Genomic DNA, 525,596 nt, shown 5'->3' with positions numbered 1-525,596 from the left:
TTAGGGCCTCTAGTGTCTGCATAGCCATCAGCACCTAGCCCCTTCAGCTCTTTCTGCCGAACATATTTAGGATTTATTTGAAATATAGTGGATTTATCCAGAGCAATAAACCTTTCGGTCACCATGTTACAGTCACTCATGCTTATTCTCCCCATTTCTCATTTTGGGCATGTATTTTAGTCCTAAACATTCCCTTTCAGTTACATGCTAAATATTAAGTGGCATGTTATGTTATCCACATACAAAGAGCCAACATATCCTTTCAACCTGCATAGTTTTTATTTCATATTCAGGAAAATCACTAAAAGGAAAGAATGAACACAAGTCTGCATGGAAGAGAGACTGTATGTGCACAGGTTGCTACTCTATAATAGCCATTTTGACTTGATTTATATCTCTGCGCCAGGAGCAGATAATCAGGAAGACTCCTTACATTTAAAGCCCTGCATATAACTTAACACTTCCCTGCATTTGCATAGCTACAAACACCACATAGTGGAATTCTTTTCTGTATCCTAACATCAGCTTTATTTGCATGGATGTTAAGAAAATAAGTATATAAAACATGGAAGTAATTACATGTTATACAAGGATTCATGGCAGTTTTATAATCTAATTATTTTCCTCATTCTTCTCAGGGTAGGATAATCAATATTAATTTGTTTGCTGCAGTAGCAGATTTTTTGTGTACTTGGCATCATATGGAATATTGCTACTTCAAAGGCATTTTCTAGTGGCATGTTAATAATAAATTAGAACAAAATTGTTTGGAACTTGGCGTCTGAAGTTATCAAAGCTCAGTGTTCAAATCCACTGATTACTGGCATAGATTTCAGGACTGAAGATATGATTAAAGGGATGTTTGTAGTCTTTGTGGTGAGGGGAAAGTTTGAATTAAATATTACAGAAATTTCATTTTCATAGAAGCATAGAATCGTAGGACTGGAAGGGACTCGAGAGGAAAGATAGAAAGTATGGCAAGAGACCACCCTGGCTTAACCAGGAGATCTTCAATTATCGAAAACTCAAAAAAAAAGTCCTACAAAAAGTAGAAACTAGATCAAATTTCAAAGGATGAATATAAACAAATAACACAAGTATATAGGGACAAAATTAGAAAGGCCAAGGCACAAAATGAGATTAAACTAGCTAGAGACATAAAGGGTACCAAGAAAACATTCTATAAATACATTAGAAGCAAGAGGAAGACCAAGGACATGATAGGACCATTATTCAATGAGGGGGGGAAAACAATAACAGAAAATGTGGAAATGGCAGAAATATTAAATGACTTTTTTGTTTCAATTTTCGACAAAAAGGTTAGTAGTGATTGGATGTCTAACATAGTGAATGCCAATGAAAATGAGGTAGGATCAGAGGCTAAAATAGGGAAAGAACAAGTTAAAAATCACTTAGACGAGTTAGATGTCTTCAAGTCACCAGGGTCTTATGAAATACATCCTAGAATACTCAAGAAGCTGACTGAGGAGGGTAACTTGCCATTAGCAATTATCTTTGAAAAGTCATGGAAGATGGAAGAGATTCCAGAGGAGTGGAAAAGGGCAAATATAGTGCCCATCTATAAAAAAGGAAATAAGGACAACCAAGGGAATTGCAGTGAGCTTAACTTAGTACCCGGAAAGATAATGGAGCAAATAATTAAGCAATCAATTTGGGAACATCTAGAAGATAATAAGGCGATAATTAACAGTCAGCATGGATTTGTCAAGAATAAATCGTGTCAAACCAACCTAACAGCTTTTTTTGACAGGGTCATTCTTTTAACACGGTTTCTACTAATAAATCATATGGGCAATGTAAAATGAGGTCTGAAAACAGTGCAATAGTCCTGGACAAACTAATTCCTAGAGCTGAGCTCTCAACTGCATTGTGCAAGCAATACTGTGGACATGAAAGCCATGAGTGCCTAGTGGGCAGAGTGTAGCACCTGAGTGGCTGCTGCCAGATGCTCTGTACCCCTAGATACCAGCGGAACATACTCAGAAGAACGACTATACCCTTTTAAATAGTTATGTGCACTCCACTTCAGCAGCCTGTGACTGTTCCTACTCACTGTGGTAGTGCCTCCTTGAGCTAGGACATGGTGTTGCATTTATCTGCACCTCTAACACCCCCTTTGACTGCTCCCTCTGCATTGCACTGGCTTGTCCTTTATCCAGTCACTCTCAGTTATGGAACATGTCTCTAACTGGGCTTTTTCCTTCTGTAAAAGGTGACGGGGGGAACCCCATCACATACACACACACACCCTCTCAAGAAAGTACCCCAGAGGGTACTCCTCAAAGCTACTGTGCTAGTCCATGTCATCATTTAGTCTGGGTTTTCCCCTTCCTTACAGGTTCATGACTGTCTCCGATTCGGAACTCTTAATAACCATTAAGAGTTCAGTCTTTCCTTCATACAGCTTGGGGCTTTGATCTTGGCCTCATGTAACAGATGATCAGCAGACAAAGGCCCACTCCTCAGGGCATAGTTTCAAAAGGCTGCGGGTTTGTATAACCTGAGGTGGAGAATTTGCATTCATCTCCCCCAGATATTTCTCAGGAAAAACACTTAACATATATTGTCCCAAAAGTTCATTTGTGTCTGGCATATTGTTCAATATTGTCCTTTGATCATCCAAGCATTACATCACATCTCCCACTAGAGAAGTTACATATAATCCCAGCTCACAATAATACATAAACTTTGCATTCAGTACAATGGACTCCAAAGAGACTTAAACTTATCAGAATAAGGTTTTTCAAGGATATTGCAGGAAATTGCCATATCTGTTACAGACACGTCTTTCCAGCCAAGACAGAGGTGCCTAACTCCCTGACAGAGATGGGCCTTTGATCACACCCCTCCTTGGCAATTCCTATTGGCTAGTTTAGGCAGCTCTCCACTTATCATGCTGATTTATGTAGATCCCATTCTTAGGCACCTGGGCCCAGATTCATATAGACACTTAGGCGTTGCAATGCCGGGCATTGCGGAGCCCAACTTTTAAACATCTAGAAAAGCAGAGAAACAACACTGCTATCCACAAAGCTTCAATTAGGGGCCTAGACTCTTATACAATGAATGGGGAGAGATAGGTGCCTTACAATGCAATCCATAAAGCCTACATGCTAGGCACAGAGCCGCCTAAGCTAGCCAATGGAAGATGCCAAAGAGAAGGGTATGTACTAAGCCCCATCCTAAATCCAGGTTGCAGGGAGGTACCTATTTCTGCTTGCAATCCACAAACCAGGGGAAGATAGGCCACCTTTGTTCATGAGAGGCCTGAAACAAAACAGCTGGGAGACAGGGAAGAGGAGCAGCTGCTCCCTTATAACTTTTAGCCTTGAGGAAAGGGTACTCACTGGTTCAGGTCCCTCTGCCTGAGGGGAGAAGGAATGTGAACAGGTCTCTGTCACCTCTCACGTGAGCACCCTAACTCCTAGGCAGTGGAATATTCTGATGTGGAGCTCCCACAATCTCTCTCGTAGTTCCACTGTAATTAAATACTTGAATAATTAAATATTAGGCTGGTGAAAGAGTGAGAAAGACTTTATAGCCTAGTGGTTAGGGCACTCAAATCCCTTCTGCCTCTCAGAAGAAAGGGGGGCTTGAACTGGGGCTCTCTCACTGTCTGGGTGAGTACCCCATCCACTAGGCTAAAGGTTTTTAAGGGAAGTGCCCCTCCCTCTCTCACTCTCTGGTAAGCAGCCTCTGAGTTTACCGGATCAGGCCCCCGCGCACAATTTAGGTGGCCAAATACCTATCTTCCCTAGTCTGTGAATCACTTTGGGGATTAGGCAGGACATAGGCGCTCAGACACCTACAGTGAGGCAGCAGTGCACATGCTCAGAGGCCAAAACATAGGCATCTAGAAAATGTTTATTGCAAAAATTTAGGTGAAAGTGAATCTAAGTAGCTATAGGCAGCAGCAGAGTGGGAGTTTTGTGGATCACTGGGGTGCCTAAAAAATGGACTTAAATGCCTAATACATTTGCGGACCACACCACTAACCTTTCCCCTGCATTGTATAGGGAGCCTTGGCTCTTAACTCGGGAGTCTTGATTGCACTGGGTGACAGGAAGCCTAAAAGTTCCATGGTGGATCTAGCCCTGTATTACACTGGGATGGATCACATGACTAATCAAATACTGTTTGGAATATGGTATTTAAGAAAAATAAAAAATTATTTCAGTTGATATTTCCCATCCTTTTGATACACAAAAATAACATGTACTATATGCAATTGTGCAGCAAAGCATAATCTGCCCTCAGGCTCTGGAGCAAACCACTTGGCTATATATTCCTGCCACCTGAACTGGGCTTATCATTGACTGTCTCCTTGTCTGTGTTCACTATATTCAGTATTTGATAACCAGGAACCTGCTGAGGTATCAGACTTTTGAGGTTTGTCAGAGAATTTTGGCAGTAAGGATAATATCAGAAAAACTCCTGATGACAAGACAGTTGTTAATGAGAGTGTGACAAGAAAACAATTGATGTATTATAGGGGGGTTAAAAGCCTTAGGGTCTGAGTTTAAAGTTGCTGCAGGTGTGCAGCTTAATGAGGTGTAATTGGGAAGCAGGTGGGCATAAACAGGGCCAAAGTGGGCATATATTGGACTTTTGTGGTGGCAGAGCCAGTATACGTATACAGAACTGAGTCCTGTAATAAGCATAAATTGCATACTATTTTTCAGTGCTACAGTCTTTGTTATGAAGAAGATACAGTGGAAATGAGAGTGTCTGGTCCCAAGAATGATATGACAGGCTTGTAGTTTGACCCCATGTATTACTGTGAATTGTGACTTCCCTTAATGTTGTCTGGCCAAAAACTACGTTATTTAACTGAACATTTGGTAACAAGTACATGGAACAATAACAATTGCTCCTGGTTGTCATTATTTGTCCTTGTGATGGGGTGACTATCACCCTGAAAAGTTCAATACAGGCTAGATGGGCCAATTAACCCATTAGGCAGCTGATTAAGGAGGGTCAGCTGGGTAGGAGTAGGTGGGGCCTATAAAGCCCAGGCATTGAAAGGAGAAGAGACTGCTGGGAAAAGTCAGCTATTCCTAGGAGACCAGGGGGGAGTCTGCAGTCACTCCCTGGGAAGAGGGAGGCAGCTTTGGTAACTGGTAGGCCCAGGAAGAAAATGGGAACCAGTGTTAGGAAGAAGCCCAGGGATAGAGCCAGGATGCCAGAGGGAGAAGGCCCAGACTGCTGAGTTGAGGGTTCCTGGGCTGGAACTCAGAGAAGAGGGCAGACATGGAGAGTGTTGGCCTACAGCTAATCCCCAGAGTATCAGGTGAAGATACCAATCTGGTGGTGAGTGGTGTGCCCTGTGATAGCTCTTATGCTAAATATGCTTTTTAGAGATAAAATAACGTTATATTTCTCTAGCACCTCTCCTTGTGATGAATTCCAAAGTACTTTACAGCTGTGCATATGGAGCCAAATCCTGAGGTCCTCACTTAGTTAAATTCCTTTGACATCAGTGGGGCTTTGTCAGAATAAAGACCTATTTTTTTATCCAATATACTAGCATCAAAATGCAGCCACATTTAGGTGTGAATGGTGGCAACTAATTGGTACAAAACACATTGTACAATAGTGGATGGTTTGGAAAAACGTGGTCAAGAACATCGGGGCAAAACCTCCACCCTTCTGAAAAGTGCTTTGAAATCCTCAATGTCCACACAGAGCAGAAATGACTTAAACTGCTAGTCTTCTCCAAAAATGCAGTTTGGAAATAATTTGGGGCAAATCTAAAACGCACCCTAACCCTAAAACACACATTAATATCCACAAACGTAAAGGGCCAACTTCTGCCTAAAGATATAGGCATGCAATCCTTACTGACAACAATGGGAGTTGTGCATGGCCCGCATATTTAAGAGAAGAATTTATGTTGAAAGAGAATAACAGAAACCCTTGGCCACATTTGGCTCAATGAGTTTACAGCACGGAAGATGACAAAAGCATAGTCCTGAAAACTGGGTTGTATAAAAACTCATAATTTCTATACATTAGTTTTCCATGCTGCTATCCTATTTTTGTCTTGAAAGGACTATGGGGCAGATGTCTATATAACTGCATAAAACTGATTTTATGAGTTAGTATTAGTCTTAATTTATTAAAATGCATTTTAAATTTGAAGTTTGTTTACTATTTTGGGACGTGTCACAGTTGCTCAGTAACAAGATTCAATTTAAAACCATCTTTCCTGGAAAAATAGCCTTTGTTCGTGAGAAGACACTGCTTTTTTTATGAATTTGTTTGCTTTTTGAAATTGTTTGAATTTTTTATGTGGAAACACTTTTACCCGATAGTTACTTGCAGACTTAGTATTGCATACTTGTGAATTAATGTTCAAGCTGTCTGACTGGTCATATGGTATTATTCATGGTATTATTCATGACTGGATAGCCTATCCTTTATAAATTGCTACCTCCCAAAATGACTTTAGTCAGTCACCAAGACCCAGATTCTGCAAATTTGTGTGAGTAGCTTCATGAACAGTTCCAGAAAAATCAATGAGTACTTGCAGATGTAAAATTACTTACCCGTGCCAGGGTTTGTAAGATTAGCGTTTAAACTGATGTAATGTACTGATTAAACAAGTTTGTTTAAAGACTCAAAATTTTGCTTTTCCATGAACATTCATAAACAAAACTTCACTAGGAGAGTTCTATCGAAGTTCTTACTGAGAATGTTGACAACCTGGGAGCTCCCCTAAACTCTGCTGAAAAGAAGTTCTAACAACATAAATAAACAAAAATGAAAATGTTTGCTAGCAGTGGAGAACTGAGAAATAAGGAAAGTGGTTGCATGTCCATAAGGTCATGACAGACCATAACAAAGAGGAATTTGGAGCAATTACAGCACTAGGAAGGCAAATGATGACTGCAAAATCAGACCTAGGCAAACATTTGAACTGGAATTGGATTAATAAATATGCTTCAGAATCTTGATAGTTACACCCACGCAACCCCAGTGAAATCACTTGCTTTATCCCATTGACTTCAATTGACTTCAATGGGTGTCTCTCAAAGTGGAATTTAATCCAAAAATCATATTCCAAACCACAGTCTAACATGACATTCCTCATAAAGTCTGGATTAAGTGCTGATGTGGTGATGGTGGTGGTTGTTTTTTTTTTCTGCCGCCTGACCAGGGGCAGTTCCAGGCCCCAGCATGCCGCAGGGGGCGCTCTTCCAGTCACCGGGAGGGCGGCAGGCAGGCCGCCTTCGGCGGCTTGCCTGCAGAGGGTCCGTTGGTCCCACGGCTTTGGTGGAGCCGCGGGACCAGCGGACCCTCCGCAGGCACGCCTGCGGGAAGTCTACCAGAGCTGTGGGACCGGTGACCGGCAGAGCTCCGCCCGCAGCATGCCGCCGTGCTTGGGGCGGTGAAATGTCTAGAGCCGCCCCTGCGCCTGACATGGCACAAAACAAGGGCAACTAGATAACAGCTGTGGGAAAAGGATTTCTTACAAAGCCCGCTGGAGATAGCAGTTTGTATCCACCAAATTGTGCTGCTGTTGGTTACTCACAGTTTATCTTTTGGGGATGTTTAGAATTATGGCAACAAAGAAGGAGGCTTCAGACACTCACAACATTGGTTTTTGTCTGGCAGTTTTTCTCTGATCTTCACATCAGTGAGCTTAATCTCTGGAATATCCTATCTTGCAAGACTCAAAGATATTTAATTGGCACCAGTGGGTCTCCAAGGTGTTAGACTCTAGGTTAAGTTACTGGTCCAAGTGTATTAGTCTGTGGTAAAATCACTGTATTAATTACCAAAGGAGAAGCTTGCTGTCTTTACTCCAACATGTGCCAAAGAGTCTAAAGGATTTTGACTTTAATTTCTTCCTGTCATTACACTTGTTCTTTAGCAGAATATATATTTTATTGTATTTAATTTCATGGAGGTAGGTTGACCCCTGGTTTATCTCGTCCCTGCTTTTCTCTAAGAGTAAATACTTTTCTGGGGTACTGTGGGCATTGATTTAAGTCAAAATGTCTAACTAAACAAAAACTCCTGTAATACAAAAGAAGTTTAAGCTTGGGGTGCTTCCAGGCCCAGGGATTTTACAATGGGAAGGGTGTAGTCTAACTATGTAGGCATATGCAGCAAAGAAGGTTATAATGAGGTCACTTCAGTCTTTGGCCTTTCTGTATTTTATAGTTTAAAGGAGTTTTTACGCCATTTCCTTTCCCACATCCTATCCTTAACTGAAAGTCTTAGGCAGTAATGGGGATTTCAGAAACTAATTTATAGTGTAATTGTTATTGCCAAAACGATAGTTAATATTTCTAAAACTTGTGACTTCTTGGCACTGTAATCAAGCAGGAGCAGTTGTAGATAGGGATCATTACTGACTGCCAGACACTAAGGGCTAAGCTTAAAGAAACTAAAAAGTAATCAGTTCAGTCTCTTGTGTGCTCCCATTGCAAACTAGATCACTAATAGCTGTAACTAAGCTTTTCAAGAACATTTCTATAAATGCCCTTTGGATTCTAAACTCTTTGAGACAGGGATCTTGTCTGTCAAGCAACAGGCCAGAGCTATGCGAGAATGAAACTTCTGACTAGGGTTCTACTCTGTTCTCTTAACACTCTGATTGTAATAAGATGAGCTCTTCTTCCCATGTTTAATCAAGGGCCGTGTGTAAAGTGTTCCATTATACATATGTGTAATATGATCCAGATACCTTTCAATGACCAGCTCACTCCTGGCATTACCTCTTGGTGCTCTGTATAGAAGGAGCATGAGTGGGAAGTAACATGGATTATAGTTAATAAAGTCCTTTCAGCATAGGAAGCCTATGGTAGGATGCTTGCTTGTGAAGGTAGGTTACCCACTAGTAGAGCATTAGTCCCAGCAGCCTTTCAGCCATGTGTTTCTGACAATGTTCAGAGGAGATGAAGTAAACTTTCTAGTTGCTGAATGTGGTGAGGAAGGATGGAGGAAAGGGTTCCGAAGACAAGCTTTATTAACAGGAGAATGGGTAAAGCCATTTTTTGATCATTCTATCAAGTCCTACTGAAAAGTCCTACTGCTGGCACTGGCACACAGGGTTGAAAAATACCAAGTGGATAACTTGTTAGCAAAAGAATACTGTGTTTCTAAAGGTGCACCTTGGAGAATGACAAAAGCACTGTGTTTTGAGCACCAATGGGCTATAGAGATACATTGTGGTACCCACATACATTAATAAGTATTAGTTAACTGGCTACTCTCCAGCCATAGGCGTGAGAACTAGGGGTGTGGGGGGGGGCTGCAGCACCCCCAGGGTTTATGCAGGGCTCTGCTCCTGGGGTTCCGCTTCTGGCCCCCCACATGGGGTCCTGGCCCAGCACCCAAGGGTCCCAGCTGCTGCCCCCAGCCTCTGCCTTCTTACCCCTGTCCACGTCCCATGTCCCCCCCACACACACCCCGGAGACACTACCCTGCTCCTGACCCCAGCTCGGGGGCTGGGAGGAGGTAAGGGGATTGGCTTTCAGCACCCCCACTATTAAAAATGTTCCAGTGCTAGCAGTAGTTTTGCCGATTATAGCAAGCATCAATGAATTTTAACTCCACAATTTAAAAAAGTCTTGAATGAGAACCTCAAATGTGAGCCCATTCCTAAATTTTGGGGACATCAGCTTCTCCTTAGTGACTCTGCATCAAAATGAGAGAGGGCACACTTTTTGTATCCAGTTCCAGTATGGCCAGTTAATGTTACAAGATTTCTGCCACTTCCTGAAATGGTGACCTATCAAAGGTAGGTAACCCTGTTAAACATTCTTCTTGGGGCCAAAATCTCATCAGACTAGGTGGTAAGATTTCAGTACTGTCATATCTGAATTTCAATCCCAAATCCTAGCCCTCAGTCAGCTTTGAAACTGACAAGATCAGCATCTGGATCTGAACACTATTTCCTTGGACCTTCTCCAATTATTAAAAAGCCTGTTTCATTCCTGTGTTTACTCTGTAGTCTGCAATAGCCCTAGTTTACAGGAGAACATGTGGTAAATCTGGATTAGAGATATGGATGTGTTGTGGCTTTGCAGGATCTCAGTATATCAACAGCTGGGAGAGAAAGTGGTTTAGAATTTTGAGGACCTTCTTTATGCCAAAAAGTAAACTCTGTTTATATTCAGGATACTGTCTGGCATCTGGAAAGTATCACTTTGCAGGTACATAAGAACAAAATAGTGAGGCTTTATAGTTAATTTAATAAAGTGCACATTTTCCATTTCTCACCTTCCAAGAAGGAAATCAATTTAGCTTCAGGGTAATTCATTTGAACCCAATGAAGTTACGTTGGGGGTGCAATTTCCCTTTTTACTAATTAGGGCCATGATTTTATAGGGCTATTATTTTGTATCTAAGTATTACAGAACTGGGGAAGATGCGCTGTAGTATAAATGAAGCATCTGAGCTGCAAAAGGAGAACCAAATCCTGTGACTGCAGGTTTATGGTTGTCATTAAGTACACTATAGATCCACAGCTGCAGTACACTTGTTTGCTAAGTTTCTGGAAAGAATAGTTAAGTAACTGACTCCAGGGATATAAAATTTATATTCTGTGTCTCTGTCTATTTTTATTCCTACTGCATGTGACATAAAAGTTAGATTAGTTTTGGTAGTAAACTGCACTTTTATTCTCTTTTGCCCTTTCTTGTAGCATCACTTTTAATTCATTACAATAAAGATACTGTCAAGATACAAGTTAGGGTGTAGGGTGAAACACTGCTACTACAGGGGCTGGGTGAAAAGAGGAAGTGCATCTGCAGCTGCTACCAGAATTAAGGCTTCTGGGAAACTGGATTTGAGCAACCTCATAGCACTGTGCCATGTACGCTCCTCCATGGTAGGCCCGGGCTACTGGGCAGTTTGGTGTATGGACAGTGCCCCTGGGGGTGTCTAGCTGTTTGTGTTTGATTCCCACAGGAGTGCAATGACTACAAGTGTGCCTGGCTCCTGCACTCCTGTACCATCTGACTGTACCATCTTCATCCCCTTGTCTGTACAGACCTTGTACAGACAAGGGGATGAAGATGGTACAGTCTAGTTGTGAATATTTTGCTTTCCTAATGGAGGTTCATATAGAATTCTATGGAGATAATTAGGGATTGGCAACCTATAATAGACTGGAATTTCTCTAATGTGATCATTTCCCCTGCATGTTACACCCCTAACATTATAATAACATTAGCAAGAAAAAGGAAACTTGAGGAGAAGAAATTAATCTTGTGAATTTAAATTAAATTAATAAAGCTAAGAAAATACTAAGTTGTTAAATTTGCATCCTTAAGTGTGCATGGACAGACACTCTCCCATCCTCCACCTTTTCAGTATTGCAGACAAAACTCAAGCCTGAGATCTGGAGCAGAATCATAGAAATGCAGGCTGGAAGGGACCTCAAGAAGTCATCTACTTCCCTTTCCCTTACACGGAGCCAGGACTATACCCAGACCATCCCTAAGTAACATGTGCTTTCAATGGTGGTTAGACTTATGCATATTTCACTATTTTTTACTATAGAATCTCATGTGTAAATTATCAGTTACATGTCATAACTTGTGTGAAATTTTTGGTGAAATGGCTACTGCACATTGAAAACTTGAGTTGATTAGTTTGGGTTGTGTTGCCATGATTGGGACAGCTTTCAGCCTTAACTCTAAATTACTATACTTGGGATTTTTTTGAGGCTCTTTGTGGTGTTTAAATTTACAAAAACCTGTACCCAAGATATGTATGAAAGTTATCCAACTGGTGTTTGTATGAACAGTTACCTGTTTGGGTCCTATGCACATATGTTGTATATACTCTTTAATATCCAGTACCACTCCAGTGGAGAGAATAAGGGTAGAAGCTATTGTGTTTAGTTTTGAGAATTTGGCCTGTAATGTAAACACAATGCAAGAAATTTTACCTTGGGATGAACCGTAGTTGCTGCTTGAGCTCTGTTATCTTTGTTTTCATTCAAATGACCATCCATTCTTGGCATTCATGAAAATAAGTCACAAACGGGAGTTGCCAGGAAATGCACTTGAGTATTATGTGATAACAGTGCTGTAAGTCTATAATTCTTATTAGAAGCTGCACAGTAACAACATCGTGAGCAGTGATAATGGTAATGGTAAATAACTCTAGAGCATAAACTCTGTGGGTACTGAAGAAATTAACAAACTGGTAGACCAAAACGTAAGAGATACAGTTAGTGGCTGTAGTGCATTTTCAAATTTCATGAACATGGATACAAAGAGCTTGATTCAGGTTTGCACTAGAGTAAGTTCAGTGACTTGAGATGCAGCAAGTTCCTGAGAGTAGGGCAGTGGCTGGGATTCAGCAGACCTGAGTTCTAGTACTGATCTACTGGTCACTTTGCCTCCTATCCTTTGTCTGCTTAGATTAATATAAACTCTGAGGGGTTGGGGCTGTCTCATACTTGGTGTTTGTATAGCACCTAGCACAACCAGGCCCTGATCTCAACACTACTGTAGGGTACATAATGACGAAATTACTATTGATTGTACTTGTGTGAGCAGAATATCAACCCCAAAGTATTTAATAACAAGTGATATGTGGGAAGGTATGATGTGGAAGAACATATTTTCTTCAGACTGGGGAAGTAAGAGGTTTTTGGTTTTTAGGAAGTGTTTAAATTTTAAATTGCAACATCAACCACCCTTGAGCAAAGCTTCTCAAATGGTGGGGGGAGGAGCATGAGAAGCTTTAGGGGGGGGAACTTACTGCACACATTTTTACCCACAGCAATGAATAACTAGCAAAGCCGATTCCTCCAGACATACCAAGTCCTCAGATGGCACTGTGCATTTTGATGGACTTCTCTGAAGCTTGCATAGCATTATACAAAGTTGTTGCCGTCTGTACATTAATCCATTTGCTAGGATGTGGTGTGCACACTTCATTTTAAGCATTGAGCACAATCACAGTTTTGCTTTTGCTCTTATTGCAATGGATTGTCTCTGTTTGAATTAATGCCTTACTGTCCTTAATATTTAGTGAGTTTTTCTTATCCCCATATGTGTACTTGGGGGAGGGAAGACTTCGGACACAAAGCGGTGTGGTGTGATCAAATACGTTTGAGAACTACTGCTCTAGAGCAATCAAATGAGTACTAAGGAACTGCATTGAGGTGTCTTCTACCTAGGCTTGGGAGCAGAGGTGCCAAACTTGTTGTTTTTTATTTATTGAAAGTGTGGCCACCCAGCCCATAACTTTTTTTTTAATTGCTCTATAAAGAGTCATTTGCTAGGTGTAAACTTTGTCTGGTGCAATACACTATGTTCTTGTTAGTTTACTTCAATATAGCTGTAACTAGCTAAAAAGAGTGAAATTCCCAATAGAGTTAAAAATTTACCTTGTTGGGGTCTAACAATTCTCTTGACTGACAGAAATTGGCTTGGAGGGGCTGTGTCTACATTAGAAAACTTTGTAGCTCTTTATATTTGGGTAGGCTAAGCTGAAATGGTGGGTTTTTAAAAAAAATGGTACTCTGACTACACTACAGCTTCCAACATTGCTCTCCCAGGTGGAGCTGCTCTGGATGTGAAATAAGGCCACAATTGTCTGGTGTAGATAAGACTTAGGATTTCATGAAAAGTTCCATATACATTATATGCTTCCACCATACTCTGAATCTTCAGAGAGACAGACTCTTGGGTATTTTTTCTGGCCTTTACTAGAGAGATGATAGGGATGTTTTATTGCTCAATCATTTATTTAGAGCCAAGGGAGGATTAAGGCAGGAACTTTGTTGGGGCCCTGAAGTCAGAGGAAGATGGATACAAGAGTGAGTCAGAAGCAGAGAAGTAAGCGGCAATAAAGTTTGTTTGGGTAGACTTGGGTTACCTCAGTTGGCAGAAAAAGTCTGTCTAGTGACAGGAGGAGGCAGCTAAGTTTTAAAAGCAGGAGAAACAGTTTGTCAGAGGCTTCAGACAGATCCAGGAGAGGAAGTGTGCTCAATTTGTTAGAGAAAGTGACTCTAGTCAAATAATAATTCAATGTCTTGTTTCTGTGAATGGAAGTGGATAAGGTATTTGGAACTTAAATGCCACCATTTCAGGGGGGTCTACCCTTAAATGTGTGTGTTCTCTGCCTTGCAGACAGTTCCATTGGAACAGGTAAGAGAATCTTGATTATCCAATCTCCCCCTGCCTCACCATATTCCTTAGACCCAAACTTGCTATATCTAGGCAGCTACATTCTGAGAAACACTTTATTCCTCTTGCTAAACTCTTTGGGAAGGATTCTCCTCTCTTATTCAGCCTTTTTATGTATACTGTGGCAGTTGTATAGAGGACACAAATGCTCAATAGTCCACTCGGGGAGAATTTCCCCTGGGGCAGATGCTGCACAGGTAAAGCCGGTTTATAGTTTGGAGTGCTACCAAGATTTTGAGGCAGGAGCAGCCTATTGGCAGCTTGGGCAGAGTAGCTCTGTGGGCTACCCAGGTTATATCAGAGATCATTGTAGGCTCCATAGCAGCCCAGAGAAGGCTTAAAGCCACCTTTGCTTTACATCCCTTTGGGCGCGCTTGTGTGTGCTGCACTTCCAGGAGGCACAGCATAGAATCTTGCCCTGTGTGTAAGAGAGATTTGAAGAGGGGAATTGTTTAACAGTGTGAGGATATAAACCTCCCTGACAGATGGAGAAAATACAAGAATGTAGCCCTTTAACCTTATAGCTTCAGAAGCAACAGCAACACTTTGCCAAGACTTTGGTGGGTTTCAAGCTACAATTTATAACTTCTTTCTGAATTGCATTTGTACGTTATTTTCTGAGAAATTAGAGCCTTTGCACATTTTCTTTGGTTTAATTTTAAAAGCACCAGAGCTAATACATCCCTTCCTGGGAGCTACCATTAGTACTTCTAGAAGCAAAGAAATGCCTTTCTTCCACACACAGCCCCAAATAAGTTGCAGCCAACCTACAAACCTGCTTTATCTGTTGGAAGCACACAGACATTCAGACAAACTCTGTTTGACATATTGGTTCTCATGGAATTATTCAAACAATGTCAGTTTGTATGGAAGTTAATTTAAAAACCTCCACACACACATGGACAAATGACTAGCCAGGTGAGCACTCTAGACTTCTAGGTACATGTTGTACTCATCTAGGGAAGTATTGAAGTGCCTTCATTAAAGAGCTTGTGTCAGCATCTAGATGCAAAGAAAAATGTTGAACCACTCCAAATTAAGGTAGTGTGGAATGGTGGTAAAAGGGGTAGTGGGGAGGGAATCTTAGCATGGCAATTGTTCTACCCGTTCAGGGGGCTCTTCAACAGAACTGTTCATTTTATAAAAATATGAAAGTCCCAGAAAAGAGTCAATCCATCACTGTTTGTTTCAGGCTGGGTTTTGATTACAGGCCCGCTCCAAAACCAACTGAAACTTAAATCAATAACTGGAAGTCTTTCCATTGATTTCAATGGAAGTTGGGTAAGGTCCCTAATGGGGAACTGTAAAATAGGGAGGAAGTTGGCAAATCTAATTTATCCAACAAATTATAAATAATAGTATCTGTGCCACTGCTGGCTAATCTGCTAGGTATGGCAAGAAAATACACCACCACCTTCCTTCCACGAACATCAAGTCTACCATAGTATTGTACTGTGTGGGGTGGGGAGGAGGAGTTGTTCTTTCTGTTTTTTTTCTTTTATGTTCCATTAAAAAAAATTCCCCAGCACAGTTGCTGGACTAGAAGACCAGCAGCATATAAAATATTAAAGCTTCTGTCTGACACTTTTGGAATTTTGAGGCTGACTTTTTAAGATAAGGGGAACTGAAGCCTGCTAAGGGATTAATTCAAATCCTGCTCTTGTTGTCACCGTTCTGTCATGCACCATTGTCAGAAGTTAATGCCTGAGTGCTAGTCCATTGACTGTACAAGGCAGCAGTGGTCCAGCTTCTTCTGTCTTCATGCTAATGTAACTGATCACCTATCGGAGCAAGCAAAGTAAACTTGCTGTGAAAATCTCATTCTTAATTTATCTGTGGATCTCAGCATAGAGAACAGGAAAATGTATCCGCACTTACCTCAAAATGTCCTTTCTTTGAATGATAAGGTCCACAGACCTAGCTCACCTTGGTGACAAATGATCATCCACTACAGAGATGGAAATAACATCCAAGGATTTGGGTTTGTGTCATTAGGTAGAATTCACCATGCTCTGCAGTAGGAGAAACTGTTGCATTTATTTCTTCACAGAATATTTAATGCAGTCTGTAATTTAGGAAAGTAGATTTGAATTATCCTGGCTGTGGAAGTTCTCAACTGGCAGGAACTCTAGAAGATGGGATATTCTCCTGCTGCCAGTGATTAACTGGTCTGGTTCTGTCCCCACGCTGCAAGCAGGCTGAGACACCATTGTAATGGCTCTGTAGACCTTATTACTTGAAGGAAATTTTCAGATATTTCTGGTTGAAAGAGCAAAGCTTCATAATTAGCTGTTGCTGGGCTGGGATGTAGCCCGGTCAGATTATTTTCTGTTTATACAAAAGACCTTTGGTTGGACATGGCTTAATCTTTTGTTTGTTGCTGGACCAAGTGCCCCAGTCAACCAGCTTACATCAGCCCAAAGACCTGCTATTTTTTAAACATAATGGGTCAAATCCTGTAGTGTTTACCCAGGCAAAATGTCCCTTGAAATAAGGAATGCCAGGCAATAAACTAGCTTCAGTTATATTCCTATATTTAGAAAGCTCTAAAATCCTGACCGCACCACTAAAAGGTTTAGGACTCTAAGTGTTATCTGTGATGCATGTTCCATCCTCTTATACATACACTAAATTGTTCTAGCTTAAAAGACTGGACAGAATTCCTTCTGTAGCAATCAATGTCACTCTTTAAAGTATGATTCTACTCTGCAAAGTGACGGTATAAAAATGGCATTGTCTTGCTCAATAGATCTGCTCCCTGTGTGTCATAAGTTTTTTATTGAAGTCACCAGTTATTTTAGTCATTGTTTTTTTCACTGCTAGCCGTGCAAAAGTCAACCCAGTTCAGAGAGAGTGAGCTGGATTCTACTTCTCACATGCCTCAGCTACTGAATTATTTATTAAGTTCCAATCATCTACACCTGTGCAAATGCACTCACTTCAATGGGTTTTCAAGGTGTCCCTGAGGGCATAATATGAAAACTGTGCGGTTGCACGGTTGTCCTAGGTAGGGTGATATAAGGTGGTGTACAAAACCTCATCATGCATGAAAACAGCCCTTCCTTTCACACCTGAAGTAGTTAGAGGGGGGAAAAAGATTCTTTCTTATAGACGAAACACACTTGATATGGTAACAACAAGAAATTTGCCTTAGCGTTATATGTACAGAGTTACTTCACATAGTACAGCCATGCATTGACTGGAAAGGCACACTGTGGGTATAATGGGTGTGTTATGGGGTATACAAAACCCACACTGGTGAGGTAAGGAGCAGCTCTGGGCCTAGAAAGCTGTGCCCAGCTACCCCGGCTAGGCTCATAGTGGAAATCCCTACCCCCGGCCACCAACTCTTTCCTCTGGGCATCATGGCCCTTGACTCCTGCTACTAGGCAAAGCAGCCCAGAGTATAGCCACTAAGTAGTACTGCTGAGCTTAAACACCAAACCCAGACACCCCCCACATGGCACTACAGACTGAGTTTATCTGGATGCAGCATACAGGGGAATGGCAAATGACCCAGGTCTGCCAGATGTCACCCAGTGCAGCATGATGTCACTAAGTGAAGCAGCTAGCCCAATACAATAATTTGACTGCTATCAGTCAGTCTTCTACTGAACTGTCCATGCTTCCTGTTGAAATTCTGAACAGTCATTTACTGTATTTTTAAAAGGCTTTAAGTGTCTTTACACATGGCAATAGAGAGGTACTTAATGGGCATTTCTGCAGATACTGATTTATTAACAACACCTTTTTAAATGTGCATTTTCATTTAGTTTTTTCTATTTAGCAGTATTAAAATTTCAAACTGGATTGCATAAATAAGACTTATTGTGCAATTGTTAAATAGCTTGCTTTAGTCCCATCAACTTGTTAATTATTCTAACAGCTGAAGTTGTTTGAGGGGGTAGTATTTTTTTAATAGATCTGTGGGGTTTTTTAAAGGATATTTTTATGCACAAAAATGAAACCACATCATAGCAGCTGTAGTTCCTCTTAGTAACATGTCCACGTTTAATTACTCTTGCTGCCACATTAACATTTCTTTAATATTTGCTTAGGAAGTGCTTGAAGAATTCTGACTGTAAATCCAAGTGCTGTAAAGCTAATGTAAGCATATAATGAATTTATATGCATACATTAGCATAAATGATCAAAATTTAAGAGTGGGGGAAAATGTAGGCTGAACATCTTCCTGATAGCGAGCTTTATTAGACAGTGGAATTGTCTCCCAAGGCAGATGGTGGAAGCATCATCATATGGGGTTGTTAAAACTAGAAGATACACTATAGAGAACAATCCTGAACTGGCAGGGAGCTGGACTGGATGGTCTAATATAAATTGATTTGCCAGCTCCAGTGGCTTCTCTGAAGATAGTGTTTAGCCATGAGAGTCTCAAGATTGCTCTTGAATCACACTTTCTTTGGGGCGGATCGGCCAAGGAGTATTTGGACCTAACAATGATGGTCTCCAAAAGTCAGAGGAGTGTCTCATAAGGAGCAACTTCTAGCAGCTACAAGAGTGGAGGACAGCTACAGAATAATCCCAGGTAGTGTCTGATTGCTATGAAAGTGAACAAAGGTGGGAAGAGTGGGTGTAAGAAGCCTCCCATATAACCTAGGTCTCCTGCCTAGCACAAGGATAATCTCACTGCTAGTGCCTCCATGCCAAACTATTATTGGTGCATGGGGAAGAGGGAGAATGCTGCATCACTAAAAGGAAGGGTTGTTCCCCTGGTGTGCTTTGGATCTCCAGAAGGGGTGCCCCTCTGAGGCACAATCCCTACCTAGAGTATCCCCCTGTGGTAGTGTGGCTCTGCACCACCCCAAATTCAGGGCCATGTCTTCTACATCTGGGCCCATAGTTTATACTGGAAGTGACAACTGCAAATCATAAGTGGGGGGTGGCCCTAGTGCCTTACAACACCCCTACTATTCATCAGTTGAAGTTTGCTAGTTATCTGCCATAATTATCATCCTAGGAGCAGTATTGGTCTAACTGCTCTCTAGGGAACCCACCTACCAGGACCTCTTCTGGGTTTCATTGTGCTCCATCACTCACTGCATTTGGGGTTTGTGTATGGTCTATAGACCGTCTGTATATGTGGTGCTCTTTGACCCTCTCAAAAGGCTTTATGAGCTTCTCTATATTTCACAGTATATTTCCATAGCTCTTTTAGCATATCCAGACATATCTTCTTGAGAAATTTCTGCTTAGCAAAACTTGCATTCAACTTTAGCTACGTTCCTGTTCCTCCATGGAACAGTCTGTTTGTAGCACCTCTATCTCATTCAGTTTGTTTCTATGGCAATTAAAGACAAGGTGTATTGCAGATTTTAAATATTTCCTGATCAGTTATTGCACAAAGCTAACAGTGCCATAAATTGTATGGCAACAAGTGAAATTCTAGTATTTCCACAATGGACAAACCTTTGAAGAACCAGTTCAAAGAACACTTCTCGGTAGAGTGACCATATTTTCCTATACTGAATATGGGACACCTGGTAAAATTACTTGTATTTAAGCAAGTTCAATGGCAATCAACCATTGCAATGTTCAAATTAACAACAAGTTGACCAAGCCCCTGTTTAAAACGACTCCAACTACACCATGTTTCTCTTTTTTTTTTTTTTACCTTCTTATCTTTAAGGCTTTAGGGTTCATAGGTGTGTCACCCCTCACCACACTCCCATACACCTCGCTCGTCCTCCCTCTGTAGGAACCAGCCTGACCCTCTCCTGGGATGGACCAACCTCTCCTGGTACCTGGCACCGTGTCTTCCTGAGGCAACATGTGGGCAGGGGGCATGCAGGGTCACATGTCCACCCTTCCCAGATTTCTGCCAGGGTTCACACCAGAATGGGGCCCGCAGCAGCTTTTATGCACTGTGTGGGAGGGAAGGGATGAGAGGAGGCAGAGGGGAAGGGATGACCTGGCCCATGTCCTTCCCAGAGCTCTTCTCCCACCTCTCCCCTGGTGTGGCTGGAAGCAGTTTGTCCCTTTCTGCCCACATAGTGTTGAACGGCAGCTAACAGGAGCCAGCAGCCTGGAGATGACATAACCCAGCTGCCTCTTGTCCCCTGGCTACAGCACAGGCAGGAAGGGGTTAAGCCCTAAGGACGCATTGTGCACCAGGGCCCAGGCAACATGCCTGCAGTGGCTTCAGCGAACCCCTCCAGAGAGGTGGCGCAGCAGAGGGGTGGGTGTGTGAGAGATGAGGGTGCTAAGCCCCTGCCCTGGGGGCTGCTGTGGAGCCTGCAGATTCGAGGCAGGAACAGGCTGGCAATCACTTCCCACCACTCCAGAGCTTAGCTGAGGGTGGAGAGGCTTCCCCTCCTTGCCAGTGCTGTGCAGGGCTTTGGCACATGCAGGGCTCGACTCCTCCTGGTCAGTACCCCAGGCCGGAGCATCGGCCCAGCCAGAGGCAATAGGGGAAGGAAGGAGCCTGCCTGCCAGGCTGCTGGTGAGCTGAGCGTTCTGACCAGGGGCCGGTTCTCCTCACAGTGCTGGGAGCGGGATGCGCCCCACTGGGGGAGAGGGATATGGAGGGGCAGCAGGGCTAGGGGGAGGCCAAGAGGCAAAGCAGGGAGAGGACAGCGAGAGTGGCAGCATGTAAAGGGCCACTGGGTGGGCAACAGTGTGGCAACACTTAAGTGGCTGCTGCCTGGCACTCATCAGCCATCACAGTGCATAGCCAGGGCTGGCTGGAAATGGTATGGGGGGTGGGGTCCTGCTGGTCAAGAACCAGCACATAGCAGGGGCTGTGCTGATGGCCTGGCAGGGGGAGTGGCTGGCCCCACGCACTGCATCTTTGCCCCGCCACCAGCCTTGCACACCCACCCCCATCGTCAGCTGCCAGACCCCCTCCCCTCCTCACCAATGGTGGGCGAGTGGCTGGCGAACAGGGATCCAGCTAGCAGCAGGTCCCACCAGTACTGATTGGGGAGGAGACAGAAAATATGGGACAATTTGTCCATTTTTAAGAAAGTCAGGAAACCTGCAGGAGGGCTTAAATCAGGACTGTCTCTTTAAAAATGGGACATCTGGTTACCCTACTTCTCAGGGCCTGTTGAGTGAAGTGGTTAGGCACTATGTAGACTCTAACCAGAAGTTTGAGTAGGGAAAGGAAGAGGAAATTGTTGAAGTAGCTTCTAGGTTTTACTTCTGAAGTTAACACCATACTGAGATAAATGGGGTTAAATTCAGGAGTTCCTATTTTTCTATAGGAAGAAGAGGGAGACTTTTTTGTTTCCCTCTGCTGCTATTGTTTGGAGACAGTTTTCTGTCATCTAAGGCTGGAAGAGTGAGAGGGAGGAGCAGGCCACCATCTACCACAAGCCTTTTTCTGACCCCACAAACATTGTGGCCCCTTCTGCAGCTAGCCGCCTTTGATTCCTCACTCCTCCAGCTGGCCAGCGAGTCTCTTGTCTTGTGGAGTTCCTAAGGGAAGGAGGGTTAAAGAGGTGAAGTTCATGACCATTGATGATCTTACTTTGCAGCTGTCCTCATTTGAGTTTGAAATTTCTCTCTGTTTTAATTGGAGCAGTGTGGAAACAGGCACAGAAATTCTCCGAGCTTCCTTTTGAGTGGGGGGGGGGGGGAATCACAGAACCGGGGAACAGATTGGATTCTGTTTCTCCTTGCACAAAGAAACAGATGAGGAAGATGGTGGCAGGAAGGCAGAATGGTGGGCTGAGCCCCTCAGAAACAGGTTGCATCACCTCTGTGCATTTGTGCAACATACACAGGATTTATGTGGCAGCTTGACATAAAGGCAAATTATGTGGCCACTTGTGTAGCCAAATAATCACACTAGATGTGGGGCACCTGAATATTCGTTAATCCCTACTAATCCATATTTTGCCCCTCTGCACACAAAGGTATTTGCTACTTGGATTCTAGCAAGATTTTGGGTTTGCTGCCATAACTTCATGTCAGCACACAGCTTTACCACTCCTACTGTGTGTCCAACTCCTTTACTCTTCAATGATAAACACAAAAAAGGAAGAGTTTTGATCCTAGCAGTTCTCCGAATTGTCTTGGTCCACAGGGCATACGGCAGAGTATATCTGGGAACTGTATTATCCAAACAAAAAGCATATCATCATAGACATCCATTCTAGTTGGAATGGAAAGGTTTTGGCAGGAGAACACATAGCTAATGTCCTCAAAGACACATTGGGCAATAAATGGCATTATTGCAATATGAGTTCCTGTATTTGTATAACCTGGAAACTCCTATGATCAACTTACATATTCATTTGCTCCTTGCATACAAAGGCCAGAAGCCTGCAAACATTTTCACACTACTGTTTGACAGGGCATAAGTGTGGCACCCACTAGTCAGAGATACAAACGGTTGTCCTTGCAAGCTCAAGCTATTATCTCACCGATATATTGAATATCAAGCTGATGGAAAGGAGAAACTGCTACCTTATCCATCCCCTGATCAAATCTCCCTTAGATGTTGTTTATTGGTGAGCATTTGAAGATATTCTTTGGTGCAGTCTGTGTACATAATCCCTTGTAGTTAGAAGTCAGAGCAGTAACACTGTCTCTGTAGTTAGGCTTCTGTCCTCTTTCTGCATTAAATGTTGCCCCTGTGATTAATTTGTTACTCAGCTCAGGGCTAGTAAATTTTAGGTAAAAGTGCAAGAACTCAAACTGAAAAAAACAAGTCCATATAGTCAGCTTTCTAAGAGGTGAAAACAAATGTGGCAAGAAATACAGTGTGAAACAAAGGATCAGAGAAGTGGAGGGTAAAGTGAGGAACAAGGTTCACTGGGGGGGGTGCGGGGGGAAGCCTTTTAAAGTCAGGGACTAAAGAATGATGGAAAGATATGAATTCCTTTGTCAGTATGTAACACATTTGTCAGGCACTCTCATTCTTGAGTGGTGAGACGTGGCTGTTCACCATTTTGAGAGCGCTCCAAGGAGGGAATATGCTCTAGTAGTTACAGTAAAGAGCCAGTAGTCTTGTTCTATTCCTGGCTGAGTTGCTGGCCCTAACTCTTTCCTATGAACCAGCTGCTTTGCCTTGCTTGGTAGTGCTTAACTGGCTACCTTGGGATTTCCCAAGTGATGAGCTCACAGTGTAGCACTATCGGTCTCCTATTTCTTCTCTTCCCAAGCATCAGAGAAGTGGCTTGGGAATAGTGGGTGTGCCCATCATACCACCATGGCCCAGTGATCCCCAGTTTCTGAAACAGCCCTTTGTATTCATAGGCGGTTCAGAGTAATTTAGTACCTGCAGCAGGCTTCAAAACTAGGGAGCCACAAGGGTGATGTAAATCTACCTTTGTCCCCTACCATCCCATGCCGGTGCCAAGTGGAGAGGGAGGGGATCCAGGGGAGAATCTGGACCACAGTGTGACCTTCGGCAAGTCTTTTAACTTACAAATCTCTCCATTTCCTCCTTTGTGAAAAGGGGATAACAATGCTTCCCTAGCTCGCAGGTGTGGTGACACTAAGACGAGAACTGGCCTCTACCTCCTTCAGAGCTGATCTACATGTTGCGTTTCAGGCAGAGAGGGATGGATAGACTGATCAGACAGTAACTTGATGCCCCCTTCCCATCTCTCCTGTGTGTGTGTTTGTTCATACAAACTTTGTGCTGACAGAAATAGTTGTGGGAAAGGGGTTGTAGCATGTCCTTATGGGACAAGTTCTGTCACCCTCCCCCTCTACCAAACAGTAGCACAGAATAGTTGTATGAGGAATCTTCACACCAGCACATTTGGTGCTGTTTCATGGAGACAGCATCATGCTGCTCCTAAAATTTTGAGCATTGGTTGGGGCACCCTTCCTCACCTTGTCTGCAGATGAGTCAAAAAAATGCACAATAGGTAGGGCCTAGGCATGGAAAATGGAACTTGTCCCCTATGGAGACATAGATTTAATAGCATCTCTCCCACTATACTCAGTACATCAGTAGGTTCCAGTGACTCTAGCCTGAGTACATGATAAATGCCTATTGTTTTCTTGTGTATTAATTTTAGTTTCCCAAGGGCAATGCACTCTCTGGGTCAGAGTCTGATTTCAGTTACATGGAGTTACTCTGGATTCACGTGTAAATGAGAATGGAATGTACCTTCCTCCCCCTCAGTAAACAGCTCGGCTGCACACGCTCAGCAGAGGGGTGGAGTGCCAGACTTCTGGCACCTTTAAAAGGTCCTCGGCAAGCTAGGCTATGGAATCATTACAAATCAAGCTAAAGGAAGGCAGGTACTTAATATTTTTATGATGTTAAAAAGTCACCCTATAAATAGCAGCCAACATTATTTGTATGTGGATAAACACAAATCTGCATCAACATCAGCATTTACCACTGGGAAGAAAAAATGAAAAACTGGTTCATGCCCAAAAAAGGGGGTAGCAGCAGTGAAAGTTTCTGCAACCAATTAAAAGTGTGACTCATCTGCACTCCCTTCCTCTCCCCACCACCTCAGCCACAGGCTGATCTTCCCAAAAATACACTGCTTGATGCCCAAAGAAATTCTATTTTGGCCTAGAATCAGTTTGTGGAGGTTGTTTGGAAGTTTAAGTTTGAGCACATAAAACTAAAATGTAGGCAGCTAGTGTTTACAGGATGTTGCCTCTTCATCCCACTGGTCTCAGGGATAAAGCACTCTCTTTTTACCACTCATTCGCTATATTTGTTTGGTTTTTTCTTCAGTCCTTAAGGAACACGGTGTAATGGTGTGTTCTGTGTGGTGCTGAAATGAGATTCATGTACTCTATGGCAATGGAAGATGTGTATTTTCAAACGTATGCTTATTATTTTTGTCTTTCAAGATAAACCTATAGTGCTGGTCACTGGAGAGTGAAACCCTCCCATAGGGTAGCAGTGGGAATTCACTCACTAACGGCCTTTTCAGTGTACTCTGCCACGTGGATGTACGTTGGGTTTTATTTACTGCCACATGAAACCCAGGCTGTGGACTGCCAGTGATGAAAGGTTCACTCAGAGGGAAGACACAAATGCCAAAGCTGTTTGCAACCTTGCTTCAGTGGGGGTACCAAAGCCAGCCTGTGTAGTCAGAAAAGTGGCACGAGCTGGTTGGGTGCAGAAGTGGCGGGTGCAGGGCCAGTTTGAGTATCTCCCAGAAATCGTCACCATAGGTCGTCCTGTGGGGAACCCTGACCACTGATTAAAGCCTCCCTGCTTTGGTGGAACTTTGCAACTCTCCTGGAGGTGAATCCCCTGGGTGCTGCTGCTGCCCAAGGTGAACAAAGAAGATCTACATCTTCAATACACAAACAAACACTCTGTTTAAATGACCACAACATTTGCCAATCTGGTGTATTAACAATGCTTCTTTTGGGGAAATAAACCAGCTAGTTTAACATGGGGGAAAATGTTTATACTTAAGACACTGCTTCTAGGATGCTTTTTTTGTTGTTTTTAATGTGGCCGTTGGTGCAGGTACTTTCAAGTAGGTCAGCAGCCGGTGTGCAGTCTCTCAGAATAGGAAATTATGGTATCAAAGGATATCAGAATCACCAGTCCAAACTGAACAGTTCCTCTGGAAACTTTGGTCTATCTTCGGATTTGACAAATTATCCTGGTGGCAAAGTGACTAACCAGCTGATGCACTGCCTGCAGTTAGGTGGGGTATTGTGGGGTTTCATTCTCTGGAGTCTTGCTTTACCAAGTCTACTTTCGCCTTGTGATGTGGCCCTTTTGGTCTCACCCCTTTCAGGGCAAAATAGGATTTCGTCCAGTAGTCCCAGGCCCTCATACCAGGCTGACAGTCTTGGTCCAGGGCCAAATATTCCTTCTGGCCCCTTCCATCTGGGGTCTTCCAACTAGTCCTGCCAGTGAGGCTGTAAGGGATCCCAGTCCCTCCCTCTACCCAGGGTTCCATCCCAGCGACCCTTGTAACAAGTGGGTAAGGTCTGTCTGGACAGATTTCCTGTTTCTTCCCTGGGCTATTTCCTACATCCGCTCACCTTCTCCTGAGGGTGCTAGTATTCTAAGCAGGGTCTGCCCTAGGGCCCGCCCCCTACTCACTTTCGTTTCTTTTAGAATGAAACAGAAATAAAAAGCAGCTCCTGCTTCTGTGTTGTAGGATCCTCCAGCCATCTGTCCTACCGCTCTGTACTCCTCTGTGGGAGTCGGGGGTGGGAGGTCTGTCCACCTCCCTAGGCTGGGGCCTTCTGGGCTTAGCTTCTCCATTTTTAAGGGCTGATCTATACTGAAAAGTTACATTGGCATAGCTCTGTCTCTCAGGGGTGTGAAAAATCCACACCCTTGAGATATGTAGTTAAGACAACCTAACTCCTGGCTTAGACAGTGCTAGGTGGATGGAAGACTTCTTCTATTGACCTAGCTACCACCTTTTGGGGCGGTGGATGACCTATAGTGATGGGAGGGGTTTTCCCATCACTGTAGTAAGTATCTACACTGAAACACTACAGCTGTGCCACTGGAGTGTTTTAAATGGAGATATAGCCTAAGGCTCCTCTGCCAGGATTGGCATGACTTGCAGGTACAGCGGGGCAGGGCTACCTGGGCCCAACGCTGCCTCTTAACCCCTTCTTGCCAGGTGCAGGGTTTGTATACCCCATCACAATTCTCTGAAGTGTAAATCAGTCAATCACACAAACCACTGATAGGAAATAGTATTGCTTAAGGCAACTGAGTGAAGTCTCTATTTTTTCTCTTTAAAAAGCAAAAGCAAGACAGCAGCTTAAAGGAACCATGCAGTCATCTCTCTATTGAAGGATTAGACTAACGCAGATGGAATTTATGTATGGCAACACTCATTCACGGCTGTCATTATCTCATGGTATCCATGTCCACACCCCCAAGGACAGAGTTTGTTTCCTAGTATAGCAATGGGCTCTCTTTACAAAGAGAAGATAGAAAGTTGTTAAAATGTGGATGTGTCTTAAATGAACAAGGATGAAAAAACCTGCTTTCCCCCTGCACCCCTATCTTTGGTTTAGGAATAATGTTTTTAGACAAATTATTCATGACAGTAGCTGGCCCTGCCCAAGTCAAGAATTTGGATCTGTGAATCTTTTGAATGGGTGAAACCGGTACACGAAAGAGACTGTAATAAGCTTCACTTTGAGATTTATTCATGAACTTTAGTTGGAAGGTAACATAGCTTTAAAAGAGGGGAAGAGGACCGGAAAACCTAATAAAACCAAAGCCAAAATAAATAAATCCAGCCCAACTGAGGTAAGAGCTGGCAGGTAAACTATACCTGCTGCGTGGATTCATTAAGTAACCCTCATAAATATTTTATATGATACTATGTAGAATTACCATGTGCTTTTAAAGAAATAGCTGACCTCTATGAACCATTTACATAAAATAAATAGTGCTGAACAGAGAGGGAGCTGCGTGAAAAATTTCACATGCAGAACAGAATTGGCCAATTATTGATTTCTCCAAAAGGTGACTCTTTGCTGGTGCAGCATTACTTATTTTACAACTGTTTTTGCTCAGTCAGCAGCAAAAATCAGACACCAGCAGGGGAAGGAAATGGAGGTCAAAGTGTAGACTCTTTGGGCAATGGGGCTATGCCAGTTTGTACCAGCTGATGATCTGGTCTACCGGGATGAAATGGGATTTCACTAGCTGTATTTATCAACAGCATTTGTATTTGTATGAAGGGGCTGTAAGAAGGGAGTAGCTCAGTGAAGAAGTTGGTTTAAAAATTCTTTTTCTCCTAGGCTGCCTCTGTTTGAAACGTCACAGCAAACGTCGTCAGATAAAACATCATGGAAATGACAAACTGGACATATCCTGGGGACTTGAACTTGAACGCTAATCTGAACCAAGATCTAAATCTGAATACTGCATCTTTGAAACTCTCCTAGTTATCATCCAAATGGGCCGCTGCTGCTGAACTGTATGATGTGCTCGCTCTCTTTCTCCAAAAAGACCTATGGGAATGTCTACACTGCGGTTGGAGTGTGTGAGTACAGCCTGTGTAGATATACACAAGCTATCTTTAATCTAGCTAGCTCGGGTACTGATAGCAGTGAAGCCATGGCAGCATAGGCTCCAGTGCGGTCTATGCAAACCCACGTGGGATCCTTAGTACGTACTTCGGTAACTAGCCCTAGCTCAGGGATCGGCAACCTTTGGCACATCCCTCGGCCTGCGCCGCTTCCCGCAGCCCCCATTGGCATGGAGCAGTAACTGCAGCCAGTGGGAGCTGCGATCAGCTGAATTTGCGGATGTGGCACGTAAACAAGATGTCTTACCCTGGCGGGCCAAACGTTGCCAATCCCTGCCCTAGCTGAAGTCCACTGTCCAACAGCTTTGCAGGTATTGGTATCCAAGCTGGCTCCATTAAAGCTAGGTCAGGTCTGTCTACCTATGCTGCAGTCACACTTCTGATTACAATGCAGATGAACCCTGAGGGGAGCACTCCCATGGGAGCATGCTTAGGCTATTTAGTGGTGTAATTCACGTACCTGAACTAGCTTTAATCTGGCTACCCCTCTAAAAATAGCAGTGTAGATGGGGTGGCGCAGGATGCACAGGCCTGCCTGTCCCCCTTGGGTACATATTTGCTTGTGCAACTCATGTTGAAATCATGTCACTGCATCCTCCCTGCTATTTTTAGCAAGCTAGCTAAATTAAAGCTAGTGCGGGTACATCTACATGAGCTGCACATCACTCCCCGAGCTATATTGTAGATGTACCCTAAGTGTGCTTTCCATCCGGAGTGTTCCCAGCTCATGCTGGCCCAAGTAACAAGATAGCAGAAGCTTCAGAGTACTCTGTGGGGCCCCAGCACTCAGCTAATTATTTCTTACTTTGCTAGTTTAATTGTCTTAATCTGAAATTCAGTTTTCTTGCATTTTAACTTTTTGAGATTGATTTATTGCTGGTGTAACAGAAAAGGCCCATTCTAATGAAGAATGATGCCAGAGAAAATTCAGATATAAAACAATCGCAGAGTGCGTGTTGCGTAAACCAGGCTTTATTTAAACAGTCAGAACTTGGCGGTGTGTGACAATTAATGCTCAAGCTGTGGTCCATGTTGCTGTTTCTGTCCCATATGGGAGAGGGTACATCTACCCTGAAATCACAGGGTCTGATTGTGTAACCCTGGCCTGCTTGATGCGGTGCTCTGTCCCACTCTAGCAGCATCTACACTAGCTAGAGCAGGGGTGGGCAAACTTTTTGGCCTGAGGGCCACATCGGTGTTGCAAAAGTGTATGGAGGGCTGGGTAGGGAAGGCTGTGCCTCCTCAAACAGCTGGCCCCCCCACCCCCTCCCACTTCCTGCCCCCTGACTGCCCCCCTCAGAATCCCCGACTCATCCAACTCCCCTGCTCCTTGTCCCCTGACTTCCCCGACCACTATCCACCCCCACCCCCCAGACAGGCCCCCTCCAGGACTCCCAGGCCTATCCAACCCTCTGCTCTCTGTCCCCTGACTGCCTGACCCCTATCCACACCCCAACCCCCGACTGCCACCCCCAGGATTCCCAGGCCTATCCAACCCCCCCTGTTCCCCATCCCCTGACCACCCCCCAGAACCTCCACCCCATCCAACCGCCCATTGCTCCCTGTCCTCTACCCCCTTACTATGCTGCTCAGAGCAGCAGGAGCTCGCAGCACTGCTGCCTGGCCACAGCCACCTGCGCTCCCCAGCAGGAGCGGCAGGCCAGAGCGCTGGCGGTGCAGTGTGCTGCAGCTGCGAGGGAGGGAGGGGCTCGGGCTGGGCAGGATGGTCCCGCAGGCCAGATGTGGCCCGTGGGCTGTAGTTTGCCCACCTCTGAGCTAGAGAGAGAGTCTGCTACAGCCTCAGCTAAGAGCCATGTGGCTTTTAGCTCATGCAATAGAACAGGGGTCGGCAACCTATGGCACGCGTGAGCCAATTTTTTTTTTTTAAATGGCACACTGCTGCCTGCCAGCTATTAAAAATCCTGCCATTGAAAATCTTGCCTTGGCCCACTGGTGGCCTAGGTGAACAGGACCCCAGACCAGCAGCGGGTTGAGCAGGCCGGCGGCGTAAGATCAGTGTTTTAATCTCACCCCTTCTTTCACCCCAATCCCTTGAGCTTTCACCCCTCGCACACCCAAATGCCCTCCCACAGCCTGCACCCCCTTCTTCACCCCAATTCCCTGCCCCAGCCCTGAGCCCCCTCCTGCACCCAAACTCCCTTCCAGAGCTTGCACCCTGCACTCCCTCCTGTACCCCAACCCCCTACCCCAAGCTCAGCCCAGAGCCCCTTCCCATACTCCAAACCCCTTGGGTCCCAGCCCAGAGCCTGCACCCCCTCCCGCAACCCAACCCCCTGCCCCAGCCCGGTGAAATTGAGTGAGGGTGGGGGAAAGCAAGCAACAGAGGGAGGGGGGAATGAAGTGAGCGGGGCAGGGCCTTGGAGAAGGGGTGGGGCAGGAGTGGGGCCTCAGGGAAGGGGCAGGGCAGAGTTAAAGGGTTATTTTATTTTATGTGGTAGCAGTTGGGCCCCCAACCGCATTATACAAGGTGCTGTATATTGTATTTCTATCACTTGTCAGTCTTGTTCTGGCTGGATTGATTTATAAATGACAGCTCTGACCTGGCAAGTTATTTTCAATTGAATGAATCACATTAAAAAATATAGTGCAGCAGTCTTTTGTTATAGTGAAATCTGAAATTAAAAGTTCACTTCTGAACTCCGACTGGAACATTGAGTGACGTTCCACAGTAGATTCCTGTCCAGAAAATGTGAGTGGAAACTCCAAAGGGCATAAATTTAAATGCGGGATCTATTTCTTGGGGTTTGAAACAAATAAATGAATGTTATTTCGGTTCAGATTTAAAGGAATTCTTCCCTTGATGCTCATATAGTGTATTCTAGAGAGAAGAAAATATATTATGGTGAGATGGAAACATAAGCAAGCAACAAAGACTTCAGGGTGGGTTAAATAAATTGTAGAAAATGTGGAAATGGAAAAGGTTGTGCACATGAAGAACAATAAATCTGACATGTTTATTAACATCTGGATGCTGTTTACGAACAGTATTACTGAGGAGCCAGATATTTGAAGAGACAGAATAATGGCTAGCTGCTGGAGAGAATGGAAGGAAAAGAAATTGTAACTGCACTAAATGGTTCTGTGTCCCTCTGTACAGCATGAGGCAGCATTTGACCAAGCTGGTGCCTGTTACGCTATCCAAGGGAGAGAACAGATCACTGAGTATGTACAATGATAAAAAAGAGGTAAATGATTCTGGGCTGAGTGTTCACTTCTGAGTGAGATGGAACATATTAATCAGTAAAAATGAAGAAACAAATACTATGCAGTCTGTTTTATGGGAAGAAAACTCCCAGTCCTTTTAAAAAGCTTTCTCAGGAACTCTTGGTTTTTATTTCAGCCAGTGAGTCAATGTTTATAGTTTTTAATTTTTCTAGTAGCAGAAAGTGTGTGGCTTTAAAACAAGCATCTGGAGAACAAGCAGGAAGGTTAGTAGGGGCAAATATTTTTCAATGCTGTCATTGATGGATTTGGTGGGGTTTTTTTTTAAGCCAAATCTCACAAGCAAGATGATGTGTCAGAGAGATGCATGCATGTTGACATCTTGCATACAGTAACTCTTCAGCATGCAAAGGAGAAGTGAGCTGGACAATGTTAAAATCAGCAGCAAATGTTTAATATCAGCTACTTCTATTTTTCTGATAACCAGTGTCAGAAAAGCTTTGACATTTTTTATGTGCTTGGATTTTTATTTATTTATTTTATCTGGAGATTTGGTCACACCATCAAACTTCACAAGAAAGGACATGAGATAAAGTACTGGCTTTAGAGACACAAATGAGACTCTGGACACTCATGTAGTGACCAACGGTTAGATTATAAAGCCCCAATTCAGCAAAGCATTTAAGCATGTGCTCAAGTACACAATTAGTCCCATTGGCCCTAGGATTTACCTTGACAGACTAACGTGTTCAAATACAACTTGCACTGTCTGTATTACGTTTTTTTAATATCTGTCTTAAAACATACTGGTTAACACATTTTTTTAAAAGAACACCTTTTATCCTAGTCTAGACCTATCCTTAGTGGATGGGTGAAATCCTGGACCCACTGAATCAACTACAAATCTCCCCTTGACTTCAGGGGGCCAGGATTTTACCCTATATATTTTTGATACCAAGATTACACCCTAAACTGTGCCAGGACACTTTCTATAAAGTTGGTCTTCACTGAACCAGTGCACATGTTCAGTCAGGCCAGTAGCTCCAGCAGTTGGAAGGGAAAATGTAATGTACACAAGGAAAATGCTGGACAAATCCTTAGTTACACAGGTAGAATCTAAAAGGTCACACACACACACACACACACACACACACCCCCAATGTCAGGCCATCTTATTTAAATCAGTGTGTATCAACCTTTTCCCTACGAGGACCCTCCTTCCATCTAGCCAGGATCTAACTGGGATCCCCTTCACACCTAGCACAATGAAAAGGGCAGAATTGTTGTCTCTTGATACGTGTTCACAGCACCCAGGTTGTGAACCTTTATTTTAGATTAACAGAAGCAATAAAACAGAGAGAACAAAATGTAAATCACATTGTGCTCACTACTGGAATCTCCTCTCTGCTGCAGGCTGCAATCAGTTCTGGGTCACAAAATGGCAATTGCTCCTGTGGATGGACAAACTTTTAAAAGGAAACAGCCATAACAGCTAAATATACCATTAAGTCCTACTAGTTGCAGGTCCATATGCTTTCTCTCCCACAGTGGACAGTGCCGAGATTTTACTGGTGTGTTGCTTGAGAAAAGATACTGTTTAACCAGTTTCCATGCACTCGATATACTGTACACATGGAACTTGTTTTATCTACTGAAAAAGAGAGGCTGTACTTTTCATGTTGATCAGTATAATCTCTTTTCTTCCCACGGGTTTGAATAAGCCTTACTCATCACATAATTGTGTGAATATTCACTGCTTTTCAGTCACTTATGGTTTTCTTCCCTTTCCCAGTTGGGGTCCCAATTCTTTGCCACAGGATATGAGTAACTCCACTGAAGCCAGGGTGTGTTACCCATGTCCTGTGGAGGAAGAAATAGGGCTCCAGATGCTCAAGTCAGACGACATATTAGTTTGATTTATCATTTGGCCACTTGCCTCTTCCCCTCTGTCAGATATGGGGGGGGTGTATAATATGCAAAACAGCTAACTTATATTGTAAATTTCACTGTGCAGCACATGTATTTTTGAACTCATTCATTCAGGACTGTATAAGATTTCAGTACATGACTTATGTGGGCCACAACATGAATTCGGCCCCTATTGGAATGTCCTCTATTAGTTTTGTACATTATGCTAAAATGTAACTCTTATGGAGGACTCCTTGATAAAGAGCCTTGCTACAGACCATCACGTGTTTTAAATTTTGTATTAATTCTGTTCTCTAATTGAGACCAAACGGGGCCTAATGGGCCCGAGGACAAGACTGTAGCCAGGAACTCATAACTCCATCACTGGCAGTAACTCCCTCTAGAGCCTGGGCAAGATTCCGTGTCTCAGTCCCCACCTCTAAAATGTGGGTAAAGTGCTTTGAAGATCAAAATCACTATCAGTGCCCATATCTTAACAATTCACTCACTACCTAATGTTTTGTTAAATTCCACCTCACTCTTTAAAAAATATGATCCGTTCATAGATAGCACCTTGTACGCGTAAATCACCAAGGAAACAACCAGATTAGGCATGTCTATGGTTTTCTGCCTCAAACTGGTATTTGTATTTTTCATATTAGACATTCATATTCAAATATCTGTTCATGTGTAAGCTGATTTAGAGCTTTGCTTGCCAGGGTAGGAACTATGCTGTTGACTGGTACAGACTATGCACAGTTTTCAGAGCAGTATATGGCAAGAATCTCTTTGGAACAAACATAAGTTTGTTGCCAAATAATGTTTTATGACTCAGAATTTGCCATCTGTTACACAAGATTTTAATTGGAGCCCTGTGATATTGAAGCTAGCTATAAAGTATTTGCAGTCTTTTCCCTTGAAATGTAGGCTAAAGCACTCACCCAACTGCTGTTCCACTCCACCACCATCCCCTGTAAACTCTTCAGCTATTTACTTTTAACAGATTTTTTCCCGTAATGATATCCATATCTTTTCTCATGTATAGCTCTGATCCTATTTCTTAAATTGCTGCTTTATTCACTCAGTTTTAACCCTCTATTTATCCAACACTTCCAAGGCAAGTGGGACCCCAGGGTAAAGAATTCCTTTCCTAGTTGTGGTTGAGGATCTGAAACAATGTGTGTTGGGTGAGGAATTTTGTGCAATCAACATGGAAAATGTACCATTTGTTCCCATGCATCGCCTATCCAAATTGTGGTATTTATCCACTGGATCAAATAAGGGCAGTGTAGAACCACAACCACCCAATCTGCATCATGTTCTTCAGTGGTACCTAGAGACTCTGTGTGGGCTATATAATCCTTTAGGAAGATACAATCTGCTCACCCCAGTGTGGATAGCCTGTTCCACAGACAATGGTCCTGCTTTCTCTACACCCCTTCTTCATGCCCCCAAGAATGCGCTAAGTGAGCAGTCTATGGACCAAGGTTGTAGAAACTCTTTGCATGCTTCCCACCTACAAAGGGCTGTCACAGTCTTCCCTTTATGGGTCTGATTCTCGCCTTGAGTAGTCATTTAGGACTTCCCTATATTAACCTTCCCAACCTCTCTGGTGCTCATATACTGCAACAGATAAAATGCAGGAGAGACAGAGCATAACTACCAGCAGTAGGGGATGCTTGAAGGCACAAAATGCCAGTAATGCCATCTGAGTTTGTGGCCATGATTCAGATCATGCTGCCCCAGGGAGCAAGAGTTCAAATCTAGCAACAATAGCCAAGTCTTGGTCATGGTTGAACAGAACCTTGGAGGCCAACTGAATGGTCAATATGGCTTATGTTTTATCTTGTTTATTGGTAATGGATTTCCAAGTTGGAATGTGAAAATCTAACATTTACCTAGCCAATGTTGCCACAAGTATGGAAATGAGACTGTGGGCATATTTATCTATGTGTGTTTGTGTGGATGTTATATTCTATATTGTGTTACCTTAAGGAAAATAGATGACTAATAGAGGAATGACATCAGTATTATTGATTTTTGGGGAATATATTTTTGTACACTGAAAAGAAAGTTCAAGAAATTAAGAGGCAACTCTCTGAATCCCAGGTCAGCCTCAGTGAGTGCCTTTCCATTTGTTGATTGTGTAATTCTTCCAGTAAGTATAAAGACATGACATCATGGTCCAGAAAAATGTCCTAATGCATTTGTGTGATACGATACTGGCTAAGGATAGGAATAATCTGCAGTGACCCACTAATTTTAACCAGAAATTGATCTTGTCTAAATAGTACTACATTATTCAAGTATCTTACCAGAAGAGTGGCAGTATATAAATCTCTTCTATAAAGGAGAATGGAGGCATTCTGCATCTGATGTTAGAGGAAAAACAAGCCAATTGCGCCTGAACATGGATTCCCCCTTGGACAACAGCAATGCTTCCTTTAAAACAACTTTACATGACACTGTATTCAGTTATGCACAATGTGTTACCTTTAATTTTAAAAAAAGATACACTGCTCCCAAAATTTGCTTAGTTCATCTGAACATTTCTTTGTATTTTAAACTCGCAAGAAGGTATGGCTCTTTAAGGAAGAGGATAGCTTAGGGATTTGTTAAGGCTCTCTCAGAGCATTTCACTTCTAGGGCAGCAATTAAAATCTAGGGGCAAGGTTCAGACCTCGCTTTGGACCCTTTGTGCTAGGTAAATGGGGTCTAAAAGTCCTGTATCCAACCAGGGGAGCATTCCCCTGGTGCAGGCACAGTGGAAGACATCCATGTAAGGGAGTGAGGCTGTCCTCCAAGGAAGCCCTGGCATATTGCTAGGGTAGGGCAGGGCTGGAGGTGAAAGGGGCAATCGGGAGGTAGGGCCACAGTGATGTGGAGATTCTAGTCACTGCTGAGAAGCCCAGGCTTAGGAAGGTACAAAGGTGGCTTAAAGTCACCATGGCCCCCTCTGCCCCTAGACTGCAAGTTCTTTGCTATGCCTCCTGGAGGCACGGCAAAGACTCTCACCCCATGATGTTGGCAATGACTGGAAGCTATTACTGCCTAATGGTTGTTAGGTGGATGCAGTCACAAAGTCATTGTTTAACTTTTTACCCCTGGGTAAGGCATTTCTGGTGCAAGCAGCCAGTCCCTGTTCCTGGGATTCTTTTCTCAGAACGCGTACCGCATCTTAATAGAGAGGCTGTTTTTGTGCTCAATTTCCAAACTCTTTCGTGATTGTGAAGACCCCCTCCCTTCCCATACATGCTCTCATAACATTCCTGTACCAACTCCAAACTACTTATGTGGAAAAGAAATATTTAGCTGTAGTTCATTATAATTAGCAGCTCGAAACAAGGAGAAGAGCAGTACCACTTGACAGTCTGCTGTCTGTGGACCGCCAAAAAGAGTGCCATGAACTACCTCTGGTTACTGACCACATTTTGTGGACTTTTGCCCTATGAGGGATACAACTAAAACGGCTAATATCTTATCTGCCAATAAAAAGAAAGTAACAGCATCCATTCTGTTAAATAAATGTTGTGGTTTTAGCCCAGTTCCCAGTAGACAGGGGGTCCACATCTTACACTACCACAACTGGCCCTTTTTGATAGATGGTTTCAATGCAGAGGCCAAGGTCTAATTAGCTGTGGAAACTGCCCTCTCACCCTTATAGACACCCCACCATGGCATGGGTGCGGCATCATAAGGAGCCTGTAACTTAGCCTGATTTGGTTGTAAAAAGATGAGTTCAGTCTCCTAGGTTGTCAAGCCAGCAGCAGGGAAGGAAGAGGTTCCTGTTAAGGTACAGGACCATGAATCAAGACACTTGGGTTCTAGTCCTAGTTCTGCCACCTGCTTCCTTGGGCAAGTCATTCAATGGGCTAAATTCCCTGCCTGGCAGAACTCAGACTGTGGATCCCTACCACTGGAAAACCTGCCTAAAGTGAGGGCACAACACTGCAAGTTACCCACAACGCCTGCTCTCCCCAGGGGTTCAGGGGCAGCCGACGTAGCCCCTAAAGTGTGTGTGACTGGCCAAGGAGGAAGTGGGGCTAGGGAACTTGAGAGATATGAACATTCAGTTCACTTCTCAAGGTGATTGCTAGCTGGGATCCTATATAAGCCCAACTAGAACTTAAAGGTATGTCCTTCTAGGTGAACCCATCTCCCTAAGGGGAAGTGTGTCTGGCACAGCTTCCCCCATGAGTGTAATTTGTAGGAATTGCAACTCACTGCACTCATGTAGGTGAATCGAGCCTGAATGGTGCCTCTGTTTCCCTTTATGTAAAACAGGTTACACAGTAGGTGTACTGAGAAGCTAAATTCATTCGTTATTGTTTGAGAACCTTGGGTGGGAGGTATAATGAGTGGAAAATAGTGTTACTAATTCTTATTCTTTATCACTTTTTGAAAGCAATATATTCTAAATGATTTGTGTGTTCTCACATTGTTGCTATAGTTAGTCAGCCATGGTAACAAAGAGGATACACAAAATAAAGACTTTATTTAGCATATTATGAGAGTTTAACATATAACAATCTTAACGATAATATTTTAAAATGACATCCTTTAACAATCCTCACACGATGTTTTAGCTATTTTTTTCTTATCAGCAAACTGTGCTTGATCAACAGTCTGGAGCGAAGAGAGTTGCTTCTTTCATTTACAAAACAACAAGGCCCTTGTAAATAGCCATCATTTAAAGAACTTTCAGCAAAGCAAAGAAAAATATTCCCGATACAGTTTTTGCACAGCATAACATTTTGGATTGGGTTTCTTTGTTTGTTTCTTTCTTCGTTTTTGCAATGCCAGCCTCAAAAACCAAGTATTGTTACTTTGTCACCTGCTACCAATTCTAAACAGGTAGCAAAAAGGTTCTCTCCCACCATATTTTCTGACTCCTCTTCCAACTCCTCACATCTCAGCTTCCTCCAGGATATAGTATGCAAGTCTTTTGACTTGCTGAAAAACAACCTGGTAATTATTAACCTGCACTAACAATAAAAAACCTGTATAGGTTTGAATAATTTACACAATGTTAACTTCTTAAAACTTTGAACAAACATGAATCCTAAATTCCATTTGTGATGACCCAATATGAAGGAACAGGTATAACCCCAGAAAGATCTGATTAACACACAGTTTAGGATGCTATCAACATATTTTACACATGGGCATGGACTGAGCTAGTCAGTGGTGGCAGCCTCTTGGGAAAAGATGTAAAGAAATGTCCACGTTTAGCATTTGGGTTCCCTCTACTTTCAGTAACCCAACTCTCTGATGGCCTGCAAAGCTTTAGTTAGGTGCTGCATTCCTGAACCCATCACACAGCAAAACTTCCATAGATGGAAATGAGAGAGATTCCATTCTTCCCTTTGATTTTTAAAGTGTGGGCAATGTTAGTGGATTTTCAGTATTCAGGAATTTTAAAGCTCAGGTTAGAGCAAACACAGGATAGAGTGCAATGCTAGATTAATCAGGGCATTTCAGTCCTTACTGTAAATACTCCTCCTGCTCCTGTGCTGGGGCAGATGTAGCAACCCCTGCCAGACTGTAGGCAAAGATTAAATAGGAAAATGCGACCACTCATTGTATTAGTTGAGTATCAAACAGAAGTAAAAGACAAATATGCTTATCTACTGGTGCGACTGCCTGCTGGAATACTGTGTCCAGTTCTGGTCCACATAAAACATGCCTTATTGTGATAGACTCAAGGAGCTCAATCTATTTAGCTTAGCTAAGAGAAGGTTAAGGAGTGACTTGACTACCTACATAGGGAACAAATATTTAATAGTGGGCTCTTCAGTCTAGCACAGAAAAGTATAAATGATCCAATGGCTAGAAGTTTCAGCTAGACTGAGAATGGAAATAAAGTGTAAATTTTTAACAGTGAAAGTAATTAATGATTGGAACAATTTACCATAGGTCATGGTGGACTCTCCGTTATTGGCAATTTTTAAATCACAACTGGATGGTTTTTCTAAAAGATCTATTCTAGGCTAGGAATTATTTGGGGGAAGCTCTATGGAGGTCAGACCAAATCAGGGGATGGGCAAACTTTTTGGCCTGAGGGCCACATCTGGGTATGGAAATGGTATAGTGGGCTATGAATGCTCACAAAATTAACAATTCAGAGAGATTCAAATAAACTATATTTAATAAAGATACATTTTAGTGGAAATAAACATAACACTTTACTTACTATTATAAATATACCATCATAACGTATTACAGTAATTAAACCAAACTTACCCCCTTTCCACGTCCTCTCTGATGTGAACAATGCAGCTGGTCACCTTTCTTTACAATGGCATCACCGTCCGGTGTCAGTCTCATTGTGGAAATCCGTGTTCATTAAAAGTTTCTATATGGTAAGGGAGGTTACTGAGGTGGGGCGGGAGGACTCATGGGGTGGAGTGTGGGGAGGAGGGCTCTACAGAGGTAGTACCGGGGACTCCTAGGGGCCCTTCCAGCAGTGACACCAAGGCGGCCGTACCAGGCACCGCCACAGGCAGAGGCACCCTAGCTGGGACAGGTACGGCCCCGGGGCAGTTTTGAGGGTGGGGCTGTAGGAGACTGGGAGGGTCCGTGTTGTGGTGATGGGCTGATGAGGAATGAGGTGAGTCTCTCGGAGGAGCAGTACCTCAGGGACTGGTCGATGAAGGAGCTTGCAGTTCTTAATTGGACTCGATTAGGGGCGGTATCCTGCGATGCTGCTGGCCTTGATCATTGGCTAGTTTGGGCAGAGGCTGGTGTAAGGAGGCTGGCACTTCAGGGATTGGGTGCGCTGCCATGTGGGGGGAGTGTTCCAATCCTGGAAACAGTGTGGTGAAGTCTGGGTAAGTGGCACTGGTTGCACCTGCACAGTGTGGCTCTACATGCGGGAAGATGGTGCTCATTAAGTTGGGGGGGCTGGGGAGCACCAGGCGGGCAGAACATGGCAAGCTCCCAACCCTGCTCCCCACTGGGAGCGCTGAAGTGGGGCAAGCCCCCGGCCCTGCTCCCTGGCGGGAGCGCTGGGCAGGCAGAGCAGGGCAAGCCCCCAACCCTGCTCCCCGGCAGGAGCTCGAGGGCTGAATTAAAGAGTCTGACGGGCTAGACATGGGCCATAGTTTGCCCACCCCTGGTTTAGATGATCACAGTGGTCCCTTCTGCCCATAGATTCATAGCTTCTATGAATCTAGTGTGGTATGGTAGGTTACAACTAGGAGCATGCGGTCAGTGGAGGCTTTTTTTCTTTATTTTAAGTGAGGTGTGGAGGGGAAGGTAGGGTGAGTGGGTGTAACCCTGATGCTTAACAATCTGTCCCAGCTTGTATTTAGCTCAGACATTCTGACTACTTTCTTCAGACCTGAGGAAAAGCTCTGATGCTCAACAGTCTGTCCCTTCTACCAACAGAAATTGGTTCAATAAAAGATATCACCTCACCTATTGTCTCTAAGAAAATAGTTGGTAGCATGAAAAGATGCTAGAGATAACTGTTTATGTATGTCACTGAGGTATAAGAGATTGGAGATTTGAGTGGAAGTAAAATATGTGTTCTGCCAAAGATAGAAAATACAAGCATGGACAGTCTAAGTGTCATTTTCTACTAGACTGGTATGGTAAATGGTGAATTCTCAGTAGGGGAGGGATACACTTAATAGATTCACAGTGATAAGAGGACTAATTGCATGGAAGTGTCTCAGAGGCAGAACAAGAGAGCAGTGCTAGATTTCGAGGCATCTCACCACTACAAAGATTAAATTCTGTCTGTTTCTCCACATAATTTTTTTTTAAATTAAAAGTGTTAGTTTTTCAGGCACAGGGAAAAATAAAGAAATATGCATAAGAAAATAGGTACACATAGATAATATTTACTGGTGAGGTCCAGCATTCATACTCAAGGACTTGGTGTCAGGACACCTTGTTTGTATCCTCCACTCTGCCAAAGACTCACTGTATATCTTTGGGCAAATTAGACAGGCTAAAATTTTCATGTGTTCATTAATTTTGGTTGCTTAACTTAAGACAATGATGGCCTGATTTTTCAGAAGTGCTGAGCACACAACTCCAATGCTGGAATAGCCCAAAATGCTGCCAAACGTTGTCTAAAATCTCCATCCCGCTTTCACTGAAGTCAATGGCAAATTGAATTTGAAATTTGCCAGCATTTTATGAATTCCACAGAGTTTGGATTAGTAACACTTTCTTTAAGAAGACAAGCCTAAAGGAAAGGAGTTATTTTTACTTTGGGTCGAGGAGAGCAGCTGGTTGACTGGAGTGGGAGGTGAAGAATAATAAAGATCAGGAAGCAAAAACAATCATTCACTGTGGGCCTGTCTGCTTTTGGACACGCACATAAAGCCCATTCAAGACAACGGGAGTTGCGCACACATCCTCTGAGGACACGATTTGGCCCTACATTGTATGTGATGCAAAAGCAGAGAGGCCAACAGCGTCATTGTCCCCCTGTCAGAAGGGCTCACAGCCATCTCACTTTTGCAGCTATTGCAGACCTCATTAAATTAGACTCTGGCATTAATTCTTATGTGAACCAAAGGATTCTGGCAGTGAGTAAGCTCAGTGATACCTGCAGTGAAGAGAGACTTTTTCTGTGTTACTGGGAAATATCAGTGAAGGCTCAGCCTGATGTAGATGGTGAGCCTGGATCCAGTGGTGATAAGCAGGCATGGAGTTTGCATCCTTTAAGCACTGAAATTCCCTCAGTCATGTTTCACCAAAATAACATGCTGTAGCTAAACATTCAGTCCCAAAGTGGATGCTATGCATTTTCTTTCACCTGTGTACTGTAAAGGGATGCCAGTTGTTCTTACCAGGATTTTTTTCTTATGTTCTTGCCCAGCACTGTTCCCTCTAATTTTTTATATCCATGTGCGAAATTAATTTTATGTGCACCAATATGGAGGTGATGTGTGGCAGGAGTGGGGCCGAGGTTGTTGTCGTGGCACAGCTGGACCATGGAGTTTTTATAGCATGTTGGGGGAGGGGCCTCGGGGAAAAAAAGGTTGAGAACCCCTGCTGTAGAGGTTAGGTGCGGATGGGAGCTAGCTGAATGAAGGTCACTCCAGATAAGACATAAGTGATGTTGGTAGAGTGGGACTTTGTAACTGGATATGGTAAGGATGTGTCCACCATGTGATACTTAAGTTCACAGTCTGGGGATATTGTGGGATCCCCAGCTATTGTTAGGTGATTATATGGCCACAGTGATCAGGATGGGTATTTTCAATCCACAGTAGAACCTCAAAGTTATGAACATCTCGGGAATGGAAGTTGTTCGTAACTCTGAAATGTTCGTAACTCCGAACAAAACGTTGTGGTTGTTCTTTCAAAAGCTTACAATTGAACATTTACTTAATGCAGCTTTGAAACTTTACTATGCAGAAGAAAAATGCTGCTTTTAACCTTCCTAATTTAAATAAAACAAGCACAGAAACAATTTCCTTACCTTGTCAAATCTTTTTTTAAATTTTCCTTTTTTTAGTAGTTTGTTTAACACAGTACTGTACAGTATTTACTTATTTTTTGGTCTCTGCAGCTGCCTGATTGCATAATTCCAGTTCAAAATTAGGTGTGCGGTTGACTGGTCAGTTTGAAACTCTGGGGTTCTACTATAAATCTTGTCGGGGAGTTGTGACTGTTTCTTTCAGATGGGGACTTTGCTACAGTGACCCATGCCTTTATTAACACGAGGTTAGATGACTGCAATGTGTACACAGGGCAATACCTTAAATCAGCTTGGAAACTAAAGCTAGTTAAGACTGTGGTGGCTTATTTGTTAAGGGGACTTTCTGGCGATTAGCATAAACCATCTAAGTTCTGTGATTTGCCCTGCCTGCCTGTTGGTTTTTACTAGATGGAGTTGTGTGTGTTGATTTAGACAACCAGCTGCGCTTCCACCCCTGTTCTGATTCACTGCTCCTCCTGGCCTCCTCCATAGGTCCAGACCTTGAAGATCATGTCTAAAAACCCACTCCTTCAGTTCTGTGAGAGACTGTCACCTTTGGTGAAGATTTTCACCCTACACTAATTTCAGATTATTATGGAGGCACCAGCTTCATAGTTGAACACAGTAACAATATGTTGCCATTGTTTCATAGAGTGGATGAAAAAGCTGAAGAGAAATACTGGTTGTGGTTCAGATTCTGAACTCCCATGAAATGGGACATTTCTTTTTCTAACTATGCCATTTAACTTGACACATCTGTCTGACAAAACACTGCAAAGTGAGGGCTTTGATCCTGCAAGTCTACCTACACACACAGTCCCATTCGAGTCAGTGGGATAAAGCCTTCTCATGCGAGTAAGGGTTGCAGGCTCTGACCCAGACAGTGAGGTTTACTACATTCACTGATACTGCATTTGAGCTAAGTGTGATTACGGATAATTTCCCTCTTGAGGTTGAGTTGTGCAGCCTTTATATTCTCCCCCACCCTTTTTTTTTTTTTTGCAGTTATAGAAAAATATCTCTACAGACAATATGCCAGGTTATTTTACTGCAGTGTTGTTAGACTGTGGTGCTGCCTCAGGCTACAAAAATCAAAGTAGGCTCACTACATATACAGATTTGGCACAATTTGGCTGTCTGTGGAAAGATTACACATTCATATATTACATTCTTCCAGGCACTTTTGGAAAAGTCTTCAGAGTATGTTTCCAGACGGATTTAGATTTGAAATTTGTTGCAGAGAACTGCATGGTTTTCATGGATTTATATTGGGTTGAATCATTTGCCTGCTGTTTAAATATCACATTCAATGAAATGCTGTAAACAAGTGAGCAAATAACCACAAAATGCTGACTTCCATGGCAGAATGATTTGTTATACGAGAAAAGGGCTTGTTTGGTCACAGCCAAATTACTAATATTCTTATAAATTGCTCCTTTAAGCTTGTGTAACATGTTTGGGAATGTGGCAATAAGCAATGTTGAAATGGGGAACAGATTTAGGGGACTAGAAATGGAAAGGAGCCAGGCCAAAATACAGTGAGCCTTTTCTAGAGACAGGTCAGTAGTATATGCAATGATCCAAGCATATTCCCACAAAATGGAATTTCAGAAGGGAACCATAAGCAATGGAAACTATTACACATTGAACTCCTGTCAGGGATCTCGGTCACTCCAAGTTAATAACAGAAAAAAAAACCTGAAAGTTTGAAGCCCTTTTTTTTCTCCTTTTTATATTCTTTTGATAGGTAGGTTGAAACTACAAGATGGAATTGGTTTTCTAACCTAGGAGTCTAAACTAGGGCTTCTAATCCATGTGAAAACCCAGTTGTCAGGGGGAAAGGTTTTTTTTAATCCTTCTTAGTATGGAGACAACATTTGTCTGTCTATATTGAGCAAATCAGAGGAGAATTTTTTTTTAGACGTATGTTTCCTGCTATTCTTGAATCACTTTGACTCACGTTTTCTCATCCTAAAAATACTGATGAATGCCTCAGTTCTTTGTTCTTTGTTTGATTCCTCTCAAAAATCCTTTATAATTTGTTTTAAAGTATGTGAGTAGCTGAACATTTTCATTGAGGAAAAAATCACTGTAGACAAGAAAACAAAATAGAGTATATGTATATCTTTGTTTCCAACAGGTAGCAGATGGATATTGTGACTACCTTTAATCCAGGGGTGGCTTTAATCAGTCAGCCAACTACACAATGCAGTTTTGTGGATCTTTTAACAAGGCAAAATACATGAGATTTTTTTTTCCTGTGGCCAGTTACCCTTATTTTGAGTGCTTCCAATTTCAAGGGCAAAGGATTATCTCCTTGGCTCTCTAGAGTGCTGCACTTTATTCCCTGTGTTTGCATAATACTGTATACTGTTTTAAATAAATCCTTCTCCACAAGGAAGGGGAAATCAGATAGAAAGCTGAAGTGAATTTGTAGTGTCTAAAGTCATAGTCCTACAAGATGTGTAGTGCCTTCTGCACAGTGCTCACATCCAATAGGGACTTTAGGATCAGGGAGTTGAAGATCAGGCTCTTACGTGGCTAGTGGCATATTGTCCCATAGCGACTGAGGGGAGTCAGAGCCCAAACTGCCCATGACTGTCTTCTGAAGGCCCTTCTGGGATTAACTGACTTCCCTGAATTAACTGATTAAAGGTGACTGCTTTAATGGTTAATTGGTGAAGTCCTAGATTCCAAGGCCAGAAGGGACAATTGTGATCATCTAATCTGGCCTCCTGTATAAAACAAGCCATAGAATTTACCCACAATAATTTTTAGAGCATATCTTTTAAAAGAACATCCAATCTTGATTTACATCCATTCTTTTCTAAAAACATACAACCTTGGTAAATTTTTCCACTGGTTAATTACTCCAACTGTTAAAAATGTATGCCTTATTTCTAGTCTAAATTTGTCTAGCTTCAGCTTCCAGCCACCGTATCATTTATACCTTTTTTGCTAGATTGAAGAACCCATTATTAAATACAACAAAGAGTCCTGTGGCACCTTAAAGACTAACAGATGTATTGGAGCATAAACTTTCATGGGTGAATATCCACTTCGTCAGAAGCATGTTCCCCATGTAGTTATTTATAGGCTGTAAACAAGTCACCCTTTAATCTTCTCTTTGTTAAGCTAAACAGATTGAGCTCTGTGACTATCACTATCAGGCTTGTTTTCATTCTTTAATCATTCTTATGGCTCTTCTCTGAACCCTCTCCAATTTATCAGCATCCTTCTTGAATTGTGTGGAGCAGAACTGGACACAGTGCTCCAGCAACAGTTACACCAATGCCAAATGAAAAGGTAAAATGTACTCTACTCGAGATTCTCCTGTGAATGCATCTCAGGATTTATTAGCTCGTGGCCACTGGGACTTCACATTCAGCTGATTATCCACCTCAACCGCCAAATCTTTTTTCAGAGTAACTGCTTCTCAGGATAGAGTCCTCCATCCTGTAAGTATGGCCTTTGTTCTTTGTTCTTAGATGTATGCATTTACATTTAGCCATATTAAAACACAATGATTGCTTTCACCCAGTTTACTAAGTGATCCAGATTTCTCTGAATCAATGACCTGTCCTCTTCATTATTTCACCCTCCCCCAATTTTTATACCATCTACAAACTTTATCAGGAATTATTTTGTTTTCTTCCAGGTTGCTGATTTTTTAACAAAGTTAAATACCATAGGGCCAAGAACCAATCCCTGCAGGACCCCACCAGAAACTCATCAGTTAAATGATGATTCCCAATTTATAGTTATGTTTTGAGACCTATCAGTTAGCCAGTTTTTAATCCATTTAATGTGTGCCATGTTAATTTTATATCGTTCTAGTGTTTTTACCAAAATATGCAATACCAAGTCAAATGCCTTACAGAAGTTTAAGTATATTATGCCAACACTATTACCTTTATCTACCAAATTTATAATGTCATCAGCAAAAGATATCAAGATAGTATTTTTCATAAGCCCATGTTGATTTGCATTAATTACATTACCCTTACATTATATTATGATGAGCGCCTGGACCTAATAAAAAAGGTTACCCAAGCTCAGGTAAGAAAGGTACTCCCAGGGAGAAGTGGTGGAAAGAAAGGTGTCTCAGAGAGAAGAGCAAGAGTGAAATTGGTCCCAGAGAATAACAAATTTACCAAGAAGAGTTCCCAGGGTGGAACCTGCAGACCATGCCATGACTTTCTCAATGGAGGGCCCTTGACTGCAGAATTCACTCCCTCTACAGACCCAACTGAGCCCAAACCTTACCTCCCTTAGGGATTATTGCAAGAGTCATCTTTTTGTGCAGATGTTTTCCTAAGAACATTATGGAGTCAATCAAGCAATATCTCCCTGGCGGCCATTAGAGAGTTGAGATCTGCAAGCTGGTAACTTTCCATGAAATCTCAGCCAGTAGTGTAGCTAGAGGGGGAGCAGGGCAGCGGCTGCTCCCTCACCGAGCACAAGTGGCGCCTTTTTAATTTTTACTCATCCAGTGGTGCTCCAGGTTTTCAGTGGCACTTCGGTGGCGGCCCTTCACTAGCTCCGGGTATCATCGGCACCACTGAAGGACTCGCTGCCGAAATGCCGCTGAAGACCCGTGGAGCGAGTGAAGGTCCCGCCACCGAGGTGCCACTGAAGACCCGGAGCACCGCCCCATCAGTAAAAGCGCTGCCAGGTGAGTAAAAGCACCGCAGCAGGTGGTGCCTTTTTTTTTCCCCCGCTCCCTCTGTTCCCTTCACCTGGCTACACCACTGATCTCAGCTCCTTCTCACTGCAGCCATTGGCAATTTGTTTTTAATTCAAAAGAAGCTACAAAGTTAACTATAAAGCACTCTAGTTTTCATAGGGGCTGGGATTCAACTTTCTGTTGATGTGGCTAAGCTACAGCTATTTTATGGCTGTTGTGTTCCATAACCTTCCAGGTTAGGCCCTTCCTTCATTTACTTATTGTAGCGGGGTGACCACCCGTTCCAGCCTGGAAGGGGTTGGAAAAGCCCTGCAGAGGGCTGGGGCTGGGCAAGGTAAAAGCTAAGCTGATTGGGGAAGTGGCTGCAGCTGGGGCCATGCCCCAAACTGAGCAACAGGGCCTTATAAGAAGGCCAGGAAAGCCAGGAACAAGAGTGTCTCTCTCTCTCCCTCTCCCTCTGTTTGTAGGAGTGAGAGTCCACTCCTCTACACTTATACTTTAGTCCTTCCACTGCTTTTAAATACTACACATACCACAGCTATCTGAACAAAACAGCAACATGTGTTGTGTTGTACTCACCAGTGTTAAGTACATTTTCATCACTGACTTCTATACACAGCGTAATTATCAAGGATTAACTGTTGGCACTATACAAAAATATATTATAACAATAAATTGTGGTCACCACTCAGCTTTCATGGAGAATTGCATCTTGCCAATGACACATCCCTAGTCACATTCAGAGTCTGCCATTGTAGCACTTTTCCTTAAAATGGTAAGGATGGATTATGCTAATTGGGAGCCGATAGAAAATTGGAATTTCTCTCCCATGGAAAATTCCAGTATTTTGACATTTGTTTCTATCCCAAATCAGAACAAAAATGAAAATTCCATAGAATGGAAAGTTCATTTAGACATTTCCATTCAAAATATTTAATTTTGGTTTGTTGAATTTTGTTTCAGCTCAGTTCAACATTAATCTATACCCGCTGAGCTGCTGTGGTGCCTTATGGGAGTTGTATTTCTAAGTGCCTCATGCCCCTATTCTCCTCTATGGACCATGCTCCATATCCAGACTACATATCCTATGATGCACCATAATCACAATTCCCATGATGCATAGTGTCAGTTCAACCAGAGAGGAGAGACTGGTGCATCCTGAGAGAGAGAGTCCAGCCATGGAGCCTGGCCCATAAAGAAGAATAGGTAATGAAGCATCTGAACTATAGCTCCTATGACAAATCAGAGGTGAACAAAGCTTAATGGCAAATTGACTCAAAACTAAACACTTCAGTTTGGTACAACATGCTGATTTGGGTCAACCAATCCCAAATGAAATAATTTGTTTCTGTTATTCCAATGGAAACAAAAAATGTTGATAAAAATCAAAATTTTTCTGTTGCAAAAATATTTTGATGGTAAATTCCCAACCAGGTCTAGTGCTCACCTCTCTTCGCAAGTTGATATACTGTTCATTCACTCACCAAGTACATGATTTCTAAATCATGCACAGTTTGCATTTCAGACCTACTACCAGGTCATAGCTATATTGTTTTTGACCATCTAAAGCCATGTTAGCTCTATCTGACTTTGAAGATACTTGTGCTGTCAGAAGAGGCTCCCAGAAGATACTTGTAGCTGATTTTCATTGTAGTGAACTGGGAGAGAACGTCACCTGTGTGTGTAAAGAAAAAAAAATTCTTGTGGGCTCTTTCATATGCCTAAAAATAATCTGTAAGTGAATACATTTAACATGGATATAGAATAATGTTGCTACAGATCCATCTGACACACTGGGGCTTGTGTAAAAATGGTGTAGGGTGACCAGATGTCCCGATTTTATAGGGACAGATCCGATTTTTGGGTCTTGTATAGGCTCCTATTATCCCCCAATCCCCGTCCTTAAAATGGTAGCACCAGGCATTTTTCTTATTGTCTATGTGGATCCCCTTCATAGTAGGTATGTGTCCCTTGTGCGGGAGTCACACACATTAGGTATTTTCACACCATGAATAGGATTCACACAGACAAAAGTATCGAAGAACCACAGTTACAGTTACTGTTCTATATTAAGAAAAAGAGGGGTGAAACATCCCATGCAGAGTAGTGTAAATCTATTCTTTTTTTAGGAGATTACCTTTGTTGTGTACCTTTTGGTTTTATTATGTTTTTAAACACGAGTATCCATCAAGACAATAATTCACAACAATTAATTGGAATAAAACAAATCTCCAACAACTGTACAGTTTGTTGACCCCAGAAGTTTTCAGAGACTTTTTCTGTGTGCATTTTCTGGCTAGTCCTGCTCACTGGATCCCAAATCCACGGGCAGCTGTGCCTGTTTCCATTATGTTAGATGGCAGCAGGTATCCCTTTACAAGAGGAATAATTTCTCATGGCTTTAAAGTCATGCTCCAAACCCCAAAGGGCTTTTTTGCTTCAGTTTCCCCTCACCTCCCCCACTCCCCAAAGCAACAGCTCTTGGTACATTAAACTTGAGATTTTATTTGCTTTTTAATAATAGTAATGAGTCAAAATTGTTTCTGCACTATGTAGTCACATAATCTTGTTTTTTAAAAAAACCCAAGAGTACTACAGTGAGTTTATTCCTTGAAAATTAGTACAGCCAATAAGAATGAGATTGAATGATTTAGTTAAAATTAGGTCTCCCTGAGAGCCTCTGGCAAAGAACTACAAACTGTAATTCATGCAGCAGGGTTTCTAATGCACCAGGTTTCAATAATGTAGTAAAAATATATCACTAATGTAGATACATGTGGCTGATGTTAACTGCCTCTATTAATTCCCTCTCCCCACCCCTAAAGGAAAAACCCATTTGTTTCAGCAAGCAATGAAGGATCTCTAAGGGTTCAAGGCCAAAACAAGGGTTCTGGTTTAGCCAACAAATGTTTCTGGAAAGCATGTTTTTGCCCAAAAGCAAACTGCCACAAGCATCTGAGTAACCTACAGAATACTGGACCTCAGTTCTTTTCTGAGATACATGAGCACAACTCCCTGAAGTCAATGGGCCCATGTCTTTATTATCAAAGACCACAAAATACAAACATCTGTACTGCATAGTGTAAGGCTCCTCACCCCCAGCTGGAGGGAGGCCACTCAGGCTAGTCCTGTGGGGCCAAGACCAGAGGCAAAAAGTCCCAATAGGGCTGCGCGGTTAATGGTCCCTGCCAGGCTCTAGCCTGGAATGGGGTAGCACAAGTGGTCCACCCTTAAGTACAGTCTGTTAGGTCACCTGGGGCCTGGGCAGGGCTCAGGCTGCCAGCAAACAAACAGTCTTTAGGGTGCAGGATAAGGGGGCTCCTGTCCTGGGCTAGAGCCACCTTGCACCGGGTTGGAGTTCTGCTACCCGGGGTGGGGTGGCAGGGGGACGCAGGCCCACCCTACTCCACTGCGTCCCAGCCCAGGGCCCTGACAGGGCAGGATTGGCTGCCCCTGTGTCGGCAGGGATCCAGCTGCAACACGCCGACTGAGCCACGCTGGGCTTTGCAGCTGGCTGCTCCGTGGCTGCCCCTGGGCTACTTCCCACCTCACTGGGTTTTGGTACCTGAGGCCTCCAGGCCTCTTCTGGCTCTTCAGGGTAAACAGCAGCAGGGACTCCGGGCCAGTCATCATCCACAGCTGGGGCTTGGGAACAGCCGGCGCCAGTTCCTCACGGGGCCTCTGGGGAACCATCTAAGCATCCTTCTCTGTTGCAGGCTCACCCCCCACTGAGCTGTAGGGCTGGTCTTTTATACTTCCAGCTCCACCCCGGTCCTTCTGGTGAGGTGGGCGGGATGATCTAGGCTCCGCCTGCACAGTGGTGGGTATGGCTCCCTTGCTCCTCTGGTTGGAGGGAGGCCACTCAGGCTCACTACACATAGGTACACATTAAACAACCATAGTGCCAAGACTGCTGTATGGTCTCTGAGAATGGGGCTGACCTAAGGAGGAAACTTACTACCTCACTGAGCTGAGCAGCCAGGATCTCTGATAATCAGGGTACAGGCCCCAAAGAGTCAAATTAATGACAATTAATTTGAGTGCTTTTGGTTGTAAAGCTGGAGATGTTAGTTTTGGTTATACTTACATGTTGCTTACTGATGATTTACACTCAGTGTTACACAATTGCACATAATAGAAAGGAACTGCTGAATAACAAAAAGTATGCAAAGAATTAGCCCATCACTAAACAGGATTTTTAGCCACTAATAATATTCTGCCAGAGATGAAGTAGATTCCTCATCTAGGGCCTGATCGTACGAAATGCTGAGTGTCCTCAACTCTCACTGATGTGAGCGGGAATTATGGAGGCGCAGCACCTTGCATGGGATGACTCTCCTGGGAGCTAAGGGAACAGCATGAGATTACCTAACAGGGCCTTCTGATATTAGGATGCTTCCACAATTGAGTTGTATAGAACAAATTTGCTTACAATTGTCTCCAAACTCACACACTTTTGATCATTTATGGCTCTATTTGCTTACAAAAGGAAAGTCTTTTCTCAGGTATATTCTATTGGAAGAGGCAGTGGGAACTTTGCCTGAGTGAGGAAAGATGTTAGCACTTGGCCCACTGTGTACAGGATATTTTATGACTGGTGCTTATGTCTATTTAAAAAGTTACTAAAAAGTAACAAAAATCGCGATAGTTTGACAGTGGAGGGCTCTCTTGCTCTTCCACTGAACAGATCCAGAAATACATTTGACTCATGTGAAATAACCCAGTGGAGGGGAAAATGTTATTTTTCTTGATTCATAGAGTTTGAACTTCAATGTACTGCAGATGGAAAATCCCAGAATATTCCTTTTTTCTGACCATCGAGAGTCATCATCCAATCATACTAGTTCAGACCAGCCCCTGGGTGACTATGGCATGTTGAGAGAATGAGTTAGACTGGGGATTTAATTATCTGAACATACATGTGACTTGCATAGAAATAGTTTAATGATGTACCATCACTATCATACTCTCTATTGAGAGGAAAAATGAAGTAAAAAGACATTTACCAAATGTACTTGTGAGACCAGAGTCCGTGGGGCCAGGCATCAGGAAACACATAGTCAGACAAAGGGAGGCCAACCCAATTTTAACAATTTTGGTGCCTAGAGACAGAAGGCCCAATTCTCTTTTCAGTTGTACCAGCCTTGCACTGCTATAGTTTCATTGTGGAGTTAGTCCTGATTTACAGAGGGATGAGAAGATAATCAAGCCCTGGCACTTTCTAGAGAAGTTAAAATCTTCCATCAAACATTTCAGTTTGACTAAGTGGTACAACTTGTTCTTAGTAGCATACAGACTTTTTTCCCTGGGAAAAGAGATTACAGACAGATACACAAGTCACAACATACAAGATGGTTCAACATTTGACACTCCTAAAGCATCATATGCTATTGTTAAAGAAAGAAGAAACCTTTTTCCTTTGCTAAATCATTCTGATTCAAACTCTATTGGAAGCTTGCTTATCTGAGTCCAGAGCAGCCCTGTGACAGGTTGTGCATACCCCGCACTAAGCAGGAAAGGGTTAATCCCACATTATGGGTGGAGGAAGTCCAACCCCTCAGACCGTGCTGTGCATGCTCCAACTGCTGTGCTAGTATAAAGGAGAGCAGCCCAGCTCAGTCTGGGCAGACCGCCAAGGAGGAAGGACGCTTGGTGGAGGCTCCAGCCCAGGAGTGTTACAGCCCTTGCCTGCAGGAGCCTGAGACCTGTTGCCATTGGAGTCCCAGGGAGTTACCTGTGCTGAGAAGCCCCAAGACCCAAATGCCTTATGGATTGCAGTGTCAGACAGCCCAGTAGAAAGTGAACCAGGGAGGGTGAGTGAGTGGTATCTCCTCCACCGTGTAAGGTCAGTGTGTTGTGGTTGGATTCCCTGCTGACCCAGTGGTGGACTACTCTTCCATTGTTAGGGCCCTGGTTCAGGACCCAGTGTAGTTGAGTGGGCCTGGGTCCCCTGATTTGGCCACTAGGCCACACTGCATTGTACCTGGGCATCTATATTGATTCTGGCCAGTAGGCTGCACTGCCCTGCACTCAAGGGCCATGGTGTTGACTCTGGCTGCTAGTCCACACAGCCCAGAACCTAAGAGCTGCTGCTTTGACTCTGACATTGGACCTCCATTGTGGCGAGGCCCAAGATAGTGTAGTAGGCAGTAATTGCAGTGTCAGCACACCACTATCCGCCCCTGTTATATCCCACAGTGACCGGAATGTAGCTGTTCTAACATCTGTGATCTCAGTGTGGTGGAATAATTATCTGAGTAGCAGTGATGGGTGTATTCTCTACCTGTTCAAAAAGAAGATTGGGCGTAGTTAGTTTCTGCTTTGCTTAAAGTGTCGTGAAGCAAAAATGGTCTTCTCTCTTCTAAGGCATGATCAAAGTGCGTTAGAACTTCAGAATTTAGCATGCATACATCACAGGCTTCAGTCCACTTCCAGGCCTTGTCTGCCCAAGGCTCTCATGGTGAAGTTTTTTGTGTGGTGTGCTAACTGAGAGATCCACTTTCCATAATAGTTCAGGATAGAAAGCCTTATGAAGACCTGCAGAATCAATGATGTGTCCCAAATATTCAACAGAGGTGAAGAAAATTCACACTGTCTTTCTGCGAACTCGCCGGCCATACTCTTCCAGTCTTGTAGGGTAGCCTCTATTCTTTAAAGTGATCCTCTTTTCTTCTTCCAGTGACCAGATATCATCCAGATAGCACTGAACTCCTGACAAAACACACAACAAGATCTGGTCCATGGCCTCTGGAGAGAAGAGCAGAGGATGTTATTCGAAGGGTAGTAGGACAGCGACGATAGCCCCCCTGATGAGTCACAATAGTCAGCAGCTCTTGGGACTTTTCATCTTTTCATCTGTAAATATCTTTGCTTGAGCTTGTCACTTCACTTTTTTTGTCCCCCCCAGTCCCCAGCCAGGGTCAGGTCATCGGGGAAGTGGGTAGGTGGCTCTGCACAACACACCTGACTGGAGACTTTAAACAAAACACAACAAATCAATCTTCTCTTTCTTCCTTCTTGGGAGGGAGCGATGGGCCATGAGCTATGGGGTATGGGGTATTAGGACTCCATTGGTGACCAGGCGCAGGCATCAGGTCTGCTTTTTTTGGGCTGATGCATATTGGCATGGCGCGGCTTTTTTGATTTTTGGGACTTTTAGGTTTTTAATGTTTCATGTCATAGGTCCCTTCTTCAATTCATAAATCATCTCCAAAAAAAAGCCAAGTTCCTTAGTATTAGGTTAGTTCTTCTTCTTCTTTTCTTTAGTCATCGGTGCACTTCTGCCCAGTTTATCTAGTGGCAATTTAGCCACCTGTCCATTGAGCTCCACCTAACATCAATAGCGCGCCAGCATAGGCACACTTCTCCGTATACGTCTTCAGAACAGTTTTTTTGTGTTGCCGCGGAGAAGATGCTGTTTTTTTTTTTTTACACAGGAGATCAGTGAGACGTGCTGGCTGCGTCGTCAGTTCCATGCCATGATGTTTGCCATCCAATAATAGGGGTTACCCAGTATTCATGCCCATTGCCACAAGAAAAAACAAAATGCAGTGCACCTTCCTCTTGGTGAGGTGTCACCTTGATCATCCCTGGGTCTGCTCTAGGGTATGCAGGGTTCTTTTTTTTGTCAGCCAGACCACCTCTTTTTTTTTTTTTTTTTACAGGCACCACAATGTGTTTTTTTTTTGCCACACCACAGGTCCTTACACCAGGCATTGACTCTGCACAGTTTTGTGGGTCGGTTCTTGTGACTTTTTGCTGTGCCTCCCTTGTAGCCAGTTCCATGGGAGACAGCATATCAAACAGCCTTCTGTAAGGTAAGCTGAGCCTCTGTCAGTAGGCTTCCATATACTTCTTGTACAGGCCCACACTAACCTGTCACGCTGGGCATCATGTAACATTTCTTTAAATTCACAGTGTTCTGCTAGCTTTTTTAAAATGGCTACAAATTGTACAACTGTTTCATTTTCCTTTTTTTCTCTTTCTTTTGTGGAACTATCTTTAGCTAATTACAGTGGTTTTGGGGAGGAGAAGACCCCCCCCATTTCCACATGTACACTAGTCATTTAGTCTCTCAGGCTTAAGGATCCTTGGGGCAGCCGGTGTGAGAAGCATAACTAGAGGGCAGAGAGCAGGCAGCTAACCCAAACCTCCATTTTATTTACATATATACAGATCTTCTCTCAACCGTTTGAAACCTGAATAATCTAACAATAATCTAACTCAGTTGCCATAGCAACAAAACCATGACAACCAAATACACAACAGCCCCGACAGGTGACAGTTGTGCAAACACTGCCACAAGCCCTTTCAGATGTCAAACTTGTCAGTGCTTAGAGATCAGTATTCTGGAACGTCCCTTTTAAAGCTATCTTGACATTTATTTTAGAAAATCTTTTTACTAAACATGTACAATTTTTTTTTCTACAGCTGAGCAAATAATTGATTTTTCCGAATAAATGTAATTTCAAATTATGTAGCCTCCGACCTCACACAGATGCTGTGTGAGGCTAAATTCATTAATTCAAAGTCGTTTGAAATGCGCAGATGGATGGGGTTATGTAAATGTAAAGTATTAATGTAAATGTTAAGTATTATTATGACCATGATATTAGCTCTTAGCCTGCTGCTATGACACTAGTTATAAAGTGTTTCCTATCAATAGTTTTTCCACATCTTGGTTTGTTTTGCTCTTGCCACAGCCAGGCATTCCCAGCTTTGCTGTGAAAAGACTTGCTAGTAATTCAATCTGAAGTAAAAACTAACTTTAGCCGTTTAGTTGAACTGCCAAGACCATAGCAAAAGAGAGAGAGCCATGCATTGTATAAACAAGACAAATGAAGTCTCTCTTACTTTATTACTTTTTCAGATGGGGAAAGTTTTGACTTTGTTGCTCCCCTCTGTTTTTTGGTCATTCACAACTGTGAAGCCTTCATACTAGATTGCTGCAGGCAGGGATTAGTACTCAATGCATTATTGTTCAAGCAGGCTGCTGCTATGTGATAGTGGTCTCAACTCTGCAAGGAGGCTTAAGGCAGTTTTTTCTCTTCAAACGTTGTAGTGCCATACTATGTGACCATGAAGTTAAGATTGGGTTGTTTCCAATGAAGGATTTCCCCCTCTATTAACTATTGACTTCCTAGCCAAAGAGGAAGGAAGGTCTTTCTGACTATACAAATATATTAAGGTGGCTGAGCTGATGCTCCAGCCAGTGCCACAATACACCCAATGGAGTGTTTGCAGTAACAGTCACCATCTCTTCATTGTCATCTTAGCACCATTAACCTTTATTACATAATACACATGCTTGGTTTCTTTACCCTTGCCACTGCCACGGTTGTTGGGTTTCAAATTCAATGAATGGCTTTGAAAGGACTATGCAAAGACTGTCCATATAAAGATTTATGTTTAATGTTTTTCTCTGTCTGATCTATATAAGACACACAGGAGGAGATATTCAACGGAATGCAAAATGACCTATTGCAGAACAGAGGCCATTACAAGCTATTGGACCAGAGGGGCAGAGGTGAAAGTAAACTGGTACACCCTGGTATGGCATACCAGCTGCCGCTACCACCCCAAGCCCTTTAAATCTCTGCTGGCTCCAGCAGCGGGGCTCTGGTGGCAATTTAAAGGGCCTGGGGCGGTAGTGGTGGCTGGATCCCTGAGCCCTTTAAATCGCTGCTCAAGCCCCGCTGCCGGAGCCCTGGGGTAGCGGCAGCAGCCAGGACCCCCAGGGCTCCTTCAGCAATTTAAAGGGCCCAGGGTTCCACTGCAGTAGCAGCGGCTGGGAGCCCCATGCCCTTTAAATCAGTACCTGAGCCCCTGGCTGCCGCTGCTACCCCGAGGCTCCGGCAGCAGGGCTCAGGTGGCAATTTAAAGGGCCCAGGGCTCCTCTGTGGTAGCAGCAGTGGGAGCCTTGGGCTCTCTAAATGGCCCCCAAGACCCAGGGCTCCCACCCGCCTCTGCAGCTGGTAGCTCCAGCAGTGATTTAAAGGGCCCAGGGCTCCCAGCCCCCACTACTGCAGCCAGCGCCCGGGGCCCTTTTGGTTGAGGCCCCGCCCCCTGCTCAGGACTCCGGCATAGCAGTAAGTACTTTAAGTTACTTTCACCCCTGGTGAGGGGAGAAGGAATGACAGCTGGAGCCCCATGTGGGGGACTGACAGTTCCAGCCCCACTGCCATGGGGGGCACCCCCCAATCTCCAGCTCCCATCACAGCCCTGGGCAAGAATGCACAGCCCTGGCTTCAGCCCTGGCTTGAACCACAGGGTGTGGGCACACAGCAGCAGCTCCAGCCCCAGCCGTGACTGAAGCTGCTGAAGCAAAGTCACAGAGGTCCAGTAAAATCGTGGAATTGTTAATTCCTTGGCTTCCGTGACTAAATCGTATCCTTGCATTTCATTTTGCTCAGTGGCCCAGTGGATAGATAAGGCATTAGAGTGGGAGCCAGGAGAGTTTGGTTCTATTCACAGCGCTGTCACACCAACTTGTTGTGTGGTCTTCAGCAAGTCAATTCACAATCTGTGCCTCAGTTTCTCCATCTATAAAATGGGAATGATACTATCTTCCTTTGTAAGCCCCTTCACATCCTCAGCTCTTACACAGATAGAAATTAGATAATATTATGTATTTCTACTTCAGCAGGTCTAGACTCATGAGTCTAGTATTACACTTCAATAAAAAAAAAGTTGAAAAGGAGAAAGGGGTGTAAAGGAAGTTCAAATACTTTAGAATAATCGCATTTGCCATGAAGGTTTTCTGCTTAATAGTGTCTACCTGAGAGTTCCAAAAACTAACCCTGTGTAATTTCAGACTCTCACTAGTCTCTGAGCAGCTGTAACACATTTACTTTTATGTTTAATGTTACCCAAAAACCACAGTACAGTGTGATGGTAAAGTGCAATTTAAAAAGCTCTTTCATGTAGCCAGCTCTAATCAGGGTCAGGGAATTATATATTCTTGAACTAGGTGTGCTTGAGAGTATTAATGTATTCAGTTGGAAGGGATTGTCACTGAGGAAGATTTGTTTATAAAAGTGGTCCTGAAAATGAATATAGTTATGTTCTGTGTCAGAATTCAAATTGTGGCCCTGCTGCTGCAGTGAGCTTCACTGAACTCCAACCATGCAATCCCTGTGCTCTCACAGGATGCCCTATAACAGCTAAAAGCTTTGAATTTTAATCTGCTGTGGGTCTGTACAGCACCAGAATGACTATTAAGGCTTTGTCTGGCCTAATGTTTAAAGATGTCTTGTTAGCTAACTTGATCTAACAGGCACATTCTAAAATTCTAATCAAGACAAGGCAAGTTGTGCTTTAGTGTGTACTAAGCTGGCGGAGTTAAAGCTTAGGCTTTCAAAGGTTTTAGCTATAGTAAGAGTTATGGGCCCGGGGTCTGCCTGTATAGAGCTGATTGCAGTGTCAGGGCCATAGTTTGAATCTTCACATAGAAAACAGACATTCGTTTTAGGAACCACTTGTTCCTTCTGAGGATCACAGAATGCTTTATGACACCTTAAGCAGTAAGCAAACAGTTAGGTCCACAGGAATAGCTGATACTCTTGGTACTGTAAATGCATTTATTTCACTAAGTGAGAAATCATCTTTGATTCACACCTCTGGCCCTCACTGTGTAGCATGCATGGCCTCTTGATCTTTTTTTGCTTCTTTGTACAGCTATAAATAGGAAGCTTTTATTTGTTCTGGCTCTTTGATTCGCAGCTTGGAGGAAGAGAGAACAATTAAGTGCTCAGAAATTCAGAATAGAGCTCTTCCTGACTCTACATTACAAGTCCACACTAGGGAAGGGGGAGGAGTGAAGTCAGGGCTCGCTCAGAGGCAGGAAGGGGCAGGGCAGAGCAAGGTGGGAAGAGGCGTAGTGTGGTGGGGCCTGGGGGGAAAGAGTGGAGTGGTGCTGGGGCCTGGGACAGAGTGGGGGTCGAGCACCCACCAGGGAAGTGGAATGTCGGTGTGTAGGATCTTGTTTGTATCACCTTTGTATTGTGAGTTATAGATATGTAGGGTATATCTGTATTTCCAAACTTGTGCTGTGTTTCTGGGTGACATCCCCAGACAGATTGGCATCAGCACTGCCTAGCCTGTTCGATAGCCACATGGTATATTCAAGAATATAAAAGGCAGCTGCATCTTCTCCATTTTGTTTTCATTCCTGCTTCTTACTTCTAAAGTACTTTTCTACAATCTGAAGCTCTGAACAAAGGACTAAATGGCCCATCCAAGCCATGGATGTGATTCAGAGGGACTTTTAAGCCAGCAAACTCACCAACACTGCTAAGAACCTGATATATGGACTTTGTAGTCTATGTATGTATCTGATTACTCGATCATTTAACAACTCTTTGTTCTCTTCTTTTCTTTTATAATAAACCTTTAGTTTTAAACACTAAAGGATTGGCTGGCAGTATGGTATTTTGGGTAAAATCCAAACTAATATTGTCCTGGTAACATGGTTGGCCCTTTGGAGTCAGAAGAACATTTTATATAGTGAGCAGAGTTTTTAAATAACTTCTCACTGTACTGGGCCTATGTGCTGATTGGGAGCCAGAAAACTGGAATTCAAGAAAGGGGCCTATGTGATTTCCTTTTTTAGCTTCTCGATAACCAGTGTGGGGGATCAGAAGCACAGTTTGTGACTGGTGGGTGAGCTTAACTTCAGTGTTAACCACCAGTTTTGGGAGTGTCTGCATTCCCTTTTGCAGCCTGCCCTGGTGTTGTCATTGTCAGTGAGGACTGCCCCAGGCACTCTGGGTCACAGCATGTTCTACAGAAATGAGCACAGGGCTGGGACTAAAATCAATTACATTCTGTGTTGGCATGACAGGTTTCCAAAGTCCGTGGTACAATCCACTAGACACCAGTACAAGGTAAGGTTTCCCAGTGTATCTGGAGTTGAATCCTCTGTGGAAACATTTTCCCTCACTGAATTTTCTTTTAGACTCCCCACAGTTTGGGTCAGTACCCCACTGCGCTAGGTGCTGTGCAAACCCAGAACACAAACAGGCTCTGCTCCAAATAGCTTACAGTCCTTTATCTGGTGGTGCTCTGGTCTGCCCAATAGAGAAAGGAAACCCATTACTATAGTACTAAGTCCTTGGAGCATATGGGGAGAAAAGAAACAACTTGAGGCCCCTATCCTGCAAGTATTTATACCTGTGCTTGATTTTACTACTGCAAGTAGTCCCATTGCTATTAATGGGACTACTTGCAATAGTAAAGTTAGACGTGTGTTGAAGTGTTTGCAGGATCTGAGCCAAGACTCCCAAAGAAGCTTGTCACTGGGAAGAGCTGTGGTATCCTCTAGAAGTTTGCTGTGCATCCTGTTATATGACAATACCATAAAGACAGCATCAGATTTCTAAGTATGATGTCTGCAGCCTACTCAATATCTGTTGTAAACCAAATACATCCTAACTTTCAAACCAAATGTTTTTTCAGGCAAAAGAAATTATTTTAACAGGTTCAAAAACGTAACTGAACAAATTTTTTAAAAAATAGTAAAAAGTACGTAATCTTTCACCTCCAACTCTAAAAGCTGGGTTGATTTAGGTGACGCTTTTAAAAACAAATCCCATTTGGGCTGAGAACAAGCAGGAGAAAGTTCATCTCAAAAGAAAAATTAGGAAAAACTGAAGTGAGGAGTTTGCAATTCAGTGGCTCAGTTTGACCCTAATTATAGTGTTGATATCTACCCTACATAACTGTACATATAGCTCATGGGACCTTTCGCACGCGCCTAACTCCTCTGCTGAACCAGAGTTTTTGTGAAACAGGCATCCTGTGGGGAAAATAGTATGTGATCATATAATTAAAGACTGGCTAAAATTTGAATAGTCACCTAAGTGACTTAGGGTCCTAAATTCCATTTTCAAATGTGATGTAAGAACTTTGGAGCATGATTTCCATTTACTTTCAACTTAGGATCATAAGTTTAAATATGGGATTTAGTGTCCAAAGTCACTTAGGTGCTTTTGAAAAATGTACCCTGTATCATAGTATATGCTCATCAGGGGGCAACTTAAGATCTTCCTTTATTTGGGCATTTCTGTTCTGCCACATGTCTCCTTACAATGCATAAGCAGAACAAAGTGACCCCTTCGCAAACTGGAGAAAAGGGGCTCATGGTCTCTTGGTTCCCAGGCCAGTGCTTCTTCCCTTAGCCCAAATGGTATTTTGATACAGGAGTGTGAATTTTGTCTGTCTCCTATACAGCGATAGAACGTCCTAACATCACTTTTGAATGATGCTATAAGCTTGGAGGAGCCCAAGAGTAGTATGATTAACCAATAGAATAACTGAGCATTTAACAAACTGTAATGGATGTGTATAAGTGGCAATTTTCTGTGGCTTGTGACTCATCTGAATCTCAGTGGATTTTGATGGGGACAATGCAAGGCACATCTCTGAACTCAGCATGGTCTCTCTACCAAATTCCAACTTCCTGCTCCAAACTCCTGAGGTGAGTGCACCTTTCTATATGGCCATTGGATCCCTACTCACTCTCCTGATTTTTTGTTTTCCTGAGCATGCCTTTTGGGGAAGGGTTGGGGGTCATTAGCCCTGTAAATTTGGCAGATACAACCTGCTCTAGCCCTGAAATGATCATCTTATATCCAGCTGCTGCTTGTTGTATTGCTCTGTCTCCTAACTGGTAAGAATTCTTAATTCCTGTTTTACTTTCCCCCTAGTTTTCCCTTTCTTATTCCTGAGTAGATGGTAGGTTCTCATAGGTAATTGATTGTACATGTGTAGCTGAGGGCAGAATTTTCTCTGCAGAGCCTTTACTCCCAGTGGTGATGTACAAGGTGGAAGGAACTCTTCTTGATGGTCAGAGCCTAGCAGGGCCGCCCAGAGGGGACGGGGCAAGTGGGGCAATTTGCCCCAGGCCCCGGGTCTTGCAGGGGCCCCCACAACAAGAATATAGTATTCTATAGTATTACAACTTTTTTCTATGGAAGGGGCCCCTGAAATTGCGTTGCCCCAGGCCCCCTGAATCCTCTGGGCAGCCTTGGAGCCTAGGGTAAGTTTGCAGGGCAGTTAGCAAACAAACTCTTTTTAACTTGTGAACTGAGCATACTTCATATGGAGTTACTGAGAGACACCAAACGTGGTGCCCGATGATGCCCTGTTTTACAGAAGCACTTTTCAGAGTTGACCCTCACTTTATCATTGACTCTTGGGCTTTGGAGCAGAGTGTTAGTGTATCTCTGAATCCTGTAGAGTTACAAAGAAGATGAGTGAAGCAGAGGTGTGGGAGCAAGCCAGATGAGACCCAACTTATCTAGTGAGGGGGGAACCTTGAAAAGGCCTTGGGGGAGGTGCACAAAGTCCAGTGCTAGTCTGAACCTCTTAAGGCTATGTGATTTTTAGAGCCCAATACCTCGTACATAAATCACTAGCTCTACACCATGGGGAGGGACTGTAAATTAATAGAATGATCATCTACAAATGGCATAGTAATTTAAATTGCTGTGCAGCACCCCGGGAGCCTCAAGCAGCTAGGGAAAGGAGTTGCTTCATAAGCAGAATTGTGGCAGCCAAGCCATGGCAATCTGAGGAGATCTTCCTGCACAGATGCATTGCCTTGTGGTTGCCCAAACAGCAGGTGCATCGATTGCCTTGGAAAAGTGCTGGATATGTCTCCCTTTATGGGTGTTGCCAGATGCCAGGAAGCACACTGGGACTGGAGGATTGCTGGGGTCTGCTTGCTTGGCTTCGGTGTGGAAAGCAGCTGTACCCCAATCTCAGTGCTCAGACAGCACTAATGTCAGCATTCTGCCCCGTTGCTCTGCAGGTGCAGTAATGAGGGTCCTTCTTTCCCAGGCTCCAGCACACAGGCAGCCAAAATGTAGCTCCCTATGAACAGAATGAGTTGCTCCCGGTTCATCTCCATCACTAATTCTTACAGTTCTTGCTGCTAACTGAGCTCTGACCCTCCCCACAAGTGTAAAATAAGCCCATGTAGCTTTTCCCCTCAGCAGTCAGTAGTCCTGGCCAGTCTGTATTAAATCATTTATAATTCACACAGCATGGATATGGCATGTTTATGCTTAATCATGTCAACCCTTTTTACTTTGACAGCAAAGTACATAGTGTACTTTACTGTCCATTGACAATGTTCAAAGTAACTAATACTGATTTATAGCCTTCCACTGTGAAATCCTAGTCTGTATTTTCCTGGGAAGTGACCTGCCATTTCGACCTCATAAAGACCAGAGTTGGGCTGAACCAGTTCATACCACTACATATACTTTCCTCCAGAGATACCTATATGCCTGCTCACCAAAGGGAGCAACCTACTAATGCCTACGCTTGTTGTCCTGGCTTTTTACGTGTTTAACAAATGCACGATATGAAGGACGTAGCAGAAAAGGTAAAGTGACCTGGGATGGGATTCAGTGCTTTGCCTTGTATGAAGTTTTCTGTAATCTCAGTTGGGAAATGTTGATTCTTACACATCAATACTTTGCAGAAAAATAAGAAAGTTCCTAAGGGGAAGCAAGATCTCTTGAATCTAAGATGAGCAATTTTACCATCCTTATGAGGTACAGTTCAGAGACGCACTGCATGCATGGCAATGACACTGGACTAATTAGACCCCAAGTCCATTTGGAAGGCTCCTTTCATGCTCTCACTTTTACTTATAATTAGCACCAATTACTGCCTTTTGCTATGCTACATCCCTCAAACCCTCTCCCTCATATACTATATTGTAGCACAAACTGTCCTGGATTCAACAGCATTGGCAGAACTGTGCATGCCAAGTTTTTGAAAATTTTTACTGGCACATCAAATGATTGATGCTCCTGTGGGGATAGGGAGATTTTTTTAAAAACCCACAATGCTTGTTGAATCATACTATGGAGTACTCCCACTGCCACACTTTCTGATCATAACTTTATTATTACAGTAGTGTTTAGGATCCCCAATAAAGGATCACCATACAGACAAATAACAAAAGACAGTTTCTGCCCTGGAGAACTTATAGTGCAGGTATCAGACAGAAAGCAACAGGTGGACAAAACAGACGAATGAGATGGCGGGTGGGAGGAAGGACATTGTAATAAAACAATCACGATTTAGCAGAAAAATAGGAATTTTAGTGTGTGGTGGAGGGAAACAGAAAATCATGTATCTGATTAACTTGGCCTTAACTCAGAGGTGGACAATTACTTTCTCAGATTTTTTTGGAACATATTAAATGGACCATGTTTAACGCTGTCTTAATTGTGAACACCTCACTACGAATATTCAGTACTTGCTACTCAGATTGTATTGGTAAATTGTCATTGGTCATGTAGATTCTAGGCAAAAGTGAATCCAGTAAGGAGAAAAAAAGCAAATATTAACAGAATGGATAACCCATGGCAGGAAAAGAAAGTTTCAATTCCTCTGTAAAGCACGAGCAAACACACACCAGCATTTCACTACTTGAAAATTAATCAGCAGAGCCTGACCTGATCTGTCTCTCCTCAGTTTGATCTCACTGATTACAAGCTGGAAGAATCTTCATCTGAAAAGTCAGAAAATATCAGCTGTACAATAGTAACTTTTCTTTGCATACCTTCCCCCCTACACACACTCCATTTTCATTATTGTTGCTGAGTTGTACATGAATGAACTGCCAGTGCACTTCCCTCTCCATCAGTCTCTCCTCATTAATAAAGCTCTATTGACAAAACTTTCACATTCTTTACTCTCAGAAACGTTAGTAAATAGCATATGGGAGGCATGGTTCTGGGTCAGTGAGTCTTTTGATCTCACCTTTGACATCCTCCACACTCAAGAGAATCCCACAATCAGTGAATAATTGCAGAGAGACTAAATTTATAAGGTTTGCAGATGATACCAAGCTAGGAGGGATTGCAAGCACTCTGGAGGGCAGGATTAGAATTCAAAATTATCTTGACAAACTGAAGAAATGGTCTAAAATAAATAGGATGAAATTCAATAAGGACAAATCCAAAGTATTACTGAGGAAGGAATAATCAATTGCACAAATACAAAATGAGAAATGACTGCCTAGGAAGGAGTACTACAGAAAAGGATCTGGGGGTTATATTGAATCACAAACTAAATGAGTCAACAGTATAATGTTGTAAGCAAGACATGAGAAGAAATTCTTCTGTTCATCAGCACTGATAAGGCCTCAATGGGAGTCCTGTATCCAGTTCTGGGCACCACACTGGGAAATATTTGGACAAACTAGAGAAAGTCCATATGGGAGCAACAAAAATTATTAAAGATCTAGAAAACATGACCTATAAGGAAAGATTTTTAAAACGTGGTTTGTTTAGTCTGGAGAAGAGAAGACTGAGGGGGAACAAGATAGCAGTCTTCCAGTACATAAAAGGTTGTTATAAAGAAGTGGGTGATAAATTGTTCTCCTTATACACTGAGACCAGGAGCAGAAGTAAAAGGCTTAAATTGCAACAGGAGAGATTTAGGTTAGACATTTGGAAAAGCTTCCTAACTGTAAGGGTAGCTAAGCACTGGAACAAATTACCTAGGGAGGTTGTGGAATTTCCATCATTAGAGGTTTTTAAGAAGTTAGCCAAACATCTGTCAGGGATGGTCTAGATAATACTTAGTCCTGCCTCAGTGCAAGGGACTGGACAAGGTGACCTATTGAGGTCCCTTTCAGTTCTGCATTTCTATGATTATTTATTGAGCATGGATAATGTATTTTGCTATGTGCAAGACACAAAGACAGTCCCGTAGAGAAGAAGCTGAGACAGGACACTCAGGGGAGGGTAAGCTACAATGCATATTTTTTTCCTCCTTTTAGATTTCCTCCCAGCTTGAAGGCCTTCCCTCTGGGCTTGATATTGCAGCTAAGTGTTGCTGGCAGGCCATGCCTCTGCCCCATCTCCAGGATGGATCATTAACTTCTTCATGCACTGGTCTACTGTGGCTTTTGCACCCCAGAGTCAAAGGGGCGTTAAAAGTGAGGTAGGTAAAGAGTAAGCAAGATACCACAGAGTCAGAGACTGGGACAAAAGAGGAAAGAGAGTATTGGCAGGGAAGGAGATGTGGCAGAGGGTGGCTAAAGAAACTCATGCTAGACCTTGTTGATCTTGACCTTGAAGTCACTGTGATTCTGGACAGATAGGGAAAGGAGCGGGGAAGTCTCAGGTGGCAAGTAGGCATCTGGGCTGGGCAGTATTCGGTTACCCAATATCTATGCGGTGCAAAAATATAAATTGAAGATGGGAAGATTAAGACCTTCCTAAAACTTCATGTTCTGAGAGATTTTTGCCAAGGACCCTGTCTTTTGGCCTCCTGAGTTTTAACAGGGCAGTCTTATCCATCATAGTTATAAACAAGTTTACCCAACAATTAAGTTTTAACTAGCTGAATTAGAAAGGGTAATGCTTAACTTTTGGATTTGGATCAGGTTTGAAAAGATTTGATTTCCACATACCTAATTTTCCTTGGAGCCAATTTAAGTGGAGACTGATCCCTCAGTTATGGCATAGCTTCACCATGCTGTCTGACTTCTAATTTACTGAGGCTTGATTTAGCCTGATAATTTGCTGAATTCCTCAGTTAGCATTAAAAAAGCTAGATGTGAGTGACTGAGTTGTGTAAAGAAAACAAGAATATCATCTATAGACAATGTTATATGTCCTGTCATTGGATAAATCCCTTTGATCTGGCTTGTACTTTTGATGATTTGCTCAAGGAGTTCAATGATTAAATCAAGTAACATTGAGACAGGATTGGATGAATGGCAATATTCTTCCGTTCACAAGAACAGTGGCTTGTAGGATTGCAGAAAATATTCTACTCCAATTTTCAAATATTTATCCCTGACTCTCATTTAGTTAAAATTTGGAACTTCAATGGCCATTTCACCCAATCAATTCTTTGTTAGAGTCCACAGAAATAGTGTAGTGGTGATCTGTTAATATTAGAAAAGAATATGAAATACACATCCCTTCTTAAATTGCCAGACGATTTACAGCTACTGACAAATAGAGCTTGATTTTGGCTGATTAAATATGGAAATAATTTATCCAGTTGAAATGCTAGTACTTTTGCCAAGAGTCTTGACTGGATTGATCAAAAGTATTGCTCTAGGTACTAGGCATGCGGATCTGGGACTTATTCCCAAATTTGGCGATAAAGATTCTGGCTTTTAAGATTTTTTTTTTCCCCTGTGATATAGACTCCCGTGAGGTGACTACTTCCTGGATTCTGTAGAAACCTCAGTTTGATGCTGCCTAAGGTGACCATATTTTCAAAACTGAAAATCAGGTCCCAGTACTCTGTTCTTCTGCCTATGTCATCCTATTCTTTAGTATGTTAACCTCTCTTTGTCCTTGCTGCTGTTTGCTTCTGCACCACACTCTTTATCTTTTTTATTTTTAAACTCAGTCTAATTCACTTTGTCTTTCCCACCACTCAGTCTTCACTTGGGCCCTGAACCAGCCCACATCAATATAAATGGAAAGATTCCCACTGACTTCAACAGGCATTGGACCAGGCCTTTATACAAGTCGTGTGTGTAGGAGTGTAAATTTGGGTGGGTCCCAATTTATGGTGAATAGTCAAGGACTTGCCCTGGGGACAGGTCGTGGGGTTGGAGACTCAATTTCCCTGCATCTGCAAGGGGAGAGGAGCATAGGCGTGCGCACGGGGTGTGCCAGGTGTGCCTAGGCACACCCTAATGCAGGGGCGGGCAAACTACGGCCCGGATCCAGCCCCTCAGGGCTTTGGATACGGCCAGCGGGACTTGCCCCCCTTGGTGCCGCAGGCCCCGTGCTGCTCTCAGAAGCTGCTGGCACCACGTCCCTGCGGACCCGGGGGCGGGGGGGCAGAGGGCTCCGTGCGTTGCTCCAGGCACTGCCCCCCGCAGCTCCCATTTGCGGGGAACGGGGAACCGCGGCCAATGGGAGCTTCGGTAATGCCTCCAGGTAGCCAAACAGGGGCCTCTTTGGCTCAGAGGGAGCCATCAGTGCAGAGAACCTGGGTGTATTCCCCACCCGGCCCTGTGGTAGACAGCACGCCAGGTCAGACAGCTGGGAATACTCCGTCTCCTGCTGCAGGTGGCTGTGCTCAGGGAGCAGTCCCTGCAGGTTCCAGAGATAGTCCACAATGTAGCAGAAGAGGATGTGGTCGTGGTCGAAGAAGAAGAGGCCCATGCTGCCCCAGAGCAGCTTGTCCAGCTGCTGCTGCAAGAACATGCACCAGAGTAATGAGTCCTGCACCAACACAGCCATGCTGTGCCACATATACCCTGCGTGGCCACATTCAGGTCCACGAGCTCCAGGAAGGCAGCTGAGCCTGCACCCCCAACATCACCCTTGCACCAGTCCCCACCAATGGGGGGACACAGTCCCTGCGTTGTCCCCTCCAGGCACTGTGTGCCAAGTCCATCCCGCAGTGAGCCCACTGCGACCGGGGGGTTTCCATCTCCTTCCCTTACTCTAACAGGTGCTGGGGAACAGCATCCTCTTCTCCTCCAGATGGCGGGAAGCGTCTCCTCTTGCCCCCTTTAACTGTCCTCTGCTCCATGCTGGCAGAGACTCACCCCTTTGCTCGCTCTGGGAGCTGGCAGAGCCATGTTTTCGCAGGCTTAGATTTGGATGGACTTGAGTGCTAATTGGGCTGGCCATATCCCACCTGTGGCTATGCCACTGTTTTATACTACGTCCACCTCCTAGTTTTTCCCTTTGTTTTGTTTTCTTACTTTATTTTGGCACCTTGTCTATTTTTTTTTCTTCCTTCCTCCAGCTGAGTAGTAGGTTAGCCTGAAAAGGTTTTGAAAGATTCACCCACTCACTCTTTCCCCTGCATATCTGTCCCTCTTCGTCACTGCTCCTTCATTTCATCTCCATGATCAGCCAGAAGATGGTCCCACCAAAGCCAGAAAGGCCTTAAAAATCCTCTTGAAGCACTGCCTTGGAGCTGCAGTTCTGTTTTCTTCAGTGTACCCCTCCTACCTGCATAGCTGAGAATCTGCGAGTGGGCCCACAGTGAGCAAGGGAACAATTGCTAGAAGCATGAGGAGGCTTTTGCAGCTATTTTGAAGCCACAACTCTTAGGGCTAGTCTACACTTACCTGCCGGGTCGACGCTGTGAGTTCGACTTCTCGGAGTTCGAACTATCGTGTGTAATCTAGACGTGATAGTTCGAACTCCCCGCGCGCTCCGGTCGACTCTGGTACTCCACCACTGCAAACGGCGGTGGCGGAGTCGACCTTGGAGCCGCGGACTTCGATCCCGCGGCGTCTGGACGGGTGAGTAGTTCGAACTAGGGTACTTTGAGTTCAGCTACGCTATTCACGTAGCTGAACTTGCGTACCCTAGTTCGACCCCCGCCCTTAGTGTAGATCTGCCCTTAGTGGCATAGGTAGAGGTCAGAAGATGTCCCAGGGTCTCAGTGAAGCTAGACCCCAGTTTCCCTAGAACGAGCCTGGACAGTAGAATTTTCCCTTCAGGTGGGGACATCTGATCACCCTTCTCCCTAAACTGAGTGCAGCAGTGCCTGTGCACAGGGTAAGTGTGAAGTCAGCACTTTGGGTTTGTCTAAGCTTACAATGCTACGGTGGCACAGCTGCAGTGGCACCGCTGTAGTGCTTCAGTGTAGACACTTGCTACAGTGATGGGAGGTGTTCTCCTAATGCTGTCATTAATCATCCACCTTGCGAGGTGATAAAATTCTTCCATTGACTTAGCACTGTCTACACTGGGGGTTAGGTCTGCATTGCTGCATCTCTCAGGGGTGTGGATTTTTCACCCCTGAGAGACGTAGCTAGGCCAATGTATGTTTTCAGTGTAGACCTGCCCTGAGTCTTTCCTCCCCAAATCAGGACATTCTAAGTAGCTACTCTAGCTATCTATATAAGGCAACAACAGCCTAGGGGCACCACCCTGCTCGTATTGAAGTCAGTGGGAATTTTACTAGTTACTTCAGTATTAACAGGATTGGGCCCTGAATGAGACCTGGGGTATCCTACAGTAGCTGTAAGAATGCACCATTCTGCCGGTGTAGATATGCTACACATATATGAAATTCTGTCATTGCTTTGATACCCAACAAAGGGTTTTCTTTTCTTTTGTATTTATTTGGCTTTTGTCAAGCTTATTGCAAGGTAGCCAGTTTAATAAAATTAATAACAATAAACACCCAAGCTTGCCTATGCCTTAATACTTTGCTTTCCACTTAGCATAGAAGCTGCGCCTGCTTGCAAGAAAGATAAAGGAGGGAGTAACTTCTAAGCCAATAAAATAGTTTTGTATTATATTCTTGTCAAGTTATTTTCTAACTTCGTTTTTGTCTAGCTCCATTGCCAAAAATAGCACTGACTGCAAAAGTGTCCTTAATAAGTATGATATTCCAGTAAAATCTGACTTGATTTCACTGAAATAAACCAACTTGCTTTTTTTAATTTCCCCCAAATAAACCAACTTGTTTTTTTAATTTCCCCCAAAACGCTTCTAAATCTCTTTTTTTTTTTAAAAAGAAAAACTAAGAGCATTACTTTTTTTTTAATCAACGAATTTCTCAGCTGTCTCTACATTTTGTTTTCATGATGAAGGGGAAAAATATTTTCCTGGCAGGTTTAGAAAGATTTTTCTGTTGATCTTTTCTTTTGGAGCCAACACACATTTTTTCACAAATATCTTATCTGACATAATACTGTACCTGGAATTTCACAACAGAAAGAGTCATATTTACTGCAGCAAGCACTTGCAACTAGGCTACAAGCTCTCCAGCAAAATATGAGAAGCCAAAAGAGAAATTTAAATGTCGGGGGGGGAGGGGGCATTTCTCATGGGAAACAAAGCCATGAAATGTCTGCTATCTATTAAAGCATTTCAGAGATCAAGTGATGGAATGCTGTATATAGTCATATGTGCCAACCAATTTTCAAAGATGATAATATCTCAACAGTTTGAAATCCTGTTAATTAAAAAAGAAGTAAGAGATGATGACTCTCAAAGTGTACGTGCATGGAGCAATACAAACGTTTCAAATTGATGTGACTCAGAGCAAAAACTGCATGCTCCAAATAAAAATACACACGAGCACTGTTCTGAATTTATGAAGGACTTTGATTTGATATAAGCCACCATCTCACTTTTTGGAGCTTACCAGTGTTTTCTTTCATAAATGTGTTTTCTTCAAAGCTTGAGTATCTCCAGTCAATGTAGTTGTCCAGATGTGGAACGGATTTCCTATGCACTTGTAGCATGAACAAAATGTGATGGCTTTTTGCCTGGAAGCCAATGAAAAAAAGAGAAACATTTTCAAATTCCAACCAACTTTAGCTTTCAAAAAGATTGACTAGGATGTGTCTTGGAAAATTCCTAGGCCTCAGCAGACAAATATAGCTGCCTTGATATATGTCAGGTCATTGTTCTGCAACTGAAAAGCTGGTGCTTTGTCTGTAGCTGTATGGACATTCACAGGATGCTGCCGTTCCTAAGTATGCATTCTTAGTTTTGTACCTGCTGCAAAGCACAGTAAACTATACAAAGGACTTTGGTGTGCTATTAATAGGCTTTCTTTACAGTTCTATACTTGACAGAGATTTATATAGTGTTTGTGGTGCTAGAAATCCAAATCCAGTGCCCGGATGGGATAGAGGGGTCCACCTTCAAAGATTTTTCCACTAAAAATCTGAACTCTGAAACGTACAGCTAAACTTGTGTTATCCAAACTATGCATGGCCCCTTTGGCATTCAGATAATCAGGAGCAACCTGTTGGTAAGCTTCACGTTAGCCATGTTGAATCTACAATGTGACGTGGCTTTGAGAATAATCTAACCAAGTGCCACAAAGGACAGGCACTCTTTGACCACCAGTGTGTGTGGAGCCCAGGGCTACTTTCAATTGTCACTGCCTCTCTTTGCCTGCTATGCAGAAATTTGGGGTCACTAGGTCTGTAAACATAGATCCCATATTCCTTTCTCCAGCAAACCCTGTAGGGAGCTTTTCAGCACCAGGACTGAGCTCTCCTTCACAGTTTACTGAGGGTGCAATGGTCTCCTGTAGAGCCCTCAATCAATGCCTGCCCTGCCATGCAATCCAACGTATGGGTTAAGTAAAGGTCCTCCATAGCTGGGTGAATTTCACTCTGATAGAGGCAGCCATTATATGCAGATTAGTAAACAAGATCACTAAGTTTTACATTATATTATAAATTCTAGTGAATCCCCTGTTTTTACTATACATTGGTCTTCGTTGGAGCTTATGCTGTATTTGTACAACTGTCTGCCCAACAGTTTCTGAGAATTGAAAGTGTGAAAACAACAAATAAAGAAGCTATGCGGGAAAACCCGCTGTCTTTATTTGAAATCTGTTCCCAAATCTGCGGCTGGCTGAACTTCACCCAGATGTTATTATGTGGTTATGGATTTTGGATGTTCTTTTTGCTGACAGTGAAGCCAACACACACCCATCCTGCAAATGATCTGCTGGGGGAAAAACAACTATGCACCACAGTTGAGTACAAAATTCAAAATAGAGACATAAGCCTCTTTTTGGCACAAGTCTGTACTTTCTCTAGACAGTGCTCCTAGTGGGAAGAAAAAAAATCGGGGGCCTTGTGTAATCCTGCAACCCAGGACTGAGTTGGCCCATAACACACAATAGCAATAAGCAGGATGAACATTACTCAATCATAATTTTCTTTCCCCATCCCTATCTTCTTATTTCTTTCACATTTTCTTTCCCTTTAGCCTTCTTTCTCTTTCAACACTTGTGTACTTCTGTTTTCTAGTTCAAATGAAAAACAGGAGAAACCTTTTGTTTTATATTCATGAAGAGTGCTAGGACTCTGTTCCTGCTAGGCCTGACTGGGAGAAGCTACTTGAGAAATGCTGTTTGTGAGGTATTGTGTTTAAAGATCTGAAGCAAGGAACACTCACAGGATGTTTGGTTTCATTAGAATCTTTTGGCTAAGATTTAAAACAGAGCTTCTGGCCATTGATGATCATTGAAGAGCCAGACTAAGGCATTTTTTTGCCATGACAGGGATGTTCAGCCAATATTCTGGCCAAATTCCAATGCAGACAGTTATGGTCTGCCTGGCCTTTCATCTGGATTTGAAATACTTCTTTCCTGGAATTCTGTTCTAACCTGTTACGGATTGTAAATATGGGATATTAAAAGAGGTGCCTACACTTCAGTGGCAGATTATATAATTCCTGTTTATCCAGTGCGTAAAGTATTTTTGGGATCCTTTAGGATTAAAATGTTGGACTTGATTCACTTTTAGAGTCTTTACCTACGGTGACCAGATAGCAAGTATGAATAAGACAAAGCCCTGAATATTGGGACTGTCCCTATAAAATTGGAAGATCTGGTCATCCTATCTCTGCTAGTAATCATACTAACAAGATGTGTTCCTATGCTGGTGAGTTATGGGAAATAGGGCTTCAGTATAATTGAAACAGTTATTAGGGTGATCCAAGGAAATACTAATACCCCTCATAATGTATGCAACTCTGCTTTGATCCAGCCTTCTAAAGGAAGTTCATTGCCATTCATGGCTTTTACACCTAATTTCACTTCAACATCTACGTCTTACGTCTAGCTCCAGGAAGCAGTCCTCTTTCCATTTATTATCACTGATTCCTGAGCACCTGTGTCCCATAATGCCATTACTTTCTTGTGGTGGGGAGAACAGAGCAAACATTTTTTCCAGTTAACTTGGCCATACTTCCTTGCTGTGTATGAGCACCTATAGTAAAATGCTGGTGAACCACAGAATTGGGCAATTCATTGCTATTATTTTGTGGCTCCCTGCAGGATGTGGCATACAGTGTTTTCTACAGTGCTGCATCTGACAGTCTGTCTATAATTCTTGCTGATATCCTGAACAAAGCATAACCTGGCCAATGTTTTCTTCTTTCCACCGGCAGCAGGAACAAGTATCTTGGGACTTTTCATTTAGATTGTTGTGTGATCCTCCTGTTTCCCAGTTGCTGTGGTTAATCTTGCACATGACATCCTCTTGCTTCACACATCAGTGATCACATCCTTGATTTGATTTGCCCCATTCACATTTGTCCCAATATGCCCCATTTTGACAGCATCTCTGATAATGCCTTTTCATTTGTCTTTTTTGGGTTGCATAGTCAGAGAGAGAGAGGGAAAAAAATGACTCTATAGCCTAGTGCAGGGTTTCTCAAACAGGGGTTGCCGCTTGTGTAAGGAAAGCCCATGGCGGGCCGGGCTGGTCCAGTATGTTCACCTGCCCCATCCGCAGGTCTGGCCAATTGCGGCTCCCACTGGATGCGGATCGCTGCTCCAGGCCAATGGGAGCTGCTGGAAGCAGCGCGGGCCAAGGGACTTTCCCTACGCAAGCGGTGACCCCTGTTTGAGCAATCCTGGCCTAGTGATTAGGGCAATCGCCTGGGAGTGAGGACACTCAAGTTTCCGTCCCTTCACCAGTGACTAATAATTATTTATACACAGTGGAACAGTTTCAACAGGATAGATTGAGGGACCCCGGCACCAGATTTCCCTATAGCCCAGGGGTGGGCAAACTACTGCCCGGGGGCTGCATCCAGCCCTTCAGACGTTTTAATCCAGCGCTCGAGCTTCCACCGGGGAGTGGGGTCCAGGGCTTGCCCTGCTCCGGCACTCCAGCCGGGAAGCAGTGTTGAGGGCTTGCCCTGCTCCGTGAAGCTCCTGGAAGCAGCGGCATGTCCCCACTCCAGCCAATGGGAGCTGCAGGGGCAGCACTTGCGGATGGGGCAGCATGGAGAGCCACCTGGCCGCGCCTCTGTATAGGAGCTGGAGGGTGGACATGCTTGAGGTAAGTGCTGCCCGGAGCCTGCACCCCTGCCCCCCCGCCCCAACCCCCTGCCCCAGCTCTGATCCCCCCTCCCACCCTCTGAACCCCTCGGTCCCAGCCCAGAGCACCCTCCTGCATCCCCAACCCCTCATGCCCAGGTCCACACCAGAGCCTTCACCCCCAGCAGGAACCCTCACCTCCTCATGCACCTTGACCCCCAATTTTGTGAGCATTCATGGTCCACCATACAATTCCATACTCAGATGTGGCCCTTGGGTCAAAAAGTTTGCCCACCCCTGCTATAGCCCAATGACTAGGGTACTTTCCTGTAATATGGGAAAGTTCAAATCCCTTCTCCACATCAGGCAGAGGGGGAAATTGAATCCTAGTTTCCCACATCACAGGTGAGTGCCCCTAACTGCTGGGCTAAAAGTTATAAAGTCACCACCACCTCCCCTTCCTCCCTCCCCTCCAATCTTGTGAATGGAGCATAAAATATCTGTCTGAAACTATTTGAAACTGTTGAATTCATGAATAGTTTTGGGCTGACTGGAATTGCGTGTTTTGTTTTGTTTTTTGCAAATACACTACTTGTATAACAAACTTTGCCCAGCTCTGTTAGGGGGTATAAACAGCTTTCAATCTCAAGCATCAAATTTTGAATCTCTGTCTCTTCAAATATGTCAGACAATAAAGAAAGGTCAAGGATGGCGTGAGTCCGCTGCTCAGTGGAGAAGGTGAGCTGGTAATGGAAGATGATAGAAAGTCAGAGCTCCTCAATGCCTATTTTGCTTCAGCCTTCTCACAAAAAATAACGTGACTAGATGCAAATGTACCATAGATGACAAAGGAGAAGGGATGCAGATTGGGATAAGTAAATAACACGTCAGATCTTTTGACCAATTTGAATGAATTAAAATCAGCAGGGCCAGATGCTATTCACCTGAGGGTACTGACAGAATTAGCTGAAGAAATCTTGGAGCCACTGGCAATAATATTTACAAACTCATGGATGACGAGAGATCCTGGAAACTGGACACAGGCTAATGTAGTGCCCCATTACAAAAGGGGAAAAAGGAGGAGCCAGGGAACTATAGACCAATCAGCCTGATTTCAATACCTGGGAAGCTACTACAGCAATGTATAAAACATTGAATTTATTCAGTCTGGAGAAGAGAAGACTGAGAGGGGACACGATAACCGTTTTCAAGTATGGAAAAGGTTGTTACAAGGAGGAGGGAGAAAAATTGTTCTTCTTAACCTCTGAGGATAGGACAACAAGCAATGGGCTTAAATTGCAGCAAGGGCGGTTTAGGTTGGACATTGGGAAAAACTTCCTAACTGTCAAGGTGGTTAAGCACTGGAATAAATTACCTAGGGAGGTTGTGGAATCTCCATCATTGGAGATTTTTAAGAGCAGGTTGGACAAACACCTGTCAGGGATGGTCTAGATCAGTGGTTCCCAAACTTGTTCCACCGCTTCTGCAGGGAAAGTCCCTGGCGGGCCAGGCCGGTTTCTGTACCTGCCGCGTCCACGAACCGCGGCCACTGGGAGCCGCGATCGGCCAAACCTGGGGAGGGATAGCTCGGTGGTTTGAGCATTGGCCTGCTAAACCCAGGGTTGTGAGTTCAATCCTTGAGGGGGCCATTTGGGGAACTGGGGTAAAAATCTGGGGATTGGTCCTGCTTTGAGCAGGGTGTTGGACTAGATGACCTCCTGAGGTCCCTTCCAATCCTAATATTCTACGATTCTATGATAGATGCAGCAGGTACACAAACCGGCCTGGCCTGCCAGGGACTTTCCCTGCAGAAGCAGCAGAATGAGTTTGAGAACCACTGATCTAGATAATACTTAGTTCTGCCTTGATTGTAGGGGACTGGACTAGATGACCTCTCGAGGTCTCTTCCAGTTCTATGTTTCTATGATTCTATGCCAAACCAGATTGATTTGCTTCTTTGAAAGGGTAACTGATCTGGTAATTGATTTGTGGAATGTGGTGGACATAATATACCAGGACTTCAGCAAGGCTTTTGACATAGTCCCACATGACATTCTGATAAGTAAGCTGGAGGAAGGCGGGCTTGACAGAACTACCATTAAATGGATACATAATTCTTTAATAGTTACTCTTTGTGGCTGTTTAACGGAATGATGTTGGATTGGAGGGAGGTCTCAAGTGGGGTTCCACAGAGATGTTTAACATCTTTATTAATGAGCTGGATGTACATATAGAGAACATACTGATCAAGTTTTCAGATGACATGAAGGTAAGGGTGTTTGCCAATACTTTGGAGGATAGAGCTAAAAGTCAGAGGGATCTTGATAAATTGGAGAACTGGGCTATAGACAACAAAATTAAATTCAACAAAGACAAATTTAAGGTGCTACACTTAGGGAAGAAAAAAATACAGAATCGAGGATAACTGGCTTGGCAGCAGCACTCTGAGAAGCATCTGAGAGTTGTGGTGGTTCTTAACTGCAACATGAGTCAGCAATGCAATTCTGTTGCAAAAAAAGCAAATGCAATTTTAGGTTGTATGAACAGAGGCATAGCATGCAAGTTGTGGAAGGTGATAGTACTGCTCTATTTGGTGCTGGTTAGGCCTCAGCTAGAGTATTGTGTCCAATTTTGGTCACCAATGTATAGAAAGGATGTAGAGTAACTGGAAAGCATCCAAAGGTGAGCGACAAAAATGGATGGAATGCAAGCAATATGAACAAAAGCTGAAGGAACTGGGTATGTTTAGTTTGGAAAAGAGGAGATTAAGGGTGGGGTGGGGATATGATAGTGTCTTCAGATACTTGAAAGGCTGCCATAAAAAAGATGGAGAAAAGTTGTTCTGTTTTGCCACTGAGGCCAGGACAAGAGTCAATGGGTTCAAACTTCAGCATAGCAGATTTAGATTAAATCTCAGAAAAACTTCTAGCTGTAAGAACAGTAGGACAATGGAACAGACTGCCTAGGAAGGTTGTGGAAGCTTCTTCACTGGAGGTTTTCTAAAAGAGGCTTGATAGCCATGGATGGTTTAGACACAATAAATCCTGAATCTTGGCTAGGGGGTTAGACTAGATGAGGCTTGCGGTCCCTTCTAACCCTATGGTTTTGTGTGCTGTTTATCAACACTCACTGCCCCTTCAATGACACAACTTGGCTTATGAAGAAGAACTGTAAACCAGTGGACTAACTCACTAGCACCAAAGAACACTTTCCAGCCACAAGATTTTAATTCCTTTTCTTCAGGGTTTCATTTTATTTCTTCAAAACAAAATTATTTAACATAAGTTCAGCATCTGAGTCATGTCCCTCTCCCCTGACCCAGGGTCTTCTGTCTATTCCCTGCAATTCTTAACTCCACAGATTATCTGCTTGGGAGTCAAGGCAAGCCTCTCCACTCCCTTCTTTATCTCAGCCTGCCCCCTGCATTACACTGTGAAGACCATCCACCTGAGCATCCTAGCTAAACAGTGCTCTTTCCTCTGACCCAGGGACTTTTGCGGGTGCCTTCCTGAGCAACATGCTGACTTTGAAGACTGGGTGAGCTTCAAGCTATTGCCTGACACCTAGCCTCCCGGCATCAGCTGAGAGGCAGCTGTTTATTCACAGGAGGGGGTTAAGCCCAACTCCTTTACTTGTTCTTTGAATTCTACCTTTCCTTGTGAGTTTCCTGCAGACCAAGTCCTTCCATTCCCAGGCTGTGTGCTGACTTTCTAACACAGCAGCACACACTGCCCCCAGGACCTATTCTCTATTTTAAGGAGGCAGCTCCTGCTCTCATTATCTTATACGCCTACAATACAAATAAAACAACAAACATGTTCAAACTAGGGTTGCCAACTTTCTGATTGCAGAAAACTGAACACCCTTGCCTTGCCCCGCCCCTTCTCTGAAGTCCTGCCCGCCACTCACTCCATCCCCCCTCCCCCAGTCACTTGCTCTCCTGCACCCTTGCTCACTCGCTCATTTTCACCAGAATGGGGCAGGGGGGGTGAGGGGGTGAGGGCTCTGGATGGGGGTGCAGACTCTGTGGTGGGGCTGGGAATGAGGTGTTCAGGGTGCAGGAGGGGGCTGTGAGATGGGGGTGGGGGCCAAGGGGTTTGGAGTGTGGGATGGGGCTCCAGGCTGAGGCAGGAGGTTGGGGTCCATGCGGGTGAGGGCTCTGGCTGGGGGTGTGGGCTCTGGTGTGGGGATGGGGATGAGGAGTTTGGAGTGTAGGAGGGAGCTCAGGGCTGGGGCGGGGTGTTGGGGTGCAGGAGAGAGAGGGAGAGCAGGGTGCGCGCTCTGGGAGGGAGTTTGGGTGCAGGAAGAGTCTCAGGGCTGGGGTAGGGTGTTGGGATACAGGAGGGGGTTTGGGATGTGGGCTTAGGGTGATGCTTACCTTGGGTGGCTCCCCGAAAGTGGCGACATGACCCTCTGGTTTTTAGGTAGAGGCGTGGCCACAGGGGTTCTGTGTGCTGCCCCCGGCTGCAGGCATCGCCCCCACAGCTCCCATTGGCTGCGCTTCTTGGCCAATGGGCGCTGCAGAGCTTGTCACTTGGGGTGGGGGCAGTGCATAGAGCCCCTGTGGCTGCACCGTCACCTGGGGAAATGTTGGAGGGAAATGCTTACCGCTTCCGGGAGCCGGGGGGAGCCAGGGCAGGCAGGGAGTCTGCCTTAGCCCTGCTTCGCCGCCAACTGGACTTTTAATGGTCTGATCAGCAATGCTGACCGGAGCCACCAGGGTCCCTTTTCGACCAGGCATTCTGGTCGAAAACCGGACACCTGGCAACCCTAGTTCAAACACCATAAGAAATTATTACTCAATATAAACAATATGTATTCATTTCTAAAATTGTCTATTACAGTGTTCTTACAAACACTTGCAGGGTTGAATCTATCCACCATAGAAATGTCTTTAATATCACTGGATAGATGAGTTTTGCACAACTATCTTTGGCAAGTGCAAACAGTTTCATGTGCAAAATATGCAGGTCCAAGTTTTAGAGACCAGTTTGCAAACTTGGCCTATATACGTTGCAAAGCACTGTCCAGACCAAAAGTGCTGTATAAACAGAATACGATGTTAACAATCTATTTCTTCTGCATTTGTTCTGTTTGCACAGATCCCATCACAATAGGATCTTTGTCCATGTCTAAGGTGCCACAAGTACTCCTGTTCTTTTTGCAGTAATACAATGATACAGGTCAGTCTGATACAATAGCTGTGTGTTCTGGCTCTGATCATTTTGGGCTTGTTGTTTTGAGGGGTGGCATACCTCCAATGTTAGGTCGGGACACTGGAAAACAAGCAAACCTGCCCCAACTCCGCCCCTCCTTCCCCATTGGATCCTTCTGCCCCATTGTCTCCCTTCCCAAATCCCGCCTCTTTCCAAGCATGCCATGCCCAGAGACTCAGGGGAGTGCGAGTCTGGCCTGGCTCTCAAGCAGGTGTTCTCCCCACCTGGGCAGGCTGGCTGCCCAGCTGGTGCAATGGCATACCCCAGTTGTGAAAGATATTTTTAATAGTCAGATTCATCATGATAGTGTTCGAGCCGTCTAATCTGGTTGCACTGATGCTTTCTCTGTGCAGTTGGACAGACACCGTTCTGCTGACCCCCTCTGGTGTTCATCCTGTCAAACAGCACAGCTAAGAGGTTCACCCCTTAGCTTCCTGAATGTTTTTTCTTTAACTATCGCCTCCTCTTTCCTTGAGTAGTTCTCTAAAAAGACAAGCTCACTATAGCTGAATGCCTTTTGTTACCGTTGACAGCCTGACCCAAATGCAAAGGGAAATAACAGTGATCTCCTATGCTCAGTAACTCTTCTTTTTGACCTTTTTCACAGAAAAATGATAGTCTACAGGGAAAATGACAGAAGTGTGTATGACACACACAGCCTTGTGGCAGCATGAGAAATTCGGTTCTTTGAAAAAGTGAATTGTGCAATATGCTGAGATAGGCTGAAGGAAAGAATATTTAAAGATTCAGTTTCAAGGCTAAGGTCCAGCTAAGACATCCACACTTCATAAGCTGCTCTTAAAAGCTATCAGCTTCATCCAAACTGGAACCAAAGAAGGGAGCGCCTTTTGGTTTGGAGTCTGCCCAAAGCCTCCAAACCAACGAATATTTTGCCTCGGTCTTTAATGAGGCTAATGAAGGGCTAAGGAATAGTGATAGAGGGACTGATGGGAATGAAGATATGGGGGTAGACATTACGGTATCTGAGGTAGAAGCCAAACTTGAACAGCTAAACGGAAGTAAATCGGGGGGCCCGGATAATCTACATCCTAGAATATTACGGGAATTGGCGAGTGAAATTGCAAGCCCATTAGGGATGATTTTTAATAAATCTCTAAACTCGGGGGTTGTACCATTTGACTGGAGATTAGCTAATATAGTTCCTATATTCAAGAAGGGGAAAAAAAGTGACCCGGGTAACTACAGGCCTGTTAGTTTAACATCTGTAGTATGCAAAGTCATGGAAAAAATTTTAAAGGAGAGAGTGGTTACGGACCTTGAGGCCGATGGCAACTGGGACAAATTTCAGCATGGATTTACGAAAGGTAGATCGTGCCAAACCAACCTGATCTCCTTCTTTGAGAAAGTAACAGATTTTTTACACAAGGGAAATGCGGTGGATCTAATATATCTTGATTTCAGTAAGGCGTTTGATACGGTACCGCATGAGGAATTACTGGTTAAATTGGAAAAGATGGGGATCGAAATGAAAATCCAGAGGTGGATAAGGAGCTGGTTAAAGGGGAGACTGCAGAGGGTCGTATTGAAGGGGGAACTGTCGGGTTGGAGGGGGGTTACCAGTGGAGTTCCTCAAGGTTCGGTTTTGGGTCCGATTTTATTCAATCTATTTATCGCTGACCTGGGAACCAAGAGTAGGAGTGGGCTGATAAAGTTTGCGGATGACACCAAGTTGGGAGGTATTGCAAATTCGGAAAAGGATCGGGATATCCTCCAGGGAGATTTGGATGACCTTGTAAACTGGAGTATTAGTAACAGGATGAAATTCAATAGTGAGAAGTGTAAGGTTATGCATTTAGGGATGACTAACAAGAACTTTAGTTATAAGCTGGGGATGCACCAGTTGGAAGTAATGGAGGAGGAGAAGGACCTAGGAGTCCTGGTTGATCGTAGGATGACTATGAGTAGGCAATGTGATGTGGCCGTTAAAAAAGCTAATGCAGTCTTGGGATGCATTAGGCGAGGTATTTCTAGTAGGGATAAGGAGGTGCTAGTCCCGTTATATAAGGCGTTGGTAAGACCTCATTTGGAGTATTGTGTGCAGTTTTGGTCTCCCATGTTTAAGAAGGATGAATTCAAACTGGAACGGGTACAAAGAAGGGCCACTAGAATGATCCGAGGAATGGAAAGCCTGTCGTATGAAAGGAGACTTGAGGAGCTCGGTTTGTTTTCCTTAACCAAAAGAAGGATAAGAGGAGATATGATTGCACTCTTTAAATATATCAGAGGGATAAATACCAGGGAAGGAGAGGAATTATTTCAGCTCAGTGCTAATGTGGACACAAGGACAAACGGATATAAATTGTCAATCAGGAAATTTAGGCTTGAAATTAGACGAAGGTTTCTAACCATCAGAGGAGTGCAATTCTGGAACAGCCTTCCGAAGGAAACAGTGGGGGCGAAGGACCTCCATGACTTTAAGATTAAGCTAGATACGTTTATGGAGGAGATAGTATGATAGGATAACGGGCTTAGTCAATAGGTCAATTAAGTGCCACACTGGTAATTAGTACAATGGGTCAATGATAGGATATTGTTAGCCTTTTTCCAGAGGGTATGGCTGGAGAGTCTTGCCCGCATGCTCGGGGTTCAGCTGACCGCCATATTTGGGGTCGGGAAGGAATTTTCCTCCAGGGTAGATTGGCAGTGGCCCTGGAGGTTTTTCGCTTTCCTCCGAAGCATGGGGCAGGGGTCGCTTGCTTAAGGAGTGGGCGGATCGGCTTATGTGGCCTGCATCTTGCAGGAGGTCAGACTAGATGATCATAATGGTCCCTTCTGATCTTGAATTCTATGATTCTATGATATGGCTCATTAAATACCTGTTCCGTCTTTACGCTCTGCCAGTAGTATCATGTTTTGTAGAAATGACAACACCACATCCTCTTTAAATGTTGTATTTTACTGCAATTTCAATAAATAGTTTTAAAAGCAAACACACACCTGAATTCACCATTGAGCCATGTTCTTTCAGGATCTTTAAACAGGGTTATCTTATATATTATAATGCAAACTTTGCTCTCATTGAATTCAATGAGATTCAGCTGGTGTAAATGAGAACAGAATTTGGCCCCATATTGTCTACAACACTTAGTCCCAGAAGTAGGGAAAGCAAAAAAGATAGGGTTTCAGCCTTGTGTGAATTTTATTTTTTTACTTTTTTACATTTAGGCTAATAGTACAAATTAACAGAGCTGTTTCATGTGTCTTCCTTATCTGAGATGACCTTGGAGCCATTTTACTTTGATGACTTTGTCAGATCTGAATGTATACAGAAACTTCAAGAAAATCATTACTCTCCCCGATTTTTACTCAGTGGAAATAAGGGCAAAGATTAGAAATAATTACTCCTCTATAGTGGAGCATTATGACGAGTGTAATTAAGACAGGGAAGTCTAGAAGAGTACAATGGAGAAAAATTAAACATTAAAGACAATCACAAAACTGGGTAAGGGGAAAGAACAGGAATAAATTATACATGGATTAAATTCTCAGAGTTATTCAGAATTTGTAGCAATTATGCAGACTAATTCAGAGACTTATGTGAAAGGTCTGGTCTACACTGGAGGGGGCAGGGAGATCGATCTAAGATATGCAACTTCAGCTACAAGAATAGTGTAGCTAAAGTTGACGTATCTTAGATTGACTTAGAATCACTTACTTTGTGTCCTTGTGGCATGGGGTCGATTGCTGCGGCTCCCCCATCGACTTTGCTTCCACCTCTCACCGAGCTGGAGTTCTGCAGTTGATGGGAGAATGATCAGGGATCGATTTATCGTGTCTACACTACACGCAATAAATCGATCCCCAATAGATGGATTGCTACCCGCCAATCTGGGTGTAGATGAATCCAAAGTGTCTTAATAGCACCATAATTGACACTGTGTTAACATTCTTTTCTTCCATAAAGCATCAGGCCTGGTTTGTACCGCAAGGAACAGACTGCATGGCTGTACCATACAGTATATGTCAGTCTCTTCGCTTTGGCAGTGAAGAACGACGGCACTATAATTTCTCCAGATAATGCTTTCTTTGCTACAAGACAATGGGGCAGATGTATCCAAATGTTTGAACTAGCACTATGAAACAAATGACATTTTGGCATATTTACCAATAGTTGCTCTCGTTTACTACCATAGACAAGCCAGTGCTACTACATGCAGCTGCTCAAACACTTGTGCCTGGGAAGGAGGGAAACAATTTAAAAATAGGAGTGTGTCCATGTTTAAAAATTAGGCAGGCTCTGTGGAAATTATTTCCACAAACTTGAAGAATAATCTGACATCCAGATATCTCCTTTTTATGTTCACCTGTTTTATTAAGTAAACATTTAATAGAACAACTGTAGCCTGCAGGTCTTACTTGCATGTGAAGTCCCATTGACTTTAATGAGACTTTACTCATGTGACTAAAGGCTGCAGGACCAGGGCTACTGTGCACTCACCACACACCAAAATTTTCAAATGTAGGCGCCTAAACCCATACGTATACACGTAACACTAGAGGCCTGATTTTCAAAAGGTGTCAAGTACACACAACTCCTACTGAAGTTGATGGGGTTGCAAAGGCTCAGGACTTATGTAAATCAGGCCTCTCATTTAGGTGATTAAATATTGAATGAAGTGCCTAACTTTAGGAAATCAAGTCTGAAATTTGTATCTTCACTTTTTTTATCAAATGACACAGACAAGACAAAGATTAAAGAATCAAAGTTATAAGGTTATTAGGAATGAACATCTGAACAGGGTAGATTAACAATGGTTTCAAAGTAAGCTGAGGCTGGAATGATTCCTATTGATTTAAATGGGCTTTGCCTCAGACTCTAAATCATTATTTGCTGTACATTGAGATTCAAATGACATGGTCCTGTCCCTATAGAAATCAATGGTAAAATTCCCCATGTCTTCATTGGGATCAGATTCCAGACTCCAAATTATTCAGAAAGGTATGACCATTTTACACACTTTTCAAATACATTCTTTTATACCTGCAGAAATCTTTTCGTATTTGACTTCTAGGCAAATAATGCTTAGTTTTTACTCATCGAGAGAGAGTTTCAAATCTGTGATACCCTATCTACAAAACTTTTAATAGAATAGACTTTTTAAAAAACCTCATCTTATCAGAAACTTTAGTTTTCTGCAAACGGATCTGTAAACAGAAATTATTTATTAACTTTTAATAATTTATTTGCAGCAGTGTGCTAGGCACTTTAAAGATATTTATAGGAAAATATGCATGTAGCACATAGTGTCTGCCTCTTGGGAGACCTGGCACATACCATCATCTCTGTGGTTTGCTTTTGATAATGTTACATGGGTCCAAATATTTCTATGCAACATTAAAATAGATGGCCTGGTTGATTACTGTGTAAATTTTCCTGATATTATATTACTATAGCCATAGTCCCACTTTGCTTTGTAATAAATCTGGTTTTGGATCTGCTTCCCAAACACCTTCAACACTCACACACCTGTATTCTCCTATCTTGAAAACTTTATAAAATTTAGATATCAAAAGGTCTAAAATAAAAAAAGTTGCCCATAAACCTTCAGAGGCTCCTAATTCCTGGGTTAAGTAGGGATATGGATTTCTTATTTTACAAACTTCTCCGAAGGTCACCAAGCACTCAGAGTAGATCAGCTCACTTTGTGCCTTATTCTGGGAACATTTCTACACATGCTTCAGTTCATACTTGATCCAGTGGATTCAGGTGTGTAAAGTTAAGCATGTGCACAAGTGTTTGCAGAATTGGAGCCTTAGGCATATCATTAACTCGAACCCTGCAGGAGATGTAGAGAAGGTGTGCTGCATATAGGGATGACACAAGGGAAGAGTTACTGCATATGAGAGCTGACGGGTCATAATAAAAAGCAGCTTTACAAAAGAATGGTTCTCAGGTGCTGCTGCTGAAAGGTGAGGAGGGATAATTTGAGGTTGTGAAGGAGACGAGATTTTTACATCCCAGGGATCACCACAGCAAAGGTATGGTTGCTTGCTGACCTAGACTGGAATGGAGCTCCTGTGATGGCTGAGGTATTTTTTATGAAAGGCTCAGTGTACTCATGTGAGTAAAGTTCATGAGTGTAAGAGTGTGCAGTATCAGTACCTTATCTTGTTTATCCCTCTTTGAGCACAAAGTGATCACCAAAAAGCTTTCTGATTAATTATGCTCTATCAGATATTCCATACTCTCACATTGCTTCTAAATACCGCTATTACGAACCATCCCGGGAGCTTGCCATGCCCACAATTCATCTTGAAATCAAAATGCTAATAGGAGAAGTGACACTCCTCAAGGCAGACTTAAAAAATGATGATTGATAATCTCACCAGCTTCTTGAGGTGGCGGGCCCTACAGCAGCATGATTAACAGTAACACAAAGGATTTGCTGTTGATCATGTTAGGCAATATTATACACAGACTGAAGTTAAACGAGTGAAACAGAGACCAAAGGCATCTGAGAGAATGAAAACTTCCAAAAAAACCCAGGAAATAGCTAAGACTATGACCCCTATCTCAATGCCAAAATGCTGTCTCCCCTCCACCCCATTTGTGCTATAAATAAAATCTTAGCTTACTAGCACATTTATTTAATCCTAAATTATCTTAAATGAAGGTTTCAGCTATACATGTAAAGCGGCATAGAAATGTAGCACCTCTGGGGTGGAGGGTATCAACCAACCATTATTATTACTTATTTGTCTTGTGCTAGTGTCTCATTGTGATAGGTGCTGTACAAACACAGAACAAAAAGATTGTCCCTTCCCTAAAAAGGTGACACTCCAACCAGTATATGGGGCACTGCACTGCACAAGAGGGAGCAAAATGTTTGGCCAGAGACACTGGAGCAAACCCCTACTTCTATGAAAAGTGCCAAGGAACTCTAATGGGCACAGAGGCAGTTGGGATCTTGGTTCATAAGGTCTCATTCAAATGACTCCCACACAGTAAATTTCATAGAATGCCTTTTACCCACCTTCAGAAAAATGGAGGGCTGAAAGGGCCTTTCAAGAACTGACCCTGTGGAATTAGTAGGAATGAATAAAGAGATCCTAAAATACACCTATGTGGAAATAATATAAACCCCAGTGCAGAGAGCCAGTACAAAGCCATCATGTAACTCACTGGTCGATATGTGTTAAGGAACCCCTTTATGGGTATGGATATGGGTCCATTACAGCTCTCACCTTGATAGCCCGGCTCTTAGCTGATGCTGTAAAGACCCGTGCTTTTAGCTCTAGGGTTTACCCAGTTCATTCCCTGGTGTGTCAGCCATGATGGTGGCCATCACATAAGTCACAGACTTGCAGCCTCTGTGGATCAGGCATAGATGAGGACACACAGTGGGCAGTGGGTTATATATGCAACTTTTAAATCCCACTAAGCCCTATTTTCATGGCTAAAGTAGTGCATTGACAAGGGGCAGGCAAACTTTTTGGCCTGAGGGCCACATCAGGTTTCGGAAATTGTATGGAGGGCTGATTAGGGGAGGCGTGGCCTAGCCCCTGCCCCCTATCTGACCCCCTCCCTGCTTCTCGCCCCCTGACGGCCCCCCCGGATTCCTGCCCCATCCAACCCCCCCGTTCCATGATGGCCCCCAGGGACCCCTGCCCCATTCACCCCACTCCCTGTCCCCTGACAGCCCCAGAACCCCATGCAACCCACTCTCGCCTTCCTGACCAGGGGCGGCTCCAGACCCCAGCACGCCAAGTGTGTGCTTGGGGCGGCATGCCGCGGGGGGGCGCTCTGCTGGTCGCCGGGAGGGCGGCAGGCAGCTCTGGTGGACCTCCCGCAGGTGTGCCTGTGGAGGGTTCACTGGTCCTGCAGCTCCAGTGGACCTCCCGCAGGCACGTCTGCGGGAGGTCCACCAGAGCCGCGGGACCAGCGACCGGCAGAGGGCCTCCCGCGGCATGCCGCCCTGCTTGGGGCGGCGAAATATCTAGAGCCGCCCCTGTTCCTGACTGCTCCCCTGGAACCCCTGCCCCCATTCAACTCCTGTTTCCTGCCCTCTGACTGCCCCAACCCCTATCCACACCCCTGACCACCACCCTGAACTCCCCTGCTCTCTATCAACCTCCCCTACCCCCTTACCATGCTACCTGGAGCATCGGTGGCTGGCGGCACTACAGCCATGCCACCTGGTTGGAGCCAGCCATGCCACCACGCAGCACAGAGCACTGGGTCAGGCCGGGCTCTGCAGCTGCACTGCCCCAGGAGCTCACAGCCCCGCTGCCCAGAGCATTGCACCGGCAGCACGGTGAGCTGAAGCTGCGGGGAAGGGGGAATGGGGGGGGGAGGAGCTGGGGCAAGCCTCCCAGGCCAATTGCTCAGGGGCCAGGCAGGAGGGCCTGTGGGCTGGATGTGGCCTGTGGGCCGTAGTTTGCCCACCTCTGGCATAGACTGGCCCACTGCTCAGGGTTGAATTTCAAACAGTTAATAAAATGAACAGCAGAGGTGATCAGATCACTTTGGAGAAAATGTAAACTAGAGGTGAATGCTTGAAACGTGTTTATTGATATGTGGCTCTATCTAATGCCATGAATGCAAAGGTACTTTCTAAGACAGCCTTTAAAGGTCTAGAAGTAAGATGAGTGCCATGACTTATGAAAAGAAGAGAGCAACTATGCAAAATGCTGTGGACAAAAACAGGGAAGTTCCTAAGAATCAAATCCACAAGCCTTGGCAATCAAAGAGAAATTTGGAGCTAGTGACAATCTTCCTAAATATTGATTGATGCTATTACGGCAGCACAGTAACAAGGAAAATTTAAAGCAGATCAGTGACAGCTTTTTTACATTTTTTCCATGAAGTATATGCCAGGGAAGTGTCAGCTGAGACATCTGGGGACTTCTGAAGGACAAGCTGTGTGGAAGTTTTAGCCACAATCTGTCAGAGCTAGAGAAATCCTGTTTGAGCTGCACCAAGAAAACAAGTGACTGAAACATCACCTGACACAGCAGGCTCCAGCTCAGTGGAACTTTGTTTTACTTCAGGCTTGAGTGACCAGAAAGCTGTGAGAGGGAGAATATGAGAGCTGGTGTTATAATGTCCTGTCTATTGAGTGGTACAAAAGCCTTCCTGTAACCTGGAGGCAGGGAGCCCCTGCACATATGGACAGCAGCCATTACTGTAGGCAAACAGTGGTGACCTTCTGTGACCTCTGCCCCATTTGGTATGTTTGGTGAGTGGATTAATAATAATAGGCTGGCAATGCCCTGCCACTCCCCTGATCGCCCCTCAAAATCTATTTCATGCTCCCATAGGTTACGTCTACACTTGTGACTGTATGTGGTTACATGTGTGCTGTTGTGCCACAACCACCCTTTGTCTACATCTGAAGACCTGAAGCCTGGTCCTGAAGGAGAGTGCAAAGCATGAAAGTTAGCACACATGAGGGATGTGGGAATGTGCAAACCTCTGCTGTGGCAGGCCCCATACCCATTCTACAGTGCAGCATGGATGGGGCAAGGAGTGTGTACCAGCTCCCAGGCATCAGTAGCTCTTCAGGGCTATTCCTACAATGCACTGATCCCTTTGCTGACGCTCGCTTGCCAGAGGTAATAGTGACCTGTGCTGAGCACTTAACATCAATTCTCCTGTGAACACTATTCATCAGCATAGGTGATCACAGATCAATTTTCAAGAGCTGCCACCTGGTCTCTGGAGCCCACCTGGGGTCTGATCATTGTGTGGTCAGAGTACACCATCCTCCACGACTTTGCCTAGAACAGCAGGAACATTCACCTGTTCTGGGAGATTTCATGGTGGCTGAATGAGACTGGCATTCACCGGACTCTATCCCAGTGCTAGGAGTATATGATGTACCTTAGCGTTTTGCACCAGAGAATGAAGGACTCCAACAATCATTCCAGAAGCGGACCTAGCACTTGCACATGCTATAATGAGCTGGACTGGGTGCTCACCAGGGCTGCGAATACAGATCCTGAAGTGATTCATGACCCCATATCAACCTTGCTGGCCTCATCGTATGATGTGATGTGATGAGGGGCAGGATGAGGAGGCAGTGGGGACCTCAGAGGAAGCCCTGGAAGACCCAGAGGAAGAGGAGCACACGATTCCGGACCTTTACCCGGTGGACCTGGTTGAGGAAGCCTCCTCGAGAAGGAACCTGAGCCATGACAGGAACGGGAATAAAAGGCTTGTAAATTACCATACACCCTGCCCTCACACATGCTCCCTGGAAATATCCCCTCTTGTGCCAGTAATATATGCCTGAAGTTACAGTTCACTTCACTTGTGTGTGCACCTTGCTTTCAGAGTACGATCAATGTGATATTTCCTGCATGTTTGGGATGGGTCAGAAGGAGTACAGCACATGACTGTGATTTCTGTACCAATGTGGGGCCAAAGAAATCCAATGAATTCTGTCCCTCCCAAACCCCCTCCTTTCCAGCCAGGAATTTCCTAATGTAATGAATCCTGTTTTGTTTTTTTAAATAAACAGTGTACTAAGTTGTGAAACAATAGTTGCTGTCTGAAGGACCAGAATAGAAAACAGAAGAGAAGTTACCTGAAACGTCTTTATGGCTCTGTTAAGGACTTAAGTGACAATACAGACAAAGGAAACAAAAGTAAATTAACAGTGAAGATTGCTGACACTGAACAGTGCATTTAAGACCCCTCTTTCCCCATCAAAGAGTCACCACTTGCAACCATGGGAATACTCATGTACAGCAAGTAAGTGCTGTGAACAAAGTTAGAAAACTATGAAGGAACATGTGAAGTCCCTCCCAAAACCTTACAGTACTGGTTTTAAATTACTTCAACAGTGCCTAAGTGATCTCCATAAAGCAACCCCATGCAGAGCTGTTTACATATACCTAAACCAGTGCTCAATGATGGCATTAAAGTGCATATACACTCTTTCAGGCACAAAAACACAGCCAAAGATGTTAACACTGAGGGCCCACGCCCGATACTCTGCTTTCAGTTAGTACATTAGTGTCAGCTTCTGAGGATTGAGAACCACTGAGATAAGTTGCAACACAAGTATGTAGCAATGCTCTATTGAGATTTTTCAACAGCACCCTACTGTCACAATAGTGTCCCTCAGTACAGTCCCAGGTCACCTTCTGCTCCATGCTGATCCACAATGTGCGAGCAAATAGCTTCATGAATGTCCCTTGCCTGCCAGGAACTGCAAGGCACCACACACCACAATGATGTGAACCGTGTCAGCTACACTGGTATCCACAGGGGTCTGCAGGCATAGCCAATGAGCTTTCAGATAGCAAAGGCACACTCCCCCATCATTCTGCAGCTGCTCAGGCAGTAGCTGAATTCCCTTTTCTTGGCTTTGGTGATGTTATGGGTATGGCTTCATGGGCCACATTAGGAGTGAGTAGGTGAGGTCCCCTGAAATATGTCAGCACAGATACATTACACAAAATCACATAATTTCTGTGGGGAATAAAGTCCCTTGTTCCTCCTGGCAGTACAATCTCCGCACTCCAGTGTCATGAACCTTTCCCATATGTCCAGTGTTGGTGTTCAGGAGCCGACCCTCTCTGGTCCACTAAGCCTTGGAGAATGAGTGAATACTAACCTTTTCAGTTCATGTACCAACTTGTCCTTTTCGGTGACCAAAGTATTGGGATCCATCAGTGGCCCCTGCACAGTTTGGCAACCCCACCCTCTGAAATCCCTCTGCCATTTCAGAGATTTTTGGTTATGGCAACCACCCATTACAGTACTGCTACCGTGGCAAAGGTATACAACCACCACCCCAACAGTTGACTTCCTAACCCTGAACTGGTTGGCAAATAGACCCACTTCTGTGCTGGTATGCATTTGCAAAAAAATAAGTGGTCCAATGCTAGAGGTTTGGTGCAAGCTGCTCACACAACTCCATGAAGGTCTGCTTCCTCATTCTGAAGCCACTGGTCATCACCTCAAGTTTCCAAGACAATATGGTCCCACCACACCATGTCACTTCTCCATAGCAGGAACGGAACCACGTCATCATGGACTTGCACCATTTCTTTAATGCAGTTTGGCAGAAAGGAGAAAGAACAGCAAGCTGCTGTCGCCAAATGTGTGAAGGCAGTGCACCATATCAGCAACAGGCAACAAGGCGATTCCCAGAGCGTCTTCTATGACACACAGGACTCTGGGATTCTGAACCTGAAATAGTAGTGCTGCCACTGCATACTGAAAAGGGGTAGTGTGGATATAGGTAAATGCTTGTGCACAGTGTACACCTGTGCTCAGCACGCCATATGTGGACAGTCAACGTGAGTACAGGTACCATGTAGCAGTATATGTCTAAGTACCCCAGGGAAGCGCACAAGGGTAGATGTAGCCATAAAGAGAGTCAATGTGGAGGTTGTCTTTGTGGCATGTAGGGGACTACAGAGTTCCCCTGTGCAGTCTCTGCTCTTCCTACCCATATGTAGCAGAACCACGGCAGTTTTGGGGGTTTGCTGTGGCTGTAGAGGGGCTGGGAGAATTTGCTGGGATTTAATGCTGGAGATGCACACTTAAAGCAAGCACTGCTGTTGCTTCTTGAGTATCTATTTGCTTTAAAAAACACAAAACAGACTTGAACACAAAGGCGATGCCACCCTCAGTTTAGTTTAGGCCCAAACATTTAAGAAAATGTTTTGTGGCTTTCTTTAATTTCAGTAAAATCCAGTTTTTATAACAGCATTGAGCTACTCCAGGATGAGCAAAGAGAATCTGACTGTAAACAAAGACCTGATGTGTCCAGCCCCATTGTGCCAGATGAATGCAATGCAAACAGTACATCAACCGCAAAACTGGTGAAAAGTTACTGAAATGCTTAAAATTATTTGTTTTAATCATCTAAAGTGTTAGCAGTAACATGGGTGTTAATGTTTTCTAGCTATATGTGGTCAGATCCTCAGCTGCTGTAAATTGGCCTAGCTCCATTGATTCCAGTGAAGTCAATGGAGCTGTGCTAATTTACATTAGCTAAGGATTTGATCCATGGTTTTCTACTTGACAGTATCACTTTAATTAAATTCATGCAATGTTCTCCAAGGCTTGGATAATCTGCTCAGAGTAGCATCCATTGTTCTTCTTCATAAAGCTCTTATCATCCACTCACACAAGAAAAGCAGTTTCAACTTGATGTTCATGACAGCCTGCTTCAAATGCCAGTCCTATTAGATTTTGAGAAGCCTCACGATACAGGAATTCCCCATAAAGAATGAAGAAGCTAAGGCTGTGAATCACCCTAAACACAAATGATTAGTTATGGGTAAATTTCTGAAAATGCCACAGTACTGTATAGTGTGACTAAAGCTGTTAATCCAAGAGCAATGGAAAGTCTCCCAACCCCCAACACCTCTTGAGGTTATGGTAATAATGTGTCTGGAATAAGTCACTTTAATCGAGTACAGCCATGGTTAATATTGCCCTTTCTATGTGTAACAACGCTGGATTGTCAGAAAAAGATTGTTGAAAGCACCTGTCAAAACACTGTTATTGTTAAGCTTCTATAATTCGTTTATACCTGGGGGCCTTCAGTAAGTGTGATTATTTAATTATGGGTGCTTTACCATTCCATCTGCTGCTGAACTGATCAATATGGCAAAGACATTCAGCCCTAGAGAGCCACTAGACTCTCCTCTGAATTTCCTAGGGTTAGGAAACAGACATGAACCACGTGATCTCTGCTGCTGTAAAAATCCTCACACCATCAACAGTGAATGGTTTATCGGCTTCAGATCAAAAGAAAGAGATGAGATTGACATGTACGTTCTCCCTACCATAATCCATTTCACAGATGGACACCTGTGCCCTCAGAGACACAATAATAACATTGTGTAAACCATCCAGCACCAACCAAAATTTGCATTGTTACAGCTAATTAATGGCCTGCCCACATGTTCCACTGGTGCTCTCCAGTGCTCACAGGTCTTTCCGAGTGTTCTAATGGCCCTCATTTCTCATGCTTTGTGGCCATAGTTGATAATGATCTGAGGTCAGGAATAAATGTCCTCTCTATGGTATAATATTGGGCAACTAGGAGCACTATGGGAGTCTTACTCAGCCAGTTCAGAGGAGAGTCCTTTATGTTTCCCGATGTTCCAATATTCTCTCCCATGCTCCCAATTTTTCTGTTGTATAAGAACTATACCATGGCTGGGTGTCTAACTGATGGGAACCTCTGAGATAGGCGAGCGAAACAAGATCAGAGCCTGTTGATAAGTTGATTTTCTATTTAAGTCCCTAAACTCCTGTGGGCAGAGTTGGCATCGAGGTTTGATCTACACCAGCAACACCATCAGAGGACCTAACCAGATGAGCCACACCATCACCGGTTCATTCACCTGCACATCCACCAATGTGATATATGCCATCATATGCCAGCAATGCCCCTCTGCTATGTACATCGGCCAAACTGGACAGTCTCTAAGGAAAAGGATAAATGGACACAAATCAGACATTAGGAATGGTAACATACAAAAACCTGTAGGAGAACACTTCAACCTCCCTGGCCACACAATAGCAGATCTTAAGGTGGCCATCCTCCAGCAAAAAAACTTTAGGACCAGACTTCTAAGAGAAACTGCTGAGCTTCAGTTCATTTGCAAATTTGACACCATCAGTTTAGGATTAAACAAAGACTGTGAATGGCTTGCCAACTACAGAACCAGTTTCTCCTCCCTTGGTTTTCACACCTCAACTGCTAGAACAGGGCCTCATACTCCCTGATTGAGCTAACCTTGTTATCTCTAGCTTGCTTCTTGCTTGCTTATATATACACCTGCCCCTGGAAATTTTCACTCTTGCATCTGAAGAAGTGGGTATTCACCCACGAAAGCTCATGCTGCAAAACATCTGTTAGTCTATAAGGTGCCACAGGATTCTTTGCTTGTTAAGACCTGAACTGTCATAAGAGGCTGAAAGCTTATGTGATGAAGGCAAGATGATCCTTTATGAGGAAATGTAATGAATAGTTATGTGTCATGTTGTTGCACAGGAAGGAGAGAGAGAGATATGCAATTTATTACATAGGGTAGACACCTTGAAATTGATAACCTGGAAGTGACAGTCAGCACTATTGCTAGGTGTAGTGAGATATTCAATGTTAACTCTTTAAGAGCCTTATAGCAGGGGTTCTCAACCCTTTTCTTTCTGAGCCCCCCACCCCCACCCCCAAGATGTTATAAAACCTCCACAACAACTGGTTTTCTGCATATAAAATCCAGGGCTGGCGTTAGGGGGTAGCAAGCATGACAATTGCCTGGGGCCCCACGCCACAGGGGCCCCTGTGAAGCTAAATTGCTTAGGTTTCAGCTGCAGCTCCGGGTGCTGGGGTCAGAGCCCCAGGCTTCAGCCCCATGCAGTGGGGCTTCGGCTTTCTGCCCTGGGCTCCAGAGAGTCTAATGCTGGCCATACTTGGAGGACCCCTTGAAATCTGTTCACGGCCACCCAGAGGGCCCCACACCCCTGGTTGAGAACCACTGCCTTATAGCACTTTATGCATATAATGTGAATGATGATAAAATTACTACAATTCTGCTGACTTATTCCAAATTAGAATTCAAATCAGTCCTGACAATTACACTAAAATACACCATTGATTAGTTGGTGGAATTCATTATATGAAAAAACTATAAAGCTGAAGTTTCAAGCCAAATAAGTGTGTGTGTGTGTGCGCGTGTGTGTGTGAGAGAGAGAGAGAACGCGCGCTAGGAATGGAGCACTAATATAAACCTCTGTGATTTTACTTCTGGGCACCAAGCAGAAGATATTTCAAAGCAATAAATGACATATGGGTGGGGAAGTAATGATATACACTCAAAAGCAGTATCTATATAGAACTTGCTACACAGAGCTGGGCACATTAATGCCAATGAATCTAGGATGAGATTGGGGGTTGGCCAGGCTATACTTGTTGTCCACTTACCATCCTCTAGAACCACAGTGGGATCTTTTTTTACCTAAATGACTAAGAGACTAGACTAAGAATAGGAATGGTATTTTTTGACAGCTTCCAGGAAAATGTTTTTCTTGACAATAATAGCTCAGAGAATTGTGGTTCAGCTAGTAATAATCACTGTTGATTAGTGCTTTTGTCAATTAGTTTAGTGCCAATAAATATAGTGTAGAACTTAAAATGTGTTTTTATTGAAATGAACAATTGAAACCCATTTTGATCAATTATGACTCTTCAGTTGCTTAGTATACATGAAAAAGTTGGCACCCTTAATTGCATCTGTGACACAGAAATCTGAACAGAATGGCCCTCAAAGGAAACAGATAGGAAAAAATGACAATCTCTGCTTTTATGAGGATAACAGGATTAGGAATGAATGGATCAAACTTGTATTGCACAAAGTAACTTAAAGTTCCCATTTAATATTATTCAGAGTTTTCAGTTGGATCCATCTAGTTTATGGCATGGTAAAATTTCCCCTCACCTTCAATGTAGCCTGCTGACTCTGACTCTAGAAGTATCAAAGCTTTCTTGATAACAGGAAAAATGAAAGCAAACAAAATACAAACGTTTGGCCCTGTGATGCCATCAAGTATTCGGCACATAACTCCCTTTTTTGTAATAATTACAAAATGGAAACCTGTTACATAGGTTCATTATGTATCAGGTGAGACTATGGCCATAGTCTTCTCCTGCCATTTGGAGAAGATGCTGTGACATTTGGACAACTTGGCAGTAATGTGGTCTGAGAAGCTGAGGTGGGGGAGGGGGTCTTCCATCTGGCAAAGTAGCCTTGGAAGACTCAAAAAAGGAGCAGAACTGACAAAACTAAGCCTCTTCTATGCTTGTATTCTATTTTAAACCATGATCAAACACAAAATAAAAGAAACGTCATCATTCAGGGCTGACAAAGAGCAGCCATTGCTTAGCCACCACCAGTAGCTCAGACTTTCCACCACCACCTCCTCTGCACACGTTCTTGTATCCCCGGACTTTCCACCCTAAGGACTTGTTTTCACTAGAAAATTGTGTCAAGTTAGAGCACAATTTTGAGGAATTCATTAACCAGCACGATGCTGACCACAACTCTGCAGTCAGTGTAGATGAGGACATGTCCTGTTCAACAACCTATCAGCTGATTAACCACAGCCAGGGTGAGTAAAGACTCCACTGTCCAAACCAACAGGGCTATACATGGAATAAGATGCTGTTCAATGTGAGTAAAGGTGGCAGAAACTAGCCCTAATGTCTTGATCCAGCAAAGCACTTAAGTGGGTGCTTTAAGCAATGAGAATAGTCACTCCTTGTGCCCACACTGCACCCGCAGTGCCTTGGATGGCTTTGTGTATTAGCAGAGAGCCCAGCTCATGATCATCAACTAGACTTCACCGTTTAATTGCAAAATGTTTAAAGTCAGACTTGAGCACACCTGCTGTTCACAAGGTTAATATCAGAACTCTGAAACCTCCACACCTCCCAGTTCATTGGGACTGCAATTTCAAAACCTGGAAAAGGAGATACACTGGCCCTGAATGTAAATAGACCCTATCACAGCCCTTGGGGCTCACACATAGTTCTAACTCCTGAGATAGATGGGTCTATTGGCCTCTGTACAAACTATCAGAGGCTTAACACTTTAACAGTATCTGAAGCTTACCCCAGGCCTAGGAAAAGATGAAATTTTGGACAGACTTTAGTCGAGCAAATGAGTCTCAGTCCCTAGCTACCATTAACCTGCCCAAAGGGTATTGGCAATTACTGCTAGATCCCGAGACTCAATTAAAGTTAGTCCCTAGTCTGTTTTGTGTTTCCTTTCATATTAAGCATGTGCTGACAGCCTTTCAGCACTCAGGAGATCCGCTCTTACTGGAGTTCAATGAGTTTGCCTGAGTGTATTGATACCACCACCCTATACACTCTATGCAGCCAAACTAGGGCACTACTCATACAGGAAGGGCAATGCACTATAAAATACTAATTACTAAGGTGACAGTGAAATGGCCCTTTAAGCTAACACATGACTCTTAGATTTATAGCAACAGGACAATGCATGTTACCTTGCAGAGTACAGCTGAAAGCTGCCTTTTCTTGGATCATGTGCCTCTCTACTGTGGGAGGAGTTGCCCCTCTCTGTCCAAAGTCTGAGTCAATTATAGCCACTGTCTCTGTGAAGATTTTGAGACTACACAAAGAGTCAACATGATGAAATATTCACTGACATTTCCTTCAAGCACATTCCTTTCTGGCTCAGCCATTTTCTTCGGATTATACTCTATAGCATACTATGCCTTCCTTCTACGCCCTTGCCAGTTCATCTGGACTTGATGTTCCCTTCATCTCTTCCACAAACAATGTTATGCTTTTTCTTCTGCTATCCTGATGTCTGGAATATCTACCCTGATCCTGTGTAGCACACAGCTTCCACTGCTCCTTCCCAACTCTCATGACACCCTCCTTTCAATCATCCTTCCAGTGCGGACCTCCACTCTGTCCTTCATTCTGGCTGCTGTTCTGTATTTTAACAGAGTACATTTTAAAAAATGGAGCTAACAGATTGGACATAACAATAAACATCTCTCTGAATCTCTCATTGTTGTAACTCTCATCTTTCCACATTCTCCCCACTGTTTTTTCTGCCAGCCCATGTTATATTATATCTAACTTGAGATTTTGAGATGGGAAGGATTTGTCAGTGTTGCTTGTCTATTAAATACCATGCATAGTTATGGTGCTAGATAAATAACAGCCCACTGAATAGGATGTGAAATCACTTTACAAGAATAGTGCTCCTAAAAAGTAGTTAATTTGAAATAGGGACTCCAAATCTATCTATTTTACAGTTTCATACCGCTGTCCTTCACAGTAGTATCTGAGTGCCTTTTGGGTAAGATCAGTAGCAGTAGTGAAGTCCCTAGAGGACTTCATGGAGTCTCTGGCATTTCACTCTTTTGAGGGTCAAAACTTTGCTTGGGGTAAGGTTTTTGTCATCGTTGATGTTTAACACTATATATCTCCAAACTCCATCCTCACACTGACCCTGCTGGGTTTGTGTAACTGGGAGATCTAGAATTGTTATATTTTAGAATGACTATCCTCTTTGGCCATCATTTGAATACTTAAAGATATGATACCTAGATAGTGAATACGGTTGATATGGTCTGTTCTCTTAAAGACAATTCACATTCAGATGATTCACTCACTTGTACAGGTCTGTGTTGTACATGGACTAAGCTAGAGCAAGATAAATCATCATTAAATATTGTAATTACAGGCACATCATTTAGAACCTTGGATGGAACACCCAGATATTAGAAAATTAAAGGCAGTGCTATAGCAGCCATGATGATTGCAATCACTGACAGAATATAATAATGCTGCATTCATAAATGCAGTGTGGGCTAAAAGGTAGGGTACTGAAGTGGGAGTTAGGAGACCTAACTATTCCCAGCTGAGCCACCAACCTGCTGGGTGACCTTGGGCAATTCGCCTCAGGGCCGGCTCTAGACCCCAGCGCACCAAGCGCGCGCTTGGGGCGGCGTCCCGCGGGAGGGCGTCAGGTGGCCCCGGTGGACCTCCCGCAGGCATGCCTGCGGAAGGTCCGCTGGGACCGCGGCTCCGGTGGACCTCCCGCAGACGTGCCTGCGGAGGGTCTGCTGGTCCCGCGGCTTTGGTGGAGCATCCGCAGGCATGCCTGCAGGAGGTCCGCCGGAGCTGCAGGACCAGCGGATCTTCTGCAGGCACGTCTGCAGGAGGTCCACCGGAGCCGCGGGACCGGCGACTGCCAGAGCGCCCCCCCACGGCGCGCCGCCCTACTTGGGGCAGCGGAAATCCTAGAGCCGCCCCTGATTCGCCTCCCCGAGCTGTGACTGTTTCCCCTGTGCCAGTCTTGTCTACTTAGATTGTAAGCTCTATGGGGCAGGAATTGTCTCCCACTTTGTATTTATTGCAGCGTCTAGAACAATAGTGATCTAGATGATGGGATTAATTGCACCCTCAGCAAGGTTGCAGGTGACACTAAGCTGGGGGGAGAGATACCCTGGAGAGTAGGGATAGGGGCCAGAGTGACCTAGACAAATTGGAGGATTGGGCCAAAAGAAATCTGATGAGGTTCAACAAGGACAAGTGCAGAGTCCTGCACTTAGGAAGGAAGAATTGCTACAGGCTGGGGACCAACTGGCTAAGCAGCAGTTTTGCAGAAAAAGACCTGGGGATTATAGTGGATGAGAAGCTGGATATGAGTCAGCAGTGTGCCCTTGTTGCCAAGAAGGCTAATGGCATATTGGGCTGTATTAGTAGGAGCATTGTGAGCAGATCGAGGGAAGTGATTATTCCCCTCTATTCGGCACTGGTGAGGTCACACCTGGAGTATTGCATCCAGTTTTGGTCCCTTGCACTACAGAAGGGATGTGGACAAATTGGAAAGACTCCAGTGGAGGGCAACGAAAATGACTTACAAGGAGAGGCTGAGGGAACTGGGGTTATTTAGTCTGCAGAACAGAATAGTGGGGGGGGATTTCATAGCAACCCCTACCTAAAGGGGGGTTCCAAAGAGGATGGAGCTCAGCTGTTCTCAGTGGTGGCAAATGACAGAACAAGAAGCAATGGTCTCAAGTTGCAGTGGGGAAGGTCGAGGTTGGGTATTAGGAAACACTATTTCACTAGGACTGTGGTGAAGCACTGGAATGTGTTACCTAGGGAGATGGTGGAATCTCCATCCTTAGAGGTTTTTAAGGCCCAGCTTGACAAAGCCGTGGCTGGGATGATTTAGTTGGTGTTGGTCCTGCTTTGAGCAGGGGATTGGACTAGATGACCTCCTGAGGTCTCTTCCAACCCTAATATTCTAGGATTCTATTAAGAGGGTCCTGTTCTTGGTTGGACTTTTAAGCACTACTGTAACATAATTACAAACAAAATATCAGGCCACACACGTATGATCTTGGCTATAAGGGAAGGATAAAGAGAGTCTGTTAGGAAGAATATGCTACATGGTACCCACATGGACAGCTACATAATACTCTTGGACTCCATTGGGGAATATTTGTATTACGTACAGTTAAAACACTGAACGTCCACTTAAAAAAATAATCAGTGACAATAGATTCCTGGTTACATGAGAAATATACGCTGTGTTCCAAATGTTTGTAAATTCTCTTTTGTACCACAAAACACCCATGGGTAGATTAAGGCAACCCAGAATGACAAGCACAGACCCAAATGGGCTGCTCCTTCAGCCCCATCCCAGCAGAAGGAAACTAGTGGCAGCATTCTGCTCCCCCTCGACAGCGGGAGGAGCAATGGCAAGGCCTCCCTTGCTCAGAATACTGACAAGAGGACACCACCAGAGCTGTGCCAGGTTGGTGCTTCCCAGAGCAGCATGAAGGGCTCTCATTTCAGCAAGGGGCCTGGTTTGGGGTCTGATGGTGCTCCTGGGGCCAGGTAACTTCCTCCCTGACACTAGTGGCCAGGGCCGGCTCCAGGTTTTCTGCCGCCCCAAGCGGGGGAAGAAAAAAAAAAAAGCAGCCGCAGCAGCACAATCGTGTCGCTCCACTCTTAGGCAGCAATTTGGCGGCTGGTCCTTCGCTCCAAGAGGGACTGAGGAACCTGCCACTGAATTGCCACTGAAGACCCGGACATGCCGCCCCAATAGTGGCTGGAGTGCCGCCCCTTGGTATTGGCCACCCCAAGCACCTGCTTCTTTAGCTGATGCCTGGAGCCGGCCCTGCTAGTGGCGGCTACTCCTCTCTGCAGGAGGCTTCTGAGGACTCAAGCCGCCATCACTGCATTAGATTATGCTCAATTCCTGTTTGTTTCCAAACTTTTCTAATGAACCATCAGGGTAAAAATATACTTTAATAAAACCCCAAAAACGTGGATTCCGAGGTATTGACATTACTGAGGAAGTCAGGGCTCTGGCAACACCTGATAAATGCACATGAGTTAGTGGGATATTTGCATATGCACATATCTCTGTGTGGCAAAGCCAAATCACATACGTGCATCAGGTGTTTTGCACACACACACACAAGTGAATTTTAAAATGTTTGGGCCAATACCTTATAACTAATGTAGTAGGGGCGACTGTCAAGTCTGTGACAGGTTTCAGCGGGGTAGCCATGTTAGTCTGTATCAGCAAAAACAACGAGGAGTCCTTGTGGCACCTTAGAGACTAACAAATTTATTGCCCACAAGGACTCCTTGTTGTTTTTGTCAAGGCTGTGTAATTCCATGCTGTACCAGAAAATTTGACTAGCCCCTTCCTCCTATGCATTCATGTAAGCGTACCAGAAATTTGCATTCTGAAGCTTATAGTCCTCTGGTAAAGCATCTTTCTTAATGGCACTTCAGCATGTTTAAAGCTAATCAGTAGGTCCTTGCATCTTTCCATCTCTGCATTATGGTGCAGGCTCCCTCCTTCTTGTAAGCATAAGTGTATTAATTAGGCCCGCAAATATGTGCAAGTCTGGCTGTCAAGCTGTTACAAAATGCTTTGGCTGATCGTCCCAACAAAGGAATCGTCTCATTGCCATCGTGTTTCATTTAATTAATGTTGAACAGAATACTTATTTCCATCATGCTAACACACACAAATCCATGTATTAATTAAATAGATTTCTTATATTTATATCTATCATGGAAGTATATTGGCTTATGGATGTTGCATAAATACAGGACAGTAATTATAAAACCCATTAACATTGTATTTTGGGTACATGTATTAACTCTAATTTTCAGTTGGAGCTGTGGGTGCTCAGTATCCCTGAAAATCTAGATGCCTCAAGTAGAGTACCCAGAAACTGAGTCACACAAAAGTAGAAGCTACTTTTTAAACCCTTCCCACTTCCTACATCCTCTGTCACTGTTGATAACACCACTACTGTCCCTGTTACTCAGACCTGAAATTTTGGGGCATCTCTGAATCCTTCCTATCACTTTCTCAGCACATCCAGGCTGTGTCCAAATCCTACTGCTGCTTCCTTCATAACCATTTGTAAGGTGCGTCCATTGCTTTCAATCTATACAGTCAAAACTCTCATCCAGGCCCTCACCATCTCCCATCTTGACTATGGTCATGGCTTGCTCATTAGGGGTCTTTGATGTTAATGTCTTGCCCATTGGATTTTATTGATAGAAAAGCATCCAGAATAACATTCCCAATAGAGAGAGTTAAGATACAGCAATAACTGCACCCAGAGAGTCATTAGGGAGCTTGCATTGGTTAATGCACTCTCTTTTGTCTAGTGTTTAAAACTCTGAAGTTCCTTTCTGTTGCAGAGCAGTGGCACCAAAGGAAGGTAGATGCCCAGGTCCACCTGGTCTGACCACATGGTCTTGGTATGTAGCGGTTGGAGGAGAAAAGGAGACATAGTTTAAATTGTTAAGACTTGTGGAAGACCTTGGAGAGAGACAGAGACACAAGACAGCTATTTCTGAGGACAGGACAGAGGTGCCTTCAGGGCCGCCGAGGGTGGGGAAGCCGGTACAAATTACCGGGGCCCGGCAGTCCGGAAGCTGGCCTGGGACCCAGCTTCATTGGCCCTGTTTAGCCAGTCTGCCCTTGCGGGGGGGGGGGGGGATTTTTTTCACCGGGGCCCAAACCCACTCTCGGCAGCCCTGGGTGCCTTGCCTGAAGTTTCTCCAAGAAGGAGTTGCCTGTGTGCCATTTGTGACTACCATTGTTCAAGGAAATGGGATTCGAGCACATTATATAAATAAACAAATTGCAGTAAGACTTTGCATCCCTGATTTCTGTTCCATTGGGGGAAATAACCTGCAAGGCCCCAAATTTTGTTACCGCTTGGCAACATTACTATACTATCCTCCTCTTGGCCTCCTTTACACTCACATCAGTCTTTCAGTGAATAAAAAGCAGCTGCTAACATCACCTTCCTTGCCTGTTGCTCTGACCATATCTTTCATCCTACTTTGGATCCCTCCACTGGCTCTCTCCAGCCTGCATCAAGTTCAAGCTTCTCGTCCTCATGTTAAAGGCACTTCACAACCCTGTCCTCTGCTTGCCCACTCTTGTCTCATCATGTTGCTCCGCATCTCCATTCAGCCAATGCTTCCAGCCTCATCCCTTTGTCTGTCAGTTTCTCCATGACTTCTTCCATTGTGCCCTTACACGTGGAATGCTCTCCCTGAATTGATGTGTTTGGCCATTACCCTTTCTTCTTGCAAATTACCTCCTCAGGACTTATATGAAATGAGCCAATTAACCATGACTATGCTGAGGAGCAGAAGCAGATAGTGGGCACTTACCTTATGCCTTATATCTGACTAGCCATTTTAGATTGTAAGACCCTTGGAGCAGAGCCCAAGTCTTTGAAGGTGTCTGTAACCAGCACAATAGGACCCTGATCATGCTAGGATGCTAGTCCAATAATAATAATTAATAATTAATAAATTAATGACTGTGTAAGCACACAAACCTCCACTGAAAAAATCATCATTTCATGTGATAGTCACAAGCTTCAAGCCACCTACAGGCATATCGACAAACAGTAAATCAACAAAATTAAGTCAATTTAATATTCTTTGGCTGTGGCTAAAGTCAGAGAAGCACAATTCCTAATGTATTTTATTTTTATTACTATTAATAAAATAAAATTAGTCTTTTAGAAAACTTTTCTGCAAGGACTTGATACCTTAAGGGCCAAGCAGTAGCTGGTATAATTTGCACAGCTCCATTGAAAAGGATCTGGTCCTACTGCTCTCTTGATGACCCAGGGTCAGATTCACCCTGGCTGGTGCAGGAGATGCTGTTTGCACCTCCCTTCTTATTAAGGACTGCAGCACCTCGGAAAAGATTCACTCCCAGAGGAATGCAAGCAGTGTATCCATCACCTCCACCTTCTCTGGGGGTTCAAGCTGTGGACAGAAGCTTTCATTTCTGCTGGGTGCTCCATGATCTCTGCCAGCAAAGGCTCCATGAGAATGCTCTGCATCAGTGCATCTCCTAATTGGCCAAGTCCCATCCCCAGCTAGAATGCCCATTTTGAAGAGGTGGCTCGGCTGCTTGCAGATCCTACAAGAGAGGGAAGGTTGAAAGCATCTTGTATGTCCACAGTGATTCCTTTGGTGGAATCCTGTGCCAAGATTTACACTGTCTTCTGCTGGCATAGACTCTCATGCAAATCTAGCCCATAGTGTTTAATTAAGAACAGTATTTGGAGCATCAGAGTATATTAGAATAGCAAAATAATAAGCACTTTGTAGCACACTGTGAGGACATGTATTTTATTGTTCTGAGTTCTCTTGGAACAAAATCCCTTATAAGAAAATTAATTAGAAAAAGATTTAGAATATTGTTTCTGAATTATTTCTGAATCCTAACAACACACAACATGCAGTAGCTGTCTTAGAGCCACACTGCAATCTCACACAAAGAATATGTCTTGTTGCTGTATGATAAGCCTAAAATTAGAGCATTACTTTAGCCGGAGGATTGGCTTAGGAAGTCAAGTCACTTAAGCTAAAACAGAAAGAGTAGAAGGAATGATGCTAGGACAATAAGGAATAAAAGATAATAGCTTGAATTGTCCTTTCTTTTTCATCATCTTTTACTTTGATTTTTCACTAAATGGATGAAACTGTGGTTAGCCACAAGAATCTAATTCTTGAGATCTCCAATTAATATAACACACATTGCACCCAGGCAACAATATTAAAGTCTCATAGAAATTAAATGAGGGTTACTTTGAATATATGAAATTGTACTACACTATATCATAGAACTAGCTCTCTTAGGTCATCTAGTTTAATCTCATTGATAATGCAGGATTATTGCTTCTGGGGGAGCAGTGTGGTCTAGTGAAGAGGGAGTCAAGAAACTAAGTTTCTAATACCAGTTCTCCCTTTAATAGAATGTATGAGCTAGGGTTTTCCCCTCCACTCTTGTCTGTTTAGATGATAAGCTCCTCCGAGCAGGGACTGTCTCTGTCTAGGTATTTGTACAGCATCCAACACAAACGTGGGCCTTTAGGCACTAGAGCCATATACATCATAATAATGCATACTATCTAGTACATCACCGATCTAGTTATAAAAGTCAAAAGTGACCAGGCTTCTATTACTTCCTTCTGGAGACTATGACACAGTCTAGTAGATCTCACAGAATTTTTCCTGATCTTCAGGCTAAATTTCCCCCCTTCTTAATTTCAGTCCATTACATCTAAATTATACTTCTTTGTCCTAAGTGTTTAGACTTTTAAAATATTGGTGGATGGTTTCATGTTCCCTTTACAATACCTATAGGTGAATGACTTTTGATATCTTAGCCTGGTACTTGGAACATGTAACCTTTCCTTGCATTACAGTGATATGACTGAATTAGCTGGAGATTAAAGAGGAGAATACTAGAAATACACTGTAAAATACACACACAAACTATACACACACACAATCAGGGCCGGCTCCAGACCCCAGCGTGCCTGCGGAAGCTCCACCGGAGCCACGGGACCAGCGGAACCTCCGCAGGCACATCTGTGGGAGGTCCCCCGGAGCCGCGGGACCGGCACCGCCCCTGCTTGGGGCGGCAGGATTCCTAGAGCCGCCCCTGCACACAATCATTCTAAACTAAGCCTTCTAAAAGAGGATGAGATGAAAAACAACCATGAAATGCAGTAACAACATAATGACAGCATAGAAGACATGGTAGGATTCTTGTTTTTCTTTTAAACTAATGTCTTTCCTAGAGGTAGAAGCTCTTATGGAATGATGAGAGGAAGGAAAAGTTATCAGCTTCTCTACAGCATTCTTGTGTCAGGATAAATGGCTGCAAAAGAGGCTGCTGAAAAGGCTGAGCTTCACAAATTGCTGGAGAGACAGAGGTTCCCCTGAGATAAGGAGCTGACTAAACAGAAATTCTTATCTCTGCAGCTGACAAGAGCTAGTGAATCCAAAACCTTAACAGTGGGTAGAGGGAAGTGCTGAGGGATAGATGGTAGCCAAACTCAGAGAAAGAGGACTTAGAAAAGTTAGGCCAGACTCTGTGCTATGCCTCATCAGAGGCATGCATAGCCCAGGGCAGGGGAAAATGTGGCTTTCTTTCACCTTTACACCTCCAGGATTCTGGATCAATCCAGGAGCCAATATGGCCCCCAGCATAAGTTTAACCAGCCCAATGTGACTGATCAGCCCAAGCTTCACTGAACCATCTTAATAAAACCTACATTTTTGGCATAAGCTACATTGACAATGACTACAGAAAACCACAAATATGAAGCTACTGCAGAACAGCTAAATTCTAAACTTAGAGACATTAAAATAAAGCAGATGTCTTCCTCCAATAGCTAATAATGTGATAACTAATTAATTTTCTTATCAGACCACTTTTAATTTTCTGCCTCAGAAACAAATTAGACATATTATTGATGTTACACTCCTTAGAGGATAGATATGAAAATCAGTCCATCTATTCCATGCGTGTAAGTGCTACTGATTATAAGGCTAATGTTCGGGTAGAAACAATTATAAAAAGGGCTTTCTGCACTGTGAAATACAGCTTATGGATAATACATAATCCATAGTACATGGTCTGATAACAGTAAATGGTGTGAAGTTGTCACAGGTGAACAACTACATAAAAATGGTGATAAATAAGAAACTTTCCTTGTATGATCTATTTTCTCTTAAGTAGAAGCCACCTGGAACCATCATTTATCCAGATAGTACTTAAACTGAAAGATTTTGGAGTTGCTCCAATAGCACTCAAGGGTATGTCTACATTGCAATGTAAGCATGGGTCTATGGGACTTGAGCCTGCAGTTCTCTATATTTGTAAGCATATGCTTGAGTGTCCACACTAGGTAGTCACCCTGGGTTTACAACTGCTGGACCTGGGTCTCACACCCGTGCTCACACATCCACATTGCAATACACAGATCTGAGTCAATTTGGCCTATTGCAGGCTTCCTAGTGCCCTCCCCAGCTGTAGCCACCACCCTAGCCCTTTATGGTGAATTTTGGGGAAACTTGACTGTCCATCCCATGGCACTTTACCAGAAGTTGTGCCAGCTCATCAACACATCCTGCTGAGCCGTCCTTTGGGTCTGCACGCTCCCAGTAACTGGAGCCAGCAACATGGAGGGGCAGTGGCAGTTTTTGTTGTGTGGGGACCCCCTTTGGGGCTTAATTGTGGGGCCCCTACAGTGCATGTGATGTCATGCTTTACAGAGGAGTGATAAGGCTTACCTGGTCATGAAAACCCTCTGCTGGAGGTCCTGTGGTACTACTACAGCCCACTCCAGCAATGAGCAGCGACAGCTGGTCCTCCAGGCCTGCCTAGAGAGGCTGCATGGAAGCAGCCAATCAGAACCCAGTGGGATCAGATAAAAGGAGTTACAGAGGCTAAGCAGGTGAGTTCCTGGTTGGACCAGAGGAGCAGGGAAGGGAGCTATGTGCAGGCCTAAGCACTGAGACGGGGAGAAGGCTCGCTTAGACGCCCAAGTGAAGGGCAGGATTTATGGGGTCCAGAAATGGGACTGAAGACCCTGGTGAGGGCAGACAGTGTGTTGAACTCTTTGCTACCCTGGAAGGGATTTATCCACTTGACTGTGTGGCTTGGTACTGCAGCTGCTTATTGGCCCTGTACAGGATGTCTAAGTATAATTAGGAAGGTCAGAAATGAATTTGAAGAGCAGCTAGCAAAAGACACAAAATTAACAGAAAATTTTCTTTTAAGTACACCAAAAGAAGGAAGCCTAGCAAACAATCAGGAGGGCCACTGGACAGTCAAAATGCTAAAAGGGCACTCAAGGAAATAAGGGCCATTTCAGAGAAGCTGGATTAATCCTTTGCATTGCTCTTCAATGCAGAGATGTGAGGGAGAATCCCACACCTGAACCATTCTTTTTAGATAACAAATCCTGAGGAACTGTCCCAGATTGAGATGTCAAAAGAGGAGATTCTGGAACAAATTGATAAATTAAACAGTAATACATCAGCAGGATCAGATGTGCTCAAGGAACTAAAAAACAAAATTGTAGAACTACATATTCTGGTATGCAGCCTTTCATTTAAATCAACCTCTGTACTAGATGACTGGCGGATAGCTAATGTAATGCTGATTTAAAAAAAAGTCTCCACAGGTGATCCTGGCAATCACAGGATCACCTTAACTTCAGCACCAGGCAAATTGGTTGAAACTATCAGACACACAGGTTAATACAATATGTTGGGGAAGAATCAAAATGGCTTTTGTAAAGGGAAATCATGCCTCACCAGTCTATTGGAATTCTTTAGGGTGTCAACAAGCAAGTGGATAAGGATGATTCAGTTGATATAGTGTACTTGGACTTTCAGAAGCCTTTGACCAGTTTCTATGCCAAAGTGTAGACTTACTTTCTTCTGTAAAGTAAGTAATCATGGGATAAGGGGGAAGGTCCTCTCATGGATCAGTAACTGGTTTAAAGACAGAAAACAAAGGGTAGGAATAAATGGTCAGTTTTCAGAATGGAGAGAGGTAAATAGCGGTCTACGGCTCTGTAGTGTTCAACATATTCATAAATGATCTAGAAAAGGGGGTAAACAGTAAAGTGAAAAAGTTTGCAGACAGTACAAACTTACTCAAGACTACTCAACCCAACGCTGACTGTAAAGAGTTAAAAAGAGTTTTCACAAAACTGGGCAACAAAATGGCAGATGAAATTCAGTGTTGATGACTGCAATTAATATACATTGGAAAACATAATCCTAACTACACATGCAAAATGATGGGAGTCTAAATTAGCTGTGCCACTCAAGAAAGAGATCTTAGAGTCATTGTGAACAGTTCTCTGAAAACATCTGCTCAATGTATCTTGATTGTCTGTAATATCGGTCAACTCCCTGACTGCCTTGGTTCAACAAACAGTTATAGAATGTCCAGAATTCATATTTTGTGCACTTTATACTCCTACATTTATTGGACTATGGATTTTTCCACATATTGTACATTTAGTCTAAAGCTTTGTTGTTTGCCTAGGACTGCCTAATAGCCTCAGGACTTTTATTGTAATAACTTTTAGTACTCATGCTGTATCTGTTTAAAGCTTATAAACTCATTTCAGGTTTTTCAAGTTGTTCTGATTCTTGTTCTGCTGTTCGACTAGTTCAGACTGCTTTGCCATCCATATAGCTGTGGGTGGACTTAAGTCTTACTTTAACTGTAGTTGCTGTGAGAGTTTCTTGTCTCTTGACCCAATAATCAACCTGCCTTTGATATCTTGGTGTTTTGTAGTCAAAAATCAGTTTTCAGACAAAGCATGCAAAGCTCTTTAAAAAAGATTCACCATTTTCTCTTGGTTCCTGGATTGTCTAGTGAAAACATGCTCTTCCATAAACCTCTGAGGTATAAAGTATGAATCGTACATAGCCAGAACCCTTTCACAGTCATCTTTGTGACTGTTTTCAGTAAAGATAAGGGATTTAAAGATATGCTCTGCCACCTTCCCCATAGCATGAACTAAAGATGATACCTGAGTATCTCCAGTTTCTTTAGGGAGTTTTGTTGCAAAAATGTTTTTCCAGTCTGTCCATTCTGTAGGTCTATCACAGCTGAAGTTCTCTAGAGCACTAAAGAGTGGCATGTTGATGGGACCCTGCAACCTTTGTTGCTTTTTTACTTCTTCTTCAGTTTGCAACCTTTGGAAGAATCTTCATAAGAATGTGCGAGGAGCTAGTAAAAATTTCATTGTATACAGTTGTTTAACTGTTTGTGCTTCCAGGAGCCATTTTGAATTACACATGGTGTTGGAGTGCAGGGGAGACACCAAGGCATTGGTGTGCATTCCGCCATCAGTGGGGTACACGTTGCTATCCATGGCTTGTACTAAAAATGGAATTGGGTCGTAAACCAGAAATCACTCCTATTTGTACATTGATAACAACAGAGACAGAAACTTACCAGGCTTTAAGGCTACTTCTGCCTCTTCTGTTTCTCCTACCAGTTCCACAGTGGACTGCTCCTCCAGGAGGTCATCAAACAGCTCCTCTGAATACGGACCCAGGACATGCTGCAGCTGCTCCAATGACAAAGACTCCTCAGGTCTTTGAGCACCATAGTCACTTTGCAAGCCTAATCTGGTAGCTGCTTGCTCCTCTCCAGTGCTATATTAGATTTAGGTTCAGAAGCATTCTGGCTGATCAGGCTATTGTGAGCTGCTGGTTACTCAGTGCTCAGCACAGAATCTAGTACTCAGTCAAAGTCCTCGTAAAAGAGGCAGGATGACAGGGAATTGCCAGAAGTGCAGTTCTCATCTCTAGCTTACCAATAGTTGCTCTTGAGCTGCTTCATCCATTCCCTGCACTGGTCACCAATCCACTGAATCCCCAACACTGCCAACTTGTCCGCTATTTCTTGGTATACAAGGTAATTTCTGGTACTCTTACTGCAGTCAAACGTCTTGCTCGCCTCACACCAGAGATTTACCAGAATCTGACTGTGGTTTCATGACCGAGTAGCAGCAAACTTGGCAAAGGACTTTTTCTTCTTGGCGGCTATAGCTAACACCGGAGATGGTTCACCCTGTTTGTATTTCAGCAGTCAGAATAAAATGGAAGGATTAAATGTGGAGCAGCTGTACTTGAACCAGGAGAATTGCCATCAGTTCCTGGGAGTCAATTGTCTAGTCTTGGGATAGAAAAGACAAGAAACACTGGCCGATAGGATTTTGGGATAGTGTTAGCAGACTCTCAGGACATGAACATGAAGATCCAGGCCTGAGCTGTGTCCATACAACAAAGTGATGGAGTTTGAACCCAAGATCCACTGGGTCCATTGCAATATAGACATGCTAGAGAGGTACCAACTTCCAGAGACTTAATGGGAATTTTGGGTGCTTAATATTGCATAAGGCGCTAGACTGTGTTATCAGTTTTTGAGCAGGACTTCCCATAGAGGTGGCCCAGGATCCGGCCTAGTAGTAAGGAAGTATACACATTGGAATTCACACTCCTTACAATGCACACATGTAATTTACCCTTAACAATCATGGGCGTTACACACACACACACACAATGAGAGGAGAAAGTACATATTAAAGGTGAGCAGCACATATTAATCCCAGTTATAATTATTTTAATTAGACACCATACCTTTAAATCCTCAGAGTATTTCTGTCACAGAAAAATAAAAAGTTCATTGTGATGTATTAGATCACATTGCCAGTGTTTATGGTATGAGACTCAGGCCTGATTTTTAAAAGGATTTTCAAAGGTGCCTACATGAGAGTTAGGGGCTTAGAGGCTTTTGAAAATCCCACTAGGCACCTAACTGCATTTTTATATGCCTAATAATTTTAAAAATCTGGGCCTAAGTCAAAGGCTATTCTTTGTGCAATGTTAGCATTCCAGTCCTCCTCACAGAGACCAGAGAGTAGGACACAGCAAGGTGTATTGTTTGGGTTTTTTTGTTAAGCCCTGACAATGTGCTTAGCATAGTATATTAGCACTGCAACTTTCGTAAACCTTGGTAACAAACTGATCCTTATTTGACAGCTTTATGAGAATTGCTGAAAATTCTGTAACTAAATAAGAAATATAAAAGTGTGAACAGTAACACAGGATGTATGAAAACAGCTATTCAAACTGAATAATGCTGAGCACCATAAGTAGATTTTTAGAAACTACACTGAAGTGGGTCTTACTTTTATTATGGAAATGTGAAATTATGAGCTGCAACATTCTGGAGCAGAAAACAAATTCAGTCAGTAGTCATTTGAACAACCACTTGTTTAATTATTTCTAACTTTCCCCATGCTGCTGCCAAGAACAGAGGCCACGTTTAATGACTGCTTAGTTCATTTCCAATATTTTATTTAGATTTGTCTCGGAGGTAGTTGATGTAGAGCCTTTTGTGCTTTGTATGAGGCTCATATGGATCACTTTAGCAGTTAAATATAATTCATGTACACTATGGTTGGAATCCCTCCACATCCTTCTAAACATTTTTTTCCTCCCTTTCGCCCTTTGAATGCAGTGGCATCTGCCTCAACAGGGAGAAGCTGATTGTTTTCAGACAATAGGCCATTCAGGGCACCAGCACCTATTTCTGAGTTCTGAAGCAAGTTACAGGAACATTATGTATTTCCCCTCTCCCTGACACCGAAGAACAAATACCACCATGGACACTATGTGTAAACAATTGGAAATCACGAGCAACTGGAATATGGCACAGAAACTAAGGGGCTGATTCTCCTCCATTTTACTCCTTGTACAGTCATTTCTCTGTGTGTGCAAAATGATGTGGCTTTCAGCGTGAGAGCCTGGCTCTGGCTCCAACAGAGACTCATGCGTTGTACAATTCTAAAGGTACACAATTTAATCTCTAGGTGTTAGCCAACATGACAGCTGCCATGTTCCTGTTATTATTATTTTATTTTATTAAACATTTTGTAGTAGAGTAGCAACTAGAAGCCTAAACCAGGCTGGGACTCTACTGGGCTATGTGCTATAGACATCTAGAGAATGACAGTCCCTGCCTAAAAGTATTTACAGTTTAAAAGACAACCCATCCCCAGTGTATGAGACAAACAAGGGAGTGGGGAGGCAGGCAGGGTAACAATTGAATAGGATGTTTATGACAGATTAGCTGTATGAGCACCCAGGCCTGTTTTGCAGTGCTCCCTCCAACTGTGTGGTGGTTGTCTTAATGCCAGGGATTTATTTGGAAAATTCCTTAGAGGTGAGACAATAGGGAGGGGGAAGCTACACAAAGTTCCTGAAGCTACAGACTAAGGTAATTAGCTTGTTGCAGTATATTTTAGGATGTGTGGTGTGCTCTTCAGGGGCAGGGACAATGTCTTCTATCCTATTTGGAGAGTGCTTAGCCATTTTGAGTGCCACTTGACTATAAAAATTAATGTACACTGAGTTATCATGCATTTAAGTTAATGGAAAATTTGTCATGGGAGCTGCATTAGCCTTTAATTAAGTTAAATTTTAAGGGAATTAGGATCAGATTTTAAGCATTTGGTTTCAATTGGAATACCAACCTCAAACATTAAAAAATCAGGAGATTGGCTTAATAACTATTAGATTTAAAATGTTTTCAATTCTATTTCTTTGCCTTCTGGTTTTTGAGCCTTTAAGGTTCACATTTTCAAACTTTTTTCTGCAAAAATGAGGACTAGAAACTTACTTTCTTTACAACAAAAGCTGAGGTTGTCATGCAATCACTAGTCCCCAGAAGCTGGGGCAAAAAGTAAAACACCAAATATTGTGGGAGTTGGCAACACTGAGGGCTTAAAGTTAGGCATGTGCTTAAGTGTCTTGCTAAATGGAGGCCTTAGTTAAAAATATATTTCAAGTGCTTTACTGTATTGGGGCTACACAAACATGAGCTAATTAATTGAAACTAATTCCTGTAAACTTAATTACGATTAACCAGCAACAAATTATCAGAGAGGTAGCCATGTTAGTCTGGATCTGTAAAAAGTGACAGAGTCCTGTGGCACCTTATAGACTAACAGAAGTATTGGAGCATAAGCTTTTGTGAGTGAATACCCACTTCGTCAGACACATGTGGTGGAAATTTCCAGAGGCAGGTATAAATATGCAGGCCAGAATCAGTCTAGAGATAACGAGATTAGTTCAATCAGTTGAGGTGTTAACACCGAGGGAGGAGAAACTGCTTTTGTAGTGGGCTAGCCATTTGTTTAATCCTGAGCTGGTGATGTCAAATTTGGAAATGAAGTTAGGAGAAAACTTCTCCTATGGGCAGTCTATTCCATAATTATCCATTATTAGGTATCTATCTGGCCACTTAAGCCCTTAAGAGGCTTTGAAACTTCTGGGTGGTGCACTAGCTCAAGAAGGTCAAATGTCCTTGTCAATCCGTTATTATAAAGTGAAGGAGACAGAGGATATTTGTTTTTGCATACATATGCATATATATGAAATGTTCTAAACTAACAACTCTTAATGCATGTGCATAAGTTCCACTAACATTCATGACCCTTGCGTGCATAGAAGAAGAGCAGATTTTGTTTGTGTTTTGGCTGTATGCCAGCAGACAACATAGGCTTGCAACACAGAATGCTGCAAGGGCTGCTGTTTAGCCATACTGGTGATTCTGAAGGTCATCATACCCTTCCCAATAGTGCCCACTTTTTCTAAAGGAAGACTTGCCTCCTGCTTGTAACATTACATTTTTTTCTGGGTGGCATCATGCCTATTTCCAGGCAGGCCTCCATCACCAAATTCAGTATCTACCTGTTTCAAGGGGTATTCTTATTTCAGAAGGAATTAGTGATAACACATGGTGGCAGCAGTGAGCAATGAGCAAGGGGCAATGAAGACGCTAAACAAGCTGTATTTTTAAATATTTTAATAAGATATTGACAGATAGCATAGAAATACATAGTGGAATTTCAGATATATCGTTGTTTCCCCCCCTAATTTTAATAATCTATTTCCAAATCCTTTTCACATTTTACAAAACAAGATATATTTTGTAGATAATTTCCAAAGCACGTATTCCAACTTTTCATATGAGTAATTCTTAATAGCTGTTTATATAGTTCTCTGTTTCTATAACACATCTTGGTTGTTTGTGAGCTTGAGTAGGTATAGGAAGGCAGAGGTTTCCTCTTGAACATAAGATAGTCTAGAAAGATGTGTTGCAATTTATTATACCTGTGTGACAGTAACTGAAAAAGCCACTTCATTTGTCTATTTAAACTTGATTTTGTTTCTATACAATCACTTTGTATATTTTCAAAATATCAAACAATATATTGAAGGACTGTAAATAAAATAACAGCTGAACTGCAGTGAAATATTTCCAGTTACACAAGCCATTTCCATTGTGATTTAGAATGTCCCCAGAATTCTGATATGGAAAGATTTATTGGGTTTATTCTTGCCCATTTTAAAAAACACATGTACCTATAGCTTCTGCACTTTTTCTCCTACCAGTAACATTTCCTTGTGCTGAGGCATGAGCACTTTCCTTGCAACTGCCATGTAAGGGACTATATCTTGCACTGGAATCAATGCAAATTCTGCCAGAGTAAGGAGCTCAGAATCAAAATGAAGCTCTCTAATGAATATTTCTAAGCAAATCCTATTTAATAGCAAGGAACTGAAGCCAAATATAATTGTACTTTAAATTTTTCAAGCAAGATCTAGAATATATTCATATACTCGCATTATCCAAATGTGATAAGCCAATAATATCAGTAGTTAAACCATTTTCCTCATAATTTCAATATTTGTGTTATTTGCATCAATTTGTTACTTCTTAATGTTTTATATATGAAGTTAAAACTTGATCACTGTATATACACCAGGATATTTAAAAGACCAAATTAAACAAAAGTATGTTTAATTATATTTCAAGTTTGATAATGGAATTATTTGGGGAAAAATAAATCAGAAAATTTTCTAGACAGGGCTGATGCTAAGCATTTTGCTGGCCCGAGCAGAAAACATTTTCAGCACTACCCTGGAGTGGCCTTGCACACAAAAATAAACAAACAAGCAAAAATCCAAAAGCTGAGCAGTAGGCACTGCTGTGTGATGCCCCCTGAAAGTGGATGCATAGGTGACCACTTTACTTGCCCACCCTGCTGAAAAATGGCCCTGTTTCTCCAGATCACCAACACCCACGCCAAATGGAAACTTCATTTCTAAATAATAATACTGTGTTATTATATAGCACCCATTCAGCTGAGGAGCTCAAAGTACTTGGAAATATTAAATATCACAGCACATCTGTGAAATAAGTAAGAATCATTAGCCCAGTTTTAAAAATGAGGAAATTGAGGTGTAAAGAATGTATTTCCCAAATTCACACAGTGAATCAGTGGCAGAGTTGAGAACAGAAGCCAGGTGTGCTGGATTCCATTCCCCTGCTCTAACCAGTAGATGAACTGCCACCCATTAACAGCAACATTAATACCAAATATTTGTAGTATTTCACAAACACTGTTTGGTTGGCAAGAATCCCTTTCTACAACTAGCTGGTAGGATGGAAAAAAACATATAAACAGATTATTATTTTGTAAACCCTAAACAAATGGCTAAAGATTTCATAGGTTTTGATTGATCTTATAAAAAAGAGGGTTTGCTGCAATTGTGAAGCACTACAAAGAGCCCAAAGAACTGCAAGCAGAATCCTTTGTACAGTGGAGACTTCAAAGCAGTCATGAGATTTCCATGAGACTGTTATGGTTGTGTCTGAAGAACTGATGAAGGGGGTTTCAAAATACTGCATAATCAGTCCTGGTAGGATTTAATTAAAAGAATTCCTGAGGCATAATTCTCCAGACATACAATATGTTCTAGAACTATTAGCCCAGAGCCAGGGGATGGTCACTGTACTTTCATAGAGACAGTATGTCCATCGTATGCTACTGAGACGCTTCTGAGGGGCTGATGGAAAGAGTCCAAACGCAGATGAGTGGTTCACATTGCTGCATAATTTATATGAACATATATTATTGCACAGCTGATATTAAAATCTGGACTTGAGACTTTGGTCTATACCACTGCCCTCTACTAAAATTTAAGTCACTGCTTCTTATGTATGTGTTAGCTCAATTGATTAGCTAGCTAGTGGATTTACTTCTTCAGCCTACTGGACAGGGGTGGGGCATGTGTTTTGGAGCTATACGTCCTTCAGGGTATGTCTACACTGCACACTAAGCCTGGGTCTGTGGAACCCAGGCTAGTGGACTTGGTGCTTTCAAGCCTGTGTTTTAGCATACACGCTGCATTTTAAATCTGGATTTACAATTGCTGGAGCCGGGTCTCACACCTATGCTAACGCATCCATATTGCACTGCATAGACCTTTTGACTTGGTCTGTGGTTTCACCTGCATCCACACAGCAAAATGAAAGGGCTTGGACCCGAGTCACAGTGAGACTCGAGCTCTACCCCCGCCATGCAGGATTTTAGGACCCGGGTCCCGAGTGCATCCTGACTTGAGTAAGATTAATTTGTGTGTGGATGGAAGGGGGACTTGGGCTCAAACCTGAGTCAGAGCCCAGGCTTACCACACTTTGTAGACATGCCCACAGAACATCTATCTAAGCTGTGACTCAAAGGCTACTTGGGGCCTTTGAGGGTGACTATATGAAGAAAATTTGCATCTGATTACAAAAAGAAAATGTCCCGTCAGCCACATCCTCTGATTTCTAATTAGAAACGTTTGAATCAGCCTTCTTCCCTTTGGTCAGTAGGAGCCCCAAGGTGAGCAAACTAGGATCCTGACTGGTTCTGCCTGAGCCTACAGGAGTGCCTGACAAAGAGTGGCTCCTCTCCCCCATGAAGCTAATCTGGACAGCCCAGGAGAGAGAATAAAGTAGAATAAGTGAGAACCAGGATCTTCTCATGGCTTCATGTTTCTCTGCACCAGCCCAGGTTTCTCTGCACCAGCCACAAGCTGGCTATTGGTCCCGCCCATATGCCAATTGGAGATAGTTGGAGTCCAGAACACTCCAGCCACTCCCCCTTCCCACTCTGGACACACCTGCTGCACTAGGGGCTGTAGGCAGGAAGGTGTGGGAGCTGGATATCTTGGCTCTGCACCTATTGGAGCCTTCCCCACATTAGGGACTCCTCAGCAGGAAACTTGGGGGAATTTTCCATTCCCTTTGCTCCACCGCAGCAGTGCAAAGGGAACAGACCAGGGCCAAGAATCAGCTCCAAATTATTGACTGTGGCCTTCTTGACCTTTGTGAAATAATATGTTAGGCCTCAGGCTGTGAAAATATCGAACACCACTATCATACAGTGAATCTGAATCCAGCCTCCATGTGATCTCATGCATGATGATGCAGCATTGTTAGAGAGCCTCTCTAGGACTACAAGAAATGCAGTCCTCTTGCAGCTTCATTAACGTAATTGGAATCAGCACTTATATGGATTTACCACGACCGAAGTTGTTTCACAGGGATTGATTATGTGCTGTGTCCCTTGGAGCAGTATTTCAGGCTGAGGTCCCACTAGGATATAGGCAGATTGAACAAAAAACTGAAATAGCCCTTAAATATATATTGCTGTGGTGGTGCTTCTACATGAGGAAGGGCTGTGTTATCTTAAATATGATTTACGCACAACCAGTGTATTAATGTATCAGCTCTCTACTGCAGTTTCCCTTCATCTTCTAAGAAGTTTGTTCCTTTCTAAGGAACCGAAGAGAACTTCAGTATATTTTGTTTATTCTGTTGCTTTCACAAAAAATTTAGTTTCTGATTTTGTGGTTTTTGAAATAGAGGGGTAGCGTTCTTACTGCACTGAATCGAAAGGATATTTTAACAGAAATTTTCTTGGCTTTTAAAAAATATTGCTCACCATTTTGCAACAAATTTCATGACTGCCATATGCTCCACTACTGTCGAGATGCCCTCAGTGTGAGATTAGAGTATAGGGATCAAAAAAGAGCTCCAGCATGGACCGTACGGGAGATACTGAATCTGATCTCTGTATGGGGAGATGAATCTGTTCTATCAGAACTCCGTTCCAAAAGACGAAATGCCAAAACATTTGAAAAAATCTCCAAGACCATGATGGACAGAGGCCACAACAGGGACTCAACACAGTGCTGTGTGAAACTTAAGGAGCTGAGACAAGCGTACCAGAAAGCCAAAGAATCAAATGGATGCTCATGGAGGGAGGGACGACTGACGACTGTAGCTATCCCACAGTTCCCACACTCTCCGAAAACCATTTGAATTCTGGGCTGAGCTCCCAAAGCCTGAAGGATCAAAAACATTGTTGCGGGTGATTCAGGGTATATGTCGTCAGCATTGGCTTGGAGCAGCGAACCACGGCCAGTGGGAGCCGCGATCAGCCGGACCTGTGGACAGGGCAGGTAAACAAACCGGCCTGGCCCACCAGGGGCTTTCCCTACACAAGCAGCAACCCCAGTTTGAGAAACACTGTTGTAGACAGCCACCAGAAGGCCTAGGCACCACTTAAGCCTGTTCAGAGGTGAATTTCACCCAACCTGCATATTCTTCTCCCTGCACCCTACAGGGTAACATTCTCTTTCCTGGCAGAAATCCTTTTGGATAATAGTTGTATGTAATTGTATAAGGAATTCGAGTTTGTACATTTTTGTTATCTTGGAACTTTTAAAGTCAGTTCTTTTCTGTGGTTTATAGGCATTCCTGGTACACTGTGCAACCCACAGCTCTGACACTGTTTGCATGTGATTGGATAAGCCTTTTCAATCATGCCCCCTGACCTAGAATTCTAAGCAGAGTTAATATTATTCCTTTTCCTTGGAGGCTGAAGGTTACTTTCCCTCTTGTGGGACAGAGTGCATGAACTTCCTTTACAAAATAATTTGGGTGAAATCCTGGCCCCATTGAAGTCAATGGTAAAACTCCCACTGACTTCAATGGGACCTGGATTTCATTCTGTAAAACTGTCTGAATCTTATTAAAGAACACTTTATTAGAAACAGAGAAAGAAAAATCATATCAAAACTAGGGTTGTCAAGTGATTAAAAAATTAATTGCAATTAATCGTGTGATTAAAGAAATTAACCGTGATTAATCGCACTGTTAAACAATAATAGAATGCCATTTATTTAAATATTTTTGGATGTTTTCTACATTTTCAAATGTGAGAGCAGTCATTCACATATCACAAGATATTTACTTGCCAGATGTGCTAAAGATTCATATGTCCCTTCATGCTTCAACCACCATTCCAGAGGACATGCGTCCATGCTGAGGATGGGTTCTACTCGATAATGATCCAAAGCAGTGTGGACCAACGCAAGTTCACTTTCATCATCTGAGTCAGATGCCACCAACAGAAAGTTTATTTTCTTTTTTGGTGGTTCAGGTTCTGTAGTTTCCACATTGGAGTGCTGCTCTTTTAAGACTTCTGAAAGCATGTTCCACAGCTCATCCCTCTCAGATTTTGGATTGCACTTCAGATTCTTAAACCTTGGGTCGTGCTGTAGCTATCTTTAGAAATCTCACATTGGTACCTTCTTTGTGTTTTGTGAAATCTGCAGTGAAAGTGTTCTTAAAATGAACAACATGTGCTAGGTCGAGACTGCTATAACATGAAATATATGGCTGAATGTGGGTAAAACAGAGCAGAGGATGTACAATTCTCCCCCAAGGAGTTCAGTCACAAATTCAATTAAAACACATTATTTTTTTAATGAGCATCATCTGCATGGAAGCATGTCCTCTGGAATGGTGGCCAAAGCATGAAGGGGCATTATGAATGTTTAGCATATCAGGCATGTAATGCCGGCTAGAAAAGTGCCATGCAAATGCCTGTTCTTACTTTCCGATGACATTGTAAATAAGAAGAGGGCAGTATTATCTCCCGTAAATGTAAAGAAACTTGTTTGTCTTAGTGATCGGCTGAACAAGAAGTAGGACTGAGTGGATTTGTAGGCTCAGAAGTTTAAGATAGTTTTGTTTTTTAGTGCAGTTATATAACAAAAAAAAAATCTACATTTGTAAGTTGCACTTTCACGACAAAGAGATTGCACTACAGTACTTGTATGAGGTGAACTGAAAAATACTATTTCTTTTGTTTATTTTTTACAGTGCAAATATTTGTAATACAAATAATATACATGTTGATTTCAATTACAACACAGAATACAATATATATGAAAATGTAGAAAAACATCCAGAATATTTAATAAATTTAATTGGTATTCTATTGTTTAACAGTGCGATTAAATCTGTGATTAATTGGGATTAATTTTTTAGTTAATTGCGTGAATTAACTGCATTTAATCAACAGCCCTAATCAAAACATAAATTGGTTGAAAGCATGTCCAGCCTTATAATTCATCTAAACAGGTACAAACTTATAGATAAGAAAGGAAAAATCAGAAAATAACCTGATCATATCTTTTAGCCTTCTGTCTCAGTCATTCATGGTCTAGCAATATCTAATCCTGGCTTTCTCAATGTCCAGCACTGCATCAGCCTGCATTACCTCCCTCTGCTGGACAACATCCCCAACGTGCCCCTCAGCTACTAGGTAAAGGTGTAACCTTGCAGTACTATACTGACAAAGGAGTTTGCAGACACTTCTTATCTTAGGAAATATATTAACCTCCTTTTTCCTCAGCAAACAGGTGTGGTTTCTGTATCCTGTCTTCTCCAAGGATAATTTCAAAAGCTTCTTTGAACTTGTTGAGGTGTCTGCTAATTATGCACATCTGGTCTTAGCTTAGTCATTGCTCAGAGTAAAGATAAATTTGTGTTACTATTATTATTTTATAGTTATGTTATTGTAACATTAAGAAACCTTAGAATGTGCACTGTATAGACAAATATGAATACATGCTCCTTGACCTGCCGAGTTTACAGTGTAAGAAGTCAAGTAACCTGCTGTATGAAAGGTTTTGGGGAAAGTATTCAATCAAATATATATATTTATAGACATATTGTACATATATTTGTAACTTTTAATTATTATAAACCAAGTGTCAACTACCCCCTTCTGCTCCTGAGTAGTGTGATATATTTTTGTTTGTTCCAGCCTTAAATTAGGCTGTAAGTAATTCTTGATATCTCAGCCCAAATTAGCTTTCTCTTTCCCGAGTCTGACTGTCTTTTCCAGATGAAATTCTTTTTGGATGCTAATTTAGTTTCCATTTACTTGACTCATGAGGCCTGAATCCCCACTGCCTTACACACTGTTTAGTTATATACACCTGTAAAAAAGTGATGAAAACTCTCTGCTCTCTTTTTTTACTGGTTCAGACCAACTCAATACAGAGTGGATGTAATATGCTTCTGTTCTGATAGGACAATGCTTTAGACTGTCTTTGTAAAGATGCAAATGACTGCATCAGGTACTGAGTGAAAGGTTTTGTTTTGTTTTAAGTCTAATGGATGTTTATTGTGAATTCTCAGACTCCAGGGGCTTAACGCAATAGACTCTTTAACAAAAGCTTCCTTTATTTAAAAGGTGAATTAATTATTGAAGTTAAACAAACAAAAAACAAAAGGTGAAATTCTGTGCTATGCCTTTAAGAGGCACAGCTTAAAATTCACAGCCCAGTGGGAGGAGGATCTAAAAATGTCTTTTGGAGGAGCCAGTCTCACCAGTTTCTAGAAATTGCTCTGTCTAGTCTAGCAGTTCTCATTACTACTCTGACACTATTCTGTTTTCAGATAATATTAATTGCATTAATTAAAATAGCTGCAGTTTAGAAAATTAGTTGCAATAATGCATCATATCTTGTTTCTTCCCAGGCATTTATGGATAAAAGAAACAGTGTCTCACCTGGAGTGCAGATTTGTCCTTGTCCATAATCTTAGGGACATATAACCCTCAGTTACTGAATTAATACACAGTGTAAAGTGCATAGCTAACATCTCTACCCCAACAGGGAGAATAACAATCCTCATATGATAAGAAAGAAGGAAATCTAAACTCATTGTGAGTTTCAGCTTGAACTAAAAAGCAATACAGCAGCAGTTTATGCACTACAGTGTGAACACTATACTGATAGTTCTCTTTTATTTTAGTTAATTTAGTGACTTGATTATCATAGGCTTCAACAACTTTAACATGGGGTGAGATGTTAAAAGGTTAGTGATACATGTCTCTCTGACATCTCATGGATACTTAGCTGTCAGCTCAAGCTCAACATGGCTAAAAAAGAGCTCTCAACCTTCCATCTCTGCCTCCCACCTCCTTTCTTGACCACTGTGGACCACACCACCATCCTGTTTGTCACTCAGATCCATAACTTGGGTGTCATCTTCGACTTGGACCTCTCTCTAGGTCGGTAGTGGGCAACCTGCAGCCCGTGGGCCACACGCGGCCTGTCAGGGTAATCGGATGGCGGGCTGCGAGACAGTTTGTTTACATTGACTGTCTGCAGGGAAGCAGTGGCCAACACGTTCTTGCGGCCTGTGCTGCTTCCCACAGCTCCCACTGGCTGGGAACAGCGAACCACGGCCACTGGGAGCTGCGGGTGGCCGTGCCTGCGGATGGTCAATATAAACAAACTGCCTCACGGCCTACCAGTGGAGTACCCTGCCTGGCAGGCTGCGTGCGGCCCGCAAGCCGCAGGTTGTCCACCACTGCTCTAGGTCAACACATCCATGTCTAAATCTTAACAATTCCCTCTGCATGACATCTCTAAGATACAGCCTTTCCTTACCATCCACCATCATAGCTAAAACTCACATCCAGGCTCTCATCATTCCACATCTCAATTACTGCACCATCCTTTTGTTTGGCTTAGACAATTAAAATCTTGCTCTGCTCATATCCACATAGAATACTGCGGCAAAGATAATTTCCTAGCCCTGTTGTTCTGAAAACGTCTCCCCTTTGTGCTTCCATCCACTGGCTCCCCCTTCTCTAGTGCATCAGACATAAGCTATTTGTCCTCATGGGTGGCATGGTGCATAGGCTGGGGAAGTCTATGTCTCCCCAAACAGCCTGGTGTGGCCCTGCTCACACTCCTCCCTGAAGCCCTGCTTGCCCTTCCCCCTTGGCCCCAGCCCAGGCAGGCTGCTCCTCTTCAGGGAAGTCTGCTGGGGCTGGAGCTAGGGCGGTTGGGACTTGGGGTGGTTGGGGCTGCCCAGCACTGGGGGGCCCTGGGTTCTGGGACTGCACCACCTGGCACTGGGGGGTGGGCTAGAAGCACTGGGACTGCCTGCCCTGTGCTTGAGGGCAATGGGGAGGGGTGCGCCGTGCACCCACCCTGTGCTCAGGGGCTGGAGGGGGGCATGTTCTGCCCACCCGCCCTGTACTCAGAGGCCGGGGGGAGCCATGCGCCTCCCACCCACCCTGCGCGCAGGGGTGGGGGCTGCGCGCCGCCGACCCTGTGCTCACAGGCTGCTGCGCGCCACCCACCCAGCATTCTGGGTCTGGGGTGGGAGGGGAGCTAGTGGCCACAGGGAAGGGGGGGCTCCAGTGGGGGAAGGAGGATGGGTCCTCGGGTGGCCTCCCCCAGCCGGCAATTCACCCACCACCCATGCTTGTTCTCATTTCCCAAATCCTAGGCTTCACGGCATACTCCAGCCTACCTAACATCTTTTGTTCACTGTTGAGAAGCCAACTCTCACCTCTGATTGTCCTAAATACTGGTCTCCATCACCCACTTATAAAAATCTGAAACAAGCACCTTCATGCTTTCTCCCATGCTGTCCCTCACACTTGGGAGAAGCTCCCTATAAATATCTGCAAAGGCACTTCATTATCCTCCTTCAAATCCCTTCTTTATACTCTCCTTTGCTGTGATGCCTACAAAAAACTTGACAATAGACCATGGCCTATTACCACAACCAATATTGTCCCATTGTTTTCTTGTACTTCCCCATTCATCAGTCTGTATCCACTAGTTGTCGCTAGTCTCATACTTAGATTGTAAGCTCTCCAGGGCAGGGACCATATTTTTTGTTCTATGTTTGTACAGCCCCTAGCACAGTGGAGTTCTGGTCCATGACTAAGGGGCTACAGTAACACAACTAATAATAATAATAATAATTAATAATTAATAATTCATAAAAAAGTCAAAACTGTGTGCACAATCCAATGCCATACCAAACATTATAGCGGTAAGATTTTTTTACATTTCCTTAATCATACTTCAAATAAGATGAGGTTGCTATATAGTACTGTTTACACAACAGGGCTTGTGGTGATCAAGTCTTTCCACAGATTAATTTTTCACAGTGTGTTGATTTTATAACCTACTATTACTACAAGAGAATGTCTATTATTAAAAGATAGAATTTGATTATATCACATAAATCTTGAAAGCCTGTACATTCAGATTTGGTATATTGTACAAACCTGAGAAGTATGGACTTTTAGAGAACAAATGCATTTTAGAGAATTTCATGTTCTGCTTCGTGTGTGTGTGTGTGTGTGTTCCTATAAGCCAGTACTGTGCTGTACAGGCCAATTGCTTGTAAGTAACCACTGTCAAAATATGTGCTAGGGACTGGTTCCAGCTTTTCAGTTTCATTATGCTATCTCCGTATATATAAGTTTAAATTTAGCCAAGTTACCTTATGGCAATGTAGAACACTACATCCAGTACTTTAGGGAATATTTTGTTTTAACATCTGCAGTAAATTATTTTAATTACACTCACTCCTATGCTGTCAGATTCATGTCATTTTCTGAAAGTATGTTGTTTTCATTTTTTTTTAAAGTTACAAAATATATAAAACATCATGCTAAAAATGTGTGTTGATCTAAATACGACTGAACAAATTCTTAGGATGCCCTAGTTACCTACAAAATAGAGAACAATTTTATACTGCAAAAGGGTCCTAACTTCTGCAAAAAGTACACAAGATGGAGCTTTTTTCTGGTATACTAGAATAATTCTGTCATGACTTGCATTTTATGTGTTAGGGCTCTGATCTTTCTTATAGAAGTTAATATATGGCTTAGTGTTGTATTGTTGTAGACTCTCTGAGGCAGGAGCTGTCATTCCTTTTATGAGTATGCAGTGCCCAGTATAACGAGACTCCAGTCCTGGGCACTGCTGTAATATTTACTTATTTAAATTAATATATAATAGACGGGGACCTACGTAGCTAGAGGCATCCATCATATGCTCTGTGCACCTAGCTCATAGATGAAATCACACAAAGTAAAAAAATCACTGACCAGGAATTTAACCACTATTCTATTCTATATAGGGTTTTATACCTCACTCATCACTATAACCATGTCTCAGCCCAACCCCTCAAAGTCTAAGAAAATATAGGCTTTGTAGCATGCCCAGTAAGTGAAGAAACCCAGGCTCTGGCGGAACAAGGTAGGACCAGTGATGAGCTGCCAAAATCATAACAACCAGTTCCCTCCTCACCCCAGGAGGGGTCATCGCCCACCCCCTGAGACTCCTGCCCCATCCAACCCCCCGTGTTCCTTGATGCCCCCCCACCCCAGGGACCCCTGCCCCATCCACCCCCCTTCCCTGTACCCTGACTTCCCCCCGCTGCCCCATACAACCCCTCCTCTCATTCCTGATGGCCCCCCGGAACCCCCGCCCCAACCAACCACCCCTTCTCTCTGTCCCCTGACTGCCCCTGGAATCCTTGCCCCTGACTGCCTCCCACCGCCCCATCCAACCCCTGATCCTTTCTGACTGCCCCACCGGGACCCTTGCCCCTATTCAATCCCCCTGTTCCCTGCCCTTTGACCCCTCCCAACCCCTATCCACCCCCCCACCCCCGAACTCCCCTGTCCTCTCTCCAACACCCCCTCTCTGCCCCCTTACCGCGCTGCCTGGATATGGCTGGCGGTGCTACAGTCCGGCCGTGGCCGGAGCCGGGAGCCCGGGGACCTGGGGCCGGAGGATGTGGTGGGAGCTGGGCGGCCAGAGCCAGGGAGGGCCGCGGCCGGAGGCGGAGGGCCGCAGCCGGACCCCGTGCTGCCGGAGCCTGGCTGCGTGGCACCGCTGCCGGAGCCTGGCTGCGTGGCACCACAGCAGGAGCCGGGCAGCTGGAGCCACGGGGCAGGGCCGGAGCCGGGGGGCCATGTCCGGAGCTGGGCATCCGGGTAGGTGGGGTCACGGCCGCCGCCATGCCCGGACCTGCACTACTGGAGCTGGGCCGCATCGCACCACAGCAAGAGCCAGGCGGCCGGAGACGCGGGGCCGGGCAGGGCCGCGGGCTGGAGACAGGAAGGGACGCGGCTGGAGACTGGCGGCCGGGGAGGGCCGCTGCCGGAGCGCATGGCCCTCCTCGTTCCCTCTACCCCTACCTCAGCGTCGTCTTCCTGGGCCTGAACGGGAAGCCTGCTTGCTTCTCAGCCCTCCCAGGCTTCCCGCGCGAACAGCTGATTCGCGGGAAGCAGGGGGGGAGGAGAAGCAGGGCAGAGCATTCATGGGAGGAGGTGGAGACAGAGCTGAGGTGAGCTGGGGCTGCAGCAGGGAGCGCTTGTTAAATTTAAATGCCCTTTTAGAACCAGTTGTCCCACGCGGGACAACCGGTTCTAAAAGGGCTTCTAAATTTAACAACCGGTTCCCGCGAACCGGTGCGAACCGGCTGCAGCTCACCACTGGGTAGGACTCAAATTCCAAAATCGAGGACCCTTCACAGAGAACACACTACCAGCAACTCCCTCTCATTTAGGTCTCGATCTTGTGCCCAATGAGTCAATGATCTTTGCTGATCTCAACTGATAGTGGGTCACTAGGGGAGAGGTGATATTATCATTTATTAAATCATAATTAATAGTAATTTTTTTATATTCAGATCAGTTCTTCCTGTATCTCTTGGGTCTCTGGTCAAAACAAAGGTTAAAATCAGTACAAGTGAAATGCATCAGACTAAAGTTTCTGTAGCCAATTGTGAATGACAAGGATGACAAGCTTTTCTAATTGAATTCCTTTTCTTGTTAATATTTCATACAAGTGAAAACACCTTAGTGGGAGAATGAAGAAAAGAAGATAAAAACAGGAATAAGGTTGTCTATTAAGATGCAAAGATAAATACAAACTATTTGCTTCGTTCTCGCTTCTTTGAGTTACAAATTTTTCACCATCATGGAAATGCTTTTCATCTTCCCTGAAATTCATCACAATGGCACTCAGTTGACAAATATATTCATCACAGAGATGTATATACAAGAGATTCCTGTCTTCTGTCTCAAGCTCTTTATCTCTTAAGATGATAAAAGTATTTGTCTGAGAAGAGTTTACATATATCTTTGTGGCTCTAGGCATACATAAATTATTAAAGGTATTCATAAATATTTCTAATCAGAGAAAAGTCAGATTTTTAAAAAGGTGAATTTCCTTTATGAGATTTTATTTCAGTTAACAGCACCAAGAAATTAACATAAAATGTGAGTAAATTACATTTGTCAAGATATGTGTTTCTAAGCTGTGCTCAGATAATGTTCTCATTTTAGGAGGTAAAATATGAAAGAGGAAACAAAAAGTTTACTTACCTTTTTCTCAGAGGTAGATTTCCAGTTCCACTGCTGAAGTGTAGTAATACTTACAGAACCAGTCCATTAGGTGCTCATGTGTGGGAAGTGCAGTGGCCCTCCACAGTAGTGATTTCAGCAACCTGTAAATGTATTTTTAAAAATAAAAAGTTGTAACCAAATTTCTCAGTATGAGGCCATTCAGCTGTGTATTTTGTATAACATTCAGTTTTGTTCATCTTTACACCATTCCTTTACAACATGAGACATCTGTCCACATTTCCATTGCATCTGTTACTACAGTAGCTAGGTGACAAATTGATCTTCATTTCTTCCTATTAGTAATACTGTATTACATTCATATAGGGGCTAATTTTCAGGGGAGGCTGAGCACCTGCAGCTCCTGTACACAACTGGAGTTCTGGATACTCACTCCCTCTAAAACTTAGGCTCAGAGTGCTCATCATCCCAAAGGATCCTGAAGTGCTTTATAAACTAATGTACAAACTATAAATAGGAATCACTTTGTCCACAACTGAAATCAAGCCACCTTTAAAGGAAAATACAAAAAGTATGTAATAGTGCATATGCAGCTGAATCTGCAGGTGAAATTTACTTGGCCATAAAATGTTTTAACACAGGGGTTCTCAACCTTTTCCTTGCTGAGGCCCCCCTCAACTGGCTGTAAAAACTCCAGGGCCCAGCACAGGTTGGGGTAAAATCAGGGCTCCGGGTTGAGGCGGGGGGGATCCTTGGGCATAGGCATAGTTTTACTTCTATTGGGGGGGAGGGCAAGGGCTGAAGGGGCTTGAGCCAGCTCCGCACAGCGGGGTCCAGACAAGGAGCACCATCTCCACCCCCTGACTCACTCAGGAGGCCACCCAGCCTGTCTGGGCTGTGTGGGGGGATGCAACCAAAAAATATAACTCAAAGTGGAGACTCAATTTAAAAAGTTTGAAAATCGCTCAGGGTGCAGGGAGGGGATAGCTAGTGGCTGTATGTTGGCAGGGGAGTAGCTTGGGGTGCAGGCAGCAGGTAGCTAAGGGCTGTGTGTGGGTGGCAGGGGCTTCCCAGTGTGGCTCCCAGCTTCAGCGGGGTGGGGAGGAGGGCACTGAGGATCCCAGCTTTAGCGGCGGGGGGGCCTCTGGGGATCCTGGCTTCAGCCCCCTGTGTGTAGTGGCACAAATTGCTCCGCTACACTGGCATCAGTCCCACATCGCTCCCGGCTTTGGAGTGGGGGTGCCAGGTTTCAGTTGCAGGGCCCCACAGCCCCCCTGAAAGCGCTCACAGATATCTGGTTCAGAACTGCTACTCTACACAGAGGTGAATTTCTTCCTAAGTGGGAAGAAGGTCACCTGCTAATCCACTAAAACCATTTAAGGTAGCACCCACTGTTTTGATGCCTCCATTCCAAGTACTGACCCAGCCTGAAAATATTTAGTTTGCAAGATTACAGCCCACAAGGTTTGCCTTTTTTTTTTTAATTTAATTTAATTTTCATCTAGTTTGGTAAAGTGACCATTTATGTGATACATTGGGCAGGGCAAGAAAGCCATTTTCAAGGTATTTGCCTGTCTATGAATATAGATTAAAGGCAAACTCATATGAAGGTCTGGGTCTTTATATATAGAATGATTATATTCATGATATCTAAGTTGTTAGATATGTTTGAGGGAAATGGTGCACAGAAGGTGCCAAATTCTAACAGCTATTATGTCTTAGGCCCGGTCTACACTAGAAAATTAGGTCAGCATACCTACGTTACTTGGGGATGTGAAAAATCCACACCCCTAAATGACACATTAAACCAGCCTAACCCCTAGTGTAGCCAGGACAATTTTTCCATCAACCTAGTTATGCTTCTTGGGGAGCTGGAGAACCTACACCGAGGGGAGAAGCCCTCCTATGGGCATAAATAGGGTCTTCACTGAAGCGCTACTGTAGTGCAGCTGTAACATTTTAAGTGTAGACAAGCTCTTAGATGTCCTCCCCGCCACCCAGTAAGCTCAATGGCTTGTTTTCACTCTGATAATTATTAATTGGATTCCTAGGAATAATCTTGATTTTACAGCTAGTTAGTACAAGTATATATGGTAGTGTAAAAAATCTTTTATTATCAGAGTCCCAAATGGGATTTGCAACTTTTTTGAATTAATGTTTGCACTAGCTTTCCAGATTTGTTCAATGCTGAAAAACAGCACAAAGCATTATGGATGAAATTCTCCCTGTGCTGAAGGCCAGCAGAATGTTTATGTATCCCTTACATCCCTTGTAGACCCTAATGAGATCTTGTGCTGGCTGTCACTGAACAAGAGTGAATTTCACTCTATGGAGAAAAAAACATTATCTGTAACTTAAACCAGCAAAGTAAACAAAATTTCTACTAAGAAAGTTCAAACTAGAACAAAGTTACTTTTGTAAAACAATCTGGCCCTATTGTCACATATGCCTTTTACTGTCAGAACTGCCAGTACCCTGGTAGTATTTGCTTTGTTCAGCTTGTATTTCAAACATCCAACACCATCCTCTGCACCAAAATGCAGATGATGCCATTGTTCATAGCTGATTTCTTTCTCTGTCTTCTCACTTTTCTCTCACCTTTATTGGAAAGAGGAATTTCCTTGTAGATGGTGCAAGACTATGGAGTGACTATCAAGGGAACTCATGCCTGTGTGGCAGCCCCTTTGCACCAGCTAAAGTGGTGCAAAGGGCCCTCAGGGTTGCCCTAGCTTGCTCTAGGAGTTGAACTGGCCCCTTGAATAAGGAAGACATAAGCCACTACCTTCCGTCCCTGTACCAGGGCAGAGATGAAACTGGCCCGAAGAGCACCTACGTTCTATTTTGAGAGGCACTTTAGATGATAGACTAGGTCAGATAGATTACACCATTATGGTATCCATTACGGTTCCATTACAACTAGAAACTATGAAGGTCAAATGATTAAAAAACAAATTGGTAGAGTCAGAGTTACAAAACTTGTGTTAGATTTTGACGGACAAAGTATTTCAAAGCACTATGAAAACCTTGTGATGATGCTGTTATAAAATTAGAATGATTTACACTGGAAGACTAGATTCCTGACAGTGCCAGTATGTATTGCAGTGATGTATGCACCCTGGTGATATGAGATTATAAAGTTTAATTGATTTCAGATCCATTCTACTCTGTGCAAAAATGAAATCAGTCCTGCCTAGATACAGGGGGATAGTCTAGTGGTTGGAACATGGCACTAGAAATCTGGTCTTATTCTATTGCATTCCTAGCTGTCAGTGACACACCTCGTGTAAGTCACTTAAACTTTCTGTGCTTGTTTACTCATCTAAAAAGTATAAAAATAATAAATACCTATTGTGCAGGTTTTTGCCAGGTGTAATGTTTATGCAGTGCTTTAAAATCCTTTGAAAAGGTGCACTTTTATCAACAAACGAAACCAATCACAGAAACTGTTAATATAGTACAGACAAACTCACAAAATAACTCATACATGAGGCTTCTACAGAATCTTTATACATTCAGTCCCCTTATGTCTTTCAATTGCAGCACATATGGTCCTGTTTCAAAAACAATGGATAATGTTACATATCATGGGATAAGATTTCACCATGGGGTTTAACATTAATATGAATAGGAGCCATGTAGTCAGATCCTTGCGCGCTTGGCTAAAAGTGTGCCCTTAGGTGTGCTGCATTGCTATTTACAAAATTGGTTATATAAGGATGTTGTGGAATTTTCTAACTTTTGTGGATTCAAAAATCTTAATGTTATCAGTGCCACTTTTTCTTATTTTATATATACTTCAAATCCAAAGCACTTTCAAAATCCTGCTAAGGTTGCTAAGAGACAACAGTATAGTTATCTATCATATCATTTAAAAAACCAAAGCACTTATAATAAAAAATAGAATATAGTTTAGGCTAACCTAAATTGTATGATGTCTGCATAACAAACAAGAAATGCTTATTTCCTCACAACCACCTTAACTCTGATCTATGCAATTTTGAGATTTTATATGTATTATTTCTAGGGGTTTTTTATTTGAGAATCAAAATATTTTATTCTTAAGTGATACTGTCAAGTGGGAAACATTAATGTATTTATCAAATTCTATATTTTTGTTAAAGTACTAAGACATTTCTTGAAACTATTGTTTATCGAATTTAATAAGAAAAGTGTATATCATTAGTGAAAAATATGTAAGGTAGATTTGAAGTTGATCTACATGTCAATTTGTATTTTGTCTGTGTGTATATAATATGTATATAATGCCACAATCCTGCAAACACTTATGCATGTCCCATTAACTACACATTTACTTAAATTTAAGCATATAGGTGTTTCCAAGATCAGTTTTGCAATTTTTATGTTTAGTTTTGTAAAGACTTTTGTGTTGTGTTTATATTTTGTGTTTACTGATGAAAGAAATGCAATAATTTTAGTACCTATGCTGACTCTGTGCCCAACGATGAATTTCATGTATTGTGAAAGAACTTTTTTCCATTTAGGAGGAGAACCCTCTTCCTCATATGCCTTTTTGTATGCATATTCCCATCTCAATGTTTTGTTAGTATCTAAAAACCTCTCTCTCTTTCCCCTTTTATTAGATGTATTCAGAGAGATTTGCAATGCTTCCTAAATACCTGTTTTAGTGCCTCTTTCCTATGGGTTAAGAAGTTACGTTACATAAAACCTACATGCATTCACTAGGTGAACTGGTCAGATAATATGGACTCAAGTGACACACAGTTCTATCTATCCTTCACCACATAAAACCACACCAATATCACCCTGAAGGCCCAGTGCCTGCATGAGATCAGCTTCTGGATGAAGAAAAGGTGTCTGAAGCTGAACCCGAGTAAGACAGAGCTGATGGGATGGGAAGAGGAAAGCATTGTAAAGAGTTTACAGCCATAGAGCAGTCTCCTTTGGTTGAAGGTACACATCCACAATTGGTCAACTACTTTGTCCGTAGTTTAGGAATACTCTTGGATTCCTCATTAACACTGTCATGCTTGGCTAGGAAACGCCATCCCTTCCTGATGGATGATGGTCTGGCTTCTGTTATTCACGCCTTTGTCCAGGGTAGATTGATTTAATTCAAAGTGATTTAAATCAGTAAGTAGAAAACCTTGATTTAAAATATCATAGGGGTAGTCGTGTTAGTCTGGATCTGTAAAAGCAGCAGAGTCCTGTGGCACTTTATAGACTAACAGACGTATTGGAGCATGAGCTTTCATGGGTGAATACCCACTTCGTAGGATGCATTCACCCACGAAAGCTCATGCTCCAATACGTCTGTTAGTCTATAAGGTGCCACAGGACTCTTTGCTTGATTTAAAATGTATTTTAATCTTTTTGCATTTGTTTAGTTTTGTAGTTATTTTCCTAAAGAAAGGTTGATTATCATTGATTGGTAACCATTAAAGCATGTTGATTTGCGACTAAATATAATCTTTACACAAATGTTTTATGTCAGAAAATGGTGAATAATATTTAATTACTAGACAATTAATAATTTTTAACTCATCATTTGTGTCAAGCTGCATTTGGATGTACATTAGTAATCAATTAAAATGCACAAAACAGCTTTTCAAATTTATTAGTTAAATAAGACTACTCTAAATGTGCTGGACAAATAAGATTAAAAAGCTTACCAAAATACCTTCTGCATTTAAAACTAACTTATTTTTATTAAATAAAGTATATGTAGTTAGTGAATTGAATTGATTTTTCTGATGTCCTTCAAGATTAGAACTAGTAGAGCTCATCTTTCCACACCTCATTTTAATCATAGATGGCAAGAGGAAAACAAGCTATCCTGCTTTTTCAACTCCCGACTGGTTTATCAACTTTGAAAAAAATAATTGAACTGAACTAACTGGATAAATTGAAATGAAGAAAACATTTTCTCTCCACCTGCTGAACCAGCTACTGCTTTCAAAAGCTTGTTTAGCACTTCAGCAAATTCTGATTCCAGGTACTTAGCCAGTGATTTCCACACGTTTCATGGGTTGACTGCCTTTAAAACTGGCAGCAAACGTACTGCTTGACTACGATTTTTTAATTTAATTGAAATTACTTTAATAGATTATAGTAAGTTTGGGCTTTACTATAGGTTGTCATAATTTCAAATTTAATTTTAGATCGACTTTTTAAAAAAATGAACTTAACTTGAATCAGAAAAATCCATTTTAAATAAAAATCATTTTTTAAAATTGTTTTTTACCCACTGTGCCTTTATCACTTCTTGGCTGGCTACAGCAATGAAATATACCAGGTCATGAGGCCTTCAGCTCTTATAAAACTCCAACTAGTACAGAATGTTGTAGTGTGTCTCCTAGGCAACATAGGCTATTGCAAAAACCTCTGACTTGTCCTCCATTCCCTATACTGGCTTCTGATAGAATTTCAAATCAAGTTCAAAATCTCTGCCCTTATCTTTAAGGCACTCAGTGACTTGGGCTCAGGATATCGAAGGGCTCACTTACACGGTGCCTTAGTGTACCATCAGGGATGTAAATTCTACTGCCCACCAGAGTGTCGTGCACTAACTGGCATGGGTGGAGCTTGCTGATGTACACTAAAATTTCTTTAGTGTACATTACTGTAGTCCTATTTCCAGCAGTACTCTATTTACTGCCTAAAGTACTGGGATGAAGACTCTGGTTGATAACTATGCTTATCTGGCTCAATGGAATTAGCTATAATAAGAATATAGCTCTTCTGTGTGTGAGAGAAAGAGAACATTTCTCAGGAGCTGGTCTGAGAGTGTGGAATGAACTCCGCTGGGAACTAAGGACTATCACAAACTTTTCCACCTTCCTTGCTAAGTGCAAGGCTCCTTTCTTTGACCTTCTTTAACATAAATACATAGCAACATATATATTAAAAATACCCAGCTCCTAAAAATAGCCCCTTTTTGGTACGTGTACGTCTGAGGCCCCTGGAAAATAAGCATAAGAACATAAGAACATAAGAATGGCCATACCGGGTCAGACCAAAGGTCCATCTAGCCCAGTATCTGTCTACCACCAGCGGCCAATGCCAGGTGCCCCAGAGGGAGTGAACCTAACAGGCAATGATCAAGTGATCTCTCTCCTGCCATCCATCTCCATCCTCTGACGAACAGAGGCTAGGGACACCATTCTTACCCATCCTAGCTAATAGCCATTTATGGACTTAGCCACCATGAATTTATCCAGTCCCCTTTTAAACATTGTTATAGTCCTAGCCTTCACAACCTCCTCAGGTAAGGAGTTCCACAAGTTGACTGTGCGCTGCGTGAAGAAGAACTTCCTTTTATTTGTTTTAAACCTGCTGCCTATTAATTTCATTTGGTGACCCCTAGTTCTTGTATTATGGGAAGCATCATATCAGAGACCTAACATGTCTTAACATAGGACTCTGCAAAATCTAGAACTGACCCTGAGCATTCATAGTTAAATAACAAAGCTATTTTTTCATGCTTGTGCCTAGAGGCTCTTCCCTCTAAAACCTTACCAAATCAGGACATTCCACTGCATGTACTTTTCCCTTTGGGGAGAGGATAAGAGAAGTAAGACATGACAGATGTCAAGTATCAGAGGGGTAGCCGTGTTAGTATGGTTCTGTAAAAAGCAACAAAGAATCCTGTGGCACCTTACAGACTAACATGTATTGGAGCATAAGCTTTCATGAGCGAATACCCACTTCATCAGATGTATGTGTTTTCACCCATGAAAGCTTATGCTCCAATACATCTGTTAGTCTATAAGGTGCCACAGGACTCTTGGTTGCTTTTTACATGACAGATGTTAATCAAGATGCTGAGATATAATGGTGATGAGTGCAGTTTAAGTAGCTCCTTCTCACTTCGGTGACCACCTGGAGCTCAGCTGTATTGGGCTAAATGGGGCCACTGGTGGAGTGAGATGTTGTTGAGTATAAAGAAAGAACTTGGTATTTGACCCTAAATGAATCCCAAGTTAGAGTTTGGTTATTTTCAATAAAAGTTTCACAAAGTATTGGTTTCTTCCCGCATTACTTAACTTCTCTGACAGTATCTGGAAAAATATCTTCCATATCTTCTGAAACTTTGCCTTAAAATCCAGGCAACATAAATAGTTTCCCTCTCCTCCCCACCCTCGAGACATAGAGGAGACTCCAATTGGCCTCATGATCATGACAGCACCTTGGTTGCCACTCCACACTCCAAACCTCACTCTATGACAAGTAAGGGGCCCATATTAACCAAGGTAAAATTGGGACACTGTGTGGTGCTAGCCTGAGGTGCCTGACATCACCGTTCGCCTGCACCTAGGCACAGGGCTGTCCAGAGCCACCTGGTGTTGCTGCTCACTCCAGCCCCATGCAACAGGGATTGGGGCTGACCACCTGATCCCTGCACTGCCCTGGGTTGACTGCTTGAGCCCTGCTGCCCAGCACTTCATGTCACCACTGGCCTCCCCAAACGTTTTGCTGCACCCCACTAAGGGGGGGGCACAACCCACTTTTTTGGCAAAACTGGGCATTTGTTCTGTTTACTCTTGGCGACTGATCAGAGCCACGTGCAACTGGCAAGAGCAAAGGGGACAAATGGCCATTCTTGCCCAAAAAGCCAGGGTTTAAAAAAGGGGACCGTCCTGCCCAAATGGGACGTATGGTCACCCTAATGACAAACCTCGCGCCTGCGAGGTGCCAGCCGGGCTAGCAGAGGAGCTCAAGGTCACTGGGGCACCCGGAGGCTGGGTCCCAGTTCCCATGCGAGTCACGGCTTTGGGGGAGGGAGATGAACCCGCATCTGGCGGCAGCAGCGACAATCCCGGCGCCTTCGGGGTTTTCTCCCCAGGTGGGGGAGGGGCAGAAGGGGGATAATTGCAGCTCCTGATACAGGCTCAGCCCCTCCCCCCGCTCACGCCCGTCACCCTCTCTCCTGCCCACCTCCGTATCTTCGCCTCCCGCCCTGTGCCCCGAACCTGCCCCGCCCACCCCACCACTGGTGCTCCTGGCCAATCAGACGCTAGCTTCTCCTCCCCGGCCAATCGGCGCTGCCCTTACTCCGCCCCGACCCTTGCTTCCGGCCCAATAAGCGCCGTGGTTGATGGTGAGTGACGGTAGCGGCTGGGAAGCCGCTTTGATGCTGCCCGAGTCTAATTCCGGAAGCTGCCTCTGAGAACGGGGCGGGGCAGAAGGGGGCGGGGCAGGAGGGGGACTCCCCCCGTCCTCATCCCCGCGCGCGCGTTTCCTCAGGGCCCACGGCTTCCCCCTCGGCACCCGGTGCGGAGCCCGGGCGGGGCGGGGGGAGTGGCCTGCGCACGGGCGGATCGGCCCCTGGGAGGAGGCGGGGCAGCCGGAGTCAGTTGGCGGCCGGAGGCGGCGGCTGGTCGGTGCGGCGGCCTCGCCATGGTTTTCCTTAAACTCCGCGAGCAGGTGGGTGCGAAGGGCGGTGAAGCGGCTGCTGCTGCTTCCTTCCTCCATTCCTGGCCCGGGCGCGCCCCCTCCGTGTGCGTGTGTGACAGGCTCCGGGGAGGCCCCGCGGCTGCGGCCGGGGAGGGGGCTGCTGTGCCCCGTGTGCACGGCCGGGCTCAGTGCCCGCCGCTCCGCGCTGGGAGGGGGGGTGTGTGCTCGGTGCGGGCGAGTCTCTTATCCTGCGGCGTGTCTGTGAGGGGAGCAGGCGGGCGGGCTCGGCGCTGCCTGTCCCCGTTTCCCGTCTTCTCCCGGGTAACCGGCCCAGACCGAACAGGTGGCGGCGGGTGTCTGTCTGCCCCTGCCCGCCCACATGCCCAGCCGCCCTCGTTCCCGGCCACACGCCCGCTGGCCACCCTCTGAGGTGTGAGAGTGTCTAAGGGGATTAAATAACACGCTGACATGTGGCTGCCTTTCACCATGATCACTTTAAAAAGATACCCGCCTTGCTCTCTTCGGCAGTGTCCCTGACGCTGGAAGTCTGCCCTGCTTTAATGGCGTGATTAATATTCCTGATCATCCGATCCGTTCAGTTTTTGTAAAATGCTGTGGAGAAGGAAGGCATTATGTTAGAGGCGAGCATTGATATTGGTCTGCCGCTGTGTCTAAATCTTGCCAGCTTCCCGTGTAACACTTCCAAGATTCGGTCTGTCTTGTCAAGCTGCACAGCTAAAGCTCTGGTTCAGGCCTTCATTTCATGCCTTCAGCCAACTCCTCCTTGCTGGCCTTGACAAATCTCATTCTGTTCCATGTACCCAATTAAAATGCTGTTGCACAAAAAAAGATAACTTTCCTGGCTTGTTACTTTGACCACATTACAGACCTTTGTGTCCCTTCATTAGCTCTCTCTTCTACACCCCATCAAACACAATCTATTTGTCTTCTCTTCTAAGGCACTCTCTGGCTTACTTCTCTTTTCTTATACATTAGGAAGATGCTGACCTCCCACCTATGTTTTGCAAATAGTGCTAGTTTTGATTTAGGATGTTTGTGCTTTCTACCATGCCCTCCTTTGTGCATCAGTCATCTCAATTAAAAATCTACAAAGCCCACTATATTGTCCACCTTAAAACAGTCTGCTGTGATGCCTACAAAAAAACTAGGCAGTGGTGAAGCAGCTTGTGTGCTGTGGACCGCTGCTTATCATGATAACCAGTATCTCATCATTACATTGCACTTTCTGTATATTTGTATCTACGTCCATCATGTTTTACATTAGATTGTAAGCTCTTTTAGGCAGGGGCCCTCTGTATAAACAAACACAGTGCCTAGCAAGATAGAGCTGAGGCCACTGAATTATAAATAATAATTGTCTTGATTGTGGTCAGTAAGTTAACAAAAATTCAGTTTTAATGGAAGACCTGAAATTTGATTAGTAAGTCTTATAAGAACCTCAAATACATTTAATATTCTTAATAGTTATTTTGGTCTTTAATTTTATGATCACTTTATATTGATTTCTTTTAACTAAGCAGAGAAGAGGAGGCCGATTTGTATATATTTATGTGACATGTAAGCACTTCATACTAGAGATTCCATTCTGTCAGGTGTACATGTACAGTATGAATAGGGCCCTACCAAATTCATGGCCATGAAAAACGCCTCTCAAAACGTGAAATCTGGTTCCCTCCCTGTGAAATCAGGTCTTGTGTGATTTTTATTCTATACTATACAGATTTCATGGTGGGGGAGAGACCAGTGTTTCTCAAAGTGGGGGCCCTGACCCAAAAGGGAGTTGCAGGAGGGTCACAAGGTTATTTTAGGGGGTAACGGTATTGCCACCCTTACTTCTGTGCTGACTTCAGAACTGGGCGGCATATCATATCATACCATACCATGCTGCCCATACTTCTGTGATGTTGCTGGCAGTGGCTTGGCCTTCAGAGTTGGGCTCCTGGCCAGCAGCCGCCTTCTCCAGCTGCTCAGCTCTGAAGGCAGTGTCACTGCCAGCAGCAGCGCAGAAGTAAGAGTAGCAGTACCGCACCCCCTTTACAATAACCTTGTGACCCCCCTCACAACAACTTTTTGCGTCAGGTCCCATACAATTACACCACCATGAAATTTCAGATTTAAATAGGTGAAATCATGAAATTTACCATTATAAAAATCCTCTGACAATGAAATTGACCAAAATGGACCATGAATTTGCTAGGGCCCTAAGTATGAAATAATTTCTGGAGTAATAATCACATCAGTGCAATAGCATTCAAATATCTCTTTGAATTTCATCGCTGTGCAGCAGGACAAAATAGCAGTGTGGTTGGAGCCTGGTCTATGGGGACTACCACAATATGAATAATAATTAATTTGGAGAAATGAAACAGATTTATAGGAATGTCAGTTTGCATAGATATTTTGGTATGAAAGTATACTTTCATTTCCAAAGAGCAAGGGATAGAAGAATCTTTTGAAGAAAATATGTTGTTAAAAAGAAATATTAATAGTTGGACTTGTGTAGTGTTTAACAATTGAGTGCCAGTTATTGTTGAAATCAGTTCATGAAAACTTGGAAGATGTTGCACGTTGCTATGGCATGTAATTTTTTAAGCCCATTTATTGAGTTGCATGCATAATTGTTAAATAATAGACAATTAGTTTTCTTTTTATAGTAAGAATAACCTTTGGATACACTGCTCCTTAGCAAAACGAAGATTTGAGATGAAAGATCTTGCTCTCTTCCCAGCTGGTGGCACGATGCTCTCACCTTGCTACTCAAACAGTCATCTTTTGGATTGGTCTCAGTGATTTGCTATGATAGCATCTCACATGTCTCATTTAGAGTTTGTGATGCTCTACTAGTTAGGTGCCCCGTTGAAATGTGTTAGGTTTTTTGTTTTAAATTGTCATTGACCAGCCCCACCTGAAAATTAATGCATATTTTTGGGGGCATAGTGTTTGGAGGAAGAAGTTATTCTAGGGTACCAAATTAATAGAAGCGTCAAATGCTGCATCATTTTTAGTATTGGCTGCCAAGCTGTAAACTCCAGCATTGGGTAACTGTAAGTTGTGATTGTAGTTAAATCTGTTATATGAAGTTATTGTGATAAGTTTTGATTCTTGTACTTTCACAAGAAAGAGTACTGACTAGCTTTATTTTATCAACTTAATATTATGTTAATGCAACTACATAGATCATAGTGCTGGTAATACATACCTAAAGTGAAGAACTGAATATCCTGACTAATTCTGTTAGTAGCAGTCAAACTAAAGGTCTTCTCTAGCATTCATTACAATAAATGGCAAGTCTGTTAACTTCAATGGGTGTTGGGTCAAGTCTTTAGTTGCTATCTGTCTGTTCTTTGTTCTATGAGAAACACATTGATTTCAGTCTAGTTTCTAGTTTCTACTGGACATCTGTCTGGATTAGCTAGTGCAACCTTGTCAACTTTAACAGAAATTAAGGACTGAGAAATTTAGAGTAAGGAATAATGTAGTTTATTCTCCATCAGTGATCCTTCCTTAGAGGGTTCAGGTATATTTGTAGTAGAATGGCAAAATGTTTGTACTGTTGACAATCTTGTAACTCTTGTGGATAGAGAACTTCTGTTTCTAGAGTATCACATCTGCACCTCCTACAAATACTAAAACAATTGTCTAACAAACTTGTTTTGGATTGAAACTTTTCTTCTTTAATCCTAATGTGGAACTCTTCTTGCTGGGTCAGCACTGAACCAATGTTCCAGACCAGAGAGACTATGCTAAAGGAGATAATATCTCTTTGAATGAGATGTGAAAATGGTGTTACCAATCTTCTGCTCATTGTAAAAAACAAACTAAACTTGCCTCTCCATCAGAATAGAGATGTTCATCTCCATTATCCTGGCAGAAGACTATTCTGATATGTAAATTAGTTACGTTAACGTATGACAAAGTAAATACTATATTGAAGTTATTTGTGTACTGTTAGAGGTTCTGTGTTTTACTCCAGGGATGGCGTCACGTCATTGGTGGGCAAAGTGATTGCCATGGATTGCTGTACAATCCAATTAATAAAATATTAGATAAATGCAAGGTCATTTTCATTCGTTCAGCAGAGATTGGTAACTTTCCCTAGGAAATGCAGCTAGAAATGTGACTTGCTTCTTTGGACATCAGCCTATTTTATAAATGTTGCAGAGCACTTCTGATACTCTTCTTAGGTTGATTTTCTAATGGGGTTAATTTAGGTCTCACATATGACAATCTTGAGTTGTGTTAAGCTTTCAGATGATCTAGAAGGGATGTATGTTAACTGTGTAACTGTCGCTCTATTCTCCAGCAGAGCTAACAATAGAAAGGAAAGGGGTTACAGGATAAAGGGAACAGTAATAAGGTTACATCAGCCAACAGCGCACACATTTTTATTGTTCCTTATCATTTAAACATGTTTGGTTTGGGTTTCTGGGCCACTTTCCTAGCTACTATCACTTACAGCAGAAGTGGGTCCTGAGGACACATTTGGAGGAGGAAAAGGTTGTGAAGTCATCCAGTGTGTAATATGGCAACACGTGTGGTCAGAAATCCCTCCATCAGGATATTTGTTGAACTCACAGGGTGAAATCCTGTCCCCAAGACTCCCACTGACTACAGTGGGGATGTGGGGGGAGGATTTCACCTATAGAGTCAAATTGGGCTGTGCAGTTCTAGCTGATGTGGCTGTGGTATCTCATAGGGCCAGAATTTGGTCCAAGATGCTTCTTTATAGCAGTTTTAGAGATGTAATAGTTTAGGTTCAGATCCTGCATGTGATGAATGTAGCACACTTTTGAAATGTGTAAATGTTTTTCTATTACAGCCAAGCAAATGATGAGAAAACAACCTGTTTATCTTTTATAGCAGAGTATCTGCAAATCATTGTGGAAAGTAGATCCGTTCAGTATATTGAGTCCTTTCCTTTAGTTCCAGGCTGCTTGACTGGGGGAGGGGCGTCTGTACAAACTTATGCTGTACAAACTTATGTTGTACTTCATGCACCTTGTTGGGTGGCATCCTAAACACATCTGGCACCAGCGAGTGCTCTGTTTTTTGTGCCCATCACTTTGGTGCAAGAGTGCCACTTTTTCTGGAAGACGCTAGAACGGCTTAACAATTTTCGTGGGTAATAGTTGGTATTCATATCTGCCTTCCCTCCACTTGGAGTGGAGGTGACAATGCTACAGACTGCATTTACTTGTAGTTGCAGTTTACTCTGCATTCTGGTATGCTTCGATTAATGAATAAAACTTCCTCTTTGTTAATCCTCATAGCTCTTTTTAGTTGTCTGAGAGAATATTTTGAGTTGTGGACTTGGTATCTTGAAAGCCAAATAGTTTTTTTGTTTGTCTCCTTCAGCGTTCAGTCATAGAAGTATTAGGAAACCATAGATACATTGAGCAAGTAAGCAAGAGTTTACTTGTCCTATGAACTAAATTTTACAAAATTCTAAACATTAAGGTTGTGTGCATGCACCAGAATGTTTTGTCAAGTATTGCTTATTCTAAACAGGTAGATAAATGATTTTTAATTTCAGAAGACCTGCAAGACAATACTTTCCACAATAGAATCTGTTACATGCCTGTCAGTACGTTTAATTTCAGTACACTTTTTTTTAACTGAAATTTGGAGACCTCTTCCATCAAAATCTATAGCCACTCATCCTGTTCTATTTTAGCAACAGGCTACTTGTGGCAAAACTCATTGAACACTGCTTCATTGTAACTGTTAAAGACCTGGCTCCTCCTTTAAGACATCGGTATTTAAATGATCCACATCCTGGTTTTTTTTTTCTTCCCCCAGGGAAGGGGAGAAGGTTAAGGCCTGTGATAGTGGACATTGAAGGTCATCTGTGCACTGCATACTTGCCAACATATTTTACTTTTCTGTTGGACTACTCATTAGGCTATGTTTAGGATGCATTATTTCCCAGAAGTCAGACTCTGCTTAATGGCAAAAGGCAGAGAATAAGAAGTGGCTGCATGAGGCTATTAGGTTGACCACTTATCTCGAAAGTGAGTGCCCTGATTTTTTTTTTTTTATTGCTCATTTATATCTTTCTCTTCGCTAAGATGGATCTTATTCATTTGGCAGTTAAACAAATGTTTGCAGTGTCCTCGTGAACACTGAATTGCTTACATGGTTGCTATTTTCATTACTGCTAGTGTTAAACTTTATTCTTGGCATGAATTCTAAAAAGGATTAACATCCGAACTAGTTCCTTATTGGACTAGGAAGAGAAATTGTCTCACTGGGATGGGGGAGGAGGAGAAGAGGAGCTGTTCTGGGAGAGGAGGCATGGAAATACCAGTTTTCACTCTTTCTTTAAACCCTGTGCAAATGTCAAATTTTGGAGAATTCGTGTCTCTTCCTATTAGATTTAAGAGGTTGTTGTTGGGTTAAAAATGATCTAAAATACCAAGCAGCAACAAAAACTAACAATCCTCCTCCCAATCTCTTAAGAACTTTTTTTGGTTGCTTTAAAAATAAAACACACAAAAAAAAAACCCAACCCAAAATACCCAGTCCCCCACACTTAAAACTTGCATCTAAACTACATTAGACATCAAAAACATATCCAAATATTTTCCTTTCTTAGTATTTTCCTCAGACTTCCTGATAATTGTTGCCCTTGGGTTCAGAGTCCATATGCATTGACAAGATGATGTCGAGGCTCAGGTAGCTCAAAGAACGTTTCTCTTTATGGAAGAGATAGCTGATCCATCTCAGTACACAGAGCACAGGATTGCTTCCACTCTGTGGTCCTTACATATAAAGCTATTAAGGAGTGCTTAGTGTCACAGGTTTTTATTGTCATTGAGTAAATGGACCCCAACGGGAGGGAGGGAGGATTTTGAGAGCCACTGTCTTGGAAACAAGACCTTCTCCTCAAATGAGAAGAGAGATTAAAAAAAAACCTGAACAAATCCTAAACTGCAGATTAGGCCTGCAGTCTAATCTGCAGAGTAGATCCTATTGACCTCAGTGAGGCCTCTGTGAGGGCATAAGGATCCATTTATGCAGATCCAATTGAAGGTTTTCAGGTGTTTTTAGTAGCCAAGGATCTGGAACAAAATAAGGCGAACCAAACCATGCTTATCATGCAATAAAGAGCTAACTTCATAAAAGCTTGTAGAAAAACTGCCATTATCTGCTGGAGTCTGAAAGTCACTGTGAACTTTGAACTAGCAAACTGTCTCTCCTTCCTGTACGGATATTGACATCCCCTAAACTGTTAGTCTGTTCATTGACCAGACTGGGGAAGAAATGCATCTACTCTTCTACTGCACTTCTTGTATATCTTCCACTTTCTTATCTCTTTCAACATTTGGCCACAGTCTTTTTCCTAATCCACTGGATTTTTGTGATGCCGAACTATTACTGTTTTACTGTTCCTACCAACTTCTTTCTACCATATTTCTTTTATTTTCCTCTTGCTTTTATTCCTGTCTTTCCTATTTCTGGAACTTGAGTGGGAGACTGAAGCTGCCTTAGTTACAGTGACTAACCACTTTTTAAAGTTATTCATGATGTTTGTGTTTACATAATTTACAGTATAATACAAATCATACTACTAAATTATTTGACATATTAAAACTGCAAGTAAATCTAAATAAAGCAGCTCCTCATCTTTGAGTGCAACCGATATCCTACTGTATATATTGTAAGACTCAGACTTCAAGGCCAGAAGGGACCATCAAGATATCTAGTCTGACTTCCTTCACATTACAGATTACAGAACCTCATCCATCCACTTCTGCAATAGGCCCAAAACCTCTGAGTTAATGAAGTCTTCAAATCTTGTTAAAGACTTCAAGTTATAGAGAATTTACCATTCACTCTAGTTCAAACCAGCAAGTGACCTATGCCCCATGTGGCTGAGGCAAGCAAAATTCACCCAGAGTCTGTGCCAGTTTAACCTGTGTGAAAATGTCTTCCTGATGTCAAATATGGTGATCAGTTAGACTCTGATTGTGGGTGAGACCCACCAGCCAGACACCTGGGAAATAATCCTCTGTAGTATCTCCGAGCTCTCTGCATATGGTGTCCCATCTCTGGCCGTTTTAGAGATATTTGCAAATAGCAGTTGTGGATGGGCTATGTGCCATTGTAGGCACCTTCATCATATCATGCCCTCCGTAAACTTATCAAGTTCAGTCTTAAAAGCAGTTAGGTTTTTAGCCACCACTACTCTTTTTGGAAGGCTGTTGCAGAACTTCACTCCTCTGATAGTTAGAAATGTTTGTCTAATTTCAACCCAAAACTTGCTGATGGCCAGTTTAAATCCATTTGTTCTTGTGCCAACATTAACCCTTCACTTAAATAACTCCTTTTCCTTCCTGGTGTTTATTCCTCTTATGTATATATAGAAAGCAATCATATCTTCCATCAGCCTTCATTTTGTTAGGCTAAACAAAGCTCATTAAGTCTCCTTTTGTAAGGCAGGTTCTCCATACTTCTGATCATCCTGGTAGCTCTTCTCTGCACCTGCACTAATTTGAATATATCTTTCTTAAACAGCAGTGACCAGAGTTGCACACAGTATTCCAGATGAGTGCCTTATACGGTGCCTTGTACAGTGGGAACAACACTTCCCTATAGGGTGGATAAAAATCAGTGATTTAAAAAAAATTATTTAAATCATTTTTTGGATAAAATGCCTTTTTTGGGGAAAAATCCTATCTAAAGATGGTTTTAATTAAGATGTATTATATTTGAGCTATATCTCATAATGGAATAGGGGTTATAAATTCTGATTCTATAGTATGAGACAATATATTCATGTAATGTTTAAGAAAGTTTGTAAATGAGTTCCAGTAGTTCATGGATTAGGGACCCAATCTCATGAGGTTCCAGGGGTTTCTGTATAGATTATTTAGGTTAATCTTTCTATCTACCCAATTTGACTCAATGCTCAGTCTAGAAGATACCATCAGAGATGCTTAGTTTTTCAGTTCTCAAACTGTATATTTGTGTCTCCAGATATAACATGCTTGTTAACAGCGAAAATGTTTTAAATAAATAAATTAGAATGTAGAGGTGAGAAATAAAATACCTCAACCCTGTTGTCCCTCTGCATATTTGTGTACACAGAGTCAATCCCTTACTTCTATCTAAAAGTGCAAAGTTTCAAAAAGTTCAACGAACAGAAGATTGTTGGGGGCGGAATAGATCTGGACAAGGAGAAAAAGTCTGGAGATAAATGTGAGAAGGGAGGGACAGGCAGAGAAAGAAAAGTGAAACTGTTTGAGCAGCATATTCCAGAATTTGCTTTCTGAGTGTAGCCTTCATTGATTTGAGATCTGTCATACCATTCTCTCACTAGAAGTGAAAACCTGTAATGGCAGAAGGCTGTAAAAGAGACCCAGTTTGGGAATATTTTAATGAAGTTCCTCTACCTGTGGGTAAGACAGGCATGCGTGCAAAATGCAAACATTGCAACAAAGAAATGCAAGGCCTGGTTGCCCTAATGAAACAACATCATGAGAAGTATTTCTTCTCAGGAGGAAGCTGCCTTGAAGATGATGAAAGGAACCTGTCTGAATATGCAGGATGTTCAGGTTAGTAAACTTTTTTTATTTCATACTTCTTTCTTAAGGACTGCCTGTCTTCCTTCTGAACTGTTCTTGAATTCTCGTGTTTGAGCAAAAAATAGAGTAACAACTATATGGTACTATCATTTTAGATGCAGTTGTGATTTTAAAAAAAGCTGAAATAGGCGGATCTTCCTTTTACAATTTCAACTTTAAAGTCGTACTGAGTGTCAGTGAATGCAATGAGTAATACTAAATGAGCAATATGGTGGTAATAATTAAATAACTGCATTGACTGACTTTGTTTAGGCGAATCCATCCTCAACATACAGGATTCTGAAGACTATCCACCTTCAAGACCACCATCATTTTCTGTAGTTTCAGAGTTACCTGCCAATAATAGTGTTTCAGTCACATGTATGTCACATAGCCACAGTATATCGCCTGTAGCAAAAAAGGGGAAGGGGGAATCTCCATTATCCAGAAACAACCATAGATCAGTTTGTGATAAGAACCAGCAGATTACAAAAAGAGGTAGTTGATGAAAAAATTGCCCGGTTTGTTTATGCAACAAACTCTCCTTTTCGTATGATTGAGAACCCACACTTCATTAACGTTGTTCAGTCAATAAGACCAGGATACAATCCATCCAACAGAGCAGATGTTGCAGGCAAATTGCTGGATAAAGTGTATGAAAGAGAAATTGAGCACTGTGCAAAAGGTCTAGAGGGTAAAGTTGTTAACCTGAGTCTTGATGGATGGAGCAGTGTCCACGATGATCCTGTTGTATGTGCTTGTGTGATAACAGAAGAAGGGATTGTCTTCCTTACAGAAACAATTGATACATCAGGAAATGCACACACAGCAGAATACTTACAAGAAGTAGCAGTAAAAGCTATAACAAATTGTGAAGAAAAATTCAAATGTCTAGTACGCATCTTGGTCACAGACAATGCTGCAAATGTATCCAAGATGAGAAGAAATTATTTAGAAGAGAGTCCCAAGCTAATAACATACGGTTGCAGTGCTCATTTGATGCACTTCCTAGCCAAAGATTTCAGTGTTCCAGAAATAAAGGCTAATGTTGTCGAAATTGCAAAATACTTCCATAACAACCACTTTGCAGCAGCTGCTCTGAAAAGAGTCGGAGGAACCAAGCTAACTCTCCCACAAGATGTGTGATGGAATTCAGTAGTGGACTGTTTTCAGCACTATATCAAGAACTGGCCAAATCTGATGACAGTTTGTGAACCAAATCGTAAAAAAATAGATGGCACTGTCACAGCCAAAGTTCTCAACATTGGGCTTAAGAGAATGTTGAAGATGTGCTAAGTCTTGAACAAGTCTTGAACCCTGAAGCCTATTTCTGTAGCCTTGAACAAAATGCAGGAAAATAGATGTTTTTTTGCTGATGCTGTTGAAATTTGGAAGGAACTGAGTGAAAAAGAGAAATATGCAATGAAAGAATTAAATAACAAGCATTAAGAAAACGAATGGGACAAGCACTATCTCCAGCTCATTTTCTTGCCAATATTCTCAGTACTCGGTACCAGGGTTAAACCTTAACTGCTGAAGAAGAGGAGCTGGCTATGACATGGACATCCAACAATCATCCCTCCATAATGCCAACTATAATAAACTTCAGAACTAAGGGCGAACCATTCAAGAAATATGTTTGCTGATGATGTTTTAAAGAAAGTCACACCAGTGAACTGGTGGAAGTCACTTAAGCACTTGGATTCAGAGACTGTTGAAGTGATAATCTCACTTTTAACAGCAGTATCTTATTCTTTCTACACCGGCAGAAGATTTTCTTCCTTTGGACTAATTCATTCCAAATTGAGAAATCATTTGGGACCTGAAAAAGCAGGAAAGCTTGTTTTTTCTTTTCTGTTACTATTTGGTACTAATTGTTTATTTTTTGTTTTGGTTGTGGATTGTTTTTAATTGTCAAGGTACCTAGTGTCTAATTGTGTTTACAATCTAAATATTTAGCTTTAAACTAATGGAGGAAAACACCAAAACAATAACAGCACTTTACATTTGCAACACACTTGTAATCACACCTACTACCTTTCAGGGTTTTGTTTTTTTTTTCTTTTTCCCCATGTTTTCCTCCCCTGTTGTTGTCCCCATACTACCATTCAAAGCCAGTTTCCTCTCAGCACCTTCTTGGTAGGGGCTTGGAGTCTTTCCTTGGACTGGGTGTTATACCAATATAATAAAAACCAGCAGGATCTTATTAAGAGGGATAAGGCAAAGATGCCACATTTATTGTAAATACCATAACAAAACAAAAAAACAATGTTTTTCTACTTGTTTCTATTACTACTTATTCCTTACACACACACACACACATATATTCATTCACACAATTCATTCAGGTTCTGTATAGATGTTATAGTTACCAGCCTAGATGTTGCTCATGCCAAGTTACTGGCCAGGTATCTTGGTCATGAGGATGGAGCCGAGTCTGTGTCAGATGCATCTGATGCTCCTGGAGGTTGGTATCAGAACCATAGACTCAAAGTCCTCAGTCTTTAGAGTCCAGTTTTATAGGAATTTATTCCTATGTCAGTTCATGAGAGTTGCTTCATTTTGCTGTTGCTAAATCAATCAGCAGATGGCTGGCTCCATGTTAATAAGTGTTTTGTTTTTCCTTCCTTTGAGGTGTGGTGGGTGGATTCCAGTTTGCCCTCTGGGGGGTCATCTGGTTGATCCCACTTGACACCTTCTTCAGCCGACACTGAATTCTTCAGGCTGGTGACTCCCTAACCATTCATTCATTGTTTAAACTAGGCATGCATTCACATACATTCTCTATCTTAATCACATCTATTTCACTGTCTCTTTACCTTTTGGGGTGTTACCAATTTATGTGAGACTCCCTGTCTTTTAACAAGCAAAGATAAAGTGAGAGGAAAACTTACAGAGGGTGGGGGTCTCTATCTATACACTATAACAGCTACTGTTTTGGCTTATTTAGAGATAATTAATGTTTAACAAGTTTTATACAAAGTATTTCTTTGAGCAGGCTTTACTCAGATACAGCTGGTGGCTTGCAGGTTAGAGGCTAAATGCTGGGAATCACAAATTTACTTCTAACATAAATCTTAAGTTATAAAGTATCAATTAACAATAAATCATTTTTCATATAAACCATATTCAATATAAACCTTCTTTAATATCCCTACATGGGTACTCATGTCTATTATCTCAGTCCCATTTTTGGCTTCCTTTTTGATCTGAAGACAGTTGCCTTCTGTTTGAAGAAGTTTAAGAGTGCCCAAACAAGCTATCTCACAGAGTTCAGGTTGTCTTTATGGAAATAAAGCTTTTTTTTTAGTAAAAATTATAAAATGTTAAACATACTTTTAAACTAATATGACTAAGCAGTCAGAGTATTACCTATGGCATGGGAGGGAAAATCTGTCCAGTTCTCAGTTAAAAAACCTGTCATTTCTGCCTCTGTGTCCTAGTAATTCTCTGGCCCAGGGAGAATCTTTGAGCCTTCTAGGATAGCTGGGTTGCTTTGTTTTCCTATTACCATTGTTTAAACTTGTATTCAGGTTAATACCTGGAGGCTACAGTTCCATTGTAACACATATATGAAAAGATAGTGTCATGTCTCTCTTCCCCCCCCGCCCCGCCCCGCCCACTCAGAGTTTACAGTCGAAATATTAATGTAAAATGAAATAGGCCTCCCAGGAGGCTTCTCTGTGTAAGGAATCCAGTTATCTACTATACCATCTTTCCTGGGTAGTTTGGGCCTACTACATCATCTTCCTCAATCCATAATAGGTATGGACAGTAAGTCTTGTCGTCTTTGACTTCCTCTTTGTAGTTGTTGATACATAGTCATAACTCCAAGAACACACAGAAGCTGTGCCTGTTATACCTGGTGAATTCTGATATCTTTGTGTAGCTGAACGTGTATATTTTTACCTATGCACACCTTTACTTAGTAACTTTCTGTTCCCACCAGTAAGTTATTTATAAAGAAATAACAAATTCTCAACTCTAATACAAAATGAAAATTGGATGTAGCTGTCTTTCTCTGCTGTACAAATATTAAATACAGTAGGGGAACAAAGATAATTGGACATCAGTCTCTAAGGAGAGGTGGCAATTTCCTGTAATTTGCAGAAAATGTATTTAACCTCAGCTCTAAAGGAAGCAGGAATATCAAATCATATATGGGCTAGTTTATGCTTCATGTCCGTATAGCATCCATTGTTGTTAAAAGGACACCAATTGAATTGCTCTTGTGTGCAAATGTTTTATTTGCTTAACATGTAATTAATTGAATCCCAATAAATTACAGAAGTTTTTGTAGCGGGAGAAAATCTTTTTTTTCTGCAGTTTTGACTTGATCCAAAAGTCAATTAGTCTTTAAAACGGACTTTGGTTTAGGGCCTTTGAATATCTGATGATACTTTAAATGTTTGGAAATGAAAATGTGATTATCAAACCACAAAAATCAGTTGGAGGATTGCATGGTAGGTGTAGTACAGAGGTCCCCAAACTGTGAGGCGTGCCCCTCTTGTGGGGCATGGAGGAATGTTTGGGGGTGTGTGTGGCTGAGGCCTGGGCCAGCCCGTCTAGGAGGGCGGGGAAGGAGTGCCACCGAGCTCCGCTCCTGGCCCTACCCATACCCCCAGCTGTGGCCCCAGCCTTGGCCCCTTTATTCCTGTCTGTCTCTCCGCACTCCCCCCAGAGGTGCTCCGGGGGGGGGGCAAACACAGTTAAAAGGGGGCATGACCCTGAAAAGTTTGGGGACCACTGGTGCACTACAATGAGTAGATTTCAAAATGAGTTGCTTTAATGAGCTCTATGCACATTGAGAGTACACTTCTACCCCGATATAACCCTGCCCTCGGGAGCCAAAAAATCTTACTGCGTTATAGGTGAAACTGCATTATATCGAACTTGCTTTGATCCGCCGGAGTGCGCAGCCCACCCCCCCAGAGCACTGCTTTGCTGTGTTATATTGGGGTAGAGGTGTAGTTGCCCCTGAAAAAGCAGGCATGATAAAGTTGCAGCTTGGCAGTCTCTTAATGAATATAGTTGAACCTCACAGTTATGAACACCTCGGGAATGGTGGCTGTTTGTAACGCTGAACAAAACACCAAAAATTTACAACTGGACATTGACTTAATACAGCTTTGAAACTTTACTATGCAGAAGAAAAATGCTGGTCTTAACCATCTTAATTTAAATGAAACAAGCACAGAAACAGTTTCCTTGTCAAATATTTTTTTTAACTTTCCATTTTTTAAAAGTAGTTTCCGTTTAATGCAGTACCTGAATTTGCTGTTTTTTCTCTGCTGCTGCCTGATTGCATGCTTCCAGTTCCAAATGAGGTCTGTGATTGACTGGTCAGTTTATAACTCTTGTGTTTGTAACTCTGAGGTTGTACTGTACAAGTGTTGGCATAACATTGGTATTCAATCAAAGTTACCCTCTTTACAGATTGCCATCTCCTTATAGATATGCTGAAGTGAAGAACAAAGAATAAAAGGGTAAAAAATGAAGATGTGAAAGGTGCAGTGATTGAAGGAGTGTGATTGTTAATACTGTAAAACAGAAGATGACAAATGGACACTGATAACTAACTATAGCTATAGAGAAGGAAAAGCTTGGTTGACAGCTTTCTTTGGATACGTGATTATTTTGGGCGATGTGAACTGGAAAAGGTGGTTTTGCATAAAATAGACTTGCCTACAATATATAATTAAAAGAAAATCCTGAACAATTGAAAATCAAACAGGATAGCAAAATCTGGAGTAGCTTGCTGGACTGAAGAAAGTGACAACAGTAGAAAAGATAGTCTGTGAAAGTATACGACTGTGAGAATCCATGGACTACCTATTTTGGCTATTCATGTTTGAGGAATTAATCTCTGCATATTAAATGACATACATATGGTGATAAATGATATGCTAATCTTAATATTGTATTAATTTCTTCTGCAAGATGCAGTATGCTTTGTGGTGTTTCTAACAGTGTTGCAAAAAAGTCAAGTCAGTTCTAAGATGAGAAACAAGATTTTTGAAGCATATTTTCAGCAGATGGGTTTAGTGGTTTGTGTGCATGTGGGAATGTTCAAAATGGGGTAGCACAAGGGAAGTGTCTAAAGAACATGGTAAATACACCCCTCTCTCCACCCTCCCCCCCCAAAAAAAGTAAACAGGTTGGCAAAACAGGCCATGATAATATGGTCTTTGGGAAGTTTCAAAACTAGAGCTGCAATTTTGGTGAATGATAGAGATTGTAATCCTATTTCTTATCCAAAAAAGTCTATTCATAGCAGATTTCCTGAAATTATGGAGAGTCAAGGTAGAGGTTGTTTGCAGTAGTTGAAAGGGAGATGACCAACACAAGAATAAGGATTTAAGAAGGGGCATTGTTATTTTAATGGTGACAAACTGTCATTGTTGGAAAAAGAAAGGTGAAATGGAAATTCTCTTTAGCGTTGAAAGCAAAGTTTAAGGTCTGAATTAAGGGCTTTGGCATTGACAGCAGAAGACATGTCCATCAGTCCTCTGTACTTGGGGGAGGGAAAGCTAAGTGACACAGAGGGTACTCTAACACTGCTTGGAGAGGAAGCTACAGAGCATTGCCATTACTGTGGAGTGGGCTTGTACCCCAGAGGAACGTCCCACTGCACAGCATGGTTGCTTGAGCTGTGTGGTGGGGCCAGGATTTGGGCATTAAGCACTTCACACTTTTCTTGTTTCAAACTTTGTTTGCAGATTGAGTTAAACAGTCCTGAATTAATTCACACTTAGTTCACATCTAGAGGGTCAACAACAATCAATAAAGGTAGGCTTTGCTGGCAGAACTGGATTTTAATATTTTTATAATTTTGACAGTTGCTTAAAAATAGATGTAGATTTTTTTTTAATTTTTAAGGATTTAAATTTTTAGTTGCGGGAAATTATGGGGGATGGTGTCAATTATTTAATGACTGGATGTTGAGACTGAAAAAGTTACAACCTTTATAACTGTCAAAACACAAACTGTCAACATCACTTCAGTTTGATTTAAGATTTTTCTTTGTTTTAAGTTCTCAAGCAGGATTTTCTCTACTTATATGTAAATTTAGATTATTGTTGATGGAAATAATTTTTGTCAGTTTATGTATATACAATGAAATTGTTCACTGATATTTATTGATAAAAATCTAATCTAAACCTAAATAAAGGCAGTATAATTTTAAAAAAAATAAGCTTAAATTTGGCAGAAATTGGTATGTGAGCTCCTATTTGCCAAGGAAAAGTTTCTATTTATTTTTGTCAAACCCTGCCCTTATCCTTGTTGTCTGGAACACTTTAAGTGAAAACTAACTATTTGGAGGCCACTTCTAAAATATTTAAGGGATGAACAAGTGTGTGTACATGAGAGTACATACTATTATTCTATAGGTTCTTGAGTGTCTTCCCTCTTACACTTATTTGCCTAGTATTTCAGCTGGACTCGAGTGCTTTTTGTTCTGCTAGTTATGATACTGCTCATTACAACTACTCTCGGTCTCTTTATGATGATTCCCATAGTTATCTGCAGTACTGAAGCTCTGTGGTCACTAAAGAAAGCAAATCGAGCTTAGTGCTGATGTGACATAATCATGCCTCGATTTGTTCTTTCACTAACATTTTCTACCTGAGTAGAATCAGTTTTGTAACAAGTGCTGAATTTAGTTTTATATACAAGTTGAACATTTTGTCTTTGAGAAACCTGGACTCTATCAACACTTGCTGCCCTCCCTATCATGTATGTATTTATTGTTGAAAGTTTCTTAATTCTCAGTGTAGGCAGAGCTGGTCTTAAATTTTGATTAACTTCTTTATGTCTGGTCCAAGGAAGTGCGAGGTTCTGCTATTTAGAACTTACTGAAAGTTTACTAAGGCATTTTCATTACTTTTTTTCTGTTGTCCTGCGAAGAATGCTTTTTTCTTATCAAAAACATATCCAGGAGAACATGCTAGTTGTCTTCTGATACTAGGATGGTCATCAAACTAATTAGGTATTCATATCATGTTTATCACTCATATTTGAGCTGGCAATCATTGGCTAAGCCTTTAGGAGGATGCAGCTTCATGTGTAGCTCAGCATTTCTGCCTCTAGAGTTGCTGGCAGGCAGTCTTTCAAAGCTTGCATTTTTTTGCAGGGATAATTCCTGTAAATCATAAAACAATACTATTAATGACTAATCAGTGATACTGCTCTTGAAACTGGTATTTTTCGGTAGGAGTGAGGAATTGGATTCCATTTAGTTTTTTACTCAAAGGCATGTCTTTGTCTCTTAGTAGCAGTATGAAGGTTGATGAGACAAAGAAAATGTGTGAAATCACAATGTTGCAGTTCATGTGAGCATTTTCAGGCTCTCCAAGTCTGCTCAGAGAGAGAGAGCACACTTTTTCTCCCCCCATCTTTAAGTGTGCTCTTCAAAGAGCTTCTTATTTATTATAGGAAAGCTTAGGTGGCATCCTCGTCCATAAAAGAAGAGCATTAAGAAGATAAATGCTGTTTTATTTACTTGCCTTAATAGTAAAGAAATGACTCTAATGAATCTTGTTCTAAAGCAATGGAAAGAGAATGAACAAAACTGATTTTTTTCTCAACAATATTCCAGTAGAAACAATCCAGTAAAATTTTCAATACTTCTTTCTGAATAATCATAGCTTATTGGAACAATTATTGAAAATTAAACACATTAATGTGTCAACCATTTTCCATTAAAGACATGATCAGGCAACCTGGTCCCACACTCTGTTTTGTTTTTATAAGTATATATTGTAAAACAATATGAATAGGAATATTCTTATGGATTTTAACTAGTGTTTTCATTTTTTCTTTCATTGGAACATTTCTTTTACAATGCTTGTAACTCTAATATTGTATCATTGGTAGTGCATGAGAACCTAAAAATAACTGAGTGGCCCCCTCAAGGTTTGAACTCACAACCCTGGGTTTAGCAGGCCAATGCTCAAACCACTGAGCTGTCCCTCCCCTCACTGCTTGGACAAACAATGTTGGTGAAATGGAAACAACTTGTATTTTGGTCTTTCTGACTGATTACTGTGAACCTACATGCCAGTCTCATCAAACTCATACTATGCTCTGAAACCTCACCAGCATTCTTTTTTTCTTTCTCACCTTTAAGCAACTGTGGCTGATAAAACTGAATTTGTTGTATTCAAAGATGCAAAAGTTAAAAATGTAGTAATACAAGTTTGAATGCTTACATTTTAAAAATGCTACTTCAGACTACATTTGAAATACAGATACATAGTCAGTATTCATAACTTTAGGTACGAAAGTGATACATGCATACAAATAGGATAATCATATTCAGCAAATCATAACTTTTCCTATGACCCCTTACGTGACCCATCTTGTACAAAATGCCTTTTAATTATGCCATAATTATATTATATATATATATATAGGCGCGCACACACACACACACACACACACACACAAAATAATATTACTAGTGTGAATATGAAGGGTAGTGTCGCACTGTGTTCTCTGTCTGGCCTCAGGTCAAAGCCAGGATGTTGGTCTGGGAGTGAGTACAGTGCCCCTTCGACTTCAGCATAGAATAATAGGACCGGAAGGGCGAGAAGTCTTCTAGTGCAGTCCCCTTCACGTAAGGCAGGGCTAAGTATTATGTTAAGCATTATATTAAGCATGTTCACCTGGATCTGCCCAATGTAAAAGACACCCATAAAAAGATAGCCCATTCTCCTCCAAAGGAGTCTATCTAGGGAAAAAGTCTGTCTCTTCCAAGTAAGACTTTGTTTGTTTTTGAGGAGTCACATTCCACTCTGGGTATGTGTGCTGTGGCTCTGTGCACTGTCGGTACCAACCTCCTGCTCCAGCCCCTTTTAAGAATAGGGGCACCCAACCTGCTTCAGTAATGAGATTTTCTGTACTGCAGAAGCAAAACTCTGCCACACAAGAGTCTGAGCATTCTTCTAAGAAAGTGGTACCTAAAACTTCTTCAGTACCATCTGTACCTACGTCAGCCTCCAAGACATCTTTGGTACGAGGTAAACTCCATACCTGTCATACAATCTCAGCGCCTCTGAAGACCTCCTTATTGGTACCGACTACATGTACCAGGAAAGACCTGCTGGAGCATTTTATGTCCTCGGTACGGACATATGGAATATGGCCCTGCACTTCAAACTTGTCAGGTATGTCAGGAATTCAGATATTCCAGAGACTGACTTGTTTCAGATAAACCAGAGTATCCCTTGAAAGTGGGTACCAAAAGAGTACTGACACAAGTAGGATCACTGAGATTGCACCTTTCCCTGGTGCCGCTTGACTCTCCAACACCTTTTGAAGTGTGGTTGGCCTGTGTACCTTCAGCTTGGGTCGAACACCAATGTATGCCATCTCCAGCGCCTTTTAGACCCCCTCAATGGCCATACTGGCATCCTTGGCATTTTGCCAACAATTTTTGCAGGCGACTAGTCTGTTTTGTGGGGACTAAGGAATGAGAAATTCTCCTAGCTTGTTTAGCCCTGCTTAGCTCCCACAGATTTAAGAATCCGTTGAAGAGCAGAAAACCAGAGCAAATAAGGGTATACTGCAGATGAATATTTCTTCTTCCCTAGGTGAGGCGTTTGTGCCTCCCCTACCTTCTACAGCTGATGATTTCCGAGAATTCCAGGCGTTAATTAAAAGTACTGTAGACTCCTTACATATCTCCTTGAAGGAGGTAAGAGTCGCGACATAAACTCTTGGATATCCTTCAGTGGATTCTTTCTGCCCATGTTGTCCTGCCCGTCAATGAGGTCCAAGACCATCCGGCAGACCCAGGCAATGATACCACCTACATATAAATTGGCTGGTGATAAATATTACATTCCAGCTAAGGACTCTGAATGTTTGTTTACCCATCTTGCATCCAACTCCCAAGTTGTTGAGGCAGGGAATGAACAGGGCAGGAAACACAGTGTTAAAGACATTCTGTATGATAAGGATAAAAAATATCTTGATCTATTTGGCTGCAAGACCTGCACATCTGCAACACTTAAATTTAGAATTGTGAACTTTCAGGCTGTCGTGGCTAAATACAACCACTCAGATTGCGCCAGATTGACCCTGTTATTGAAAATCTACTGGCTGTATAGCGTGAGCAGTTCTAGGCTATTTTGAGGGCCAATTCTTAGCCAGAATATCTCTGCAGGCCTTGTTGGATGCCACAGATACTGTTGCTTGGTCCATCTCTATGATGATGGTCATGTGGAGAGCTTTCAGGATTTCCAAAGGAGGTCCAAAGTATGGTTGAGGACCTTCCCTTAGATGATCTTACTCTTCACTGAATCCATGGATGAATCCCTGTATACCCTAAAGGATTCCAGAACCACCATGAGATCTTTTGGGATTTACACATCTACAAACAAAAGGTTTAGTAGATCTCAGATGGCACAGAAGTTCTGCTCACTGCATTCTCTCGTTTCAAAGACCTTTATGAATCACCCAAAAAGAGCACAATTTCAGAGGAAGAAAAAGTATTTCTTCAGCATCTACCACTCAGCATCCATCCACATATAAGCAACAGTTTCGATAGGCTTGTCAAGGGCCTGGAACAGCTGCAGAGAACTGAGCTGTATCTGCACCATTCCACCTCCCACCCCAGCCCCTTTTGGATTCAATCCACATGGGAGCAAATTACATTGGACAAATGGTTGCTGGAGGTTAGAATATTGGGGTACTCCATCTCCTCTTCCCCATCTGTTTTCAGGGACCCCTATCACAAGTTCGTCCTAAGGCAGGAAGCTGAATCCCTTCTGCACATAGGAGCCATAGAAACAGTTTCAGTTTAGCATAGAGGGAGGGACTTGTACACCAACTGTTTCCTGGTCCTGAAAAAGAATGGGGGATGGAGATCTGCTTCAGATCTAAGACTCCTGAGTGGTGATTTTGTGAAATCCCAAAAATTTAGGCTGGTGACTCTTGCAGCTATAATTCTATAGTTGGACCGGGGGATTCGTTTTCGGGTCTCAACCTTCAGGACACCTGTTTCTATATCACAATTCATCTGTCTCACAAGCAATTCAAGCTTGTTTTGATATGTCAGGATCACTACCAGTAGTAAGCTCCCATTTTGGCGTCTCTTCTACTCAAAGGTGTTTTTTTTTGTTTGTTTTTAAGTGTTAGGGGATGCAGCTTATGCAGTTACCTCCTACACCTGTGGGTATTTCCATATTCGACAATTGGCTATTCAAGGGCCAATCTTACAAGGTTCTCTCTACCGCATGGATAGCTCTGTTCCTGTTCTGTGAACTAGGGTTCCATCTCAATATTGAGAAATCTACTTTAATCCTGATGCAACGGATTGAGTTTATTAGGGGTTTTCTTAAATGCAATATCAGCCAGGGCTTACCCTCCTCCTTGTAAGTTTCTTGATGCTAATAGGTCTAATCTCAATGAGTCAAATCAGCCCATGGACTTCGATAGGAAATTGTCTTCAACAGCTCAGACAAATGGCAGCGTGTACCTTTGTGACACATCATGCCAGGCTATACCGTCAGTGTTTCCAGGGCTGGCTCAGAACTGTTTATGCTACAAACTGTCTGAACAAGCTGGTATCAGTCCCTTGTCAAGTATGAGATTCTCTTAATTGGTCAAAAGATCCAGACTAGGTTTGTGTGGGAATTCCATTCATTCTATCTTCTCTTCCCATCACCATAATGACAGATGCATCCCTGATAGGCTGGGGAGCGAATTTATGGCCTACCCAACTCAGGGCAAATGGTTGGACCAAGAGGCACGATTGCACTTCATCAGTTTCCTTGAGAAATGCCTGAATCTGTTCCCTACCCTTAATCAGAAACAAGTCCATAAAGAACTTGAAAATGTAGCGTTCATGTTCTATATCAACTGACAAGGAAGGGCCAGATCTCCTTCTCTTTGTGCTGAAGTGATAAAGCGCTGGAGCTGGCGCCTAAGCAGCAGAGATTAGGATACAATTGGCTATCTTCCAGGGGTACATAATCCAACTTCAGCAGGTACTTCTCCCAGGACTATGAATGGGAATTGGACTCTCAGATACTCAATCAAATCTTTCTGACTTGGAGAGTTCTTGAAATAGATCTCTTTGCCACTGTTACCAACAAGAAGTGCAAATGTTTTTGTTTGGGTGGGGTGTTAGACCCTCTCACTGGGAGACCCCTTTCTTGTTCCGTGGACAAGAGGTCTTCTATATGCATCTCCTCTGATGCTCCTGATTCAGAGGATAGTAAACAAAGTCAAGCATGACAAGGACAAAATCATATTAATAGTTCTGACATGCCCCAGATGGACCTGGTAGCCTTACCTAATTCACCAAGCTGTTTGACAGGCAATCACTCTTCCATCCGTTCCTTATCTCCTGTCTCAAGGTGTCGGTTGGATGTTTCACCCCAACCTGAGGATCTTTCTTTGTCTCAAAGCATGGTTTCTAAGTGGCTCATGGGAATAGAGACTTACTGTTCTGAGGAGGTACACTAGGTATTATTGAACAGTAGAAAAGAGTTCATGAGAGATACTTCTCCTTCACAAATGGAAGTGGTTCAGCATTTGGTGTGATCAGAGATGTTTTCTACCTGGTCACTCATCCATCTCGACAGTTTTGGACTACCTTCTTGAGTTTTAAACTAGGATTATCTATTAGTTGTATCAGAGTATGCCTAGTGGCTATTATAGCCTTTCATTCCCCTGTTCAGGGACTCTGTTTTTGCTCATCTCACAACTCTGAGGTTTCTTGAAGGACTGTGGAACCTTTCCCTCAAGTTAAGGAACCCACTCCAACTCAAGAGATGAACCTAATACTTAAATGCCTTATAAATCCTCATTAACTTATCTAGGAAGATGGTCTTTCTGGTGGCTGTCCTCTCTGCCTGAAGGATTGATGAAATAGGCACTCAAAAGGCGGGATTTCTATTTACTTATTCAATGACAGTTTTCTTACATCCACATTCTCATTTTATCCAAGGTGTTATCTGAATTTCAAATTAACCAAGTCATCTACCTTCCCGTCTATTGTCCTTTTATCTGGACAGAACCAGGTCACTTAGGAACTCACTCAAGCTGTGTCCATCTGTGGATCTAAAGATTCATCAGGTGCCACCCAAAGACTCTCCAGGGGGATTTATGATAGTATGATTATAACAATGAATTTGCTGACATTCACCCTCCTCCTATAATGTCGGGCCATTCCACAAGATCTCTACTTCTATGGCATTGTTCAAATGCAATCCTGTTCTGGACAGTTGCAAGGCAGCAGTTTGGACTTCAGTTCACATCTTTTCCAGACGTTATGTGGTAATCCAGTCTTCAAGCTTGGATGCTGACTTTGGGAATGCAGTCTTATCAGTCTGGAATGTGATTCCGAAGCCCCCTTCTCCAGCTGGGTGCTGCTTGGTAGTCACCTTGGACACCCGTGAGGATAGTACTTGAAGGAGAGGTTACTCACCCTGTGCAGTAACTGGAGTTCTTTGAGATGTACTGAGAAGTACTGGCTTTCCTTATAAACAATTGATCCTGAACATCTGCCACCATAGTATGAATTCATTTAGCTGATTGTGTGAGTGGAGTGGAGAATTGCCTTAACTTGACCTGGCAGAGGAGCTCACAGCACAACATTAACACCATCCAACATATGGAATGCAATCAGTGTTTTCCCCAGTTATGAGGTTTGGCAGCTCTTGCTACTTGAAATGATGCCAAGTACGATGGCCAGAGGGCTTTTATTAAAACAGTGTTCTGATTTTTAAATTCAGTGGATTTTTTTATCAAGATGGTTGATCTCCAAATTACTCAGTACTTCCTCTGTTTTAATGGCCACATGCATGTTCCTGACTCCTTTGTCAGCTACTGCAACAATTTGTCTGAAATACTGTAGTAGCTGAGAAGCATTCAGGGGTGTGTGTGTGTGTGAGTGTGTGTGTTTTGCTTTGAGTCTTCTAGCGAGGGGAGTCAGGCTCAAGAGGTGGATTCAGAGAAGAGGGAAGGAAGGGAAGAGCGGTCGTGAGTGTTCTGCTCCTTGGCTTCACAAAAGATCTTATGCACTGTAATAGTTTAATTTCCCCTTGGAGGGGGGTGGGGGAAGCAGGAAGTAACTGCAGGAAGACAAAACAAAATGTTTGGTGCCTAGATGCAGTAAAATCGCAAATTTCATGGCAGATATACTGAACTCTTCAGCATACTGGAACAATTCTGTTTGTGGCTGTAGAATCAAAGTCAACAGGCCTTGAGATGAATGGGACAAGTCATACTTCCTAGGCCTATTGTCTTGGACTGACTGCAGAATCAGGCAGGGCCTCACTGCGTTGGTTTATATGCAGTTCACGTTTTTAAGGTTATTTTTGTAACCATAAAGGCTATAAATATAACTTCATTTTTTCACCCTTTTGTTTTGGAAAAAGAGCATGGGTGTGACCCCAGAGGTTGAGAAACACCTGTTCTAGGTCACAGTCATAGCACAGTGGAGATTTATAAGCCAGATTTGTCCTGACTCCAGCAGCCAGTCACTCTCAGATGTTGGGAGGGGCGGGAATCCAGTGATTTTCTTCAGAGGTGCCCCTGCAGAAGTTGCAGGTACCAGTCATCACTGCTGTAGGCCTCTGGGGTAGAGGGACCACCCGGTGATCATTCTGTCATATGGTCAACAGGAAATCAGTGTTAAATCTCAGTGTCACTGTGCTTTAAGCAGTGTAGTTCTTCCCCCCCCCCCCCGCCCACTAGCATTCCAAACATAAGAGGAAAACCAGGGGTGCTGATAAGAATGGAAAACATGGTTGTGTGATATCTTTATATTTGTTAGGAATTGGTCATGGGAGCTGTGATTCCACACTTGTCCTGAATGTTCAGTCTGAAGGCAGGCTGGCCAAGGGGAAGATCTCTTATCTTGGGTGTAACTCCTGTTTCCCCAGAAGACTTCCAGAGAGTCTGAAAAATTGGAGGATGCCATCACAGACCTGCTTGCCTCAGCCAAGACTCATCGGGCTTTCCAGGTTTTGTTGCTGATAAGAAGTGCCTGGAGGACCATTGTCTCTTCTGTTCTTTGTGGGGAACTCCGTTCCTTCAAGATGTGAGCAGAAAGGGCAACAATGATTTTGATTGCCTCAGATTGTTCCTCTGGTCATGATACTCTGAGGTGCTGACTTGAGCAGTTTGAGAAGAAGATGAGAACGTCGCATCCTCAACCTTCTGTCTCTTGGTATAGTGACTCATGAGTCCCTCATTGAAACTCTGTATATAGGGCTGACATGTGGGAGGAAGTCCCTAATTCACTGTGATTTGCCATATAGGGCAGTCTCCGCCCTTCTGAACTCTAGAAAGGCTCTGTTAGTTGGAGCCTATCACCATTCTTGGGAAATAGATCAATGTTTCCTGCTCCTTCTAGTCTCTGAGTGTAGGCAAGAAGGAGTTGGCGGGCCCTAAAGCATCAACAGGAAGCATACTTTGACTCGTTCTCTTCTACTTTCCTCCTCCTATACATTTCTGCCTATAAGGCTGTTCAGAAGCAGTGGGTAAGGTATACAGGGGTCAGCAACCTTTCAGAAGTGGTGTGCCAAGTCTTCATTTATTCACTCTAATTTAAAGTTTCGCATGCCGGTAATACATTTTAACACTTTTAGAAGATCTTTCTATAAGTCTATAATATATAACTAAACTATTGTTACATGTAAAGTAAATAAGGTTTTTAAAATGTTTAAGAAGCTTCCTTTAAAATTAAATTAAAATGCAGAGCTCCCTGGACTGGTGGCCAGTACCCGGGCAGTGTGAGTGCCACTGAAAATCAGCTCGCGTGCCGCCTTCGGCACGTTGTGCCATAGGTTGCTTACCCCTGGTATAGAAATACCTCTTCACTGGGTAGCCCATTATTTCCTAGCCCTGTGCAAAGGCCTTTCCCAGTTTTCAGTTGCTTCCTGGCACCAGGGAGTGAGCTCCAGCTCTTTCCCTTTCCCATCCCTTCCCCCTCTTGCTTCTGTTACTTGATTGCATTGTGAAGAGATCTGGATAATTAAGGGGGTTACCTCAGTTATGGCCCTCCTCCACAGCTTTTGTCTCCCCCTGATTCTGTGGAGGGAAATGCTCTTATGGCCCACAAATTGAACATCAGCTGTGATTCTGTGCCACTGATAAACACCCTGTTGCAGAACATAGGGTAGAGCATGAATGGGACCACCCCTCAGAGAATTTTATGAGTGTCCTCCTCCTGTTAGTGTGTGAGGCAAAAAACAGTGAAACTGAAAAAAATATAGAGAAATAATTTTGTGGATTTTGATAGTAATTTTTTAGCTGTTTTCAACTATAGTGAGTACAAAATCTTCAGATATACTTTTTTCAAGTTGACAGTGTGCCTTTTAACATTTTTACATCTGTTTGAGTTTAATTTGCTACCAATTTCTTAGATTTCTGGTGTAATATCCAGTACTTAATTAAGAGATGACTTTTAAAGATGTACAAATTTATGATGCTAGTTGAATGATGATTATCAAGAAACCAAGAATAGTTTGCTTCTCAAATCTATTTGTTTATACATATGCTTTTCTCTAGACAATGACTTTAACTGAACTATCATTAACTATTTTTTCCATATTTAATGTAGTAGTAATACAGACATGAATAAACATAGCTGGAATGTAAACAAAGGGGATCTAAGTAAAGAGATGAGAGGAATTGAGGACAAAATTTTAATAAATATTGAAAAACAAGATGCATTTTGTTTCATGGAGCTTGGGAGTAGACAGAGGACATCATGGAGGAACATTGAGTACTTTTAAGTCAGCTCTTACAAAAGAGAAAGTAGATTAATTTGGAAGAATTGCTTTCTATTACCTAGAATACAAAGAATGAAAAGGTAATATAGCTTTTACAGCCTTTTAACCTGTCTAATATCCAGGGTATATGTCAAACTAATATGATGTATGTTGACCTGAAATCTGTTTTGTTTAAAAATATTCTTACTGCAATTTAACATTCACTCGCCAATCTGTTTTCTTACAGAGTACCCATCACCATATACTCCTGAGGGCATTCTGTGCCAAAAATTTAAAATTCTTCACACAATATTTTAAAATTCTGCAAATTTTATTTGTCACTTAAATGTGGAGGCTTCAGCATGGTATTGGAGAGCACAGACCACTGGCTGCACAGAGGTGGGAGATCACTGTGCAGCTCTCCCTGCCCCCGGGACATGGACTCAGTGGTGAGGCTGCATCCTACCCTGACGCAATGCAAGGACTGGGCCTGTCCCAGAAACATCACAGGTGTGGGAGGCAGGCTCAGCAAGGCAGGATCCAAATGTGAGGGGGCTTAGTGTGGGGGGATCCAGGTGTAGGTTAAGAGGATTCTGTGTGGGGCAATCTGAGTGCGGGTGGCTCAGTGGGGGATCTGGGTGCAGAGGAGATCTGGATGCACAGGGGCTTGTTGGGGGGTTCTGGGTGCAGTGGTAATGAGACTCTGCAGAGGGCTCCAGGTGAAGGTGGAGCAGCTCCCTGTAAAGGGATCCCTCCCCCTGCAGCTGAAGAGTGATGGGAACAGGAAGGGGGGGAGGGGGCGGGAAGAGTTTGCAGATCTTCCTGCAGCTGGAGGAGAAATCTGGAGTTGGGTCTGACCTGGCCTTGGATGCTACGCAGGGGAAGAGGAAGTCCCGTCCTCCCCAGCCTAGCCCGGACTAGTAGCTGAGTTCAGCACAGGGTAGGAACCACCAGCCAGGTCTTCCCCAGTCCCGCCTCGTGCCCCACTGTGACTTATCTTTTTGCCGGCTGCCCTGGGCACCGGAAACATACTACTGGGGAGGGTTGCATGACCGCTCTTGTAGCTTTCCTTTGCTTCCCCGTCAGAAAGTCATTTTTCTGCAGGGAAGTAAAGAAATCTGTGGGGGACATACATTCTGTGCATGCGCAGTGGCACAGAATTCCCCCAGGAGTAACCATAGCATCTGAGAACTATTAATACATTCAGTGGAATGATTAGATAAAGACAGCAAAAATTCTAAACAATCAAATGAATACACCATAATTTATTTATCAGAACTCATTTGTAACATTTCATGCAATATTGATATGCCTACACTAGGGCAGGAAAACTGCATGGAAAAAATCTTTAGTGATTTTTATTTTAAATTGGTAACATTTATACTGCTAACACTTTTCTCAAAGCTGGGTGCAAATGTAAAATAATCCCCACAACAACCCTGGTAAGGTGGGTAGGTATCTTCAGTTTGCCGATGATCAAAGTATCATAAAACTGGAGAGGTCATCTAGTCCCAGTCCACTGCACTCAAGATAGAACTAAGTATTATCTAGACCATCCTGACAGGTGTTTGTCCAACCTGCTCTTAAAAATCCCCAATGATGGAGATTCCACAACCTCCCTAGGCAATTTATTCCAGTGCTTAACCACTCTGACAGGAAGTTTTTCCTAATGTCCAGCCTAAACTGCCCTTGCTGCAATTTAAGCCCATTGCTTCTTGTCCTATCCTCAGGGATTAAGAACAATAATTTTTCTCCCTCCTCCTTGTAACAACCTTTTATGTACTTGAAAACTATTATGTCCACTCTCAGTCTTCTCTTCTCCAGACTAAACACACCCAATTTTTTCAATCTTTCCTCAAAGGTCATGTTTTCTAGACCTTTAATCATTTTTGTTGCTCTTCTCTGGACTTTCTCCAATTTGTCCACATCTTTCCTGAAATGTGGCACCCAGAACTGGACACAATACTCCAGCTGAGGCCTAATCAGCCTGGAGCAGAGAGGAAGAATTACTTCTCGTGGCTTGCTCACAATACTCCTTAAAATACATCCCAGAATGACGTTTGCTTTTTCTGCAACAGCATTACACAGTTGACTCATATTTAGCTTGTGATCCACTATGACCCCCAGATCCCTTTCCGCAGTACTTCTTTCTAGGCAGTCATTTCCCGTTTTGTATGTGTGCAACTGATTGTTCCTTCTTAAGTGGAGTACTTTGCATTTGTCCTTATTGAATTTCATCCTATTTACTTCATACCATTTCTCCAGTTTGTCCAGATCATTTTGATTCTTAATTCTGTCCTCCAAAGAACTTGAAACCCCTCCCAGCTTGGTATCATCCGCAAACTTTATAAGTGTACTCTGTGCCATTATCTAAATAATTGATGAAGACATTGAACAGAACTGGACCCAGAACCGATCCCTGCGGGACCCCACTCATTATGCCTTTCCAGCATGACTGTGAACTACTGATAATTACTTTCGGGGAATGATTTTCCAGTCAGTTATGCACCCACCTTATAGTAGCTTCATCCAGGTTGCATTTCTAGGTTGTATCTCCCTCGTTTGTTTATGAGGAAACTGAGGTATACAGAAGTGAGATGTCTTGTCCAAGGCTATTCAGGAATTAGTGGGAAAACAAGGATTAAACTCAAAGGTGTATAACTCAGAGTACTGTGCTCTGTCAAAGGAGACATCTGCACAGTAAATACAGGTGTGATTGTAGTGTGGATAGCTAACTAGTAATAGTAGTGAAGAGCTGGCACCATAGGAATTAATATAGCCTAGCAATCCAAGTACGTACCCATGGTTCTTGTCAGGCTTGTACTCAGGTTGTCTCATGCCACCACTTGTTCACTACTATTGTTATCCACATGGGCTAGATTAAAGTTTTAGATCACACATTCATTTGCTGTTTAGATGTACCCCAAATATAACAATCAGGAAAAATCAGGTTCTTGTCATTCTGCTGCAGATTTTGTAGCATTCTGTAGTAGATTCAGAACTTATAAACTCTCTGATTTGAAGGACATGGTTTCTAGCAACCAAGAAGGTTGGACTTCCTTAGGCCCAACTCTCAAGATGTATCTTTCTATGGAATATTTCAGATATAACTTTCACCAGAGCAAAAGCAACTTCTTTTGGTTATGCCCCCACCCTTGTTTTGATTATGGTTTTTATAACACTTTGTCTGTTTAAAAATACCGAACTAGCTATGACTCTAGTATTACATTTTGAGTAAAAAGACCAAAAACCCAACATCATAAAATTAACATAGCACATGTTAAATGGATTAAAAGCTGGCTAACTGATAGGTCTCAAAATGTAATTGTCAACAGGAATCATCAGGCAAGTGTTTCCAGTGGGGTCCTGCAGGGATCAGTTGTTGGCTATTTAACATTTTTATCAGTGACTTGGAAGAAAGCATAAAATCATCATTGATAAATTTTACACTTCATCACAAAAATTGCTGGAGTGGTAAATAATGAAGAGAACAAGTCACTGATAAAGTGATCTGGGTTGCTTGGTAAACTGGGCATAAGCAAACAATATGCGTTTTAATCTGACTAAATGTATACATCTAGGAACAAAGAATGTTGGCCATATTTACAGGATGGGGGACTCTATCCTGCGAAGCAGTGACTCCAAAAAAAGATTTGGGGATCATAGTGGATAATCCGATGGACATGAGCTACCAGTGTGATGCTGTCACCAAAAGTCCTAATGCGACCTGTGAATGCATGAATAGGAGAATTTCGAGTAGGAATAGGCAGGTTATATTATCTTTTCATTTTGAACTAATGCGACTTCTGCTGGAATATTGTGCCCTCTTCTGGTGTCCGTAGTTCAAGAAGGATGTTGATAAATTGGAGAGGGTTCAGAGAAGAGCCACAAGCATGATTAAAGAATTAGAAAACATGCCTCATAGATTAAGCTCCTTGAGTCTATCCCTATTTGGTTTTACACTTTTTGTTAAGTGTGACTTTGATTGGTCTGTTAGTATCCACATGGGAAACAAAAATTTGATAATGGGTTCTTCAGTCTAGCAGAGAAAGATACAACACAATCCAATCATTGAAGCTAGACAAATTCAGACTGTAAATAAGGCATACATTTTTAACCGTGAGAATAAATAGCCATTGGAACAATTTACCAAAGGTCACGGTGGATTCTTCATGATTGGCAATTTTTAAATCCAGATTGGATGTTTTTCTAAAAGATGTGAACTAAATTATTTTAGGGGACGTTCTGTGAACTCCATTATACAGGTCAGATTAGACAAAATGGTCCCTCTGGCCTTGGAATCTATGAAAGGTGGTGAAGATGTCACAGTTTCAGGGTAACTACACACGTATTCCTCGTCCTGTGCTCCCTTGAGGGCACCCACTTAAAGGTTTCCGGCTTCCAGCCTTCATCTCTTTTGGGTGGAGATCTGTGTGTCTCTCCCTCCTGACCCAGGGGAGTTTAAGGCTGCACTGATCCCTGATCCACACTGTGATATCCTCAATAAGGCATTCTGCCTAAAAAGGCCAGCACCTGCACTTTGCTTTCTCTCTAAGGGCTACAAGCAGTATAATTGCCAGCAATTACAAGCTTCCACACAGTTTTCTAAGCAAGCACATTTATTCTTCAGATAAAACCATTAAAGAGGAAAAGATGTAAAATATCCGGTGTGCATGCTAAAACTCACCAGAGGTTACCTATCGAATTTATAGGGCCTTAATAGGCCAAAGTCTTTCCAACCCTTCCACAAAGATTGGGTCCCGCCTTTGGCCGGACAGTCCTTCCTCATCCAGAAGACAGACAGAAGAGCCCTGAGTCCTTTTTAAAACTCAGACTGTTTATCCAAAAGTCCTTTCTTTGTCTTTTGATCTCTGGAGAATCCAGTTTAAATTAATGACCTCTTGGGGGGTATTATAATCTGAGTAATTTGCCGTAATCACCATCCACTCTTTTTGCTTTCTAGAGGAGTTAAGGCAGGTCTCCAGGAAGTAGAACATTCATACATAAGCCATTCATTTAATACAATGGACCCCAAAAGTACTTAAACTTAATTCAGTGAGGTGTCCCACGGATATGACAGGAAGTTGCCATGTCTGTCACAGATGTAAAGATTTTAAACAGTCATTATATTATGAATCCCCTCTAACGCAAGCAAATATATCTTAATGGCAAACTTTTGTAACTTGTTGCCTCAATAATCAAAACTTGCTTAGTTTTGTCTGTCTTTAAGCTGTCTCATGTGGTGTAGACATTTTCTTGTCATTTATTGGCTATTACCTCCACTTATTTTCTTTCTGTCTTGGATATGCCTAACAGGTATTGAAAAAGGAAATTATTCAAACATTGATGTCAAAAGCTGATGCTCTAAAGTGGTTCTTTCCTGCATTCATGCTCTACTCTCCACTCATGTTAGCATTTGATGTATTTCTTGGTGAGCACCTTATCGTGTACAGCAGGGGTAAGCAATCTATAGCATGCGAGCTGATTTTTTAGTGGCATTCACACTGCCCGGGTCTTGGCCACTGGTTTGGGGAGCTCTGCATTTTAATTTAATTTTAAATGAAGCTGCTTAAACATTTTTAAAACCTTATTTATTTTACATACAATAAGAGTTTAGTTACTTATTATAGACTTATAGAAAGAGACCTTCTAAAAATGTTAATGTATTACTGGCACGCAAAACCTTAAATCAGAGTGAATAAATGAAGACTCGGCACACCACTTCTGAAAGGTTGCCGACCCCTGGTGTACAGTGACATGATCTTTTACTTACCTGGAATATTCAGTTAAAGTTCTGTCTCAAAGATAACCGGGTATTTAATTAGTAATTATAGTTCAAATAACTTCTGTTCAGGTCACTTTCTACCCCAGCATCACTACTTATGTGTGTGCAACTATAACTGCAGATGATAGCAATATTAATTAGTCTGCAATGGCTTTAAACCTAACTGTCAGGTAACTTTGTAGTACTGTTGATTAGCTGGTAGTATTTTACTACTAATTGTAAATTTGTATAGTAAGGACTTTAGCAGTCTGTTAATGTGTAGATAGTTCTTATTTCTAAATTGCACCCCCTCTCCCCGCACCCTTAACGCTTCTGTAATGCTTTGAAGGGAATATCATGTTACTTTGTGTTCTCAGTTCCAACTATCTGCCTGGCTATATTGTGAAAGTGAGTGCAGATGATACATGACTCGTTTATACTTGTCCTTTGTAGACTGGATATTTAACACTGTATTTGCATGCCTGCAGCCCTTCATTTTAGTAAAGAAAGAGGCAAATGTATTTTCTTTAATAATTCAAGTGCTTTTTAGCTGACCTTTATTTTAAATTGTGCATGTATTTGGCTTTTCTAACAGAATGTGACAAGTGGCTGACTTTCAAAATAGATATTGTAGGGCAGATTTATTTGGTAACGTGTTTTTTCTCTCTAAAAGTGACCTGTCCAGAGTTTGCAAAAATTCTGCATCTTTCAAACATACAGTTCTAAATGTTGAAGGGTAAAGATATTCAACAGATAACTTAAAAAAAATTCCAAACCCTGCATCACTTCCTTCAAAAGGGAGGGGAGAACCCCAACAAAAATCAAATGCACAAATAAAAATGGAGAATAGCTAGGCAGCAGTACTGCAGAAAAGGATCTGGGGGTTATAGTTGTTGCAAAAAAGGCAAATACAATTCTGGGATGTAATAACAGGAGTGCTGTACGTAAGACTTGGAAGGCAGTCATTCCACTCTGCCTGGCATTGGAGAACCCTCAGCTTTATTGTGTTCAGTTTTAGGTACCATACTTGAAGAAAGATATGAACAAATTAGAGAGAGTCCAGAGGAGAGGAACAAAATTGAGAGGTTTATAAAGCATGATCTCTGATGAATGTTTGAAGGAATTGGGCATGTTAATTTCAGGGAAAAGAAAGCTGAGGTGGGACAAGTCTTCAAACATGTTAAGGGCTGTTGTAAAAAGCGTGGTGATCAGTTGCTTCCAAATTCACCAAAGGTAGGACAAGAAATAATGGTCTTAATCTGCAGCTGGGGAGATAACTGGTTTTCATACTGTTTCGGGAATGGTCTGGTGAATAGGGCATGAGACTGGGGCGTCAGGACACCTGGATTCTATTCCTGGCTCTGTGCCTGACCTGCGCGACCTTGGCCAAATCACTTCATCTTTATGTGCCTTTCTCCCTCCCTCTCCCCTTTATCTATTTATATTGTAAACCCCTTTTATACACTGTGCCTAGCACAATGGAGATCCAGTCTTGATTGGGGCCTAAGTCAGTAGGTCTCAAACGTCTCATGCCGTGACCCTCTCTGTGCTCCAGCAGAGTTCTCTGGTGCAGTGTCACCTACATAGTGTATGCTGATGGGTTGTAATAAGTGAAGTCCAAATTACTAGACATCACGGATCCTGAAAAAAAAGTTTACAGTAATGACCCTTTTGTCTCTGTTAAATGTGGACATTATTGTACAATGCTGCTTGAGGTTTATTTTGTAACTATTAACTTAGTCTCTAAAGTTACCTTAGTTTTAGTTAGATTAAATATTGGAAATGCATATTTGAAACCTTTATCTTACAATATAAATATTAAAAAATAATCTTTAAAGCCACCAGTTTCTGGACATTCTGTAGTGTCTGAGCACCCGGCTTTCTTTACACCAATTCCCACAGCGGACGAATTTCTAAAAGTAGTAACTCGTGCACTCAACATCTGATTTCAGTAGGTTTTACCGTTCCTGTACTTTTACTGATATTATACTGTGGAAGCCTGGGTGGACCTTGTGTACTGAACCATGCTGCATGTGGTGAACTCTGGCCCATTCTTCTGAATCACTGGATTTTCTAGTACAAGAGTGTAAGATTGTAGTGATTTTTGAATCTGTACCAAAATATCAGTTATGTTGGACTTTGGTAAAGCATACAGACAAGAAATTTTTTCAAAAAGATGTTAAATTGGAAAACTGTCTAATCATGAGATAAGGTCTTGGAGTCTTAATCTTGTATAACTCCTTTGGAACAGTGGACAGTCAAGAATGCTATAAAGAACTTTCTCCAGAATTTTGATTCAAATAAAATGAAAATTGAACTGCCATTGCATATGTCGATTGACAGAGCACTGGTTTTCTTCTTGGTCGATGCCAAGAAGGTTACAGAAACTATTCTGAACATAACTTTTTTTTTAATTAAGTTTTTATAATTGGGATAACTGGTTTTGTTGCCTGTGGAACTTCTTGATGGTCCCTTCTTGACTTAATTACTGCTTGCTGCTTCCCAGCAGTGAGAGGAGTATCTCAGTTCATGGACCATATGAAACAAGGGTGAACTATTTCGTCTGTAACTTTTCTTGTAATAATATTGTTCTAGTATGGATGGTCTATTCTGAAGCTGTCTGGAGGATGGAGGTTATTAGATATACAGTGAGAATTAGTACTATGAAAATTGTTGCTTAGGATCTGCTTGACTCCTAGTTGTCTTCTAGTATAATTAAGCTTGGGAAATATCTCCTGGGGCTGATGGTACAAAGCTGTCTCAGCAACCAAGAGCAGGTTATCTAGTAGTTAGGAATAGGACATTTTATGGTCTGTTCTTCTATGAGTAATAAAAGCTGCAAGTGTAGAAATAAATTTTCCTGCTTCTCGTAGATTTTTTTTTTTTCTCCCTAGTGCTCAAGAGTTGGTAGTGCCTTTCTTTCATTATCCTGAATATTGATACTCTAGTACCGGTAGTTGAACTCAGTCTTCTCTGCAGAGCTCCCTGGAGCTGGTTGATGCTCCTTTTTTTTCCCTCTTCATAAAGATCACCTTTACTAAAGATCATTGCCATGTGATCTGTATAGTATATCTGGTTTTAAATCACGTGTGTGTGTGCTATCCTTTGCAGGGTTTTAGAGGTTTTTATAGTTTGTTGCTGAAATTCTGGTTTCTTTGGCAAGCTTTTTTGCCAGTCTTTCTGTGCTGTTTGTAGCAATGATAAATTTAGTGTTCAAATAGAACAAGTCAGGCTTTTTTGTTGTATCCTAATGAAAAATTAGTTGAATGAAAACACTTATTTCTGAAGCTGATACAGGTGTATGGTATAGCTCAGGGTTTGGCAACCTTTGGCACGCGGCTCGCCAGGGTAAGCCCCCTGGCGGGCTGGGCCGGTTTGTTTACCTGTTGCGTCCGCAGGTTCGGCCGAGCATGGCTTCCACTGGCCATGGTTTGCCGTCCCAGGCCAATGGGGGCAGCGGGAATTGGTGGCCAGCACATCTCTCGGCCCGTGCTGCTTCCCGCCGGGGGTTGGGGCTTCAGGACCGCAGCTTCTGGCTTTCTCCCCGTGGGGGTCGCTGAGGTTTGGGCTCTGGATTTCAGCTGTGGGGCCCTGTGGTCTCCTTGAAAGAGCTCGCAGACCCTCAGGGGGTCTTGGACCCCCAGTTGAGAACCTCTGGCCTATAACATTTCAATATTATTTTTCCAAAAAATAATTAACTTAGTGTTGGAGACATAATCGTACAAATATGCATAAACACACTTTTTAATTTGCTATTTCTCCATAACCGTTCAAAATCTATATACAAAAGTAACAGAGTCCTGTGGCACCTTATAGACTAACAGAAGTTTTGGAGCATGAGCTTTTGTGGGTGAATACCGACGAAGTGGGTATTCACCCACGAAAGCTCATGCTCCAAAACTTCTGTTAGTCTATAAAGTGACACAGGACTCTTTGCTGCTTTTACAAATCCAGACTAACACGGCTACCCCTCTGATACATATACAAAAGTGTTTACTTCAAATTACATAAATTAATTGCACAGACTTCTGAAAGCGTGTATAAAGATAGTTAGCAAATCTGATACAAGGCACCTTACATTAGAGAGTTTTTAAAGGCATGTACATATTATAATATATAGACAGTACATATGTGATGTGCTATAAAGATTTTATTAGTATAGCTTTGATAGGGAGCTTGTTATAATTTGTGATATCAAACCTTAAGTGTCACTGGGTCAAGATTTAATATGGCAAGTGGAAGTTTCAGTTCCTGCTTTTGTGTGTTTGACACTTGAGGGATGAAAAATATTTGGCAGTTTTTAATTTATTTATTTCAACAGGTAATTTAGAATGTTAGAAGTAGCTCTGGCAGAGATTGGGCAGAGTGCAGGTGGTGATGCAAAATAGACGTTTATCACATGGTTACAGAAATAAAACTTTATTCCATGGATTGCATGACAGGATGACTCTGTACGTAGATAGGATTATATTTAGGTATGTCATATGGCTAACAATTCTGTTATATTTTCTAGCTAGAGTAGAACAAATTTATTTAAAACAATAAATAAATAGCAGTTCACATTTAATACACTTTGCTATTATGTTTCCTTCCCATTTTGGTAACAGTCATACATTTCTTTGATGTAATGATTGAACAGAGGTGTAAGAAATTCAATGCTAGATTATTTAGACAGTTAACTGCTAGAAATAACTTATTGGAGGCTGGGAGTTCTCATTGTCGCTGACTGTAACCCTACCTTTACAATCAAATGATTAGAATACATGGAATTGCGTTTGATGGGTAATACAAAGAACAATTCTAGGAAATGGTAGAGAGATACTGTAATAGAAGTTGAAATAGATAAATTGCAGAACTAGGAATGGTAAAATCATTATCATGTAATTGGGCTGAATTGTTAAAGGAACATGATGTGGATCAACAATAATAGTACTTAACTGTGGGACTATTTATACTCCATTTAGTACAAAACTGAAGACAATTAACTGGGCTCCAGTTTTATATTTGTCTGCTTGGGGAATCTATCTTACTCTTACAAGACCAGTGTTAAGAAAAACATACTGGGACTTCAGGTATTGGTACTGCTCTGCGAAAGTGTTTCTGAGGTCATGAGAGGTTTAATTTTAAAATATCCTTATTACCCTTCGGCTTTTCTTGCCCTTTTTATTTTTTTTATTAAACACTTCAATTCCAACACAATATCAGCAGCTGATATTTCTTGAACAGCTAAAGTTAGAGATTGTTGTACTGTTGGAAATCTTTCAAACAGCGTACAGCACAGGTTTCTAGCTCCAGCAGCTCTTGAGACAGCTGTCTTAAAATCATAAAGGCAATGAAGTAAGAGGGAAGCAAGACAGTAAACAAAATGTTTTGTTTATAAAGATCTGGTATCTTGCTAATTGCCAAGTCACTTAGCCTCTGCCTCAGTTCCCCATCTCTAAACTTTTTTTTTTTTAGAGTTCACAGAACTATTTTAATCTATTTGGAATCCTTTCAGACAAATGTGTTAAAGGTAGAATCAAGACTGTTTCAGCATACTGGATATGTCAGTATGCGAGGCTGCTCTTTTCTCTTTTGTCATTTGCTTTATAATCTGTAAAGGTGATTTTAAAGGTTTTTACTTAGAGTGCTGCTTATGTTGGAGGCAGATGAAACTGAAAGCCAACATGAGGGAAAATCAGAGTTGATCTTTAAGTAAACTTGACCCTTGTAGCTCATGTATCTTTTCCCACAGAAATTCAGCAACATTAAATCTTTAAGCATCTATCTGTTGATGATTGTGCAATGGCTAGAAAGAGTTCTTTCCAATTATCTTTAAATTATAGAGGATTGCAGGAGGTTCATAAAATGATTTTGTGGTTTCTTTCTCAAATATTTGGTTTTCTTTGGTTTGGTGCCACCAAGTGACAAAAGTGTGTACTGCCACTTTTAATTAGCAATACATAATTTTGACCAAACTTACTTTCTTTAAAGTGAAGGCACATGATGTCTGTTATGACACAATACTGACTTTGTGCTCTGTACACTTGCATTGTGAAATATATCCCTGATAAATTAGAAGTAGAAATCTGTGGAATCACTCCTTTAAAATTCATGGAAATCCGCAGGATAGAGGAGTTATCAAGACAAGGATTGTTTACATATGTCCTACTCTTTCTTACAAGGAAAATAATTTTAAACATTTATTTAAAATATTTTTTAATTTTTTAAAATTGGAGCAAATTTTCCATGAAGTAACATAAAATTATTTATGCTGGAAGGACAGACTGTGCCCACAGAGGAGGAATTGACTTCATGCTGTCAGAAAACTTTTCAGTTCTTTGAAAAGATATAGGTCACACAATGAACATTAAACCGAAGGGAAGGGAAGGGAAACATGGCCTGTAGCTATCGTAGAAGTATATATACCTGCAACAATGCAGAAGACAGTATCATAAACCAACTTAACAATGGAAATCAGAGACTTCTTGAACCCAGTGTAGAGATCTTTTTGCTCAGGATGGGAAACTTTTTAATACCAAGATTAGGAGTCTAATACAGACTGGGAGAACATCATGGGGACAGAAGGAGTAGGATTAAGAAATGACCGAGGCTATAGATTACTGATAGTACAGAATTGAAGCAATTTGTTTATAATGAACACAGTATTTCAACAGAGATGAGTTAAAGAAGCAGCATGGATTTCTAATGACGGTACTACCAAAAAACATGGTCGACTTCATCTTGTTGGAAAATGCGTACTAGACTGCAGGGTCTACAGAAGCTTGATCTAACTTGACAATTGGGCAGAGATCACTGCCGTCAGGATCAGACTTAATAGATTAAAACTTGTGTGGGTGTAGTGTTGAAGCTTTGAAAATACAGACACTGTGGTGACAGTTCAGAACATCACTGGTGGCTGTTTTGTCCCCCTCTTGGATCTAGAGGACGCAACAGTAGAACAACTCTGGGCACAAGCGAAGGATGATATTCATGCCAGGAGCAAGGAAGTTTTAGGGAAGAGGTTATATGCAAAAAGGAAAGACTGGGTGACAGATTTAAAACTTATCAAGAAGAAAGGAAGACTATTCAGAACATTTTGAAAGCTAAAGATTGTTTTGAGTGTTTTGAATAAATACGGACAGCTCAGCAAGGAATGAAAAAGAATGGTTTCAAAGGCTAAGAGAGACTGGCTTGCGAGAGATGGCAAAGAGCTGGAACAACGCTTTCAAAAGAAAGTAAAGCAAGAGGGCTTTTTCAGAAAGTCAGATGCTTTCTTTGATAGTAAAGATCAAAAATCAAGAAACAGGCTAAACTAGTAATTATTGCGTAGGCATCAAACAAGTACACCATTTCTGCTACCTTGGTTCCATCATAAAATGACAACTGCTATAAAGAAGACATCAACAAGCAGATAGTTACTGCCAGCAGAAGATTGGAGTGCCATGTTCATGGTGCTGTATATCAGGCACCGCAGTCCCTACACCCTCTCAGTTCCTTCTTACCACACGTGGTTAGTCGGAGCGCCTCTCTCCTTTTGCTTTGCAAGTGGTTAGCGGTTGTTCCCGCCTCGTTAAGAGCTCTTCAGCCTTCTGGCTTTGTAAATAGTTTTCATTGTTTCTTTCTGGTTAGATAGTTGTAGTTAGTTAATAGTTAGTCACCAGTGGGACTTTGCCCCAGGTGGGGCATGCCTCTGTCCCCCGGGTTCAAACCTCGAATGAACGGGTAACAGACTATGCCTGTTAGTGATCCCCACAGCAGCTGTCTCAAGTGCTAGAGTGAATCACATGTCAAGGAGAAATGCCAAATCTGTAAGAACTTCTGGCCACAAGCTCAGAAAGAGTGGGATATTAGACTTCGAGCCCTTCTCATAGAGTCTGCCCTTTGCCCGGCGTCTGAGCACTCCCGCCAGGAATTGGCAAGTATTTTGATGTCAGTGTGTAGTGCACCCCCAGCACTGGGCTCTGCTCGGCACCAATCAAATTCCCCAGAGCCTAAGAAGAAGGCCCGGAAGCTCAGCTCCCCGGCACCACTCAAAAAGGTCCAAGGGTCTTCAGAAAAGGGACCTGGTTTGGCTCACCCGGCCATCCCGGAGTTGAGTGCACGCCTCTCTGGCTGAAATTCAGAGCCACTTTAAAAGGTCTACCACCAACTCAGGGAAGCGGTTTAGGACCTAAGCCACCATCTGCACCGGCACCTGACCAGGCCTCTCCGGCGCAAAGAGAACAGGGACCTCCGCCGACACCATATGCACAGCAGGAAGCGGCAAAGGCTCCCCAGGAGGGCAAGCCAGCCACTACAACCTTGGGGGGTGGGGGTGGGGGGAGAATTAGTAGAGTGACATTGATCCTCTGAAACAAAACAGCGCTCCCCACCCCAGTGTCGCAAATCCCCAGACCCTCCGGTGTTTACCCCTATGGTCGCTGGCACCACGTTCATGGTCACTGCTACCAAGGGGAGGTTTGCTTAGAGATCGACATCAGTCTCTGTACTACTGGCACCGCTTGCCTTCCTACTGGCCTACATCGTATCACCATTCCCCATCCCCTGCCACGTGGGAATGATCACCATCCAGGCTCTGGTCTCCCAGAAATCGCTACTGTTTGCCCCGGTACCGTCACCGATCATCCCGCTCTAGTCACTGGTCTCATACGGCAACTGTCAGCAGACACACTCAGGCATTGATGACTCCTCCGTGGTCGCCGGAAGGGCATTCCTCTCGCACCAAGGCCCGGTTTAGCCCCTTGCCGAGATCCCACCGGCATGATTGTGGTCCTGACACCACATCAGCTGTGACATTGTAGCAATGGCACCAAGGACAGTGGCCAGCCCAGGGGCCTTATTGGGGCTCATGGGGAGTGCCGGTCATGGCTACGTCCCACCCCTAAGCCTCCCTCCCCTGGAGGGAAAGAAGCCACAGATCCTCCTCCAATAACCCAGTTATACTTGTTGTCCTCAGCCGAGGGGGTGGTGGGTCCTTTGAGAGCTAGCCCGCTCACTGATTTCCAGGAGCATCTGGTTGTGCTCTAGAGAGTCGCAGACAATCTGGGCTTAGAGGTGGAGGAGATGGCCAAGCAGACTGACTCACAGTTCAATGTCCTCTCTGCTTCCACCTGGTCCACATCGCTTTGCCAGTCCACGAAGGGGTCTTAAACATTGCCAAGGTCTTGTGGCAAACTCCCTTGTCTATCCCTCCCACTTCCAAGAGGGCAGAGAAATAATACTTTGTCCCAGCTAAAGGGTTGGAGTATTTATACACCCACCCACTCCCAGGGTCGTTGGTGGTCCCTGCGGCCAACAAAAAGGACAAACCTCTCCAGTCCTCCTCTACTCCAAAGAATAAATAGGCCAAAAGACTGGATCTCTTTGGGAGGAAAAATTTATTTGACCTCCAGCCTACAATTCCGGGTGGCAAACTATCAGGCCCTCCTGGGCAGGTACAACTTTAACTTGTGGGATACCCTCTGCAAGTTTCAGGAGTCCCTCCCACAGGGGTTAGCCCAGGGGTTCGGCACACTGGTTGAGGAAGGCACAGCGGCAGCCAGGTACTCCCTACAAATGACCTGGGATATGACAGACTCTGCAGCTTGTGTAGTTGAGTCGGTGGTGGTGATGAGACGTAACTCATGGTTACAAATGACTGGCCTCTCGCAGGAGTTGGTCTTCAATGCAAGACCTCCCCTTCGACGGGGTTGGTCTCTTTGAGCAGATTGACACTGGGCTGCATGAGGTGAAGGATACAAAGGCCACCCTTTGTTTGTTGGGCATACATATGTTGCAGCCTGCTCAGACGCCCTTCCAGCCGCCCCCTCCACCAAGGCCTTAACAGTCCCACCAGAGTTCTGTAAGAAGGGACAGTAGCTTCAGCTGGCATCACCCTTCTTCCTGCTCACCTGCGCAGCCTGGGCCCTCTAAACATTCTGGGGGTCAGAAGCATTCGTTTTGAGGGTGTGCCCAGGAGTGATGTCCCAGTCAGTTCCCCAGATCCTTCCCACCGCTTCCTGGATCGCCTTTGACTTTTCTGTTTGGCCTGGTAACGGGTAACCTTGGACCGCTGGGTCTGGATATAGTATCCTGGTGGTATACCCTACAGTTCACAGCCAGCCCTCTCACAAGCAGCTTCTTGTTCAGGAGGTGGAAAAGCTCCTGTTCCTGGGGGCGGTGGAGGAGGTTCCTTGGGACATGCACGGAAGAGCTTTCTACTCCCATTATTTCCTAATCCTGAAAGCCAAAGGAGGCCAAAGACCCATCTTGAGCCTGTGTTGCCTCAACAAGTCTCTCAAGAAATTGAGGTTTTGCATGGTTTCCCTGGCCTCTGTTATCCCTTTTCTCTGGATCCGGGAGACTGGCATGCCAGACTTGAAGGATGCTTATTTCTGTGTTTCCATATTCCTGGGACACAGCCCTTTCCTCCATTTTATAAGGGGAGGGCACCATTTCCAGTTCACAGTGCTTCCTTTTGGCCTATTGTCAGCCCCAGGGGTGTTCACCAAGTGCATGGCTCCAGTAGTGGCTTAGCTCAGGCAGCGTGGGGTCCACCTGTTCCCGTATCTCGACAACTGGATCATCAAGGACAGGTCTCCAGAGCAGGTGCAAAGAAGCCTTGTTCTGATTCGCTCCATCTGTCTGAGCCTGGTCCCGTTGATAAACATAGAGAAGTCCATTTAACACCAATATGATGCATAGAGTTTATTGGGGCAGTTGTCAACTCTATTTGAGCCAGGGCCTTCCTTCCAGAGGCACAGTTTCAGGCCATGGTGGACTTAATGTCCCATATAAAGGCCCACCTGCTCACCATGGCCCACATGTGCCTGCAGTTGTTGGGCCACATGGTTGCGTGTACGTATGTGGTCAGCCATGCCCAGCTCTATATGAGGCCCCTGCAGACGTGGCTGGTCTCTGTTTACATTCCTAGCAGGCACCCCATGGACTGAGTGGTCACAGTGCCAAGCCATGCTGCCTTCGGCCTGGTGGTGGGATCCCAAGTCAGTGCTGCAATGGATTCCCTTCGTGACCCTGTCTTCTTCACTCACCCTGGTCTTGGACGCATCGGATCTAGGCTGGGGGGCACACCTGGGCGAGTTCAACACCCAGGGACATTGGCTGCAGCACAACCTTGCCCTTCACATCAATGTCAGGGAACTCGGAGCGGTTTGCCTGGCTTGCCAGGCTTTCTGGCTCCATCTGCAGGGCAAGGTGATGCAGGTCCTGATGGACAATACGGCTGCGATGTATTACATCAGCAGGCATTGCGGCTCCAGGTCCTCTGCCCTCTGTCAGGAAGCACTCAGCCTCTTGGACTTTTGTGTACAGCACAATATCTACCTGATAGTGGCCCATCTGCCTGGAACCAGGAACGTTCTGGCAGATGGCCTCAGCAGATCCTTGTCGTCTCGCCACGAATGGTTGCTCCATCCGGAGAGGGCCAGTCCAATCTTCCGCAGGTGGGGATCTCCACAGGTGGACCTGTTTGCATCTTGGCAGGACAGAAGTGCCACATGTTCTGCTCTCTACAGGGCAGGAACCAGGGCCCCTTGTCAGGAGCCTTCCTGATTCCATGGTCCAGAGCGTTGATGTATGCCTTTCTGCCGGTACCGTTGATCCACAGGGTCCTGCTCAAAGTGAAGCAAGACAAGGCGACGGTCATCCTTGTTTCACCAGCGTGGCCTTGACGATACTGGTTTGGCATGCTGCTGAGCCTGTCAGCAGCCACCCTCCTGCTGCTGCCTCTTCAACTGGATCTGCTGTCTCAGGGCCACAGAAACCTGCCGCACCTGAACCTGGAGGCGCAGTACTTGACAGCCTGGCTACTACGTGGTGGAGCAGAGAGGAGTGGCAGTGCTCCGCTGGTGTCCAGCAGGTTCTGTTGGGCAGCAGGAAGCCCTCCACCAGGGCTACCTATGTGGCCAAGTGGAAATGCTTCACATGTTGGGCCTCAGGTTGTTTCATTCGCGCAGAAGAGGCCTTTCTGCAGGATATCCTGGACTACTTGCTCCACATCAAGCTCTAGGGTTTGTCGTTGTCCTAGGTCAAGATATACCTGGCGGCCATTTCCGCGTTCCACCCGCTGTTTCAAGGCAGGTTGGTCTTCGCCTATCCCATGATGGTATGATTCCTGAAGGGTCTGGAGCACCTTTACCCGCATGTCCGGGACCCGGTCCCCCACCTTGGGACCTGAATCTCATGCCGTCAAGGCTCATGGGTCCTCCCTTTGAGCCCTGGGTGTCCCGCTCTCTTCTGCTTCTCTCCTGGAAGGTCACCTTCTTGGTCGCTATAACTTTGGCACGTTGGGTGTCTGAGATCAGGGTGCTCACGTTGGAGTCACCTTATACAGTCTTCTATAAGGACACGGTCCAACTGCGTCCGCACCTGGCCTTTCTGCCCAAGGTAGTTTCCCAGGTCCATATGGGCCAAGATACATATTTACTGGTCCTCTGTCTGAAATCTCATGCAATGGATGAGGAGCACAGGCTGTATACCCTGGATGTCAGGCGGGCGCTGGCTTTCTACATTGATAGAACAAAACCGTTCCTTACATTGATGCAGTTGTTTGTGGCTGTTGCTGACAGGATGAAAGGTTGCGTAGTGTCAGCAAGGCTCTTGTCCTGGTTCACGGCCTGCATCCACCGCTGCTACAAGCTGGCAAAGGTGCCCCAGCCAGCATTTGTGACAGCTCACTCAACTAGGGTGCAGGCTTCCTCAGTAGCCTTCCTCGCTCAGGTGCTGATCCAAGAAATTTGTTGGGCTGCAACCTGGTCGTCTATCCACACGTTTGCTTCAAACTATGTGCTGACACAGCAAGCTCAAGATGGCGCTGGCTTCAGCAGAGTAGTGCTCCGATCTGCAAAGCTGTGGACTTGGAGCCCACCGCCGAGGATTTTGCTTGTGAGTCACCTACAATGGAATTGACGTGAGGAAGCACTTGAAGAAGAAGAAATGGTTACCCACCTTTCATAGCTGCTCTTTGAGATGTTGCTTGTGTCCATTCCATTACCCGCCCTCCTACCCCTCTGTCAGTGGTCAGTAAGAAGGAACTGAGAGGGCGTAGGAACGGCGGTGCCTGATATATCGCACCATGAGTGCAGCACTCCAAAGGATGCTGTGGCCTTCCCTGTGGATACCACTAAGGCAAAAGTCTCTGACAACTGCATACGTGGGCACACGCTCACCTACAATGGAATGGACATGAGCAACACATCTCGAAGAACAACAGTTACAAAAGGTGGGTAACAGTTTCTTCATTTTAAGCTACTGAAATGTGACATTTCAGGTATTGGTGAGGATGTTTGTCCCAAGAAAAAATTGTCTTAACTTCAAAACAATCAAATGTCTAACAGTCTCTTAAAATTAAAAGAGGAAGCTCTGTTTCTCTCCTGGTAAACAGAGAAACAAATCAGCCTTCAGGGTGTAAATAAAGGCAATACTATCTTTTACAGCCAAGATGACTAAAACACTTTTAAATGACAGCTTTGGTTCTAAAAACAGTGGAAATAATATAAATTATTTGGTTTGGATTGCCCCAGTAGTTGGGTTCCTGCTGAATGCATGGTACCTTTCTTCATCCTAGTTTCAACCTTCATAGACACGTGGAAGTTAAATTTGAAAAGCAGCAAAAATAAACTAATATACAATAAAACTTCCAAGTCTTAGCATAGCATGATTTGGAAATGTGTTAAAACATAGATTCCAATCTGCAGTACAAAGTGGAAGCACGTTTTAACATGCATTGAGAAATAATCAAGTTATAAGAGTTTCATAATATGGCAGCTTCCTAGGCTACAGATTGCCAAAATTTCTCTGCTTGCCTAGAATGTGATAGGATAAATCCAAATAATAGTATGGCTGCTGAAACAAAAATAACTACTTGGAAGAATACGTTAACGAAATTGAAAGATGTCCAAATCTCATTACTTTTACCACATTAAAAAGCAGCAACAGTTAACTTGCTTGTTGTGCCCATACAGGATATGAATACATGAAATCGATCTTTGGTTCAACATACTAATTTTCTGATTCATTTTCAATCCTTGCATTTAGAAGGTCAGAAAGGTACTTTGGAAACTGTTAACGGCTATCTTGTGTATAGTCTTACATTGTGATGAATTCAAGCAAACAAACAAAAAACCTAGGAGGCATATGACTGACAGATTCCCTTACTGGAAATCTTAGGAAGCCTCCATTTTGAACCAATATACTGCCAAAAAAAATACACCTTTTAATGGAAACTTTCTCATTGACTGTGTCATTTAGCTAGGAGATTAATAGAACTGCAACCTTTCGTTGATCCTTCTCCCCTCCCTTCTTTTAAACTTTCAAGGATTGGCTACCTACATTCTTCAGGTGGTAAACTTGAACATTAGTGCATCTCAGTGCTCATTTTTCTTGTTGCTATTTGAAACATATTAAGGCATGCTTAATTAAACTACCAGTACATAAGTTTAACACAGCAATTTCAAAGTCATGGGCAGGGAGTTTAAGACCAGAAGGGACCACCAGATGTTCTAATTTTGATCTCCTGTATATCATAGACCACTAAACATAATATAGCCAAGCCTAACCACCAGAATTAGACCAAAGTAATAAAGTAAATTAAAGCTCTCAGTTGGCTGAACTATTGTGTGCCACATATGGAGAACAGGAGGGACCAAGGTGCACCAATCCCCAGGCCCCTGCAATGGCAGGGAAATCAGTTTAACTACATGGTCTCCTAGAAAACGGATTTTTTTTTCTGGGTAAAGGGGAAAAAGGGTAAGGATTTTTATCATTCATATATCATTTTGCTTCTGTATTGGAGAGAATTCACAACGTAGTGCCCACTGTGAGATCACATGAAGAAAACGAGCTTTCTGGCTTTTTAGCAGTTTTTTTTTTTTTTTTTCCCCCAGCCAGTTTGGTTGCTTCTCTCCTCTCCCCAGTGACACTGAATCCAGAGTCAAGATCCAGGCCCATAAGAGGGAAAGGAAATATTTGGACTTGTACACTGCATAATGCAGGTGTCATGTGGGGGGAAAATAGTATTGATCATGTAACTAAAGATTGTTGTAATGAATACACACAAGGAGCAGAATTCTTGCATTTCATAAGAACATAATGGCCATACTGTGTCGGAACAATGGTCCATCTAGCCTTAGTATCCTGACAGTGGTCAGTGCCAGATGCTTCAGGAAGAATGAACAAAGCAGGGCAATTGAGTGATGTTGTCCAGTCCCAACTTCTGGCTTCTGCAACTTGACTTTGCATCCTTAACATTTTAACAGTTTTTAATGTAGTTAAAAAAAAAAAAAGTTGGCTGATGTACTATAATTAAATAGAACTGACACTTTTTGCACTGTATTGGGCCACTGAGAGATTATCATGGGATGTCAGAACAAGAGACATTCGTTTTAATGTAAATCCAATTTATAAACTATCAGAACTTTAACCTTTCCTGAGTCTTTTTTGGGTTTGTTCCTACTGTATCTTGGATTAAGATTCACTATATATCCTGCATCACGGAAGTTCCCAAGAGCCTTTGCTTTGTACCTCCAACTTCAAGACTGCACATCATAGCCATCCTCTGCACTAACTCATTTTGCACTGAATTTAGTATACTTTTGAAGAGCACTCCCAGAATTCACACCAAACAGTGAGTTCGTGTGCTTTAAGGGTTTACATCAGAGGAGGGCAAACTACAGCCTGTGGGATTGCCAGCCCCATGGCGCAGTGGGGCTCAGGCAGGCTCCCTGCCTGCCCTGGCCCTGCGCTGCTCCTGGAAGCGTCTGGGGGAGGGGCGGGAGTGGGGGCAGAGGGCTCCGTGCGCTGCCCTCACCTGCAGGCCCCTCCCCCCCCGCAGCTCCCATTGCCCGGGAATGGGGAACTGCAGCCAATGGGAGCTTCGGGGGTGGTACCCACAGGCGAGGGCAGCACACGGCAGATCTGCCTGCCCCACCCCATGCCACTGCTGGATATGCTGGCGATGCGGGGCCAGAGCAGGCAGGGAGCCTGCCTTAGCCCCGCTGTGTGCTGCTGCCACCCTGGAGCCGCTCGAGGTAAGTGGCACTGGGCCGGAGCCTGCACCCCGAACCCCTCTTGCACCTGTACCGCAACCCCCTGCCCTGCGCCCCCTCCTGCACCCAGCACCCCTTGCCTTGAGCCTGTTCCTGTACATCACACACCCTCCTGCACCCCAACCCCCTGCCCCAGCCCTACATTCATGGCCTTGCATACAATTTCCCAACCCAGATGTGGCCCTGGGGCAAAAAAGTTTTCCCACCTCTTGTTTACATCATGCATATTCAAGCATTTTCAATCCGCATTAATGTGAGTTAGTACAGACTAAACTTCCTGTATAAACAAGCCCTGAGTGTGCTGGTTCACCTCTCTCCTGCTAGCCTGGGAAAAACAAATTAAGACTGAGTCAAATTTATCTCTTGTCCATGAGTGCAGAACATTACCATTAGATCAGCATGCTGATTCATTTTAGTGCTCTCTTTATGCACTGAAGGCTTTATGGAGCATAAGGAATTGGCAGGTGAGAAAATATGCCTTCATAAGTATGAATGGTGAGCTACTGTCAGCAAAATGTAAAATTACTTCATTAAAACACAGCTTATGCCCATTTTCTCTTAATTCTCCCAGGTCACTTTCCCATCCCACCACTAAAATAATTCATTTTCAAAAATTATAATTTATGTATTCACTGAGTATCCAGAAATGAATTTAACAAAACTGTAGGCGTGGCCATTGCCCTGAAGACCTTACTACTTAAAATCAAAACACAAGAGTGAGCAAACAGTGGCAAGAGAATACTAGGATTACAAAAATTAGGTCATGTAGTATCTTAGGTATGACATGCATACATCTTGACTGTTTTGGTGGGTATATATATCTACTCATTTAAAAAAAAGTTGTCATTTTCTAAAAAAAAATTGAGGGATTTATGCTAATTCTGATTAGGCAGGGAAGAAAATGAACTAATAGATTGGAGTGAGTGATGGGGTAGGAAAGAACAGTGACTGCAGAAGATGGGGTGGGAGAAGGAGAGAGGTGATATTATTTTTGGGGGAATACTGGTAAGGACCCGGAGAACTAAAACAGGATATTGTGAGGTGGGAGAAATAACCGATTGCATTCTAGATTATAAAAAATAGAAGCAGCAGTGTGGAGTCTCTAGGTACCTGGTGGAATCAGGTGCTTGAGTGGTACTCTGTAGAAGGAGTAGAGCAACAGGAAAGTTCTAAGATTCAGAAGTTGATGGCAGCTGCTACTACAGCCTCTGGGATAGGTTGTGGGGTTGGGCGGATGGGAAAGCTTTAAAATCGTGTCCTTACATTGGAAATAACATTTTGGGTTTTGTTTTGTCTGTCTCAGAACTTGCATATGTTTATACTACTTAAACTTGAAACACGCTGAAAATTAATGAAGTGGTCTTTCCTTCAGCCCATTAGATTCATGATATTTATAAAAATGTACATCAAATGCACTTTCTTTAAGATGTTCAGATTCATGTGCTAGCAGCTACACTCCAACGTAATTCAGCTGTTGGCTACCACACTTTTTATTAGATGTGCAGTTGAACAGTTTAAATTTGTGTTTATGGGTGTCTTTTTGTTTTGTTTTAAAAAAATCATGATATTTAAAGTGTAGGTGAGTAGTGTGTGTGAGGGGAGAGAGTTGCATGGAGAATTAGGCATGGGAGATGTAAATTATCTTGTGGTCTGTAGTAGTGGTACTTTGTTTTCTTCAGCTGTTAATTACCTATCAGACCAGAGGTCACAGCTTGAAAATTGGGTTTTTGTATTAAATAAGCATACCCATTAAGAGCAATATTCAGTAGGATCACACTTTTTTTGGTTATGTGAAATATACCTTAATTTCCATAATTGCCTATTAGGCTGGTTTAAGGATAAGTACGGATTTTTACTTCAATATCTTCCTGCTCAAGTTATACGAGTGCAAACTAGAATGAAAAGCCACCAAAAATATAGTCATGTTGAACTAATTGAAGATTCAAAAACTTAGTTTTGTCAGTAGGTTACTAAAAGTGTAGTATTTACACTTCAGCTACTTGCAACAAATGGTTGTGGAATTATCAACTTTTTTCTGTTTGCTACTACATTCAGTGTCTGGAAATATTTGCTAGGTTTACTTATATGGAGTTCTGTTTTAGTTCCCCAAGGGGGCAGCAGATTGTATGAATTCTGTGTCTTTCTTTTGTCCTGCCTGGTGAAATTTGCAGCAGCCAAAATGGTCAGTGCAGAGCTTACTAGTTCACAACAATGTGGGATCCATAATATAGCAGACATATATTTAAATGATTTCCATACAATCATTCAGGTATCCCATGTCACTTTTCTGATTTTAGTGCCTGTGCTGCTGCTGCTCTACACTTTCCATTTCTTCTTATACTTCATTTTGAGTATATTCTGTAGCATGCCGAATACAGATCTGCAGACAGGATTTATGGGGTCTGGGATAAGGGGCCCAGAAATACTCTGTCCCATTTCCATACTCTTAGGTAATAAAAGGTAATAATTGGAGACATACCAATCTCCTAGAACTGGAAGGGACCTTGAAAGGTCATCAAGTCCAGCCCCCTGCCTTCACTAGCAGGACCAATTTTTGCCCCAGATCCCTAAGTGGCCTCCTCAAGGATTGAACTCACAACCCTTGGTTTAGCAGGCCAATGCTCAAACCACTAAGCTATCCCTCCCCTAAGGTGATGAGATTTTTCAAAATGAAAAACCAAGACAGCCATCATATAAAGGCCAGAAGGTACAGAGGAGTTTTGGGTGTGAAGCCAGAAGTGCACATGGAAGGGATTTAGGAACTGGCGGGGTAGAGACGAGATTAGTCAGTTCCTTTATACCTCATTTATTTAATTTTTACCCTCTTTCTGCATGCCCAACATATTAAGTTAAATTAAAAAAAAACCTCACTTGCTCAGTCGCACTTTATCTCCTTTTAACTTCTTCTGTTGTTGTCCTCCTCTTGGTCTTCCTAGCTTTGATTTTCTTTTTCACACTTGACTTTCTCATTTCTCTAATCTGTCCATCCCTTTGAGCTACTACCTCTTTTATTTGTTCTTCCTCATCCAGCCAAGTTTAGCCAGCTGCATGTACACTCACCTGCCCCAGCCATTGTAGTCTTCCTTTACTCAAGGATAAGGTTGATAGACCTGAAGAGGATGAGGTGCAGTTCTCTTCACTGTGCTGAGAGCTTTTAGGGCTGGAAAACCTGCTTGCCCACTGAGAGGGCAATGCGGGGAGATGAGGCCTGATAAATTGAGGAAAAAAAAGTTAACTTTATATGTCTGATGGGGATGTGTTACGAATAAACCCACCTGCCACATTTTGTGCAGCTCCGTGTGACATTTTTTGCAGATAATGTGACTAATCGGCATGTCTCTCACTCACACTCACACTGTTTCCAGAAATGTTTATTTAATATTGATGAAAGGCATTGGATTGACACCAGGTATTCCTTGTTGGCTTCCCTGAGAAGTGAAAGCAGGTGTGTGCAGGCAGGATCTTATTCATTGTACCTGTCAAAGACTGAGGGACAGGATGACTTTTTCTTGTGGGGGTAGCCTGAGTCAGCTTGGTATTGGTAACCAGAATGGTTTGAGAATGGGGATGTTTGGTTTCTGGAAGGGAACATGGATGTGGGGGTGGCACTAGCTCCCTTAATCCCTTTGTTCTTGTTAGCCTGTGGCCCTGTCAGATCCTCATATTCTGTTCTTTGTTAGTTCCTGTGTTCCTCTTTCCCCAGAGCTCCTCATCTACCCCGCCTGTGGGGCAGTGATGCTGCCAGTGTCCCTTTCCCTCTCCACTGCTACATGTGGCTGAGAACCAGCAGAGGGAGTAGAGAGCAGACAGAGAAGGAAGTCTGGTGATAAACAATATGTACAGGTCAAACCTTTTTTCTCAAAGATCAGCTAATGTAAACAAATATAAACACTGAAAATTAGTAAAAATAGAAACTAGAATCTCCATGTATACTTCAGTTAGGCTTTCACTCTTATGTTCTTAAACACTGAAGCATGTGCTTAACTTTACACACGAGTTGAACCATGGAATTCAGTGCAATTACTCATGTGCATAAGCCTGTAGGATCTGGGGTGTAGACATTTAGAAGCCCACAATTTAAGGGAGTTCTCTTTTCATATTGGTTAATCTTTGTTAGTCTTTTATGCGCTAGCCAGTGCTGTGAAAATGTTCTTCAAGAATCCTATTAAATAAAATGTCAGATCAATATTTACTCAAATGCATATGGAAGGTATTTTTGAAACCCATGAAATGCCTCAATTAAAATTGTCACATTGTCTATTCGTTACAACTATGCATGTCAACCGGTGGATTAGTGTAATATGAAATAAATTAACTCCTGCTCCAATTTGTAAAACAAGGCTAAAATATTGAATGATAACCATTAAACGCACTCTTTGTATGTAACAAACACACAATTTTCTAATTGAAATCCAAGCCTGATAATAATGAATTGAAAGCCATTATTCTGACAGTCTGAGAGGATGTAAACCCGGAATTGTAGGGAGAGTTTAGAGAATTGAGATACGGATGTATCCTTTCAAAATTGATTTTATTTTCTTGTCTTTTATGTCCTGGTGTCCTTTGTTTTTCAACGATAATACAATTAAAAATAATAAAACCTTCTTGACAATTGGTGCGATTTTAAAAAGGACACTTAGGTTTTTACAGTTACACACATGAAATTATTGTGGTACTCAATTTGCATGTGGTACATTGTGGTGGGGAGCTCTACCATTTTGCGAGCACAATATCCTGATTCTTCACAGGGCTACTGTCTCTATAATTGCATATATACGTGTGTTCATTCTGGAAAATCAAGCTCTAAAAGTTTTGTGGTCTGTATAGTGACAAAATATATAACAGCAGGAAATAAAATAATGAAGTTGCTAATTCATAGAGGTTGTAAGTAGAATTTCTGCATTGTGTAATGCTCCCTTTAAGTGGCTTTTTAAAATGGTTCGTGTACTCATGCTCTATGTATCCATTTAATTTTTCTAATACCCCCTCTCCTCGTCCCCCTCCCAAATGAATCATATCCACTTATCCACTCTGTCAGGAAATGTTCTTTTCCAAGTCAGCAAGAAACCTTCAAGAGAGGATTGGTGGAATTTTTGAACTACAAGCCTGGTCCACTGGGAATTGAAAGATTTCCTTTGTCTGCATTCATATTCACTCAGCATGCTGGAAAAAAATTTCCCACAGAAATGGCCTTTTTTGAGGAGGGAGGGTGGTATGCAGGCCCACACATGCAACGCTACCTAGATCCCCATCTCCCTAAAAATTCTCTCTAAACGGTATTTCTGAGGAGTGCGGCGCTGTAGAAATGACTTTGAAGAAACTGTGTTCATTTGACACTTGTATAATTGTTTAAGCCTTTTTTATTGTTGCGGTGAGCTAGTATTGTAGGCGAAGCACACTTGCCACAAAGTCAAACCTCCAGAAGGTAATGAAAGCTTTCTTCATACCGAGATTTCCTAATTAGCGATGTTAGTTTCTTTAGGAATAGCTTTTTGGGATTTTCAGATAAAGAGAGTGCTGTTTGGAATTACGAAATATTGGAGAAAGATAACGGATTGCTAGCACAATCCAACAAAAGAGTGGGGAAAAAAGTTTGGCCCTTAAGGAAGATCTAAGCAAAATAAATAGTTTTTTTTTCTTGGCAGCAAAGTAAGTGTATCCAATTGATAGGAATGCTTGCTAAAGAGGAACCAGTTTAAAGTTTCTTGCTTTGGGCAGCACTCTGTGACCATTTATTGAAATGTCTCCTACATACTGAATTTATTTCAATGTCTGACCAGTCTTTCTTTAAAAAAAATAAAGTACACTACTTTAAACAGTTACACAAATTTTCTTCTCTGATCCTTACTATGCAAAAAAGGGAGGGCAGGCATTAATAACTTGCTGGAAAGGGCTATCATTAAATCTTGGTGATGGGATATACACTTCTCCCAAATATGGAATAAATATTGACTCTTGGTATGATGTTTGAGGTATCTAGAGAAAAAAGGTGGCTTTTCCATCCCACTCATTAATTTTTGGGGGGGGGGGGGGAGTGCCCGCCACTCCTGAAGCTTCAGAAAGCTCAGATAAGCTCCCTCATCCTATAGTGGCTTATATTGACTGAGCTTCCTGCTCCTGTATCCACCTGCTGTTGCCAGTAAGGATCCAATGGAACTCCTTCCCAGATCACGGGAATGAGGGCTCCTGAGGGATCCTAAGATCCTCCAAGAAACTTAGGATAACCCCCTCCCCCCCCCCCCCCGAAAAAAAAACCAAACAAACAAAGAAACCAGACAAAACCATTCCTTCTTTGAATGCATGTGAGGTGATTAATCCTGGCTCTAACTACTTTTGCAAAGTGAGTTGGGGTAGAGCATGTGCATCAAGGTTGACAATATAGATATACAGGAGAAAAAATACAAAGTGTTGGTATCCATAGCAATGGTAATTTAGTTCTCTCGCTAATTTGAGGTATTTCCTGTTACTGATATGTATAGGAACAGAAAATACTCCTTGTGAGTAAAAGCTGATCGAAGGTTACTATGGATACCATAAGTTTGTTTTTCCTTACTCTGCATATAGTTTAAATTATGGCGTATTAATGTATTGTATGGATGGCATTTATCTTTAACCCAGGGGTGGCCAACCTGCTCCTGAGAATTTACCAATGTGCCTTGCCAAAGAGCCACAGTAACACATCAGCAGCCCCACGTCAGCTTTCCCTTCCCCCCTCCCCCCCCCCCGGCCCCAGTGTCTGCCACCCTCCAGCAGCACCGCCGCCAATCAGCACCTAACCCTCCATCTCTGCGCCTCCTGCCCACCACAATCGGCTGTTTTGTGGTTTGCAGGAGGGTCGGGGGTTGTGGGGGAAGGAGGAGCAAGGGCGCAGCAGACTCAGGGGAAGGGGCGGGGGACTTGGGGGAAGGAATGGAGTGGGGGCTGGGGCCTGGGGCAGAGCCAGGGGCTGAGCAGTGAGCACCCCTGTAGCACATTGGAAAGTTGGCACCTGTAGCTCCAGCCCTGGAGTTGGCGCCTATGCAAGGAACCGCATAGTAACTTCTGAGAACTCTGGAGCCACAGGTTAGCCACCCCTGATTTAACCCATTACACTTTCTCCAAGGAAGAGTTTGATTAGAACAGTAGTTCACAAAACATTAATAGGAAGTGTGACTTGATATTTTTCTGGAGACCATGAATAAAAAAAAAAAAATCTTGCTGATCATGGGAAGAATCTGGCAGTGCACATCTATTTCAGGTTTTCTCTTCACAAAAATCCCTCTAAGTAGGCAGTAGTTTGGTTTTGCGTTCTACTTTCTGTAGCTTAGATTTCTGCATCCACTTAGTATTTCATACTGTTTTTATTGGAAAATTTGAGATTGCTGTTGGCTTCTAAATATTTGCCCAACAGGAAGGATTTCCGTGATTACACAGGCATGGAGAATGATTGCAAGAGAGTATTCTTTTGCTACTGATGAAGATCAAAGAGGTGTAATTTTGAATTTGAAAGTTTTTATGCAGCTTTGGGACAAGAGATTCACAGCTAAATCTCTTTAACATTTGAAGTGGGGTAATTTCAACTCCACCCAGTCCACGCTTGTTTGTTTTGAGGAAACTTTCCCATCTATTTACAGTATTGTAGGAAATGAATAGTTACACTGAAAGCTAGATCTACTGTTTGGCAAATCTTTACTAATCATTTCTTGAATAATAACAGCAGTCTTTTACTTTGAAAAAGTGGATGATTCTGGAAATGCCCATAGCTCATGAGTCATCACTGAAGATTTTAAATAGTTGAATGCAGTGTTTGTCCTCCACCCTTCCAGAATGACATGAATCATATTTTAGTGTTTCCCAAAAACTTTATATGGAAATGGTGTATATTCCTGACTTAAGCTTTGAAATGTTGGTGTATACTCCTACTACTGCTGTTGTACACATTAGAGTTCCATAGGAATTTTAAGCAGACTTGGATTGTAAAGGCAAACATTTTGTAACCCTAGCAACTACTTTAACCACAAAGATTTTTCCTCCTGCTTTTTGATGTGACAAACCTATAATAATCTGTTACTGATTGGCACAACTGATTTTACAGTTTTTTTTAAATATAACTCTTTACACGTTACCTAGAATTCAGTTGCAAGAATCACTTTATTATTGTAATAAATTTATAAAGGCTAATATACTGAAAGTGTGCATATGAATAAATTATTTTCCTATCTTTTTAGAAGGCAGTTTTGTTTAGTTCATGTGAATAAAAAAACAACAACAAAACCTCCAACTTGAAAGCCTCAGTCCCATTATCTCCTGGTTGTATGGTGTAGACATAGCCTAAATCACTACCGTGGTAAGTTGACCTACGCTACACAACTCCAGCTACGTGAATAACGTAACTGGAGTCAACGTACCTTAGGTTGAATTACTGCGGGGGGTTTATGGAAGAAACTCTCCCGTTGGCTTACCTTACTCTTCTCGTTGGGGATAGAGTACAGAGGTTGACTGGAGAGCGATCTGCTGTCAATTTAGTGGGTCTTCACTAGACCCGCTAAATGGACTGCTGGTGGGTCAGTCTCAGAGTGTCGATCCCAGCTGTAGTGTAGACATAGCCTTAGGCCTGGTCTACACGGGGGGGGAAAGAGATCTAAAGTTACGCAACTTCACCTGCGTGAATAATGTAGCTGAAGTCAATGTACTTAGACCTACTCACTGTGGTGAGTCGACTGCTGCCGCTCCCCCGTCGACTCTGCCTGCTCCTCTCACGGCGGTGGAGTACAGGAGTCGATGGGAGAGTGTTTGGGGATCGATTTATTGCATCTAGACTAGACGCGATAAATTGATCCCCGCTGAATTGATCGCTGCCCGCCGGTCCGGTGGGTAGTGTAGACATATCCTTAAATACATTTGTATAAAATGTAACCACTTCTGTCTCAAATTAAAACTATCCCAAAGAACTCCCAGAAGAAAATGTGGGATATGCCTCAGCAAGGGCAAATATGGTACAATTAGGAAAAGATTACATTTTTCTTTGTCATAAGAGCCACAGATCCACTGCAGTGGTTTTTCAGTCTGTCCTCAGCTTGGGAGTAGGAACAGAACTATTATCAATCATTGGCAGTGGAGGGAATGCCCTGCCTCTGGAAGTTCTTTCCAGTTTTTTCTGCTTTTGGTGTTCCACAGATCTTGCTGGATAGCTTTCCTGAGGAAAATACCAAACTTTTTTTTTCAGATTGGTGACTAACATTTTAGTTCAGTAGCGTTGTATTTCTAACTCTCATTCATGTCCATAGATTGCATTCTGGGGCGGTTGTCTGCTCATATCTGTTTGCAGGCTTCATGGAGAAAGTTAGGCTAAGAAAAGGCAAAGGAAAAGGTCTGTGACTCCTGCTTCATTGACGTCATCAAATGTCTTGACAAGCTGCTCAGCCAGCTCTGTGGGCAGAGTTCAGTGTTCTCCCTTGGCAGCAAAGGAGGCAGGCAGGACTAAAAAAACTGCCTCCAGGGGCAAGCCTCTTCCCCTTCCCTATCTCCACAAGTAGAGTAGGCAAAAAGGCACAATGCCAGTTAGAAGAACATGCTTGAGTCCCTAGAGCCCATGCCAATAGCCACTCTCCTGACTGCGAAGCTGATCTGCTTAATCTCCAAGGGGGAAACAGATCTGTCTGGCCCATGGGGATCCCATGCAGAAGAAAGTGAGACAGATACTGTGGAGTCTGTTGTTGAACCTTAAGCCAGGACGGTGAGACCCCCAACAGGGACCCATGTTGGGGAGGGGAGCCAGTAAGCCTAGATTATTTTAGGAAGTGGTGGGTGATGGGCACTGGAAATATTTTCGGAGCAATCTCTGAACCCAGTTTTGCTTCCCTCCTCTGAAGCAGGATTATAGGGACAGACTTCCAAAAGGGAAATAAATGAAATCAGTGCTGTTTCCCCACCTCATGTTCAGAGTACAGCATAGCAGGTCAATGCAGAAAAGACCAGACTACAGTCATGTGCTGTCTTCTTTGTGTGAATGTATGTGCACAAAGGGAGTTCTTTCCCCTCAGGGAAGGAAAGCAAGCTGTCCTAATCTGAGTTACACAGTTTTATACATATGTAAAGATGGAAAAAAGATCAGCCTCTCTCAGGGAGCACTGTTACATTATGTTAGGAGCTTGGCAGCTGTCCTGGACAAGCTATATCTGTACATTCCTCCTCATGCTCCTTGGGAAGATGTAATAAGGGGATGGGGTTTCCTGTCACACCTAAAAGCTTGGGAAAGTATTTGGCTGTTGGAACCAGCTGCTGCTGCTGTTTGCCATACCCTAATATCCATATTACTGTTCCCGCCGTGTGATGCAGGTGACCAGGGCTGTCCACCACCACATCTCAGCATGGAGTGAGGAGAGGGGCAGCAGCCCACATGGAAGAACAAGCAGGCAATAAGGGGCCTCTTAGCCCACCACTTCTTAGACCCCCTGGGTCTCCATTTAATAAAATCAGGTCTCTCAATTTGCATTCATCCAAATTCTACCTGAGGTAGATACCAGATTGGTGGTATGTGGTAGGTAGGAATTCAAAGTACAGTTAACACAATCCATTATTTAAGAAAGTAGAAATTACTGTGGAAATTGTCTGAACTGGAGGGAACTTCAGGGATCTGGATGTTCCCCTGTTACTAGTGAGTGGTTTTGTCCCAAGCTGCAAAAGGCTGACATTCCCAATGTAACAGATCTGCAGACCTTAATAGAAGAAAGGAAACTTTTAGGTAAGTGCAGTCCTTGTAAATAACTATCATGGTGCTGGCATACATTTGCTGTAGAAGTCAGAATACATATGAGACTTGTGCATGCCACTCCCTCACCCCCTTTTCCTTCATACAGTGCTCTTGTGAATTATGGTTCATGGATCATTTTGTTAGCTAGGCTTGTCCACTAACAGCTATGTGAATCACAGCAGTAAAGTCCACTATATTTATTGTTTTATTAATAATGATATAATGCTGGGGATCGTGAGGCACCTTGTTGATGCAGATGGATGTAACATCTTCTGTTCAGGCTAAATGAGGGAACACTTAAATGCCCCTTTGTTCAGAGATAGGTGAAACAGGACCAGCTCTAGGTTTTTTGCTGCCCCAAGCAAAAAAACACTCCCCCACCCTCACTGGAATGCCGCCCCAAGCACGTGCTTGATTTGCTGGTGCCTAGAGCCAGTCCTGCCCACCACCCAAAGACTGGGCAGGTAGGGAGCTGGGCAAAACAGGTAGAAGCTTGGCTCATCCCCCCAATACAGCCTTATCTTTTCCTGCACCCCACTGTGACACACAGACAAGCCAGAGTAGCAACAGAAGGGAGGGGTCTAGTAACTTACTGTTGGCCTATACAAACCCCTTCCCCCATTCTGCCTCATTCCCCCAGGAGCGAGGAGGAAGCTGGAGGAACTGTGACTCAGAAGAATGTCTGAGTCACAATGCCTCCTGGGGTGGTGTGGGTTAAGCTCATGGCTATGTCTGAACTCAGGATCTAGCTCTAAGTATGTGTTATGTACTGGCAATAAAGGTTGTAAAACTATTGGTTAGTTGTGTTTTTGTTTTTTTTTTAACAGTCTTCTCTTTAGATGTTGACCTAGTTTGTTGTTCCAGGCTTCAAGCGTCTATTCTTGAGCTTTGTTCAGTGGAATTTTCTCTTTTTAAAATCACTTGCTGGAAATAATTAACTACATTAAGTGCTGAATACTGCAGCAATACAGGACGGAACTAGCTTGAAGAGATTGAGAGTTTACAATGCAGTGTAGGGGATTTAGCCACACATCTTCCATTAACATCAATATACCAAGAAGAATAAAAGGCTTGGAGTTATAAAATAAAATTAAAAAGGGTATATGGATGGTGGGGAATAGCATAAAATCAGGACTAACCTGGAAAATGACAAATGGGCTGAATGAATACTGAAAATAGAAAAAGTTTGATATGGTGGCGTGGAAATAGTTGAGCTGTTGTATGAGATATCTAGGCTTAGGAGCCACCTTTATGCATAAGTGGTTAAGAGCCAGCTCTCTGTGACCACCTTTTTTCCTTTGTTTCCTTCTCTGACCTGCTACACCTCATGGAACTGTTTGAAAAGTAAGCTAAAGGATGAGGCACTTGGGAGCAAATGGTAAGGTGTTCTTGGCAGCAGGCCTTCACTTCTACCACCAGAAATGTAATTGACTGATTAAAATATTGTAAAAAGCATCTTTATCTGGCCTTTTCAATGACTCCTGGCCCTTCTGTCTCATGTTTAGTCTACTTGAAAGGTGTTTCTGAGCATTGTTCTCTTTAAAAGTTGTAGAGTTGCGGGTGTCATGAGGTGCAGTGTATGGGGTGTAGGTACTACAGTGACACCTACCTTTTAGTATAAGTACTTAGAGCAGGGGTCGGCAACCTTTCAGAAGTGGTGTGCCGAGTCTTCATTTATTCACTCTAATTTAAGGTTTCGCGTGCCGGTAATATATTTTAATGTTTTTTAGAAGGTCTCTCTCTACAAGTCTATATATAATATAACAAACTAGAGTTGTATTGTAAAATAAACAAGGTTTTCAAAATGTTTAAGAAATTAAATTTAAAATGTTGATCTTACGCCACCGGCCCGCTCAGCCTACTGCTGGTCTGGGGTTCTGTTCACCTAGGCCGGCACCTGGGCTGAGTGGGGCCTGCAGCCAGGACCCCAGCTGGGAAGGGTCTGGCAGCCAGAACCCCAGACCGGCAGCGGGCTGTGTGGGGCCGGCAGCAGGGACCCCAGGCCGGCTGTGGGCTGAGCGGCTCAGCCCACTGCCACTCAAGGGTTCCATCCTCTGGCTCCTGCCAGCCGGGATCCCGGCTGCCGGACCCGCTCAGCCCGCTGACGGTCTAGGGTCCCGGCCCTGCCCACATACAGTGGGTACCTACCTTCTCCCTGGTTCTGGCCCATTCTCTTCCTCTCTGCACTGAGCTGTGGGTGGGAATGCACTGAGCACAGGGCTGGGGGTGAAGGGTCTGGCCAGGAGCTAGAATGAAGGAGGGGGCTCAGGGTTGGGGCAGGAGGTTTGGATGTGGGGGCACTTACCTGGGCAGCTCCCGTTTGGTGTGAGGGGTGCAGGTGGGGATGTGCGGGGTGCATGGGATGTGGGGGGACTGGGGATGTGGAGGGTGCAAGAGTCAGGGCAGAGGGCTGGGGGCATGTGAGGGGGTGCAGGTGTCAGGGTAGGGGCTGGGTATGTGTGGGGTTCCAGAGTCAGGGCTGGGGTCATGGGGGGGGGTGAAGGAGTCAACAAAGGGCTGGGTGGTATAGGGCTCAGGGCAGGGGCCTGGCGGGGGTGTGGGGTGCAGGGCTCAGGGCAGAGGGCTGGGTGACTGCCCCCCCCAACCCACCCCCACTCCTTGTCCCGACTACCCCCTCCTGGGACCCCACCCCCTATCTAAGCCTCCTTGTCCCCGACTGCCCCCCTAGGACTCTACCTGTCCCCTGACTGCCCCAGCCCTTATCCACACCCCCGCACCCAGACAGACCCCCTGGACTCCCATGCCTATCCAACAACTCCCCGCCCCCGGACAGGACCCACAGCACTCTGGACCCATACAACCCCCCCTGCTCCCTGCCTGCCCCAACCCCTCTCCACACCCCAGCCTCCTGACAGCCCCCAGAACTCCCGACTCATCCAACCCCCAGCTCCTTGTCCCCTGTCCGCCTCCAGAGACACCTCCCACCCTAACTGCTCCCCAGGACCCTCCTTGCTCCCTGTCCCCTGACTGCCCTGACCCTATCCACCCCCAAACAGACCCCGGGACTCCTATGCCCCATCCAACCCCCGCTCCTGACTGCCCCCTCCAGAGACCCCTGCCCCTAACCAGCCCCCTGGGCTCCCACCCCCATCCAACCCACCCTGCTCCCTGTCCCTTGACTGCCTCCACCCCTTACCCAACCCCCACCCCCGGCCCCCTTACCATGAGGCTCCCCGCTCATCTGGAGCCCTGCTGCCGCCGCGCACAGCCTCGCCCCGCCCCTCAGAGCGATATGCGCGCAACACCAGGGCTTTGGATGAGCGGGGAGCGTCTTTACCTCTCCACGGAGCCAAACACTGCCCCGCGGGAGCGCGCAGCCCCAGCCCCCAGAGCGCTGCGCGCGCGGTGGCAGGGCTCTGGGGGAAGGCGGAGTAGGGGCCGGCGGCTTGCTGCGCTCGGCCAGCGCGCCGGCCCGGGACCACGGACCCCGCAGCTTGCCACGTCGGCAGGAGTTTTAATGGCACGCGGAGTCCCAGCAGGTAGTCGCGTGCCATTAAAAATTGGCTCACGTGCCATCTTTGGCACGCGTGCCATAGGTTGCCAACCCCTGACTTAGTGTATCTGTGGCATTCTTTTCTAATACCTAGTGCTCAACTCCCAGAGTTGATAGAGAAGCTTCAGTGTACTTCCAAACATGAAATAAAAGTAATGTTTTCGCTACCTGTTTCACAGACTGCCAGTTAAATACAATGTAAAATAAGATGTCTCCCATCTACTACATGAACATACATGCTTCATTTCTCACTCTGTTGGCTGTTACTGAATCTCTACCACTATTCAGAAGAAACTGCAACCAAACTATCTACTTGATCTTATTTGGCTAGCGAGCGGGTACTGCCTAGACCATTGCTGTAGCCATTTATCCTCCTAAAATATAACGTGCTTCAGTATTGATATCCTACCATTGCAGCACTCACTCTGGCTGGTAAGTTGAAAAGCGCTACTTTCTTGTGGGACAATTAATAATTGCCTGAGAAATAGAGGAAGGTGGTGTTTGCACTGTAATGATGGTAGCCCCTTTCCTAAGTCAGTTTAGGAATGTGCTGCTTCTCCCTCTTGAGAAGAAAGTTCAGAGTGCAAATAGAGAGATCTCCCAATCTGCTAGTAGTGCAGCACCACCAGAATACACTTTACTACTTTTTAACAGGGGAAAAAAAAAACCCTTGAATTTGTATATACAGTTTGAGACCGTTAGTTCCCACCGGGTCTGGAAAACGTGGAGAGAGGCTAAGAGTTAAAGTCTTGATCTTTTGATCTGTTTTTTATAGGAGTGTAAGCTTATGCATCTAGTACTCGAGTATATTTTGTAATGTAACAGTGGTATTTCCTAGGTATTTGTAAAGCAAAGGAATCCCTCTGCAGCCCATTTTAAATTTTAAAATGAGTAGATTGGTTTAGAGTACATTTGAAATTACTTAAGAAAGTATTTGAATCAAAAATAGGTGAATTTTGTTTAAAAAAACAAAGAAATTACTATTATGTTTTAGTATTCAGGTTGACATACTCTGGTATGTAGTAATTTAGTAGGTATTCACTTGATCCATTTGTATTATCAGTCCAGATCAGATATCTTAAGAGGGATATAAAATAACAGTTGTGCTGCTCGTTCATTATAAGAAAAAGTCAAAATGTTCTTGGGGAGTTCATTGTCCCCTGTGTGTGGTGGCGTAGTTGTTACATGGCAAATTTATGGTGTGTTTTTGACCTCTTATGTATATGGGTTAAATAACCACTGAAATTAATACAATATTGATCTTTTTTTATTTAAACAAAGCTGTGGCTAGATGTGATGTAATTGCATTTTAGCTCTTTGCAGTTTGAACATGGTAACACTTCCATTCTAAAAATTAACTTACAGTAAATGTGTTCAAGAAAAAATATGGTGAACTGCCATACCAACTTTGCATAAATATTTTATGGGCAAAATTTCCAAAATAATTGTCAGAATTTATCCAGACATTTTTTATTAATCTCTTTTGTAGTTATAGTTAAATCACTGTGCCCAATCTCAACACTTCCACTCTTTTGTTACAAGTATGAAGTGTTGTTATATTCCTCATAGTAAATATATTCATTGGACGACTTCTTGTATTCTTGACATAGCTAGATAGTTCATGAATTACAAAGATAATAAGTAGGAAATTCCCAAATCCCAGGGAATCCATCTAGCTAGCATATCAAATTATAATTGTAATTTGCAATAAAACAATACTTACCTTTTTTCTTCATATTTCTCCTTAAATATTTGTGCATCTTTGAAGACTTCTTATTTCCACACAACATATGGATCGAGTATACTAATGGCTAGTTATAATCTCATTATGAAGGTGGGAAAAAAGGAGGAAAAACATTCCTTGATATTCACTCTTACCAACCTCTGCCCTGTATCCATTCCCCAAAAAAGTATATTGGTGGGGTGGGGGAGCTACTTTACAGTATGTACTGGTCTTGTTTTTTCTAAGGTAATTTTTAGTTATGTATGCAAGCTATTGTCACTCTCTGAAGAGTATTCATAAATGGAAGGGAAATATTTTTCATATATGCAGTATATTAGAAAACCTTTCAATGGGTATCTCATCTTGGAAGAGCTGCTGACATCACATGGAATTCTTTGTTACATGTAGAAATAATTTTACTGTTTACTTTTTCTGTCTCTTCCTTTGTCCTTAAAGAACATCTGAATGAAATGTACCTGAGCCATGTTCTTTAAACTCTGTCATCCTGCATTCTGTGGACAGTTGTGAACCCTCCCACCGCCAAGTAGACAGACTAGTGAAGTAAATAAGCTTGACAGAACACACAATCCTTCCTTTTATTCAGCTGTCCTTAGTTGTGACTTTCCCAAAAATCTCGTATGGAATTATAATAACTAACGATACATAGGAAAAAAAAGTCTTTACAAAGGTGGGAAAGCATTATTATTCAAATGCTAGAAATGAGAAAAATTAGGCACAGAGTTTATGTATTGCCACAGAGTCTCACAGTGAACAAGATATCTGGGTTAAATTATGCCAGTCCTGACCTCTAACGAATAGACTACATAATCTACAAAAATTACTTGGTCAGACTAATGGTCCATTTAGCCCAGTAGCCTGCTTCTGACTGTGACCAATGCCAGATGCTTCAAAGGGAAAGAATAGAAGAGGGCAATCACCGAGTGATCTACCCCCTGTTGTCTGTTCTCTGCATCTGACAGTCAGAATCCTTAGGGACACCCAGAGCATGTGGGTTCATCCCCGATCACCTGGACTAATAGCCATTGATTGACCTGTCTTCCAGGAACTTATCTAATTCTTTTTTGAACCCGGTTATATTTTTGGCCTTCACAGTCTATCCCAGCAGTGAGTTCCACAGGTTGACTGTGCATTGTGTGAAGTACTTTGTTTGTTTTAAACCTGCTGCCTATTAAATTAATTGGGTGACCCCTAGTTCTTGTGTTATGTGAAGGGTTAAATAACACTTCCTTATTCACTTTCTGCATACAATTCATGTTTTTATAGATCTGTTTCATATCCCTCCTTAGTCCTCACTTTTCCAAGATGAACAGTCTCAATCTTTTTAATCTCTCCTCATATGGAAGCTATTCCATACCCTTAATCATTTTTGTTGCTCTTCTCTGTACTTTTTCCATTTCTAAAATATCATTTTTGAGATAGGGCAATCAGAACTGCATGTGGTATTCAAGATGTGGGTGTACCAGGGATTTATATAGTGGCATTATATTTTCTGTTTTGTAATGGTTCCTAATATTCTGTTAGCTTTTTTGACTGCTGCTGCACATTGAGCTGATGTTTTTAGAGAACTATTGATGATGACTCCAAGATCTTTCTTGAGTGTTAACTTCTAGGTTAGACCCCATCATTTTGGATTGTGTTTTCCAGTGTGCATTACTTTGCATTTTCAACATCAAATTTCATCTGCCATTTTGTTGCCCAGTCACCTAGATCATTCAACCTGTTCTCCTTTTGTAGACTGTGAAGTGATCAATGATTGACAGCCATCAAAAAATCTTTATGTTGTCTAGTAGGAACAAAAAACCACCATTTGCTTAACAGAAGCATTTCCAACAGTTTATGGCACATGATGCAGTTCTATAATATGCCCACAGAGCAGGACAGTTACTTTAAGCAAATTTAGGTCAAAATATAAATTCAGCTTGTTGGAGGACTGAGATTAGTGGAGGCTACGTTATGCTTTGAGTCATTTTTTAAACTTCTATGGTTGTGTGGGTGTGTGGGTGTTTATCTAGTAGCAAAAGTAATGTTTATGGTAAATAATGGTTAGTTATCTTTAAAGTAACTAACTATTAAAAGCTAGTTTTATATCTTAGTTTTAAAGGGATTTCTGTTTAAAATACTCTTTTTGTCTTCAGAGAGTTAAATGAGGACTGCTCTGTTGTTCTGTACAGTAACATGTGAAAGCAGTTAGAATGTTGGAATTGTTTACTTGCCTAAATTGTCAGTCAGCAGAGCCAGTACACCAGATTTCTTTGTGGCTTTTAGTGGAAAATGTTAAACACTCACTCTTTCATCAATTATAGAATTTTTACGTGTGAGCTGAATTAGTCACAAAATTGGCACAAACATTCTAACTGTGATGGCTGCCCAAAAGGCACTCTTTAGTTATTTTATTTATTTATTTATTTATTGCTAGAGGAAGTCGCATCCAGAGCAGTAGCTCAGTTCTCTGGTAAGTGTAACATGTGAGCATTACTAGGCATTTCATCCTGCGGGTCTGCAGTCTGTGCTCTTTAGACTATTGCTCAGTTCGAATGCTGCTGTGGATGTGAACTGTGCTCTGTTAATATGTTCTATAATGACCAATTCAGGCAGTAGGATTTCAAAGCTTTGCAAGAGCATCTTCTGAATGAACACACAATCTAAAAATCAGCGACAGAAAATTGAGATATAGTATTTAACCCTGGAGGAAAATCAGGTTGGCACAGAGACAGACGTTCGCATAAAGAAGTTGGCTCAAAGAAGATACACAGAGTCTCATTTTTTTCCACAGTCTGAATGAAGACTACAACGGAAGCTGTATTCACATGATGATCAAAAGAAACACTTGAATGATGAACTGCTGTTGCAGGAAAAGTCTAAGGCAGTAATTCGAGCTCTTCGTGCCTTAGTAGCTTGCTTGTTTTGCGGCAGCATTCTTCCTTAACTGCATTTCTGCATAGTGGGTTCCCTGTTGGAGCAGCACAGCAACTGCCTGATGGAGGAAAAATGAATGTTCTGCATTGCTTGTATCACTGATGGAGTAAAACGATCTACGTTTCTGTCATTTGAGAAATCTGGATTAAACAGGCAATATTCTTATTCCAGGAGTCTCATTGTTCCTTGTGGTCTGACTCATTGCATGTAAATATACTGCAGCTCTGCTGTACATTGCGGAGATTTTTATTACATAGGGAAGAATTGTCAACCTTGGAATATCATGTGAATCATTGCTGAAAAATAGATTGTGTGAAGTATTCCTGACATTAAGACAAATGAAGTTCCAAAATTGCAGAATAAGATCCTGAAACATTTAGGACAGTGGTGTTTATTTTCAGTCATCAGAAAGCGTAGCACTATAAATTGGAGACTGACCTTGCAAGACTGGCTATAGCTGTGATCATCTCTGTCAGAGCAATTGTTCCTTGTTTCATTCTATACAGAATGGTGTCATGTAACCTACAACAATGATTTCACTGTGTGGATAAAGTTATTCTGTATAAGTAGCAATATTAACAAAGGCAGATTTTCTGGTAAAAGGACATACTATAAATATTTACGATATTGAAATTTCTACTAAACCTAGTTAGAGCTGAGAATATTTTTAGTACATTTTTCACAAATTCAGTGTTGTAGTACAGGATGAAACCTTGTTTTTAAAAAAGTATATATATTTTTAAAAATAACATTGTTTGAACATCTCAGGGTGTTAAATGAAATATAGTGGGGGAAAAAAGTCCTTTTTTAAATTTTAAAACACCAGCAATAGTGTTAACAAGTTATGTTTGTGAGTGTATACTTGGAAGGTAAAAGTACTTTCTGTGCTGTCCCAGCTGTGGTTACTACTGTGTTGTTCTGAATACAGTTTTTTCAAACGGATCAAATGAGTCGAGTGTGTATAGTTGTTTTGGAGGAGGTTGAAGATGATTCTCCTACATTTTTTTCCAATCTGCCTCAGGAAAATACATCTGTACGTCCTTCACCTTCTGGAAATGTGTTGGTAAGATATGTCCTCTGTAATAGTGCTGCAAAGGTCTAGTGATGCTTATCATAGGATTTACATGACTAAGCAAAGTAGCACCTGGGTTACTTTATATGTTGAATGAATAGTTCTTTAGTGAAGTCAAAACCACCTATGTTAAGCACCATGATATTGAAAACTTAGTGATGGAATTAAAACTTGTAAGGGCTCCCTTTTTTGTGTGTGTAACAATATTTTTGAAGCACAGTTAACAAATCTCAACTTTGTAGCTAGTTTTATGATGGTACAGTTTTTCTAGAGAGCTTGACAACATGACATTTGCAATAAACATTTTCTTTCCTACTTGTTGGTTTATCTGTTCAGTACCACTTTAGAAACTGATATAACCTTTATAATGTGATAATAAGCTGTGTGTATTTTGAGAATTGGTACAGTATCCAGGGTATCTCAAGCAATATCAGTTGCACCCTAAAATAAAAAGTTATGAAAGTCAGATTATAGATGTAATGTAGCTGTGCATTCATGTTATCACTTACCAGAAACATTGAAGAAATTTGCTTTTTTGAAAACAAAAATTATTTTACTTTGTCACGTAATCTGCTGTTTGACTTAGATCATGATATCATAGCACAGAAGTTTGTGATGCTGATTAGGAAATCTAGTTATATTTAGTAATGCCTGTGCGTACGTGTGCCTTTGTTTCCATATCATTCAAATATACGCTGCTTCCTTATTCCTCTTCAAACACATGAGAACTTTTAATTTTACTAATTTACTAATGTAAAATGAGTTTTACATATATTTTGAATAGTATATAATGTATCCTAGACTAACTGACCTTACTTTTGCCACAGGAATTTATTTTAGAAGTCTTTTTTTTTTTTTAAACCATTAGTTAAAAACCTAAAAAAATCTAGAAAACTTTTTTAAAATCCAGTGGTTCATTAGTTTGTGTACAAGTTTGTAAAGTATATTGCGGGTGCGGGGAGGGAGGGAAAGGCAGTTAATTGACTTCCTTCAGGCCAAGTTTTGCAATATTACAATAGTTGTTTTTTTCATTTTGCTACCCGGAACACCTTCCTTAGTCTTTATTTGGTATATGACCATTATGTTGTCATTTAAAAAAAAAAAAAAACATGTAGGAGTAATGCATGGAATGTAATGTTTGTTTTTTAAATACTACTACTTTCTTTTGTTTCAGCCACCGCTGGTTCAAGCTATATTTAATGGGGACCCTGATGAAGTTCGAGCATTAATATTTAAGAAAGAAGATGTTAACTTTCAGGTAAAGATAAATGTGCCCTTTAGCTTTGAGACTAAATTTCATTTTGGTACAGCTCCAACTCTTTAATGTTCTTATCACTTCAAAATTGTGCTTATTTGCAGATATTTATGAATGTTTTGACTTACATAAAACATAACTACATAGATCATGATCCTAATCTTCTTATTTAGACAAATCTCACCTTGAAGTTAATAGCTTTGGCTTTGGAAGCACTGTAGTATGAGGGGTTTAAATGTAAAAATGGTCCTGTGGGAGAGAAGGAAATGAAATTCACTTTGTCTGGATTTTTGTACTAAATTTATTTAAGGGGAAAATAATTATATTTCTTACTCTGTGAACTTTTAGACTTCCAATTTCACTGTACAAAAATAATCACAAAGCTTGTTTACATTAAAGCATAAAGTTGACTAGAAAATAGGAATATTTTAGGTCTGTGATGTTTTGTGGAGTCTATTCATTTTTAATCAAAGGATGCACAAAAGTCAACATATAAGTACAGTAAACAATTGAGAAAATGTACAGACAACTTTATTTAGGCTGAGAACATGATCTTGGGAGGATTTTAAAATACAGATCCTAAAAACAAATATGCTTATGCATTCATTTAAACCTGGAAGGCCTTGTTCTTTTGTTATATAACCCTGCAGTGTTGCAAACCCAAACAGATTTTTTGTTTGTTATATTGAAATGAAGTCGACTTGTCCAGCTTCATATTTGAGTGAAATACAAAAGTTAAAACCACAAAACTGGTGAAAGGTAAAGTACATCTTCAACTATTAATAATTTAAGGTGTAAGACAATAGTAAGGAATTTCATGTAACGTACAGTTTTTAACTTTGATAGTGTCCCATTAGAAGATAAGCCTTAATAATCTGTTACTATCACTTTGCTTTTAAAAAACACTTACAATTTGCACATGTAAGGACTTCATGCAGTAATTTCTTTCCTCCCGTTGGTAATTTCCCAAATTGGTCCTAAAGCAACTAGTTGTCCTAAAGCATTAATACTGACCACTAGATCCGACATAGTTGGATGCTTTCTAGTGAAACACCAAAAAATTACTGTTAATAATTACAAAATTGGGACTATATAGACTCTAAAGCAAAAGCTTAATCAAAAATATATATTTTTGTGGCATTTGTTTCTTTTATTGATGCAAAGTGAGATATATCTATGTAGAATAATGTTTGACTTCTTAAAACGAAGTGGTGATTGTTACCATAGCATCAGTATTAAATGGCTAAAGATCATGACCAGGTCAGGCCCCATTGTGCATTTGACAAACATAATAAAATACAAGTATCAGAGGGGTAGCCGTGTTAGTCTGTATCCACAAAAACAACGCGGAGTCCAACGGCACATTAACAGATTTAGTGGATGAAAATGAAGTGGTGTTTTTTACCCACAAAAGCTTATGCCCAAATAAACCTGTTAGCCTTTAAGGTACCACCGGACTCCTCGTTATAATAAAAGACAATCCCTAGATTGTGTGTGTGTTTTCCAGTCAAACTGGCCCAAAAATTCGAGTGAATCCCTTTTAAACTGTCAAAATTTAATGTTTAGCGTTCATGCTACTAGATAGGGAAATCTGGTTGTAGGGTATGAAATAAACTTAAAATTGATTCCCTAATGTGTAAAACCTATTACGTATAAGAAAATGTGCACAGATAGCACCAAATGCATTTTGACAACAAAATAAATTATCTATTGTAAGGCTGTCACTCTTTCTTAGTTAATCCTTTTTAGTGTAAAGGTTCCATAGTAGAAGAATTCTCAGGTTAGAGGTGGTCTTTCATATCATGAGCTGCTGTGCATAACAGTGAGATAATAACAAGATAGCACATTTTAGTTATGTTCCGGAAAAAGGCTGTTATGAACTGATATTGGATGCCTTATCTTGAGTCATAATATCAGCTTAGACTAACAAACTTTGTATTATTGTCAGCACTAGAATTGTAACATAGCAGTGAAAGAGCAACTATAATTTCTCAAACTGGTCTGTGACTTGGAAACAGGTCAATAAAGGTTTTCAGTGGAGGTTTGGAGAGTGCATTGTTGAAAACAATGCAATTTGAGCAATGCAGATTGTCGCTGAACTCAGTAGAATTTTTCATATTCTCATTATGCACAATCTAATTGGTGTTCATGGTAACAAATGCTGCTACAGTTACGGTTACATCCAGAGTTGCCATTAAATTCCTGATTACACTTGCTCTCTTAGGAGGGATCAGCCTTTCATACGTGGTCTCAGCCCAAGAATAAACGTCTAATCTCTTCCAGAACGCGTCTACAGTCTTAATATGCCATTTACTTATTTAGGCAGCCACTAAATCCAAAATAGCTCCCCTTCTGCAAAACTCCTAATCTTTGCAAGAGTGGTATTCCTGTGCTGACGTGCATATACCAATGTTCAAACCTACCTGTGTGTGACACAATTAACATGTATGACAAATTATTGAAATGTGGAACACTGGTGTATTGTTGTACATTGTGTCTTTGACAGTTTATGGTGGTTTTAAACTATTAAAAACCCTTTTCTAAAGATGTTTTCTCACTGTGTGAATTAAACCAGTTTAAATAAAACTAGAAAAACAAATACCTTCATGTGTCACCATAAGGACTCCATACATGGGTTGCCAGTAGGGTTTGAACTCTGGACTATAAGACCTCTCCCACTTGAGTAAAGGAGTAACTATTTTTCTCTATATGGAACACACACTATTGGATGAATTGGCATGTGCTTTACCAGCAGATTAGTTATTTGCTAGACAGCAATAAGATGTTGGTGATACCAAATCCTGTATTTTGTTCTTGGATCTGGGAATGGGTGTGATATATTAGTGGCTAGAGTTGTGGGTGAAGACTAGATAATACTGCTATATTAGAGATGTAGATTCTCTTCCCAGCTCTTCCTAGAGTGGATTTGTGAAATCTCTCAGTTGGCTTACTTATAAAATGAGGGATACTGGACTAACAGTGCACTAACTAGCATACTGTCTTGCTAAATATATTTCTGTGCACTTCAGTGCCTTTTTTAAAGGAGGGAAGGGCTGGTCAGTGGTTAGGGCACTGGCCTAGGACTTGGTTGATTTGGGTTCAAATCCTTGTTCCATCCCTGCTTGTGAAAAATGAGACCCTCTTCTAGCAGTTGAGGTGTGAACACCAAGGGAGGAGAAACTGCTTTTGTAGTTGGCTAGCCATTCACAGTCTTTGTTCAATCCTGAGCTGATGGTGTCAAATTTGCAAATGAACTGAAACTCAGCAGTTTCTCTTTGAAGTCTTGTCCTGAGGTTTTTTTGCTGTAGGATGGCTACCTTAAAATCTGCTATTGTGTGTCAAGGGAGGCTGAAGTGTTCTCCTACAGGTTTTTGTATATTGCCATTCCTAATATCTGACTTGTGTCCATTTATCTTTTTACGTAGGGACTGTCCAGTTTGGGCAATGTACATAGCAGAGGGGCATTGCTGGCACATGATGACATATATAATGGATGGCTAGCCAACTAGAATGGATGGCGTATATAATAGATGGCTAGCCAACTACAAAAGCAGTTTCTCCTCCCTTGGTGTTCACACCTCAAATGCTAGAAAAGGGCCTCATCCTCCCTGATTGAACTAACCTCGTTATCTCCAGACTGATTCTGGCCTGCATATTTATACCTGCCTCTGGAAATTTCCATTATATGCGTCTGACGAAGTGGGTATTCACCCACAAAAGCTTATGCTCCAATACATCTGTTAGTCATAAGGTGCCACAGGACTCTTTGTTGCTTCTCACAGGGGTTGTGAGGATAAATAAATTAAAGGTTGTGAGATGTTCAAACACTACAGTAATGGGAGTTGTATAAATACCTAAGACAGAAATAAAGAGCAATTTAAGAAAGTGCTCAGATACTGTGGTAATGGGTGGAAGTATATAACCTAAAATAGGTGAAACAGTAATAGAAATGAGTTGAACTCATGGTCACCTGGTTGCCATCTCAGTGCACTAACCCTAGGATATGAGATTTGGTTAGGGAGTGTCTCCCCTTCTTGCAGACTGTTACTCGTACTTGCCTGTACAGTAGACCGGGCAAGCCAGAAAAGCAGAACATTTTGGTATACTTGAGAACTCTGAACATATAGATAAATATGCATGTTAAATATTTTTGTTTTGAGATGCATTTTTAGCATTATTGTAATATATTGGCAATTATTGAATGACTTGATAGTTGCTGGATAATTCAATGCATGTCTGCTACATTAACATGGGTGGGGGTGCAATCTTAGACTTTAGGTCTAACAAGTTGTATAGTACTATATCCTTAATGTAAACTTAATTTTTCACTTTTAATATAGTGTAGCATGTCATGCAAGGAAAAAGGTTTTAAGAATTGATCATTTTATGTTCAATAGCTTTTTTGGCTTTGTAACCAATTATTGTTTATATCAAACGGCTATAAATCGCACGATCTGCATGGTTCTGTGCACATAGGTTTTTCTTTTTTCAATAAAACATAATTTTATTATAGCTTAATACAAAAAAGTTAACTGAATTTGCATATTAGTTGCTGAGTGAAATATTTGGGTTTCTGAGTTAGTCATTGTAAGCAATGAATAGTTTTTGTAGTTTACAAAAGGCAGTATTGTGAGAGCTTACCAGCTGCTGTCTTAAATGGATTAGATCGGTCAGAGCAGTTTTAATTTAATGTTAATTAATTTAAAATGGTATTTGCACACAATGGCCTGTCTATACTAGGGTGCGCTACATTGCTAACACTGATGGAGCTGAAGTGGTGCTAGCAACAGTGAGAAATTTTTGTAGACAGCTTATGTAGAGTTCAGCCATGATTTCTGAAAGGGAACTAAACATGATTTTGTTCTGCTTGTCTACAGTTGCAATCAAACCATTTCAGCACCAGTTCAGCTGTACCTTTTGTCAGTGATGGGTAGACTTTTTGGTAGAGACAGCCATGGGTATAACAAGTCTTCTCTCTGCCTATACTAGCAAGAATACACTGTCATAACTTGTTTGTGTAGGGCCCTACCAAATTTACAGTCCACTTTGGTAAATTTCACGGTCACAGGACTTAACAAATCTTAAATTTCACAGTTTCAGATATTTAAATCTGAAATGTCATGGTGTTGTAACTGTGGGGGTCCCGACCCAAATGGAGGTTGTGGGGGAGTCGCAAGGCTAGTGTAGGGGGTTGCTGTATTTGCTAGCCTTACTCCTGCACTGCTGTTGGTGGCGGTGCTGCCTTCAGAGCTTCCTGCAGCTGGGGGAGGTTCCCGGAGGTGAGTCTGACCTGGCCCCAGGGGTGGCCTGTGAAGCGGAAGAGTGTCATCCCTCCCCAACCTGGCCAGGACTCACAGCTACAGCTCGGTCCCCAGTCCAGTCCATCCCCAGCTCCAGGCCCAGCACTTGGTTTGTGAACACAGCAACCCCTTATCAAGGCGTACTGGGGTGTCGCCCACTTGTAAGGCCGGCCATGCTCTCCCCCTCCCCTGTGATCCTAAAAAATACCTGAAAAACCTGTAAATTCTGTCCTCCTGTTGAGTACATACTCTAATCTCTCTCTTTCTTAGTGGTTATAGTCACTGTATAAAACTGGGGTAATTTCTCTTTTTAAAGAGCAAAATAGCCTGTCCTTTGAGCCATTGATCTGTATTCTGTTTTAATGGCAGATGATTTTTTAATGCATAAATATATTGTAATCACTATAAACATAAATAAGCTAATAACCTAGAAGCAGAACTTTGGCCCAATTTTGTTTTGGAATAGCCTACTGTTTAAATGTCTGAAAAAAACCAAAAAAAGTAAGAAACAAAAACCGAAAAACAAAAAACCCACAAGTGAATATTATTCTGATTCTAAAAAATCAACAGTATTTGCAAAAAACATTAAGTTTTGGAATAAGTGATCTTTATGTAATTTACCTATAACGTTTATATGTAAACCTTCAAATATTTACCTGACTGTGAATATGCTCACTTTAGCACAAAAATGTTTAGAACTCCCAACAGATTTTAAGTGCTGTACCACCTTTTCCATAAAATGTTAATAGTGTTTATTAAATGCAGTTGGTATTATTTTTCAAACTATTTTTTATTGTTTTTTATTTGGGGAAAAATGGTCAACTTAATGGATAACTCTCTTTTGCTAACCTGGCAAAAAAATTATTTAGTAAAATGCGTGATTCATAGAAGTTTTATACAGTATAAAGATGTTTACATAGTTGAGAGTCCATTTATCTTTTCCAAATTTGAAAAAGAGTGGATTTGCAGCTGATATTGTGCTTGGGAAAGGACTTTGTATTTATTTGCGTGGTTGAAAATACTGGGATATCTTCTGCTTAAGGAGAGTTAATCTTTATCTATGTTTTTAAATGATTCAGTGATTGATACCAGTTGTAGTAAGACAGTTGCATCCTTTGTTGGATTGAGTACTGTAGTGACCTTTCGTGTGCGTGGGTTTTCTAAGAAATATCATGAAAATTAAGTGCTGGCGATCAAACATATTGTAACAAACGGTACTAATTAAAGTCTCAGATCAGGCTTTTTAAAGAGCTCTGTGCTTGTTATATATAAAATAATTTAATTGGAATTTCATGTTGCTGTTCCAAGGCATCCATTACCTATTACACCAAATGTAACCTACAGTACAATGGACTATTAAGTATAAATGGAAGCATAGAAGGTTCACTTGCAACAAAGCATACTGGGGGAACAGGAGTTTTTACTTGCATTAATTCAAATCACGGAATAGAAATAGTAGGCAAAACTGTAGCCAGATGTTCTCTGCAGCAATAGGAGTGAGTGGGCTATGCCGAAATTTTGTAAGCAAATGAACTTAATGGTTATTAGGAAAATTCTTTTATGTAGATTAGGGCTAATGCAGTATTTAAATTTTGTCTATATCTTGTACAACATTATTTAAACCAAAATAATCCGATATTTGTGAATAAATGTAAATTGGAATAACATCATGAAAAATATACTGTAGATAAGGCAAATTACATTTTTCCAGGTACACCTGAAGTTGGCTGGCATGAAATGTGCTATGGAAATAATGTCAAGTTTATAAAATGGTCACACAAACACTGATGAATCGCTTTGCTTGAACAGTACTTCATCCACCTATGGCAGTTGGTTTGAATTTAATAAACTTGCTATTCACCCTCTTAGAGGTACTGTTCAGGCATGCACAGGTATCTTATAAATTATTTTATTTGGAGAAAAGAAGTGTGTTGTTTTTTTTTGTTTTTTTTTAATGGCTGTCTGCCAGAGGGGCTTGTTTCTTAGAAGGAAATATCAGTAATTACATTCTCCAAAATTGCAACAAAAAAGCACCTTTTTCAAGTGTGGCTTTCATGCATAACATCTCTCAAATTAATGTAAGTTATTGTTACTGAAACCTCAAGCTGTTTTATTTAAATGCAAATTTAAAATTGATCATTCTCTTTTGTAGTCTTCCAACACTTCCTGATTCCAGGCAGGGGTTCGCTGTTGACACTAGAATGGATAGAAGACTTCAAGGGCTGCCTAGCTCTACAAATGCCATGGTGAAGGGGAGTCAGGAGACATTTCCAAGAATGTAGAGTTCAAGGAGTCTGCCTGTGGCTGATTAGGGTGGGTGGGGTCAGGATTTTCTTGGCAGGAGGCATCAAGAAAGGTTATGGCGGAAGAGAACTGCTCTTTCTCAGAATGTCAGAATAACTATGGATGGGTGCTACCCCATCCTTGCTGCCTCCTTTCGTTCTTTTTTTCTCTCTTCCTGTCTAGTCTGGTAGTATTAATACTGCTAATTACTATTTTGTAATGCTGCAGCACCTAGAAACCACAGTTAAGAATACTTGTGTCAGGTGCTATACAAATGTAAATAAAACAATCCCCACTCCAAAGAGTTCATATTCTTGTATAATGAAAGATACCATAAAGGGAGGACATAGACAAAAGGAAAATATGTGGGTGGAAGGATGAGATAATAAATTGAACCATTATATATAGTAAACCATCTTAGCTCACCACTTTCTTAGACTTTATCAGGTGGCGGTGCTTTGTAGGCAGCATGGCAGGTACTTGCTTTCCCCAAACTCTTCCTGGGCCAGGGTCACCCTGACTCTGTCTACCAAAGACCTTCCATGTGCTCCCCTCTCCCTTCCCAGGAAATGCCCTATCTCAGATCATATATCTCGTACAGCTAGACAGTGTTCTGAAATGAACCTTGAAGGGTTCTGAAGTGTACCTGCTGCCCCTGTCTGGATCCATGAATTGATGGAATTCTGCAAAAGAAGAGTACTATGAGGTAAAATATGACTTTTAAAATATTTTTTAAAAAAACAAAATCCAGTCTTGGCTAGGTAGGGGTATATGTGTATGTGGTGGGTTTTTTTGATGTCAATGATACTAAATTGTTCCCACCCCTCATAACACAAACTATGCTTTGAAGTCATTCTAGGAGAGGAAAGGAAAAAGACTTTGGGCCACAATGTGAAATCCCCCAAGGTACAAACTGAACTGTGTCCCCTTAACTCTCTAGCCTGGGGTGCTTCTTACATGGCTTTACTGCCAGAACAGCCAACCCTTACCTGCTCATGCAGATTCACTCCCAGCTAAATACATGAGCACTCTGATGATCGCTCATCAGAGACCCTACAAATTCCTAGTCCTATATATTCCTTCAGAAATGTGTGTCTCTTGTACTGTCCAGCACACTACTGAACAATGCAAGGTCATAGAAAGTCTGTCATTTCATCAAAGGAAAATGATAATGCACCAACCTTATTATCCCTTATGGAGTTTACTAGACACTTGAATCCAAACACACACTGGTTAAGATACAACAATAAGTTTATTAACCTCCAAAAGTTAAGATTTTAATTGATTACAAGTGATAATGCATAAAAGTAAAGATTGGTTACAAAAGAAATAGGTATTAGCTTGCATATTACTCTTAACTTAGCAAGGGAAGTATCCTTAAAAGCAAGGATTTTGTCTCACCATATGCTGTTGTAAATTTCAAAGGCTGGGTCTCTGTTCAGCCTGGGAACACTCCCCCTTAGTTCAGTTCTTTGAGAGTTGTTGATGTCATGAGCAGAGAGATGGGAGGAGGAGAGGTTGAAGTCAAGTGTTTTCCTCCCCCTTTTATAACTCAGTTTCTTATGCTAGAAACATCTTTGAGTCATGGTGACACGTAGATGTGAGGTTTGAAATGTTCCTGTGATGCAGTGTAAACTACTTGTTTACATCTCCCCGTTGCTGAAGAATGGCCACTTATGCCAATGATGACTCTTTAACACCTGTCTGGGGTTGTCTAGTGTGTCTTTGTCTCTGAAAAAGTGGTTTGGACCTGCCCTTCTAACTCTGGAACATGTTACATACAATATTGATACACCTGTTTTACCAGGAAAATAATGTTCTTCAAGGAGTGTCCGTGTGGGTGTTTCATTTTAGTTGTCTTGGTGCTCTGTGCTTGTAATCAGAGATTTGTAGTAGCAGTGCCTTGGTTGGCCACACACACATGGCAGCTGTCTCGCGCCGTTCCGAGCGGCTACCTAGCATGTGCAGCCAACTGACCTCCAGTTCCTTCTCTACAGCCCTGGGCTTGAGTCGGAGTGACAGCAGCCCCCTGCATCCGACGAAGTGGGTATTCACCCACGAAAGCTCATGCTCCAAAACGTCTGTTAGTCTATAAGGTGCCACAGGACTCTTTGCTGCTTTTACAGATCCAGACTAACATGGCTACCCCTCTGATACCCTTCAACTCTGTAGATAGTTCATATTCCTTCCTTTTCTTGTATCCCCTCTATTCTAGTTAACTTCAGTTAACATTACTTTTAATTTCTTCCATATTAAAAAAAAATAATAATAATAATTAAAAAAATTTAGAGTAGTTTTCCCCCTCTGCCAATGACTGCTTATAAATAGGCTACCTTGTTCTTCTCCAGAGCTGGACCTTCCTCGGGCATGCCTGATTTCCCCAGATTTAAACGCTGTCTGACCTGCTGGCTATCGATACCTGTTTCAGACAGCCACACTCAGTGCGTCCACTGTCTCAAAAGTGTCCTAATTGTAAAAATCTGACTGCGAAGACACTAAAGGCCAGGGACCTCCGACTGTGGGTCTGAAATCTGATTACATGAACTTTGAGGGCTTAGGAGCCCTATTAGTTATTCAGGGGAGAACCAGGAACCCACAACAAGTTTTAAACTGCAAAGAATATCTACTGGCTTCTGAAGAAAAAATTGGGTTAATAGTATAGTTATTACAGTAGTCTCCTTTTAATAAAGTTGTGGACTTCCTACTTATTTTCATTGGATAGCTTGGGCTGCTTATTCAAGCGTATCCTCTAGAATGAATAATTAGATATCTTATTTCCTTCTTTATGTGATTCTGGAAATAAGTTGTCTTTTTGCCTCACTAAAATGTAGATATGTAGTGTCGGTGTCTAGGCAGAGGAGTTTTTAGGATACTGAAATACAGAACTGTGTAGCCAGCTTATTGACTCTCAATTCTTTAATTACAAAAAGGTTATTTGTACTTGCACAGATATGTTGAATAGATTATCTCTAATGTATTAAAGTTAACCATAAGAGTTTATCAGCTCTATTTTAGGATTTTCTATAGCTCCAATTTATAATAATATCCAAGAGTTGCCAAGGTAAATGTACTTTGATGACATAGCAAGGTTCCTAGTGAACTTTATGGTGTCTTCTATCTTTGCTGATTATAGAAAGCTCTGTTTTAGGTAGTGTTTTTTTGTTCCCTCTGAAACTTCTTGATTATAAATTTAGGGTTGACTTCCTTGCGGGATTAAGCAGTAGAAGAAGCTGGGATACAAAGGACAAAATTCCTTTCCATACCTCTCAAATATAATAGCAAGGGAAGTAAAGAATACTCCACAAGCTTTTTTCAGTGACATTTTCCTCAAAGTTTAACTAGTGTACAGTAAATATCTTCCTCTTTAAGATTTTGTTTAAGATTATGGGACAGACTATGGTTTCTAGACTTTCTCTGCCTTTTAAGATTTGAGTACCACAAAGCAGCCTTATGTTTTATTCAGTTTTGGAAAATGACCCTTTATCCTTAGTAAGGCCTGGTCTACACCAGGAACGGGAGTATGAAAAGTTGACACAGCAATACCAACCTAATCTACGGTGTAGACCAGCACTAGGTCAATAGAAGAATTCTTCCATCTACCTAGCTACCGTTTTTCGGGGAAGTGGACTGCCTATGCTGATGGGAGAAGCCCTCCTGTTGGCATTAGTAGAGTCTACACTGAAGTGCTACAGGAATGTAACTGCACTGTGTTAAGTATAGACAAGCCTGAAGTAATTCGTACCATTTTAAAAGCTACACCAGACTTAGTGTTCAGTGTTTCCCCTCTTAAAACTTTTCTTTCGGCCAAAGCCCAAACCAGCTGATTAGTTGGGTTCTCTTCTCTCTTCTGCCACTGACTCTTTGTAACTTTGGGTAAGTCACTAAGTTATATGTTTCAGTTCTTTTATTTATAAAATGGAGACAATGTTTCCTCTCAGGAATAACTTTGAGGTGCTTGAACTCCAATATCATCTTTCATGTGCTGATATCTTCTTGAATTCCTCACACTCAGGTTTTTGGACTGGATCTTGTCATGACGATGGCCTTAGTAGCACCAATGGGCCTTATGGCTTTGATAGAGCACAAACCTCAGTCTCATACTATTCAGTCTTTGTAGCTTTCAGCACTTTGATCACAAGTCACTGCTGAATCACTTACATGGCCTAATAGAAATACAACATTTCTTTGTTCTTTAACAGGGCCCAGAGGCTGGTTACAGGCAACTCCTTCTCTTCCCAATGTTTCTTTTATATATGTCTGGTGGGGATCTGTCCTGTTCTCAGTATCCATATCAGTAAATTCTGAGAGCCTGCCTGCTGCTTTTTTTTTTTTTTTTTGAAGCACCCCCAGGCACTTTGTTGTTAGCACCCTACTGTATCTTTCCTTTTCAACAAACTTTATAGAAAATATAAAAAAGTTGCAGTGCTTACAGGAGAGAAGTTTCTGGATGAAGAATGCTGAAACAACCGAAGTAATATGGATGCGATATTGGTGGGTACTGGCCTTTCCTTCTATGGGAAGCATCTGTCCTCTTATTCCTCCTTCAGCTTAGTAGGAATCTGTCCTTTTTTGACAAGGATATAACTACAATGATACATATTTTTATCACCTCCAGGCTAGATTACTGTTGTTCACTATGTCTAGGCTTGAAGGTGGAAGCAAAAGCTCCAGCTTCTGCAGAACATGATGGTCTGCTCCTTACCAGAATGACATGCCAAGAACACCTGGCACCTGTTCTATGTGCTCTCCAAAGGCTCCCAATTTCTTCATGGTACCAAATCCAGGTTTTGGTCATAATCTACAAAACTAACAGTTCTCAGCCTAGCTGTATTATAGACTGCTTCTTCATCCATGACCTGAGCCAGAGGTTTAAGGAGCCATGAAAAAATTGGATTAAAACTTTATTTTTTCATTAAAAATATTTTTGGAAGATTTGGTACTTGAGCATCCTAGTATATTTTTGAAACTAGAATTCCTTAATAGCAACTGTGACAGTTTGGAGAATATGTCTGTCAATGTATGAATTCCTTTTTGCTTTATGAATAACATTTATGATTGGAATTTAAGTGTGGATTGGAACTTGCATTTTGTAGGAGAAGCAGATTATGTCTGGAAAGCAGGGGTATCAGCCATGAATGGTTATATCCTGGTGGAATAGTGGGGTTCCTACTAGCAGAGCTATTGACTTTTAACAACTTTCTGCCCCACAAGTTGAGGGGAGGGGGAAGATTTGGAGCGTGGAACATCCAGAATGGATAACAGTTGTTGGTTTTCTTTTAAGTGTCAAACTGCTTTTATAAATGACATCCTTAAGCAAGGGAACGAATCTAACACCAAAAACAGACAACAAAACTGGAAGAGATGGGGAGGAGATGCTCTGGTTTACCCCAAAGACACTGTCCAAGGACTAAGGAGTCGGATGGCCATGGAGGTGGGAAGGGAAAGGTTGTGTTCAGATGTTTGTTTTGTCTGGGTCTGTAACGATCCTGTACTATCAGAGTCAGGTGTTCCTTGGCAAAGTTCTTTTGCAGAGTCTTTATTCCTGAAGAGTTACACTGTAAACCAGAGTGCCCATTGAATGGGAAATTTTGGAGGACTGTGCATCAGTGACTGGGGTGATTTGGAAAGTCTTGGCACTGATATTGGGATTTAGGGTGGTTGAATTACAAAGTCCCACATCCCAAGGAAGGGTTTCAGACAGGGAGTTGCACCCAGAGCGTGCCCTAGAGCTTCAGAGCTGGAGATAGTGTCTGGACTCTGCTCAGAACCAGCTGGCTTGGATGCTAATGGGATCCTAAGGGTGGGTCAGATTTAATATAATCTAGCCACAGTCCATTAGGGGGATTTGGCCAGGGCAATGACAAAGCATGTATCTATTAGACATTATTCACGATTTTGGAATTTTTGCCCTTTTTTGCATTTTTTTTTTTTAAGGAGCCTTGTCTTCTTTCCCTTCCCCTTCATTCCCAAGATAATATCCATTTCCTCCCTAAATTTACCCCTTCAATTGTGTTTGTTTGGATAAAACATTTTACTGAATAAGATATAGTTATCTGTGATACTGACCTTTAATTCACTTGTAACTTTATGGGTGGGAATTGCTTAGCAGTGCTTTATTTTATATCAACATACTGTGGGTGCCTGATCATAAGTCCCTCCTCCTTTTCACAAGTGTTAAGTAATGACAGATTTCTCCTATCTCTGGATTCTTCTACCTGCTGTGCCAAAGGAATACTCCAGATAAAAGAATATGCTTTCTGACATGTTACAAGCACTATTGGGGGAGTAGTTTTAACATTAGCTTGGTACAGCTTGTTTGCTGATTTTTTGCATTGGAGTCATAGAAGTGTAGGACTGGAAGGGACCACAGTAGGTCATCTAGTTCTAGTCCAGTCCGCTGCACTGAAGGCAGGACTACATAATAACTAGACTGTTTCTGACAGGAGTTTCTCTAATCTGTTCTTAAAAACCTCCAGTGATGGAAATTCCACAACCTTCCTAGGTAATTTGTTCTTAACTACCCTGACAGTTAAGAAGTTTTTCCTGATGTCCAACCTAAACCTCCCTTGCTGCAATTCAAGCCCATTGCTTCTTGTCCTATCCTCAGAGATTAATGAGAACAAATGTTTACCCCCTTTCTTGTAACAAGGTACCTTTTACAGGTACTGAAAACTGTTATCATATCCCTTCTCAGTCTTCTCTTCCCCAGACATAACAAACCCAAGTTTTTTCAATCTTTCCTCAAAGATCTTCTAGAGCTTTAATCATTTTTGTTGCTTTCCTCTGGACTTTCTCCAATGTGTCCACATCTCTCCTGAAATGTGGCGTCCAGAACTGGATGCAATACTTCAGTTAATGCCTTATTGTAGAATGGAAGAATTACTTCCCATGTATTGTTTACAACATTCCTGCTGGTACATCCCAGAATATTTGCTTTTTTAGCAACAGTGTTACACTGTTGACTCATATTTAGCTTGTGATCCAGGATGATCCTCCAGATCCCTTTCTGCAATACTCCTTCCCGGGCAATCATTTCCCATTTTGTATTTGTGTAATTGATTGTTCCTTCCAAAGTGAAGTACTTTGCTTTTGTCCTTATTGAATTTCATCCTGCTTACTTCAGACCAGTAATCCTATCCTCCAAAGCACTTCCAACCCCTCCCAATTTAGTATAGTCTGCAAACTTTAAGTGTAAACTCTATGCCATTATTTAAATAATTGATGAAGATATTGACCAGAACTGGACCCAGGACTGATCCCTGTGGGACCCCACTCTATATGCCCTTCCAGTTTGACTTGAACCATTGATAACTACTCTCTAGAACGATTTTCCAACCAGTTATGCACCTATCTTATAGTAGGCTATATTTCCCTAGTTTGTTTATGAGAAGGTCATGTGAAACTATATTTAAAAGCCTTACTATAATCAAGATATACCACATCTAATGCTTCTCCCTTATCCACAAGGCTTGTTACCCTGTCAAAGAAGCTATTAGGTTGGTTTGATGTGATTTGTTCTTGACAAATCTGTGTTGAGGGTTCTGTATCACCTTATTATCTTCTAGATGTTTGCAAATAGATTGCTTAATTATTTGCTCCATTATCTTTCCCAGTAAGCTGATTGATTTGTAATTCCCCGGGTTGTCCTTATTCCCCCTTTTAAAGATTGGCATTAATTTGCCCTCTTTCAGGCCTCTGGAATCTCTCTTGTCTTCCATGAGGTTTTTGAAGTTAAATGCTAATGGCTCAGGTATCTCCTCAGTCAGTTCCTTGAGTATTCTAGGATGTATTTAATCAAGCCCTGCTGACTTGAAGACATCTAACTTCTCTAATTAATTTCTTTCCCGATATTAGCCTCAGATCCTACCCGATTTACACTAGTATTCACTGTTTTAGGGATCGATGGCTACTCACCTTTTTGGTGAAAACTGAAACCGAAAAAAAGACATTTAGCACTTCTACCTGTTTACATATTTTCTGTTGTCTTGTCCTTGATCTTCCTCTTGCTTCAAATGTATTTGTAGAATGCTTTGTTATCCTTTATATCTCTAGTTTAATCTCATTTTGTGCCTTGAATTTCAGATCTGAAAGATTGAAGATCTCCTGGTTAAGACAGGGTGGTATCTTGCCATAGTTCCTATTTTTCCTATGCAGTGGGATAGCCTCATGTTTGAGGGTTTAGCCATATGTTTAAGGGTTTTTTTATTGCTCTCTCATAATGTATGTTCTTTTATCAGCCATATAACTTTTCTCATCTGATATTCTCTTACTTTCGTTAGCCATACTAGCTATGTACTAGTGTATGCATGGCAAGAAGTGTGTTCACTTTAGGAAGTTGAAGATACTTTAACAAAACAAAAACCCTCATCCTACCTACAGACCACCTTCCTTTAGCGAGATGCCAGTGTCTAATAAAGGGTAGACGTACAATAGTTTCAGCTCTGGCAGTAGTCAGTACAATTTAAAAAAAAAATAAAAAAAAATTGGACCCTTGACAACAAAAAACAGATTTTTCTGGACAAAGGTGTCACTGGCCTGAAAAATAATGTGGTGGATTTAAACTAGGATGGAGGTCTACATACCTTACGTAGTGTGGTGTGCTCTCTTAATGGAATGGAAACAGTAACTATATTGTACTGTTTTTCCACTATTCATGTTTTCCTTTTATTCATGTCCATGTATATTCCCCATAGATTTCAGAGCAAGAAGACACATTTAGGATCCTCTATTCTAGTTTCTGCACAAGTACAGGCAATTTTATGTAATGGAATGTCTCTGACATCCATGCCTTCTCATTATGAAAATCCCATGAGTATTATATTCACAAACTATATAACAGAATGTTTTTAACTTGTGTTCTTACTAGAGGCATATTTCATAAATGTATTATTTGCCACCAACTTCTTTTCTATTAAACCTGATTTTTTTCTGCTATATGTTGCGGCTAAGCATTTCAAACCATTAATCGTATTATTTAAAAAAGACCAAAGTGAAGTGTGTTTCCAGGTGTTAATATGTCTGCTTTCCACATCTGTTTTGAAAATATGAGATTTCCATTTGGAATGATGTTGAGTAAAATATTACTGACAGTTTGGTATTTTGAGATGTAGTCTGGGCCATCAGGATTACTATATTTAATGCTGTGCAAGGTAACAGTCCTAAAATGCTTGTGGGGTTGAGGGGAGAAATCTTGCTAAGGAATCTTGGACTTATAAGATCAAGATCAAAAGATGTGAAGGGCAGTTATCTTCCTCCATTTCATGTAATAATAACAAAAAAACCCTCTAAAATGCCCAAATTCTCATTATGGAATGGTTTCCATCCTGCAGATTTATAGGCATGTGCTTAACTTTTCTCACCTGAGGAGTCCCATTCAATTCAGTGGTGCTGTTCATGTGGGCAAAGTTAAACTTGTGCAATAAACTGTTTTCAGGATGGCATCTAGGGTGGGAATATTCGATGAACTGTACTCGCACTATGTAGAAGTCTGATCAGATAGGGCTGCCAAAATGGTAGCAATATTACAGAATGTGCAGGGAACATAAAGGTGAAAATGCATTGGCAGAAAGTGTTAACATAAGCCATTTTAAGAAAACAATCTGACTTATTTGGAGTTTTGAAAAAATTGAATCAAAGAGAATTCGTTTTGAGGGTTAGTCCTTCCAGAAGTTAACGGGTGCACAGAGCTGTTATCTTTTTGAAGGATGGGTTCCAAAATAGAGAGAGATGTGAAAACCCTGCTGGCTGTGCAGACCTGTAAGAATGAGTAAATAAGGAACCAATGCAGAAGCTATGCCAAGAAACTATGTGGAGTCTATTTATAGCTCTTGGCCTTTAGGAGTTATATAAGCTCTATAGCAAAGTGTAAAATTAGTCTTTTTCTTTGTAAAGAAAGTTATACCTTCTGGAATTGGGTGATTTGTATCCTGGGCAAACAGGACTAATATCTTTTCTATAACCTGAGTGGGGGGTGGAAATTCTGTAGCCTGCTAAATTAAGTATATGTAATATATCGGAAGGACAGAACATGCCGTACCGTGGGGGAGTGGCACAATATGTGAAAGAAAATGTAGAATCAAATGAAGTAAAAATCTTAAATAAATCCACATGTTCCATAGAACGTCTGTGGATAGTAGTTCCATGCTCTAATAAGAATATAACAGTAGGGCTCTATTATCAACCACCTGACCAGGACAGTGATAGTGACAATGAAATGCTAAGGGAGATTAGAGAGGCTATCAAAATAAAGAACTCAGTAATAGTGGGGGATTTCAACTATCCCCATATTGACTGGGTACATATCACCTCAGGACGAAATGCAGAGACAGAATTTCTCAATACTTTAAATGACTGCTTCTTGGGGCAGCTGGTACAGGAACCCATTAGGGGGGAGGCAATTCTTGATTTAGTCCTGAGTGGTACGCAGGACTTGGTCCAAGAGGTAAATATAACAGGGCCGCTTGGAAATAGTGACCATAATGTAATAACATTTAACATTCCTGTGGTGGGAAGAACACCTCAGCAGTCTAACACTGTGGCATTTAATTTCAGAAAGGAGAACTATGCAAAAATGAGGAGGTTAGTTAAACAGAAATTATAAGGTACAGTGACTAGAATGAAATCCCTGCAAGCTGCATGGACACTTTTCAAAGTGAGAGGCCCAATAGAGGCCCAACTTAAATGTATACCCAAAATTAAAAAACACAGTAAAAGAACTAAAGAGCCACCATGGCGTAACAACGATGTAAAAGAAGCAGTGAGAGAAAAAGGCATCTTTTAAAAAGTGGAAGACAAATCCTAGCGAGGTAAATAGAAAGGAGCATAAACGCTGCCAAATTAAGTGCAAGAATGTAATAAGAAAAGCCAAAGAGGAGTTTGAAGAATGGCTAGCCAAAAACTCCAGAGGTAATAACAAAATGTTTTTTAAGTACATCAGAAGCAGGAAGCCTGCTAAACAACCAGTGGGGCCCCTTGATGATCGAGATACAAAAGGAGCACTTAAAAACAATAAAGTCATTGTGGAGAAACTAAATGAATTCTTTGCTTCAATCTTCATGGCTAAGGATGTTAGGGAGATTCCGAAACCTGAGCTGGCTTTTGTAGGTGATCAATCTGAGGAATTGTCACAGATTGAAGTGTCACTAGAGGAGGTTTTGGAATTAATTGATAAACTCAACATTAAGAAGTCACCAGGGCCAGATGGCATTCACCCAAGAGTTCTGAAAGAACTCAAATGTGAAATTGCGGAACTATTAACTAGGGTTTGTAACCTGTCCTTTACCAGAAGTTTTTCCCCTAGCAGTACCTATAGCAGGGAGCGCCCCCAGCGACCCCTGGAGTGGCGTCTGCCTGGTGCTCCCCCCCCACCCCCCAGTTCCTTCTTGCCTGCCAGTGAAGGTGCGTTGGAACTGCTCTGCTCCAGCTTTGCTGTAGCTTGTCCCCAGAACTGTTCGTTCATTCAACGTTAGTACCTGTAGTTAGTTAGCTGTTTAGTTAGTCATTGAGCCTGGGTTTTAAGTCGTGTGGCTCTTGTAGGCGTTCTATGCCAAGAAGTGACCCGCACACAGACTGTCTGTGCTGCTTGGGAGAAACCCATATCAGCAAAAGATGCAAGATTTGCAAGTCATTTAAGCCTCAGCCCAAAAGAGAGAGAGAGATTAGGCTCCAGGCCATCCTGATGGAGTTGGCGCTAACCCCGACCCTGGCACGTTGCTCCGAACCAGTACCTGGCACTGTGGCATCGGTACACAGCGATCCTCCAGTATCATCAACCAGTTGGCACTGCTCCACATCCACAGGACACACCAAGAGGACCAAGAAAACTCCCTCTTCGCAGCGGCACTGAGGGAAATCTGGGACAGAGGCTAGGCTTATGTCAGGCAGTCCTCGATCCCCACCACGCCCCAAGCCTCTAACTCAAGTTCAGCGGAGTAGTCTGGCCCCTTCGGAACCGGCCTCTCCGGATGTCTGGATGCCTTCCATGCCTGAAGCCCTCCAGGGCCGGGACGTCATGTCTGTGCTGGTGCCCGCAGCGCCGCCAATGTCGGCCTCGCGCTCCAGAGGCAAACTGCCATGTTAGCCCAAAACAGTTTTACTATGGTCTACACAGATCAGAAGATGGGCTGTCTGCAGATCCCACCCCATCCCACATCTATCATTCATTAAGACAGAGGCTGAATAAGATGTAACACACAAATATTTATTATGTCACTAGTCAGTAAACTAAACAAGGACCCCTTCAGACAATAAACAACATAAGCAAGACACACTCAGTTGTTAAGTTACCAGAGTGTGAAGCTTGGAGCCCTTAAACCCCCTTAATCTATGGATGTAAAACAGGGGAAAACCACAATGGGTATTACAATACCATATGCTGAAGACGGGGACACAATGACAAAAACTCAGGATACCGACAGGGAAAGCGGTGAAAATCAGGGGTGCTGGACACCAAACAGGATCTCAGGAACTGGGTGGTATTCTCCCTCTGGGCAGGTCTTCTCCCCCTTGGGCAGATCTTCTCCCTTCAGTAGGTCTTCAGTGCTTGCCCACGCTGTCTCTACTTGACATCACAGTCCAGTGCAAGTATGTGCTCACTAATGGTGTGTAGCAGTTGAGTGCAAGTATGTTAAATAGGGACCAAGAATCTGAAGTCCTATGAGTCCTAGTCCCTCTGGGGCTCCTCGCAGCTAGCTGAACTGTGTGGGACATTGTCTGCCACTCAGATGGAGAGCCCTGAGTGATAGGCCTGCCACTCACTAAATAATCTGCAGTTGCTAGGCAGATTATGACTGTCACATGACTTGAACTGCCCTGACCATTCCCCTCCTTGATTTGAAAAAGGCTGAAAGGGCACTAAATTATCTGAGGAGATCCAAGATGGAGGCTTAGCTGTCCTTTTACAAATCCAAGGTGGACATTACATAAAACAAGTCAGAAATAGATTTTACACAACAGCCGCTGGGATCTCCACAGTCGCCTCCAGCCTGGTACAGGTCTCGGTCAAGGGAGTGATCCTGATGCCAATCACCACCCAGCAACCACTCGGGGTAGAGTCCAGGTGGATCGCCCTCGTGCCGACCAGACTGTCTGGCTGGGTTCCGTCCGGCTGGGGCTCGCGGCACTGCTCATCCTCAAGGAGTGAATATTGAATGGACTGCGGCGGGCGTCGCCATCGGTCCTCGTTTCGGAGAGGGTACCGCAGTCGGTCATAGCACAGTCGTTGACGCCATTCCCGCTCAGACTCCCGCTCCACGTCTCCACCAAGACACCACAGCCCTGGGCATTGATTGCTGGTGTCTCGCTGTCGCGGGTCCGCCTCTCGAGGCCATTCACGGAGCAGCTATTTCCGTCGGTACTGGTCCTCCACGTCGAAATCGCAGTCCCGTGGCTGTCGTAGATCCCGGCAACTCCGCTCCTCCTGGTCCACAGACAGCAGCGAATCTTATGCCAGCCCGGTCTCCCTTCGCAGCCATCCTTTGATGGGCCAGGCCAGCCAACCTGGACAGCCGGCTCCGCTGGTGCCACAGTAGGTGCAGTGGCACTGAGCGTCGTGGCCCACCAAATGGTACCAGTGGGCACCATGGCCTCTGGCGCAGCCCCTGGTGGGAGCTCGCTCGGTGGCTGGAGCTTCGGAAGCCTCCCTCTCCGGACCCTCCAGAAAGGAGTCGGTGGGACATATGTCCTCGGCACCATGCCCGGAGTCTGACCAGGTGGTGGACCCCCCAGTGCCGGCCAACACTCAGAGCACCGCACTGGCCTCTTCACCCTGCCTGGAGGAGGTGATTGCAGCCCCGTCCCCTTCGTCCCGCAGGAGGACTTTAGGGCCCACCAAGTACTCTTAAAGAGGGTTGCAGCAAGCCTACACCTCCAGGCAGAGGAGATGGAGGAGCCCTCGGACTCCCTGTTTAACATGTCGTCCCCATTGGCACTGGGTAGGGTGGCCTTGCCCCTCCATGAAGGGGTGGCTAAGATTTCAAATGCCCCATGGCAAACACCGGCCTTGTTGTCCCCATCTCTAAAATGACAGAATGCGCAAATACTTTGTACCCACTAAGGGGTATGAGTGCTTGTATACCCACCTGGTGCCCAACTCCTTGGTGATCGAGTCGGTAAACCATAGGGAACGGCAGGGTCAGCCAGCCCTGACCCCAAAGAACAAAGACTCTGAGACTGGACTCTTTTAGAAGGAACATTTATTCATCTTCGAGCTTCCAGTTACAAATTGCGAACCATCAGGCTCTCCTGGGCCAGTACAAATTCAATCTGTAGGACTCCCTGCCTAAGTTTGAGGACTTCCTCCAGCAGCATGATAGGAAGGAGTTTAAGGCGCTAGTGGAGGAAGGGGCAGTGGCCGCTAAGGTGTCCCTGCAGGCAGCCTCAGATGCTGCGGACACAGCCACATGATCAGTGGCCTCCACGGTGTCCATGAGACAGGCGTCATGGCTCCTGCTGTCTGGGCTGTCCAGCGAGGAGCAACAGCGCAGTCTTCCATGCAGGATCTCCCATTTAATGGGAAGGCTCTCTTTGCGGAGGAAACAGATACAAGACTGCATGGAACAAAAGACTCCTGCACGACCCTCCAGACTCTGGGCCTCTATGTCCCATCTCCGGCAAAACTTAAATTCAAGCTGCAGCACACTCCTGCCCAGGCCGCCGTCCTAAAGTACGAGGCTGCTTATAAGAAGCAGAAGGACTATAAGAGATGCCCTCAGAGGCAGTCTCGGCCTGCCCCGCAGGCGGGGAAAAGGCGTTTTTGATGGGACGCTTGGGGGCACCCTGCCAGTCCTCATCAGGGATCCGCCCCCAATAAAGCTTCCCTTCTCCAACCAGTTGTGTGCTTTCCTCCCGGAATGGTTGTGGCTGACCTCGGACTGATGGGTCCTCAACACCATTTCCGGAGGTTACACCCTCCAGTTTTCTTCCTCCCCGCCCAACCACCACCCGTCCCTCCTGGGAACCCCTTGCACGATGCTCTGCTCGAGCAGGAGGTGGGGCGGTTCCTAGGACTAGGAGCGATGGAAGTGGTGCAAGAGGAGTTCATGGGCAAGGGGTATTTCCTTATCCCGAAGGCCAAAGGGAGGCTCAGGCCCATCCTGGACTTCTGAGGTCTGAACCAGTACATGGTGAAGTTCAAGTTCCGCATGGTCTCCCTGGGCACCTTCATCCCCTCCCTGGATCCTGGGGACTGGTATGCTGCCCTCGATCTACAGGACATGTACTTCCACATCCACATATTGGAGGGGCACAGATGCTTCCTCTGTTTCATGATGGGACAGAATCATTACCAATTCACAGTCCTCCCGTTTGGTCTGTCCACTGCCCACAGAGTGTTTACAAAATGCATGTCAGTGGTAGCGGCCTACCTCAGACGGCGGGGGGGAGATATTCCCCTATCTGGACGATTCGCTTGTCAAGGGCATCTCCTGGTCGCAGGTGAGGGATCACGTGATGCTCCTTCTGTCCATGTGCACCGCCTTGGGCCTATTGGTAAACAATACCAAGTCCGCGTTAGTCCAGGTCCAATGCATAGAGTTTATCGGGGTGCTCCTGGACTCAGTCGGCCAGGGCCTCTCTCCTGCCACAGGTTTGAGACCCTGAAAGATCTCACTGACTCAGTCACAAGGTTCCAGGTGACAACAGCCAGGGTTTGCTTGCAACTCCTGGGTCATATGTCGGCGTGCACATATGTGGTCTGTCACGCTAGACTCAGCATGAGGCCCCTCCAGCTCTGGTTGGCCTCGAAGTTCTCCCAGGCCATGGACAGGATGGATAAGGCCCTCACTGTGCTGGACTCTGTGATCACCTTACTACGGTGGTGGTCCGCCTCAAACAACATGCTCCAAGGGGTCTCATTCAGGGACAGGATCCCGTCGTTGGAGTTGGTGTCTGATGTGTCGGACCCCATGTGGGGAACCCATGTGGGGAACTTTCAGACCCAGGGCCTGTGGTCAGCTCAAAACCTGACCCTACATATAAACGTCAAGGAGCTCAGGGCAGTGCAGCTGGCATGTATGGCCTTCTGCTCACACCTGGAGGGCAAGGTAGTCAGGGTCCTCACGGACGACATGGCCTCGATGTTCTATATCAACAGGCAATGTGGGGCCTGATTCTCTGCCGCGAAGCCCTCAGGCTGTGGGACTTCTGTATATCCCACAACATCCACCTGAAGGCCTTCCACCTACCTGGCTTCTGGAACGAGAGGATGGATCACTTGAGCAGGGACTTTTCTTCACAACACGAGTGGTCCCTTCACCCGGAAGTGGCCCACCGGCTCTTCTGAAAGTGGGGAACTCCCTAGGTGGACCTATTCGCAGCTCAGCAGAACCAATGATGTTCCTGGTTCTGCTTCTTGGGGGGGGGCCTGGAGAGGGGTGCTAGCTCCAATGCCTTTCTCCTGTCCTGGTCAGGCTGGCTTCTCTACGTCTTTCCCCCATTCCTTCTAATCAGCAAGGTCCTGGAGAAGATAAAATCGGACAAGGCCCGGGTCCTCCTGATTGCCCCGGCGTGGCCCAGGCAGCATTGGTACGGGACCCTCATGAGCCAGGTGGTTGCCGCTCCACCCGGACCTGCTCTCTCAGGACTAGGGCCACCACCACCATCTCACCTAGCAGCTCTTCACCTCATGGCTTGGCTGCTCAGTGGTTCGGTGGAGGGGAAAGGATGTGCTCAGAGCATGCTCGGTGCATCCTCCTCGAAAGTAGACAACCCTCCACTCGCTGCGCTTATTTGGCAAAGTGGTCCTGGTTTTCTAGGTGGTCGATGGACCAGGGTGTCTCCCTGGTGACCGCCTCGATCCAGCTTATCCTTGATTACCTCCTCCACTGGAGGGCCCAGGGCCTGGCGCCCTTGTCAGTCAAGGTGCACCTGTTAGCCATATCGGCCTTCCATCCGCTGGTGCAAGGGCACACAGTATTTTTCCATGCTATGACTGGCCGGTTCCTTAAGAGGTTGGACTACCTTTTTCCGTATTCTAGACCCCCCCCCCCCGATCCCGCAGTGGGACCCAAACTTGGTATTGGCTCGTCTCGTGGGGTCTCCGTTCGAACCACTGGCCACGTGCTCCTGGTTGCAATCACGTCAGCCAGGCGAGTCTCGGAGCTCAGGGCCCTGACCTCCGAGCCACCGTATACGGTCTTTCATGAGGATCAGGTCCAGCTCTGCCCACGCCCCATGTTCCTCCCAAATGTGGTCTCTGCCTACCACATGGATCAGGACATTTTTCTACCGATCCTCTGCCCCAAGCCTCACACGTCCAGTGGGGAGTGCCATCTCCAGATGCTCGATGTGCGGTGGCTTGTGGCTTTCTACCTCGAGCAGACTAAACCGTTCAGAAAGTCCTCACAACTGTTCATTGCCTCAGCTGGCAGCGCGAGGGGCCAGCCGATTTCCACTCAGTGGCTTTCCAATTGGATCACTTGATGCATTCATTCCTGTTATGAGCTGGCAGGTGTTCTCCCACCACCCATTGTGAGGGCACACTTGACCCGGGCACAAGCCTTGTCGGCTGTCTTCGTGGCCCACGTCCCCATACAGGACATTTGTAGGGCCGCCATGCTGTCTTTGGTTCACACGTTCACCTTGCACCGTGTGATTGTCCCCCAGACCAGGGATGACGCTGGGTTCGGCAGAGCTGTCCTCTGTCCTGGGAACTTGTGAACTCCTACTCACCTCCAACAGATATAGCTTGGAATCACCCATTGTGGAATACACATGAGCAATCATTCGGCGAAGAAAAGCCAGTTACCGTTTCCGTAACTGGTGTTCTTCGAGATGTGTTGCTCATTTCAAATCCACATCCCACCCTCCTTCCCTCTGTCGGAGTTGTCTGGCAAGAAGGAACTGAGGGTGGGAGGAGCATGCAGAGGTGGCATTAGACTTGCTGGGGCCCAGAGCCAAAGCCCAAGAACTTCAGCCCTGGGTGACAGGGCTCAGGTTTTGGCTTTGGCCCCCCTGCCCAGGACGGTGAGGCTTGGGTGGGCTTAGGCTTCCGTCCACCCTTCTGGAGTTAAGTCGTCATTTTTGTTATCAGAAAGGGGTCACGGTGCAGTGAAGTTTGAGAACCCCTGCTCTAGAGTCTAGTTCAAATCAGTAAGTGACCCATGCTGTAGAGGAAAGCAACCCTCTGAAATCTCTGCTTATCTGATCTGGTGGAAGATACCTTCCTAACCCCAAATACAGTGATCAGTAAGACACTGAGCATGTGAGCAAGACCCACCATCCAGACACTTGGGAAAGAGTCGTCTGTAGTAACTGAGAGCCCTCCTCCACTAGTGTCCCATCTCTGACCATTGGAGATATTTGCTAATAGCAGTTGCAGATGGGCTGTATAACAATCTCATCATATCATCCCCTCCATAAACGTATCAAGCGCACTCTTAAAACCAGTTAGGATTTTAGCCCCAGTACTTCCCTTGGAAGGCAGTTCCAGAACTTCACTCTTCTGATGGGTAGAAATGTGTCTAATTTCAAGCCTAAATTTACTGATGGACGGTTTATATACACTTGTTATGTCAACGTCGGTCTGTAACTTAAATAACTTCTCTCCCTCCCTGGTGGGTGTGTGTGTGTGTGTATAAAGAGAGAGAGAGAAATCATATCTCCCCATATCCTTTGTTTTATTAGGCTAAACGAGCCAAGCTCCTTAAGTCCCCTCATGTAAGGTAGGTTCTCCATTCCTCTGATCATCTTAGTAGCCCTCTGCACCTGTTCCAGCTTCGTACACAGCGTTCCAAATGAGGTCTCACCAGTGCCTTGTATATATTGGTAATGCTATCCTTAGTTCAAAATTTATATCCTGGATAGGACCTTAGATGGTACTACTGTTTCCCAACAGGACACCCACTTGTCATGAACTACCATTTATCCAAATGTGACTGTCTCATCAGTTCAGAATTGAATGCCAAAAGCTCATACCTCACTGAACTCTGAATCCTGCAAGAAAAAATTCCTATAGTTATCAAAGGTATTGAAGTTTGGGATACTATATGTTAGCTGAAAAGCATATAGTAAAAGTTCTCTGCCCCTTTTCCGCATGAAACTGTTCTATTTATACAGATGCTAATGACGAGGAGTCTGTTAGATAGAAAGGCATTGGCAAATATCTGATGCTTGGCCTACTTCACATGAAGAAGAAAAATTTCTAAAATTTGAACAGTTCATTTACTCACAAATGTTCTTTGCGCAAACTTTTTCCACTTAAGGTTCAATTTCTACCTTTTTAAAAAATTGTATAAAGATAGTTACCATATACATTAAAATAAAATGTTTACCAGCTGACTGAACACTTGTAACAGCTACTCCACTCCTCCAAATAAAGTTTTATTTTGGGTATGAAACGATATAACTTTAATTACATTGATATGACTGGCATATGTTTAGTTTGAGCCTTTGTTATGGTGTTTTTAAATAGCTTCCATGCAGCTTGCAGGCATTTCACTCAGATTTAACTAGCTTCCCCATTTTTTTGTAATTCCTCTTTTTGGAGTTAAAATAGGATAAAGAGGAATTTATGAACAAATGTTTAGTGGGAAGAAGGTTGGATTCATACTTTAACAAATGTTGCAGTTCAAAATGATTAGTTTTAGTAGATGCTTGATTATTTGGAGGGTGAATGGACGGTAATTGTTATATTTCAGTAACGTTCAGAAGCTGCAATCAGAATTGGGGGATTGTGCTAAGGCACTGTATTAACATGTTGGAAGACAGGGTCCCTTCTCTAAGGAGATGTCAACTTTGACATGTCATAAAATGGCTGCTGTTGTTGCATGTTACTTCTCAGAAAATGCATTGGGACAAATAGGTAAACCTCATAGGACACTTTGTACTTTAAAATACATATAACTCTTAAGCCACTATGTGTAATTTAGTTTTTGGAGTTGTCCAGTGTCAAGATGGTGATCCTATCCAAGTTAGCAAAATGGTTAAAACCCCGTACTTAAGGTAGATTGAAACAGAAGGGGGACTCCCACAGCACCAGCCAGTGATGAAGGGGAGCTGTGGAAGAGCTCTCCTTAAGGTCCTGAAAAAGAGAAAGGAGGGCATGGAGCTTGAAAACTTGAAGATTTATTCCTTGGCTTAGTGCCCCACGCCCTTGCATCAGTCCTAGCTTGTGCAGGAAACATTGGTAATATACACATATATATGAGCATCATACTAAATGTATATTTCTGCACACCATATTTGAATAGAAGAATGGGATGAGCATTGTAAATCCAGTCTACCACAACAATTTATTTAAGGGACAGGCCAACTAAACATCATAGGATATTTTGAGGATTTTTAGAAACCTGTTTTCCTTATTTTATATTACTAACAATACTTTAGATCAGAGGTGGGCAAACTAAAGCCCACAGACCACATCTGGCCTGTCAGGCCATTTAATCCAGCCCTCAGCTTCCGCCGGAGAGCGGGGTTGGGGATTTGCCCCGCTCTGGTGCTTCAGCCAGGGAGCAAGTTCGGGGGCTTCCCCTGCTCCACATGACTCTCAGGAAGCAGCCGGCATGATCCCCCTCTGGCTCCTACATAGTACACCGAGGCATGGCCAGGCGGCTCAGAGCACTGCCCCATCCACAGGCACCACCCCTGCAGCTCTAGTTGGCTGTAGTTCCTGGCCAATGGGAGCTGCAGGGGTAGTGCCTGAGGATGAGGCATCACCTGCGGACGGGGCAGCGCGCCGAGCCGCCTGGCCGCACCTCGGAGCCACAGGGGGGACATGCTTCTGGAGCCTGTGCCCCTGAGACCCCACCGTGCCCCAACCCCCTGCCACAGCCCTGATCCCCACCTCCCCCCTTCTAAACCCCTTGATCCCAGCCCAGAGCCCCCTCTTGTACCACAAGCCCATCATCCCTAGCCCCATCCCAGAGTTTTCACCCCACCCTATGCCCCAACAGCCTGCCCTATCCCTGATCCCCCTCCCACCCTCTGAACCCATTGGTCCCAGCCCGGAGCACTCTCCTGCACCCCTCTCCCATACTCCAACTCCCTGCCCCAGCCCATATCCCCCTCCTGCCCTCCGAACCCCTCAGTCCCAGCCTGGAGCCCCTTCCCACACCTCAAACTCCTCATTTCTGACCCCACCCCAGAGCCCACACCCCTATCCCCAATTTCATGATCATTCATGGCCTGCCATACCATTTCCATAACCCTGTGTGGCCATTAGGCCAAAAAGTTTGCCCACCCCTGCTTTAGATAAATGTCATTATTAAAAATCCCTTAATTATTTTAAACTATTTATTCTATTTAAGGTAGGCTAATCAGTTTCACTTTCATGTCCTGACAGACTGTCATAATTACAGCTCTAGCAAATTCAGGGTCCATTTTGGTCAATTTCACAGTCGCATTTCAAAAATAGTCAGTTTCACAGTTTACGTCTGAAATTTCATGGTGTTATAACCAGGTGGTCCTGACCCAAAAGGGGGTCATGGGGGTTGCAAAGCTATTGTAGGGGAGGTCATAGGATTACCGCCCTTACTGCCCAGCTCTGAAGGCAGCACAGCCATGGAGCTTCATGCAGCTGGGGTAGGTTCCCGGAGATATGTCTGATCTGACCCTGGGAGTGGGGAAGAGGAAGTCCCCCAGCCCAGCCAGGACTAGCAGCTGGAGCCCGGCGCACAGTAGGAGCCACTGGTTGGGGTGCCCCCAGCAGCACAGGGGAGATCAGACCCACCTCTTCTACACTAGCTAGATATCACAGGGGAGATCAGATTTCATGGTCTGGGATGTATTTTTCACAACCATGAATTTGGTAGGGCCCTAGTCAGAATATGGCAGTACTTGGATTGTAGATAGTGCAGGGGATGTTTGTTTATAAAATCTTTCTTCCTTGTAATTTAAAAAAAGTCTTTTGAAACATTTCTCTTGATCTAGCCTTTTATATTATGTTTTTATAAAACTTAAGTATTATGCTAGATTGATCTTAGTGCTAAGATAGTCTAGAATACCACATGAAAGTCCTTGCAGAGTCTTGCCTACCAAATGCTAAAAAGACTAGTGTAATGTTAATTCCTGTAATCTTCTATGCACAATTCTAATTGTGCATTAGTGAACAACAGTTAATCTTTCTGTTTTTCATCTAAGTTCATGTTTGAAATGAATTTTTATGGCAGTGCTTAATCCCATTAAAACGCAAAAACATTTAAATGTTTGGATGGATTTAATAATTGATAAGATTCAAAGTCATGAGTTAGGCTTAAAAATATGAATTTGGCCTAAAAATCACATTTAAACACACAATTTGGGTTCTTTTTATTTGCCTTCTGGCTTTTGAGCCTTTAGAGTTCATATTTTCAACCTTTTCTCCACAACTGTGAAGACTAGAAACTTTTCTTAATGGAACCTAAGAGTCTTAATTAGTAACAGGAGCTGAGTCTTTAAGAAAACACAAGTCTGGTTGTAATCGGTGTTTTGTTTTTTTTAAAGGGAGTTGACATCACTATAATTTTTCAAGATACCATCTATGCAGAGTTTTCGCTTTTCTAGCTTAGTTTTTTAGTAAGAAACCAGAGGAACTTGTCCGATCAGCCAGAGTGGAGTAGGGTTCAAACCAGGCTTCCCTACTCGCCATTATGCATCATCTCCTGCAGAGTGTAAATGCTTCCCAGACAATGTTGTGTTGCTTAAATAATCAAGAGCCAGTTTCCTAGTAGCCCATCTTTGTCCTGTTTGATCTTGAATTAAGGTGGGTAGAATTTGACATTAGTTACTTTTTGATAGGATTAGGTGATCATTCAAATTAATGCTTTTTGGATTTCAAGCATATCACACTCCCTAATAGCATGTGTTTTTAAAATAGTTTCATCCACTCATTGAAGTTAAAATTCTTTCTTTATAGATTTATAAACTTGATGTGTAATGAATGTTCTCCATTTTTCTGTTTCACCTCTCTAACAATAAGCCAAATTATGACAACTCTGTCACATTACTTGTATGTTCCTATTTTGAAATGTTGTTACCTTTATTTCAGAATAAATATTTAAACAAGGCAAAGCATAGATTCCTCATTCAAGGTTATGTCAATGCTAGGTTTGAAATTCAGTAGCAGTCAGTTTTCAGTTATCCAAGAGGAGGAAAAAAACATGAGTAGAAACCTTTATTTTTCTTTTCCAGAATTTATCCAGCAATTATGGCAACTTTCTAAATTCATTTTCTCTTTTTGTTGGAGATCAAGCATGAGAGTAGTTCTCTCTCCTCCCCACAAAAAATGAAAAGTAATATAAGGCACTTTTAGAATAGGTGTCTTCTCAGCTATGTAACTGTATCATTGCTAGTGAACTGCCATAATCCCACATTTGAAGCTAACTGCCAAGTAATTTTAACTACCTTAGGGATTTTTGAGGTGCTGACTTTTGTCTTTGAGTAATAAATACTAAAATGTGCTGCCTCCCTCTATGCACTGCAGCTCTGACGGTATCTTGGGGGTTGGAGGACGAGATGAGAAATTGAAATTGCTTTGGGGATTTACTTAAATCTGAAAAGAGAATGTATTTGAAAACAAGCAAAAAAAATTGTTGGCTTAAAAAAAAATTGAAAATGCAGGTCTGTATGTCAGTGTTCATTAATCTGAAAGCCATGAGTAAATCTTTCTTTTGTTGCGTGAGTGAAAAAAGTGTTTTTTTAAAATGGTAAAATGATAGATAGTATGGCAACATTAAATTTAATAAACACATTTTAGTGGCCAGTATAATCAAACAGTGTTCTTTCTGCAATCTGCTAGAAATGTTTTGGTACATTCCCCTGTAGGAAAAAACAAAGAATTTCCACTTGCTTTTAAAGCATGTTTAGGGCTTCACTGAAAAATTCCAAGAATCCAAATGTAATTTGTGTGTAACTTGTTCCAAAGCTCAACACATTTCAAGAAGATGAACTTAAATGCTGTACTGAAAGGGTGTTTTTTAAAGCTAATTCTGCTACAGCATGCTGTACAGAAGCAATTTATTAGGTTTTAATTTCCTGTAGTTAGCCTTTAGCAGTCAACATAATGAAAAAATGATCTTTCACCATTTTCACTGTGAACTTGTACGCATAAACTAATTCCAGTATTTGCCAGATGTGGGAAATATTCTGTGCTAGCCTTCTGAAAGTCAGTGTTATCTTCTGTCCTCTTTAATTTCTCACATGTGGATTCTAAACACTGTCTTCAAAAGGATATTAGTCTGAGACCACCCAAAAGCACCTAACTCCCACTTGTCTCCTGCACTATCTTTTCTATGTCTGCGAGATCAATTTGTCAATTACATCCACATATCGGGCTTTTCTGTGCATATATGCAGTAAGCAAAAAGCTGGTGAAAGTTGAATTTCATGTTTTCTGCTGATCTTATTTTTTCCTGTCCAACATCCCAAGTTTTGCATTTTCCATTAAATTTGTGACCATAATGAAAATATTGCAGCCTGGTTTCATGAGTTACACTTTAACTTGTCACATAAAACGTAGATCACACCTGTTGATACACATAGTATTAACATTCTCTGAGCTGGGAAAATCCTCACTATTACATTCCTCCAAACTTTTCCCCCTCCAAAGAAACAAATGGATTTTGCTTTAATTTATGGCCTGATCCTGAGGTGTGCCGAGTACGTGGGAATTGGCATCTTTCAGGATCATGCCCTGAATGACTGTACAGAGCTATCATAATTGCTTAGTGAGAGCATGTTTGTTACAGACTACATAAATGTAATAACTCGGTGATTCTTTGGTTTAATATCCCTGCTTCCTAAAATATAAAATGTACAGTATTTGGGAGATGGGATTTTATTCTTTAACTTTTTCATGAATCATACAGAATGCTAAAACAGATTTTTTTTATTTAAAAAAACACCCTTTTTTCCCCCTCTTACCACAGGATAATGAAAAGAGGACCCCTTTACATGCTGCTGCCTATCTGGGAGATGCAGAAATTATTGAACTACTTATTTTATCTGGTATGTTCTGTTCATGTTAATGAAAAAAATTCTGTGCGCACTTTAAATGTACTTTTAGTTTGCATAATTTTATCAGGCTATTTAATGTACTAAGAATTCAGTTGAAATTTGGGGATTTTTGTACTTAAACCTTAGTTTACAGACTCCTTAATTCAAACCACTATTTTAATAATTTTCAGTTAATATAAAAAGTACCTGCTAGTGGTAAACTTTCTCTGTAATGTCTGCTATTTATTAGTATTTATAACCAAATTCAGTTGGTTCAAAAGTCTGGACTGAGCTGTATTTAAATGCGTGTAGTTAATATCTAAATGTTAGCATACATTTTTTACTTTAGTGAATTTAGAAAAATGAGTAGATGTTAACATTGAAAATGGCATTCAAAAGTGCTGATATTTCTACAGATTAAGAACATTTTTTTTCTAGTTATCTTTTGCTAACTCATATACACACAACATTTTTAGGACCTGATAAGAATGAAATAGGAATTTAAAAATCATTTTTCATGTTTTACTACTTCACTTGCAATACAGAATGCAAGTAGTGAGGCAGTATGATCTAGTGGTTAAACCAAGAGATCAGAGTTATTCTAGCTCTGCAATTGATTCGCTCTGACCTTGAACAAGTCCTTAATAACATCTATGTGTGTTACCGCACCATGGTAGTTTTGAGGCTTTATTTGTGATTGTAAAGTGCTTTGAGATCCTGCAGTGGAAGAAATTACAGAATTATAAAGTACAGAATCTCTTTAATCTGCACTTCACTAAACAATATACCTTATCTGCTCAAAAACTTCAGATCTTTTCCCACATCTCAGCTTTAAAAGTAATAGAATTTACTTCAGTGAGGTATGTTATAGGAGAGCTGGTAGCACTTCTCATTTTAAGATCCTATTTTCTGTTGCTTATAACTTTGCAGGACTTCAATCATTTTGATTGAAAACTTCCATGCTAAATGTCTGCCTGAGGCTGATTTTTTTTGGGAAACTTTCAGCCATAATGGTTTAGCCATTTGAGACCAAGATTAGAGAAAAGTATGTTATTTTGCCCATGTTAAAAATTGATAACTTTTTCTTTGAGAGGCTTGAATGCACCCCAAGCTTTGCACTAGGGACTTGAAATTTGAAAGAGGTGATGGCCTTTGTGTCTATCAGGGATGTGCCTTTTGCCACCTGTGTGAAAAATTTGGCCCAGTTTTAAGCCTTTCAGAAACCAGAGTTCACACACACTCAGCAGAGACTTGGTAGAGCTTCACAGTTCCCTGAAGATTCCATCCATAATGGGCATGTTCCAGCCCAGGGCTGCCAGGGCTAAGCGGACTTTCCTTGCCATTTCAGTTTTCAGATGCTTGGGGCCATGCCAGGTCCAGGCACCAGAACTGAGAGCAGCCAGCCTATTTCTCAGCTCTCTGTGCCCTCCCGCTGAGTGCAAGTAGCATGAAGGAGGAAGCTGCATTATTTGAATGCAAAAGGAAAAAGAACCTGGCCTGGAGGGCTGGATACGAGGAGTAGATTGGGACAGCGAGTCTGGTGGCAGGGTCTATCTCAGACTAGCTTGATAAGGAGATTTGTACTGAGAGACGGTGGGAAACAGGGAGGTGGGTGGGTGGGGGAGCAGACTGAGAGCCAGTGGATGGAGGGGAGACTGAGACTGGATGAGGAACTGAAAGGGACAACTGGGACTGGCTGGGCAAAGAGCTGGGGTGGGCGGGGGAGGGGGTGACATGGGACACCAAGATTAGATGGGGAGCTCTGAGAAGGAGATGGAAACTGGGGGCCAGTGGGGATGGGGCTACAATTGGAGGCCAGAGGGAAGACAAATCAGACAAGGAGATGAGGGGAAACTGGGAATGGCTAGGTAAGGAAATTGGGAGAAGGGTGAAATGCCTGAGTGGAGATTAGGACTAGCTAGGTGAGGAGAATAGGACTTGGATGAGGAGAACTGAGGCAGGCACAGGTTGGAGGGAATGGAGCAGAAGGGGGTCGATCTTGTGGGAATGGGCAGTAGAGTCTGGGTCCTCTAGTGCCCACTGCCCTCCAGAGCCTGGCATGGAGCCCTTGGTTCCTGAGTCTCGCCATTCTTCTACCAAGAGTTTCACAGATATTTGCTGACAGCAGAGTATCTCATCTGCCTCTAATGTTGGTCCATGTAGAGGATGACAGCCTACTATTGTTACCAGTTACTCTGCTAAAGCAGCAGAGGTCTTTGTGGATCTAACCTTCCAACCTTGCTAATGACCCATGTGGATGTCAATATGATGACACATAATTAATTTTATATTTTTTTCAGTTTGCTTTTTTTTAAAACCCAGCAAATTACATGCACAAACTATGGTAAAATAACATTCTTCTTCGAGTGATTGCTCCTATGCATTCCAGTTAGGTGTGCGCGCGCCGCGTGCACGGCTCGTCGGAAGATTTTTACCCTAGCAACACTCGGTGGGTCGGCTGGGCGCCCCCTGGAGTGGCGCCGCTATAGCGCTAGATATATACCCCAGCCGACCCGTCCGCTCCTCAGTTCCTTCTTACCGCCCGTGACGGTCGTTGGAACAGTGGAGTGCTTAGTTGACCTCCACAGCCCTAGCTTCTCACTGTTTTCTATCTCATACTTGTTTTATATAGTTCTTAAATAGTTAGATTAGTTTAAACAGTTTGTTGTATTTAGTGTTAGTTAGGGGAAATCGAGGGGCTTAGCCCTTCTTTTTCCCAACCCGGTGTGGGCTCATGCCCAAGGCACCGGGATTTAAGCCATGCTCGGCCTGCCAGCGGCCCATGCCAATTGGAGACCCTCACGACTCCTGCCTGCGGTGCTTAGGAGAGTCTCATCTTACCGATAAGTGCCGCATTTGCAAGTCCTTTAAGCCAAGGACAAAGAAGGAGTGGGACTTTCGTTTGAAGCAGCTCCTGATGGAGTCGGCACTTAGCCCTGCGGTGCCGACACCAGCCGCCCCACAGACCTCTTCGGTGCGGAGCGCTCCAGCGGTTCCTGGCCGTTCCGGTACCGAGGCCATGAAGAAGCAGCAGCTGGCACCGGCACCCCGGCACCGTTCCCTCTCTCCCTCGAGGAAACGTAAGCCAGCGCAGACGTCCTCCAAGGTCTCTGCACCAGGACCTCTCGCCCAACCACCGGCTCTGGTGCCCCCAGCACCGACTCTGGCAGCGCATAAACCATGCGCTGTACCGTTGACTCCGGCACCGCAAGGGCCGTCGAGTCCGGTACCTCCTTGCTCCCCGGTGCATGCCGCGGTCGAGCTCGCTCTCCCGTCGACTCCAGAAACCTTCTCGACGGCGAGAGAGCTGATAGCGTTGACAGAGCCAACGCATACTCAACCCCCAGCACCGCCGGTGCGGGTTGTTAAGTCAGTGGGCAAGCCGGCTATTATGCGGCCTCCTTCCCCTGATAGGCAGGACAGACGCTACTCCAGGTTCCCGTTCTCGCCGCTCCAGATCTCGGCACCGCTCGCAGTCCCGGTACCACTCTCCATCGCGGTACCGGTCGTACTCGCGGAGACGATCCCTGTCCCGGTCCACTGACAGACGCTATCGGCACCGATCCGGCTCTCGGTACCGTTCCCGGCACTGGTCCTCCCGTAGCCGCTCCCACCGTCAGGACTCGAGATCCCGGTCGACCTCCCGGCACCGGCACGGTAGATGGTCCCGGTCTCATTCCCGGGACCGCGAAGACCGGCACCGTTGGCCGGCACCGTCCAGGGACAGACCGGCGGCGTCGACGGCACAGTCACAAAGTCTCTCGGCACCGCCGTGGCCTTCGAGACAGCCGTCAGTCTCCTCTCAGGCAGACAGTGCAGCTGATCAGCGCACAGAGCCTCAAGGGCAAGACCAGGGTCCTCCTCAATGGGGCTTCTGGACTCCATGGGCCTACCATGAGACTCAAGGAGTGCCTTTTTCCACTCAGCGCTCCAGGGCATCCGACCACAGAGCGCCTGAGGCTACGGTCAGCAGACATCCTCCCACAGCCGTGGTAGAGGAGCCGCTGGCATCCACGGATGCGGAGCATCCCCCTGTCACTGAGGCCCCGCAGCAGCTCGATGAGCCCCCACCGGACACGCTGCTCCCGGGCCTATCATCCTCTTCCTTGCCGGATGAGGCCGTGGCTGGGGCGTCCTCCTCGGGCCCTCCACCAATCGATCTTCGGGCCCATCAGGACTTGTTACGACGGGTGGCCCAAAACATAAACCTGCCAGTTGAGGAGGTGGCAGAGGACGATGACCCCCGTCATCAGCATAATCGGAGCAGATGCGCCTCTTCGCGTGGCCCTGCCCTTCATCCGCACTATCCAGCGGAATGCGGACACTGTCTGGCAGTCACCAGCTTCCATCCCTCCCACCGCTCGGGGGGTGGAGAGAAAATACTCGGTCCCATCCAAGGGATACGAGTATCTCTACACGCACCCAGCTCCGTGCTCGTTGGTGGTCCAGTCCGTTAACGACCGTGAGCTACATGGCCAGCCGGCGCCAGCGCCCAAGTCCAAAGAAGCGAGGCGTATGGACCTTTTGGGCCGTAAAGTCTATTCGGCCAGAGGCCTCCAGTTGAGAGTCACCAACCAGCTGGCTCTCCTCAGTAGGTACACCTATAACACCCTGGTGTCCCTCTCGAAGTTCTCTGAGCTTGTGCCATCCGACTCCCGGCCTGAGTTCACGGCCCTTGTTGAGGAGGGTAAAAAGGCATCCCGCTCGGCCCTCCAAGCCTCTCTGGACTCTGCAGATTCAGGAGCCAGGACTTTGGCCTCTGGAGTGACCATGCGGAGAATTTCGTGGCTTCAGGCCTCCATGCTGCCCCCGGAGGTCCAACACACCATCCAGGACTTGCCGTTTGATGGCCAGGGTCTTTTTTCTGAAAAGACAGACTCACGACTGCAGACCCTAAGGATGGTCAAATCACCATTCGCTCCCTGGGCATGCACACGCCTGTTACCCAGCGGAGATCCTTCCGGCCACAGCCATACCTCCCGTTCAACCAGCCCAGACCACGGCCCGATAATAGGCGCAGGGGCAGACTGAACCGGCGCAGGCAGTCGGGCAATCAGGGAAGCCAGTCCCAACCGCTCTCTAAGCCTACCTCGGGACCTAAACAAAACTTTTGATGGGATGCCCGAGGACAGCCCACCAGTTTCTTTACCGGATCCTTCCCCGTTGTTTTTCAACCGTCTCTCTCAATTCCTACCGGCGTGGTCCCAGATAACAACTGACGACTGGGTACTTCGCACTGTGGAATCTGGTTACCGTCTCCAGTTTATTTCGCCCCTTCCCTCCCACCCACTCTACCCGTCCCTCTTCAGGGACCCCTCTCACGAGCAATTCCTCTTGCAAGAGGTCGAGACTCTGTTGAGTTTGGGTGCCATAGAGGAGGTGCAGGAAGGCATGCGGGGCAGGGGGATTTTATTCCCGATATTTCGTAATCCCCAAGGCGAAGGGAGGTCTGCGACCAATCCTTGACCTCCGAGAGCTCAACAGATTTCTGGTCAAGCTCAAGTTCCGCATGGTAACCCTGGGGACCATTATTCCCTCCCTGGATCCGGGAGACTGGTTTGCCGCCCTCGACATGAAGGACGCCCCAGCAGCAGCTCGTAGCACAGCAAATGGCCGAGATCCTAGGCCTGTTCCAACACCTAGGCCTTATGATCAACGCCGAGAAGTCTGCCTTGACTCCAACGCGGAGGATAGAATTCATCGGCACGGTCCTGGGCTCCAATCTTGCCAGGGCCTGCCTCCCTCTGCCTCGACACCAGGCCATGGTTTCCATCATCCGAAGCCTGCGGTCCTTCCCGACGACAACGGTGCGCACCTGCCTCAGCCTCCTAGGCCACATGGCAGCGTGCACTTTCGTGACCCCATACGCGAAACTCCGCCTTCGCACCTTTCAAACGTGGTTGGCGTTGGTTTACCGCCCACACAGGGACTCGATAGACACGGTGGTCACGATTCCGCAACCAGTCCTCGTTTCGCTCAACTGGTGGTTGGACCCAAGGGTGGTGTGTGCCGGGGTTCCGTTCTGCCCCCCTCACCCCTCCATCACTTTAACTACGGACGCCTCGGCCATGGGGTGGGGTGCGCACCTCGGCAGCCTACACACCCAGGGCCTTTGGTCACCCCGCGAGCTGACCCTCCACATCAACGTCCGGGAACTGCGAGCGGTTCGCTTGGCGTGCCAGACCTTTTGCTCCCAACTCCAAGGTCGCTGCATGTCCGTCCTCACAGACAACACGACAGCGATGTTCTACATCAACAAGCAGGGTGGAGCACGTTCCTCCTGGCTTTGCACGGAAGCGATGCAACTGTGGGACTTCTGCATAGCCCACTCCATCCATCTAGTAGCATCGTTTCTCCCGGGAGTGCAGAACACACTGGCAGACCGCCTCAGCAGGTCTTTCCTCTCCCACGAGTGGTCGCTTCGTCCCGATGTGGTGCACACAATTTTCCAGAGGTGGGGTTTTCCCCGGATAGACCTTTTTGCCTCCAGAGAGAACAGGAAATGCCATCTGTTCTGCTCTTACCAGGGCAGCTCCCAGGGCTCCCTCTCGGATGCATTCCTCCTCCCGTGGAAGGATCGCCTGCTGTATGCCTTCCCTCCGTTCCCCCTCGTACACCGGGTACTGCTCAAGCTCCGGAGGGACAGGGTCCACCTCATTCTCATTGCTCCGGCGTGGCCGAGACAGCACTGGTACACCCTGCTGTTCGACCTCTCAGTAGCGGATCCTATTCCCCTCCCACTATGGCCGGACCTCTGAGCTTCGTGCCCTAACGGCTGACCTGCCGTATACTATCTTCCATAAGGACAAGGTGCAACTTCGGCCACACCCCACCTTCCTACCTAAGGTGGTGTCGGCTTTCCATGTGAACCAGGACAAATTCCTCCCGGTCTTCTTCCCGAAGCCGCACGCATCTCGTAGGGAGCAGCAGCTTCATAGCCTCGACGTGCGTAGGGCCCTCGCTTTTTACATAGAGCGAACGAAGCCTTTCCGCCGTTCGCCTCAGCTCTTTGTGGCGGTAGCAGATCGCATGAAGGGCATGCCAGTCTCTTCCCAGCGGATTTCGGCCTGGGTGACGTCATGTATCAAGACATGCTACGAGCTTGCTCAGGTTCCGGCTGGTCATCTCTCCGCTCACTCTACAAGAGCGCAAGCCTCTTCTGCCGCCTTCCTGGCCCATGTCCCCATTCAGGACATCTGTCGGGTGGCGACCTGGTCTTCCGTTCACACCTTTGCTTCCCACTACGCACTGGTGCAACAGTCCAGAGACGATGCAGCCTTTGGCTCAGCAGTCTTACACTCTGCCACGTCTCACTCCGACCCCACCGCCTAGGTAAGGCTTGGGAATCACCTAACTGGAATGCATAGGAGCAATCACTCGAAGAAGAAAAGACGGTTACTCACCATTGTAACTGTTGTTCTTCGAGATGTGTTGCTCCTATCCATTCCAGACCCGCCCTCCTTCCCCACTGTCGGAGTAGCCGGCAAGAAGGAACTGAGGAGCGGACGGGTCGGCTGGGATATATATCTAGCGCTATAGCGGTGCCACTCCAGGGGGCGCCCAGCCGACCCACCGAATGTTGCTAGGGTAAAAATCTTCCGACGAGCCGTGCACGCGGCACGCGCACACCTAACTGGAATGGATAGGAGCAACACATCTCGAAGAACAACAGTTACAATGGTGAGTAACCGTCTTTTATTAGGCTTGCAAAATCAAGCACTTGAAAGATAGGAAATGCATAGGCAACCTTAATTCTGGCATCTGTAATTTGGCCCCATTGTGCATCTGCATTATGATAGTCTTTAATCACATGCCACATACAGTTGTTTCACACAGGACTTGTGCTTCCTTCAGTGCCCAGGGTGGACCTACTCTGAGGATTGACCAGGGTTGTATAGTGAAGGAGACTGTCATCTATAGGACCCCGCCTCATTTTTTGCAGAAATTGGAAGGTTGAATAGTGAATGAGGCAGGGGATTGCAGGAAGAGATAGGAGAGTCTGGTTACGGCAGTTGAATACTGTCCTGGGGAAATGGAGCCTATCTTTGTGTCTGTGTGATGATAGGGAAGTTGCTTAAAAATCTAACTTTTCCACAAGTGGTCAGTAATTCCTCATTTCATGGGTGTCTGTCTTAAGAACCTGCGGTTTGATTTGCAGAAATGCTGAGGACTCTCAGCTGCAGCTGAAATCAATGGGCACTATATAGTATAATGTTAAGTACTCTAAAAAAAACATGTCGTAACTGTCTCAGTTTGGGCACCCAAAATCAGTGGATACTTTGACCTTAATGTCTGTGCCTCAGTTCTCAGTCCCTAAAATAGGGATTATTAACCTCCACTGTATGGTGGCATTGTGAAAATAAATTAATGTTTGTGAAACACTCACTCACATAATATAATGATGAGCACCATAGAGAAAAGCCCATGAGGAAAGTACTAATTCTGTCTTCAGAGCATGGTTTGAGTAGTGTGCAGTAAATAAGGCCTAGAGTGTTAGATTCAACAATGAGGAGAAAACAAAATATTGAATAGCTGCTCATTAAGTGAGCAGTATCTATTCTGAATGAAGGAATCGTGTGGAAAAAATAGTATGTGATGATGTAATTAAAGACTGTATAATAATGCATATGCACAAAGGGGCTGGATAAAGGTTGTATAGACAATCTTAATTCTTGTATTTTCTAACTTTTGAGTGCTTTATTTTGTAACCTTAGTATTTTTGATGTGTAATAAATATACTGTAGTATATTTTGAAATTCTATAAATTAAAAACCATTCTACAATTATCATACTATACGAGCAAAGTAACTTGCAAAGAATTTTCTTTGCTTTGCTATTGTTTCTCTTGAAATCTGGTCTAAAGCCCATTTAAGTCAATGGGAATCTTTCCACTGATATCAGATCCTTACTTGTCAGTTTCCCAAAGTATGCATGTAACTACATAGAAGTAGTTCTATTAAGTTCAGTTGGTCTATACACTTCAGTAACTGTTTTTTGGATTGAAGCCTAACCCACAAAATTTTGTAATTAAATGTTTTCTAGTTCTTAGTGTAAATTATATTGGCTCTACTGTCACATTATGTTATAGATGCTGCAAAACTATGGTACTGTTAAATTCCTTTATTTCCCACACACACACACCCCAAAAAAAACCCAAAACAAGAGCACCCCATACACTACATAAACACTACAATGTCTCTTTAAAAAAAAAAATCCTGGGAGTGAAAATTTTTTTTAGAAAACAGTTGGTTTTGGAAAGTGTGAGATTTCCCCCCCCCCCTTATTTGTTTGTATAATTTGACATTTTTTTTCTGTACCAAATTTCTCTAAGTGTAAGTATGTTACAGGATCCATATTGTTTGTTCTCAGTGCATAACTGAGTCTTCCCTTAGCTCAAAGTTTCAAACTTTTAGCATTAGTAGACATGTCTTGAGCATTCTGCATTTGGGTGTTGAACACTAGGACACTTGTTCTGAGTAAACCTCTGCCTGCAGTCTTTGTTGCTGCTGTGGCTTGTCTTGGTTTCCAAGCCTGTAGGATGGGAGAGGCCTGAAATTGACAATGTCGGATACAAATTTCCAGCAGAGAGAAAATATTCCTCCCATGACTTCCAGCTCACTTCCTGACAACCATATTTCCTTTCCTCCTGAAACAGTACCTCTCCAAACTCTTGAAAGTAAGCTAGTCCCTAAAGGATTCACCCACATTGTCATCAGATGATGTCTGCCTACCTGCTGATGAACAGCCAGCGTGTCATAATCATCAAATTCTGTTTGGTCTAAAAAGACTTAACTAACATCTCTAGAAACATCTGTAAATTTGCAGAGAGGCTGGATAGGTGAAATAGAATCATAGAATATCAGGGTTGGAAGGGACCTCAGAAGGTCATCTAGTCCAACCCCCTGCTCAAAGCAGGATCAATCCCTCAGACAGAATTTTGCCCCAGATCCCTAAATGGCCCCCTCAAGGATTGAACACACAACCCTAGGTTTAGCTGGCCAATGCTCAAACCACTGAGCTATCCCTCCCACAATGATGAAATATGAAACAGCAACAACACATTGAAGGCACATGATGGTTTCATCACATTAGAACCAAGAATGTTAGGCATTGAACCAACCAGCCTCCAGTGTCTTCCCAACTGACTCAATGCTGGTTCTGTTGGTGTGGCTATCTGCGCCATGTACCAGACTCCATACCAGCCTGCCTGCTTTGTGTTTGCTCTAGCAAAAGCTGGTTGGAGAAGACCTCGCAGACTGCCTCATGCAGGCTGGAGGGATGTCAGGGCTCCCAACTTTGTACATCTCAGCCTTAATATAGATCAGGCTAGAACATTGGCAGGAGACTGGGCTCTCTGGAAATGGGTGATTGGAAGTATCCACTGTGTTCTCCATGAGCAGGAGAATTAATGAATGGACGAGTAGGTGAAGAGAGATCTATTGTGAATAATCTTAATAAGAATTCTTTGAGAATCCTCTACATATTCCCACTTATAGGTTACGCTGGCTGGTGCAACTCAGTCATAGAATTTAAAGCTGGAAGGGATCACCAAATCAGACAGTGGAAACTTCTTGTGGCAGTGCCCACTGAAGTGCTTGCATGTCCCTCTGACCGCTCCCCTCAGAGTTCCTGAATATTCTGAGGGATGAAGCTGTAAAAGGGTGCATGGTGCTCTCTGTTGTCTCAGTTCCTAACAACATCACCAGCAAATGGACATGAACTTCTCTAGATCCCTCAGATCTGGCGCCTTCTCTCAAAAATGTTTAGCATCTTGCGTAGTATTTTACTCTTGGTGTAGTTGGTATAATTAGGAAAATAATAGTTTGTTTAAGCTAGTTCTTCTTAGATTAGTTAAGTAGCTGTTAGGCTTGGTTCTGTCTCAGTTTCATGGTCAATTCAGAGGCAAAGAGATGTGGTTTTAAGAGCTGTGAATCATGTCAAATGGTCTTTCCAGCATCAGACACCAACGTCAGGTGTTTAGCGTGTTTTGATGATGGCTACTGTCCTTTGAGGTGTCCGAGGTTTTCTGTCTGCATTATGTTCATTCTAAGAGCATGTGGTCTGAGAGCACTCCTGATATAAGAAGCTTTGGCAGCGAAGCCACTCAGCTCTGTGCTTGGATCCCAATAAGGGATCCAAGCACAAACTCAGAGAAAGAATGCTATGATGAAAGCTCCAGCTTGTGCTCTAGGATAGAGTTCCATGACTGCCTCAGTCAGTTTCCAAGGCATCCGATCCAACACTAAAAGCCCCAAAGGATGTGTTGGCCAAGTTCTGAGAAAAGCCATTGGATCAGTCTGCTTCAGTTCTGGAAAAGAAGGCAAAGAACTGAAAGGTTCCTGCTAGCAGTGCCAAGTCCCAGTCAGGAAATTAGTCTGATCAGTCAACATCAGGCCCTGAACCAAATGCTACGAGTGCTGACCATGCATAAATCTTATCTAATTGATCCAAGGACTGGATCAGATCCAAAGATAGACCTGGAACCAGCAACAATTTTCTTCATCGCTAATTTATGCAGTTCCTTCAGTTTCACTGGTAGCCGAAATAATCACATGGATCCCATGCTGTATCTGTGAGGCTTGATATCTAAAGGAGGAAAGATGAAACATCTCTCAAATTATCCTTCTTTGATCTCACTCCTGAAAAATGAAAGAGATTGAAGTATCTGTTTTCCCGAGAGACTTCCTTACCTCTGCCCAAAACACCTTCAAGCCCAGCCAGTAAAGTGGTCTTGCCTTTCACTATGTTGCATGTGCCAGGTTCTCTGGTTTCTGTGTAGCAGATCCAAGGTCAGATCTGCAGTCCAGAGATGAACAGGATTGGGCTAAGTTTTCAGAGATCCTTCCTAGATTTCACCCTCAAAAAAGAGAGAGTATTTCTAGATATGGAGCATACCCTCCAGGTTATGATATGGTATTGGAATAAGAGTACTGCAGCAACTGGCAAATTCCACCATGGGTGGTGTGGCCATATTGGCAGCCATCTAAGCTCTGTAGAGAGACTCCATAGCATCATTGGCATAAGAACTCCCTTCTCTTTTGAGGTCAGGAAAAAACTTGTCCATCAAATCCGAGCTTCACATTCTCCCACCATAGTGCCTGACCCTCTGTTGGAGGAAGATGAGGAGCCTGTGCTTCAGATGGAATACCAGAAATTAGAGCCAAATGTAGAAACTGGTTTTTATCACATGAAAATGTTGGAGTAGCTTCAACTTCCTCTCTCTCTGAGGATTCTTTACAGTTTCACAAGCTTATAGACAGGATGACAATGACTTTGAAACTCCCATCTGTAATACCAGAGGAAATCTTTCCATTATTTGACATTCTAGTTGCCCCATTGGAGGTTACTCTTATAATATTAGATTGACTGACTATTGCAGGCTGCAGTAATCACTGCAATTGGTAAGGAAGTGTTGTTTTGCTTCGCTTGGAAAAAGAGTAACAGATTGCAAGGCAATGATGTTGCAGCATAAATATCACTTATAGGAAAAGATTTCTGTACTTGCTTTTGGAAAAGCAATTACTCAAAATAAATTGACTTAACATGTTAATAACTGAAGGTCGGACTATAACGAAGCATGTCCTCAGCATCAAAAGAAGCTCTCCAATCAACCAGCTTAAGCGGTAGCATCTACTTCTTTGCTGAAGAGTCATATGGTCTTTTTCTTTCCATCCAGAAACTGTGTTGAAGATTGGAAGATCTTCCTTTGGAAGGAAATCAATTATTTAGTAATAGGATGAAATGTTGGTTTGTGGCATGCTCTTTAGGTGCCTTTCCACCTGTGAGAAGGACCACCTCTGGTCCTATATTCTGATACCATAGACCATTTATCCGCAATCATCTTTTGTCTTTATTCTCAGGGACGTCACTTTCAGCAGCAACAACCCAGACCTGTGCAAATGCACCAGAAGAAAATCTTAAAACCATGAATGAAGTGAAAGCAGCCTTCAGTTTCAACTCCAGGTACAAATGACAGGCCTCAAATTTGACACAAGGACCAGGAGCTTCAAATTAATCTGCACTGACCCTATCTTTGAGAACAGACAGTTTTGCTGTGTCAATGAATGGAAGTCCATAACATCAGACAAAAGGATTCTGGAGATAAACTGAGTTGTATTAACATCTTCTGTTGAGACCTTACCTTCACCAAACCCTCTCCCTTGTGTGTTCAGGGGCCCCTCTCATGTGTCCATGTTAAGATCAGGGATTTAATCCTTGTTATAAGTGGGAGCAATAAAGAAGGTTCCAAGGGAATTTAGAAATCAGGGCATATACTCCAGATGTTTCTTCATACCAAAGAAAGGAAGAAGGTTTGATCAGACATTAAATCTAAGGAAGTTCAGGGTCTTCATTAGGAAATTCTGCTTCTGCATGTTGGCACTAGCATGTTCCATAACCTCCTTTTCCACCCTGCATGTGTGCTTGTAGATAATCTGTCTTTTTACACAACATAGTTGAGAAATTTATACAAGGGCTTGCTAATATATATCCACCATTGAAAGACCTAGTTCTGTTATGAAATCTCAGTTTAGTTCTAATGCAAGTCAAGTCTCCATCTGAGTCTACAGCAGAATGGTCTCTTTTTTTTCCATGTTGGCTATTAAAACAGCTTTTATAATAGCGATAACATTAGCTAGGTGACACTGAGCTGCCTGCCCTCATGGCAGATCCTCCTCCTCCTCCTCCTCATGAAAATTGATGAATCGTCCTTACCCCAAATTCTTACCTAAATATGACTTCCATATTTATCAAACAATAAATTTACCAGTTTCTTACCTAGAACTCAGTCATAGGATGCGTCAGGGTTACATATGTTATACACTGAGGCCTCTAGCCTGCTCTCTGAGCTGGACTAAGGAATTTTGCAAGTCCTTCAGTCCCTTTGTCTATAAAAAATAACCATAAAGATCAGGCTGTCTCTTCACAAACGTTAGATGGATTGAGACAGGATATGGAGGAAAGCTATAGACCAGTATTTCTTTCTCTCTCTATGGGGCTTAGGTGACACTCCACTATGCAATGGCTACCCCCTAGCGTACCTTGGCCATATTCTATTCACTAAGATATGTAAGGCTGCTACATGGAGCTTGATACACACGTTTACAAAACACGCAGACCTAGTCCAGAGCCGATGCTCAGCTTTGAAATGTAGTACTTCACTGCCTATTCGGTTACTACCCCGAGTTCCACCTTCTATTGATGAGGTACTGTTCACCAATCTATTTTATGAGTAGGAGTATGCACAGAACACTCAAAGAAATTGAAGGTTACTTACCTATAACTGCAGTTCTTTGTGATGGACTTTACATATTAACACTCCCTGCTTGCCTTCCCTTCTTTCTTGGAGTCCTAATAAATCTTGACTCTATGGCAATGGTAGAAAGAATTGAGGTGGCAAAGGGTACTTGTATAGTTTTTGCCCTCAAGGTTCAAGAGTGCTGTGGAGAGAAGTAGAAGGGGTGTGTGAGCTCTTGAATGTGCAGTGCTATGAGAACGTTTTACCACCTATGTTGGGTTGGCTGGTGCAGCCTATGAGCGTAAAGATGCAAAGTCCATCTCAAAGAACTCTGGATACAAGTAAGTAATCTTCATTTATCGGTAATGGATTTATTTTAAAGTGCATAATATGAAATAATCTCTGGTTCTAGTTTAAAGTAACTGTGGATGTTATACTTCAAAATAATGTGTTGGAGGTGGGATATACTTTTTCATATAACTCAATAAAGAAACATAATGTCATTCTTGTCAATTGTATTACTATAATTCTGTATTCTGATGTCTTGACATAGAACCATAAATGCATCTGTTCACACGGAGTAATTTCATTCTATATAATTATAGTAGCCAGGTAAATTCATTACAGAAAATTAATGTGACTTAAGTTATACTAACAAAATGAATTTGCTTTAAAAAAAAACCAACCCTTTCACCTCCAAAAGAAGTCTTTGTGGGTAAGGATTAAACCTTCTATCAGGTAAGTGCTGTGTGACTAACTGAAATTTTTTTACCCTTTCATTTGTCTTATTTCTTAAAGTTTCTTATTTATGATATTATTTTACTACATGTGATATTTGGCAAACCTAACTTAGGTAGGTGTGTTACATTCTTGTAATATCTTTTTAAGGACATTACTTTGCTTTCTGGGGACCTGTGCAAAAATCACACTAGTCCCACCTAACCATTTATTAAAGCCTTGAAAGAGAGCTACTTGCTGTTGATGACTGATGGTTTTGTGGCTGATGTTAATGGAGGCAGGGTTGTTGTCTAGCCTTTTAGTACTTCCATGGCTCTGGAACTGTAGGAATGAAGAGAAATCTCAGTTTTGAGTGAGATAAAGATGAGAGGTTTTAGAAAGGTTGTTGCATCTCCACTGTCCTCCAAAATCTGTATAGTGTTGGAGAGCCACCACTACATATACTCAAAACAGCATGGGAGTGAATGAGGCTTCTGCCATATTCCCTCCCATTATCCCCTAATAGAAAGAGTTTCATGCAGTGGTCATATTGCATAGATACTATCTGGTAAACCACCTCCCCCTCCCCCCACCACCTTCTGTTCACAGTTGCCTAACAGCCTGTGGTAACAACAGCAGTTGCATATGTAGAAAAAGTGATTAATGTATTCTGAATTGCCTTTTTATTAGAGTTTAGCAGAGGGAAATGCGGTGCTAAGTCACATTGCTACCAAGTGCTCTGCAGACCAGAGTTAAGAACTTTTGCTAGAGTTTTATTGCTCCTCCTTACTGTTCTTTGGTGGAGGTAAAAGAGTTGGGGATGGGAACATGTCTTGATCTCCTTCCAGAAGTGCTGAAAGTAACAATTTCAATTCTATGGCAATCAATGGAGAAGAGATAAATTTGTCAAGTGCATAACCAGCTCTCTGTAAGGATAGGCAGTATTACCTAGAGGGTAGAGCACTGAACTGGGATTCGGAATACCTGGGTTTTATTCCCACCTCTGCTACTAGCCTGCTGGATGACATTGAGCAAGTTCTTTGTGTCTGTGTCATTATCTCCATTTTACAGATGGAGACAAAGATATTGACCTCCTTTCTAAAGTGCTTTCCCCAAACCCAGTGAGCTTCAGTACTACACATTCTGAGAAATTCTGGCTGCCATCTCAAGAGTCTGAGTCCTCTGCTTTGAATAAAGACTTCAAGAAGAAAACAAAATATCACTGGCAAATCCTCAAATAGGAATTTATCCTAGCCCGAGCTGTCTGTTTCCCTCAGTGACTCAGACCGGGGTTCCTCTTAACCAAACTTTTTTTTAAACTTAAATTTCTGCAAAGATTTCTTTCCTTCCTGAAAGGACGTTAAAGAAACTGACAACTTCTAGGCAGGATTTGGACTTCCCACAAAAATGATCATCGACCTCCACCCTACCTCAAGATCCATTCAGTTCCCAAAAGACTGAATTTAGTTGCCTGGAGTTTGAGTGGTGGGGGGGGACATTTATCAGTTAATTAATATTGTGATCGTTCCCAGAATGTGCTAGGCATTGTATAGACACATTCCCTGCCCTTAGGAGCTTAGTCTAGAAATACAGAATATAAAGCAAAGGGATTCAACATTACAAGCAAAATGATCTGCATGAAAGTGGGCAAGTGTCTTGTCAGATCTATTGCCTTGGGGTTTTAAAATGTATCTCCAACTAATATGCCTACAATGAAATAATTTATTCGATGCATGACAGAAATGAATCTTCAGAAGGGATTTAATGAGAAGGGTAGTAGTCCAGCCCAGGGAAGGGTATTTTAGCTTGGGGGCGGAGGTGGGCAGCCTGCATGAAAGAAGGCGAAGAGATTCTTGTGGATGTATGAGACATCAAGGCTTCTGTCAGTTGTGGGGCAGGCGGTTCAATGAGGTAAGAGACATAGTCAGATACATAGGGGGTGTAAAATTTCATAGGTCTTTGGAAATACAGATGAGAAGATTTGCTGAGGTGGAAAATGTGTACCCATAGAGAGATTCCTGAAGAATTCACAAATCTTTGGACCACCTAAATGTTGGATAGACTGAGGTGGGATGAAGTTGGGATTGTGTATGACAACTGAGGAGGTTGCAGTAATCCAATAGGAAAGACTTATGACATGGACAAGAGTTTTAGTTTTCTCGATGGAAAGGATATTGATTTCTATTACAACACAGAACCCAAGTTTACAGTGCTCACTTATATATTATTATTTTATTACAAATATTTGCACTGTAAAAATGATAAAAGAAATAGTATTTTTCAGTTCACCTCATACAAGTACTGCAGTGCAATCTCTTTCTCGATAAAGAGAAATTACAAATGTACTTTTTTTGTTACATAACTACACTTAAAAACAAAACAGTGTAAAACTTTAGCGCCTACAAGTCCACTCAGTTCTACTTCTTGTTTAGCCAATTGCTAAGACAAACACGTTTGTTTACATTTGTGGGAGATACTGCTGCCTGCATATTTACAATGTCACCTGAAAGTGAGATCAGGCATTTGCATGACACTTCTGTAGCTGGCATTGCAAAGTATTTACATGCCAGATATGCTAAACATTCGTATGCCCCTTCATGCTTCTATGCTGATGATGCTCATTTAAAAAAAGGAGTGCATTAATTAAAAAATTGTGACTGAACTCCTTGGGGGAGAATTATATATGTCCTGTTCTGTTTTACCCCTTATCTGCCATATATTTCATGTTGTGATAGCCGTCTTGGATGATAACCCAGCATATGTTTGTTTTAAGAACACTTTCACAGCAGATCTGACAAAATGCAAAGAAGGTACCTGTCATAAATAAACAGATCAGGGTTAAGGTCTCTTTTACCTAGAAAGGGTTAACAAGCTCAGTAACCTGAGAAACACCTGACCAGAGGACCAATCAAGGGACAGGATAATTTCAAATCTCTGTGGAGGGAAGCCTTGGTCTGTGTTCCTTGTTGGCTCTGTGTTCTCTTTTTGGATCTAAGAGAGGCCAGACATGTCTCCAAGTTCTCCTGGAGTAGTTCCTACTATCCAATAGTGAGCATTAATTAGAAAGGCGGATTAGTCTTATAATTTGATTTTTACATTTGCAATTGTGTGTTTGCTGAAGGAAATTCTTTATTTCTGTTTGCTGTTACTTTGCTTTTACTGAGAAAGAAAGGGGGAGGGGGAATTCTCTCCAGGTTTATAGGTTAGACTCTGTGTATTTTTGCATCCTGGTAATACAGAGATAGTGTACTTTCTTTTTATTCTTTAATAAATCTTTTCTGTTAAGGACTCGGTTGATCTTTCCTTGGGTAAATTCTCGGGGAAAGGGGAGGAGGGAGGCATCCCTCTGTAGTTGGATCCCGGTATCTCCTAGGAAAAGGGAGTGGGGAGGAAGCAGGAGGGAATGGTTTATTTCTCCTAGGAGTAAGAACTCCATGGATTTGGGGCTCTTGGGATCCCCAAGGATTTTGGGGAAGGACTGTGTCCCAATACACGTACATTATTGGGTGGTGGCAGCTTTTACCAGATCTAAACTAGGATTTTAGTTTAGAGGAGTCCATGCAGGTCCCCATTTTGGAACCCAACAGCTCTAAGTGGGGGTGAGACCTATGACAGTACCAATTTGAGATTTCTAAAGATAGCTACAGCACTTGACCCAAGGTTTAAGAATCTGAAGTTCTATCCAAAATCTGAGAGGGACGAGGTGTGGAGCATGCTTTCAGAAGTCTTAAAAGAGCCACACTCAGATGCAGAAACTACGGAACCTGAACCACCACCACCAAAAAAAAAAAAAAATCAACCGTCTGCTGGTGGCATCTGACTCAGATGATGAAAATGAACATGCGTCAGTAAGCTCTGTTTTGGATCATTATTGAGCAGAACCTATGATCAGCATGGATGCATGTCCTCTGGAATGGTGGTTGTCCCTTCATGCTTCATATGAATCTTTAATGCATCTGGCACGTAAATATCTTGCGATGCCAGCAGGGGCGGCTCTAGGCATTTTGCCACCCCAAGCACGGCAGGCAGGCTGCCTTCGGCAGTTTGCCTGCGGAGGGTCCGCTGGTGCCACCGAAGGCAGCCTGCCTGCCGCCCTCGCGGCGCCGGCAGAGCGCCCCCCGCGGCTTGCTACCCCAAGCACGCGCTTGCGGTGCTGGGGTCTGGAGCCATCCCTGGACGCCACCTACAACAGTGCCATGCTAACGCCTGTTCTCACTTTCAGGTGACATTGTAAACAAGAACCAGGCAGCACTGTCTCCTGCAAATTGTAACTAAACTTGTTTGTTTAAGCGATTGGCTGAGGTAAGACCGAGTGGACTTGTAGGCTCTAAAGTTGTGCATTGTTTTATTTTTGAATGCAGTTATTGTTTTGTACATAATTCGACATTTGTAAGTTCCACTTTCATGATAAAGAGATTGCACTACAGTACTTGTATTAGGTGAATTGAAAAATACTATATGTTTTTACTTTGCAAATATTTGTAATCAGAAATAAATACAAAGTGAGCACTGTATACTTTTTATTCTATATTGTAATTGAAATCAATATATTTGAAAATGTAGAAAACATCTAAAGGTATTTAAATAAATGGTACTGTATTATTAAGAGCGCGATTAATCGTGATTAATTTTTTTAGTTGCTTGACAGCCCTAGCTTAAAGTAATTTCCACTGTATTATGTTTAAGGAGACATTTTACCATGCAATACAGTACACATCTGTTTGGCCAAAATCTAAAAACTGTGCAAAGATAGTTACCCAGATCTGCAGGCATTTTGTAGATTTTGAAGTTTTTGCAGAATGGCTTTGAGTAAGTCTCATGGTAATATTTTTTAAAACATATTTTCCTGCCATAGCAGACATATGTTTTTATGTGCTATATAAACAAGTCTGAGATCTGGGTGAAATATATCCTTCAAATTTAAAAAAGAACTAACAGAGGGAGGACATTTCAGAACTTCTGAAAGTAATCTTGAATAAGTCACGAGAGTCAGCTAAGGCACCTGATAACTGAAGAAAAGTCATTGTGCCTACATTTTGAGAAGAAGGAAGAACAATGGAACTATTAGCCCTGTGTGCACAGTTAGCCTTTTTTGCAGAAAAAAAATCTGTCACGTGGGCTACTTATTCACTGGCAACTGGAACTTTCCTAATGTATTGCCTCAATCCCTCCATACTTGCTTGTCTTTTTAGAGTTCCTCTCTGGGCAGACAGTCCTAAATTAAGTTTTATAGGTTTTGTGCACTTCCTTTTAAAAACTTGGGGCCAGATTCAGCTATGGGGTAACTCACTTAATAGAGTTACACCAGCATTACATTTGGCACCAAGTCTCAGCATAGCCTATGCATACCTTTTAAGCATTACGCATATGGCCACTGGCTGTGCAGATTAATTTTATTAAAGATTCCAGGACTAAAGAGATCAGTGTACTATTCCTTCAATATGAAACTTTGCAGGCAGCATATTCTGAGAACTCTATGTACACGTGACCGGTATTAAAATGTGGCTCTATTCAAAACAATGACTGTAAAAATAGCCTAGTTGGGTTTATATTTGTCTCAACTATGCTAGACTTTCTAAATTTCTGAGTAAAAAATAGCTTTCTAACTACCAGCCCTGTAAATTCAACTTTGCTAAGATTCTTTTCTGGTTTGTGCATCGCCTTTAACAAAGATTCTGAAGGCCAAACAAATTCTGGTCTCAGTTATGCCTGTAAAGTGAATTTATCAAATGTAACTGTGGGCAAGTTTGCTTGAAGGGAGGAACTTGATTGGCAATTCTGCTGATCAGGGTACCCTGGATGGAATACCAGGGTGGAATTAACTTGTTCCACCACAGGAGTGTAGTCTTGCGTGTCAACAGGAACAAAAACAGTATAAAATTGTCAATAGAGTAAATAGATATGACTGAATGTACATAGGGAACAGCTCTGTTCGGTATAAAAGTGCCATTTTTATGTAGTCAGTCTTCGGTATAAGACCATATTTTAAGTTCAAGGTAAGAAAGTGGCTGCTTGGGCCCTGCATCCCATGCAAAGTCTGCAATCCTTTGGCCTGCAGGGCCGGCTTTAGGAAGTGCGGGGCCCAGTTCAAACATTTTCGGCAGGGCCCTGGCAGGGATGACTTTAAAAAAAAAAAAAAAAAAAAAAAAAGCCTTTCATTTCTTCCATGTATTATTTACTTTCCATAACTATATAAATAATAAAATTATATATTATGTACATTGCATCATATATGCTGTTGATTGGTTATTTAATGACTGCCGTTTGACATGTGTGGGTCCCCGCCACTCCCTGGGGGTGTGCACATGTGTGGGTCCCAGCTGCTCCCTGCCCCCCTCATTGAAGCGGGTGTGCAGGGTTCCTGCCCTGGGAACTGCAGGGCAGCAGTGGACATGGGGCTGGTTGGAGGCAGGGCAGGGGCTGACTGGAGGTAGGGTCTGGCTGCAGGCAGGGCAAGGGGTGCAGGGCTGGCTGAAGATGGGAGTGTGGGGCAGGCTGGCTTCAGGCAGGGCCGCGGGGGGTGCAGCAGGGGTTAGCAGGGCTGGAGACAGAGGAGTGCGGGACTGGCTGGCTTCAGGCAGGGGGGTGCAGCAGGGGTTGGCTGGAGACAGGGTAGGGGGTGCGGGGCTGGGTGTGGGCAGGGTGGGCAGTGCAGGGCTGGTGCGGGCAGGGGTGTGTGTGGGGCTGGCTGGCTTTGGGCAGGGCTGCAGGGAGGTGTGGTAGGGGTTGGCTGGAGACAGGGCAGGGGGTTTGGCAGGGGCTGGCTGTGGGCAGGGGGTGCAGAGCTGGCTGCAGGCAGGGGGGGCAGGGCTGGTGCGGGTAGGGCAGGCAGTGTAGCAGAGGCAGCTGGAGCCCCAGCCCTTTAAATTGCCCCCAAGCCCCCTGCTATTCCAGGGCTCTGGGGGCTATTTAAAGGGTCTGGGGCTCCCCTGCTTCTACCCCGCCCCAGACCTTTTAAATAGCCGCGGGAGCCCTGGGGAATGCATGGGGGTGGCGGGGCTCCGGTGGCTATTTAAAGGACTGGGGTGGCAGAGGCAGCTGGAGCCCCGCCCTTTAAATAGCCCCCGGAGCTCCTCACTACCCCAGGGCTCTGGGGGCTATTTAAAGGGCCCGGAGCTCCAGCTGGGAGAGCGGGGCCACGGGGCTTGCCGCACTCCGGCCGGAGCTTCAGCCGAGGCCGTGGGGCAGCCGTGCTCCTGCTGGTGCTTTGGTCAGGGGAGCGGGGCCACAGAAGACCCCGGAGCAGACTGCAGCCGGGGTAAGTTTAAAAAAAAAAAAAATTAAAAAGGCGCCTTAGGCGCGGGGCCTGATTCCCGGGAATCGGGCGAATCGGCCTAAAGCCGGCCCTGTTGGCCTGAAAACTTTTTGTACTGTGTAAGAATTAGTGTTATATAAGTGGTATTTAGCTTTGAAGAAATTTTATCATGAGTATAAAAACAGCTTAAATGAACATATTGATGTTCAATAAAGCTTATACTGATGGCTTCCTTAGTTTGTTACCAATAAAGGGAATAAAATAATACTAGTAGTAATAAATGCTGAGAGAATATAGTGGCCAGTTATTTAAGTACACTTTGTAGAAGAAGTGAAGAGTCCTGTGGCACCTTATAGACTAACAGATGTATCTGATACTTTGTAGAAGAGTTAGCCCATCTCCAGTGAGAACTATAACAAAAGAAGGATTATTGTCAATGTAACTAATAAAACATCATGGGATGTGGTTTGTGCTGCATTTTGCCTTCAGCGTGCAGGCTGAGGCATGATGCACAGCCAAGCCCATTCAGAGTTGAAGAAATGAGTTCGGTAACATGTACCATGAAATGCGGTATTATAGCAGTAGTATAATTATCAACGAGCTTCAGTGAGAATTTCATTTAAGAAAGCTGGCAGTTGCCTATATGAAAAGGCAATCTTATCTATTCTTCCTTATACAAGTCTGATATTTAGGTCCCCTTCTGAGAAACAGACTTTGATATTCTTTTGTCACAGTAGCTACAGCATTTTTTGTATTGTTTACTTGAAAGGAACAGCTGTCTGGCCTGTATCTAATTGGTATTACATTTTTAGTTTTCCTTTTGTCACGTGAAAGAAAAAGTGTAGCAGTTTTTCCCCATCAAAACAGTCTTTCATAGTGCCCTGTTGCTTTAAGCAGTACTTAACAGGAATTCTTTAGCTGTTTCTTCTTTGGACAGTTAGGCATCCACTTCAGACGTGAAGGGCACTTACAAATGTATTTTTCTCTCTCAAATCTGGTTTGCTGTCATTTTTTTGTAGAATATCTGTTTGAAATATCCTCTAAATTTTCTCTTCTCAATATATCAGTACTTGGTCCTGCTAGTGAAGGCAGGGGGCTGGACTCGATGACCTTTCAAGGTCCCATCCAGCTCTAGGAGATTGGTATATCTCCAGTTATTTTTTTATTTCTGAATATCATCCCCACTGTCCTCTGATGTGATCTCAGGCCTTTTTAGGTATAAAATATACAGACTCTAACCCTTAAGTTTGTGAAAACCTGAAATGGTGAGTTTGTGAAACTATCAAAGTTGTATTGTTATTCAGACAAACTAGTCACTTTAGATCGTGACCTTTGAGTGGCAGAAACAGAATAGCAAAAATACGTCATTGTTATTAGGCTAACTTCACTATTAAAATCTCCTGGTCTCTCTGATGCACTTCCTCTAGGCTTCAAGCCAGCACCCCTTTTCTTGCGTATTTCACACTCTCTTTCTCACATAGGGTGCTGTGTGGTAGTCACCCGTGTCTCAATCTTGACACCTTAGGTCTGACTTGGGCTCAGAACCTGTATTTCTACTTTGTCTGGGGAAATGACTGTGGTAATTAGTGACCAAAGAGCTTCCTTAAAGCAAAGTATCATTTATTTAAAACCATTTAAGAGAAAATATATTTAAAAAACAGTAAACATACTGTATGCATATCTAGTTCTTCTTTAAGGCTTGCCATTCCCTGGGTCTGGGAGGCCTGACTCCTCCACAAAGCATTTTGTGTGCCAGTCTGTCTGCCTACACTTGCTCACAAATAAACCGTGGCCCCTTTTTCAACCTCTGAGAGGTCTTCTGACTGTTCAGTCTTCATTTGATCTCTAAATCCTAAGAGTTTTACAGTGTGTTGGAGACAAGATACAGGATTTTTGAAGCTAACATCTGGCCCCCATTGTCTTCCTAGTGTGTGTCATAAACAGATAGTAAGGGTTAAGGTCTCTTTTACCTGTTAAGGGTTAACAAGCTCAGTAACCTGAGGAACACCTGACCAGAGGACCAATCAAGGGACAAGGTAATTTCAAATCTCTGTGGAGGGAAGGCTTTGTCTGTGTCCTTTGTTTGGATTGCCGTTCTCTCTTTGGATTTAAGAGAGGCCAGACATATTCTTCAAGTTCTCCAAGGTTTCCTGAAGTATTTTCTTCTATTCAGTATAGTGAGTATTAGACGGCGGTTTAGTCTTATAATTTATTTCTACATTTGCAATTGTGTGTTTGCTGAAGAAATATCTTTATTTCTGTTTGCTGTTACTTTGATTATTCTGAGAAAGGAGGGGGGGGAGAGCCTCTCCAGGTTTATAAGTTAGACCCTGTATTTTTGCATCCTGGTAATACAGAGATAGTGTACTTTTTTTTTTTCTTTAATCTTTTCTTTTTAGAACTTGATTGATTTCTTCCCTTGTTTGGATTTTCAGGGGAAGGGGAGGGGGAAAAGTGAATCCCTCTTTGTTTGATTCAAGGAGTTTGAATCAAGGTATCTCTCCCAAGGACAAGGGGAGGGGGAAGAAGGTGGGGGGAATGGATTATTTCCCTTTGTGTTAAGATCCAAGGAAGTTGGGATCTGTGTTCCCCAGGGAAAGTTTGGGGGAACAGGGAGTGTACTAGACACTGGAATTTCTAGTTGGTGGCAGCTTTACCAGATCTAAACTAGGATTTAAGTTTAGAGGAGTCCATGCAGGTCCCCATCTTGTGGACGCTAAAGTTCAAAGTGGGGAATAAACCTATGACAGTGTGTAACTAGGTATTCTTATCTGGAAAGCTATTTTGTTGCCTTCCTGTATAATTCACAATTAATTCAAACATAGTAAACATCTACTAACATGTTAGATCAGTGTATTCACACAAGAAAGTCTTATAACCCAATACAGAATAACCTCCCCTCACTGAGAGGGGACATAACAGTTTTCAAGTACATAAAAGGTTGTTACAAGGAGGAAGGAGAACAATTTTTCTTCTTAACCTCTGAGGATAGGGCAAGAAGCAATGGGCTTAAATTACAGCAAGGGTGCTTTAGGTGGGGCATTAGGAAACATTTCCTAACTGTCAAAATGGTTAAGCACTGGAATAAATTGCCTAGGGAGGTTGTGGAATCTCCATCATTGGGGATTTTTAAGAGCAGGTTGGACAAACACCTGTCAGGGATAGTATAGATAATACTTAGTCATGCCCTGAGTGCAGGGGACTGGACTAGATGATCTCTCGAGAGATCCCTTCCGATTCTATGATTTAATAGGTGTAAGTAAATTTAGCATTTGTGGCAGGTAGGGGGAGACGATGCAAGGCTGCACTTTATAAGATAGATTAGGCACCTGCTTTAAGGCAAATAACTGAATGGTTTCAGCATGCAGAAATATAGTTAGAGGCCTAAGGAGAGCTGAGGTGCTCCAGTCTTCAGAGAGCTTTGTGTAATGCTTCCAAAGACAAAAGATTCCAATACACCCACTAAAGACTTTTCATCTGAGTGTTGACTCAGCCAGCTCTAAAATGAAGAGAAGAGAAAAGAACATAGATTACTGGTACTAAGGTACTAAGAATGCATCAAGTTATTGAGTTAGATGAGGAATTCAGCACTCCAAGATAAGCTAGGCAGTTGTGTGCTGTACTCATTACTTATTACATTTATAATTGTCTCTGTGTGTTCTCTCATCTTTAGTAGCTGCTGATTGTCTCCTGTCTTATACTTAGATTTTAAGCTTTTGGGGGCATGGATCATCTCTTCATGTGTTTACAATGCCTAGCATAATGAGGTCCTCGGCCCTGAATAAGTCCTGTAGGTGCTGCCACAATGATTAATGATAATAAATACAGAGACTGTAGAAGAACAAATGCCAAGACAGTGAATCTGTCAACAGGGTATTGAAGCTGTCAATGCACCAAGCGCTAAAGGAATATCAGCATTTATGAGGCTAATGACCCACAATGCACTGAAATCAGCCTCCATGACTGAGGCCATAGCGGCATCAACAACTTGGACAATTTCAGCTATGCGGCTAAAATCTTCAAAGAAAACTAATTGTATGAGGAACCACTCCAGAACCCCAAGGAAGCCAAGAGAATGAGGAGAAATCAGTCAAAGGATGTAGAAATGATAGAAAGTGTTCAGTTTTCAAACTGAAGCAGAAGTCTGTAGCTTCATTGAAGGCTGAAACTGCATGACTAAATAACTGCGTTTCCAACTGACAGCGCTTTATAGCTAAGCATGGACAGAAAGGAATGGCAATGGCCTGAGACACCATGGTGGTTGGTCTGAGAATAAGATTGGACAGCCCATGTCTCCAAAGCACCTGAACTCTTTGAAAGCTAAAGGAGATCTGGCCTTTCTCGTGCATCAAGCTGAGATCCAAGGATCCAGTCAATGGTAACTAAATTTTTTTCATTGTCCTTACACTAAAGGGCAAAGAGTTTTTCAACTCCAGTTTGGTGGACCAGTTACTTTGACTGTTGATGGAAAAGGGTCATGTTCTTAGTGCAGACAGGGCTAAAATCCCTTTCCTTCTCTCTTCAGTCTGTATTTTTCCTTCTTTCATTTTTCCTTCCATTTTTTTGCTTCTAGTTTTTTTTTTTTTTAATTTTTTCCTTTGTTCATTTACTGTGCTGTCTTTCTTTTGCTATTTGCAGAGTCAGTAGCACACTGCACATGGAATTGCTGGAGGGGGGGAAATTACCAACAGGATAGTAGCTCTTCTGTATTTTAGGCTCTTGCTTGTATCTTATTGTCTGCCAGTCACAATGGGTGGCCCGGGCAGGGGTTGGAGGGCAACTGGAAGCATGACAGGTATGCTTATGCCTGGTAGGACACAGACAATTTATGGTCCTAATTATTGCTCAGTCTCAAATCTTCCTTTTTTTGGGAGACAATTACTGGGAAGGCTATTGTAAGACCATTCCAGCAACATTTGGAGTCCTCAGATGTATTTGATTTTAGCTCTGTGGATAGAATAGTATGGAGACTGTTAGTCTGGGTTGATGGTGTTTGGGTGATTTCATGTTGATAAACAAAAGTAAGATTTACTTGCTGATTCTTTAGATGTGTTAGAAATTTTTCCCCTCCTCTTCCCAGTTGGAGAAACTTGTTCAATGGACTGCCTTGTTTTGGTAGGGTTTTTCATTTCTTAAATATCTGTTGCTATGTGTTTTATATTAGAGAAGGCATGGTCAAAGAAATTAGCCTTGCTCTTGGAGCAGAAAGTGGTGAGGTTTGTGATGGTCCTTGATTCTGGGGGGAGTTCACTGCAGTTTTGGACTACCCCAGAGAAGGTTCTGTCTCACGTATGGTCAAGCTGTACTCTAAATGTTGAGAGTTCCAATGTGACAGAGGAGCGAAGTTGTTGACCATGGGTTTTGTCCTGCAGTTTTAGACAATCTTTTAGGTATCCAGGGCCCAGGCCATGGGAGCACTTCGAAGTTAAGGAACAAGACCTTAAACTTGATTCAAAATTCTATGGCAAATGAGTATAGAGCACAGAGGACAGGTTTTGATGTGCTCATGGTAGCCCATGTTGTTGAGGAGGTAAGCTACTAGTTGGAGTTTCCTAAATGCTAAAGGTTTCGTGCTCTGTTATATCTCTTCACTGTAGTCCAGCTGAGAGGTGGCAAAGGTATGAATAATTGAGATCAGGTCATTGTCCGACAGGATGGGATGAAGTTTCCCAGCCAATCAGAGATGGTAGAAGGCATTACTTGATGGCGTTGCAATGTGACTGCTCAGCATCAGTGAGGAATCAAGGAGTACTCCTAGACTATGGACTGAGTTGACCAATTGTGAATGTGAACCTTCACTCAAAGGAGACTACACTGTGGCTGCAAACTCTTCAAAATACTTTCCTCTGACCACCAGCATCATCTCTGTTTTGCTGAGCTTCAGCCACCAGTTTGTCATCCATGAGCTGATCTCATCCAAACACTGGACCATCTGGATTGTAGTGATGTGGTGTGGTGGTGCGATATGAAGGATCGATAGAGCTGTGTTATCTGCATATTGCTGGCACTGGAGTCCATGTCCAGTGACAAGTTCACTGACAGGTTCACCTAGTGATTGCATGAGAGGACCGGAGAGAGAATTGACCCTTGTAGAACTCCACAAGTGAGGGTTCTAGCAGTGAAAGTGCAGTTTTCCATTTCTGTTCTTTTTGGGTACATACCTCCAGGGAAGGACTCAAACCATTTTAGCACATTATTCAGGATTCCTGCCACACTTCTCAGGCAAGACAGCCGTATCTCATGGTTAATAGTGGATGTCTGTCCTCTCTCCATTGATAGGCGGGGATTATTCATCAATGCCAGTTCTGTGTCTTGGCCTGAATCTAGGTTGTGCTGGATCTAGAATGTCGCCATCAGTTAGATGAGTTTGTAGCTGGCTTGCTGCTAGCTTCTCTGCATTTGCTCAGGAATGGGAGATTTGACTATGGGTGGTTTTCTTCAGTGTTGGTGGACTATTGCATAGCTGTGTCTCTCACCTCCTCCACCCTCCCCACAACATATCACCCCTCTCTTTTCAGACACACATCACTGTTTGAAGGAAGCCATTATAAAACAAATTTAAAATCCGTTGCAGGATAACATTTTACCCCACTACAGACCTTTCATGCTTGTGCATTCTTTGATGCACGTGATGTAAAACAAATGAATTATTTTCTAGGATTAGTTGTGTTTAGTGCAGAGCACCAAGTATTAAAGTAGTCAAGTTTGCTGATTCTCTGTGATAACAGAAGTACAGTTTATTAGTTAGGTTAGCTGGTCTTTACTGAACTGTCTTCCAGTTGTATAAATATTGTTTTTGCAGTACAGCATATTGCACAGAACAATTTTGCAATTAGAAATATTGCTATATCAGGAAACAGGAAGACACATTGTTAAAAAATACATTCAGGAAATATATTACTCAAAGGAGTTCATGTTCACTTAAAGGAGGAAACTGACCACAGAGACTGTTTATAAGCCCATGCAGAAAATAGTTTGACTTCTATTTTTCAGTAACTTCCATAGTTGTCAATGAGTAGTGGAGGGGGTTTTAAGAAAATTATTGCAGTTATAAATAAAAAAGTTTACATTTAAGAAATGTTGGTTGTTTTAATAAGTGATTGACTTCTAGGCTGCTCTGTGAAAGTGGTTTGTTTAAGCCAACTATCTAATTATGATGCAAATTTAAAATTCATGTGCACTAAAAGAATATGATGCACAATGTAGCTGATTTATTTTAATGAGGCACATGACTTACATGCCGGTTTATCAGAAAGCAGTGTTGGTCTTTAAATTGCTGAAAGAAGAGATATTACATATTAACAAGGTGTAATTTTCTACTGAGTTGACCAAACGTTGTTATACTAGATTGTGTCCCAATTATCCTTTCCCCAAACATCAATTTCTCAATAAATAGCTTGCTTTTCTTGATGATTTAAGAGGTGTTTGCTCATCTTAGTATATAGAGATTTATCATTAACATTTGGATTCCAAAGCTGGTCAAAAAAATTGTCAAAACACTTTTTGACAAAAAATGGTGGTTGAGTTAAATGGAAATTTTCATAAAAAATTCATTTTACAAGTAAAGGCCCTTTGAAAAAAGCAAACTCTTCATTCCTTCCCCCAGCAAGAGTTTCAATGAAATAATTTCCCAATTGACTCTAGTAGTTTTTGACTATCATTTTGTTTTACTTTTTAAAAACCAAGGGTCAAGCCCAAAATGGGCCTAAAAAACCAAACAAACCTTTAGGGATTTCTAGGAATTGCTTAGCAAATAGGAGGGAATATTCTCTCTGGCTGAGGAGGCAGGATCATTGCAATTCAACTGCTGAAGAAAAGCACGCTTTCCAGTAGTTGTAGGGCAGGAGTAAGCAGCTTCAGGGTGTCCAGAAGCCAACTGCGTGGGCCTAGTGGAAAGGATCAAATATTGCTCTTCTCTCCCTCATGCACTCCAGTTCCCAAGGGGGACACCGAGCACTGCCCCATCTGTCGACAGCAGGGAAGCAGACAAATCTGCCCAACCACAAAGGGGTATGAGGGAAGGGGGATCATGAATCGTCTTTCCCTCATCTGCTCTCAGAATACTATTAAGTTTTGTTTGTTGTGGGTGCTTGGCTTTGTGTTGCATGAAGACAGGGATACCCAGTGCTTCTCTTTTTCCTGCCACAGCAGCCCTTTGAAGTACCATTGGGAAAATAGATTTCACTAGTTTAGATAACTGATTAAAAACACTTCACTATTAGTGAACAAACAATTACAGAATTTCATCTGTGTGTCAAAGGGAGAATCCTATAACTCAAAGCCCATGGAAAAAAGTATTTTTTTCTTAGCATCCTCCTGCATTAACTAGCCTAGCTTATAATGTTGTAGTAACTTTGTACAGTAATTTGTCTATTGGAACACTTAGCTTTTGTGTGAATACACTGTCAATTAATTTTATTTATTTTTTGTTACAGGAGCTAGAGTTAATGCCAAAGACAGCAAGTGGTTGACTCCCTTACACAGAGCTGTTGCATCATGTAGTGAGGTATGAAATAAACATTTTTTTTTAGAACAGTTCCATGTAAAATAAAATACAGCATCTCAGACTACTTACTATTTCTTATTCAGTTTTCTTATAAAGTGAAACTACTGAAAATGCTTAGAGCCCAAGACGTTTGCAACAGATTTTTTTAATTTAACAAAAAAAACGGGGGGGTGGGGGGGGTGGATAACTTTATAATTCCAATTGTAGAATACAGAAACAAAAATTGCAAAAATAATATGCTCTTAAAAGTTTTCATTAAAAGAATCTAGAATAAGTACAGGTAATTTGTTTTTATTATTTTAATACAAAAGGAAACCAGAAATCCTTGTACATGGAAATAATAAATCATGAATGCCATTCCCAGGACAGGGAATATTTCTGAATTCGGAATATTTCTGAATTCAGAACATAAAGTCCATGATTCCTTTGGGGTGAGATAACTTAAGTGGCTCAGTATAAGGGAAAAATACTCTAGAAAAAATAGGGTTTGTTTTCACCTATACGGCACAATTTTGTAGGTTTTTTTTTTTTCATTTTTAATAGGCAAGCATTTTCATAGTTTCTGTATTGAAAACATTGAAAAAATTGTACTAGCAGCTGTAAGAGTTTTAACACACATAAAGTATTTAGTTTGGGCTTGTAGGTTTGTTTCATCTGAAACATTCAAATGTACAGAATAGAGCAGAGCAAGCTGCTAAGAAAATTATATCTGGCATTTTGTTTTGTCATAGAAAATCAAGGTTTTTGAAGCATGTATCAATATGTTGCTAAATATAGAAATATCGTAGGAAGAAAAATTAAGAGGTACATTTATATCATTGTTCAGATATTGTATTCTCTCTGAGTTTCAAACTGGCATTAACTGGAATTTTAATTCTATGAAGTGTTATAAAATTAGCTCAGTAAAAATGCTGAAGGTTAGGATTGAGCTGCATTGTTGCTAGAGTCATGCGGGAGAATTTCACAGAACCTGCCTACGCAGAGTTCTGTACCTGAGTCATATCAGTACTATTATTGCTTTATTTTTATTAGAGAGAGAGACAGAATGAAATGAGATGGTTTTGGTTTTGCAGAGTCTCAGGCATCAGACTTTGGATCTAAACCCATCCATTTTAGATTTTGCTTTTGGGCCAAATAGTAGCATTTAGCCACTAGCCTAAATAAGTACTAATGTGGAGCTGTTGTCCCATAAGGAACTTGGGCACAATTCTTCTATGAATGGCTTGGTGCATAGGCTACACCAGGGGTCGGCAACCTACGGCACGCGAGCCGATTTTGAGCGGCACACAACTGCCTGCTGTGGTCCCGGCCCCCAGCCCCTCTCAGCCCCACTGCTCTCCCCTGTGGGGGCAGGAGGCAGAAGCTTGGTTCTATGGCAGCCAAGCTTCCCCCCCACCCCGCTTCTTCCCCCAGCGTGGTGCTTTCCTGCCCCGCCCCCTCTCCATCCCTGTGCCAATCAGCTGATGGCCCTAGCGAGGGGGAGGGGGAAGAGCGGCAGCGTGCACACAGCTCCATAGATGAGACAGAGAGAGGTAGGGACGAGGCCTTGGGGAAGGGGGTGGAACAGGGCATATCCCTTCCAGCCCTCTGCCATGAGCCACTCAGGGCAGGGGGCTGGGAGCACCCCTATGGGCGGAGCACCCCTGCCCTCTGCCCTGTACCCCCCCCCCAGCATTCTGCCCGGCAGCCCCCGATACCCCCAGCCCTCTGCCCTGACCCCCCCACACACACTCAGCCTTCTGCCCTGCACCCCAGCCCTCTGCCCTGACCCTTGAACCCCCCCCCCACAGCCTTCTGCCCTGCACCCCAGCCTCTGCCACAGCCTTCTGCCCCCTCCACCCAGCCCTCTGCCCTGACCCTTGAACCCCCCCACAGCTTTCTGCCCTGCACCCCCCCACACCCTCCGGCCCTCTGCCCTGAACCCCCTCCACCCCAACACACACCCAGCCTTCTGCCCTGCACCCCCACACACACCCACCGCCCTCTGCCCTGCACCCCCCATAGCCCTCTGCCCTGACCCCCCCCACACACACACTCAGCCTTCTGCCCTGCAGCCCCCATACCTCCAGCCCTCTGCCCTGACCCTTGAACCCCCTCCAACACACCCAGCCTTCTGCCCTACACCCCCCATCCCTCTGCTCTGATCCCTGAACTGCCCCCACCCCAGCCCTCTGCCCTGACCTCTGATCCCCAACACCCCACCCCACCCCACCCCCCTGTGGTGTGGGGTCCTGGCCGCAGGTCCTGCTCAGCCCGCTGCCGGCCTAGGTGAACAGAACTCCAGGCTGGCAGCTAGCTGAGCAGGCTGGCGGCGTAAGATCAGCATTTTAATTTAATTTTAAATGACGCTTCTTAAACATTTTGAAAACCTTGTTTACTTTATATACAATAGTTTAGTTATATAATATAGACTTATAGAAAGAGACCTTCTAAAAACATTAAAATGTATTACCAGCACGTGAAACTTTAAATTAGAGTGAATAAATGAAGACTCGGCACACCACTTCTGAAAAGTTGCCAACCCCGGGGCTACACTATCCTTTAGGGTAATGCAGTATCCTCCCCTGAGGGAGCCTTACTGAAGCAGCAGTCCCTGCACTCTCCTGAGCATTGGGACTATAGTTGTTTCTGCCCCTTGTGTGGGGGATGGGATGCTCTTTGCATGCTTTCTCCTTCCTTTCCTCCTCATCTGTGAATACCCTCACTAGGATCTGTCACAATTTGGCTAATGATTTTTTGGATCTATGGAACATTTTACTTTTTAAAAATTTCCTCTGCTCAGTTATCACTCCTAAAATAAGAATATTAATTTTTCATTTATATAAGTCTTGCCTTGCTTCTAGGACTCTGAGGTATAATAAAATGAAAACTGTAAATCACATTAGCATAGCATTAACATAACCTTAGCATATAAGAACTTGCAGTGAACTAGTTTTATTATGGCAAAACTATATATAAATCTGGAGATTGGGACCTATCCTTCCCCAGCCTTCAAAGGGTACCACTTCTCTCCCTCACAATGGACCAACCCAGAGGTCTACCCCATAGGAACTTTTTAACTTCTACAACTACCTCCCTCCCTCCTTTCTCCCCACAAGGAACTGGACTCCAGCAGGACTTCATTTTGACCCAACCCCTGCGTGCCTTAGATATGCAAAAAGCTTCAGCTGATATACTGTAAAGCAGTCTGTTTCTATAGCAACACAGGTCACCTGGCGCTCATTTCTTTGTAGTGGCTCCCCATTGAATATAGTCCAACTTAAGTCCTCTGTCCTGATATTAAAAGCCTTCCATGGGCTTCTCTTAGCTACCTGAGAAAGCACTCTCCCTCTGTGACCATGAGCTCTTATAACAGGGGTAGGCAACCTCTGGCATGCATGCCAAAGGCGGCATGCGAGCTGATTTTCAGTGGCACTCACGCTGCCTGGGTCCTGGCCACCTGTCCGGGCGGCTCTGCATTTCAATTTAATTGAAGCTGCTTAAATATTTTTAAAAGCTTATTTACTTTACATACGACAATAGTTTAGTTATATATTATAGACTTACAGAAAGAGATCTTCTAAAAACATTAGAATGTATTCCTGGCACGTGAAACCTTAAATTAGAGTGAATAAATGAAGACTTGGCACACCACTTCTGAAAGGTTGCCGACCCCTGTCCTATAACAACAACATTGTGTCAAAACAATGAATCTGTCAGCCAACTCTGGGAGGGTGTGTGGGAGACACAGTGACTGGATCTAAACTATGGAATTTACTCCTGCAAGAGATAAGTGACCACAGAACTAATTACTTTTAAATACAAAATTTATTTATTCTTTGTTTTCCCTAGGGTTTCTACATACTCACAACATGCAAGGAAACAAATCTTATACACTAATCAAATTTATTTATCCTAGAGGTTGGAATGGAAGAAAGGGAGCTTATTAGTGTTGTTTCTACTTTTACATATTTGGGAGGCACTTAAATATTAGGATGATGGAAGATCTTATAAATAGATGGATGGGAACACATACTAGCACACCCTGCAGCTGGGAGCAGCACGGGGATGCTCCCTCTTGAGTTGGTTACTGACTGGTTTCTGGGGCGGAGTGTAGTTGTTCAAGCTCTTGTGTACAGTAGCTAAGGAAGCTCTGTGATTAAATCCTGGTTTTGGTATAATCCAGCAGGACTGTCCTCCCAAATGAGGGCAGACCAATTAAACAAGAACATCTGGTCACTCTAAATATCTTGAATATATTTGGTGATTTTGTTTTCAAACTTCTTTTTCTTGAACATATTTCAGCTTAGACTTAGTCTTCAGAATCTGCATTTGCACTCCTTTTGTGTGCTGGTGTGTTTTGTCAAAAAAAAGTTAAGCAGATTCATTTAATTTGAAAATACATCACTGCACATACACATACTAACTGTACACTAAGACCAGAGTAATTTTTTTTTACAGTAAAATTAGTGTTTCCTTTGACAGTTTGTGCCCAACCAGTACAAGAGCTCTTCTAGTATTTATTTCCTGATTCTTGTAGTGGTTTCACTGATATTAGTCTCAAAGGAGGCAAAGACTTGATATATCATCAGCTTTTTCCTAGTAAACCGTTAAATACATTTTGGGTCCATATCCATTTCACTATTCATTCAATGTACAATTATACAGTGAGGCTCAGGTATTTTCTAGGTTGCTCTTACACGTTTTGTTTGTTAAGAGGAGAGGAAATTAAATATATCATTTAGGATAACTTTTGACAGGTTCTTCTAATGGAATAAATATATGGAATGTAGTGTTCCTATTTCCGCTCCACCCATGATTCACAGCGATATCTAGGTATTGCAGTACAGACGTGTATGCATAACATTGCTCTGTAATTTGAGACACCTGCAATATTTAGCCTTAGTAGAATGTTTTAAGTTCAGAGTGGTAATATTCTTATTTTTGCACTCTTTTTGCATTTGACTAAAGGAACAATCAGAACAATTAATGATTTGTGGAAAACTTTGTGGACTTAATGAAAAAATGAAGTATTGCATCTACATCTTAATATTTGTATTGACAAGCTGTTTTCCTTTGTGTGCAATTGTGTGCATATGTTATTAACAGGATTGTTTTTGGTTTTACTTTCTGTAGGAATGTAAAAGGAATGGTATAAAAGTTTGCAGTTTAAACTTGATTTTATAAAGGGGAATGAAACATCTTATTTACAAAATAACTGTGGTATAGAACACTAAAGCAGGATTGTCACTTCAGCACCATTTAAAAATTTTATTTCTTTTGCAGACGTGTGTTTATAATATGATAGTATTATAAACAGGCACATATGTAAAAAGTATCGTTATTAAACTCTCCATATCTATAATATACCATTTGCAGCTATTTTTATTCTTTGAAAAAAGGTGTCTAACAATTGGTAGTAATATATTTTAAGTACAATAGTGCCTCACTAATGCATACTAATAGAGGGAGTCTTGAGCATTATTGATCTTGTGATGGGGAATTCCACCAGTGTCAAATGCCAATTGTAAGTGCCTTAGCTGTGTTTGAGGGATCTATAACCATCACAGAATCTTGCTGGGCTTGAGAATAAACTTTTAACCTGAAAAAACATGTGAATGCAGTTTATCAAAGTGTGAATTAGTGAGATTCTGTTGTACTTTACATGGAGTTGCTAAGTATATTCTTTTAGTTCTTTGGTAATGTAATTTATTTTATTGCACATATTTTCAGGATGCTGTTCAAGTGTTGTTAAAGCATTCAGCAGATGTCAATGCCCGTGACAAAAACTGGCAGACACCCCTACATATAGCAGCTGCAAATAAAGCTGTTAAATGTGCTGAAGCTTTGGTGCCTCTTCTAAGTAATGTAAATGTGTCAGATCGAGCAGGTAGAACAGCATTACATCATGCAGCCTTCAGTGGACATGTTGAGGTATGGATTATTTTCCAGATCTTGTTTCTTAGCCCTCTTTCCTCCCACCAAAGCTCTGATTATTTGTTATTTTCATGTGTGTACATGATCTGGTAATGGTAAAATGTACACTAAAGTACATTTACAGTGTTAACATCCCCATACTAAACCCCTGAAGAATACTGTTCCAGTGGTGAGGTATGGACTTATTACTAGCCTGTAGGAATGCTTTTTCTAGTTTCTGCATTCCCCCAGAAAAAATCAACAACCTTTTATTTATAGTCTGAATTCTGCTAAAATGCATAAACTTAAATTGTAAATTAATTTCTAGTGACTGAAGCCGTAGTGTAATTTATCCACTTTCAGCAATTTGTATGGAAATGAAAGGTTTTTAATATGTACATTTGTAGGTGATTAAATACGTAGATTTTTAACTAACTTTTTTAGTTTTAATAAACATATAGTATGCCATGATTGTTAAACAGTTGCATAAAATAGGTAATATGAAATATTTTGGTTGTCACTTGATATATAATTTAGAGGACCCCATGATCACAACATTGTCACCAACGTGGGCAGCCAGCGTACTTAAATACACAAAATATCAGAAGCGATGTAAATGGAATGGTGGTTTTAAAAGATTTAAAAATTTTGGTTTCATTTCACCCAATATTTATTCTTTGCTTTCATTATTATGCCACATTCTATGCATAGTTTTATATTCTGAGCAGAGGTATTTTACTTATTTTTCTTTCTTCACCCTAGATGGTGAGTTTGTTATTGTCTAGAGGTGCCAATATTAATGCATTTGACAAGAAAGACAGACGAGCTATACATTGGGGAGCATATATGGGTATGTACACTTTTGCAACTGATTCTCTGTGCATTAGGGAGAAAGTCAGTCACTTCATTTTATTGAATTTATATACTTTAATTTCTAGGCAAAAACGTTAGTCAAGGTTACTTAGTAGGTGATTACGAGGAAGGTATCTATACATCTCATATAAAATTTGTAATAGGATACAGCAAACTGTCTTTTTTTTAATAAATGCTTTTGTGGCAGAAAAAATGACATGCTAATTTATTTTAAGAAAGGAAAGAAAAACAGTTTCCCCCCTAAACATTAACACTTTTTGGTTTAATGTGGATTCCTGATTGAAAACTTGTGCACTAATGCCTCATGGCTACTAAGAGGAAGGATCGGCGTACGAGGAAACTGAATAGAGATAAATATAATTCTCCAGCACTCATAAGTGGTGGTTATAGAGTCATAGAAATGTGACTAGAAGGGACCTTGAGAAGTCATCCGTTCAAGCCCACTGCACTGAGGCAGAATCAAGTGAACCTAGACCTTCCCTGACGGGTGTTGTCCAACGTGTTCTTAAAAATCTCCAAAGATGGGGATCTACAACCTCCCTTGGATGCCTATTCCAGTATTGCACTATCCTTATAGTTAAAAACCTTTTTCCTAATATCTATCCTAAATCTCCCTTCTGCAGATTAGGCCCATTACGTCTTGTTCTCCCTTCAATGGACATGGAGAAAGATTGATTACTGTCCTCTTTAAGATATTTGAAGACTGTTACAGGTCACCCCTCAGGTTTTCTTCTCAAGACTAAACATGCCCAGTTTTTAGCCTTTCCTCATAGGTCAGGTTTTCTAAACCTTCTACCAATTTTGTTGCTCTCTACTGAACTCTCTTCAGTTTATCCACATCTTTTCTAAAGTGTGCCACTCTGAATTGGACACATTAATCCAGCTGAGGCCTCACCTGTGCCAAGTAGAGCAGGACAGCTGTCTCTCATGTCTTACATATGATACTCCTGTTAATACCCCCCAGAAAGATATTAGGTTTTTTTTTTGCAACTGCATCACACTGTCTCATTCAATTTGTGATGTGCTGTAATTCCCAGATCCTTTTCAGTAACTCCAATGCCTAGTCAGTTATTCTCCATTTTGTGTATGTACATTTAATTTTTTCCTTAAGTGTAGCACTTTGCACTTGTCTTTATTGAATTTCATTTTGTTGATTTACAACCAATTCTCTACTTTGTCAAGACCATTTTTCATTTTAATCCTGTTCTCCAAGTGCTTGCATTTCCTCCCAGCTTGGCGTCATCAACAAATTTTATAAGCGTGCTTTCCACTCCATTATCCAAATCATTAATGAAAATATTGATATTACTGGACCTGCAACTGACCTCTGTGGGACCTCCAGTTTGATAGATAACCATTGATAACTACTCTTTGAAAGTATCTTTCAATCAGTTGTGTTACCCACCTTATAGTAATTTAATCTAGGCCACATTTCCTAGTTTGCTTATGAGAATGTCATGTGGGACTATGTCAAAAGCCTTACTAAAAATATAATGTTTTCTGGTAAAGTATCAGAAGCTGACTCAAAAAGGAAGAAGAGTAGTCTTTAAGATAGCTGTATTTCTGGTTGATTGGCTCCCTGCTTGGGTTTTGTTTTGTTTATTTAATAGGGAAATGGACCAAGAAAAAAACATCAAATTATTGCACTTCCACATTTATTCCAGGATTTCAGCCTCTTTTTCCCCAATCATTGTCTTACCTCTGATGATGAAATTGGCCACAATGGGTTGGTTATCATGTCAGAATGATATAGGCTTCCTTTATGTAGACTTCCTTCCATTAGCCCTTTATGTAGAACTTTGCTCTTTATAATAAGTATGGGAATTCTTTTCTTCAGCTTGTCTGTAGTCATGGTTCCTCACCTCTAGCTTCATTCAATAAGTGAAAAGATTAAAAGAAAAGCAGATAAGGGCTTTTAGTTCTGATACTCTAACAGAAGCTTCTTAGCCTTAGCCTTGGCTAAATAACTTAGTTGTACTTCTAAATAAGTCATAGGCAGCTACTGATGCACTTTTCAGTAACAACCAGTTTTCTTTGACTTCTGAGCAGGTGCAACACATTTTTTTCTCAGATGTCTTTTTTACCTGTGGCATCTGTGTACTTACAAAATACTTTCTGTTAACATCACAAAAAGTTGTAATTTCCTATGACTTGGCACCAGCTGTAATTGCTTTCAGTTCTCCTTTCTTTTAGCTCAGTATTAGTCTCACAGAAGAATTTATGGTAGTGGCCACAGCTCTGAAACAGTAACAGAGATCTATTTCTAGGAAATTGGCTAGAAGCAGGTGTCACTTCAAAATGTAAATTATATGATAAAGATACCGTATTAAGTCAGCATTGATTAACCTGAGTTTAATTATCAATTGCAGGAAAAAGTTAATTGATGCTATTCCATAGTCTTGACTATTCAGTGGTGCAGTTTGACTTTCAAAAATAATAGTTTATCCAGCCCAGGAGAGAAGAATGAAAATAGAAAAATTGATATTATGTGCTCTGCAAGTATAGGAATTCGTAAGATGAGATATAAAACCAAGATCCATTTGTAAACATTAGAGATCCATCAGCACTTTAGAGTAGTAGTTTTGCATTAATGTGTTGATCAAATTCTATTCTGGGTAGTTTACAATTTATCTAACTATATGTTTCCCTACTCCCAGTTATTCCTAAACATTTGTACAGTGTCCTATAGCACTGTTAATGGCAGTTGCACTTCATCATAGATATAAATTATTCTTGTATGCTGTGCGTAGTTTTTAGATTCACTAAAAAAAAAAGCATGGAAAATGCTTTGAAATCAGTTTAAATTGTGCATTTATATAGCACCTCTTTTAAAAATAGACTGAAATCTCTTCAGGACAGGATTTGTGGAGAGTTTGGGGAAGGGGGAGGAAAATCCTATTCAGCTATTTCGGATCATTTGCAATGAAACATTATGATTACATTGTCTTGGTACAATGATCTGGAGAAATGGTCTGAAGTAAATAGGATTAAATTCAATAAAGACAAATGTAAAGTACTGCATTTAGGAAGGAACAATCCGTTGCACACACAAAAAATGGGAAATGGCTGCCTAGGGAGGAGTAATGCAGAGAGGGATCTGGGGGTCATAGTGGACCACAAGCTAAATATGAGTCAACTGTGTAACACAGTTGCAAACAAAAATGCCAACATCATTCTGGAATGTATTAGCAGGAGTGTTGTAAACAAGACATGAGAAGTAATTCTTTCTCTCTACTCTGTGCTGATTAGGCCTCAGCTGGAGTATTGTGTCCAGTTCTGGGCACCACATTTCAGGAAAGATGTGGACAAATTGGAGAAAGTCTAGAGAGGAGCAACAAAAATGATTAAAGGTCTAGAAAACATGACCTATGAGGGAAGATTGGAAAAAATTAGGTTTGTTTAGTCTGGAAAAGAGAAGACTGAGAGGAGACATAACAGTTTTCAAGTATATAAAAGGTAGAGGGAGAAGAACTGTTGTTAACCTCTGAGGATAGGACAAGAAGCAATGGGCTTAAATTGCAGCAAGGGGAAGTTTAGGTTGGACATTAGAAAAAACTTCCTAGCTGTCAAGGTGGTTAAACAGTGGAATAAATTGCCTAGGGAGGTTGTGGAATCTCCATCATTGGAGATTTTTATTAAGAGCAAGTTAGACAAATACCTGTCAGGAATAGTCTAGATAATACTTAGTCCTGCCATGAGTGCAGGGGATTGGACTAGATGACCTCTCAAAGTCCCTTTCAGTCCTACGATTCTATATCTTAATACAGAATTAACTATGTTAAGCAATATATTATATAATGACTTACATTGTTTAATCATTAACATTTCCGTTTTTCAAAATTATTTAAACACAACCTTAATGTATTTTTATTTTTGACAATTCATATTAACTTCTTTGTGGTGGGAGAGGAACTAAATACTTTCTGATGTGGGGGAATTAAAAGGTTCAGGAGAATAGAAAGAAAGAAAAGCTATGGGGGAGGGCGTGGAGATGGGGGTCGGGGAGGGAGGGAGCAAAATCATTGTTTGTCAGTGCCTCTGCAGTGCACTGACACTTGGATCGTGGAGCTGATTTTATCCTACCTTGTGCACTGTATTTAATATAAGAACATGTCCCTACCCTTTCCAGCTTGTCTTGTGTGTCATTTTTACAACTTTCATAAAGAAGTATTCTTCAATATCATTGTCCCAAAAAGAAACTTTGACTTCCAGTTAGTAATGGGAAGGTCTATGATTGGTGAACAAGTTTACCTTAAAGTTATGGCACAAAGCATAAAACTTTGATATTGCAACTTCACTGAGTAAAACAGAGTGAGGTTTAGAACTGTGTTGGTGCCTGACTAACTTGAAGATTAGTGCATTATTGATGAATAATATGGATTATGCCATACACACTTGAAACATTTTAACTCTTTGGTCTTTGTTCATATGAATTTGTTATGATAGTAAAGATAATAGCATAGATCTAGATAATTTGCCCCATTTTCAGTCTTAATACTTACTGCATATATACAAGGAGAGATTGCTGCTTGGACAGATGTCCTTCATGTGTATCAGTAGGACAGACATTTAACATCATATTTGAGTAGGTGTTTGTTTTTTGCCTTAGGTCAAGCTTGTGCTGATATAAGTATAGCAAAGATTATATTGAAGTAGTAACCTTAGGAACTACTTCTATTCAAAAACAAGTAATGTAATGAACCCCGAGAGAAGTTGTCAAGGAAAAGCAAAGTTGTGCTTATTCATTTTTACCGAGGAGTGCAGTTTAACATACTTTTTTCAGCTGTGATTCTGAAAGGCTTTCATTTAGTGTGTTACATACACATTTAAAAAAAAAAACACTGTAGAAATAGTTTGCATAGAGCAGGGGTTCTCAAACTTTATGCACGGCAGCCCCCTTCTGACAACAAAAATTACTACACGACCTCAGGACAGGGGACTGAAGCCTGAGCCCGCCCGAGCCCCACCGCCCTAGATGTGGGAGCCAAAGTCTGAGCCCCACCGCCCTGGGTGGAGGGGCCAAAGCTGAAGCCCAAGGGCTTCAGCCCCAGGTAGGGGGCCTGTAACCTGAGCCCTGCTGCCCAGAGCAAAAGCCCCCGGGCTTCGGCCTCAGGCCCCAGCAAGTCTAAGTCAGCCCTGGTGGCCCCATTAAAATGGGGTCACGACCTGTTTTGAGGTCCCAACCCACAGTTTAAGAACCGCTGGCATAGAGAAAACTGAGCCTCTGACTGCTTCTGCAGAAAAGTAAGGTGATCATGCTGCTGTCAGCAGAGAAAGGAACTGATTCTTGGCACTGCTTCTAGATGGGGACTGCAAAGGATATCACAGGCTCTACTCCCTTGTCTGCTAGGCATGGCTATGGAAGCAAGTGACCACTCCCTCTATCATTCCCAACTCTGCTCTTTGTACCTCAGTTCTCTTCTTCCCAGTGAAGCTAGAACTATGGTATCTTCAGTCTAGTTTCTTAGGCCTTGTGTAGACTAGAAAAAGTAATGAATATTTTGGGGTTTTTTTCTTTAAATTAAGTCAGGTTCCTTGAGTTAGATAACTCCATTTGAAACATCACTTAAACTGCATCTGTGCAAGTGCTAACCTCTCTACAATTGTATTTGCTGATCAAAGTCTAACATGATTTTAAAGATATTAAACTGCATATATGTTAGATGCTAAGTAATGTTTTAAATGGGGTTAAAAATTGATTTTACCCCTCACCCCCTTTACCCTAGATAAGGCCTTAGAGGAGTAAAACTTCCCCTGTCTGTTACTGCAGAAGCACTGTCAGCCCAGGCCTTTGCTAAGGTACTGTTTGCTCCTTCAGTGTTGCTTTATCTGCAGAGATTTTTTGTCAGGACAGTATTCCCAAATCCTGACTTGAAACAGAAAGTGGAGACAGGAGCTGGAAACAGGGAAAATACAATTTTCAAATCATTTACTCAGACTATTAATAATAATAATTGGTGGTGGGAGAGGGTTCATGGTACATATGTTTCTGTTTAAATATGAAGAAGTCAGAATAGATATCTGCCCTATAAATGAAACTCCTAAATTTGTATGGGTGGATTGAGGAAGAGTTGTTAAATAACTTTATAAAGCACTGCAAACATGCTTGGTGCTGAGATCTGTAAAGTCTTCTGTAGTTTACAAAGTAAAAAATGTATATTTGGAAGGGAGGGGGGAAACGTAAATGGATGGTCACCTGATAGATCAGAATGGTTGTAAAAGTGATTTAGTCACAAACATCTGGATTTCTTGTCCTAGAAATTGCTTCACTTATACAAGAATATTAATAATCCAATTTGCAGAAATCTGTGTTTGAAGCCTGTTTTAAATTAGTCTTTCATCCATGAAATCCGGGGATTGGAGCAATCCAGTACTAGTGTAAAATATGTACATCATGCTGGGAAATCCATACTCATAGTGCCAAAGAGTAAAACAGAACAAGATCAGACTTTCTTCTGTAGGGGGGGAGGCTTATGGCAGCTAGAAAGTTGCTGACACTTCCCAGTGAATTAAGCAATGTGAATACCATTACTCATTGTTTGAAGCCATGCTGACATCAGACTTCAACTGTTAATAATCACTTCAGCCAAGAGGTTGATGTGTGTGATTGTTCTTGATCCAGTGTTCTTAGAGATAAACTAATATTTAAGATCTGATTTATCCTGCCTGCAGAAGTAGTTTTGAGGGAATGAAATTCAGTGCTTGAGATGCCACAGCTATGTATGGACAAGCATTATCGGGGTTGTAATGAGGACACGTACATTTTGTGGTGTGTGCTCACCCAGCTGGAAAAACATGCTTTCTCTTGTTTAGCTAAGCTACATTCTATCTACCAATTTTAGCACATGCTACTTTTATAGACACGTAATAGGATACTTTATCCCTGGAGCATATCACTTGTCTAATTTTCATTTTTTTAATAGATATGAGGACAGCGGAGAGGGAAGGATAAAATTAACTTCTTAATTTTTTTAATAAAGAAATCAGTGTGTACGTTCATATACAGTGGACTTGATTCTCACTTAAGCTATGTCTATACTGTGGTTTATGACAGCATAACTTATGTCGCTCAGGGGGATGAATAAAACACCCTCCTAAGCAACATGACTTCATTTATGTCAGATAACTTATAACAACCTAACTCCCAGTGTAGACAGCGCTATGTTGATAGGAGGGCTTCTCTCACCAACATAGCTACTGCCTCTCGGGGAGCTGGATTACCATCCTGTGCCAATGGGAGAAGCCCTTCTGTCAGCGTAGGTAGTGTCTTCACTGAAGCTCTACAGCTCCGCAGATGCATTGGTATAGCTGTGCTACTGCAGCCTTTTAAGCATAGCCAAGCCTTTATTTTAAAAAATGATTTGGGGAATTAGCGTATGTCCCATTGACTTTCAATGAGACTTAGGCTTATGAATTCTTAAGTCTCTTTTGAAAATGGAACTTGGGTTTCTAAATCACTTTGGGTAAAGTTTTAAAAAAATAACGTATCTATAAAGGAAAAATCATTTTATTTTTTTATATTACAAAGTCTAGAAATGTTTTCTTAAAAAGAGACTTATCTTTCTGCTTGTTTCTACTTTAGAAACTTCAGGAATATGAAGTCTTTTCACGATTCATGCAGGAGGCCTTAAGAAATTAAATGGAAGTTTTCTCAGTCTTCAGTTTGAAGGAGCAAGGTTCTGAGCTTTTCTTTCAAATCTTTGACAGAAGTTTGTGTTAGATAGGTATTAAATCAGATAAGCAAAAGTTTTAAATAGCTTACTAAAAATCCCTTCCCCTCTCAGCTGGATTTGAGAGCTAATGGGCTGATGTAAGGTTTTAAGTCCTCCAAAAAATCCTTCAGCAAAAACAGAAGACAAGATCTGATATTTTTTATATAAAACAAAAATCAAGGCTAGAGAGAGTGTTTGGAGTAGGAGAAAATACATGGAGGAAAATATTTTAGACTGCCTTTATAAATCATAAGGAAATGAGGTAGGGAAAGAATATGGTTCTTTGCTCCTTTTAAATGAGGAGAGTCTGTACTGGATTTTTCACCTTTAAAAGTTGATCAAGTGCAGCTAATAATAAATAGATGATATTTTTGTAAAAGTCAGAGCACAATTGATAAATCAAGTTGCGTCTTAATATTATTTATTTATTCTTTTATTTGCCCAGGTCACATTGAAGTTGTGAAATTACTTGTGACCCATGGAGCTGAAGTGACATGCAAAGACAAGAAATCATATACACCCCTACATGCTGCAGCATCTAGTGGAATGATCAGCGTAGTCAAATATCTTCTAGATCTTGGAGTTGATGTAAGTAAACATGTAGCCAAAGGCAAATGACATAAGAAAAATCTAAACTATTACTGATCAGGAATATAATGGCGCAGAGAATGCTCCTTTCTTCATGATCAAGAATAATGGTAGTAAGAGTACTTCACAAGGTCTTCACTCATTTATTTAATGGTTACAAGACTTCACTCCCTAGGCTCAAGTTTCTTCTACAGATTTTCACTTAAAGGTAAACTTGTCCTTAAATGGTTTCATTCCTTTCCAGGAGGGAAGGAATGATCCTATGTTTAAGGCACTGGACTGGGACTCGGGAGATTGGAGTTCTGTTGCTTGCTTTGATTTACACTTTTTCTGTGACCTTGAGAAAGTCACTTAATCTCTTGTTTCAGTTCCCCATCTGTAAAGTGGGGATAAAACGTCCTTATCTCACAGGAGTTTTGAGGGTAAATCATTAATGATTGGGAAGTACTCTGGTACTACACTGATGATGGTCATATAAGTACCTAGTTATAAAAATATATTAACAAAAATATTGTCAGTAATAAAAATCTTTTTATCATCTCAGAAATAAAGTGAATTGTAAGCCTATTGGAGTTTGACCTTTTGAGTCATCTTGCACAGAGTGGCCATTGCTTCTGAAGTTGTAGTTTGAAAACTAGGATGTTTCTTTGTATAAAGTATCTTGGAGCTCAATTTGCACATTAATGCAGTATTAGCTTCTTATATCTTAGGTGCTAAGACAAATATTTCCAAACTTGGGTGCCTAAAATTAGCAGCTAAATCCATATTTAGGCACCTTAATATGTGTCCTGATTTTCAGAAGCATTTGGCACCCAAAAATCCTATTAAATTCAGTAAGCCCTGCAGACATTCAGTACCATGGAACCAACAGACTTATTTAGATGACTAGATCTAGGCACCTAAGTGTCTACATTTAATTACTCCTGGGGGGATTCTGTGCCCCAATATTAAAAATTCTGCACGCAATATTTTTTAATTCTGTATATTTTACAAAATAACACAAACCCTATTGATTTTGGTGAAAATTGGGTGGGGGCAGAGGGAAATGGGGGCACATGGAGCCCTTTCCATTCATGTAGCACACCCAGCAGCTTTAGCCACTTCTGTAGTTGTCTATAGATTAATGAGCTGATTGATGGTAGCCATTAACATGTTCCAGCATAATGTATGGACTAGGGTATTCACAGAGCCCTGGCATAGGGGATGAATTGGTGGCACAGAGAACCGTTGGGGGGCTAGGGAGAGAATGGATGACCCTGGCAGTGGGGAGAATGAGGGACCTTGGTATGGGAGAAAGTGATGGATAGAGATGCACGCAGAAGAGTGAATGTGGGGAAGAAACGCTGAGGGCACACTACCACTGGCATGAGTGGTAGGTTTCAGAGAGCCCCTGAAATAGAAGGGGATGGCAGTATGGCACACAGGCATCTTGAGGAGGGGCTAAGGAATGCGAGGAGCCTCTGTTGTGTGCAATGAGGTGTGCCTACAAAAGCAAGAAAGTGTGAGACCCTCCAGTATACAATCTTGATGTTTAGATCAAGGGAAGGGTATGTACTTGCCAGCAATGTGTCTGCATTATAGGAGCTTTTGGGGCTCATAGAATCAAGGTACATGATCCCAACAATGTGGATCTGCTGTGGTAATAAACTTGGAGAATTCTGTTTACAAGTGGCAGAATACCTTCCTTTCACACAACTATTCCTTTCACACTACCAAACACTTTATCTCCTCTCAGAGAGGTAAAAACCATTCCAAAGTTTTTTGGTCAAGGAAATCCAGTCCAGAACACATTTAATGTACTGTTTTGTGGTATTACAGAATGCAATGACGACATCCTGCATAACAACAAAAGATGTTCCGTTGTACTTAATTAAATACTGTTGCTTGATGGCATAAAAAGAAGTGTGGTAGAATTTCACAGTATCTTAACTAATCGTCTTGTTTTTTCCCATCAGATGAATGAACCAAATGCCTACGGAAATACACCTCTTCATGTAGCTTGCTACAATGGACAAGATGTTGTAGTAAATGAACTTATAGACTGTGGTGCTAATGTAAATCAGATGAATGAGAAAGGTTTTACACCTTTGCACTTTGCTGCTGCATCAACACATGGAGCATTGTGTTTAGAACTTTTGGTCTGTAATGGAGCAGATGTAAATATGAAGGTAAGGAAACGAATCTAAAGGTGGATTCAATAAGTTGTAACATACAATACATCTATGTCTTTATAGCAGATATAATATTTTAAATTACAAGGTTTAATTTATTTTTATTACAATAGTACCTATATGCCCCTGTCAGATTGTGGAACCTTGTTGTGCTAGGAGTTCTACAGACGACGAGTATATGACAGTCCTTGCCCCCAAAAAACTTAGTCTAATTTAAGATGAAACGCAAATAGTGGATATACAATCTGAAGGAATAAGGGAGGAAAGATGAGGGAGACAATGAAAGAACATGCATTTAGGTGGCCCCACTAAATAAGATAATTGTCAGAAATCCATATTGGCCATTATCTGTTAGAAGTGTCCCATATGCATAACAGTAAAAGCAGGTTTTGAGAAGAAATTTGAAAGAGGTTAGTAGTTTTAGAAGATATTTCTGAGAGTACTCCATAAATAAGAACCAGTGTGGAAGAAATCACACAAGTGTTTGTGGGAGAAATATACACAGGCAAACAAGGCTGGCATCATTAGTAGAACTGTGAAGGGCCACAGAAGATTCTAGAGTCAATAAATAGGGAGGGGTTGAGTTATGAAGGGCATTAAAGGTAAGGAACCAAAGCTTGTACTTGATGCAGTGGAGACCTAGCCAGTAAAAGGACTCAGATTGCTGGCTGACATGGTCAGCATATTAGTGGACCCAAATGGACTAGAGAGAAAAATGTACTCCTGGCCATAATTCTATGGCTGTAGGACTTGCCATAGAATCCACCTCTGTTGCAGAATTTAATATTTCCTTTGACTTATAAAATTTAAATTTCTAAGCCTTATGGTTGCAAAAATAAATTTGAATATAGAAAAATGCTGTGAGGTCTTCCGAAGTCTGCAAACGAAGAGCCTGAAACAGCTATCAGAGAGAGGTGTGAACTGCCCTAACTATTTTAGCATGAGGCTCACTCAAGTCTGATGACAGTTATCCTCATAAACATTCAGGTTGTTGGTGTGTGGCTGGCTATTGAGGTAGAGACAAGGGAAAATTGGGTTTTTTTGGAACTAAGAGTCCAAAACCCTTCCCCCTCCTTTTCTGTCTCCCCCTCCCCTCCCCCCCTCCCCCCAAATAAAATCTGGTTATCTCTGCTCCTGCCCACAAATGGGAGGAACTGAAGAGATACATCCCACCAAAAACAGCAACTACCTCCAAAATCCTGTGCTGCCTCCTGTGCCTTTCCAGATGCCAAAAGCGCTAATTGGTCCCATTCCTTGCTACCAAAATGCCAAGTATGAGGACTAAGGGGAGCAGGTTCTCTGGAGCAGCAAGAAATGGCTTATTGATAGATATGCCAGAGGTCCTCACAGTTAGCTACAGCCCCTGATGTCTGGGGCGGAGGACATCTGATCCACATAAGTGTCTAGATTTATTTTAAATAAATGAGGTTAACAAAAGCAATAAAAATAAATGTATGAACAAATTATATTAAAAAAATTTGGGAAGCCAGCAGATCCTGGTCAGCTATCAACCCCAAGAATAACCTGGCACACTCAGTCTCAAAGTCAACTGATACTTATCACCCATTTGGCTGGAATATATAGGAAGGGTCAGATCATTCCCAGGTTGAAAACCAATATTTAGACTACAACTCTGATGCCCAATATCTCTTTCTCTCCACCCTCATAAACATAGGGTTCATCTTCGAGTGATAGTCCCTATTGTATTCCACTGGGGGTTTATACATGTGCACCATGCACCCAGAGACAGAGAGTTTGAAAGTAGCGTCTGTTAGTCTTTGCATGCACCTTGACTTGCCTTGTGCTTCTGTCCGAGGCAATAAAGGGAGGGAAGGACTGCATCTCAAGTTCCTTCTCACCGCTGCAAGGTCCAGGTCGGAACCTTCATCGTCCTTGTCTGATGCAGTTGTAAAAAGCATAGTTGTAAATAGTTTTAACAGTAGTTTTACTAGTTTTATTTCTTTCCTGGTTTTAGTAATTAATAGTTTTAACATTAGTTTAGAGTAGACTTTAGGGACTTCTCCACTGCCCCATGCGGGTACTGGATTATGCCCAGAGCTCCAGGGTAGAAACTCTGCGCCTCCTGCATGTGATCCTTATCGATCAGCGATGACCACCAATACTGCCTCTACTGCCTGGGAGAAGCTCACATCATGGCTAATTCAGTGAGGAGTGAGCCTCCCACTACTATGTCCGACTCCAGTGCCAACAGAACCACCCCCGCTGACCCAATAGAGGGCCTTATTTGGGAGATTAGGATGCAATCCCATAAGCATGGGACTAAATCTTTCTCAAAATCCAAGGAAATCAACATTCCCTCCACCAGCTTGGCCTCATCTCCAGCACTCCAAAAACACAAGTCTCTTCTGTGCTGGGGAAGATCTCAGTGCTGGTACTGATGACTGGAAAAGAGAGGGTGCCCCTCACACCAAGGGGATCCGGATCTGTGGCTGCATCCCAGAACATGTTTGCTTTGCCAGATTCATTTGTGGAGAAGGGTATATATGAGCTTACAAGAGAAGTTTAAGGGCCTTTTTACACTGGTATAAATGCAGTGTAATTGCAATAAAATTAATGGAGTTATTATGGGTTTACATTGATGTAACTAAGATTGGTATTTCTCTCCTGCTTTGCTGGAGGTTATTTAATTAAAATAGGAATTCTCCTCTTTTTTTTTCAGATACACTTTTGCAGGGAAGGAAGGAGATTGACTTAGTAGTAGCTTTACTTTGCAGAGGTGGTTGTAGTAGTGTGAACTTTTCGGTAATAGAGTATTCCAGCTCTGCTCAGTCAGTTCTGGTTTTCAAATATTGAGTAGGATGGTTGTTCCCTGGTTTAGGGCCAAATACCGACTTTAGATTCCTTGCTTTCCCTAAGGATTATTCCTTTAGTTAAAATAGTAGGATTGTATAGTATTGTGGTTTTTGCTTCTTTAGACTACTCTTATTCAGTAGAGTTTATTGTAAAACTTTTCAGCAATATGTATAGAGGATTTCAGCTGTGCTCAATTTTTTATTTTCAAATATAATCTTGATTTTTGGCTTTTAATGCTAAAGTTCAAAATATTTGTACAGTTTTTGGCAACTGTCATACAAATGCAATATTCAATTTATAATCACAAATATATTACTTTGTAAGTTTAGATATCTACTATAATTCTCTCCGCTGTCACCTACTTCCATGATTTTTAGAGATGTAGAGAGGGCATAGGTGGATATCTGGGATAGGAAGAGGATGCATGTGTGCATATGCTGTGGACCTTGATGAGTGAGTGTTCTGGAGACTGAAATGTCCACTCCAGAGTCTTGTTGGCTTCACCTCTGGGAGGAAAGCATACAACAGATTAGTGAGCACCTGAAATTTTAGACTTTTGATATTTTCCCCCTTTATCTGTTTTCCACGGGAGGGGGAAAATATAGGCTGTTTTGGCAGGTACAAAATTGTCAATATCCATCCATTTAGATCTTTAAAGCCTACTGACTACTGCTCAACACTATTCCTTTCCTGCAACATCCAGTCGAAAAAGAGTATATCAAACTCAAATAACGATTTTGCACGTGTAGAAGTAATTATGGGATGTATACGGATGTATTAATTGTATTTGAACTAGTATCAGCTGGATTCTTGAAAAGAAATGGTCTCAGTGGTCTGAGTAGACTTGATATATCTAATTTTAAGTGAAACCATGTTTAGGCATGTATGGTTGACCACATAAGAGTACATAGTGTTCTGGGCTTGTTGTTGCTGTGTAATAACAATGGCTTCTTCTAGAGATTTATGTTTTTGGAAAATAAGTATTTTATAGACATATATTGCCTGATAGTACATTATACAAGAGACCTGTGTTTCAATCCTCTATTATCTCACTTCATTGAGGTTCAGTGAATGCAACCAAATAACCATTAGCCTACAGCTATTTTACTATAGGCAATGATCATGTCAGATCTCATAAGCTTAGCAAGGAGAGGCTTAATCAGTACTTAGATGGAAGACTTTCAAGGAAGAAAGGAAATATTTGAACGGCTCATATTTTTGGCGCAGTGGACTGATGCTGCTGTTCATTGCCTAAGGAATCTGTTCTTGTAGTTCTGTGTATACTTCTTCCCAACTTATTTATTTTAGAATACTTAAAAAAAAAAAAAACTTATGAAGGAAATAGTATATTCCTGAAATCTTACCTGTATGTTCTGGTTCTGAATTTAATTGCACACCATCAAGATATTTAGTGGGGAAGTTCCCACAGCAGGTTTAACTTTGTCCCCTTGCAATAGGGAATTTTGTGTTCATTCTACTGTATGCAGTTAATTAACATGTTGTGTATGTGCACCTAAGGGAATAAAAAAAATATAGCTTTATATGGTAATATGATGGTTGCAATTTAGTGTCACATTGCCTAGTATTGTGTGTGTGTGTGTGTAACATTTTTTTTTGTGTGCATTTAGATTTTTCATTAACCTATAATGAGCTAACTATGGACTAAATTTCATAGGAGAGACACTTTATGAATGCATTTAGATAGTGCTGTTAAAAACTAGAATCCCCTCCTGTGTTAAAGTTGACCTAATTTCAGGGTACCTTTTCTGGGTGAGTGGTTAATTGTACTTTTCATATGTGTGTCAAATGCAGAGTACCCTTTGTGGTTGAATAGTTCGCCTTAAGGATTACTTGTGGTTTGTGATGAATTACTTATGAGTTTCATTTTGAAGTAACATCAAAGAAACAGATGAATATTTTAATGTCAGTCTTCTAACATATTTTGTAATGTTCTGTAATAAGGTTCTCTTATTCAGTCTGAATACAAGTCAGTTCTTTAAAAGAAGCTTTATTTTTTTGGCTTTAGATTTAGGAAAGAAGTAAATGTAGTTCTTGGTGCTAAGATTATCTGCTGCCACTATCCTCTTGATTGTCCTAAAGGCATAATTCTGAGTGAGTGTGCATCATTGAGTTGTCAGATAGAGCTGGAAAAGGGATTAACAAGAACAGGATAACAGCAGTGTTGAATAGCCTGCAGTGTCATCCTGATTTGTTACTACTAGCAACTGTTTTATAGTAGTGTGGAGAGGGAATTGAAGGGGTTGGTGGAAAAGGCTCACTTCTCCTTGGTGATTTTGATATATAAATGTAACTGGCTGTAGGTTGATAGTTTTTTTTTATTTTTGTTTGTTTTATTTCCAGAGTAAAGATGGGAAAACACCATTGCATATGACAGCAATCCATGGTAGATTTTCAAGATCACAAACCATCATCCAGAATGGTAAAAAGAAAAAAAGGTTTTATGTACCTATATATTGAAATGTTAATGACAGTTTCACATTCTTGTTTTGCTATGGCCAGTATTTCAGTTAGTGAGGTTTTTATACTCTGAGATGCATATAGACCAGGGGTAGGCAACCTATGGCACGGGTGCCGAAGGCGGCACGCGAGCTGATTTTCAGTGGCACTCTCACTGCCTGGGTCCTGGTCCGGGGGACTCTGCATTTTAATTTAATTTTAAATGAAGCAGTGGTCCCCAATGTGGTGCCCGCCGGGGCATTTATGTGCGCCCGCCTAGTGCCCAGCAGGGGACCTGCCGGGGACAGAGAACTCAGGCTGCGGGCGCGGTGTTCTCTATTCCCGGCAGGTGCGGGGCGCACCTAGTGCCGAGCAGAGAAGAGAATCTGGGGCCCTGCGCCTGCTGGGGACAGAGTACTCCAGGGCTGCGGGCACCAGTGTTCTCTGTCCTCGTGGCTTTTCTCCGGCTTCTCTCTTCTCTCTGGATTCATATATTATGTAATATTAATTTTTTTTTGTATTATTTAATGTACAAATACAAAATAAGCCTTGAAAAATTGTTGGCGCCCGCCACGGTCTTCTGAAAACATGAATGTGCTACTGGTCACAAAAAGGTTGGGGACCACTGAAATGAAGTTTCTTAAACATTTTAAAAACCTTATTTACTTTACATACAACAATAGTTTAGTTATATATTATAGACTTATAGGAAGAGACCTTCTAAAAAAGTTAAAATGTATCACTGGCACGCAAAACCTTAAATCAGAGTGAATAAATGAAGCCTTGCCACAGCACTTCTGAAAGGTTGCCAACCCCTGATATAGACTCTACCCATCAATATCTTGACTTTAAAGATGGAAAAGCAAGGGTATTTGTATTATTGTCCCTTTTCTACAGCATTGAGTTACAGAAACAATTTGCCCTCTGCAGTAATGGTTCTCAAACTTTTGTGCTGGTGACCCCTTTCACACAGTTAGCCTCTGTGTGCAACCCCACCCCCTTATAAATTAAAAACACTTTTTAAATATTTAACATTATTATAAATGCTGGAGGCGTAGCAGGGCCTGCCGGGGACAGCTTTCAACCCCCCATGTAATAACCTGGCAACCCCCTGAGGGGTCACAGCCCCCAGTTTGAGAACCCCTGCTCTACAGATACATGACAAGAGACCTGCATTTACTTCGCTGTCCATTATACTCCTGCTGGAATTCTGCACCACTGTAGAATGCAGAATTTGCATTGAATTAATGTTCCCTGCAGAATTTTATTTTTTCACACAGAATTTGTGATTTCCACCAAAATGCTTCCTTTTCCTGGTTTTATGTGTTTCAAATGTATTACGATGGAACCACGAGTATCCGGTCTAATTGGGACCAGAGCCAGATTGGATAACCAAAAATCCACATAAACTGGAGAGTGGGCAGAGTTGCCACCCATCTGGGTTTTACCCAGACAGTCCAGTTTTTGGCTTCTCTGTCCGAGTGCCATTTAGGGTTGCCAGGTGCCTGGTTTCTGACCAGAAAGTCCAGTCTAAAAGGGGACCTGGCAACCCTTGGGCACCCAAACCAAAAGTCTAGTTACTGTGGGGTGGAGCGGGTGGGAGGAGGTGCTGAGCAAGTGATGGGCAGGGCCTCAAGTGAAGAGGTGTAGCAGGGGCAAGGCCTTGGGGGGTTGGGGCCTCAGGAGTCCAGTTATTAGCAATTAGAAAGGTGGTAACCCTAACCAAAAGTCTGGTTATCATGGGCTGGGGTGAGACTCCAGATTATTAACCCATGCCAGCCCCTGCTCTGTTGGGGCTGCCTCTTACGTGAAGGCAGGCCCCCTGAGATGATTTTGCGAGCAATGGGGGTGGGGTCTTGGGGGGAGGAGGTGTGAGCGATGGGGGCAGGGCTCAGGGATCTGGTTACCAGCAGCTAGAAAGGTGGCAACCCTAGTGGTGGGTGATCCAGGTGTCAGCCCTTAGTGGCTGGTGGTTTGGTTAATAAGGAGAGCCAGATAATGGCGGTTAAACAAGGTTCTGTTGTATTTAATTTCACTGAAACAAGATAACTGTCAGCAAAAATACCTCAAATTCTGTGTTAATATGCCTGGTAAGGAATCTGTTCGTCAAAAAACATTTTCAGAATCTTTTTGGTTGTCTGTATTGTTACAGACATACTTTCTGGCAGGTATTTTGAAATAAATTACCAAAGTAATTGAAACTGGTGTGATTATATAGTGTTATTTTGACAAATAAAAATATGCACTAAAATAAATAAATAAACCACTAAACCGTTTTAAATTTTTAAACCTAAAAATCACTCCATCACTTGTACTTTAAACTTATTCATCTTTAACACCATTTTGCTAACAAACATATGTACATGTACCATTTATGTGCATTCACACTAACTTTTATATTGTAGGAGCTGAAATAGACTGTGAAGATAGAAATGGAAATACTCCTTTGCACATCGCAGCTAGATATGGTCATGAGCTACTAATCAACACTCTAATTACAAGTGGTGCTGACACTGCAAAGTAAGTAATTAACTTGGACATAGGCTAAAATAGTTCAGAAATGCATTAATTAGAAAGCCAGAGTGGTGTATTGTTTCACATTTCTTTCTTAGCTCTTTAAATGTTCAACATGAGATTAGAAATGCATTCAGTCATATTCTTTGCAGATACTGTATCTTGTTATAGTGTCACATCTCATTGTAGTTTAAACAAAAATCAGAAAAGAAATAGTGAACTGTGTTACCAGCTTGTACTTCAATATAATAGTTGAAATATGCTAGCCAAAACCTCATACATTTTAACTGACTGTCAATCTGAATTAATGCATTATTTTTAGATTGAAAGTAAGCTTCTTAACATATTAAGAGATTTCCTCAGATCTAATCATTCTAATTATATTTTGTTGGTGAAACCCTATACATATGCAATTTAGCATGCAATCTTGATTCTTTTATTGTAATGATCCTATGATGTATCTTAGGAGAGGTGTACATGGGATGTTTCCTCTCCATTTGGCAGCATTAAGTGGATTTTCAGACTGTTGCAGAAAGCTCCTTTCATCAGGTAGGATACTCTTTTAAAAATGTGTTTGTGGTTACTACATATACATTAACCTTTTAGTACTTTCAGTATATTTCACAATATTTAAGACCTTTTTCAATAGTACATAGAAATAATCAGTTAGCTTGTTTATAGCTGAGGATTGTGCTAGCTAGCTAGTCTGACCTTGCACAGTGAAAGATGGAGCAAGCTTTCTGTGGTAAGCCTAAATTTGAAAACTTGTAAAACTTTGCCAGAACTGAAGCAATATGCCTGAAATTTCAAAAGTGTGATCTTATGCACATATTTTCTGGGGGGCTGAGACAAACTAGACACGTAGTTTAGGAACTATAGTGGTTCAAAACATGAGGTGATATCACTTTAACATCTTGTTAACTTGCCCCTCGAATTCCAAATTGTCATGATTCTAGCACAACTTTGCCTAGAACAGTGGTGTTCAACCTGTGGCCCTCCAGGCTCTAACCTGTAGGCCCTGAGGGCAACTGCATTAAGAAGAATGTTTGTGTCTGATTATGAATTAAAAACGTGTTCCCTGAGCAGCACTCTGCGACTTTCAAACTTCAGTGTTTAATCAGCCCCCTCACTATGAAGAAACAGTACAGGGTATTGCTTCACCTGTGACCCCAGGATCAGCTCTGCTGTGAGCTGGGATTATGCTGAACAGTGTCAGTCCCTTTTCAGCTGAATACCTACTGCATGGCAAGGAAGGGACGACATACTAATTTTGGCTGCTCCATAGTCTGCTTCCCTGATGAGATATGGAAGCTCCAGAGGGCTCAAAAGGGAAGCTTGACTGTCTCAGTCTTGAGCCTAGGAGAGTGATTAGCAAAGGGAGGGCTCCCTTCCACACCACAGGGAAGAAAGGAAGCCCAGGAGAAGGGGGAAAAGCAAGAGAAGCTGAGGAACTACCATTTAGGCTTCTTGATTCTCTTCTCCAGCACCGGTTAGAGCATCTTGCTGTAATTTGCACCAGCTGACAACTGTCTGTTAGGTACCATGTGGCAGCTGGAGGATAAGCAAAGCTCAGCATGCTCCAGCCACTTCCCCTTTCTGTCACAGTGCTAAGTTGTACTAGATGTGCACCTACAGGAGACTTCCCCGTGTCAAGGTAATCTCCATCAGAGGATTTGCAGATGATTTCCATTGTGTGTGTTAGTTGCACAAAGGGATGTGGACCAGCACACATAATCTAAAGCATCAGTCATGGTTGCTTGACCGTTTAAAAATTATATGTGCAACCCCCAGTCTGAAAAGATTAGGCTACTGGTGTCCAGAAACTCCTTTTTAATAAGTTGATGTTGGTGAAGATTGGTATCTTTGACTAGTGTATTTTTTGCGGGGAGGGAGGTGAAATTAGTTGATTCATATATTAAGAACCCCTCTGGAATCTGAATTCATCCACCACAGTGATGCAAACCTTGCAAAGTCTGCTTGTCCCTATATGGATGACCATTTTGGAGACAGTGGTGTCAGGCAAGGTATTAGTGTGATGAGATGGATTGTTCAGTGAACAGAACTGAGAAATACTTTGTACTTTGGGTGAGGCCTCCCAGGGGGTTAATGGGAGGGAGAGTGTGAAATAGGGGCAGTGGAGAGGCAGCCCATATTAGTAATCTAGGGACCACTTCTCAAATCAGATCACTAACTAGCTTTATGTGCCCTCTCCATGTGAGATGGGACACACATGTAGGGTCCATCCAGTTTGGGCTGAAGAAAGAGGGGAAGCATAGTGTGGGGGAAAATGTGGGGAGAACTGGAATTCATCCCTGTGTAGTTCACTAATTCTGGTCACTAAGAAATTCTTAAATTAAGGAAAAAATTGTTTCAATATTTACTGTTGTAAATAACATAAACTTACTTCATGACATTACAGCCTAATTACTGAAGGGCAGTTTGGTGAAGGGGTTGAATTACATATATGGTTTCACAATATACTAACATTTTTGTAGGCTTTGACATAGACACCCCAGATGATTTTGGCAGGACCTGCCTTCATGCAGCTGCAGCTGGAGGGTAGGTAGAAGCTCTGCCTTCACTTTCAATTTTTTTTCTTAAATCATTGATCCTGACAGCGTTTTCCTGCTCTTTTTCCCCCAAGGAGCTTTTTAAGTATGAACATAATTTCAAGATGGCTTCTTTCTACAAGCTTTAAAAAGGCATAACTGCAATTTCTACTCAGTCATCAATCTTTTATTGTAATGACCAAACACAATCAGTTACTCCTGGGGGAATTCCGCATCAATGTGCATGTGTAGAATTCATGTCCCCCACAGATTTCTTTGCTTCCCCACAGAAAAATGACTTCTAATTGGGAAACAAAGGGAAGCCACAAGAGCGGTCACATGCCCCTCCCCAGCAGTGTAGGCAGGTTGGTTCAGATGCTTGGAGCAGCCAGTAGAGATGTAAATCACCTGGGGGATGGGCAGAGGTGTGTGAGAGAGAGAGAGAGACACTGTCCCTCTTGCTCCCTTTTCAGGGCCGGCTCCAGACCCCAGCGCGCCAAGCGTGCGCTTGGGGCGGCGTCCCAGCGGGAGGGCGGCAGGTGGCTCCGGCAGATCTCCCGCAGGCATGCCTGCGGAAGGTCCGCTGGGACCGCGGCTCCGGTGGAGCTCCCGCAGACGTGCCTGCGGAGGGGCCACTGGTCCCGCAGCTCCCATGGAGCGGAGCATCCGCAGGCATGCCTGCGGGAGCTCCACCGGAGCCGCGGGACCGGCGACCGCTAGAGCGCCCCCCGTGGCGTGCCGCCGTGCTTGGGGCGGCGGAAATCCTAGAGCCGCCCCTGTCCCTATTGCAGCATATTCAGCGTGGGAGGGCAGGGCTTCGGGGTGTTTCTGAGGAGGTAGGCGTGGGACAGGCTCTGTCCCTTCAGGCAGAGCAGAATGCAGCAGCCTACCTGCTTAGTGAATTATTCCCATTGTCTTTGTGAATTCCCCCAGGAGTATAAAACAGGTGTAAAAGTTTTAAGGCTCCCTTACATTCCCAGAGTGGTTTAAAGGACAGTATGGCCTTATAAATGCATATGTTGCTTTCGTGATTAGAATGGGTCTAACTTTTTGGACTGAAAGAATTTCCTATCAAAATGTGCTCCATGAACTGTTTGCTAATTCCTTTTTTGGAGATGGTAAGTAGCCAATATAAATTTAGTTTGATTTTCCCCAGTCCTCACTTGCTCTTCAGTTGCCTGATGTAACACTGAGCATATGGCTTCATATATTTGTTGACTAATAACTAGAAATAAAGGGTGAAACCTAGTTACATTACTATTAGGAAAGGGGGTTTGGAGATTTCCTCCAGTGCTCCCCACTTCCATTCTCCATCCATTATTTTGTAGTTTAAATAAATTATGGAAATAATTGAAATCAAAGTGATTATATTGCATTATTTTGATTAAAAAATATGCAGAATTTTAAAATATTGTGTGCAGAATTTTTTTATTTTTTGGTGCAGAATTCCCCCAGGAGTAATCAGTGTTTATCCCAGGTTCAGGATTGGCTCATTTGGATTAATTTTACTTGCATGTTTTACTACCTATCGAAAGTACAGACCATGTTATTTAGGGCTATCATTTACCAGAGCCCTATGTTAGGAGCACTTCGGAGACACATGGTGAAGGGGTACAGTGCCACCACCTCTCCTACTTTCTTCACTTATCCCCTTTCCATTGAGTTACTCACAGTGGGGCAAAGGAGCTGTAATTCTGGCCAGCCCTTTGAAATAGGCTATGCAGAGTTGGGGGAGGGCTCCGTACTGCCTTTCCCCAGGCACAGTTATGAATGAGCTAGATACAACTTTACCCTCTGTGTGTGTATATATCTTTATAGTATACGCTATTTGTTGTATTTAGAAACATCTGGATATTAGATTACTTTTTTCAACAAATACAGGGTGCTAACTTATTTTTGATTATTCACGAAGAAAAAATGTTTTAAGTGTTTTTGCCAGCATGTGAGGGAAGCTGAGGATAGCATGAATGTGCACACAGACAGTATTGGGGGTAGCCGTGTTAGTCTGTATCCACAAAAACAACAAGGAGTCTGGTGGCACCTTAAAGACTAACAGATTTATGTGGGCATAAGCTTTCATGGGTAAAAAAACATGCATCTGAAGAAGTGAGTTTTTTTACCCACGAAAGCTTATGCCCAAATAAATCTGTTAGTCTTTAAGGTGCCACCGGACTCCTTGTTGTTTTCACACAGACAGTAAGAGCCTCAGAAACCTGTATGTTTAACATATCCCTGCACATAGATTTGTCAATAGTAAAGCTAAATTTTGCATGCAGTGCTAACGTTCTAGAGTTCAGTTAACCAGAAGCAAGGAAATTTTGATCAATAGTGCTTATGGATGGATTGTGATGTGAAGAATTCAGACTGTAGAAGAATTAGTATTTGACTAGCATTGTTTCTCTAGGTGGGCATCTTAAGGAGTGCATGTAAACATATAGGCCTTGATTCTGCAGACACTTCATGCATGTGACTAAAGCACAATATTAGTCCCATTAACGTTGAGGCCACCCATTAATAAAGCCAAGCATGTGCACAAGTATTGGGAGGATCAGTTTATTAGTCACTATAAAATTATTGTACAGAGTAGCTACTCAACATTGCCTAGAAAAATTGGGCAATAGATTGTTGTACATGCTCAAGTGCACACAGCTTTCAAGAAATCAGATGGCCAATGCTGCATGCACATATGATTTTAAAGTCATATAATAAAAACAAGGGTACTTTTTGTGTGTTAGATTTGTTTGGTTTTTTGGGTGACTGTTTACTGGTAGAGCCCTGCAAATTGGTGGATATCCGCTTTATATTCGTGGATGCAGATATCCGCGGACCATTTTTGCGATCGTGAGTGGATGTGGATCCACATTTTATATCTGCAGATATCATGCGGATCGTTTTTGCAGATTAGATATGGAATACAATTTTTTTTTATCTGCGTAGGGCTCTATTTACTGGTATAAAATATTATCCTTGGAATAAAAATTACTCACTTGTGATGTTATCTCACTCCCATCCTCACATTTAGGCTTCATATTATAATCTTAGTAATCTTCCTGTCTCTCTGAACAATGTTTACAGCTATCACCATAAATAGTTTTCTTAGATAGTGTTCTTCATAATGCAGAATCAAAGATAGCATATGCATTGCAAACTTTGTTTTTCCTGGCACTTATTAAAAGGCTTTAAAACAAACAAAAAATGTCTAAGTAAAAACTTGCCATGGGCTGAATCTTGGCAAAAAACTCTTTTAGCATGCATTCATTTTTTCTGTTACGTTTCTATCAAATTAGAAGTGTATTTACTACTGTAGGACAATGCTCTTGTTGATTTCAAAAGGCACACTGCATAAACATCAGCATTCCTACATTTGGACCAAGGACAGTTTATGGTCCTTAATATTTTCTTCAACAATTTTAAAGTCTGTTTTTGGTGGTGTTTTGTATGCAAAATATAGTTTGAGTCATTATCAATAAAAAATTGTTGTGTGATAAATAACTGTGCAGCAATTCTGATAGTTTGTAAAGGCCACTGTGTGCGTAAAAATAATTTAATTTGCAATCAATGTTGCATTAATTTAATAGGAATTTGGAGTGCCTAAACCTTCTGCTCAACACTGGTGCAGACTTCAACAAAAAGGACAAATTTGGGAGGTAGGACACAACATTCTAAGTTTGTGGATTTTAGAACTTTATTAAAACATGCACATAAGTAGCACAATGATTCTGTGTGAAGGAGCCCATATTCCTTCACAATATATTCCTTTTGGAGTGATTGTATTCATAATAAATTATTGGGACCCCATTCAAGTACTACAACCAATTTAGTCTAAGCATCTTATTGAAAGTGTATAATTATAGAAAAGTCACAAGATTTGATTTGTTACATTCTGTTAAATAGTTGTTTTGTGTATTTTAATACGTATTTGTTTTTTCTTTCAAATTGTCCAATTTAATCTCATATGTTAATAAAGATGTTTTTGGTGTAAGGCGCATCCTGATGGGTTTAAGTGGTTCTCAACCTGTAGATTTACTGGTATCTCCTCATTAGCCCATCTGTCAAGGCTATAAATGCTCTTCATCAACCTGTTCACTTTGCCACTTCTGAACATTTTGCAATCTTCTGTATTTTTTAAAGTAAAATCTAAATTCTTTTAATAAAATAACTTTCCTTTTTACCTCCATCCATCCCTTCTTCATATGGCTTTCTCTTGCTTTTACTCTCACTCATGCTTTTACTTTCTTCAAATAACTATTGCTAGCGCCAGATTGTTGTTTAAGTGCAGACAGTGTGATTAGTGCTTGTGCAAGACACTAATTAAAGACAGCCAAAGAGATTACAGTCTGAAAGACTGACAACTAAGAAGAGATGCTCTGGATGAACCAGAGGCAAGAATTTATCACAATTTAAAAATATTGTTCTTGGCATCAATGGTTTAGTGGAAATGGTCCCTCAGTCCTTGGTTGAGTGACAGGAGTAGGACTCCAGCAGAAGTATCTGACTATGAATCATGTTACTTTTGAAGTCCTACTTGCACCCTTGGCTGAGGATAGAAGGGTTAACTGTAGTAGTTTTCCCTGTGGAAGCTGCATTTAAATTTTTGTTGGGCTGCTGATTATATTTGGACCAGGAATGAGATTATTTGATGTTCTTATTTATAGTGTAGAGATGAAGAAAAGATCTGTGGGGAAAGAGATTAAGAAAAAAGAGGTATGATAGGTAGGGAGGAGATAAAGGGGATCAGAGTAATGTAGTAACTTTAAAAAAACAAGAAGTAGGGTAAAATTTTCAAAGCACCTAAGTCCCTTTTCAACAGTGACTTAGGCTACTAAGTCCCTTTTGAAAATGGAACTGAGGGCATGTCTACGCTGCCTTGAAGTTTGGACTAAAAAGTAGTGGTGTGCACTGCTACTGAAAGTGCTGCTTTGGAACTCTCCCATGTGGATGCTGCAGATCTGAACTTAAAGATCCAAAGTTCACACTCTTTGAAGAAGTCTGTTAGTGCAAACTTGGAACCTTTAAATTCGTGTCCACATGGGGAACTGTGGTGCACACTGCTATTCACAATCCCTCTGTCCAAATTGCGGGGCAGTGTAAACATGCCCTTAAACCCCTCAGTCACTTGGGGGTCAAGCACCTAAGTCATTGACTTCTGAAAATTGTTTATATACTAGATTATGTTTTGTAAGGGTTTTTCCCCCTAGGCTGAGTAATTCATCAATACTATATTTTCATATGAAATTCAAATTTCAAGTTTCTTTAAAATCAAATGCATATTTTAAAAAATCATAATTTGTTTTATTTTCTATACAAGCATATATTTTTGGTACATTAAGACAGGATGAAACAAATAGACACTCTGTAGGACTCCACATCAGACCTCAGTTCTGTCCTCAAAACCCTACTGAGCACTCCACACAAAACTACTTTAAATGTTCTGCAGGAAGGGTTAAATTTCACCAGTTGAATTTTTTGTTCTGGTCTTTCTTGGTGGCTTTGCACTATGGATTATCAGATTTGCTCATGTTTTGTCAGTGAATGGCCTAAAATTAAATTGTTTGAACAAACAGATGTTTCAGTAATTCTTTCTTTCATTTTCCTGTGCACGTATGTACACCTGTCAACACACACAAGCTGTCCATGTATTGGCTGACAAATATGTACCCTGGACTGCTATTACACTTCTTTACATGATTTTTACTGAACCATGTAATATTTACATATATTAGAACTGAATTATTCAGCCAGTAACAAAATAGAATATAAACATGTTTTTAAAACATGTCATTAATCTGTTGCATGTCTTTCTCTTGTATTTGAATGTATACTAAAGAACGCCACTTCATTATGCTGCTGCCAATTGTAATTACCAGTGCCTGTTTGCCCTTGTGGGATCTGGAGCTAGTGTGAATGACCTTGACGAGAGGGGTTGTACACCATTGCACTATGCAGCTGCATCAGACACAGATGGCAAGTAAGTGTCATGTCTTATACGAAAGGGTGAATATTTAAAGACTTCAGAGCTCTGTATTTTGTTTGCTTACTTTCTGTAATCATATATGCCAAATGTAATATTTATATTTCTTTGAAGATGGCTAAATGGAATGTGATTATTGGGCTGTTAATAATATAAGAAATACTTTGGTTTAAACATGTCCATGTCTCTCCCTCTCCCCTCTTCCCCCTTACTCCTTCTCCCCTACCCCCCCCCCCCCCCCCAATTACAGCAAGGTGTATTGTAATCTTTTGGATTTTAATGTTGAAGTCTTAATGGGCTATACACTGTGGATTAAATTCCTGCTCTGCACAAAATAAATGTGATCTGGGTCTTGACGGCTTGAGACTTCCTCATAACTATACTAGAGGAGGTGTTTTTTCTAAAAATTCTGATATTTAAGCTCTAGAGGACTGGAGGCAATATGTTTTAAGTGATAGGTCCTTGACTCTGCCATTTGTTTCCCTTGCTGGATCACCAGAGTTAATACTGTAAAACCAGTCTGAGTTATCCTTGTCCTGAGGTAGGCTGAATGTAAAATATTTATTTAAATACATAAACATTTTAACATTTATAGGTGAAGATTGCTTTATGACGTTTGTCTTCATTATGGTAACAGTAAAAGATTCTCTTGTTGTAGCTGCCAAGTTTTGTCAAATTTATTGTTTGTTTGTTTTTTAACAATGAAATGTGCTCAGAAGTTTTTTGTATTCCATCAGAACTAAAAAGACTGCCATTTCTCTGGGACTGTACAAGCAGAGATGTTCTGCATAAAGCTTGCAGGCTCAAGACCCAGCGTATAGATGTAACAAACAAAAAGAGAGAGGGTGATGGTAACAGTGAGAGGAACATGTGATACAGAATAGCTGTGCATAACTTGTTAGGCTTTTTTGAAGTGTAAATAAAGAGTAGATCAGGGGTCAGCAACCTTTCAGAAGTGGTGTGCCGAGTCTTCATTTATTCACTCTAATTTAAGGTTTCGCATGCCGGTAATACATTTTAATGTTTTTAGAAGGTCTCTTTCTCTAAGTCTATAATATATAACTAAACTATTGTTGTATGTAAAGTAAATAAGGCTTTTAAAATGTTTAAGAAGCTTCATTTAAAATTAAATTAAAATGCAGAGCCCCCCAGACTGGTGGCCAGGACCCGGGCAGTGTGAGTGCCACTGAAAATCAGCTCGCGTGCCGACTTCGGCACCCGTGCCATAGGTTGCCTATCCCTGGAGTAGATGATACCAGTAATTGCTACTGGCCATTTGAATAGCAATTAAAGTGTATGTACCCATTCCATGTAAAGTCTAGGTTTTTTTATTGTTTACCTGCTACTTCTTTGTTAGGTATATAATCCCACTTCCTGCTGGCAGTTGTTGAGGGGTATTTACTTTAATTATCACTTGGAATCTTGGAGCTTGGAATGATTTCACAGTTGCTCTCCAAGGGCTTGTCTACATTACCCGCTGGATTGGCGGGCAGCGATCGATCCAATGGAGGTCGATTTATCGCGTCTAGACTACACACGATAAATCGACTGCAGACCGCTCTCCCGTAGACTCTGGTACTCCACCAGGGCGAGAGGCGCAGGTGGAGTCAACGGGAAGTGTCAGCCATTGACTTACCCCGGTGAAGACACTGCTGTAAGTAGATCTAAGAACGTTGACTTCAGCTACGTTATTCACGTAGCTGAAGTTGCGTAACCCCCCCTCCAGTGTAGACTAGGCCAAAGACATCAGTGTCTCAGTACCAGAGTGAGTCTTCAGGTTACTTTATTTTTCCAGCTGTCTTGCAGAAGCTAGAGGATAAATTATGATAGTAATAGTTCGGTGCCTTTGGGAAATAACACAGAGAATAATCTCCAAAATCCCTGAAATATTATTGTTCCGATGAACAGTTGGCTGTCTGGAAGACAGACTGCCAAGTAATATAACCTGAGAAGCAGCTTTTGAGTGGATACAGCAATATGCTTAGGATCAGTTGGGAAACAAGTTCTGTCCAGCTCATAAGAACATAAGAACGGCCGTACCGGGTCAGACCAAAGGTCCATCTAGCCCAGTATCTGTCTACCGACAGTGGCCAATGCCAGGTGCCCCAGAGGGAGTGAACCTAACAGGCAGTGATCAAGTGATCTCTCTCTCCTGCCATCCATCTCCATCCATCATCCAGCTCACATTCAAAAGGAGATTAATAATAATAATAGTAGTAATAAAAACAAATAAAACTAGAAATTAATATTGGGCTGGAATATAAGTGCTGGAGACAATGTCAGATAAGTGATCTACATAGACTCTCTGGAACATTTGAGTGTTTTTTCATAAAGTTTGTGCAGATGTTCCCAGAGATGACTTTCTGGAACAATGGCACACTTCCTAAAAGACCACCTCCCCATTTATAAAAAGAATTGATTGATCACAAGATGACTGTGAGCTGCCATGAAAATGCCATGTGATGCAGCCGTGAAAAAGGGCTAGGATGCATCAGGCAAGGTATTTCCACTAGAGACAAGGAAGTGTTAGTATCATTTTACAAGGCACTGGTGAGACCTCACCTGGAAAACTATGTGCAATCCTTGTCTCCCATGTTTAAGAAAGATGAATTCAAACTGGAACCAGGAGCAGAAAAGAATTACTAGGATGATCTGAGGAATGGAAAACATACTTATGAGAGGAGATTCAAAGAGCTTGGCTTGTTTAGCCTAATTGAAAGAGGGCTGAGGGGAGATATGATTGCTCTCTATAAATACATAAGAGGAATAAATACCAGGGAGAGAGAGGAGTTATTTAAATTAAATGCAAATGTTGACACAAGAACAAATGGATATGAATTGGCCATCAACATGTTCAGGCTTGAAATTATACAAAGGTTTCTAACCATCAGAGGAGTGAAGTTCTGGAACAGCTTTCCAACAAGAGCAGTGGGGGCAAAAAAAATCTAATTGGCTTCAAGACTGAGCTTGATTAAATTTATGGAGGAGATGGTATGATGACGTTGCCTACAATGGCAAGTAGCTGATCTACGACTGCTAGCAGCAAATATCTCCACAGCTGGTGATGGGACACTAGATGAGGAGGGCTCTGAGTTACTACAGAGAATTCTTTCCCAGGTGTCTGGCTGGTGGGTCGTGCCCACATGCTCGGTGTAACTGATCACCATATTTGGGGTTGGGAAGGAATTTTCTCCTGGGTCAGAGCGGCAGAGACCCTGGGTTTTTTTGCCTTCCTCTGTACCATGGGATACAGGTCACTTGCAGGCTTAAACTATTGTAAATGGTGGATTCTCTGACTTAACTTTAGTCTTCAGTAACTCATCCAGAGATTAGGAGTCTATTACAGGAGTCGGTGGGTGAGGTTCTGTGGCCTGCAATGTGCAAGAGGTCAGATTAGATGATCATGATGGTCCCTTCTGACCTTAAGGTCTGAGTCTGACCTTGTCTACACTAGAATTTACTTTGGTATAATTTATGTCGCTCAGCGGTGTGAATAATCCACACCCCTGAGTAATGTAAGTTATACCAGCCAAAGTGCCAGTGTAGACAGTGGTATGTCAGTGGGAGAGGTTCTCCTGCCAACATAACTACTGCCTCTCCTGGGAAGTGGAATTTTTAAGTGATGGGAGAGTTCTCTCTCATCAGCTTAGTGTGCCTCCACCACAAGCGCTACAGCAACACAACTGCATCAGTGTAGCTGTACCGCTGTAAGTACTGTAGTGTTAGATGTAGTCTGTCTCCGGAGTATGTTTAACAAATACTTGTATTCCTGGGAATCAAACTAGCAAGCCGTACATCTGTATCAGATAAATTAGTTGAAAAAAAATGACAGTTATAAAACAATAGGGATAAGCTTTTGTAAAGGAAAGTCCTGCTTCTCCAACCTTTTTAGATATATTTGAGTCATCAAGCTAGCAAATAAATGAGAGGTAGACATAATATGGACTTAGTGTTGTGGATGAGGTATACCGCATGTTGTGATAGGCATGTGTAGGATCCATGGATCTTGAAAGGTGTGTTAGTTGTTTTGGGGGCATTTAGTGCACTATGTGGGTAAACCAGACAATCACTATGCTTTCAAGTAAACTCACGCAGAAAAATGATAAAAGACAAAAACACCCTATCACCTCTGGATGAACACTTTTCACAAAGCAGTCACTCTATATCTGGCCTATCAGTCCTCATCCTCAAAGGAAACCTGCACAACACTTTCAAAAGACAACGCTGGGAGCTTAAATTCATTACTCTGCTAGACACTAAAAAAGTCATGGACTGAACAGAGACATTGGATTTATGGCTTATTACACAATCTATAACCCACTAACCTCCTCTTTTTATCTTATGACTGCTGAGGTATTAACAGATCGTTCTACCTTGAATGGTCCCTTACAATCCGTGCTAATTACAGTACTTATGCTAAACAATCTGCTCTGCCTTGCATTTTTCTGTGACGTACCATTCCCAGACCTGAACAAGAAATTTTACTTGGGATATATCAACCTTCATGCAACAAGGTATAAGCCAGCTGTTGGCTGTCTGGGGTTAGGAAGACATTGTCTCCCTAGCCATATTATATATGTATATGTCTGTTGTGATGGTCTTACATCATCCTCTACATCTTCTGGTACTGCTTTCTGTCCTTCTGAATACTGAGATACATGGACCACTGTTTTATGTAGTAAGGCATGGCAGTTTGATGCTCCTATTTGTTGCATATAATAAAATTGAACTTTTTTGTATTTTCAAGGCAAGTACTAGTTTACCAATTAGTGAAAAGCTGAATTTTAACATTATTAATATGGTTGTCATTTGTCACTTCACACAGGTGCCTGGAATATTTACTAAGAAATGATGCAAATCCAGGGATCCGAGACAAACAAGGATACAATGCAGTTCATTATTCTGCTGCTTATGGTCATCGCTTGTGTCTTGAACTGGTAAAAAAACAAAAAACAAACCAAAAAACCCCAACTACTATGGAATAGTTACTGTCTACTTGTAGAGTTCTTCTAGGTTAGGCTGCTGGCCTGGAATTTAAGACCCAGGTTTAATTCCCTGCTCCGTGCAACCTTCCACACATGTTGCACAAGTCACTGAGTCTCTGTCTGTCTGTTCCCCAACTGTGAAGTGGGGATAACAGTACTACTTTACCTCACAGAAGTGTTGTGAGGATAAAAACATTAAAGACTATGACGTACTTGTATACTATGGTAATGAGGGCCATGTAAATAACAGAGAGACAGAATCAAATGGTTGAAAGGATTGTTGTTCTAGATCGGGGTGGACAAACATTTTGGTACGAGAGCGACATTGGGGTTGCAAAACTGTATGGAGGGCTGGGTACGGAAGGCTCTGCCTCCCCAAAAAGCCTGGCCCCCACCCCCTATCTGCCCCCTCCCACTTCCCACCCCATGACTGCCCCCCTCAGAACCCCTGACCCATCCAACCTCACCCTACTCCTTGTTCCCTGACCCCCCAGCCCCGGACCCCACTCCTATCAACCCCCCCCATTCCCTGTCCCCTGATTGCCCTGACTCCTATCCACACCCCTGCCCCCTGACAGGCCCGCTGGGACTCCCACTCTTATCCAACCCCATTCCCCATCTCCTGACCACCCCCTCCCGAACCTCCACCCCACCCAACTGCTCACTGTCCCCTGACTGCCCCCCCCAGGACCCTCCACCCCTTATCCAACCCCCTAGCCCTGGCCCCCTTACCGTGCCGCTCAGAGCAGCATGTCTGGCAGCCGCGCCGTCCGGCTGGAGCTAGACACGCTGCTGCTCTGCTTGGCAGAAGCGCGCTGCTCTGCTGCCCCGACTGCTGCCCATGCAGCGGTGTGGCTGCGGGGGACGGGCCAGGGGCTAGCCTCTCTGACCGGGAGCTCAAGGGCTGGGCAGGACGGTCCCGCGGGCTTTAGTTTGCCCATCTCTGTTCTAGATAGTGGGATAACACTGAATATTTTTTGTTTAAACTATCATTTTTCTTCTGTTAGCTAATGTATTAAAACCACTGAGATATATTAACTGATTTAATATGAGCTTGTGTGGATTAAAAACAAGAGCATAATACATTTTAGCTGAGAGATTTATGGATTTGAAAGCAAAGGAGCTAATTTTGAAATATTTTGATCATAATATTGCAGTGACTAATGGCTACATAATAAATTTAAATAACAGCTTCACAGCAGATTTTGATCAGCACTTGGCACAAAAGCATACGATTTGACATTTGTTTTATCTCTTGTTTTATCGTGTATAGAGTTAGTACTTATATGAAAATTACACTTGCATTTTCAATTTTTTCAAGCCTATTGAACTAAAAATTTTTTTTTAAATTTCAGATTGCAAGTGAAACTCCCCTAGATGTTGTAAGTGTGTACGCTTTATCATTAAAGTATTGTATAGCAAAATGGAGCATTCTGTCTCAGAATACTATTGCTTATCCTAGTGTGTCCAACTGTGTGCTTTCCAGTGAACAGACGTGCATTTTATACTACTACTACTTATTATTATTATGACTTATTGTATTACCATAGCACCTGCGAGCCTTAGTCATGGACCAAGAACCTGTTGTGCTAGGTGCAGTACAAACAGGACAAAAGACAGTCCCTGCCCCAAGAGGCTTACAATCTCAGTACTTGCAATTCAGAAAATACAATATTTGTATTTTAAAATTGCCTAATTACAATTGCTTTTCAAGTACAGTGGAATTTCAGTGACTGGAACCATTCTTTCTAACAAACTGATAGGTCCCTGTCTGTTAATTCAGTTATCCAGATGTATTGAATGGTTTCCAAGCATTTTGAATAGTTGGGATTCTGCTGTATTTATAGAATCACAGAGCTGGAAGGGACCTCAAGAGGTCATCTAGTCCAGTCCCCTGCACTCAAGGCAGGACTATGTATTTAGACCATCCCTGATAGGTGTTTGTCCAACCTGCTCTTAAAAATCCCCAATGATGGAGATTCCACAACCTCCCTAGGTAATTTATTCCAGTGCTTAACCACTCTGATAGTTAGGAAGTTTTTCCTAATGTCCAACCTAAACCTCTCTTGCTGCAATTTAAGCCCATTGCTGCTTGTCCTATCCTCAGAGGTTAAGAACAATTTTTCTCCCTCCTCCTTGTAACAACCTTTTATGTACTTGAAAACTGTTATGTCCCCTCTCAGTCTTCTCTTCTCCAGACTGAACAAACACAGTTTTTTCAATCTTCCCTCATAGGTCATCTTTTCTAGACTTTCAATCATTTTTGTTGCTCTTCTCTAGACTTTCTCCAATTTGTCCACATCATTCCTGAAATGTGGTGCCCAGAACTGGACACAATACTCCAGTTGAGGCCTAATCAGCGCGGAGTAGAGTGGAAGAATTACTTCTCATGTCTTGCTTACAACACTCCTGCTAATATATCCCAGAATTATGTTCACTTTTTCTGCAACAGCGTTACACAGTTGACTCATATTTAGCTTGTGATCCACTATGACCCCCAGATCCCTTTCCGCAGTACTCCTTCCTAGGCAGTCATTTCCAATTTTGTATTAACTGCAGTCCTGAAAAAGAATCTGCATTAATACACTAAGCAAATTTTGAATGGGCCACCACAGGGGAAAATACAGGGATTTTTAAACTCATTTTATAATATTATATGTACCTTGATTCATCTCTTCCTTTTCATGTAAATTTGTGGTTTTTCTCTCCTTCCCTTTGCTGCTGAGGATTACTTCCATCAGGCTTTCCATGTCTATTTTCTTCATTGCTTTTCCTTCTCCTTCTCCTCCCCCCATTCTCCTTTCTTACCATATGTTCCCCACCTATCCAGTGTTCTTTACTGAATAAGCTGTTTGTTTGCTTTTATTTAAAAAATAAAATACCTTATTTGGGAAGAATTTCTTATTTGAATAGTTCAATCTGAAGCCAAATGAAACGCCTGCCAGTTGGGCAGGGGAGACGCAGGAAGAGTGTTGCCTTTACAGCCCAAAGCCTTTAAAAGATTGAAATAGTCATTTATACAATACTTGGGAGGTGGAGGGAATACCGTGTCTGTGGAATTTTGTGTATTTTAATCTGTAAGTGGTGAGGGATAGCAATTCCCGTACTGTTGTTGGAGAGTGTATTTTAAAACAGTTTTGTTGCATTTAATCTAAATTTGTATTTCTTCTAGCTAATGGAAACATCAGGTACTGACATGCTGAATGATTCCGACAACAGAGCACCAATTAGTCCATTGCACTTAGCTGTAAGTATTTCATTCACTATTGATTGTTGGTCTGAATCATATAGATATATGCACAACAATTTTTTGACTGATACAAGATAGTTTTGATTCACGCCATAGGTTTGTTTGCAGTCAATAACAATAGTTTACAATTACTAATATACATGCTCTCTTACGTGAGTTGCATAAGATTTTGTGTATCAATTGTAAATGTGCTCTTAAAGAAACACTGTCAACATCAAATCTGTTCAGTATAATAATAAAAAAAAAGTTAAAACTGGTTTAAAGTACTGTAACTGCTGCTGAGTCCCCCTGCCATTTTTTTATTATTTAGAGCCACCTTGTCCTATTTTAAAAAATGTTTTTCTCTCCCCTGTTGTTCATGAAAGATATTCACAAATTATCAGGGAACTGACTACACAGGGAAAACAGTGAAACTGATCATATAAAAGTGCAGTGAAATGCAAAGTAAGCAAGCTTGAATAAAATATTTTTTCTCTAATAATTGTTTTACTTGTAATACAAATAGGTTAAAATAATCAAAAACTCCTCCCTTTTAAATAAGTGTAAAGCAAATATTAAAAATTGATGGTGCACAGGTATGACACAACACGTGTTTTTTATACATGGGAGCAAAAGAAATGATGGGACAGCAGTAAGGTGACTGCTAAAATTAGCAATAGGAAAAAAAAAGGGGGGGACTAGGCCTAGAATTACATGAGGACACTGGCTTGTGGCAGGTGCTGAAACCTGACAGGTGGGTCAGCACTCCGATCTCTTAGCCTCAATTAGTTTCCCCAGTGATGGCTAATTGAACAATTAGCTAATCAGAAGGATTGGCTAGGGATGTCAGAAACTAATTAGCCCTCAGCTAGCTATAACAGCTGATAAAGGCCAGGAAGGAAGTTTTTACAAAGGGGATGAGGACAGGGCTAGCTGAGTGTAGAAGGAAAGCACTTCCAAGAGGGTGATCTCTTTTCCTCCTAGGGCCCTAGAAAAGAAGGGCTGAAAGATGTAGAAGCTTAAAACTGTGGTGTTACACTGTACTGGTGTGGGTGGAAGGCTTAGAATAAAATATAGCCTGAACACTAAAAGAAAACAGGTCTGAGCAGTTTCTGGAATACTGAGAATGGGGACAGTGTGTCACCACGTTATAGGTTAGACGCCCAAGGGGGGTATGAAGGACCCCTGACAACTTAAATAAACACAGTTGATTTTTAATTTTTTTGTAATGGCTTGGACCAGCACTTGAAGTTGTTCATTGTTCTCACAGCTGTACCATGGCATTTGACACAGTATCATGACAGGTCTACACGGTAGATTTCCCACAGTTATCCATTCTAGTCTTCTTGCATCACTTTCCAAATCTTCTCCATTCTGCCAACAATGCTAGTTTCAACCACCTAGTCTGTCTTTATTTTTTCTTACAGGGAATTTCCTGTATGTGTAGTTGTAGCCATGTTGGTCCCAGGATATCAGAGACACGAAGTGGGTGGGGTAATATTTTTATTGTACCAACTTCTGTTGGTGAGAGAAACAAGCTTTGGAGCCATACAGAGCTCTTCTTCAGGTCTGGAAAAGGTACTCTGAGCATCACAGCTAAATGCAAGGTGGAACAGATTGTTTAGCATAAGCAGTTAGCACATAATGTAAGGGACCATTCAAGGTAGAGTGGTCTGATACCACCTCTGCAGTCATGGAACAAAAAAGAAGGGGCTAGTAGGTGTTTGTGGGCCACACTACCCTTGCATTTAGCTGTGAGGCTGGGAGTACCTTTCCCAGATCTGAAGGAGATTTCTGTGTGGCTCAAAAGCTTGTCTCTCATCAACAGAAGTTGGTCCAATAAAATAGGAGTTCCAAAAAGAGATACGCGAGACATCTCTGGGAGACTTGCAGGAGAAATTTTGTAACAGTTTATTTATTATTTTATTTATTGCATTCTCAGAATAGGCTATTCAGATGAAGCTTTAAAACTGAGAATTTGTTATAAAATACAGTAATTAACTTACTTCAGTATGTACCGGTGAGAACACAGAGATGTTGACATAGAGAGCCCTATCACTGTACAGTGCGGGTTGAGTTGCTCAGCATCTGTCCAATTTGACTGAGCTCAGAACTTAATCAGGGTTTTTCTTCGGTTGTATATGTTGCACTATAACTATATCTGTACGTAACAGTGAAATATGGACAGATGGCTAAAGAAAGGTAGTGTTAAGAAGAACACACACAGTGTCAGTGATGAGAAGGGTAGTGTTCATGGGCAGCTGGTAGATCTGAAAGGAGATATACAAATAAGAAAACTTTGGGAACCTCTGCAATAAAAGTTATTACCTCACCCACCTTGTCTCAGGGAATTTCCTGTCATTCCAGTTTTAGCATGTTCTTTGAAGGGAAAAAAAGTATTACATAAATATAAAATATAAAATCTACCAAAAAAATTTTAAAATAAAAAGTTGATTCTATATTACAATAAACTAACTTTTTTTGTCTTTATGTAATCACTTGATCCTGAATCACCCTGATCCTGCTAGGAGCTCCCCATGGGTGCCAGGAGTTCATCCACTCAGAGCTTCTTGTAGAATTGGGTCCTTATTCTGTCATGTGAAAATGTTCTGTGTTTTGTATAAAAGACTAAATGCAGTGGTTATGTATTAATCATCCTTTAATTTTTACACAAGATGATTTACAGGGCTGTGGTATATAACGTCTTGAAAAGATGAAAATCTGAAAAAAACATAATATAGGATAAAGAATTGATCTGTGTATCTAGTGACCTCATTCCATTTAATACACTGCACTTGAAATGCTTTAACTTTTGTTTTTACTGCGCTACCATATTATTTGTATTTTAGAAAGTTGAACATTTGCCCTATTAAAGGGCCACTGCCAACGACAATTTTAAAAAGAGCAATTTTTGATACATCACTACATGTTTGTCCTGCCTTTTTAAAAAAAAAAAATCATTTTTTAAAATGAGCTTTTCCTATATGCCTTCTGCCTTTAAGGTCCTATGGGCATCCTGAGTGCAACAACACTGAACACAGTTGTGGCCCACCTGTTTTCCCCTTTCTTTTTAAGTATATGAGCACATCTGCCTCTTCAGTTTCAGCTTTGCTGCTGCTATTACAAATAAATGCCCTTTGCAGAGGGTAATGAAGAGTCTACATATGAGCTCCCAACTAGAGCAATGCATAAGAGTCATGCACCTGATTGTAAAGCAGTGAAGTTCACCGCACCTTAAGAGTTATCAAATACACAAAGTAAACAAACTGGAAAAATGACACTTTTTTCTCTAGTTTCTTCCAATTACTGGTTTAAAAAAAAAAAGGTACAGATTGTTCAGTTGAAAGTATGTTTTTAATATTGGTTACAAAATGTCTGATTTTTACTTAAAACAGCAGATATTCTTCTAAATGCTGTTGTTACACACTATTTTCATAGTGTCTTTTTTTGATGTAATGAAACACTACTGCACTGTGTTAATATTCCCTTAGGCCTATCATGGTCACCATCAAGCTCTGGAAGTACTGGTGCAGTCTTTGTTGGACCTTGATGTGAGGAACAATAATGGAAGGACACCATTGGATCTTGCAGCTTTTAAGGGACATGTGGAGTGTGTGGATGTACTTATTAATCAGGGAGCATCAATCTTAGTGAAAGACTATGTTGTAAAGAGAACTCCAATACATGCTGCAGGTATGTTGTGCTGAACACAGATGCATGGGTTTGGGGTTTATATTATTTTGTTCATGTAATAATGCACAGCAATCTGTTTCTGTGGCATTAACAGAGTAGATTACGTCTTAAATTATGTTCTGCACTGGTGGAGGATGAGGAAGAGCATGAGGTAGTGGGAGTGCCTTAGCTTAGTGAGAGAGAGAGAAAGTGCCTTAGATGTCTTCCTTGGGTTCTGGAGGAGCGTAGTACCTCTGCCCACTCCTGATTTAATGGATGACAAACTACAGCCTGTGGGCCGGATCCAACCCACCAACCATTTTAATCCAGTGCTCCAACCTGGGAACAGGGTCAGGGGCATCTCCATGCGGCTCCTGGGAATAGCGGCATGTCCTCCCTCTGGCTCCTATGCATAGAGGCAGCCTGGGGGCTCCACGTAGGAGCCGGAGAAGGGACATGCCGCTGCTTCCAGGAGCCGCTTGAGGTAAGTGCCCCCCAGACCCTGCACCCCCAGCTGGAGCCCTCACCTTCCTCCTCCCCCCCCCCCATGCCTCAGCCCCCTGCCCCAGCCCTGATCCCCCTCCTGCCCTCCAAACCCTTCGGTCCAAGCCTGAAGCACCCTCCTGCACCCCAAACCCTTCATCCCCAGAGCCTGCACCCCCAGCCAGAGCCTGCACCTCTTTCTGCATCCTGGAGCCCCCTCCCACAACCTGAGCTCCTCATTTCTGGCCCCACCCTGGAGCCCGCATCCCCCTCACCCCCTCCCACGCCTCAACCCCAATTTTGTGAGCATTCATGGCCCGCCATACAATTTCTATTCCCAGATGTGGCCCTCGGGCCAAAAAGTTTGCCCACCCCTGCATTAAATGGATCAGTGTGCATTTCCCTCCATGCCAAACAGCTGTGCTGTCCAGCATGTTTGTGGGTGAATGATATGGTCATGGCCCTGCCATTTGTAGGACATTGTAGTGTTGAAATATGTTGTGTAACTTACCTGTCATAATTTGTGGATGGCATCAAACAGTGCTCTGCTTTTAATCTGTATCTTGGAGAGCCCTGGCAGTTTTGTGAGAAGAGAAGTTTGATGTTTTTTACTCAGTGCTTCAAGGATTAAGTGACTGAACTCTTACTGTGTTTTTGAAAAAATTAATGTTGATGATTTTTAATCCTTTCTCTCCCTCTCTCACTTCTCCCTGTGGTTTCCCCCCAAAAGATGTCTTTTTAAGGGATACTTATTCATTCCTTTCTTGTCTTTTTGCAAGTGAACTTTTCTTTTCTTTTCTTTTTTTTAAGTTGGCAATGGCATTAGTAGTAAATGTCATTTAAAATTTCTTGTAAAAAGAGCAGTCCATAAACAATATTAGATCGCCATAAGAGAGAGACACTTTTTTTTTTCTCCTTGAACACTAGTTTTATTCTTCTATTTGTTTTCTCCCTCCTTTCATCTTCCATTAGCACCATTCTCAGATTTGCCGGACAGGTCGTTGCTGAGCAACCTGAGGTGTATCCTACTTCCAGGGGCTCAGTGCAGTAGCCCAGGAAGCAAACTTTACCTCTCAAGAACTCCTTTTAAATACAGTTTCCTTAACTTTCCTCTTCTTGGCTTATCTCTCCTACTAATTGTGTAGCTGTTCTCCTGCCCCTCTCTTCAGTGTGAGCTCTCTTCCCATCCCTTACAAATACACACACAATATATTATCATTTAAATCTATGTGTGGTAGGTTAGACTAGGACTCACTTGGTTTAAATAAATAATTGTGTTAATGAGTATGTATAAAGAATGAAAGTGACGCACTATTTCTTGTTAAACTAACATAGGGTATGGCTACACTGGCGAGTTGCAGCGCTGGAAAGCCTCCACCAGCGCTGCAATTAGTAAGTGGCCACACCTGCAGGGCACTTCCAGCGCTGCAACTCCCTGGCTGCAGCGCTGGCCGTACACCTCACTCAGCATGGGGAATAAGGATTCCAGCGCTGGTGCTGCAGCGCTGGTCATCAAGTGTGGCCACACACCAGCGCTGTGATTGGCCTCCAGGATATAAGGATGTATCCCAGAATGCTTTTATAAATTACTCTCTTTGTTTTGTTATGCAGCCTCTCTTTGTTTTGTTATGAACGAGCTCTGCACGGAGCTCCGTTGCCGCTGCTGCTTATCTAAAAAACAAACAGAGCTTCTGTTTGCTGTGATCATCTGTACCTGGCTGTAAACAATCAAATGAGAGGCAGGCAGGCAGTGAATGAAACAGCGGGGAGTCATGTTGGCTGCAGGCTGTTTGCAATTAAGAGTTAAGACTAAGGGGTCGGAAACATGTTCTGATTTTTCAAGGCAAGAAGCTAAACACACAGTGTTGGCTCCAAAAATCCCCTCTCTCTCTCCCCCCGCTCCCTGTCACACTAGACCCCACTCCACCCCCCTCTTTTGAAAAGCACGTTGCGGCCACTTGAACGCTGGGATAGCTGCCCATAATGCATCACTCCCAACAGCGCTGCAAATGTGGCCGCACACCAGCGCTGGCCCTGCACAGCTGGATGACCAGCGCTGCAAACTACCAGCGCTGCAAACCGTAAGTGTAGCCATACCCATAGGCATGAATTGTTCCGATAGTTATGGTTAATATTCTCATCTTTATTTACATACAAAAGAAGATAGTCATTAACAATGGCACTTATCTTGAAACCATCATATTCTGTTCAGTTGTAATACAGTTCTATGGATTTTGAATATTTAATTATGTTAAAAACATGTTTGAGTATTGGATATAAGGTCAAAGATTTCCTGTTTTCAAATTAAGTTATAAATGCTGACCCCATTAAGGTCAATGAGTGCTTGTATTAATGGGTCTAGTAGAAGCTGACATCTTCAGTTTAATACTATTTATATTTTCGTACCCAAGGATGATAAACATGATATGCTTATTGTTTTTGTAACATTTTACAGCTACTAATGGTCATTCAGAATGCTTGCGATTGTTGATAGGCAATGCAGAACCACAAAATGCAGTGGACATTCAAGATGGAAATGGACAGTAAGTTTAAGAAGTCCATATTCTGATTTTTCACAAGATATTGCATCCTATAATTTACATTATAGCTTCTGGACGCCATAGCGCCAAAAAAAGTCATTATTTTCCATTGGTGATTGATTGATTATTTATTTATTTTTAACGGAGGGGCAATATCCTAACTAGGATTAATGTAGTTTGTGTGTCTGAGTACCACAGATGTAAATTTCACACAATTTTGATCCTCATTCCACAGGAAACAAATTAAGATTACTCTGTTCACTAAACACTGAGAAAATAGGCTCTAATGATGTAATTAGCTCTTTTTTATGTTACACTCTTGGAAATAGGTTTTACCTTCTTACATCTAAACAAAATATCAGTACTGCTTTTTTGATTAGTTTACAAAGTGCTGTTCGCTAATGGATCAGTTGTTGAAGAGCTTTCTCTAGGAGAACAAAAGTTGTTTCTGGAGTTTTAAGTATTTAGCTGACCACTAGACTATTAAAGTGTAACCTGCATGGAAACTTTTTCTTACTCTTTTTGTCTCTCTGTTCAGGACTCCTCTGATGCTGTCTGTTCTCAATGGGCACACAGACTGCGTTTATTCATTGCTTAACAAAGGAGCAAACGTAGATGCCAAAGATAAATGGGGAAGAACTGCATTACATAGAGGGGTAAGAAAATATTTCCCTTTTGCCATTTCCAAAAAAGTATGCATCAATTTTAAATACAATTGAGAATGGCTGCAGTTTGCATCATTGCTGAATTTGATTCTTTTTTTAATTCCACTAATATTAGTGTTCTACTGTGCTTGGTTGGTCTTCTCTTTTACTGCATTTGAGTGGTTAGATTTTTGCCCCCTTGCACTTTAACTTCAATGTTCTTTGTACCTTCTCATTCACTTCAACTTGCAGAAGCACATTAGCCAGAAAATTCCAAGGTATCATTTTTGTTGGGGGTTGGGGAGAGTATTGGAGAGAGGAAGAAAATAATTCCTTTTTTTTTGTGTTTTCTCTGTACAATATGCCAAATGTTTCTTTAAAGTCCATGCCAGATACTACAATTAAGGAGACCCTGGGGATTAGCATCTCACTTTAGGCCATCGCAAAAGAAAAACGTACCCTATCACTGAGCTAATAATTATTGAATTTTTCTTCACAATACCCACTTACTGAAGTAAAAATGACTGGGCTTATTTTGTAGTAGCCTGCTCTCAATATTATATGTTAAGGCAGTAACAGGTTTGTTTGTTTTTTTTTCTTCAGCAGTACATGTGTGTGCACATGCATATTGTATCTTTCTTTTCCAGGCAGTTACTGGGCATGAGGAGTGTGTGGAAGCATTGCTTCAACATGGTGCTAAGTCCTTGCTACGAGACTGCCGAGGGCGAACACCTATACACTTATCAGCTGCATGTGGACATATTGGTGTTCTAGGAGCTCTCTTGCAGTCAGCAACATCTGTGGATTCGGTACCGGCCATAGCAGACAATCATGGGTATACATCACTGCACTGGGCTTGTTATAATGGTAAGTACAATGGTAAAGTGGTCTTAAATTCAAAGCCTTTGGGGCAGGAATCTGTATGTAGGTGTAGATCCTAGCTCAGTGGAACCCCAATATTGATAAGAGCATCTAAGCAATACCATAATATAAATATTAATAATAAAAAGTGTGAAACAGATGGAGCACTATTCATAAAGCAAACTAAAGACACTGGAGTCTTTTATTGTTGTTAATTCTAAAAAGTGAATAAGCTTTCTGGACAGATTTGTTGCATTTATTTTTCCATTCATTCCAAAGCAGTGTACTTAGCACTTTCTTGAAAGAGAGATGGACTTTATCTCTCTAGTGCTCCAAACATTCTCTGTATTGCAATCTTAAGCATAATCAGAAGTAAGAAGACAGAACTCTTACAAAGCTAGCAGATATAAGGTAACTGAGGAGCAAACAGATCAAGGGGAAAAGTTCAGAAACAAAATAGTGAATTAATCCACTTTGACATTTCAATATATTTTGCAACACCAGACTTCAGGAGTCCTTTTATTAGTGATCACAACTTTCTGTTTAAAACTCATTAGCTGCTATTTATTTATTATAGAGGCACTGGTCACAACTCCATATTTAAGGTTGAGTTCCATTTTGTACTTAAAGGAGGGATTTGTATGATCATAGTGCTTCCTAGAGTGCTCAGTCAGTATTGGGTCCCAGTGAGTGAGGCATTATACAATCATACAGAATCACAGAACCTGCACCAAAATACTCAATATACTACTTATCTGAGTGTTTATTAAACCATGTATGCAAACATTTGTGTTGCTGTCTGTCTTCCTACTTGATACTCTGATTTAAAAAGTGCAAGAAACAGGACAGAAAAACAAGTAAGAAAAAGGAAAAAAAAACTACCTTGCTGAAGATCCCTATCACTTATCCCCTTCCCAGACCCACACTGAGTTTTGAGTTTGTTTTGGAAGTAATATATACAACTGTTAGTGATTAGACATTTAAAAACGCTTTTGTGGGTGTGGTGTGTTTTGTTATATATGTTATATGGGGGAAAAAATTAAATTAGAACCAATTTACAAGCTAGGCTTTATAAGGTTGAGAATCTTTCTAGCTGTTAAGCAGACACAGGGCATGTTTAATCATAGAGTAACCTGTTCTTTTATTCATATTATCTTGGGGGGAAAAAGGTATCTATCATCCACAAAAACACAAATCATTACGTACCGAGTTTTCAGATATGCAAAATAGGTAACTCTGGATACAAATACATGATTTGTATGTATATCAAAAAAAAATTTGACCTAAGTATTTCTCTTCATATTTACATCACTCCTATCCATTCATCCATCCATCCACAGTAGAACCTCAGAGTAACGAACGCCTCAGGTCTGGAGGTTATTTATAACTTTAAACAAACCATTTTGGTTGTTCTTTACAAAGTTTACAACTGAACATTGACTTAATACAGCTTTGAAATTGTACTGTGCAGAAGAAAATGCTGCTTTTAACTATCTTAATTTAAATGAAACAAGCACAGAAATGGTTTCGTTACCTTGTCAATTTTTTTAAAACTTTCCCTTTATATTAGTAGTTTACGTTTAACACAGTACTGTACTGTATTTGCATTTTTTGTTTGTTTTTTTGTCTCTGCTGCTGCCTGTTTGCAAACTTCTGGTTCCAAAAGAGGTGTGTGGTTGACTGGTCAGTTTATAACTCTGGTGTTTGTAACTCTGAGGTACTACTCTACTAACTGTGACAAATCTTCATTATAGGAAAGGCTGTCAACTCTTGTGAATCACTGAATGTATACCATGCTGTTGACATATATTTGAGTCTTTGGCCTGGTCTACACTGGGCGGGGGGAATCGATCTAAGTTGCGCAACTTCAGCAATGTGAATAACGTAGCTGAAGTCGACATACTTAGACCTACTCATCACGGTGTCTTTGCTGTGGTGAGTCGATTGCTGCTGCTCCCCCGTCGACTCTGCCTGCGCCTCTTGCAGCGGTGGAGTACAGGAGTCAACAGGAGAGCGCTTGGGGGTCGATTAATCGCGTCTAGACTAGACGCGATAAATCAACTCCCGCTGGATCGATCGCTGCCCACTGATCCGGCGGGTAGTGTAGACATACCCCTAGTTTCTAAATATTATGAAACAGAACCCTTCAGGCAGCATTTAATGGGAGCAGGGTCAAGCCATAGTTGAATAATTTTTAAATAAGTTGAGTGTATTTGTATAGTAATTCCAATATCTAATATGATATACTGTCTGTGCTTATTTCTGTGTTTTAATATGTACTTTTCAAAAAGTAGTAAAAATGTTGAAAAATAAAAGAGAAAATTTGGATAGGATAGCACTGTTGAAGCAGAAATGGTACCACTTATCCCAAGAAATTATTTTAATTAGGAAGTAATTGAATCAGAATAAAATAATTCCGCGTTAACTCATCTTGAAGTATTTCACTGATATCATAAGATCCTTCTGCCTCAGATCAAACCACATGTACAAGTACAGTATTTGAAGAACAAAAGGCATCAGGAAGGGTCATAGCATTTCCCCTTCCTTTTGCTTGCTGCCTCAGTACATTCTGGAGGGTGAGAGGTTCACTCAGAGCTTTTGCTTAATGACACAGCCACAACCTAATCTTCACAGGTAATTAAGGTTCTCATTTACTTCATTTTCTGCCTTGCTCCAAAATGTTAATGAGAGAAGTAAGAGCTTAAAGCTCATTTTCCTAATTAGTGCTAAGGGAATAGCGATACAGTCTATACTTATAGGCAAAGTTACAGACTATATCTCTAAGACTAATTTTATTGAATAGAATAAGAATAAACTAAATTGTGAATGGTTGATGAGTAAAGCTATTTTTTAGTCGTGGGTATTTTTAGTAAAAGTCACGGACAGGTCACGGGCAGTAAACAACAATTCACAGCCCATGACCTGTCCATGACTTTTACTATATATCCCTCACTGAAACTTGGGGGAGGGAGGGCTGCCTGGGGGTGCTGTGGATGCTGGGGGGGGCGGGCCGGGTGCTGGAGCGTGCGGCCCAGGACCCCCCTAGTGCTGGTGGGGCATGCAGCCCAGGAACCCCACTGGTGCTTGTAGAGGTGGGGGAGCAGCACAGCCCAGGATCCTCACTGGTGCTTGTGGGGGAGGTAACTATCTCCGCCCACCCACCCCCAGCAACAGCAGAAGAGTTTGGGTGTGGGAGGGGGCAGGGTGTTGGGGCACAGGACAGGGTGAGGCAGGTTCTGGGAGGTGCTTACCTGTGGCGCTCCCCGGAAGCGGCAACATCCCCCTTGCTCAGCTCCTAGGCGAAGGCGTGTCCAGGCTTCGGGCCAGGTACACCAGCAGGCTGCAGAAGTCATGGAGGCCACGGATTCCATGACATGCATGATAAACTCACAGCCTTATTGATGAGTGATCCACTGTGAATTTGACCACAGTGTCTCGGTGCGACGGAAAAATTGGATGTTTTCATTCCATAACCATGTAGCCTTTAGTTTCATGTCAAACTACTGTGAGATGAGATGAGAACATGCAATCGCTAGTCTACAGAATTTCTACATTCTGCAAAAAATAAAATTAAAGTAATATGTATTGTTTAGGTTTCATGTGTATAAGTTTGTCTAATTTTAAAAAATCAAATTACTCAACACTTAAGTTTTAGAGAGAAGGAAGACTACCTTCCATTTCTGCATACTCTGTTTTACATCAGTTCATGATGTATGCAGTCTCGTTATCTGTATCTTGAAAAATTAAAAAAATGTAACTTTCTAAACTGCAGTTTCTTTGAAGTTGTCAAAATTGCAGAGATGGCTCTAGACAAAAAAAAATTGTAAGAAATTTAGTTAAAATCTGTCTTACTAGGCAAATCTTTTACTAAAAATATCAAATAAAATAAATCCAAGGAGTTTTATGTGGAGGAGGAAAAGTTTAGGTAGGATTACTAGCTCTGAGACTGTTTTGTCAAGCTGTTGAAGCAAGAAGTAATAAATACATTTTCCTTGGTGTATTTTGCAATGGGTGCGTTGGAGTTGAATTTTGACTGACTACTATGTACCCATGCTCTTACGTCTGTGGGAGCTTAGTTGCTAAAAAAGAGAGGTGACAACAGCAATGGAAACAAATGAAATGGGTTGAGTTAAACCTGCTTCTCCAGGGTGGGCATTTGGGTTAGAATGTGAGCTTTGATCTTGTAGTGAACTCTGCAGTCTATTTGAACAATAGCTTTCTTAGTATATACAGCCTGCTATGTACTAATACGTGATTGACAATAAGCATATAAACATGTTTGTTTGTAAGATTTCAAAGCGTTCGTTGTTTGTTTGTTTTTTTTAATTTGTGGTTAAGTGGATGGATCTGATGATAATTTGGGGACAAGTGTAAGCATATTTTTTGTTCTGGCCAATCAGTACTGTGGGCTAAATTTTATATATCTTTCTTTTTGTCTTTGCCAGTGATAATGATATCCTGGAAAGGATTCTTGAACATGCAGTACTAAACTCTAGAAACACAATGCTATGGCATCCAAGATTGGCTTCTTTATTTAGAATCTTTTAAAACTTTCTTTTTATGGTGCAATAATTGACAAACATTGGTTTAAAATATCTTTTGATGCAGAAAACAAGTCAAGGAACAAAATATCCTTCTACAAATTGAGGCAGATCCTGAAAATATTTAATGTTTTCCTTTGCTTTTGTTATGTGATTGGAAAGCACTGATTAACAGTAAATAGGAAGATGAAAATTGCAGTTGTGCTTGAGTGGAGAAAACTAAGCTGTTTGGTGTAGCCTTAGCTATAGTGACAGGTTATTTTAAATAATTACCTACTCCAATCTGAGGGTTTATACCCAATCTGTGAGGGTTCAGCTCCAAAATCAAGTACAGAGGAGAGGTTATCAATAGAAGAGGGACCATGGTGCACAACAGGGACAACAAAGTCTCTTTTTGTAATAATTATTTTGTATTGGCCAACCAAACAACAATATACACACAGCAGCCTGGTAAAGGAGAGAGAGAACAATACGGAACATATAGCATTTACTTTACTTACACCATCCCTTGTGGAGAAACCCAAAGTGTCAGTAGTCATCCTCACTGTCATCATTCTCACCATCATTATCATCAGCACCAGTGGTGGTCATCCTGGGCTATAGGCCTGTGTTACAACATTAATTCATACTTACATTTCACCTCTGTATTCTAAATATGCATGATATCATTTATCCTTGGCTACATTGGTATTTGAGTGAGAGAATTTCCAATATGACACACAGAGGCTTATCAGCATTGTCATCCACATCAGTTTCAGTGGCATTATTTATGACCAAACTCCACTAGAACAATGTCCCTTTCAGAGAAAGATGAAACACTGCAATCTAAAGTTTTTTCAGTTGGGTATGGATGCGGGAGAGTCCATTGTCCCCCCCCAACATATGAGCAAATAGTTCAGGAGAGAAGAAAAGTACCAAAATCAAACAAGAGGCAGATGTTTTCTTTCTGTATTTATATAAAAGGAGCTTACACCCAAGAGAGGACTTTAAATGTTAGAATAAATATCGCTGTGTATGCAGGGAATGTATAGTGGGATAATTCATTACAGTGAATAATATAGAAGCAAGAACATATTTGTTTATAATTTTACTGTTTAAATTATTTTAAAGTTTGGGTCATGATTCTCTTTCAGCCCATGTTGTGGATGTACTCAATTTGTGACTCCATGTTATTCAGCAGTTCAGTGGGGAAAAAAGCAAACCCTAAAAACATCTCTTTCCACTAGAGAAAGGAGTACAGTGGAAGAAAATCTTCCAACTGGACTAAGTGGTTAGTCTATTGAATGAACTCTAAAGCTACTATATTATAAGAGCTAAATTGTCTAAACATTCTTCATGTGCCCCAGCCAATGCATCATGACTTCAGAGTTCATAAACTCCTGCAGTTCTGGGTCTAGTATTCTGATTGTACTTGTGGCTTCTAGACTCCTGAAAATGCACCATGTTTTTGTTAATCCCCAGATACGGCCACATCTAAAGTAATTCAAGTGTGCATTTAAGACTTTCAAAGGAAATGTCATTTAATTTACCTTAGCTGTGTGTGTTGTTTGTTTTGTTTTTAATATCTGATTTTAAAACTTTTAGGTCATGACAGCTGTGTAGAGCTTCTTTTGGAACAGGAAGTTTTCCAGAAAATGGAAGGAAATTCTTTCAGCCCATTGCATTGTGCTGTGTAAGGAAGTCCAAGATTACTGTAACAAATTTCATTAGAATATTTAACAAAAGCTCAATCATTCTCTAAGTAACACCCTGTTTAATTTTTTAATAGCATAAATGACAATGAAGGTGCTGCTGAAATGTTAATTGATACGTTGGGTGCTGGCATTGTAAATTCAACAGATGCAAAAGGAAGGTAGGAATATAACAACTGCACTTAGGAAACAGTGCACTGCAAACACTCCTTGCTTTTGTGTCATAGCCTTAATGTTTTTTAAACTTATTTGGCATATTTGTTTTCTTTTCTATATAAAGGCATTTTTTGGTTATATCCTAACAATGGTTGTTGGGGATTTTTAAAAACCATGTATTGTGTTAATAGAGCTGAATTGGGGTTTTTTTGTGTAGGAGAGTTTGGGCATTTTTATAATTGCATAAAAAATTGTACAATGTAAATCTTTATGCCTATTAACTATATTTTAGTATTTTGTCCATTTTATTTTTCTAAGTCATCCTTGTCCATATTATGGGCTTACTGGTTGCTAAATATTCATTTTAAATTTGAGGCCAATTATTTTTAAAAACTGAAAAATGATCTTATAATAGCAACTGTGACCACTCTAACAATAATGGCCTTAGTGTATTTTTATGGTAGTGACTGCCCACAGTGATACAATTGCAGGATCACAGCCAAAGTTTTCACCTGTGAATAAAGCATTATGTACGTTTCCGGGATGTAAGCCCATTTCCTCTTGATTTCTTTTAGAACCCCCCTTCATGCAGCAGCTTTTACAGATCATGTGGAGTGTTTACAGCTTCTACTCAGTCATAATGCTCAAGTAAATGCTGTAGATTCTTCTGGAAAGACTCCTCTAATGATGGCTGCAGAAAATGGGCAAACTAACACCGTTGGTAAAGAGAGAGCTTAAATATCTTCTACTTTAACTGTTAATAATGTACAGTAATAGCCTACTATAGATGTTGTTTTAAAATTAACATAGGTTATGCATTCACACGTTTATTAGAAGTTTATTATTTTAGGTTTTAATCTTCATTTTATAAAGTGGAAAATAGATAATTCCTTTAGGAACACACTTTTTAGTTAATGCAAACTTTTATTTCCTTCAGAGGTGCTGGTTAGCAGTGCTAAGGCTGATCTGACCTTGCAAGATAGCAGTAAAAACACAGCACTCCATTTGGCTTGCAGCAAGGTGTGTGTCAGTTTCTATTTGAGCCCTTTTTTGCATGTTTGTTTGTTAATGAAAAACTATTTTTTAAAATATGATCTTTGTTAAACTCTGTAAAATCTCCAGAAACTACTTCAGACAGACATACAAAACAATTGCTTCAATGAGTGTGTTATCTGACAAACACGTTTCCTGTATATTTAGGGTCATGAAACTAGTGCCTTGTTAATACTGGAGAAAATTACGGATAGAAACCTCATCAATGCCACCAATGCAGCCTTGCAAACGTACGTATGGCCACTGAACAATATTTTACAGTTGGATTTTCAATATATTTCTGCTAATAGTAAAGCTAATAATTACATAGACAATTTTAAGTGTTCAGGTTTCCATCTGAATAAGAGAAAGGGATGCTGGAAAAATCTTAGACCATCGTGGCTCAAAGAATTCTATCAGGAATGACACTAATCCTCTGAGATGATCTGGAGGACAGTAGTCTTGTGTGTTAATTCTTTATAAGCACTATTCAGCTTTTTCTATTAAAAATTAAATAGTTAATTCCAGTGAGTGTTGCAAATGTCTGATTTGCTGTTTTAAAAAAAAAAAAGCAGGTGACTTAATTATGAAAATGCTAGCTGGAGAGTGCCTCATTGTTTTAATAAAAGTAAACAAAAAGTAATCTGGTATTTTCTAGCTAACATTCCGTCTTAAAAACTTTTATCTCAGAACTCAATTTTTTGAGCCCGGTTATGGGGAAATTCAAATGTAAGAAGCATTTCGTACTATAAAACTGTGAAATGTATTTGGAGGATGGAGGATTTTAATAACTGATTCTTCTGTTTTTATTTTCTCTTAAAAAGTGATATTGGCAGCCTAGAACACCTACCCACATGGATTTCTAAAATCTTAACAGTCAGAAGAAAACATAAAAATTTATCAGGGATGCTAAACGACTCTTGGATGGTTTAGCATTAGCAATCCTGTCCTGTGTTCTTGCTCCTCTGTTGGAATCTCTCTCATCCAATTGTTGCTCAAGGGATTTCCTTACAAAATCACTTTCTGTCAATTAGGGGCTGCTTTGATTTGGGAATTAGACAGCTAGGCTCCTGCTCTTGCTGCTCACCATATTGGATTTTAAGCAGCATGGAACACACTAAGCAAGAAGAAGAATGTAGCTGAGGTGATGGCTGGTTGCCCTGGCACATGGCTAATGAGAGGCAGAAAGAGGTGGAGAGAAAACAAGCTGGGAGACAAAAAGGGGAACAAAAGAAGATAAAGAGAATGGAGGCACATTAAGGAGGGTGGGGACAGTCTCTTCTAACTTATTCCAAACAACCTGAATCAACCATATGGCTCATGTGGATCTCCAGGGAAAATCAGTGACCTTTTTCTCACTGGCAAGAAGTGTCATGCACTGAGCTGCACAAAACTTGAATAATTGTAGTGTTTAAAATATTTTACTGGTATGGAAGCTTATTTTACAATCAGTTATACTGAGTTCCTAAACCAAGTGCATCACAAATTATGTTAAGTTTTTTTAGCAAGATGAATGCTGGCAGAAGTAGGCCCAAATTGTAAATAACTTTTTCAAATGGATTTCAGTTTATTCATGGTGTTAAATGCTTCTTACTTCTTGAACTTTAATATTTTGAGCTACAGACAATAGGTGCAATTCTTCAAGTAGATGTTCCTCTTCAGGTGTGCACATGCTTCTTGAGCCCTGGATCGGAGATTTTCAGTTAGCAGTGTCCGTTCGGCCCACACATGTGCCCTATGGCTCCTTGATCTGGATACCAAGGCTGTATAGGGATGGCCTGGCAAACCACCCTCAGTTCCTTCTCATCTGCCTTGGCCCAAGACAGAGCCCTAGCACATCCACGTTTACCGTGCCTCAGCTTTTCTAATACTCCTATAGTGATTAAGATCGTTCTTATAGTTAGTTGATAGTGTACTTATAATTAATCAGTTAGATAAGTAAAAAGAGAATTATTTTACTCCCTACTTTCCCCTCAGGATTTCAAACATTGCCTCTCATGCTGAGAGGCTATACTTGTGAGTGACAGCCACTCTGTGTGTGTCTGTTGCTTGAAGGAGTCCTTTGTCTCCCAGAAGGGTAACTTCTGCCTGGCCCTCAACTCCAGGGTAAGGAAAAACAGGGAGATTAAACTCAGACTGGTAATGAAGGAACGCTCCCTTCAGCCAGCTCCTGAGTCCCATCAGGAGCAGGGCCAGCTCTAGACCCCAGCGCAGGCGGCAGGTGGCTCCGGTGGACCTCCTGCAGGCATGCCTGCGGAGGGGCCGCTGGTCCCGCGGCTCAGGTGGACCTCCCACAGACGTGCCTGCGGATGCTCCACCGGAGCCGCTGGACCAGCGGACCCTCCACCGGCACGTCTGCAGGAGGTCCACTGGAGCCGTGGGACCGGCGACCAGCAGAGCGCCCCCCGCAGCGTGCCGCCCTGCTTGGGGCGGCACAATTGCTAGAGCTGCCCCTGATCAGGAGACATCCCATCTCCTCTCCCCCCTCTTTTTGGAGGCTTCAGGGAAGGCTTCCAAAAAGAGGATTGCGGACTCTCACCTTAAGGCGTCCATTCCAAATAGGCCCAGGTCCCTGGCAAGTTGTACAGTCTCCGAAGCCTTATCCTCTTGACTCAGTACTATTGAGTCGAAGGACTCCTCCTCTGGTACTGATGGAGCCGTAAGGTCCTATAGCATAAAGGAGAGAAATGACTGATAGGCCCTTAGTACCTTCTACCAGCAAGCAGAGACACTCGGTATTGGCAGTGTTGAGTTTAGCCCAACCGCTGGTACACGTGCATGCAGAATCGTCGGCATTGAGCAGGCAACAGCACCAGACGCCATTGGCGTCCGCTTTAGTACTCCCACCATCAGCTGTACCACAGCCTTCAGCAACCGTGGCCTCAGCTACTGCATCAGTACCAATCCCCTACTCGGTACCACAGGAGTTCAGATATACTAAGGACCGCTCTATAAGGGAGTCCCAGCTCCTCATGAGTACCGAGCATCTCTGAGGACTGTGACTCTGAACTACTGTTCTCCAATACTGGAGGACTCTCCACTATTGTCAGCAGGTAGTCATCCATTGAATGTAATGGAGGGAAGAATGAATGGAAGTCCCTACTGGTCTCCTGTTTCTGTTCAGGGTTCCCCAACATATCCCTTTAGGAACACATTCTCTGCAAGTCATAGCAAAGATTGGACTCATTATCAAGGGTGGTGGAACCAACCCTGCATGCCACCCCCAATGCCATATGGGCCCCTCCAGTGCCCATGTTGTGATCTCTGGGCTGCCTATCAACAATTTACCAAACTACTGATACCATCTCATAGGGTGACCAGAGTTGTACAGCCCTCTCCTCCCTAACCAGCCCCCCCACCCCCACAGGAGGAGACATGTGAGGAGCAGGAAGCCATGGCACATATGGCGGTCACCACTCAAACACCTATTTTCATCCTTGTCACTAGCCAAGGTGTTTGTCTCTGCCACCATCCATGGCTGATGATTTTTGGCAATTCAAGACCTCATAAAGAGGGTAGCTGACACTCTTCAGATTCCTCTTAAAAGGGACAAGGATTTACTGCACAAAGTGTTGGATATCTTGCAGACAGCAACACCCTCCATGATGGCATTACACATCAGTGAGGTGCTCCTAGATCCAGCTAGGATAGAGTGGTAGATACCTGCCACTATTTTGCCTCAATTTAAATGGGTGGATAAGAAGTATGTTCCCCTTACTTTTTGTGTTCTCACTCTCCATCTAACACCCTTTTTATAAAATGCTATTTACATCCCTAGGCCAAATATAATGATAACAGATTCATAGCTTTTATTGAACATCTGCCACAAGAAAATAGGGAGCAATTCCAGTCCACAGCCTCAGGGGGCTAGTTGGTGGCCAGAACTGCTTTTCAAGAATCCTAAATTGCTGCAGACACTGTTGCCAGGTCCATCTCCATAGTGGTGGTGGTGGAGTGCAGGGCATCTTGTCTCCATCCCTTGGGGTTTCTGAGAAATAGAGAACACCATGGAGGGACCTCCCCTTCAATGGTTGTAAGCTGTTCTTGGAAACCACGGATGAGTCCTTGCATACTCTAAAGGAGTCTAGGGCCACTTTACAATCCTTGGGTATATATACACCTACAAATAAGACAAGGTTTAGTATGTCCCAGAGTGCCCAGTGCTCGCATCCTATTCAGTTTTCTGGGGTTGTAGGTCCACTAACACACACCCCCACGCACTTCCCCGCAGAAAGAGACATAGATTTCGGTGAGAGAGGCCCTCCCAACTGTCCTCCATGATCACCCAGTCATCTTCAAAGCAACAGGTTTGATGGGTTGGTCAAGGGTTTCACATCCTCCTGCACCTCTGGATTTACGGCTGCATCCATTAGCCCACCTCCTGCCTTTAGAGACCACCTTGCCTAGTTCTATAATGCTGAGAGATGGATCACTACAGACAGCTGGGTCATAGACTCCATAAAATGGATGGTATACCTTGATGTTATGTCCCTCCTTCCCTTTGACACCCCCCTTCCCTATCCTTCTTCAGGGACCGCTCTTGCAAGCTTTTATTGAGACAAGAAGTGAACTGTCTCTTTCAGTTAGGAGCAATAGAGCCAGTTCCTCTTCCTCACAGAGACAAGTGATTTTACCGTAAGTATTTCCTTGTGCCAAGGATCTTACTTAGATCTAAGACTTGTAAACAAGTTTGTAAAGTCTCAAAAGTTCAGAATGTGTGACTCTGGCAGCTATGATTTCTTCATTAGAGAAAGGGGTTTGGTTTTCAGCCCTCAACGTACGAGATGCATATTTCCATATAACAATATACCCATCACACAGGAAATACCTATACTTCACTATAGGCTAGGATCATTTCCAATACTGAGTGCTTTCCTTCAGTGTTTCCTTGGCCCCAAGGTTGTTCTCAAAAGTCCTGGCAGTAGTGGTTGCTTACCTCTGACAAAAAGCGATCCTACTCTTCCCATACCTTGACAACTGGCTACTCAAGGGCCGTTCCTACAGAAGCAGTGCTGTCTTCTACCCAGATGGTCCTTGCTGTGGTCCAGAGGTGGGTCTGTAGCTGAATGTAAAAAAGTCCACATCTAACCCCTGTACAGAAGATACAGTTTATAGGAGCATATTTGGTCTCATTGACAGCCAGAACTCATCTTCCTTTAGACAGCTCCTTAACTTTGTCATGTCTGGATGGGCAGTTCAGGGGAGCCCTTGAACCACAATAAGGAATGGACTTCAGGTTCTGGGACATGTGGCAACTTGCACCTTTTTGACAAATCACACAAGGCTGCCTCTCCATTGCTTCCAGAGTTGGCTCAAAGCAGCATATTCTCCAATCAAACACATCTTGGACAGACAGCTGATGGTTCCTCTGCAAGTGAGGGATTCTTCAGACTGGTGGAAGGATCAACTCAGTGTTTATGAAGGTGTTCCTTTCTGTTGCCCAGCCCCATCAGTGACTTTAACAACAGATACATCACTGTTGGGATGGGGAGCCTTCCTCAATACCCTCACAACTCAGGCCACATGAACAACTCAAGAAATCACCGTGATACTCCTCCTCGTGCAGCAAAGTCATGAAACTGTGGAATTGGCGCATAGCTCATCAGATCCAAATTTCACCAGACTACCTCCCAGGTATTCAGAACACCACAGCTGTTGTCCTCAGCAGACACTTCTCACAGGATTAGGAATGGAAGCTGGATACCCAAGTTCTCCACAGAATATTCCTAAAATGGGGACTGCCAGAAGTGGATCTCTTCACCACCTCCAGGAACAGGAAATGTCCTGTTTTCTGCTCAAGAGGGCATCTGGGCCATCACTCCTAGGGAGACGCCTTTCTTCTATCTTGGAAGAAGAGTCTATATGCATTTCCTCAAACACTGCTACTACTGATGGTGATGAACAAGATCAGACAGGGCAGAACCGGAGTTATCCTTATAGTGCCAACGTGGCCAAGACAAGCTTGGTACCCTTATCTGCTTCACATATGTGTCTAACCATTGTCTAGGCTCCCAGCTATTCCTCATCTACTGTCACATGATACAGGTTGTATGCTTCATACCAACCTAGCTATTCTCCGCCTCAGGGCATGGCTTCTTGATGGTTCATAGTGAATCCTCCTGCTCTATAGAAGTACAACAGGCACTACTGAATACTAGAGAAAGATCAACTTGCACTACTTACCTGCAGAAATGGAAGAGAGTCTTCCACTGGTATTGTTGTTGCCTTTTGCCTGATTTGGTGCCACTTTCAGTCATCTTTGATTATCTGTTGGAGCTAAAGAAATCAAGTTATCAGTTAGTTCGATTAAGGTCCATTGGCCACAGTATTAGCCTTTCATTCTCCAGTAGAAGGGTTCTCCAAATTTGGTCATCCAATATCATCTATTTATTTATTAAGGGTTTTGTAGAATCTCTATCTGCAGATTAGAAACCCTATCCTGGCTTGGGACCCCAACCTGGTACTCAGTTACCTTATGAGACCTCCATTCGAACTAATGGAGATCTGTTCTGTATTGCATTTATGTATGAAGACGGCCTTATTAGTAGCCATCACATTGGCCTATAGGGTCGGGAAAGATTGGAGACTTGATGGCAGATTTCTCCCCACCCACTTTCACAGTGTTCTTTAGGGACAAAGTCTCTTTATGTCCACACCCTAAATTCTTACCTAAGCTTATATCAGAGGTCCACCATAGCAGTCCATTAATCTACCAGTGTTTTCCCCAAAGTCACATAGTTCTTTTTCTGCAGGAATCTTGTTTACATACCTTGGATGTTAGATAGGCATTGGCTTTCTACTTCGATAGGACCAAGCAATTTAGGAAATCCATCTAAGCTCTTCATTTCCTTCATGGATGGATCCACAGGGTCCTCAGTCTCTACTCAGAGATTATCAAGATGCATATGTGGATGTATTATCACTTGTCATGATGTTGCAGGCATTCATCCACCTCCCCCCACCACCACCACCACCACCAAAAGGGTGATAACACATTCAGCTAGATCTTAGGCAACATCTACAGCATTACTGAAGAATGTAGCAATATCTGAATTATGTAGTGTCACTACATGTACATTTTTGAAACCTTATGCCCTGATCCATGCTGCCCGATCCAATGCAGCACTTGGTTCTCCAGTACCGCGTAGAGGTAGAGAGTAGGGTGGGGAGCAAGTTACTTGGGGCATACAAGGCTGCGGCGGGGAAGAGGCGCTTCTCCCACAGCCCCAGTCCCGGAGCTGCTGTGGTGGGGGAGAGGTGCCTCTCCCCTGCTGCAGCAGCTCAGGCTGCAATGCATTCACTTTAACTAGTTTCACAGTAAGTAAGTCAGGGTAAAACTTGGCTCTTAAGACTACCACACTCCTGGGAAAGGGCACTGGGGTTACTAATGGTTAAAAGATTAGAACTTATTTAAAATCACTAATTACAAAGACAATCCTCTCTGCTATCTACTAGAAAAGAACTGGGAGTGCAAAAGAGTGTACGCAGCAAGGTTTATATGGTTTTGTACCACTAGCTGCAGTTTAATTGCAACTACTATTGCCACTTTTTACCAGCACAGAGAGTATGTGTACTTTAAATGACTACTTCTGATGCAAAGCTTTCAACTATAACAAACAATATCATCAAATAGTATAGCACAAAAATCTGTGCTGCCTTAAATTTGCTTGGGAATGTACTCTGTCTTAAAGATTTCTATTAAATAATCAAGCAAAATTCCATATACCATCACGGACCAAAGGCATGCAACAAGCCAGTAGAAAACATTTGGGGGCGGGGAGGGGAGAAACAGAGAATTTCTACACAATTTTATTCCTGTTTGTCAAAATTTCAAGAGAAAAGGCGTTCCAAATGTTTGTGTGAAAAATTTTGACCAGCTGTAGTAAAAACCTATTACTTTTCACGGTAGTGTAAACATGGCAATTTAGCTCCCTCTGCTGGTTTTACATCAGCAATGCTCTGTCCCTGAGCACATCCTGACATCAAAAGAATGAATGGCCAATCAAGCAAGCTGTTAACAGAGAACCTTTGATAAAGTGTAGCTTCATTAGGAAGAGTGGGTGATAGCACACAACTATGTTTTCAAATAGAAGAAAGATTTGGTAGGGTAAGCTAGTTTAAAGTAACAGCAAATATTACGAACTTCTATACAGATATCTTTAAAGACTTAAAAAGAAAATACCAGTATTATCTGGTTTTTGGGGTTTTTTTTGTTTTTGTTTTTTTAATGATCAGCTTCAGTGTGGGAGGTCTGACAGAGTTCTTTTAAAATTATAATTACTCCCATTTGTGTTCATAAACCTGCATTTGAGGAAGTAAGGATTAAAGTTTCTGGATGGGATTTCCAGAAGCACTTGATGTTTGCTTACCTCTCCTTCACTGGAGTCAATGGGAGAACTTCAGTGGGAGCAGAGTTAAGCCAGTGCTGACTGCTTTTGAAAAATATCCCACTCTACGTAACCAAGGTATGCTGACTCAGCACCTCACCTGCAAACCACTTGAATTCAAGTGGTAGGGCCTGCACCCCAACCTTCTGCCCCAGCCTTGAGCCCCTTCCCACACTCCGAACCCCTTGGTCCCACCCCCATACCTCCCAACCTCCATATTGGTGCATATAACGAAATTCATTCCGCACGTGGATGTAAAAAATTAGAGGGAACATTGATTTCAGCTATTTTATATAATAGAATATGACTAGCATCCTGCTAGTGGTACTCTAATAAAAGACTATTGCCAGTGACCGACATAATTCCCCAGATGTGCTGCAATCTACTTTCAGATTGCGATGAAAGATTAATTACTTTAATTATGGACACAACTAAAGTGGAAGGGGAACATTTGTTGCTACCTTTTTAACAAGTTCTTTTTAATATTTTTTTATAATAAGGCATGCCAGATCAAGAGCTATTCCTTCACAATGTCATGTCATAAAAAGGAACTAGTTTTACTAGTACATAATTTTTATTGCAGAAATGTTCTTGGCTGTTAAGAGGAATAATAAGTATGCAGCTTTAAATGTTTCCTTTTTTTTTACTTAAAGGAAAATAATTTTATTTTTCTTTAATTTTTACATTCTCTAAGAAGTTAAGGAACAGAACAAATAAAGGAGATCTACATAGTGTGGTTGTCAATGTAGATGGGTATTTCATTCCTAAAATATTCTTTCGTATCTTGTTTGGAGGCTTATTCTATAACCAGGTTTGTTTGTCTTCACAGACCTCTGCATGTTGCTGCTCGAAATGGATTAACAGTTGTAGTTCAAGAACTTTTAGGCAAGGGAGCAAGTGTACTTGCTGTAGATGAAAATGGTAAGAATAAAATTTACCTTGTTTTCTAGTAAGGAACAGTAGTTTCTGCTCCAGATTTGGAAAGTGGTAAACTTTCTTAAGTTTTATATTGGTTATATGATGGAATGCCTCCTTCTGAGAATGGGACATGTGGAAGCTGGGTCAGGATAGCAAAGCAGGAAAAATGGAAGATCCTGATTAAGTTTGGAACATTAATACAGGTTATCAAACGCAAATAATTGATTCTACATTGCAGTCTTGATTATATTAGGAGTAAATACACTCATTTTAGCAATATTGGAAACAATCATAAGAGCACAGTATCAGAGTATACTCTTACTTTTGGACATTAGTGACGGGTTTAATAGGCATGCACTAAAATCTTTTAAGTATAAATTTCTAAAAGTAAGTTATGTACCACAGATCCCAGTTTTGGGGTCTCAAGCTTCTGCCTTGTAAGAGCTTTGCAGTATATAGAAGCAAGGAAACATAACTGCCTCATCTCAAAGGTGAAATCGTGCACTTTGTAGGGGCATAATGGAATTTAACTCTATCAACTGTCACTTTCTTTTCTCCTATCTCAAAAGCTCTGTAGTCCTTGTGCTGTTTTATTTCCTAGCAAGGAAAGTGATTTTGAGTGGTTGCTGCTTTTTTTCAGCAGAAATGCCTGTGAAATTTATAGTTCCAATCACTTTTTATGCTTTTTCTCTTTCTCTTGTAACTTCCCATTATCTTTTTGATATTTCACTGCTTAATCTATCTGAAACATTATTTATCATAGGTAGTGGTTGCCACATCAGTAGTTCTCTAAAATGAAAAGAGATTAGAAGAGTAAAATATTTTGCAAGACAGATGCTCAATCCCAGTTATAAATGGTACTTTTAGAGTAATTATTAAATGTAAATAATTTGTTTAATCTTCAGACTGGCCTGTAGTTTTGTTTTTTTCAGCATTTAATCTGGGATGTCATGTTCCAGATAACACTGGTCATTAACAAGTAGCATGTCTTAAAAATGTCAACAAGAAAAATCAATTGTATTTCTTTCTTCTTTGCATTAATTTCACCATAGCGCACAAATAGTAGAAATAGTGACGCACATGGTCAGTTTAAACAAATCTGTTTTACTTGTCACCTTCACAAGAGATCTGCAGCATTGATAAATGTTATCTGGAGTTCTGTGCATTGAGTATCAATAGTGAGCTTTTTTCTGTCCTGTCCTGTCTGCCTGAAATGTCCTCTTCATCCCAGTACAGCAGTCTCTCAAAGCCCTTTCCTTTGAATCCTCCTCAAAATGCACATCTCCTGTAAAGACTTTCATTGTTCACTTTAACCTGTAGGTGCTATGATTTGTTGTAAACACTAAAAACAAAATCTGCTGCACTGTTGAACATCCCTGTCACATGGTCAGCTGGTGCTTTTTGAACTTGAATTATCTGACTTTTTTCTTAGATTGAATGCTCCTTGGGGCAGGAACGGTCTTACTCTGTTCTGTACAGTGTTGAGCACAATATCTATACTCAGCAAATAATAATTTTAATACAAGCTCTTCTTCCCCCCCATTTGCTGTTCTTCCTTAATATTGTCCCATGTAAATACAATATTATTTTATGTGACAAGTTGCTAGAGTTGTCTGTCCAGTTACCTAATGTACAACACCAGTTGAACAGACAACAACAATTGTTGATGTTTCCTTAAAAAGCTTGAGCAACTCAGGGCTGCCCAGAGGGGGGGGCAAAGGGGGCAATTTGCCCCGGGCTCCGCAGGGGCCCCCAAGAGAACAGCTGAGGCTCCCGCCTCCGCCCCTCTCCTGGAGCCTCAGCGCATCAAGCGCCAAGTCTCCGCCGGGGCCCCTGAGCCCCGCCCCACTCCGAGCCGCGTGGTCAGGGGGCAGGGCTGGGAGCTCCAGGCTGAGCTCAGCTGCCTCCGCTCAGCGTGGAGCTCCCAGCCCCGCCCCCTCACCACGCGGCTCTGAGCGGGACAGAGCTCAGGCCCCGCCGGCCGCACGCTGCGGCTGTTCCGGCGAGGCGCTGAGACTCTGGGTGAGGAGGGAGCCGGGGGTAAGAGGCTGGGGCCGGGGCGGGGGGGAAGCGGGACCCGCCGCCGAAGCGCAGCCCGGTCTTCGGCGGCAGGGGGCCCCTTCCGTTCCGGGACCCGCCGCCGAAGTGCCCCGAAGACCCGTGGCGGGCCCCCCCCCCCGCCGCCGAATTACCGCCGAAGACCGGGCTGCACTTCGGTGGCGGGTCCCGCTTTGGCAGTAATTCGGCGGCGGGGGGGCTCCCGCCGCAGGTCTTCGGGGCACTTCGGCGGCGGGTCCCGGAAGGGGCCCCCGCCGCCGAAGACCCCGGGCCCCCGGAATCCTCTGGGCGGCCCTGGAGCAACTGGATCTACTTTTACAACAAAAACAATTCCTTAGCAAGTAGAGTATATGCTGAGGAAATAAAAATTGCCTCCTTGATGACCTCTCGTTACAGTACAGACCCGTTTATGTGCGGATGTTGGGACAGGGCCTCGGGCGGAAGGGGCGGAGCTAGGGTCAGCATCTCCCAGCCAGCGCTTCCAGGCCGCCTGGTCCACGCTGCCTGGGTTCCCGTGGCGATTTAAAGGGCCCAGGACTCCGGATGCCACTGCTGCTGTAGCGGTGTCTGGAGCCCCGGGCCCTTTTAAATCGCCAGCTCTAGGGCAGTTGCTCCCTTTGTCCCCCACACACACACCCATTGGCAGCCGAGGGGGGGGCAAAAGGGGCAGCGACCTTAAAGTGCTGCAGGGTCCTTTGCCAGGGCAGCGCTTTAACGTTGCTGCCCCCTTCTCTCTCTCACTCACACTCACACACCCACACACACATAGGCGGCCCAGCGCTGTTGCAGCAAAGGACTGTCCTTAAAGCGCTGCCGCAGCAGCGCTTTAACGTCCCTGCCCCTCCCCCCCACCCTTCAGCAGTAAAGACGTACATGTTTCCACTTTGCACTTCCTGTCAATTTCTATGTCAATGAATTAGTGAGCAAATCTGTAGCGCTACATAGCAAGTTCCTATACCGCATGTTAACAAATCTCGCCTGTTAAATAGGTAGTACTGGAAGGCAAAATCACAATAACAATCAAGTGCCCCAGATAATCGTCTTCCAAGAATATTGAAGGAATTGGCCTATGAAATTGCAAATCCAATAGCAAGATTTTTTTTTAATGAATCTTTAAACTCAGGGGTCATACCCTAGATGACTGAAAAATTGCTAATATAAGAGAGGAAAAAACCTGACCCAGGCAACTATAGGTCTGTTAGATTGACTTCAATTGTACACAAGATCTTGGAGCAAATTTTCACTTGTTCTTTTTTTTTTTTTAAATAAATACTAATAAATTCCTAGGAAATCCTTAAAAACAAAAAACAAAATGCCTTGTGGGTGCTATATCCTCAAGAAATTCCATTCATTGAGATACTGCTGACTTGTGGCCAAAATTGGAGCTCCACACTCCTTAAGGTCATAATCTACGTGGTGGGGTAATGCACACTATAGGGTTTAAATTCTAAAGGATACTAAGGTGTTGCGCATTTATTGGGCCATGTAGACCCTACTGGTACAGCACACTAGGGAACCTTGAGTGTGCAACATAGTGCTGTTTGAAATAGTACTGAGTTGAAGCAAGGAGACTGCAAGTCCTACAATGTTTTGTGGATTTCTTAGTTTAGCTCCTTATTTTATATTGCTGTTTAGTAACAAAACATAGATTGCTTAAATTATACCAGTACAAAAACTGTTTAACATCTCACTTTCACTGGTCACCCTAATGTTTTGCCAACTTGCCTTGGGGCAAATATTTCAGTAAGACTGCTTATTCTGAAATGAACAGCTGTGCATGGAGCTTTACATGTTTGCAATTGTTTTTTATAATGGCTATTTAAAATACCTATAGATTTCCTGCAAAATTAATTATTGGTTGCAGTTAGGTAATTCCCGTTCCAGTTAACTATCTTCATGTAGTTAACTTCTTGGCTGCTTGAAATCCCAGTTTTTCTCCCTGACCCAAAAATTCCTAACTTTGCCTAATCAATCAATCAAATCCTACCCTCCCAAATCTTCTGATTTCCCAGGGTTTTATCTATCTTCCTGATCATCAACCCTCCCACCTCTATGGTATACTGTAACCTGTTTAGCTAAGGTGCATATATATATATATATATATATATATATATATATATATATATATATAATATCCTATATATATAAATCTTATATATATATATATTTATCTATCTTCCTGATCATCAACCCTCCCACCTCTATGGTATACTGTAACCTGTTTAGCTAAGGTGCATATATATACTAAGCAATTGAAATGTTTTTACAGCTGTCTGATTGAATGCTGTTGAAGAATTTGTACACTTCCTACTTTTTAAACAAAGGTTTTGATTTTATTTTGATTTCTAGGTTACACACCAGCTTTGGCCTGTGCTCCCAATAAGGATGTGGCTGATTGTCTAGCTCTCATTTTGGCCACGATGATGCCTGTTACATCAAGCAGCACTTTACCTTCCCTTACATTCAATGCCATTAATCATTACACCAACACCTCAAAAACTGTCACGTTTGACTCCTTGCCAATCATGAGGAGTGAACATAGCTCTTATTGTAGCTTCAACAACATTGGCAGGGAAGATGGCTACCCATATACAGAAGAGGATGAGCTTAATGACTCAGATTCTGAGACCTATTAAGAAGCTTCATCTGGAGGTCTGAAGAGTGAGCCCGGTCATCTGAAGGTCAGAATTGTGCTTTTGGAAAAAAGCAGTCAGTGTTTGATTACAAAAGAGGACAGACCTACGAGAAGATTTTGGGGTTTTTTAATTGTGGATACATATGAAAGATCTGTGTGTGACACTAGGAGGATTTTAAAGAGCAGGTTTTGCAAAAGAAGCATAAATTCTTGAAAAATACTTGGAATCTACAGCAAAAAAAATTAAGAATGTCAAAACTGTTTTATTTAATTGTACATTACCATTTTGTTTGTGGTGCCAGGAGTAACTTCTCCAGACTCTGCACCCGAGTCTGTGTAAATGAACAACATATTTGTACAACAAAAAGGACATCTGATTTAACTATAATCAATAAAACTAAAACCATTTTGAAGGCAATAAATGAGTTTGGTACAGTAGGCATTGTGTATGCAGCAAATTGCCAAAGGACCAAATAACTTAAAGATTTTTTTAATTAAATACCTTTTTGTGGAAACTGGAATAGGTTAAATGAGATGTTGTCTTAACCAAACCTTAATTATTTCTGGGAATGAAGCTTAGATTTGGTTTTAAATGTTGATTTTTTTTTTTATAATCTAAAAGCCTTCCGACACTATTAAATGTACCATGAAAGAAAGCAGATGTATCTTTCAGTTTTGTTTTTTCTTTTAGATTAAACAAAAATGAACTTGTCAAACTTTTATAAAGCTTAAAAAAAAAACCAGCTAACAAGGTGCAGTCAGGGTGAAACATGTACAGTGTAATAAACAAGGGGAGGGATGGGAGGGGAGCAGTAATTGTTGCACAGTTTTAGATTTTTAACTTCTGGGTTTTAAATTGAGATATTTTTATTTAAATACATGAAGGGTAATTTACTGAGAAAATGAAACTGCATAAAAATCTCCTGACACCCTGTTGTGACTGAAAGTTCTTAGGGAATGGATTTATCAACAATTCACCCACTTATTTGCATCATCAAGTTTGTAAGTGAGATGAAGTCTGTGCCTCCATATTGTATTTCTTTTAAATCCTGGAGTTCTGAGTCGGGGGGGAAGGTGAATTTAAAAGGAAGTTTCCCTGTTATCAAAAGGTACAATGTTGGATCTTTGGGAAGAAATATCTGTGGTGTTCTCTATCTAAAAAATCAATAGAAGATGCAGGCCCCTGTAGTGTAGTACAAACTTGCCCTCAGTCTTTTTATTTATAACAGACTACTGTTTTAAAAAAAAAAAGGGGGGGGGAGGCTGAAAAATGGAAGACTGAAGTTTATCTGTTAAATGAGTATTTAGTTTATTGGGTTCTGCTTTAACTATAACTATTACTTTTAAAGTGAAACTGCTTATGTACATGCAAGCGATTCTTGCATGTCCAGGTAAAATACAAATAAACTGAATCCCAGTGACCTTTTATCCTTTTTGTATTGTGAAACTGGAAACCTTAATGCCATTGTAAATTATCAGCTGGTTTTCTGAACATAAAGTGTGGAAAAACAGGACAGTATTTTGATCTATTTGATAATTTTGTGGGTTTTTTGAAGAATTAATGAGCATGTACATAGAAATAGTGATTGCTTGAATACTGTATTTACCTGCACTCTTTCAGTACATCAAGATTCCTGTATATTTTACAGAGTATAATAAAACCCAGATGTGAGTTGTATTTAATGAATAATTTATTTGTATCTGTGTACCATACTTAAGCAGTAATTACAAAGATTCTTTTGTTGAATAACTATTAGAATTTATAAAATTTATTTTACAAAGGCTTTGCTGTCCTTTTAATTCCAAAGTGCATGTAAATAATTCAGATTTACAATCACTTTACAAGGAAGACCTAGGTGATGTTTAATTACTGTTTTTAGAATCTAGGTTGCCTTGTAAGCATCACCTTTTTTGTTAGGAGTTCATAAATATTGATTAATGGCAGAAACAGCATATTGCACATATGATCCTTCCGCACTATAGAGAGAGAGTTGGGGAGTCCATGCTTTTTCTATACCACACCGTCCTCTGAATCTTCTTTGGAGTTCTTTGTTGTTTAGCCACACTTTTGATTCACTACATCTAATCAGTATCTTATCAGTAACCTGGTAATTTCTATGATGATATGATCTGAACCAGTTGGGACAAGGGTTTCCCCACACTGCAAAGAAGAGTATTGACTTAGGTCACATGCTTGTTGTCTGAAAGGTAACATCTGTGATATTTCAGTTACTGGTGCTTTTCAGTTTTTGTTGCTCCCTAAGAACTGTGAGACGGCCTTACTGAATGCAGCTGAAATCTGTACTAGCAAATGTTTCTGCTCTTAACTCTTCAAGATGCGATAACTTTATCTCAGGGTGCTCTGTTGCCTTGGCCTGGTGGGTCCTCCATCCGGTCCCCCTAGAGAAAAAGGACAGTAATTTATAGGATGGCTGACAATTACCTAATTTGAAATGTTCCTGGGTTGAACACTAGGTCACTTAAGGCAGGCCATCAGTCCCCCAAAGAAGCCTGTTGACGTAAATGCATTGCTAACTTCGTTCTGTTTTTAAAAAGGCACTAAAAAGAAAAGAAAAAAAAATCAATACAACCCTCACCAAACTCTTCGCTTGTTCCATTGCAGCTTATGGTTGGAGGAAGCAGCCTGTGTCTGTTTTGTTCCTTAGAACGGTATTCTTTTTAACTAATGTTCTTTGTGAGCCTGCCATTTTTGTGTCTAAGCTGCCTCTGCCCTTAATGCTGTTAAATAATTTTTTTAATGTTTATATGAGTTTAGAATTGCAGTGAGCCACTAATATGAACATAAGAATGGCTATCCTGGGTCAGACCAAAGGTCCACCTAGCCCAGTATCCTGTTTTTCTGAAAGTAGCTGGTCCCAGATGCTTGAGAACAGCCGGGGCAATTATCAAGTAATCCATCCTGTGTCATCCAGTCCCAGCTTCTAGCAGTCAGAGGTTTTGGGACACCCAGAGCGCATGGGGTTGTGTCCCTGACAATCCTGGCTAATAGCCATTGACGGACCTATCTCCCATGAACTTATCCAATTCTTTTTTGAATCAGTGATACTTTCTTGGGCCTTCACAACATCCCCAGGCAACGAATTCCACAAGTGGACTCTGTGTTGTGTGAAGAAGTACTTCCTTTTGTTTGTTTTAAACCTGCTGCCTATGAATTTCATTGGGTGACCAATGTTTCTTGTGTTATGTGAAGGGTAAATAAAACTTCCTTATTCACTTTCTCTACACCTTTCATGATTGTATACACCTCTACCATATCCCCCCTTAGCTGTCCCTTTTCTAAGATGAACAGTCCCTGTTTTTTAAATCTCTCCTCGTATAAAAGCTGTTCCATTCCCCTAATTATTTTTGTTGCACTTCTCTGTATTTTTTAAAATTCTCATATATCTGTTCTGAGATGGGGTTATCAGAACTGTATGCAGTATTCATGGTGTAGGCATACCATGTATTTATATAGTGTCATGTTTTCTGTCTTATCTATCCCTTTCCTAATGGCTCCTAACAGTCTGAGCTTTTTTGACAGTCGCTGCACATTGAGCAGATATTTTCAGAGAACTGTCCATGATGATAGCAAACTTCCTTGAATAGTAACAGTTAATTGTATACTTGCAAGTATGTTTTCCAGTGTTAAACTCCCAGTATAACTTGAACTGCTGTAGCCAACTGTTAATGTGTCCACAGATTTTTTTTGAGTTGTACCCATCTGGCCTAATTCTCATTTTCGCAAAGGCCTCTGATCATGTAAAAGGGCTTTACGGGTGCGTTAGTATATATGAGCATCAAATCAGGCCCACTGTTTACAAGAATATGGTCTTATTCCAAAAAGTGTGTTTAAAAAAAAAACAGCATGCAAATGTGTTTAAAGAATAGGTTGCTATGGTTAACGACTCATTGAAATGGCATGAAATACACGGTTCCACATTTATATATAACAGATTATATGGCCTGCCCGTGGATGCTCTTTTTCAAACTTCTAGAATCACAGAAATGTAGGGCTGAAAGGGACCTTGAGAAGTCATCCAGGCCAGCCACCTGTGATGAGGCAGGGCCAAGTAAACCTAGACTCTCACTGGCTCCTTAACTACCCATATAGTTAGAAAGTTTTCCTGATATCTAACCTAAATCTCCCTAGTTGCAGATTAAGACCATTACTACTTGTCCTACCTTCAGTGGATGGGGAGAACAGTTGATCACAGGCCTCTCAAAAACAGTCTTCAAATATGTTAAGGGCTGTTATAATCAGGTCCTCGCCTCAGTGCCCTTTTCTCAAGACTAAATTATGTTTGAGTCAAACTTATTTCCAAAGTTCATAGTCTGAAAGGAGACTTTTAAATTAAATGCTTAATTTGTAATGAATGAGGAGCCAGGGTTTAAGAATTTTTTTTACTTTCATAACTGATGTGGCAAGCCCAGAGGTGCCAGGGCTAAGAACTGCCAAGCCTAGAGGTGCTGGGGCTCAGCCCTGGCACACCCTGCCACAAATTAAGCAATTCTTTCCAGAAAAGAACATTGCATACTGTGTCTTGCTAGTATAATTTCTCAATGTACAGATTACTGGTACATGATTATTACAACATGCTTTACCCAAGAAGCCTTCTGGGATTATCACCAAGGCTAGTCTGAATTCTGTTTTATCAATGGACCATTCAGCTGCTCAGATTCATTTGCCTTGCTAAGAGGAGGGAACAGAATGATATGCCTTAACCACAGCAGCCTAATGAGCCGTTGGCTCAGGGGAACTTTGACTTTAGAACAGTGGTTCCCAAACTTTAGCAGCCAGTTCACCCCTTTCACTAAATTGTGAAATCTCATGAACCCCCTCCTAAAAATGAATATTTCCAGGGATTTAAGTTTAAGTTTCCTCAGTGTGATGGATGCACTTGTTTTGCTCTGCATAGCTCTTGGAAGTCCAGAACCGCTGATGGGGGCAGGTCTCAGGCTGCCAGCCCCAACTGCCCTGGCCTGCTCTCCCTGTCTGCCCTGTAACCGGGTCCCACCTGCTGCCTCCAATGCCTGGGGTCTTCTGGCCGCCATTACTGAAAATTTTCTGGCGAACCCCCTGTAATGTTCTGCGAACCCCACTTTGGGAACCACTGCTTTAGAGTGATGCTGCATTTGACAAATGAAATTGTCACCCATAGACTGTTGTGTGTGGACTGTACAACGCAATCTTTACATGCGTAATCTCATTAAAATCAATAAATCTGTTCCTGTGGATATGGTTTAAGATCAGGCCCATTATTTGTTTTTTTTCCTCTGTCTTCCTCTTCCCTCCACCCAAAATGTTTTACTTCAAAACTCAGAATTGTATCAATAGAATTAAAATTCTCTCACACACACTCCGACACCCTTTAACAAAGATATATTTCCTGGTTACGCTGCACCTCTGAGTGTTCTGCTTGTGCGGATTATCTCCCTAACTCTTATCATCCCTTCATTAAAATTATAAAGCTAGATTTTTATCTTAAGTGCCATCATTATTAAAATTCATGACTTGAGACTTTTGCCTATAGCTGTACACCCACCTCTGATAAGAGCTGAACAAAAATTATCAAGAATCACAAAGTTTAACTACAGTGCACCAACACAAATGACCAGAGGCTGAACTCTAGGTGAGAGTTTTTATTCCCCAAGAAGTCATGAGAGTTCTTTTTTTCTTGTGTAAAAAAAAAAAAAAAAAAAATTCAAACTAAAAGGTGGGGAACTGGAATGGGTTTACAGTAGTTGTCTTTGGCTTGGGCTTTGTTTGCCAAGGTCAAAGCCTCTTTGCGATAATTACACCATATGTGGAATTTGCACCCAAAATACAAAACACTGTGATTTTTGGTGAAGTTTATTCTGTCTCAGCTTTTCAAAACTGACTTGATATGGTAGGTGCTACCATTTTGGGGTCCCCAATTATAGATCAGGCCTGATCTCCAGCGGATGGATGCTTTTTTCTAAAAATTAGGCTCTTTCAAAGTGTCTCATGTTCAGGACCCAAAATTAATAGTCATTTTTGAGAAATCTTGGCTCTCCTTTGACTTTTGTCCCTTGTCATGGGTAGCTATGGCCATGGCCAAATTGGAGATTTACGAACGACTCTGGCAGTATAGGAACCCAAGTAACATGGGTATCTTGGCAGACTCCTTTTCCTTTCCCCTTCACATCTAGGCTGTTTCCAAATCTTGCTTCTGCTTACACCACAATCTTGCTAAGATCCAACCTTTTCTCTGTCTACCCAACACAAATACAAACACTGCTCTGGCACAGATGCCAGCCATGATGCCCTCTGTCTGCATCTCATATAACTTACCTCTGCACTTTGTTCTGTGCCTAATGTGTAGCCTGGAAGATTCTTCCTGAGCAGAGCCACCAAGCTTATTACCTTCCTGCCTTCAAATTCTCTACAAGACCAACTTCAGAAATTAGCCAATTAATGGCTAAGTAACTGGGAATAGTTATAAAACACATCTATATAGACACAAAACTATCAAAATATGTCCAAACACAGCCTTGACCACTTTGTTTTATATTGTCCCCTTTCATCTACCTTTTGTATGTGAATTTAGTGGGGGGGAGGTAACCCGTAAGTTTTTCAGAGTAGGGATTTGCCTTTTATTTATACAACACTAAACACATTTTTGAGTGCTACTGTAGTATAAGTAATGGGATAGCACTGCATATGTAGGCATAAAAGAATGGCCAACCCATACTGTCAGGCTGGCTATGGATCTTAATGGCCCACTGGTCTTTTCCTTTATGCCAGCTCCTAAGTAGCTGTGAAGGGTGGAGCTGGGAACCTGTGGGAAGAAGCTGAACAGTGCTGCCATATTATTTTGATATTCTGATCACGTTAATGAGAAAATATTGTTTTCCAAAGTCATCATGAACCTGTTGCAAAAGCAGTTAGTCAAACACCATTAAATACCAGCTTTTCAGATAGTTCTCTTGTTCTCAAATTCATCAGCCCCTTAATTGTTTTCAAATGTAAATACCCTGCCTGTCTTATCCCAGAAACCCTAGTAGTTTGGATGGAATGTATAATGCAATAATTCAGCAAAACACAAATTTCTTGTTCCAGCCATAGAAAAAATTACATTGAAACAGTTCTTTAGAACTAGTATTTTTGGCAGAACAGTGGTAGCATTGTGTTATCAGAGTTTCTTTATTGGGAGAGGATTTCTTTTCCTGGGTTTGACCTCTCTATTAATCAATGGGCAAGTGGAAGGGGGGATAACATTGTAGTTGAAATGGAGAATGCACAAAGGATTGCTCTTGTGTGCAGCTGTGGTAAGTCTAACTTCCTATACGTAATCATAGATCATTTTTGACAATGCTGGAGGTCATGGGCTCCTACATTGACGATCAGATTCCTTGGTTGGCTTGGTGAGTTACATGTTAGTCTAAACATGCAATTCTGCATGAAGTGAGTCTTAACTCTATTAAAATTTGACAGACCTAGAGACTTGTGTGCCCTTTTTCTCTGTAGATCTGGAACAATACTGGGAATGGCTGTGCAAGCATTCCCACTAGTCTGCCTTAACCCTGAACTATCAGGACTATATTTATTTATTTTATTTTAAGAGCTAAGAAGGTGCTTACATGTAAGAACCACTTTTTTTGCTGTTGGTCTGCTGTAGCTGGCTACAAGAGTGCTGGAGATATGGTGGGTTTTGTGATGTGGACATCTGCCATTACATTTAAGTCCAACTCATTTTGCATATTGTCATCACAGATATGGATGGCAACAACTTTTACCCACTATCAGTTTTGGCTGGATTTGAACCAGTAATCCAAAAGAGAGTCTCATATATATTTAATTAGTCATCCAACCTTTCTTCTCCCACTCTGTCCCTGCCCCAAAGGTCTGGGTTTAAGCTGAGGAATATCTATTTTAATATCAAAAGACACAAGCTAATAAATATTAAAATAGAAAGTGAGTTCAAAACTGGATACATTTTTTCTATGCTCCTTGTGCCTGCCTTGATTAACGACTCTGCACCTTTGAATGACTAAGCAGCACCACTAAGCCTACCTGCTATCTCTCTATTTTATTCTAGTTTTTGAAACCTTTGCCTTACATGATCCATTTAAATTCCCAAATAATAGCTATTCCAACTGGTGATACTTCCCCTCTTGTATTCCTCTCTATTGATGACATGTTGCTTTAACTGTCTGATCCCATAAGTTGTGTTACAGAAATACATGCTACAATTGGGCAATAACGATCTCAAGTCAGGATTCAAAAATAATGTTAATCTACAGCCAGTATTTTGTGCAAAATCAGATAGAAAAGGAATTCATTAAACAGGGCTGTCTTTTATAATCTGACAACAACGGTCTTAAATATCATGGAATAATTCTTAACCACATATAAAAAATGTAAAGCCAATTTATTAAAGAAATTGACAGCAGATCTTTTAACTGTAAGAGGAATCAACTTTCAAACATTTAAATAAAAGATACTTTATTTGAAATAATTATTCTAAATTTAACTCTGTAAATAATAATATGATGATGAGATGGGCTTTCCTAATCTTGAACTCTACTATGGGACCAAATATTTTTTTCCATTGCTTGGGGTAGTATCAGGTTCTCTCCTTTGGCTGGGGGAACTGAATAGTAATAACACCCATGCTGGTCATCTGAACTACAGCTCTCTCCATGCCTGAGGGGAAGAGGATGATGAAAATTCCTAGTCTAAAATTTCAGTCTAGGAAAGAGCATCCCGTCCCTCTGCAGTTTATGTAACGGCCTGATGATGATGATGATTTAGAAAACAAATTTAGAAAGCAAATTTGAGGCTCCCTTTCTGTATGTGACAGGAGCAGTAAAGGACAAAAATCCTTCCACTGAGGTATTTTTTGGCTTCAGAATTGACTTTTAAAATATTACTGTGGCGTGAGAGGGAAGAAGATTAAAGACTGTACCTTCATGAAGATCTGAATTAACTACCTTGGGACGAGAGTGCAGACTCTCAAAACAATCTCCTAGCATTCTGGGTCTGACAGCGACTAAACTGAAGTGGTTCAAGCTTTCAGTGTATTCTGGTTCATTTTATGTGATGCAGAAGGGAGCTGCTGACAGTCTAGGCTTGCTTTTATTTCTTAGCAATTTCAAACCCTGGCTGAGAGAGAAATCCTTGAAGCACTTGTGTATGTCATTATAAAGACTGTAGTCTTAACAATATGCAGCCTCATGGGTGCTTCCGGCTATATTAGTAGCAATGCAGTGTCATTAAATAGTCTTTTAAAAAAGAGTAGCCATCTTACATTCTCACCATTTTTCTCCATTAAAGCTTGAATGGAAGTACCAAATGAGCTGCTGTGCAGATTTAAGCAAGTGCAATAAAAAAATTCACAAGTTGGCTCTCAAATGGTGAAGTGTGTGGAGTTTTATTCTCTAGGCAATTGAGAATGAATTGAATTAGTTAAACAAGATTTCCTAATTATCTCAAGATTCAAGCCAATAAGGACAACTAAGTGAATTTCCCTTACTGGTCAGGTGCTAGAGACGGGCAAAGCTCATATTTATTCCTGAAAAAACATGACAGAGTGAAGTCTGAGAGTGAAGTTACGTTTTAGATCTATTAACAGTTTAAACAAACAAATGAGAAATGCTAGGCATCTGAAACATCAATCTCTGAAGGGCAACATCTTCATGATGGTTTTAACAAATGTCCCTGTTGTGGGCATTTGACATGCTATGGACACTGAGACTATTCAAAGATGTGTACTGATTTTATAAATGTTAAGTGTCTCTTTATGGGCTGGCTAATTATTGAATTTCTGGCTCAGCGGGAGAGCTAAATGATTCTGACAGGGACTAAAACCATTGAGGGGTAATTAATGCACATCCCTAATGCAGGTAACAAGTCTCTGGCACTTTCATCGCCTAGGGAAATCACTTGCTCTGGCTTGGCCTGGTTCAAGAAGCCTAAGAACATAAAGGACTTTTCAGAAAGTATAAAGTAAACACCCTGACCTAAGGAGATAAGTAACTGGCATTCAAGCCAAGAATTGACATGAAACTGACTGAGGGCAGGTCCATACTCACCGCGCGGGTCGACGCGGTGAGTTCGACTTCTCGGAGTTCGAACTATTGCGTCTGATCTAGATGCGATAGTTCGAACTCCGGAAGTGCTGCGGTCGACTCTGGAACTCCACCACCGCGAACAGCGGTGGCGGAGTCGACCTTGGAGCCGCGGAGTTCGACCCCGCTGCGTCTGGACGGGTAAGTCAGTCGAACTAGGGTACTTCGAGTTCAGCTACGCTATTTGTGTAGCTGAACTTGCGTACCCTAGTTCGACCCCCCCCCCTTAGTGTAGACCAGGCCCAAGAGAGACGGCCCTGTGAAAAGGGCCTGGCATACTTCAATCCTATCCATCTTCCACATGGAGACCCTCATGGACTGCCTCATTTGCTACACCTGCATATAAGTTGCTTATTGTTTTTGTTTCTCCCTAGTGCTTGTGTTTTGAATAAACAAGCCTGTTTTATGAAAGTTGGCTGGTCACTGGTTAACCCTGTCATTGCCCCTGAGAGAACATGACTGCAGGTGCTGAATTAGTCAGACTTACTGAGCTAATCACAGTGAATTGCAAGAGTCTGCAGCCTGAGTCCCTGGTCAGGAGGGAGAGCATTGCAGGGTTCCGCTCTGAGAAACAGGATGGCTAGAGGCCTGAAACCTAATAGTGGGGTACTCTCAAGGAGGCTATGAAGGGGTCAGAGGTGCAGTTACCTTGGGAAATTTGGCAGGGCTGAGCAGGGATACCTCCCTCAATTTGATTTTATTACATTTTAAAATGGCTCAGTATTCTTAGTTGCTTGACACATAAAATGTGGCTTTTCTCACTCTTAAAGGTGATGAAAATTGATTGAGATATTCAGAAATAATGTTTAGTTTAATTCCTAAATTTAATATTTTTTTAAAGTAATTAACATTCCCAGAGAAGTTTGGAAAAATTGGCAAATGTTTCCAAATTGATGTCGGTATAGCCCCACATATTTGAGAAAATACAAGATGACTTCTTTTAGCATGGTTCATTGTATAGCATATCAGAGTTTATTTCCCATTATACTACAGAATGTTCTAGATTTGGTTCTTTTCTATATAAGTGCCTATGTTGAGCTCATCAATGTAGTATATGAAGCATCATGACTAACATCTGTCACATCCTCTCTTACGGGGATTTGTGTATGTATGTAGATGGACTGTTTTATTTTGGAATTTATGGTAATAAATTAATATAAAATACACATGCCCACAAACTGCTATGTTTGTTAGAGAAGGCAAGGCAAAAGAAATGGGACTTCCACTTGGAGCAGAAGGTGGTGAGATTTTTGATGGTTCTTAGTTCCTGGGGGAGTTCATTACAGTCTTGGGCTGACCCGTGAGAAAGTTCCATCTCCTGTACAACTGAGCTTTACCTATACCATAGAGAGTTCCACTGAGCCAGAAGCACAGAGTTGCTGACCATGGTCTTCATCCTAGGGATTTGGTCTGTCTTTTAGATACTTTGGGCCCAGGTCATGGAGTGCCTTGAAAGATCGAGACATTGAACTTCATGTGATATTCTATAAGAAGCCAGAATACGGAGGGGAGAACAGATTTGATATGTTTACACCTGTGTTGCTGGGGGGATGCACTGCAGCTTCCTATATTAGTGGGTGTTTCTGAAGCACTGAAGGCTTCATGGCGAGGTATATCACACTGCTGTAGTCCAGGCAAGAAGTGACAGAGGGATGAATAACTGAAGCCAGGTCATCAATTGCCAGGATGGGATGGAGTGTCTCAGCCAACCAGAGATAGTAGAAAGTGTTATTTGTGAATGCTGCTATATGTGAGAGCTTAACATCAGTGAGGAATCTGGGAGCACTCCTAAACTATGGATTGAATTCACCATTGTGGGTGTGTATCTTCAACCAAAGGAGATTAAACCGAGGCCGCAGTCTCTTTAGAATACTTTCCTGTGCCCACCAGCATAACCTCTGTTATGCTTGGGTTCAGTTTCAACCAGCTGTTCTTCATCCCATGAGTTTATCCTGTCCAAGCACTGGGCCATCTTGATGGTAGTGGTATTCTCGTATGTGGTAAAGGATAGTAGAGCTGTGTCTCATCTGCATGTTGGTGGCACTAGTCTCTCTATTGTCTGACCAGTTCAGGTTAGGTGACAATAAAAACTTACTGAGAGGGACATGAATCTTTTAGTGATTAGAACAGTGGGATTGGGAGAGTTCCAAGTTGACTACTGGTTCTTCCCATGTCTACCACTTACAATGCTGTATGATCTTATGCCTTGTCTTCAGTACTAAAAAGGTACATTCTTTACCTCATGGTGACTAACATATGTAAGCTACCCTGAGTTTAAAACACGGTGAAGACCAGGCACTTGAATTTTACTATGAGGTAAATTCACAAAGGTCAATGCCTGGAGGGGACATAGGGCTGTTTATTTTGCAGTGAAACTAAAGTGCCTAGTCGTCACTATAATCTTTTATTTATTTATTTTTACCTTGAGATACCCTCATGTGTGTTAGCTATCCTGCGGTAAAAAAGTACTTTTTAAGCAGCAAAGCCAAGGCCTTAAGACAACTTACATAACATCTTGTGTCTCAAATTTCTCAATTGGGTATAATGCTATTTACCTACCTTAAATGGGTGCTGAGACTTAATTCAGTGTTTTGTAAAGTATTCTGAAATTATTGGATAGAAAGACACTAAGTGTGCAACACTAACTGAGCTAAAATTGTAGCATGTTTTTGTTGATACTTTACTGCATCAGGTGAAACTAGATATGAAATGTGTGATTATTTGAGTAAACACACTTTATCTCAGGCCGAAAAGAAGACTTAGAATTATAGATTATTAGGGTTGGAAGGGACCTCAAGAGATCATCTAGTCCAACCCCCTTGCTCAAAGCAGGACCAATCCCCAAATCCCTAAATGGCCCCCTCAAGGGCTGAACTCACAACCCTGGGTTTAACAGGCCAATGCTCAAACCACTGAGCTGTCCCAACTGCAAAGTTACTGGTTTTTTAGTCCTTAAGGCTGGGATTCTCCCAACATTCTTTTTTTTTTAGATTTCATCCTTACAGCATAAAAATGAACTGTTCCTGTGTTCTACACAAACAGCTGTGCATACTCGGCATCTGGGTATGGTTTAGGAAGCACAAAAGGATGTGGCTTTTACCTTATTTCTCATTTCTGAGCATGTCAAACAAATCCTTGGTGTAAGCTTTTTTTTTAAATAACCCATGTTATGTCTAATGAGGTAGACACTTCCATGGCAAATAGATGTTACAGGAAAAACAATTCTGTTGTGTAGCTGTTATCTATACTGTACTGGATCTCTGTGCGTACAACCTGAAGGAGACTGCAAGAGATGGGGGAGTAAAGGATTCCACATAATTACCACAGAGATGTGCAAAGCCTGAGATGCAAACTCTCACATTTTTCTTGAGACCATCTCCCTTTTTGAAACCCTGACATGGAGTCTTTCAAAGCGTAGGATCCTCATTTATCCTCTCTAATTCCTCCAATACATGTACATGCTTTAATTGCCAGGCAAGTGCTGTCATATATCTAGCCAAAATCCAGCTGGCTTGTCCTATGCTAGCTAATGAGAATCAAGTGGCACAAGGTATTCAACTCTCGAGTGAGCACACACATCTCAGTACTTCCTTGATATGACCAAATCAAGTCTAGGAATCCCTAGTCTCTTGTTAGACTTGTGTGCTCCATCCATCTCCTTAGCCACTCAGTATGCAGTTATCTAATAAAGGTAAAGTGAGCAACTGTCATGCTACTGCACCAGCATCCATCAGACCAAATCTGCAGGTCAACCATTCAATTATAACAGAAATGAAGTCATAAAAACCAATAAAGTCATGAAATAATATGCTGTCTATGGATCAAGGTTTTCTCATAGTCAAACTCAAAGAATTAATCTGATCTTTTAGTATTTTCTTTGCCTCATTTTTTCACTTCATTTACTACATTACAGAATAATAGTTTCAGTGTGGTACAGTATTAGAGCAGTTAATCATAGATATTGCTCCAGAAACTCTGTTCATCATTTAACGGTCAGAGTAATCACTAGGATTCTGCCAGATGGTGCATGCAATTTTTATGTAAAAAAAATATATATGTTCTCCCACAATTCATTATGTGCATGTCACAGCTCCCATTAAATGATTTTATGAAATATATATAAATTGCCTAAATATCACAACCATCTCAGAGAAATGTCTTCAAGTAGGAACAGACTGACACAAGTAGTGTGTGTATTGCAGTTATTAATATCAAATGCAGATTTAACTTAAGCCTTTTGAGCACAATGGCTTGCATAATAGGATAGAAACCAAAAGTCTCACAATATAGCCTAATTTTTTCACACTGGTTTCTTGATTTATTTTTTTTAATTTCTAAACTACTAAAACCCTTCTATTAATGTTCATAATGCTGCAGGAGCTTTAGCCAGTTGAAACTGTGTAATGATCAGTTGCAACTGCTATTTGACAGGGTACACCTGGGAAAATGAGGTGTGAATTCAGCAGTGATTCCACTTGGAATTATGTAAAGCCAACTTGCTACAAAATAAGGGTATAATTCCAATAAGGGAGTTCTTGTTGATTATGAAACTAGGGTTTAACTAATGTCACCAGACACTTGATGAAAGTCACAGGCTCACTTCACTTATAGCTTTCCTGTTTTTCCTCTATTCAATTCCTTTTCTCTGTTTTTCTCTTCTACTAATTTCTCTCTTCTGTAACATCTTTCCCCCTCAAGCTGCTTTGCCTTTTTCCTTCCTCTCTACTTCTGGAGTCTCTGAACCAAAATAGGACATAGTGGTGTGTGCTGGATGTTATAGTTAACTTTTGCTTTTAAAATGTACCCTCTTGACTAAGCACAGTATGATACTAAAAAGATGTAAAGCACATTTTGCAACTCTCCTCAATTGTGAGTAGAGCACAAATGATCAAATAGTATGCTCAACTAAGCAAAGACCAGTTTGATTTGAATTCGAAGATCTGCCAACTTTGGAGGAGACTAAGAATGCACTTATGGAAATAGCAAAGGCAGCTGGAGCTAATGAAATCCCAGCTGGCGTGCTGAAACAAGATGGTCCTACGCTCCAAAAAACTTTACTAGACTTACTTACTTTCTGCTGGGAAAAAGAGGTTTTAATCCAGGATTTCAAAGATGCCAAAATAGTTACAATCTACAAGTGTAAAGGGGCCAGACAGACATTGCAGCAATTATTGTGGCATTTCACTCCTCTCCATCGCTGGTAAGATCCTTGGTAAGTTGTTGCTGAAAAGGCTTCAGGTTATTGCACATGATGTACTCCCTGAATCCCAATGTGATTTTCATTCATTGCGCAGCACTGCCAATGTGATATTTACCCTAGGTCAGTTACAGAAGAAAGCTGCTGAACAACAAATGTCCCTGCACGTTGTCTTTGTCGACCTGAGTAAGAATCAAACACTCTGCTGTCTGGTGCCTTCTCGCAAAGTTTGGCTGTCCAGACAAACTAATCAACCTTATACGCTGCTTCCATGACAATATGCAGGCCCATGTATCAGTGGGTGCTGACTCATCTGATCCCTTTCTGTAGTCCATGGGATTAAAGAGGGCTGTGAGCTTTCCCCTACATTATTTACTTTGTTCTTGTCTGGAGTACTAGAAGTCACTGCACATACTCACCACTACAGGTGTCACTTTAACAACGTGATTCAAGGGCAGACTTTTAAACCTCCACCGAATCAAGGCTAAAAGCAAATCCCGGCAAAGTGGAATAAAGAATCTACTGTATGCAGATGACTCAGCATTTGTTGCCCTTTCTGAAAATGACCTACAACATTTGCTGAATTCCTTTGCCCATGCTTTATCCCTTTATGTTTTTTGTATTAATGTAAAGAAAACAGAAATCCTGTATCAACCATTTCCTGGCAGAAGCCCATTACTTCCATCACCAACAGACATAAAATTGAACAGCTGCCAATTAAACAATGTCAAGTCCTTCTGCTACCTAGGTAGCAGAGTTACCGATGACACCAGCATTGATAAAGAACGTTCAGCATATTTAGAAGGCTTGGCTACACTGAAGAGTTGCAGCGCTGGTGGTGGGTTTACAGCGCTGCAACTTACACACCGTCCACACTTGCAAGGCACATACAGTGCTGCATCTCCCTGGCTGCAGCGCTGCCTGTACTCCTGCTCTGCCTCAGGTATAACTATTGCAGCGCTGGTGATGCAGCGCTGCTCCGCCAGTGTGGCCACCAAAAGTGCTGTAATTGGCCTCCAGCAGAATTTTCCCATAATGCTTTTAACTAAAGAACTCTTTGTTTTGTTATGATGCCTCTCTTTGTTTTGTTGTGAACTCGGGGCTCCCGGAGCTGCTTATCTAAAAAACAAACACAGCTCCTGTTTGCTGTGAATGAGGCAGGCAGGGGGATGAATGTCTAAAGCTAGTGTTTGCTTTAGGAGAGAAACAGCACGGTGGAGAGGGGGACAGGGAGGAGGGGGAAAGGGAATCAGTCGGAGCAGCTGCTTATCTGGTCTGCAGGCTGTTTGCATTTAAGAGTGAATGAGGCATTGGGGAAATGGTCAGAATTTGCAAGGCCGGGAGCTGCCACAGTGTCGGCTCCAAAAATCCACTCTCTCTCTCCCCCCCCACGCTCCCTGTCACACTCCACCCCACCCCTCTCTTTTGAAAAGCACATTGCAACCACTTGAATGCTGGGATAGTTGCCCATAATGCACCGCTCCCAACACCGCTGCAAATGTGGCCTCACTGCAGCGCTGGTAGCTGTCAGTGTGGCCACACTCCAGCGCTTTCCCTACACAGCTGTACGAAGACAGCTGTAACTCCCAGCGCTGCACATCTGCAAGTGTAGCCAAGCCCAGAGTCTACTGCCTCAGCTTTCAGTCATCTACAAAAAAGACTTTGGACAAGATGGGGGGAGGGGTCAAAGTGTTCATAAAGTGCCAAGTTTACAACATTGTTGTGCTCCCTTGTCTTCTATACTCGTTAGAGACTCGTCACCATATCCAAAAGCTTAACAGCCTCCAATGACATTGCACACTATATGATTTTAGAAAAATATGCTAATGAGTGTGAATATAATGTAACTGGAATATGCTTCATGCAAAAGGTCTCTTGGTAAGGTATTATTACAAAGCTGATAATCTACTGAATGTGTTCATCCTATTTGTATGAATGTATATTTCTTGTACCTGAAACTAGAAATATGAAATAAAACTCTGAGGGCCTATTGTAATTATGCAAAGTGTGGGCCATTAATGGTGGCTTGGAATCTTGATGGCTCCCATTAACCAGGACAATTGACTGTAGATGGCTCTGTTTTACTTGTAAGTCTTCCTGTGGGTAATGAAGTCTTACAGTGACATGTGATCATATCACCTGAACTGGAATCCATCTTTAACCTGGTGTTTTTCTATTTAGAAGGCGGGGTGGGAACCGAGAGAGGGACAAAGGATTCCCGCCGTATGCAAAAGAGATATAAGTGGGTGGAACAGAACAAAGGGGGCAGCCATTATCAGAAATCCCCTAACTACCATTTGAGCTGGAGCAAGGGCTGTACAGGGAAAAGGATTGTGCCCAGACTAGGAAGGCTTCCAGTCTGTGAAAGAAACGTATTGAAATATCTCCCAGGGTGAGATTTCTGTATTCAGTTTTCTTACTGTATTAGACATAGACTTGCGTGTTCTATTTTATTTTGCTTGGTAATTCACTTTGTTCTGTCTGTTACTACTTGGAACCACTTAAATCCTACTTTCTGTATTTCTTAATGTGTGCAGATGGCTACGGCAGCATTTAAGTTATATTTTCTATCAAATATAAAAAGTAATGGCTGTCATTCATATTCAAGTACGACTATGACTGGAAATCAGTTTTCACATGTAGGGTTCAGGAAACACGCCAGGGCACTTGGTGTCTATGTTCCCTCCTACTGTTGGCCGAGTTAGTGCAACAATATTCTGTTGCACACTCTGTTTCCTTCGTAGCAGACTGCCAAGCTCGCCTGTCATGGGTCATATCATCTCAGTCATTAAGTTCAATCCGGCAGACTGTGCCGCTTGATGCAATCCTTGTAGCGGAGTTTGGGACGGCCATACTGCCTATTTTAAATTCACTGTACAGAGCTCTCTTAGGCAGTCAATTGTTATCCATACATATGACTTGGTCAACCCAGGTCATTTGCTTCCATGCTAGCATGGCTTCCAAGCTTAGCATGGCTGCCATCTGTAGTACTTCATTGTTGGTGATTTTGTCAGACAATTTGATTCCTGTTACGCTGCACAGGTGACATCTGTGATCACACAAACCCCCTTGGGGCTGCCAATTGATGTGCCAAGACTACTACTGCCCATGCTTTCCCTGCCAGCTTGGTACTCCAGCACCCTGTCTTGTTCAGCCAGACATGCCAGTCTGCTCCAACACTGACCCAGGGTCTGAACCATGTGCCCCAAAGCTGCAGACTTAACTGAAAGAAACTTAAGAAGTGTTCCTGTCTTTAACACTCAGATGTTCAACTCCCAATGGGGTCCAACCCCCAAATAAATCGTTTTACCCTGTATAAAGTTTAAAATAGGAATAGTGGTGGAGTTTTTTAATTCAGAGGTAGAATGATCAATATTAATGACAAAAACAAAAGTCTAGGTGGGAAGCTATTTTATAACAGAATATTCAAATTTTAAGATACACAAAAAGGGGATCCAAAGAATTACTTAGTTGCCTCTTTGTCACCTTTTAAGATAAAAATAGAGCATGGTGAGTCCAACTGAGTACTATATTTTCATAATATAAAACATTTTGTCACATTTTACACTGATAACCCTTTCTTCCTGCGGGCTTATTGCTGTTGGTAGTTGAAATGGTAGCAAGGTACAAATCACAGATTATGATCTATTATTGGATAAAGCACTTTGGTCAATATGTTCAAACTTGGAAGTCTAATAATAGTCATGTTCTAAGCATACATAATTGAAGTCCTAAAAGGTGCGGGTGTTCAGCACCTCTGAAAAGGCCATTTATTTTAGGAGCCTAGCTTGAAAATGTTGGCACTTGATTTCTGGTCAGATCTACACTAGTCTCTCTCATACCATCGTCCATACAAAGCAGCTGTCACTAAACCAGAGGATGGTCCACTTTTGCTCATGAAATAGTAGTTGTTTTTCCAACCCAAGTGATCAGTGAAGTCTAGCTTCATACCAGACATAAGCAGTAGAGGAAAGATATAGGAAGTACTAAAATTTCCCCTCAGCTGAAAATCTATCAAAGCAGTGGCATCTGTGACCTCCTGCCCACAGGTGCTATAGCTGAGGCCACCACACTTCACTAAGGCACAAACCTGAACATAGTATGTGCCATGGACTGTATGAAGCCCATCAAAGACACCCAAAGCATACAACTCATCTGATATAGTAGGTCTCTGGTAACTTAAATAACAACAGAGGGTGTTGGCACAAACCTGGAGCTCCCCTTTTGTTCCCCATACAGGAACCAAAGTGAAATTGTCATACATCATCTCCCTGTAAAATATTAGAGGGGCTTCTTTGTCTTTCTTTTCTGCTACCCAGCAGTGGGCCTTTTGTTCCTCCTTATTGCAAACCTGATCATCTATGTGAAGGCTTGCAAAATTGTTGTGGGGGTATTCAATGCTCTTTCCGGGTCTTGCATTGCTCTCCAGATGGGGTTCATGCTCTGGTGTCATCACGGAGATCTCTGCTACTATAAGTTTGCCATCATGACTTTCCATGTCATAGTAGATGAAAGATTTTAATGGTGTGTATATGCCACTACCTGTCATACCCAGTGTAGGGTGGTGGATATTAGCTGCCAAAACATTGATATTAAAAGCAGTTGCAAAAGCTTGTTGAAATTCTATCGCAGACAGGAGTGGGAGCTGGTTCATCCATGCAGTTGGATACACAACCTGCTTCACATTGTATTCCTTGACAAGGCTTACCGCAGGCTCATAGAAGAGTATATCAAAGCAAGTGAACATGCCAAACTTGCCAGCAAAAGGTGTATCAAAAAGCACATGATCTACCTCTGGAGGCGTATTGAAAGCATATTCAAAATACAGGTTTTGTTTGCGGTATCTGGCTACCAGAGTTCCATTGGCATTGAATACCACATCAGTATTAAACTGGTATCTCCCATCAGGTGGGCAGAGAGGATCATTATACTCGCAGGGCTGCTTAGCTCCTATGTTTGCCACTAGGAATATTTTGCTCCTCAGTGCCATGCAGCTCAGTCGCTGAAGAACCTGGAGAAACAGTTTAGGAATACGTAAGCATTTCACACTGTGTGGATATTTCTTATTTTATCAAACATGGTGTATTTCAAACCTCTTGAGATTATTCACTCTGCATTTGCAAAAATATTAAGATTTCAGCATTTGTGAAAAATTAAATAGAAGTGTTTTTTGTGAAATTGTTGACTGGTCCTTTCTATAGAAAAGGCACATTATTTCTGATTTGAATGTCTCATGATGTCCAAAACAATTTAGAAACACTTAAATGGGGTTTTATTCACACTATTTAGTCACTGAAAAGAAAAAACATTCCCTTACACTTTAAGGGCCTTATTTTTTCAGAAATGGCCTCGAGTTTTGTGGGTGCAATTATGTCTGCAAATAATGAGGGCCCAGATGAAAGCATTTCCTTGACAGTGTAACTGATTTGCAGGTGCACTCAGCTATGAGAAGCATAATTATGAGGATCTGCACCTGCAACTGCTTACTGGTGCAACTGGAGGTTGTGTTGTGGCTCATCAGGCCCAAAATAACAAAACTGTAAGCAACTGAAGAACACAAATCTGAACTTAAGGCAGCAGTTGAATGAACTAGTAGTTCTTAGTTTTTAATTATGGAAAAATGATAAAGCAATAAAGACTAAAACTATTACTGAGATTTTTATTTCGGCCATGAAACATTTTAAATAAATGCCCTTAATTTCATCCAGTTTGTTCCAAGGAAATACTTAGTAGTGATGCTTGTAGGAAAAGGTTTCCTTCTCGGCTGTAAGTCTTTTATTGACCGTTTTGGGGTAAATAGATGTATCCTTACAGCTTAGTTATATTTGGATTATTTATATTAATTTTTTTTCTGAACACTAAACTTCAGTAAAATACTGGTCAAAAGTTTACCTATTGCACTGAAGTTGTGTTTGATGACATGAGTAACATAATGGCTGGGAATAGAGTGAGCTATGTTTTCAGCTTGCTTTGTTCCTCTCCTTGAAGACAACAGGCTCTATTAGGCATTATCTTTAAATATAATTTTATATTTAAAGAAAAACATCTTTTGTTCCCATTTGTGTATTTCAATGACTTCATCTCAAGTTTGCCCAGTCTGTACGTTTAAAAAAAAAAAAAAAAACTTTTCTAGTTGCCAGCCCTGCAAACTCAACATGGGATCTGAAAGTCAAGCTAGGTTCTTTCCGTCTTGCATGTATCACCAGTAACGAAGATTTTGTGGGGCTAATTATGCTCTCGGTTATACCTGTAATTCACCATGTCTTCAAATTCTGCCTCATTAACACCTGTGCAACCCTATTAGTTCTTTGTGGTTGCACAAGAGTAACTGAAGGCAGAATTTGGTGGTTCAATTGGAGCATAGTTAGTAATTCTGTTGCACATGCCAGAATAGAACACAGCGCACATGCACTGACTCATGCTCTCTCTCTGTTGTGTTGATTCCTTCAGGGCTAACAGAAGTCAAAAGCAGCTAAAACATATTTGTGTTAACTCAAGTTGGCAGATACAACTCTGTATTCATATAAGAAGTGGACTAGTTGAGTGGAAAGATACTATTTTTATATTAGTTTTAAATTGATCTTTGTTTATTAATAGAACCAGTTTCAAAACAATTTGAGATTCTTGTGTGAGTCAGAAAATCCACTTACCGATGTAAACTGTGGGCCAAATCTTGCTCCCTTTACCAACAGAGTAGTTCCACTGAAGTCACTGGTCAGCTTTATCTTTGGTCTAACAGCATTAATTTCAGTGGCATTATACCAAGGATTGTGGCCCACTGTGGTTACTTGTGTGAATATGATCAGCAGGTTTCAACTCTATATTTGGTTATGCAACCAGTCATGTTAATCAAACCATCTGTTGTACACAAATCTGAGTATTTTGGAGCTATTTCTGGTGATTCTGATAATGTTCTTTAGTTTTAAAAAACAGGGGTGAGGGAACACTTGATGCTACCACTGAATTGGAATGTTTAATCTAGTGTGTTAATTGCTTTCAGTAAAACCATAAATAATGAGAACTTCTACTCTAGAGGGAAACTCTCGATGCATCTCTTACATATGATATTGTTTTAGTCGGAATAAAAAACAAACCATTAATAATGTGTCCTATTAAACACTGATACAAAAGTTTCACAGTTTGCTGCTTTAGAAACCCAGAGGCCACAGTAAAAATTTTCACAAACTGTCTATGTGCAATCAGTTTTGCTTACTTAAGGCCACATACTGATCTTAGTTACGCTGGTATAAATTCAGAATAATTGTTTAAGGTAACACAGCTACTCCAGGGTAAATGGGGAGTGACTGGGAACGCAGTCTGGTCCTTATGAAATATTTTCTTGGTTACTTCTTTAAACTAGGGCTAATTACATTTTTAAGAGCTCCTTGGCTCCTGCTGTTTGTTCCCCACCGGCAGTATAAATTCTTTGTTCACTACACTTCCACAGTAGGCGATTTTAAAACCTATACCTCTGTATCGCTAAACAGATGTGGCTCTCTGCATGGATTCCATTTCACAGTCTGGGGACATGGAACAAACTCCAAATAGGGGTAAATGGTCTCTCTAGTGAAGTTGAAGCCATGGATTCCATCTTCAGGAAATACAATGATCTGTGCCCCCTGCAAGCAAAACAAACACATACCTTGTAGCCAAAAATGATCCAGTGCTAACAAGGAAAGCAAAATGGGATCTCTTTTGGTAGTGAGGTGCCATACAAACAAAAGTAAGGGTAGCTTGAGTGTGCTGGGTTGACCATAGAGCGAGCATTTCTTGCCTTTTTAGGTAGCATTGTAGAAAGCATTTTAAATTATTTACTTTAAAATGTACATTAACCTATACATCAGCAGGCACCTTACATTGTGGACACAGGTCAAATTAAGTGGAAAAAAATGGCAGTACTCATTCAAACTCTGCCCATAACGTAAGCTCCACCCATAAGTTACCAAAATAAGGCACCATTCACAGTAGATTGTGCACATATTAAAAAGTGATTGTGTGCATTCTCTTGGCTCACACTCAGGATGGTTGTGTCATGGCTCCACAGGGTGTGCCAGAGAGGACCTTTATGCAATCTTTCTAGGACCATACCCTTTTTAGTACAAGAGCCTGGGCCTCTGTTTCTATCTAACAAAACAAAGTGTTGGGAACTTCCATTCTTTTTCAAGTGCTTGCTCATGTCGATTCCACTCTAGCTGTGTGTGCACCCACATGCACAGGTGTCAGAGGAGAAAGAAGTGAAGGAAAGGAGTAATGTTCTGTGCGGTGTTTGAATGAAGATCTAGGAAAGAGAAGAGTTGTTGTTATGACACTCCTCCCTTAAGAGGATTCTTTGATTAAGGGATCAGGTAGGTGCTGGATTCTTATAGAAAAAGTCTCTTTTCTATTTTTATTTAATAATTGTCTTTTTTCCCCAAAACTTGAGTACTTGAAGTTAAGCACCTTCATGAGTGGCCTCATTTTCAGGGCCGCTGAAGTTAATAAGAGTTGCTGGCTGTTCAGGATCTCCAAAACCAGGCCACTTGTTTAGGTGCCTAAATATACTTAATATATAGGTTTAGTTGTCTAACGTTAGGCATCCGAGTTTGAAAAGATTGTTCTCAATAATTAGAACGTGTTAGATACAACTTAAGATGGCCACTAAGCTGTGGACATATTTTCTGACCTGTTTGGCTGCAGCTGTTACTTGCTCTTCATATATATATAGGTTTCTGCTCATCAACTCTAATGCAGAGCGTCGATCAGTCAGGGTTGCTGGGTTAGGACTCAGTATGGGTCGATGTTCGTACACAGCAGCAACATAATGTCCTTCTCTGTGAACTTCTGCAGAGGCAACTTGACAGCAGAAAAGGAGAAGAAAAACCACACAGCAGGCTTCCAACATGACCTTTGTCCATAAATCTAGAGTGAAACAGACAAGACCAAAACATCTGAACAACAAATCATACCAGATTAAAACTTTCACACTCTTAGCTGTGATTTATTAATAGTGACAGATAAATTCAGACTCGCAGCAATACTGGACCTAAAGGGTCCGGTCCCTCCCCCTTGTTCCTGGATAAATTTGTTGCTTCTAAAATTCACATTAATCTGTTTCAGGTGACACTTCAAATGTACCATGTTCATTTCCACTGCATTTATGTGTGCAGTAATTTCCTTGCTCAGTTTCCAACACAACTCTCAGTGCAACTATCATTGCATTTACAGGGCTAGGTTCCTGAACAAAGGAACAGATAATTCCTCAAGAATCAGACTGAGGATTTATATAATCATCCTGCATGATTTTTTTTTAAAGTAGATAATATATGTAGACCAAATCTCATTTGATTCAGTGAACTCTTTTTCATAAACTGCTAGGAAAAATGCTGACTGTAGCTCAGACTGATATTACTGTTTTTATTACAGGCATAAAAAGAAATATGCTGCCCATAAAAACACTACATACGTTTATCTCTACTCTTGGTATTCTCAAATAAATTGTCCTTCCTCCTGTTTCCTCCAAGTGGAAAAATACAGTTTTGATGTTCTAGGTGCTAAAATATTTGCTAGTAGCAATTTGAAGGTATTACAGCAAAGTAAGTAAAACCCAAATTAGTAACTTGTGACTGCAAACCACTGAGCTCATTTTTTTCTTTTATGACATCTTTATCTTCCTGTCCAACTCCTATACCATACCCATAACAGAAGTGGTATGCAACCCAAGTGTACCTATATTCTGAGTTCTCTCAGTAATGTATGTTCTCTAGTGTGTCTGTCACACCTACTGACGCCAAGGCTAGCAGGCAGCATAGCCTGGAAAAATGCACATAGGAACTGGGACTCTGTCAGAGCTGAGTTCGAATCTGAGTCTGCCACTGACCTGAAATATGGCCTTGGGCAAGTCACTTCACATTTCTGGCTATCTTCTCATCTATAATGTAAGGAAAACACTTAATCCTTACAGCACCTCTGTGAGATAGGAGAGTAATTAACTAGTTAATATCTCTCCAATGCTTTTAACATGAGAAGCAGTATATGAGTCATATTTTTCTCTTCATATGTTAAACTTAATAAAAACAATATGGTCTGATTGCCATCATGTTTCTGGCATTGTTCGTGATATTTGGGATTGAGCAGTGAACTTTTTTAAGCTTTATTGGGATGCAGGAGGGCCATTTGGACAATGGGTATTGTACAATTGATTACTGGCATCTCTTTATCATGTCTTTTCAGTTCAGTGGTGAAACTTTCTACCACATTATAAACATCCCAGCGCCGTGGGACCCAAACCCATTGCTGAAGATAGATGGTTCCTATCAGACATACAACTGCTAGCTGAAAGAAAAGCCACCTCATTTCAAAAGAAAATTAATATGGCAAACTCTCCAAAAGATGCTTCAGAATCCTGGGGGAGGGTGCTGCTGCCGTTTCCCTAATATGCCATGAACTAGAGAGTGTAAACCCAACAGTCACCAGCAATGCTTAGATTATAGCCTGTTTTCATTTATAACAAAAAGGTATTTCTCAAATCTTCATATTTTACTTTGATTACAATGAAGTCTGACATAGCGGTCCTTTCTATGCAGTGTAGTTGTAGCTGTGTTGGTCTCAGGATAGTAGAGAGGTAAGGAGAGAGAGAAGATACAGAGCTCTTCTTCTGTGTGGCTTGAAACCTTGCCTTGCTCACCAACATAAGTTGGTCCAATAAAAGATGTTACCTCACTCACCTTGTCTCTCTAATAGCAATCCTTTATCAAGCCAACAAATACTTTGCACAAGCGCGCAGTGCCTTTCCTCCTAGGACCACTAATGAAGTGCTAAAACTTCCAGGTTGGTTCTCAGCTTAAATCAAGCCTGAAAACTTTAAATATGAAGGGCCTAATCTTGTTCTACCTAAGAGTTTTGCCATTCACTTCAGCAAAAGTGTGTTTGAATCCTACTACTATACTGTAAGCAACATTTTGTTCTAGTAAATGATCCTGATTTATATGAGAATGCTTTTAAAAATGCATTGTTACTGGGGAAAATACAGAATTGTAGTGAATTTTTTCCAAGTAACTGAAAATATAGTTTCTGATCACTTTGATTTTTTCTGCTCTGCTACAGACTTCCTGTGTAGCATTCAAAAAAGTAGAGTCTAATCCACTAAGCCCACTGAAGTCAATTGATTAAACAAGTTTTGAATTGAGCCCCACACTTCTTTTACTAAATTCTAATCTCATTTTCACTAATGTAATATACAGTAACCTCCAATGGCTGTAAGAATTTGATCCTCTTGTCTCAATTCCCTTTGTAATACTTATGTACTTTAAAAGAGTGTTGTGAAGCTAAATTCATTAATGATGAGAGCTACTGAAAAAACTGAACTGTCATTCAAATATGGAAGTAAATTTTGATTCAACCTTATTCATGGCCCTTTTATGTTGTAATTAACTTCAGTTAATAAAAATTTGAGAATTTTCTTGTTTGTGGACAATTGATGAACAGAAAAAGAGCAAATTTGGTCACATAAGTTTTGTGATTTATTTGTTCCATCTCTATTAATGTTTGTGAAACACCTAGAGATGCTTGTGTGGAAAGCACTACAGAAATGCATATTATTACAGAAAGATTTTATCCCTGTACATTCATGTATGCTGAACATTTGTTTTAAGAGACACAAGACTTCATGAAGGTCCTTTTGAGAAATTACATTAAATCACTTTTCTTCAGCAATGTTTTCATTTTGTTTAGAATACACTTAATTTATCCTATTAAACATTTCTGCATGAACACAGGTCAAATTTATTTGTTTCTCTGTATACAAATTCAGAGTGGGAGTGTTTTGTAATTGAGGTGAATAAATTGTTGCTGCAAACTAGCTACAAGTTAATGTATAGTATTCAGGAGGACATGAGTGAGGCAAATTTGGATTACAAGTACTGGCACAAACTATAAGGTAAGAGATCATTGTAAGAATAATTAATATGCTACAAGAGATACTACAGTAATTTCAAATAACATTTTAATTTGAAATTGTTACATGACATGCAATATCTTACCAGAATCAGTGTGCCCAAATTGATTAATTTAAAATATCAAATTTCTTAAATTCCAGAATGAAAAGCACCCACTTAGCACTGTGCTGTCCTTGCTTTTTGTCTACATGGCAGCTGGATCGATTTCTATGGATTAAAAATGGAAATCTTGGGAAATCCATTTTACAGGAATTTGGTAAGTGATATATCGGAGTTAAACCTGGAATGTTACTACTATAAATTACATGTTTGCCAAGTTAAAAAGCTTTCACAAGTCTTCTGATCAGCATAACTAAGAGCACACCCACGGTGTCTTTCTAATCCTGCAGCACCACTTTGGTAACATGTAAAGTTCATAGAAACCTTCAATTTAATTTGAGCCACATTTTTATATCATTACATGTTGTTAAAAGCTAAAAATGTAATTCTTTCTCTGTTAACTGCTAGGTTTAAGATTGTCAATATCCCCACTGATAACTATTTAAAAGGATACAGTTACATAAACCACAATAAAAACATAGCAAAGCTTTGACCTTATTCCTAGTAGATGTTTTGGAGAGAAAAATATCATTTTTGAAAAGAAATGCACAGTAATTAAACTAGCTACAAATTTTTGCACATTGTGATCAAATTTTTATTCTCTTTGAAAGAGAGAATACAGAAAAACTAAATCTATGCAAATAGAGAGAAATACTCAGTAAATAGCAGATCTGTTTGCCTTAACTTTAAAATTATGAAAAAAATAGCATAGACAATAGGTCATAAAGCAAATAATGGATGTAATTCTCCACTGCCTTCTGCAGCAATTTGAAACTTTACAGAGTGGATGCAAAATGCTGCCAAATCAGAACTCTCCTATCTATTACAGCAGTGGTAGCATTTAACATTCACTTTACAAAGGTGTAAGTGGCTACACAAGATATAAAGGAGGAGGAAAAAATTGGACCTTTGCCTTTTACAGTGAAGTAACTGCTAAATGGCACCATTTTATTCAATACATCTGAGTCATACTTCTTTCCTAAAAGAACCAAATTTTCTACTCTTGACATGCCTTCAGAGCCAAAACTGCTATTTAAGATGGAGATGTATTGTAGCCTTAGTAGTTCATTAACAAAAATGTCAACCAAAGTCTAACTAATTTTTTTTTATTACTGGTGATGAAAAGAGCTGAGTTTGGATTTTCAGATGCCAGAATGAATTTGCTGCATATTTTAGAAAAATCACTTTTTGACTTGCAAACTGAGCAGATTTGACATGCAAGGCACTGACAGTAAATACGAAATCCTAAGTTGCAAATTGTATAGATTCGTTTTTCAGAATATAAACTGTTTAACTGGAAAATATTATAAATGTACACTTCAACTATATTCCCACTACTTCTACTTAATACTTTGCATTTCTGTATTGCCTTCAATCAAAGTTAGAGTTTTATAAACATTTATAAACATGAATATAGTCTCACAACCTTGTGAATTGGTAATATCCTTATATTAGCCATGAAGGAAATTGAGGCAGAGAGCAATTAAGTAACTTGTTCATGGTCACACAAGTCTCCATTACATGCAAACCTCCTTAAGAACCACTATGTAGCAAGACATACTATATTTAAAGTGGTGAAATGCACATTAACTTTGGCTGCTGTTATAATAATGAAATCTTTTGTTCTGAATCATAAGGTAGAGGATAGACTGTTTGACCTATAGTGAGCAATCTTGAGTATCTCACTATAATCAGAAGGGTCAGGAATCTTTGAATCCCAATACTAGTCCCTACATACATATATCCATGAATGAGAAGAAAAATGCAGAAAATATAACTATATCATGGTGGCTTATGATGTCATCAGAATCCCAAAATATGCATAACTTTACTGTTTTATAAAATTATTGAACAGCACAAAAAAAAGTGGTACTACTTGTTGTACCTATTGGGTTCCGGGTATTACTTCTTGTAGCGGGATGGTCACCCACTCCTGCCCTAAGGGGTTGGAAAAGCCCTGCAGAGGGCTGGAGCTGGGGAAGGCAGCAAAGCCCCGGCTGATTGGGGGAAGTGGCTCCAGCTGGGGCCATGTCCCAAACAGACTAACCGGGCCTTATAAGAAGGCCAGGGCAGCCAGATGCTCAGGACTCACTCTCTCTCTCTGCTTGTAGAGAGAGAAGGGCCTGGCTGCTAGGGAGCTGAGCAGGGTACTGGGAGTGGAGCAGGGTTGGAGGAAGGCTAGAGGAGCTGGGGAGCTCTGGCCTAGGAAAGCCCCAGACTGTGGGCCTACCTGAGGGCTTAAGACCAGTACCAAGGCTGCAGAGGGGCATGCCAACTATAGAGAGAGGCAGCAGGTCCAACCCAACTTTGCCTGTGATGAGTGGAGTATACTGCAGTCTGCCCTAGGGAGTGGGGCTAGATGGTGACTGGCAGTAGCCTTACACTGAGGTGGGGTTAGTGTGGGGGGGGTTCCCCTGAGTGGGGAGACCCAAAGTGTGGGGGTACTGCCGGAGGGCAGCAACCCAGAGAAAGGGGCACCAGGGTCCTAGGAGGGACACGGGGACAGTGGTAAGGCAGATCACCAGCCTACAGGGGGTGCTCCAGGATACTGGAAAAGCTAATTCCCATGGATGACCAGCAGGAGGCGCTGCAGGGGTGAGTCCACTGCCTTACACTTGTATTGCTTCTTTCTTCTACTTTGTTCTTTTCCCACTCCCCTAAATGCGTGTGCACACACACACACAGACTATGTACTGCTGCCAATCAAACCAACCTGATTGTAATTTCTGCTCTCTAGAAGTTGCGGCCTACAGTAGATATAAGCCCAGACGTTACTAGGCAAATGTGAATGTTTCATAGGTTACCACTGCTGTTTATACTCAACCATCATATGCAGTATTATCCTTGGCAAAAGGAAAGGAGACAGCTGTGTGTTTCGGTTTACAGGTTGATACAGATAAGTGAAACCTTTTCCTGGTTGTGCTGACCTAAAATTGTATTAGCTTTTCCCCATTTAAAACAAACAAACAAACAAAACTAAAGAGTCCTCCAGTCATATTACACTGGTCAAAAAAGGTGCCTACAGGCTGATGGCAAGAAAGAAGTTTCTGAACAACTTTAGAAGTAGAACCAGTTCCAAGTTTGAAAACTTTCATCAAAACACGGATAAAATGAGATTTTGTGTCTAACTTACTAGCACTTTTTGAAACACATTTCCAACAGATTGTAAAGAACAGTGACCACATCACTTACATTTTAAAACTAAATTTAGGAAAAAAGTCATCACCAAAACAGTGATGATTTAGCATTACAAAGGTAACTAATAAAGACAATATAAACTATTGGGCTAATTATTAGATTTCACACCCTACCTCACCCCAAAATCTAAAAATGAAAAGTGAGGTTAAAAACAAGTGATGCAAAATTGTATGATGCAGATAATTTGGCTCATGGTACTGAATTATTCTACATATTAATGTATACTTATTTTTGCATGGTGAACATAATGCCTCTGAACTAGTTATTCTAGCTGGACCATCAAAAGTGGTCCACCTTTCTGAACAAGTCTGTAAACAAAACAATCTGAATGTAAGAAATGTGGCTTCAAAGCACCTTGTTCCTTTGTAATCCTCCTGTTCACTGCCCCATCAAACAGAGCCCACAATAACTTATTAAAGTATCATATACTGAAGTTCTGTACAGGATGTTTTTTATTAAAAGCCTCCCCCGGTTTATGAGGAAATCACAATTTATTGCATGTAGATGGATACAGCACCTCAATTGTGTTTAAAAAACAAAACCAAAAAAACCCCAATATTACAAATAACTAATTATACAAACCATTTCTCCTGTCTGGGGGAGTAGGAGGTGTGACAGGGGTCAGAATCGCATAACTCAACTGAAGTCATCCTTTCACATCTTGATAACTTCAATCCACTGGAAATTGCATAGCAGGGGTTTGACAGGCAGAAAAGCAATGCAGTGTATGATACTGCAATTTATGCACCATCTGTACTGTAATTTTTACATGTTCAATTGTACAAATTCAATTTTATGAACTCAATTCCCTATTAGTTCATAAAATTGGGGTTCTACTGCATTCCACATCTCAACCTCTGAGAAGAAATGCTGCCCTCCATGCATTTTCCATTATAACCTTTGCTTCTAGTTTATTTGGTCTTAATTCATGAATTGACTATTCTTCAAGATCTCTGCCAACCACAATAAACAGCTTTCCAAATACTTATTTGAAGAAGTGCAAGTATTCACACAATTCTGGCTATGAGGAAACAGCCAGATAAACATGACAATGCTGGTCTAGTCCCATTTGTTAGTATCCTACAAAAGCAACTTGCTTGCTTTCCAATATAGTTAGTTTAAAAGCAAAACAAGACAAATCTCTGCATCTGAAATAGAAAGGCATGAAACAGAAAGACTCGAGATGTCAGAGACCTGTCATCTGCTCCAGTGGTTCTCAATCAGGGGTTCAGGGCCCACTGAGTGGCTGTGAACAGGTTTCTGGGGGTCCTCCAAGCAGGGCCAATATAAAGGCTGGTCTACACTAGGCGTTTAAACCGGTTTTAGGAGCGTAAAACCGATTTAACGCCACACCCGTCCACACTGAGAGGCCCTTTATATCGGTATAAAGGGCTCTTTAAACTGGTTTCTGTACTCCTCCCTAACGAGAGGAGTAGCGCTAGTATCGGAATTACCATATCGGATTAGGGTTAGTGTGGCCGCAGATCGACGGTATTGGCCTCCGGGCGGTATCCCACAGTGCACCACTGACCGCTCTGAACAGCAATCTGAACTCGGATGCAGTGGCCAGGTAGACAGGAAAAGCCCCGCGAACTTTTGAATATTTCCTGTTTGCCTAGCGTGGAGCTCAGATCAGCATGTGTGGCGATGCAGTTAAAAATCAAAATAAAGAAAGAGCTCCCGCATGGACCATGCGGATGTGATCGCTGTAAGGGCAGGCAAATCTGTTCTATCAGCGCTCCGTTACAGAAGACAAAATTTAAAATCATTTTTAAAAAATCTCCAGACAGACGCCATAGCAGGGGCTCAGCGCACTGCTGCGTGACAAACGTAACGGAAAGCCAAAGAATCAAATGGACGCTCATGGACTGGAGGACTCAAGCTATCCCACAGTTCCTGCAGTCTCTGAAAAGTATTTGCATTCTTGGCTGAGCTCCAAATGCTTCTAGGGTCAAACACAGTGTCCGCGGTGGGTCAGGGCATAGCTAGGCAATTTACGCACCCCCCCCCACCCCCAGAAGTGAAAGGGAAAACAATCCTCTCTTGACTCTTTTACATGTCACCCTATCTTTACTGAATGCTGCACATAGACCCGATGCTGCAGCACTCAACACCAACATCCTTGCTCCTCCCCGCCATGGGTGGCTGATGGTGCAATACGACTGGTAGCCGTCCTCGTCATCAGCCTATTGGCACATGGGGCAGTGCAAAAGGACTGGTAACCATGCAGACTAGCATCGGTGAGGTCTATCAAGGGTGCCTGCCCCTAATTTTTCCTGGTAGATGGTGCAGTATGGCTGATAACCATCGTCGTCATAGCAACAGGGGGCTGAGCTCTGTCAGCCCCCACCCTTCATGTGTAAAAAAAAGATTCAATTGCCCCTGGACTAGCAGAGGGATGCTGGGCTCCTCTCCTCCACACTCCTTACTGTCCTGTCTGGACTATCATAGCAGCTGGAGGCTGCCTTCCACTCATTTCTCACTAACAAGTCAGTGTGTCTTATTCCTGCATTCTTTATTACTTCATCACACAAGTGGGGGGACAATGCTACAGTAGCCCAGGAAGGCTGGGGGAAGAACGGAATCAACAGGTGGGGTTGTTGCAGGAGCACCCCCTGTGAATAGCATACAGCTCATAATTTCTGCAGGATCTGACACAGAGCAGCTGTGCTCTCTGATACAGTGGTTCTCTAGTACACTTGCCCATATTCCCAATTTTGGCTTTTGCGCCCCTGGCTAAGAGCAGCCAGGGGCACTTATGACAGCAGCAAATGGTGCAAAACGACTGGTAGCCATGATCATCTTTTTACCAATTTATGGATTGGTAGATGGTACAGTATGGTTGGTAACCATCTCTGCTGTCATGCAAAAGCATGCTGCTGTGTAGTGCTGCTGAATCGCCTCTGTCAGCGGCATCTAGTACACATACGGTGACAGTCACAAAAGGCAAAACAGGCTCCATGATTGCCATGCTATGGCATCTGCCAGGGCAATCCAGGGAAAAAAGGCGCGAAATGCTTGTCTGCCGTTGCTTTCCCAGAGGAAGGAGTGACTGATGACATTTACCCAGAACCACCCGCGACAATGATTTTTGCCCCATCAGGCACTGGGATCTCAACCTGGAAATTCCAAGGGGCGGGGGAGGCTGCGGGAACTATGGGATAGCTACGGAATAGCTACCCACAGTGCAACGCTCCAGAAGTCGATGCTAGCCTCGGACCGTGGACGCACACCACCGATTTAATGTGTTTAGTGTGGCCGCGCGCACTCGATTTTATACAATCTGTTTTACAAAACCGGTTTATGCAAATTCGGAATAGTCCCGTAGTGTAGACGTACCCTAAGACTCACAGGGGCCCAAGGCAGAAAGCCAAAGCCCCACTGCATGGGGCTGAAGCCCAGGGCCCTGAACCCTGACACTGAAGCCAAAGCATGGGGCCCCAGGCAACTGCCCTGCTTGCTACCCCCTAACACCAGCTCTGGTTTTTATATGCCAAAAAACAGTTGTTGTGGCACAGGTGGGCCATGGAGTTTTTATATCATGTTTGGGGGGGGGGGGGGAGAAAAAGGTTGAGAATCCCAATCTACTTCATCGTGGGCCAATATAAATCTGTTCCCTATTATACAGCTACTAGTGTGGTGTTTTGTCTAGTCTAGTTGTGACAAGTGAGGGACTATGAAAGTCGGAATTTCCTAAGCTACCTTATGTAATACCAACTCTTTTTACTAGTATAGAAAATAACTAGTAAATGCTGGAAAAATTTTCGTTCTATAATGTTAAGTGTCCCACAGTACTTTAGAGTGAAAAAGGAGCTGTGAGTGGAGATACAAGAATGGGCTGGTCTATGTGCTTCTAGAACCACTAAGGCAGCGGTTCTAAAACTGTGGGTCTGGACCCCAAAGTGGGTCACAACCCCGTTTTAGTGGGGTCATCAGGGCTGACTTAGACTTGCTGAGGCTGAAGCCTGAAGGCTTCAGCCCTGTGTGGCAGGGCTTAGGTTATAGGCCCCCTGCCTGGGGCTGAAGCCCCTGGGCTTCAGTTTTGGCCCCCATCACTGGGCGGTGGGGCTTGGACTTTGGCCCCCCAGCCTGAACCACAGGGCTCAGGCTTCGCTCCCCCCTCCTGGGGTTGTATAGCAATTTTTATTGTCAGAAGGGGGTCACGGTGTGATGAACTTTGAGAATCCCAGCACTAAGGGTATATATGGCTACAGTTCACACTAAGCCTGGGTCTTTGGGGAACAAGCCTGAGTCCCATGCCCAGGCTTAAGCATCCACACTGCATTGTAAAGCTGGGTTTACAATTGCTGGACCTAGGGGTCTCAGTCAGTTTAACACATCCATATTGCACTACACTGAGCTGAGTCAGGCCTGCAGTGGTAGCTGCATCCACATTCAAAATGACAGGTCGTGGACCTGTGTCAGAGTGGGACTCGAGCTCTGACCCTCCCCTCGAGCGGGGTGCTGGGACTTAGGTCCTGAGTGCTTCCTAACCCAAACCAGATTGATTTGTATGTGGACAGAAGAGAGGTTTGGGCTCAAATGTGAGTCAAAGACCAGGCTTCGTCTGCAGTGCAGACATGGACTGTGGGGCTGGACATTGGCCTAGCCACTCTTGCTCACTAAGAGTACATCTACAGGGCAATAAAAAACCCACCGCACTGAGTCTCAGAGCCAGGGGCCGCTGACTTGGCCTTGCAGCTGGAGCCCTAAGAGCCTAACGCGAGCAGTGTAGGGCGAGAGACCTTCCTCCAGGGCAACACTACAACCCTGGAGCCAGCCGCAGCCCCTCGTTGTCTGCAGCGTGGACACTCCCTCCATGGACCTACTCTGGCACGGGGCTGTTCACCTCTGGCTGTTTCTCAGCGCGGCTCCTGCTCACGGCTCCTGCTCCCGTTCACACGGGAAACTCGGCTCCGCTGCGTGGCGCTGGTCGCTCAAGACTGGCCTGTCCCCGGCACTCGCGCCAGCCCAGCCCCTCGTCCGCCTCAGGAGCAGCCCCTCAGCTCGAGCCCGCCCCTGCGCCCCTCACGGCGTCGGCTGTTGCGCCGCGCGCACGCACGCGCCTACGACCTTTAGTCCTTTACTCGCCCGCCGCTCCGCGTGCAGCAACAACTGGAGGGGAAGGACCCTCCCCACAGCCTCGTTCACAGCGAGCCGCAAGAATTTCCCTGCCTCTGATTGGCCAGCTCCGATACAACGGCGATCTAATCGACAGCCTTTGGTTCAAGCCTCCGCCTCGTGCACGGCACGGAGCGTATCCTCCCCAACCAACCAATGGGCCCCGCCCACAGATTTCTTTTACCGTCACACTGGGCGGGTGTCAATCAGAGCGAAAGACTTTGCTGATTGGTTGGAAGTTACAGCACCTTTGCCCCGGGGCGGCCTTGGGCTGCTGGGCGCTTGCTGGCTGGTGCTAAATGCCCACCGCTTCTGAGCGAGCGGGATAACGGCCATGGCTCCCCACCGCGCTGCGGAGGAAGCATGTGTCAGCGGGGCTCAGCTCATCGCCGAGGCCCTAAAGACACAAGTAAGAGTGTTCAAGTCTGACTCTCGACAGTAACCGGAAATAAGTCCTCTACGGGGGGCCGGAAGGGTCATGGCGCGTGGTCTAGTAGTTAGCGCTCCGCATTGGTACCTTTGCGATGCGGGTTCGAAACCTGCCCCCAAGCGGGTGGCCCGGCGGGGGGGGGGTGGTGCCGTCGCCCCCCTCCCAGGCAGCAGGAAGTGGCAGGTGCTGGGAGGACCCCTGTGCTCTCAGAGCTGGAGCAGCGGCCAAGCTTTGCCCAGCTCCTGGGAGCCAGTTACACGCTGAGACCCTCGCCCTGGTGGCGTGAAGACGTCCAGGGGGCCGCAGTGGAAGGCAGCCAAGGGAGTTAGTGTTGTTGGCATTACAGCGAGGCACCGTGTGCACGGCCAATGCACTCAGACAGTCCAGAGAGAGGAGCAGGCAAAGGGTGGGAGGAAAATCATTTTACCACTGGTAAAATCAGGGTAAGGGAGGCCCCAAATTGATTGAGCAACTAGCCCTGGGGCTGCAACAGTCCAGTGCCTTGACCGAGTTGTTCAGGTAGGCATGTTTTGTGTGGCTTTGATCAGCTTAGATCTCTTGCAGCTGGCAATACTGGCATACCAGGAATAAACTCGTAACCAGCAAACTAAGGGCATGTGCTTTTCCTGTAATCTGTTGTAGATTGAAACCCTCTCTTAATGTCTGTGTGTATATATACAGTTTAAAATAATCTGAGCTAGTTGTGTCATTGTCCAGAGGCTAATGTAACTTGGAAATGCTCTTTTGCTCTCATGCAGAGACACCTTTACTGCCAGTTTTACAGTTTTCCTGAATTATCAGCCTGCCCACTCCCTGCCTCTTGGGCCAAGTCTACAGTACAAAATGATGTTGACCTAACTTACATCAGCATATAGCAACCGCTCATTGGTTATCAGTTTATCCAGGGTAAAGTATCCTGCTAACTGCAGCAAAGCCAGCATACTTCCCTAACATACTGTGAACTGGGAAGCCCAAATGAGATGGAGCAGAGAGATGCCAGTATTGCCAGCTGCAAGAGATCAAAAATCATGAGTCAAACCCTCTGAAGAGATGAAAAAATCATGGTAATAAAATTAAAAAAAAAAAAAAAAAAACTGTGTGAAGGGAGCTGGGGTGTTGGTCTCTCTTTTGGTTTTTGGACAAGTAGTGTTATTGACTCGCCCAGATTCACTGAGTAAGGTAATTTGGGCCTGTCTTGAAGGACCTCTCAACCACACATCTACCCATCCCCGGCAATTTTAGCCCCACCCAACCTTTGCCCCACTGCCATCATTTCAGCTGCCCTCGTCCCCCATCAGTGCCACATGCCATCAGTTCAGCCCCACTACTCGCATCCCATTTGTTCAGTCTTTATCAGTTCAGCACCCCCAGCCTCCTCCCTTCTCAGTTCACATACAATTTTTAATTTTGATTTTGTTATGAATCCTTTACTTGCTGTAGTTTGACTGTGACACAAGCACTTTGTTGCCTTTCTGTTAAGGGCCTACTAAATGCATTTCCCCACTAAGGGGAGGGGAGAGACTTTGTCAACCAACCAGAACACACAGTGTTTGGCTTCAGTTCTATAATAGGGAAATCTGTGCCTGACTACACAGTGATTTTAAATTTTAGACCAAACAAACATAACCAGGATAGAAGAACTTCCTTGACTATTATGAAGGAAACAAATAACCAGTTTGGTACAAGACCTGGAATCTCTTGAAACTGTTCTCCCACCCTAGACTATATGGATACAGAAGGGTTGGATTGTATATTACTGTTTGCCTGGAGTGATGTTCTTCCCCCATAAATTTTCTTGTTATACTTTTATTCACAACTGACCTCTGTATTTGTTAAGAACATGCTAGTAATCTTATATTTGAATTACTATTGAAATGCCAATTTAAAATACTGTTTGGTGGGGGAAAAAGTTAATTGTTTAAAAGGAAAATATTTATAATAGAAACCTTGTTTTTTGAGACCAAAGTGTAAAGGATCGATTGTAATGACATGCTACCTGAGAACAAGCAATATGCATAAGTGATGCCTATCTTTTTTTTCTTGAGATCTTGATGTGGTATTATTGCACTTCAACCACTACTTTGCTTTTATGGGATTGTGCACTTTATTAGGATTTAAGATAGGCACACTACACAGAAGCAACATTAGAGATCTGATCATTGTGCATCAATTTTGGAAATAATTCAGATTTTTTAAATTCTCGTTTCAGAACATTGAATATATGTTTGGTATTGTTGGTATTCCAGTGACTGAAATTGCAATTGCAGCCCAAGCAATTGGAATAAAATATATAGGAATGAGAAATGAACAAGCTGTAAGTAAATATCTTGTGGACTAGTCATCCTTCTTTTTATTTTCATATTAGCTATATGTTTTACAGTTGAATCTCTGCTTTACACATGCCTTTCATGGTCACCTGAAACACTCATAAAATCTCTGGTTTTGGTAATCAAGAGCTATCAATAGAGTACCCAAACTCCACAGGAGTGCAGTAACACAGAAGCTTAGCTACATGCTTTTGGAACTCAGGAGTTCTGCAGAACTGGAACTCCTGAGGCTCTGTACTTGTTGGAGTTCCCAAGTCCTGCAGCAGTTTTAATCCGCCCTAAGGTAGGGGTCATAAGTAAGGCTGTGATTTAGTTACGGAAGTCAAGGAATCCGTGACTTCCAAAGACCTCTGTGACTTCAGCCAGTGCTGACTGGGAGCTGCAGGGTCTCCTGCTGAGGCAGGGAGCTGTGGGGAACCCCTGCCTCTGCTAGTGGCAAGGGGGACCCCCACAACTTGGAGCTACCAGCAGAGGGGGACCCTGGAGCACCCAGCCCACTGGCAGATGCCCAGGCTCTCCATTTTGTCACGGATATTTTTAGTAAAAGTCAAGGATTGGTGTGACATTCTATACCTTGGGGGAGCATACTGTAACCCCCATAATCCTCATTTTCATATAATCGTGATCTTACATATAAAGCATGCCTTGTAAGGTATCAGGGGAAAGGTTATGATCTGCTGAAAGTCATTTCTCTATCCATATATGTGTATCATTAATGCGTATGAAGTTAAGAGAATTGTGTTGTATGGTGGTCACTAAAACAAGGTGTAAATTGGGGAATCAGCCTGATATTAGCTCCCCAGAGGCAACAGCAAGGAAAGTAACCAACGCCCGGGCGGGGTGTCAAACAATCCATCACCGGTTCATTCACCTGCACGTCCACCAATGTAATATATGCCATCATATGCCAGCAATGCCCCTCTGCTATGTACATCGGCCAAACTGGACAGTCTCTAAGGAAAAGGATAAATGGACACAAATCAGACATTAGGAATGGCAATATACAAAAACCTGTAGGAGAACACTTCAACCTCCCTGGCCACACAATAGCAGATTTTAAGGTGGCCATCCTACAACAAAAAAACTTTAGGACCAGACTTCAAAGAGAAACTGCTGAGCTCCAGTTCATCTGCAAATTTAACACCATCAGCTTAGGACTAAACAAAGACTGTGAATGGCTTGCCAATTACAGAACCAGTTTCTCCTCCCTTGGTTTTCACACCTCAGCTGCTGGAACAGGGCCCCATCCTCCCTGATTGATCTAACCTCGTTATCTCTAGCTTGCTTCTTGCTTGCTTATATATACACACCTGTCCCTGGAAATTTCCACTGCTTGCATCCGAAGAAGTGGGTATTCACCCACGAAAGCTCATGCTGCAAAACTTCTGTTAGTCTATAAGGTGCCACAGGATTCTTTACTGCTTCTACAGAACCAGACTTACACGGCTACCCCTCTGATACTAAACAATCCATCAACAGCCATTGTCCAGCAAGGGAGCTACAATGCAATGATTCACCTGCATGAGGCCACACCAGGGGAATTGCTCAACCTTATTTGGAGAGACTCAGGGCTTGGCTACACTTACAAGTTGCAGCGCTGGTGGAGGCTTTCCAGCTGCAACACACACCCCGCACACTGTAGGGCAACCCCAGCGCTGCAACTCCTGTGCAGCAGCTGGGCTGAAATCCCATCCGGGTTGGGGTAGGAGTGGAGGGCTGGTGACACCAGCGCTGCGCTCAGCAGGTGTGACACTCACTCCAGCGCTTTACCTGTCCCCCAGGGAAGAATCCCAGAATTCCTGTTCCTCCACAGCCACACTCTGCACACTTTGCTGTACTGCTCTTTGCTCAGGGTGACGCCCCCTAAATAAAAAAAAAAAAATTTATGCTTAAAATCAGCTGCAGGTGTGTGTGATCAGGTGGAGTGCAATCAGTTACAGGTTAGGTTACAGGTAGCCCAGGCCAGCGCATGCAAGCAACAGCAAGCACAGGCAGTCATCAGTGTTTGGGGTGTGGTGTCTGGGTGTGTTTGTGAGGCACAGCAGTCAAGGCGCCGTGTAGAGGCCCCGGCTTGAGGCAGATAGATAGGGACATGCTGGATAGGGGCATCACACAGGCGGGGCAACAATGGACGGGGAGAAGTGAAAGTTAAAGAACAAAGCCCGTGCCTAGCCCGCGAGTCCCCGCGCCCCATCCGAGTCCGCCCACGATTTGCGGACAACATACTGGGCCGCTTTTACACGGCCATACCAGGGCAAGGGTGGTAACACTTCTGGACAGGCAGGGAGCTGGGGAGGAGGGAGGAGGAGAGGAGGGGGGGAGGAGGAGGGGGAGAGGAGGAGAGGGGGGAAGAAACCGCGAGGGAAGCTCCTGCAGCCAGGAGAGCTCTCAAGCCAGGAGAGGGAGGCAGCCAGCAGCAGCAGCCAGCAGCCCAGCAGCAGCAAGCAGCAGCAGAGAGCGCAGGTTGCAGAATTTTTTTTTTTTATTTTCGTTTTTGGGGTGGGAGAGAGGAAGGGGGTGGATGGGTTATGGATGCATGCATGGCATGTGGAGATGCCCCGTTGATGTGGTCTATCACGTCGCGGTGCTCTGCTTCAGCTCTCGCTTCAGCCAGAAGCGTCATCCAGAGCCATGCAGAGCGCATGCAGCAGAGCACTGCAGAGGTGTCCAGATGTCCCAGTGCCACTGCGGCCACTCTTCGCCACCAGGACCATTTCTGAACACAGAACACAGGCCAGGGTCCCAATCGGCATCCCACATAAGAGCCCCGGCCCCTCCCCCCTCGCGTGAGGCCCCAAGAGAAACATCTTCCAGGAGTGGAAAAAGAAAATGTTGGGATGTTGAGAGAGAGAAGAGAGAGAGAAGAGAGATGCATCTGCATCTCATCTGCATCTCCACTCCTCTAGCACTCTCACTCCAACCAGAAACCCCTCAGCATCATCTCACTCCCCTCCACCTCACCCCATCTCTTCTCCACCCAGTTGTTGTTTTTTCTTTTAAAGTTTTTGCACTGAGAACTCAAGAGTGTAACAATGTAACAATTCATCCTTGGAGATAGTGATAGTGGTGTTGAATGTGGATATGTCTGTGTGTATGTTGCTGTGTGTGTGTTGTGTGTGACTGTGACTGGACTGGAAATCAACATCACAGATCAAAACAGAAGAAAAAAAAAAAAAAAAAAAAAAAAAGAACAAGAAATGCTGAAAAAAACTGCTTCTTCAGAACTCTGCTGAGAGAGAAAAAGAAGGAGAGGAGAGAAGAGAAGAAAAGCAGAGAGAAAGAAGAGCAGCTGGAAAGCAGAGGAAAAGAGGCGAGCAGCTGCTAAGCATCTGGAGCGCCAAGCGTGCAGCAGCTGCGTCACTACTACCCACCCCAGCTCCCGTCACTACTACCCCCCGTGCCCTCCCCCCCCCCTTCCCAGCCAAAGCTCCAACCCAACCACCCCACCCACACCCACCCCCAGCATCCCACAGCTTACCACCACACCTGCCCCCCCCTGCCTGTGCCCCCCCCCCACCCCCCCTGCACCCTACCACCACCCACCCCCTCACATGCAGCACCCCTGCACATGCAGGGCATTATTCATTAAACCAGACATCATTAATGGCACACACATGCAATTGTGTGTGCAACCCCACTGTTTGTGTCACCCTTGTGTGTGTTGTTGTTTTTTGTGTTCTGTCTGTTGTCTGTCTGTCTTGTCTTTTCTAACAGTCTTTTTTGAAACAGTTTTTGAATAGCTTTTGAAAAAAGTCATTTTATAGCAGAAAGAAGAAAGAGGCACTGAAAATAGTAGTTATAATAGCATAATTATGATATTAGGCAGCAACAAGGCACCCCATGCAAGGCAGCAGAATTCTTCCACTCAATTCACTCCTCAGCAAACCCCCTGGCTTGCCTCCTCTTCCTCCCTCCCTTCTGTTCCTCCTAATCCTTCCCTCTGTCTCTGTGCCTCTGGCTGTGCATCTTCAGCCTCCCTGCTCACCTCTATTCCTCCTCACTCTCTTATTGGGTCCCTTCCCTTTACAACTATTTGGGGAGGCCTTCCTAACATAACTGGCCCATTCCCAGCTTCCCCCACAACATAGCTTCCCCATTCCCCAAGAGCCACAGCCCCTAAAGCACACTCTCCCAGCACACTCAGCTGTCATCTGCACTGCACTCAGCATTCTGCACCGGCCGTCCCTCTCCTGTGAAGCCTCCCTGTATCTGGTCACTCTCCTTCCATGGTTGAACCAAGCCAAGGGTGGGGTGATCTTCCTGTCTGGGAAAAATCTTCCTGTCTGGGTGCCTGCCCTGACTGTCTGTTCCTGTCTCTTCCAGCATGCTGCCTGTCCCTACCTGCATCTTCCTGATCAGCATCAATGGCGCAGCCTGCATCAAATGCAAAACAAGCTGTTGGAGAAGCCTACGCCTCATGCACCTCGATTCCCAGGACATAAAGAAATAGGAAAATGCGTATACCCTATCGACCTCCACAGTTACATAACATCCAGGTGCAAAGCCCATCATCATGTCCTGCACCATCCCCGGCCACACTTGCAGCAAAGCCATTGCGGTTGTCCTGCATCTTCCACAATCGCGATTCCCAGTCGTTGCTTGCATAGCATGCATCGATTGCTTTGCCCAAACTACTGATCCACGTCAAATCCCAAACTGGTTCCTTCCCAGCTGGTAGTCATCCACCAGGCCTATCTCACTATTGCAAGCTTTTCCCAGCAGAGTGCACCTACCGCTCAGCCCTGCGCTCCAGTCAGACAGTTTGCATCAGCAGGCGCATGCATGTGGCAAGTCTCATACGAAAGTTCTTCAGCCAGTTCTCGTCTCCCAGCTGCCAGCTGCCAGTGATCCACACTTCCATGCTGCGTCGATCCACAGTCACTGCTGCGTTCCGCAGACGCGCTCCGCAAGATGCGTGATGCATTTCGCGATAATGCGCATGCGCCTGGAAGTCACTTATGCTCGCAAACATGCACTCAACACTGTGCTGTGGAGCACTCTGTGTCACAGACTGCTGAAAGGTCCATGATGCTGAAATCGATCGCTGTGATCACCAGAGAATCATCAGCACATCATAGCCAGAGATCTCACACAGGGATGAGTAAGAATGCTGCAACAGCGCCACGCAGAGAGAAACACACAATGGCGCTGCCGGAATGGCGGCACATGCTTCCCACACACAATGGGGGGCATGCGCACAACGGCAGGAGGGAAGCCCCCAGATGTGAAGCTGTTCCTTCCACAGCCAGCACAAACTAAAGCGGCCAGGGCAGCATCAGGTGTTCTGCAATACATACCTGCAAAGCACCCACGCAAGCTGGCAGGGAAAGTGCTGCACTGTAGTGTGTACCACACTGGCTGTGTGGCAGCGCTGTGCTGCCTCAGCAATGTCCCTCAGACATGCATGGACTTGTGCTCCCCAAGCACATGGACTGAGGGTATAAAACAGTGGACACATACTGGGCCCTTCTCCTGTCCCCCACCTTCACTGAAAGCAACTAAGATGCTGAGAAGAAAAGACTCCTAGCAGAGGAGATTGGCCCAGGTTTAAGGAACAAACCTGTATATTAAGGACTGCAATATCCAGTGGGGTCAGGAAAAAATGCTTAATCTAGATGTTGCCCAGTCTAATTGGGTTGAGAGTTTAGACTGTGCGCTTATTTTGTTTTCTTTTGGTAACCACTCTGACTTTCTGCCTGTCACTTAAAATCTATCTTTGCAGTTAATAAATCTGTTTGTTTATTCTACCTGAAGCAGTGCATTTGGTTTGAAGCGTTTCAGAGATTCCTCTTGAGATAACAAGCCTGGTACATACCAATTTCTTTGTTAAATTGATGAACTAATATAAGCTTGCAGTGTCCAGTGGGCATAACTGGACACTGCAAATGGAGGTTCCTAGGGTTGTGTCTGGGACTGGAGATATTGTCTAGTGTCCTTCGGCTTTACAATCCAAGGAGCAACTTACATGCCAGAGGCTGTGTGTGAACAGCCCAGGAGTTGGGGTTCTCACAGCAGAGCAGGGTAAGGCTGGCTCCCAGAGTCAAGAATTGGAGTGACCTAGCAGATCATCAGTCCAGATAACATGAGAGGGGAACGTCACAACCATTCATGGGTGTCCATGAATTTTTCGTTATTGCCTGTGCCCTGTTCATGACTTTTACTGAAAATATCTGTGACAAAATCTTAGCCTTAGTCATAAGTGACCTTTGTTTTACTGGTGAGTGTTCCTGGAGTTTGTGTTCCAGGGTCCCATTAATAGAAATTAGAAATGGAAAAGACTTACTAGGTCATTTGGTCCATCCCCCTGTACGTACACAGTTGTTCTCTCTAATACGTTTTTTAGTGTTCTGTGCACTGTAGTTTTAAACATACCAAGTGATGATTTCAGTCACTTCCTTTGGGAGACCTTTCTACAGTCTTACATACTTCACTGTCAGTTTATCCTCACATTTAGCCTAAATGTTCCTTTTCTTAATTTCACTCATTTTTCTTTGTTATCCCCCCTCCAACCCCGTTATCATTAATTCCTTCAAATGTTTGCAAAGTGTTATGCCCATCATTTCAAATTTCCTTTTCTCTGAGTTCTTGCTATACCTTTCTGGTAGAGGTGCCGATAAATGAACATCTGATCCTGTGTTAAGTTGGGCCTTGTTTTCAATGTGATTAAGAAAAATGACTTTGTAATGGGTCACATTTCTCTTTCCATTGGTAGCATATTTGTTCTGTCCCAGTGACCTCCTGTACCAGCCACATGAATGGAGCACATCAAAACATTCCTATTTGAGGAGCATTTCTGTTTCCTTATTGCAACTCTATAGCGTAAACGTTAATGGGAGTCAGTTTAATGATTTTGCCAAGGTGCCAGTTAGGTTTTAAAGATAAAATCTAAAAAAAAAATTAGATTTGCCAATTAAATAAATATTAAAGCCAACATGTGAATGATATTTAATTAGGATAACTGCTTTTTATTAAGCTCAGAGAGTGATAACTTACTAATTTTAAAGTTAGTAAGACCTGGGTTCTTCTCAGGTCAACTTGAAACTTGGACAGTATTTCTCAAAACAGGAAACTTAGTTGTTATTAGCCAATCAACAAGTGTATTAATTCATCAAGAACCACACGGATATATAATCAGTAGTTTTTTAGATCAACTGTAGTTACACCAAATGTTCCAGTCATTTACTGAACACAAAATACACATGCAGTCTTGCAAGTGATAAACATAGACCAGCGTTGGGGCCCAGCAGCTATATCCTAGAAGACTATAAATCACCAAGATTTCTTATTACATTTACTTATAATAATCACTTATCAGTCCTTTAGTATCTCTCTAAAATTTATTGCAGTTTAAGTGATTCTCCAGGGAATGAGGATGCACCTTCACTTACGGCACCCTTATGAATGTACTCCCTGCTATTTCTGGTATTTAATTTGAAAGGGACTAGTTGAATACATCAAAAGTAACTTGGACTAATGTTATTGTTTGAGGTGCGCTGAGGCCAATTTACTTTGATATACAAAAGAGTAACAAGTATATAGTGCCACTTAGTTGAAATACAAGATATGGTTCCTTGAGGTCTGATTAGAAAGAGTGCAGATTCAACAAGGTACCTTTCAGTTACTTACATACTAAAGAATATAGCGTCTGTGAAATGAAATCTCCCAACTTGTGCTCAATCCTAGTTACCCTTGGGATAGGGGAGAGCTGGTCACATGTCTGGTCCAAGTGTCTGGTAGCTCTTTATGGATTCAACACCTTCTTTGGTGGGTTCAGAAAACTCTGAGGTCCCATCCACTGACCTCAGTTTTATACCTGGTTTTCAGTGATTATTGAAGAGGGCTGACCCTCTTATTTCTATCAGACCCTTGTCATAGGGCACTGTTTTGTTTCTCTGCTGTTTCTGTAGATGGCATCAGTGTATAAGAAATTTCTTTGATCCTTTTCTTCTTGGAGGCTTTTTATGTTTTATTCATTTCAAGGATTCTCTTAATCCAGACTATGGGTATGGCTACACTTACGGTTTGCAGCGCTGGTAGTTTGCAGCGCTGGTCATCCAGCTGTGCAGGGCCAGCGCTGGTGTGTGGCCACACTCACAGCTACCAGCGCTGGTGTGTGGCCACATTTGCAGTATTTGCAGCGCTGTTGGGAGTGATGCATTATGGGCAGCTATCCCAGCATTCAAGTGGCCGCAACGTGCTTTTCAAAAGAGGGGGGTGGAGTGGGGTCTAGTGTGACAGGGAGCGGGGGGAAGAGAGAGGGGATTTTTGGAGCCAACACTGTGTGTTTAGCTTCCTGCATTGAAAAATCAGAACATGTTTCTGACCCCTTAGTCTTAACTCTTAATTGCAAACAGCCTGCAGCCAACACGACTCCCCGCTGTTTCGCTCCCTCCCTGCTTGCCTCTCATTTGATTGTTTACAGCCAGGTACAGATGATCACAGCAAACAGGAGCTCTGTTTGTTTTTTTTATGCAGCCTCTCTTTGTTTTGTTATGAACTCCCATTCATAACATATTTTATTTATCAAAATAATGCAGTATAATCACTCTGGTTTCAATTATTTTGGTAATTTATTTAAACTATAATACAATGGATGGAAAATGAAAGTGAGGAGCACTGGAGGAAATCCCCAAATCCCCGTGCCTAATAGTAATGTAGATAGGTTTCACCCTTTATTTCTAGTTATTAGTCAACAAATATATGCAGTCATATGCTCAGTGTTACATCATAGGCAACTGAAGACCAGGGAATCAAACTCACAATTTATATTGGCTACTGACCATCTCCAGAAAAGGAATTAGAAAACATGTTGTTCAGAGAACACATTTTGATAGGAAATTTTTTTAGTCCAAAAAGTTAGACCAGTTATAATCACTAAAGCAACAAAAGCATTTATAAGGCCATACTGTCCTTTACAGCACTCTGGCAATGTAAAGAAGCCTTAAAACTTTTACACCTATTTTATACTCCTGGGGGAATTCACAAAGACAATGGGAACAATTCACTAAGCAGGCAGGCTGCTGCATTCTGCTCTGCCTGGGGCAGGAGTCCCCAACGTGGTTCCTGTGGGCGCCATGGCGGACGCAACTTAAGGTGCCCGCATCCTGGCCCCCGGGAGAGCACCTACCGAAATGCCGCAGCGGCATTTCGGCGGGGACACCTCTCGATGACAATGCTTGTCGCCAACAAGTGATGTCATCGAGAGGCGTTGCTCCCGAATTTCGGCGGCGACGCCTCTCGATGACGTCGCTTGTCGATGGCAAGCGACATCATCGAGAGGCGTCGCCACCAAAATGCTGCCGAAATTCAGCGGCATTTCGGCAGGTGCTCCACTGCCGCAGTGGTCCTTCAGCTGGCGCCCGCCAGCCAAAAAGGTTGGGGACCACTGGCCAGGGGGGACAGACCCTGTCCCACGCCTACCTCCTCAGAAACGCCCCAAAGCCCTCCTCCACACAGCATGCTGCAGTAGCGAGCGAGAGGGACAGAGTGTCTCTCTCTCTCTCACAGACACACACACACACAACCGCCCAGCTTCCTTCCCCCCCCCCTTCCCACTGATTTACATCTCTACTGGCTGCTCCGGGCACCCAAACCAACCTTCCTACGCTGCCAGGAAGGGGCATGTGACCGCTTTTGTGGCTTCCCTTTTCTTCCCTGGCAGAAGTCATTTTTCTGCAAGGAAGCAAAGAAATCTGCGGGTGACATGAATTCTGCGCAGGCACAGTGACACAGAATTCCCCCAGGAATAACTTCTCTCAGCCGGGTGCAGAGGGGCAGCCCTGGTAGTGGGAAAGGGGGTCTTGGAGAATGACCCTACCCCACATTCACCTGCATCAGTGGCTCCCTACTCCAGGTGTTGCAACCTACCACATGGGGTCACACAAATTTGGCCCCGCTGCCTCGCCATCATTTTGGGGCATTTTTCACTTTAAAAAAAAAAAAGCTAAATTTCAAAATTAAAAGTCAAAATATTTTGTTTCAGCATGGTCGAAATTTTTGTTTGTTTGTTTGTTTTTTCAGCTGAAACCATTTGCTGAATTTGGCTCAAATTGTGAATAGTTTTGTTGCTCCCAAAATGTATTTTTCTGCAAATATACTATTTGTTGCAAAAATTTTGTTCGGCTCTAATATTTAAGTTAATGTATAACATAAGTGCAGTCACTGTTTTTTGTTGTTGTTGTTTTGTTTTTGTGAAAAAGAAAGTGCCTTGGCCTATACTAAGTTGTGTACAGCGTTCACCATAAAATCTTTACAATTGCCATCACAAAGATGTTCACAGTATTACCCTGTACTTAGTACAGGTAGCACTGGCAACATTATCCACTTGAAAAAGCAAAACTGTGAATATTTTAAAGGTAATCACTGTATCTGAAGTAGTATTTTATGTGCTGTTCTATTTTGCCACTCATTTAGAAAATATGTTGTTACCATGACACCCAGCTTCTGAGGTACAAAAACCCTTGTTAATGGAACACCCACTCCAAATGTCTTCTGTAAACATTTGTACATCAACATGTTTTCAGCAGGAGGGGAAAAAATTCATGTCATATTAATACTCAAGAAATTGATGACAGTTCAGTTATGTTTTTCTTATCTCCTTGTAAAAGATTTATGAAATGTACAAACAGTAGAACATATTCTGCAATTATTTTCTGTCAGGTTCCCCAATCCCCATTGAGGAATAAAAGATGTAAATGCTTATTTCTGTTATAGTAAATCCCAGTTGTTTACTGTATGACCAGTTCATCTGTGGCCAAAAAAGCAATTTAAAAAAATACAAAAGGAGCCCAGATTTATCATGGCATCAAAAAAGAGTCTGAGGGTAAGGGAGGGGATTTTTTGTCAATTTTCTGGGCTCATTGTCCCAGGGAGCACTGCTGTACACAAAAGACTAGGCCAAATTCATCAGAGTCTAAGGGCTTGGCTACACTTGAGAGTTGCAGCGCTGGGAGTTACAGCGCTGGTCGTACAGCTGTGTAGGGAAAGCACTGGTGTGTGGCCACACTCACAGCTACCAGCGCTGCAGTGTGGCCACATTTGCAGCACTGTTGGGAGTGATGCATTATGGGCAGCTATCCCAGCGTTTAAGTGGCAGCAACGTGCTTTTCAAAAGAGGGGGGTGGGGTGGAGTGTGACAGGGAGCGGGGGGGGGGAGAGAGAGAGAGAGAGTGGATTTTTGGAGCCGACACTGTGTATCAGCTCCCTGCCTTGCAAAATCAGAAAATTTTCCCGACCCCTTACTCTTAACTGCAAACAGCCTACAGACCAGATAAGCAGCTGTTTCTCTCGTCAAGCAAACACTCATCCCCCTGCCTGCCTCATTCACAGGGGTTATCTCATTTGATTGTTCACAGTCAGTTACAGATTGATCACAGCAAACAGGAGCTGTGTTTGTTTTTTAGATAAGCAGCTCCTGGAGCCCCGGAGCCCCGAGTTCACAACAAAACAAAGAGAGGCTGCATAACAAAACAAAGAGTAATTTAGTTAAAAGCATTCTGGGATATCTCCTAATACCCTGGAGGCCAATAACAGCGCTGGTGTGTGGCCACACCTGATGAGCAGCGCTGCATCACCAGCGCTGCACTCGTTACACCCCAAGCAGACCAGGTGTACAGCCAGCGCTGCAGCCAGGGAGTTGCAGCGCTGGATGTGCCTTGCAGGTGAGGACAGTTACTAAGGCTTTGGCTATACTTGTACTTCAAAGCGCTGCCGCGGCAGCGCTTTGAAGCGCTAAGTGTAGTCAAAGCGCCAGCGCTGGGAGAGCTCTCTCCCAGCGCTGTCCATACTCCACCTCCCTGTGGGGAATAACGGACAGCGCTGGGAGCCGCGCTCCCAGCGCTGGGGCTTTGACCACACTGGCGCTTTGCAGCGCCACAATTTGCAGCGCTGGAGAGGGTGTGTGTTCACACCCTGCTGCAGCGCTGCAAATTTGCAAGTGTAGCCAAGCCCTAAATTGTGAAACCTACACCTTCTCTGGCCCGCTCTGTAATTTACACTCCCTTGGATTTATATCTGCTTACCAATGTGTAATTTAAATCTCCTTACACATAATTTCTGAATTTGGCTCACTGAGTCTATCTAGTTCGTGTAACTTAAATAGCAAAGGCAACTAACAGGAGGGTATATGTCCCACTGCCAACTACTTAGCCTTTAAGACAGTAGAAGTTCAGTTGGGAAGACCTGTTTTCCAACATTTTCAGCTGATTAAGCCTTTAGGCAAAAGTGATCATTTTAATGACCGAAGCACTTTCAGTCTCCTATTTTAAAACCCATCTTACAGATTCTATTCATACAATATCCTGGTGCAATAGCAGGCAAGGACACGAAAAAAGGAGATTGAGAAAAGTAAATGTCGTTAATCTCCATGATATGAATGAGCATGAGAAAGAAGAGCCTGGAGGGAAAAGGAGGATGCTTGTTTTTGTGTTTCTGCAAAAGGTTGTGTGTGGTCACTCAGCCTTTGGCTACAGACCTCTAGCTAAAGGGTATTTGCAGACCCTTGGGAATGTCATATTTAATAGTGTATACAACGCACCCTTACTCATGTCCCTTTGGAAGGGATGGCTACGGGATGTTACCTCCTTAGTGTAAAATCCATTAATCAGAACAATTCTTATGTTTAAGCTGCTATTTAATTTAAAATTTATGATTGAAAGTTTTGATATGTGGAGAGGCTGAAATGTGGATATGTGTAAATAACCTCGTGTTCTCTTCAATAGGCTTGCTATGCTGCCTCTGCTGTTGGGTACCTGACAGGAAAGTAAGCTGAATATTTATTTTTATATAAACCACAGGAATTGTTTGAGCTAGAGCATTTTCTGTTCTATTTTTGGAAATGATGTATAAGTTAAAGCAAATGGAGTAAGACTGTAAAGATAAAAGGTGCCTCTTTGAAATGGCACAAGAGAAGTGCATAGCTATATCTATATTTACACAGATTGAGTGCATTTACCTTCTGTGTATCATTTTGAATTTAACTTTGCATCTATTAACTTCCTTAACCTAAGGGTTGAGATTTAGCCACTAGTGAATTATCCATTGAGGAATGGAAGTGAGATTAGTTTACTGTTTCAGATAAATGAACTATATGCTCAAAAATGCACCATCTCTGTTAGCTGATTTAGTTACCTCAAATGAGACTATTTTCATGTACAAAAACCCACCAACATTTTGTTTCTTTAAACTTGCATCTAAGTTAAAAATGGCCAAATGAATTTCTTTTCAGTTTGGGAGAGGGGCACAAAAATATAACTAGTATTTAGAACATGCATGGCACGTGACCCTGCTGTATTAATAAAAATTAAGTCAGTGATTAAGCTCTACACTCAAAAGTGTGTAAGATTAGCACTTACGCAAGCTGCATGATATTGCATGGAGATGCTGTCGTGTTACATAAATCTAGAGTTACAGTTAGCGGTTCACTATTGTATTAGCTTTGGTGTCGATTTGACTCACAACGCAGGAACAGTGACATGCACAAATTGAGTGGTGAAGTCTCACTAGGAGAGAGATAGTATTACCAGTCTTATTACTTTTTCTTCAGTTTTACTCTTTTTTTTTTTAACCTCCAAATACTAGTGCAACACCGTAAGCCCAATACACTCATATAAAAATAGTCAAAACTAAAACTACCACCATTTGTTGCAACATGGGAGATGTGCTCTCTTTCTCTTGGTATGGGAGATCTGCTACACCTTTGTCCATTTCAGAATTAGAATATGACATGAAATATTGATGTTTAATAAAGAGCCCAGTTTTCTGTTTTGCCATGTAAAGGGTCTGTAAAGCTAGTGGAACTGGCCACTCTACCACTGCCATAAAAAGTGTTTCAGCATAGCATAATGCCAGCGTAATGGCTCTGTGATGACTCTCCCCATCACAACCCAATAGCCACTGTTGTAGGGGGCAGGGCCAGATTGCTACTATACTCTAGCTCAGGGGTTAGCAACCTTTCAGAAGTGATGTGCCGAGTCTTCATTTATTCACTCTAATTTAAGGTTTCGCATGCCAGTAATACATTTTCACGTTTTTAGAAGATCTTTCTATGTCTATAATATATAACTAAACTATTGTTGTATGGAAAGTAAATAAACTTTTTAAAAACCTTAAGAAACTTCATTTAAAATTAAATTAAAATGCAGAGCCACTGAAAATCAGCTCACGTGCCGCCTTCGGCACATGTGCCATAGGTTGCCTACCCCTGCTCTAGCTGTTCTGTGCTACAAGAATGGCCCTTTAAGGGCTGTTAATTTATAGCCAAACATAGTTAGAGGCTGCTCTTACTAATGTTGAGGATGGGCTGAGAATATAGGAAGCACAAAGATGTCTTTATGCCACCTCCCCTTGATCTGCCCTTCCTTGTTGAGCAGGAGTCTGGTGGAATGGAAAATGTAGCCAAAGTGTTTAGGGGGACACTGTTAAATTGAAATATGAATTAAAAGTAGTTTTCATGTGCTGTTGATCTCCTGATTCCCTCTGCAATTTTTTTTATAATTGTTTCCTTATTTAAAAAAAAATATTTTTCTGTCTCCTGTTGTGTCAATCCCCCCCTCCCGCCTCCTCCACACACATGTATAAAGTTAGAGGACTGATTATAAGAGGGAAAGAGTGAAACCAATTAGACATAGTGCTGTAAAGTTGAGAAAATAAACACACTCCTTTTTCCAGTTATAGTGTCTGTGTTACTTTTAACAACTGTAGGCTTAAAAAAAATCAGACAAAATGATGTTTTTAGGTTGACACTGTCCCTTTAACTGTTCAGTATTAATATTGTCTTCATGTTAGCTTTATGCATGGAATTATTTTGTAAAGGACTCAGTACTCTGTACACATCCTACCCTCCTCACTCTCTATTGAAGTCCTCCAGGTGCTGAATATTTTAATAAACAATTTAAAATACATTTAAAACTCCTAAAATCTTAAAAAAATAACAATAATTTAATCATGGACATCTGACAAAGAGATGGGGAGAGAAGGCAAAATGGAGAGGGAAAAGTCATAAATATAGAGCTAGCAGTGGTGAAGTTAAACAAAACAGCTTCTAGAATACAAAATGTTTAGGATTTTAAAAGTGAAAAGAAATGAGACAGATTTCAGGGAGCGCAAATTCCTCACCCTAAGATCCGCCACTTACATGTCCATGTTCTGTGATGGAGACTCTTAAAAAGAGGGTAGCTTGAACACACAAACTCATCAGGCTGAGATTCAAGGGGATGTCTTGAATACTCCCTGGATCTACATCATTAAGACTTTTAAATATCAGCAGTGTCAAATCAATCCTTTAGAGGCAACCAGTGCAGGAAACCCTGGATGAGCACAGTATGATCATGGTAGCTCAAGCCAGGGAGTAAACCTCCCGCTCTCTTCCAAATACTAGGCTGCCGGTGATGGAGCAGATGTGGTTAAAGGCAGTTACAGTAATGGAGCTTTTTGACCACCAGGGCATAGGTTATGCGGTCCTGAGCTAACTACAGCTTTGCAACTTGTGCAGGCTGCACTTGAAGTAAACTACTTTCATACCATGTACACATCTGTTTTTTTTCATAAAGAGGATATGATTAAAGGTGAATCCTAGGGCTGGTCTACACTAGAAAGTTCAGTCCAGCTAGCTACACCGCTCAGAGGTCTGAAAAATTCAGACCCCTGAGAGATGTAGTTAAACTGACCTAAGCTCCAGTATAGAGAGCGCTAGGTCGATGTAAGAATTCTCCCTAGCTACCACCTCTCTGAGAGGGGGATTTACTACTACAACAGAACTCTTTCTGTTGCTCTAGTGTCTACGCTACAGCTGCAGCATTTCTAGTGTAGACATTGTCCTTGATTCCTAAGCTGCATCTCTGCCTCCAAGCACATCCATCCGTATGATGCAATTTGACTGTCGCTCTCTAAACGTTTAATATTTTTTGAAGTTGAGCATTTTTCTAATTCTTGTTTGTACTGTATTTGATGTTCTATATTTTTCACTTTCTTTCTGGTCTATTTTGCCTCTAGACCAGGAATATGTCTTGTGGTTTCTGGTCCAGGTCTCATACATGCTCTGGGTGGGATGGCAAATGCGAACATGAATTGCTGGTAATGTACCTACATTTCGTCTTAAAAATTCTAAGTATTAGCACAATCATTGTCCAAACTAATATTCAGATTTTTATTGGTTTATTGCTCTTCATTGCAGATATTTCTACCTTTTTCAATACTTAATAAAATGTTTCTGTCATAGGAAACGAGAAGTGAATTCACTTTTCTTCAGTACAGCTGATCTAGTTTAATTTTTCTCATTTTCAGAGATAAAAATCATCCTGCCTTGCTACGTTATATGTTCTCTAAAACCTAGTTATTTCCTGTGTAATGTACCCGGATACATGTAAAAATCAAGATGGTAACCAGTCTTCTGGTATTCTTTTATGGGTGCAGTGGGTAGAAGCAGCTCTGAATCAGAAAAGAAGCTTACAAATGCCTTTGGGTTAATGACTTCCTCCCTTCAGAGGTGAACAAATTGGCCTGTGTAATAACCAAATGTTTGGTTTTTGGTGCATGTTGTTGAACAGCTAAATGTTGAATTAAATGAAGATAAAAGTGCAATAGCAATAGTGTTTACCCCCACAAGTCTTCACTTCAACATGGCAACATTAATTGGCCTGTGAATACAAATAAAGTTGCTGAATGGTTATGTGAAACATTTTTGGTAGAAGTTCGCATAGCACTAGGCACATATGCATCAGACCATAAAGTTAATAAACAGCTGGCTGGCAAAGAGCAAATAGTGACTGCTTTAGAAGATTTCCGTATGTAGGAAGCAGTGTTTGTATACGCTAACAGAATCACTTGATGGAAAGAAAACTTCGTAGTTTATCGGATAGGGTCCAAACTTCTTTTCACATAAGAATTGGCTGCAAATACTTGGTTATATATGAAACTACCTGACCAAAGGAAATCCTGGTGCGACTTTGCTTTTAAATAATTGATGAGTTTGGTCACTAGGAAAAAGCTTTCATAGCACTTTGGTTAATTTATAAGACATGTTTGGCTGATGTTTGCACTTTCCCCCTGAAAATCCAATTTGGCTGAAACTGATTAAACATGCCTGATTTAATCTTGCACAAATCTGAAGTCTTGGCAGAAGATGAGGAAGTGGATTATCCTCTAGCTTGACAGAAGATTTGATAGTATAGTGAGAATCCGATCAATCTATACGCTAATTGACTAACCATTAGTCCAAGATGCTTATGTTTTTGTCCCGTACGTACAGTAGGTGTCATGGAAATAGATGCATTCATTCAGTGGTGAAAAATCCACACTCATGAGTGCCATAGCTGTGCTAACATAACCCCTGATGTAGACACAGCTAGGTCAATGGAAGAATGCTACTGTTGACTGGAGAGGTGGAGTTCTTGAAGAGATTGCGGGGGGTGGGGGAACCTTCGCTGTAGTCTGTGTTTACACTATGGGATTACAGCAGCATAGCGATGGCACTATGTTGCCCATCGTGTAGACATGGCCTGAATCTCGATCCCCTTTTTCAGCAGAGATACAGACCCTGAATTATTGTCCAAACTACCCCTCCTCCCCATTTATTTATTGTATGTATTTATCTATTTATTTAGTGTTAGTAACTCAGAAATAATAACATACCTTAAACCTCAGCCTAAGCTTTTCTCACTGAGCTTGGCTGTTCCTATGGTTTCTCTCCAGGGTCCCCTCTGTCCTAATTTCCTCCAACAAGAAGTGACTGTTCTACACCTTTAATGCTCTGGTTGGAATTAACTGGATCCATCTGCCAGCACGACTTGCCAGTATTTACCTTGCAAGGTTGTAACATCTGAGCATAGAGTCTGAGGGTGAAATCCTGGCTCCACTGAAATCCCATTGACTTCAGTAGGCCAGGCTTTCACATTGGGTACGTCTACTCTGCCCAAAAGAAAAAAAAAAACCCAAAAAACACAGTAGCAAGTCTCAGACATGGGTCAACTGATTTGGGCTTGCGCTAAGGAGCTAAAAATAGCAGTGTAGCTGTTCTTGCTCAGGCTGGAGACCAGGCTTTGAGAACCACCCCCGTCGCTGAGTTTCAGAGCCTGGGCTCCAGCCAAAGCAGGAACGTCTACACTGTTGTCTTTAGCCCTGTAGTGCGAGCCCAAGTCACTTGATCTAGGCTCTGACACTCGCTGCTGTGGGGTTGTTGTTGTTTCTTTGCAGATAGACGTACCTTCTGAGAGTCTGCTACCCTGTTACTAATTGTTATGTGAGCTCTGTTAAAGTAGACACTTAAGAAGCTCTTGCAAATTATGCTTATAAGAAGGAAAACTTTTAATTCTTCTTCCATTCAGAAAAAATATAATCCGTTATTAAAAATGATTTACAGTATTCCCTGCTTTTCTGTCAGCATCATTTTGAGTGCATGTAGTTTTATCATGGTGTGGCTGCCATGAAAGATTGTATTATTGCTCATGACAATTAGAAGATTAAACTACAGATCAGAGCAGCACTTCATAATGCTACTGTAACCTGTGGTTGCATCAGTGTTTCTTCAGCTTAGCTAAAGGTCTCATCCTACAGACACTACTGAGCATAATATTCAGTAATGTGAATCGTTCCATTAACTTCGATATTCTCCCTACCTAACCTGTTCTTGACTGCAGCTAGGCTGCTCACAATAGTAAATGCTACTCTTGTTAACGTTTATGGGATTATGCCCATAGTAATGTACAATGAATTTATGGGGAAAAAATCTTTCTCGGGACTGTGTCTGGTTTTGCAAAATCCCAAAGCAGCAGCAAATTTCTTCATGGCCTGAAAACACAAAATGAAGTATAGGGGTGGCGGGGTTTTTTTAAGTGTAGAGAGTTTGTTTGTTTTTTTTTAATCGTTAGATTGCATTATTGAGAGGCTTGTGTTAACATTTTTAAAAAGTCCTCTTCATAGATGAAATTTGGAAAAGCTAAATGGAAGTGGCATAGGAATTGTCATCCTGAAGTGGACCAATGATGTAACTAGACAGTTATCCTTTTTCTGATGCCGGACTATATCTTATGACTCAGAGGAAAGTAAAGTACCATCACTCAACAAAATAGAACATCTTGAATAGTAAAAGTGGCTGTTTTGTATGCTTCAGATCTGTTTTCCATGGGGATTTTTATTGACGACGAGACCAAGCTACAGTGTTCCAATCTAGGCTTTCCAAAACTTTTGGATCAGAAATTTTAATTTGTCTCGCTGTAGAGAAGTGGACTGCTTGAGAAATTAAGATTTAGATCCAAATATCCCCAGATTTCAGTGGTGTTCAGGATTGGAGTTATGCCCTGGAGGCTCTCTAGGTTTCCCTTTTAAAGTACTCCTATTATGCATACTCTAATCAATAGAAAGGATTTACAGAGGAAAATGTTTTTGGAGAAAAATCCTGAGAAGCTAATGGAGTGCTATGCTGGAGTTCACCTTACTGAAACAAGCAGATCAGTCAAATGGCCTCATCATTTCACAGCTTATAAAGTATCGTACTGACCTAGAAACTGAATGAACTAGTTTTCGTTCATCATGGGAGGAAGGCATTTGTAACTTACTATACTGGTTATAAAAATCTGTCCCACATGAAGCTATATTCCATGTCCCATATTAACATTCTCTTGTATACACTCTGTCTCTCATTCACTATGTATAGAACTAAACTAATAACATGGGCATCTATGGACATGTTAAAATGTTGCTCATCTCTCTGTTCTTCAGGTGGATTGTAAAAATCTAATGTGATAGAAGCATAGCCATCACTGAAAAATGTATGGCCAAGTGTTGCTGCATGACTTATCTGCAGTGCAGGAGAGGGCTCTACACTCAGTGTCTGCAGATCTCTAACCTCTCTTTGAGAAAGAGAATTACCTAGATTCCTTATTCTAATGACTGTGCACTGTGGAAGAAATGTAACTGTAATATCCTAAATATCCTATACTAAAAAGTTTACTCTTTGGCAAATGAATGCTGTTTAGAGTCTGATATAAAGTGCTGATCACCCTCTACTCCTATTGAGGTCAATGGAAACTGAAGGTGCATAGTATCTCTGTAAGAAGCATTAAGCGATAGGCAGGATTGGGTCCTAAAATATATATCTTAAGAATCAGATTTTTGATGTGTGTTTTGTTGTTTGGGGGGGGGGGTTAAGTTTTTTCTTTTAAAAATAAAATATTTGTTATGCTTATTTCAGGCCTTTGATTGTTATTGGAGGTTCCTCTGACAGGAATCAGGAAATCATGGGAGCTTTCCAAGAATTCCCACAGGTACGCAGATATATAACTTTCTGCATAAAGGCTTCAGGTAAATAAATGGAGGCAGATCCTCGGCTAGAGTAAATTGTCATTGCTCCACTGAAATCAGCTGGGATCTGCCTTTCTGAGGTTATGTGGGAATTTGTAACTTTTTGCTTTCTGGAAGACTGTTTGTTTTTATCGCAGCATGCAGAGCACCCATTCATACCAAAGTAAGATAGAAATCGGCAAAACACTTCATTGAATCAGTTTTGGTGACTAAAATAATTTCTTTTCACGATAAAGATTCTCTTTCTCTATGATAAGAAAGGTAGAGTTTGTCATGTCAAGTGCCTCTTTGTTGTGTGTTTCATTACAAGCTGTTGTAAACATTGATATTCTGTGGAATTTATTTCTTTTGTAAACAGTAAATGTGAATTAATCACCACGACACTTTTCTAAAGAAAAGAAAAAAGCATGCAATTCTTGTAATTTTTTTTTTTTTTTTAAGGTTGAAGCTTGTAGGCTATACAGCAAATTTTCTGTCAGACCCAGCAGCCTAGAAGCTATTCCTGCTGTTATTGAAAAGGTACAAAACAGTACATAGCAACTGATGGTTAGCATTTAGGCAGCTTCTCTTTAATTCCTCAAGTTTTGGAAATAGTTGTTATTTAATTACCTAATCCTGCAAATTTACCATGGGCTTGTTGATTAGTTAAGTCACTATAAACACTTGGGAGATCTTTCCCATATGATAGTTCATGGAATAAGGTTACAAACAGTGTATGGGCTCAATCTGACTCTCACTGAAGTCCACAACAATCTTTTGCTTGATTTCAGTGGAAGTTGGATAAAGCCTTAAAGACGTTCTATGTGACAGAGGTGCAGGAGTTAGGAATGCCGCACGTGCAGCTTCATCTCTTCAGTTTTGGCTGTGAAGGAGTATTGCTAGATGTTCATATTGTGAGATTTAGGTTTTCCACAGACACATCCTTATCTTAGCTCTCCAGGATTGGGTTTGAAAAGTCTCATGCCACTGCTACAGCACCACATTAGCTGTGTCAACTTAAATCCTGTCACAAGCAATACTGTTTCCAGAAGTGCCAGTTCAGCACAGTAGCATCTGTGGAACAGGAGCACTGGTGTCCTAAGTAATAAAAGGCGGAGGCTTCAGGGATCATGCTACTTTAAAAAGAAATTCAGCAGGAAATTTTGACTTTGTAATTGCTGATTTAACAGCTGATAGTGTTGCTGTCTCAGTGTAAATGAGGCAAAGCATTTACAATCCAGTACCTTCTGTCCACTGGCTCACTTTATCTGGCTTAAATGGGATGGGAGGGAATTAAAAAAGTTAACAAAACAAAACATAAAATGTTAGGTTAAAATAGCCCATTATAAATCGTGTCCAGGAGGTTTTACCTGCAGGTGCATAGGGAATAAGACAGCTCACTTGCTTCATTACACTCTTGGTTGGTTTTTGTTTGTTTGTTTAAGTATCAAGATTTTTAAAAATTCTCTTAAACAGTGATTAAAGTAGTGCTTTTCTCTTCTCACAATAAATCTAGGCAGTGAGGTGCAGTATCTATGGTCGCCCAGGTGCCTGTTATGTTGACATGCCCGGAGACTTTGTAAATCTACAGGTGAACAAGAGCTCTGTCAAGTGAGTACAAGTTACTTGCATGGGTGATGTTGTTAGATATGGAGTTTTTCCTACGTGATCTTTTAATCCATTGGTCATTGCATTTAGCAAAAAAATCTGTTTGAAGTAATATTGCACAACCTACCATAGGGGCTTGAACACATTGAAATTATATTACTTGCAGTCCAGCCTATGGATGTAGGATCAAGTGTGAGTAGTCTCTTGGTCTATCCAAGGCCGTGATCAAGTGTCTTGATGTTTTTGGTCTTTTGGCCTCGAGATGAAAACCTTGTCTGTGTCTCTGGGACCTTGAAGTAAAAAATATTTTATATTATGTCATGCAGGGGTGAACTTATAAGAAGTAAAATATTATGACAGTATTATGCCATTATGTAAAGCAGTGGTACATTCTCACCTAGAATACTAGGGATATATAGGAGAAAGAGATGAGTTCAGTGATAGGCGATGAATTACTAGGAGACATTGAAAAATATTACCGTATATACTTGTTCATTAGCCCGTTTGTTTATAAGCCGACCCCTCAAAATGGATAGGTAAAAATAGCAAAAACTGTATGACCCTTTCATAAGCCGACACTATATTTCAGGGGTTGGAAAACTTTGGCTCCCGGCCCGTCAGGGTAAGCCACTGGCGGGTCGGGACGTTTCGTTTACTTGGAGCGTCTGCAGGCATGGAGCCCCTCAGTTCCCTGTGGCTACGGTTCGCCATTCCCAGCCAATGGGAGCTGTGGGAAGTAGCGAACAACGAACCGCGGCCACAGGGAGCTGAAGGGCTCCATGCCTGCAGACTCTCCAGGTAAACAAAATGACAATGTATTAGATATTCAATTCAATGATTCCATAGAGTTTTAAATCATCATATTTTGGTGTAGACCCATTTATAAGCCGACCCCCGCTCTTTGATGAGTCACTTTTTTTACCAAAAATATTCGGCTTATGGGGATCATTTACATTAGGGAGGAGGAAAGCACTTAAGCATGTACTTAGCCCCATTCTTATTCAGGAAAGCACATAAATACATGTTGAAATCCCATTGACTTAATGGGGGTGGCATTTGAATGGCAGGTATTGTGTTAATTGAGGCACTCCTGTGATATAAAGTGCTAGGTTTTCCAGGTTTGTATGGGGACGTGGAAGAACCTGCAATTAAAAAGGTGGTAGAGGAGGTTTCTGTTGCATTCCTCCTCTTCCCCTGCCCTCTCCAGGACAATTGCAGAAATCTTGAACCTTTGGCAGGTTTCTCAAGAAAATATCATTTCTTTTATGAAAAGCAGTAGGGAGGAAACTAGAGTGGGCAGCCTTTGCAGCCGTTTTATTGCTATAATGAGTCTGAGAGGGTTTATGCAGAGAGGTAGCTGCCCACATATGAGGGAAAGGAAAGGAAAGCTTCAGAATGCAAGGCTTTACCAAGACAAATAATTTTATTTAAAATTACTATGTATGTGTTAATAGAAATATGCATAGGTTGTTAGTTCACAGTGTAACGCACATATAAAATAAGATGATATTAAAATTAAGGGTTTTATTTTTGCAGCATGCTAAATATTTTGCTTGTTCTGTGGAGTGGCTTATTCTTAGAAAAATTTGGTTTGAATATGATGAGCAATTTAAATTTTGTTTTTAAAATAAATTTGCTGTTCTGACATACCATGGACTGTTAAATTGTGAGATTCAAACTCTGTTATTTTACAGTGAGTGACTGATTTTACCTTTGAGAATTGCTTGCTTTGCATTGCATTTCCTTGAAGATGCTAGCCTATCTGTCTTCCAGATATGTTAAGTGCTGTTTGCCGCCTCCTGTCTGCACAGCTGAGCACTCTGCTGTATCTGAAGCGGCATCTATCCTTGCACATTCCAGACAGCCTCTCCTAATCATTGGCAAAGGTAACATGATTTGATGTAGCTTTGAACTTTTCCAGGTGTTGGAAAGAATAGTGACCAAAGTCATTTTCTTCATAAATTTAAAACATCTTTTTACTGTTTATAAAATAGCATCTTTAAACTTGGAACTAAAATCCGTTTTACTATTGGAATAATTTTTTTCCTCCATCTTGAACATATACTGGCTTGCTCTAGATTTTCCCTTTATTTTTTTCATCTAGAGTAAGTCAAGTCAATACAATACACTGAATATATATGGAAAACAAAGGGGTAAATATTATCCTAAGCGTAAAGCCTGTTCCAACCAAAACAGACCTTGTTTGTCAAACTGTAAGAGTGTCTTCTCTGACATATACCTGTCTAATACTCTTGTATTCTACTATGAGAATCATAACACCAAACCAAAGTGATCTTTATTATTTGATTTGTACTCTCTGAATGTGCCAGACTACCAGACCCAGATCATGAAGCCTATTCTGTAACCATGGAACAGCTGCTGCCGCCATTGCTATATTACAGACTTTCCACTACACTCTGCCAGTGCATTTCACCTCTAGATCAGAAATGGTCCCTCTATGGATCAGAGGATAGTTCAGACTCCATGCTCAATCAGTCATTTTGCCTCTCTTCTAAGTGGTCAGCAGTTCTGGTGCTTTTTGTGATGAAGACACATGTCCAGCAGGAACTGAACTGAAACCACCAATTTATTTAATAAAGGCCACTGAATTGCTAGCCAGTTACTAGAGAACTGGCTGAATATGAACAGGTGAATGAGAGATGAAAGGCTCTGATATCAGAGAGAGAGAGAGGTTCTGTATTCTCACATAAAGAGAAATTGAAAACAATTGGATTGTTTACTCATAGAATGGAGACAAATACGTGACATGATAATAGTATATAAAATAGTAAATTGTATAGAGAAGGTAAATTAGGAGCATCTCTTCTCCCTAGTCTGTAACACAAGACCAAAGGCACATTCAATGAAATTGAATAGTGGTACATTTGAAACTGATGTAAGAAAATACTTTTTTCCACATAATGCATAATTAGACTACAGAACTCATTGCCACAGGATGTTGCTGACACCAAAAATACAGCAAAATTCAAAGAGAAATTGGACATTTGTATGGATAACACGCATATCCAGAGTTGTTGTAGTTTAATGCTAGCAAAAAATTTGCTAAGGATATAAAACCTCATTCTTCAGGTTTTAAGCCAATGATCTTCTTTGGGGTCAAATTATCCCAAATCTGCTTATTATGGGATTTCTTGCACCTTCCTCTGAAGCATCTGATGATCGCCTTTGTCAGAAACAAGGTATTAGACTAGATGGACCACGAATCTGATCCACTAGAACAATTTTTATGTTCTTCCTACAAATCACTAGAGTCCTCCAGTCCTCTAAAATTGGACTTGTTTTCCAGTAATCAAGATCTTGCAGGTGACTAAATAATCAGAGAGCTTTTGTTTGCATGTCCATTCAAGTGCTTAGGAGATGGTCAGTGACTAAAATCCAAGAGAGACCCTAAAGTCACTTATCAAAATATCTTAATTGCAGTGCTTTCTACTGTGTATGCTAAATATCTAGAACCTTATTTCCAAGCTTCAGTCATTGGGAGCCCTCATAATTCCTGTTAGGTAAAGGTGTCTTTTTAGCTGCTTCAGTGTAAAGCATGACACACAAATTACTATGTTACCCACAAAAACACGAAGTTAAAAGGCCAGTATTAAGGTTGCAGAATCAAGTACTTAAAAGAAATGCCAGAATTAAGATTGCCTGTGCATCCTTAATTCAGGCCCCTTGTGTGTATGCATTACAGTTGTTAATTACATGATCACATACTATTTTTTTATTATTATTATTTTTTAACACTCATTCAGTGCACAGGAGGGACCTGGGAATGAATCAGAGTTGTGTGGTGAAGAAGGCCGTTATCTGTAGGATCCTTGCCCCTCTCGTTGCAAAAGTTGGAAGGTGTGTGGTGAATGAGGCAGGGGATTGCAGGAAGAAAATGGAGGGTCTCATAATTAAGGTAGTTTAATGCTACCCTGGGGAGCTGGATTCTATCTCTGCCTCTTCCACAGAGTTCCTACATGATCCTATGCAAGTCACTTAAAGAAAACTTTTCACAGATGGTCAATAATTGTGTCCATCATTTTCTTGGTGCCTAACTTGAGATTCTGAAATCTGATTTGATAAGTCCTGAGCAATTACAGCTGCAGCTGAAGTCAATGGGAGCTGTGCTTTGAATGTATGAATGTATATACTCTGAAAAAATGAAGTCCCCAGTGCTACAAAATGGGCACCCAAAATTAGTGGATACTATTGACTTTAAATGTCTGTGATCTCAGATACCAGTCTTTAAAATGAGGATAAAACCCTTTCATCTCACTGTGAAAATAGTTTGTGAAACACTCAGATACTGTAGTAACAAGCATCATAGAAAAACCCATTGGGAAAGTAATCTGTTTTCAGAGCCTGGCTTGAATAATGTACAGTAAATAAGGACTAGGGCCACACATTGAACAGTGAGAAGAAAATAAAGTAGTGCATAGCTGCTCATTAAGTGAGCGCCATCAATTTTGTGCACGGACTGAGAACGGTGAGGTGGAAAAAATAGTGTGTGATCGTGTAGTTAAATACTTCATCGTAATGCATATGCACAGGGGTGCTGAATTAAGGCTGTACAGGCAACATTAATTCTGGCATTTCCTAACTTTCCAGTGCTTGATCTTGCAACTGTAATGTTCTTTTAACATAGTTTTTGTGTACGTAATTTCCTAAGTATTTAAAAAAAACAAATTGAAAAACAGAAATTCCATCATGTGATATCCTGTTGACATGCACTTGGTTCATAAGCAGGGTTAGAACCTTTTAGATCTACCGCACAGACCTCTGCCACTTGAGCTAATGGAATAACTATAGCAGTAGTAGATTATCATCCTCTGTGTGGACCAGATGAGAGACACAATTTGCAGTGGATTTCACAGATGCTTGTTGGCAGCAGAGGAGTGATGAGACTCGTGAATCTTAGGTTCCATTCCAGGCTCTGGAGAGGAGTGTGCTCTAGTGAGCACAGACTCTTCTACTTATACACCCCAAGTTTTTGACCCCTTCTGCTCCATTCCCTGCAATGTGACGGTGTCCCAATCCTATCTCTTCCCCATGCCAAATTTCCAGTCCCTGCACCAAAGCATGGGAGTGCTAGAACTTCTTAGAGAAAAGATTGGTTTGCCTATGGTATAAAATTCTGGCAATGTATTTTTCCCCAACCTCTTTTTCAGAAACAGCTAAACCATTTTGGTGGAAATTTTTCTGAACACATTCTGCCTGTGGCAGACACCTGCCATGAAAAGGCTCAGCCAAACAGTTAAAAAGTTTGACAAGTTACAAGCAACTGAAAGCAAGGTTTTATAATGGGAAGTGTCATGCAGCCTTAATAATAGGTGGTGCTACCAGCCCCATCTATATAATATGATTGTTTAGGTTAACTGAAGAGTACATGTATCCTGTATGTTTCAGAGATCACATTGTTCTCCTGTTTTAGAGAAACATTTAAGCATATATATAACTTTAAGCACATGAGTATTTCTAAGTCAGTGGGACTATTCACTCACATGCTTGAAGTTAAGCCCTTACTTAAGCACCTTGTTTAAATGGGGCTATGAAAAGGCATAATTATAGGTCACATGAAACCATTCTTTGTACTTTGTTTCCTATAGGGGCTGCTTATTCACGTGCTGAAAACAGCATCAGAAAGTTGGTAGACCAGTGCGGGCTACCATTTCTGCCTACCCCAATGGGAAAAGGAGTTGTTCCTGACAACCATCCAAACTGTGTAGCTGCAGCCAGATCCAGGTCGGTATAAGCCAAGGCTTTGCTGCCAATCCTGTCTTCTGGGAAACTAATAGGAACATACCATTAAAGATGCAGCAAATTGCAACATGTTACAAATACTGTGGAAGGCCTAATGCAAAAAGCAAAAAAAGTTTGTTTTCACATTTCGTGCAATTTTATGGCAGTGGATAAAGCCAGTAGCTTTACACAGCTGATGTCAAATGCTGCTTAGAACTGAGTCCAGAGTGAAAGCGTGGGAGTCACTAGAAATTTTTGGCAACAGCTAGGCTGAATTCTTTTGAGTTACGTTTTGTTGTATAAATATTAAGCCTATATCAGACAATATAGTAGTTTATAGCACAGAATGAAGTACGTAAACAAGTTAAATTCCGTGTAGCAGAAAACTACTGGCATATTCAGTGTGCTGACCTTTAAGGCTATAAAGTGGTACATAAAATGGAGTATCACAATTCAAATTTTGCTTTATGCAGCCTCCCTTTTATAGCATTTGTAGTACATTCCAGTTTAATTGAACTACTGTCTCTGTAAATCCTTTAATTGGATTGAAGAGACCTATATTGAAGATTGTGTTTTAAAAAAATAATTGTAGTCACTGGCAAATTAATGTGAACTTACTTATGGAGAACTTGTAGGTATGTGTGTACGGTGGGCTTACTTTGCAGCTGAAACTCCTATATACTTAAACGAAGTTGTGTGTTGAGCATATATCTTTGTCATTATGGAGTATGTTATTAATAAATCTGAGAATTTAAAAACTACACCTGAGGTACTTTGCTCAGCAACTGAGCCACCTTGGGCATACACACCAGAGGGCTTAATTAAGATTGCATGGTCAACCTTCATTCTGGTATTTTCTAACTTTTGAGTGCTTGATTTTGCAACCTCCACATTCTTTTGAAGTAGGGTTTTTGTTCATTTGTTTTGTTTGTTTTTTTGCTCTAATAATAATTACTTTCACAAAATGAACACTGTTTTGGAAAGAGACCTTAGTGCTTTATTTGGAAATTCAGAAAATCATCTTTTTATATAAACTAAGGGACAGTTGTCTGTATAAAAGATTTTTAGCTTGCTGAGCTAAACAAATATAGACTGGAGGGAAGCAAGATGTGTTATTGTATTCTCCTAAATGATAGGGGTGTTGTGCTATCTGGAACTATTACCATTTTTGAAAAGCAATTAAATACAGTAACTCCTCACTTAAAGTCGTCCCAGTTAACATTGTTTCATTGTTACGTTGCTGATCAGTTAGAGAACATGCTCATTTAAAGTTGCGCAGTGCTCCCTTATAACGTTGTTTGGCGTCCACTGCTTGCAGAAAGAGCGGCCCGCTGGAGCTAGCTGGTGGGGGCTTGGAACCTGGGTGGCCCGGCAGCCCCCTATAAGCTCCCCACTCCCATAAGTTCCCTGTGTGGCAGCCGCCCAGCAGGCTACCAATTGCCGGCAGTTCAACTGTTCCTCGCCTCACTGCCATGTGCTGCTCCTGCCCTCTGCCTTGGAGCTGCTCCCCGGAGTCTCCTGCTTGTTGTGCGGGGATGGGCTAATGTCAGGGTGTTCCCCTTCCCCCCCCCCCCCACTCATGCCCCCCCGCTTACGCCATCTCCATAGAGCAGGGAGGGACACAACAGGGCTCAGGATGTCGGGAGCTTACTAGCAGCACTTGCTGTCTCAACTTGCTGATCTACTTAAAAAAACAATCTACTTAGAGTGGGGTCAGCATACTTAAAGGGGCAATGCACATCTTTCTCTCTCACACGCAGGGTGTGTGTCTCTGTCTGCCATGCTGACTCCCCTCCCTCCATTTGTGCTGCCTTGTAGAGTGAGGATACGTTAACAACAATATGTTAACCCTTGAGGGCTCAGCCGAGTGCTGGTTCATCATTTAGCAGGAAGGCATTCCCTGGGAAATATCCCACCATCTGACTTCACCACCTCAATCAAGCTTCAAAATCCTCATTGCTGTGTACAGTATTAAATTGTTTGTTTAAAACTTATACTGTGTGTGTGTGTGTGTGTATGTATGTATGTATGTATGTATATATGTGTATGTATATATATATCTTTTGTCTGGTGAAAAAAATTTCCCTGAAACCTAACCCCCCCCCCCATTTACATTAATTCTTATGGAGAAATTGGATTCGCTTAACATCATGTCGCTTAAAGTCACATTTTTCAGGAACATAACTACAACGTTAAGCGAGGAGTTAACATATACAAAATATTAACATTTCATGTTTTTCTCTTGTTTTCCATTATTAGGGCATTGCAACATGCTGATGTAATAATATTGTTTGGTGCCAGGTTGAACTGGATTTTGCACTTTGGACTTCCACCAAGATTTCGACCAGATGTAATGATTATCCAGGTAACCTAGGAAAATAATTTGAACAGCACGTTCTATAGGTTAGCTCTCTCTGTAATAGCCTGCTCTTCCGTGTGGTGATCCTTGTCATATTGACAGTGCAGTACAATGCATGTGATCACTGTAGTTCTCCAAAATAATTACTTTTATTTGTTTTTAATTCCCTTGATATTTTCAAAATCAATATAATGTTATTCCGAGCATATAGGACTTGATGCTGCTCCCATTGAATTAATGGCAAAGCTCCTATTCAGTGCAGTAGCACAGGGATTAGGCCCATAATGTACATGTACCATGTATAGGACTATAGTTTCCTTGATCAGAACCAAAGAGCTCTGAAATTGTGGAATTGTTCATAATAATGGACCCTTCTCTCAATAGGATCCTTTAAAAACATTATATTATATTTACAGTCAAAGCAAACAAGATCTTGCTGCTCACTATCAGAGCCTGACCACTTGGGAACAATGAGAGTAGTGGAGGAAAGGCTACTTAACAAGTGAATACTTCTGGCAAGCTGTCTGTGTTAGGAAGGGTAGGACATAAACACAATTTTACTCCTCCCATTTCAAAATATTGTAAATCATGTGTTCAAGGGCAACAGTCAATTTTGCTCTCTGATTAGCTGGCTTTCTGTAGTCTGAAACATAATTAGTCTCGTCTGGTCTCCAAAGGTGTCCAGCTTGTGCTCTTCACACTAGTAATAAGTTTTATTTATTTATATATATATATAGAGAGAGAGAGAGTGTACTGTGTGTTGGAGGTATAACAGAAGCAGTAAGTTGGTGCTAAGGGTACAGATGAACATCTGAAAATGGGAATATGCAGTAGGTTTTTATTTGGAGTAAATCATCTCTTGAATAGCACTTCCAGTAAAGATTAGAGGAAATTACTCTTAGAGCTAAAGTGAGGACTAATGATGTTGTTAGAAAATACTCTTCTATTTTACAGTGTAAGTCTTATTGATTTAAAAATATTCCTAATTGATTCCGTGTTCTTTTGTCTAAAAACTATTTTTTAAAAAATAGGTTGATATTTGTGCAGAAGAGCTGGGGAATAACGTGAGACCTGTAGCAAATTTATTAGGTGACATAAATGCCGTGACTGAGCAGGTAATGTACTGCAAGGTGTCTATAACTTCCTCTGACTTATAGAAAGAGAGTAAATTCTAAAAAAAAAGTCCTAGGAAAAGCCTTTTTTTATGCAGTATGTTTATGCTTGCATCCAGTATCTAATCTAAAATTAAAATTGTAAAAGTAGATGTTGTATTGTGCTGGGATCTTGGTGTATGATTTAGATCAGGGATCTCAAACTCAAATCACCACGAGGGCCACATGAGGACTAGAACATTTGGCCCAAGGGCCGCATCACTGACACCTTTTTCATATAAAGGTACAAAAGCCCCCACCTCCACTCCACCCCTTCCATGAGGCCCTGTCCCACCTCGCCCCGCCCCCTCCCTGCCCCATTCCAACCCCTTTCCCAAATCCCTGCCCCGGCCCCGCCTCTTCTCCGTCTCCTCCCCTGGGCACGTCTCCCCGCTCCTCCCCCCCCTTCCTCCTGGAAAGCGCTTAGCGCCGCCAAACACCTGTTTGGTGATGGGAAACACCTGGAGGTTGGCAGAGGAGTGGGGATGTGGCGTGCTTGGGGGTAGGGAGGGCAGCGTGTGAGGGGAGCTTGGCGGCCGCAGGAAATAACTCCTCTGGCTGTGTGTGTTTGAGACCCCGATTTAGATTTTCTTGAAGAAATTATTCTGAGGTTTATGTTTTGAAAGAGGATAAATTGTGTGTGTGTTTTATTTTAGCTTTTAGAACAACTTGTTCTAATGGGATGGAAACATCCTTCTTATTCAGAGTGGTGGAAGGGATTAAGAGAGAAAATGAAGAGCAATGAAGAAACATCCAAGGTAATACTCTGGCTCAGTAAAAGTGGCTTTTGATCCTTTTTCTGGGCACAGTATCAATCATATCCCTGTCATTATTGTAGTTAAGTCTCCCTACTAATCAGAACTTTCAAGTTGCTAAATTCTGAATGGTATCAAAATGTTTCAGAAGATTCTTGTAGACTTACTGTGTTCAGTTTTATCTACTATATGGACAGACTGGGCTTAAGAGCTAATTGTCATCCAAACCCCATAGAAGTCATTGGGCTTTGGATCAGGACCATAGTGCCAGAAGGAAGCCCTTGTGTAGAAGATGATATGGTAACAGAATTGATTTGCAAGTGATGTGGTGTTACTCTTAGCATATGACAGCTCAGTTTTGCTAAGGTAGAGCCTTTATTTTTATTTTATTTTATGGATGTGCCAGTTATTGTGACAATGATGTCCATTAAAAGCAAGTGACACATTAAGGCCCCAATCTTACAAATACTTATGGATGTGCTTAAATTTCTGCATATGAATTGGACTGTTCATGCCTGGAAGTTTAAGCCCATATGTGTCTGCAGGATTGGAGCCTAAATTAGACTCCTTTCAATAGACAGCACAAACCGGAGCTGTTCCTGAACCACCCCAACACACACATGGCACAGCTCACCTGCGATTAGAAATAGTCCAACATTTTTACTCTGTTTGAACAGCACCTAGCATGATGTGGTTCTGGCCCATGAGTGGGTGCACGGCAATACAGATAATAAATAGTCATAATCATGGTTGAACAAACTGATGTGCCTTGCTCGTTGCTCTGAAGGTCAATAAACTGTTGATGATGGCACACCAGCAGAGGGAGCAGGTTGCACACCTGAGGGAACTTCTGCTGAAAACTGCCTGTCTTCAGAATTACAAAGGCACTGTCAGCGAAAGTGACTCTGCTGATCTCAGCCACTGGGAGGGAGTCTAGTTCTGCAACCCTTACTCAGGAGAATAGTCCCTGACTTCAGTGGTAATATTCACACATGGAAAAGCACATTGCCCTTATGCTAAGCAGTACGTATAGAAATGATTTATAGTCTCTTATTTTTTTAAAGGCATTGGCATTACAAAAGTCCCTGCCTATGAATTATTATACAGTATTCCATCATGTCAGAGAACTGTTACCCAGGGACTGCATTCTGGTTAGCGAGGGAGCTAATACTATGGACATTGGACGCACTATGCTTCCAAACTATCTTCCTCGCCACAGGTAAAGTATTTTCTTTGTTGCCATGATGCAACAATTATGTGCATATGTTTCCACACAGTTGGGTTATAGGTTACCGATGCTGTGTCTTTTTTAAATAAAAATGTTATTTAAGTAAAGTAAATATATAATGTGTCTTTGGGGAGGGTTTGTTCTTGTTAAGGCAAATTATCTTTTTCCCTTTTGGTCATACCCTGTCATTGTTTTTTATACTGAATACACGTTGATTTGTGTGGGACTTCAGCACATAGTACAATGGTAATAAATGGCCATATTTCAAGCAGGTGAAAGTTATTTAAGAGAGATCTCAGTTCTTTTTGGGATGGGAGTATATTATTGAGTCCCATACTTAGTGTGTGAATCTGTGCCTAAAAATGTTAGGACTTATTTAAAATAAGTTTTTTAAATAAATAGGCTAGGGTCCTATCCTGCAAGCAGATTCACACGCGCAAAATTGCTGAAAAGCAGAATCCCCTTAAAAGCAATGGGAGCTACACGTGTTTAGCACCTTTGGAAAGCAGGCCATATATTGGGCCTCTACATAGGAATTCAGGTGCCTGAATGTAGACATACAAATTCTGAAGTTCTGATTTGTGACTTTATTTATTAAAGCCAGCTATTACAGAATGACTGTAAATTAGAGCTAGTCTGTATTTATTAGATTGTATGAGAGAGAACTGGACAATCTTTGCTGAGGTGACCCTTCAGATCTGATTGTGGAGTCTAGAACCTCCTTCTGAAAACAGGTTCATTTGTGACATATCATGCTAACAACATATTTGAGATTAAATAAAGTTAATTTAAAATTAACTGTGGGAAAATATATATATATTTTTTTAAAGGTTGGCACGGTGACTATTACACTTTTTTCCTTGCACATAGCATTGTGCACATAAGAGGGCAAATTTGAAAAGTTAGGCCTATAATAGTGCATTTTTTTATGTATTTTGCATTTGCCTGGTTGAAATGGTCTTATTTAATTACAGCTTGCAATTTGATTTCAAAAGTTGAACCTGAAGACTAGAATTTGAATAGCATTATTTGCCTGAAAGTTTTCAGGCTTCTAGCTGGATTTCCAGAGAGTTAAATGTAGAAAAGATTTCATGTAGCCTATTTGACCTTTGGGATGCAAGACTCAATAGAACAACTATTTTACTACCACTTGAATCATCTGATTACATATTAATTAGATGTTTTGAAATACTAGTACAATGTAGACTGAAAGCAATCAGGAATACAGTACATTGTAATTGATAGTATGTAAGCATCTCTTATTCCAGTCAACTCATTTCTATTTATATGTGTGTTCATTAGAGTATTATGAAATCTTGATCAGATTCCTATATGAAAACCAAGTCTATTTAGACCCATGGTATGTAATATAGCACTACATGTGTCAAATGCCTTTTTACTATCCAGATACTGTTTTATAAGTAGTTAGGTTATATCAAAATTACTACAAGCCAAGAACAAACTGTCATGGACAATTTGAGAACTGTTTGCCTGGCTGTACAGGAAAAATAATGCCGTGAAGAAATAGGCAATAATTCTACTTTCTTATCTGTAGACTCGATGCTGGTACATTTGGAACAATGGGAGTTGGGCTAGGTTTTGCTATAGCAGCTGCAATGGTGGCTAAAGATCAGACACCCGAGCAGCGAGTGATCTGTGTAGAAGGAGACAGTGCTTTTGGATTTTCTGGCATGGAAGTGGAAACTATTTGCAGGTAAAGTTTTTGATCAAGTAAACCATCTTAATTTATTATCCCTGACAGACTATCCAGATCGTGGAAACTGACTATACACAAAGTGCAATTAAATGCACAAAGAAAACTGAAAAAATACAGAAAAATAATTTTGTCCTACTAATATTAGGTGCTATTTGTTGGTGGTGTTCCTCTTGTGGAGGGAAGTGAGAGAACTTATTTTCTCCCTGTGACATGAGAGATCAGCCTAGGTATTTGAGAAATATAGCCACTAGGATTGTCTGGGCTGGGATCAACACATTTGAATGGAAGCCTCAGTGACTGAATATTAACTCTTCAGAGCAAGTTATTTCCTAGCACCCCCACCTCTCTGCAGGGAAAGAGGGCAAAAGCCCTAGCAGGAAAGCAAAGGCAGAGGAGGTAGACAGACAGTGGGATGAGCAAAGATGGGGCTGAGAGAAGAAGGGCATGGCAAAGCCATGGCTTCCACCAATATGAACTCTGTACTAAGCTACCATTATCATGCTAACTCAGAGATTTACAGATTCTAGATTCCAGGTAACTAATAAAGATCCACTTGTTATCCAAAGGCTGCCTGGTGTAGGCTGCAGATACTTACTGAAAAGCATTGCACCCCGAATGGGAGTGAGGCAACTAAGTCGCTCACAGAAGTGTGGCTCATTTGGACTCACCACAGAGAGCCATGGAGAGAGAGATAGGGGTTGTTGGAGCTCGATGGGCCAGTTTGTTAGTCATTGCCCTGTGAAACAGTGGACCCTTGGGTCCAGCAAGCTAAAGGGGTCACTCCCAGGAGACTGGTTAGAGGCCAGACCGTAGACCAGACCCTGTGAATCTGTGACACTTGTAACAATAGTAGGTATAAACTTTAATACAGAAGTGATTATTTTTGGTAGAGTGGCCCTTTAGCACTTCACAGAAAGATGCAATTCTTCAGAATTTCTCCCACAATCTTTTTTTTTTTTAATTTATGAATGGTTGCAGGTATAACTTGCCAGTTGTAATTATCATAGTTAACAACAATGGGATATACCGTGGTTTGGATGCAGATTCCTGGAAGGAGATGTTAAAATCTGGAGAACCAACTGTTTGGTGAGTACCTCTAATCTATGCGCGCTTTTAATTAACTGAGAAGCGACCAAGAGGGTCTTTTTATTCATGGCTAGTATTTTCTGTTCTAGACTAAAAGCTGAAGTGAAAAGCTTTATGGTCTCAGATCAGTAACTAAATGGCAACAAATATACTTTTACACAATCACCATGCCCAGTTATACACAACTAAGTTCAGAGGAACTGAATTACATGTCCCACCAGAAACTTAGCGGGCCAGCATAATGACCATCTAGTCATTTAAAAGTACTAAAATTGGCATAATCCTAGTTGGTCATTCTTGCAATTTTAACTCTGCTATGAACCATAAACCTCTTTGCTTCTTTCAGTGCACCCCCTGTTTGTCTCCTGCCAAATTCTCACTATGAGCAGATGATGTCAGCATTTGGGGGTAAAGGATACTTTGTAAAAACACCAGAGGAACTGCAAAATGCCCTGAAAGCAAGCCTGGCAGAGAAGCAAGTGCCTTCCCTTATCAATGTAATGATCAACCCACAAGCTGACAGAAAGCAGCAGGTACGTGTTTTCATTTTTCTCAGGCTCTGATGGACAGACCCCCTGTATCTTCCTGACATGTGGGGAGGGTGCTGGTCTGCAGCGAGGATCTATGGAGCTACAGGGATCCACTCATGCTCAGCTCTTTGTAGTATCAGGGCCTTCGACTTCACCGTCTTCCTTCTTTACATTTTCCTAATGGGCCTTATTTATTGATGATATTGTTAGGAGTGTTGTCACAGTATCAAAAATCATTCCTCTAATCTCCTACCAAAGAAATTGAGAATAAAATTATATTTCCATAAGCAGTCTTACACCGTTCCACAAGGGCAGGAATATATTTTAGTAAATACATATTTGTATTCTACTCCACCTTCTACTTGTCTGTTTCATTTTTGTTTTTTGCTTCCAGGATTTTCACTGGCTGACTCGTTCTAATATGTAACAAAAGATGCAGTGTGTGATGATCCTAGCCAATACATCGGCTTCAACCAAACCAATCATTTTCCAGGAGTGAAACAGCTAAAGCTATATTTTATCATTATTTACATAAGATTGTAAAATCCTAGTTTTGTTTCACTTTTTAAAAAAAAAAAACACTTATACACTACTGTAATAGCAGTAATCAACAAAAGAGACCCCTAAATGTACATCAGAGTGTCCACTCAAAGGAAGTCTTCCTTTTATGGCTATGAACCAGATCATATAGAAACACTTGAATGATAAAATCATTCTTTTCTTTTTACTACAAATGTAACAGATCAGACTTGTCAATTAAATCCTTAGTCCTTCCGGGGGCTGGGAGGGTAAAGGGAATTTGTTGTTTACAAATGGAAAAAAATCTTCGCAATCATAGTCTGTCCTTTGTTTTGGGGTTGTTTTCCCCCTCTTGATCAACATCCTGCTTACCAGAAAGCTTTTTTTTATAGACCCCAAGTCTCTTACTCAGGGTTGGCACCTCAGTGAGAGGTGCTGAATATCTTCACTTCCTATTCTCACAGTCCATTGGAGTTGACAGTCCTCAGCACCTTTCAGGGTTGGTGCTCAGCCTCTACTCCAGCAAAATATCCACTAATTTCAATGGGAGTCTTGTCAGAAAAGGACTGAACCCTTAATTTCTTGCACTGTATTTTTCTGTACAGAGATGCAGACTGTGAATTGACAGTTTTGTATCCTGGAATTACTTTAGAAACTTCTAAAGTGTATTTAAAAAGATGCCAGATTTCACTGCAATACTGGATTTGTTTGTTGGATTAATTTCTGCAGCCTGCTAACTCGAACCTGCTTTACTAGCAGAAAAAGAAAACCTTAAATTACTGCCTTGTCCACCTGTTCCCACACCCACCTATCACGCTGAAATCCGTAGTGCATAAGAATTCAGAAATAAACATTCCACAATCAAGAGATTGCAAACTGTTAACATTGGGGCCAGTTGAAGGGACCCCTGCGCTTGGGGTTGGCTATGGGGGTCACCTAGGTTAAAACTGGGCTAGTGCCAGCAGGCTGAGAGGATGCACAGATTATGGCTGGGGTTAGAGTTGGGCCCAGCTAGGGGGGGCCCTCTGGGCTAGAGGTGGGGCCAGTGCCCCTAATGTCAGGGTAGGGTCTGGCTGAGTGGGCCCTGAGATAGCACCTACCCTAACCCTGCCTTGATTTAAGGGGGACTTGGGCTAGGGTTGGGGCCAGGAGCAACAGGCTGAACCAGCTCTCTAAGCTGTTATGACTCCACAGAGATCTGTGCTATGCCCTGGCCTTTAAATGGTCTCCTGGGAGTAACCCCTTACCAGTGTCTGACCCCAAGGGCCCACACTTTTCCACAAAGACAGGCTACATGGCCTCAACAACTACTGGACTGGGCCTTTGGGCTCCAGAACCCCTGTTTCTCATCATGAGCTCCTACTGTAAGTCCAACTCAGGGCTGGTCTATGCTGAAAACTTACATCAGCATAGCTTCATCTCTCAGGATGAAAAATCCACACCCTGAGAGATGTAACTTAGCTGTGCTGACCTAACCCTCCAGCGTCGACAGTGCTGGAATTCTTCCATCAACCCAGTTACTGCCGCTCAGTGCGGTGGGTTAACTACAGAAATGGGAGAACCCCTTCTGTCACAGTAGCGCTTCATGTAGACACTCACCAAAGTGGCACAAATGCAGCAGTGCTGCTGTAGCATTTTAAATGTAGACATACCCTTAGTTCAGACTTTTGCTGAGCCTTTTTCTTCTTAGGGAGTAATGCAGAAAGTATTTGGGATGGATGCAGGACAGCCTTGTCAAAACAAAGTAGCATTTATTAGTCATCTGGAATGCCACATGGAAGAGTCCCTAGGTTAGTCTGGCTAAGTTCTGCTTTAGACAGAGTTTGTATTGGTGAGAGCCATGGCACAAGATGTCATGTTCTGCTGAGATCCAACTAATATCTCTGTCCTTGTATGTCCTTGCTCTTTTCACAGCAGAACTGTAAGAGTAGTCTGTTCACACCTGAACTTCCTTTGTTTCCAGCTGTGGTCTTTTCACTTTCCTTCCTTGCACAGTTAGGAGGAGCAGTAATAGCCTGGTCCTTGGCTCTTCCATTATCGCTGCAGGATTTTCCATACATGTGCGTAGATTCCAGAAGATTCTTGATAAGCTGTCTGGTTCTAATCCAGGGAACATTCATAACACAGACCCCTTCCTTGTATCAGGGAGGAAGTAAACTTTTCATGCCATATTGGATATGGATAAATAGTGCACAGCTACAGAGGCACACATATAGTTCATAAAAATCTTTTAAAAAATTCCCACATTACCATCAGCCCCAAAGGAGGTTTGGGGCCAGCAGCGGCCCCCGCGTTAGATTTTTGGGTCATAACTAGTCAGGGACCCAGGGTTAGGGCCAGGGCCAGCAAGAGACTTGGGACTAGGTTTGGGACTGGCTGGGAGCCCTGAGCTAGGGTAGATTTGGGGTCTCCTAGGGGCGCCTTCTAGGTAGGGGCTAGCAGGGCCCCCCCGGGCAAGGGTGAGTGTTGGGGCTAGCTTAGCGTAAAGGTTGGGAATGGCCAGGGGCCCAGTATAAGTTTAGGATTGGGGCTCTCAGAGGGCCTGGGGTAGGGTTAGGGGTGGGAATGATGGGGTTATTGATAGGATTGGGGTGGGCAGGGGGCCCTGAGATGGGGTTAGAGGTACCTGGGCTAAGGTGAGGGCAGGGGCTGGAATGGGAACCTGGTTAAGATGAGGGTTGGCGGTGGCTAGGGCACCCAGGTGAGGGAGGGAGCTGGGCAGGGTCTCTTGGCTAGAATGAGGGTTAGGGCCAACTGGGGTCCCCAAACAAGGGTTGGGGTTTGGGTCATGTTGTATTAATTTAGATGGAACAAATGGGCCAAAAGTGTTAACGTAACCCAGTGCAGTTCAACATTAAACAGTGTTAAACAACGTTTGGGGTTTGTCATAAAGACCTCAGCCTGCTTAGTTGTTTGGTGGCAAACACACCATTAAATATCCTTGTAACCTTTTATTAAAGATACAGGAAAGACGGAAAACCAATTAAAGCTTTTAAAATATAAAGTACTGAATAAGGTTTTCATTTTAACAGCATCACTTGTTCCCTTATAGCTGGAGAGAGTTTTTAGAAGGAAAAGTCCCATTGTTTGACAGTCTTAGATGGGATTAGAGATGTTAATAACTGTCCTTTAGCGGAAAAGAGAAGAAGTTAGTTGAGATGAACTGGAGCTGTTGTTAAAATCCAATCCAGTTTCCTAGACGGCAGAATAAAATAACCCTGCACAAATGGGGAGAGGAAAGAATGGCAAAGAAAGAAAATGCAGCATCTGTCTCTGGTGTTGACTCTCACTTGCTACCTCACTGCTGGAGAAACACAGGCATAGCATACAATCTTATCAGCCACTCTGAGACCTGGCAAACTTGTACCAGCACCAGGCTGTTAGGGCCTCGCTTTTGGTTGTCTCTTCCTAGTCACAGCAGGGAGAGAGACAAAACCTCACATCCCAGATTGTGTTTGGGATTCAGCCAGAGCCAGTGGAGATGGTGATATCATCTGGGTTCCTCCCTGGCCCAGCCTGTTCAGGACATCTGTCAGGATCAGGATGGTGAAGGCCTGGGGTCCCAGGAGGTGGCTTGGATAGTGGCCATGATGGTGGAGCTCACTTCAGTAGCCAGTGGTTTTCCCGAAGTCTTTAAGGACCCCCAAAAGGAAGTGATGTGTGGAATAGCCCATCCCTTCAGTATTTTGCCCACCAGTTAGGGCTAGTTTCCAGCACACCAGTTTTGGCTCACTAATTTCTGGTTCCACATTTCTCTTGTTTACCAGCGTGATCTTAACACATGCCTTGAGCTATGGCCATAGGCCTTTTTGTTTACACTAGTTGTCTCCCTTTTGTACCTTTTCCCATGCACACTGGCTGTTCTAGGTTATTGTGAACATCTTATGAACTTACATTGACTTTTTACGTTCAAATTCACAATTAGGGTAAATTAGCAGTCACGAGGGGGCCTAAAGGTAGGGTTAGGTTTGGGGCTGGCTGGGGGCAAGGGTCACACTGGGGTCTCTGGGTTGGGGGTGGGGCCAGTATAGGGCCCTAGGTTGGGTTAGGTTTGGTGCCTTCTGAGACCATAGGTTGGGAATGGGGCCAACTGGGGGCCCAAGGCTGACATGGGGCCCTAGACTAGGTTTAGTGTTATGGCTGGAGGCCCCAGGCTAGGATGACATTTGGAGCCAGCTGGGGTTAGGGATGTGGCTGGCATGGGGACTGCATGCAAGCGTTAGGGATGGGGGCCCCCCAAGCTAGGGTTAGTGTTGGGGTAACCAAGGGCCCCAGTTGAGGATGGGGCCAACTGATGGCCAAGGATGAGGGCTGGGGCCAGCCAAAGTTTTGGATACCATGAAAAATAAAGTTAGAACATAAGAGAAGCCATACTGGGCCAGACCAATGGTCAATCTAGCCCAGTGTCCTCTCTACAGACAGTGGCTGGTGCTAGATGGTTCAGCTACCAACCCAAATTGCCCTGCCCCGCTCTCCCTGGGGCTCGGGCTGTCTGCCCTACAACCGGGTCCCTCCTGCTGCCTCCAATGCCTGGGGTCCTCTGGCCACCATTAGTGAAATTTTTCTGGCGAACCCCCTGTAATGTTCTGCGAACCCCCAGTGGTTTGCAAACCCCACTTTGGGAACCACTGGTCTAGAAGATACACACAACAAACAAACAGGCATTCACACAAGCTCTGACGTGCGTGTACATCTGAACATACTGATGAATCTCATCTCTACCACGTACACATTTCAAGCTGTTAGCAGATAGCGGTTTAAAGATTTGACACACTAAAATGAGAAGAAAATGAAAATCTGTATCAAAATACGTTTCAGAACACAAGGAAGTATTCAAAAGTTTTTAAAAGAACAAGAACAGGAGAAAAGGATGAAGTTGAGTGTATGCACTGCAAATGGTATGGCCCAATTATTAAATGTAAATAGTGATTGGCTAATAGTTCTAAGTCTACAACAGTAAACTGTTGATTCAAATTAAAAGTTTTATTTGGGGATTAGAGATATATTGTTTTCTTAAACTCAGAGGTGGCATTGTGTTTTGAATTCTGTTTTAGTTCTACAGCAAGCCATATTGATGAATGGAATGTAAAGCATTAATGTACTGAATATTTTTTCCCCTTGTCTTTCCATCCACCAAAATAAACCCCAATAGTTACCCCCAAAAATTAATCGTTTTTGTACTGATTTTCACCAGTTTTTGTTGTTGTGGTAATAAACACTGATAAATTCCTAGGACAAATTAAATAAAATAAAAACTGAAAACGAAGGGCCCTACACATTGAGCAGATGTTTTCAGAGAACTGTCCATGATGACTCCAAGATCTTTCTTGAGTGGTAATAGCTAATTTAGATCCCATCATTTTGTATGTACAGCTGGGATTATGTTTACCAATGTGCCTTACTTTGCATTTATCAACATTGAATTTCATCTTCCATTTTGTTGCCCAGTCACCCAGTTTTGTGAGATCCTTTTGCAGTCAAATCTGGACTTAACTATCTTTAGTAATTTTGTATCATCTGCAGACTTTTCCACGTCACCATTTACCATCTGGTCCTGGTGACTTACTACTGTTTAATATATCAATCTGTTCCAAATTCTCCTCTACTGACCTCCCAATGTGGGACAGTTCCTCATATTTGTCACCTAAAAAGAATGGCTCACTTATGGCAGTTTCCCTCACATTCTCTACAGTGAAAACCAATACAAATAATTAATTTAGCTTCTCCACAACACCATTATCTTCCTTGGGTGCCCCTGTAACACCGTGATCATCCAGTGCCCCCACTGATTGTTTGGCAGTTGTGGAATAACCAGAGAGAGCAAATAAGCAACAGTACCATCTGATTCAAAAGGGTTTGAATCGTATAGGTGACTTGTCCAGAAAATGGCCAAATTAGGAGATAAAATGGTAAATAGGCCAATCATCTAACCCTCTAATCAGGAAAAGGTTATACAATTCATCACCCTCAGGATGAGGAGGAACGTGGCATTTCTGCTGCTTTTGTATTCTGCTTCCAGAGGGCTGTTAAGATTTGGCTTTCATTGTTCAACCCAGTCAGAAGATATAAAGTACCTGTGCTGGGGCCCAGTAATGCACAGTTCTGAGCACTCTTAAATCAATCCAACAAAACACATGCTGTAGTGTTTCTGCTCAATCATCCTAGAGTGTTCAGCACCTTGCAGGGTTTAGTCCAGGGTGCAGCTATGCATACAGGCACCTTTGCTCCTATTGGCATCCTCAGCTTGCTGGCTGCGTGGTGGAGGTGGTGTTTCATAACCGTCTTTACTGTTTGTTGTAAATGATTTTGTAAGCAAACTGTTTGCTGTATAAATGGTTGTATGTGCAGAATACGTTTTTGGTCCAAGCTGTTAGCCTCGGTTCAGGGCCTTGCAGGCTTGTTTCTATTTGGATGAAAATGGAAGGTAAAAGTCAGGTATATTCTTGGCCTGATTGTGTTTAGAGAAAACCCACAGAAAAGCCGGTTCCCCTGAACACAGTAGAAACAAACAGCAGGCAGCTTCCTTGCACTGAAATCCCTAAGTCTGCCGCTCCAGCACACTCTATGCCCAAGAAGTTCTGTCTCTCTGCTTTCTCTTACAGTCACTGTCACTGGGCCAATAGCTTCCCCTCCTCCTCCTATGGTCTGGGGTCACCATGAAGGTAGCCTGCCTCAGTTCCCCCTCTTGGACTGTTCAAATAAAACTTCATCCAAGCCACCCTGTTCCAGTCACGCTCACAACTCCAATACACACAACCTACAACAAATACCCTAGCATCTGCATTCGCAATTAGGGAAACCCGACTTAACCCAGTCAAGTTTAATGCTGCTCTGGTCATGTGGCCTTGTGCCTTGGTTCATAACCCCCAATGTCTGCAGCTGTTTTTACTAGATAAAGGGCTTGACTGCTCATTCGGTTGAGCCTGAAAGAGAAGGCTTGGCACCCATTGGGCTTAATGAGGTCTGTGATGGTCTCTGAACCAGGACCAACCAGCTATTAGCACCTTTCAGTATTACACCATCTGGTATCAGTATTTTGCTACCCATTTATTTGTAACAGACTATTATGACTAGCAAGTAACAGCTATTCTAAAGCAGACCTTTGCTGTTTCTTTTGATGGCATGACTGAAGCCAGATGGACAGGGCTGAGAGAGATCCTGAGTAAAGCAGACCATTTCAGCTATTTATGGCACGTATTAATATAGATGAAAATGCTTTCAGTGTCTGTTCTTTCCAGGAATCTCGTAGGCTGACTGAAATAGTGCAGAAAGAAATGAGGGGAATTAATTTAGAAGGCAATCTGCTTGCTTGAGTCAATAATCCAAGAAGTTTTCCTCTTTAATCATGGTCTCGCCTGCAAGGGCGGAGCAATATACGGAAATGTGCTCTTAAAAAAGCCACAAAATGCCAGCAGTTTGATCCAGTGTTTTAGTGCTTTCCATATGTGCCGGTCCCACTATTGAAAAACAGCAAAACAACCATACAATATTCTGGGTCAAGTTCTGCCCAGTTAAAATGGATGCAATGAAGTCTGAGTTGCAGGGATGCAATTGAAGGCAAAATTTGGCCCATCCAGTTTTTGGCCTTAAGTAGTGTGTTGAGCAGCCCCTGCAGTGTCTTGTAAGTAACAAGGACCATGAATAAGTCAAGGGAAGTTTCTAATGTGTTCATCTGTATTGGTATCTGTATCACAGCTTGGCCTGTGGTTATGAGTGTCACTTGTGCCGTCATAGACTGAAAGAAATGGAAAAGACAGCCAAGCATTTCTAACATGCTAATGAGGCCCAAAAGCTTATAGTTGGTAGCCATTGCTTCACATCTGTGTGCTGCTTCAGGCACTCACTCAACTAAGCTCCACAGTGGTTGCAGAAATGTGCAGATTCTCTTTGCCGGAATCAGCACATCTAAACTAAAACCAAAAGTTGGGCATTTCTGATTTTTGACAGATTTGCCATCAGGGTCCTTGACAGTGTCATTAAGATAATGTCCACATGCTCCCAGCATTTTATAGGCCATGACTCGGAGAGGTGCTGATTGCCAGTACTTCCACTGCTATTGATAATCTCGTCATATGAATTCTAGCTCCTCTTTGCTACTGCATTAAGGCACTGCTGTACTTTATGTAAAAAAGTATTACTATGCTGAGTAGGCCCTGGCCCAGCAGGGTGCTGAGTACCCTCTACTCACCCTGAGTTAAGTAGGATGTGAGGACGTTTAGCAGCTCACAGGATAAGGAGTAACCATGTTTTAAAGATTAATATTTTGAGCATTTACAAGATGTTTAAAGTACCACAAGTAATTGATCATATCAGGCCCAATCCTGCATCATTGAAATCAATAGGAATTTTACCATGCATCTCAGCGTGAGCAAGATCTGTCCCTTCACTCATGTTTTATTTGATCTCACTTGTTACCCAGCACATTGCTTTTATGAATAAACTCAAAAAATACATCTGAAACAGGTCAATTTAGGGGGTTTTAAACATTTTCTTCATTATATAGTTGGGAAAGTGCTGCACTGTAATTTTTCCCTCTTCAATTTGCCACAATAAATTAGCTCTAAGGTTAAGTCCTTGTCAGTCAAGTTGCTATTCAGAGGGACATTTGAAAGCCAAGTTACTGAACCCTCAAAAATAGGGGTTAATAATGGAAATGCTGACACAGCCTTAATTATAGCTCCATAATTCTGCAAGAGGAGCTTGGAAAATGCATTTGTCTAGTTTGATTAGGTTCAGCTGTTATCCTCTATTTAGAAGACAACAACAATGGCATACCGGAATGATTAGACAATGTTAAGTGCCTGGCCACAATAGTAGCAGGGTGCTGCTGGGTTTCTTAATTCCTAACAAAATAAATATTCAGTACCTCTCAGTCTACTAATGTCCTGATCCTGCACTCTTTGAAGTCAGTGGAAAATTTGCCATCGACTTCAGTGGGAGTAGTGTGAAGCCTTAAAGACCAAGTGTGGGTTGCATAACTAACAAGGAGAAGACCGTGGAAAATTCACTGTGCCAGAAAAGCCCAAACCAAGCTCCAGTGAGGCTTATGCTTACTGTCATTTCTCTTTTGTATCTCAATGCTTTCATTTACTAGAACACCTGTGAAGTTAACAAACAGTTGCAACACCCTTTCCACATCCCCCTGTTCTGTTCCTCCAGTCTGGCAGCTATGGAGGGACATTTGACTCAAACATATAGCTGTGCTCCCTGTTCCAGGATCAATCCTGCTCTTTGATAAATTTGTGTAGGCACATGTCACCGCCACAGATCACACATGATTTTCAGCTCTTTGGATAGCTCTTGTGCAATCTAAAAGCAGGAGGAACCCTTGGAAAGATAGTTGAGAGGAGCAGAGTAAACTGAAAATGATATAGTCATTTTAAAAAAGATAGTGTTAATATGGATTTTAGGCCCTGATTCAGTACTACACTTAAGCATCTGCTTAACTTTACATGAATACTTCCAGTGACGATTGCTTAAGTCCTTTGCTGACACTTGCTTAAATCCTTTGCTGGATTAGTGGTGTTCAGGCCACTCCTTTCAGCACATGCATATGCTGGCAGATGCAGAGGAGGGTGGCAAACAGCAAGCAGCATTACGGTATCCTCCACTGGGCAGAGCACTGCCTTTATGAGCCCTGTACATGGTAAAGAGGCCATTGAGCAATGGGAGAATCAGGCCTAGTGCAGCTGTATTGCCAGCATCCATAATATCCTTTGGTGCAAACAGCCATGAGGCTGGAATAAATGTGAAAGCAATGTCATTAATACTTTTCCAACTGGAATGCTCATGTAGAAGAGTTTTGTGCTTTGAGGTATTTAATTGGGTGTACTTCTTGGCAGGGGTAAATTATAAATCATTTAAATTAGCAGCCGTCACAGCCAGTTCCTGGCAGATATTCTTTGGCCTCATACCTACAGCAGCATTGCAGTGATATTAGGATAGCTGGTAAGTTTTGCACTGGGCAGCAGTGCAGAAGCCATTAGTAAGCAAGAAGATCTAAATGAAAAGGAGATGAAAGCATTACCAGAGCCGCTCTCCTCTGACCGTATATTGCCCAGAGTGGCTGTAAATATCAACAAGCGCCCGGCTCATAGCTGAGATTTATTTACATTCCCTTTCCTCTGAAAACAATGATTTGTCATTTTTGTGTGGTAGCGCCTAGAGACCTTAGCTGAGCTGGAGGGTCACATTGCACTAAGTACTGTACAAACCTGTAAATGGTAAGAGCTTGGAGTGGGAAAGAGGCGCAGTAGCAAGTCGATGAGACAAACAAGCAGGTGAGGGGAGGAGGGGTAACAACAATAATAGGGAGTTTCAGTGTGTGACTTATGACTGTAAAATTGTTCTTCATTTCAGCACCTGGTATTTGTAGGCCAGGCTTGACATGAGTAACGACATGGGTGAGGCCTTGTTTCTTGACAGACAGGATTAGGGAGGTAAATGGATCAGCAGGCTGGAAACAGACTGTACTAGCTCGGATAAGGGGGAACATCCAGGGAACCATTTACAATGGACAAGATCCCAATGGATAAGATAAGCCTAGAACGTAAGATGAAATAGAGAGTAAGTTATGCCTGGATAATGCTGTGCAGGGATTGGTCCCTACAAAGTAAGAAAGCCAATCCCAAAATGTGTAATGCCGCGTATAGTAAATGTAATGTGTACATGTATATAAAAGAAGTTGCTGTGTAACATTAGGTGTCTATGGTACATACCTTGTATTTGAATCTGATCAACTCAGCACAACGTTGCTGTATGCCAAATAAAGGAACCTGAGGGATGAAACTGGACTCAGACTGAATTCCTGAAGAACCGAGTGGAAGAAGTCTCAAAGAAACACCAAAATAGTGGTGCCATAACTCAGCTGCCGCTCATCTAGAGCAGGTAAAGTAACTTCAGTGATGAGCCCAGAGCAAACCAAGGTTCCACTTGTCTGGAGTAGGTTAAGTATGAAGATTGCTACCTAAGAATAAGGGAAATGGCATTGGAGGGATTTAAGGGTTTAAATATGAGGATGTTAGTACCACCCTGGAGAAGTGGGTTAAATCTAAGGGTGGACCCTATGGACTCCCCAGAGAAGTATTAGGGGGAGACTGGGCGAAAAAGGAACTCCAAAGAATGGTATTAGATTTAAAAAAGAAAAGAATGCTTGGCAGAGCACAGCAAAGTCTGTTGAATGTGACTGAAATTCTCAAAAAATAGGACCCATTGGCAGCCATGGAAAAAATAGTATCTAGGGGTTTTTGTATCCAAAGGCAAAGAAAGCCCAAATCAAGGCAGCAGTTTCACAAGGATTATTTCTGGTGGCTAAAATTTTTCAAACAAAACATGTCATCTTGAGGGATGGATGCAAAAAGCGTAAAGAGCAAATCAGAGTTGTAGAGGGGGGAAAAGAAACTAAATAGAAAAGTTTCCCGAAAGGGCAGGGAGAGCACAATGTCTGTTACCTATCTTCATAAATCCAAAGTAAAAACCAGCCACCTGTCAAGGACTGTATTTAGGGAGTACAGCTTTGCAGGCAAAGTGTACTAAGTTAAAAAATAAGTGCAAAAACTATAAAAGATAAGCTTAGAACCACCAAGAAAAAGTCAGTTGAGATACTTCGGGAGTCAGAGTTATGGTACCAGAACTTAGTCGCTTGTGTGAGGTCTTGGGAAGTGTCTTCTTAAAGAATGAAAAACTTAAGTGACTATTTAGGAAAAGGTATGTGTAGTTAAAAGGAGCTTTTGCACAAATTAACACAGCAGAGCTTGGAGGGGACTATAAAGGCCGGGGCAGTGCAAGTAATAAAATGTTAAAAAGTACATAAAAGTGTTTTGTTTTTAAAAGAATGCTTGGTTTAATAATCAAACCCAGTTATAGCAGATAACATGCCTAGTAAAATCCTTAATAATCAAACAAACTATGCAAAGGAGAGATCAGATGGTGACATCCACCACCACTGTGCTTTTTCCCCCTGAGATGCCTTGACAGCCATTCTGAAGGAAATGTGCCCTTCCTAATAGATGTGTCTGTAAATTACCAATTGTGCTGGCTGCTGCAAGTACAGTGACAATCTAATTTAAATTGTTTGACTATGAACAATTTAGTTAAAATCACTGATCAAAACAATAGGAGTTTCTATATGGCTTAACTGCTTCCAAATGCACTAGTAAAAATGTGACCTAAGCACAAAAAAAGTAGTAAATTATAGTGATAAATAAATAAAACAGCAGCTAAAATTGCCTGTCGAAAAAGTTAAGTATAAGAGTAAGCCTACTGACGTCTCAAATAACTAAAATACACCCATCAGCTTATTATTGCAGTTTACAAAAAAAAGTTTCAAAAGTATAAAACCATTTAAAAATAAGTTCAAAGGCTCAGCTGGCATGTCTAAGCCAAAGAAGTTAACAATTTTTATTTGATCTCTTTTAATAACCTGTTTACAGCATAGGAAGGGCCTGCAAAATTTAAAAAAAAACTATTTTAAAAACTAAAAAATGTGTAAAATGAATTGGCTTTTTAAAAAATCCACTGAAAAGCCATCCAAATCTTTCATTCAAGGTTGCAGAACTGACACAGATGCTCCTTGGGCAGCAGCCAACGTCTCCTGGCAGTCTTAACTGTGTTAGATAACCCTTTGAATGTCTCAATGCTTTTACAAAGTTTAACATTTTTTAAAGTTAAATTATAAATGTTAAACATAAATTAATAAATAAAAATAGGGACTAAACAGGCGGCCAGAAACAGGATAGTGGGAGGAGACCCAGAATCCCCTTTTCAGTAATAAAGTAACAGCTGAAAAAGCTGGAAAAAAAATATCCACAACATGTGTGCATAAGGATTACTCATAGGTAAAAGAGTTGCAGGATTGGGCCCTAGAGATGGATTGGAGCTGCAACCTCTACGTCTAGATCTGAAATTCCTCAAAGGCCAGGGAAGTCTGGATGTGGGAGGACTAGATTTGGGCCTATCTGTAGTCAGATAACCTCAGGGAAGCTTGACAATAAAATATCCTCTACCAGTTTTTACTATTTTATTTTAGGAAAGTTGAGAGCTGAGTATAGAGAGAAGAGAGAAGTTGGTAACATCTACACCTGAGGACATGGCTGCTCTGAAGTATGTGATGCCCAGGACGTGATTAATTTTCAAAGCTTGTGGCTTTCAGAAGTTATTAGGCAACAGTGCCCTGCCCTCAGGTTGCGTTCACCCAATGAGTATTCTGAAGACATAATAGCGCTATCTCGTGTTTAATTGGCTGATTGTATTGTCAGTTGATGAACAGTGTGGCTAGAGATGTGGAATAAGCCAGAACTGTCTTGTCCATATAGTTGGATTTAGCTCATCACAAAGTTAGCTGTTTTTTCTGCCTTGTCTCCAGAGACCTTGGTTTCCAAACACAACAGCAGGGAAGTGTTGAGACCATTCTTTGCTTTTTGCATTTGTTACCTTGTTTACTTCAGGAACTGGTTTTGATGGGCTATACCTGCAGGTAATATCTTCCCAAGGAAATTTTGGCTCCATCATAGAACTGTAAACACCCATATTGGTAAATGGGCCTGATTTGTGCACACTCACAAACAAAAACCAGGTTCTTGTTATTAAAAATGGCTAGCATTAATTGAATGCTAGCCATTTTTAATAACGTGAATATTCTGCAAATTTTGCAAAGAAAACTTAATTATAAATTATCTTTTCCAGCTCTGCTCTAATTCAGTGAATAGATTTTCTTCTGTACTGCTTACTTTGCAGACATAAAGGCATATTCAATTATTGCATCAATTCTCTGTCGTCTCATTTTACCCAGTCACACTGTTGAAGATCTTTCATTCTTATGAACTGAAAAGGCTTGATTGGCTTTGTTCTTTAATTAAACTTGTGATTGCACAGGGCTTTGAGATTACTGATGGTTTATTTTAGGTGCATTCATTCTCCTTTAGCCTGTAGATGAAGGAGCTGCCAGCTGAAAGTAAATGGGACTGGGAAGAAGCCTTCTCTTTAATTGAATTGTCATTAATTCTTGCACAGAAAGGACAGGTTCATAAATTCAGTTTACATGGGAGGACTGATCAATAGGGCTCCACCATCCTCTCCCTTCAAGAGTTCAGCTCTGGGCTGAAAAAAGCAATAGACAGCCACTACCTTACCGGCTCCAACAGCTGTGTTGTTTTTTGCCTGCAGTGATTAGTTGGATTTTTGACATTTACTTAGTTAATATAGCACTGAATATGGATTTTTTTGAAGTCCCAGTTTATTCCCTGAAATAAAAATATTGATATGCCCCATCATAACGGATCAAAAGACTGAAGCTTGCAGTGGTGTTAAGGGTCATGGTTGTGGAACAATTTATTTGGGCCAGATCCTGCAAACCTTGTAGTCCCCTTGGGTACCTCACATAAGTAAGGATCTGCAAGATTGGGGGTTCTGTTGTGTTTTCCTGAAGCTAATGGAATTAAAAATAGAAATACCCCTAAATCAATATGCTTTCTAATCTATGCACAGCGGTTCTGCTTTTGGAACAAATTTCAGGCAAGATATAAATATGGATCATGTAAAAAACACATCCAGTTCAGCCTCTTCTGTAACATCACTGCATGGAAAAAACTGGCTTGTAAAAATGGTTATGGGATAACTGTGGTGGCTGGGTCTATGAATCACTTTTAATATGCATTTTAGCCATACCAGTAAACATCAGCTGAAATAAGATAAAGGGGAAAGATCTCTGTTTAGCTTTCATTGCCCTTTGGGTGATAGATAGGGGGCTTAACTGTATGAATCCCCCAAACCTTGCCAAAGCATTCTATTAAGGGGCTGATCCAAAGCCCATTAAGCATGATTGGAAACTTTCCATTGACTTCTGCAGAGTTTGGATCAAGCCCAAACAGAGTGGCTGGGGGAGTGAACCATTTGACTGAGGAGCTTCACTGAATGTAATGCAGCGGCTGGGGAAAGTCTTTAGGCAAACGTAGTGCTGTTTTTTTATTAACCATTCAAATAATTTCACCATTTCATTCTCATAGGGTCTGATCCTTCTTCCACTGTAACTAAGGGGAGTTTTGCCATGAATTTCAGTAGGACTGGGACGTTAATGAAAATAAAGCAAAATCCCAGCACTTGTGCCTTGATGGAGTCCGTCTGGCTGACTTCGGCTGGGAGCTGTTAGGCAGGCTGAAGGTAGAAGCTACCTTGGAGTTTCCAATGACAACTTCAGTAATAATTAGTGATGGCCTAAGCCAGTGGTCCCCAACCTTTTTCATCTGGCAGGCGCCAGATGAAGGACTATGGCGGCAGTTGAGCATCTGCTGAAATGCCGCCGAAATACAGCAGCATTTCAGCGGCGATGCCTCTGGATGATGTCACTTGTCGGCAGCAAGCAGCGTCATCCAGCGGCGTCGCCACCGAATTTCGGCGGATGCTCGACCACCTGTCAGGACACGGGCGCGTTTAGATGCCCCCGCGGGCGCCATGGTGCCTGTGGGCACCGTGTTGGGGACCCCTGGCCTAAGCCATGAAGTAATGAAAAGGCCCATCTGTGTTTAAATGCAAACATCTCCTGTGTTCACCTTATTTATGGGGGTGGACATGTTTTCTGTAGCAGTGTTTTTTTGCCTGATTAGTTTTTGCTCTCTTTGACACATTAGAATGTCCCTTTGGCACCAGGTTTAGCTTAGGAATAGTTTACCTAGCTCAGGCAGGATAGGCTCAAACTGCTTGTTCCATAAAAGGGAAGGGGTTTGTTCACAAAACTATCGTGAGGTGAGGGGTCGTATTGTAACATTTAATTTTTAAGCAGAATTCCCCATTAAAAGAAATAGGAAGAAAACTGATGGGAAGCATTGAAAGTGTTAACTGTAGGTTGCAGCGAGGCCTGGTCTACACTTAAAAATTAGATTGACCTAGCTACAGTTGCTCACGGCTGTGAAAAATTTCACACTTAGAGTGCTGTAGTTAGGTCAACCTAACCCCCAGGGTAGATATAGCTAGGTCAACAGACATTTTTCCCCCTCAACCTAATTACTACCTCTTGGAGAGGTGGATTAACTCCATAGACGGAAAACCCCCTTCCATCAATGTAGGAAGCATCTGCGCTATGGCCCTACAGTGGCACAGCTATAGCTGTAGTGTAGACGTGGCCTCACTTGCTGTATTACTTCTGAGCTATGCTACCTTCAATAAAGTAGTTGCCTCTGTTGGCACCGTGTGCTCCCTGTTCAGCCTACATTGCAGTGGGTCAGACGACATGATATGGCCTATTAATAAAAATGTTTGCAAGGTTTTTTAAAAATATGTATATTTATTTATTATTTTTATTATTAAACATTTCCTCTGCAGGGTCCTATTAGAAGGATTCTTCTGCAGAATCAGGATTTTAAATGATAAACTCCTTAGGTATGTCTACACTGCAAAATGACGGTACAATTGTAGCATGGGTAGTCATGCCCATGTTAGATTTAATCTACAGGTAACAATAGCAGCGTAGATGTGGTGGTAGGGGCTTCAGCACTGGCTAGAAACCACAGTACATAACCAGGGACCTGGAGGGCTTGTACTCTGGTTGTTAGCCCATGCTGAAGACTGTGCTACCACATCTACACTGCTATTGTTACCCATGTTAGCTAGATTAGATTAGCCAGCCTGTGCTACAATCGCACTTTCACTTTGCCATGTAGATGTATCCCTTCTGGCAGGAACCATGTCTTCTCCTATGACCTGCATGGTGCTGAGAAAGTTAACATAATTAACTAACACACAATAATATCAGCCAAAGTTGAAATGGTCCGGTCCAAAATTAGTGTAATGCAAAAACTGAACAAACTGCAAAATGGTTATAAGTAAACTAGACTTAAACAAATACATTTTTAGTCATGTAAAGTGTTACAATAGAGGAAAGCAATTTTAAAAAATATTATTGTCTTGAGAGTCCCTCTCTCTGAGAAGAGACATAATTGTGACTTAATAATAATCATAGTAAGAGAAGACCTATGTTATTGTTTCTTCTGATCACAGTTTTTAATTCCAAAATTTCATTTAGAAGTGACATCTCTGTCATGGGGATACTAATGCTATTTTTCACCAACAAAGATTACTCTTCTGTAGAAAACACTGAAAGATTCTCAGTAAAGGTGAAAGCTTCATAAGACGAGCAATCACAAGACTGCCCCCATATTGTCAAGTTATCTTGACAATATGAGTTTCTTTGCACAGCTCTGTTAATAGGAGTAGATATGAGACCTTTAAAAACTAAGTTCCTATGTGGATAGTAAAGATCGGTGTAAGTTTTCACAAGAGTGAGGATTTGTTTCCATTTCCTTGGTCACATCATTTCCCTTCCTGTTCTGGTGTGCAGTATGCTGTCAGCCACATGTCACCCCCAGAGCTGTTTGCATTTTAGTGGCACTATACAAGTACCCATTTGTTGTTTCATCCACATGTTGCATCTTGTCAGTTACCAGGGCTGTTAGCTCTTTTGGGAAGGGCTTGTTGTTTTCACTATATGTTTATACAATGCAAGGCACAATTGTTGATACTGTCATTTTTATTTAAATACTTACAGATAATAAGAATACTGCTGAATAGTTTGGGACGTGCTTTTGGGATCCGTCAGGCTGAAATGCACTATCTAAATAAATGCTAAGCAGTATGAGTTCTACAGAGATGTTAGGTCATTATGTACATGCCTTAATACATGATTGATTTTCAGCCATCAATCCGGGAGTTTCTCTATCTTGATGTCTGTGTCTGGTTGTCGGTAATGAGGGTGCTATTTATGGTTCAGTTTACAATTTCTCCCTTTCTTTCTCCTTGTTATTATCATCCAAAATGCCTTTTGGTTTCTGCTAATAAAAACAGAATCCCCAACACCATGGTTTTAATAGCTAATATGCCTGGTGGGGGCATCTGATCCACTGCTTGAGTTAAATATAACCCGGTCTAGTGTAAGGAGAAGATTTAATGGGAAATGGTTGGCATTCTTTCTTCCTAAAGGCACAGAGAGACAGAAGGAGAGCGAGCGAGAGAGAGAGACATACAAACACACACTCACAGACACACACAGAAAGGGGAAGAGAGAGCAAGCAAGACAGACATAGACAGGGAAGACAGTGTAGAGAGAGAGAGAGATCCCCAAAGCAGACCTGCATCTCTAAGTTGGAATTTTACAGAGAGGAGCCAGCATGGTCGTCCTCAGTTTAATAGCTTTGGGATTTTATCTTCAGCTTTTTTTCTGCTTTGTTCTGTCTCACACTTCATTCATCGACAGCGTCTTCCCCGTTTCCTCAGGTAAATGATGATGTTGCTTTAAGTCTTTTTGTTTCTTTTATTGACTGGTTCTTTCCTATCCAGCCCAACTTTCACATACGCTAGCAATTGAGGGGGTGGGAGGAACAGTACTTGATTGCACATGTAGCAGTTCCCAGAATAGGTGGCTGGTAATTTTTCACTGCAAACCTATTTTGCCACACACCATGGGTTTTTTTTTTTAATTGTTATTATTGCTTTCCTTGTTCATAATAATAGACCAGAGCATCAGCTGATGTAAATCAATGTGGCTCCATTGACTTCTATGGTGCTACACCAATTTACACCAGGTGGGGATCCAGCCCAATGAGTATATTAGTTGCATGTCTGCATGTTTCTTTCTATTTTGGATGAGCTTAGGTAGATTAGTGCAAGGGAAAGAAAATGAGTCCTGATGTATAGCTGCTTCTATAAATATATCCCTGACCTCCTCCAATGCTGCTGGACTCCAACTGGATGTTAGCAGAATAAACATCATCTGGCTCTGGCTATGACACTAACAAATACTCAGATGACTTTCATAGCAAACAAGAGCCCACTGCATGGAAAAACCCTGACAGGCAAAAGGCAAAACAGATTAATTGTCAGCTGAGCCAGGGCACTGGAAATCCCATTTAATAGGTTTTACAGTTATAATCAGCAAGGCTTTCCTTTGCCCACTAGAAGGTGAGGGGAAAGTTGAGGAGAACTATGATTATGGCTCTTCTTTGAGTTGCTTTAGTTTCATCTTTATATGGCAAGTGTCTATCTTTTTTCTCTCTTTCCCGCTATAATGAATGCGTGAAAAGAGATGACCCCCTACTAAAAGATTGGATTCAGCCAGCCCTAAATTTGGGTCTTTTAAAACCAGATCCCAGTTTTGCAGCTTGAGCTCGGCTGGATTCCAAGATTCCATCTCTGTTCCTAACACAATGAAAATTACCAAAAAGGTGCATATTTAAAAACTGCAGATAAAATCACTGTTGAAGCTACACTGTCTCCTATTTATTTTAAATCTCACTGGTGCAATAAAAGAACAGATAGAGTATAATCAAAACATTTAAGAGGGAACAGGGACTAAGAAGGAAGTGCATGGTGATAGACTTCTTAACCATGCAATATTAACTGCCTGGGTGATTTCCTTTAGGTTTTTTTATTCTTTAAAAATCTGCTGTTAGTTTCAATAAGAAACTAATTGCATTTGCTTGAGGCAGGCGCTGTACAAGCTTCTTCTCACAGCTCTGTCAATATCCATGCACTTAAGTCTTGATCTGTTTGGATATTCCACATGGAAATCTCTCCTTAGCAGGAACTGCTGGTCAGAGATGGGAGTTGGTGAGATTTGAACAAATGTCCGTTAGGCATCAGACTAAAACTACTGCATTCATTTTTTCACTTGGGATCCAATTTCTTTCTTTCTTTGTTTTTGTCAGCCAGATTTAAATGCAGAACTATCCACGGCACCCATTTAGCTCCTATGGTTTGAACTTCTCATTCATAAGAACATATAATCATTCATGGATTAATATTTTGCTGACAACAAATATAATGGAGGGAACCCTTTGGGAAAGTCCTGTAGCACTTGATAGGGATAGAACCAATAAGATTTTATAGAAATATAACTGGCTTCTATGACAGTTTACTCTTAAAAGCTGTAACATTTAAAAGAGAATTTATATTCTTTGTGTAGTTTGTTTTATTTTTTAAAAAAAATCCTATAGAATTCTGTAGGGAGGCAAATAATTGTCCATTAAATTCTATGGGATGGTTCATAAACCTATAGAAATCTTATTTCTATTCAATTGTGTATGATTTTTGCATAAGGAAAATATTAATGTTGAGCTACTTTTTATATCATAAAGCCCCCTATTTGTATCTTATCTATGCCAAATCATATTGGATTGTTATTTAGTATACATGTTATTAGCCCTGAGAAATTATTTTGTTTATCTAAATGCTTAAAATCTCTCTTGATACACTAAATTTTAATAAAAAGAATGAGAAGTTCAGGTCATAGTCCTGGCCTTTCTCATTAAATTATTTTCATTAATGCAACACATTTTTTTCTGCTAGAAAGGCAGCTTAAACAGCTGGTTAACAAACCAACCAACCAGGTGAGGTGGGTTTAACTTCTCTGTTGGAAAGGCCTGTTGGAGAGGCCAGGGGGTAGGAAAACCTCATAGCATTTTCCTCACATTGTTCCATTGGTGCAGGAGGGGTGAGTTTGTGCCAGCGATGGGGATACTGAAACTGCTGAGTCTGTAAAACTGGAACTGCGTGAAGTCTGAGATGGAAAATCAGCATTCACAAGAAAATTCAGAGTCAAAAGTGCTATTCACCTATTTTATGTAAACATTGCCACCCATATAGGGCTGAGCCCTGGCCATGGAGCATATGGCTATAGGAATAAGTGGGAACAGCATATAGCACTTGAGAGTGACAGACTAATCTACCAGCCCATACATGATGTCCTAAAAGGAGCATGGTCAGCGCCCTGTAGCCCTGAAACTGGCCAGCTGTCAACAGAGAGTACTGGCTGTTCACAGGTGGAGACAGACTTTGCTCCTAGGAGTTCAGAGGAGCAGCAAAATATTTTCCATGGTGCATCCCCTCTGGCTTGCCTATGAGGAATCCTGGCCAACAGGATTCCCAAAGCAGAGGCTATATCAGGCAGTGTCTCTGCTCCCCTTCCCTGCACCAACCAGCCCGGGTCTTCTAGTACAGATATCAGAAAAGGGTGTGTTCTGTTCCCTACATTTAAATGGAATATAGGGGCCCAGTGATGTTAGCATAACCTAGTCACTATTCAGCATCAAACAGCGTTAAACGAGGTTCAGGGTTTGGCATACAGAGACCTCAGCCTGCTTAGTGCCAAGGCAAACGCACCATTAAACATCCCTTTAACCTTTTATTAAAGATACAGAAAAGAAGGAGAAACAGTTAAAGCATTTGACATGTAAAGTATTAAATACGGCTTTCAACCATAGCCCTTGTTCACTTTCCCTTTAGCTGGAAAGAGTTTTTGAAGGAAAAATCCCTTGTTTGACAGTCTCTGAGATGGTACCAAAGCTGGTAATAAATTTGGGGGAAAGAGAAGCAGTTAGCTGAGATGGGCTGGAGCTGTTGCTGTAGTTAAAAGTCTAACCCCATTTCATCCTAGTTGGTGTTTGGGATTCAGCTGGACCCAGTAGAAGTGGCAATGTCATCTGGGACCTCTCTCTGGCCAGGTCTGGTCAGGACATTTCTCAGGAGCAGGCCTGATGGTGCAGGTGATGGTGAGCATGGCAGTCATGATGGTGAAGCTCGCTCCAGTAGCCATTTTTTCTCCCCTAAGTCTTTCTTTAAGGACCCACAAAGGAAGTGATGGATGGAATAGCCCATCCCCTCATTATTTTGTCCACCAATTAGGCCTAGTTTCCAACATACCAAGTTTGGCTCACTGATTTCTGGTTCCACACTTCTCTTGTTTCCCAGACATGATCTTAACACAAAGTCCTTGAGTGATGTCTGTAGGCCTTTTTGTATGGATTAGTTCAGTCTTTCTGTCTCTTTTTCATACCTTTCCCATCAATATTGGTTGTTACAGGTTATTGTGACATCTTATGAACTTGCACTCACTTTTTACAGTTGAAGTCACAATTCGGGTAAATTTGTAGGCCCAATTATCACAACAGATCCAAATGTCACATCTTGGGCCAATCTCTAATGTCAATGATTGCAAGGTACAAAATTGCAATTTTATTTCCAGTGAACCTTTGCTCGGGGTGAATGAAGTTGGTCTGTTTTTAAAAACTGACATTATTAATACGGTAGCACATGAAGGTCCTCACCAAGGATCCAGACTTCACTGTGTAGGCACTGTACACCTAAATAATTACAAGATAGTTCCTATCCCAGTGAGATTACAAAAATAATCCCACTGTAATACATTGGAACTCTCCATGGCAACCCTCACAACTGTTTTACTGGGTATGAAATATTTCATATAAACCTCATCATGCCCTCTTTCAATAAGCCCTTGCAATAACTACAAATATTTGCTTAATACTGTGTAAAAAAAGCTCCTAATGGATGATGTAGTCAGAATTCCTCCAAATAATGGTTTAAAAACTCTCTGGGTGAAATCCTGGCCTTACTGAAGTCACTGGCAAAACTCACATTGACTTCAATAGGGTCAGGATTTCATCCTTAATTTAAAAAAAAAATTATTTATAAGATCATTGAATTGTATGCTGAAAACAAAGGGGCTGATCCACAACCTTAAAGGAAAGCGAACGTCTAGGAATAAGGGTGGGGAATGCAGGGGTGGTTTGGGTTTCACAAGCCTGTTTTGGATGTCACATAATTTCTATCCTTATTTTAAACTAGAGGTGGCCCATAGAGGCTGGGGTTTGGAGATCTGAGTTTCCTTTTAATCTAAAAATTCAGTGGGGAAAGTTCAGCTAAAAGATCCTGGTGATGACCTTACTCTAGTTAATTTTCCCTTGGAAAAACAGTGATTTAAATTAATTTAAAATATGCTTCCAAGTAGATGGATGTTTGTACTACCCAGTCATTACATGTTCTTTATTGGAAGTAATTCTACTCCTGCATCTAGGCTTAATTGGGAAAAAAAATACAAATGCATTTATCCATTGGACCAGAACTCACATTTTCCCAGAGTCAAATGTAACTTTAAGTTAAGCATTTTCAAATTCCGCTCTAAATCTCCAAGTGACCATTTTCAAGTGGGGTGCTAAGTTAGGCCCTGATCTTGCAAGAAGCTCTGTAAAGGCAGATACCTTTGAAGTCAAAATAACCCTGAGCAAGGGGTAGGGGCCCATCCACACAAAGGTCAGTGCAGGACTGGGGCCTTAATGGAGGAAATTGGTCTCCCATTCCCTAACATAGGATCAGATTGTGAACCCCTTACTCACACTGGTGAGCAGTTGTTTACCCATGTGTTGGTAATTGCTTGCTAAAGGGTCCAACAGTAGGAAAAAGTTTATCAATGGGAAACGAAATAACAAGAAGAGATTGCTCTGACTATATCTGCATTTGAGACAATAATCTTCTAATGGAAAAGCAAAGTTCTGTATTTGACAGTAGAAATCTCACAGCTGGGGAGAAAGGGGAAACCGAACATTTCACAATCTGAATTCCCAAATAGTGTAATGATCTTGCACTTTCCCATTGCATTCAGTCACTATAAGCCTGCATCTAGGGTGACCAGATAGCAAGTATGAAAAACTGGAACAGAGACGGGGGGAGGGGTAATAGGCGCGTATATAAGAAAAATTCCCAAATATCGGGCTGTCCCTATAAAATTGGGACATCTGGTCACCCTACCTCCATTCCAAGCTAACTATCTGTATCTGGCAACAAGAGGTTTCAACACCAGCCTTGCAAAGTATAAAACTAATCATTTAATAGTGAGCCCATTCTTGAGTGATGAGTCTTTCCTATAGTTGTAAAAATACATCTGGCTATCTTCCAGATACGTTTGAAAACTTGTGGCCTTTTATTTATGTCCTCACATATCTTTCCATGGCAACAGGTCACAAATAAAGAGGTTATCAGGTCACGAGGTGGTAACTAGGAAGCGGAGATAAACAACATAGGAAAAAACATTCTTGATTATGCGAAATATTTTGGGAAGGAATGACAACTTGGATCAATCTTTAAAAAAGAAAGATGGAGATTAAAAAGGAAAACCCTCTCCCCTTTCCACCCTGCTGCCCCACAGATCCCCACCAACCTGGTGCAAGAGTGCATCGCAGTTCCTAGAAGTACTGGAAATGTCATGTCAGCACCATCCTGTTTTCCTGGTGCTGAAACATCATTTCTAGAGGAAATGCTTCAGGGAATAATATTACAGTATGCTCAGACATGAGACCATGGTTCCACATGGCAATAAAACCATGGGGGGAAGAGAGCAGGTTATTAAACCCTACTGGAGGCAACAGGGCTATTTAATATTGTCAGAGGATCCTGTAGCAGCGCCTTCTAAAGATATAGTTTGGCTGAGTTGTTTTATCATTATTTTCCAAAGTTTTATTCTGTTTAAGTCCTTGCCCTGCGCCCATCACCATGGCATCTGAGTGACTCTGTTGTACAATAGAGGAATGAAGTAAATCTATTAATGAATTCTAAGCACAAATTTCACACTCATTTTTAGTAGGGTTAAGGGTTATAAGAACCACAGTGAAGCAAACCTCCTTCCAGGTTCAGATCAATTAAAGATCCTTATTATTATTGTTTGTTTATCGTTCGTGTTACCATAGCCACTAGGAGCCCCAGTCATGGACAAGAACCCCATTGTGCTAGGCATTGTAAAACAAAAAGACAGTTCCTGCCCCAAGGAGCTTACACACTAAGTCCTCCTTCCCTCTCCTAGGGACCCAGCCTGAAGGTTCCTGAGGATTGTATCGCGAGAAAGGAAGCCACGTAGAATACTGGAGAGTCACAAAGTGGGAGGGGAAGAGGAGGAGACAAAATATTTGGATGGTTACTCTGACCAAAACCTCCCTTTATGTCCAACAGAAATTTGTAGTATGATTTAATTTTCTTCTGTGGGCTTCTAAGAATATTGGCCTCTAAAATGAACATGGTAGATTATGCTGATTTAAAGGGATACAAAAAGATTATAAAATGCAGTGTTATTGATGTTATTGCTACCATTATTTTTGCTTGCTCCGAGTTACAGTGATGACAAACGAATGCTTTTAGATGATGTATTTTTCAGTAAAAAGGAACAAAGTGTTATGCTGGGGGTTGGTTGAAACCTCATTGAAACTGGTGAGTGTAACAGTTACCCTTAATTCAGGATAAATGTAAAAAACAATTAAGCTTCTTTATGGACTAGATAGCTAAACAATAGGAGCCACCACCCAAAACACAGACCACGTGCCAGGTTGGTCTGAAACTGAGCTATGTGGGCAGAAAGTTTTGCTAGAGGTTTAGTGTAAATTTAGGGGACTGGGCATTGTTTGAGGGAACTGCATATGTGTGGAAAGAGGCAGCAGAAACACCACAGAAGCAGACAGAAGGTGGCACAGAAGCACCAGAAACAACCAGAGAAGTGCTTGAGAGAGCTTTTGGGCAGCATGCTGGCTAGAAAAAGGCTTGGAGCTATGAGCAAAGAAACTGCCTCCTGCTGTTTGATTGTTCAGGGAAACAGGACTGTGTCCATTCTTTAGAAATGAACAGGATTGCGTCAAAGAAATAGCTGAGTCTATCTCAGTTTCTTCCTCCAGCTGCAAACAACCTGCAAGAATGTTGACTAACCACTCAGGTCAAAAGGGGTAACAATAATATATCCTCTTCCCCCTTACCTTTGCTTTGTTCTTTAGACTACAAAGTGTTTTTTTCTGCCAGTAAAAATCGGCAGTAGCTAAAGACTACTGAACACAAAAGGGAACATATTTAAAGAGGTACATCCATGATAGGAGAGAATTAAGGCATAAACTCAGTTCCCATTGTGTTTCATAAATTCATGCCATATTTGCTGATTAGCAGATATATTTTATTTAAATAAGGAATTTTCTCTCCCAGCATCTCTTCTCTTGCTGGATGAAACAGTGAAGATATAATTCTGAATTTCCACAGTAATCACACAGTAACAATTTGTGACCTCGCAAACAAAGGAATAGAAGATGAAACTGGTTGGTGAAGGAGAAAACTCCTGTTCAAACATCTCATGAAAATAATAGCCATGGGACCTAATGGCCAAGTGAGCTGCATTGATATAAATGTTCCCTTTCTATGGGCTTTAAAATGCCACCTCTCTTGTAGAAAGGAGATTTCTTTTCTTTTCTTTTTTTTTAACAGAAATTCAATGTTGTTTAATACTATTCAACCTGCAGGGAGGGAAAGTTCCCTTGTCTATTTATCTTCATCACCATAACATCTAAACATCTCATAACCTTGAATTCATTTAGCCTCACAACATCCTTGTGAGTAAGGAAGTATTCTTATCCCCAGTTTTCAGATCGGGAGTTGTGATCTAGACAGGCAAGGTGACTTGCCAATGGTCAGACAGGAAGCCTGTGGCAAAGTGGGAATGGAACCCGGTCTCTGGGCCACGACCTCAGCGATAAGGCACAACCTCAGCGATAAGGCACTCTTTCCTCAGATGGAAATATTTAGAGCAGATGGAATATTTAGATATATGAAGTATTCATAGAACTACTATATAAAAAAGGCATTGTGGGTGTCCCCCCACATGCCCTTTACCAAAGCAAGATTGTTGCCAATGGTGTATATTTCTTATGCAAATACTATACTGAACTCTTTTTTAAACATGAAAATTGTGACCAAACCTTGAGGACATAAGTTTTATCCTTTGTCTCAAAGGGAAAAACCAGCTTGGTCATATTTGTCTATCCATCCTGGCAAGAGGGTTGTTTAGATGACCTGAATAAATCTTTTCCATCTCTAACTTCTACAGTTCTCTGAATAATGCTTTCCTTTAGTTCAGACTTAATTACCACACAATTTACTCCCAGGCATGGGTGTGAAATAATGTTGCCTTCGTCCAAGCATTTTTAGCTGTACCACATACAGACCCCTGCCCTTTCTTCTCTAGATACAGAGGAATAAATTACAGGCAGTTGTGGTATAGTGCAATGCCTAACTAACAATCACAGAGCTATCAGTACTGCAGGTTGTGAGAGCTCCTTTCCTCTCTTAGTGCCACCGGGTCCAGCTCTCTGATTAGGAGATAGAGACACACATCATTCTCCAAGGGTATTTGCAATGTGGTGTCTCCATTTGGGGGAAGAGGGGGCACGAATGCCCCCACCCACCCACAGCTTTTTGCACTAGTTGAAAGTTTCATAGCTGTGGGACTGGGGAGGCATAGCCCAACCACTTTTAAGCAGTGGTCTTGTAGTAAATCAGTATTGCTGTTGCTGGAGCAGTCCAAAACCTTGCTCCGGCTGAGTGGTCCCAACATCACTGAAATTTGACACAGATACCCATACAGATGGAGGTGGGGGTTGAGCCAAATTTCAGTGACTGGCATTCAAGCACTGCAACCAAGCACATCGGGTCTCAGTGGCACTCAAATTTGACTTTGCTGCTTGTCTATCCAGACAGAGGGGCGGCCGACCAAGTGGGTCACAACCTGAGCATGGGGAGTCTGTTCCTGTGTGGTACAGTGCAGGGGAGTCGGCCAAAAACTCGACATCTGGCGGTACCGTCTCATGCACTGTTTGGGCGAGAGAGGGGAGACTCCCTGGCCAAAGGAGACCCAGGGAGAGGGGACTGGAGTGTGATCCCTGCTGGGAGAATGTGGGACTGGAATTCTTTGAGTTGGAACCACTATCAACCAGTACTTACTGTAGGCTGTTGTGTGTATTTTTCCTGATACTCTTGAGAGAACAGGGAGAACTTTCCATTCAAAATTCTCAGCTACTAGTCCCCTACCAACTCAGTCTGTAACAACAGATGGATCAGGTCCATCATGGATTAAAAAAAAACCAAAAAAACCAAACAACATGCATTGGAAATTGTAACAGCGAAAACAGAAAATACAAATATTGTTAAATACTAAATGGCTGACATTGTTTCTAAAGAGCTCCTGCAAGCTAGTGCTAGCAATGTACTGTGTAGTATTCATATAGTACAGAAAGACCCAATTCACAGGTCAGTACAGGTCAGTCTAAGCTTCCTCAGCAAGTATGTTGCATCATTTTAGGGCTTATCTACACTACAGATGCTCTGCCAGTATAGCTAATACTAGTATAGCTGTGCTGGCAGAGCCTCCAGTGCAGATGCAGCATATGCTGACTGAAGTTTTTCTGTGGGCAGAACTGCACACTGGAGGTTTTGCCAACATTGCTGTATAGCCTACAGGTGGGTGATTTTTTTCCCTAACTCTCCTAACCGCCATAGCTATGCCAGCATAACTTTGTAGTGCAGACTAAGCCTCTCCCAACACTTACCAATGTGCCCCCTCTTACACATCACTTGTGATTTTGGCCCATTAGTCTTAGGGAGCCTAAAATTGTATAATTCCATGTGAATGACCTGGAAAAGGAGGGAGCATCAGGAAAAGCAGCTACTTGAAGGATGTAAGAAGGTTTAAGTTAAAGTAGGTCACTCCCTTCTTGTGCTGTCTTCCAGCTCCTCAGCACCAGCATAGACCAATTTGCATCCACTTAATTCCACCTATTGAAGTCTTATTTACACCCCCATGTAGGTCACCTCTGAATTTAACATGATGTATATTTTAGGACTTCTGCTCCCTTTTGTAAGGTTTCAAATACAAACTCCTTTGATTTTAGTCAAACTGAACTGGTGTCTGACTGTTATCTGGGGCAGCTCCTGGCAGGTGCACTCGGCGGGAACTGAACTCTGGTCTCAGAAGAGGAATCTAAAGGTAATTTTGTTTGTGTAGCAGGTCACAAGCACAGAGAAGGCAGTGAGCTCTCTTTGTAGCAGTGCCACAACAAATTGTGAGCACGTGGGCTGCCGTTGGGGTGCAGCTGGTGATGTTATCTCAGGCTCGAGTTAAGCAGGAAGCCCACAATTCCCTGCCGGCATTAATGCTGCTTTGCTTGACAGTGATCAGCAGCAGGAGGTGCATGAATCCCCTTTTCTGGTGAGTCCACATCCTGCTCTTGCGCTGCTCCCTACTAACCAGGAGCTACCCCCTACATGTGAGTAAGCCCACTGGGATCAAACTTGGAAGAGAAAGAAATATGTAGAGGCACCAGTGCCAACTTGCAGCTTCTTACAGTGTTGTAACAGGAGCAATTTTACTAACCCACTAAGGCCCTCTCTCTGTGGGCAGGAGAGGAGTGGGGAAGAGCTTTAATCATGGTTGTTGGGGAGGGAAAGAAAACAAACTCAAGCTGGAACCACACTTCTCTTTTTCTTCAGGGAGATACCACCACCCTTCCCCCTCCTCCCAGGGATCATTTCCCCTCACCCAAGAGAGGCCAAGGCAGATGAGCCTTGGGTGAATGAGAGAGTAATGGTCAGAAGGGCGTGGAAGGGTGCTGAGAAGATGGAGAGGGAGGAGTGGTAGGGGTGTTGGGACAGGAGAGGTTGGGGCCATGGCCCTCCCACTTTTAACTGACTGTGAGGGTGAGTGATATGGGGAAGGGGTGGAGAAGAGTGAGCGAGGGGGGCAGGGTCTTGGGGGAAAGAGGTGGCGCGAGAGTGGGGGAAGGGGCGAGTGTGAGGGCAAGTCTTGGAGGGGGAAGGAATGGTGCAGGGCAAGGTTTTGGGGGAAGGGACAGTGCTAGAGTGGGGCCTCGGAGAGAAGGGGCAGTGGGGGGGCAAGTATTGGGGGAATGGGCTGTGGGGGGCAGAGTCTCAGGGGGCAGCACAGCATGGGGGGGTGGAGCCCCAGTTTGGACGCCTGTGCCCTCTCCCACATTTTTAGGGTGCTTCCGACACTCCTGATGAGTGGGGGGCACCTGTGATGGAGTGTCAGTGACTAGAGGCCTCTCTCCGCCTGGCAGAGTGTGTCAGTCAGAATTTGGGCAAGCCATCAGGGAGGCAGTGGAGAAAGGCTTGGCAGCGGGGAGCTGCTGGAGCCTTTCCCTCTGTCCCCTACCTGGCGAAGCCTTTCCCTGTACTGGGGAGAGGCTCCAGCAGGGTGCTGTGGTGGGAGAAGAAGACTCCAGCCGTGGGGAGGCAGCAGGACACTACACTGCTAAAAATAGCAGTGTAGACATGGGAGGTACCATTTGGGCAAGTAGACAGCTGTGTAGGGTACATTCCCGAGCACATAGCCGCAGGGTTCAGGTGTGTCTTTACTCACCTAAGCAGTGTCTCAGTGTCTACACTGCTATTTATACCCTTACCGAGGGATAGGTAGTGTACATACTCTTCATGCTGCTGAAAGGAATGTACAGTATAGACATATCCAGTGTGTGTGTGTGCATAGGTGCCAACTTCCCGTCTGCCCTGTGGGTGCTCAATCTCTGCCCCCCCCACAGCCCCGCCCTGCACCGCTCTCACCCTGCCCCAATTCCACTCCTTTCCCCAAAGTCCCAGCCCCACCCCACCTTTTCCCACCCCAGCCCTGCCCCCTCCCTGCCTCCATTGCACCCCCTTCCCCCAGGTCCCCAACCCTGCCCTGCCTCTTCTCCACCTCCTCCCCTGAGTGTGCTGCATCCCCGCTCCTCCCCCACCCTCCTGGAAAGTCCTAAGCTCTGCCAAACAGCTGTTAGGCGGCATGGGGGTGGGAAGTGCTGGGAGAAAGGGGGAGGAGCAGGGATGTGACACGCTCGGGAGGGGGGAGGAGGCAAGGCGGGGGGAGCCTGGCTGATGATGGGTGCAGAGCACCCGCTAATTTTTCTCCATGGGCGCTTCTGCCCCGCAGCACACACAGAGTCAGCGCTTGTGTGCGTGTGTGTGTGTGTGTGCGCGCGTGTGTGTGCGTGTACGCATGTACATACGGGAGGGTGTCGCCATATACAGAGAGGGCTGATTGACCTAAAGAAGCCATGGATTCCATTTCAGTTTTCTTCAAACAGAGGAATCGATTTCTAATGATAAAGTTTCAGAAATACCGGTTTATGCACTACATTGATATGGGTTTTATTTTCTGTAAGAGCCAGGGAGACAAAATTATCCCTGCTGTGACTCTATTGAAGTCAGTGGAGACACACCAGGAATGAAATTGGAATTCAAATTAGTCTCAGAAAGCTTTTTGAGAGTATAGCAGCACCTGGATTCACATGGAGATTGCCTGGGGTGGTTTGAACATACTGGGAGAATAACATGAAAGTCAGGTGTTTTGACCCCTCTTGCTCTTGCAATTGCAGAAGCACAGTGCTGGTGTTCCACTGTGTTATTGTTACCAATCTCACAGATAAAATACGATGGGATTGTACAATATGGCACTGCATACAGAGCTCTTGTGGGGCTGATACAGCAGCCTTAATGCATTGGCCGTTAGAATTGCAGGCTTTAGCAGGGATTGTGTTGAGTATTGGTTTTAACAATCACACTCTCTCTGTAACTTTGTATTGTGATGTCAAGCTGCTGAGTTTTAGAGCCTGGTTTATAAAGCAATTTAAACAGGGAATGGTGATTCATGGTGGTTCTAGTCCTGATTTTGTAACTGATTCATTTTGTGATTTGAGGGCAAATTGTTTAGCTTCTCTGTACCTCAGTTTCCCATTCAGTAAACTGAGGATAATAGTTACCTACGTGTGTGACTTCATTCATCAATGTCTGTTAAGTGCCTACAGCTCTTCAGATGAAGGGTGTTATTGTGAACCTAAAAAGATGGGTGCTGCACATCCATGGTCAGAGTTGTTCCATGCCTTCAACTTTGCTTGGAGTTTCATGTACACATGAACTCTGGGCCAACCCATGCAAACACTCTCTTCCCTTTAGTCCCTCATCTCAGAGTCTTCCTTACACATGGAATCTGAGGGGACAGCATACAACACTTCTCTCTCCGACATACAGCTCTGATGTCTTTGAATGTACATGATCTTTCCTTCCCTGGGCAATTTAGCAGGCACTGGGTAGTTTCTCCTTCCATTTCCGGTCTCCCTAAGGCTAGGATTGGGGGGGCTGGCGTAGGGAGTGTTGCCCAACTCTTACCCTGTAGAAGTTGCTACCACTGGCTAACAGAAATAGCCCAAAATCATTTCTATCTGATGGTTGTTTGATAGTCTGTGCAAACGCACTGTTGGTTAACCACCAGTTCCCAGCAAATGCAAGTCTACCTCAAGTGACTGATGAACACAATTGGCAGCCCTTGGAACTCTTGGCAGTTCTGAGCTAAGTAGTGAATGGGACTAGAGCAGTGGTTCTCAACCTATTGTCAGTGTGGGCTGCATATGCAGCTCTCCATGTGTTAGTGGGCCACATCCACACAATATATATATACTACTTGTATGGCCCTGCCCTGAGGATGTCAGATGGGCTGCAGCTGTGTGCTGATTGGGCCGCAAATGGCCTGCAGGTTGAGAACCACTGGACTAGAGAGACAAATTCTGTACTCCAAAAGGTGGGGACTGAGGTACATTGACTGGGCACCATGAGGAAGCCCATGCTGCTACTGACTGCTGAACTTTTATTGATTATAAATATTTTATTTCTTTTAGTTTTCTGATAGTTTCTGAAAGTGTTTTTGTGGCATAACAGGACCGAGAAAACCCAGTGTTTCTGCTAGGGCTGGTTGAACATTTTTTTGTCAAAATTGTTTTTGATGGCAAATTGGGTTTTCAACAAAACTAAATGTTTATGTAGAAAGTGCCTGTTTCCCGTGGAAAATTTCAAATTATCATTGAAGAAAATTTGGCTGAAAACTTTCCAGTTTGGGCTGAAAAAAAATCAATTTTCCTACCAGCTCTAAAGAATTTACAGTCTCATTTTAGATGTGATGCAATGCAGCGATCAACAAAATGTTTGGGAGGGGACTGGACTTCAGCAACAAGACCGCATGGTTCTTCAGTTAAATCTTGTGCGTGTATTGATAGCCTAGTTGTGCCATGAGAGGGGATTGAACCGAGGACTTCTAGCTCCAAAGCACAGTCTGCTTCCACTTGAGCTAAAAGACTAACTCTGCTAGCTGGGAGCAGTACCAAGCAGCTACCTTCAGTTGATGAGATGTACATGAGGGGACATGCTGCACTTTGCCAGTGTCACACATAGGTCATGATGAACTAGATTTTCTAAAAAGCAAATACATATGCTGATGTCATTGCTGACTCACTTCTTTTGAGGGGTTGTGGGTTTTGAGAAGGGGGTTGAATGAGAAGAGGGTTGTGCTCATACCTGCTCTGTTCTGTCAATTGAGCTATTGCTAGAGCTGTCAAAAGGCCCCCTCCACAAGCATTAAATCATCATTTAAAAAGGGGCTAGTGCCTTGGCCACAGATGTTTTCACTCAAAAAATCATAAATATAATACCTGAAGGCTGTTGCGTACAGATTGGTGTTGTCCTTGCGGGGAGGGTAAGAGGAGGCTGAATGAATGAAAGCAAAGCAGCAGAAAGTTTCACTTTCTGGAGAGTGAGCACATACTCATTAAGAAACTGGCCCGCCCAGCTTGTTGTTTATGGTTAGTTTTGACCAACAGCCAAGTGTGAAACGCACCTGTGATGGAGTGTCAGTGACTAGAGGCCTCTCTCTGCCTGGCAGAGTCTGTCAGTCAGAATTTGGGCAAGCCATCAAGTCAGATATTGGGAAGATAAGCCTTTAGACAGCTGCTGTGATTCTAGTCTGGGATGAAGGTGAGAGTGGTTGCACGTAGTGGAAGAGAAACGTGTTAAATATTTTTTCCATGGTAGCACTTTGTCTGGAAATCTGGTTAAACAAGCTAGCCTACCCTTTTTTGAAGTTAAACTATATTTGGTTTTTATAAATCAGGTAATTTTGAGCAGTGAAAAACTGAGAGCCCGATTCTGAGCTGAAACCAGTATTATGCTGATGTATCTCCATTGATTTCAGTGGATTTTCAATAGTTATCCATCTGTATGTCTATATGGATCCTGACCCTGCACAGGGATCCTACTCCAGAGGGACTCTGTGTGGGCATATGGGCAGAACTAAGGGTATAGTTTGGACCTTGTCTCAGATGGGGATTTTCCAACCCCTAGTTGAAATAGGTAATATGCCTAAGGAAAATTAAACGCTGCAGCAGTTTAGTTTTAACATATTTTTTATTTTGAAGCAACTGCTACACACAAAATACATGCATAGGACTAAATAGTGTTCATGTCCTTGATTTGGATATAAGAATAACTCAGACCCTAACAATAATTTAGGTGAAAAATGATAAATGCTTTCTAATTCAAAACTGATCCTGTTCCACTGAAACAAACCAATGGGAGTTTTTCGACCTAATTCAGCAGTACATGGTGTTTTTGCACAATCAAATCAAAGCTTTACCAAAGTGCTTCACAGTAACCTGTATTTATAGAGTGACCAGATAGAAAGTGTGAAAAATTAGGACAGAGGTGGGGGGGTAATAGATGCCTATGTAAGAAAAAGCCCTGAATATCGGGACTGTCCCTATAAAATCGGGACATCTGGTCACCCAGTGTATGTATAACATTGTTGGGTTGACCAGCACATGCTATACACACTACACAGGCAAGTCTAAACTGTATTATATAACATGAGTAGTCCTACTGAAATCAGTGGGATCAATCATGGAACAAGGTACTACTAAGCAAGAATAACGGGGTCAAAATGTAGCCTATAATGATATTTAGCATTACTATCTTATTATGTATGGTTATAAGGTGCCTGTAGTATTATGCAATTTGCTCCAATTGCTGCCTGTTCACTTGAAATTGATTTAAAGAATATTATTAATAAAAAATATGTAATCTAACTTCTATTTCCAGGAATAGAAAATAACTGGTATTATTTTAAATAGAAGTAATTACAATAAAGTGTTGTAATAAACAGCAACAGTCCCACCTTAAAATGTAAATGTTGATGCACATCTGTGCTTAATAAGGGCCTGTTCTGCTGATTTCAAGGTGCTTTGAAACGGTGGCTAGTGCAGCAATACAGTATATGGTCTTAAGGCCTGATCCAACTGTCACTGAAGACAAGTCAATGGGAACTCTTTATTCAAGAGTAATGTTAGTGATGCTTTTGCATACTTATACCAATAATCCTGGAATTAGGGACACTATGACAGTCTGCAATATTAAAAATCCAAATTCTACCATTTGTTACACCTATGCAAGAGAGGCTGTATTCAAAGTAACCTATGGCAGAATGTGTTTATATTTTGTTGTGTTGTGACTAAACTAGAGACAGGAGAATTCAGAAAAATGTATAGAACCACCAAGCCTTTGGTACTTTGAGATCTAAAGTCTACAAGAAGCACTTCACATTTTTTAATAGGACACTGTTTTTTGTTTCTTTTGATCAAAGATAAAAATATTTTTCCTTCTCCCAAATAGAATAAAATCTTCTGCTGAGGTTCAAATACTACAACCTAAGAAATTCAAAAAGGTTCTTAATTATGGATTCTTTCTCTAAACTCAGCTGAAACAATGTTTTGGTGGGAACTCTGAAAAATATACAGTAAATTAACTCTATTTACAGATGTAATGTAATAAATGTTCAAATCTCTTAAGTAAATAAAAACCTTCTGCAGCTCTTGCTGGTGAAAGTGAACAGGTTCCACCTTGTAAAAATAGCCTTGTTAAGAAAAGTGATTGGAAGCAAGATCAGTGAAATGTGGTTTTTATTTTGGAGCTTGTGCCCAGAGTGTCTTTACAGCCAAAGTGTGGGATATAATCTGGCATCGGTTGAGTCAAACAGTAACTGGATTCCATCCTTGGATAACTGTATTCCAGAAGTGTTTTTCTAGCTTAACTGACAAATCCAGACCTGTGACTGAGACAGCGTGGAATAAGTAAAACACCTGCTGACCTGCTTGTTGGGTAGCTACTGAAAACATTTTCGGAATCACATTGCTTCAGGGAACCTCTTTGTGCATTGCAATACTGAGGCTAAGGGACTGATCCAATCCCCATTAATGTCAGTGGGAATTGTATCAGGCCCTAAACTGGTAGGATGAAAAACAGCAGAGAGAGGAAAATCTGGATGATGTATTTTGATTGGGTGAAAAAGAATGCCCAGGCTGCCAGGATTTGAAACCAATGGGAATTTTACCATCAGCTTCAATGGGTTCAGGGCTTGTCCATTTGCAGAGTATTTCCATACTGCAAAATCCATACTATAGTTCTAAAGAACTAGGATAAATACATTATGAGCAGAAGAATTCTTCTGTGATAACAAAAGAATATGGGCTAGAGTGTGCTGTTGGGGACAGCCCAGTGCTGCCATCCCACCACAGGAGGATCACTGAGAGCTCTCCTGGAGTACAGGGGAATATGCATCTGTTATACCCTTTCATGAGGTCCTGCTCCGATGGGTCAGTGTGGAGGAGGAGAGAAACACAAAGTCAATGGGCTTGCACACAAGCTTAAACTTCAGCATGTGCTAAATTGCTTTGCTGATATGTTCTCCCCACCACCAAATAAACTCCTATTCAAAATTGCTCCATTTGAAAGTAAAAAAAGCAATTTTTCCAACTGTCAACAACTTAAACTCAACCTCGAATCTGAAAATCAAGCCACTGCAGCCATTGTTAGTTGCATGGGATCAGATTGACTGGCGGTAAGCAACTGGGATGCTTTTTTATTTCCCATGAAGTGGGCTTTTGTTGGTACATCTGTGTCAAGTTTAGTACTGGTGGCATGCACAGAGCTGGATGTAGCAAAACTGTGGTTTTATTTATTATTCAGTACACATGGCATGCAGAGTACAAATAGTTTGTCTCAAATGCTGAGATTTACAATATTTTTGTGTAACAAATAGTCTTGGAAAGAATCTAAAAAAGAAACCCAATTGAAAGAGATTGTGCTGGGTGGAGGCAGTTAATGTTCTTTTTTTCTACACTTCTCAATATGTAGGATATTTTCCTCACATTTCCACACCTGCTGTAAAGTTGAATACTCAATATTATTTGCATGGCAGTACCCAGAATGCACTTCCAGCTCAATCTATTTCCTAGAGGTGCCGGTTTCTTAAAACTGCAGGGTTTTGGCTGTGCTTGTATGTTCGACTACTTCTCCATACATGATGACATGGGCTAGCCATGCTGAGTACGAACCTGCCTGAACCCCATGAGTATGTACTCAACATGACTGCTCTGTGCTGCCCATGCTGTCTGGACTACACTACTAGTGTTCACATGCTGACATAGTGGGAGCTAGCTGCCTATGTAAGTTGGGAATCACAGCTGCTGTGCCAAGTGTAGCTGTAGCTAGAGTGGGGCGCAGTTCCTGCACCAAAGAGCTTATAGTCTAAATACGCAAGACAGACTCATAGATTTTAAGGTCAGAAGAGACCATCATGATCATCTAGTTTGACTTCCTCCACAATGCAGGCCACAGAACCTCACCCACCCACCCACCCCGCTCCTGTAACAGACCCCTAACCTCTGGCTGAGTTACTGAAGTCCTCAAATCATTGTTTAAAGACTTCAAGTTACAGACAGTCCGCCATTTACAGTAGTTTAAACCTGCAAGTGCCTCATGCCGCAGAGGAAGGTGACCCCCGCCCCCACAAGTTCTCTGCTGGTCTGACCTAGGGAAAATTTCCTTCCTGACCCCAAATATGGCATACAGACACCAGGTGGGGGTAGGGGAGTGACTTGCACAAGATCTCTCTGCAGGATAGGGGCTAAGTCAGGAATGGAAACCAGGTCCCCTGGTTCCAAGACCAGAGCACTATCCACTAAACCACATTTCCTCTTTAAGTGTTTTTTTACACCAGTGGAAATTCCTAGTATAACCATGCAACAGCATTATAAACCGGAATAAGACCCACTGGGGCAAATCACTTTTTATACCAATGCAGTCTGTACGTAGTCTAGTGGTTTTCACCAGTGCAGCTACATTGGTGTAGCTATACCGATGCAGGAAAACCCAGTGCAGACAAGTCCTTAAATCGATGACTCTCTATGGAACCCAGAGGTCCATCAGTTTAAATGGAGATGCTAGTAGACGTGCTCTAGAACTGTACTAGAATACCTTCTTGCCTAGCATTCTTAATTATTTGTATTAACACTTTTTATGGGGACACCGTTTCTAATTTGCCTGTAAAGCTAAGGTTAAATAAAGAAAGATGAAGGAAATTCAGGCATGTTTTATTAAAGAATGGTCCTTAAAAATTAGCAAACTGATTCTGAATAGGAGTCATGTGGCGAAAACCCTGTGCAATGCTTTGAAAATGGCACAGTAAGTAGAAGCCTAGATTTAAATGACAAAAATAAAGGTATTTGTGATAATTTAGACATAGGATCTCATTCTCCATTGCCCAAAGACAACACTACTCTGGTGGTGAAAAAGGGATGTAAAGGAAGTCGATATATCCACCTGGGAATTCTAGTATACACTGACTCTAGGCCGCGCCCCACCCCCAACCTGTCACAGCCCTCAACGTGGGGCATGCCAAGGGTTCAGCCAAAGGAAAGTGGCATGGCAGCAACCCTGTTGTATTCCGGCTCCCCATGGCTGCTGAAACAACCATTAAGAGACAGGGGCAGTTGGACATAAATTAAAGCAGCCGTAGCTTGTGCCAGGCTGCTATAGTTTATGCCAAGCCCCCAGGCAGCCCCAAAATATGTGGGAGGTGCATTCCATAGCTCAGTCTGAATGAAGAATCAAACCCTTTAGATTTAAATAATCAAATTATGAATATTATCCCAGTAAGAATTACAGGCTTTCCAAACTCTTCTGTGCCATGTGAGTTACATGCAGCCCCTATTTTAGGAATAGCTTTTAGCTGAATTATGTAACAAGTTTCAATCTGGAATTAAAATGTCCTGATTTTGACTGGTTTAAGACACACTCTTAAATGTAATTTTAGTGTGTTGTGATATTATGATGAGATTCCAGTCCTTGTGAAGAGTATGGAATTGCATTAAATGGTATTTTATGTGAATAAAGAGACAGACACAGTCCCTGATCCGGTGAATAAGTGCTAGTATGTAATTCCTCAGCTATCTTCTTCATCTAGGGGTGCAATTAATCTACAACACTTCTGTCAGATTCGTTTGCCTAGGAATTTAATTTGGAAATTTTATATTAATCCCCCTTGGTGCCAGATGCTTCAGCGGGAATGAATGAAATAGGAAAATTTACCAAGTGATCCATTCCGTGTTATCCGGATCCAGCTTCCGGCAGTCAGAAGTTTAGGGACACCCAGAGCATTGTGTTGCATCCCTGAGCATTTTGGCTAATAACCACTGATGGACCTATTTTCTAGGAACTTATCCAATTCTTTTTGGATCCCATTTATACCTTTGGCCCTCACAACAGCCCCTGGTAATGAGTTCCACAGGTTGACTGTGCATTGTGTGAATAAATAATTCTTTATGTTTGTTTTAAATCTGCTGCCTATTCATTTCATTGGATGTGTTATCTGAAGGAGTAAATAACAGTTTCTTATTCATTTTCTTCACACCATTAATGATATTACAGATCTCTGTCTTGTCCCCCCTTAGTTGTCTCTTTTCTAAGCGGAACAGGCCAAGTCTTTTGAATCTCGCCTCATATGGAAACTGTTCCGTGACCCTAATAATTTTTGTTGCCCTTCTCTGTACTTTTGCCAATTGTAATATATCTTTTTTGAGATAGGGTGATCAGAACTGTATGTAGTCTTCAAGTTGTGGGGTGTAGTATGGGTTTATATAATGGCATTATGATATTTTCCGTCTTATTATCTATTCCTTTCCTAATGGTTCCTAGCATTCTGTTAGCTTTTTTTGACTGATGCTACACATTGAGCAGATGTTTTCAGGGAACTATTCACACTCACTTCAAGATATCTTTCTTGAGTGGTAACAGCTAATTTAGATCCTGTCATTTTGTATGTAGTTGGGATTACATTTTCCAATGCTCATTACTTTGCATTATCAACATTGAATTTCATCTGCTGTTTTGTTGCACAGTCACCCAGTTTTGTGAGATTCCTTTGTAACTCTTTGCAGTCAGCTTTGGACTTAACTATCTTCAGTAATTTTGTGTTGTCTGCAAACTTTGCTGCCTCACTGTTTCCCCCCTTTTCCAGATCATTTACAAAAGTGTTGAATGGCGATGGTCCCAGTACAGATCCTTGAGGTACCCTCCTATTTACCTCTCTCCAATGTGAAAGTGACCATTTATTCCTACCCTTTGTTTCCTATCTTTTAACCAGTTACTGATCCATGAGAGGACCTTCCCTCTTATCCCATGACTGCCTACTTTGCTTAAGAGCTTTTGATGAGGGACCTTTCAAAGGCTTTCTGAAAATCCAAGTATACACTATCCAAGGATCTCCCTTGTCCACATGTTTGTTGGCACCCTGAAAGAATTCTAATAGATTGGTGAGTCAAGATTTCCCTTTACAAAAGCCGTGTTGACTCTTCCCCAAAGTATTCATCTATTCTTTACTATAGTTTGAAGTTAGGATCAACTCTGGAGCCTCTTTAAAAAATCGGCATTACATTAGCTATACTTCAGAAATCTGGTGCAGAGGCTGATTAAAGTGATAGGTTACATACCACAGTTAGTAGTTCTGAAAGTTCATATTTGAGTTCCTTTAGAACACTTGGGTGCATAGCATCTGACCCTGGTGACTTATTACTACTTATCAATTTGTTCCAACAACTCCTCTATTGACACCTCAATCTGGGACAGTTTTTCAGATTTGTCACCTGAAAAGAATGGCTCAGGTATGGGAATCTCTGTAGTGAAGACTGATGCAAAGAATTCCTTTTGCTCATCTGCCATGGCCTTGTCTTTCTTGAGTGCCCCTTTAGTACCTTGATCGTCCAGTGGCCATTCTGATTGTTTGGCAGGCTTCCTCCCACTGATGTATTTTTTTAAAAATTGCTGTTGGTTTTTGGGTCTTTTGATAGTTTTACAGCATTTATGTACCTTTCTATTTTCCTCAGTGGGATTTGACTTCCAATGTTTAAATTATATGCAGTGTAGTTGTAGCTGTGTCAGTCCCAGGATATTAGAGAGATAAGGTGGGTGAGATAACAGATGTTGGCCCAATACAAGATATTACCTTATCCACCTTGTGTCTCTAATTTTTAAATGATTTCTTTTTGTTTAACTGCCTCTTTTACTCTGTTGGTTAGCCATGGTGGCATTTTTGTCCTTTTTTTTTTTTGTAGTGTATATAGTGTATGTAGTTTGAGTCTCTATTATGGTGAGTTTTAAAGAGTTTCCATGGAGCTTCTAGGCATTTCACTCTTGGGACTGTTCCTTTTAATTTCCATTTAACTAGCCTCCTCATTTTTGTGTGGTCCCTTTTTTGAAGTCAAATGCTACTGTGGTGGGTTTCTTTGGTACTTTCCCCTCGACAAGGAAGTTAAATTTAATTACATTATGATTGCTATTACTGAGCTGTTCAACAGTATTCATTTATTGGACCAGGTCCTGTGTGCCACTTAGGACTAAATCAAGAATTGCCTCTCCCATTCTGTGTTCCAGGACTAGCTGCTCCAAGTTGTCATTAATGGTGTCTAGAAATTTTATCTCTGAATCCTATCCTGAGGTGACATATTTCCAGTCAGTATGGGGATAGTAGAAATCCACCATTGTTACTGGGTTTTCTGTTTTGGTAGCATCTCTAATTTCTGTGGGTATTTCACAGTCACTGTCACCATCCTGGTCAGGTTATCAGTAGTAATGTATTCCTATTGCTATACTCTTACTATTCAAGCATGAAATCTCTATCTATAGAGATTCTATGGCACTGTTTGAGACATTTAAGATTTTTTTTACTATATTTGACTCTATGCCTTCTTTTATATACAATGCCACTCTGCCACTACTGTGACCTACTCTGTAATTCCTTTATATTTTGTGCCGTGATATTACCAGGCTCCATTGATTATCATTGTTCCACCATGTTTCTGTGGTGCCTATTATATCAGGATTAAATACCAGGCACTCAAATTCACCCATCTTAGTATTTAGATTCCTTGCATTTATGTATAAGCACTTATAACATTTGTCAATATTTAGTTGTGTGCCTTCGTGTGATGTCATTGAATTGGCCACTTTTTCATTTGACTGTTTCTCTTCAGCTTCTACCCTTACTCCTGAAGAATTAATACAATTATGGAAGAAGTTAGCCAGATTATTTTATTGTGCCCCACCCATCAGCCAGCAATAAAAGTATCAGCTAACTTCTGGTTGCAGAATCTTTATTACTAGTGATGATGTATGAGCCAGAAATAACACAACTTGATTTTCAGTTCCAAGACTGAGTTGGTTAATCTGAGCACATTTGATATGGAAGCCACTGAAGGAATGCATGCAGATTCCCTGACTGGACTGTAAACTTTGAGAAGTTTAGTGGCCGAGTGGCACAAAATGTTTCCTGCCTGAATGTCAGTGGCAAAAGGAACTAGTAAGATGCAGATTCAAGAAGTTTTCCTGGAAGAGAAGAAATGTCATTTGAAGTAACCTGAGTGGTACCTTTCCTTGGAATGAAAGCAAAGTCTCAGGGCTTGGCTACATGGGGAAAAAGCTTGCAGTAGCTAGTGCGCACTTGGTACTCTGAACTAGCTACTCCACACAAACTCCCCATGTGATTGCGTTTACTGCACTTTAAGAGTGCCTTTGGGCATTAAGGGAGTGCTTTAAGCTAAGCCATCCAAGGGCACTCAGTGCACAATAAGAGTATCCACACAGAGTGGTAGTACACAGTAGCTAGTGCATTTTACATTCACACCCTTAGTTTACTGTGCACAAAACTTTCCATGTAGAATGCCCTGAGTGTTTGATGAGTGGATTTAAGGGTTAAGGCTGAGCTTCTCAAAGGCATTATGTGCCTAACCCACACTGAAATCAATGGGAGTTAGGTGCCAGAGCACCTTTGGGGATTTGGGCCTAGGTGCTTTGACAAAAGATGTGGTTGTCCCTCTAATGGGTGGCTGAAGGTTGTCAAGTTCTCTAAGAGAGCAACTGAGTGTATTAGAACCCAGGTAATACTTTTAGACAGGGCTATATTTACTAAGTCCAACTAATTTTAATTTGGTATTTTTTTAGATGTTAGTTCACTTAGTAATTTCTTTGTATGTTGTTATTCTTTCAAACCTGGTTGAGTTCTCTTGTCCTGGGTTAGTATACTGCTGTTCAATTTCATGAATATTTATTTACATAATCTGTCCCATTGTCTATGGCAAATGCAGTGCTTGAACTAACACTAAAATGCAAAAGGTAAGGAATAGAATCTAACATGAGCACATCTGCACATGGTGCTCACTGTTACAGAAGAATCACACTTTCAGCCACAATTAATTTAAACTCTAGAAATTTGGCAGCTGTAGAAATCTAGGGATAGATTCTGGCCCCTACTCCAGCTCCTGTATGCCACTCAACATTGGCCTGTGGGGCCGGTAAAGAGACTACAATGGGTCAGAGGAGAATTCCCCTACCAAAGGAGGAGAGTAAGGCTGATGTAAGTGGCATTGTGCTGCCCTCCCTGGCCCTGGGGATGGGGCTGGAATGGGACCCGAGGGGACAAGCTTGTAGAGCTCAGTGCTATGGGGAGTCTGGACTTCAAACAATGTAACCCTGGGAGCACCCGGGAATGGCTGGCTGTCCTGCTTTATGTCTGGGGAAAGCAAGTAAAGAACATCCAAAATCATCACTGACTCCTTCAAAGAAATCATTCCATCAGCCATCCAAGGCAATGCAATAGTCCTGCCAGTTCTGACAAAACCTATGCTTGACGTCAATGAATTTGCAAAGTACTCACTGCTGCCCCCATTTCCAGCCGCTCCTTCCTGAGCAAAGTGAGCGTGAAGGTGATAGCAACAGTAGCCTGGCTCAGATGGGAGAACAGCTCCTGACCTTGCAGAGACCAGGCCTCCATACTTATTCTGCATATTTCCTCTGCAAGCGACGATACCTCTGACATACGCACAGCACGTAGCAGAAATGGGTGAAACAGCTATCTGCAGGCTCTAATCATTCCTTGCAGAATGTCATGATGCTCCTCCTCCAGATGGAGTCCTGTCGGGCTCAGCATTGTCATCCTTTCTCTTCTGCATATATTTTTGAAAACACTCAGAGAGACTGTGAGATGAACTACTGCATCAACAGTATACTGAAGGCCTTCAGGTGCATATTACTTTCTGCACCAATGCAGCCTCTGCCATCACCTACCTGCCACAGCGCCTAGGGTGGGACCCCTGGACTCTTGCCAATAGTGCTTTAAAGGACTGTGGGAGGTGAATTTCTTAGATCCAAGTCTCATCCAAAAGACAGAAACCCCCGCATTTAGTATTGTCTAGTATAGTATTCTGGCTGAAAACAGCTACGTGACAAGTCACTAGGTTTTGTATCCTCAGAGTTGAGCAACACTGAGAACAGGAGTAATGGCTGCCAATGAAATGATATATGCAAGTAATATGTTACGATTGGTTACACTTCAGCTGAGTGAAAATTATTCATCTTAGGTGGCAAATTGATAAGGTTTTTTCCCCTACCCCAATCACTTCATAACCACGTTCGAATGTTACTTGGAAATGTTAAAGGAAAAACTCTTAATTCTATAATTCATGGCCATGGCTATTGTAATACTGCCTGCAGTGACTCAAGAGTATGAGTATTAACCTCAGGGCTGATGGTTAGGAACCAGGCACAAACTCCAGATTGATGTGAGTTGTATACTTAGATTGCACCAACCAACTATCAAGTGGAAACTCCTCAGGCACTATAACTTCCTTAACATGGAGTCACAGACAGCTCCCTTAGGTACTCTGAGCTATCTCGCCACCCAGGTGAGTCTACCTTTGTGAGCGATGGTCCCTTACACCAAATACCACAGCAATATTCAGGTTACTTCCAGTCCCAAAGGACCAGTCACTTACCCCAGGTCAGTTGCACCTTAGATGTCCCACCAAAGACCATGCTTGTAGCCAATCCTATAATAAGCTATATAAAGATTTATTAAAAAGGAAAAGGAAAAGGAGAGTTATGTACAAGTTTAAAGCTGCTAAATATAGATACACAAATGAGTTACAATCTTAAGTTTCAAAAGCTTCTATAATCAGCAAACTCTATATGTCCTTTAGGGCTAACCCAGGCTAAGCAGCTGGGGATCTCTTGCTTATGCCTCCCTCAGAGACCAAGAGGCATAGAGATACCTAGTTCCTTTTGTGGGGGGGGGGTTATCCCCTTCCTGCCATGTGCTCTGAGCTGAAAGCTCAGCTGATGGGAGGAGTCCACTTGAATGACTCATCTTCACAGGGAGGAGAGCAGAACAACAAAAGTCTTTTGTCCTCCGATAGATGGGAGGAAAATTCCAGTTACGATGACCCACAATATCAATGGACGTTTCCTTCTGCGAAGGGCTTAGCACCTTCTGTTGAAGATCTGCCCTTCACACTAATTAATATTGCTCTTCTGTTTGGTGGCTTACGCAGTCACAGAGGCTCACTATACAACCGCTCAAACATTACCTTACAATATGGGCTACTGATGTCATAAGTGAGATTAACGCACCTACATTTTTCAAGCCATTTGAATCTAGCAGTGTTTGCCCGTTAGTAATGGCTGAGTGTTTCTTTTGAACAGACCTCCCTTGCTTGGAACAGAAGAAACGAATTAATAACAGAGCATGCTGTCTCCTTGCCCCTCCTCCACCGCCGTTATTTCCACCACCGTATTTCAAACAGGGCTGGGATTCTGTAAGTATTGCCTGGGAGCATTTCTCTTGCCTCTCCTATTTTTCTTTTTTTAAATACTCATGTATCCTTTCTTAGCACTTTCTGGTTGTTGTATTCCAGCAATCCCATCTCGCCATATAGTGCAGCAACAGGAAACACTGTATTGTTTTCCTTTTTGAATGGATGCTCATTCAGTCTCCAATTGCTTGTGGGACAGCGCCTGGCTTTAAGTAATGTGGTATTGACTCAAGTCCTCCATCTTTGTTTGTTTTGGACAAATAGATCAGCCGACAAAACAGTCTCCCTGTTGCATTCCCATCAGCTTTTCCTCAGCACCACAGTCCCATCCATTCTGTGTATGCGCTGTGTATGGAATCCCTGCTTTGAGTCAGATCTGTATAGCTATGATCATTACTCAGTGATATGAATTGGCTCTTTGCCTATCTCATCATAGCAGTGTTGTCTGCTCATTTACACCTGTCAGCAGCCTACACTGGCTCCCACACATTTTCTCCCTGGGAGGGAGAATTTTCCCATTGGTCTCTTGTTAATTTCTCTTTGTTAATGCCCCACAACTATTGTGAGCTATTTTTCTTTGAGATCCAAGGCAAATACTCTGATGATTTCCAATACGGGGGAGGGATAGTACTACATAAGTTATCATATTATACTAATATTTTAGAATCATAGAAATGTAGGGCTTCAAGAGGTCATCTAGTCCATCCCTTTATATTGAAACAGGATTACGTATACTTTGGACATTTTGTCAAGAATGTATAGCGGGTGTGATCAAAACCCTATGAAGTCAATGCTAAAATGCCCATTGACTTCAGTGGGGTTTGGATTAGGTTTATAGCACTACTCCCTCAAAACTGAAGAAGCCAGAACTTTCTAATATTCTGAAGTTCTGGCTACTGTTTCGAATGAGTACCTTATTTTTTGTTTAGTCTCTTAGTCAGCAGGGGCGGCTCCAGGCCCCAGCACGCCAAGCGCGTGCTTGGACGGCATGCCGTGGCGGGCACTCTGCCGGTCACCGGGAGGGCGGCAGGCAGGCAGCCTTCGGCGGCATGCCTGCAGAGGGTCCGCTGGTCCCGCGGCTTCGGTCCCACGCCTGCGGGAGGTCCACCGGAGCCGCGGGACCGGCGACCGGCAGAGCGCCCCCCGCGGCATGCCACCATGCTTGGGGCGGCGAAATGTCTAGAGCCGCCCCTGTTAGTCAGCAACAGTACTTAAAAGCTACTGTTTAAATCCAACTGTATAATCAAAAGTAGAGACATTTTTCCTGAAAGCGTACCTTATCGTTATCTTCTTATGCAAAATGTATATAAAACAAATTAATCCCAGTGTCTCTAGGATCCTTATGAACTGAGCCCCAATATTCTCTGCTGAGGGGTTTTCAGCAGCAGCATGTTGCTTCAGTTCTAAACTCTTGCTTGAGGAGTGGATCTTTGCTTTTGCGAGTGAAGACATGGCTTGTTAATCCCAGTTACTCCATATCATTATTCTTATGCATTTCAGTATTAATATTCTTATGCCACCAGGCACAAGCAAGCTGGTTTGCTAATGCAAGCCAGTTACTGATGGCGAAGTATTGTGGTTGAGGGAACCAGCTCTAGTACTGTGCTTAAGATTTTTTGACTGATACTCTAGGTTTCCCCTCTCCATCTTAACAATAAGATACTGTGCTGGGCCCTGGTGCAAGCTCTAGCCCCTCATTACAGTCTGTGCTCGTGTAGGACTTTATCCAACACCTGTTGAAGTCAATGGGAACTTTTTCCCCGACTGTCAAAGGAGTTGGCTCTGGCCTGTAACGAATGAATATCCATCCAGTTAAATATCACTAGAGTGAAGTTTACTCGGCCCAGAGTACAGGTTAATGTAGTTTGTATTATTAGAGCAAAGAGGCTATTTCTAGGTTGTGCTGTTACTCATAAATTGTGCCTGTAGGGAGCAGAGTCAAGTTTAAGAATAGATTTGGGTCCCACGCTGGCTGAGAGGGCATGCCATGGTGCTGGCACACTGTTATGACAGTGCTGTTAGAAGGGAGGATGAAACATGGGATGGGACAATATGCTGAAGTGATGATAATTAATTATCCATTAAGAGAAATGCATGATAAACCACAAGCCTGCACTGGATCCTTGTAAGTGGGTGGAATTAAATGCCCTACAGATCTGTACTGTTGCTGATTGATTGTTCACGCCTCCCTGTATAATCTGTATGTATATATATATATATGTATATTTCTTTTTGTTTAGAAGCTGCTTACCCTTGATATGAAAAATGTATGTCAAGAGCTTCAGATAACACAAGTGTCACGTGAACCAGAATTTGATTGCCCTTCAGGACCTCCTGGCCCCCAGGTTAGTACTGCATCTTAGACAATACCCTTCCATGCTCTGATCTATTCTAAGCTCCTTACAAAACTGCTGCAGTTTTTGAAAATGGTATTTAATTTTTCACAATATTTTAAACTAAGGTTTAACTTTTTTTAAAGTTAAATAATATATTTGTCTATTTCCTCTCTCTGCCTAATGCCCTTCAGGCAAAGACTTGAGTTTGCTCTGCATTTTCATCTGCTTTAAACCAGCCTAAAGTCTTGAATCATTTAACCTCCATGGAAATTTCAGGAACCATCATTTCAAGCCTTCAACTGGTCTCTACTGGTTTTCTTTTAATATTGATCTCTGTTGTTTTCTACTGGAGGATCAAGAGCCCTAGAAATGAGTATTCTAGCAGAATATCCAGTTCTCTGTTTAGAAACCTACTTGCCAACTGGAAACAGTAGGAACCAGCTGAAAATTTTCTGCAGTAATTTCCACTAGGGAATCCATCCTTCTAGGTATGGAGGATTCGATAAGACTCTTGACAGAGCACTACAGTGTGGATCCAGTATTGACTGGTGAGTGGCACAAAGCTCCCCCTTAATGCTCAGTGCAACAGTAGGCTGTTGAAGACCAGAAAATGAAAGGCTGGGTCCAAGAGTTGAACAGTGTTTTGCAAATGTCAGCAGAGAAGACCATAAAGCCTTGGAGCCCTCACAAAATGATGTGTTTTCCACAGGTGGATTCTACACAGACACCGATGAATGCCATATTATGAGGAAAGGTCCTCAACGCTGATTAAAACCTATGCAGTTTTATCTTAGTGAAATACCTGTCATAAATTAAATGCATACAGTCTATACATTAAAGGCAATATGGTGCAGTGGCTAGGGCACTGGGCTGGGACTCAGGAGATCTGGTTTCTATTTCCAACTCTGCTACTGAACTGCTCTGCGACCTTGGGCAAGTCACTTCATCTATCTGTGCCACTGTTTCCCCTCCCATTCTTTGTCAAATTAGCTGGTAAAGAAGAGGATCAGGAATTTTATGACAGAACATTTTGGTCCTTTTGAAATGAAATTACTTTAAAATGTTCCTCCCAGGGACATTTTCCATTTTTCATTGCAATTCAGAATGGCATTTTGTTCTAGAAATCTGGGAGTTTGTCATGGGAGAGAAATTCCAGTTTCCACTCAGCTCTAATTGTAAGCTCTTTGGGTCAGGGATTGTCTCTTACTATGAAAAGTACAGTGCCTAGCACAATGGGGCCTTGATCTAGGCTGCGGCCTCTAGACACTGCTGCAATGCAAATAATACCAAAAATATGTACTATGCTGCAGTAGAATTAATAAGTGCACAAACACAATTTTAAAAAGCAACGCTATTGGGCTTTGTTCAAATGGAGTTTAATTTTTAATTATTTACACAATAATACTTCATAGTAGACTAGTAACTATTCTGTAATGTATTTTGTAACAGTAATAAGGTCTTACTTTAGGAGATCTCATTATAGTGCCTTGTCATTATATCTTTGCTGAAACATGGGGTGAGGCGGACATATTTTTCATATGGTGTGTTTAGATTAGTGACGTGCAAATGATCATGGTTCTCTTGTACTATATTGAGCAGTGTCTTATGTATATTAATATACAGTCCCACAATGTACTCGGCGATGTTCCAAAGGATTTATGAAGCTGCGATATGTGTGAAAGATGACAATAGTTATTTAAGTCTAAAAATAGAACTCCTGAAAAACTGAATACATCAATTCTTCCTTTAACTAAGAGAGCAATAATGCTGAATGTGATGGTCTGCAATGACCATTGACATAAATAGTATTAATAAAGTGGCTAAAGAATTTATGAAATTTATTTTCTTAGAGCACATGAAAACAATTGGCTGTCAGGTTGTACATGGAGTAGCATGTCCCTGGGAATTTTTAATTATAAACTGTGAGAATGTGCTTTATAGAGGATTTTCTGCTCTAAGCTTTGGAACCATGGTTCCAAAGCTTAGAGCAGAAAATCCTCTGGACAGTATCATTTCAGCTCTTGGCACATGGGATGGAAATACTGGTACTAAAATAAATAAATAAATAAATAAATAATCTAAGATAGTAGCTACAAACACCTTTTTTTTTTTTTGTAACTTGAATGTCCCTGATGTGAGGCAAACTGAATATTCTCTACAGAATTTGAGATGAATTTTACGTTTTCATTTTGCCTCATATATACAGATAGCAGGCCAAATTCTGCTCTGAGTTACACCACTGTAAACCTAAAATAACTCCACTGACTTCCAAGTAGCTATAGTTGAGTGTAACTGAGGATAGACTCTGGCCCTAGTCATACAGTGTGATAATTAGTTTACATTGTGTTTTGGATGGTATAACTGCTACGAGACGAACAGACAGTATTCAAAATTGAACCAAGTAATGTGGGTGTTGGGGGCAAAGTCCCTCACTATAAAGGCTCAGAGGATGTCCTCCCCTGGACAATTTAAAAAAAATATCTGACAACTGGTGCATTCTAAAACCAAAACAGTTGTTTTTCATAATCTTTCTGAGCGGAGGCTCAAAGTCTCCCCTGGTTTAATGGTAGAGATGCCTTCACCTGAAGTGGCAAAATCCCTCCACCTCTTTCAGTTAAAACACTAAACCCACTTGTGGTGTTTGAGGGAATGGAGTTTCAAAAGTGCCTTCTTCGTAGCCTTCCTGAATAATGACTTCTGGATTGCATCATCATTGTCCATGATCTGTGTCCTGTTGACCAAAGCCACAGTAATGGTTTCAATTGTCACTTCAGGGAAATTAGAAATGAAATAGTTTGATACAGTTTTATGGCCTGATACTTGAATCTGTCAGGCCAGCACGCCCAGTGAGGTGTAGAGTCCCCTCCATTGCTCAATTCATTGAAACGAGTCCCCTCAGGTCCCAATGAACTAAAATACAGCTTTAGACTGAGTTAGACATCAGACAGCATGAGAGAAATTTATACCAGAGATACTGAGACCTATAACTTAGTTTGCGATTTAATTAAACAGAATTTTTTTGAGAGACTCAAGATCTTTTGCAGAGTATTTTGGACCTCCTTGTTTAAAAATGCTACAACAGCAGTTATGAAAATTATATTTCAGAACACAGCATTTCATTTTCACAACTGGAATTGTGTGAAAAAATTCACCCTATAAATGTAACCAGCAAATATTTGTCCTTTTGGTTACATTTACGAGGAGGTAAATATAATTTGTTTCACAACTATTTTTCAAAAACGTGAAAGGTGGATTTTACTGTTAGCAACCTTTTTTGTTTGGGGGGAAAACAAAACAATACAAAAATCGTATCAGTTCACTAAAATGAGAAGTTCTTAAAATCCCAGCAAAATTTCCATAATCAGGGGTTTTCAACTTCAAGGTTTTGATCCCTATAGTTTGCAACCATCTGTCCCTTCTCTTATTGTTAAATGGAAGGAAGGTCCTGGCTAGATGGGAAGGAAGTTGCAGGAGGTGAGGAGATCTTAGGTAAAGAAAAGGGAGCTGCAGCACTGAAAAGTCACTTTGGTTGAGCAGATCTCCTCAATTTTTGATCCTTTAGCACGCCACACCAGTTTCAGCATTCTTTCCATCTCTTGCTCGCCAGAGTTCCATCAGCTTCCTTGATATATGGCCCCTTTGCTCCACTCCAGCTATTTCTTCCTCACCTCAAAACTGCCCTTTCTTCATTCACTGCACCAGGCCTCTCCATTTCCTGCCATTCAGTGAGGCCACAGCACTTATAATTAAAAAGGAGCCTGAACTGGCACACCAAACACCTGTGAACTTGGGGGAAGTCACTTCCCAGAGGAACTCTCAGTTCTCGGGACAGACAGGCAGGGCTGCCCAGAACAGGGGGGGGGGGGCAATTTGCCCCAGGAGAATATAGTATTCTATAGTATTGCAACTTTTTTTTATGGAAGGGGCCCCCGAAATTGCTTTGCCCTAGGCCCTCTGAATCCTCTGGGTGGCCCTGCAGACAGGTGGACAGAGCTCAGGGGAAGGAAAACAACAAATGGGTACTTTTTTTAATGTAAGTTTACAATTTCCTTCACTTTTCTTTGTAGGGCCCACAAGGAATTCCTGGTGTGATGGGACCAAAAGGGGAAAAAGTAAGGACCAACTCTTGTGGAGTTTTGTTTGTTTGTTTGTAGGGTAGGGGAAAGACAGAGAGCAGGTGGCTGGGATTTTGTTTTGCTTTTGGGTTTTGGGGTTTTTTTGGTGGTGGTGGGTTCTTTGGGTGGGTGGGGTTAGGGTGACCGGATTTCCCAAATTTATAGGGACAGTCCCAAAATTTGGGGCTTTATTTTATATAGCCACCTATTACCCCGCACCCAGACCCAATTTTTCATACTTGCTATCTGGTCACCTAGTGGGAGTTTGCTTTAATGCCAGCTGGATGGTGTAGATCAGTTTCAGGCTATAATTTAAAGTTGCAGCTATAACTGTTCAGTCTCATTGTAGGCCTATAGTATGGCTTTTCATGATGACACCTTCTATATGTACAAAATGCTGTAGGAAAGGCTGATTGCTGATACCCTTTGGGTGGGATTTCCAAAAGCACGTAAGGAGCACAAGTCACATTGGAAGTCAATGGTCCCAAATTGCATAATAACGTTTGAAAATTGTACCCTATTTGAAGAAACGGGAAGCAGAGCCGTCCCATGCAATGCCTAATATATGGGTCCGTTCAAGATACAATAAATAGTTTTTACATTAATCTTTTTGGCCTCAATTCAGCAAAATATTTAAATGTGCTAAAGTCCATACACATTAAGCAAAGGACTTAAGCAGAAGCTTAATTTTAAGCATGTGCCTAATGCTAAGCATATGTTTAAGTGCTTTGCTGAATAGGGGGGGATTGCTGAATTGGGACCCAAATATAACTGAAGATGCCATTTATTCTGTTATGTGAGTACTGTCCACGTTAGCTCATAGAATAAAGTCCAAGACACACAGATCTTCCCAATTCAGTTTAAGTACATTAATTTATGACCTGCTGTTCTTCACTTGGTATCTCCATGACTAATACGTTTTTTTTCCTGTGGCAGGGGGAAATTGGCAGACCAGGAAGAAAGGTACGAATCAAGGTTTATAGAATCTGGTTCATGCACCAGCCTCATAGTTGACATGTGGCAGCTATTAGGGGTTGACCCAGATGTCAATTTGAATTCTGTGTAAAAGTGGATGTCAAGATATGTTCCTACTCACACTATTAAAAGAGAGTAGAGAATAACCTGAGCTAGATATTCGTGCCCAGGGGAGTAGACTTTGGGAACAGTTATAAAAGCTGTAAAAAAAAAAAAAAAAAGTAAAAATTAAAATCCTGACTGATCCACAGAGAAACACAAGCCTAAGTCGGACACTCATTGAAAATAGGGTTCAATTAAATGACCTTTGTGCCAAAAGACAAATAACTGTTAGTGATTATATTTGAGGGGTTCTGGCACCAGCACAATATGCTGACTACAACCTTGCATTTGCTGACACATGAGTCATGCTATATTGTCAACAGTATGTGCCCCTAAATGCCATGATACAAAATATTACATCTCACTGGCTAAGTGTTCCTTTTAATGTAATTAATGTTCAAAAGAAGCCAAAAATTCCTCTGCAGGATGAAATCAGAGATATGCAGAGATTAGGTCATTCCACCAAGAAAAGAGCCACTCTTTTAAATAATACACCGAATATTTTAACAATAGGCACAAATCAATTAATTCAAATTAATTCAAAGTACACCTCTACTCCAATATAACGCTGTCCTCGGGAGCCAAAATATCTTACTGCATTATAGGTGAAACCACATTATATCGAACTTGCTTTGATCCGCCGGAGCGCGCAGCCCCGCCCCCACGATATATCCAAATTTACCACGTTATATCCAAGTTTACCACGTTATATCCAAATCCGTGTTATATCAGGTCGTGTTATATCGGGGTAGAGGTGTATGTAAATATAAGAATTATGTATATAGTATTTATTTATTTAGATTTCAAATGCCAGATAGAAAAGAAATAAATGACCTGTATAGCTCTGAGTTTCCCAAATAGTAGTATTTCAGAGAGACGGCATATCTTAGACACTGGAATACTTGCTCTTCTCATTAAAATAATCAGAATCACCAAATTCAGTCCTAGAGTAAGTGAGCACAACTACTCAGTGAAAGTTGGCTGGCTTATTCTAAGACATACTTTTAGCCCTAGTTGTCTTGATTGGAGTTCTAAGGCCAGCTCCTCAGTTGGTGTAAATGGATGTAGTTCCAGGATCTGGTCCTAGAGTTTTTTTTTACAAGTAACATAGTCATAATTAATAAAGTATATCAATATCCTAGGATAACATTTGAAAAAGAAAGTAAAATGAATCTGTAGAAATGCAGTGTTAGTAAATGTGATGGGTCTAGTTCAGACATGCCAAACCGGTAAAAAAAAAACAGACATTGGTCTTCTTTTTGGCTTAATTGGCTTGTGAGTTGCTTGTTGGCTAGTTTTTGGCTTGTAGCTTGTTACTTGTTTGGCTTGTAGCTTGTTGCTTGTTGTAGCTTGTTGCTTCTTTTTTTTTTATCATCTCCCGGCAAGCAGGGGCAAGGGGGGGTAAGCGGGAGCAAGGGAGGGAGAGAGTCAGGGATACACAGCAGGACCACCACAGTCCCAAGCTGCATGCCGGGGGGATCCAGTCCCATAGAGTGTTGGGGTTCTTAGATTGGCTTGTTTTGGCCTTGTTTTGAAATGGGATTGGCTTGATTTTTGGCTTAGTGTGAAAGTCGGGGTGCTTATTTACCGTGCGAAAGTTGCCAACTGTGGTCTAGTTCTGTTCTCCCTTACTGTATATTTGGTTTGCATTGGTGTAACTACAAGGGGTTACTCCTGATTTAAATTGGCATACACGCGGGCAGATTTTGGTTTACTGATCCTGTTTTTAAGGAGGATCTTGTAAATTGCATGTAGATTTCACCCTTCACTGATCTATATATACTTCCAGCACTGATATATATATATGCATTAGAATATATTTGTTTCTGAGAGTCCAAAACTTTTCTTCTTAGAATCAACAGAAAGCATACTATGGACTCCTTGGGTTTAAAAAAAAAAAGCCAACATAATGTATCAGTTGCAATTTTTTTTCTTGAAGTTACTGTACTGAAGATATTCAAGTACTTTTTCTCTAATTTGCATCTCCTCTGTGACAGAACGCTGTATGCTGGAATGATATTAAACCCATTTTCATAATATTTGATTGTTTCCTTTTAAGGGTAGACCAGGTCCTCCAGGTGTCCCCGGAATGCCAGGACCAATTGGATGGCCTGGGCCAATGGGACCTAAGGTAACATTTAAACACTTTTACTACATTGAATTTGTATATATTGAGCAGAATGGGTAATTTTTTCTTGCCCTTCAGGAATTAAAATATGTTAAATTAAAATTGCCAAATCAAGTCTAACTGAGACTTGCTAATAATCAGGGGTGCTGGAACAATTTGTATGGTGGGGGTGCTGAGAGCCATTGAAGCAAACTGTAAAATCTGTATATAATGGAAACCGCTTTACATAGACTGTCAGGGTTGGAAGGGACTGTAGGAGGACATCTAGTCCAACCCCCTACTCAAAGCAGGACCAATCCCCAGACAGATTTTTGCCCCAGATTCCTAAATGGCCCCCTCAAGGATTGAGCTCACAACCCTGGGTTTAGCAGGCCAATGCTCAAACCACTGAGCTATCCACTTCAAGTCAGGGGTTGCAGTAGCAATGTTTTAGTCACAGGTATTTTTAATAAAAGTCATGGACAGGTCATGGGCAGTAAACAAAAATTCATGGCCCATGACATGTCCATGACTTTTACTATATAACCCTAACTAAAACTTGGGCCACTGCTCGGGGGGAGGGGTGTTGTTGTCCGGGGGTCCTGCAGGTGCTGGGAGGGTGTGGTCCAGGACCCCTGCTGGTGCTGGGGGGGGGCAGCGGCATGCGGACCAGGATCCGTGCAGTGGGTGGCGGTGTGCGATCCAGGACCTTGCTGGTGCTGGGTGGAGGGGGCTGGCAGGCTCTCTACCCAGCTCTGACAGGCATGTCCCTTCAGCTCCTAGAGGGAAGGGGCAGCCAGGGAGGCTCTGCCAACTGCTCCCGCCACAAGCATCAGCTCCGCAGCTCCCATTGGCCAGGAACCACAGCCAATGGGAGCTGCAAGGCTGGTGCCTGCAGGCACAGACAGCGTGCAGAGCCCCCTGGCCCCGCTGCCTAGGAGCTGCAGGGACATGCTGGTGGGAATCGGATACTGTATATGGTAGCATCTGTATTTTGAGGCTTCTCTGAACTTAATCTACACAATGGTCATTGGCATTAAAGGGCTCAGTGTTCCATTTGTGGTGGGAGTGGGGAAGTCATCCCTCTCAAAAGTCATGATATCCTCAAGTTTTTTCCCCCAGTGGCAGCAATGAGAATGGGAGGATTGCACAGCCATCTAGCATCTCCACACTTTGAGGTCTGAGAGCAGATTAACTATATTTAAAAAATGAAAAACTGGTTCAGTTGGCCATTTCTATCCATGAATCCTAGTCCTTTAGTGAAGAGCGCCTTTCTGTATTCAGGTTTCAGAGTGGTAGCCATGTTAGTCTGTACCAGCAAAAAGAACGAGGAGTACTTGTGGCACCTTAGAGACTAACAAATTTATCTGGGCAAAGTGGATTTTAGCCCACAAAAGCTTATGCCCAAATAAATTTGTTAGTCTCTAGGGAGCCACAAGTACTCCTCATTCTTTTTTCTGTATTCAGACAATTTTCTCCTGTTTCATCTATTAGTGTAGCTTTTACCCTACCCCTTACTGACCCCACTCTGTCTCATCTTTATCTCTTCCTCATAACTTGGCTCCAAGTCCTACATTATTTCTTGTTCTTTTGTTTCTATCAACCTCCTCCTCCTGCTTCTTCTGTTCTTTAGATTTGTGTCTTGTTTCCTTTGTTTGTATCTTCTACTCTTCACTTATTTCTGTTTTCCACCAATCTATGGTAAGGTTGGCTTGGCCTAAATAGATTTTTATAGGTGCCTGTGCTTGTTTCCCTAAAGTATGTTCCTCTTTCCTTCCATTTTCCACATCCAGGTCTTCTGTCTCCTATTTTCCAACCTCCAGAGGCCTTCCTTTCACTTAGTTATTCTTCCACACCTTTTTCTTTCTACAAACTTCCTATGGGCTGTTTTCTCCCTCTTTCCCCATCTCCAGGTCTCCTTTCTCTTTCCTTCCTCATTAGTCCTCTTTCAGGTTTCCAGTCTCCCTTACACATAGCCTTCCTCCAGGTCTCCTTTCTCCCACATTGCTTCACCAAGTCTTCTTTTCAGCTCCATTAACTCTCCCCTTGCCTGGCTGCATGCAGCAAGAAGATCTTGCTCACCACTGAGGCTGGAAAGGCCAAATGCGCTTCCTTCTGCAGGGAGCACAAAGAGCCCAAGTTTTCCGCCCTGCTAGGGCTGCTACTTCTGCAGTGACTCCAGATCTCACCCTTCTCAGATGCTCATCTGACAGGCAATCAAAACAGCCAGATTGTATCCCTCCATACCAGGAGGATCCCAGCAGACTACAACATTTGGTCACTATAACCCAGGGAGGTGGTATCGTTAAGGCACACCAGGTTGAGTCTATATGCCTTGGCATAGGGGAAAATGCTACTGGGAATAATTTGCCCACATATCCTTGTGCAGGGTCTGGGAAAACTAAAGCATATATTACTTAGAAAGAAAATCATACCCAAAGAGATGAGACTGGTAGAAATGAGAAAATGCCTGATGACTCAAGCTAAGTCAGTTGGCAGTGTACAGTTTGGATTTACACTATAAAACTACACTGAGAGTTGTTAAAGTCAGACATGTTTCATACATTTGACACAAAAACGGAAGCATCAGTTGTTCCAATATGACACCTTTCAAGAGCCACAGTTGTTAACTCTTTTTTTTTTACCCCTTTAGGGTGAAAAGGGGGATTTGGGTGTGATGGGATTGCAAGGTACAAGAGGACCAATTGGCTCAAAGGTTTGTTAACCCAGCTGCTATATATCCAGACATTGGTTTCTCACACTCTGTTGCTTCCCTCATGAACTGGTTAGAAAGCACTTGTGGAGGTTTTGGTTCTGTTTCAAATAACAGTAGGCTTTGGGGTTTTCTTTTAAATACAATTAAAACCACAAGATTTTCTTCTTGAAGCTAAAAAAGATTGCGCAATATGGCCTGCTGTGGCTACTTTCCTAGCGTCTTACGCAAATGTTTTGGTGTAAATCAATGTAATCAGGAAGAGATTCGTTTTAAGAGCAAAGCGCATGTAACCCATCCCACTATTTTCCCTCCAGTCCCATAAGATTATGTGGACAAATTCATCCTCTGTTATAACCATGTACTCTCATTGCTGTGTTTAATAGTGGGAAGAATTTGCCCCATGTAGACGATGGTGTCTCTGGATATCGTATTCTATATTATTATTATTATTTCTTTTATTTCTTTGTATATTATGGCTTCTGAATGTAGACGTGTATGACACAAAATATCAGGGAACCGGAAAAGGTAAAATATGAGGTCTCTTCTCTGATGGCTTAATCCTTCTCTCAAAAGTGCTGACACCTGTTTCTCTTGTGGGAGAGGGAGGCTTTAATGGGGGTACCCTGGTGGCTGCACAGAACATGCAGTACAATGTCCTGAAGCTAGCTCATTGAGATTCGTGGCCTGGATGTTGGAACAACCAAAGAGTAGATTGCCACCAAGACTATGTGGGCTTAGTGGGAGGTGTGTGAATACCCCAGTAATTCAGACACAATCAGTCACAGTTATTCTGCTCACTATGGAGTCTCAGTACCTAGATTCCAGGAATTTCCAAACTTGCCTGGGATGCTAATTGTATGAAGAGCCAGAACTTTCTTTCTGAGCAAAACTTTGGGTCACTTATTTGCTTTACATTTTTGATGCCAAGTTGGAAATAGAGCACTATGTACGAGACCAGCCAGTTAACCTTGGTGCTGTGATACTTCTCAGGGCATTTCCTCTGTGTACAAGTCTGCAAACTGTTCAGCATGTGGTGCAGGACATGAAGACTGTGCTGCCCACTTGGATCTGAAGAGAGAGGGGGACAGGAGAACAGATACAGGGCCTTAGTATCTATATTTTTTGTAGAGTGTAAATTTGCAACAGTTAAAGGAATAAAAAACAAAGAAAGCAGTAAACTGCCTAAGTGCTCCCATGCCCTCCCATGACACATACCCACTGAGGATAGGCCTTGTGTTCAATGTTAGAACTGAACTAATGTCTTTAACATGACAGGAATAGCACAATCTCTCTCATGCAACCAACAAGGATTTCCAAATATGACCCGAACTCAAATGTCAATTGTACGCTGACCAATGCAGAGAGTGTGTTATTTCATCCTGCTCTTTACATCACTATCTTACTCAAAAACGGAGCAGGGAAGAAGAAATAGATGCAGCCATTTTAGTCTGGGAGCGTAGTGTAGTAAAATTTCATTACATGGACAACTTAGTGATAGAAAGGGAAGGTGAGTGTCATTTGATTTGTAAAAATCTACAGAATCATCATTTCAATGGTGTCACCCTCTGCAGCATGGCAGGCCCTCTGCCCGACCCTCCCCTTGATCTCCCAGCACCAGTTCCTCAAGTTGATGGAAATTTTGATAGTACAATGTCATTGGAAATGAATCGAGTTGGGTATTATATGAACGCCCTTTCTACCACAAATGCAATAACAAACCTGGAACAATTATGTAGCTCAGGGGTCGGCAACCTTTCAGAAATGGTATGCCGAGTCTTCATATGCACTCTAATTTAAGGTTTTGCATGCCACTAATACATTTTAATGTTTTTAGAAGGTCTCTTTCTATAAATCTATGATATATAACTAAACTATTGTTGTATGTAAAGTAAATAAGGTTTTTAAAATGTTTAAGAAACTTCATTTAAAATGAAATTAAAATGCAGAGCCCCCCGGGCCGGTGGCCAGGACCTGGGCAGCGTGAGTGCCACTGAAAATCAGCTCGTGTGCCATCTTTGGCAAGCGTGGTAATCCTAGGGAAATTAGCCTTGACATGTAGAACTGAAAACATTTATTCATCAAAGTCAGCAGCGTTGTCTCTGTCCAAGGCACCTCTGCTAGACACATTATCACAAAAGATGTCCTCATCTGCACCACGCTCACACATCTCTGTACAAGGCAGGCTGCTGGCCAAACATTTGCAGGCTGGTGAGCATCTGGTCTTTTCACACAAGCATTTGATTAGCTGAATGATTGATTCAGGAATGCCTGGTATTTCACACACAACTGATGTGATCAGTCCATCTTTACAGACCATCCATGCCCAACAGAGGAGGGCAGTTTTGGATGTGCTTGATCATCCTGGAGTCATTCTATTGCTTGACAATTTGTCCTCTTGATAGCAGGTATAAACACACCCCTTGTCAATGGCAATTTTTCTCCCTTTGCTTCTTGGAAAACATCCACCAACCTAGCTGTGCAAGTGTCATAATGTTGGTCATCAAATGATAAACTCAACATGCGAATGCTTCCAAGTGCCTTTGACCTCATCAGTAACTGTCTCAGCCCTGCTGAACATCTTCACAGTGAGGTGAGAGTCTATGGAGGCTAAATCAAATGTATTCCAGTAAAATAATTTGATTTCTCCAGCCAACCATCCAGGAGTGTCACATCCTGTGGAAACCAAGCACTGAGGTGGCTTTTAAGGTCTGAGTGATAGGAACACATCTCTGAGGGACAGACAGTGATTCTGTTCTCTAGCAGCAGGCACAAAAACAGAATCTTGCTGAAGCCTTGGGTAGTGTCTCACAGAGAGCATTAGGACATCTGTGTCTTGTGCAAAACGCCAAAGTTTAGTAGCCCCCCTCTCTGTGGCATTGACGGCATGCAAGATAATTTTAGTGTCAGCCTCCTCATGGTACTACCAAGAAACTCCACTGAACAGTGCAAGGCAGCAGCTTCATTATGCCATGTGAAATTCTTTGAGGAATTATTCACATGCTGGAGCATTTCTCCTGCAAGGTATGAGGTTAACTTGTACTTCATGCAAATATGAGACAGTAGCTTCTTAATTGTGACATTGGAGGTGTTTGTGAAGTCAGTGATTTTGTACTGGACAGGTTCAATACTCTTCTTTCTGGTAATATTTTTAATTGATTCCTCTGCATACATATCAAACACCAGGAGGACTTTGTCAAAAGTCCAGTATTTTCTCTGTATCCTCATGATGAAGTATTCAGCCAAATCTCAGCAGTTGTTAACTGTTTCTGGTTTGATGAGAGCTTGTACCTCAGCCATGCCATCTGATTGCTATGCTGAAAGGCCTCTGCTGGCATAAGTTACTAGTCACACTGTTAGTAGGTGCTGGCTTAGGAAGAGCAAGCAAAATGTGCATTCGTTTGCTGTTCACCTGAAACATGCATTATTCTATTTCATTCGAACATGGATCGTGATACCATGGAAAACTTGTTCTCTCCCAAAGGCTTGTGTAGATCAACATCCTGATGAGATCTGGACACAATCAGGAGATGAGCAAACAATGACCTCTCTGTGGTTAGCTCTGTAGTAGTCCCTGCCATCTTCACTTTGACTTTCTTCTTTGCATTAAAGCACAGTTTTAATCTGTTCTTCTTGATGGGAGCCCATAGATTGATGGAGGCTTGGATAATCTGTTGGGTTTTGAAGGCTTCATACAAGACATGACCCAAAATGTCCCTTCAATTGACATCTCTAGCTAGCTCATCACTGAAGACTGCTTTCGTCATGATATTGAGGAGCTCAGGTCCATCATACACAAGTGCGTTGCCAGTGGCGTAAGCTTGTCCTGTAGCTTTAAAATAGCCCCTTCTTGGCATTTAACAGCACCTAATAAGTCTATATGGTGCTTGGTTATTTCTTGGACGTCATCTCAGCCATACGTAATGTTTTGTTCAAAATTCGATGGAGTTCTGGGGTTGTCAGGAAAAACTAGGGAAAAGGATTTGGATGCTGTATTATGCCTACCGACCCCTCAATGATGTTCATTGCTATATTTATGTGCCCTAGGGCTTTGTCTGAACCAAGTGCACAGATGGGAACTGCTGACCTTTTCACAAACCAATTTCCTCTTTGAAATTCCTCCCATATGTCAGGATCAGACTTTTCTCTTATTTCAGGAAGGTACCAGGCTATCAGTGCAGGTTAAATCTAAAGCAAAAAAGTATTTCACAAAGTCTTCCAGTGCTACGAGGTGCAAATTCCAATTAGCCATCCTGACAGATCAAATAAAGAGCAGCAAAGATTTGCCCTCAGCAGGTATTTGTCCCAGCATCTTCAACTTTTTCCTGGTACTCAATGTACTTCCTCTCCTGCCTTGCCAAGTTCAATTTGTGTTACACTTCTTTTAGTGTGTAAGGTGCCACTGAACATTGTGTTTAACGGGCTCCTCTGAGATTCAGCTACTTGTCGCTACTCTTCATCTCCCCATTGATAGCTAAAAATAAGCAAGACCAAGGTAAAAACAAGAATTGTGTAATAAAATACTTTGGGACTGTAATGAATTATGTTATGTAATGTACGTTGTGTAACTATATGCAAACCATTTGCAAATGGATTCCAGTAATGTCTGGCTGAATGCTGACCTCTAAACTAGTGCCTCATTGCAACCTTTTTGGCATAATAAACAAAGCTGATCATCAATATCACTGTGAACTGCCTCTTCTTTTTGCCAGTCATGGCAAATCAACTTGGTTGGCCTTCCATTTTATAGTACCCTGTAACATTAAAAAAAAAATCAGGTATCATGTCCTGAGCATTAACTGATAACACGGTACTGTCAGTCAAGGGCCACAGTTTAGCTGTGTTAGGGCCGCATGTTTGACACACCCATGTTAAAGTATACTTTTTTTTAATGGATTTTTAAATATGTTCTCAAATGCATATTTACATAATTCTTCTAGGCCATATTTGGTACCGTTGTGTTCATAGTAGAAAGGGATTTCAAATGATGCACAATTTCAACCCATTTCTGATGATACTGTATTATCGAAACCTAAGGACCTGGTGCTGGGTGACGGGGATGAGAGGAGGCAAGTCCCCCTGCCATGCTGCAGAGGGTGACACCATTGAAATTATGATTCTGTGGATTTTTATGAACAAAATGACACCTCCCTTAGCTTTCTATCCTTATCTTAGCACAGAATTATACATGCTCCCAAGCTATTTGTTGGGTATTTCTTAAGAAGGAAAAACTAAAAGTCATAGTAATCTTCACATTGGAAGCCAACTAAAACATATTGTAGGGACTTCACTTAATATTTGCCACTTAGGAGGAAAAAAAAGGGTGATTGAGAAATTATTTCTAAAATTGCTTGGGGTTATTAATTGCAGAGACTGGATAAGATTTAATTAAACCAGTAATTGAATTTGCTTTCTGCTCTTTTAGTTTTTAAAGCAATTTCAAACATGATTAGCATGCTTGCTTTACCTGCTGGCTTTTTCATGCTGTCTTATGGGCTGAAATATCTTGCCTTTGTCTTGTACCTTCATAGCTATACTTTTTCTCTGCTCTCTTACAATCTACAAAGAAAACGTTTGGATTTAGAAGTTGATGCAACTAATTATTTAAGCTTTCCCCCACCCTGACTTTTAAATTTGCAAGATGTGAATTCGCTTCTTGGAAGATCTAGAAAATGTGAAGCAGTAAAATGTCTCTCTTTCCCTTTTAGGGTTACCCTGGAAGTAGAGGAGAAAAGGTCAGTGTTACAATAACTTAAACATTGTAAGCAATAATGGAAACTATTGTAGAAATTTACTATACACCCATTAGCAGGTGGAGATGCTGAGGGTGTGAAATCAGAAAGCCTTATGAAAGGAGAGTGGTATTAAGACTTGTACTGAGAAGAAAGATGGGCATGTGGTGTAAACATTGAGCTGAGCTCCCAAAGCATTGGATTTAATTCCTAGCTCTTCTTCTGACTCCCTATTTGAACTTGTGTGACTCATTTTCTCTCTCTGTTCCCCATTTGTAAAATGAGCACAGTAATCCTTCATTTGTCTATCATCTATTTAGATCATAGGCTCTGGGAGGCAGAGAAAGTCCCTTACCATGTGTGAAGATAACGCATAGCACAATGTTTGTGGACTCCAGACTAGAGCCGGTTGAAAAAATTCAAGTTTAGCAAATGTGCCCTTTTTTCCAACGAGTTCCAATCTAGAGACTGCTGTGATATAAATATTAATAATAAGGAACGTTTTTAAGTAATTTATAATCTGCTTGTCAGCCACACACACTGAATGTTACTATATGTTACTAAATTGTCCTCCCCTGTTTAATGCTTCACACAGACAAGAAAAAAATTCCCTATGAAATGGTAAAAATTTTCTTTATTTCTACCATTCCTCCCCCCCTACAGGGAGCCAGAGGAGAGAGGGGTGACAAAGGCCTCAAAGGAGACAAGGTACATATTTTGGTTTCACAGTGGCTTTAAATTAAACCTGAGTGAACATAAGCCAGCCTATAAATCCTTTTTAAATGATTTTAGCTGATAATATCTTATTGTTCTGAAAATAAACTGAGATTTGATGATGTGGAATTTTTACCATAAAAGTAAATTCCTAACCACATAGAGTGTGAATCCCTCCTGATCTAAGTACAGGAATCTGATTAATGCTTTGACCTTGTCAGATCAAAATATCAGTGGTCTTTTTGGGTCGATGAGGTTCTGTGTGGTAGTCACAAAAATATTTATTAGCTATACATGGCCTAACAGTAATCATCTCCTTCTCGTGCCAGCCATTTGTGGAACTGCTGCTAAGGAGGAGAGTTCACAGAAAAGCCTCCATCACTGACCCTAGAGTAATTCTTGGGTTATATGGCCCCTCCATCAGACAGCTAGGAGAAGGAGTTTCAGGCCCCTTTAAATTTTAGCCAGTGAGTGAAGAATATTCTCCCATGTTAGGGTGCTGGGACATGCTGAGCATATTGCATTGTGTTAAGACCCTCGAGATCTCTGGTAGCCCATTCTGGCTAATTAAAAGAGCCACACACAGCCCTGGCCACCAGGGATTTTTCATCTTCAAGCTACTGTGGCACAAAGAGGCTACTGCCCATTTATAATGAAAATGTGTCTGGACAAATTGTCTGGCTACAAAACCCCAATACATTGTTTCTTTTGGAGTATATCAAAACAAAACCTGATGCTATGCTGTCAAAGATCAATCAGCATGTTTTTGATTACTCGTCTTTTGTTTTACAGGGGTATATAGGTTTCCCTGGAATGCTGGGGCAGAAAGTAAGTAAACATGATATAAAGTCTCCTTAGAAATTTGAGTAAGCATCCACATAGACACTTGGTTCATTGAGTGGTTTCAGCAGCATCTGAGTTCCAGAACCATGGATCTTGGTCAAAGGGTGCCAAAACATTTAGAGTTATTTTAATCAGATGACCAGTATTTTGCATCTCTTGAACCAGACCCTGCAGTCTTTTTATTTTAGGTGAAGACTGCAGGTTTTGGCTTAAGTGAGGGTTTTTTTGTTTGTTTGTTTGTTTTTTCAATTCTCTTTTCAGGAATATTTGATCAGAAACTTGTCCCCACTTTAAGTTTCCAGACTTCTGTTTGTGACTTCGTAGCCAATCCAATTGCATGGTGTTACTAAACATCTCTATTAAATAGTATTATGATTTAGAATGACCTGCTTCTAAATAGCAGGGCTTACCCTGACTGGTTTTGGTATCTCCATTAATCAAGAACTAGACAGATAATTATAATTCAGATTTAAAGATTGTTTTATGGGCACAATCCTTAAAGGAAGGTCTGTATGTAACAATCATAATCAGATTTTGTCTGGGAAATTAGGTTAAGAAAATAATGGCTACTTCTGAAGGGGATAGCAGAGAAGAGAGCTGGTCACCTTTCTTACTGGTGGTTTTATTAATTACAGGTCCTTGCAGCAAAGCTACATACTTTGAAATGTGTCAGAAAGAGGGTTATTAGCCAAGTTGTCTGGAAAACCCCATGTCTGCTAACCTGTTTCTGATTTTCCCAGCTGGCTTCTTTTCTAGAGGAGGGCTCTTTCTGAGGGATTTTGGGTAAAAAAATAAGTTAAAATTTTAAAGTATTTTTGAAAGTATTTAGTTATAACCACGAACTGGCAATATATTTTACAACAACAATGGTATTCTCTTGGGACCAAACTGTTCACATAGCCTAATAGTGTACACTGAATGTACTGAATTACCTGCTGTGTTGTATAAGACACATATTACCAATTTAATACATATTTCTATACTTAAGACCTGCTTTTTTTCTCTCCCACTCCCTAAGGGAGAAATGGGTCCAAAGGGAGAACCTGGAGTGCCTGGGCACAGAGGACCTATTGGAAGACCAGGAAAACGAGGCAAACAAGTAGGAACCCTGTGTTTTCTCTTTACGAGTTTTCTGGGATTTCTGTGGTTGTGATGAGTCACTAGATCCTCCGTCATTTCATGCACCAGTATTTGGTTATATTGATTCTCTCCACTTTTTTTGCATAGAAATTGAATGATTTTGAATATATATAGGTGTGTGTGTGTGTGAGCATGCATGTGTGCATGCATACAGTACATAGAGTAAGTGTTCTACTTGTGTAGGAATTCAAGCCTGGCCAGTCATACAGTCAGAATTTGAAGGTCGAAGGTTAGGCTGTATGTTATCTGAAATGTAATTTTTCCTAGATTGATGACAAGATTTTGGTTGAGTGTAACTTCAGACAGGGCTGTGATCTTCCCCCTGAGTGCCAAACAGCATGGCAGGGGTGCGGTTCTTACAGCTGATAGGCTCCACATCCCTGCCCTCATTGACATTTCCCTGTCAGAGCTGGCAGCTAGGGTATCTCCGTTATGACTCTTGACTCAGTTCAAGGCCTGGTTCTCTGGTCCCTCTGAGGTACACTCAGCACAGGACAGGACCCAAAGTGTTAGGAGCAACGGTGATTTCACAAGACTTTTTTTGGCTCCCCAATACTGAGGCTGGCTTGGAGTCAGGGCTGCTCTAATTTCTCCCCAGATGTCAATAGCCCAAGGGATGGTTATGGCAGCCAGGGATACCCAACGTGTAGGGATACTCCAGCCATGCTGTTGCCACTGGGGGCTGTGAGAAGGGATATCACTTCAGGCTAAGAGAATTCTTAGCCAGACAGGTAAGCTGGCTTTATGGACCTGTTGGGGCACTGGAGAGGCCACAGTGAAGGCCAGCATCTGGTCCTTAGTCTCCCCAACTACCTTCCTCACCCACGTGGAGTTGGGGAGCCACTGTACATGATCAGGGCATCCCTAACATCCACCCTCAGCAGCAGAGTGGGGCAGAGTTCATTGGCTGTGGTGTAAACACTGCATGGTATCCCATTTCCACTCTAAGGAAAGGTTTTGGAAGTAACCAATTGGAGGAAGCCTTTATAGTCTGCTTTCCAAGTTTGGTTTGGAATCAGAAACATTCCACTCTCATCATTTACCAACAGTCACCACAACGTGGCATCTGAGATGAAAACAAACTGTCCAGTGGTGCAAAATTAGAAATATGTGTAGGAAATAGCAACATTACTTTCAACCTGGAACTAATATGTCAAGGGGATAATGCTAGTGGTTGCACAATGTAATGACTGGCACGCTACAGTCTCAATCCAGCAAATTGAGTTCAAATCTCAGTGGGACTTAAATGCACTTCTAGTGGCTCTGTTGTGCATTGGACTTCTAGAGCTGGGAGGGCATTCAAAGATTGTGGGTTTGAATCCCACCAGAATTGCACTTCTAGACCCTTCCTTGTTAGCATAGTGGTGAGTATCCCTGCCTGTCATGTTGGAGGCCAGAGTTTCATTTCCTGATGGGAAACTGTAGTTTTTGAGGGCTGAGTAGATGATGAATCACAGTGGTCCCTTCTGGCCTTCTAATCTATGAATGAATATAAAATACGAATAACTAGCAAGAGGTAGAAAGCTGGGAGGCAGAAATGCTGAAGTAAATGGGGGCTCTGGGTTGTGTATCCAAAGGTGTCACATCAGGGAACAGGTTATAATCCATCTCCATATGGTTCCGGCAAGACCGCCATGCCTAGAATACTGAGTTCAGCCCTGGGCACCACATGCCAGAAATATATCGACAGATTAGAGGAGTTCAGTGAAGAGCAAGAAAAATGATTAGGGGCGGAAGGAATTGATTTATGAGGAAAGATTAAATATATTCAGCTTGGCTAAACAGTGACCAGACTCAGAGTGAAACTGCTTGTGTGCATTGGAAAAGAGACACCTGGCACTCTAATGGACTAGATTAATACATTGTGGACTCACAAGAACCATTGGTTTGTACTTCAAAAACACACTAATGTTACTGTGTATGCACTAAATACGCCTCCACTACCATTTTAAATTCCAATCCTGCAACTGAATCCACATGGATAGACCTTTGTGCCTAGGCACGGCCCCCTTGAGTTCAAATGGACTTTGCATGGGCATCCGTCCACACAGATCAGATTGCTGGAGCCTTGGAGGTTACCGCATCTCAGTGTAAAGAAAGGAGGCTGTTATAAAACATTCTTATTGTCTCTTCCTCTTTATGGAGTAGATCCTGAGATCACATTGATTAATATCCTGGTTACATGAATGGAACCAATCATGACAGTACTGCATGCAAAGGATAAATCCATGCACTCTGAAAGTGGTGACATAGGGCACTTGGCAACTTTTAAAATAAAAACAATTGAAATCTGGTAAAAGATTAACCAGATGAAATAATATTATAGTAACTTGTTCTTTTTGGAGGGTTCAAAATAATTATATGTATAGAACTCACATCTTCAAATTCTTTGGGATTAGGTGTAAAAGCTGATAATTGTATAGAGAAGTTGATGCAAGCTTCTCCAATACAAGCTGTATACATTTCTCCAAGTAATTAAAAGTATTACATTAATTACGAACTCAGAAGAGCTAATACGCATCATCAGTTGCATTTTTAGTGCATGTTTCCTCATATTGCTTCCTTTACAACCTGAACCAATTTTAAACAATAATATTTTCATACAGTTGCAGGAGCTCCAGCAGTTCCTTTGTAGAAGTTTATGTTCAATGGCCAGTTGCAGGTATTTTATTTGTAAGATGGTTACACCCAGCACTGAAAATCTAAATCATTGGTCTGATTTGCTGGTGGGGCAGTGCCAATAGGAATAAGTCCATGTGAGATAATGCCTTACCATGTGGGAAATTTTTAAATACCAGTTTTTTGCAAGGTTAATCCTAAAAATAGAGTACAAACCAAACGTAGAATATGCAAAATGGGTCTGTCACATGATACAGCAAGAAGAATTTTGCCCATTCAGATGTGAATTTTTAAAAGTTGCTATGTGCCACTATGTTAATTTGCCCCACCAGAGGAATGGGCACAGATATTACCTGTGAAGCCTAAACAGAGAGAAGGCACAGTGCTCACAGTTCTGCTTTAATACTTGGAGTTGCAGTAACTTTTGATCTTACCAGTTTTTGAGCTTGGGAGCTTTGTGACATTAAGTAGTATTTTACGCAATAAGTAATCCCATTGATTTATAGGAGTACTTGTGGTGTAAGGTACCATTTAGCATGATTAAGGGTACTTTAATCTGGCCCTAAATTAGGAGTCAAAATCCCATGTTTGGACATTAGCATCCAAGTACTCTCTGAGTGTCTAAATGTCAATTTGAGCACTAACCTTATGTACCCAAGGTTGAAAATTGGGTTTCCCTCTGTGTTGTTGATCAACTACGCTGATATCATTTTTTATTTTCTCTTTTTAAAAAAACTTAAAAATGTTATTTTAAGGCTTTGCTGGCCTGACTGTTATACGTGTTGCTTGTGTTAAATGGGAAATTTGTATTTAATGGCTATTTGTTAAATAGAGAATATAGCTTTCGCCCACACAGAGCTGTTTCCTGTCTCCTGAAACAGCTGACATCCCTGTATAAATGTCTGCATAGCAGCTAAATTAAGAAAGTGTTACTTCCAGTTCCATTCTGAGATCCATCTTGATTATCTCATTGGCTTCTTCAGTTGTGTGCTGAGTCTTCAGGGGCATATCCATTCTGAAACGATAGGCAGGCTGTGGAACTCAGAAGTCACAGCCTTGCTGCTCCCAAACTGACATAAAAAGGGCCGTTCCCTCAGTTTTGCAGCATGGAAATTGACACTAAGTAGCCAGTCCAGGATTTCAATGTTGACAAGGTAGAATGTCTTATATCAGCCATGAGTGAATAGTGTTACTTGGAAAAAGGCCCTTCTAGAGGGTTGGTTCCCTGCATCTAGGAAGATTATATTTTGTCTTTGAGAAGAGCTTTCCCAAGTCCTGTAGGGATTCGTGAGAAGAAACAAGGCAAAAGACATTCAAGTATAAATTATTGTCCTGGTTTGCTCTATCTTCATCGAGCAAGGAGTGTTAGTTGATTGTTCATCCAGTATGTTGCACATGGAAATCAAGTACCTCTCAGACAGTCCAGTATATGACAGTTTATTTCTTCTGCCATATATTCATTTTGAGGGGGAGGGAGGTTTCCTAGGAAGTTTCCTGGTTTCTACTCAATTTTTTATTCTTGTGCTCTGCCAGTTTTGTGTGCCCGTTGCATAATGTGAGCAATTATTGCCCATCAACATGAATATTCACATGGACACTAAGGTTCATTGGTGAAAAAGCCATTATTTAAAGTAAACAAAGTGAAATATTGCATTAATTCTGGATGGGCCCTGGCTACAGATACTGCAGATGACATTTAAAGTTATCCATGGGATACAGAGTATTATATAACACAAAATTATTTTAGTGTACATGGCTATGTATACTCTCCATTACTCTGAAACAAGACGTGCAGTGGCCTGTCGTTATCCTCTGAACGCATGTTACCCTAGAATTACACCACCTCATTGGAATTCATCACCTTTGGGATTAAAGGAAAGTTAATACAGTATATACAGTTTTTACCATGCAAAATGGTGTGTCTTGTTGCATCAAGGTCATACCAGTTATGTAAACCGTGGACTAAGTGATACACCATGAAATTCTGGATCACTTTTAAAAGAGAGAGAGAGGGAGAGAGAGAGACGTAAACCTCAGGTGCTGTACAGATAACAAGATAAATGTAACTATCTTAAATACGTACTATCATATTAAATTCAAAAACATTTCTAATAGGAGACCGGGTCTCTGAGAAATTTGGATTTAATCTATTTTTCTAACTGGCATTTCTTGCCTTTTTTGACCTAAGTATTAAAATCTCCATGGGTGCTTTTCAAGCTTATGAAAGAGACAGTACTGGCTAGAGACAGGCAAAGAATTGGGAGATGCTATGCAGTCCTAGGGCAAAATTTTCAAATGGACCTAAGTGAAAGTCAATAGGACTCAAGCTCCAAATTAGTTGTATAAATAGGACTTAGGCTCCTAAGTCACTTAGTGGCCTTTGAAAAAATTAACCCTCGCCCAAAAAGTGACAATAAATATGGCATCCTGGGGTTCCACATTTATTGTGTCTCATTGATTCCAGATCAGGTGAAAATGATTTTTTTTTTTTGCCAGCCCTGAAAACTCAGCCTAGGCAACAAAAATCAAGCTTCCCTCCTTGTGCATTATCACCAGTTATAAAAGTTCTGCAGGACAACCCCACTGTCAGCAAATTATAGCCTCCTCAGTCACCTCAGCTCAAGCCCAACCATCAAAGGGTTTGCACAAGTATAGATTGGAATGTGGTAAACAATTCTGTAAATGATGCACAAGGAGCAGTAGAATCAAGCTCACTCTGCGTTGCCTCCTGCATGGCTAACAGGAGTAAAAAGCAGTAAAAACTAATTTCAATCACTCACATCAGCAGATATGACTTTGACTACACACAGAGAACAGATCTATTGAGAAAGATGGCACCACTTTTACATAGTCTAATCTCAGAGCAGAATCACAATAGGATTTTCCTTCTCATTCATGTGTGAGAATAAGGTATGTTTCCCCTTGCAGTGTCCCCATGCATGGTGGGCATGAAGTGTACGATGTATGTGTTTCCACTGGTGAATCTGCTTTCTTTATGTTATATGTCGTAGATTCTAATTTGCTGTGTCATTAATGAATGTTTTTCATATGCTAGGGACAAAAGGGAGATATTGGACCTGCTGGAATTATGGGTCCACCTGGCAGGCCTGGTCCTTCGGGTCAACCAGGTCCACCAGGACCTTCAGTATCAGGTAAGAGAGGCCACTCTTAGCAGTCATCTTCCTCATCTTTCTTCCCTCACCCCCTCTGCTAGCCTGTATCATTCTGTTAAACAGGTATTGGTACAGAAACGTCCGTGACATTTTGTTTGTTCAGCTGCAAGCTGCCTGGGTTGAGGAAGAGACTTCCCCTGTGAGCAGGTTGTTCCGTGATTGTCCATTATGCTGGTTCTACTTCCTCTGAAGCATCTGTTATGGTTGCTAATATTTAAATAAAAACAGATAATCTGGCCCATAAGATTCCCTAAAGACCCTTAAATGTTATTATCAACTATTGCAACTTTGGTATCAACTTTTATTTTGTGGCACATGTCTAGCTTTCTTCATCTCCAAAGAGAAACAAAGCTGCCTAGGATTTGTGTGAATTTGTATAATTTTCAGTAATAAGACTCTTCCTCCCTCCTCCAATCTCTGCCATACACTCAAAACACAGAGAGCACAGAGGCATTTGCAGCACACATGAGAGAGAAAGTTCTTATCCTAAAACCCCATCCTGTGGTAATGGGCTTGAGGAAGAGGGAAAGCTATGGCAGCCTTGGAGGATTAGTGAGTCCTCATAGTAGATCCTGGGAGACAGGAGCCTTCCTCCTCAAAATGTTCCAGTTTACAAAGCAAGATTGATCCTTCTAATCACCTGGTGCAGGCTCACCCTGCACTGCTCTGCAAAAGAGAAGCATATTAGATATAATTGATGCCATAATAACAGCTGAGAGGAGGTGGGGGGGTGGGAGAGATGAAAAGGAGTCTCTCTCTCCTTCTTATGTGTGCTGCATATGCCCCTGCAGTCTCTGCATTTTGGGTGTATTGTGGAGATAAAGGCAGAGGTTGGGGGAGGGAGGAAGAATCTTATTATTGAAAAATATACAAATTCAAGCATATGAATTCACTCAAACCCTAGGCAGATTTTTTTCTCTTTGGAGAAGACAAAAGCTAGACATGTGGGACAACACAGAATCTGATACTGAGGCGGCAATAGTTGATATTAACAGTCAGGTTTTTTTCCCTAATGATTTTATAATGAAGCATAAAAAAGGGTGTTCATATTTTATTTTTTTTACAAAAACAAATGGCTGGAAACCAAGAGTGTCTTCAATGGGCACCAGCTGGTTGTGCTGCTGCTCATCTGCTCAGTTTTCTCTTTCCCTTTGCCGCCTCTTGGCTTATTCAGTGGGCGAGTTACCTTCTCTGCAGTGGCTTGGAAACAGTACACTTAGGGCTCTGGTGGCTGTTTGGTATTGGATCTTCATACAGCTGATGTCCCCCAATAAGAAACACCTAAGCATAGACTAAATCAGCTGGAAAATTTCAAAGCGATGTTTTCTCCATACTGCTGGGACGGCAACCAAGATTTTAAAGGTCCCACTCCACCCACAGAAAGCTACACATATCAGATTTGCTAATTACAAACCTTTTTGGTCCAATAATTTGAGTTATTATCCTAAAACCCCACCCTGTGATGATGTCCCTCCCCATAAGGTTAATATAGGCACTCTTAAGATCTGCTCCCACATAGCAATGAGTTCCCTGAACTCTCAGTGAAGTCTATGGGAGATAACTCAGCACCTTTAGCCAGATGTGAATTCAACTTACTGGTATTATGTAGTTCACATTCAGCTGTTCCCCTCTGAGGCTGGGTTTGTGTTCTGTACAGTAATGACATAACATGGCAGCCTGGTATTTTGCTTCCTAGGACAATTAGCAATAGGACCAAAAGGGGAAAGAGGGCTTCCAGGGCCTCCAGGGAGATGTCTCTGCAAACCCCCACAAAATGTGAATATCCCACCATATGAGGAATCCGTGATTGGACACAGCTATCCAAAAGTCCCTGCGGTAAGGCAGCTTGTTAGGAGGTTAAGTAAATGATTTTTAAGCGCTTTGATTTTAAAGGCACTGTGTTGGCCAAACTTCTGGATCAAAGGGAGAACTTGTCTAAATGTCATAAGTGTGCTTCAGCGTTTTATTTCTAGTGTATAAACCTTGAGAGTCAGTCTAGGTGAGGGACCTATATCCTATAACAAGCTCCAAGACTTGGTGTGTTTGGATACTAATGACTGTCTTGAAATAACACCGTCTTGGGTTTGTGGTTTAGCCCATTTCTAGGATTCCCTGTTTTGGGATTGCAGACGTTTGCTCTTACCTGAGTATATTTTAATGGGTACTGGATAAAGAAGGCAATCTTGGAAGCCATATCCCAATAAAACTGGGTTGTCATTGGTTGCATCCCACCACCTGCTGAGCAACGGTCCCTCCTTGGCAATCCTGCTGGCTTACTCCATTTGTCCTTACTCACTTGAGTGTTAAGAATTTGGATTTAAGTTTGCACTTATATGTCTCCTCTTCAAAGCCATCTTTGTGCACCGTTGGAGTCCCCTTATATCACCTAAAGAAAATTGGCATGCTGAGACAGATGCACCCATAAAAGACCAGGAGAGAGAGCTCCTGGTCTGGCTTGCTAGGTTTCATTATGAGCAGGATTCCAACCAGAGCTGGACAATTCAGTGACACCTACTCACATTTACAATTCTTCATTCCTTTCACAGCATGTCACAACCCAATATCCCCAAAGCTGTCTCCATTCTGGGAGCTCTTTGCCCTGGTCTACACTACGAGTTTAGGTCGAACTTAGCAGCGTTAGGTCGATTTAACCCTGCACCCATCCACACGACAAAGCCATTTTTGTCGACTTAAAGGGCTCTTAAAATTGATTTCTGTACTCCTCCCCGACAAGGGGATTAGCGCTGAAATTGACCCTGCTGGGTCAAATTTGGGGTAGTGTGGACGCAATTGGCCTCTGGGAGCTATTCCAGGGTGCTCCATTGTGACCCCTCTGGACAGCACTCTCAACTCAGATGCACTGGCCAGGTAGACAGGAAAAGCCCCGCGAACTTTTGAATTTCATTTCCTTTTTGGCCACTGTGGCGAGCTGATCAGCACAGGTGACCATGCAGAGCTTGTCAGCACAGGTGACCATGGAGTCCCAGAACCGCAAAAGAGCTCCAGCATAGATCGAACGGCAGGTACTGAATCTGTATGGGGAGACAAATCCATACTATCAGAACTCCGTTCTAAAAGACAAAATGATTAAGCGCAGCCAGACACCAGGGCAGTTAGAAGAGCACAGCAGGGCACGCTGTGCACCAGAGAAGCTTTGAAAACCAGTTTTATGACTGGCCAGGCTACGGAGTGAAAGTTCTGTTTTTCTCTCCTTGATGAAAACCCGCCCCCTTGGTTCACTCTACTTTCCTGTAAGCCAACCGCTCTCCCCTCCCCCGTTTGATCTCCACTTGCAGAGGCAATAAAGTTATTGTTTCAAATTCATGCATTCTTTATTAATTCATCACACAAATGGGAGAATAACTGCCAAGGTAGCCTGGGAGGGGTGGGGGAGGAGGGAAGCACAGGGGTGGGGTAGTTGTAGGGGCACCCCCTAGAATGGCATGCAGCTCATCATAGAAGCGGGATGTCTGAGGCTCTGACCTGGAGCGGCCGTTTGCCTCTCTGGTTCTTTGGTAGGCTTGCCTGATATTCCAGGCAGGACTGAATCTCCATTAGACAAAACTTAAAGAAGGGAATGACCTAGAGTCACTCCCATTTATGTCCAGGTGCCCCCGACCGACCTCACCGAGGCTGGTCAGGAGGAACCAGGAGATATCAGCAGACGGTACAATATGGCTGCTAACCGTCTTTGCTAACTTGCAAAGGCAAGAAGCTGCTGCTGTGTAGCACTGCAGTACCGCATCTGCCAGCAGCACCCAGGAGACGTACGGTGACAGTGAGCTGAGTGGGCTCCATGCTTGCCATGGTATGTCATCTGCATGGGTAACCCAGGAAAAAAGGCGAGAAACAATTTGTTGCCATTGCTTTCATGGGTGGGGGGAGCTGACGACATGTACCCAGAACCACCAGCAACAATGTTTTTGCCCCAACAGGCATTGGGAGCTCAACCCAGAATTCCAATGGGTGGCGGAGACTGCAGGAACTGTGGGATAGCTACCCACAGTGAAATGCTCTGAAAGTTGATGCTAGCCTCGGCACTGTGGATGCACTTAATGGTCTTAAGTGGGGACACACACAATCGACTGTATCAAATCGATTTCTAAAAAAATGACATTAAATCAACCTAATTTTGTAGTGTAGACATACCCTTTGTTGGCTTTATGTAAAGTATCAGCTCAGGTTTGCATGTCATTAACCATGGTTTAGTCTTGTTCTCTGTAACTGTGGCTCATGGGTTCAAATCCGTAGCTGTTGAGAAGACAAAACTGCCATTTGATTTCAACTGAAGTTAGAGCTACCGTGTTGGGCCTTCCTCTTTTAACCATGAATGCTTGACAGTTGCAGATTCAACTCTTGGTGGAGGAGGCAGACTCTAGTCTTCACTATCATCCTTCATTTGAATGGAAGGCATTTTTATTCAATGTTGCTTTTAATGGTGCTGAGTTTTGTTAGGGGCCCTGGGTTATTGTCATGCTATGTAAACATAAATTACCCTTGATTTTTTAAAAAGAACTCATTCTGTTTATCTTAGTGGAAATCAGGCTCAGACATTATGTTACTAAATCCATTTTCTTCAGATGCGTTCCATTTACTTTTTCTTAATTTAAAAATGTTTTGAATCCTGCTAAAATTAATTTGATTAAACTGCTAAAGAAAGAGATTACAGCTTAATGCCTCTTGCTGCCAAATTTCAATGACTGAGACATAAAAGAATTTGGGAATGGAGCAGCACATTCTATTTCTCCTAGTTTTGAACTAATTTTTCTATTCAATTAAGAAATTTGCTTTGGATAGAAACAGACACATATAGAGAAGTACAGATTTCTGTGCCAGTGAAGTTTGAACAAAATAATAAAAGCTAAGTAGGGGCTCTAGCAATGCAATTAATTGTTTATTTTGCAATGAATGTGTATGAAGAAATGTTGGCACACTCAATGTATCCCCCAAAACCCTTTTGTATGCATATGTTTTGTAATTGCTCCTGCAAATACCCATTTGTGTACATGAGCTTCTGCATAGGGAATGACTTGCACAAGCATTGTTGTGGGACTAGCTGTGCTGAGTTCGAAAAATTTGGTCCTAGGAAATTGAGGCACTAGCTCTTTAAAACTCATCTCTCTTAACTATTACTAGTTGTCCTTTGGTGACCTGGTGCACAGGTTTACATTTCAGCATAGTATTATGAATACAATGCTGCTTTTGGAATCAATCTATTAAATAATTGTTTTGTTTGATTATCAACATCAGTAGAGCTGTTTGTCAACCCTGCAAACTAGACCCCATGACTGAAACGCTGTTTGAAAGGATCCTTGGTGATTTCATTTTCTGTGTCCCAGATTTTTGTGGTGAACAATCAGGAGGAGTTGGACCGGCTGAACACTGAAAATGCTTTAGCCTTTCGAAGAGATCAGAGATCTCTGTATTTCAAGGATACCATTGGATGGCTTCCAATCCAGGTAAAAACATGATGATTGTCTCAGAAGGCATCGGATTTCATGAAGATTTATGTTCCATTTTCAAAACAAGATTTATGCTTTTGAGCTTTGGATTTCATAAAGAAAAATTAAAACCAAAGGAAATGCTCATTTTCCCCAGTGTTTGAGCACCTAATTATTTTCTATGGAAATTTCTCCTAAAAAGTGGAGCACTGCCAGAACTGAATAAAATTCTGGAATTCTTGTTTACATGAGTCTTAGCTATTGGTGATATTAACTTGTTAATGGTTTCAGGTTTTGGAAACCTCCCTGGGAACCTCGCTCAACTGGTGAACAAACTGGGGCTGCGTTTTGTGTATTAGAGTGGCAGAGAGGCTTTGGTATTTGACCCATAAGGCAAAACTTAACAGGTTTGCCAGAGTGTTTGGACCCTGTACAAAACCATAATAACTCCTGAGAAGTTGTGAAAAATACACATTTTGTACAAATGCCTGCAAATCAAAACCACTGAGTGGCACACAGCTGTAAGGGTTTGATCCAAAGCTCACTGCAGTTGACTTCTGTGGGCTTTGAATCAGGCCCTGTGTGAGACCCTTTTAGTACACACCTTGAAATAACATGATCTGAATACCTGGTTACAATGTTAAGCAGTTCCCAGAGGTTCCGCTGTACTGACACTTCCTGAAAAATGTCTCTCTGGAGGTGGGCTCAAACCAAACCTTCAGACATTCACTAAACTCTGAAGAAGTTTAGATCCAGATCCCAGCTTCCCAACTGGCTCAATAGTAGGCCAAACCAAATCCTGGAAAACCCCAAGCTTTGGCAAAGATCCCATTTGAATCCAAACTATGTGGCTTGTACCCATCTCTGTCACTCACTTCACCTTTTTAATGATAACAAGACTCTTATAGTTCAGTTCTGGTAATTGTCATGTGTTTGTTTGGATAGCTTACCCCTTTCTATCCTGTGGATTACCCTGTAGAGGATGGCAGCACCTGTGGAGATGGCATCATCCAGGATGGGGAAGAATGTGATGATGGCAATACTATTGTGACGGATGACTGTATAAGTAAGTCACATCTATGCAGTGTTATTTCTTTCTTTAAACAAACCATAATGTCAATCACATGTGCAGTCCATGATGTCTTATGTGGGACCTTTAGGCAACTGTTTGCAAACTGAACACCGATGTTGAAAAGGAAGGTATGACAGCTGCATTTTGAGTAGATCGGGCATGCAAGTTGCTATAAACCCTAGGCAAAATAATAACTTGTATGCAGCTTTTTATCTCAAAGGATCCCAAATATGCTTTTCACACTTCACAAACAGGAATCACCTCTGAGTTAGAACATGACAGATGTCTTTTAAAGGGCCCAATCCTGCAATTGATTTATGTGCATAACTTCCATGGAAATCATTGGGATTTTGAGTGCAAGACAGGGTAGTGCATCATACAAACATTTAGGACAGGAAGTGGAGATGACTGCTCTAACCAGTTAAGGCTACAGGTGAGGATTTTAGATAGGCGAGATCTAATTACCCAGCTGGGAATTTGTCCAGGATATTGGGACACAAATGTTCCTGTTTCTGCTAGAAGGATTAATAATGAGCCAGATCCTGGTCCCATTGAGACTAATTGCAGTTTTGCCACTGACTTCAGTGGAATCAGATTTTGGCTCCGTATGTGCACTTCTAGGTCTACCCAAGACGGGTTCATGCCAAGTAAACTTAGCTTTCATTTCACTGGTCACTGAAAGCAGAGGCCAAATGATAGCATACAAACATGGAGAATAACTTTAGAGCTACCTCTGCCATTCATCACTTCATCCTTTCCCTAGACATACAGCAACTCTTCACTACTTTCTAGTCACTTTTAACAGAAGAACGTAGGAGAGATGAGCCTTTTTCACAATGCAGAATGAGTGTTTGTTGACTCTGAAAAATACACGCCTCTTTTGTCCCTTGTACATCCACCCCCTTTCTTTGTGAGCACACTCTGTCCCAGAATACCCATGACATGACTATAGCATGCTATAAACTGAGTGTAGTTTCCAGTGACTAGAGCCCTTGTGACCTGTACGGTTATGACACTGATGTGACTAAAAAGCTGAAAACTAAGCACTCATGAAAACTAAACAAACATTCATAACTTTGTTCTGGTGGACCTACGTACTTCTGCCAGGGATTCTGCTTTGACTGAATCAAAAGAAAACAGCTTTTTGGATTGATTTAATTGTATAACAGATTAATTGTTCTTTATATAGAAGCAACAATTTCTGACAAATAGATAGCTGGTGCAATAAATGAGTTATTTCCCAGGGAGACCACCCTGCCTTCTAACAAATAAACAATTAGTAAATTACCAAATTTTCATAATTATCCTCAACTCCCCCATCCCTTCTGCATGCTCGTTTAATCAATGTAGTTTGCTTAACAACAATTAAATTCCCTTTAACTTTTGCCTCACAGCTAAATGAACATGGTCTCAATTTTTAAAGTTATGCTTAGAAAAATCACAGACTTTAAAATCAAATGCCAGTTATTGACCAGCCCAAAATGATTACAGTGATACAGACAGCAATTGCCACAAAAAGTCAAAGTTGGTTCACAGTTACCAATCCAAGGTCTCTCTGAATACCATAGTGTGGACCTAGTCAAGGTCTACTCCCACTTACTTGGATAGGTGACTTCCCGCTGCTTGGAATAGGAAATATTTCCACTGTCCCATCTTGGTAACCTTGCATGCATATTAATATTGCATTGGCAGTCACTGTACACAGATAAATGGGATTATTTTTTGTTGTTGTTATGGAGAAACAATAGGTCTACATAGCACATACTTGTGTAGGGAAACCTACTTTCAGTAGATATACTTGGCTATTATGGGATGGCAAGGAGAGAGCCAGTTTGGGATTTTCAAAAACACCTATATGATTTAGGAGCACTAGTCCCACAGGTTTCAATGGGATTTGTGCTCCTATGTCACTTGGGTGCTTTTGAAAATCCAACTCCCAAAGTTTATCCTAAGCATATTTTATGCTTCCTGTACCTTCCTTTGGTTAATTCCTAAAGCCCTGTCTAACCTAAATCATTCCCTTTCCCTAATCACTTAAATTTGAGTCAAAGAACATTCTTTATAACGAAGAGCAACCAACCCTTTTTGAGTGGGCAGTCTTTGTATGATGCCAGTTAGATCCCCTGTTTCATGTTGTGCCCTTAATAATATGGTCCTGCTTATCTTCCCTGCATCCTTGACTTGGTTGTCTCAGTTGTGAAAATGCCCTTTTCTTGCATGTTCATTAGGATGCCACCATGCTTACTGTGGAGATGGCTACCGACATGAGGGAGTAGAAGAGTGTGATGGAAAAGATTTTGGATATTTGACATGTAAAACATATCTCCCTGGGTATGGACAAACCTATCTTCATTTTATTTTTTGATTGAGCACTGAAAACAAAAGAATACTGCAAGAATGTATTTCACTAAAGCATGTGTGGTTATTAAAGCATGAATTGGAAATGATATTCATATATAGTCTAACTGTATTGTATTGACTTTTAGGGCTAAATTCAACTCTCAGCTACATGCATGTGATTCCTATTGTGGTTAATGAGAATTGGACACACATGTTGCATATATGGGCATAATTGCCCTTAATCTGTTAATATATCTTGGAAAATCTCAGCTTTCCTGCTTTTCTGATGTTATCATTAGACTAGTTTTCATAACATTTTCAAGAGCAGGCAAGTCCAGAATTTCTACTGTAAAAATAAGGACACTGTTATTTACATGGTAAGAAAGGAAAAAAAGGCACAAAGCTAATTTCATCCTATGCATGCCACCTTTACTGGGAAAGAGCCCAGCTTGTGGGTGTACCACCTGGGATTCCTTTGATTCTGAACCAGTCAGTCATATATTAGTGCAGGCATTTTCAAAGACCAGAACTATCTTCAAAAAATATTAAACAACAAATGCAAAGCTGTAATTCTGCTTGGCAGCATACTTCATTGCAACATCTGCTTATTGTTGATTTGCCTGGTCTGCATTTGTGTAAGTGGCTTCCTCTGGTCAGCATTTTACCTCCAATAGTCATACCTCTATCTCACTGTCAGGTATCATTACTATCTAGCAGGAAACATTTAATTTGTAAATGAAATTATCTGCAGAGTCCTCATAGTTTGTGAAACTATAATATGCTAATTGACAGGGATAAGAAACCACAGGACATTTCTGCAAACTGCCTGTTTTGTTAATCTTCATAGTGCAATTGCTGGAACAGTCACAGAATAAGAAGTTGCACAGCTTGATAGGATCAATTGCTTAGGCCAAGGTTTACAAAAGTGACTAGCTATTGGGGTGCCTGAATTTTAGATGACAACTTGAGATGTCTTCAAGGGGTCTGGCTTTCAGAATGTGTTGGGCAACTCCTTTCTGAAAAATCAGTCCCCCTTTCATTGTCTTAAGCTGGGGTACTGTAAAAATGGAGACACTGAAAACCACTAGTGACTTATGAGAAACCTCATCTTCAATGTGAAAGATCATTTAAATCGTCTTTTTTTAAAACCCTCATCAAAATTGCATTTGCATAAAAATCTCAGGGTCAGAGCTTTAGCTTGCATAAATCATCACAGCTCAGTTGAAATCAATGAATCTAAGACAATTTCTCCTGCCTCCTACACATGCACACATGATACCATAATAATACTTGGCACCTATATAGTGTTTTTCACCAGGTATTTCAAAGTGCTTCGCCATGATGTGTATGTATCGTTATCCCTATTTCACAGAAATGGACAGTTGAGGCTCGGAATTTAAGGGCGCAATCTAATGTCTATTGAAATCAGTAGAAAGACATTCATTGACTCACTGTGTTTTGGATTAGGCCCTATGTGATTTACCTAAGATTATACAATGAATTTGTGGAGGAAGTAGGATTCGAAAAATTCCCATTGACTTCAGTAGGGCCTGAATTTTACCCCTAGTGTATATTGGACTCTGCTGGATCAACTTCACTGGAAGTGAATGATGGTGAATGATGTAGAGTATAGCTGGAAATTGTACCCCTGTTTTGCTGTCAGATGTATTGGTAGTTGGTGTTTCTTGTCATTATATTTATGTGAATGGACTTGATTCCTCCAGAAAGCTACTGCCAGAACCCATGTACAATGTGTTGGCAATTTGGATACTAAAGGGTTCTAGCAAATTAGGCACAGCCAATCCATATACAAGATTTGTAAATTTATAAAGGAAAAGAAAATGCATTAATGGTCAAATATTTCATACATTGCAACTGATGCACATTCTCTTTTGTCTTAGGTCTTATGGAAAATTACGGTGTACTTATTATTGTTATATTGACTCTACACAGTGTCGGTATTTCACATGAAGGGAAAATGGAGGTGGGTAGCATCCCACATGTAACAGAAACACCAGGTGCTACACTATCATCAATCTGAGACGGACTGGGAAATCGACAAAACCTCTGTGTTGGGGGGAAAAAACAAATATCATGCTGCTGATGGCTCTTTGAGATGTGTTTTTTTTTTAAGTCTGACTGGAAGAAAATAGGACCACTGCATCCTGTCTTAACAGAAAAATGTCAAACAGCGTTTGCCAATAAGACTTGTGTTTCACATGGCTGCCTATGGGAACTGCTCTTTGTCAGAACCGCCAGACTAAACCACTGGAAAACTGAATTTCACTAAACAGGAATATTGTGTAACAAGACAACAATACCTCAACTTAGCACTGTTAGACCTAAATACAAACGCTTCAGGGTTTTTGTTTTTAGACTTTCTCAGCATAAACACAAGGCATATCCTGGATGCGGTGTTTATAGAGACTGTATACTCTTTTACTACAATGTGAACTTTGTATGCGTTGTGGCCGCATGAATTATAGTTTCAGTGACTACAAATTAACCAAAACCCTTACAGGTGGATTCAGTCCAGTAAGTGTTTTTAAGGACAGCAAATCAGGGAAAGGAACTGATTGACTTTACTGACCGTTTATACAGTAACTAAGAAGTTGAGATACGTAGAGATGTGTGTTTGTATGTGTGCGTGTATGTATGTATATGCAAGTGATTCATACAGGGCCCACAGTTGTTGAACACAAAGGCCAAACTGGATGGACAAACTGTGGAATGGCCGGGGAATATGGTCTCCTTGGGGGAGATCAGACTATAAAAGAAGGCAAAAAGTTAACACAATTCATTTACTTATCCTTTGTCAAGCTGGCTATATTCTGTGTTATTACTGATCCCACGTACACTAGGATGGTTTAGATTTAGAGCTTCCCAGGATAACATAAAAATTATTGTGAAAATTAAAATGTGGCCATTTAGTTGTTCACTTTCACTTTGGTTTCTAAACCGGAGGTCATTACTTTCCCCTTTCTTTTCCTCATCCACCTGATCTTAATCAGTTATTTGGTCAAGTTCTACACTCCAGATTTCCTGTCCTATCCATTGCTGTCTGTTTTTACTCTTGTCTAGCATTCAGTACTATTGAGCATATATCCTTATTTTCATATCTCTATAGGACTAATCTCATAATAGTGTGTTAATGGATTCTCCTTCAGTCTATATGCTGTATAGGTTATATATATATATATATATATATAGTTTTTATTTTTCAGAAAAGTTGGTCAAATGGTATGTGAACTCAAATAGCATTCAGGGTAATTTATGTATTTGTTTATTAGTAGATATTTAAAAAGCAAATTTTATGTGGGAAAAATATTGAATATGCTACATACAAATGTAACAAGTTTGCAATCAAAGGAATTTACGGTTATAAGGCTCACACTCAGTTCTCATTTTCATATGAGCCACTTGTTTCTGCTTTGTCATAAATCCTGTATGTGAATGTTTGAAATGCATGAGTTACATGTACCAGTGACAGCACTGCAACAATTGTCATATATACAGTTCTGTAAAGGTTAAATAAAGGTGGATGTTATGTTACAATGATAATACATTAAAACAACCAACAAATATATACATCTTTTACCACACAGGTAGAAGACTTGGCTTTAATTCTGCATGGCCATAGTAATATTGGAATTCACTGGTATAAAAATAAAGGCAGTTAATTCACTCTCTGTGGCTCTCTCTTACCTGTATTATTTATGCTGTTATGAGGCAAGGCCAATATTGTTTGTAGCCAGCTCATTGATCTTATGATCAGTCTTTCTTTTCTTTTCTTTCCTGCCTTCAATTTTTTTAAGCAAAGGTGTTAATAAATTATCATCGTTAGAGTTGTGTGGTTTGTGTACATATCCTTAACATCTTATGTGGAAGAACATCTATTTAACCTTCATGTAAGCAAGCTTTATGTTGGTACAAGCTGAAGATGTAAGTTACAACAGTGCCAGAGTGATGCTGGCCATATGTTCCTATGGGGAGGCACGCTGCAGAAAGAGTGCAGTGCTAGACATTATCCCCAGTGCAGGACTGGGGGTTCTGATAGGATCTACTCCTTTATAGAATTTCACAGCTGAAACATCTGTAGCAGCCTTTGGTTCTATATTAACTATCTTCTGCTTAAAGCAACATCTTCTAAACATCTACAATGGCAGGCCCTTCCTTTATCTAAGTTTGTGCCCTTTTGTTTTTGGCTCTGTTGTGCCTTTTGAACAATTGTATGACATACACCTTCTCTCTAGTCCTCAGCGAACCCCCTTTATACCTCAGTCATGTTCTTTTCCCCTGCACACTCACCTCGCTTTCTCCCATGAATTCATCTCTATTTCATCTCACTGCTCCATGCAGCTGCAACCTCTGAGATACGCTATAAATCCCAATGGCCCTTCTCCTTTAGTTTTTCTGCAATATATAATACCCAAAAACCCTATGTTAAAAGAATGTTATGGTTGCAGTCAAGCACTCAAAAGTTAGGCAACACCAGAATTAAGGTTGCCCATGACGTGATCAGGTAGTATGTGATCGTGTAATTAAAGACTGTATCATAACGCATACACCCAAGAGGGCCAAATTAAGGTTGCACAGTTAGCCTTAATGCTGGCATTTTCTAATTTTTAAGTACTTGACTTCATAAACTTAATGTTATTTTAATGTAGTTTTTAAAACTATATAATTTCCTAATTAAAAAAACCCCACTTTTTCATGCAGAACAATGCAGACCCCCAACTCAGATCATCAGCAGGGTCTGGATTTTAGCTCCACAGCACAGACCTCTACCACGTTAGTAACTGGTCACAATAGCAGGCTGTTATTTATGGCCCAGCCACTAAAAGGGGATGAGATACACATTTTGCCAATGGGTTTTGCAGATAGTTGCTGACAGCAGAGCACTGCATAGAGCAGGGGTGGCCACAGCGGGTCTTCAGAAGTTAATATGTGGCTCCTTGTATAGGCACCGACTCCAGGCGCCAACTTTCCAATGTGCCAGGAGGTGATCACTGCTCAACCCCTGGCTTTGCCACAGGCCCTGCCCCCACTCCACCCCTTCCTGCACCCTCCCCTGAGCCTGCCATGCCCTTGCTCCTCCCCCACCACCCCAGGGCCTCCTGCACGCCATGAAACAGCTGATTGGGAGGTGCGGGGAAGGAGAGGAAGGTGCTGATCACTGGGGCTACCAGTGGGTGGGAGCTCTGGGAGTGGGGGGCGGGGAGCAGATGGGAGGCTGCTGACATATTACGGTGGCTCTTTGGCAATGCACATTGGCAAATTCTGGCTCCTTTTCAGGCTCAGGTTGGCCACCCTGGCATAGAGATTCTGGACTCCTGGGTTCAATTCCAGGTCCTAGAAGGATCTGTACTTTAATGGTTATAGATCCTTCAGCCTGTCCCCTCCCGCTCTCTCCTATCAATGCCTCTGTGCCTAACCTCCACTACTGCTCTCCTCCCCGTCAGCTCCTATCCAACCTTTGACTCAGCTCCTGACCCCTTCACCTCTGCTCCTATTCACATCCCAGCCATAGGAGCCAACTCCATGGGTGCACCGGGGCTGGAGCACCCAAGGAGAAAAAATGGTGGGTGATCAGCACCCACCGACAGCCCCTCATAAGCTCCCTCATTCCCCCAGTGCTTCCCTCCCACCGGCGGGCCCTGCAGGTCAGTGCCTCCTCCTTCCTCCCAGTGGCTCCTGCCGGCTGCAATCAGCTGTTTTGCAGCATGCAAGCGTCTCTGGGGGAAAGGGGAGAGGAGTGAGGATGCAGCATGCTCTGGGGAGGGGGCAGAAATGGGCAGGAAGAGGCAGGGCATGGATGGGGCCTTAGGGAAAGGGATGGAGTGGGGGCAGAGCCAGGGGTTGAGCCACCCACCCCCCCAGCACTTTGAAAAGTTGGTGCCTGTCCCCCCCTGCTTCTGCTTTCCTTCCCCCTGTCCGTAACCAATCCCAACCCCATCCCAACTTCTGCCTCCCACCCCTTCTGCATCTATATAGCATCTTCTACAGCTCACCCAGATCGCCTGGCTCCTGCAACCTCCCAGTTCTTTCCTTGCCTGGCCTCCCTGTCCCTGTCAAATCAGGCCACTTCTTCACAACCCAGGTGGCAGCATGGAGCACACAGGAAATCCAGTCTCCTTCCTCTCATTTCCTGAGCCTGGCATCACAGGAGCTATGAGCAGCATTTGCAGTAAACGTCCTGCTCAACCGCTCCAGCCCTGGGTTTGTGCCTGCTCAGTATAGATGGAATCTTCAGAGCATTTAGCTGTAAAACGCTAACGAGTCACTACTAAACATGTGCAATCTGAGGGTTTCCAGAAGCTTGTATCTTGGCCATATTTAGGTGAATTTTCACAGGGACTGCAAAATACTCATCCCTGACAATTGGCCAACTCCCTGCCAAATTCCAAGTGCTTATGCGAAAGGATGGAGACACTGAAATGTCTCACTGAAATGCTTGTGCAAATGTTTTAAACATGAGCCCAACAATATATTTTTCTTGACTATTAGTCTCAGAAAGAGTGGAACTGTCTTAGCTGAAACTTTAAAAAAAAATCAGCATGAGACAAACACCGAGCACAGGAAATTTCAGGCCAAATGGTTACAGTTTGTCATAGATAGAAGCAATTGAAAGGATGGTCTTGTAATTATTTTAGAAATGTGCTTATTGATAAGATGGTTTCTGATTGGCTAAAGTGAAAAATAAACCTATTCTCCTAGCCTCCCAGCTATAGTGGAACATGGTAAAGTAGTGGTACAGTCCTGTTGTACTGCTTTGACAGCCATCAGATGAAATACAAAGGTGCTTTTGATCAGAAAATGGATGCTATATAAACAGTATCTTCACCAATATATCTGCTCCCGGTACTTTTTAGAGTCATGTCTATTGCAACAGCTGCCTCTCTGGTGTCCCAAACACACACATTGCCTCACCTCTCCCTTCAGTCCATACAAAATGTAACTACCAAACATGTCTTCTTTGCTCATTGATTTGACCATCTAGTTCCCCTCTTTGATCACTTCCAGATGCCCCCATCCATTCTGGCATCAGATTTGAGCTTCCTAATATCTTGAAAGCGCTATATAACTCTCCCTCCCCACTCTGCTCCCAGCCTCATCTGCCTGTCACCCTCTCAATGCAATCAATGTTGTGCCTTTTTCCACATGGTACCATATGTATAGTATAACACCTGTGAGCTCATCTGCAAAGCCTCTACTGTACCCATGTTTAAAGACCTATATCTTATGGCAGGTCTGGCTCCTCCCACCAGGGGGGAGGGTAGTGGTCCCTCTCTCTCAAGTCCAGAGGGAGGCCACTCCGCCTGACTATATATAGCCACACAATACCAAAGACATGCAGCTACTATGGCGATGGGCATGCTAGGAAAAGGGAGAGAAAGAGAGAGAGAGAGAGACCTATACTTTGTTGTATTTCTTAAATGTGTATTGTTAACCTACAGGCATTTCTAGAGTGTATGTGAGGTGCATGTCTTGAAGAGGTTAGTCCAAGTAGAGGGCATCCGAAGAAGTGGGTATTCACCCATGAAAGCTCATGCTCCAATATGTCTGTTAGTCTATAAGGTGCCACAGGACTCTTTGCTGCTAGTTAGTAAAGGCAGAAGTACATTTTTAACTGATTTCAAAGTTCCTTCAGTCACATGTGAACTTTGACATTCCCTTCTTCAAGCATCATATTCTGCAAAGTAATTGTCCAGTCCCTAGAAACCATTCTATTAAGCAGAAGACACCAAGTAATGGGTTAGTGAACTCTGCTGTGGTTAATGTATGGTGCTGGCAGGAAGATGAAGCGAATCAGACAAAATGGTGACTGTAAAACTACTGTCAATAAGTCAGTGTTGAAGAGCTGTTGTCTACTAAATCCATTAGGGACTATACAATTTACAAACAGACTGAGGACGGACAGACAAGCTAGCTTAAATTCAGAAGGGGGATTTCCCTCTTCTCCACAAATAAGACATTTTCTGTGTGGCTTTTGTTCTTTCCCATTTCCAAGGTTAATATATTCATTCATTCAGTTATACCGTCAGAGCTGCACTATATGCTGTGAAATAGAGCTCTTCTCATTTATATAATGAATGTTGGCATCATTCCAGGTTCTAATAGGCCAGAGCGAAAGTCTGGTGGTATATTTCGATTGCATTTGTAATTACTGAGACAGTTAAGAGAATGGACCTAAGCCAGTTCAGCATAGGAGATGTGTCTGAATGGGGCAGCCAATCCAAATTATATTATAGGAATGTATTTCTGCTGGAAATTACATTACAATTTTTTTCTGGCAAAGAATCCGGACTAAGAAAGAGTTGAGTTATACCCTGCTCCTTCTAGTGCTTTTAATTTGATAGCCTCCGGTATGTTTTGTGTAAGGGTCAGTTAGGAAGTCTTTTAGTATGCTTTTCACTTTGGTTCCCACTGACACGGCTGTCTCTTTTTCATTTAGTCAAAGACAGAATGGGGTTCAATCATTTAGCTTTTGCCAGAGCCTCAGTGGGATCAGGCTGCATTTTTCAAGCATCTGGATTTGCTAGCCTTCTGGGCACTGAGTAGAGCTCATAATTTCTCTTGGAAATTTGGGGAGGAGATGAACAGAAGTGTTGGTGAGAGGGAAGGGGAAGTATACTGAAGGATGTGATGGGTTTCAGCTGGAGTTATTGTGATGGACATGGTTATTATGGACTGTTCTAATTATAACTGTGTTGTGGATTTTTTGTTATAAAATTATTTATAGTACTATAGCACCTGGGAATCCTCGTCATGGACCGGGATTCTCAATGTCCTGGGTACTGTACAAACACAGACTAAAACACTGATGAGTTATTAGGATTCAAGAGGACAGTTAGAATGTGGTCCTGCTCCTACTGAAGCCAAGACCAGACTGTGACACTGGCAGACCAGGTGCCAGCTCATGCCATGGCCCCTACGCCTCATGGAATACTGACCAGCGCATAGCTGGAAAGCAACCTGGGTTGCCTGTGTGTATTATTAACACAGATATTAGAGTTATAAGAATGTGTTTAGACTTTATGAAATGTTTGCAGGATTAAGCATGTATTAATCTTATTTATAACATCTATATGCCATGTTATGAAGTATTATTTGTTTGCTCTATAACTATAAACCCACACAGTTTGGAGAGAAGCATTACCAAGTGTGAAATACAAGTTTACCACAAGAGGCGCCATCTCCTCTCCAACAAAAGAAGGCCCATTCACACCAGACAAGCCAGTGTGGAACATCAGTGGACAACAGATTTGGTTGATTGATCCTCCCTCCCCCCAGGACGAGGAGACATGCACAATTAATCATCCCATCAATCTGAGTTCTGGGGACAGGGGGAAATCCCTTTCAAGAGAAATTGTTATCCCTACACCGTTTGGACTTCAGGGAGAGGGTAAGACTTCTAAGCATAAGCAAGGGATACTTAGCTATTTAGCTTGGGTTAGTCCTAATGGACATATAGAGCTTGCACATTACAGCAGCTTCTATTACTTCTTGAAACCTAAGACTGTTACTCAGTTGTGTGTGTATGTTTACCTGCTTTAACCTTGTAAATAACTCTCTTTTTTTTCTTAGTTAATAAATCTTTAGATAGTTTATTACAGGCATGGCTACAAGCATTGTCTTTGGTGAGAGATCTGAGGTACAATTGACCTGGAGTAAGTGACTGGGCCTTTGGGGCTGGGAGTAACCTGAATATTATTGTGATTTTTGGTGTAAGAGACCATCTATCACGAAGGCAGGCTTGTGTGGAGAGGTGAGATAGACCAGAGTACCCAAGGGGACTGTGTGTGACGCCATGTTAAGGCTGTTACAGTGCTTGAGGAGTTCACCGTTGACACATGGTTGGTGAAATCTAAGTATAGAACTCACAACCACTTTGGGGTTTGTACCCTGATTCTTAACAGTCTACCCCGAGGTTGGTACTCATGATAGTGAGCCACTCTAGATAGCTTGACACACCGTCTTGTCAACTGTTTGAAATAGACCACCTTGATTACACTGAACTCATTAGCTCTACAAAAATGATTTTCCTCCCTTCTTGTCAACTGTTGAGAATAGCCCACTTCCACCTTAACTGAATTGGCTCCTTAGCACTGACTCCCCACTTGGTAAGGCAACTCCCATCTTTTCATGTGTTGTGCATTTATACCTGCCTCTGTATTTTTCACTCCCTTCATCTGATGAAGTGGGTTTTAGCCCACGAAAGCTTATGCCCAAATACATTTGTTAGTCGCTAAGGTGCCACAAGGACTCCTTGTTATTTTTGCTGATACAGACTAACACGGCTACCACTCTGAAATAGGTCTGTAATGGTTATTCAGCATAGAATAGGTGGTTCTGGGTTTCTAGGTGAAAATAATACAGCAAGAAAGAAAAAACGTATAAGCTCTCCTGGCCTTCCTCATTCAGTTTTTGGGGGCTTGCTTGCATGTCCCCTCAGAGAGGTTATATACTCTCAAGGAGGATAGTCACTGTGATGTTGCATTCTATATGAGTTTATGAAAATATGCTAATGAGTTTAAATATAATGTAACTGGAATATGCTTCATGCAAAAGGTCTCTTGTAAGGTATCATTACAAAGCTTATAATCTACTGAGTGCGGTCATCCTATTTGTATAAATGTACCACTCTTGTATCTGAAACTAGAAATATGAAATATAACTCTGAGGGTCTATAGTAATTATGCAAAGTGTGGGCCATTAATGGTGGTTTGGAATCTTGATGACTCCCATTAACCAGGACAATTATCTGCAGATGGCTCTGTTTTACCTGTAAGTCTCCCTATATACATGTGTGCTGGCAAGTGGGTAATGAAGTCTTACAGTGACATGTGATCATGTCACCTGAAGTGGAATCCGTCTTTCACCTGGTGCTTTTCCATTTAGAAGGAGGGGTGGGACCCCAGAGAGGGACAAAGGATTCCCGCATTATGCAAAAGAGATATAAGTGGGTGAGAGAGAACAAGAAGAGGTAGCAATCATGAGGAATCCCCTAGCTACCACCTGAGCTGGAACAAGGGCTGTACAGGGAAAAGGATTGTGCCCAGACTAGGAAGGCGTCCAGTCTGTGAAAGAAACTTATTGAAACATCTCTCAGGGTGAGATTTTATCTGTACTCAGTTGTATTACTGTATTACGCTTAGATTTGCATGTTTTATTTTATTTCACTTGGTAATTCACTTTGTTCTGTCTGCTACTACTTGGAACCACTTATATCCTACTTTCTGTATTTAATAAAATCACTCTTTACTTGTTAATTAACTCAGAGTATGTATTAATACTGGGGGGGGGTCGACGACAGCTGTGCATACCTCTCTATCAGTGTTATAGAGGGTGAACAATTTATGAGTTTACTCTGTATAAGCTTTACACAGGGTAAAACTGATTTATTTGGGGTTTAGACCCCATTGGGAGTTGGGCATCTGAGTGTTAAAGGCAGGAACACTTCTGTAAGCTGCTTGCAGGTTAAGTTTGCAGCTTTGAGGCACGTGGTTCAGACCCTGGGTCTGTGTTGGAGCAGACTGGAGTGTCTGGCTCAGTAAGACGGGGTGCTGGAGTCCTAAGCTCGCAGGGCAGGAAAGCAGGGGCAGAAGTAGTATTGGCACATCAGTTGGGAGTTCCCAAGGGGGTTTCTCTGATCTAACCCATCACAGTCAGACAGTTAGAGCATTAGCGGTTCAGAGTCACTGCAGTACCCTGCACTAAATCAGATCCCTTATAACCTTTCCACATAAATAGGTCTGTTATTTATCAGGGAGTCCATTATCCATTTGACTGATGTGTAAAGCAGTGCTCAGGACATTGAGTAAACACCCATCCAGGGCTCCCCAAGTATGTCATTTTGTCAGTTTTTTCAATGCCAGATCAATGAACAGAAACCCACCCTGTAGCTCTGTGAATGTTCCTGCTGCTAGTACCTATCGTGCTAGTGCACAGACAGCAAAGGGAGTGAACCGGTGCCTATGGCACTGCTGCTGCATTATGTTACAAAACATGAAACCCACTGAATTGAGAACAAGAGACTCAGAGTCAGCCTTACTTGTTTTTTGATGGGGAACTCAGTTGAGCGTAAAAGTGGCGTAATGCCATGATAAAGTAGGTCCACCACGGGGAGAGAAATATAATGTTAAATGTCTGACCGAGCGGTGTATTTTTACAGTAGTTTATTTTTTAAGGTAGAAAAATGGCACTTGACATTCTCCCTTTAAAACAAGCATGCAATGTCACTTTTTAACAACTCAACTACAGCAGTGAAAACAAACCTGTGGCAGGAGATGCCCATTCTCTTGGCATGTGTCCTGAACATAGGTCTATGCCTGAGGGAGCTGGCTAGGTGGCCCCACTCTGTTAGTGACCCTGACACTTGGGGATTTCTGTAAAGGATGGGAGGGTGTAGGTGCACCAAATTAGATAATTTTTAAGGGGTGGAAGTGTTGGGGGTGGGGGAAAGAGGGGCAGAAAAAGCCAAGCATAGGAACATGAGAATTGCCATATTGGATCAGACCTGAGGTCCATTTAAGTCAGTGTCTTGATTCCTGAATGCAATGGTGATCACTACCAGATGCTACAAAGGAAGGGGTAAGAAACCCTGCCATACGTGCTGACTCTGTGGGTGCTGTGGGGCTGCAGCACCCATGGAAAAAAATAGTGGGTGCTCTGCACCCACTGGCAGCCACATGGATCAACTCTTTCCCCTCCCCCTCATCCCTCCCACCCACTGGTGGGACCTGCCAATCAGCTCCTCCCCATCCCCCCCTGTGCCTCCCGTCTGCCACGATCAGCTGCTCAGCGGCATTAAGGAGGTGCTGGGGGGAAGGGGAGGAGCAGGGTGGGAAAAGACAGGGTCGGGAGAGGCAGGGCAGGGGCAGAGCAGGGGTGGGAAGAGGCAGGGTTGGGTGGGATGGTGTCTTGGGGGGGGAAGGGGTTGAGTGGGGCTCAAGCACCCCTTGGGAACTGGGGTAGTCGATTCCTCTGAACCCTGCCTTAGGCAGATGCGAGTTCTGAAATGGAGGAAGATAGTCAGAAGGGAGAGAGAAGCATGAGCAATCAGACAAGAAGCAAGCTAATGGGGCGGAATTGAAAAAGAACAAAAACCACACAATCGGTAGAAGAGGGTGAACAGGATCCGCACTAACAATGACTGCTGAAAACAATGAAAATGGAATTCTTTGTCTTCACTCGGCTTAATTTTCTTGCTTTGTGGTCCCCAGCCTCTCCTGAATATGCAGGACACCCCATAAGCCAATGAGATGATGAATTCTCCCTGTGGACAGCTTCTGCCTGGTCCAGCTGAATGACATTTCCAATTTAACCTCTAACTGATTCCTACTTAAGATTTAGCACGGCAGCTATACTATAAATCAGAATGAATTTTACATCCCAGCCAGCATGTCTCTAAGCCAGGGGAGGGAACAGCAGCCTGATACAACTGCCACTTTGTCTCTTCAGTTCAACCCCAGGCACCAGTGCATTCTGGAACCTTGCCTATTTCCATCTATTCTGAGGAAGGGAATAGATATATATTTTTAAACAACAGCTGAGTATTATTCAATGGAGTTTGCTATACAGGGCAGGAAATCCCCTGCAAGAGCGGATTTTAAGTCTCTAGGACTATTCATATTTTGAAGTTATAATCAAATGTCACATTCCAGGGTGCAGTCCAGACAAGTGAGAGGTTGTCACACCTGCCCTGTAACCCTGGGTGCCTCACAATGCTTTGTTGTTGGTGCTCCCAACCTGGGAAGCTCAGAAACAGCCTACCAGCATGCAGGTCACACCCTGAGTGTCTGTGTCCGGTAGCTATGACCCCAGCATCCTGTTGGCAACACTCCAGCCACATTCTGGCTTCCACCAGCCTTGCTTACTACTTGCAGTGTGGCCCCAACACATGCCCAGTCCTGAACTTTCCCCAAAGTGTGGGTCCTGCACTGTCCAGCCTTCGCCTATTGCCCCTGCAAGGGGTCTATATCCAACAGTTTGCTACTTTCACTGGAGTTACCCAACAGCTCAGTTTCAACACAACTCTGGAGTAGTTTTGATTAAAAAATAGAACAAGATCGTTTAACTACAAAAACAAAGCTTTTAAGTGAGTGCAGGAGAAAGACAGATAAAACACTTTCTAGTAGCCGCTCACTTTTATAGTCCAGTCACCCTTTGAAGGGAATTCTTCTGAGGATCACCCTTCAAAGCAAAGTTTATTGAAAGAGTAAAAAAGTTGATGGGGCATCTGGTGGTGAAGGTGGCTCCATGCTCTTCCTTCTCCCCTGAGTGTGCTGAAATGCAGCTTTACCTCATCCCCTGCCAAGGACCCTGTTTACTGCTTGTAAGTAAATAGAGGTAAACACACATTCCTCTGTTTAGGATAGGCCTCTTTAACAACTTTTGCCTGTGTGGCTTTGAACATGTACTAATAATATCATACAGGGGCATTCATAACTGTACATACAATGTTGCTACATAATTTCCCCATGATTTTATTGACCAGCAAGTTATTAGTTTCTAAATAATACCTCACAAGGCACATCAAGCTTATTACAATGGTGCATGGGCTGTGAATACAAGGGTGCTTTCAGTCACATCAAAAGGAGGGGGAATATAAGTTGGAGTTGAAGAGAGGTGGTTCAGAACAGCTGAGCAACACAGGGAAGATTTCCTGTAAATAGAATATAGCCAGCTTCTCTATGCTTTTTGATTTATAATATGTGAAGTATAATTAAAAGCTGGACTTCAGCTGCATTGCATTAATGCATTAGACTAAAGAACCATGAACCATCTTCTGGCAGCAATGATAGTCGGTATTTCACTTCCGTTTTACTGGCTCCAAGCAATTAGTTTTAAAAACATAGTTGCAAACAGTGTGATAAATCTGCTGCTGCTGCTGCCTTCTTCTCTCTTGCCAAGTGCAGTGAAGGAGGGAAAATGCTCTTTATACACCAGGATTTTATTCTAGTAGGCCAACATCAGGTGCAAAGCCTTGTAGGCTTACAGCTTCTAAATAAAGATAAAGGCACCTCACCTGTCTCTGCACATGACTAGGAGTCTCCGGATCCCTTGTGGAGTTTGGTTTGAGCCATTTGAGATCTGTACACCACTGTGCTGCACTAGTTTAGCAGGCACAGAAAGCTCTTTGCTTCCCCATCCCATGAGATGCCCCCACATTGTCTGACAAGGAGTTACCTGCATATAGATTTGCAGAGAGATAACCACTTAGGGGCACATTCTACTATGTCTTCCACTCCATGCAAACCCACAGACTTCAATTAGTTTGCACTGGGTATAGGCCAGGATGCACAAATAACACACTTGTTCCTCATTTATTCAACATTTACGCGTTGAACTAAAATATTGGTTGGATGAGACAAATAAGATGAGAGACAAATCCATGCCTTAATTACTTCTACGCCCCTATGTACGTGCATTAATGGTTTTTGGAAGAACTTTTCTGATTCTGGGTGGGAATGGTGACCTGTTCTGGAAACCCTCTTAATTGAAAGCACAGTGCATTTACACTTACTTAGATTGCAAACCTTTGGGGGCAGGGACTGTCGTTTTGTTCTGTGTTGCTACAGTGCCTAGCACAATGGGGCCCTGGTCCATAACTGGTGCACCAAGGCACTACCAGTGTACAAATAATAATAATAACTGCCTACCAAATACTTGTTCTAGGAATGAGCATTTCTAGGTCTTCATTTAAGTCAGTATCCCTTCTTATTCTTCAGGCTCTAATACTCCTCACCTGCTATGAGAAAGTGGTACTATAGGGAGTTACAATGGTACCTATTGTAATGGCTGCTGAGCACCTTATCAGTGTCAGTGAACGCTATCTCCAGGAGTGCAAGGAAGGTGGTACCCTCCAGTACCCCATACCTGCAAGAGATTTCTAGTCAGTATGGGTACCGGAAAGACGTGGGGCCGCCGGACTGCCCCATGCCAGCAGCTCCAACCTGCCCTCATCCCACAGAGCTGCATAGCCCTGCTGGAGGACATAGATGTGGGTGTGGGGCTACGCTCTTCTCCTTTCCCCACTGCCACAGCGGGGAAGGAGCAGAACGCGGCTAGGGCATTCATTCGTAACAGCACAATACATATGCTAAAAAATGTAAACAAAGGCTTTTTAAAAGTTTGTTAGCATATGTATTGCTGTTTTATGTTGGTCAGGACCAAGTCAAAGGCACAGGAGTTGGTCCTTAGTGTCCTTCACTCACAACAGAGCATCCCTGTCAATGTGATTTTACAATGGCAGAAGGTACACATCAAACACAAGAGACCACATTTTCCTGATTTTCTTTTGAAAATCTGGCCCTTATCTAAATGGGAGTTGAAAAACATTAGGCTCTGAACTGTTAAAATCTAGCCCTATGTGAGCTGTGTTTTCTATTTAATTATCCTCACTGGGCCTTGAGTGGTAACTGAGAATGTTTCCTAGAGCTGGGAGAATATGCAAAAAAAAAAAAAAGAAAAAGAGTATTTATGAGCATTTTTTTTAATGAAAACCACAGATTCATCTTGACAGTGTTCACATCCCTTTTAATTCATGTCTCACGACATTTATACAAGTACCATTTTAATCTGCAAGAATGTTTTTAGACACTGAAGTTCTCTAGGATACTTGAGGAAATGCCTTTTCATGAGGTTTTGGTGTCAGAACCATCTATCTGTCTCAGGTTCAGAACACCTTTTCCTCCTGTTTATGAATGCTTGTCATCAAGTCAGGAAGCAGAAAGGATAACAGCTGGGCCCAGATCTTCAAAGGTATTTAGGCACTCAATGCTCATGCATTTCAATGGGAATTAGGTGCCTAAATACCTTTGAGGATCTGGAACCATGTAACTGTCATGTCAGACCAGTCATGACATGAATGAGGAATAGATTTCATGACTATTTTGGTTAACAATTTTAAATGATGAGCAAGTATGTAATAAATAAAATCAAAATCTGTTTGTGGACAATTCTCAAGCAGAGGTAAAACGGATGATCTATGTGCTATAAGTAGCTAATCAAGCTCTAATGGTGACTAACTGGTGCATGAAGAAGCTGACTGAAATCAGTATGTGGCCTGGTTGACTGGATAAATTATAGATGCAGTTTTGGGCAGCAACTCTTGAGATTTTGCTGCCTGAGCAGCCTCTGTCCCTCCATATCTGGCTACATGCCCTTGTGGTTTATTGTTTTCTATTGCGCATGTGACAGCTTTGCTGCTATTGTTTCCAGATGTGACCTTCATGTTCTGGGAAAATGTCTGTTGAACCTGGCATTACAAGATGAATCTAATACCAACAATAAAACAGATGTAGGTCTCTGGCTAGAATAATATACAAGGGAGTTCAGTCTAATTATGCAACAAGAAAACTCAACTAACCGGTAGTGAAAGAAATAAATTTCCCCTTGTAACACTGGGAGCTATGTTAGACCAAATATAGGACTGAGACACTGGGGGAATTATTATTGTATATAAACCACTGTCTAGGAACAATGCACTATACCTGGCTGAAAGAGAGAACTCAAAGATCAAGGAAGATTCTCCTATAAATCTTTCCTCTTTACATTTCCTTTTTTTCTCCATTGACATCTTCCTTCCCTCTCTGCTCCTTCCCTTTTTTGTATCATTGTGTGTGGTAGATGTGATGGTTTTATGTTTTGTTTGCTTTCAATTTCTAGGAATTTTTCACATCTGCAGAGCTCGTTGCCTGTTTTGTTCCCAGAGTTGCTCGGTGTGTTAAGGGAAAGTGGGGTGATTGTCTTTCCTAGCCTTCTTTCATTTAAGAAGTTTTCAATTTGGGGTGCTGCTGGATCCTCAATGACACTTGGAAGTACAGGTGCCACCAGGGGCCCAAAGCATCATTTTACAGCTGGGGATGGGTAGAGTGTAGGGGCCCTGGCATGGGGGCGGGGAGGAGTCACATGGAGGATTACATGGGGAGGTCAGGTGCCTCCCCATTGTGTCCCTCCCATGAGTGCAGTACTGGCAAGAAATGATTTCTACTTGCACCGCTGGCTATCTCAGGACACCTCTTCTTGGTAGGGAGGTAGGTAATTAATGCCAGTTTACATATGAGGAAACTGAGACAGGGAGTGCTTAAGTGACTTGTCCTAGGGAAGTCCACAGGAAATCTGTCACAGAGCCAGCAAGTGACGCTAGATCTCCTGAATTCCAGGTCAGTGCCTTAACTACAAAAATCAAGTATTAGTTTATGTAACACTTACTGTAGGAAATTAAGTGTTGTCACTATCTGATTTGGCTCCTTCCTGAAGACATTACAGTAGAGGCCTCCAAGGAACTGGCTATGGAAAATAATATTCACTAAATCACTCTCAGTGTGATCGAGTGCAAGATGTTTTCTGAATAGTTGATTCCCTTCTCTTAGCAAATGCCATAATAATAATACAGTTAATAACAATGCACTTGTAACAGTAACCTCTAGGGTCAGTAGATACTCTTCCCTGAAGTGTGACCTTTTGTGTGACCATGGTACGCCCACATCTCGAATACTGTGTACAGATGTGGTCCCCTCACCTCAAAAAAGATATTCTAGCACTAGAAAAGGTTCAGAAACGAGCAACTAAAATGATTAGGGGTTTAGAGAGGGTCCCATATGAGGAAAGATTAAAGAGGCTAGGACTCTTCAGTTTGGAAAAGAGAAGACTAAGGGGGGACATAATAGAGGTATATAAAATCATGAGTGATGTTGAGAAAGTGGATAAGGAAAAGTTATTTACTTATTCCCATAATACAAGAACTAGGGGTCACCAAATGAAATTAATAGGCAGCAGGTTTAAAACAAATAAAAGGAAGTTCTTCTTCACGCAGCGCACAGTCAACTTGTGGAACTCCTTACCTGAGGAGGTTGTGAAGGCTAGGACTATAACAATATTTAAAAGGGGACTGGATAAATTCATGGTGGCTAAGTCCATAAATGGCTATTAGCTAGGATGGGTAAGAATGGTGTCCCTAGCCTCTGTTCGTCAGAGGATGGAGATGGATGGCAGGAGAGAGATCACTTGATCATTGCCTGTTAGGTTCACTCCCTCAGGGGCACCTGGCATTGGCCACTGTCGGGAGACAGATACTGGGCTAGATGGACCTTTGGTCTGACCCGGTACGGCCTTTCTTATGTTCTTATGTGTTAACCCTGAACCATGTCATGTGACTGGAGCAAGGAAATAAAGATCAGACTCTTAGCAGCATGCCACACCCTTACTACAACAGCAGTCACTGTGGGGAAAAAAGCAATAGTTACCCCTGGCCACATTGTTCCAGGTCCCTGAGATTCTGCAGGAAATAAATGGAGTATGTCAGGTATCACACAGCAGAAACCATGGGTGAATATTGCCTTTTTAATTGAAGTTGTACTTTGAATGTCTGGTGCTCAAAGCACTTTATTAATGGGGAAACTGAGGCCTAGAGAGTTTAAGTGGCATGTGCCAGGTTCCTCAGGAGAACAACTTGGCAGAGCCAGGAACCCATGGCCTCTATTTAAGCCAGAAGACAGTCCTGCTATGTAAAAAGAATGAAAGTCTAACAAAACAAAGACCAAAGATACACACAGGAGTTGGCAATGCTGCCGATCTACAGGCTGAGGGAATGTCATGCAGTGGTAGGTATCCAAAGGCTCTTTGCAAGTTTAGCAACAGTTTTCCCTCACTATAAAGTGCTTTTCAGCACAAGGCTATGGGATATGGCAGTTGATTATGTAACATACCATCCAGTCCAGACCTCTGGACATACCAGTTGGCTCAATTTTTTTCTTGCCTGAAATTTCTATGTCCAGCTTTCATTTTTGGATGGTGCAGCAGGTGTATCGTGAAGTATGAAATTAATATGTGACATACTGTATCAATATTTCAGAATGTAAGGCATTTGTCTCCAAAGAGTTACTTGCCTCTGGCTCAACTGGATGTTATCTCTAGACTTGAAGGACACATACTAATAATTCTGAAATGCAGATGACCAGAAATGTCTGCAGTTAATTTAGGAATGTAAACTGTGGCAATTTTCCAGCCTTTGTTTTGGTTTCACTTCACCCCCTTTGGCAATTTATCAGATTCTGAGAAGTGACTTAACAAGGAGCTTTTATGTAGATTACACATGCTGCTCATATCACACTGCAAACAGCAGCACACTGCTTCAATGCTCTCAACAACTGGATGATGAATTATCTTTTTGTAAGTAAATCATCTGATCACAAACCCAGACTTGAATTTTAATTGTTACAGTTTATTTGTTATTGATAATTTATCTTTATGGGAACAAATTTCAACCTATGACAAAATGGTTTTGTTGGCTATTTGCTGTTTGTGAAGTGTCTGATTGGTCACCTAAGTCATGTGGTATTGTTTTGGCTCCCTGATTGGAGGACTGAAAGGAACATAATGAGTTATGAATACTTACGTTCACACAAGAATGTCTTGTTTGCATTTGACTATGGTATCTGTGCAAAGAATACTCATCCCTCTAACACGTGAAGAACAAAATCCCATTCACATGAATGTTTGTGGAAAACAAGTAAAAGGGCCATGTGTAGGGATGACCTGAACTTTTGTCTTCTCCCACCCTTAGCTTCTCCCCTCTCTTTTGGCTGTTGCATGACTTGCTGAGCCATGCTGAATTTAAATAATATATTTTTCATGGGGAAAGGTGTTGCTCCATTCAGTGTTGCAAGGCCAAAGTGACTTAGATGGCTTTCAAAAGTGCCTTAGGATCCTAAGACCCATTGACTTTTAGTGAGATTGGCTCCTAAGTGCCTAAATCACTTTGAAAAGGGAACCAGCGCTGGCCTTTGTTGCCCAGGGCAGAAAATACTTTCTGGGACCCTGAACAGTCAAGACAAAAAAAAGAAAACCAACTCCCTGATTTGTTGGAAGTTGCTGGTGCCTGATTGCCTGTCCCTGAGGCCAGCACTGAATGGACCTTAGCTATTTAAGTCAATGAAGACCAGAGTCTCAAAGGATTTAGGCACCGAACCCCTGCTGATCTGGGCCATGGCTTTGCAACACTGAGCAAAAAAATGTTGTTTGCAGTGTTGTTGTAGCCATGTTGGATCACAGGATATTAGTGTGTCAAGGTGGGTGAGGTCCTATCTTTTATTGGACCACATTCTATTGTTAAAAGAGACAAGCTTTTGAGCTTGGTGTAAGCTTGAAAGCTTGTCTCGTTCACCAACAGAAGTTGGTCCAATGAAAGATATTGTCGCTTTAAAAATCTGGGCCTTTGTCTTTATGAGCAGCTTGCACGTTTTTGGGTGCTTGAAAAATACTGAGTGATACATTGTTACATATCCTGCTGCACTAATAAACTAACTAATGAACACCCATTGTTGGGCCTTTTGTTGTACATACACAGTCAAACGATAACCAAGTTTTATCACTACTGAATGGCTACTGAATCAGGCATAATGGTTGGTGATATCATGTAGCAGAATGTAATGTTGTTCTAGGATGAAGAAATAGACAGATATATGACAATTTTGCGATTTCCCCCTTCTTAAACACACTACGTATGTTTAAAAAAGGGTGACACGTTGTATTGGCTATATGGCTTAAACGGTTCTTGTACAGATGGAGACCTGATGCCAATGTGTGACAGTTTAGTAGTCTCAACTTTTTTTTTTTTCACCAATTAGCTGTGTTCCATTAGGCCTAAGTGGTGGCATCTCCTTTTTTTTTTTGTCATCATGTATGTGTTTGACTGAATTTATCACTAGCCTTCTCTTAGTCCAAAATATCTTAAAAACTGAATGAAAAAAATCCAACATTGAAAGTGCAGAGGGAGAAAAATTAACTGAAAAATCCATGGCATAATAAAAGCAATCTAATGAGAAAAGAAGTTTGTTGTCATATAGTAGTCATGGTACAAGAGACTTTGTATAGTTGGAGACTGTACAATACTAACGGCCTTGTGACAGGTTATACCGCGGGGTTGCAGTCTGGGAGCTGTTGGAACCACTGTGTCCTCCCCTAACCATTCAGCTGGGTTGGCCTCTCTCACACTGCTCTGCTGGTGACTCAGATTAGCCTCTCCAGCCCCTATCACTCAACACGACAGCAGGTGGCGCCCTACACACAACTGAGTTATCTAAGCCACTTATAGCTCAACAATGGAAACACCAGCCAATTTCCCAGGCCCCCAGTCTTGCACACCTACTGGAGTGTAAACCCAGTATTACACTGTCTTGCACTGCACAGGGATTTGTACAATGCAAGCTCATTAATATAGTTTGGTATCAGAGGGGTAGCCGTGTTAGTCTGATTTGTACAATGCAAGCTCATTAATATAGTTTGCTTCCCCCTCAATGTGGGAAAGATATGCACCAAGCCTTTGCTAGTTGAGCTGAGATTTTCCCAACCACTTCACTCAAAACACACTGGTTAAGATAAAACATGTTTATTAACACATACAGATAGAGTCTAAGTGATTCTAAGTCATAATAAACAGATCAAAGAAAATTACCTAGGAAATGAAACAAAAACACAAACTAAGATACAAGCAGGCTTGCAGATTCGTCAGGCGCAGGCCAGAAATCCCTTTAGCCTGGTTCCCCTCCCCTGTTCTAAGTTCTTTTTCTTCCAGAGGTTCTTTCAGATGGTGAGTTGTGGGGGAGTGAAGACAAATCATGATGTCACTCCCCACCTTATATAGTTTCTCCATATGGCGGGAACCCTTTGTTCCAACATCTTTTAGTAATACACACATATGAAGAAAAACTTCATAACTTCACATATAATGATAGCACATACAGTCCAATGAAATAGTAATGTCTAGCAGGCCAAGACTTTCAGAATGATACCTCACTAGGCACATTTTGAACTAATTATATGACAGTAGTGAATATGGGGGTGCCAGGGTGTTGCTTTGGGGCATGGAGTGTCCCAAGCCTATCTTAATGTTGAAAAATAATTACATAGGCTGCAAAGTTTGTTTCAGACAACCAAATCACATGGATTCATTCTATCTATTAGCTAAACCATATAGGACTAGATTCTCAGCAGGTGAAAACTGCATAATGCCACCGTCGTCACTGAAGCTACACTGATGTGTATTAATTGAGGAGTAAACACTTAGCTGCTCTTGCTGCTGGTGGCAATCAGTTGAGTGTGGTTTTGTTAGAAACATCGCCAGTGTTTCCTACATTAATAACCTGTTTGGAATCTTGTAGTGATGCAGCAGAGTCAAGGCTGCAGATAATGAATGAGCTGCACAGAGATAGCAGTGCATATAAAAACTAGAATAAGTCACTAATTTTGACATGTGGGTTAACCGCGCATAAAGAATAAGGAATTTTAAAAGGCTTAGGAAACTGTTGTGCATTGGCTCAATAGAAAAGATCTTGTGAAACAGATGACTGATTTGCCATGGCTTTCCAGTAATAGGATAAACAATCATGAATAATGCAGCATTTCTTCAAAAATTGGTGGAACCATTTCCTTCTGTAAGTCTTGCAGAACTTGCTAGGAAGCACCTGCAAGGAGTGGTTCCTGTGTAGTTTTCTATGCTATAATTAAACTGTTTCTGATTGCATCTCAAAAGCAAATATCTTTTCTTTTGGGAAGGAGAGATTGGCTTTGACTCAATTAAGTTTTTCACTCCCTTGTATTGGATGCACATTTGTGTTTGGCAAATGGAAACACTTCATTAACTGTCTAGAAGAAAGCCAGTTACCAAAGAACCTGAGCTCTAAGTCAGTGCCTTTACTCCTTAGAGTTGAAAAGTATGATTTCTACCAGGATCAGCTTTCTTCCCTCTATTTTCCCATCCATGATAATCTATTGCACTGTGTCTGTGAGTGTGAGGAGTGCATGTAAAGACACACAAGCAGCTGTAGTGACTCCATAGTCAAGGCTGTAAATTTACATTTTAACCCTGATTTTGGCACACATGCCCCTTTCTCTCAAGAGGAAAGCTCTATTTTGCCTGAACGATGAGCCTTAAGCCACAGGTGGTTGGTTTTGGGGTTTTTTTCCCCCGAAGAGTTTGAGTTTTAAGAAGGATGAATTCAAACTGGAACAGGTACAAATAAGGGCTACTAGGATGATCTGAGGAATGGAAAACCTGTCATATGAAAGGAGCCTCAAAGAGCTTGGCTTGTTTAGCCTAACCAAAAGAAGGCTGAGGGGAGATATGATTGCTCTCTATAAATATATCAGAGGGATAAATACCAGGGAGGGAGAGGAATTATTTAAGCTCAGTACCAATGTGGACACAAGAGCAAATGGATATAAACTGGGCACCAGGAAGTTTAGACTTGAAATTAGACGAAGGTTTCTAACCATCAGAGGAGTGAAGTTCTGGAACAGCCTTCCAAGGGGAGCAGTGGGGACAAAAGACATATCTGGCTTCAAGACTGAGCTTGATACATTTATGGAGGGGGGTATGATGGGATAGCCTAATTTTGGCAATTAATTGATCTTTGACTACTAGTGGTAAATATGCCCAATGGACTGTGATGGGACATTAGATGGGGTGAGATCTGAATTATTACAGAGAATTCTTCCCTGGGTGTCTGGCTGGTGAGTCCACATGCCCAGGATTTAGCTGATCGCCATATTTGGGGTTGGGAAGGAATTTTCCTCCATGGCAGATTGGCAGAGGCCCTGGGGTTTTTTCACCTTCCTCTGCAGCATGGGGCATGGGTCACTTGCTGGAGGATTCTCTGCACCTTGAAGTCTTTAAACCATGATTTGAGGACATCAATAGCTCAGACACAGGTTAGGGGTTTGATACAGGAGTGGGTGGGTGAGATTCTGTGGAGAAGGTAGTCAAGGATGAGATGGATCAGGGCGGCCACCAGGGAAACACTCCCTTTTCAACCGCCCATCTAGAGAACTGGGACCACTTCGCCAAGTAGGCACGGCGCATGGAGGGCCTCCTGCTTTCTAGGAGAATGCATTGAACCCCTTCTGAACATGTCCTCTCCTCCCCACCTAGCCATTGAGCAGCCATGCCGTGAGGTGGAGAGCCGCTAGGTTGGGGTGGAGGAAGTGGCCCTGGTCCTGGGAGAGCAGGTCCGGACAGGACCGCAATGGCCACAGCAGAGCAACCACCAGGCTGCAAGGGTCCTGTACCAATGTTGCCTGGGCCATGCCGGGGCAATCAGGAGGACCCTGGCCTTATCCGTCTTAATCTTTCCCAGGACCTTGCTGATCAGTGGGAATGGGGGAAAAGCATAGAGAAACTTGGACAGGAGGAATCCATCGGAGAATCAGAGATAGCACCCCTTCCCAGTCCCCCCCGGAGCAGAACCAGGGACAGTGCCGGTTCTGCCGAGTCGCGAACAGGTCCACCTGGGGAGTTTCCCACACTCAGAAAAACCTGTGAGCCACTTCCAGGTGGAGAGACCACTTGTGTTGAGAGAAGTCCTTGCTCAAGCGATCCACCCGCGCATTCTGGGCGTCTGGTAGATGGAAGGCCTTTAGGCAAATGTCGTGTGCTATACAGAAATCCCACAGCCTGAGGGCTTCGCGGCAGAGGGCAGACAACTGGGTCCCGCCTTGCATGTTGATATAGAACATCAAGGCCATGTTGTCCATGAGGACTCTGACCACCTTTCCTTCCAGGTGCAAGCAGAAGGCCATACACGCCAGCCGCACCGCCCTGAGTTCCTTGCTATTATATGTAGGGTCAGATCCTGAGCCGACCACAGACCGTGGGTGTGAACATTCCCTACATTAGCCCCCCAACCCAGGTCTGATGCATCAGACATCAGCTCCGATTCCTTGGAGCATGTTGCTTGGGCGGACACTGCCGTAGGGAGGTGATCACCAAGTCAGGCATGGTGAGGACCTTGTCCATCCTGTCCCTGGCCTGGGAGAACTCCGAGACCAGCCAGAGCTGGAGTCTGGCATGGCGGACCACGTACATGCACGCTGACATGTGACCCAAGAGCTGGAGGCATGCTCCAGCTGTTGTCACCGGGAACCC

General features: G+C 42.2%; 4 protein-coding genes and 2 long non-coding RNA genes across 26 annotated transcripts; 3 read left to right on the top strand and 3 right to left on the bottom strand.

The window, feature by feature from the left end:
* Nucleotides 1-122,353: 122,353 nt before the first annotated feature.
* Nucleotides 122,354-135,441, bottom strand: LOC120398936. Of its 2 annotated transcripts, none has more exons than XR_005594832.1 (3): nt 135,368-135,441; nt 129,166-129,287; nt 122,354-122,467 (listed from the first exon to the last, which is right to left on the bottom strand). It is a non-coding gene; the product is annotated as an uncharacterized LOC120398936 (long non-coding RNA). The 2 variants fall into 2 exon arrangements; XR_005594833.1 differs by lacking the exon at nt 122,354-122,467 and adding an exon at nt 128,682-128,780.
* Nucleotides 135,442-138,320: 2,879 nt separating this feature from the next.
* ANKRD28 (ankyrin repeat domain 28) lies at nt 138,321-343,439 on the top strand. Of its 4 annotated transcripts, none has more exons than XM_039526712.1 (28): nt 138,339-138,549; nt 208,780-208,863; nt 241,282-241,360; nt 271,992-272,062; nt 277,775-277,975; nt 278,720-278,807; nt 286,988-287,130; nt 289,086-289,298; nt 294,477-294,555; nt 296,978-297,092; nt 297,553-297,635; nt 299,582-299,645; nt 303,214-303,282; nt 305,463-305,603; nt 310,432-310,543; nt 311,947-311,973; nt 313,764-313,838; nt 317,312-317,513; nt 320,431-320,518; nt 321,054-321,171; nt 321,807-322,026; nt 328,146-328,233; nt 328,330-328,413; nt 328,984-329,129; nt 329,346-329,428; nt 329,609-329,691; nt 338,657-338,748; nt 343,153-343,439. In XM_039526712.1, the coding sequence occupies exons 1-28, from the start codon at nt 138,523-138,525 to the stop codon at nt 343,437-343,439; spliced, it is 3,162 nt and encodes a 1,053-aa protein (XP_039382646.1). In that variant the 5' UTR covers nt 138,339-138,522. The 4 variants fall into 4 exon arrangements, with proteins under 4 accessions (XP_039382648.1, XP_039382646.1, XP_039382645.1 ...); XM_039526711.1 differs by lacking the exon at nt 138,339-138,549 and adding an exon at nt 207,456-207,596; XM_039526713.1 differs by lacking the exons at nt 138,339-138,549; nt 208,780-208,863; nt 241,282-241,360; ... (1 more) ...; nt 277,775-277,975; nt 278,720-278,807 and adding an exon at nt 286,429-286,506.
* LOC120398937 lies at nt 334,334-336,374 on the bottom strand. Its single transcript, XR_005594834.1, has 3 exons — nt 336,210-336,374; nt 335,624-335,716; nt 334,334-334,502 (listed from the first exon to the last, which is right to left on the bottom strand). It is a non-coding gene; the product is annotated as an uncharacterized LOC120398937 (long non-coding RNA).
* An 18,604-nt stretch (nt 343,440-362,043) lies between the features above and the next one.
* BTD (biotinidase) lies at nt 362,044-379,617 on the bottom strand. 11 transcript variants are annotated; one of them, XM_039526721.1, is made up of 5 exons: nt 378,787-379,020; nt 368,584-368,634; nt 367,390-367,625; nt 366,197-366,346; nt 362,044-363,738 (listed from the first exon to the last, which is right to left on the bottom strand). In XM_039526721.1, exons 3-5 carry the CDS (start codon nt 367,606-367,608, stop codon nt 362,554-362,556), a joined length of 1,554 nt encoding a protein of 517 aa, XP_039382655.1. In that variant the 5' UTR covers nt 367,609-367,625; nt 368,584-368,634; nt 378,787-379,020; the 3' UTR covers nt 362,044-362,553. The 11 variants fall into 11 exon arrangements, with proteins under 11 accessions (XP_039382655.1, XP_039382656.1, XP_039382664.1 ...); XM_039526722.1 differs by having other exon boundaries at nt 378,807-379,020; XM_039526730.1 differs by lacking the exons at nt 368,584-368,634; nt 378,787-379,020 and adding an exon at nt 379,596-379,617.
* Nucleotides 379,074-422,958, top strand: HACL1 (2-hydroxyacyl-CoA lyase 1). 3 transcript variants are annotated; one of them, XM_039526717.1, is made up of 18 exons: nt 379,074-379,487; nt 380,267-380,572; nt 381,718-381,822; nt 394,555-394,595; nt 397,826-397,906; nt 402,021-402,093; nt 402,572-402,649; nt 403,626-403,720; nt 405,491-405,603; nt 409,324-409,459; nt 411,716-411,821; nt 412,847-412,930; nt 413,623-413,724; nt 414,786-414,940; nt 416,505-416,663; nt 417,645-417,752; nt 418,099-418,285; nt 418,677-422,958. In XM_039526717.1, exons 2-18 carry the CDS (start codon nt 380,570-380,572, stop codon nt 418,707-418,709), a joined length of 1,659 nt encoding a protein of 552 aa, XP_039382651.1. In that variant the 5' UTR covers nt 379,074-379,487; nt 380,267-380,569; the 3' UTR covers nt 418,710-422,958. The 3 variants fall into 3 exon arrangements, with proteins under 3 accessions (XP_039382651.1, XP_039382650.1, XP_039382652.1); XM_039526716.1 differs by lacking the exon at nt 380,267-380,572; XM_039526718.1 differs by lacking the exons at nt 379,074-379,487; nt 380,267-380,572 and adding an exon at nt 379,605-380,027.
* Nucleotides 422,959-431,826: 8,868 nt separating this feature from the next.
* On the top strand, nt 431,827-501,779 carry COLQ (collagen like tail subunit of asymmetric acetylcholinesterase). Of its 5 annotated transcripts, none has more exons than XM_039521492.1 (17): nt 431,827-431,902; nt 464,135-464,247; nt 466,485-466,589; nt 470,648-470,692; nt 471,632-471,658; nt 473,832-473,903; nt 476,533-476,595; nt 482,301-482,327; nt 482,988-483,032; nt 483,831-483,866; nt 484,900-484,980; nt 490,696-490,792; nt 492,510-492,649; nt 496,153-496,272; nt 497,200-497,320; nt 499,555-499,657; nt 501,568-501,779. In XM_039521492.1, exons 3-17 carry the CDS (start codon nt 466,503-466,505, stop codon nt 501,635-501,637), a joined length of 1,134 nt encoding a protein of 377 aa, XP_039377426.1. In that variant the 5' UTR covers nt 431,827-431,902; nt 464,135-464,247; nt 466,485-466,502; the 3' UTR covers nt 501,638-501,779. The 5 variants fall into 5 exon arrangements, with proteins under 5 accessions (XP_039377426.1, XP_039377425.1, XP_039377424.1 ...); XM_039521488.1 differs by lacking the exon at nt 431,827-431,902 and adding an exon at nt 436,600-437,062; XM_039521491.1 differs by lacking the exons at nt 431,827-431,902; nt 499,555-499,657 and adding an exon at nt 436,596-437,062 and having other exon boundaries at nt 497,234-497,320; nt 501,568-501,639.
* Nucleotides 501,780-525,596: the final 23,817 nt, after the last annotated feature.

Source organism: Mauremys reevesii, linkage group 2 (genome assembly GCF_016161935.1).
Source record: "Mauremys reevesii isolate NIE-2019 linkage group 2, ASM1616193v1, whole genome shotgun sequence".
Lineage (NCBI taxonomy): Eukaryota > Metazoa > Chordata > Testudines > Geoemydidae > Mauremys > Mauremys reevesii.
Note: the sequence above shows the minus strand (reverse complement) of the source record. Positions and strands in the feature narration are given on the sequence as shown.

What these genes read in the sequence shown, in the direction of transcription:
- HACL1 (XM_039526716.1), top strand. Translation starts at nt 379,413, where the DNA reads ATGGCTCCCCACCGCGCTGCGGAGGAAGCATGTGTCAGCGGGGCTCAG. An exon ending in TCTCCTAATCATTGGCAAAG is followed by an intron (nt 405,604 to 409,323) that starts GTAACATGATTT and finishes TGTTTCCTATAG; the next exon opens with GGGCTGCTTATTCACGTGCT. An exon ending in GAAGTGGAAACTATTTGCAG is followed by an intron (nt 416,664 to 417,644) that starts GTAAAGTTTTTG and finishes GAATGGTTGCAG; the next exon opens with GTATAACTTGCCAGTTGTAA.
- ANKRD28 (XM_039526711.1), top strand. Translation starts at nt 207,480, where the DNA reads ATGAGTCGAGTGTGTATAGTTGTTTTGGAGGAGGTTGAAGATGATTCT. An exon ending in GAGCAGATGTAAATATGAAG is followed by an intron (nt 289,299 to 294,476) that starts GTAAGGAAACGA and finishes TTTTATTTCCAG; the next exon opens with AGTAAAGATGGGAAAACACC. An exon ending in TCAACAGATGCAAAAGGAAG is followed by an intron (nt 328,414 to 328,983) that starts GTAGGAATATAA and finishes GATTTCTTTTAG; the next exon opens with AACCCCCCTTCATGCAGCAG.
- COLQ (XM_039521488.1), top strand. Translation starts at nt 436,957, where the DNA reads ATGGTCGTCCTCAGTTTAATAGCTTTGGGATTTTATCTTCAGCTTTTT. An exon ending in CTGGGCCAATGGGACCTAAG is followed by an intron (nt 473,904 to 476,532) that starts GTAACATTTAAA and finishes TTACCCCTTTAG; the next exon opens with GGTGAAAAGGGGGATTTGGG. An exon ending in CAGGAAAACGAGGCAAACAA is followed by an intron (nt 484,981 to 490,695) that starts GTAGGAACCCTG and finishes TTCATATGCTAG; the next exon opens with GGACAAAAGGGAGATATTGG.
- BTD (XM_039526730.1), bottom strand. Translation starts at nt 367,608, where the DNA reads ATGTTGGAAGCCTGCTGTGTGGTTTTTCTTCTCCTTTTCTGCTGTCAA. An exon ending in TAACAGCTGCAGCCAAACAG is followed by an intron (nt 366,347 to 367,389) that starts GTCAGAAAATAT and finishes TTTTGCTTGCAG; the next exon opens with GGGGCACAGATCATTGTATT. An exon ending in ATCTGTTTAGCGATACAGAG is followed by an intron (nt 363,739 to 366,196) that starts GTATAGGTTTTA and finishes CTGTTTCTCCAG; the next exon opens with GTTCTTCAGCGACTGAGCTG.